This window comes from Mesocricetus auratus, unplaced genomic scaffold (assembly GCF_017639785.1).
Source record: "Mesocricetus auratus isolate SY011 unplaced genomic scaffold, BCM_Maur_2.0 Super-Scaffold_100021, whole genome shotgun sequence".
NCBI classification, from domain to species: Eukaryota; Metazoa; Chordata; class Mammalia; order Rodentia; family Cricetidae; genus Mesocricetus; species Mesocricetus auratus.
In genome coordinates this window covers 30,408,612-30,985,327 of record NW_024429202.1, presented here as the reverse complement: position 1 = coordinate 30,985,327, position 576,716 = coordinate 30,408,612, and the positions used below count along the sequence as shown (strand labels likewise).

The 576,716-nt window shown below is 42.6% G+C and overlaps 2 protein-coding genes and 1 pseudogene across 4 annotated transcripts; 1 reads left to right on the top strand and 2 right to left on the bottom strand.

The window, feature by feature from the left end:
• Positions 1-5,111: 5,111 nt before the first annotated feature.
• Positions 5,112-21,852, bottom strand: LOC101829351 (RNA-binding protein EWS-like). Its single transcript, XM_040729573.1, has 2 exons — positions 21,822-21,852; positions 5,112-7,352 (listed from the first exon to the last, which is right to left on the bottom strand). Exon 2 carries the CDS (start codon positions 7,211-7,213, stop codon positions 5,282-5,284), a length of 1,932 nt encoding a protein of 643 aa, XP_040585507.1. The 5' UTR covers positions 7,214-7,352; positions 21,822-21,852; the 3' UTR covers positions 5,112-5,281.
• Positions 21,853-25,191: 3,339 nt separating this feature from the next.
• Positions 25,192-25,700, bottom strand: LOC110341893 (annotated as a pseudogene).
• Positions 25,701-104,775: 79,075 nt separating this feature from the next.
• Positions 104,776-575,910, top strand: Aff3 (AF4/FMR2 family member 3). 3 transcript variants are annotated; one of them, XM_040729441.1, is made up of 24 exons: positions 104,776-104,846; positions 105,002-105,133; positions 191,244-191,318; positions 193,647-193,767; positions 195,015-195,327; positions 195,436-195,821; positions 343,448-343,495; positions 409,744-409,824; positions 421,062-421,098; positions 431,646-431,697; positions 479,583-479,634; positions 496,400-496,437; positions 529,471-529,657; positions 535,685-536,767; positions 539,916-540,040; positions 542,656-542,857; positions 546,750-546,877; positions 555,801-555,864; positions 558,568-558,704; positions 561,874-561,945; positions 563,520-563,613; positions 567,478-567,527; positions 567,650-567,873; positions 570,614-575,910. In XM_040729441.1, exons 2-24 carry the CDS (start codon positions 105,081-105,083, stop codon positions 570,733-570,735), a joined length of 3,744 nt encoding a protein of 1,247 aa, XP_040585375.1. In that variant the 5' UTR covers positions 104,776-104,846; positions 105,002-105,080; the 3' UTR covers positions 570,736-575,910. The 3 variants fall into 3 exon arrangements, with proteins under 3 accessions (XP_040585375.1, XP_040585374.1, XP_040585376.1); XM_040729440.1 differs by having other exon boundaries at positions 496,397-496,437; XM_040729442.1 differs by lacking the exon at positions 191,244-191,318 and having other exon boundaries at positions 496,397-496,437.
• Positions 575,911-576,716: the final 806 nt, after the last annotated feature.

Here is a 576,716-nt window from a genome sequence, read left to right as displayed (position 1 = left end):
ATGAAGTTTGTAGAGTATCTGGAACTTTCAGGAATTATCATCAAAGGACAGTGATTTCATTCTAGAAACAGAAAAACCTCCAACTACTAAGCAAGTACTGGCCATTTTATTATTAATTTATTTCAGCCGGAACTCAGGAAAACGCCCAAACTTCATAGTTGAGCTAAGGTGGTCACACGGAGAGCAGGAATCAGATCAGGAAAGTCTGAGCACTGAAGAACTCAAATGTCACCTTTATATATTTCTTTGTTTGTTTGGAAATTCAATGAAAACTTTATTTTAATTTTAGAGAAAAAGCACAGGGCAGTCAAGCAGAAAATCCCAGCAGTTACCAAGAAGAGGGAGAGGGGTGGGAAGGAGAGGTAGCCATGACTTTTTGAGTTAGGGTCCAAGAAAGCAGGAAGGTTAGCAGTGGAGGTTGTCTAGCAGATGTCTTTGGAGGTGGATAGGTCTTTGGAGAAAGAGAGAGATGTGAGACTTTTGGCTGGTCCCGAAGAGAAGGAAAGAAAAGGAAAAGTCAATCCTTTGGATCTAGAACTCAGAATAGCAGGCAGGCTTAACAGTGAGACTCTGTAAGCAGCTACTACCTTTGTAGTCACCATTTAATCACCACTTGACTTGTAACTTCAACCTCATACCCATGCACACACTTCCTTTCATTGTCAAAGACATAGAGCATCATGCTTCAGAGACAAACAGGTAGCTTCAGGGGACATACATCCGTGGGTACAACCCAGCTCCAGTATTAGGTAGCTCTGTCACCTTGGGCAAGCAACCTCATCTGTCTAAGCTTCTCCTCCCTTACCTGTGAAAGGGAGGCTAAATGGACCTCTTCCTTTGCAAGTTTTGTCGTGGCTCTTAAACAAGACAGGAGGTCCTAATACATAATAGACTGTAAACAAAACATCCCATATAACTATACCTCAGTGCAACAGTGTTGTATAGTTTCCTTCCAGACTAAGACATTCCATCCAACAGCAAAGCTCCTTAAGACAGAAGGCAAACAACTCAAAATAGCTTTATAGGAAGTACCTGAAACTGACTGAATTCACTAGGCCCCTCCCTCGAAAGAGTAAACAATAAAGACAGATGAGAGCCACTCTCAGAGCAGCCGAGTTGCAAAGAGATCTCTTGAGACCACACCACCTACATGGGAGAAGTAGAAACCAGCAGATCTGATTGAAGAGGTCTAGACCAACTGAGTCACTTGTAAAGGACACTCTCCAACCTATTGAACTGACTACAGGCTGTGCAGTGTGTTCCCAGTTTTTTGAGCTGTCATCTGTGCCAGGGTGGACTTTGGTGATGCACCTGTCTTTGAGTAATTTCTGTTCCTATAAGTAACCCTAATAAAACTTGTTCACCAAATGGGCTTTAGCATCCTGGCTTTGGTCTATGTTGGACTTTCTATCTGGAATCAATGCCTATGCGTGTTATGTCTCCCCAGAAAAAAAAATCTTCTCACACAACAAGCAGTCAGTCACATTCTCCTAATCTCAATCTTAGAGATGTTTCAATGCCCAGGGTGTTGGAGAGGAGGCAGGAAAAAGGTGTCAAGGTACTTACCCTCCAATTTGGAAGGGAGAAACAACCTGACAAAATGACCAGGGAGCAAATGCTAAGCATAAAACAAATGGCAAAGAAAATTACCCTAGGCTTAATACAACAGAAGCTCAAGATCTGAAAGGTCCAGGATGGTTTGCTAAAACAGTGGTTTTCAACCTTGGCTACATGGGAGCATCATCTGTGTGACTTAAACTAAATCCAATTCCCAGACACTAGGTAGGCTTGGCATTGAGTCTGGACATCTATGTCTTTGAAACTCTCTGACATGATCTACCATGCTGGAGTAGTAAGACCCTGAAGCAAGACTCATTCCCTCCAACATATGAACAACACTGGGCCATTTCCAAGCACTTCTGCCTTCATGGTTTCATGGGATCAGAAAGGGCTGAAAAGAGAGGAGATAGCCTTGTCATTGAGAAATATGGCAGTGATGGTTCTCTTCGAAAAAATTCTGAGTCTGTGTTGTGGGATCCATGGCCACCAGTGCTATTAATTCCACCATTACACTGATTCCTTTGGGGAAAATGATTGCTTCTTAAAACAGATACACAGGGCTGACCTGGGTCAGTGTCTTCCATGTATGTGTGATTTGACATCCCCTCTCAAACAAATCATATAAAATTACAAATACAAAATGTGCAGGCTTCATTAGCTTCAGGATAAACTAGCCCCTTCGAGGGGCTGTCACAAATGTCTAGCCTCTTTCCAAGTTAGGTAAGGTGCCTAAGAGTTTTCCTGCCAATAAGGGCAACCTGGCTATAACTTTGTCATTTCTTAGTCACTTCTAGGAACCCTGGTGTCCGCTCTATTATGAGTCATTTAAATGTTTTTACTTGAAAGTTGGTCCCATGGTGCAGATTAAACTTGGCTGAACTCTGAGTGGCAGTTAGTTTCCACTCCTAGGTACTGCCCCTAAGTATTTCCCAGGACAAATGCCAGGGTGGGAGTCAAAGTCTATGGAGCGCAATACTCACACCAGAGGGCGAGACTGCCCTTAGATAGCACTCCCTTGGCATACTTCCAAAATATGTGAGGGGAAACCTCCAGAGTGCCTTACTGTCTGCCTCTAGCCGAATTGAGGTCTGGCTCCACTAGAAAAAAAATGTGCTGAAAATGAGCAGCAGGGAAGTGTAAGTAAGTCCTTTTAGAGAAGCCAGAAGTTACTTCTGTGAGCAGAGGGGGTTTGAAGCCAAGCTGAGGAGTCCTCTTGGGGATTAATGGAAGGGGAGAAACACAGGCTGTGGAGAGACTAGGGAATAGACGGGGGAAGCTAAGGAACATTCTTGTTCTGGGAACTCACGTCAACCCAGGGACTTAGGAGTCCAGTGAGTTTCCAGCCTTCTCAGCTCAGCCTTTTGTCCTGTCAATGTCCCTTGCATTCTCTGGGATGGAAGGTTTTGCTCCGTCCTAGATCAGGGCTCATCTTCCGGCTCTTTCATGCCCGCATCCATAGTATGACTTCAGACAAAGCTGGTTATTTCTTTTGACCAGATTTTTTTGTCTGAAAAATGTGGGGATAATTATAGTCTTCCTCCAAAGTGGTTGTGATGACTACAGACGAAGCATGCAAATAAATAAATAAGTAATTGGGCGTGCATCAACGTCTCAATAACCCAGAATTTTATTCATAAGTAGTCTTTTAGAAGATTCTATTTGGTTTCAGAGCGGTGAGGAACAATGATGTTTACCCCTCACATGGGACAGACATAGAGAAAGTAAGGGCAGAATTGTATGTATACCTATATACCCCACTAAATTACAAGGCTACACGCAGGTGGTCAATGATTTAAAAAGTGTGTTGGAGAGATTGGAAATCAGCCACGTGAACACACAGGACTCGCAGGACCTAGCATGACTCTGTTAATGAGGGACCACCCACCAAATTTCCCACTGATAACTGTTACTTAGGAATGTATACCCACATGGGCTTGATCAGAGTGTCTGGCTCCTATGCCAAGCTACACTAGGCAAGGCAAGTCACAGAGAGGCTGTGGAAGACCTTCTGTTGAAAGGAAAAGATTCTCCTGGGTATCTCAAATGGTACTGATGAGAGACTCCAGAGGAAGCCAGGGAAACTGGCATCTAGGCCAGGTTCTGTGGTTGCCCCGTATGTGGCTGGAATTGCCATTCCATTTGCTGGAGTCCAAGAGATCTCATTGGGCAAATGGACAATAGCCTGCATGATCCCGAGGCCACATGTGCTCTGTATTATATTGTATGTAATAAACTATAAATAGCATCTAAGAAATTGACTTTGGTTTTTTATTATCAAGCTATAAATATAGTCAGTGAGTGGGAAAAATGAGTAAAATCAGGGAGGTGTTTGCAGTAGACCCAGAGAAGGTGTTTGCATGAGAAAAGGTATTCCTGGGTTAGTGAAATTATCTACTGCACACTGATCTTGGTCTCTGACTACCAATCCCCAGCAGAAGGAAGCAGAGCCACTTGGGGAAATAGCCGGGAAGAACAAGATGGAACTGGATCGTCTTGCAGTGCCATAAAGGAAGTACTGAAGCCAGGGAATGTTCAGTGGACTCAAATGACAGAAGCCATCTGCAAAGGTTGCCACTGACCAAATCTGGAGCAATGAGAGAACCAAAATAAATCGTGACAGCAATGTATCTTAACCCATTAAAATAACATGAATCCACAAACCCATATCTCTGCACAGTCATATCCTATCGGACAGGCAGTTGATTTCTAATTGGTAAATAAAATAAAAACTGCTTAGCATCAGTAGGATCTGTCACCTAGGAGAGAAGAGCATCATTGCATTCCAGACTCAATGTATATTCCCACCCATGCCAGTGGCCTGGCATGCTCCCCCACCCTTCCCCCACTCCCCAGCTTTCTGTATTTCAGACCACACAGGGAGAAGGAGGTGTCCAAGCCCTTCCATCACAGTATGAGACGCACCACACATAGCCATACTGCTCTTGTTCTCAACAGAATGAATCTACTAGCACATGACAAAGTGCAGGGGGACTATGTGTGAGCATGTGCTCCTCCTGTAACCCAGTGCTGTCCCTCTTGAGCCAAGCATGCCTACTGGTTATTCTCAGAGACCTCTCACCATGCACGGATTTCTTCCCTGCTTTCAGCGTTGGTAGTCACACTCATGTTAAACCTCGTCTTGCAGCATGGCCCGACTAACATGAAACATATATGAACATATGGGAGACGGAAGCCCTTTTTTTCCCCACAGCAGAATGCCAACAACATATGGACTGTGGTGTTAAGCAATGGTAGGGTTTGTGATGGCTGACCTTGGTTGTCGACCCGAATGTGTCTGGAGTGAACTAAAACCCAACCTCCTGGGCACTCTGTGAGGGATTTTCTTTTTCCTTCTTTCTTTCCTTCTTTCTTTCTTTCTTCCTTACTTTCTCTCTTTCTTTTTTTTGACAGTTTAAAAAAATCACAACCATGAACATTGTTACAGTTAGAGGCCCTCTTGGTTCTCCACAATGATACTGAGCATGCTCACAAGGGGTTCCCATTGTTAAAGTCTTAAAACAGCCATATTTAAAAAGAAAAACTCAGCACACTACCATTTAACTTGTTTTAATGTTTCTTCACAAATGGTGAAAATACTAAAGTACAGACAAGGAATAACCATAATGTTGTGGCCATCATTATAAATATGGAATTATAAATTTAAAACAATTTCTGGTTTCAAAAATAAATCTGGGTCGTCAATGCAGCTCTGCCGGTCTCTCTAGTAGGGCCGGTCTCTACGTTCCTGACGGTGCTTGCCTTTATCCTTTTTCCCATGTCCTCCACGTTCGCCTCTTTCTCCCGTCTGCTCCATCAATGGTCCAGGAGGGCTCTCAGGACCACCTCGTCTTCCTCCACCAAAGCCATCTCGGTCCATTCCACGGCCACCTCTATCTCCACCTCGGCCACCTCTGAACATTCCTTCAGGACCGCCACGGTCCATATGCTCACCTCTTCCTCCCCGCATGCCACCAGGGCCGCCTGGACCATGATCACCACCCGGAAGTGGGAAGGGTGGTGGGAGGAAGCCCTCAGGCTTAGGGGCCTTACACTTGTTGCATTCGGTTCTCCAGGCGAAGTTCTGGTTTCCACAGCTCGGATCCGGACACTGCCAGTCTCCAGCTCGGTGCTGGACATTTCCTCCTCCAGAAGGGTTCCCTCGGGAGCCTCGGGGTCTCCGTGGAGAAAAATCTCCTCTGTCTCCTCCACGGCCTCCCATGCAGCCCATGGGTCCTCCAGGACCTCCTGGGCCACCAGGACCTCCTCTGCCCTCTCGAGGTGGCATGCCACCCTGCATACTGTTCATCGGAGGCTTCTTTCGAGCAAGAGAAACATTAAGTTTGCTTCCTTGAAAATCTTTTCCATCAAAGCATTCCACGGCAGCCTTGGCAGTTGGCGGATCTTCATAGGACACTGTGGCGTCACCTTTAGGCTTTCCTGTCTCCTTATCCAGGTAGATGTGGATCATGGGTTGCCCAGTTTTCTTGTTCATCTTGACAGGCCCACATTGCTTAAAGAAGTCTGCCAGATCATCCAAGGTCACATTGTCTTTTAAACCTTGCACATAAATTGCACTGTTGTTAGAGTCTTCAACAGGATCTATAGGAGGGCTTAGATCAAGATCTGGTCCTTCATCCATGGGTCCACCAGGCTTACTGAAGCCACCTCGCTTTCCGGCGCCCATTTCACCGTGTCGTCCTCCTGGCCCACCTCTGCTCGTGCCTCCACGATCAAATCTCCCTCTTCCCCTGCCCCAGTTATCAGGGCCACTCATGTTCCGGTTCTCTCCTGGTCCGGAAATTCCTCTATACCCCTGCCCATAAACACCCATGCTACTGCGGTGGTCCTGTCCGAATGAACTCTGCTGCCCATAGCTGCTGCTCTGTTGACTATACTGACTTGGAGCCTGGTTATAGGATCCAGTCTGGGGGGGATAACTAGTGGGAGGTTGCTGTTCATAGTTGCTTTGTTGACCATAGCTACTCTGCTGTCCATAGATGCTCAGCTGCCCATAGGTGTTCTGCTGAGAGTAACTGCTCTGATAGTAACTAGTCGGCTGTGAAGAGAGGTAACTGGTAGGAGGATAGGATGGAGGCGCCGTGACTAGCTGTGTGGGGTAGCTCCCAGGTTCCTGGGGATAACTGTAGTTACTCTGCCCATATCCTAGACTGGGTTGGTTATAATTCCCTGTGCTATATTGAGGTTGCCTAGTCTCAGCGGGCTTGTTACCATCCTGTGGTCTTGTAGGTGCTGTGGCTGCTGGCTGCTGGCCATAGGCTGGGTAGGCAGGCTGGGTGCCATATGCAGACTGAACTGCATAAGAGGCCTGGATTGTGGTGACTGTAGCAGTAGTGGTGTCATCAGCACCAGTGCCATATCCTTGGACAGGCTGGTTGTATGCCTGGAGGGCAGTTGGAGTGGTGTAACCAGTGGGGGGCTGTCTATAAGAAGCTGCATATGCTGTCTGCCCATAGGTGGCGGTGGTCTGAGCCTGGGTATAGCTGACATCAGTAGACTGTCCATAGGTTTCATAGCTTTGTTGCCCATATGCCTGGGTGGTCTGTGCATATCCTTGAGTTGGCTGGGCGGTGTAAGCACTGTAGCCCTGCTGGACTGCAGCTTGGCTGTAGGTGCTGTAATCCGTGGACGCCATTTTCTCTCTTCCTCCTCGTTCTCTCAACGTCCGTCTCCCTCTCGTGTTCCCCCTAGGCACCCGTGAGGGATTTTCTTAATCGGGTTATTTGAAGCAGGAAGACCCACGTTAAATCTGGGCCACACCTTCTGGAGACAGCCTGCATGAAACATGGAAAAAGGACACTTTGCTTTTTTGTCTGCTTATCCTTAATATGGCTGACAAATTCAACTATCCTGTTCCTGAGGCATTCCTTCACCTGTATCAGAGCCAAGTGCATCTGGATTCCAATGCAGACTGAAGATTGACAGTTCCCCAGGAATCCTCCTGGACTTTAGCACATGACTGGGACTGTTGATTCAGACACATGGACTGAACAACAATAGATTCTTAGCCTCTCCAGTATAAGACACCCATGCTGAATTACCTAGACAGCATTTGTAAAACAGCCTAATAAATATAATACGTACATGGAAGACACTGGTTATTTTAATATATAAATATATTCATTCTATCTGTTCTGTTCTTTAGAGAACCCTGAGTAACACAGGGTTTTGGAAAAATCACCAACATGGTGATAATTGAGTCTGGCAAAGCAAGAATCATTAATTTCGAGGAACTGGCTGTGACCTAATCATTACAAAGGGAAACTGGTAAATTTAACATATGAAAATCATGATAGCCTTTGGCTTCATCAAATGGTCAAATTAATATTACCAACATGAGACAAGCTGATACTGGGTATACTAAGGACAGTGACTGTCTTTTAATCCTTGGACTCTGTCCATTGTGTTGTGGCAGACAGACACTTAAGGCAATTCCAGTGATCCCCAGCTCCTGGTATCCCTTGTCTTGTATGATACCCTTTCTTTAAGAACAGGCAAGACCAGCCGGGCTATGGTGGCACACACCTTTAATCCCAGCACTCGGGAGGCCAGTCTCCAAAGCCACAGAGAAACCCTGTCTCAACCCCCCCCAAAAAAAGAATGGGCAAGACCTATGACTTTCTCCTCTCCAATAAAATATGAGAATATGGTGAAAGCAATTGAAGGTCAATGGTTACATATACATCACTGTATGACTCTGGTATAACATATGTCAGCAGTACCTTCTAGCTAGAGTCTTTACCCCCTTGCGGGCTTTAAAAAGACAAGTTACCATGTGTGGGTTGCCTACATTGGGAAAGACTGATGGTGACCTCTAGTTTCTGAAGACAGCCTCCAGGATACAGCCTGGAAGAAATTGAAGCCCTCTCCCTTACAGCTGTAATGACTGAACTCTATCCAGGAAGATGGATTCTCCCCATCAAGCTTCAGATGAGACCTCGACCCTAGCTGACAACTTGACTCCAACCTTGTGCATCCTGTGTAGAGACCTCATCCAGGTACTCTCAGATTTCTCATATAACACAAGCTACAGGGTACCAGATAAGTCTTTTAAGCCGCTGGATTTGTAGTGATCTCTCACTTCACACTTGGAGTTGCATTTCGTTCAATGTATCTTGTACAGTAATGTCCTTATCCATGAGAAATGTATTCTGAAGTACATAGGGAATTGCTATACCTATATTTTTGCTCTGAAGAGACTCAGCAAAAATAAAACTATGCAGTATGCTTAGAGAGCTAGAAAGTCTATGTGACAAAATTTTAATATTTTAAGAATCTAGATAAAGAATATATAGGAGCAATTATTCTGACACGTTGAGAACAAAGCCACACTTGCCTGATCACATCTATTGTCCTGAATGCCATCACTTCCCCTGAATTGCCTATGCCCCCACTGTTGCACAAATTCTAATTGGTCTTATAATTAAAAACCCAGAGTCAGATATTAGGGGGTGAAAGCTGAGAGATCAGAGAAGCAGAGCAGTCAGTAACTAGAGAGACAGTTTACCTTTTCCGAATCCTTAAACTGCAGGGACGATCCTGTCTCTATGAATCATCAGACTAAATGCTCCGAGTCCCTGTCTCCTCCCGCCTTATATTCTCATCCACCCAGCCATGTCACTCCTATCTCCCCCTCCCTAGTGCTGAGATTAAAGGCGTGTGATCCCAAGTGTTGGGATCAAAGGGGTGAGATCTCATCCTCTTTTAGACTGATTCAATCTCGTGTGGCCCAGAGTGGCCTTGAACTCAGAGATCTGTCTGCCTCTGCCTCCTGAGTGCTGGGATTAAAAGTGTGAGTCACTACTGCCTGGCTTCTGGCTAATCAGTGTCTTAGCTCTGGACTCTGATCTTCAGGCAAGCTTTATTTATTAGATCACAAAGTATCAACATACCCCACGGTTGTGGAAACACCAAAGGAGGAAGCATCCTACCACCCTCCCAGAGTCTCCCCAAGAATGATCCTCAAGCCTGACTTCAAGATAACTGACACAGTCACAGTTTTGAATGTTAATTTCTTATGTGATGTGTGATCTCTTGATTTGGGGGATGACAATATATATTTGGCATATGATTTTCTATCTTCCTTGCAATTCAGTGGTAAATCCATCTTTTTCCTATCTTTTTTTTTTTTTTTTGGTTTTTTTCAAGACAGGGTTTCTCCGTATTGTTTTAGAGGCTGTTCTGGAACTCACTCTGTAGACCAGGTTGGCCTCAAACTCATAGAGATCCAACTGCCTCTGCGTCCCAAGTGCTGGGATTAAAGGTGTGTGCCACCAATGCTCGGATCCTATCCTGTTTTTTAACATTTGGAATTTGCAGTTGGATGTCTATGCCCACGATTCATTTGCACTAATGTGTAATGAGCTAAAAAGTCAGGTGTGGCATGCTGGGTAGAATGGAGCACGCTATTTTTTGTAGCATTTTCAAGAGAAGCACACATTCATTGTCTCAAAATGCATGATTCATATAAAAAAGTTGGTTAGGTTTTAGAGGAATGAGGCCACTGGAAGAGATGGCCTGTAATTATGGTGAAGATTTGGACAACCCATCAGCATAAACCCCCCATAGAATGTCATCCCAAAGACATGCTTTGGATAGTCCCCAGCCCTAACCAGGGTATCATGCAAATTTTGCCTTGAAGACTGTGGAGTCATTCTAATATTAAAATCATATTGACAGGACCATGGTTCTGGTTAAACAGCTGAGATACCACAATCCACAGACAAGCCCTTTGTTGATGGAGTAGACTCTGCAGAAACAAGAAACCAGTGTGAAGTTTCCTGATAGCTGCAGCGAAGTACAAAGCACACACCTGTCACTTACAGGGGACTTACGGAAACTCCACTGAAGATGGCATCTTGGGTAGGGAAAGCCCAGACATCCAAATGGTCAGATTTGACATAAACGAGATGAGCTGTGCCTTGGTGTGTATGTCTGTTTGTTCCTACAAGGAGATTGAGGCTTTCAGAATCTCTGCAATGCAGAGCCAGCCAGAACCTTCTCCTAGTCCTGTTTTGTGTTCTGCACCATGCTGACCTCGCAGCGTTTCAGGGTGTTGGACCCCTGGGACTCTGAGAAGTAGCTATTGGTATTTCAATCCATGTGCGAGCCATTAGTTGGCAGTGTCTTTACTATGGAAATCATTCTTTTATTCTAACACGCTGGTTTCCTGATAACAGCTTAGAAGACAGTTCCTCTCTGTCCCTGAACAGATGATGGCATTGTGGTACTTCTACAGGAAACAAATTACCAGCAGCATCCGTTCTTCGCTGGAATCGGACACTCTGGGAGAAGCCTAAGGTTTGGGGTGTTGCATTTTCAGTCCTGGATGAAGTAGATGAATAGTGTAATCTCTGTGTTTCCTAAAAGAGAGATACTGCAATCTTGCATTTAAACTACGAAGTGTTCCCACCTCATTGAAATTCAGGCCTGAGCTCCCCATGCTCCCACAGACCAATACATCCAGAATCTTTCTGCAATTCTAGATGTGGTGATCTCTGGAGAGGCTTCCTATCTGTCTCCTTATGATACTAAGCTGTCGTTAGTGAGATTTTATTACATTTCTCATTTTATGTTAAGCTGTAGTTTCCCCACCCCCTTGCTGGATATCAAGAATTCAGTAGGGCTGGTATAAAAATAGGATTGGCATCTACTTCTGCAGACTGACTTTCTTGACAGCATATTTTGGAGGAGGGTTATAATGATCCTCAAACTGTTTTCATGATAGGTTTGTCCTAAATATTGGCTCTGGCTGTTGATGATAATGCTGTCTTTTATCAGATGTGTGTGTGTGTGTGTGTGTGTGTGTTTGTACACGTGCCTGTGCTTTTGTGTGTGTGTGTGTACGTGCGCGCACATGTGTCATGTATGCGCATGTTCAAAGGCAACACTAAGAGATATGTTGGGGTCCTGCAGATGCATGCGTGGCTGGGGTGTTTACTCCTGGAGGCAGAAAGGTAATGTGGGAGAGCCTATCAATTCAATGGCCTTGAGCTCACAGCAGATCTACTGCCTCTAAATAGACAGTTTTTGACATGTTATTATAAAAATAAAAACAAACAACAGGAAAAAAAAACACCAAGCAAATTAGCAGGCAAAACAGCTGCTACTCCTATGGCCTCCTGGTCCTCTAGGGCAAATGTTTAGTGGCAGTGCTGTGGTAAGCAGAGTGAGATTTCCCAGGCCCACAAGGGGAAAAGAGCTGAGTTTATCGCCTGATTCCTGTCTCCTTTAGGGCTGGGCTTCCACTCACTAGCATTCTGCTTCTGGGGGAACCCTGGCACTCCATCCTGGTGAGGACAGCACCCATGGAACAGGAGGGTGGGCTGGGCATATTACAAACACACAAAAGACAGATAGGATGCTCTGGGGCTAGGCATAGCACTGGAGCCCTGTGCCACCATTCCTGTAGTTAATCTTTAATTTTCACTCCGGTGTGCAGGAGCCCAGGTACTCACACCATGGTATCCACAGGCTGCTAAGGTAATCCAAAGGGATGGTTATACCATTGTAACAGAATTCGGTCATTCCCGACTCAGCATCTTTTTTCAAAAGTACCCACCACACACAGAAGGGTGAAGATCAGTATCTTTTACACCATAGTTAAAGTATCACTTTTGACAATGAAGCTGGATTGTCCTCCTCCCCCAAGCCCTTGCTTACAACAGTAGTGATAAATGCCCTTGTTTGCTGGGATGCCCAAATGTTAGTTCCAGCATCTCTCCATGGTTGTTCTTTTGCTCTGCTCATTTGGAATAAACAGACTTATCTGTCTTGTCATACAACACTGTCTTTAATTTAATGGAGATGTTATTAAGATAAAATCTCTATTCAATCCCATATTGTACCATATTAACACACACAATTAGTAATGCTTTCTCAGTTATGAAGAGAGATGATGGCTGCTTTTAAGCTAAATTACCTTTATCATGGCAACCCATGAAGAAAGCTACAAATATTTACCCAAGTGTATGTTAATTCTTATTTAATTTCAACGCTGCTTTTATCAATCAAATTAACCAATGGGTTTTATTAAAGGGAATGTTATTATAGAGCAGACCTCCCCAAACTGGATTCCATCTGCTTTTATTTATGTAATTTTGATGGTTTCATTTTCTCTTTCATTTCATTTCTAATTAAGAAGAACACGTGGAAAATTGAACAGTTGGGCCTAATTTTGGCAGTATTTAGAATAATTAGAACTCTGTTCTTGTTAATATAAAGACTGCCAGTGTTGGATCTACGGGGCCTGTGCTGTATATTTGAGCCCTGCTCCACATGGCACCTAGCAAAGACACTCAATAACCCAAAGAGAAGATGGGCCGATGACTGCCCTACGCTTCCAGCTTCCAAAGATAAAATGGAGCGGTGCACACACCACTGTCAGCGCCACCACCAAAACCAATTTGATTTGGTTTCCATTTAGTGAAGCCAAGTAACTTTTTTGGTTTTGTTTTTTCAAGTCAGGGTTTCTTTGTGTAGCGTTGGCTGTCCTGGAACTAGCTCTGTAGACCAGGCTGGCCTCAAACTCACAGAGATCCACTTTTCTCTGCCTCCCAAGTGCTGGGATTAAAGGCGTGTGCTACCGCCACCACCATCCGGCTGCCAAGCAGCTTCTTAATGTTTAGTTAAGTGTACAGGTGTGTGCAGTGCCCGTGGAGGCCAAAGAGAGTATAAGATTCCTGGAGCTGGTGTTACAGGCAGTTGTGAACCACAAGCTAGGTGCTCCAGTCCTTTGCAAGAGCACTACTCAGACTTTTGTATGCATATGAGTGTTATACCTGCATGTGTGTTTATGCACCATGTGCATGTCTGGTGCTGATAGAGGCCGGAAGAGAATTCTAGATCCACTGGGACTGGAGTTACAACAGTTGTGAGCGGGCATGTGTTTGCTGAGAATTGAACCCAGGTCCTCTGGAAGAGTAGCCAGCCAGTGCTCTCAGTCACTGAGCCAATCTCTCCAGCCCCTGATTATAGATCTTAAAACAAAACCTGCAGTCTGAACGGACAGAAGATAATAGCAAGAATCCTTTTCAATGCAGAATCACTCTCACCAGTAATGCATAAACCTCGTTTCTACCAGGTCTCTGGAATTCTTTAGAAAGGATGCACACATTTACTTATTTTATGCAAATGAGAAGATTGAATTGAAGAAAGCCTCTCATATTAAGGAGTTTCTAGAATTTCTTGGTCTAAATTCTTCTGGATCTCCACTTCCTTGACCTTGATCCAGATAAACTCCACACACACAGAAACAGTGTCTGTGGGACTTGATATATCATTGGGTCATTGGGAATGTTAGAATTTGACATATGCTAAGTTTTTGCTTGACCTCTGGAAACTCGCAGGGAGTCAGAACTTATTCTCATTATGTCATACTTGTAGCAAGGAAGCTACAGCAACTTGAGAGATGTTTCCAAGTGCAATTGGCAGGCAGGTGGCCCTTGGGATTCTCAGAAATAATTGTGATGGAACTGGTGTCCCTGCCTGCATTCAAGTGTACCTGTGCTTTGGGCTGTCTTGGGCAGTTCTGCATGTTGACCTGGTGGTAGTTGAGCAGAGCCTATGACGATGCAGTGAGCTTGGCAAGTCCTTCAAATCAGCCCTGTCTTGCCAGATGTGATGCTGACTGTCACATCCTTATAATAAAGACCCAGGTTTGTACTCTGGCAGAATAGGACAATACAGTGCAAGATTTCATCACCCTACCCAGAACAAACATGTGTCTAAAAACTTGCTAATCATTTCTTCCTGGGTTTTCCATTGACCACTTTCCAGTTGCTGTTGACCACAGGTTGACTGGAACGTTTGAAAGCAAAACCATGGACAACAAGAACTACTGTAGTTGAAAACAGAATGCAATGAAAAGTTATCACCGCTTTTTAGATTGGAATTTGTGGTTTTTTTTTTTATTCTTTCCAAGCCAAACACATGTGAATATATTGGTAAGAAACAGATGAGAAGTGTCTGTGCCTGAAAACAAATGACCTCCCACTCCAGAAATCCAAATGGAGCCATCTCTGAGAGCCCACTTTCTATTCAGGGGATCCAGACATTTATAGTTTTAGGAACTTCAGATCAACTAGGGTTGTATTTTATCAAATGGGAAACAAATCATTTGAATTAGGTCCATATGGACTGATAGTACAGGTGTACCTTGCTTGTAGCAGAGGCTATATCACTCCTACTGAGCAGTGGCAGCCACTGGAGAGCTGACCAGTTGTACTTTTTTGTACTTTTGTAGCAGTCCTAAATGACAATATCGTGTCACAAAAGACTCCCTATTCCTTAAACCAGCACTTGACAGCTATGGACATTCATAAAATGCAGAGACTGGTAGCTTATGCTTAATTTTGGTGGAGACCAGGTATTCAAGGGAGCTCCTAGAACTGTGCAATGGCATGTAGCATCAACATCCTCAGAGGCTTAAATTGGCTTATCAGTACGAAACATATTAATTTGACCCTGAGGGAGAGGAGGCGAGAACAAATCAGCTAAGAGTGAGCCATTTATATCCTTCATTTCTGAAGATGAATTCTCCATTTATTTCCATCGTGCAATCAGTCACTTGCCAAATAGCTCCAAAAATCTCATTTTCTGTCTCTATAGCATATGCACCACCTTCCTTTGATATGCCCTGTTTTTAGGAAGTAGAGATGGATTGAAATTACAACTCAAATAGGAAGAAAAAAATCGGTCTCCTTACAATTATCAAATGTAACTAGCTTATTTGCAATCAACATATACTTAATGCCTTATTACCCTAATGGAAGTTATTGTAAGTGATGATAAAATTGACATTATTAAGTGATGAAAACCTTTTACCTTCCGTTTGGCTTCCCTGCCTCCCCCTATCTCTAATCTACCTAAATTCAGCCCTAATGAGAGGAGCTAGATGGAACTGCTTAAAGCACTTAGGCCAATCAAGAAAATACCCACAGCTATTCCCACAGAAGCACAGATGCTGGCCTCCAGCTTCAGAGGGTAGAGGCAGATGCTGGTGGGGAAAGTCCCAAGCACGTTGTAAGTGTGCACTGTGTATTTGCCCACAAATACACTTCTTTTTGTGCCCAATCTACTGTTTTCCTATTGACCTGTGACTACCAGACTTTGTGTCAAAGAAGGAGCAGAAATGAAATTATCTAGTAGACAGAAAGGAAGTAATCCCAGTGCATCATGTAAATAAGGAGAGTCCTTGGAGCCCGGTGAAAGGGCGATTTGACCTGGATACCAGGAACGAGTAACAGCTGCAGTTGCTTTTTTCTTTATGTGCTGGAAGCTCACAAACACTGGTCCTGTGTCGCGGGCAGGTGTCTTCGGGACCAGCTGAGCAGCCCTGGTCCATTCCTGAATAGGGAAATGAGGGAAGGCTAGCTATAGACATGGAAGGAAAGCCAGAGACATCAGATAATGTCAGGAGGGTGGTTTCAGTCCATACTGAATGGACCTCTGTTTATTCATACCTCATCTTAACTAACCAACCAAAGGTAGGGACAATGGCAGGAGACTTCTTCTTCTTCTTCTTCTTCTTCTTCTTCTTCTTCTTCTTCTTCTTCTTCTTCTTCTTCTTCTTCTTCTTCTTCTTCTTCTTCTCCTCCTCCTCCTCCTCCTCCTCCTCCTCCTCCTCCTCCTCCTCCTTCTTTTTTGTTTTGTTTTTTTTGAGACAGGGTTTCTCTGTATTGTTTTGGAGGCTGCTCTGTAGACCAGGCTGGCCTCAAACTCACAGAGATCCACCTGCCTCTGCCTCCTGAGTGCTGGGATTAAAGGCTTGTACCACCAACACCCAGAGGCAGAAGACTTCTATTATCATGTATAAAGAGCAAATAGCAATTACATCCCTTAATCCTAAAGACACTCCACAGCTGCCATTTAACACGTCAGGTGCTACTTAGCTGCACAAATCACCTAACCTCCAGGGTGAGTGTAAACTCTCCAGGGCCTATGTCTATTGTTATTTAGATAGGAGCCATTCACTACCGAATCCATGGCTTCCTGTAGCCATTAAGCTACTATCTTAAAGACAATAGGAGTTGAAGCTCTCTGAACTCCAGGCATGGTGGAATAGATTTCCAATATATGTGCCCTCCCCCACGGTCCTGTACATGAAGTGGTTTTTAACAACACACATCTGTGAACTTAAGGGGAAATGTGTACACAGGGATTCCTAGGTAGGTTAGAACCAACACTGGCTGACTTGTCTGCTGAAACCTCCTGTGACATCTTGGTGCCAGCAGCAGTGAGGTTGACGATCAGATGGGAATGTGCTCTCAAGGGTGAAATGCACAGCAAGCTGCTGGAAATGGAGGTGTGGGTGATGTTCTCCAACGACAGAGCATTGTGCCTATACTCACATTTCTCCCCAGACTGTTAGCTTGCAATCGGTGGTCCCTTTCCTCATTTAATGCTTTATCCTTCTTGGGAGGAGCGCAACAAATGCTTGTTGAGGACTTCCCTGCTGGCTTCTCTCTCTAGGGTTTGCAGAGTGGATTCAAGGCTGTCTGTGACTCATTGCTTCTAGCCCTTTTCTTATTTCCAGTGTCCTTCTACCAGAGTCCTTCTGTCTTTTATGAGTTCAAAGTTTGAAAACCCTGAGTCATTTGAGTCATTTGATTCTTCCTCTGCTGCTCCCCGTTTATTAGCAAGCAAATGTTGTTCTTTCTGATTGCAATGTCCTTCTCAGACCCTCCTACCTAGCCTTGGCCTTCTTGCCTACCAGCAGCCTCCCGGACTGGGCTTCCCACCGCCCCAGGGCAACCAATGGTGCAATGTGAGGTCAAGATTTCACAAGTATGCCAACAACCACTGGGTCTCTGCTCAGGCATTTGTCCATGTTCCCTGACTTGTGAATGAAGTACTGGTATCTCGGCAGCCACCAGACACTTTTTACTGTACAGTTCCAAGTCAGTTTTGCCTTCTCTGAACACATGGCATTTCCATACTTATTGTTTGAGAATTGGGGCATTTTGATGTATACTTTTTTTTAATGTAGCTTTTATTTTTATTCAGTTTTGGAGAAAACAAAATCAGAAATTGATAGCCATCAAAAAGATCCAAAGGAGCCGGGCGGTGGTGGCGCATGCCTTTAATCCCAGCACTCGGGAGGCAGAGGCAGGCAGATCTCTGAGTTCGAGGCTGGGCTGGACCGACAGCCTCCAAAATAATACAGAGAAACCCTGTCTCATAAAAACCAAAAAAAAAAAAAAAAAGATCCAAAGGAGGGATATGCCACCCAGAGCCAAACATGATACACCAAGAATGTTATTAGAGAGAAAGAAGGACACTGTGAGTCAAAGGATTTTTTATTTGTTCGTTTTGTTTTTTGTTCTTTAGGACAGGGGTTCTCTGTGTAGCCTCAGCTGTGCTGGACTCGCTCTGTAGACCAGGCTGGCCTTGAACTCACAGAGATCCCTATGTCTCTGCATCCTGAGTGCTGGGATTAAAAGTGTGCACCTCCACCCTGCTGACTCAGAGGATTTTGTTGTTGTTGTTGTTTTGCTGTGCTCAGCCTTTTATTAGGACTGAATCCCCTTAGACAATCACCTTCTGTGTGGCATTCTGAGCACTCCCAGGTGGGGTGAGTCTGATGTGGTGACCAGACAGGCATAAGTAGGGATTGGCAACCTTTAAAGGGACATGGTAATGTATATGTCTTTGTGGAGATGCTGGGAACCAGGATCTAGTACTAGGACATGGGTGCTTTCTTCTTGGGAGTAGCCCAGGAAAGTGAAGACATGACTAATGTGGGAACAGCAGACCTTGGCTGGAGGCCCACTTCCCCATCAGCCTGGGAGTAGGCAGCTGTAAGACAATGTTTACTAAAAACATGTTTACTAAAAACATGTTTACTGAAAACAATACAGTGCTGGGGCAATAAGTTCCTGATAGGGGCTGTCCCACAGAAACACCCTGACCTCGACCTTTTCCAAAGACTAACCGCTTCTTTCTGACCCACCCACCACTGCATCTGGTGTCAGGGTATATAATAACCAGCCAGGGTAGGAATAAATGAGAGCCTTCTTGAGGAGCCTTCTGGAAGCCACCAACTTGTCTCTGTGTCATCAGTCCCAACACCCTCCACACATTCTCAGACACAGGCTGCACAGCAGGTGCAGCAATTGGAGGTCCCACTGAGATCGTGAAAGCGAGGTAAGTGGATGGGGTTTTCCCTTTTTCTGGCCAGGGACAGATTGAGGAGGATAAGAAAAGAAATGATGGGGAATAGTTCCGGGAAGCTTGAATTACAGTATCAAGTAAAAAAGTTACTTGAAGGACAGGGGACTACAATCAAGGCTAAAACCCTAGAAGGCTTTATAAAATCGATCGAACAAGTGAGTCCATGGTTCGTTACTGGGGGAAGCTTAAATATCCCAGATTGGGAGGAGGTCACCATGATCTTCATTGACTTTTACGAAAAGAGGGATCTGAGTCCTTGCCCCCATCCACATTCTCTTTATGGAGATTAGTGAGGGATGCACTTTTGACAAATAAGGTTTGCCACCTCCAGGTAGTTCAGGCAACAAAAGAGGCTTTTTCAGAGTTACAAGAAACTGAGACTCAAACTTCCTTGAGTTCAGGGGCAGAGAGTGAGGATCAATCATCTGAAGAGACCCTGCCTGAAACTAGAGACTCCATTGTTAGTGAGGAGGAGGAGGAGTCTCTTAGCAACAACAACAACAACAACAAAAAAGCTGGTAGAGATCTCGGGGCGCGACCCAAAAAGAACTCTGTTCAGAATCGGTTATATCCTTCTCTGTCAGACCTGGAAAATGGAAGTAGCTCAGACTCTCAGAGTCTGAAAAGGAACAGTTACTTGCTGAGATCATGGCCCTTAAAAATCACTAAAAAAGACTCGAATTAATAAAAGACAGGACATGGAGAAAAACCCTCCTCCATACTCTGAAAAAAGGGACTCCTCCTATGATATGACCCAATCCTTCTTGGACCTTGAGGGAAGACCCAAAGGAGGGTTCCAATACTGCCCAGTGGTGGACCTTTTAATGGAAGCTCCAGAACCGAACAATTCCGGGAAGGTCATTCAGTGTCATGACCCTTTAAGTTTCAAAGACATAAAACAACTTAAAGAGGCAACTCTAAATTATGGAGTGCAAGCTCCCTTTACACTTTCCTTAATGGAATCTTTTGCATCTCTTAACTTGAAACCTAGTGACTGGCAGCAGCTTTGCCGAGCGGCTCTATCTGGAGGAGATTATTTTATTTGGAGGGGTGAGTTTCAATAAAAATGCACCAGACAGCCCAAAGAAATACACAGGCTGGACAGCCCCAGATAAATTTGGAGATGCTTACTGGGAGTGGTCAATATGCCACCATTCAACGACAAATGCGATATGACATCACAGTCTTTGCCCAAGTGGCAGCAGCAGCCCAAGGTGCTTGGAAAACATTGCCTTCCAAGGAAGGAGGGGACCACCTGTCCAAAGTCCTTCAAGGACCCTCCAAACCTTTTCAAGACTTCATAGACCACCTCAGTCAGGTAGCAGAAAGAATATTTGGGGGCATTGGGCCTGCGATGCCAGTCATCAAGAAGATGGCTTTCGAAAATACAAATAAATATTGTAAGGAAGCCCTTCGCCCCTATCACAGTAAAAGTCTAAATGACTACATCCGGATCTGTAGGGACATTGATGGTAACTTCATCCAGGGCCAAGTGTTAGCTGCTGCTATTTGCCTCCAAGTGGGGAAAGAAAGACTTAATCAGGGAGGGAGAAAAACATGTTTCAGCTGTGGGAGGGAGGGACACTTCTGGGGGGGGAGCCCTCAAAATAGTACTACTGGTCTCAAGAGACCTGGTTTATGCCCCTGTTGCCGAAGGGGATATCATTGGGCCAATGACTGCCACTCTAAAACCGACTGGGAGGGCAATTTCCTTCCTGCTAATAATAACCAAGGAAACTGGAAGAGGGCCCCACTCCAGGGCCCCAAAAACCAACGTGTACAGGGCAATGACCCCTGCTCCAGGCAGTGGCAGGATTCATTTTCTCCCCCCAGAGCAACCCCTTCATATCTCAGACCTCCTTAGAGCCACCTCAGGGAATGCAGGGTGTACCTGGATGCCTCAAAGGATAGTACTGGACCATCTCAAGAGTAGTCCAACCGTGCCTGGGGACAATGGTCCATGCACCCCAGTAGGGACGGCCTGGATCCCCATTTCGGGTGTTAGAATTGCCCAGGCCAGGCAGAGGGACCTAGGTCCAATCCTGCACTCCCTGAGGACCAGGATAGCAAGGTAGAGATTAAAATAATGACATCAGTGGCCAGTGGGGTTGTTGCCATCCCAGCAGGGGAAGGGATTGCTCAGTTACTCCTCACCCCTACAGCTCCTTGTGAGGCTCGAAAAATTAAAGAGCAAAGGGGCAACCAAGGTTTTGGAAGTACCGGCCCAGCATTGCATCAGGCATGTCGACCCCGATACTACTCCCAATACTAGGAATGCTCACCATGATAAAGATGGTCCAACCATCGCCGAACACTCAGGTAAGGGAAGTATGGGTGCTGGTGAGGAACCCCCCCCCACCATTTTGATGCCAGTTAGTCATTCCAGCTCCCTGTTCATTGCTTTTTATAGCACCAATAATACATTGGGAGTGGCTGCTGCCAATGAGAGATTAAAAAGTCAGAAACTAAACATTCTGAGTTTCCCCCTCCTAAAGGGGAATCTCTGTTTTATTAAAAGTATTTAATATCTCCTGGATTAAATCTCTAGGCCTTCGCCTGACACAAAGGTCGGGAAAGAAAGCAGAACCTGAGAGATCGCCCTCAGTTGGAGGGTAGATTGAGTAAATCTTAAGGCTTTTGCCTGAGGGAACATCCTCATTTGGAGGGTGGATTGAAAATAGGTGAATTGCTGGGCGGTGGTGGCACACACCTTTAATGCCAGCACTCCTTTCATCCCAGCATGCCTTTAATCCCAGCACTCCTTTAATCCCAGCACTCCTTTAATCCCAGCACTCCTTTAATCCCAGCACTCCTTTAATCCCAGCACTCAGGAGGCAGAGGCAGGCAGATCTCTGTGAGTTCAAGGCCAGCCTGGTCTACAGAGTGAGTTCCAGGACAGTCCAAAACAATACAGAGAAACTCTGTCTCAAAAAACCCAAAGAAAAAAGAAAATGGGTGAATCAAAAAAAAAATTGGTAACAGTAAACTGTTGGCTTTACGGACGCTGTAACGATACGCGACACACAATTAAGGAAAGTGAAGCTAAGTATTTAATTTAGAAAATTACTCACAAGATACCAAACCCCGATAAGCCCAGCAGATCTCCGCTAGCGACTGGACCGGAAGCCGAACTCCAGGAAAAGAGAGCGAGACTTCCTGTGCACGGTCTTTTATGCCTTCCCCCGTAACGCCCTAGCCATGCCCAAAAGTGGGCTTGGCTAGTGACGTAGTTCCGCCTACGTACGTATACGTCTTTACTTCCAGCCGTATACGTCTTTAGTCCTGCCTAAAGTGGGTGTGGTTAGCGGTGTGGTAAACCGCCCTTTTATTACCTCATCTGTAGGCGCCTCTAGTAAGTCACATGTTTAATGGCGGCATAGACTTAGTAAGTCACATGTTTAATGGCGGCATCAGACTTCCTCCTACAGTAAACGAGGTACTGGTATTAAGTAAATAAAAAGGAAAAGACAAAGGAATATGGAATGGAAAAGTTTGTTTGCATTTAAGGTCAATGTTGTAAGTCATCTCTAAAAACTTTTGGCCAAAACCCTGGCCTCTCCACCTTGCATCTACAGAATTACAAGGAGTAGGTATGGCTGTAGCCCCTGACTGTAGCTCAAATGGAGGAATGATGAGGGGCATATAGGACTTTTTTAACCTTTTTTCTTCAAGAATTGGCTGGAGTTATTCTATTACATAGATTTTAATTAAGGAAGTTTCATTTCAACAGATTAATCATGACCTAGGGAAAAAGGATGACCGAAAGATGTATGTATGTTTGAATGTATGGTGTGGCCACACCAGTATGTATGAAATGTGATTGTGAATGCGTGAGTGTGAACTGCTTCTATGATTAAAAGGATACTTAAATCCCTTCAAAAATAGTTAAAAAGCTACCTAAATTGCTTTAGATATAGCCAAAAGGAACATCCAGCCAGTCAGTTAATGTCTTAACAGAAAAGTTAAAAGATTTAAGTCTTCAGAGCCAGTCGATTTTTTCAGGCAACTGCCACTTGGTCAGGCCCCATCTCCAAAGGTGTCTGTGTAGATGCAAATGAGGCCTTGTCAGCTAGTGAGAGCTCTACCGGTTAGATTGGAAAAGATTGCTCATAGACTTCAAATAGTTTTCAAAAGTTATTCGGGACACAGTATAGTTTACAATCTTTGAGTGATTTTTCAGAAATTTTTTGGGAAATACTTAATGGATATGTCCTTTTTAAAGGGCATCTACTAATAATCTAGATAGTGATCCCAATTCACCTAGATAGTTAACTAAGGAGGGTAGACAAATCCTTCTACTGTTATAGTCCAGCATCAGCAGATGTTTGCAAGCAGTTTAAAAAAGTGGGGGGAGTAATGTCCCCAGTTCCCACATGACTCATCAAATCACTCCTCAAAAATGTTTTTAAAATGTGAATGCCAGTGAATGCCAGTGAGCTATCTGCTTCAGACAGATTCTGGCATGATGGAACTTGAGCGACTTGCTCGGGTCAAATGGAGACATACATGTACTAGACAGTGGAGAAGATCCTAATTTGGAGTTGAGGGCATGTTTGTGTTTTGTTGCAGGAAAAGAATAAAGTTCGGCAGCTGTCAGAACATTTGGTGAGATGCATGGAGCAGAGAAAAAATGGACCTGAGACCGTGGGAGCCTACCTAAGCCGGTTTGGAGTGAGATCTCCTAAATCAGTGTTCCTGACCCTTGATGTCATCAAAGAAAGAAAGAATACAGTCAGTTCAAGATTTCCAGTTTCTCAACAGGTCTGCTGCATCAACCTCCCAGACCTGTGAGTTTTCATCCCGAAGCCAACAAAGAACTGGAAGATTAAAAGTCTGTCCTTGACACACCTTGAAACAGCAGAATTCATTTTGCCAGTTTTTCCCTTTGGGGAAAAAAGGACCCATTTAAAACAATTGGACACTGGTATGGACCCTGATGAGTGGCAAAAGCCCCTTTTCAGTATTTGAACAGGACTTTGCCACTTAAAATATCAGCCTTAGGGTATCCTGTTTCTAGAATCGCGCCTATGACGGTGTATTTTTCTGGAGAAATGCAACTTGTCCTAATGTGACAAAAAGGAGACTTTGGCTCAAGTCGCATATTCAGCTGAGGCTGCTGACATTAAATTAACAAACTGCATCACCACAGGAGCAAATTGGTGCTCTGTGGTTAGTACAACAAGCCTCTTGTTCATATTTTTTATCATGCTACATGTGTAACATCAATGAGTGTACCTAATGTATCTGTGCAAGTTCACTTTCTATATGCTCTCCTGAGTGGATCTTGGAACGATTGTAAACTTTATCACTGTTTTGACCATCAAATGGTAACTGTAAATCACATGCGGGTTACCCTTATAACAGAGGAAGGCTGGTACAATGTTATGGCCCAGATTGGAGGATGGGTATGTCGATATGTCAATGGGGGTCCTTGGAATGGTGGCAGTGGCGGTAGGCATTCTGGCTTTATGCCAAGTTCAAACGTGCCTTGTTCCATAGGCAACAGATCCATCACCAAGTATTGCTCAGCTTAGCCCATGGCAATCCCAGTAGCCATGAAGTCTGGTTACAGATGATTCAAGGATGAGGTTCTCTGATGACAGACAACCTGTGGGGAAGAGAAGTCCCGCCTAAAGCAAGGGGTCGCCAGGTCCCCAAAAGACAGGTAAGGGAGGGTGACCCTACTTGACCTAAGACAGGAGTGCCTCATTAGAAAATAAAAAAGGGGGAATTGTGGGAACAACAGACCTTGGCTGGAAGCCCACTTCCCCATCAGCCTGGGAGCAGAAAGCTATAAGGCAATGTTTACTAAAAACATGTTTACTAAAAACAATACAGTGCCTGGGGCAATAAGTTCCTGATAAGGGCTGGCCCACAGAAACACCCTGACCTTGAACTTTTCCAATCCTGAGCATAAGGGCTGCCCCATGGGAACACCCTGACCTTGACCCTTTCCAAAGACTAACCGCCTCTTTCTGACCCACCCACTGCTGCTTCTGGTGTCAGGGTATATATAACCAGCCAGGGTAGGAATAAATGAGAGCCTTCTTGAGGAGCCTTCTGGAAGCCGCCAACTGGTCTCTGTGTCATCAGTCCCAACACCCTCCGCACATTCTCGGACACAGGCTGCACAGCAGGCACGGCAGACTAAGGCCCCACATCTTCAGGGTCTTTCCCTTGGTACCTGCTGGTCCCTCCTTTGGTTCCCAGACAATGATCCTTTGTTGTGAGTGGCATAGATTCTTCCTAGTGTTGGGAATTCCTGCTTCAACTGCTGCATATACCCTGTGAGTCTTGAGCTCATTTGCTGCCGTGGGAACTGAAACCCCAGCCCTTAATGGGGATGGCTGTGGCTATGACACAGAGCTAGCACAGGTGAGTATGTGAGTGTTGTGGAGGTAACTGGGATGGTCCCCGAGCACTGGGAAGGCTAAAAATTGCCTAGCTGTCTTCTTTTTCCTTGGTTCCATTTTAGAGGATGTGGGTAAACTCTGTGTAGTTGAACTTGCCTTTCTTATCAATGGGTGCCTTATAGTAAGTCTTGTCCAGTCCCTCATCTGGGAAGTTGGTGACCATGGTGCCAAGCAGAGTAGCTCTTTTAGGATGGCCCTTATGGGTGAAAGGTGAGGCCTCCTCACCGAAACAGGTGAAGGTGTTTCAGGTATATGTGCTGTTCAGTTTTTCCATGAACAGAGTGAGGAATAGGGTGAAGTTGAGAAGCCCTAGTGCCTCACTAATCATGCCCTCTAGGTACTCATCCATTGGGTTCTTCCCTGGAGAGGCCATCATGTCATTTAGGTCCTCCTTGTCAATGAGGCTGCCACAGTTCTGTTCAATCATGTTGAAGTCCTTCTTAAACTTGGGCTGGTCAAACATTGTGACAACATTGGACATAGCCCACTGAGGTCACAGGTTTTGGTGGCTTTGGCCTTAGTTGGTTTGCCAGACATCTTACTTTAAGTGGGTGGGACTTCCCTGTTGCCAGGAAGATGTTGGAGGGGCTGGCAGCTGTGGCTCTGAAGCCAGAGGCTTTTTATAGTGATTTCTAGAGAAAGGAATGGCTGAGGCAAAATGAACAGGTTTAGGTTTGACCAGTTTGAGCAATTTCAGTGAATAGAGGTTCTTGCTAGTTGCCTGACTTGTGACTCTGGGATGAAGGGGCCATGGTATAGAATATAAGAGCTTTACCAAGGAAGCAGTTGGGATATGCCAGTCCCTATAAGTTGGGCCAGACCCCAACATTTAAAAAATATCAGGGAATACAGGGGACTAGGGAAAACAATGATTAATACAATGGTATAAGAAAACAAAAACAAAGCATTAAGCTCTCCAGGAATGATTAAACCAGCGATTCTTACCCTATTGTCTCCAACCCTAAGACCCACTCTAGTATAAACCCCTCCTCCTAGTGCCAGACTTAATCTTGATATGGTAGAAAATACTCAGTGCAGATGAGAAATCAGACAGATTTTTGTGTTTGCTTCCTGTAGTGCTGCGGATCCTTACATTGGGATGTATCCCCTAAGCCTCCATCTCTGTGTTGATGGCCACCAGAGCCTGAAAGCTGTTGTGGTCCATTTCCTTTACAATTGGCTATTAAGAATCAAACCAGTCACCTGATCAACTAGTCATTGCCATTTGCCAATTCATAAGGCTTAAAATCATCTCAAAAACTATCTTGTTAATTTTTAATAGGCTTTTTTCTGTGTGACTGGATGCTGTATCCTGAGTGCAGCCATTATGCCCAGCCTCTGATTTAAGAACTTGGCCAAGCCCCCAAAAGCAGTTATCCATACCATGGATTTTTATTCCAGCTTTAGGATGACATAAATTCTGCCTGATTACTCACATCTCTATTTTATTCACACTTAATCATTAATCAGGTTTATTAAAAAAGGTGATCTTCAATGTGTCATTACAAGCAAATGTAGTTCGCTTTCAGAGTTCACTTGAGGCATACTATAGAAAACTATCTCACCTCTATTTTCCCTCAGAAAACACAAGGAAAAGATGAAAATAGAGACATTGCCATTTCTTAAATATTCCTAAATATCTTTAACAGAGAAACATCTTATTTAGTCTTTTCAGATTATTAGTTAATGTATTTCAGTAGATTTTAAGGTTAAAACTTTAGAACACATATATATATAGTTTTATAAAGTCATAAAAATTTTTACTGAAATGTTTTATATATATAATGTCAAATTCATGAATATAAATATTAACATATACTTGTATGTCTATGAATACATACATATAGACTCATGTGTATATATAAACATGCAACATATACATATATAGACATATATCTTATATTTATGCATATATGCATATATCTGATATAAAAATAAAATAGGTGAACTGGGCATGGTGGTACGCATCACATCTTTAATCCCAGAACTTAGGAGGCAGGGGCAGACAGATCTCTGAGTTCAAAAAAAAAACCACACAGACGAAAATATTTTTATGACTAAATTTCCTTTTGTAAATTTCTTTTGTGCCTATGTGTTGAAAAAACTCATTGAATGAATGTTTTAAGCACTCTGTAAATTCTAATCTATAAGATTAAAGACATCCAACTTTGAGTAAGTTAGCTGCACATGAAGCACAAAACACATAAGATCAGCTAGTGCCCAGTTTACTTGTTACTGGGGATGGTCACTGTGGACTAGAGCTTGCTTGTGTGAATGGCAATAACAACTGAGGACACTGCAGTAAATATTTTACAAAGAGTTTTCTCATTTAGTCCTCTGATGGCCTCCATTAGACAGACGAGAACACCGAGCTGAGGCTCAGTGAACTTGGGCATCTTGCTGAGTTGTCCAACTCCAGAGCCCAGTGTGCTGACTCTGCCTATGACCCAGCTGCTCTCCAGTGAATGCCACTAGCACCACACACAGTTGAAGGAACTCAGAGATCTGGTCATCCTCATGGAGAGGCCACAGGTACTCTTGGAGCAGGACATGTATGAGCTGTACTACCCACACCTCCCACTTACAGCAATGCAAACAGACTACTAATATGAGGAAATTTCCACCCACTGCACCGCTCAGCTGAGGAAAACAGACAGAATGCACAGAGTCCCACCTGGGAGTTCCCACAGAGAACTGGAAGGCCTGCATTTGACTCTTTGGCTTGCTCTTTGCTTGTTAGAGCAAAGTCGCTTAACCTCTTTGAGTGTCAGCTTTCTCATCTGTCAAGATGAGGATGAAATCTGCTTCCTGGAGTGGTTGCGAAAATGAGTAAGAATTTGTGGTGAAAGTGTTTTGTAAACTGCTATCAATATAAATGTAAGCAATTAAGAAAGTTTCAGTTTTATTTCAACACACTTAATGCCCAGATCCAGCAACTCCTAGCTGCCTACTCTCAGGGATTCTTTGTCCCAGGGCCTCCAGACCTGTAGGGAATAGAATTCCATAGACACTAGTGGCTGATGATAAACTAAACATTTCTTTGCTCTGAAGGTCCTCTACACCACACTTCACTCATAAGCCATTAAATAGAATGTTGTTCATAGTCAGGTCCACAGTGCTGATATTCATAAGAGAAAATGTTGACACCCCAAACAGAGGCTTGACTGGATCCAAGAAAGGGAGAAGGACTGAGGCAGGGATCTGACTCTGCCTAAAAGAAGAGCTTGTCAAAGGGTATTATGGTTTGAATATGAAGTGCTCCCATAGGCACACATGTTTCACTAGTTGGTTTGTAGCTGGAGGCAGTATCTTGGAAGGTTCTGGAACCTGTGTGAGTAGGACTACCCTGGGGTCAGGCATTTGAGGTTTTCTAGCTTACCCTGGCTTCCTTTTAGCGCTTTGCTTCCTGATCTGCAGAGATGTGAGCTAGCAAAAGCAAGAAGCTCCCACTGTTCCAAAGATACCAGCCACCACGCCTTCCCTGCCACGATAGACAGTATCCTTCAAACCATCACTCAAAATAAGCCTCTCCTCTATTAAGTTGCTTATTTTAAAGTATTGGTCAGAGTAATTTGCCAAGCAAGTAGTCCAGAAAATACGGAGAAGTAGAATTAGTGTTGTGATTATCCATGTGGTAGTTAGGCCTTCAGGGTTAGTTTGTGGAAAGAATGTGGACTGGAGAAGCCTTAGGGTGCTCTCAACAGAGCTTCATATGTGATGCCAATAGGATCAAAATGCCAGTAGAAAGGGGGGTGGGAAATAGTATTCTCAGGAAGTTTCAGAAGAGAGTAAGAAGTTGGGAATTAGGCTTGAGGGCAATTATAACCTGAAAGAATCTGGTTACATTCATCCCATCTCAAGAAAACTTGAATGAGGCCAAATTAGAAAATAATGGATCAATTTGTTTGATAAAGGAAATTTTAAGACAATAACATTTAGGCCATGGTCTGGCTATTGCTTACTGCATTTACCCAGATATACAATGATAGAAAGCAAAAAGTTGAGTAGAAAGATGGGAAAATATTATGCACTTTGGTGTGGAAAGTTATGATCTCAATTGAAACTGGGGATGGAGCAGGAGTGGAGGAAGTAACAGTAATTGTTTAAAAAGATAGCACCATAAGAGAGAAACCTTGGACAGGGACATTAGGGAAAGTGCCTTTAAGACCTTATCCATTGAATACTTCAAGGAGTAACACTGTAAACTCAATGGAGAATTTTCCAGTTAGTGCATTTGCATAAAGCAAGACTCCGGGGCCAGCAGTGCAACCATAAAGATACACAGAGGCTGTTGTACCCATGGTCTATATCTTGAACTTACAGAAGAAGTTGGATGTGCTGCTGGTTTTTCAGACATTCATTATACAAGAGTAAACAGATAGTTTTTGCTTACACTAGGATTTCTCAACATTTTTCAGGCCCGGAAACAAGTTGCAGACTCATATAACCTGCATGGAACCCATGAAAGTGTTGTGTGTGAGGTTATATGCCTAATATCTAAGATGCAGAAATGCCAGGTATATGGTACATTTGCCAAGGAAAACTGAAGGTACTGAATGTGGTGTGTCCAAGAGAGAGAGAGAGGCCACCTGTGTCATAGGTAATTTTACTGGAGGGGAAGGGCCACTCAAAGCCTTTGAAGCCCTGGGACAATGAGTCCCAGATGTTAGACATGGAGCTACAGGATTGAATATTTTCTCTGCTGGGCTTTGGTCCTGCTTTAGGCCTAATATTTCCTTGCTATACCTCTATTCCTTCCTTTAGAATGTGAATGTTTATTCTGAACGATTGAATGTTGAACGTATGTAATTTAGGGTTTGTTTCAGTTGTTGTTATTAGGGCTCACAGTCAAGAGTTTGCCTTGAGCCTCAGAACAGACTTTGGACTTTTGAACAGTGTTGAACTGAAAACAATTTGCCTTATGAATTTGCCAGGAGCCTAGGGGGACCAGGAGTAGACTATTATAATTTGAGTGTGAAGTGTTCCCAATAGACTAATGTGTTTGAGTGCATATTTCCTAGTTTGTAGTTGTGTTTCAGGGGGATGGAGCAGAGGGCTACTAGAGTGAGCCTTGAGGTTGTAGCCTGTTTCCATGTGGTCTATGCTTTATGATCCATAGACAAGTGAACACGCAGGCGATACATGCTCCTACTGCCATGGAGCCTTCCACATCTTATTACCCTCCCCCCCCCACAAGGGACTGCATCTCCTAAACCATGGGTCAAAATAAAACTATCCTAAAGTGGCTTTTTCCCCCTTTGGTTTTTTGAGACAGGGTTTCCTCTGTGTAGTCCTGGATGTCCTGGAACTCACTCTGTAGACCAGGTGGCCTCGAACTCACAGAGATCTGCCTGTTAATTCCTCCTGGGTGCTGGGGTTAAAGGCGTGTGGCACCACTACCTGGCCTTAAACTACTTCTTAACAGGAGTTTGATCACAGCAATGAGAGAAGATGTCATAGCTTTTGTCTTAGTTGAGGTGAAATTTATTTGAGATTAACAATTTTAAAGCATAAACTCAGCTGTATCTCTACAAAGTTCACAAACTGCTTCCTCACCTAGTTTCAAAACATTTTCATAACCACGATCTAGTCTGTTTTGTGTGGACACTTGAGGCTGAGTAGTTTATAAAGAAAACAGGTTATTTAGTTTACATTTCTGGAGGTCTAAGGCCATGGTACCAACTCCAACTTCTAGCAAGGACCCCAGTGTAAATGCCACAACAGGATAGGAATTCATCACATGTGAGAAAGAAAGCAAGAAAAGAGCCCCGAATGACAAGCCCAGTTTGCAAACACCTACTCTTTAGGGAGCTATCCAGTCCCACTAGACAGACATTAATCCTTTTTGAGGATGGTGCCCTTATGATCTAATCCTCTCTCACTAGCTCCCACCTTTTAAAGACCAGTGACTATTCAATATGATTACACCAGGGATCAAGTTTCCAATGTATGAATTTAGAGGGACAACCCACATCTCAGACATACCAGCCACCAACAGGTCCCCTGAGATGGGTGGTTTTGAGGGTGGAAGCTATGAAGTCTATAACACAAACCAGATACTACTAATTCCAGGCAATTGATCATGGTGGTGTCTGTGAGTCTTGTGCAGATGGATTTGGATGGTGAACCTAGAGAAGGTTCACAGCAGACTTCACCTCAGGTTGAAGGTCACTGGTCTGGCAGGAACCATCCAGAGCAACCGAACCATCCTGGGTGGGAAATTGGGTGGGGGTGGCCAGTAAAGCCAAGTGCACAAGGACAGATTGCTTCTATCTGGGTTTTACAAGTAATTTGTGATCCTAACGGCAGCTTCTCTTTGACACGGGAAATTTCTGGCCCGTGGAAATGTCCTCCTCATAACTGTACCCATTGTACTTTGTATTACTGAAGTCACTGCGCTTCCCACAGCCACCGCAAACTCTCCTCGGAGCAATGACTCCTCGCTGTTGGCTATGGTGGTCATCTCCAAGCATATCCCCGTCTCTACTATTTGCCTTAGACTCACGAAACAGAAAAGCACAAGAAGGCAGAGGTGGATGAAGAGTCAAGCTCCACCATTGTTGACTTTGGCCTCTCAGAAACAGACAAGTCTATAGCTTCCTGGAGCCACAGTCAGACCCACACATAGTTGGGACCCTCTTCTGTGTGATGCCACCTTCTCTGTACTCTGGAGTCAGCCCACATTCTTAAATTTCCCTTCTGGTACATTTCTGGCACTTTTTAGTTACTTTGCTGAAAAGTCATTTAAAAAAAACCTTTATCCTCTTCCTCCTCCTCATCATTTTGAGACAGGGTCTTACTATGCTCACAATGTAGCCCTGGCTGTCCTGCCTGCCTCTGCCTCCGGAGTACTGAGATTAAAGATTAAAGACATGTACCTCTATTTTTAGTTACACATAAACCCCTTTAATAGGTTTGAGCTCAAAACTCCTTATTTGTCGTGGTCTAACATTTTAATCACAGTAGGATTTGAAGAAACAGCATACTTATCTAATTCAATGTATTCATTCTTGAAAGCATGTACCTATGTGCTCCTGAGATAAGATGGTATTTTATTGAGGATTCCCTTATACTGTGGTTATTGAATGCATAATCTTCCCTGCTGGGGGTGGCAGTAAATATGACTATTGACAGGGCGGGGGGATATATTTTCAGAGACACATTTGGCAAAGCCCTTAAGTTTCTTATAAGAAAAGATGGAATGAATTTTCCCCTATTTTTAGCTACACATAAACCCCTTTAATAAGTTTGAGCTCAAAACTCCATATTTGTTGTGGTCTAACGTTTTAATCATGCATTCAAGGGCCTGCAAGCAGGACAAGATTTTACAAGACTTAAGTGTTGTGGCAAACTGAGAACTAGGGACCTCAGGCTGTCCACATATAGGAAAGAAAAGATTCAACTCTGTTCTCTTGGAGGCAGGCCCCAGTGGATAAAAAGTGCACTGCATTTATCTATTTGGAATCTATGGGAGGGCATGATTTAAGTGAAAGCTGTTATAGAGTCGATTTTGTGTGTGTGTGTGTGTGTGTGTGTGTGTGTGTGTGTGTGTGTGCACATTGTCCATTTATGGGTCTCTGCATTAGCCTCCATTTAGTGAAATAAAGAACCTCCTCTGATGATGTCTGAGCAAGGCACTGCTCCTCTGTCAGATGTATAATTAGTAAAGCTCTCTCCCACCCTGTAGACTACTGTTTTACTTGAATGGTGTCCTTTGCCACATAAAGCTTTTCAGCACACCAATTACGTCTGAGAGGAAGATGGGCATCAAAGAAACTCGTTATGGAGTTTGCTTTCAACATGGCAAGATTAGCCATTACATTTTAACAAAACAAAAACTTTTTCCCAAGTAACCTGTCCTTAGATTTAGATTTAGAAGTCTAGGCATTTTTCAAAATTCAGCGTCATTTATAATCAAGTATATTTCAGCAGTTTTTTCTTTCTTAGCAATTGAACAGCTGATAAACATAATGTCATACAGCATCCAGACTCTCTGTGTAATTTTCATCTTTATGAGACTTTTTTATTACCCCATTATCTTTTAATTTTACTTTTTTGAGACAGGGTTTCTCTGTGTACTTTGGCTGTCCTTGAAGTCACAGAGATCTGCTTGCCTCTGCCTCCAGAGTGCTGGGATTAAAGGCGTGCACCACCACACCCAGCTACTCTCTTTATTTTAATTTTTTCCAGTATCTTGTTTCTTTTACTCTCCCAAATCTACCTATATTTTAAAACACAATGTAAACCTTTTTGAGGTTTTACTTCATCTGAATCTGACTTTACTGTAAAACTTTATGTTTTTGTGGCCACGTGTCTTATATAGGCTAAAGAACATTGCTAAAAATTAAAGTGGAAACAGTCACTGGCTTTCTAACATGGTGGGTGTTGTTTGCCGCCTGCATTGGGAGCTGTGGTCACCGCCTTAGCCTATACCACCATCAAGCAAATGCTGCTGGCTTGGAGATGTTGTCACTGCCACTTGCAGCTGTGCATACACACCATTCAATTGTTAGAAGGGCCTCTTAAAAGAGCCTTGCAGTTTTTTTGGTTTGGGTTTTGGTTTGGTTTTTTTTTGTTTGTTTGTTTGGTTTGTTGTTGTGTTTTTGTTTTGTTTTGTTTTGTTTTGTTTTGTTTTTGCTGCTTATGCTGAATCAAGAGGATTCCCTTAAGCGAGCCGCGTCTCTGCTTGTCTCTAGCAAAACAGAGCTCATGGGAGAAAAATGCTGATACCAAGAGGCTGTGTTTCTCTCTGTTCTTTTGTTTCTAAAATCCCTTTTAAGCTTTTGTCATTCTACAAGGAAATTCACGATCTCACTTCTGACGCCATATGTATCAAGTTGTCTTCCCACCAGCCGCTTGGCCCTGCAGAGCTGTCTGAACCCCCAAATAACACACAGGACACTATAGTAACTATAAGCTGTTGGCCGTTTGCTATTTAAATATTTAACACATAATTGTTAATCTGAATATTTCCACGTGGTCTTCACTTACCAGAGAACAGGGTCCGGACCTCTTACTCCTCTGGTTTCCTACATTGTGACTGCCTATCTCTCTCTTTACCAGAATGCTTCTCGACTCCTAGTCCCACCTATCTTGCTTCCCTATTGGCCAACAGTGCTTTATTCAACAACCAATAAGATAAGCACATACACAGGACTTCCCCCATCAGGGAGGTAGTAAAATACCCAACAGCATCTTGCTTGGGTCCATGTAAAATACACACGGGCATTAAGATTTTCCATGTGGCCGGGCAGTGGTGGCGCATGCCTTTAATCCCAGCACTCAGGAGGCGGAGGCAGGCAGATCTCTGTGAGTTTGAGACCAGCCTGGTCTACAGAGAGAGTTCCAGGACAGCCTCCAAGCCTACACAGAGAAGCCCTGTGTCGAAGAAACCAAAAAAAAAAAAAAAAGATTTTCCATGTGGCCGGGCGTTGGTGGTGCACGCCTTTAATCCAAGCAATCAGGAGGCAGAGGCAGGTGGATCTCTGTGAGTTCCCAAGACCAGCCTGGTCTACAGAGAGAGTTCCAGGACAGCCTCCAAACCTACACAGAGAAACCCTGTCTCAAAAAACCGAAAAAAAAAAAAAAAAGATTTTCCATGTGAACCACAGTGAGGACTCTGCTCCACATTTTACATTCCAAGCTCTCACAGTTGAATGACAGACTCATGAGTTCCTTCCAATCTATCATTACTTGATTCCTAATGTACAGAAAGCGAACGCCTCATGGATTGTCTTTCCTGTGATGTGCGATGAATCTAATCTTCATAAATAAAGGCCAAACAATCGACATTTCACCCTTTAAGAAATTGCGCTTAGGGGAGGAGGGGATTTATGAAAGTCTGTTGAATTCAGAAGAACAGAGAAACCTATATCCACCACAAAGACAGTTCCCATTGCTTGCCTTCCCAACAGCACCAGCAGCTGGGGAGGAGGTGTTTAAATATATGAGCCTATGGGGAAGACTTCTCATTCAAACCACAGTGAAAGTTATAGGCCCTTAAAGGAGCCTCACTGACCAAAGCCGGGCTGCTGCTGAAGGGCTCTGAGATTTTGTAACTTTTTCTGTAAGCTCGCTTCTTTCAGGTCTGCTGAGAAGTGAGCAAGGAGAGACCCCTTTGTCCTGCTGCCCACAGTTACGCTTTCACATCCTGATGGACCATGTCTCAGCAAATCAGCATCTCCTTGCTTAAGTTGCCTTTATCGGATATTTTGTTACTACAAGGAAAAGTAACTAATAAAAAACAAAACTCCCCAATCATGGTGTGCATTTGGTTGATTTGTGACTCCCAGTACCGATTGTGGACTGCCTCTGTTTTGGGAAGTACATGTGATTTACATAGGGCGACCGGGTCCACGGATGCTTTTACATGAATAATGACTGGAAACGGAGCAATCACTTTCACACATATAAAAATAACTGCTAAATCAACTGAGGCAAACAAAGCAAAGCAAACCTCTAAACTAAATGAAACAATACTTTTCTCCCCAATTCAGCCTCAGTGCCTATATGCCAGGCTGTGTTAGGCAATAAGGACAGACACTGGAACAAGATAGACAAGCTCATGACCTTCAAAGAATTTATAATCTAAGCGTTGGGTGACAAGAAAATGTGTGGTTAGGGTTGCTTTGAAAACATACAGAAAAAAATGCAATCCAAACCAGGAGAGGACAGTCAAGGACAATCTAAGCCAGGGTTGGAAATTTCAAATACCCGCAGCTTCAGGATACTGTCAGCTTCCCATTGTTCCCATTCCAATAAAGTACTGGTCCAAAGATAAGCACGGTAACCAAGTTAAGGAGACAAAGCCATGAAGGAGGGAGGCACATGAACTAGGGCCAGAATAGCAGGGCCAATGTTAGAAGACTTTTAGGTACAACAGGTGAACAGACAGGCCGAACAAAGCTATCTGAAAAATGAGGAAATTAAGCCAGGCAGTGTTGGCGCACGCCTTTAATCCCAGCACTCACGAGGAAGAGGCAGGAGGATCTCTGTGAGTTCGAGACCAGCCTGGTCTACAAGAGCTAGTTCCAGGACAGCCTCCAAAGCCACAGAGAAACCCTAACCCTATCCCTAACCAAAACCAAAAAATAAAAAAGGAAATTCTCGTACAGATGAAAATCTAAATGAAAGGAGACATGGCAGTAGATAAGGCTGGCTGGGTAAGCAGGGTCAATGATACAGGCTCTTGTTGCTCTGGCATGGTAGGCATTGCTAGCTGACTCACCACCCATCGGTCATGCTTCTTTGAGACTAAAGGGAGGGGGAAGCAGGATCTAAGCCAACATGGTAGTCCCATTTACCTTCCTAAGAATTGGCTTTGCCACTGACAGATACTCAGTAAGGCAGTTAATCCCCCAAGGGTTGCCTGAGACCCCAATAGTACCAATGTCTGCTTTATAACTGTATTTTGTCCGTATATGTCTGGTTGTGACAAAGCTTAATTTATTAGCTACGTACAGTAAGGAGCTGACAGCAATAGTTACTAATAAACTCGAGCAGTCATAACAATGATGATGACAAAGATTATGCAAATGGTTCTCTTCTTTCCATGTCTTACTGTACTGTAGGTCTTATCTTAACAACTTTGATGTTTGATTTTTTTTTTTTATCCCATACATACTGAGCTGAGGACAAATCTTTTTGCTTAAACAAATCACTGTGGCATATCTGAATTATCAGCAGCCCTATTCTTTTCCTTTGGGCTGCTGTGAAGTAAGATAAGGGTTACCTGAACACACCACTGCATTACTGCAACCGTTAATCTGATAACTGAGATAGATACTAAGTGGTTAATGTTGGACTATACACAGTGTAGATACACTGCATGAAAAGACAATTGTTGACACAGGCAGGATGGACTGAGATGATGTGAAAATTCATCAGGATTCTCAGAGCAACATGTCATTTAAAACTTGTCAATTGTTTACTTCTGGAATTTTCCATATAATAATTTCAGTCAGCAATTGGCCGTAAAAACCACTGGGCAGATAAGGAAAAGACTAGTGTGATTGCTAATTGAGTAATGGAGGAATGGGGTTTTCTATAAAAGTTTTCTTGCTGATTAAAAGTCCCATAGGAGCCAGGCAGTGGTGGCACACGTCTTTAATCCCACCACTAGGGAGGCAGAGGCAGGTAGACGTCTATGAGTTCGAGGCCAGCCTGGTCTACAGACCGACTGCCAGGACAGGTTCCAAAACTACACAGAGAAGCCCTATTTCAGGAAAAAAGAGTCCCACAGGAAACATCCGATACTTTTCTTTCCTTATAGGTATATGCACCCTGGCTGACTGTCTTGGAGCCAACATAAATGCTAATCTCAAAAGATAGACCAACGCATCAGAAAAGTAGAACACCCGAAACACCCCATCTTAGGATTTGATCTGACGTGAGTCTAAACAGGTCTTGTATGTACTATCACAGCTGCTATGGGTTCACATGTTCAGCAGCCCCTGTTATGTCCAGAAAAGATTATTTCCTCAGAGTCACCTGCCACGTCTGACTTTTAGAGTCTTTCCACTCCCCCTTCCACGATGATCCCTGAACCTTTGTCGGTTGCTCCCATGGTGTTTGTGACACTATTACATCAGTGGGTATATCGTCCAAGGCCAGTAGTGGCTCTCAGGGTTCACAGCTGGATGAGTTTGTTACTTTTCCCCCTTTATAGCGTGCATGATATCTTCCAGCACTGTGAAAGCTCCCATGTCAGTACCATATTAATTTCCCCATGTTCTGTGTGGTATCTTCAGCAATAGACTTTCACCATCAAGTTCTGGATATGAGGAGGCAGGTTCTGAGGAAGGGCTCCAGAAGTGGTAGTAACTGAATTCTAGTTATTGAGTAGCCTCATGGTTACAATGCGTTATAATTTATGCATTTCTATCTACATTGCATTTTCCCATAATGAATTAAAATAAACTTATAATGTATGGGAAAAATGAATTTTGTCAATTTCCTTTTCTTGGGGCCAGTGTTTTTGTTTGCTTGCTTGCTTCCATTGTTATATGATTGTCCTACGTGTTTCTATATTTTTACTGACTCCCTTCTAACACACCAAGACTTAAATGTGTAAGTCTCAGTTGTGTGTTTCCCTACAAAGCTACTTATTCCAAATAAACCCAGAGCAGAAGTCAAGGAAGAACAAAGAGGATAACCTGTCCCCAGGAATTGATAGGAACACACAGTGTCTTTGGTACACAAGTGATATCCATTTGACTCCTCCATAGTTAAAAATAATTCTCAGAACTTGTACATAACCCTCTTTTTCACAGGAGGGCTGGAATAAGACCCCCCCAACACACTTCAAGGTACCACCCTGTGAACTCGATGTGTCTTCTCCATGATTGTCCATGGTGATCCTGTCTCTGGTAACCAAATAACTAAAATGCAATGTCAAAATGAGGAATTGGGCTCCAGGAGAGCCTCCCTATCGACCGGTCCATGCACAAGTTTATCACAGTTATGGCTTGCCAATGCATGCCATCATTTCTAAGGCACGTTCTTTTCTTACTTTAACCCTTCTGGAATTAATACCTTTCAGTGGCACCTTATGTTCTGTGCTAATGGTCCTGGTTTAATTGCTATTTGCCTGGGCAGACATTGACGTAGAAAACTTAAGTATCAAAATATGCAGAACAGAGATCGGCTGCCTGAATGAAAATCCCAGAGACCACAGTGAAGCTCTGTTTGGATGTCTGCCAGCTAATCCGCCAGCTAACAAGTCACCAGGACATGGCGGGGAGATGGGAGGCCAGGCATATTTAGCAGTATTTCCTAGTGGGAATCACACTTTGTCTGGCTCTACAGAAAGAATGCACACCAAGGAACCATTTTTTGTTGTTGTTGTTGTTTTATTTAAAAAAATAAAGACGATGACGATGATGATTTTGTGTGTCAGCATTGCGCAAAAGTGCAGGTGCCTACAGAGGGCAGGAGAGGGTATAGTGTCCCCTGGAGCTGGAGTTATAGACAGTTGTGAGTTTTGCAGTTCTGAACACTGGGATCTGAGCTCAGGTCCTCTAGAAGAGTAGAATGGGCTCTTAACCACTGAACCTTCTCTCCAGCCCCTGTACTGTGCTTTTGAGGGCTTCCTTAATAAAGGTGCTGGGTCACTGGTGGGTTTTGTGCTTCTACAATGGAGGCCAGGACATGGAGTGAGAAGTGTGAATCAGGAAGTCAGGCCAAGTGTGAAGAACCTCCAGGAAAGCCTGTAACCATCAATTTACATTTATACTTCTAAAAGTAGTAGATGGAAAAATTGTAAGAAATTAGGTTAATTGGCTAAAATTCACACAGTAAATGGAAAAAAGCAAATACTGATGAGGCTCTGAAGACCCTGGGATGCTTGTCCATTGGTTCCTCTGGTGGTGGGCATGTAAAATAGTAAAGCCACCGTGGAAAGCAGGAGTTCAGTTTGTCACAGTATTAAACACAGATCTCACATGTGAACATTCCCCTGATTGTTTACACCCAAAAGAATTAAAAGCAAGAACTCTGCAGATGTTAGCACACCCATATTTATAGCAACGTTGATGGAGACAGTGTGTGTCTTTCACCAGATGCACATACATGCAAAATACAGTATGGCTATGTAATGGAATATGATTCAGTCTTATAAAGGAAGGAATTCTGAGACATGCTACCAAGGGTGGCTACTATGCTTTCCAAAGATGACAGTTTCAGCATTCCACTGATGCAACGTGGATGGTCATAGGTACTTAGAGACATCCTGCTGAGTGAAATAAGCCAGTCATAAATCCAGACTATCTAGAATATATACATTCTTAGAGGAAGAGAAAAATTAGTATCTAGCAGAGGCTGGAAAGGGCAGTAGGGCGGAGAATAACTAGCTATAATAGATACAGAATTTCCATTTTGGAGGAAGAAAAGATCCCAGAGTGGGATGGTGGTGATTACTGCATGATGCAAATGTCCTTAGTACCACTGAACTGCACACTGGAAAGTGGTTGCTTTATGCTGCATACTTTATGGCCAGGTCTAATAAGACAACAGAAGCTCTATTAATAGCATTAAAAGAAGTCTCTCCAGTGATAAGGCACTGTGCCAGAATTAACTAAGAGCATCCTTCTTTAGTGGTCTATACAATGTCACATTGTCTGGACACGACATTCTAGATTTGTGAACCACAGCCACGTACCTTCCTTCAACTTCTTTCTATATATACACACATTCTAGTTAGAATTTCCATTTTAGTAAGGAAAAGTTGTGTCTTGCAACATTACCCCGATCAGAAGTGAGGATTTGCTCCCTGGCCAACTCACTTCTAGGATGAAGGATTTGAAATGTCCCACTTTGAGTGAGCATATGGCTGTCACTACTGCTGGTTAACAACAACAACAACATAGTTATAATCTTCTTCCTCTTCCCCTTCTTCTCATTTATTTGGTGTGTGCGTGTGCGTGTGCGTGTGTCTGCGTCTCTGGGTAAGTGTACACTCCGTGGCACACACATGGAGGTTGGAGGATAGCTTGAAGGAGTTGGCTCTCTCCTCCTTCCATGTTAGTTCCAGGAATCAGACTCAGGTTGTCAGTCTTGGTAACAGATGCCCTTATTCTCTGAGCAATCACACAGCACCATGTGGTTTTGTTTGTTGTTTGTTTGGGTTTTGTTTTTTGTTTTTGCATCCTGACTAAAGCTTTCCCGCTCCCTCACAGCACCATTTCTTAGTTAATTAATCAGGTAAAAACAATCCAAAATGTCGACATAGAGCTGCGAATGATCGATCGTACATGTATGCAACCCCAGCAATGAGGAGGCTGACTGCAATTTGAGGCCAGCCTGGGCAACTTAATGAGATCCTACCTAAGACAAAACAAAAACAAAACCAAAATGCTTAGGTGGGATTGGTTGCCCTAAGGCAGGAATCCGAGATCAAAGTTCAAATTTAATTTTGTATGGACCAAATCCCTGTGCTCCTGTGATCCTTGTCTGGAAGATGGAATGCTTAAAGTCAACTGCAGGCTTCCCAGAACACTTTTCTACATCCCTGAAAACAACCAGGCAAAACCACGCAAAGGGAAGTTCCCACAATAGCAGAGGTGCTGTGGATGTGCCCAGCAAACAGGTTCCTTCCCTTCTAGCAGAGAAGGAAAGTCCCAGACATGTTGCCTAAGGTGGTCGCTATGCTCCTCATGGGTGACAAGTTTTCACACCCCGTTGATACAATATGGGTGATCCTTAGAGACATCCAGGCATGCAAAAATAATCCAGTCACAAAGTATAAACACTGTGCGATCCTCCTTACATGGAATATCTAGAACAAAAAAATTTAGAGACAGAGGAAAACTAGCTAGTGGTTAGCTTAGGCTAGAAAGGAGAGCAGATTGAGAGAGTAATTAAGTTCACGCGGGACATTTGAGGCTATCCTGGACTACTTAGTGGAATCCTGTCTCGGAACAAACAAACATATCTAGCTAGGTAGAATTGCCAGCCCTGGAGCAGGACTCTGTAGTGACTTCTTCCCTCCACCGTCAGAACGTTCTACCATACTGGTGGGATAAGCAGGTGGGTGCCTGCGTTCTGTCCAAGGGCTCATGACTAAATACTCTGTGTGCGCGCTCAGGTCTTACCCTGGCACCTCCCAAGCAGATCCTCCATTCTCTTGGCCCTTTTAGATGCCCTCAATGGTCACAAGTTGAAGGTTGTTATGTCAGGATGTAAAAGTGATCAGTTCTTGTGCCCAAACCATTGGGAATATGATTTGAGCAAAATTAGCATGGTCATCACTTTAGATTTTGTTTTTTTTTTTATTTTGAGACTAGTCTAGTTTGACTAAAAAAAAGAGTGAATGTGAGTTCAATTAAAATTCTTCATATATTAGAAAGTTTAGAAAGAGGGGGTCACTGCAGTGTGCCCCAGAGACCCAAAATGAAAGATGAGACTTTTCTGTCATGGCAGAGGCATAAGAATTCAGAATTTAAAATTGGGTATAATTTATTTTGAGAGTCAAAGGAAAATATTTAATGTTATAATCCATTCGTATGACCACCCCACCCAGCCCAAACCCCCTAAAACACACCCAAATATTCTATATACTATGCAATAGTATTGCCAGGACATCTGAACATGATTGTGGATGGATCTGGTAACATGGAAACAAAACATGCATCACTGTAAGGAAGCCAAGTCAGTGTGGAGTCTGGGTGTGTGGACTGTGCAGCAGTGAGGGGCGGAGCTAACCTGAGATCTGTCTTCAATTATGCAAGCAGCAGGAAGAAAAGGAGAAGTGGGGGCTAGGCAGGGGGTAAGAAACCCCCTAAAGTGAGACCTGCTAGACTCCTCCCAGACGGGTGTACTCTATGGCAATGCATTCGATAGGCAGCTATTGGTGAAACAGTATGCATTCCATAAACATCGTTGGTACTGTAGAGAAGGGACCACCTCCCGCAAGACCTGATGGAAGCATCTGCTCACACAAAGCTGCATCCTTGGGGTCCCAGGAAGGATGTGGGGAGGAGATAGGGGTAAAGGGGGGTGTACAGAAAAGAGGAAAGGACTGAGGGAGAGTAGGAGGAGAAAGGGGGGCAGAAAGGAATGTGAGTCAAGAAGAAATAGCAGAAGGCAGTTCAATGAGTGCTCAGATCTCTCTCAGTATTTCAGGAGAAAATATCCCAAGATGTCAATTGACACCAAATGACTTAACAACAAGTAAAAATGGTCATTATGATGTAGGAGGGAAACAAGCAAATCTCTGAACTCCTGTAGCTTCCAGAAGAGATTTCAGCCACCTAACAGACACTTTTGAGAGCATTTTCATGTAGCTTCTGATCCAAAGACAAAGGTGAGGATTTTAGATGAAGAAGCAATGGCTGTGCAATAGTCACCCTTGCCTGAAAGTGGGAAATGGATTGTGGAGGTAGACTGGGACAGGCTGGGGACAGAGATGGCGCGTAGATCCCTGGTGGGTGCTCATCTCAGGACCTTTGACCTGCTATATCCTCTACCAAGAAGGATCTCCCTCCGGGTAATGTGCCTGGCTGCTACCCTCGTGTCTGCCAGCTCTTTTTCTCAGATGTCTTCTCTGGGAAGATCTTCTTGGACCTCAGGGAGCTCCTCCTCCTTGCTCCTCTGTGCATCTCTTTATCATGGCTATTTCACCAGATATTAAATTATATATCGGTCTGACTTCTCACATGGCATGTGCTTTGTCATGTACCCTGTGTTCCCAGGACCTTGAAGAGGCACTGGAATCAAAGTTTCAATGGACACCTGCTGGGCGGTCTTGCTAACATAGCAGTAGCACATGGAGGTCTACTAAGAAAAAAAGAGTTGGGAACTCAGAGTATGGGAACTGATGTCCGGCAGCTTGCCTGACCATGGCAGAGCACCGGGGTAGGCTGGCATGGGCTCAGTTTGGACTCTACTAATACACTGTCCACTAAGTTGGCATCGTGGGTGGGGGAAGCATCATGATGGAAGAGGGCAAGGGGGTGATTTTTGCTGATGAAGTACACAAGCAAAGGAGAGCAGGGTTGTTGGGATAAACAGGGACGATTGGTTATCGAGGGAAAAGGAGACAGATGTGGTTACACTTCAGAAAGAAGTTGGAGGCTGACTTGGAAAGTGCTAGCACACTTGGGCTATCAGGGTAAATGAAGTGAGTCTGAGATTAGGAGGGACCACTCTGCCCATCCTCCCCTGCTTCCCCAGCATCCTCATTCCATTCACCGCTGTCCCGCCACCTTCCTGACGTCAGGTAGAGCTGGAAAGAGTTCATAAGAGAGGGGTAAGCGGGACACAGATAAGCTCACAAGTCAGTGCAGGTGCTCCTCTTGAGTTGTGTGTCAATTATGCATTTAATGTACCCAGCCCATGGGATACCATCGCTTAGGGACACAGCACCACAGCACACTAGAGCACCATTCCCCCTGCGTTGGTGGGACTGATGCTGCCTCTTTCCAGCATTGCCAGAGATTATTGTCTTATATTGCTCACTTGGAAAAATTCCAGAGTCAAGTTTCAAAGTACCATCTCTCCTGACTGTGCCACTTTCACACTAGGGCAAGGTTAAAAAGAGGATATTCAGTCATTAAAAGTTGGGGAGCATCTGGTACGTTACTGGGCAATATCCTTTAAACACTTCTTGCATTTGAACTTGTGACACAATTTCTCCTGGTTCATTAAGAAAAACTTAGAAAGGAAACCTTTCCTCCCTGCTTTCAGATTGGAGAGCCTGCCCAACCAGGCGATGCCAGGATTCCTTTAATCATAAGTTAACGGCCGCCATTGTCCTTCGTGTCCTTCCAGGACCGAGCACAACAGCGTTGGCTTCTCACAATCCAGCCATACTGCCTCCTCTCATAAATGAACATCACTAAGCATATTGGATCTGTATCACCCAGTTTCTGGAATAGAACACAGAATTGATAGGCACATCCTTATTTCTCCCCACAATATGTATTCTTGTATAATAATCTCCCTCCCTTTTCCTGGAGTCTCTTCCAGCCAAATGATGACAAACAGAATCCAAACACCACTTGTGGGAGAGATGGTCTTTTATTAGCTCTCAGAAAGGACTTAATTTCCTTCCAGGCCTCTCTTTGTAGGGGAAGCCAGCTGATGGTTGGGGGGAAACAAACAGATCAGAACGGTGAGGAAGTACGATTGGACTTTGATGGTGAAATAATTACAAGCAGGGACCTCCAAGCAGACTTTAGTTTACCCCCAGGAAGAATTGTACTCTCACGGTTTTGTGATAGATGGAGATTAGGGTTTTAACTGTTGTATTTATACCTCTTTTGAAGTGCTGGTGCTTCGGAGATAGAGGGAGAAAATAATCCTTAGTTTTGTATTTCTGTCTTTTTTTTTCCTGAGGAGCTGGATTCAGCACTGATTTCTCCCATCGAGGAGGTGTGGGAATGTCAGGAAACGAGGCTGAGTTCCGTTTCATTGATCACACTCGGGGTGATTTTGTCTGATATAACCCCCAGAGCTCCTCGTTCTGGTACATGGCTTCTTTTTATGCCCATAAAATGATACACACATGATTCCAAATCCCAGCTCGTTCATTTCTCGACTGTTTTGTTGTTGCTCTTCACTTTTTAAACAAGAACCAAATTCAAAAGACGCATCCTTCTCACTGGCTGTCCACCTGCCCGCTAGCTTTCTAACCCAGTGGGCTTGCTGATGGGGCTTGAATTTAGCAGCCTCTATACCGGGGCTTATTTCACATTAGCTCAGATGTTGCAGATCGTTAGCGGGTGCCTGCAGAGGCTGAGGGAACGAGTGGCCTCCAGCGCTTGTCAATTCACTTTGCTGCCCAGGCTGATGAGATGCAACGAGCCTGCGATTGGGACCTTGCTGCTGCCCAGGATGCTTGAACTGTTGCATGAAATGAGATTGTGCATAGAGCTGAGGCAGGACCGTCTCGCTGGAGAGTGGCATTGACGCGTACCTCCTGAGCCACTCTCCGGTGGAAAGAAAAGATTACAGCAGCTGGCGGGAAGCCAAGTGACAAAGACAGCCCAAGGCAAGACTGTCTGATGGCACACGTTAGAGACTCGGACAGTGGCCTGATTATTATGCTGAAATCCAAGGCACGGGCTGTGCAGAACTGCAGGCTACCCCTGTGTGCATTGTGTGCCAGATATAAGGTGCTGCATAGGAACCTGTATGATTTCTCCCCAGCAGGAAGTTCGTCTTCCAAGCCTGCTTAGCCAGACTATCATAATGGAGGTTTAGAGAAACTGGGCCTCTTAGAAGAACTCAGTTTTCTTCCTTTCCCTTCTGGGGAACATACCCTCCCTGAGCTATGCCTAAATTCCCCCACCTGCAGTGGTTAAAGAGCCTGTGGATTCTCCTGCCCACTTCCCCCCATTAAACAACAAAGAAAATTATCCCAGGATGCCTGGGAAGAAAGCCACCACTTAATGAGAAAGGAATGGGAGCCTTGCTATGACTTCACTACGGTGTGAGTTGCTGCCAGAGACAAAATGCAGAAACTACCCTGGTCGTCTATCGTCAAAACAAAGTCAATCAATCTGTAAGAATCCAAGGTAAATTTATTATCTTTACAGAAGAGTATGTAGGGTGACCAGGAGGACATTCCCAGTGTTCCTGGTAAAAAATCTCCATTTCTCTGGAACTTTTGTCCTAGGAAAATCAGGACAGTTGATCACCTGACTTCTGTCATGGTCATTTGGGCTATCACAGTGCAAGGCACAACTAAGTATTTTCAGACCTGAGTTTAAAAATGTACACACACACACACACACACACACACACACACACACACTAGATGGCTTACATCTTTAGTTCTAGCTACAGAAATAAAAGCAATAGTAGACTATTTCTCTGGGCATTGTGGGGGACATCTGTAATTCCAGCATTCTGGAATTTGAGCCAGGAAGATGACAAGTGTAAGTGTGTGGTATATAGTGAGTTACAGGGCCAGCCTGTGCTACATTGTGAGTTACAGACCAGCCTGTGATACATAGCGATATCCAGTCTTTAAAAAAATATTCAGAATTAAATGGGATCATAAACAGCACCTGAAACGTAATAAGTGCTTAATACGCTTCAGTGCCTGAAGTCATTATTGTTATTATCCTTAATTTTATCATGTCTTTTCATAAACCATGAATTATTGCCAGATATAGCAAAGATTAAGTATTACCCCTAAGTCTGCGTTAAGCTGTATGCCATTAGCTAGCCATTTCAATCCCCGTTCCATTAAACATGATTTTCTTTAAAGATGATGAATGTTGGTACCCTAGTCAGAGTTTCATTGCTGTGATGGACATGGCAGCTTGGGGAGGAAAGGGTTCATTTGGCTTACACTTCCACATCACAGTTCATCATCAAAGGCAGTCAGAACAGCAACTCAAACAGGGTAAGACCCTGAAGGCAGGAGCTGACGTGGAGGCCATAGAGGGGCGCAACTTACTGTCCTGCTCCTCGTGGCTTACTCAGCCCGCTTCCTTATAGAATCCAGGACCACCAACCCAGGCACGGCACCACCCACAGTGGGATGGGCCCTCCCACATCAATCACTAATTAAGAAACTGCCAGACAGGCTTGCCCAGTCTTACAGCGGCATTTTCTCGGCTGAGGCTTCCTCCTCTCCAATGATTCTAGCTGTGTCAAGTTGACATAAAATTAGCCAGCACTGTGGTGTTTTCCTTCTGGACTTTGCATGGACCTTCTACTATTTCCTATCCTCTGTGATCCCCACTTCATTCTGCCCAGGGAATGACTTTAAAAAAAATTCCTAAAGGACCCCCTGCCAGGGTTTTCTTCTCAATCTGTAGCTAGAAAATTTTGGGCTCTGGGGCTTTTGCTGACCCAGAAAACATGTGTACGCTTGCATGTACATACACACCCCACTGATGTACATTACATCCCTAATGAGCTGTGGACTCCAGCTTACTCCTAAGGAGCCCAGCAGAATGTTTCTATTTTTCCCACATGGCTTCCTAGTGAAATGTTTAGAAAAAGAAATTGCTACTCACAAAAGATAAGTATATCTGCTTTTCTTCACTATAATATTACAAATTTAAATTATGTAAAAGCTTATTCCAAGTACCTAAACTCTTGGATAAATGCTGGTCATTGGTGTGGCATCATTCATGCCGAGGGCTTTAGAGTCCTCGGAATGCTTCCTGAAATGTCACTTTATTTCCTGAGCTACTGCTGCATTGGTTTCTACAAAGCTGCCAGTCCTGGGTATGTGACTATCTGGTTGGGAGGGAGCACCTCACATCTGGAGTATTTGGGGCTAGGTAGAAGTCAGGACATTTCACCTAGAGGTGGAAGGGGGAGAAAACATACTTTGTGATCAGACACTTTGGTTGTGTGAGCACGTAATAAAAGTGACCAATCAGATGATGGGGGGGGCAGCAAGAAGGAGAAGTTCTGACCCCTGGAGCAGCATCTGCTGCAACTGAAAGAGACTTGGGGTTGCTGGCGGGAGCCTTGGTGCTCAAGACAGGAGTGTACAGAGGTAGGTAGAGGAGTAATGGGAAGGACAGAGCTCAGGGCGTGGCAGTGGAGGGAAAATGAGGAAGGAGGAGACCACAAAAACAAGCCAAGGCAAGAGGGGAAGAGGGTGCTGCAGGTTGGGGACATTCCTGTTGTATTATACAGACACTTGGAACGGAAGTAGATACAAAGGGCGGTGAGGTTTTTGTGGTTGCAGCCCACATTTGCCTTATCTCCAGTCCAAGCACCTCCACTGTTAAACTGTAGAACTGTTAAAAGGGTTAAAACGGTTTCTGCACTGGCAGGGTCCTGTCAGGACACAGGGAGCACACACCAAGTGTGTAGTTAGGCTTAAGTAGGAACTGCTTATGAAAGTGTGGGCAGCCAGGCTTGCAGATGTGTGCCTCATTCCTGCAACTCGGGATGCTGAGGATGGAGGATCACTCTTGTACCCAGGAGTTTGAAGTCAACATATTGAGACTTTGTCTCTTGAAAATAAGACGAAAGAAAGTATAGGTGATGGGCAGAGTCTGGGGCAATCAGCAGAATAAAGGCAAGCTCTGAGCACTGAAAACCAGAGGAAACCCAACCAGTACAAAGAGAGTGACAGGGTTTGGAGAAGGCTGGCTTTATGGAGAAGGCATGGAGGGTGGATCCAAGGCCGTCTAGAACATAGGGAGGTGGGATGCTGGCATGTTGGTCAAATCAATGCCTCAGCTCACTTTCCTTCTATCCCCCCATCCTCTGCAGGTTCCCCTTCACTGCTCAAGCCAACTTTAAGGCAGGAGGCAGGGACAGCCTCACACAGGCTAGGCTTCAGCAGGGCGTGGGCTCCAGAGACAATGGAAAATATCTGGCAACTTTACCCTTCTGCCTTAGCATCTTCCCCATCTGTCATCATGGAAATAATTGTATCCTCCACTGAGGGGCACACGCACTGTCCCCTCATTTAGCCCAGAGTCTATTTGGTTATGCGTTCCCCCTTAATCTCTAAACACGGTCCATCTCCAGTATTCATCACACGAAGGATAAATTAGAGGTAACAGCAATCCATTATCATATGTGCAGGTGTTTTATTACATTGGTAGCTGGTCACAGGCCTGAGCTGACAGCAGAGCTTTCTTCTTCCACCACATGCTCTATGCCCCCACACTTCCCTTTGTCAACACCTGGTCTAGACAGGTGGCATGACCCAGGTTTATTCCTGCAAATTCAAGTCTTCTGTGGTCTCACACTGATGCCTTTGCCAGTTTTAAATTTATCTAGAATATCACTCCTCTTGCCCCCTCCCTGTCTCCTAGAAGTCCCCCAGTGTTCCCTTTGACTATCAGGCCAATCTGTAGTCTTGCTTCAATGATAATACTTCAACCAGAACCACCACTGCAAACACCAATAACATCTGGTTAAATCGTGTGTCCTCTTAGTTATTGCCCAGGTGGGTACCTGGCTTTCAATAAGAGGCTTATGCAAAGTCACTTAAATCCAATCTACCTATGACCCAAGCACCTTGTGAGTGTTCAGTCTCTTTTGCTAACATCGGAGTGGCAGTTAAATCTCAGTAAGAGTCAGAGAGGACAGACAATCCAACCAATAGTGGCAGGGAGATTAACACAGGACAGGCTCGGGCTGTGATGCAGAGCAGGGTCAGACTTATTACATCAGTCACTTGCTTCAACATGGCAAGGATTAGGCTCAAAACTCTAATAACTCCTGAGAGGTCTTGGGATTCCATAATAATGGCCTCAGGGCTCTGTGATGAAAATTCACAGTACTCTCCACTTCTTTGTACCTCTTGCTCAATCCTTCTTTGAAGGAATCCAGTTACCACACACACATGCCAACTAAGAAATTCTTGAGCTGTGAGCTGACTTATGGTGAGACCTCAGGAACCTTAAGTTCCCACTATGGTAATTGAAGTTAGATTTCTTCCCACAAACTTAGAATTTTGGGGGGAGGTAAGGTGTCCCTATATATCAAGCAGCATTTTAGAAAGGCACCCACATATGTTTGTCCAAGAGACCCAGTTTTTGTCGTACCGTCACAGCAACAATTTGTAGACCTTTATCTCCCAAAACATATCCCCACCCATACTTTTATGTGGTGTGACCCGCTCCTGCTGAAGTCTGCTTTGCCATTGGTTCATCCCACTTACGGGCCTCAGCCACATGGAAAATTGAGAACTGTTTCCTTCAACCCTGGCACACTGAGGTAGGAGTTCTGCATGGGACATCTTGGGATGGGTTCCCAGCAGTAGGACAAAGTGAAGTTAGACTGGAATGTGCTTTGAAAGAGACCCTTTGGGTGCTACATCAATTCATATTATTTGTAGAATAAAAATGTTTTTGGAAATATCAGGATCTACAATCCCATTTTCACCACCGCCGCTAGAGCAGCTTCAGGCAGGCAATGTAATATCCGTGTCTTGTTTGCTTGTTTGTTTTTAAATTCCTGCATTTAATTATTCTTCCTTCTTTCCTTCCTGCCTCCAGAGTTCCTCCATTCACTCCCCACCCACCCACACCCACACAGGATGGGGGCTTCAGACCATTAGATCAGGCTGGGCTAATTCTGTCCTAGGCAGGAGGTTTGGAGCATCAGCAGTGAGCTATCCTCATCTGCTGATTGACAGGTGAAGAGGCTGCTGCAGGTCAAAGTGAATAAGCCCTGGTGGGTTTTCCTAGTGCTGTTTCAACTCTACTGTCTTCTGTCTCGCTCCATCTTTCTTTCCTCACAGGCATGAATCGTACTCTCTCTTCCGCCTAACCCTGGCATACTTCTGGTACTCTGCCCTTCCGTCCACTCTGCTAGCTGGAGCTCTAGCCTCGCCATGTTGAGTTGCCAAGCTTCTGGTGCTTTGCTTCCATTGAACTCACCATACTTGTTCCTTGTCTTCCTTGCAACCCTCGTTTTTCTCGAAGAAGCCTCAACTGCTGCTTATCCAGCTCAACTGCAAACGGGAAGCAAAGTTAGGATGCATCACTTTTGAGACCCAGGAGAACTTCCTAACCATTCATGACAGCTCTCACCACTCCTGTGCTTCTCTTCAGACTCCCACCCCAAACCTGTCTATCAGTCCGTCTCCCCCCACCCCTCGCCCCTTGTAGGATGCTGGGCCAGGTACTACAGCGCAAGCTCAGAGGAAACCCCTTCATGTCTTCCCATGGGTCACAATCTCAAGGTTTTCTCCACCTCTAGTTTCATTATTGTTGCCTAAGACAACAAAGAGACTTGGCTCTGCTGGGGCCTGGGCACAAGGATATCCTTGAGAAAGAGTTTCTGAAATTTCTGTTACTGGAATGTGGATTAAAAGGCTTGTTGGGGTGAGCCGCTAAATCTTTACAAATGTTTAGGATAAAGCATAAATGAGAAAAATGTGTTCAGATTGGTTTTTGTTTCTAACCAGTGTTCTTAATTCTCTTCTACTGAAATGTAAGCCTTGCAATCCAGCAGAATGAGAGCAGGTCAAATGCCAAAGGGCCCCCTCTCTGTGTGTCTCTCTCTCCTTCCTGAAGGGTCTTTCTTATTTATAATGAGGAATGTTAATATTTTGAGTTCCCTGGTTTACGAATGATGCAGTGACAGTGAATCACAAACATTATCTTGTAGATCACTGTCCAGCTGGCACTTTAGATGTACATGGGAATGTTCATGGACAACAAGTGTTATTGACAAACTGGTATAAAATGAGAGTGAGATTGTAGGGGAAAACCAGACTTCTGTGGTTTTATAGGATTTTAAAGTAAAATGTAGAGGTATACTGTATAGATAGATATTGTGCTGGTTAGTTTTTTGCCAACGTGTCATAAACTAGAGTCACTTGGAAAGAGGGATGGGAATTCCCTCAATCAGATTGGCCTATCTGTGGGGCATTTTCTTGACTAATGATTGATGTGGGAGGGCCCAACTGATTCTTAATGGTGCCACCCCTGCTCAGTGGCCCTGGATTGGATGAGAAAGCAATCGGAGAAAGCCGTGGGGAGCAAGTCAGTAGCTAGCATTCCTCCACACTCTCTGTTCAGTGTCTGTTTCTAGGTTCCTGCCTTGAGTTCCTGCCTTGGCTTCCTTTGATGATGTATTGTAACCTGGGAGTTGTAAGGGGAAACAAACCCTTTGTTCCTCAAAGTTTTTTTTTTTTTGTTGCCTGCTTATCACAAGAATAGGAAACGTGCATGTGCCAGAGAGAAAGAGAAAGGAAGGAGTGCCCCCGTTTTTCTCTGTACATTATTCAAAAGATAACTATTTTCAGGAATTCTATCATCATGAGATTTACTGAAAACCATAGTTTTTTGAGGCAGGTTCTCACAGTGTAGCCCAGGTTGTAGTCCTTCTGCCTCAGTCCCCCGCGTACTAGGATTACAAGCCTGTGTTCATAAGTGCTTGTGTTCGTTTGTGAAGGGCTTTCTCATGAAAAGTCTGCTTGTGGAATTTATTCTTGTATATTATCTGTTGCAGTGATGTATTCATTGCTGCTGGTCTAGAAGACACCATGGCCTGTTGCATTTGCATTATTATCTTTTTAATCACTCGGTAGCTAAGAATGGCTTCTGCTTTCATAAAAGCTTATAGAAAAATAACAGGTCAATGCAAAAGAAACAATATGTGACCTGCAAAACCTAAAATGCCCTACTTAGTTCTTGGGAGAATAGCTTTTCTGAGTCTACCTGTGTTGCATTCTGACCTATTGCTATGCTGTGGCATTATTGATTCATTCATTGATTCTAGGGCTGAGGGATATTTTAGGCTCGTGACTGTTACACCATTCATGAGTAGTTCTTGCACACTGCTTTCAGTAAGTGTGTGTACCTGTTCCTGCTGGGAAGACCCTCAGACATTCCACGTGCAGATATTCATATTAGTGTTTGCTGCCAAACAGACAGACAGATGTGCTGTCAGCATTCACTAAAGGTCTGGTTTCTTCACATCCTTGCCTACTCATTTTAACTATTTGGGGGATGTACAGTCGTATCTCCTGTAGTCTGAATTTGTGCTCATTTGATACCTCATCATGTTGAATGCGTTCACACACAAATGTTGCACAGTGGTATGTGTCTTTACTTACAAAGGTGCTCATGTGGTTCGTTCAAGGTTTGTCTGTATCTATTTTTCCGCTCTTGTTTCTTTGCCAAATCATCTTGTCCTGAATTACAAATATCTTGTTCTACTCAACCACTGTATGCTTCCCTTTTTGGTGTTGCTGGGTGGAGAATCTAACTACTGTCTCATGAATGCTAAACAAGAGTTTTGTCCTCAGTTCTACTCTACCTCAGTCGTTTATACCTAAACTTCCTAACTGTGTTCTTCAGTGAGCAGATAGTACTCATCTAATCTGGTATAATTTACCATGTTTCCTTTTCTACCCAGCACTTTACATATTCAATTTGCTTAATGGTGTCAAGAAAATGTTCCCAAACATTTTCTTCTAGATGTTTTATTTTTTACCCCTTATATTTGACACTGATTTCTTATGTCAAGAGTTTGTCCTATCTGAATAGTCAATTGGTCTCGCACTGCTTTTGGAACATCCCCTACTGTACTACCGGGCTGCTTCTGTTATGAAGCTGTTCAGTGTATGTTCAGGTCTGTTTTGGGTTATGTTGTATTTCATGAAGGTTTATCTACGATTGAATACAAACTTCAGTTTTCTAATTCTTCAGGATTGTGCTGAAGTATCTTAGACTTTTGGATTTACATATAAATTCATTAAATCAATAAGTTTGAGATTTTTGTAGTTACACTATTAATGTGGTTTAAGCTCCATTCATTCAGGCTTTCATTAATTTCTCTGTAAATTGTCACATAATTTTCAATACAGGGGAAATTATATAACAATGATTAAAGTTATTCCTGGTCATATGATTTTTATGAACTCTTTTTAAATTTATTTTTATTTGTGTGTGTGTGTGTGTGTGTGTGTGTGTGTGTGTGTGTACTTGAGTGCTGATTCCCATAGAGACAAGAAGAGGATGTTGGATCCCCTGTGCTAGAGTTACAAATGGTTATGAGCTGCCTAATGTTGGTGCTGAGAACTGAACTTGGGTCCTCTGGCAGAGCAGCAAGTCCTCTTAACTGCTAAGTCATTTTTGTAGCCCCTAGATTATAACTTATTTTTTCCAACATAATATTTGTATTGATTATTTGGGACTTTCAGACAGTGTACCCTGACCACTCTCACTTCCCATTCCTCACAGGTCAACTCTTCCACCCTTGTGTACTCCACAAAAACAGAAGAAGAAAAATACAGAGTCTAATCTGAGTTGCTCATATACTCATTGGAGCATGGGCAAACTCCCAGTGGCCAGCCCCTTAAAGATAACTGAGTCCTTTCTCTCACCCAACCGTTCCCCCTCCTTGAAGCCATTAGCTGTGAAGAGCTACACTGCAGCATATTGAATCAAATTGAATTTAAATAGGTCCTTGCTAAATTTTTGTTTTGTGATTGCTGCTTCCACATATACAGAAATCTGACTACTGGATGTTGACTTTGCATTGGTGTTTGCTAAAGTCACTATTAAGCCCGCATTTGTAGAGTCTTGTTTTTTCTTCATAGATACACATGTTGTTATGAAGATAACATTTTAATTACTTTCTTTCCATTCTCATTTTTTTCTAACATCTTAAAACTACTCATATTATGTGCAGTATGGTATTGGATAGATGTAATTGTGGTAAGTGTCCTTTTATCACTTCAGAGCACAGAAATAAATGCTTTCATATCTTCCCAGTAGGTATCAACATTTGTCATGGAAATTTTGCAAATACTCCATCATTCTAAGAAAGTTTCCTTTTATTCCTGTTTGATAGTTGTTGTTTTAAAATGAATAAATAGGTTCTGACAATTGTTGGGTACTTTTTATAAATCTGTTCTAATAATTGCCTTTTTATATCTATTCTGACAATGTGATGGATTTCACTGAACGATCTCATGTTAAGCTAATGTTGTATTACTGGATAGACTCAACTTCCTTGTGATATTTCATATCTTGTACAAATTACAAGAGGGGATTTGCTAATATTTTCTTTAGAATTTTGCAGCATAAGGATTTGTTTTCTGGCTTTGCTCTTGAAGACACACTGGCTTGCAGCTCAAGACAGAATAAACATGCTCATTGTGTGTTCCCTGGAGGAATGTATATAGAATTAGCATTATTCTTGCGTGTTTAGACTTATTCTAAAGTCACTGCATCCAGGCTCCACATTTTTATAGGAAAATTTTAGTATTTAAGTTGGAAAATGTGTCAATGAGGTAAATGACAGAGGAGAATTTACACATATTTAAAGTAAGTTTGAATATTATGCACCCATGACCCTGTCATCAAGCACCACAAACAAGATCATGGAAAATATCCATCATTTCTAAAATTCTTTTACTCTTCTGCTCAATATTTCTCTGACACCACCCCCACCACGGTCGCTGTCGCTGTCCCTCATCGTCATGTCGCTTTCAATTATTTGCATTTTTCCAAATTTAGTAGAAGTGAAATCACACAGTCTGTTCTCTATTTTGTCTGTCTTCTTTCACTCAGTGTAACTGACATTCATCTGTGTGTGACATGTATTGATAATTTGTGTTTTAAGCTGAGTCATCTACCACTACATATTTAACCAATCACCTATTGATGTGCAATCAGGTTGTTTCCAATTTGGAGCTATTACAAACAAAATTGCTATAAATATTGTTGTGGAAATATGCTCTCATTTTTCTTCTTGTTTATCTAGTAGTAGAATGGCTGGGCCATATGGTATGTATATGTTTAACTTTTGAAGAATCTGCCAAGCTGGTTTTCAAAATAGTTATGCCATTTCACATTCCCGCCAACAGTGGGTAAGGGCTGCAGTGCTCCTCATCCTGTGTGACACTTGCTGTGCTGAGAAATTTTAAATTTAGACCTGATAATCTATGCACAGGGCTATTTTGTTGTGGCTTGAATTTGCATTTACTAAATTAATATGTTGTGCATCTTTTGAGTGTTTATTTGACATCTACATATGTTCTTGAAGTTTCAGCTCAAAGTTTTGCTCATTTTATATTAAGTTGCCTGTTTCTTTATTATTAAGTTTTAGAGCCTCTTTGTATACTAAGGCTCTGGGTCTTTGCTAAAATGTAGGATTTTCAAATATTTTCCCTCACTCTGTCATTTATTTTTCATTGTCTTAAAAGTATATGGTGAAGCCAGACCTGATGGCACACACCTTCAGCCTTTAATCCAGTACTTTGGAGACAGAGGCAGTGGACCTCTGAGGCTGAGGTCACCTTGGTCTATAGAGCAAGTTCCAAGAAAACCAGGTTTACAAAGAGGAATATTGTCCCAAAGCAAAATAAAACAAAACCCAAAAAGTTATTGTGAAAGGGGGCTGGAGAGATGTCTCAATGGTTAAGAGCACTGGTGGCCCTTCCAAAGGACTTGGGTTCCAGTACCCACATGGCAGCTCATGACTATCTGTAATTACCATTCTGGGGGATCTGACACCCTCTTCTGGACTCTGTAGGCACAGAAAACCATGCAGGAAAAACATTTTTACACATAAAATCATAACCAATAAATCTGAAGAAATAATAAAAATATATTGTGGGAAGCAAAACTTCTCAACATTAATGATATAAAACTCAGTAATAATTTCCATCTATGTATTCTGAATTTGGTGGTATATGTGAGACAAGGATATAATCCTTCTCCTGGGGGGTACCAGGCATGGTCAGTGCCTCATCTCTTGGCCCTAAGGGGCTGCCTGAATGTGTGCCAGCCTGACTTCTGAGGCTACCCCCTGAGGTTTCCCTTGATCTCAATCCTTCAGCAAGCAGCCTTTAACAAAAAGTGGGTGTGTAATATTCCAGCCGGTGGTCCAAAGCTGTGTTCTTCTCCCTGGTTCCCAGCTTCTTTCCCAAGCTCCACAGGTGACAGTGACTTGGCCCCACCCTCTCCGGCTGCTTTCCCTTCCCAGTATTTCTCCACTTTTCTCTACTGTTTCCTCTACTTCCCCAGAAAGGCATTGGCCCTAGAGTCCTTGTCTAGCAGGTCCCCATTGTTGAGGACAACACCCACACAACTGGAAGTCCAGATGGTCCCTACAGGGAGCCCTCATTCCTATGTTCTAGTCTGTTGGTATGGAGCCCTTGATTACATTTACAAGTAGGGGTTTCCAAAACACAAGTAGGATGTGCTGGGATTAAAGGTATGCACCACCACTGCCCGGCCAGTTTATCTGGTTTTATGTTGAGGTCTTTGATCCACTTGAACTTGAGTTTTATGAAAAGTGATAAATATGGATCTATTTACATTCTTCTACATGCACACATTCAGTTTAACCAGCACCATTTGTTGAAGATGCTGTGTGTATTTCTGGCTTCTTTATGAAAAATCGGTACCCATATGTGTTTAGATTGATGTCTGAGTCTTCAGTTCAGTTCCACTGATCAGCATGTCTGTTTTTATGCCAATACCGTATAGTTTTTATTACTTTAGCTCTGTAGTACATCTTGAAATTAGGGATGGGGATACCTCCAGCAGCTCTTTTGTATTTCAGGATTGTTTCAGCTATCCTGGATTTTTGTTTTTCCATATGAAGTTGAGAATTGTCCTTTAAAGCTCTGTAATTTTGTTGGGGATTGCATTGAATCTGTATATTGTATTTGGTAGAATGATCATTTTTACTATGTTGATCCTACTGATCCATGAACATGAGAGATCTTCCCATCTTCTGATATCTTCTACAATTTCTTCAAAGACTTAAAGTTTTTATCATACAAGTCTTCCACTTGCTTGATTAGAGTTGCCCCCAAGATATTTTGTATTATTTGAGGCTATTGTGAAAGGTGTTTCCCTGATTTCTTTCTCAGTTCATTTGTAATTTGTATATAGGAGGGTTACTGGTTTTCCTTTTTGAGGTAATCTTGTATCCAGTCAATTTGCTGGAAGTGTTTATCAGCTGTAGGAGTACCCTCATGGAAATTTTAGGGTCACTTATGTAGATTATCACATCATCTGAAAATGACGATATTTTGACTTCTTCCATTCCAATTTGTATCCACTTGATCTCCTTTAACTCTAGCTAAAACTTCAAGTACTATATTGAATAGATATGGAGAGAGTGCCTAATTTTAGTGGAATTGCTTTGAATTTCTCTCCATTTAATCTGATGTTGAGTATAGGCTTGTTATAAATTACCTTTGTCATATTTAGGTATGTCCCTTGTATTTCTAATCTCTCCAGGACTTTTATCATGAAAGGATGTTGGGTTTTGTCAAAGGCCTTTTCTTCATCCAATGAGATGATCATGTGGGTTTTTAAAAATTCTTTTAGTTTGCTTATATGGTAGATTATATTTTCTGATTTTCATATTGATCCATCCCTGCATATGTGGGATGAAGCCTACTTGATTATGGTAAATTATATTTTTGATGTGCTCTTTGATTCTGTTTACAAATATTTTATTGAATATTTTTGCCTCTAAGTTCATAAGGGAAATTGGTCTGTAATTCTCTTTCTTTGTTGAGTTTTTATGTGGTTTGGGTATCGGAGTAACTGTGGTCTCATAAAATGAATTGGCCAGTGTTCCTTCTGTTTCTATTTTGTGGAATAATTTGAGAAGTATTGGTGTTAACTCTTCTTTGAAAGTGTGGTAGAATTCTGTTCTAAAACCTTCTGGCCCTGGACTTTTTTTTTTTTTTTTTTGAGGGGGTTGCTTTTAATGACTGCTTCAATTTAACCAGTTTTATTTACATTGTTTATCTGATCTTGGTTTAACTTTCTTAGCATCAGGCTTTTCACAGTGCCCCAGATTTCCTGGATGTTTTGTGTCTGGTGTTTTTCAGGTTTCACATTTTCTTTGATCAGTGTATCCCTGTCTTCAGCGCTTGAGTGTCTCTCTTCCATCTCCCATCTCCTGTTGGTGAAGCTTGCCTCTGCAGTTCTTGTTCAAATTCCTAATTTTCTTATTTCCAGAATTCCCTCAATTCATGTTTTCTTTATCGCTTCTATTTCCATTTCAGTTGTATTTGTTTCCTTTACTGTTTGTATTTTCTTGGCTTTCTTTAAGGGACTGATTCATTCCCTCTTTAAGGACCTCTATCATCTTCGTACAGTTGGTTTAAGGTCTTTTTCTTGGGCTTCAGCTATGTTAGGACAATCAGGGTCTGCTGTGGTAGGATAGCTGGGCTCTACTGGAGACACATTGTCCTGGCTGATGTTGATGGTGCTTTTGCCCTGGCATGTGAGCATCTGGATTTGGGATGATTAAAGGTGTAGGTGCTGATTTCTGGATCTGTCTTTTTTGGTATGATTTGTCTTTGTCCCTTGGTTTCTGTTGTGTGGTGGCTGTGTGTTGCATGTCTTCCTGGCCTTTTCAGCCGATTGTTCTTGGAGAATACCTGCTGGTGTGGGCTAACTGGGATGACTTGTGGGGAGGGAGGTTAGAGGAGAAGATCTTTATGATGTGCTGGGGATGAGAGAGGAATGAAAACCACAACACAACACAACACTTTTCCATCTACAGAGATGGGGGTGAGGCTAGAGTGTTGAATTTCAGGAACAGTAGGAGAGGTGTGGGCCTGCCTTCTGCCTACTTCTTGTCCTGGGAGGAGCTGCCCTTGGGTTAGTGGGGGGGAATGCCTTCTGGAGTTGGGGTCTGAGACAAAGCAACAAGTTTGGGGAACAAGGCTAAGAGTGGAGATGGTTCGTGGGATCCACAGGAGATGTGGGTAGGGGTAAGGGAAGGTGGCCACTGGTAGCACTTAGGGACATGACTGGGACATTGAGTCTTGGGGAAACAGACAGAGAGGAGAAGGTCTGTGGGCAGCCTACTGGTTTTCTGGCAGGCTGAAATTATTCTTAAAATATTCTTACCTGGAATTTGTACCCAGGCCATCACAAGAATATTTAAGATGACGTTCATAAGAATTTAGTATTTCTTTTCAAAATGTTCCAAAAATTAGCCTTTATATCCATAAGACTGAACAGTAGAGGTGAAGAGATAGACACACATGAAATATTAATTCGCATGCTGATTGAAAGCCACCAACCTGTGTGAAGCCCGATATGCCATTTAAAATTTATTTTGATAATACAAGGTAGCACACCCTATTACTACAGTGGTTTCAATGTAGTATCTCATTGCTTTTTATTTTTCTGCTTGCTGGCATGCTTTCATAACATGTATGAGTTCTTATCGCTGTCCTGTTCTTTTGCTATCTCATTTGTATGCAAATTTTCTTGTATGCAACTTACTCTTTGGTAAATGCTACCAGCAGATTGAATGTCTGTAATTATGCTCCGTCCCTGTCTGCCCTATTTGTCTCTTGTTATATCACCACTGTAGTCCCTGCTTCATGTTCTGACCATGAATTACAGACTGGCTCAGGCAGCAATTTTTCTTATGAGAGATGTGATGGGCTGGCTCTGCGCTCCTCCCACAATGCATCACCCACTTACAAGGGCTCTTTCCAGATTGAATGTGTGGGGCCTGCTCCTTCTTTCCTTGCGTTAGTTTCTCTTTCTTTCTTTTCTTGATATCATTTTTAAAACTGGAAACCTTTGGGCTCTAACAGATACGTTGCCAACTGACTCACTCCATCTCTTCCTGTTCCTTCCCCAGGTTGATTTATGCAATACTAAAATGTGAGGTGGAATTACTTTATATACATGTGTGTGTTTTCGATTGTTTATAGTGAGGCTGAAGAATCTAATGAAATTTTCATGTGGGACATTCATGCCAGGAATATACATAATCATGATGTGTATAGATTTACATGCAAATGTAAACACAATGTGTATACCTGTCTTTATAAATGCATACAAGTTTATATGAATAGAATGTAAGCAGGTACAAATAAGCATGTGTGTGTGTGTGTGTGGCAGGGGGTGGAGAGCAGAGAGCTAGAGAGAGATCAAGCCTGTGTGTATTCTAGAATCATGCTATTTTCACTTGAACCCTACATTCATTCTTAATTATCTCTTTGACCTTGGTCAACTTCTTACATTTCTGCCTCCCCTTTCTTTATTAGGAAGATAGTAAGGGATTATGGGAAGGATTGAATCAATTTACACTTGGAAATTTTCTCAGTGCATGGTAAGCTTCAATCAGCCATTTTTATTATCATACAAGATAAACAAGGAGTATAGTCTAACCCATGACAGGCATCATTTAGATTAGATTCCCTATTCACTCAGCTAAAATTTCTGTGCTCTGCTCCAGATCAGCCTCAATGCTGGCTGTGAGACGCACTTAGGGACATGTGAAGACTCTGTATAAACAGACAAGTAAACAAACAACAACAAAAAGGTTGCCAATACCCTGGGTGGTTTGTAGTGGTAAGAAATGGGTGGCCCTAATTTTCCTTCTTCTCACACCCTTTCTTTGCCAGCCCCTTGGTCTAGTATATGTTACAACACACATCTGCCTTCCTCCCAGGCTTGTGAAGCTACCTCTAAGAGCTCTCAGGCTCCTGGGGTCCTCTTGCTCAGAGAGTACACATAACCTGGGCTTGTTTCCTGGGCTCTGCAGATGAGGTAGCCTATGCTTCGTATGGTCTCATTATCTATCACAGGGCGTAATATCACTGCCCCACGCACTTCTGCCCGGCGAAGACAGAGAGCTATGTATAGTAATGTTAATGAGTTTTCTGTTGCTATGACAAAACACCTTTGCTAGTCAACATGAGAGGCTTATTTTGTCTCCCAGGATTTTATTTTAAGATTTCATTTTTTTCTTTTTAAGATTTATTTTATTTATGTGTGAGTGTTTGGCATGCATCTATGTGCATCACATGAATGTATATATGTGTGCTATATGTATGCCCAAGGAGGCTAGAAGAAGGCATCAGATCCCCTGAAGCTGGAGTTTCAGGGGTATTATGAGCCACCCAACATGGGCACAGGGAACAGAACTTGGGTCCTCTGCAAGAGCAGTAATCACTCTTAACTTCCAAGCCATCTCTCCAGACCCTGGCCCACAGTTTTAGCAGCTTAAATCCATGGCTAGTCAGCTTTCTGCTTTGGGGCTTGTGGCAAGTCAGAACATCATGTCAGGGACCACACAGGTGTGCCAGGAAGTATACAGAAAGAGAGGAAATGAAGAGGGCCAGAGACATCAAAGGGCATGTCCTTAATGACCTAACTTCCTCCCACGAGGCTCCACCTCTGAAAGCCTCCAATGCCTCTTGGTTGCCACAAGCCGAAGAAGTCTTTGACAAGTACTCCCAGTGGAGTCATTGTAGAAGCCTTACGGTAAGTATACAAAGGTACAACTACTGAGATCCCACTTTTACTTGGCACAGAGGTAAAGCAAGTTTGCTTGGGCTAGACAAACAGGGTGTGCCTACAATAGGGCCCTCTTATGTTACACCCTTCCCCCATGGGGGTCTGTTGACTGCTTGTTACTAGGAGCTTTAAGCAAAGCACTTCTAGTCCCCTCCTCCCAGTAAGGCCTGCATGCAAGTTCCTGTTTATTGTCTAAATGCTAATTCCTGTTTTTGGCCCACCCTTTGCTGGAGGGCCCTGGGAACATAAGCTTCTGACCTTGGTGTTTTTCCACCATACCTGACTTTGGTATATGTGAGAATGAGCCGCTGTGTTTGTCTTTACTTTCATCCATAGCCCTTGTAAGCATTTCGGGATGGGTCGGGACAGGATAGAACAGGAGTGGGTCAGGTATTCTGGCACTCGGGAGTCACAGAATACTGAGTGTTACACAGCTCAGGTGGAAAGGTATCCTGGAGCTCAGGAGCCGAGGACCACCACAGGTTGCAGTAAGCGTGGCAGCTTACAGCCTTGCCTCAGAGAAAGGCTTCTCCGGTATATCAGCTCAGCTCCAGCAGGACAGGGTCTTCCAGCTGGGGATGTTCTCCTAGTGTAGCAGTTTTGCTAGGCAGGAGGTTTCTCAGGCGAAGTTGCTACAGTTCAGCTCTGCTCTGGAGCAGAGTGTAACAACTCTGCTCTGCCAAGGAAGGTTTCCTGGGCAAGTGTTTCAGCGCTGCTCGCTCTGCTCTGCTCTGCCCAGGGTCGCCTCTGCTCTGTCGCCGCCTCAAAAGAAGATCTTCACCCGAAGCTCATATAAAGGGGTTTATTGGAAGGCAGCTGGACCAGCCAAGCTGAACATACACAGGGTTTATACAGGGATTCTTGGGGTTGGGGAAGTTTTTCCAGAGTAGGGATTGGTCCGATTTCAGTGCTGAGCTCAGATTGGCTAGAGCTCTGCTCCGGGATTGGTTACTTTTTTACACAGGATTAGGGTCAGATTTGGCTCTGGTTTCAGAGCCAAAGTGTGTTTCTTTCTCTGGTCCTTTTTAGCCTTTTGGCTCCAATTTTAGGGCCAGGGTACATTTCTTTCACTGACTCTGATTCCAGGGACAAAGTGTGTTCCTTTGGCACTGGTTTCAGGGTCAGGGTACATTTCTTTGGTTGTGGTTGCAGGGCCAAAGTGTGTTTCTTTGGCTCTGCTCAGGGTGTGTTTCTTTGACTGGTCCCTTTTCCCTACAGCCCTTAGCCTGGGATCGTTGTAAAGTATGGTAGCACTGTAGCTGCGAACACACCGGCACCTCGTTACACTCTTAGATAGAAAGCACTGATCTAGCTCTCTTCTGTTATCCCCAGCAATAGATCCTTTCAGTGCTGTCAAGTCTGAAAAGGACTGAGAGATTAAAATCTACTTTGGCAAAAGCTCTGTTTCCAGGGGAGGACCATATGATGCCTCCATTTTATAGATTTGGAAACTGAGCTCAGGGCTATTCGAGCTGACTCTGGGTCACACAATAAATCTGTAACACAATCCAGGCTCAAAACTTATTTTCTACAACTGAGACCCAGTTTTTTTTTTCAATTTATTTATTCAGTTAACAACTGGTTGTTGAGGGTCTACTATGTGCAACAGGCCCTGCAGCTACTAGTGGAGACAGGAACAGTGTCTTTTCTGTCATCCAGAACCTCTGGTCCCAGACAGAAGGCACACAAGTATGTCATTGATTGTAATTAAGTGTGTGGGGGGGGCGTGTTGTGGCAGAAGAAGTATGTGTATTAAACACCGCACTGAATATCCTGCCAGTGCTGGAGATAAATCAGGGTGGATGGATCTGTGACCAGCTCTGCCTCCAGGTGTCTGTTGTTGACTTTCTACAATTGCCTTCAAGTATTCCGCCTGTCTCCCAGGTTTGAGTTGATGATACAAACTTTTAGGAGCCAGTTAGAATCTTCTAGGTCCTTCCTGGCTATTCAAGGACAGCAAAGACGTATGGTTGCCCCAGCCTGCAGAGTTCAGCATCCCTCAAGGAGAGGGCGTTGCTGGGTCGCCTGTGGAAGCTGAGAGGATGTAGTGAACTAGGCGTGGCTAAAACAGTTTGCGTGGATCCCTGTACTACATTAAAGGGCGTTCCCCCAATGACCTAGCTTCCTCCTACTGGGCCCTGCCTCCTAAGGCTTCCGGTACTTGTCAATAACCATAGGCTACTTAGAGTCCACATGTGAACAAATAGAAAATTCATTTTCTCAGTTCTATCACTGTAATTCACTCTTCTTATATTAAGGAAAGATGATGCCTTGCTGGAAATATTGAAATGTGTGTGTCTTAGAAGTAGCAAGGTAAACAATTAAGATGTCCCAGTAATAGTCCCTGCTACTTAATGAGCACTTACTACACTCTACACACAAAGTATGTTGTTTAATTCCTAAGTCACTCTAGGCTGTAATGACTTAATCTATTTTTTGTTGTTATAATAAAATGTCTGAGGCTAAGTAATATATATATGTATATATATATATACATATATATATATATACACACACACACAGATTCTGGAGATTCTTGGCTTCTAGTTATGCTCTCGTGGCAGGTGGCTTTACATGTGGGTGTGGAGGGAGAGAGAATGGGAAGATGAGAGAGCCTGGGGGAAGCAAGAAAAGTAATGGTATTACATAGTTGGGTTGGGATGGAAGGAGAAACACACACACACACACACACACACACACACACAGTGGAGTGGGGTATTTACTATCAGATATAAGAGACCCAACCAAGAAAGCCAAACTTGCTTTATGATAATTTAGTCTCATAGGAGCAATTCAGTCCCATAAGACACTGTCTTATTTAGGGTTTTCTTTGCTGTGAAGAGACACCATGATGGGAACTCTTATGAAACAAACAAACAAACATTTAATTGGGGTGCCTCAATGACAGTTTCAGAGGTTCCATCATTGTGGCGGGGAGAACGGTAGCATGCTGGTAAACATGGTGCTGACTCTATCTTGGCTTGCAGAGAACAGGAAATAAACTAACTGAACAAAGCTTAAGCAAAAGACCTCAAGGCCCACCCCCACAGTGATGCACTTCCTCCAGGACCACACCCACCCCAACAAAGCCACACCTCCTAATAGTACCACTCCCTATGAGATTATGGAGACCAGTTACATTCAAACCACAGACACCAATCCATCCAGAGGGTCTGGTCCCTAATCACACCTCACTGAACCTTACCTCTTAAAGGTGACACTACTTCTCAGGGGTCACACTTGAGACCAAGACCCAAGCACACAGAATTTCAGGGAGGCAGTCCACATCCAAACCGAGCAAGTGGGCATTTTGTAGTTGAAGAAATGGAAGTGAAAACACACCCTAAGTATCCTGTAAATGGTGAAGGCAGGATTCACACCCGGGCCTTTCTCAGAGCACAGGTCCCTCTTCTTTACCAACAGTCACCTGCGATAGCTTCCTACATGGCGTCTGGGCTGGACCACACAATGATGAATTCTGCCTCCACAAAGAGTAGTGAAGGGGAATTTATAGCCAATAGCCAATAGAATAATAGCCAATAGAAGCAAAGGCCTCCCTGGAAAAACTGTGTGCCTTTCTGCAGGTTGGACCTACAACAACATACCAGAGGTATGGTTCTGTGGGGTCTGAGGAAAGACAGCAAAAGTGATGCTGGACAGTGAGCCAGAGATCACTGTGTCACACCCCTCACCTCCCCAGTGCTGGAATTTGGGGTTTCCCTGTAATGGAAAGGGGCCACTGGAGGTTGTGAGGGCTGGTGTAGAGGGAAGAAAAGAGTAGATTTCCATCACATTCTCAATCTTTTACAGTGAAAGACAGTTTGGAAAATTGCTATGAAGCCTGTCAAATAGAAGGTGTTCAAAGGTCACCAGTCTTGGCGTCTCTACAGTAAAATGTCTTCACAACATATTGTCATAACTGCTCAGGGATGACCCAATGGCACATTGTGAATGTGCTCAATACCACATGATGATGAAATGATTCAGTTTATTTTATATAACAATCCAACAATACATAGGTGTTGTAGACACAAACTCAGATCCTTTCTTCCTACACCTCAGGGACTTGTCCTGCAGGTTGGGGGCAATCAAGACAGTGACAGGGAAACCTGAAGTGAGGACCTGGGTGTAGGAAGGAAGGAGAGAGGATTTACTGAGAGCGGTTTCAGAGATAGAATTGGCAAGGCTTTTTGACTTGGGTTAAAGAGTATTTGAGGACAGGAAGAATCCAGGCGCATTCCTCATTTCTGGCTTGGAAACAGAAGAAAGACTTGCCTCTGTCCAGGGAACCCATGTGGCAGATGCTGGAATTATTGGCAATATGTAACTGGATAGGGGAGTCTCTAGTTAAGTACAGATTCCACCCAATTTGAGGCTAAGGAAGGTTATATTCGAATGAAGAAGACTTGGGGTCAAAAACCAAAGAAGACAGACATCTAAACGCAGGAAGAAAGGGGAATGAGGGAGCAAGTTGGGAACACAGTAGAAAGGTTTCACAGGCCACGTGTTGAGGGATGCAGGAATGGAGAGGTCAGAGTCTCATTTCGACCAATTGAACCTGGGGCTCCTAGGGGACATTCTGGAAGAACAGCAGAAACTTGTAAACAGATGGACATTGGCTTGGCAAGTAGCATCTAGAGAGTAGAAGAGGCCACCCATGGAGAACATAAACCAATAGCTTGAAAAATAGAGCCTGGGGGAGGACACCAGTCAAGATTGTCGCTGGGGAATGGAAGTCTGCCAGTGGGAGAAATGACCTGACAAAAGCCAGGAGAATGTGGAGTCACAGTGGCCAGAGAGAAAGTTCCAGAAGAAAAATGCTCAGCGGTATTAAACACTGTGGAGAAAGGAGACTGAGAGAAGTGGACAGTAAAGGCATGTCCTCTGGCGAATCTCCCTGTTATTAGTAGGAGAACTTCAAGCCGTGAGTAACCGTTGAGGAAGCAGCAGAGACAAGAAGATCCACTGCCATGGGTTGACTGATGCACAGGAGATGAGGAGATGAAGCCCTTCAAGAGCACACGTTGAATTCTTTGTCTGTTTCCACCAGTGCTCTTTCTCCTTTCCCCATGAACCTCTGTTCTAGAATGTTCTAGGGAACTCTTGAGTCTCAGGGCCAGATGAGCTTTGGTCCTTTGGTCCTCGGCTGTCCAGGCAGTTGGGGATCCAGCAGAGCTTGAACCAGAAGTTAGTCCTGGCATCGGGGAGGTGGCTCAAAAGCAAAGTACTTGGCATGTGAGTACAAGGACCAGAGTTTGCATCCCCAGCACCCACATAAATGCTAGGTGGACCTGGTGGTCCACTTGTAATCCTGGCAACAGAGAGGTGAAGACAAAGGGGCCTTGGAGCAACCTGGCTTGCTAGACTAACCAAATCATTGAGTCCTAGTTCAGTGAGAGACCTTACCTGAATAGTAGAGAGTGGAGAATAATTGAGGAAGACACCTGGTTCCAACTTTTGACCTCCACATGAGTGCATGTGACCTCCACATAAGCACACAGGCACCTGTACACACATTTGCACAACACACACACACACACACACACACATGGACACCCACACACATGCATGCACACACACACACACACACCACATACAGAGGAGAAAAAAAAGACGTTAGACAGCCTACTATAAGGTAGGGGTTCCAGAATATTCCTGGATATTTTTAAACAGTTGTTTTGGGCTTAGATGGGAGTGACAGAGACCGTCTCTCCTGGCCACCATAACCATGACAGTCTCAATCTTTTTTTTTTTTTTTTTTAATCAGAAGGTCTCCCAATCTGGGAGTCCAGGCTCTGCTACCAGTCTCCTGCCCTGGACGGGTAAAAGCTGGGAAGGGGTTCCAGAATGTTCATGGATATTTTTAAACAGTCATTGTGGGCTTAGATGGGAGTGACAGAGACCTTCTCTCCTGGCCACCATGACCATCTCAATCTTTTTTTTTTTTCATCAGGAGGTCTCCCAATCTGGGAGTCCAGGCTCTGCTACCAGTCTCCTGCCCTGGAGCGGGTAAAAGCAGTGGGCTGGGTGTCTGCTATAAGCCACTCGCCTCCACACTTTCACATCCTCTATCAACACCTGCACACTTGGGTGGTGACCACACAAGCGCTTCCTGTTTGTGCAGAAAGAAGTTCCATTCAGAAAGCTTGCCGAGAGGAGGGATCTCCGCACAGCCTCGGAAGAGAGAAGCTGAACAATTGATTTGGAAGAGAAAAAAAGGAGAGTGTGGGGTGAGAGGTAAGCCGGTCTGTGTCTGTGTACCTTGGGCTGTCATGAGTGGACTTTGCGTATCAGTGGGTTGTAAGATAGGACTGTGTACCCAGGACCATGCTCCTCAGGGCCTGGCAGTAGGGAGCATTCTCAGTCAGTCCTACAGAGGGAATCCAGACCTGGTGCATGGCTAGGTAATAAGATAGGCAAACATGGAATGTAACAAGAGTAGGTTTGTGTGTGTGTGTGTGTGTGTGTGTTTCATGCAAAGAAGACACAGTCTATATGTAAACATGCTCTCATACACATTTGAGATTAGGCCCATGGGTCTTAGGCATAGTATGTCAAACCTTGTGTAGGCCACCAGCTATAACGGCTGGGTCACAGAATGGATCTGAGAATGGCCTCACTGGTGATTTCAGAAACTGGCTACATAAAGGAGAGTGCGGGTAGTTTAGACTAAGACCACCATTGCTCCTGCAGAAGTGACTTAATGCAAGCATTAACAGCACTATCTTTGTAGCTAGTGTATTTACACAAGGCACATTATGTATATGCACACACTCAAATAGTCATATCCAGAAACATATATCACATTATATTAAATAACATAGCAACTATATTTTTGAGACCAAAGAAAACAAATAATATAACCAAAGGTTTTTTTTCTATATGTGAATTCTTGTTATTCGAATTTTAGCAATATAAAACATGCAATTATGTTAGGTTTGCATTTCCAAGAGTATTCCATTCAAAGCAGAGCTATCCTACAAGACATGGTGGTTCAGGTAGCATGAGTCTGGCACTGCAATAGGAATAGCTAAAGGACAAATGTCCATGGGCCAAATTGGTGGTAAACTCATTCTTTGAGTATCAGGTATACTAGCTGAATAATCAATTCAAGAAAGTATTATCTGTTTTTACTAAAAATGTCTGTTACCTGGTCCAAATATATGTTTGCCAACTGCACAAACTTGTGTTCCTCCACATGGGGCCATCAGGGTTCCCCATCTCACCGCCTAAGTGAAATTACAGTGAGAGTGATGCAAGCATTCGATGTTCTTGGGTTTGGTTTCTGTCAACTGCTGTTTCCTTGAACTGGGCATTGTCTCTGCTTAGCGTTATTTAATTTGCATTTCAAAAATAGAACAAATGCACATTGCTCATTTGCTAGACTTTGGTGGTTCAAATCCCAACTCTAGCAAGATGGATTTGAACAAGTCACTATGCCTCCGTATCTTGGGTCCTTCAGCCGTACATTGAGCATAATAATAGTCCCTACCCCTGAATTAAGTGCTTAGAAGACCGTGCTTGGCACATTAAAACGGCTTGGTAAGCACCAGCTGCCCTTGTCACTATCAACACCACCGCCACCTTTCATGTGGCTGAGCTGCTGGATTTGAAGGCAAATGTCACAAGGTTGGAAAGGTGAAAGGGTATGATACTGGGCTGGGCTTAGGGGGAGACAGTTAAGTTAGAGCAATGGCTCCACAGTTCTGACTCCGAGTGCTGCAGAACAACAGGCAGAAGAAGGAGCTCTGGGCATCCCTGCTCATGAGTTCCACTCATTAGAGAAGCAATATGGAAACACTGTGTTTGGTCACACAGGCTCCCGCACCTCCTGTCCACTCACATGCATAGCAGCCTAAGGAGTTGGTACCTGCAATGTTATTATCCACCTGATAGCACCAAGCATGCTCAGTGCTTCTCATGTGCCAATAATCATATGTGGGGAATTTGCGTACATTCTCTCATTTTACTACACTCAAGCCGTTGTGAAATTGTTCCTGTCTTAGAGAAGAGGCTAATCCATGTCCTAAGGTTGCAAACCTTGGGAACGACAACGATAGCATTCCTGCTTGAAACTGCCCAGATCCATGTCCTGAGCCCTCACACATCACCTCTAGACTATAGGCCATTCCTGAAACACGGCTGATGAGGAAGCCAAGTCCAAGATAGTTTAAGAACCAGGTTCAAAGATACAGCGAGAGCTAAAGGTATAGTGGGGAGCTAGTGCCAGATGTCAGTTTCTAGACTTTTCATTATTCCCCATTGTTCAGAGGAAGGACTGCTGGGCTGACACCCTGCCTGCCAAGGCTGGCAACTAAGGGCCTGACAATAAATCACTTTTACTTTCCACACTTCAGTTTCTTCATATGTCAGGTGGGTTCAGCAACCTTCTGTGTAGAGTGCACAGCTTTATGAGGCCCAATGAAGCTCAGCAGACCAAATATTGTTAGAATATTTCAGATTCACACAAGGAAAAATGGGGATGCTACTTTGAGTAAAGGCAGATTGGAAGGAAAACAAAAGATATGTCGGTTCTGTTCTATCTCAATTACTTTGTAGATGTTTGTATGTGTTTGTGCTTATGTGAGTATACATGTATGTGCCTGTACATGCATGTGAAGGTCAGAGACCCATATCAGGTATCTTCCTCAATCATCCTCTCCCCCCCCTTTTCTGAAGCAGGGTCTCTCACTGTGCCTAGAATGAATTTATTTAGCTGAACTGATTGGCCAGTGAACTCCAGGGATTCACCTATTTCCATCTTTCCAGATCTGGGTTCATAGACTTGACATCATGCTCAGCTTTTCTGTGGATTCTGGGGACCTGAACTCAGGTCCTCACACTTGCATGACAGGTACTTTACTGACCCGCCTACCTCCTCAGCCCCTGATGTTGGTTCTTAATGACATGACATAAAGTATCCCTTATTCCTTCAAATGGTGCCGGTAACAATTGTCCATGATTTGTTAAACCGTTTCCACACATGAAATTTTTATTTCTGAGTCTTAGAAATTATAAATTATAAATCAAATGGCATTATTCTAAAGATTCACTAATGCAAATATTCTATCTACTTGCTGAATTTGTGTAAGTCTGATTTACTTATTTATTTAACTATTAGAGAGATTGCTTTCAAAGTTTTAAAACATAGCTTGGAAATTTTGCCAAAAGCCTTTCCTGTCCTCTAGATAATAGTCCAACACACGCTCTTTCTAGAGTGAAACAGCACCATTTTTCTCATGATTAAAATATAAGCAGGTGTTTGTGCACAAATATAAACCTATTAAAAGCCTCTTTCACAAATACTCCTCTTTATAGCTTTTATCCGTGCTAAAAATGGGGGATTATAATGAATACAAGGCAACTAGACTCCTGCAATAACTAATAAACATGACAATTTGATTTATTGCTGTTCCTCTGCCCTAGTCCGTTGACAGACTTTTCTTTATGGAAAAATTACCATGGTTTAAATCTCTATCATATGGTACTTAATTCAATCGGCAATATGTTACCAATTAGATCCTGCTTAAACTACCACCAGCCAGCAGACCACGGAACATGTTAAGTCGGATGACAATCAGGGAACAGGTTAGATGCTTTGCGGCAGCTTTCCTGGGGCCAAGGAGCAATGCAGACTCAGTGGGCAGTAAAGAGAGAAAGGACAGATATGAATGTTTGTTTTTCCTACCCCGAGAGCTGCTATAGTTTTGAATCTGAAAAGCAAAAGAGAAGTTTGTGTTTGAGTTGGTAGCAGTACTCTCTGATACTTCTTGTATCAATATTTCCTATATTATATTTCACCACTTATTCATGGTTCCCACATCCTCTGGCTTCATTTGATGATACATTTGCAAACTGAAAGGCGTTCTTTCCCCCACAGTCCTCCCTGCCATGGACAAGCAAAGTCGGTCTTTGTGTGTTTTTCAGTATTCCCCTTTCTCCTGGGTGGATGTTGGCCACCGTAACAGAGAAGTCTTCTGGGGTAGCAGGGGCCGGGCACCTTGCCTTATTTTCCCCTTGAACCCTGTTTGTGGATGGTGCTGCTGAGCAGAAAGATACTCAACCGAAATAACAAGGGAGCCAAGCGAGTTTAAGACAGAGCAGAGAGCTGGAGAGAGAGAGCAGTAGTTAAGAGCATTTGCTGCTCTCTCGGAGGGCCCAATATCAGCTCCCAGCACCCACCCACATCAGGTGGCTTCAAACCACCTGTATGTAACTCCAGCTCTTCTCTCTCTCTCTCTCTCTCTCTCTCTCTCTCTCTCTCTCTCTCTCACACACACACACTTACATACTACCACCACATGACAGAAAAATAAAGTCTTTTAAAACATTAAACAAGATAGAGCAGGAATCTCAGGTAGTGAGAAACAGCTAAAGATGAAAACATGGCAATTGTTTGAGCCATGTGAGGTGACAGGTATGACTCACCTGCTCCCTGCTCCCCACTGGGGTGTCACTTAGTGCCTGCCTTTTGGGAGGTAAGGTTAGACCCCATTGGATTTCAGTCTAACCTCAACTATCCACTGAGAAACCTCCTCAGAAGGAAGGCTGAGGCAGGACAAGGAAGGCTGGATGCCTAGAAGTGACAGGATAAAGTGACAAGTGTTTTGTGCCCAGCCTTAGCACAGCTGCTTCTGGATGGAGGCTGGCTTGCTACCAACAGCTGAGCTTGCCATTGGTGGTTTGTTTCAAGTACAGAGGAGAGAAATGAGAGACTGACACTTCCATGTCCTTAGTTATCCTGGTCACTTTGTTTCTACAGCTGGAGCAGAGACCGAGGCCAGGGAATTTCTTTAAGGACCTGGTCAATCATATTGAAATTCCCCCTAGCCAGGCAGTGGTGGCACACACCTTTAATCCCAGCATTTGGGAAGCAGAGGAAGGCAGATCTCTGTGAGTTCTAGGCCAGCCTGGTCTACAAAGCTACAGAGAACCCCTGTCTCAAAAAACAAAAAACCAAAAAACCAAAAGAAAAGAAAAGAAATCCCCTCTAAATTATACTAATAGGCAATGCTTCCCTTCCTTCTAAACTCTGCAGGGGGGGCATTTTAATGGGCATTTTCTGAGTCCCCACAGCAACCCTGTAGAAGAGATACACACTTCTTTCAGGTATGGAGAATGAAGGCTTTAGGAAGTTAGGTTAGGTGGCTTGTCCAAGACAGATGTGTGGCTCAAGCCTGGACCGCCCAACTCCAAACTCTTCTACACCAGCCTTAGGAGAATCTAGACTCTAGTCTGTACATGTGTGGGACCATTTGAATAGAATTCCTCTGCTCCTGGAAAGTGTGAATGTATTTGCAAGTGTGGTATGTATTTGTGCATCATAGATGTGTGTGGATGTGCATATTGTTTGAATGTGTGTGTGTGTGTGTGTGTGTGTGTGTGTGTGTATTCGCTAATGTATGTGCCTGTGCATGTGTGCTCTCCAGGCATGTATAACCAGGATGAAAGCTGAAAGTTTGGACTTCAGAAGAAAAACAGCCCAGATGTTATAACTTTGCCTGGGCTGTCCTTGTTTTCGAATACCGTGACAATATTTTCTGAAGCAAAGATCAAAGGGACATATGGTCTGACTCATGGGTTAACAAAGGGAAAAGTATTTGAAACGGGGAGCCTCTGGGATGTGTTGTGATGTGTGGCTACAGTTGCTCTCAAAGCACCTGGAAGTCATGGAGTCTTCGGGACACACATGGAATGCTGGCATTGAGGCCCTACACCTCACCAGCTTTCTACACAGGTCCACGGTGTGAGACCATGTGACTGCCACGCGCATAGCAAAAGTGTCAAAAAACTGCTCTCGTTGCTTGTAAAATCACTAGAAGTAGTCAGAGAGTTCTTTCTATGCAAATGGGTTTCTTATAGCTAAAACAGAAAGAAAATACAAAGGAGGACTTTGTTTATAAAAGGCACCAAAGTTTAAATGCTTAGAAAAACTTTACAAGGAAACACTGGGGCATATGGGAAAACAATGTGCAGAGTCAGCTTGGGGATTTAAAACACATGAATGACCGTACCTCAGCTCTCACCAAGCTAATTTATACTTAAAAAAAATAAAATAAAATGAGGGGCTGGAGATGTAGCTCAGTGGTTAGAGCACCAGCTGATCTTGCAGGATCTAGGTTCAGTTCCCAGCACCTACTTGGTAGCTCACTACCATCTGTAATTCCAGTTCCAGGGAATATAACACCCTCTTCTAGCGTTCAAGGGTACCAAACCAAAAAATTTTAAATTAAAATCCCCATCTATTTAGGGAGGGAAGGGACTTGACAGAACTGCAATGAGAATTCCAAATGAACTTTAAAGAGTTGCCTGGTTGTTTTTGGAAAAGGAAGAAAAGCAGGGCGCAATCTTTGCCTTGTCAAAGACAGAACGCCACCGGTCACACAGTTCCAGGTGGATAAACACATGAGTGAGAGAGAAACACACCCGTGCTCGCCCACGCATATGAAAGTTTTGTAGTATATGGGAAAAGCCCCGTTTCTATCAGTCAGATCAAGAGCGAAGACAGTAATACCAAGCCTGGCGGACCTCGTGAGACTTGATGCTTTAACCCATGTGGTACAGGTGTCTGCATCTTCCTTCTCAGAACGCCTTGCTCCTGGCTCTCCAGAGCATCGTTTTCTTTCTTCTTCTAGAACTCAACTCAACTGCAGCGCCTCTGCAGGCTCCGTTTTGAGCTCTTTCTCCAAAGCTTCCACCCCTCTAGATGCTGGAGAGCTTCCAACTCCTGGATCCACCCTGCACCCAGACGCCCCGGTCCTCCATATGACCACCGAAGTAGCAGCGACGCCCACACGTAGGCCCCCAGCCCTGATTTCTCCTCTGATTATGGCCACTACACTTAGCCTCTCCATCAAGTGAGCTTTCAGCTTCCTCTGTGATCGTAACATGTCGTTTCCCTAACAACACGCCAGCTCTTCCTGCAGTTTTACCCCATCTCTGTAAAAGCCCCTTACTCTTTCCCTCAGGCCCCCCACCTCCAGGCCATCTTCCTCGCTGGCATCTGAAACGCCGGCACATCCCATCTATAGATGCTTTGTGCTTTGACCCATGTCCATAACCAAATCACTTCTCACTCTCTCCGCTTCTGCTTCCCCTGTCTAAAGCCCTATGCCTTCTGGCCCGCTCTTCAAACTCAGTTTCCTCTCTCCTCACCCCCCTCTCTTTTGCTTAGTTCTCATCCCAGACCCAGAGGAATTCTTGTAAAACTAAGTCAGAACATATGATTGCTCAAAACTCTCCAGTGGAAAACCTCACTGCCTCAATGTCTGTTACTGGATAAGCAACCAGCTAAAAACACAGCCTAAAAGAAAGAAAAAAAAGCTGCCTGAGAGCATCCCCAGGGGGCACAGGGCTGCTATCCACCTCAGGCTCTGCTAGATGTGGCCAAAGGGCGTAGGAGACCTGCCCAGATGCAGACATTAAGAGCGTGTCTGCCTCCTTGTGGGATCATGGGTAGACACATTGTGGAAGAATGCTTTCCACACTTCGTTGGCTGTCTTTGGGAAACAACCTGCTATGCTCATCCAGTACAGAGTGTAGACTCCTTACATGGTTTATCTGGGAAGACACGCTCTAATGTTCATCTCTTCCCAACTTCTGGCACTGCTCCATTAGTGACTTCTTTGACTTTTATTTATTTAGTTTTGAGACAGGAGCTCATTATGTAGCCAAGAATGACCTTGAACTTGTCTTTCTTCTGCTTCCACCTTTCAAGTGCTGGGATTGCTGGCATTCACTACCATGCCTGGCTTCTTTGCCATCTCTTGCATGTCTCCCCGGCCCCCGCCCCCCGCCCCTTGGTCTGTCATGTGCTGGTCTCTCTGCTTGGAGCTGTTTCCTGCATGTATAAATGACCTCTCCTTTCCTTCATATTCCCGTGCCATTTTGGAGAGTTCTTCCTTGACCTCATCATGTAGCCATGTAACCTGGTACCTCCCTTAGCACCATCTAATATCCCCCCCTCACCCCTGTCTCCCTCTCCATCTCTCTGTAGGTATTTAGCCTTCTTATTAGAATATAAGTTCCATGCTGTATCTCCAAGACCTAGAGCAATATATGTTCAAAATCTAGGCAAATTCTTTTTTTTTGGAGGGACAACTTTTGACTGAGTGATGTTGGGAGAGGAAGAGAATAAAACTAAATACATTTGTAACATGCCAAGACAAAATAAATTTTAGAAGAATACCAGTACAGGATGATAATGCTTGGAAATTACTAGAGAAAATTCGTAGAGCATTAAATGATCTTAGGATGAGGGTTTCATAGTCTGATACCAAATGAATGAGGCATAAAAATAAGGATATAGTTAAGTCTATCAAAAAAGTCCAATTAAAACAACGAATAGTTAACTTGAAAAGATACTTAAGCACAAAATACGAGCTTACTGTCCTTAACACATATAAAGAAAACCATCAAATAAATCCAAATAAAACGCAAACACTTAGTTAAGCACCTAAGAAGCAGTTAAAGCATTTTCTGCTCTTGGAGAGGACCCAAGTATGGTTCCAAGTACTGATACTGGATAGCTCACAATTGCCTGTAACTTCAGCTCTATGGGATCTGTCACCCTCCTCTGGTATTGAGGGCACCTGCATGCATATGCACATATACAAATATTGCTATAAATCTTTGGCAAAAAAATCTGCTTGGTATCTTTTTATTTGCTTTGCTGTCTGTATGTAGGCAAGAGTGGAGGCCAAAAGTTTAAGAAAAGCATCAAGTGAGGCAAATGGAAAATTGAGCAAATGCTACTCGTTAACATAATTTCTTTTTTTCAATTACGAAATAAATTAACACGATTCAAGTTTTATAATCTGAATAATATATTTTATTCAGTAAGCTATGAGACTATTCCAAAACATGAAGTGTGGTTTTACATTTTTAGTGCTGTGTCTTCGGTGTAGACTGGCCCCATTTCAAAAGCAAAACAGTCACATGTGGTCAATGCACTTGCTGGTGAGGGGCACATGCTGCTTTGATAGTTTGCTTCATTTGAAACTGAATTAAAGGGTGGAAAACATAAAAGGATAATTTTCACCACCACCCCACCACCACCCCCGCTAATTGTGTCTTATTGACCTTGCTCTTTGATTAATGAGGGGGATTGCAATGCATTATCTGTCTGTTCTTTTGCTTTGACGATGATGGTGGTGGTGGTCATGGCAGTGGTGGTGGCTGCTGTGGCTGCTGTGGTGGTGATGGTGAATACAGTTGAAATCTACTCTTTGAGAAATTTTCAAGTTTTCATTGCTTTGCCATTCTCTGTCATTGTTGCGTTGGACTCCTTCCTCCTGAGGCCCTCAGAATAATTAAGTATGTCACATGGGCTTTGATTAGGCACTGGTTCTCTATGTTAATAACTAAGAATATTCTGACCTTTTGTCTGAGTTGGGAGGTTGGTCCTTTACTGGGAGCAGAGAGAGTGCTCACTAAGCTTGAGGAGGTGGGCTTTCTCTTCCACTCTGACTATATAGAAAAGTACAGCATGGGGATTCAATGAGCAGATACACATGCCTTTCTTAGAATACCTGGCATATAGTAGGTGCTCAGCAAACACTATTTTAAATATTACTATCATCTTCTCTAATGCCATGCATGGCAAGTGGATGGAATTCGAAAATGCTTGTATGTGCTTTTGTTCGCATGCCCATTCTCTGGGGCCCATGCTCTGTTTCATTCCACCATTTGACTCGTAAGTATAACAAATAGAGGTTACTTCAGGAGCTGTCTAATTCTTGAGAAATCTATTTGAAGAGAGCAGCCTCTCCTAGGAGAAGTGCACTTACATCATATCAATAAAACCGACCTGGAAAAGCATACTCACTTGAGTAGCTTAGGGCTGAGAAAGTGCTATGGATGGGTTGAGCCAATCCTTCCCCAGTCTGGTTAAAAATAGTCCAGTGTGTCTCTGAGGGTTGGAGTTTTCAGAATTAGCTGGTGGCCCCATTCCTGTGTCTGTCCCCCTGTTTTTCAACAGTATATTTATGATGCGGGCTAGAGAAACACAGGGCTGAAAAATTGACTGTGGAATTTCTGGCCATTAATTTTATGAGTCCATTATTCACTCTTTATTGTTGTCTGACCTGCCATTATATTTTTGTACATTAAAAACAGGTTGCTTGCTAATCTTTGTTTTAGAACTAAAGAGTGAGTGATTAACCTTTTGACTGGCAAATGTCCTTTGTCATCTCAGCTGAGATGGCCTTGGGGTTTCCAAGAGGTTGCTCATACTTGTGGAAGCTGTGAAGGCAGCAAATGGTCTCATTACCACACGAATTTATCTCAGAACCTCCTAGAAGTATTCTGGGAGAGATTCGTGCTCTGAGGCCTTGTAGATAACAGTCCTTGAAACTGCTTCCCTTGGCATCCAGAGCTTTTTATGTCTGGGGCAATGCACACGTTGGGTATTGTTGTGGGATTTGAGAGTGCTTGGCTGAGGGTGAGTGGAAGTTACAGTGTAGCCTGCTCCCCATTTGTCCAGAGGAAAGTGTGCCTTTCCCTGACTATTTCTTACAAAGGTGTCAGTGTCTCACAAAGCGCTGTTCTCCCTGGGGTACATCTTTGAAGCAGGTATCTCCTGCTATTCTCTTGAGGATAAATTTTGTACCAGGCTTGACAAGAAATCCACAGCTGCAGACAGGGTGCATTAGTTTTCAAAAGGATGCTCCGGTAGTCAAAGAACCTACCCATTGACTCCACTGATGCTAAGTGTTAATGAACTTCTAGAAACTTTGTTCATCCTATCCTCTCAAGGCAACCTATTCTATAGTGATGGTGCATGCTTTTAGTTGACATGGAGCTATTAAAATTATCTTACTACGGGCTACAAAGATAGTACACACGGGGAAGTGGCAAACCCAAGGATCTGAGTTCGATACCTGCCACCCATGGTAGTGTGCATTTATAATCCCAGTTCTAAGGAGATGGAGACAGGAGGATCCCCGAGATTGTTAGTCCAACATTCTAACCTAATTGGAAAGCCCCACGACCCAGTTGGGGAATCCTGTCTCATAAAGCAAGGAAGATGATTCCTAAGGAACAACACTTGAGGTTGGCCTCTGGTCCTCCAGCATATACACAAATGTATACCTGAACATGAATGAATGCATACATGAAGCAAAGAGAGTGTCAAAAAAAAAAAAAGAAAGAAAAAAGCAAATGCCCTACCAGTGACACTTGGCCACACACCCCCTTTCACTGTAGCACAAGTTTTATGTGGTAGAATTACATAAAGGCCAAGTATAAAGGTTTAAGTCAGTGTTCAAATCCCAGCAGAATCCCCTAGTGTAAAATAACACTAGTCACAGAGCATCTTCTGTGTGCCAGGCACCAGCAGCAGCCACCAAGTGACCATGAACAAATGACTCCTCACTCTGCACCTCAATTCGCCCTTCAATTAAAATAGGGGTGATGAAAAAAAATAAAATAAAATAGGGGTGATGATGCTTCTCTCACCCGGTTGTTGTGAGGACTTAACAAGGTTATACATAGTGCTCTCAGCGTTCCAGAGCACACTAAGGTTTTAGTAAAAGTAGCTGTTGTGTTATTATTTAGATACTGGACCTGCAGCAACTTTAACACAGCAATTACTTGAAGAACCAGTAAATTAGACGTATTAGGAAGAGGGTTAATTCCTCAGGCTGCTGGAGCATTTTGTGAATCACAATAGTAATTTTCTAAATGGCTCTGAGCAACCTGGAAAAGAGCATGCATGTGGTTCAGGCCTCGTTGATTTCCCAGAGAGTAAATTGCCCATTAGAAAGTCCTGACCATTACGTGATCATAATGTGGACTGTACACACACACACACACACACACACACACACACACACACACACACAGAGTTATAACACAATACCGGGAACACTACAAAGCTAATAGTTTTGCCTAAGTAGGTGGGATTTCCGACCTGGAGTGAAGTGTCAACTCTATGATTTGGATCTTATGTTCAGCTGACTGTCCACACCTGATGAGGTGTAACTGGTAAAGGAGGTATAGATTTAAATGATACCGTGATCCTCCTGCTGATTTCCTGGGATTCTGGAGCGGGGAAAACATTAGGATTCTAATCTGACAATTGATGTCCTTGAGACAGATCCCTTAGGTCTGGGGGTACCCGTGGTAACAAGGAAAGATAGCTGGATCTGTTAGCTATGGACCTGGATTGTGCCAGATACTGTCTTTGGTGCCACAGTTTGCATACTCCTGGCAGGATTTGGTGGAGAGGCAGCTGGGACTAGCCAAGGCGACAGATGGCCTGGAGCACTTGACCACTGGCCCTGACTTTTGACCCCACTTCCTCTCTCTGTCCTCTAGAAATGTATCCACAGGAAGGAGAAGAAAATTAACTGTCTCTGAGTTGAGATGTTGGTGGTCGCTTGGGCTAACCATGCTCTCTTTTCTCAACTTGCTTGAATAAGCAGTCATGATTATGTTCCATTATCACAGCTACAGAAACCCCGTAATCATGCCATGGTATTCAAGGGGTGAGAATTATTTGAAAACCCTTCATTTCAAACCTAAACTGTGATTTCAGCTCTATAGTCCAGTTTTGCCTACTAGTGTCTTCGTGTAGATACCTGAGACAATGAAAATTGACATTTTCACACAAGTCATGGCTCTATGTTCAAAGTTTTCTTGGAGCCACACAATAAGGATCAGCATTTACTAATCTCTGGTGACATATTTTTGAGGGCAGGCTCTGGAAACATCATTGTCTTAACTTGAAATCAGCCTTCCCTAGGTGAATCACCCTGGTCATCCTTAACTGACCAGAAAGACGTCAAGTACCTCTTGTGACTTTGTCCCATGGGGAATGAGTGAGGAGAGAGAGAGAGAGAGAGAGAGAGAGAGAGAGAGAGAGAGAGAGGGAGGGAGGGAGGGAGGGAGGGAGGGAGGGAGGGAGGGAGGGAGGGAGGGAGGGAGGGAGAGAGGGAGGGAGGGACGGAGGGAGGGACGGAGGGAGGGACAGAGGGAGGAAGATAGATAAGTGGACACACAAAAACATACAGCCAATAAAAAAGGAAGGGAACTCTCAAGACAGCCAAGATCGGTATGCTGCCTATGTACTCACTTTCTGACAGATTTGAACTCCTTGAGGTGTGGGTAGAGCTGCTTCTCCATTCTTCTCCAGCTGCTCTTCTCAGGCTCCTTTTATTCTGAGGCTCACAGCATTTATGTAGTTAATGTGGAGGAGTGTGTGAGGTTTACAGGTCAGGCAGTGCAGGGTCTGGGGTCAGGAAGTCCACAGGAAGTGACTGCCAGTCATCAGAAGATTTGTACTGGCTAGTCTTATGTCAACTTGACAAGCTAAAGTCACCTGAGAGGAGGGAGCCCCAGTTGAAAACAGTCTCCATAATATTGGGCTATAGGCAGGCAAGCTTGTAGGACATTTTCTTAATTGGAGCTCAGTGTGGGAGGGCCCAGTCCATTGTGAATGGGGACACCCCTGGGTTCTATAAGAAAGCAGACTGAGAAAGCCTTAGGGAGCAAACCTATGTACCAGCTCCTGCCTCCACGTTCCTGCCTTGCTTCCGTTCCTGTCCTGACTTCCTTTGATGATGAACAGTGAAGCAGAAGTGCAAGCCAAGTAAACCCTTTCCTCCCCTAACTTGCTTTTGATCATGGCGTTTCATGGCAGCGATGAAAACCTTAACTAAAATAGACTCCCAGCTGTGGTTCTCCCTGTGTCACCTAACAACCTTCTGACCCTGGGCTAGTATCTTCTCTGGACTGAGTCTGTAAGAGGGGAACAACACCCCCTATCCATAAAAAGCAGTGATGTCAGACTCCATGAGACCAACAGTCTCTCTGAAGTGCCAGGAGGGAGGATCAGGAATAAACATTCTGGTTAAAATGGGCAAAATGCATCACTCCCCTTTCTTCTGACTGTGTGGACTGTGACTGCAGACTCATCCTGGAGATGATGGATGGATGTGTATGGTCCTTCCACCATGCACAGCTGCCAGTGATGCTCCCATAGCCACAAAGAACATCCCGACAGCCCATCAAAACTCATTTATATGCATCAACACTGTTTTCATCTTAAGACTTTAAACAACTTTAATTAATAATACCCTCCTCCCTCAGTGTGTCAACACAACTCCACCTTTTCATTTGGAAAGAACTTAAGTAAATAAAGAAATAAAACATTCAATTATTAGAAATAGAAATGAGAAAATATAATTGATTTCAGAGGCGTTTGCTACAGAAATTCCCCGAGGCTGCTGACTACATTATATTAAGAAAGCATCACACATTTAAATTTCTACATTTCTTGTGTGATAATGTTGAGTTTCTCAGGGTGGGGAAACAGTATTATTGAAAGAAAAATAATTATGACAAGTGTTAAAGATTAGTGAGTTGGATTCCCTGGTGGCCCACCAACATCCTGGGAGTAAGCTAAGTGCCTTAGGAAGCACCATGAACTCTTGTCATTGAGTAAATTGCTGCTTCAATGCACTAACAAGGACCCCAGTGGGTTGGAAGAGTTAACTAGAGTCCCAGAGCTCAGTGCCTAATCCCCATACAGTATTCATGCTCTGTGAGAATGTAGGTCTGTGTTCCTCCACGTTGATTTCTGTCTTCTAAGAACAGGCATTTCTTCAGGCGCAGAGCTGGCATCTGTATATTGGTAGCTGGCCCAGCCCCTTACCCTAAGAGCCCTGTAAATACCCCTCTGCCTTCTTGAACAGGATATGCTCTGCTAACTGATTGGTGCCCGAATTGTCCTGATAATGTTTCCCTGACCTTCTGCTGAAACTATTTCAGTCCAGCCATTTCACCAGCATTCCCAGTTGTCATGTGACTTCTGGGGACGTTAAGAAAAAACACCATCTTTACAGATAGGATATCAATAGATAGGATATCAATAGATCAAAAAGAGGACTCTAGTCATGTCCAGCTTGTTGAGTTAATGAGTTTAGCTGGAGTTCTTACAGGTGCATGGAACTCAAATAAAGCCACACAACCAGGAAGTTCCCTGAGTAACTCATGAATAGCTTTATCACTCAGAGAAGAATCACACCCGCTGTACGGATGACTTACAAAAACCTGTCCCACTGAAGGGGCTCCCTGGATGGCACATTGGCAACTACCCCACAGTAGAGTCTCCTTCCTCAGCCATTGTTTACTATTAACATAATCTCAGTGAAGGGAGAGGCCTCACCAGTCCCGTGAGTCTCTTGAAACTCCTGAGCCCTGGAAGCCACCTCTCCTTTCCACAAGGGAACATTGAAAGGTTTGATCTCAGGAGGTTCCCATGAAGGTCATCATAGTTTCTCTGATTCAATGTGGCATTGGTCATATCAGTCCAGAGGAAACAGGCACCTACCAGCTTATCCCATTCTAAGCAGGCAACACACACACACACACACACACACACACACACACACACACACACACACACACACGTATAAGGAGCTGACCCCTCAGACTCACACTCTACTCTCCTGGATCTCCCTACTTCCATCATCAGACTGATCCCTCAGCCTGGAGGACTCAGCATTGCTTCCTTCCTTGGCTGATTTCTTTCTCATCCCACATTATCCCCATCATCCCATCCTTCTCCCAGGTAACTCTCTTCCCCTGCTCATGCTCCATTCTTCATACACCTTCACAATTACTATTTTCCTTCCATCAAAACAATATGTTCATCTAGTAATCACCCTACTTTCCATGTCACAATTGTTTACAGAAATGTTTACTTTCTTCTGTGCCTGGAGGTTGCTGCTGCAGGTCTCCATAATCCATTCATAGACTGATCAAAGTGGTCCCTGGAGAGTATATTGTTTTAACTGAGTCTCATACCATGACCCATGGGCTAATCAAGGCTCCCAGAAGCGTTCAGTGGAATTTGTCTTTGTTTTTATATTCTAATACTACATCTTGGTTTGTTTCTCCTGTGAATTGTGGCATTATTATACGTTTGGGTTTATTATATATCCTTCTGCCTGATTCTCAGAGTTGAAACCAATGTTGTTTTCTTACCTTATTTGTTCTTGTGATTAATTTCCCCAAAGTGTCTCTTTTGTTATGCTCCCCACCCCCATCCCGGAGAGACTTTGGGTCCTGATCCTCCAGTCCCGCCTCCATGCTTCTATTTTATTGGTAGCTGTGAAGCCTGTGATGCAACTGTCATGTAAATTTCTTCTGCCTCCATCAGGTTTGGGGCTGGTACCCAGTGGTGTAACCTCAGAATTTTTATTTTATCCCGGTTTTGGTTCTCTGGAATATATCTTTAAAGAAAAGAATGTGTGGAAAACAAACTTGCTGAGATGTTTTTCATGAAAATAACATTCTACTTTCACACATGGCTAATTTAACCTGGTTGAGCCTAAAAGCTTTGGGTTATTTCCTTATTCTGTGGAGATTAGTACACTGATGAGTCAACATTTTACCAGGTAACGCTGCTGTTTTCAATAATTGTGCTGGGTATTTGACAAGGCTTTTAAATATAGAGGATGTTGTCTTTCAACTTTGAAAACACTTTTCCTTTAATTATTTCTTTGCTAAAAAACCGAAAGTCCAACCCTGTAAGAAAATCTTCTCGGCTGACTCCCTAAGGCCCCTCACAGTGTCCAAGGCTGTCTTTCTTTTCTTGCATCCTCAATGCAAAGAGCTCTTGGATTTATTTCCTAATCTGTTAAATTAAAAATTTCTAGACTTAAAAAAATCTGTACTTCCTTTTGAGACCATATTTGATTCTAATCTTCAGGGTGCAACATTTTCTCTGGTACTAATTACAGAGCTTTTAATGTTATCTTTTGTTCCTTGTCACTTGGATTCTTTCTGGATCATCCTTATCTCTTGATTCTTTTTTTTTTTCTGCTATTTTCTTGACATGTGTAATGGCTCTTGGTTTTGAATTTCTATTTAAGGGAGAAGGGGTAGGGTTCTGGAAATGGCTCAGCACTTAAAAGCACTGGATGTTCTTCCAGAGGACCCAGGTTCAATTCCCAGCACCTGCATGGAGACTCACAACCATCTGTAACTCCAATCCCGGAATATCCATGGGCATCATGCATGCGTATAATGAACAGACATACATGTAAACAAAACACCTACACACATAAAAATAATTTGGTAATTAAAGGAGAAGGGTTAGGTCATTCTGTGCTTTTCATGCACTCTTAATAGGCCTATGGTTTGATAGGGCCTCTCCTTAGAACTGAGTGGGAGAAGGCATGTCTGCTAGGAAACTACTTTAGGTTGGGATGATGGTGATTCACAATCATCCTGTACTCTTCTTTGTGTCAAAATCAGGATAGTTTTATTCTCTGACTTTAGTAAGAAAATGGGTCTCAGTGACTTGGCCATGGTTAGTTAGATAGCTAACAAATGATAAAGCCAAAATCAAAACTGAAGTAGACATGATGACAGCACATTCTCAGCCCACAGTACCCAGTAAGTTCTAGTGTGAAGTAGGACTAACATTTTATGAATTGGACTGATTTTCTTACAGACTTTCATAAACCATCTGGTGAACTCTGTACCTTTGCAAACATCCAGATAAACAACCATTGTCTTTTTTGTCTCCTCTTATGGAATTAAGCACTCCCTGAGAAGATGTAATAACTAAATTTCATTAAAAGTCAGAGGGCATCTAGGCAGAATTATAGCACTGTAGAGGAGGACTTCGTGGCCATGAAATTGGCCAATGCATTGGTAGACATTTTAAATTTATTTTTAGTAAATGTTAAGACAGCCACATTCTTCCTAATTCTGAGGTTTCTCCTGGTCACTCAGGTCCTGCTGCCTTATTACTCTGGATCTGCTTTTCGAAGAACCATTGATGACTTTATTAGAAAACTGCTATTTATTTAAAAAATCATTTAGTAGTCATCTAGTGAATTAAATGGTAGTTTCTAAATTCCTCACTTCCCGCACTTTCTTCTGGGATGGTAAAAGTAAAGCAAAGTCAAGTAAGGTTGGTGCACACTGAACTAAGTGAAGGCAAGTAGTTTCCTTTGCTTAGCTTTCTTGGACCTTTCATTGCTAATATGAATTGTGAACCTCAAAGGGATTGAAAATTAGAGACATTTGTATTTTAGGAAATGCTCAACTGAGGGGGGAACATCACATTTTGAGAAATATTGAGTTGACATATTGAAGAACCACTTTGCTTTACTTTTCTCTTCAGAGAACGCTTGCTCTCAATCACTCACACGTGGGCCAAAAGTCTGACCCTGAAGTTTCAAGACAAGCCCATGTGTTCAGTTTTCTCCTGCTTTGATTGGGCAGCCTCACTGTTACACCCCTCCAAATTCTCTGTCTCTATTCTATGGCCATTTTTAAAAATCGCCCTACAAACCTTTCTTTTCTTTCCTTCATCATTGTCTTCCTCTTTCTCTTCTTCTTGAGGTAGAGTCTCATCACTGAATAGCTGACCTTGGCTGACCTGGAACTCACAAAATAGACCAGACTGACCTTGAAGTCAAAAAGATCTGCCTGTCCTGCCTCTGCCTCCCATGTGCTGGGATTAAAGGCATGCGCCATCCATCCCACCTGACTTTGTTAGTTTAAAAAAAAATAGACTTATTTATTTTTAATTTATGTGTATAATTCCCAAGGAGGCTAGAAGGAATATGGGATACCCTGGAAATGAAGTTACAGAGGGTTATGAGTGTTCAAATGGATACTGGGAATGTAACAGGTGTCTTTTGTAAGACAACAAGTGCTCTTAATCACTGTGCCATCTCTACAGCCCCTATCTTACAGTTTTTTAGTTAAAATTTGTTATTGGTGTGTAGTCATTCTACACAGTAATAGGTCTCACAATTTATTTTCAAGTATATAATGTAATTTGACCGTACTCCTCCTGCATATTCTTTTCCTCTTCTTTTTTTCATTCTATTCTCTGCTTTCATGCCATATATATAGTTGGTTATACACTTCTACATGTGACTTCATGGAATTGAAAAAGCTTCTGCACAGCAAAGGAAACAACTGAGTGAAGAGACAGCCCACAGAATGAGAGAAAATGTTCGCTGTCTTCCTAACAGAAGATGACTATCTAGAATATATGAAAGACTCAAAACTCCAAGTTCAAGCCTTAAGTTGGGGTTGGATAGAATCTGTGATATAGTATCCTACTAATTATGTGCATCCAGAGATATTGTGGGAATATGACTCTAGTTGGATCTAGACTTTTTTATTAGTGTATATGATATGGGTACAAAATAATGGGTTTCATTATGTTTTCATACATGTATATAATGCATTTTAATCATATTCATCCCCCTGCCCCCTGCTTGTCCCTAGAAGGTGATTATTCATAGACTTACATTTACAAGAGTGTTGCATTCCATATCATCATTTGTGAGCCTCTCTGAGAAGCTTCTTATCAAGATTTAACAATGCCTCCTGCTTTGGACTATTTATTGGACATCATTACCTACATGACTGAAGGATAACCATCTGCAGCCAGACTCTCATTCTGTTCCCATGGGCTATTTTGATATTTACTACTGTTTTAATTAAGTCCTTCAACCCCATCCTTATCAGGATAGTCTACAGAAGTAAAGGACTCCACTTTAACAGAGAGATGCTATTAGCAACCCACCTATTAATTTGTGGGAAAGTCCTTCAAAACCTCCCGCTACTTTACTCTGTCATTAGCTGAGAATCCAGGTTTTTTGCACTAATGTTCTTTGGGGAGTCTGTAGAGTAGCCATCAAACCCATTGCTGGTTTGTAGCCTTAGGTTAAATAATTTGTCCCTGTAAAACACAGTGGCTGTCCTGTAAAACAGGACTAATGACAGTGCCTACCTCATTTGGCTGCTATATTACCTGCCACTTCGTTAACACTCAATGCTTGTTAGCAACTATTAAGCCACAATTAACTATTGTTAAACTCTTTCATTGTTTGGGAAAGTCTGCCAAGAACAACCTAAGATTGTTTGCTGCTTTTATTGACTTTTCACAGGGTTTTGACTCTGGGGTCAAGACCAGGTTAGGAATTAAGCAGCATGAGGTCAATGAGGATGCCTAGTTACTGATGTTTCAATGGACCTGCTTTTAAAAGCCAACAGTGGGAATTGGCAGGAATGGCCTCCTAAAGGGTGAATAATCTCTGGGTATGTAAAACAGGGCCAGGCTGGTTCAAGAAGAACTTTAACAACAATGCCCTTGAGGTTAATCATAGGGCCTTTTTACTCTGCACCTAAGCCTTACCTGTGGGTAGAGGAAGCTAGTAAAAAGCCCCTGAAAACAATTAGAGCATTTGTAGAAACTGAAACATGGAGGTAAGAGTCTCACACATCTCTGCCAGGCTATTGCTCAAAGGCCACATGCAGACAAAGCCAGACTTTCCCTTAGTTAGAGCTTGTAATTGACCCCAGAAGGCAATGAAGTATTCCAGTGGGCCCCTGAGTGGAATCTCCTAACCATTGCTAGAACTTGGAAGCATTACCAACCAGGAATTCCCAGCAACCCAAGTTCATAGCCTATGAGTGTTTATCTTGGCAGGCATTATCAAACATTTAAATGGCTCAAGTCCAGTAAAAGTAGTTTTCATTAAGTGACTGTTTACACTAGATACATCTTTGTAATATTATTGCACTTATTTGCCAATAAAAGAGCAATAATCATTAGCCCAATTTTATCAATGAAAGGAGAATGAGAAAGTTAAAGCTACCTAAGTTCACACTGTTGATTGAATCATAACAAAGGTTTAAAACAGATTGGCTGGCTTCACCTCCCATTCTCTTAGCAATATACAGGATGTGTATAGCCACCCTGTCAAGGAAGAACAAGTTTCCCAAATCCAAACAAAACTTTGTTTTCACAGTATATACATTCATGTGTTAAGTGCATTTAAAAGTCATTTTTTAAATAATTGGCTTATGACGGCACTGGGAACCTCAAAATTTAGTGAAGAATTACAGAGCCAAGGAAAATGATTTGATATTTAGGATCCCCAGTTCCAGTTTTGGAGGTCTTGGTCAAGAAGCTGCTGTATGCTTTTAACATATTTTTAGAACTCAGAGGGTAACAATGAAATGAACACCCAACAAAGAAGAAAACAGTGACGTTCCCCCCACTCATTCAGAAAGTACACTCTAGGAGAAATGTGTATTTCAAAGTTCACACACCCCTCATGGGAGGTTGTATAGTTTAACCTCCTGCTCCAACACACAAAAGGAAGCTGGTGAAATTGTATAAAGCTAATCCTAAATTGCTAATGACCCCCACGACCTGGCAGAATTGGAGAAAGACAACATCACTAGGCTGTAAGTTATTTCTGTAAACTCTGACAAAAACACTGCCAGTCACATCCTAAAAATAACTAGACATAAGAAGATAAGGAAATATCAGTAGTAGAAAAAACACAGGAAAAATAAGACACCCGTGGCTCCAGATAATGGAATCATTACACGGACTCCATGATGACCATGTTTATAAAACACGAATTGTCAAAATATAAACAGAAGTTCAGAGAACAAATATGACTGAAGGGCAGGCAAAATGCTAATGTAAATTAATTCTATAAAATAACCATGTCTTTAGGTTTTAGAATATAGGTAAATAAGTACATGTAATAACTTTACACAAATGAGAAGAGTAGTAAGTGCAGCTTAAATAAGTATTTTATCACTCTTATATTTTCATGTAAGAGGTTAAAAGTTACAAATTTTACTAACTCAAGGATGCATGCCTTTTTTCAAACAAGTTCAAGCAAAAGAATGACAAAAGCTGCACACATTTAGAGCTTCACAAGGAAAGACATAAAAAATATAAAACATATTCAAATAATTCAAACAGGGATAATATAAAAATTGAAAAATAAACAGAACAAATGAACTATACAGCACCTAGTAGATAGGGCTTAAAAGGTAACACAGACATAATTATATTAAATGCAAATGATTAAATGCTTTAATTGAAAGGCAAGTAAGCAAACATACAAAATCTGATTGTTTATAAGCAACACAATTAATATAAGGGTATTAAAGAGCTAAAAAAATAAAAGCATAAATCCCCTAATAGCATGGCTTCAAATATATAAAGAAAAACTTGAAAAAACTGAGAAAAAATTGAAACTTCTAATTGAAATGAGAAATTTTATCAAACTTAAAAAAATATAGACCTAGCAGACATAAAATCTGCATGAACGAATTTGATCATATAATTGGTAAATATGTAAGGAACATTATATCAACAAACAGTAGAATGCATATAATTTTAACACACAAGGATATTTTTACAAAATTTAGTATCTGTGGGAAGCTTCAACACATTTTTGAGTATCAAAATGATAGACAGGAGTATACTTTATAGTTAATGTAACTGAACTGTAAGATATTTTCAAAAAGAAAATTAAAAACATCTACATTTGGGAATTAAGAAATATACTGCTAAATAAATGATTCATCTGTCAAAAACAAAGGTCACAATAGATGTTAGAAACTCTTGTACTAAATGGTGATGAAAATACTATACACTCAATGTATGCTTTGGGCCTGGAGAGGCAGTTTATCAATTAAGACTACTTACTGCTCTTGCAGAGGACCTGGACTTGGTCCCCACACCCAGATAGCAGCTCACAACTGCCTGTAAATCCAATTACAGAGGATCTGCACCGTCTTCTGGTCTGTGCAGGCACCTGCACGTGGAGCACATAAGTTCATGCAGGCACATACACACACACACACATACATACACACATATAAAAATTACCTTTTTTAATTCTGTGCTGAGGTGAAAAATAAATAGATCTAACAACAACAACAAAAAGCTATACATCAACAAGCCATACCTTCAGATCGATAAATAAAATTCAAAACAAAACAGAAAACAGCAGGCAAGACTCAAATGAAAGATATAAATAGGAGAGCAGAATGAATAAAATAGAAGACAAATAAACACACAGAGCATTGATCAAAGAACCCAGGAGGTGATTCTTCAGAAATGGTAGTAAGGACAATGTTCAATTGACACTTGGATCTTGAATGTTCCTGAAGGACCATGCTGCTGTTAGGAGGTACAGCTTAGTGGAAGGCAGTTATGTTGCAAGGTGTATGGTCTTGAAGGGAATCCTTCTCTTTGCTCTCTGGCCACAGGAAGGGACCACTTTCCTCCAACTCAGGTTCTCTGCCATGATACTCTCTGCCTTGCTATAGACAAAGAACGGTGGATCCGAGGCACCACACAAAATTAAATGCGTTCTCATTTGAAAGTTGGCTGTCTTGCAAGGTTGTCACAATGACAGTTGACAAAGTGGGAGAAGAAAGCCACAAATAAGGCAGGTGGGGATAACCACAGATCCTATTACTATTGGAGACGTATTAGGGAAATTAATTTGAAAATTTTCATGATTTTGTGTGTATTTCTGTGAAATAGAATACCAAAAATAATAGAAAATAGAATTAAAAGTATTGAAAAGTTCAATTGATAATTCTTCCTTGAAAGAAACTCCAGCCTCAGATTATTTTACTGGTTAATACTATTGAATCTTTTTTTTAAAATCCTTCCAGTAAAATGCAACTCCTTCCAAGGCTAAAATAAATAAATAAATAAATAAATAATTGTCCTGTTTTTAGAAGACACCAGGACCATTTTTTAGCAAAACCTGACAAAGGTCATATCTAAATAAGAAAATTATGGTCCCTTATAATGCTAATAATATAAGTAATATCAGATACAATTGCTGGAGTACAAATCCAATTTTTAAAAAAAGCAAATCGAATTTAGTGACAAAGACATGAATAGTGGAATAGTGCCTTAGCACTAATTTTGTGAGTATAGGCTTTCTTAATTTTTGAAAATTAATCAGTATAATTCACCCCGTTAACCACTAATAGTAAAATGGAGTCTTGTAGTGTAAATGTTTGAACTACTCACATAAAAGCTTTTTCACCTAAAATTCACCATCAATCCATTATTTTGATAAAACAAGTAAATAGAGGTAAATTTAACAAATAGATGGGAAGTTTCTTAATCTGATAAAAAGGTCCCAAAAGGACCATATACACTCATAATGTTGTTAACTTAGCTCTCTGATGATCTCTTTCATTTGTGTGATGTATTCTGGACCCTCCCTTCCCCACTCTTTCTTATTTCCCTCCAACCCCTATCAATATCCATTCCTTCCTACCTGTCACTTTGTCAGATTCATGACTTTTGGTTTAGTGTTTTGACCTATTTTGTTTAACTAATATCATCTGTTTGACCACTGTTTTAAAATTATCCTTTGGAGCCTGGTGGGGTGGCCAGTATGTATACAATGCAGCAACACCCCCCTTTTTCTGAATCTGTCCACAGGAAATAGTTTAGCAGTGAGGGGTATGGCCTACTGAGTCCATTCCTCAATCTTGCCTGGTTGTTGATGGGCCCATTCTTGTATAGACACAGTGCAGGCACCTACCATTGTTGAGAGTTTGTGGTTGCAATGCTTGTGTACCACTCAGGGGATGTCATCTCACAACTCTTCTCCCCGTCTTCTAGATCTTACATTCTTTCTATCCTTTCTTCCAAAATTTCCCTGGGCTTTAGAGGGAATGGTATAATTGTCTTCCTTAGTGCCAAACACTCAATTTTCATTCAGTCTCAGAACCTTACATAGCCATGAACTTCTGCACTCACTGCAATTCATTAGAAAAAGACAGGTTTCTCTGATTAAAGCTGAGAGTGTCTATGGATACAGTTGCATACACTTAGAAGGCAGCTCGGTGCTGTATCAATTTAGTTAGACATCAGGATTAAGTTCCCCTAAGGGCCTATGACCTTTCCTGTAGGTTTATGGTAGTATGTATGGATTGTCTCCCATGGAATGAGTCCCAAATTCAATCAGAGAATATCTGACTCCCTTAACAGTTGTGCCACTATTGCATATGAAGGCTCGCTTTCACCTGGCAGGCTGGTATTGTACTTCAGAGGGATCATAGCTGGGTCAGACTTTTGATGCCTTGTTTTCCCCAGCATAGCACCTTTTGGGACTATCATGGCTAGCAGGCAAGAAGGAAACATCCAGCTCAGTTCTACCTTGATTTCTTAACCAAGTTGTGTGGTGTCTTTAGCAATAGGGTCTTATCATCAAGCTCTGTAGGCCACAAAGAGGGATGGACGCACAAGCATGTACTGTTTGGGAGCCCACTAGGGCCTCCCTGACTGACAACTCATAAGGAATACTTCCTACACCTTACACCGGAAACCCTATAGCTTTTAAAGCCACCATCACAATTTGTATTCAAATGAGAGTTGTTAGCTGATAAGCAAAAACTAAAATAAAAAGATAAATGAAGGTTTAAGTCTTCCAAAGGAAAAAAAAAGCCAACATTCACAAGTTACATACTCACGCTACTGTATGGATAGATTGATTATCAGAATAAATACGTCAATTTAATCAAACCCCCAGGGAGCAAGTCAGGTCGATACTTAAATCTCTTTGCAACAAATCACTAAACATTGCAGATATAAATAAAAGGGAACCAAAAGAAGCAGAGATATGCTCTGCTCAGATACCAGAAGACTGAATACTCTCACTAACTAATCTATATCCCCAAAGCAATTCATTTCAGAGGCAAGCAGATCTTTTTTTGTGCACATGCAGCTACGTGTGTATCTATAACTTGAGACACCACTTCTAAAACAACAATGGTGTCTTAGTTAGGGTTTTTATTGCTGTGAAGAGACACCATGACCACAGCAACTCTTATAAAGGAAAACATTTAACTGGGGTGGCTGGCTTACAGTTTAGAGGTTCAGTCCATTGTCATCATGGTGGGACATGGCAGGCAGACATAGTGCTAGAGAAGTAACTGAGAGTCCTGTATCTGGCAGGCAACAGGAAAAAGCCTGGGAGACTTGGCTGTATCGTCAGCATATATGAGACCCCAAAGCCCACCTCCACAGTGACACACTTCCTTCAACAAGATCACACCTGCTCCAACAAGGCCATACCTGCTAATAGTGCCATTCCCTTTGGGGAACATTTTATTTCAAACCACCACAGATGGTAAACAAGAGTAGGAATGCATAATGCAAATGATAAACAAGGCGGGCATCAGTGGTTCTATAAGCTATTGGTATCTGTCACAATGTGACAGTAGTAAAAGTGTATTGACAAACAGACCAATAAAAATGAATCAGTCACAAAAGAAAGGACTTAGAGGAGGGTCAGTAGACCAACAGTGCCTGATCACTGGAATGGTTTCCCCCAAGACAGGGACTCCTCCAACCAGCCCACACTGAATAAACAAGTTATCTTGGGGTGGGGAGGCCCTTGGAAATTTGTCCTCCAGGAAATTGTAATTTGCTGAAAGGCTTGAAAACCACCCCTCTCAACACACACACACACACACACACACACACACACACACACACACACACACACACTTCATACCCTACATATGACTTCCTAAATCTTTATGAGTAATGCTGTTATAATGTTTATTTATTTATGGTTTATTTAGTGGTGCTGGGGGTTGAACTCAGAGCCTCGCACATACTACTCAAAAGACGCCTGATTCCAGTTTGTTGTTTTCAATCATTAGGAAGATGGAAAATGTGACAGCCTTGCATTACAAGACGCTCTGAGGTCCCACTTAAATATTTCTGTTTTTCTTCCAAATCCTATTCCTTCTTTATAGTGTTACCTCGTTCCTTCTCATCTCAATCTGACCAAGAGAGATCTTTCATGCTAGGTAGCCACTCCCCCTCCCTTTCCTCAGTTTCCTTCACCTGCATCATTATCATCATCTTGTTTGGCAAATACAATTTTTTTTTTAGGGCTTTCATTGAAAAGAGAGGGGAAATGGAGAGTATTTAAAATCGGACATACCCCCTCCATTGTATCCTGCTCTTTGTGGCTTGTGATTTCCTATGTGTCTATTAGTAATACAACCAGAAAATAAAATAAATTTTCATTATGGAATGAACTCAAGGCTAGAGGGCTGGTATGGTGCTGAGCTCCAAGTATGCTGTCAGGGGGTCCTTCTCCAAGGAGCCAACATCTACCCACTCAGCCAGTGAAAAAGTGCAAGCACAGGAAGATGTCACCAGCGCCGCTGAGGATGGAGCAGCTGCCTGGGTATGTAACCTGAGCTGTTACAGGGCTCAGACTCAGGAGGAGGGCCCTGTCTTAGTTTAAAGCTTGCTGTCACTATTTTGACATTCTTCATAATTTATGAATACGATTCTCTTCATTTTTATTTTGCTGTAGGCTGTGTTAATGAGATGGCCAACCCTGAGCCTAAGGAAGGGGTTTGCAGACTTTCTTGATTTTACAGCTTCCAACAAAACGCTTAAAAAAGAAAGGAAGGAAGGAAGGAAGGAAGGAAGGAAGGAAGGAAGGAAGGAAAAAATAAAACAGTCACTTTCCTAATGCTGCTGAATCACTTTCTCTGGCTTCTCAGAAGCCATCTCCCCTTTCAACTCTATTGTCTCCAAGGCATTGGCAGCTGAGTGTTCACTTGCCATCTTGTAGAATCTCTGATGTTTGTTAACTGTTCAGTTACAACATTTTTGCAACACCCCATAAAGAATTTGTACCACCTGGCTCCGAAGTCTTGTCTTGTCTCGGTGCTGTTTCTCCTCCCTCATTCTCTCTTCCATCCCCGTCCCACACCCCCAGGCAATTTTCTGATCACATAGAGCCTTCTCTGTTTTGGGATCCATGGCATGATTCTTTCTGGCCTCTGATGTCTGTCATGTGCTTCCCCTTCTGCCTGGAACACCCTTCTATCATTAGGATGCTCTGCTCACTTTGGTTTTTATTCCATTAGATCAACCCAGATGTTAGCTTTGATATTAAAACTCCCTAAAAGAGGGCTCCAGTGGTTCCCCCACCCATTCTTTCTCCTCTGGTACCATAGACATTCCTCTGCCTAGCAGACTGATACATATTGTGGTATGCCATATATCTGGTTTATTCTCTTTTCATTCTCCACTCTAAATGAGTCAGTTCTTGATTTGGCACACAAATTAGCCAGTCTTCATACATGGATCCCCCTGAGTACATGTACCTCCCTCATCGTAGCCTGATTGTATTATAACATAATCAAATCTAGCTTCCTTGGCGAGAACACATCTGCCTCGCTTATGGTGGTAACCTTAAAGATGCTTATCTGGCTCAATAAATACTTGCTAAATTCAAGAATGAGTAAGCGAATAAAGATGTATGGACACGATCCTTCTAACTAAGGTTTTGTTTGTTTGTTTTTTAACTTTGTCTCCTTATCTCTTTTCTCAGCCCATTACTTAACATATACTAAGCTCTCCACCTTTGTTTGGGGAATCAATATCTGCAATGACTCGTGTGGTCATTGAGTATTCCTTTGGGACATGACCCCATGCCCTGTGCTTGGAAAAGCATGCCTGTAAGTACAGTCCTGACTTGAGGCTGCATTCCTCCAGCTTTTTAAACATTTCAGCTGAGGCTCTTTTAGGTCCAAGTGGATTAGTTACCCTTGTGCTACCCTAAACCTAATACTGGTGTGTCTAGAGAGTGATGGAAACCAATGCTAAGTTTATAAAATTGTGACTGTCTGTGACAAGTAGAGAGACATAAAAAGCATGAGAGAAGAGGTGGAGCTATGAGAGAACCCTGGGGATTGCCCTTGGAAATCCTGCTGTCGTTGCTTCTGTGGATGGTCAGGGCCGGATCTTTAACATGGAGCTTTAAGCGAGACCCTTTCTCTATTCACTCCCAATCTTTCTCTGTTTCCTACTTCTCATTGTACAGCTTCTCCCTGGGGACTAAGGGGGTAGTGTCAGGTATCTCCCTTTTCAGTTGCTTCCTGATGCCCTATCTTGTGGTGAGCATTTTCCTTCTGAGGTCAGCACTAGCTTCTGTCTGAAGCCCTCTTCTTCCAACAAAGCAAGAAGTTGGGGTTTCTCTCATTCCCAGGTCCAGCTCTAATTCTTTGAATTGCATCCCTGGAGGTTTCTCTCTGCCAGAGTACTGACTAGATCATAGGAACCAATAGACTCAGAGTATGGGGGATTGACAGGAGGGCTCCAGGGAGACTGAATGCTAAGCTGCAGGGCTTACTGTAGGCTAGTGATGTTCTAGAAAGACTCAGAGAAATCGATGTGTGTCCCATAAACATAAGGAAAAGTGTGGTCCTGGCTGGACTCTTCAGAAATGGTGAGAGAGACAGCTCCATATTGTTAGAAATGCTCACCCCAAGGCTGCAAGCACCATTGGCGTAGGAGAGATGCCGAATCATGTAGGAGGCTAGCCACTAGCTACAGCTTGCTATGGTTTCTCTCCACTTTTAAGCTTCTGCAATTTCATTATAGGGTTCCAACCCTGTAATGCAGTTTAAATTTCAAAATACTGTACTTAATTAGCTGTTTTTCTAAACTCCTTCTGAAGTAAACGAGCTTCATACAGTGGTAATTAGTTTATTGGTAGAAACAATGACAAAGTCTGAAGCATGCATATTTTTGTGAATGTGGCAAGAACACAAGAAAGCCTGACTATTATTATTCCCTCACTGTTTTCCGTAACTGAGATCTTTTAGTATCCCTGTGAGGTTGTAACAATAACTTAACCTGGTTAATAAATAATGTAGAAATAAAGGACAACTAATAATATGGAATATTCAACAAATACTGGAGCCAGATTAGTCAGTCTTCGGACAAATGAGCATGAGTTTCTTATTAATTGACATTCTTACAACTGGAATGAGCCCAGAAGGCAAGATTGTATTTAAGGAAGCAATAATAGTCTTTTGTAAGTTACAATTGGTTCTTTGGCACAGCTGCTCCTGTCGGGTCACATAGCTGGGACACATGGTAGACCTGACAATGTTCTGCAATGTGTGGGGTACACTCAAGGGGTTGTGGCTTCTCTAATCAGTCAACTACAATAAGCAAAGCATGATAGGAGTGATGCAGCCACACTGGATCTTACTGTGCTCTGAAAAGTGCAGATATAGGTAGGCAGGTGGCCTGAAGATGGGACAACTGTAGGGAGACAGAAACATGGAATCGGCATTCTTTTAATCTCTGACCTGCCAAATTAGTATCTGCTTTGGCTTCTAAAGTCCACAGCAGCTGATCTTTCTCAGGCCTCAAAATGAATTCTGGACAGGAAGAAGGAAGTGACCTAGACGGAAGGGTAGTGTCCATTCCAAGTAAAAGAACCTGAGAAATTGTAGCTTCTATAAACTTATGTCTCATTGGCAAGAATTATGTCACATATCCAGTTCTTGTTAAGAAAGACCGGAAATGCAATGAATTAACTGTATCTAACTATAACAACAGCCAGGATTATTAATTCCCCAAATCAGACTTAAGTTGTGTTGCTAAGCAGGATAGATACTGGTTAGAGAACCCGCAGTGTCCGCCATGCTTGTCTCTGGCTTCAGTGAGGTAGGTGTTACTCTGTTTCTTGACCTGAAGACCTCCAGTGTGAACTCTAAGCTACGGAGGATGCCTCCATTTGAAGGACTTTATGAGGACCTTATACTGTTGCCCTTTTGCCTATTGTTATTCCCAAGATACAATTTGAAACATCTCTGGTTTCAGGCTGGGAGCCATCACTGTCCTCCTGAGGCTACTTGAGGACCATCACATTTACACTTGTATGTCTCTTGTGCCGGAAGAAAAAACTTAGTACCCTCAGTCATGTTGTGATTTCTCTCCCATACCAAGGCCCCCAACCGCAGGTAAAATCTAAGTCACTCCCTCCTGGATACATTGTTCTTGCTGTCTGTTATCACTCAACAGACAGCACAGTGATCCTGCTTAAAACAAAACAACACCTCGAGATTGGTTACAGGCCAACAGAAGGTCTTACCTTTAAATAAGAAAAGGTTTATGGCTCTGCTGACATATGTCAGGGAGTCCTGTCTGCCAGTACCCAGGAAGAACAACTAAAACCAGAATGCTCACATTTTAGAACTGTCAGAGACAAAAACTGACAGAGACAAAGAACATCCAATCTATCCTCCTGCTGCAGAGGAAAACTCCTGAGCCTGGAGAGACTGGGAGAGCCTGACTGATGCTGTGTTATGGCAGATCTCTGAGACAGAGCTAGAGGGAAGAATTGTAAACCTGGGTAGAGGGCTGTCTCTGGCTCTTGACTGGGTCTGCCTTACATTCATTATTTAAGCACCTGTGAGCATGGGGATGCTTCGATACTATAGATAATTAAGGCAAAAGCTACAGGGTGGCATATGGTGTTGTGGCTACCAGATATGATCCCCAATCTGCCATGCTTTGGTTAGTGACACTTATCTGTTCCTTAGTGTACTCACTCGCAAAGGAAAACCATGGCAACATACCTTATGTGCTTTTGGGAGGATGACATGGAGTTGATACGCAGAACTGATGCATAGAGTGGATAGAGAGGCTGGCTCTTGCAGGGCTAGTTATCCCCTACTCCAAGCAGGTTCAGGGTCCTTGAATTTTGCAGAGTTGGCCATTGTGCATCTTGAAGAAGCACGCCAAAGAGCCAGTGAGAATATCTTGGTTTAGTCTGGGTGGTTGACTGCTGTTCTTCTCATATAATGAAACGATGGCTTAGTCTGCCAGCAGGTTAGTGTGATATGAAATACGTGATTGTGGCAAGAGGTTTGCTTTTGGTTCACATCTATGAAAAGATGGTCTTTTGTGTTTGTATTTCCACCCCGAGTAGGAGCGACTACTTTGGTTTTTCTTTTTAAAGATATGATAAGCTGTACCCCATCCCAATCTTTGTAGCAGCTTATGAGAAACAATAACACTAAAGATGCATACGCATAGAATTATCATGCAAATCAACTTCTGTTTTTTTTTTTTTTGACATTAACAGACTCTTTAAATTTGGCAATCCTTTAATTCTCTAAAAAGTGTTATGGTAGTTGACCATGTTTTGAAATTGTCTTTGTCTTGTTTGATACTTGAAAGCCATGAAAAATTTCCCTCCACTTCCTCACCCTCTCCCAGGGGTCACTTCCCCCTCTCTTTTCTTTGCCCTGCTTGCCCTCTGACCTTGCCTAGCTCTGCTGTTTCCACGGACTTCTGAATCTAATTAATGTCTTAGTGGCTATATAAATGAATTATGTAGCCAGGAGGATGTTGGAAACTTTGAAGAAAGTGCATTCCTTAGAGAAAACCTGGTTCTGTTAAAAAAAAAATAATGGAATGCACATTTCCAGGTGGTAGGATATGAGTACAGTGTAAAACCTCAATCACACACTCACACTCAATAAATATTTGTTGTCTGACAACAGACAAAACCTTAGAAACATCCAATTTGACATCTGGGTAATTCTCAGCCATTGTGGAAGATGGCTGATGAGACAGATTATCCATATATGTTGCCATCCCAAACTGACTTCAGCCACCTGACTGGGATATTGGATTCCCCTCCTCCTTCCCGTTTCCAGTCAATTTACGACCCTTTGCCTGGAGTATGTTCTCAGAGGATCTATGAAATGGCCCAGGCTGCCTGTGCCCAGAATATTCTGCAAAGCTCCGGACAGCGGAAAAGTAAGGAGGAGGGGCCATAGTGAAGTTCTTAACCAGAGGATACTGTCAGGGAGCCCAAGGCAGAGATGGTCCCTATGCCCCACGTTTCCATGGAAACATAGGAGTGATGACAGCCAGCACAGCCGCACCATCTGCTCAGGACCTGGAGAATGAGGGGGAAAAAAGGAAAAAAAAGAAAGGTACCTTGGATCCCAGACTAGAGCCACTCTGAGCTACCTGTGAGGAGAGAAGGAAAGGCCTGAGGACATTGGGGCTCCTGGGTAGATTTAAAAATCTATGCTGTCCTGGAGTTTGACTTATTAACATAAGAAAGCCTGGAGGGCTCATCGGAAAACCCTAGACATAGTTTCAAATGCCCTGGAAGCCTCTAGAAAGAGAAGCTGACTGAGGTGTCTGCAGCTTCCCTGGAACAGGAAGCATGGTGTTGTGAAAAGTGATGGTAGGAGAAGGGCTAGAAGAGCTTGAGGAGCCTCCCATTATCTTCTGGGAAGGCCATTCACAGAGCTAGCTCTTTTCTAGAGGAATGGCAGGATGGTGATGATGGTGGTGTTGGTGGTGAAGAGAGAGGGCGAGAGAGAGAGAGAGAGAGAGAGAGAGAGAGAGAGAGAGAGAGAGAGAGAGAGAGAGACAGAGAGAGAGAGAGGGAGGGAGGGAGGGAGGGAGGGAGGGAGAGAGAGAGAGATTCTGTTGGTTCCCCAAAAGCTATCTCTTGAGTCCCAGCCATATCTTCAGAATAAGTCATGAACTGATAGTTTTTCTTGGTCCTTAAGCAAGAAAAACTCAAGGAGGTGCCATAGATTTACTTCTAGGTGTATACAAGAGGCTTCCGGTTCCAGGGGAGCAGAATGAGCATGAAATCCTTGCCAAGCGCATGTATGGGTACTGTGTTGAGCAGGATCTGTTTCTTACTCTGTTTGTTTTGTGGATTTAGCACAAACCAGCCAACCAACTAGCCAGCCTTGCAGGGCAGTCCTCATTTGGCAGGCCTCAGTGGCCCTCTCCTGGGGTGGTGGTTCCTTCAGCTCTCAGAAGGTCAAGATGCTTCTCCCTCAGGAGAAAAGCCCCTTGGGTCTTCAGGATGTACAAAAGCTACAGCAGCTTCTATTATTATTATTATTATTATTATTATTATTTTAAAATTTAGGCAGTCTTGCATTCCTTTACAAAACAAGAAACACAAACCAAACAAAACCCAAATAAAAGTCCTCAAACCCCAAAACAAAACAAAAATTCACCCAAACCTCAAGTCAAATGCAGTAACAACAACAAAACCTCAAGCAACCCAAAGCCCTTGACTTTTAGTTCTGGCATTCTAATTCTAGAGCACACCAGCGCCTCACTCCCTCTGTTCTTACCTTCTTTCCTTTGTCCGAAGGTTTACCTTTTGACTAGTCTCAGTGCTTGATTTGGTTCAGACACCCAATGACTGTATATTGGGAACAGTTCCATAAAATATAAAACAGTATGTTCTTCCAATAACGAGTCTCATTTTACTAGGGAAAACTATTCATTTTCAATTTATTTCCATCATAGTTTGGGCAAAAACAGTATCTACAACAACATTTTGGGTTTCTTCCAAAGCCCCCATTCTCCAAGTGGGCTCTCTATTCACAGAAACATCTACCGGAAATATAATACTAACGCATCTGTCCTCTAGTTAAAGTTCCCAAACAGAAATTACATTATTTGTGAAGAAACATTTTAAAAATATCCACAGTGATATTAGTCTAGGCTCAAATACACTTAAAAGTAAACATGGGGCCCCAGAGTTGAAATTCAAATATACATCTGTCCATTACTACATAGCTTTTTTTGGAGAGATCTTTTATGAATAAACTCCCTCCAGGCTCTAAACCCCCTTACTCTCTTGCCTTTTCTGGGGCCTATTTATCTTCGGCCACTGCGAGGAGGCTTGAATCTGTATCCAGAGCCTGCAGCACGGCATGGGATCCGCAGTAAACATGGTTCTGTTTGTTCTTCAGCGGCCTCCTTTGTATAAACAGATGTGGTGGGAAGGGAAGGGAAGCCAGATCCCTGTGAGGGGCGGAGGTCTCCTTTCTGGAGAAGACTCCCAGCTGCAGCCAGGAGCCCAAGGAACAGGACACATTTCTTGTTCAGGCCTTGGAACTTGCAGTTCTTCCAGACAGGGGCTGGTCCCCTCTCTCCTCCACCCTCCATCCCCAGCCTTTGTTCCTGGGAAGGCTGTCTCCATGTGATGTCTATAGCTCACTTTTGCCAGAGCAAACATTTCCAAGAGGGCTTATGCTAAGTAGGTATCTGTAAGGCAGATTTTCCTCCTTCTCTCCAAATACCCTGTAGACTAAGATTTTGGACTCCAGCCCTTCACACCTGTACTTTTCCCTATCTTCATATTCCCTTTGTTCTTTTTGTAGCCTTCGACTAAGGATGGGGGTGGGGGGGGTTAAAGGAGGGAAGTCGTTAGCTTGTAAAACAACAATTCCGTTTCTACAACTGATTTGATGCAGACTCTGCCTTTATTTAGCGATATTTTCACATTAGTTATGGATGTTAATAAAGGAAGAACTGTTCCAAAGTGGAGTGGGGTGGGGAGAAAAGGACTGGACCGAGAACTTTGTGGTTCAGGTTCAAATAGGAATAAACTCGAAATGACCTTTTGACTTTCTACCTGCACCCAGAACTCGGTTAATTCTCCGTCAGGTGTGGGTGAAGTCAAGAAGGGCTGCTCCTGGGTTAATTTCTATCAAAGGGGCTAAATTTTTGGCGGCCCCATACGGTGGCTCGTCTTGTCTAGAAAAGGAACAAAGGCAACACACTGGAAAGGCTTCCCTTAGGCATGCGGGGTTTGGTGTAAGCCGTGAGCTTCACTTGGTGCTGCTCTCTCCAGGAATTCTGGGGAATCCGGAACCCAAAAGCTGTAGCCAAGAGCTTGGGAGAGCCCCCCCCCCCACTCCCCTTGGGTTCCTCGTTGTAGAGCAGAAGCGCAGAGATGACTATAGACCCATTCCGCTCTACATCTACAGTCTCCACTCCTCAAAAAGTACATAATAACGAGCGAGGGGTAAACATTCTTTCAAACCAAGGGAGTAGTAATAGCAAGGGTTTGATTTTTTTTTTTTTTTACAAGCCACAGTGGCACTTTATCATCCTTCCAGCTGACAATATGCCACTCTGCAGACAGGAGAGGAGGCGGGAAGTTTGTAGTGGAAACCTAAAGGCCCTCCCAGTGTGAAATAAAAAGAAAGGAGGCTGGTTTCCAGGGACGGCCAGCTGAGAGGTAGTGGGATACCTCTTGCCCCGCCACCCCCAACCCCTGAGGCCAAACTGCAGCTGAGAGCAGGTCTTCTTGGAAGAAGCTTCCTTCCCGCTTCCTCTTTTATTTCACTTAAGTTACTGGCTCCAGATATTTGAAACGATTTGTTTTCGGCGCTGCCGTGGGCTGCACTGTTAACTCTCACCGCGCCTGGGGCGGCCAGGGCATTTCCCTTCCCAGCACCCACCCCAAGTCTGCAAAGCTGCACACCACCCGCGGCAGCGCCCCGCCGGTTCAGCTAAATTCGCGGATGCCAAGGAAGTCCTCGCAGGAGCCGGGGCGAGGGCGACAGGCTAGGGGCTGAGGCAGGCCGGCCCTGGCTCAGCAGAGCATCCCTCTGCACTCTGAGCCGCCGCCTCCTCCTCGCCGTTCCCTCCTGCTTGCCGGACGTCCCCTGCAACCCTTGGGGCTTCCGAGGGTCAGGCGAGATGGAGGGGCGCGGGTGAGGGCGAGCCGGAGGCCGGCGGCCGGGCCAAGGAGAGGGCGCGGGACCCCGAGGAGCCGCACGGGGAGCGCGGGGGAGCGCAGGGGCGCGCGGGGCGGGCGCGGCGCGGGGCTCACGACGCGCGCGCGCCTCGGCCTCGCCCGCGCACACGCGCCTCCCGGAGGAGAAAGAGGCGGGCGGACGCAGAGCACCGCGCCGGCGGCTGCAGCGGGCCGGGCCGCCGCGAGGGAGGGGCGGAGGGGCTGAGGGGCGGGCGCAGGCCCGGAGGGGGCGGCGGCGCGTCGAGCTCCCGGCTCTCAGCGAGTGTGCCTGCGCGCGAGCCGGCGAGCGGGTGAGTGCGCCGCCCGCTGCCACACGCCGGGCCGGCCGGGAGTCGGGGGCCGCGGGGGTGCCGGGCGCTGCGAGCCGGGGAAAGGTGGCGGGCGGGCGGGCCTCGGCGGCTCGGGCGCGGCCGGGATGCACCTTAGCGGGCGCCTTTCGTTGCAGCGCGCGGGCGGCCCGAGCCTCGGCGGCGGCGGCGGCGGACTCAGCAGCGGCTGCGGCGGCGGTGCTGACACCTCCCACCATGGACAGCTTCGACTTAGCCCTGCTTCAGGAATGGGACCTCGAGTCGCTGTGGTAAGTCCCAGGGCTGACCGCTCAGACAGCGGCGGCGGCCCCGCGCGCCCTCACCTGGGCCGGGACGCCGGGTGCCCGACCGCCGTGGGGGTGGGGTGGGTCGGGGGCGCCCGCCTAGCCGGCTCCTTCCAGCCTTGGCGGGCTGGATGCTCTGCCGCCTTCCCGTCAATTTGCCGGTCTCCAGTCCCGTCCCCTCCCCTCGGTGCTGCCTGCGCCAGCTCAAGGGGGCCGGTGATCTGGGTGCCAGAGGAGCGCAGCGGTGGAGGGAAAAAGAAGCGATTTTTAGAACGTGTCACTGATGCCTGAGGATGCAGCCCTCATCCCGCAGCCCCTCTGGGCTCCTTTCCTTCGGATTGTGCTCCCATCCAGCTCTCTGAGAACCCCAGGCTCACCCCCCCCCGTGACCCCCTAGAGTTGGTACCGCTGCGAAGTGCCTTGAGAGGATGCTCTCTAGACCGCTCCCTGCATGCTCCTGAGTCTTGGCGCCTGCATCCTCTGTCTGCCCTACCCTCTCCCACTCGAGATGGAAAAGTGAACACCCGAGGCAGGAGGCCAGTGTGTCTCCGCGCCCGAATTCCAGAGGCCTTGGCCCAGGGAGACTGGTTTCTCGGAGGTTCACAATTCCTTTGCACCTATTCTTCATACCTCCCCACGGCTGAACTCCTTGCCACTCCTCACCCCAGTCCCTTTTTGTCAAGCTCAAAGCTAGCAGCCTGGAATGCACTTGGGGTCCCAGTTCTTGGGATTCTCATTTTAGGGAGCTTCTATAGGTAAATCACAGGTAGATGCAATTTCATTCCAGTTGCAGTTGCCTAAAAGAAAAAAAAAATCCATTGGCTGCTTCAGCATCTCTCACAATACCCCCACCCCCTTAAATGTTTTCAACCAGCCCTATTCAGGTGGTAAAATTACTGCTTGTATATTCCTGGAGGAACTTGTGTTATGTTTAATATTTACGGGGATGAACATCTGCTGGAACAAGCATATTAACTGCTCTCTGTTCTGCCTCTGGTAATCGCTGATTGTAGAGCCGAGCGGTTTCCTTCTTTTTAATTCAGTAAAGAGTTCACATGTGTCTAAAACTGCAAGTGGTGTGCACATGAATATGCAACGCACAATTTTAAAGCTAAACTGCTTTATGATTTATGGCTCATACATCGATGGTATGTGGACATGTGGATCTTTTCAGTGATTTAGACTGGCAGTGGCTTTTATTTTCCTAAAGACAGGTGTAACAAAATAAACTAGACACAAAGCTTGCGCATTATTGAGCAGTTTCTTATAAAAGATCCGATGGTGACTACAGCTTGCTCTGCATAATGCCAGCGCCTATAAAACACACAAGGATGGGCTCTAATGTAATAAAACTTGTATATATTACACTGGCAACTTCAAAGAGCTAGTGCAGAGAGAATATGGAACATGTTATTACTCTATAAAAGTTGCTAATTACTGTGTTGCTGCTCCTGGGGTTATTCCAGCCTCTCATTTACAGATACCTATTATTTTACAGGTTTACCTTTTGAAATGTTGGTTTCTGGCACAAATTCAATAGCTTTCCAGATAACAGCTGTCTTTTAAAGATGACTTTTGCTTTTTCAAATCGAGGCAGGCTTGTAGTCAAAGGGAAGAACTTATTGTTTTGACATATTTTTATGCTGCTCATCCATTTTCTGGTCCAAATTGAACTGTATGGTGTTTATAAGTTGTATTTTGAGATTATCAGTGATGATATGTAGACCTTTGGGGATAAGGGCTCAAGCTGTGTCTTCAGTCCCTAGTAAATTACCTGGAATGCTGTCACAGAATGTCAGCTAAACTGACTTGAAATTTATACCACCTAAATTGTTATTATTTATTTGTTTTTATATCTGTTTTATTTTATTTTATTTATTATGAGTTTCTCAGTGTAGTCTTGCTTTGTAAAATGGGCTGGCTTTGAACTATGTACATCAGTTTACCTCTGTTTCATTGATGCTAGCGTTAAAGGTATATACCACTACAGCTTGAAAGCATTTTTTAAAGCTGTTGTATACACCAATATGTATATATTTTTGGTTATGAAATTACATAGGATTTCTTGATTACAGTATAGTAGAAAAGTTTGGCTTAAGAGAGTGTTTTATTTTGTGGATATAGAATTTCCATTTATAAAAGCTTATCTTCAGGTAAACTTAATGATAAACCAAAGTATCTGAGTATACATTTCAAACATGTTAGACATTTTCTTAGATATGGATCACTTTTTTTCCATGGCATTTCTAACTCAATTTTAGGATTTATTGCAGATTTTATGCTTACAGTTGACTTTTAAGCTCATGAATGATCAAAAATACCTAGTATTTCTCTCTCTCTCCTCTCCCCTCCCTTTCTCCCTCTTTCCTTTCCTCCCCCTCTTGCTTGTTTTTGAGAGAAGGTCTTGGTGTGCGAACCAGTATGGCTTCAAACTCAAGGCAGCCCTCCTGCCTCAGCCTACTGAGTTCTGAGGTAACAGGCATGTATTATTAAAGTGGTGATAGTACTCTCATTTTATAGATGAGAAAATAGGAGACTTAAACTGTTTGGTAACTATACTGAAATAAAAGAAAATGACAACAGATATATCAAAATTGATATTTACCAAACAGTATGACTTATCAATGAATGTACATTATATGTTTTAGCTCATTTATTCCTCAACAATAAACTTAGAAAGTAAGTACTGCTGTTGGTCCTTTTTTTTTTTTTTTTTTTTTTTTTGCAGATGGGAAAATTGAAGATGGGTTGGTCAGGTAGCTTTCCCGAGTTCACAGTTCAGACTTGATTAAGAATTAGCTTCAAGGCTGGCTTTGCTGATATCAGGTCTATGCCTTCCAATTGATGGAGAGTGGTAAAGGTGTATCAAAATATTAAAAGAGAAGGTCAGAACCTTAAATGATATTGATATAAAAAATCTGAAAACAGTATCGTGAGTTAGGAAATTGTACCTGTTAATTAACTTATGAAAGGAGTTACACATTTTAAATAAGGATCACTGAGCATTTTCTTTAATTATAGACCCCCCCCCAAAAAAACCTCACCTGTCTTTGAAGAGAGGAGTTGCAGATTAATAGCAAGATACTCTTATTTATAACTTTTTCTAACTGGTAGATATCACATACAGATAAAACAAATTGCATTTTTTGAGTGTGCTTCTTCTACTGGCTGCAGAATGTGTTCTCAAATGACTGTAGACAGAATGTGAAACCAAAGTATAACCAGTACCCTGGGTCTTGTCTCCTTCTACACTGTTACCCCCATTCAGAAACAACCATGCCTATTTTTCAAGGTAGGTCTTTTGAGCATGAATGATCAGATGCCTGCCTATTTCAGCTATGCCTTAAAATTGTGATGATGTCCCTAACAAACATTGTTGTTCTACTTCCCATTTCTACCCTGAAGGTCAGAGATGCGGTGAAGGGTCTCATTTTGCACTTGTCTCTGTAACTTGTGCAGAGCTGGGTCCTGAGAACTGGGGTTCAGAACCTAAGGTGAGGCAGGAGAATGCCGCCCTTGGTTCCCTTCTCCTCTCTCTGTGGTTCATTAGTTTTGAGTCTGTTGCTAGACTCGTGAGCCATCCCTCAGGATCTTTGAAGTGACGGCTATCCTTTTTAACAGGATGACTTGCTCTTGTTTACTCACTTCATGCGTCTTTTTTGGCCATCTCTAAAGTACAAGGCCTTGTGGTGGCTGCTGCAGGGGATGCAGAGTTGGGTAAAACATGGACTGTGCATAGTGCTGTCTAGTTTTAGAGCCGGACAAGAATGTAAGTGCAAAAGGAAGTTGACTGCACTAGAGAGTCAAAAATGAGAGCGTATTTGGGACTAGGGTGGGTGATCGAGGAGGCAAAGGAAGCAGCTTTTTTAATTTTTAGGTTTCTATGGAAGAGGTTGCCTTTGAACCAAGTTTTGGAAAATGAATGGGCTCTTGCAGATGGTGGAGGACAGGACATAGAGGCACAAAGGCTTGTGTGTGTGTGTGTGTGTGTGTGTGTGTGTGTGTGTGTGTGTGTATGTATGTGTCTAGAGGTACTTTTTAATGATCACAGTGAAATTACCTATACTGTGCATTTTTAAACACAGAGCCAAGTCATCATGGGATGATTTTGGTAAATGAGGAAAGTTTTCCAAAACCAATTTATATTTACTCTTCTCTAAAGAGGAACACTTTTTTGTTACTAGGGAGAAAGCTGATCAAGACTGAAATGTTACGTATTAAGGTCTTGCTTATTACCCACTTTGCCCCTTACCCCACAAACTTCACATAAGCCAGAGTCCCTATACTTCCTTTTGCACAGGCACTCGAGCCCCTCTAAATCCAAACTTTTGACATGGTAGCACATGGCTCTAGGCAGATGACTCAGCAGTGTTTATTGCTCTTCTAGGTGACCTGAGTTCAGTTCCCAGCACCCACATGAGGCAGATTACTACTACTTGTAACTCCAGCTCTAGAGGACCAGATGCTCTCTTCAGGTGGTCTCCATGGGCATTTGCAACATACATCCACACAGACACATCCATGTAAACACAAATTTTAAAAGGCAAAATAAATTGTAACAAATGGGTGGTTCCGTATTCATCAATGTGGTCAACTCAGTAAATGTTCACATAGTAGGCATTACTACTGGACAAGTACTACAGACTTTTGAATATTTTGGACTGAGATTCACAGTTGACAATCACACTTAACCCTAAAACCCAGTACTTCTGTGAACATGAGTACACATGACTGTACTAGGCGTGTCGGGATAGCATTTACCATATGCGTGATGCATTCTGGTGTCTTCTAGTCTGTTTCTTCTTTTTATAAACTTTCCCATTGGTGGGTGGAAGCCTGCAGTTTGAGATCCTTCTCTAAGGGATGCATAGGAGAGGGCCTTTTAGGAGTTTAGAGAATGGCTAGGCACATACATATCAGGGATACAAAGCAGATACTGCCCACCGGAGGGGGTAGGGGCATATCCAGTTAAGAGAGTAAGATGTGCATGAATTCGTGGTGCTGAAATGCATCCCGAGGAAGTAGAATTGCAGGAGGAGGAGATACAAGGGAAGAGAATCCACGTGGAAGGAACGGTGGGTGCAGACAGAATGAACAGAGTGCAGTGTTTATTTGAGGATACAGTTTCTAGCTAAGGCAGGGTGAGGATGCTCTGCACTCCTGTCATGCTGCTGGAGGAGGCAACAGCATCTTAACGGCTTAACGAGGCTTCCAAGGGCCAAGTGATTCTCTTGGCTTTTCATTTTCAAATCACACCTCAGAAGACAGGCTGGGGTAAGCTTCCATAAAGCCCTTTAGGGCTCCCAGGCTTCCCATGGTCAGGTGACTCCAGAAATTTCTCATCTTGGCACTTAGGTTCCTGAACCCTTTCTTCCACCATCATAAATTTTGAGGCGTCTCTCTGTGGCTTTTCTCCCCTCTTTTGGGTCAAAATGGCCCACAAGGCGGGAGGAGAGTGCCAAGCACTCCTGGAGCTGATTGGTTGAGAGCAGTAGGCTACCTTCACTTTCATTGGCTAAAAGTGAAGATATAATCTACAGTACAGGGAGGAGCCTTTCATTGGTTGAAAGAGGTTGCTCTTGTCTGAGCACGAGGGGAAAGGGCCTCAACAGATTCCAGGGTGAAATTGGTTTCTGAGACTCCTGCTTCCTAAATTGTGGGTGGCAGGAAGCAGGAAGGAGAACCGGGACCACTTTTGTTCGGTGAATGGCAGAGATTGAGAAAGTTGTGTGGGTAGGCTGGTTAGTTCAGGATGTGGAAGTTGATGAGTTCTGGCTTGGGAGACAGGGATGCACCTTGGATGTCTTTGGGTTTTAATCAAATGCCTTTTGATGACAATGAAGATGCTATTACGTCTGAGGAAATGGTTCCTTCCTGTGTTCCAGATTCTTTTGTGGAATGTAGGAGGGTTATAAAATGCTAAGAATCTATTTTGGGAGAATGTCCCTGTGAGCCAGAATGTCTAATCAATGACACTTCAGATTAGCAACTCAACAGGCCCTTCTGCTTAATGTAGGTTAAAATAATAGTCAAGTTAAGAACAACAAATCAATTTCTCAATATGAAGTACTAGATTATTTTGTGCTCAAATGGGATTTCAAAATTTGGAATAGGTTTGTCTTAATTTTTTCTTGTTGGGGGGGGGGAAAAGAAAGCCCAGGTGGCCAAATCAAGGCCATAAAAGAACATATTAATATCATTTGATATAAAATAATGTTCCCTTGTTTTATTTCAAAGCAAAAATCCATAAAACTTAGTTTCAACATTGGCTGTTCCCTTTTGTCTAGAAATGTAATTGGAGATTTTGAATTCAGCTGGCTTCAGTCTTGCTTTCAGTTTGGCTCTGGGCAGCTCAGAGTTTTTCTTTTTCTTTCTTTCCTTTTTTTTTTTTTTTTGCTTCTCCATAGTCTAAATCTTGGTTTAATCACTTCAAACAAAATGACAATGCTTATTCTGGCCTACCTCATACAGATGCAATGTGAAGTAATAAAAGCATCAGTTACTCTGTGAATGCCAAATATGATTCTTTTATACGCTTTGCTTTCTTAAAATGTCTTTTTTCGTAAACAAAGAAACTTACAGAAAGACCACATGGGCTCTGCTTCAGCTGTGTGTTGTGGCACACTTTGTTTTGTTTTGTTTTTTGGCTTGGCATTGGAACCCAGGGACGTACTTGAGTGGTGATAAGGTTTTCTATGTCGTGCATCATAGTCCAACAGGTATAAATATGGTTGCACTTGCAACTTTTTAAGACATATGAACCATTACATAATCTCTGATATTTTACTCAGAATGTATTGTATTACTAACCATTACATCAAATGACTTCATTTGGCACTGTGGGTCTCAGCACATTATGTCAGGCTCATCATAATTTAGGTTCACCAGAAAGAAAATACACAGTCACGCCACGCTCTGAGGATACCAGACAACCTAAGAAGTGAAATGAGCTTTAATCTAAAACCACTCACACATAGGATGTGCTAGGGGGCCTTGGGTGTCTGAAGGTGGTACACTGAATGGGTGGGTGGGTGGGGGCTTATTCTGGATTGGCTATGGGCAGGAGTACTGTGTGAGCATTTATCAGTGATGTGGCTGGTCCTGTGTTAAAACATAGTGATTGCCTGGCATTGCAGAAAGATATTCCTGGATAAGTGGATCAGCAATTGTGGGCTATCCCTGAGACTCTGTGCTGGTTAGTTTTTCTTAGCTTGACATAAACTAGAATTACTTGGAGGCAGGAACCTCAGTCTGGGGAAATGCTTTCTTTGGATTGGCCTGTAGGCATATCTGTGTAACATTTTCTTGGCTAATGATTGATGTCTGTTTGGGGCATGTGTATAGATTGTATAAGAGAGCAAGCTGAGCAAGCCAGTAAGTAGTGTTCCTCCATAATCTCTGCTTCAGTTCTTGCTTCCGTGTTCCTGTCTCCAGGTTCCTGCCTTAGCTTCCCTTCATGATGGGCTGTACCCTGTAAGCCAAATAAACCCTTTCCTCGCCAAGTTGCATTTGGTCATGGGAAACTAGGACAGACTCCTTCCTTCCAGCTGCTAACGTCTGAGCCCATTCCCATTATTGGGATGCTGGAATCAAAGCGTGCAGATGGCATTAATTGTATTCACTTGGGTATTTCCTCCACTGCAGTTCCTCTACTCACATGTGGAGAAAGTCAGGGAGGGGACTTAAACTTCTTCATATAATTTCTCCCCAGGAGGCTCATTGTTAGCGGAGGTAAACAAAAATGACTCTAATTTGGAGACCACACTAACGTTTCAACTCACAGTTATGCGCTTACCTTGATACTGAAAATAATTTTATTTTTGCTTTTTTTATGGGCAGGAAATTAGTTTTCAGAAACCCCCTGGGGGTTGTAATGTGAGCCTGTTAGTCTTAGTTAAATTTTTCTTGTCATACCTGTGCTGTTTACTTCAGTTATGAAGTGACAGAACAAATTTTCTGTCAGTGTTCATTGAAATGTTAATTAGCTCCCTGACAGTTAGACAGAAAAAACGCTTTTCTGTAGTAGATCAGCTCTAATTCTGGGAAATAATCTGTTTTTGTTTTCAAATTGGGAAAATACATTTTTTTTTTCTGTAGAAGGTGTCCAGAGGAATTGAAGATCAAGGCTATAGAGAGCTGTTTTAAGAGGAGAGGTCAGCATACGCAGTGACATCCAGGGAATGCCTCTGAACTTTAATGGGTATCCAGATACTCCAGGAATCTTGTTAAAATACAGATTTTAATTTCACAGAACCAAGGTGGGGCTGTGGGCTTATATTTCTGATGAGCTCTTGGGTAATGATGCTTTGTCATAGAACAGACATTGGCTTGCAAGGACTGAAAGCATTGCCTTTGAAAAGACTTCATATTTTCTTTCCGGTTTGGGGGAGACTTGTCTAGTAACATCACCACTTCCTGAATGCTGGCAGGTCAGTTAGAGGCAGCATTTATTTTATTGCTGTGCCTTTTAAAAATACAATTCTGATGAGTGAGGGGGTGGTAATTTGTGTCCTAGTGGGGATAGAGTGCGAATAAACATAAAAACCTGAGCAAACACAGTTTATAATGAATAGGCTAATCACATTTGATAGCCCTTTAGTACTTGTCATCTCTCTTATATCAGCTACTGCTGCTGCTTCTGAAGGGCGCACCGAGTAGTGAGACCATCCTAAGACCCTTTGGATGTGTGGGGACTCTAATGGAGACTCCTGTAGGTGCCCAGGATGGAGACCAGATGTCCCCATTCCTTTTTCATCCATTCTGCCTCTGGGAGGAAAAGGGTGGAGGTAGATGTTTAGGGAATTGTAACAGTTTACAGCATCATTGCCCTACCTGATGGCCATAATCCTAAATTACAGCTTTCCCGGTGTCCTACAAGAAACCTCAACTCAAGCTCCATGGGAACTTAGGGTGGGTTTTGGATTCCTCAGTCAGGGACTTTCTGTAGCAATGCGGCTTGATATGCTCCCCTCTGCCATTACCAGAGAACCATGCAACAGTTACGTGGGGAAACTTCGCTGCAGTTTCCCTGTTTAACACAGCCTTGTTTCAGTAGAAACATGGGGGGGGGGGAGGGCTAATGAGATACAACATAGCTAACTTTGCATATTCTGTGAGATCTGTGGGAAAGTCATTGGCTTAATTTTATTAATGTAGGTGTGCTCAGACATGTGAACACACATTTGCCCCCACACACTTCCATTCTCTGACTAAGATAGGATTTAAACAACTTATGTTTGAAATTTGGAAAAGAAAAAAATGACTTCAGGAATGGTGGGGCAAATTTGAATCTGTGGCCTTAGGGCTTGCAAATTGGTGAAGGTAGTGCTTTCAAAAGTATTTAGTGTTATTGGAGCTACAGATATTAGTTGTGTTCTTTGTGTGAGTGATATTTATTACCTTGTACTCCACAAACCGTTGTGGTAACTGACTAATTTTGCGTAACCATATCTTGAGCATGCAGCATTATTTTCTTCTAATTTACCTTGTTTTATGTTGTGAAGAGGAACAAGGAACTGTTGTATATAAACTGGGTACCTGTTAAGGTGAACAAGTATGTAATTATTGATTTGACCTGTATTTGTGTCATTGAATTAATGCATTCACTTTCAAGTTGTAGAAACAGTATTATCTGGCTATCAATATGTAATACGGACGATGGGGTAGTTAGTTGGTCATATAGACAATCCCCAAATATAAATAAATAAAGAACATTTTTAGACTCAGAGCCCTGTTCTTTTGGGTCAAGAGATCATGAAGAAGAAAAATAAGGTGGCAGTACATAGGCTGTTGGCTCAGAAGTCTGGATTTGGCTGTGAGAACAGGGCTTAACTTGCTTGTCTTCCCAATACCATAGCCCATGGGGTGGAAGCTGCCTTTGTCCAATGGATGAAAGCTGCTTGTGTCATTTCGTGGAATTTTGGATGTGTAAAGTGTGGGTGGAGCTTGCGGACTTGAACTCAGCCTGAGAAACAGGCATCTCCAAAGTGCCAACTCTGTGGTTACCTACAGAGAGGCTCTGTGTCCTGAATCCAGTGGATAGACAGACCTTGCTAGACTTTCTTTGTCTCCCCAGGATGCTGAGACTTTGATCCTTTTACTTTCTGAAATGCCCCTCTTCTGCCCTGCTGGGAGGTAGAAACAAGGACTCCAGTGAAGGGAAGACTTGCCATTGCAGACCCTCACAGAATCTGAGAGCCGTCTGTCGTCTGGGAAGTGAACTACACCATTCATTGAAATGCGACCACTGCGTCGTTCAGCCAGCCCGAATTCCTTCTCCCTGGGGTTAATAGTTCATGTCTGTAAACTGGTCATAGCCCTGGCCCTGTGACCTGGGATGTAGCCTGTGGCCCATCTGTGTTGCCCGGATCCAGGTTACAATGGTACAGCTCAAGTTAATAGGACTACGTAGGGTAGTCCAGTTCCGAGCTGCTTGTAGAGCCTGACAAGTCCTTCCCAGAATTCATGGCCATGACCCATGACGCCAGGTCATCTTGTGGCGTAAGGACTGTCTATCTGTTCGTTCCCTTAGAGATAGTTCCTCCTCCAGAGCATGGTAGAGGTTTTACTTAGGTGACATCTTTCCATTCTTTAAAATAAGTAGAATTTCCTTTGGTATGAGCAGAATACCTTTTTCTTTCTCTGGGAAAGCTGGTGGATTTTATTTACTACCTAGCTACTACCTTCCCTTGATTTAAAACTCTAATGTGGAGTAACAAGTTCCAAGTGCAGATAGGAAATATTTGGAGAGGCAGTTGGTTGGGTTTAGGGGACAGGTGAATAAGAACAATGTATAAAGACACATGTATGAAGAGGCCATGATGAAACCTACTACTTTGTATTCTAACTTAAAGGGGGGGTTAAATTATAGTATGGAAGGAAATCTAGCATTTTACTTTCTAATATTTAGATAGGTAATTAGTTACATAATTAATTTATATTCTTTTCCTTGCTTGTATCCCTCAGCAAGAAGAAAGCAATATTTTAGAAGCTTAAAATGTTATACACAGAGATGCAGCACAGTCTGTTAATAGTCGAGGGGACTCTCAGCTGTTCTTGGTAACATTGTTTCTCTAGATCTGTATGTTTCCGGGTTGAGATGAGCCGCCACTGGTAGAGAAGTGAGAATAGACCCTATTTGTGAGAATGGACCTCATTTCTGGTCCATGATGTGTTTTACACCCGTTCAGATACTTATTAGTATAGTTTTTACCTGCCTGATGCCTTGGGATGTTCATAAGGTGGTACTATTTAGGGAAGATTTCATGGAATGAGTGACAAATGATGGATCTTAAAGGATGAATGAGAGAAGAGGAATGTAGTAGATACTGTGATGTCAGCAGAGGCAGAGGGGAGCAGCAGGCAGAACTGTGCATGGTGAAGGTGAGTTAGATTTCGCAGCTAGGGAAGGAATAGCAGGTGAGGAATCTGGGAAATGAAGTGAGGACAAGCTCCAGAAGGACCCTGCATGTCATCCTAAGGAGCTGGGACATTTTCTCATAGATGGTCAGCCATGGAGGTCAGTGAGCAAGTGAATACGTTGGGTACTATTTGCATGGTAGTATTTCTAGACGGCATTGTACATGGGGTCATTCTGGAGAGTCCGGGGGTCAGCATGGAGGACAGGAAAGAAGGAGAGTGCAGAGAAGCATGCAGATGCATTGTCAGGCCCTGAGGGTGGACTGGGTAGGCAAGATCGTGGACCAGAGGCGTTGTTTGGGGAGATGCAGCTTGTGTGATCAGATGGAGGGTGTAGGAGGAGAACACCCGAGCAGGAAAGGTGAAATGCTGTGATCTAACCCGGTTGTGTTTAAGGGCGCATGGCCTGTGAAGTTAGAGTGGCTTATGGGACCGTTGCCATAAGATACTGACAATGCAGGAAGAAGGTGGGGTAGATTTGGGCATTCCCAGCATGTGGGTCCTGGGGAAAATGACAAGGTTGCCGAGGAAGAGTGAGCCAGGCATGAGGAGCAGGCCTGGGATGTTTGGGGCAGGGAGAGGGGAGCAGTGTAGAAAGCAGGAGGGTTGAGGAAGCTGGAGAACTAAGAGGCCTAGACACTTGGGTCCAGGGCCAAATGCTCTTGTCCATTTGTCTGTTGTGACAAGGTGATATGATGGCTCGTGAGGGGCCAGTGGGGTGAAAAAGCGATTGGATGTGGTGAGGTGGAGCTGGGGAGCTCTCATTTTTGAGGGAAAGGGGAAACACCCCTAGAGGTAGTGCGCTAAGGAGGATGGAGGGGCTGTACCCAAGGTACAGGAGTGCACCCCTCAGCAGCAAAGGTACAGGAGTGCACCCCTCAGCAGTGAAGGATCCCCTCTTCTTCCTCCCCTCTTTTTTTTGATCTCTCTCTTTGCTTCCTCTCTCTCCTTCAACGAAAGGGAGCTTCTAAAAGCAGTCACAGGGCTGTGTATGGTGAAATACTGTGAAAGGTAACGGATAGGTGTTTCATAGTTATTATTAGTGAGTTAATGAAAGAAATCTGCATAAGCCACTAGCATGAATCTCTGTCATGCGTTCCGTAATTTAATTAGAGTGTTTTGAAAGTGATTTTGATTCAGAAGTAATTGGGTAAGGCTAAGCTGCCAGAAAAAAAAAGTGAACTTGTCTAATTGTGGAGAATTTAAAATGGCTTTTTAAGAATTATTTTCATACTTAAAAGACTGGCATGCAGCCGGGCGGTGGTGGTACATGCCTTTAATACCAGCATTTGGGAGGCAGAGGCAGGCAGATCTCTGTGAGTTCGAGGCCAGTCTGGTCTATCGAGTGAGTTCCAGGACAGCCAGGACTGTTTCACAGAGAAATCCTGTCTTGAAAAACTAATAAAACAAAACAACAAAGACAAAAGGACTGGTATCCAGGAGGATGTTGTAGTACTGCTGACACTTAGTGACAGAATGCCAGCTGGCCTCTGAGTGGTTCTGAGTCTCTTATTGAGATGGAAGGGCCATGAGCCTTCAAATGTATCATGTTATTTTCTAGTCTTCCTAATATGTGGAATGAGTTCTACTCTCCCTTGTTTTGTAGAGAAACAAAGGAACATAGCACATTACACAAAACCCACGGTTAGGTGTTGGAGCTGGCATGTCCACTCGGGAAGTGTATATACATAGCCACTATCCTATAAAAAGCTCCACTTATTGACAGTCATTGAGCGGTCTCATCAGCTGGAAAGTATTTGTTAGATTTATACATGTGTATGTCAAACATCTATTTTATATCTATCCAGCGTATACACACAAGTCTCCAACAGGCACCGGGGAGTTGATGTGTAAGAAGCATCTTGAGATTTATTGCGAATGTTAAAACTCTGAATAATGTAGTAGCTATCCTGGGTCCAAATATTGTGGGCTGGTGAAATTCTAATAAACAGGAATCCCTGTGCAAGAATTGTCTGTAGGTCATTATCATTTTGGGTTCCATTTCTTTACCCATATTTACCATGTGTAAAACACACTGTCTATATATTTTCCCTTAATTATTTGTATGCCCATAAAATCACTAATTTGACAAGTTTTATGGTTGAAGAAAATGGCAACAACTGTTTGCCACAGCTGGTCACATCTATTGTAATACCTAAATGTAACTCTATTAATAACACCGATGATGGTGCAGCAATAAAACAATCAGCACAACCTCAGGAAAGCCACTTGAAACCTGTGTCAGGTGTTTGTGAATGCGGCCTGTCTTGTAGCAGCTTCTTATAAAGTTAGGCTGTCCTTTCACTGTAGGGTGATCCTATACAAACGTGCCGCTTTGGCAACACCAAAGAGTAAGCGGGCTTAATTTGTGTCATGAGATGGTTTGGTAAAGTGAAATTAATAGATTCTTGGCATAATGGACTGTGACGAATTGAAACAGATGTCAGAAATAACCATACATGCTTTCTTTAAAGATCTTTGAGAACAAAACAAATTAAATTTTAAGGAAGATTTAAAAAAATCCACTTGGCAGGCAGAATTCCAGAGAGGCACCATTTGGTAATTGGAAAGGCATGGACTTGAGAGCCAACCTGTAGGAGTTCAGATTCTGACAAGGCCCCGTATTAGCTATGTTTGTCTTTAGTCACCTCACCTCTGGGAGCCTCAGTTTCCTTGCCTATCTGCGGAAGCAATGCTGCTACTGACCTGCCAAAAGGTTATATGAGATGTATTAGTAGCGTGACACACAGTAGGTCTTCCAGATAGCAAGCTTTAATTTTTCTAGTTGGACTAATGGCTCCATCTGTTTTGTTGATTAAACAACATTTAAAGGTGCTCTGTGAGGTCATTAAGTGTTTATTTTTTTTTTTTTTAGCTGATTTTCCCCTAAACTTGGGCCAACAGGATCTTCCATTGAGAGTAGTGTTTTCTTAGGCTTCTCAGTCAGGTGGTATTTGCAGCAAGAAACATCCACAGATGTCAGTGGCTAAGCTATAGTTCTATCCTACCGCAGTTACAGATCAGATTGGCTACTGGCTCCTGCCTTTTCTTTCTGGGCCACACTGGCAGGTGTACCTTCATTTGGAGCATGCCATCCTGTTGGTAGAAGGGGGATGTGACACATGACATGCTGCTCCTATTCCATTAGCCTAATAAGTCCTACAGACAAGCCTCACCCAGCAGGGTAGATTGAAAAATACTTCCTTCTCCCAACCTAGCAGTGGTCAGATGGCCCCAGCCAGCATGATGTCCTCTTAGGGACAGAGACATGGCAAGTGATAGTATGGTGTCCGGAGCCATTCATCAGCACTTCCCATTATTATTAATTAGCTTGTTTAAGTTAAATTGCAACACATTTCAAAAGAACATAGAGAGTACTCATGCGGTGTGTTCTTCTATATTATAAAATATCTTTATATTTTGGTTTGTGCTTCTGTTTTTACTGATGCTTGTCACATCTTTGAATACCCGTGGTAAGAACGGGGATTGATTGAAACACACTTGCTTACATGCACACACACACACACACACAGTAACAACAACAAAACCCAGGTGAAGCGTTTTATCCAAACAGACAAGGTTTTCTTGAGAAAAGCTGGAATATTAGGGGGATTGTTTTATTTAGAAGTAGGCAGTTATTTAGTATTTCATACTGAGCCAATTTGCTTCCACCTTGTAAAACTTAATACTGCATATTCAATTATGTCCTGATTGCTAAATTAATAAGCTAGTTTTTCATGTCATAGGAAAACTAAAATTAATTTATAAGTGAAGAGTCAAATAAATATATTAGCTGGGAGGCAATCAGTTGCATTATAGAAAATAATGTTTATTGCTTCTTTTAACTTGACCTGTTAAGTTTGATCTTTGAAAATCTTTAAGTAGCAAAAGAAGCTATGTGAGCCAACAAATAAGCAGAGAATAACTGGCCCCCGATGTGTTGAGTGAGTGAGAGAGCGTTCCTATGGCCTTCAGGTGGAGGAGATGAAGGAGTCCCTGGGATTTAGTGTGGGCTGAGCCTGTGTTTACCTTTGCTGCACTTTCTGAAGTTCCAAGTCCCCAGAAAATAAGTAAATGCAATGCTTTTCTGAAAAGGGCAATTTTCCATTTCCTGTAAGTCTTGTTTTATTACTTAGAAATATTCTCCGTGCTGTTGGAATAATATCATTAAGCTTGGAGCAGGAAGCGAACACAACAGCACTGTGAAACATTTAAATGGTATTTAAACTCTGTGAGACTGGGGTAAGGTAAAAAAAAAATAAAATAAATAATTACAAATGGAGTTATTGCTTTCTAATCTGTGTGAGCATTGAGATATAATATTTTGAACCGACTGCCATTGCTGTACAGTACTTGGAAGAAAACCCCATAGAGTCGAAACTTGAACAGATTAGCTGTTCTCTAATGGGCCCAGAAGACCTTTTGCTGCTTCAAAATAATTTCTAATTCTCATTGCTTTAACTTCTTTGGCTATAAAAACACGAAGTTCTTTTCTTCCACATTTCCAGAACTCTGTGTCTGCCAGGAATTACTTCTTCTAAGTAATAAAACATTTGAAAAAATAAGTAAGTTCTGAATGGTATGTTTCTATATTACAGGTCATGATTAATGAAATTGAAAGAACCATTGTTTCAGGTGCTTTTGTATCACAGGTCACCAAATGTTTCCTGTTTATTGTAATAGGCTTATATACAGAGTCTTGTTTAATAAGATTGTAGGATATACCAGTGTGTGTATTATTTGGGATTTAAGATCCCTAATGGTGTGTGTATTTTTTAGGATCTCCTATGTTCATGGTTGTATGAATGTGCAAATAGAGCCATTTTGCTTTTGCATTTTTAATCTAATTGCTTTTTTTGGTACTCAGTTGACCAGGCTGGGACCTCCAATAGAATGTCAAATAAATAGTGATTAGCATAGATAGCCTGAGTTTTCTTCTGATATTGGGGGCTGGGAGACTTTCAATTGTTTAGGATTATAATATTATCTATAGGCTTTTTATAAATGCCTTGAATCAGGTTAGAGTTCCCTTCTGTTTCATTGCTGTGCTGGGGTGATTTTGTTAAAGACATTTTTTCAGATTCTATTGAGATGATCTTGTGGATTTTCCTTTATTCTATTAATATGGTTTAAGCCAGTAAACTGACAGTCATCTGTTGAACCAACCTTGCATTCCTATAACATCTCACTTGACTATAGTATATAATCCTTACAAACATGCAGTAGAATAATTCTTGCTAATATTTTGCTAAATGACTTTCTGTTTGAAACATGTTTTCCCTTAATTTCTTCTTTAATAATGTAAGCTCATGATCACCAGAGACAAAAGTGAAAGAACAAGACTTCCCCGTGGAAATATGAAGGGTTCATTTCTGTGCATATTTGGAATGACTGCCCTTTAAGGAAGGATAATCAAGTCTTAAAATGTGCCCAAGTGTTCAAGCTCAGAACTTTTATATAATGCTTTCCCAAAGAATTTTAACTTGACATATGCTCAAGAAATTCCCACATAGTTTTAATATGACACATTTAGAATTTATATCTTGACCTTATGAAAGTCATCCTCCCACCTCTTAGTTTCCTAATCAGTAAAGGAGGTTCAGGGAACCAGTAATTAAATGGTATGTGCATCTGCCTCTATGATGGTACATGATGGACATTTTTTAAAACAATTCAGTTCAAAAATTCAAATGCTTTAGGGGCCAAGCAAGACCAAATAGATGTCTGAAACAGTAACACAGTTAGTTATATGTGGCTCTGCTTCCATACATTCAAGGTAAAACAGACATGAACAAAACAATGCCAGTCTCTACTGTCCTGGCCTATCTGCCTCCTGTTCAGGACCAGTCAGTCTGAGGTGCCCGATGGAGCTGGTGGACTGAGACAGTATGTTCAGTTCCACTCTTGGATGGTTCTTAACTTCTCCGTAGCTTTGTTGTCTCACATCCATGAGATGCAGATAATGGACAAGATGCTGATCTCCAAGGGCTGCTATGAGAGGATTACATGATGTAATACATAGAAATGTCTCGAAACGATCAGGTCCTCTATCCGTGTAAGATCTTTTTCTGTGGATCTCCATTTTCTGCAGAAGATACTTTGGTGTCCCCGAAGTTTAGGAGCCACCCACTAAAAATTAACCCAATGACCAGCTAGAAATACCTCCTTTTCATAGAACAAACTTGCTAATAGCTGCTAGATCCATTATCTGGACTTGAATTGTTGCCTGGGTTATCCCACTGGCCTTGTAGTAAAAAAGACTATTGTGTCAGCCTGTTCACCCATTGGTCCCTTTAGATATAAGTCCTTGTAACAATCCTGCAATACGCTTCAGAATTCTCACAGACTCAGTGTTACCCTTAATGGTTTTCTGCGACTTCCTTGAGAAATAATCAGAAGGTCAGAACTTGTGCTTTCCTGGTATCTAAACGTGTGAAATGGTTTGATTTCTATGGTTTTCTGACCACAATAAATCAAGATCTGACATCTTTAACACTTCACAGGAAGTGTTTTCAGTGCAAGATTTTCTACTCAGTATCTGTGTGGGGGTCTACCAAGTTGCCTGGCCACAATGCCTGTAGGCTAGCTTTCCAGTTTTTCAGTCAGCAGGATACAAACTACCCAAACCCTTGAGTCTCATGTTGGCTGAGCACCTACTGTGCGTGAAGCTTGGTAATGCAGAGAAAAGAATGTGACCCTTACTCTGAAGGACCGTGCATGCAGTCTTGATGGAGAAAAACCAGAATTCATGAAACAGCTGACGAGTCAGGCTTGAAGAACGTTGTTAGCTCTTTTCTGCAAAGGAACTGAGAAATCAGCTTTCTAGCCCCTTCCATTACCTTTAACAGCAGAGAAAACTGATATCTGTAGCCAATGCTAATTGCTGTGATGTAGTTCAAGGCCGTTCAAATCTAACCATTTTTCCAGAATCAACTGACCATCTGGAGGAAGCGGTCCAGAAATTTGTATTTGGGTACCATAGTTTATTTATCAGACCTGGGGATGGTAATAGGCTGGAGAGTGACCTCAAAGGTTAGAGCTTATGGATTATTTTAGATGAAGCCACGTAACTTTCTGGCTTTTGGCAGGGAGTTAAAACCTGAACAAAACTAGACCACCTGATTCTCAGATGCAGAAGGGGAGCCTATGTTCTGTGTTCTGCTGCGTGGGCTAGCTGCTTGTCTATTCTCTCGTTTTCCTGTCTTTTTCCTGTCTCGTTTTCCTCTCTGTTTTCTTCTTTTGCTTCAGCCCCAGTCTTCCTCTTCCAGCCTTGTAAATCCCGGAATCCTTAACCTGGAGGTCAGGAAACCCCTCACATCGTAAGTGCACTTTTCTTTCTTCCTTTCATTTTTGTCTTCTTTGCGGAGGGAGCCTGCAGCTTTCATCAGACCCCCAGAGGCACCCGTGACCTCTGCTTCTGTGCCGGTGGAAGCTGCTCTGGCAGCATCCGGTTCCCATTAGGAGCCAGGCTGAGGTGGAGCTTGGAGAACTCTGGGAACTGGATTCCTTTGTTAGTGTTTCCAGGCTGTGGAAACTTTGGGCACCAACAGGGATGCTAGGCAGAGCCATCCTGTAAGGCAGGGGACTTGATTGTGAGAGCACACAACTGTGTCCCTTCTGACTGCTACCCCAGCAGGAGGCTTGTAGTGTTGTAGAAGCCAGGGAAACCCCAGAGCCTACAGGGTGTTCTCCTCCTCTGTCCTTTCCTTATGCCATGGCAGGAGGCAGGTGGTGGTGATTTGCATTAATTGCAAATAAGCTGATTGACACAGACCTTCTCAAAGTGAGGCACAGCAGCTAGAAGAATGCCTGTCTTCTGTGCTTAAAATGAAATTAAGGGCCAGTGTTGGATATAAAAGGCATTTTATAAGCACGAATACCATACCCTATCTCAAGGGCTTTTCAAATATTAATTATAGCTACCCTGAGGGTCACTATTCAGTGATAAACTCATGACCAAATAGCTTTACTTGTCTCTTTCAGAGCTGTCATGAAGCCCTGGATTCCCCCCCCCCATTATACAGTATTCAAATTTACCACATAACAGTTTTAATGTAATTGATGGCTATGCATTTTCGTTGCAGTGGTGGGATCAAGGATTTCTTAATGTGGACAGACAGCAAGAGTCCAGAGTGCACTATTTATCCCTGGGAAGTTAGTTGGAAGGCAGGACATGCTGGGTACATTCACTTAATTGTGGCCAGTCAGGAGGCCTTTTCAGGGTGACATTCTTTTGGCAAGTGCATATGATAAGGCCAGGGTTAGACTTCAGGGATTTGGGCCTTGTCTATATTTAGTATCCAGAGACTCCCAAGAGCTGTCATGGGTGAGGGGTTTCCAGCTACAGTTCTTATAGAAGCTGGATAATTTAATCATAGAGGGACAGGGACACATGTATATTTGGAAGTTCATTCATTTGTTCATATTTTACCATGCCTCAAAATTTCCCGTGTTTATTTCCTTACTTTTAGAAGGACATGATTGTTTTATTAAAAATAACCCTCTTAATGAGAAATTGAATTAAGGAAAATAATGTAAAGAAAAAGCTAAAGTGTTTAGGTAATCTGACAAGTTCTTTAAAAGTTTTCTAGGAGATTTGGATGTGAAAAATGAATATATCAAGGGAAGAAATGTCAATAATAAATTCTTTAATGGCACCTAAACAAATGTACATTCCGTTGTAGTGTCGACACCTGTGATCCTGATGTTGGAAGACTACCATAGTAAGATCATGAGTTCAAGGCTAACCTAGGCCACTACAGCTCATTCCAGTCTAGGCTGGGTTACTTACGGAAGTCCTATGTCAAGACAAAATCCCCAAACCCCAACTGAAAACCAAACCTACCACATCAGTTTTTTTTCTTTTTCCTCTTCCCTCCCTCCCTCCTTCCTTCCTTCCTTCTTTTTTTTTTTTTTTTTGTGAGCCTGTCTTAATTATTCCCCTAAAAGACAATTCCTTTATAGGCACTAAGAGTTATTGATCAATGAGAAGGACAGGCTTACTTGTGTGGTCAATGCTCTTGATTGTAGTCTGATTTCATATTACTATGTGTATTGAGATACTGTTTCTAAACGGGGTTGTGTGAAAATTCAGGAAACATTCTCACAGCTGACCTAGGAAAGTACCTTTTGGTCAGCATTCAGCAAATACTAACTGTCCTGTCACCAATGGCTCTCAGTGTGAGAGGCTAGGATCCAAGTTCCCCTATCTCCCTTTATCCGTCAGTCTGTGTGTGGGTGGGACATGCATTCCTGACCCAGCAGTTAGAAGAGTCCAGGCTAGGGGAGCATTTGAGCAGGCACACTGCAATAGAGTCACTAGAACATTGTCTGGGAGAAAGTCCCCTGGGTGAGCATGTGGTGACATCTCACCACTGGGGACACTTAGCCTGTTTCTCCAGCAGGCAGGGCTTCACTCTGGTTAGGTGTTTTTTTTCCTGTGGGTTTTTTTTAATTTAAATTAGAAACAATCTTATTTTACATATCAATCCCAGTTCCCTCTCCTTCCCATCTTCCCATCCCCTCACTCCCTATCCACTCCCTTAAAACTAATATATTTATTTTACATCCTGATCACAGTTTCCCCTCTCTCTTCTCCTCCCAGTTCCTCCCCCCACCTCCCCTCTGCTCCCTACCCCCACTCCCATCTATTCCTCCTGCATTTCTATTGGACTCTTGAGAGTCAGGTTCTTGCCCTCTTTTTCCTTTTGTCCCCAGAAGAGGACAATCAGAGGTAGAGATACTGTATGCAGATTCTTTCTTAAATAATTTATTTATTTGTATTCTATGTACGTTGGTGTTTTGCCCCCACGTATGTCTGTGTGAAGGTGTCAGATTCCCCTGGAAAAGGAGCTAACGAGACAATTGTGATCTGCCATGTAGGTGCTGGGAATTGAACCTGAGTCCTCTGAAAGAGCAGCCAGTGCTCTTAACCACTGAGCCATGTCTCAGCCCCGGATTCTTAATCTTTATAAATTGGTTGTTTATCCCAGAAAGTATAAGTTATTTCCTTTAAGGTGTGTATCACCTGAGGCAAGCTGATTAGTGCCTGGTTTAATTCTGTGTGTGTATGTGTAAAACAACTTAAGGGCAGAAGGAGTTACGTTGTTAAGTTCCTGCTTTCAGAGCATTTACTCCATGGTCACATGACTCTGTTTCTAGCCTGTAGTGAGGCAGTATATTCTGGAGACAGAAAAAGGCAAACAGAGGATGTGTGTCTCATGGTAGCCAAGAAGCAGAGACAGGAAGGGACAAGATATCACCAAGGACCATCCCACTGAAATACTTCCTACAGCTAGACCCTCACCTCCCTAAAGCTTCTTAGCACTCTCTGAATATTGCCAGCAGCTGAAGACCAAGCCTGCAATATACAAACCATTAGAGATGAAATTCATATCCAAAATACCAGAAGCAGTAGTAGTTAAGAATGACTAATAATTACGAGCATCTTGCTTTTATTCTCTTTAGTCCTTAGTAACCAAACACAGCAGGCATTATTGCTTCTACTGAAGGAATAACACAGAAAAATTGAGGCATAGCTGTTTCTGCCCAGTATGGCATTGACCTTGGCCATGTGCTCTTCTGTGTCACTGTGATTTGGAAGCAAAGCAGATGTTCTGTCTCCTATAGGATATTGCCATTTCTTAAGGAAATGGGAAGCCAGGTAGTGGTGGCGCATGTCTTTAATCCCAGTACTTGGGAGGCAGAGGCAGGAGGATCTCTGTGAGCTCAAGGCCAGACTGGTCTACAGAAGGAGTTCTAAGACAGCCAAGGCTACAGAGAAACCCTGTCTTGAAAAACAAAGCCAACAAACAAATAGAAAATGTGAGATTTTTCTTGTTGTTAGAGTCTTACTCTGTAGGTGAGGTTGACTTTGGACTCATGGCTGTCTCTCTGTCTCATCCTCCTGAGTGCTTGGATTAGAGTTGTCAGTGACCTTGCATGGTGTTTTTGTGAGTTCTGGTCTTCCTCTTGGTTGCCTTGTTGTACTGGGTGCTAGACTACTGCATGACACTGTCTTGGGGAATACTACTCAAGAGAACAGGACAAGAGTGGGAATGGAGTACCCAATAGTTAAGGACAAAGGGACTAAAACCTCATAGCTCAGGGAACTCCACAAGCTGAGGATGCTATTGTTTTTGTACTGTGAATCAGGTGGCATACTAGTTACCCAGAGCTCAGACACAGCATGTGTAGCCGTAAGACTTGCTTTGGATCCAGAGGAAAATGAATTTAAAGGAGCAAAAGCTGGTGAAGGCAGCTGTGCCAAAGGGAGAAGTATGTGACTGCATCCTGGTGGTGTGCAGGTGGGAGTCTTGAAGGGCCAGAAGAAGGTGTGCTTCTTATTGTAGAGAACCTCCATTTTGGTTGAGTCCAACAAATGCTGATTGTGCAGTGATAGTTAAATAAGATGTGGTAGCAGAGAGAAGTGTATTCAGATAGTGTGTGTCCTCGGGGAATTTATAACCCAGCGAGAACCTTGAAATATGTTTGGTATCTTCTAGCTAGCATTTCACACCTAGGGATTTTGCAGCTAACATTTCAACCAACTAACTATATATAAAATATATTTAGAAAATTAGACTGAACATACATAAGTAGACTTTCTTGTCTGTTCTTGGACAACATAGTATTGACATTTTATTAGGTGTCATTTAGAGAACACAGGAGGCCATGCATAGGCCTTTTAGATAAGGGATTTGAATATTCAGACTTTAGCCTTTATGGAAGTCTTAGAATCAATCTTCTGCCAGTACCAAGGGACTCTCCTGTAAACAAAATATAATTCTATTTGATATATTAATTTTTGTATTCTTTTAGAGATGTCTACAAGTCCATTTAGTTCAGTTCATTCTAAAGCTAAATGGGCATGTTCTTGAGTTCAATCATAGCACTGATTACATAAAAAGTGACCCTCGGTGCTTGGCCAGGAGCTGTGTGTCTCTGAGACACTGTAGGAGTTCTGCTTCTTGGTCAAATCCAGGGGCTGTGTAGGTGTTCTTGTAGAGAGAATTTTCCAAGTGAAGGATTGAAATAATCATCTCCAAGGCCACTTCCTGCTCACAGTATACTGTTTTATTTCAAAATAATAAAACAAGCCTTCTGTAAAAGCTGTGATTCTGAGGTGATAAAAACATCTGGATGGAATTCATAGAACTTGACAGCCTGTGTGTTGACTTAGATACCTTCTGAATTTCAACAGAAACTCTAATCTCCAGGTGTTAACATTGTACTCTAGGAATACAGGATCCTGTCTTAGCCAGGAACTGAGGTTGGGTTGTGGAACAAGGTTCCTAGAGCCTGCATTTGCTAGCTGGTCTGGGTGACGTCCTAGCTGGAATATGAAAATGTCTGTATCTTGCTAGTTGAAACATTTATTTCAGAGGAGAAGTTTGCAAGGACTGGGCTTAGGGAAAAAATGATGTGATTTTGAAGGACAGAGTTATTGGCCATAAAAATAAGAGAAGAGAAATTTTGAGAGCTGTATTCCAGGGCCACTAAAATCACCATTAACTAGATGTCATGTCCATGGTGTGTGTCCCTGGAACCGTGGTGGGTTCTTCAGCTTTCAGTCCCTCTAGAGTGTTGACTCTTGAGATCTTTGTAGTGCTAGGTATCTTTAAGTGAAGACCTTTGCCTTGCTGGTTTCTGTTATCCGAGCACTGTGGAGAGTTGAAGTAGTAGAGAAATGCTCTGTTTTCCAGATCTCCTAGTTTGATTAGCGCAGGAAGAGGGAAGTAATTAGCTCTATTAGCTTCCTGTTGGCTGCTGGAAGGAATCATCACAAATTCTGTGGCATAAACCAACGCAAATTTATTATCTTGCAGTTCTGAAGCCAAGAGGTTGGAAGTATATCTCACTGGGACCCTTTCAAAGTGTCAGGATGTAGGAGACACTTTACTTCCTTGTCATGTCTAGTGTCTGAACTTTCCACGTTTTTTTAAAATCGTGGTCCCTTCCTCTGTCTTCCTCACGCTGGCCTGTACTTTTCTAATCCCCCCATTTTCTTTCTTTTTTCTTGTTAGGATCCTTGTGACTACACAGAGTGCACCTGGAAACCACCCAGCTCAAGATCTTTAACATAAGCACATCTGCAGGACTCCCTTTCCATAGGAAGGAACACATTCTTGGCTTCTTGGAACACAGAGGGGGACACCCTTGGGGAGCCATTCTTCTTCCTACCACACATACATATTGTTGATAGTTTTTTTGTGACCCATTCTTCCCTCTCTGGAAAGAAATATTGCTAGTAAATTAAATCACCTTTACCACTCATGGGGGACCTTCAGCCTCCCTGACCCAGCCTCCGGTGTCCCAGCAGGAGGTGATTAACAGGAAAGGGGAATAGACAGGGGAAGAACCACAGCAGTGGGAGGCAGTCTTACCTGTCCATTTCAGTTCAGGGAAATCAGACGGGGTTCCGGCACCAGAGCTGCAGCTTTCTGAGATGGTCACTTGGGATGTAGTGGGATGCTGGGTTTTAAGGTATCTCTCAGTTTTTCTGCATTTGGCCACACCATCTTTGATGCAGAGGTATTTAAGTTCAGGAGGCAAGGCTTTCTTCTAGCCTTGGGAAGTTATCTGAACACTCACTAGAAAAGAAATTCCTACACACAGCTTGACAGGGAGCTGACAGTCTTCCTTGTTCTGACTGCAGAAGCCCTAGGAATCTGTACTCATTATCTCAGTGGTGACATTTTAATCGTCACTGTATTAGATAAGATATCTCAGCTTGTAGTTGGAGAGCTAATTGAGGATAAAGCACAGTTGGGGGAACAAGCCAGTGACACTGCAGGCACATCTTCACCGTCAGTTCCAGTGACTTTGTGTCTGTGTGCTGTTTGGACAGAGACGCTCATGTCATCAGAAGAAATGTATTTGGCTCCTGAAGATGTGTAGGTTTCTCTGGTCCTCTGGCAGGCTAGAAGTACACTAGCCTGCTTCTGAACCAGACTTTAGACAACCTGGAGTGAGAGAGAAAACACCGACCTGTGTCTGTAAAAAACTGAGCTGTTTGGGAATATTGGTGTTTCCAAGTAGCCACACTGCCCTGGGCCTACCCCCCAGCCCCAAACCTTCAAAAAACACACAACGTCTTAGGGAAAAGATAGTAATGGCAACACCTGGACTGTGTTCACTTGAGACACTGGTGTATGGTAACTTAGCCAGAGCCTATAAAGAACAGTTAAATTTGGCAACATTTATAAAATATAGAATTTGAGGTTTTCCTTTAATTATGGTGAGATATACAGCATCATTTCCACAATTAACAAATTTTATTTTATTTTTTGGGGGGAGTATTGTTATTCCTCTGTCTAGAAGTAGTGTGCTTTTTGGTCTGATGGTATTTGGTGTCTAAGGAGTTTATCCTGCAAACCCTCTCATGCCTGTGCTGTGTGCGAAAGTTTATAGTTAAGAGTCTTTAAAGGGTGTTATGAGAAATCAGCCAACAGCCTGGAGAATAAGGTTGGCTTCCTTAGATCTCATGGCTTTCAGAGGAACAGGGGTGACACTGTTACCCCTCAGAGCTTGTGTTTGGTGCGTGAGAGCATGGTCCTGTGGCTTAAGTGGATTTTGAAAGAGTTGGAGGGGGGAGACAGGATGCTTGCCATGGTTTACCTAGTTGTTAGGGTTTGGATATGAGGTGCCACCTTAGAAGGCACTTAATTGTATTGAAAGTTTGGTGCCCACTCAGTGGTGTTAACAGGCGATTATCTTGAGCGCTAACTTTACCAGCTGATGAATCCACTGATAGATTGATAGCCGAGGAGGCAGCTAGGGACCTAATTGGAGAAAGTAAGTCATCAGAGGTATGACTTGGAGGAGTGTGTCTCATTCCAAGATCCTTCCTCTGCCTCCTGCCTTCACAGCTCTCCTCAGCTTTTCTGCTGTTCTGTCCTGCTTCTCCACAGGCTCAGAGTCGATGGAGCCAAGGAGCCATGCCGTGAAGACTCTGAGCCCAAATAAACGCCTCCTTTCTTTCCAGACAGGATCTCAGAATGTAGTTCTAGCTGGTCTGAAACTTGCTATTTAGACCAGGCTAGATTGAACTCACAGAGATCCTCCTGCCTCTGCTTCTTGAGTGCTGGGATTAAAGCCCTATGCAATCACACTTGATCTGTTCTTCGTTATTTACTTATTTATTTGTTTTGAGGGGTCAGGTGTTTTGTCATAGCTGTGGAAAACTACCTTACCGGAGAAGCTTGCGTTTTTAACTCAGACCTGTGTCTGTCGACAAGTTCTTTTCCCAAATAGTTCTCTAAACTTAACGTCCAGCAAGAATGATGAGTTCTTTCTCAGGTCATTCTTGTGAAAGGAGCAGAAAGCTCTCTGCTCTGTCCCCCTCCCCCCCCAGGGTTATAGTGGTAATTCTTTGACATATTAGCAAAGTGTTCTGTTTGCTGGAAGGAATCTGAGCCCGTAAAGGAGCTTTTTTAGATTTAAATTAGAATGCTGTTCCCCATCAGGCTTCCTGCTGCCTCTACCTGCTTTCTTCTCCACATGACCCAAAAGTAGACCTTGCCATTTGAGTTCCTGTTTCTAAAATATTTCTTCATTTTCCAAGGTCAGAATTTGTGTTGTCAAGCGAAACAAAGTCAGTAGTGGTTTGGGAGGCTTTGTCTTGTTTGGCTTTGTCCTGGTGGTTGAGTCTTCAGAAGAACCCGCACGTGTGTGTGTGTGTGTGTGTGTGTGTGTGTGTTATTGGACGCATTTGATGTGCTATACACCCTGTGGGTTCAGAGTTCAGAGACACACTGAACTTTAGTCCCACCCCCCAGGTGTAAAGAGGTAAGAGCCCCGCTAAATCAAGATGCTAGGGTGTGTAAGCTTTCTCTAAGATACTTATCTGCTAACAGGCTATTTTTCAAGTCATCACATCTCTCCATGCTGTGTGGATCAACTGTGAAAACAGTGTTTAGCCAAGCCTAAATATAAGTGTGTGGAAGTGCAGGCATGCTGCCGTATTAACATAGCTGTTTTTCTGGAGACTGGTGTGTGGTAGGTGAGAGGTTAGGGTTGGGAAGGGGTGGGCCAGCTTCCTTACAGAAGGCACAAGGAGTGCCAAGGACATGTGACAGGAGCAGGAAGAAAATAGAAGGGAGAAGAGTCCAGAAGCCCAGGAAGTAGGAATTTCTCTAGAGGAAGGAGCTGGAGCAGAGTCAAGGGCAGCAGCCACCCAGCATGAGATCTCTCTGGACTGTGTGCTGAGTCAGGTGGTTAAGCCTGAGCCTGTGGTAGATGCATGTGAGGGTACCAGGACTTAGACTTGATGGGGTATCTGTTGCCTGGTTGAGCCACAGCAGGGCCCTGGTAGTGGCCTTCCTTCTAGGGTTGGTCTAATTTGTGAGAAACAGCTCTTCCAGTAGAACTTAATAGCATCATTGGTCCCTTACAGCTATGGGTTCCGCACCCCTGGATTCATTCAACCTCAGCTCGAAAATAGTGTTAAAAACGTATCCACACTGAACAGGTACAGATTGCCCTTGTCATTATTTCCTAAACCACATAGCACAACCATTTACATGACATTTGCATTGTGTTCGGTATTGCAAGTAATCTTGAGATGATTTCAAGCACACGGGAGGATATGTGTGGGTTGCATGCAAATACTATGCCATTTTATAGAAGGACCTTGCTTGAGCTGCTACAAGTTTTGGTGTGTGAGGGGAGGTCTTTGAACAAGTTTCCCAAGGCGCTACAATGATGTAGCTCAGAGCTTCTTATTTTCCATAATTTGACAATTTCTCCTTTTACTCCTCTTGGTTATTCCTGAAGAAAAATATTTCACTCTTGCACACTAAGCTCATTCTTTACAACCTTGAACTTTAGCATAACAATCCACAGTTTCTAACTGCAAAAATAAAATTGATTCTCGTGAAGAGGCCATTCGACACCAACCATTCAGTTGTAGGCAGCGACCTTTGAATATTAGACATCCATAATTATTCTTTTAATTTTTAAATTCTGAGCATGACATGTGAACCTACTTTTAAGGTTAGCATTTCAGTCTTTGTTTCTAGGTTGATTTTATTTGACTACAGAACACATTTTGTTGAACTTGTGGGTGGACAGAGAAAATGCAAGGTATGCTTATTTGTGGTATGCTTATGAATTTGCTCAGGCTGCTGTAACTGAGTATTGCAGAGTGAGTGGCTTCAGCAACAGATACTTATTGTTTCATAATCTTGAAGACTGGAAGCTCGAGTTCAGGGTATCAGCAGAGTTTGTTCCCTCTGAGGACCACGAGGAAGAACCCGTTGATGCTTTTCTTCTGTTTCTGGTAGTTGTTGAGTCCTTGGCTTGTAGATACATTGTTTTGATCTCTACCTTCACATCTGCCTGCCTCCCTTTCCCAGTGTTCCCCTTACATATTGTTATTCTCCCAAAGTGCAAACATTTATGATATATATTGTTCATACCGATCCCTGCTACCTTTCACCTTCCCTGTCTCCCTCTTTACCTTCTGCCCCATCCCCTGATGGATATTAATGAACCCTGAGTTCATTGAGCGCTGCCCATATGCACATGGAATGCCCCACATCCCCAAAGGATAGTAACCTTTCGTCAGAATCGGTCAATTGGCAGTAGCTCCTCTATGATAAGGGTAGGGCCTCAGGGCTCCTCCCCTAACCATGCTGGAAATTTGACTAGCTTGACCTTGTACAGATTCCATACAGTGAAGCCCAGCTTCTGTGAGTGGGTGCATGCAATCGCCACGGCATGCCCCCAGACCAGCACTTGACATCCCTTCTACCCACTTTTCACATTCTTGTGTCTTCTCTTCTTCAGGGTTCCCTGAGCCTTAAGCACTGGGTGTTAGAGCTTCAGCATGAAAGTTTCTGGAGGGTGGGATTGTAAAACTCAACTCATCAGAGCATGGTAGAGCCGAAGTTAGGGAATTTATCCTCAGCGTTTGGGCTGTGAACGTTAAAGCGTATCTTATGTTTTGAAAAAGGAAAAAAAATCTTGCAGTGAAGTCCAAGAACAGTTTCTTTGTATTTTAATATTTACTAATATTGAAGTCCGTGCCAGCGAGTGCGGAGCAGAAATGGAGGACAAAAGGATGCGGCTAAGGAAAGATGATGTCAGGAGGAGGGAGCGAAAGTGGAATGCCAAGGGTACCATGTGAGCGGCGGCGGTGGAAACCCTGAAGGTGTGCTTCACATGGATTTTCCTGAGTGCAGAAAAATCTATGATGTGCTCCAGACTCACTTCAATGCAATAAGACCAAACAATTCAATATTCTAATGTGGTGGATTCTCAGCTCTCAGGGCATGAATCTTACAGTTAATAACAAGGGAAACATACAGCTGTCAGAATTACACAGGACGCTATTCAGTGCATGCCTCCCTTCCTAGTCCGCAGTTGGGGCATCTTAGGGTTACAGGCTTTTTACCTCCTGGGGTGACCTAGGCACTGAGCCTGCCCAGCCTGGTTCAGAACATGGCTCCTTGCCCACCTCCTCCATCTGCAGCATATTCCCTCACAGGCCAAGAGGTTAGTTAGCAGACAGTCTAAGTATGGACCCGGGAGGCCAACACATCTCACTATATAGTTAAAGGGGGAATGGCTCTGCTGGCCATCCATCTGCTATAGCAAATTTCTAGTGTTCGGTGGCTACTCCTTTGTTTATATTTAGTAGCCAGTGTTAGAAGGTCTAAAACTAAGTGACAATTGTTCCTGAGTTGGGCGAGATAGATTCGCAACCTGTATGACCTGCAGATCTCCACATCTATGCGGGGTGTTCTTGAATATATCGTCCCTGGGATTCTGAAATGGACGGAGTGTCTTCATGGGGAAAAGCTGATTTGCAGGGTAGATGGGGGAAGGAAAAACACAATTGTGTTTTCATAAAAGTATCCCATTTACTTCATGATTCTGCATTTGTGCTCAGATCATTCTTTGGCTACATCCCTTTATACTTCCTGCTCATACCAACACCAATGCTTGCTTGCTTATTTATTTATTTATTTTTGTTATGTGTGTATAGAGTGCATATGTATGCATGTTTATGTGCCTATTCATAGAGGCCTAAAGTTGATGTCTGGTGACTTCCTTGATTGCTCTACACTTTATTAATTGACATAGGCTTTTTTTTTCTTTCTCATTGAACCCAAAGCTCACTAGCCAGATTGGCCTGGGTTCTCTGTCTCTTCCTTCTAAATTCCGGGATTACAGGCAGCTGCCAGGCTTCTACATAGGTTCTAGGCATCCTGACCCTGTTTCCCACCCACGAGAGGCAAGCGCTTTATCCACCCAGCCCTGCCACTTTCAAAACATGACATTTATGTCAACCATCTCATGTGTGTAGTTTGAAGCAGGAGACAAGGCATGAAGGTTTTATCCCTCTAGCTCAGGACTTCTGAAGACCACATATCCCCCCGCAGATGAATCAGTGGTGAGGAGGCTGCATCCTCTAGTGTGTGTCCATCTTCTTCAGTTCTAAGGAACCTGCATTTGACATCCTCTAGTGCATGTCCGTCTTCTGCATTTGACATCCAGTGTGATGGCGCCTTCGCCTTCACAGATGGCCCCGTGGATCTCTCACAATTAACGTTTAGGCCCTGCTCACCCGATATGCTCAGAACTTGGAGACACAAGCCCCTTCCCAATCTCTCCTACTTCCTTTTAAAGGATCTGCTGTATTTTTCTTACCAACAATGTTGTTTAAGAAAAACATTATATATTTTACATGCCTATAGTCCCAGGATTTTGTGCACATTTTGTTTCTCTTAAAAAGTGGATATGGTGTTATTAGATCCTTGTTTACAAGAAGAAATTTAGCTTTAAATTGCAGTACATTTCAAGTCAAATGTTTTTAATGTGACAGTTTCTACAATGTGCAGCCATTTAAAGTACATGTTTGGTTTTTTACCTACAGTGTGCTAAAACAGAGCTTACTACCCGAGTATGGCTTGTACATAATGTTCATTCCTATCAGCAGTTTATTGAAAATCAGAAACAGGAGGTTCTATTGTGAAGCAAATCTTGTTTATGAAAATATAAAAAAATAGCAAAGAAGGTTCAGCAGAGGTAGCAGTTTGGGATATGAAAGACTTTACTGAAGAGGGTCTTCAGGGAGTAGATCTTCTAGGTGTTAAAGATAATTACTTCAGTCAGCAGATCTTGGTTGAGCAACTACTCTGAGCTGACACTGTGACTATGTGACATAAATGAGCGCAGGAAGAGTGGCAGGAAACAGAGGATTTTAGGAGCTACGGCCAATTAGGATCAGTCGGACATGAAGATAAAGCATTTTTAAAAAATCATTGTGTGTGGAACCGTGTGGAAATAGAACCGATGATTAGAATTCAGCTTACGGCTTTTCAAGAATGTGTCTGCGGGGTGAATGATGAAGGGTTCAGGGGAATCAGGGACTGAGCAGCAACGAAAGGCGGTGTGGTTCTGTCTCTGTTATGAACAAGAAAGTTGACCCGGGGCGTAAACATGACTGCTCCAAAAAAGTGATGTATTTTCTAAAAATGCTCAGATTCCTACTTAGAACAATTACAGCAATGATGTTTTCACATCTGTGAGTCAGACGGTTTTAATCTGTGAAAGGTTAAGTGTTTGACAGTTACTTGTTCTCACATCCATATTAGCTGCTTGGAGTTTAACCTTTAGATGTGCTTAAGCAATCACGCTTTGTAGCTTGTGTGTGTGCGCGTGTGCGCGTGTTTGTATATGTAAAACTGCCCAGCAAACAGTCTAATAATTAGAAATCCTGGAATCCAGGAGTATTTCCCCCACTTGTTATAAATTTCTCCAGTTCCCCCTTTCTTCTTTTCTGTCTGGGGCTAGCTTAACACTCACTCAATGTCTAAAAGAAGCAACTCTACAATTAAAGGATTGAAGCCATTTGCAGCAAATAAATGTCAGGACAGGATGATTCTCCCAGGTCTTTGTGGGATTTTAAGTGAGGGAGTATGACTGCTTGATATGAAGGAGAGAAATGGGGTCTTTTTCATCTTTACTCCAGAATATAAGAATAAATAGGAATTTGAACTTTGTAGAGCAAAGAACTTGTATCTTGAGCTTTCAGTTGTTATAAAAGAAGGGAAATAAGTCATAGGTTTCCTGATGTGCTGTTCAACTGTTAAGTGCTTCTTGATTAATTTCAAGGTAGAATTCACAGAAAGCATGCGACTCAATGGATTGAAATTCTCTTGCATCAGATGTCTATGTTGCTTGAAGAACAAGGCATGGTTGGAAAGCAGGAAAGGCTAATCACGGGTACTCCATAAGCCACACTGTTTTTGTTTGTGAAGGGGTCTTTTTAAAATAAATATTTATGTTATTTTATGTAAATGAGTGACCTGTCTTCATGTACGCCAGAAGAGGGAATCAGATCCTATTACAGATGGTTGGGAGCTACCATGTGGTTGCTGGGAATTGAACTCAGGACCTTTGGAAGAACAGTCAGTGCTCTTAACTGCTAAGCCATTTCTCCAGCCCCTATGAAGGCCCCTTCAGTTTGCTCAGGGACTCTAGAGAAGTGATTTGTTAAGTGACACTGATTGTTGGACATGGACATGGTAAATATTTTATATCTAATCTTATTTATGTATTTCCATGATACAAGTAGGGGGAGATATTCTCCTGTTTTATAAGCAAGTGTGTAGGTTAAAAAACTTTATTGGTAGTTCTCAAAATTGGCCAACTAGCAAATTGTGGGAAGCTTTTAAAATTGTGGAGTTCTGTTCTTGCCTCTAGAGACTAAGATTTTGAGGCTCTGGTGTATAGATCTTTGAGTGCTTTTTTAAAATAGCTTTTCCAGTGGGTTCTCACTAACAGGGTTAGAGGACACACTTGTTAGGAAGAGCCACTCTGACAGCGTTCTGATGCGATAGAAATGAGATTGGGATGGAATCCTGTGGAATTCTGTCCTTCCTGACGTGACTGTGTTGTGGTTCCTGGGTCATCACCTGCAGCACTAGCAGTTAGGGCATCTTGGCACTCCTGTTTCTGGAGGTCTTCCTAAGGTGGGCCCTCCCTGCCGGCATCCTTCGCAGGGCCCCGAGTGTCCACTGGAAGTAGCTGTAAGGAGACAGCTGCAGGATTTTTAAGTAGGCCCGCTGTTGATGAGCTGTGGTAATTATTATCAAGTTCTGTTCTGGACACACAAAGGCTCCTGCCTTTGTCTTTCTAGTTTTGTGCTCTGGAGCTACCTGGGAGAAGTCCAGGCTTCCTTTGCTTGGTACCCTTAGACTATTTGAAATAACTAGCCTTTCTGTTGAAGTATTTCCTTTCTAAGTTGTGTTAGAGGCCAAGTATGAATCCCTCCCAACCTCCAAAAATAAATTTCTTCACAGCCTCAGCAGACAGACACAACCAGTCCTGAACACCTGCCTTGCTTGTCAGGAGCCATGCGCGGTGGCCGTTTGTTTCTCATGTCTTCTCTTTCTGTGCCTTCCCTGGATTCCCAGTTAATATCCTTTGGGGTGTTTTGTTTGTTTGCTTGTTTTTGTGTTTACATTACACAGCTATCTCTGAGTCATTTATCTGCACCACACATTTAAGCTTTGTTTGTCCCAAATGATCATTCACATTTCAAATCAGGGGCACAATGACGGCTCAACAGACACTCGGGGCACCGGGGGAAGAGTTAGTTGTGCCACAGTGATCCACAGCCTCAGTTCCATGTAGCATGTGATCTTACAGCCCTGGGCAGTACAAGGCTGGCCTTGACAGCAGAAGAGCAAACCGCTCATGAACAGTTCCTCCACTGTATTAAAAGCAAACATATTTTTTCTCCTATATTGAACCCTTCAGCCTTTTGTGTTTAAACTGTTTCCCATCTTGTTTGAACTCTTTTTCCTGGAACAAACATTTATTGTAGGTAGTGTAAACAGCTGGCACTCTGTTTGTGTTGACTTTTGTATGTCTCTTCTGGGCCATTATTTAGTTAGCAGAGAGTTTGGAGACCTTAATTCATGTCTCTACGTTGTCACCAGTGTAGAACTTAGACAAATGTTTTAAATTTCTGGTCCACAGTTCTCCTATGAAACAGCTGATAAACATCCTTGCCTACCTTGTGGATACCCAGAGTCTTGTAACATCCAGAGAAGTGTGTCTCAGGAAGCAATATTATGATCTTATGAATTATTAACTGCAATTATTACAAATGCTATTGTCAGTTTCTTAGTGAAATTTAGAGTCTCTGTAGTGTGCCTTTTTTGTGTGGGTGAAATTTTGATGGCGCTATTAGTTTAGACAGGGTGGGATCTCTAAAAGCGTTTGCCACATCATTCTGACCTTTTGGGGAACAGACTGATCACACAGACATAACTGTTTATTGGCTTCAGATGTGCTGTGATTGTTGCCTGCATGGGCTCACAGACTCACGCTTGCCTGCTTCTTCCCTTTGTTTTCAGGAAGGAAAGAGGTAAGAGGCCCTCCCTTGGCATGCTCTCCAATTCCTTCCTTGGCAGTAGATTGGAATCAAAGAAGTAAACGTGTATATCCCTCTGGGTTGGAATGGGTAGTGTATCTGCCTGACCTCTAGAACAGCACTTGCTAAGCCGAATCTAAGTGTGAATAGTTACATTGCAATGTTTGCTAGGTAAGTGAAATATACTCAGTGTTTTGTTAGGGTTTTAAAGGAGGGAGCGTGACTGTTCGATAGAGAATTGGTGTCTTGTTAGGATGGCTTCAGTGTTTCTGTTAGAATGTGAGTTGACAGTTAGAGCTTTCCCCGGCTCCATTTCCAGAATCTCTCTGACCTTTTCCAAGTTCTCTAATTGTCTGTCCCATTTTCTTCTCTGTGACATGTCGATATTGGACAGTATTTCTTCTTTAAGAATGTGCTGTGGTGGCGTGTGGTGTAATGGTTTCTCTTGTGTCTCTATGACTACTGTTTCTGACAGAAATAACTTAAGACAGCAGAAATTTCTTTTGGCTAACAGTTTCAAAGGGTTTCAGTCCATGATGGTGGAGAAGGCATGTTGGAACCATGGCCTGGCGGCGGCTGTTCATTTCCAGCAGCACAAGAAAGGGGAACCTGTAAATGATGGGCAGTAGCTAACAGAGTGCTGCAGGCTATAAAATGTGTATAAATTATATTTTCTGGGAGTTAGAAGGTTAACTTGTGACCCAGCTTTCTAAGTCTCCACAGCAACCTGCCTCCATCAGATAGGCCCCGCCTCTTAAAACTTACACAGCCTCCTCAAACAGTGCCACGAGGTGGGGACAGACATTCAGAATACCAGCGTGTGGGGACATCATAGGGGCAAAGAGTAACAGGGTGTTAATTAATAGATCACAAGCAAATGTTTTGAAGAGCAGAAGGTACTTCAGAAATGATCCCCAATGTTTGACTCTCATTTGGAATGAGTAGAAAGGATATTTTGCATCTTCAAAGCGCTTTGAAAATGAAAGAGAGGATATTCCCCCTCTACAGGGATGCTGGGTCCTGTGTTCTGAAGCTCTGCTTAGGTTTTATTAGTGTGAACTCACTACAAGTAAATGGCATTTTTTACTGGTCTGCCAGAACCTTCCCTCTGCAGATGGGAACAGGCACATTAAAGTGTAATCAACATCTAGCCACTATATGCCTGCAATGGGGCAATTAGAATATCTGACTGCAATAAAGCAGGAGTTAATAAAACACATCTAAGAAATGGAAAATAAGATTACAAGTGACATTTTGGTCCCTATTTAAATGGCAGAGAGCAAAGGACATGGAAAACCAACCCAGGCCACTTCCAGTGTCTTTTTGCCCCTGGCTCATGTAAAATGCGGTATTTTACTCCCCCTTTAATGTAGTCCAGCCTCAGATTATTCAACGCTACTTTACATTTTGACATAGGGAAGTTTTAGAATTCAGCTTGAAAAGGAATAGTAAAATGAATTAAAATTAGATTCATTGATCTCTTACTGTTTCCCCCTTTAAGACAGTCATATGGATTTCCTGGTCTCTTTTCCTTACAAATCACAATGCCAGAAATATCTGGAGGGAAGCTTTTATTTTAACCATGAGAGAACTACTGTTTAGCAACATTGACTATACACATGCTTCTTGGGAATTTTACCACTCTGTAATTGCCTTCATTTCTTTTCTTGCTTAACTATTGTATATAATCACTGATTTATACGTGTGAGCTGTAATAATGGCAGCTGTCTGCTGGCGTGCCTGGAGAACCCATGAAATGAAGTTAATTTTATGTCTTCTTTTCTTGGAAACTCTTTTATACTTAATTTTAGGCAGGTAAGTGACATAAGAGACCAAGCTTCTTGGAGACAATGCGTTTGGAAGCTGCTCACTGGTGGGGCTATGCCTTTGGTTTTGTTTTTAAGAGATCCTAATAGTTCTTTTGAGAAAAGGTTTTTTGGGTGGAAAAACAAAGATGCCCTATAATAGGTGGATAAGAAAGACTGAAGGCATCGGGTTACACGTTTTGTCTCCTCCCAGATTGCTTTGTTATTAGTCCTGGGATCCATGTTTTGGGCATAGATGTCACCTGAATTAAACTAAATATCATTTAGCTCATGATAATTTTTAATTAAAGTAAATGTATTGCGGAGGGCACCAGCTATATGTTATGGACCTCTTTCTGCTGGATCTTTCAAAGCTACTGATCTTTCAGTCCATTTTCCATAAATATACACATCCTATTTGTGTTTCTGTTTAAATTCCTGTCTGTGTAAGAAGCATGGAATTTGATCAACTTTATTAACAATAAGTAATGGAGTGCACTCTTTCATGCCAACCCTTATTTTATTGTGTATCAGCTTGTAGACATTTGGCTATCTGGACAAGCCATCATTTATATCCTTTTAAAAATATTTATTGCTTCCCTGACTAATTGCTTTTTATGTGACTTAAAGCCTATTGCGTTGGTGCCATTTGTTAAAACACAGCCAGAAGCAGGCAAAGCAGTCCCATTTTTCAAAAATTTAGTGTCATTTTTATAGACAAATAACACTTGTAAATGATGGATAATAGCTAGCAGGATGCTGCATGGTGTAAAATGTGCATGAATTATATTTTCTGGGAGTTAGAAGGTTAACTCGTCTAGGAACTAATTGAAAAGCTTTATGGTAAATGCAAAATGCTGTGTGCACATTATCGACACAACTTAAACCAGCTGAGAAGGGGGTTTTCCTTCCCTGGGGTATTATTCATTATCTCATCCTCTTTTTCTGGCTAGCTGTTATTGTATAAGAGTATCTAATAGTAATGTACCTATAGATTTTTTTAAAACTGAAACACATGTCATGGCTGCTTTTATGAGGCTCTGGCAGATGAATACTTTTCCATTAGACAGGATGGAGTTGAGTGTGGGCACCACAGTGATCGCTGAGTAATGCTGCTGTTTCCTATTGGTGGGGGCCATGTTTACTAGTCTTGCTGTGGTTTCTGGCCCCAGGGAAACAAATGATTGAGGAAAGGTAACTCAGATTCCTTTCCCTCTACGCCAGGCAGTAGTGTTAAGTTGGAATACACCATCTTAGTAGCAAGTAATAAATTCTGTAATAATTTCTGTCAAGCTGGGCAGGGTGGTGCACACCTCCTAATCCCAGGACTCCAGAGGCAGAGGCAGACAGATCTCTGTGAATCTGAGGCCTGGTCTACAGTTACAGTATGAGTTCCAAGCCAGTGGGCTACACAGTGAGACCCTGTCTCAAACAAACAAACAAATAAACAAACAACAACAATTCAGTCAAGTGTTAATATATGGATGAGAACTTCAGAAACATCACTTGTTTAAAGGTAAGATCTGGCACACCTCCCAGTTAAGGTCTGGTTGTGGGCTCCACTCTGAGTATGTTGGAAGAAGTGGCGTTAGTACTTTTTACATCTCCCTCCTTTGTTCAGCTGTCCTTTCCTGCTGGGTTAGTGTTGGGGATGAGAAGGAGTCGTGGAAAGTAAGGCTACTGGAGAAACAGAATTTCCTCCCTGACTGATCTGTGTTTCTGGGCTGGGTGCTTCTAACATCTCTTCATCTTTTCAGTTTCCCGGTAGCCTTGGTTTATTTACCCCGAGCAATGTGGCTTCGTGTCTTTAACATTCCTGGGAAAGTCTGCCGTTTCCCTTTATCCTTCCTACCTTTTTTTCCTCCTCCAGAATCTGATTAGACATCTTTTCAGCACTTCCCATTGTATTCCCCTCTTAGGTTAACACATCCTTTGCATTTTCATTCCCTTGTTTCCCTGAATTGCCTTTGGGATCCATTCCTTCTAGTTCATTAATTTTCTTTTCAGCTTGGCTAATATGCTATATAATCTGCTAGCAGATTTTTAATTTGAATAACTTCCAAGTCTGTACTCTGCCTTTAGGGACTCAGACTAACTAAAGGTGGTAAGAGAATGAAGAAAAAGAAAGCTGGGGTTGTGAAGACAGGGTGGGCTCTCTGGTGCAGAAACCACACTCCCCTGGAAGTTCAGCATGCTTAGTACTTAGAATTGAAACAGAGGGCTGGGGTTATTGCCTACAGCAGGATCAAGGAGTCAAGGTTATTACAGATGAACAAGGTGGCAGGAGTTAAAATTATACCGCCGGATCAACTGACAGGGTTAGCTGATCTTGGTAGAGTGTTCTCTGTTGGGGAGCAGTCTTTAGGCCCTAAACATCCAGGGGGAGAAAGCTGTGACAGACATCTTCCATATACAGTGCCAACATCCACACACAGACCAGACCAGACAGAGCCTTTACCATTTCCCTCTGAGCCAAGCCTCAGGAAGGGAAGCTTTGCCATTTTCCTATGGATCTGAGGTTTGGGTTCTTGAGAAGGTTGTACCCATGTAAACAACACACATTCATTCAAGACTTTGTTCACTCAGGGATTCCCCCATTTCCCACAAAAAACTATAGGGTTTTTATTTTGAATGTTTATTCAGTTCTTGTAAACTCAACCTGTTCATTTCTTTAAAGAATTGTGGTAAAAACCACATTACAGAAAATTTGCCATCTCAACCATTTTTATATGTACAGTTCAGTGAATGCTATTCATATTATTGTGGCACTAACGGCCATAAGCCTTCTCAGTTTTCATAACTGAAATGTATATTAAAACCTGGTCATTTTTCTCATTTTGTAACTAAAAAGATTTTAGTGACATTATTGTGTGCATTTATGTGATGGTATATGATGCTTAAATACACACACACATACACATATATGTATTATATAATTTTCAAATCAGGATAAACTCATCTCCTCTAACACCATTTCTCTGTGGTGAAAACATTCCCAGTCACTTCTTCTGGCCTTTTTGAAATATATGGTACATTATTGTGTGACCACTAAACACTGCAACAGAACACCCAAACTCATTTGTTCTCTAACTGTAACTCCGTGCCACAGCCAGCCTTCATTCTGTCTTGCTTTCCTCGTGCCTGGTCCGATTTGGTAGTCCTTTCTGCTTGCTTGTCTTTGAGATTCTATCTCTTGCTTTAGCATTTCATATGTGGATATTTTTTGTTCTGGATCTAGTAATTGGAACGTCTGAAGTCCGTGGAACGTTACATCTGTGGTTTGTTATTTCTTTGGACTCTCCTCGGTGCTGATGTTGTTTTGTTTCCATGTGTCTTGAGTAAAACCTTAATTGCCAGCTCATCTTCGATCGATCTTAATCTGCAGAAAAATGCCTTGGGCCCTAAACCCAGGATGCTTTTCTCAAAGTATTTTCTTTGCTTAAGCAGGAAGCCATGGTGTATCTTGAGCCATCCAAGAACCTTCCAGATGTCTCAGTGTAATCCACTACCAACTGATGATAGACTTCAGCCTGTAGTTCCCAGGGTTGTGTCAGAATGAGTAACCCTACTGGCTCCCTCACTTTTTAATGCTTATCACCCAGTTGTTTTTATTGCTTGTCTGCTTGCTTTTTGCCCCCACTTTAGAGATTTTTTTCTTTCTTCTTTGCTTCATCTGATCCCAATGAAACAATAATAGTTTTTAAATCCAAGTTCTGGTTGGCCAACTGGTTGACCCCGGAGTGTTTAGCCTGCCTTGCTTTGCGAAGAAAGACTAAGCTGGAATAAAAGAGCATTCCCAAGGGCAGTCTTAAAGCTCCGCTGCTACACCCTGATAACTGCAGCCCTAGCTACTGCATCCTGTGCCTTGTCCTCTCCTGTCTCTCTCTGCTTAAGATTTTATAGAATCTCCCAAGGAGGGGTCTCCAGGGGAAGATGAGCTCAGTTGGAAGCCTTTCCATCAATTTTGCATCCACATTGCCTGATTAAGGCACCATTGCTCCACTTGGGGGATGGAATTATGTGCAGTTTTCTCTAGCCTCTGCCTAGGCATGGGCCATATTCCAGGCCAGTAGGCCTCCCAGAGTCTAAGCAAACAATATGGAGCACAGAACATTTTACTGTGAAGTTTCCCAACACTGGTGGTGTGATGTGTGGATAACAGGTTTTCCTTCCTAAAAGGAACCTAAACTTCATTCTTGCCACTGTCTCCAGATTGGTCCAGATAAAAATGAGGTGAATTGTGTATACGGCTATTCTCCTTTGAGGTGGTGATGTCTCACTCTTCATTTCTGCAGTTTGTGACTCAGTTAGGAAGAGCAGAATGTGGTGAGAAGAAGAAAGCAACATCATGGTCAACACTTCCCAAGTTTGGTGATTGGAGTTGGCATCAGTGGTGTAGCACCTTGGGTGTGATGAGATGAGATGGGTCCCTCATCTCTATGGCACTCTCCCCAAACCCATAACTACTTTCTCGGGAGGAGTCAGAAAAGCATCAGAGAAGCCCACCACGAGGTGCACACCGTAAGACACATGTCCAGTGCTCTTTCACACCGCCAAGTCTGAGACACTGTCACAGCCTGAAGTAGGTGAAGGCACTGTGGCTCCGAGTGGATGTGATGGCATTCTGAACAGAAAGAGGATGCTAGGAAAATATGATTCTGAGATCCAGAGATCATTTTGGTTAATGTCATTGAACCAACCTTGTTTCATTAGCTGTGACCAATGTACACAATAATGTAAGAATTTTACAAAAAGTAAAGTGGGAAAGGGGCATACCAGAGTATTATGTACTGTATTTGCAAGCAAAAATATTTACATGGCTCTGTAAAAGAGGTGTGTGTGTGTGTGTGTTAGTATCACGTGTATTTTAAAATCCTTTGGCTGTCTTATAGAAGAGACAAAAGATGTTGTAGAGGAAAAGGCAGCACAGTGAAGTGTATTGATCCTCATGGTTAAAGGCCTGGTCTTTGGAGCCTAACTTGCTAGGTGTGAAGCCTGATTTTGCTTCTCCTAGCTCTGTGACCTTAGGTAAGCTGGCCTTCCTATGGCTGAGTATCTCTGACTGTTGATTATCTACTCTTTTGAAGTGGTTACGAGGAAAGATGCTATAACACACGTGGCTCTCTCCCTATTGTAGACAGAGCATTCACGGTTTCCCCCTCAGTATCTTCACCCCTATTCAAGTGACTGAAGGTGACATGTTTGCGGGTAGCACAAAGCTGAACAAGTTCAGATGACATTATCTGTTCTCAGAGGTCAGTGCTGAAATAAGCAAGGATAGAGAGCATGCCTCACGGATTGTTTGGGAGTAATGTCTTCACTTACGTGTGCCAGACCCTTTTGTTCTCCCTAAGTGTTCCTGGATGGTCTGACTGATGCTTGCTTAATTTGTTGTGTTTCAGAGCTTAATTTATTTGTGGCATGAAAGGAGACATTACATGCCTGGCAGTGCTGAGGCTGGTCTCTTCGGCTCTTTATGCCAGATAGGTCTTCGCTGCTCACTGTCAAACACACTTGCCGGGCCTCTGTGCCAGGTCCTCGGTCATGGCCGTCCTCTGTGGCATATGACTTCTCTGCTGACTTTTTCTCCAGATGGAAACATTGCTTTAGGATCATATTTGCCACCACCCCCCTTTTGTCATCGCTTCTTTGTTAATTCAGTTTGGATCTAGGAAAAAAAATGAATGTACAGCTTTTCTTTTAAAAATAGTCATTTGTATTGAGATCTGGCTCACAGACCACATGACTCACCTGTGCAATAAGCATGCATCTCAGTGTTTGGGGTAGAGAAGTTTGCAACTGTCACCACAGCCGGTTTTAACATGCCTTTCTGACCTCACTGCTACATTCCTGCCATTGGTGTGTGGAGGTTTCACTACCCAGCCTCTCTAAGACTAGTTATTAGCTATCCTTTGGAGTATGGGTAGCCTAATATCGACTATCTCATTATGATATTGACTTGAATCTCACCAGTGACTTCTGATAGTGAGCATCTTTGTATGTACTTATTGACTGTTGATAAATCTTTAGAGAAATGTCTGTGTAAATCTGTTGTCCATCGTAGGCTGGCTATTTTTATTTTTATTATGGTGTTGTAAGAATTCTTTATAGAGGGGCTGAAGGGATGACTTAGTGCTTAAGAGCACTTGATGCTCTTGCAGAGGAGCCAGGTTTTCTTTCCAGGATCTACATGCAGGGTTACAACTGTCTTTAACTCTAGTTCCAGGGGATCTGATTCCCTGGTTTGGCCTTCAGGGACTCCAGGCACATATATGGTACACATACACACACACAAAAATTCATACACGTAAAAATAAAAATAAATCTTTTGGCTAGAGAGGTAGTTCAGTGGTTAAGAGCACTGTCTGATCTTCCATAGGACCCAGGTTCAATTCCCAGCACCTACATGGTGGCTCACAACTCTCTGTAAATCCAGTCCCAGAAGACCCAATGCCCTCTTCTGGTTTCCATCAGTACTGCATGCTTATGATCTCTCAAACTTCATGCAGGTAAAACACCCATACATATAAAATTTAAGAAAAAGTAAAACAGAAAGAAACAAATTATTTGTATGTGCTAGGAATTGTAGTAAATGCCTTTAATTAAGTACTCAAAAGGCTGATGCCTATGAGTTTGAGACCAGCCAAGGAAATACAGTGAGGCTCCTGTCTAAAATAAAGAAATGTTTATGTATTCTGTTTCTTATAAGATGATTTGCAGGTTGTTTTCTTCTGTGATCTCTCTCTCTCTCTCCCCATATATATGTATAGTATGTATATATCTCATATGTATAAATAGTAAGATAGACAGACCGTTAGATAGTGTATATGCTGTGGCATAGGTAGAGGTCAAAGGGCAGCCTTGGCGTTAGTTCTGCCTTTTGCTTGGCTTGAGACAGACTCTTACTGTTTTCTCCATATTCCAGGCTAGTTGACTCTCAAGTTTCCAGGGGTTCTTCTGTCCCTGCCTCCTATCCCAGGGCTCTATAATTATGGACTTAGAATCTGTACTTTGCATCTGACTTCATGTGGGTTCTGGGGACCTAAACTCAGGTCTGTACACTTGCACAAAAAAGCACTTTATCCACAGAGTCATCTCCCAAGGGACACTTCTAAATATAATACCCTGACAGGTAGTTTAGTTTTAATGTAAAGCACCTTATTTTTTTCTTTGGTTACTTTTGAAAAAATCTTTTGCTTTCCTATGGAGGGATCTGTGATTTGGGTGTAGACTAGACAGTGGGTAAAGATGTACCCAGTTTACAATAAAACTTTGAGCACCGAGTCTCTTCCTCACTCTTCTGGAAGCATCACACATGATCCCGTGTTTCATTTCTGGAGATGTGTATTAGGTGTGGTCTCCCATGAAAGGCAAGAACATAGAAGCCTTATATGAGCGCTCCAGACTGTGCTTGACTTACTCTCATGATCTAACTGTTTGTCCTTTCTTCATGGGCACAGTAACTATTAGCTATAAGTACCTGAGTGGGTACTGTGATTCTTAGATATTAGTGTGCTGAGAACATGGATGAGGTCTCAGGGTTTTCTTATATATATTATTACCATTTCATCCTGTTGCAGTCAGTCTCTTATGGTTTCACTGAAAGAAGACATGCATAGCAAAGGCAAATTAAACTCCAGAAACCCTCGGGACTCCAAATGTCTTATGCAAGATTATATGTGCAGTGGAAACAAGGACTAGACTAGGAATCCTATGTCTAAGTTTAAAGCCTCGGGGATGCTCTGCCTCGGGATGATTCAGAGAGAGCCTCACAAACTACATGGCGTGTACCTTCTTCAAGCTCCTGCTATTGTGCAGATCGTGCATTGTATTGTATAAAACGCAGCCTTCAGCACACGACTTCTACCCAACTTTGCTGGTTTAATCAATCAAGTTTATACGTGACTATAAAGGTATATGTATATTATATGTACTTCTTTTATAGAGGCTCCTATTTTTAAATTGAAAACAGGACTGGATCACCTTCATAAAACTAACATAATTAAACAAAATAGTGATATCTAGGTATAGATGATTATTCATGGTAAATGCAGTTTCTGTCATTTTCCTGTTATATCCTTGGAGTTAGTCCTCGGAGCCTCAGTTTCTACTAGAATTGTTGATAAAAATATACCACATCACATTTGTAAAAATGTTTGACATTATTATTGGAACATTGGTGTTAATAACTGGCTGCTGGTTTTGGTAATTGGTACTAACTACTATTCCCCCCTCCCCATACCCCCTACTCCTAACCTGCGTGGAGGTCCCTTTTCTGGTGTTGTTTGAATATAACCTTTGATCAGTCTTTTTTCTCAGAGTGTTGGTGTAATCATAGAATTTCTTGCTAATGTGGTTGACTGGGGCAATTTAAGAATTGAATTCTCCTCCATTTGGGGGCCGTGGTGGTGCTTTCACAAGGGATCCAGGGGGATGGTGGCTTGCACTGGTTGCAGGAGATACAGACTCTGAGGAGTTCTTAGAGTCATGCCTGTCTTCCTGCCAGAGAAGCTCAGCAGCCCTGCTGGTTGGAAATGCAGCTCACTTTGCCTGAGGAGAGGCTTTCCAGCATCTGGACTCTGCAGAGCACTTGAGGGTTTTCTGAATAACCTGGGAGAAACGATAGCCTAGCACTGCAAGTTTACACCCAGGAGCAAAGCTTGGTGAGAAAAAGGATGTCACATAGGGAAGGGGACGAGCAGACTGTACCCAGAAGGGGTTACAATTGCCACGGTGCTCTTAGGGCACAGAGGATGGTAATGATATTGATAAGAATATTACTGATAAATTACTGTGTGGTATGTGTCCTGTGTGAAGTGCTTAATCATGCATCTAATCATTTCATAGGTACAGAGACCCTCTAGAGCAAAACCGAGCATTAGATTAAAGATTTTTTTCAAGGTCACCCCGCTGGTAAATGGCAGATGTAGGCGTTTCAACAGAAATGCCTTTCTTTTATTCTTGAGTATAGCTTTACTTGTAGAACGTGCTGTTCACATTGGGCACCAGTGGTTACCCCAGGGCAAAGGCATATGCAAGACTGTCCCAGGAAAACCGTGGCTAGTCACATGTAGATAGCGGTTTTCAAACAGTTATTTTTGAAGCCAAAATAACCCCGGTGACATAGGCTTATTTAGAACAGATGGTATATTGTAAACAGATGAAGGAAGAGAGCAGAACGGCTGGACTCCAATTTTGATTTTATCAACTTTATCAGGAAAAACGATCTTCAAATTGGAAATGGCAGGGTAAACATAGTTAGGAGAAATTAAAGCCTGAGATAGACAAGATAATGAGAGTTGCTAAAAAAATATATTCAAGAAAAGAAAAGGGGAAATGTATTCAGGTCTCTTGGGCAGGGGGAAGAACTTGGAGAAGTGATTGTTAGAGCCATTTTAGACAACATTTTTAGACAATCAAAGAGACTAGGATTTCAGAAGATGGAAAATTATTTCAACCAATGTGTCCTACTTTACAAGGGGAAAAACATGATTTAGGAACTACAGATGGATGAGATCTAGTCCAATTCTAATGAAATTCTAGAAGAGTATTTGACTGGTGTTTGATAGTAAGACCGCAGTGAGTAGTCAGACAAACAGGTCTGTCTCGGAACAAGATTTTCCCTTGTTTGCATGGGATCATTAATGTAATACATAGAGGAAGTGCCAGCAAGAGAGGGAAAGAGAGTGAATATTGATCTTTGTGAGCCACTTGAGAGTCTCCCATGTCACAGACAAGAAGAAATGTGAGCTAGGTAACTCATGTAGTTTGATGCATTTCTGTTTGCTGAGCAACCATTTCTAAATGGACTAAGGAGTAGACTGACCCACAAACTGTACCTGGAGTCACATAAAACCCACCACTTAATTTTGTAAATAAAGTTTTATTGGAACATAGTTACGTTCATTCACTTACCTATTGTTGTTGACTGTTTTCATTCTACCATGGCAGAGGTGAGCAGCTGTTGCAGACATTACGTAGCTCAAAGAGCCTAAAATATTTGCTCTCTGGATCTTTAAAAACTGGCCAAAAGCTTAGATAGGACCCTGGTTTCTAATAGAATTACTTAATTTTTTTTCAAGATAATGTTTCTCTGTGTAGCTATGAAGCCTGTCCTGGCACTCACTCTGTAGACCAGGCTGGCCTGGAACTCACAGAGATCCACCTGCCTCTGCCTCCCGAGTGCTGGGATTAAAGGTGTACGCCACTAATGCCTGGTGTAAAATGTTTTTAATAATGCCCTGGCTTCATTTCTCTCTACACCTACCTAGCTCCTACCCTTACAACTGAGTAAGTTCTTGAGGTTGGGCCTGGCATGATTTCAGCTTTCAGTGAGAGTTGAAGACCCCTTAGCCAGGAAAAAAGTGCTATGGAGAATCCTGCAAGGGGCCAGGTGCCACCTCTGCTTTCTGTTAGAGCCCCTGACTTGTCAACCATCTCTGTAGGAGAGAAGCCAGAGGATTGTTCTTTAGATGAGGGATTAGGGATTTTAAAAGTTGCTACACTAAAGTAGTAAAGTTGATATTGGCTGTTGCTACAAATTCTATACTCATTTTGTGGAAGCATTGGACAGTACTTTGGCCTCACTGTAATTCATGTGGATAGGAATTAGGGTTAACTGAAGACACACCATTTACTAAAGATACACTCAGAAATAAGAGTGAAATAAAGCCAACAGAAATACCCAAGGACACTGCAGCCTGCATTTATGCAGTTCCAGTGCAAAGTAAGGGTAAAGGCTTTACTGTGTTCACTTAGGTTCCATCATACCTGTGAATACAGCTAATTCAGCTTTTCTTCTCAAAGGGGATAGTACTTAACCAAGAGGCCAACCATGTTCTTATTGAAACACTGTGAGAGCTAGAGGAAGCAGAAAGGCCTGTTGCCAGGAGGGGTCCAGTAGATACAAATAACTTCTGGCAAAAATGTATCAGTGAAAATCGTGTTAAGGTCTTCCTTAGACAAAGGACCAATGGGGTGCATTACTGCATCTCTACTATTTGTCTTTTTAAGGAAATTTATTTTTATACCTGAACTCAACATGATTATGGAGGTTAACAAGTTTCTAGCTCCTCGGGGTAAATTGGCAAGCTGGAGACCCAGGAGAACCAACTATTTTGAAAGCTTTGACATTCAGGAAAAGCTGATATTTCGTTTCAAGTCCAAAGGAAGGGAAAAGATAACATCCTAGTAGTGGGAGGAATTCCTTCTTTCTTGTAGAAAGGTCAGCCTTTGTGTCTTCTCTAAACCTTCAAGTGATGGGATGGTGCGTAGTCACCTTCGGAAAGGAAGACTAGTGTCCTGTTAGCCTCACCTGAAAGCAGTGTCACAGAAACACACAGAATAGTGTTTGGTGACGTGTCTAGGCTCCTGATGGCCCAACCAAGTTGACACATGTATTTTGCCCCATTGTGATCACGTAGTACAGCATGATCTTTCTGTGGATGGGAAGATAGTCTCGGAGGGTGTCAATTGCTCAGAGAGGTGTACTATCTGAATCTGTGGTTCAGATGGCCCCAGAACCTGAGTTTATTCAACCCACAGCTTTCTATTCCTGCTGCCAGATTGCTCAGTACTTAGTAGAGGTCAGATTAATGACTTTGTAGCCTTTTCTACCTTCAGGATTGGTTAAATTGACTGCTAAAAGAAATGGAAGATACATGTCTAGAAGGGAAAGCCCCAACCAGGACTAAGAACTGCAGCCACTGTAGATCTTGCACTTGACTGAAGATGATCCATGCAGAAGTGACCAGTATAGCTTAGGTTGACAGCATTGCCTCATGTACTTGGACTTAGGGCTCTGCATTTTATACATACCTCCTCTTAAAGGAACAGTAAAAAGGAAAAGCTAGCCTTTTAGTGCCTTCAAGAGGATGAAGGAGATGGTTCATCAGCCTGACGTCTTGCTAGCATACATAATTAGGGAATGGAAGACCACCATCAGACATTCCATGGGGGAGAGTTTTTAGCATATGGTCTCGTTTAATGAATCAGCAGGTTTGGCCAGAAAGATGCAAGACATTCAAGCTGGTCCTGTGGCTGCTGCTCCTGGCAGCCTTCATGGTGACTGCACTCTGCTTTGAACCAAGAACTTTTCTAGGTGCCTAACTTTTGCCATAATCTAGAAGGTTGCTGTGGAGGTAACACATTAACATCCCACTCCACAGGTGGCAAGATTGAACATCACATGTGTTTTGTACATCACAGGGAAAATCATTTGAAAGCCAGTTTCTAACATACTGCCCTCCCCCTACACTCATGGTCTTGAGCATATCCAATTTTAGGGATGATGATGAAGTCATTCAGAATGCTGCTCTCAGAGCCAGCTTCTGTCAAACAGCAAAATTTGAAATTCCATGGTGGCTAACATGCTGACACCCAACAAGGTTCAGGTGTTGTATAAATAAAGTCAACAGGCTGACTTTTGAGTAAAACATAATTTTCCAACTGCTGCCAAGAGGAAGCTAATTGATGCTAAAAGGTAAATATAAATGACTTTTTGATTACCTCTGTTGTTTCAGATTATCTCAGAATCCCTTCATCATGACTGCAGAGACTTCAAAGCCATGCGGAGTAGACTCTCAGGATAAAATTTCCCCTCTACTTGCCCTCCTAACACATTCCTCCACACAGTTTAACAGAAACCCCACTCTCGAGGAAGCCAGGAATTAGTTGCTTTGCTCTTTAATTATTACTAGTGTGTTAAGCAAATGACAGATAGATAAGAGCTTTGCATATTGCAGGTGTGCATGCCCAGGCAAAATGGACCAGGAGGTTGAGGAAGATGAGTGAGCAGTTGCCCCTGGCTCTGTCGAGCTCTGCCAGCCGACTTCGTTTAGGATGATGGTCTGTGGACGAAGACAAAACATTGGGAGTGTCACGGGATATACAGATGCATTATTTTTAGGTCCTAAATTGGTGGCAAGCAGACCTGTCAGTTGATTGACAATTTCTAAATTAATATAGTCAGGGTAGGCACTATGAAAATTTGGTGTTATTAGGGTCCCCTTTAAGAATCTATTCTAAACAAAGGTAGTTTTAGAGACGACACCCCTATTCCCCTTCTGTACATTCATGTGGACAAAGGGATGGAAAGGAGGGGGTTACTCCCTTTATTTTTCTTTATGCTGTCACTGTGGAAGTTTGGTGTATTTTTAAACACAAAAAATTGAAATATTAATCTTTTTTCTTTCCCTTATCAACCAAGTTTTACTACTGTCATTTTCCAAAGAAATGGAAAGACACGCTTGCTCATTCTGGGATTAAGATTTGTTGGTGCTACAAACTTAATTCCTGTGTGAACTGTGAAAGCTGAGAGACATGGAAACAGCAAGCAATCGAGGGGAGGGAATGAAGAATCCGCATAGCAGCTTAATTCCTGCTCCTGTCCCTCAACCCCTGCCCCACCTCTTACCCCCTGCTTCCACCCTTAGCCCCCAGTCCCAGTCTGTGACTGAACACCTTGAGATCCTTTGAAAACTCCACTTGTGTTTTTGTTGAATGTTTCTCATGGTCTTGGAGGCTCACAGCCTGGAGAAGTATCGATTGCATTTACGGGTCCATTACTTAGGTAAACCAAATAATGTAACTGATCTTGGCTCTAATTGATCGAATCCCCCTCACAGTCAGTGTTGGAAAGATTGTAATCTAATTACTCTGGTTGCTGGTTTCTAAGGGGAGGGTTATATTTTGATGAAATTGACCCCACTTTAGCAACCTTGCTTTATCTGGGTTATCCTTTAAATACATCACAGTGTATGTTGCACAGAAAACGAGCCCAGAGGGATGTACACACCAACGCATGCTCGCACGCACGCTGTCCAGGTCCTCGGGCTTGACCTTGATTCCACACTTACAGTAGATAAGAAATGGAAGCCATGCTAGCTTTTATCGCTTGAACTCTGTAGCTTGGGGAAGGGTAGTGTGAAGATAGCACTGTCAGGTTCGATTCCAACCTCTCTTGTTTCTCCTAACAAGCTTTGCTTCATACTAATTCTTTCCTCTTCTGGAGAGAGAAGATCTGTTTTCAACATCAGAACGTTGCAAGTGCAGTATGTTTGAGACCAGAGTTGAGAGCTACTGAGCTACTAATTTATTGGGTCCCCTGGCTTTCAAGGGCTCGTCACTAGCAACCTCTGCTCCTTCTCCAGGCATTTAAACTGGTTGAGTTAGTGTTTTCCAGTTCTGGTTCAAAATATCTCTTTTACTTTTCTTAAAAACCCAACTTAATTTTCACTTACTTTGTGGTAGGGAACCTGTACCCCAGCACGTATGTGAAGGTCAGAGAATAGCCTGTGGAAGCTAGCGTTCTCCTTCTGTCATGTGGTCTTGGGGGTCAGACTCAGGTGGCAGGTACCCACTGGTGCCATTTGGCTCTCCACATGTTTGCCCTTCTTCAGTTAGACTTGGGCTATGCTGATAATTAAAAATCTGGTCAGAGTAGAAGTGAACAAGCATTTGAATGGAGCAGGTTGATAATCCACTTATGTTCTGTTTGGTTGAGACAGGGTCTCCATATGTAGCCCTGGGTGTTTTGGAACTTATTCTGTAGTCCAGGCTACCCTTGAACTCACAGAGATTCACCCACCTCTGCCTTCTGGGTACTGGGATTGAAGGCAGGTACCACCATGCCCTGCTGAAAACAACTTCTTGAATGATTTTTTGGGATAGGAGGAATGGCCAAACTACTGGGAGAAAGTGTCTTCCTCCTAAAAATGGTATAGTTACTGGAAAGTCCTGTGTCAGTTACAAGGAATGTGACAATCTGAGTACTATGTGTATCTGGGGGAAGACTTCAGCCAGTGTGTCCTTTGGTGGGTGGCATTCTTCTTGTAGACCTCCTCCTGCAGGACTGTCCTCTCACTTGCTCTTTGTCACAGGGTCTCCTGGAAGAGGTAGCCTATATCATTTTATGGTATGATAACCAGTGAGTATGGCCAGACCCATCCACATTTGTGTGAGTGGCATGGAAATATGAGAGGATTTGAAACCCTAGGAAATGTCTCACAAGTGAACAAGATCCTACCTGTACAGTTTCCTTTCTTTTAAGAAATCGTGTTTTGGTTAAACATAGAATGCTGTAATGAAGTAAATATAGTCCTTGGGGTTCAGTATCCAATATTCCAACTATCTGAGGATCAAAATATTGGAGAAAAATAACATCTTTACTGAAGATACACAAACTCTTTTCCTTGTCACTGTTGCTAAGCAATACAGTGTAAAGATTATTTGTCTAGTGTTTATATTTTATTAGGTATTGTAATTCTATGGATGATCTAATTTGTAAAGGAAGATTTGTGTAGGTTAGATGCATACACATGTAAGTGACCTGCACATCCAAGGATTGTGTCGCTTGTGAGGATCCTCATGGATACTTAAGGCAAAGAGAATCTGTTCAGAAATCAAGCCCAACACTGTTTAGAGGTACATTTTTCTGACAAGTACCGAATTGCTCAACCTGGCCGGGTGTAGGATGCCCACATCTGTATAAAAATGTTTTAGCTATTCTGGGGCATAGATGCTTTGAAGAATAAAAAAAAAAATAAGTGATTAGAGTGTACTTCCAGGCACTATTATCAGTGATGTTTTCAGTGAGGACAAGGAAGCGTTTGCATGTGTTAATGCTGACATTTTATTGGGTTTAATGTAACTGCTCAAAAGTTTACATTGAGAGTAGCAGTACACTAACGTTTCTTAGAAGTTATGCAGAAAGAGTTATGTGAAAGGTATTTGGCCCCTCATCTGACTCTATGATTGTGATTTTTTTAATTCCGAACTTGTGAAACCCTTGAAAACGGTGCAGGGGACACAGAGGTGCTTCCTTCCCCATTGTCCATGGTCTCATTCACATTGTGGTGAGCTAAAGGAATGGTTTCACCTGCTTCGCAGCTCTTGCTTTGTTGGTCGGACACGTGAACAGTGCTGCAGATCCTTACCATTCATTTCTGACTTCCCATGTGCATCCATCTGCTTTTACTGTGAAAACAGCAATCTCACCTCAATAAAATATCATCCGGTCTACTCTGTATTTGTATTTCACCAGTTGTCTCAGCATTTGTCCTCTTAAGTGTTATTTCCTTAAAAAACAATTCAAAAATCCAATCAAGAATCTCACATAATAATTAGTTCTTAAAGTTCTTTAGACTCTTTAATCAAAAGCCCTTAGTGACTGTGTACCATCTTGCAAAGCCCAGCAGTTTCTGGTGAAATGTTCCACAATTCCAATTGTCTCCCCTTACAGAACAGTGTTCCTTCCAGAAGCCATAGGTTGCCACATGAAAAGTCCAATGTCACTTGTGTGATGCTGTCCTTCAAGTTGTTGTTCAAGGGTATCCTTGAGACCCCCCCCCCCAAACAATTTTGGCCATTGCCATTGCTCTTGAGTTCCTATCAGAATTTGATGAGAAGACCCTGTTGCTAAAGATAACACACACTGTGTCATGGGACATGGAGAAATCAAGTTAGTACTGGCAGGGAAGCTTCCTTCCCTACTGGATGTCAGTACTGGAAGGAGCTACGTAGGTTACTATGGAGAGAAAAGTCATCAACAAATTTACCCAACTGTGAACTTGCCCAGTATGGGACCTCCACCCCTCAAACAGTCATTGTGTATGCAATGCCAAACTGACTTTAGGGAGAAAAACATTCTGTGTCATTTGATTAATAATTGAAATTTCCTTTTCATATATTTAGAATAGGATTTCTAAGTGAAATCTGTGAGTATGAATATCAGTAAATAAATAAATGTTGAATATAATTGCCCCTAGTTCATTTGTATATCTGCACACCATGTCTTAAAATTTGCATTAGTGTTCTTGAGAGATAAATTATCATTGCCAAGGAAAGCAGTGGAGCTCTGAGATCACAAGTGAGAGATTCCATGCAGATGTCTCTCTGTAGAAACACCATCCGAGGGATTTTGGAAACGCTGAAAAAATCTGTGGCAGTCTTTAAAACAATGCTCATTTGAGAAATTGCTTGTGATAAATTGGTTTCACTAATGAAATCATACACTTCCATAGTACATTACGTATAAAACTAGACTAGCAAATAAATATAATTAAAGTAAACATGCCCTTCTAATTAGTAATTGTTTTTGCCATTTTAAGCAAATTTTAAGAGTCACAGAGAGCTGCTCCTCTGTAAACCTAATAATGAAGCTTGTGATAACAGGTGTAAATTAACACAATGGAAAACATTTACACTGTAACATGCTAAATTAAAAATGACATTAACAAGCCCCATTTTCAAATTCTCTGTAATTAACATTTGTTCATCCCAGACATGAATAAGTGCGGTACAGTGGTGGATGTCTTTATTTATAGCTTACGATATTTGTCATGGCTTTATCTTGGTTAACTTGTAAGCTGCAGAGAAGCATTCCTTCTCAAACTATGTCATGTTTATGTAATCTTAGACAGCCTGACATGATATTTACCGGCATCATTATTGTGGATAATATGCAGGTATGCCAGGAGAATGGCTTTGGTTGGTGGTAAAGCTTGACATGAAATATTGGGAATGAGCTGAGCAGTGAGATACCCAGGTACATCGTAATAGTCCCCACGACATGATAAAATACTAGGATTCCCTCCAGTGCTCCCCTCAATACACATATGTGCTTCTAAGTGCCTTGAATCGATGCTTGTTTCTGCAAATAAATATTATCTTAAAGGCTTTCTTTTATGGTGCTAGTTAATATAAAGTACAAAGCAGAGAGCAGCAGAAGCAGACTCTGCAGTTTAATTTGGCACCAAGGACGGGGTGCCTTGCTCCTTGTGGATGATTTCGTCAGCAGAGGAGAGAGGTCGGAGAGCTTCAGCCTGATTGCATTGATAAGCACTGGCTTAGCACTCAGTGTTGCCTGTTTAAACTCAAGGTTTTAATTACTCTGAGTGGGTTATTTGTTTTAAAGAACATCCCTTCATTTTATCAGAAATGAATATATTGATATTCTTTATGGGCATTCATCTTTTGATATTGTATTTTTGCAATTAGATGGCATATTTACGTATTTAATTGACACATCATTGTATGTATTTGTAGCGTACATTGTGAGATTTTGACATGTGTGCAATGAGCAGATGATTAAATTAGGGTAATTTGCATATCTGTCACCTCAGACATTTCAGGTTTCTTTGTGCTGGAACACTCAAAATTGTCTCTTAGCTGCTTTGAAATATGCAATAAATTATTTTTCTGATTAGATTTTTGTACAAAAGTTACGAATGTGTACAGTGGATTTTAAAAATGATTAAAAACATGCTCATTTTGTTTTATTTAGATCATTAGAGTTTGTCCTAGAGTTGGGCCCCTGGGAATTCTGAGATGCAGTAGCTCTTAAGTTTGGAAACTCAAGGATTTAATGAGGGACAGAAAAGTCCCTTTCTTTTTTGCTCACCCTCACTTAACTCCAGGATGGGAACAACAAGGAGGACTGTATCATCACTGGAGTTTGAAACCCCTCAAGTGAAGAATGCTCTCTTCCTGTAATATGAGCAAATACTATTAGAATATCACCGCCCAAGTAAAACCTACCGAGTGCTTAATGAAAAGAAATGTGTGCACATGTACCGTGGCCAGTAGTTATCCTAGTGGAAGTCATAGAGGTCGAAACATTTATAACCGGAAGCATATCATAGGTTAGAGGTATTCTGATTTGGGAATATTTGTACAGATTCTGGTTGAGCACCCCGTCATCTGAAAAAAATCGAAAATCTTGTTGACCCAATGTTTAAAGTATTTGCAAGCTTGGAGAATTTACTGTTTCAGATTTTTCAGTGAGATCGAGATGAGCAACATTTTAAAAATAGCATATCCAGTGCTTAATACATGTCATTCATGCATCATTGATTCTGTTGCTCCACTTCCGTTTTACAGATGCCAAAGAGGTTTAGTTACCTGCCCTAAGCTGGGAGTCAGTATATGGTAGGTACGGTTTAAAGCTGGGAGTATGCACATTTTGAAGGACCTCACTTAAAATGGTGAATATTTATTGGGACTCATGGAGGAAGAGCTTATGTATCTCGGCAGACTACAGAGAGGTAGCCTGTGGTGGGAGCTCAGTAATGGAGCTTCGTGCTGCTTATTAACAGTCCACAGTTGCAGGCACCGCTGCAGGTAACCATAGAGGCAGAGCAGGAGTCCACAGTGAGTTGCAGGCACCGCTGCAGGTAACCATAGAGGCAGAGCAGGAGCCCACAGTCAGTTGCAGGCACCGCTGCAGGTAACCATAGAGGCAGAGCAGGAGTCCACAGTGAGTTGCAGGCACCGCTGCAGGTAACCATAGAGGCAGAGTTCTAGCAGAAACCTGGCTGTTGCTGGTGGAAGGTTACTGCTAGTGTTCAGCGACTCTGGCTTTCTGGTGCTTTCAGCCCCTGACTGGCACTGGTCTCAGGAATAATGACAACTGACCGTGGCTCCCACTGTACCCTTTCCCCCTCAACTGCCTTGGCCTCTCCTCCCTCCCTTGGCTGTCTTTTCAACCAGCACCATTACAGCCAAGTTAATGAGGTGCATGTGAGCCTCTGTTGATAAGATTGGAACCGATCCTCTGGGTCCCCAGGCTCCAGAGGCTTTCCTTCGCAGAGCAGAGTGCTGTCCTAGTCTGTGCTCCCTGAAGCTGGCTCCTGCCTGCCTCTTCGTATCTGCCTTACAGTACAAGGCAAGGGTCTGACCAGCTGGAGGGCCAGGCTGCAGCCGACTGCCCTTGTGTAGAAAGCTAATCCTTTGTGGGCACAGCTTTTTCTGCTCTGGCACATTCATAGATTATTTCTCAAGCGACGTAAACTTACCAACTACTCCCACACCAAAACTCAGAGGTCAGCATCGGAGGTTCATTGTTTACATTGAATGCTTAGTTTTATGCCATGCTGATTATCCAGTGACCATCGAAGCAGCAAACACCGGGCCCATCCATAGAGAAGGAGGTGAGACTATGCATTTTTCTTTACTGCCTAGGGAATTTTATTATGTTAGCCTTTGCCTGCTGCAGTGGGTCAGGAAAGTGAACTTAATGTTGGTGTTTGGATTTAAAAAAAGTATCTTGAAAAAGATCTTGAGGTCTGTTGTACTACTCTGTAATTGAGGATCTGAAGGAAAGAAGGGAGAGAAGGCCATGGTATTTGGAATATTTAGTTATTCCATGCAGAGCTTTTCCCACCCAATGCATGTCTTTAAGTGGACAGAGGTGGATGGAAAGACAGCTATCACAACCAGAATGTTTTCCTGGACACCACAGAGTGTTAATGTTGGTAAGTGAGTGTTTAGGAACTGTCTTCTACGGGAGGGAGCCTGATAGATGTTAAGGGAGGAAAGAGATGAAAATGTGGGCTCTGCCCTTCAGGCACCAAAGGCATGGTAATCGAGGACCCAGGCACCTTGTGGCAGTTGAGAAAAGTAGGGAGAAGGGTGAAGTCACAGCTACTAGATACGTGTTCAGTCCGGACCCTGTGGCCAGATGGGAAGAAAGGATGCTGGCGTGGTGAGATCTAATTACTGGAGTCAGATGCTCAGGTGCGAGCTGCTGATTAGGAAAGCCCAGAGCACATGTGCTCTCAGGGGGCTGGCCAGGGTTAAAGACAGCGACAAAATAATTCTGGCAGCAAATTTAAACATGTACCAACTCTATAAGCTGCAAACGTAGACATGGAGACTGGGATTCCTTACAGCATAAATCATGAAAACCGTAATAACAGTTACAATATCCCAGTCTTCATGCTGGTTTCTTGAGAGTCTGTGGAAACCTGTGAATAGTGCCTTGGTGTTTAGGACAGATGTAGTGGTAAAAACAGTTGTTATTTGTTGTGTGTATTGGTTTGTTAAGAACTGTTTTATGTTTTAGCATCTTGCTGAGACCTTTTATTCATTTATACTCAGTTTCTCTGAAGGTAAGACATCGCTGCAGTTTTTGGATCCCTTTTGGACATTGTAATTTCACTTCATTTTGCACAGTGCTATATGAAGTCCTCCCCATCCCTATTCCTTGTATGCTGCGGAGCTGTGCATTGTGCACATGCCTCCCAGCTGGGGAGCAGCACAGTCTGGCTCGTAGGGGAGGATGCTCCCCAAGGCCGTGGGGAACAGTAGCCCACACTGTCATCCCGCCTGCCCTTCCCATTTGGGACTGAGGGCACAACTTTTTTCAAAGCCAAATTGATATTCTTTTGACAGAAGCATCTGGTTCTTTGGCAGCTCCATGGGAGTAATCTTGGTCGTTGGAGAGTTTCTCCAGCATTTATCACACGGTTCTGATATTGAAAGAGTTCCTGGCATTTTAATGTCCCAGTTTCTGGGCATGACAAATGTGGAAGAGCTAAAGTCTGTTTGTACTTGTAAAGCCTCTTTGAAGTTTTTAGGGATTAAAAGAAATCCTTCCCACTTAACGAAGCGTTCTTCAGAGTTGCCTTTCACCTGTATTCATGGATGGATTTTCCTCTGCTTCATTTTAGCACCCACACGTCTAGTAGGTTTATACCAGAAAGAACAGCCAGTAGGAACTGTAGAAGAATGGTTTTTAAAACCATTAGCTAAGGAAACTAAAATTACATTAAAAATTTCTTTATATGTGTTTAAATGAAGTGGTATTTACTGAACAACTATGCTGTCATGGGAGATGCCATTCTGTATATGTTTCTCTTATTGGTTGATGAATAATACACTGATTGGCCAGGCAGGAATATAGGTGGGGTTAGGAGACGAGGAGAATTCTGGGAAAAGGCTGTCAGCCTGAGCCCACTACAGAGTTGCGATCCTGCTCAAGGAGTAACAACATGCTGGGACATTACCAGTATAAGCCACAGCCTCATGATAATACATAGATCAGTAGAAATGGGTTAATAATTAAGACAGAGCTAGCCAGTAAGTCACTGACCAACAGTTTCATAATTAATATAGCATCTGCATTTTCATTTGGGGCTGAGGTGACTGTGGGACCAGGCTGTGGGGGGAAAAGAACCATCTGTAACAATGCTGGTCCAGGCATGTGTGTAAATCAAATACCCACCCAGGTGAGAGAGTGCAAGTTCTTTAATCTCAAACCTCAGAGTTGTCTATGTGCAGGTATATTAGAGCATCCCTGTTTCTCCAAATAGTTGTGGAGGCTAGATACTTAACTCACAGTTTTGGATGCTGAAAGTTCAATCTGCATGGTACCAGCTCTGTCAAGATCCCTCCAGCTACATCCCATCTTGGAGGATGGGTCATAATGTAATTCAAAGAGAACAGACGAATGGAAGAGGGTCACATGGTGAGGCAGGAAGCCAGAATGAGGATGGGGAGGGTTTACTTTTTTCTTATAACCTCCTCAAGAGAAGTAACCAAAAAGTCTGTCCTAGGAGAGCACTCTGCTTCAGTTCTACACACTGCCAGTGATCTAAACATCCTCAGCAGACCCCGCCTTTTAGAGGCCCCCCCCACCACCTTTCACTATTATAAAACCACCACACTTCTAACAAATCCACCCGTGGGGAGCACGCCTAAACCGTGTCCAAACCATAGCACAAGGTCTGTGTTTTGTGTTCAGTAGTTTTCTTTTTTCTCCAGATCAGACCATTTAACCATCATTTCTGTGTCACTTGCCTGTTTCCCCACTAGCATCCTAATCATTTGATGCCTCCACAGGGGTATGCGCTGTGTCTGCAGCTTGTTTCATCTGCAGTAGTGTATGTACCACATGAGCCCCGTGTTCCCATTGTATGTCAGGCACAGAGGTGCAAGCAAAACGTAAGAATGGTGTTCTTCTGTTTTGGTGGCCACATGGCCCTCAGAAGCGGAGTGCTTCCCATTGGAATGTGTTTGTGTTGTAAAGAAAAATGAGACGGGAGATGAGGACATGACAGAGATGGATGGCGGGAGCAGGGCAGCACTCACTGGGGTGGCCAGGGAGGCCCATTGGCAGGGTGACATTTGACCTGAGATCGGAGAAGTGAGCCACACAGAGGTTTGGGTGAAAAGCCTTTGAAACAAAAGAAACAGCAGGGACAAGGACTGTTGAAGAGACAAAGAACAAAGAAAGAAGGCCAGCACGGCAGGGGCAGTGTGAGCTACCATGGGTCGGGGGTGGGGGCGTTGCAGAGGTTGTAGGATAAAGAGGAGTGGGTAAGATGGGCTCAGAGAGTGGGTGTGGATGGCAGGACACTGTAGGGGCCTAGCAGGTGATAGTGATGAGTTTGACATAAATTCTAAATGCAGAGGGAGGCCAGGGAGAGTTTAAAGCATGGGAAGAATATGATTTCATTAACACGACAGGGTTATTCAATAAATATGATGGTAATAGTATTGCAAGTCTGCATGTAATTCCATGTAATAATAGCCTGTGTACTTGCTACGGTGTAAATATCCTTTCTATGTGTTTGGTTGAAAGCTGAAAGAAATGCTTTATGCAAAATGCACCACTGGATTGTGTGTGTCTGTATTTCTACCAGCTTAATGCTCATCATTTGGAGAAGATATATGCAGCTTTAGCTATGTGTGGGCATAAATTGTTCATTGGAGTAGGGCATGCCAATTTCAGCTAAGGTCTCTTCTTAATTTTGATTGTGTATCCCTTGTGGTTACATGTCAAAATATGACACATCAGCATGGGCCAAGCTGGATTTAATGAATAGGAAACCATGGGATTTATATGATTTGGGGGCATGAGGGGGATTTTCTAATGCCGGTTCTGAAGATAAGTGGCATGGAGGTTATTTGATTAATTAGCCATGCATAAACTCTCACTTCAGCTTCCTGCTCATCATCTGAACATAAAACACTACACATTTGGTGACTCTGCATCCTAGAATTAAATTTGGGGGATGTCTTTTGCCACTATCAGAATAGTTTTTTGTTTAACATGATGTTGTCTTTAAGGTAAGCTTTGACAGTGTGTATGTAGTCATTTCATGTGTGTGGTCTCCTCTAATGCATTGGTCAAAGGCACCGGTTCCCAGGGTTAGCAGACGTTTGTGATAACTACCATCAACGGAAGTTTCTGTAGAAAGTGCCACCGTGTTTGTGGACCTGGATCTCAATGAGGAGACAGACCGCCTGTGTGAGATATGATCCACAGAGGCATCAGTCACACTCAACGTTGACGCTGTGAGATTATGCATTTGCACACAGTTGGCTTCTTTGAGAAGATCCAAAGGCCTGGATTGGCTCAACTGTCAGACGAGGAAGAGAGGAGCAGGCAGTGTCAGTGGTGACTGGGCAGTGCTGGCCTCTGCCACCTGGACCACAGGGACAGTGAGATACACTGCATGAAGGGGTATCCACTCCTCTCCTCTAGGGAGGACACAAGCACAGAGGATCCCAGCTAGTCATCCAAACCCTTTTCCCCTCACTAGGGAGAGCCACCACTGCAAACTCAATGACCCCTTGGTGACTTTGAAGAAAGTTAATAATAAAGTTTAGCAATAATTGTTGCAAAGTCAACCCCTGACAGAACCTGATTTACAGATTTCAATGTGTTATTACTGATGCCAATATTTCTTGTGTTGTATAGCAGAATTAAACAACTCCTTTACGTGGACTCTGTTTCACAGGGTAATTATCGATCTTTCTCTGAAAGACATACAGGGCAGGCATTAAGGACACTGACTATTTTTCTCTTGGTAGGAATCTAGCAAGTTGTGGTAATGAGTCCCATCGTGGATGTGCCTACAGGAAGCTTTGTGCTGTCACTGTAGCTATTGCCCATGGAAGGAACTCCTGAATGCAACCGTCTGAAAAGTTGAACTCACTCCGGTTTTACAGTCTTAGACAGAGGCCTAGGGAAGATATATTAGCCTAGAGTTTTCAAGCCCTCTTCATTGCTGCTTGCTTAGGCCACTCAGATTGTGATCAGAGGCAGCTTTTTTTGTATTGACAATGAAATCTGTCTTTCAAAGAATTTGATAAGATTTCATTTTTGCCCTATTTGGTCAAATCAAAGATGTAGTTGGGTTGGTGATAAAGGGACAGAGTGGAGGGATTTCACTCTTGTTCTTCATAACTCTGCATTTACTTACTTAAAGTGAAAGTCAGTTTTCTTCTCAAATTATCCTAAAAGGAAGAAAAACAATGTGAAGAATGGTGACTCATGAGATGCCTTAGAATACAGGGGACTCTGGCTCTCGGCTCACAGCAGGCTCCTCTCCTCCTGGGGTGTTTACCTGTGACCTAGCTCTCCATCTTCGTCTGTGGAGGAGAGCGGCCAGTCTGATTCCTGGTCTACCTGTTACAGCATTCTCTTCCTTTCTTTCTGAGACAGGGCCTCACTGTGTAGCTCTGGCTGTCCTTGAACTCACCATGTAGACCGGGCTGGCCTCGAACTCACAGAGCTCTGTTCACCAATGCCTCACGAGTGCTGGGATTAAAGGAGTGTGCCACCACACTCAGCTAAAGATTTATATTTATGTATTTGTTTGCTTATTTATTTACTTTATGTACTTAGACCTTTGGCCTGCATGAGTATCCGCATACCAGAAGAGGGCATCTGAGGTCATAGGACTACTTTTATAGATGGTTGTGAGCTGCCTTGAGGGTGCTGGGAATCAAACCCAGGACCTCAGTGCTGTTAACCGCTGAGCCATCTCTCTCTCCAGCCCCCATTGCAGCATTTCATTCCTTTCATCATTGATCATAGACACCTGAGTTTTGTGAATGGCGGGGTTTCCAGGAGCTGTTGGAAGGACAAGAGTAAAACAATCACATCTGTATGGCTTTCTTTCTGAGGCAGAGCAATGCTGTAGCTTGGGTGTGTTGGGGGGGGTGTCTTCTTTTGTGTAGTACACTGTGTGGGGACATGTCTGTGGGATTTGTTCCATTTTTGTTTCTGTAAGAAAATGGCAATCTGACCACGGAGGCTGTAAGTGGCAATTGCCATAGTACTCAGAAACGCTGGGTGTGTGTACTGAAGGTGTAAGTGTGGATAGGTTTGGCAAGGTCCAACATGAACAATAAGATAGAGGAGCACGGGTGTGATTGGATGAGCGTGGCTAAGAGGGAGGGCTTCCTGTGATAAGGTCGGGAAGAAGGCATGGCACAGCACTTAGGGATGCTGATGCTCTTCATCAGGCTACTTAGGGTTGCTGATGTTCATCAGGCTACTTAGGGATGCTGATGTTCATCAGGCTACTTAGGGATGCTGATGTTCATCAGGCTGAGGCAGAAGACTACATGGGAGGATAGAGTAGAAACGTGCTTCTCAGATGTTCATTCAGGGTCTTTTAGAGAAGTCCTTAAGCTCGGCGCTGTGGAGAACCAAGATGATGTGCCTCCATCCTAGAGAGAAAATGAAAACAGTGCTAGGGAACGTGGGGGGAAGCAGCTGTGTATGAGGGCTGTTATCTATGGTGGGAGAGACAACTGGCATTTCAACCAGACTAAGGTGAGCAGAGACCTGTGAGTGTAAGGGAGCGCTGTGCACTTGAGAGCCGTCCTAGAAATCTAGCTGTGGACATACAGCAAGAGTGGTCTGGGGAGAGTCACAAAGGAGTAGGTCAAGGGGTTCCATGTCGTGTGAAGTGTTCAGGTCATCAAATCTGGCAGAGATTCCTTAAAAGAAAATGAATTTGACAAGAAATGTGCTAGGAAATGATTGTAGAATTTAAAAAAGTGTGTGTGTGTGTGTGTGTGTGTGCACGCACACGAGTGCACCACTTATCTGTGCAGGTGCCTACCGTTGTCAGATCCTCTAGAACTTGGAGTTGCAGACAGATGAGAATGGGATGGTGAGTGTGAGAATTGAACCCGAGTTCTTTGCAGTAGCAGCAAGTGCTCTTAGTGTTGAGCTTTCTTTCTAGCACTCAGCAGAGTTTTGAACAGAAAAGTGACATAATGAAGGTGGTATTTCATTTACCTAATTAAAAATCTCAAAACTATTGTAAAGTTGTTTTTCTCATTATAAAAGTAAAATTAATTAGTTTCAGAAAAATTCAAAAGCCAAACAAACAAACAAACAAACCCAGTTAAATAGGCAAAGAAACAGTCTGCATATTCCCTGTCCCAAAGACAGATTAAGTCACTGACGTTTTGTTCCATGGTGGACTTCCCTTGCAGATGTGTGTTCTGATGACAGCCTGGGAGGAGTTGGGACTGGTGCCAGTCTCTGTACCCCCAATGTAGGCCATGTGCTGCCTCTCATTCTCACTCCGTAGTGTTTACAAAGCACGTGGGAAGTAAAGTCAAAACCGTCTTTGTGTTAGCAGCTCACAAAATGGTTGGGACTGTGTCCTGTCATCCAGCTTCTTTACAGACAGGTGTCTGTGCATCACTAGTGGGTGGGGGTGTTGGTGTTTCTGGGTTTTCTTTTCAGTTTTAGAACAGTGTAAGATACTGTATTGATTCTGTAATCCTAGAGAGAATGAGCTGAGGGGATAGGAGATTGTTTTGTTTTTATCGGTGGGGAAGAGGAATGAGCTGAAGGGATAGGAGATTGTTTTGTTTTCATTGGTGGGGAAGAGGCAGCCCCCCTGTCCTGGTGAAAAAGCAGGCAGGAGACATGCCACCACCTCTGCTAAGGCATTTCTGGGCCCTGAACTGGTCTTTCTCTCTCTCTCATCTTGGCGTTTTCCCTTTTGTTCTTCATGACTTGATGAGAACTTTTCAAATGAGAAGACAAAGACAAAGCTCTTCTAAATTTCTTTTACTTGTATCATTATGAGATCTACAGAGTCCCAATTCAAATAGTTATCAAGCACAAAACATACCAACAAACGTTTAAAGTTGAACTTGAGAGCATTATTTTAGACTCTTTTATGTAGTAGTTCCCTCCCTCCCTCCCTCCCTCCGTCCCTCCGTCCCTCCCTCCCTCCCTCCCTCCCTCCCTCCCTCCCTCCCTCCCTCCCTCCGTCCCTCCGTCCCTCCCTCCCTTCCTCCCTCCCTCCCTTCCTCTCCCTCCTTTTCCTAGCCTCTCTGACTTTTTTTTTTTTTGGAGACAGGGTTTCTCTGTGTGGCTTTGGAGCCTATCCTGGCACCCACTCTGTAGACCAGGCTGGCCTCGAACTCACAGAGATCCACCTGCCTCTGCCTCCCGAGTGCTGGGATTAAAGGCTTGCGCCACCAGTGCCCGGCTAGCCTCTCTGACTTTTACATAGACTTAGAGTTTTGTTTTACTGCAGAATAATGTCAGCCATGGTCTCATGTATGCAGTGGTTCCATAAGATTTCATCGCCTGGTGACATGGTAGCTGTCTTAGTTTTTGTGCCCTGTATGATTTCACATCGACAGAATTGTCTAATGATCCATTTATAAGAACATATCCCCATTATTAAGCAGTGCAAAATTCTCTGTATGTGAAATTGTACATTCACATTTGATACTTTCTCATATGTGTGTATTATACCTGTATAGTTTTGAATCTTCCATTTTCATTTATCATTAGATATCACTCCATTTGCTTTGAAAACAGATTGCTAATGTTCAGTTATGTGAATATACCTCAGTTTGTTTAGCTGTTCTGTTGAGTTTTCTTTCCTATTATTCTGATGGTTACATGAACATGTGCCGTGGTGACCTTTGTACAGAAGGCATTGCATATATTGCTGATGGTTTCTTTAGTTCTTTTCAAACATATTTTATGTGTATGGCATTTGCCTGCATGTGTGTCTGTGTGCCCCTTGTATGCCTGGTGCCCTCTGAGGCCCAAGATGACTTTGGGTTGCCCACAACTGGAGTTACAGATAGTTGTGAGCCACTCTGTGGATTAGGTAATCAAGTCCTGCTTCTCTGTAAGAGCAGCCAGGGTGCTTAACCACTGAGCCATCTTTCTATTCCCCACTAGTAAATTCTTAAAGATGGAAGTATTGATTGGAGGCTGTGAACGTTTATAGAGTTTTTGATAAGTTGTGAAATTTCCCTTCAGAAAGATTTATTCATTTTGGTATCAGAAGCAGCATATAAAATTTCTTGCCAGAATTATCTAGTTTGGGGCCATACTTTTTAGTTATTTGCCCACTTTTTAGGTAAAATGATAATTTTCATTTGCAGTTTTCCTTTCTTGTATTATTGGTGAGCCTCCCCCTGCCCCTTCTTTCCTTTTCTCTCTTCCTTCCCGTTCATGTCCTAACTCCAGCTTGTGATTTTATAATGTATGTATTTATATGTATTATAAGTGTTGCATGTTTTCCCTCAGTTTATCTACTTGTAGGCATGTAGCCAAGGCTGGCCCCAAAGGCAGACAGTGAAGCTAAGGATGGCTTTGAACTTCTGATCCTTTTGTCTCAGGTTTTCCAATGGTAAAATGGTAGTTAGAAACTACTGTGGCATGTTTATTCTTACTTTTTAACCTTGTGGTGGTTTTTTGATGTATAGAAGTATATATTTTTGTTCTCTTTCATTGCTTTAATAACTAGGAAAACCTCTTTTTTCTTCTTGCCTTATGGATTTATTTAGAAATCATGATTCTTTAATTCAATGAGTTGTAATAATTTATTTTTAATATGCGATAAGAAAAGACAAAAGTGTATTCCCCCCTCTTTTTTTTCTCCAAGACAGGGTTTCTCTGTGTAAGAGCCCTAGCTCCTGTCCTGAAACTCTCTTTGTAGACAAAGTTGGTCTTGAACTCAAAGAGAGCCACCTGCCTCTGTTTCCTGAGTGCTAGGATTAAAGATAGGTGCCACCATGCCTGACTGTTTTCCCTGAATATTTTATCTGTTGTTTCATAACGCCACAGTGAGCTTACTGAAAACCTGATTTTATTCATGGCCTACTAATATCATGAAGTTATGTATTAGAAGAGCTGGTGAAGCACCAGTGGGTTAGGATCACATGTGAGTCGTTCTATGACTATTAAATGTAGGAGCTGAGTGAGACAAGTAAAAGTCAGGTTCTTAAAACACAGTGTGACCTGAAGGTAAGAGGGAGACACTAGCCAGGAAAGAATGTGATAAAGTCTGAAAACCAGCACTTAATGTTTCAGAACTTGCTCTGCATTCTTCATTTTGATTAGTATAATATAAATTACCTGTCCCTGTGCATGGAGCAACCAAGAGATGGATTAAGGAATTCAAGGGACTGTGGAAAAACCTGGCTGTCTAGGCCATGTTCCTTCAAGTGTTGCCATCGCTGTTCCATGCCTCTCAACTTAAGAGCATGCCCTGTGGCGTCATGGCATGCAGATAACTTCCATATTTACCAGTTCCCTAGACTTTCAAGGCAACTTAGCATAAAATGACATGCATTGAAGTGCTGTGTACCCAAAGACCCCCAGTGTTTAATAAAGCAGCACCATTCTTTATGTTCAGGGAATTGTGGACACTGCTAAGTGCTGAGGACACAGGGATACCAGGCAAGGTTCTTGCTCATCAGCTGCTTTAGTAAACAGGAAGGCAGAGCTAGGACTGACCCTGGAGCCTGTGACTCCAAGTAGTGCTGCCTCTAGGGCAACCTACTGTCTGGAGTGTGTACTCCCTGCATACAGCCTCCTCAGCTAAGACTGGGTAGTAGATGTGATCGGGTTGTTCTTGTTGTGGGAGCCCCAGGGCCATCTCATTCTTGAGGAGTCATCTGACTGCTCTTGGTGACTTGGGCTGAATCCATGCGATTCATTCTTTGTGGTTTGGGCGCTCCTTGCATACCAACAGGCATTCTGGCTAGGGGGGGAAGTTTGGCTAGTTCTGTGAGGATTTTCTTAGCTAACAGAGTGTTTCCTATAGGATGCTGTAGGGTAAAGTATGTTTTACCGTCATCTTCGTTTTGGTAAACTTGGTGCCATGCTAGGTTGGATTTTGACCTGGGCATCTTTAAAGCATGTTGTAACTTGTACTTGCATGTAAGTGATGCCAGACTAAAATTATTATTTGAAGTTTTTTTTAATTAAAAAATTAGTTTTCGTTTTACATACCAACCCCAGTTCCCCATCACTCCCCTTGTCCCACACCCCCTTTTCATTCTCCATCTACTCCTCATAGGTGGGAAGGTCTTCCTTGGGGAGTCAACAAAGGCTGGGATACCAAATTGAGGCAGGACCAAGCCCCTCCCTGTTGTATCAAGTCTGAGCAAGGTATCCCATCATAGGGAATGGGCTCCAAAAAGTCATTTCATGCCCCTGGGATAGGTCCTGGTGCCACTGCCAGCCCCTCCCCCCAACAGATCAAGTCACATAACTGTCACCTACATTCAGCGGGTCTAGTTAGGTCTCATGAAGGTTCCCCAGCTGTCAGTCCATAGTCCATGGGCTCCCACTAGCTAGGACTTTTCCTGTGGTTTTCCCCATCAAGGTCTTGACACCTCCTTGTTCATATAATCCCTCCTCCCTCTCTTCCACTGAACTCCAGAAGCTCAGCCCAAGGCTTGGCCGTGGGTCACTGCACCTGCTTCCATCAGTTTCTGGATATAGGTTTGTAGGAATTTGAACATGGGTAGAGAATGGGTTGGGAGAGACATTGACTGGTATAGGTAAAGTGCTCATGTTGTAGTTGTATGCTTTGTTGGTGGCCATGAGGATACAGGAGCTGAGGTTTAGGTGTGTAGTGATCCCCAGAGGAATGAACAAGAAAAGGATCTGAGTCCTTCCCAGAGACCAGGAGCCAGGTCCTTGAGGTAGTGGGGAACAACATTCATCCATTAAAATAAAAGAAAACTCACATGAAACAATTATGTTGATGACATTTAATACTTCAAACACTGTGGACTTGAGTGAACTTGTTGAATGAGTGCACGTGATAATTAGATCTGTGTATTGTGTTGCCTTCTACTTTGGTAGCCTGTACATATCTTTTTAAGGGCTCTTTTATGGGTGCTAGATCAAAAGCTTCACATCTTTAATTCTACATTGATTCTTTATTATGCAAAGTATATTTTAGTATCACTCGAAACTGTATTTTAAAGAAAAATATTTCTTTCTTTGATATTCTGATAAAAATGCACCAACATTACAGTCTAGAAAGTCTTTGCATGCTAAACAAATTTAAAAAAGAAAAATTAGGTGTCTTTGAATTTTTGTATTGGTGGAAGCTAGTCCATCTGAGGAAACTTTTAAATAATTCTGAAATGAAAAGAGATTGGTATGTTTGAGAATAGAGACTAGCAATAAATCTGTTCTACTAATTTTGTTGGCTAGATTTCATGTCTGTTTTATTTTTGACATGTAAGCCTATATTCAAAAGAATAAGAATTATGTTGATAGGGTAATTCTTTATTGTTTGTATATTCTATATAAAACAGTGTTTTGTATTTTTTTATCTTACATTACTGTTCAGTGTAGTTTTTATAGGTTGCCATAGAATCATTGTTTCTATGTGTGTTTTCAGATTGACATGTTGAATAAAGAAATTGATTTTCCTTGGCATAAAACTAAGTATAGAGTCATGCAGGGAAAACCTTTGGAAAACAAATAGAGCAATCCCCCTGTCAATGCTAATGTGTCAGCTTTTCAAGCTCCTTGCATGAGTGGAGTGATAAGCAATCTAAGAACAAGGATTTGGTATTGATTCTCCAGTCTCAAGTAACAAGTTACTGCTTCACTTCTTATTGAGAATTAAATCAAAATAATTTGGTGCCTATATTATGTCTTGTGAGAATTCCTTTGCATGATTTATGTCCTGCAGTGGAAGAGTAGTTAGATGTTGAGGAACCACAAGACTTTACAGCTGTGTAACTTTTTATCTGTATACAAATAATGGGTGTAAAGGTTCTTAAAGGTTGTGTAGAACAATGTTACAGAATCTGCATTTTTGTTAACGCTGATGAGTCCATATAGATTCTTTTGTCTTTAAGAAAAATAGTGAGTGAGAAATGCTTATTTGTTAGGGACGCACAGACCATTTTGCAGATCAGAACTGATTTTTACTTGAAGATAATGTGAGAAATAAAAATTCTGTACTGTTTAAGATCCTCACAATTAAAATGGGAAATTTTAGCGGGGCACTCCATGTCACAGACATGTCTGATAGTATTGTTTTTGAGAGTAAAAATTCATTTTCAGAATTTACCACTTGATAAATGACTTAATTTCAGAGAAACTTAAGTAATCAGCAATACATTCTTGTATAGTTGGGATGTTAAAAATAAATACAGTTAATCTTAAATATTTCTCTTAATGATTCCTCTTACTCCCAAGGTTTAGAATAAAGTTTTAATTTAGTTGTGTTATTATTTATTTTTGGTTTTGTTGTTGGTGGTGTTTTTGAGGCAGAGTCTCACTCTGTATCCCAGACTAGTTTGGGGCTTACTATGTAGCCCAAATTAGTCTCAGACTCTTGGCATTCTTCCTGCCTTAGCTTTGTGAGTGCTGAGACTAAAGGCCTGGCTATTTCTTTTTCTTCTTTTGAGATAGGCTCTTATGTAGCTCAAGATGGTTTCCAGGCTACTAGGTGGCTAAAGATGACTAACTAGAATTCTTATTCTCCTTCCTCCATGCTAATGGCTATTCCTAACTTTTGTCATCACCCCCATCATCCCTATCCCCATCATCATCATCATCATCATCATCATCATCATCATCATCATCGTCTGAGCTACTGCCTCAATGTGTAGCTCAGGCTGGCCTTAAATTTACAGTCCTCCTCCTTCCTCTTTCCTCTAAGTATTGGAATAAATGTATGTGCTACTAGTGCTACTATGGCCACCTCAAAAATTTTATTTTTTAATAATGAGGTTTATTTCTTTTCCATACACACAAATAATATGTTGGTGTGTGTTTTTTTTCCTCAAAACAGGGTTTCTCTGTATTGTTTTGGTGGCTGTCCTGGAACTCGCTCTGTAGACCAGGCTGGCCTTGAACTCACAGAGATCCTCCTGCCTCTGCCTCCCGAGTGCTGGGATTAAAGGCGGGCGCCACCAACACCCGGCTGATGAGTGGTTTTTTGAAAGGAAGCTCCACATCTGAGCTTACACATTTGATAAAAGAAGTCATAAAGATATGGTGCATCCAAAGGTCTGATATACTTGTCTCCAAATGAGTTCTAGCAGTTGTATGTAGAATTAACATTGAACGTTGGCAAACTGATTAATTACAAAGTAAGCATTCAACATACAAAAGATCAGGAATGACAAGCTAGTCTTAGAAATTCATTGAAGGACTTATTCCATAAGACTTTATTAAATATACAGTAACTGAGGCATGTAGTATTGGTACAAGGATAGATAGGCTTGAAAAGGATCTTCTCATGTTGTTTTTTTTTTCTCTGTGTGTAGGTGTGTCATCTGTCTGTCTATGTGTAAAAGACCTGACATACCAAAGTTGGCTCGGCAGAGCATAGAGGGCATGTAGTCTTTGCAAACATTGGTGCTTAGTCAGTTGGATGACCATATGGAGAAGAGTTAACAGTAGTCTCCATAATGCATCAGAATCAGCTTCAGCCCACAGCTGCAGTTGGCTGTGCACAGTGTGAAGCAGCGGTCAGGTTCGGTTCAGTGAGTTGATTGGAGCATCAGCAGAACACAGATCACTGATCAAATTGTACAGAAAGTTGTAGAACCTCAGAACTCTCCCTAGGCATCCTTCTAATCATCATCCTTATCCCTCTCCAGAGGTAGCCATTACTGTTCAATCCCAAGACTATAAATTACAGTTACTTTGTGCATTTAGTTTGTACACCATAGAGATACAATTATATAGTAGGTGTCCTCTCCTGCTTTTTTCATTCAGTGTTGCATTATCACATTTATTTATGTTGTTATATGTAGCTGCAATTCTTAGAGATTACAGAGTGGTGCTTAAGGGCATGGGATATCCACATACATCATTTGGAGTTCTTTTTGCACAGGAGACTCATCCTGTCTCTTCCTTACCCCATTTACTTATCTCTTTAATAATTTGTTTTTGTCAGTGTACTGATGGATATTTATTTTATGCTTTAGGTAATCTAGTACCACTTCATTCTGTTGTTCAGATTTCTCTGGCTTTAGATACTAGAAGATGTTTCTGCTGGCTCCTATATCCCCTTAATATTTATCCTGTATTGTGGTAGCAGTGTTATTTCTACCAACTTCTTGCTTTTTGCACAGCAAGGTAACTCAGACCAATCTGTTTTTTTTTTACCCTATTCCTAAAATTTGCTAATTATCTAAATAACCCTAATTCTTTTATTTGGATAATGGTGTTAGAATCTGAAGATCTGAGGCCAGACACAATGGTGCATACTTGATAATCTCACATTTGGGAAGTAGAAGCAAGAGGATCTGATGTCAGGAGTCAAGGTCATCCTCAGCAATGAAGTGAGTTTTAGGCCAGCCTAGGCTGCCAGAAACACTGTATCAGAAAAAGACAAAATAGTATCTGGGAAGATGGATAAGAGTACTTGCTGTGAAGGCAGGAGGACCTGAGTTCAGATTTCCAGTACCTACATACAAAACTGGATGTGGCTACACACGTGTGTGTGTGGGGGGGGGGGGGAGTCCTTGTGCATTGAGAAGGGGACATCATGGAGACACAAGGATCACTGTGGCTCACTGGCCTGCCAATCTACAGTCTATCCTGATCATCAAGCTCCTGGGTAAGGGAGATACTCAGTCTCAAGTAAGTCATAGAGTGATAGAGTAGGACATTGTACCCTGGTACCTGTTCATGAGTGTATGGGTGCTTACTTCCATGACTGTGCATGTATACTTCCCATGCACATATGCATAGGAACTAAGATCTTGGTGCTAAGTGTCATGGTTAATGTTTATTTCAGAGTAGTTTTTGGTTAACACAAAATGGGGGTTCCATTTGTGTGTGTGTGTGTTTCGTTTTGATACTTTGTTTTGATTTTGTTTTTTTAAGGGGAGAGGGGAGAACAAATCAGAATATGAGGTTGGGTAGGTAGGATCTAGGAGGAATTCAGAGAGGAAAGAACATGATCAAACTATGATGTATGAAAAAACATTAAAAAAACTCAATAAGTAAAATACAAGGGAAGAACTTGCCAACTATGGTTGGAACATTTTGAGAAGGTACTTTGATCCCGACCACCAAGGAGATCTACCTCTGAGTGTGTCTGTGAGGGTATTTACATAGATGAGTAATGATGAGGAAAGGCCTACCCTGAGTGAGGGCAGAACCACCTCATGGAGGGGTCCCACACTGCATAAAAGGGCAAGAGGGAGGAAACTGTTTGGGCACGGTGAGCCAACTGAAGCTCTTCACTCTGCTGTCTGTGTCAGGATGGACTAGATCCTTTCAAACCACGAGCCAAAATAAACTTCTCCTTCCTTGAATTGCTCTGGTCAGGTGTTAGGTCACAGCAACAGAATGTGTATTGCAGAGCTGTTTAGCCCACAGTGCAGGGGTACATGTATTCATTCATTCATTCACTCACTCATTTATTTTCTGTTTTTGGTAGTCACCCAGTACTCCTTTGTTGTGCTGCTCACATTGCTGTAGCTTTAATTCTCCTTGTGCACATACCAAAACTATTTCAGCATGTAACTGTCTCTCTGTATACCATGCAATATTTACCAACTCTCTCCCGTATCTGTTGTGGAAGCAGTCTCTAGGATTTCTCATTTGTAAACAGCAACCATGTTTATTAGACACGTGCTCATTCCCCATTCTCCTGGCTTCTGTCTCATTGAGTTTGAGTATTTTGGTACGGTGTATGTGTAGAATCATCCAGTCAGTCTGTCTGTGTCTGGCTTAGTTGACCCAGCATACTGTTGTCAAAGCCCATCATACTGTATGCACCGTGAGACCCTTGCTGACAGAATGCCATAGGCCACTTGGCTTGAATGGTAGTGACTTGTTTTCTTCTGGCTCTGAAGGCTGAAGGTTTAAGATCAAGATGTCACGAGGCTCGGTTTCCTTTGCAGTCTGTGCTTTTGGCTTGCAGGTGGCTGGCCTCTTGCTGCTTTCGCACATGGCCTTTGCTCTGTGTGCTGGCATCCCTGGTGTCTGTGTCCAGATCTCCTCTTCATATAAGGACACCAGTCAGATTGGATTAGAACCCACTCTGACAACTCCATTTGAACTTAATTACCTCTCTGCAGCCATGTCCTGAAGTCTTGTAGAGCCTCCAGCATGTGCTTTCTGGGACATGGGACATAGTTTATCAGATAACATTGTATAGCTCATATCAAAATCTGATTTCCTTCTAATGTTGAGTATTATCCCACTACATGGATAGTCATACTTCTTTGATCCTTAGGGTGGCTCCTGATAATTGGCTGTTGAGTCACGTGGCTGTGCACAAGGGTATGCATCTCTCTACGACCCTGCTTCCAATGCTTTTGGATATGTAACCAAAAATGTATTGTTAGGTAACAACATAATCCTGTTTTTAATGTTACGGAGACCTAGTAGCTTAGCCATTTTACATGGCAATGACAGTCCACAAGGGTTCTGGTTTTTCACATCCTCACAATCACTTTGTTAATTTGAGAGTAGCCCATCCTAATGAGTATTAGGAATAATGCATGTCCAAGATAAAGAAATGTGTATACAAAAAAGGTAATAAGGTTCATATCTTGTATGGCTCAGGAGTAACCGTTAGTAGCATTTTTAGATTTTCATCTGGGTAAGTGTTTGTGCCTATATAGCATATATATTCATTGTAAATATAGTCACTGCATCATTTCAACAAAACTGTTATCCTCTTTCACTTTTTTCCATTTAACATTGGGCCTTGCATTTCCTATGCCATTGAATACTGAAGTACAAGAGTTTTTATGGCTCTATAAATAATGATTTAATTATTTTCTGATTATTGCACATTGTATTTTTCTAATTCCTTTTGTCATATATAATATTTTAGTGAAAATGGAAGGACTTAAATCCATATATTTCTGGCAGTTTACTTAGTCTATATTCCTAAGGAGAGATTTATAAGGGTAAAGGTTCTAGAAATATGTTTTGGGTTAAAAATTATCTTCAGGAAGTTTTTTTTCTGATATTTCCTGTCAGCTGTGTGGGGATACCAGTGTCGCCTGGCACTGAATACTACTAATTCATTTTAGAAAATCTTTCCAATAATGTAGGCAAAAATGGTTTTACCTTTAAAAGAATAGATGTATTTATCTGATTATCAATGAAAATATGTAACTGTTGGTATTTATTATCCTTTCAAGAATTCAAAGCATTTTGTAATTTATGTGACTAGATGATGACATGTTGAATTTTTAGAACTACAAATATTTTTACGGAGAAAGAAGGAGAGGCTGTTAATCTTAACCGTTAAGAAAATGTGATATGCTCAATGTTAATGCTAGAGTGGTGTTGCTTTATTGATGGCTTCCGTGGTATGTAAGATTTGTGGACACTAGTCAGTGACAACTGCACAAAATATAAATATTTGGTCAAAGGAAGTGCACTGTAATCTCAAGAATAAGTTACTTTGATCTAGAAATCTGGTTTACTACTTATTGACTTAGTAGAAATTGTTCATTCTCAAATGATAAACAAGGTTTGACTAACTGAAAGATAAAAGAGATGGCTTCATACAAAAGCTGAAAAGTATTGATGGAATTATAAAGATTGGAGAGATTTGAATGGTAGAGTGGCCAGGCAGGGAGTAGCAGCCAGTTAGTCTGTAGCTGGGAGAGTAGAGTCCAGAGTTCTTAGATGCCCTCGTCAATTCAGAAGCCCTAGGTACCTGGTGTAATCTTAATTTTCTTTTTTCTCTCTGGGAAGAAGGAGACAGGTTGAGTTCATGAAGAACTGATATCAGAAGACCTACTATCTTGTAGGTCTTTGGGGGGAAACGTTGATTATGTCTCTGAAACCCACAATTTGTTGGAGTAGATGCAGCTTGAAACTATTAAAGATAAATATAGTGACTTTTCCCCCTCAGAAGATGTATACCTTAGTACAGAGAATAAGGATGTCTTTGAACAGCATAGTATTCGTTTGGAGTTAAAGTCTACAGGTAACGTTTGTAGAAAGAATGGTTTAGGTCATCCTAAATAGGCTGGGCCTGGTACAGAAAACAAGGATTCTGGTCTTGTGAAGCACATAATCCTATGGCATACTTAAAAACAGTTACCTTAATTTTGCGTCGTACATGTTGCTAGTTCAGAAGTCAGAGAGCAGATGAAGATTCACACCATCATTGATATTTTAAAAACGGTACATTGATGCATAAAGGCAGTGAAGTGCCTATACAGCCTCTAAGAGAAGCAGAGTATAACTCCTCCCTTCCAGTGCTTCATGCTTCTTCTCAGAGGTGTTGTCTCAAAACCTTCAGGCACAGACTATTTTACATAAAAGACTCTGTGGCAGCTGTGTTCTTCCACAGCGTTTTTGTTTTTCAGTTAATATGCATTTTGGATATTTCGTATCTTCACATTTTAAATCCATTCCATCCATGGCTACATAGTTTTCAGTTGTGTGTAGCTCTATCATTTCTTAAAGGTTCCCTTAAGATTGGATAGTTAATAAGTTTTAAATTTGCTTTTGTTTTCCAATTAAAATGTAACACTGAAGTGAAACCCTGCATGTGCATGGTATATGTTTCTAAATATTATATCAAGGTCTGTATTTAACGATGGGCTATCCAGGTTACTGACTGAGATGGGTGAGGGTTTTCTTTCTTCATGGTGAGTGTTTTAGTCACCACTTATCCAGGCATTAGTAATATTTCACTTTGACAGAGCACTTTGATGTTTTCACATACCACTGTCCATTACCTCATTTGCTTCCTAGAAGCTGGTCGATGGGTGGATTAGTTTTATTACCTGTGCTTGACCAGGAGGCCTTAAGGCACAGAGTGGCTTCTGGCTTGCCCATTCCTTGGTGGTGACTGGGTCTCCTCATTCCAGGCCCAATGCTAAGTTCTTTTAAAGTGATTCAGGACCTTGGTGATTATGGGCCTACTGATAAGAAATGTTCTGCTTTTATGGGACTCTTCTCTATTTTCCCTCTTCTCTGCTTCCAAGTCGTTTGCTTCTTTAAGAAGTCTTATAATTTTTCTCCTGCTTGGGTATCTTTTATCCAAAATGCATGGTAGAAAAAAGTGTTTAGATGCCCAGTTTTTAATTCAGAAATATTTCTGGATGTAGTAAGGAGATATTCTAGGGATAGGACATAACTGTGACATGGAATTCATTTATTTTAGGTGTACCTTTTACACATAGCCAGGAGGTAATTTTATACAGTACTCTTAAGTACATGCATTTTGACTATGACCTATCATTTGAGGTCCAGATAGAGCTGGCTTACAAACATTTTCTGATTTTAGAATGTTTTAGATTATGGATTTTCAGATTAGAGAAACTCAACATATAGTATGCTTCCCATCAGGAAATTATGCTCCATGAATACATTCAGACTTTTAATTTAAAAGAACAATATGACACTTCTGTGGTCTTTGGTCCAGACTTTTAAAGCTGTAGACTCTGGAGTTCTAGAGAGGAAAACCCTGAGAACCCAGATATCTGAGAAGCCAGGATAGAAGCTAACAGAATTGGTGGCCTCCCACTGACTGAGCAGAGGACTAAGAGGCCAGAGATCAAAGAGAGGAGAGAAGTGAGATGGGATATTATCTCTTTCCTGACTCTGCATGTGTAACACGCTAGCAAACACCCACCTTGCCTACTTTAGATTGCCCGGCTCTTGTTAAAAGTATCGTGTTTTTGAGGCAGAAGCACCCTCTTTGTAGACCCTTTTTACGGTCGTAAATTTATCCTAATACCACAGAGCTGTTTGTATCTACTGCCCCCTCCCTTAAACTTACTTTGTTGTGTTTAGTTGTGTATGGGACACAAAGAGAAGTGGAAGGAACAGCAAAGAGAGGCAGCAGAGTAGACCTCAAGTCCTCTCTACGGCTTCTCTTGAAGAGTTGTGATCATTAACGCCATGCATGGGTACCCTCTCCACATACGATGTTGGTAACGTTCTTGGGATCAAACAAGGACTTCTGTGATAGATCACTTGTCTCATGGGCGTTGGGAATGTGTAAGTGAGGCATCAGCTATGGGAAGACCCCTTGCTTTGCTGCCACTGTGTTATATGGATATTTAGAATTAATCATCTCTACTGCCTGTAGCACAGAATGAGTTATAGAGCCACAGAGTTCAAATGATTCATACTTCTTGATGTTTTTTCCTCTCAGTCAAGCTCAACTGAATGTAGAGTTTTCACCACAGGAAGCCAGAGAAATGTCCTCCACGGTACATATGTGGAGGCTGTAGTCACAGACAATTTCTTCATTGTTAGTTGGTACTTTGCATGTTATAAGTGTTGCATATTTTTTGAATTCAAAGTAGAGTATTTTAAAGCATACTTCCTTTTAAAAATTGCCATAGAATAAGAATCCTGATTGTAATGATTTTGTGCTTTGGGAAAACCGTTGAAAATTTCTAAACCTCACATTTTTAAAATTACTATCGATGAAGAAAGGTCTTTATCTGCAAACTGATCATAATGATGTTTATAACACATGGATTTTATTTCACTTTTGTATTTATATGGTCGTTTATTAATTTTTTTAAACAGTGCTAAGTGCTATGCAATAGGTTTGCAGAGAGGGTTAAATACGATAGCAAGCGTAAACTTCCTTAAGAAGCTCCTAGCACCAGGCAGCTGTTCAAAATCACTTGTAATAAATATGATTCCATGATTGCTAAATTCCAGAATCATAAAGAAAATTTTAGGACTCCAGGTCTGAATGGGTTTTAGTTGTGTTTGTTTGAGTTGTGTTATGCCTGTGAGTGATGTTTGGAAAAGGAAGGAGATAAAAGAAAATATTTGTTTACCACATATTTTTATAGTTTTTGAAAGAAATTTTCAGTGCTCACTTTGTACCAGGGACTCTAGGCACTGACACAGTCTTATAGGTCAACACAGATGGGCTGAGGAGGGAGCTAACAGTGTTGTGGGGAATTCTGCATAAGAATGGTAGTTATGAAGATGCAAATTTCTTGTAGGACAAAGATACAAATTTCTTTGGATATGCTGGGATGAATTTGGTCATATTCTTGGAGAAAAGTTTGCTAATGGAAATATTTGGGCCCAGGGTGAGGTGGGCTGATAGAGAGCAAAGGTATCCAGGGTACTCAGGCTCCTGTGGGCTTTGACATAGAGACTAGGTGATCACAGACTGAAATTGGGGTGAGCAGTGGGTCAGAGTCCAGAGTCCACACCCAGTCCTGAGGGTAGGGCAGTGGTGTTATCACTCTGCTGACAAAGAAATATCATTGTGGCTTTAGTGTTGGACTAGTCATTTGCTTTACTGCAACAAAATATAGGGGCAGCTAAATGCATGATAGAAACAAAATGCTTACGTCTTGAACCAGAGCAGAGAGAGGAGAGGCCCGTTAATGCTTCTGTTGCCCTTTTAAGGGCTTGCTATTGATGATCTGCTCTTTTCAAAGTTCCACAACTACCTGGTGACACTACCCTGAGGGACCAAATCTTTAACAAGTGGACCTAGGAGGAACGTTTTAGTTATACTCAAACCATAGTAGATAGAGAGGGACATTTGATTGTGGCAGGAGGAAGAGCTAGGAGACCGATTAGGAAGTCTCACTATCATTACCAACACCACTCTTACTGCCCTTTCACTACTGACCTGGGGGACCGGGGCGGGGGGGAGGCCCTTCGTATTTCCACCTTAGTGCCCAGAAGCCTGATGTACTTGAAGTGGCAACCTGACCATCCTCATATCCCAAAACCTGAGGCACTAGGTCCTGACCCAGAGTGGCCAAGACAGTGAGTATGTGAGCAAGCATCCTGGTTAAAACACAGGCGTGCTGTAAGACGAGACACATCTGTAAATTTCCCTTCTACTTCCTAGAAACTGAAATTGAGAAACAAGCTGTAAAGTGGAGATGAAATTTAACTGATCATTTGCTGGAGGAAAAATGATTTATTGGCTCGCACATGCACATCCCTGAGAGGAAGCATCCTCCTCCATCCTCCTCCGCGTGGGCACCAGTGATTGATAGCAGCTCCTTGCCGCTGCCAGGGCAGGAACTCTTGGAAATAGCATAGTAGGGACTTTGCAGGAGAGTCCTATTTGGCTAAGTTACTGCTTTTGTGAGGTTTGCTGCATCTTTATATTCTTCCAAGGAGAAGATGGTAAATCAGTGTAATTGCTTCATCCCAAGGCACTTTTATACTGTGAAGGAAAAAGGTCCTGTTAAGAAACTCAAATTAACTTCTGCTGGTTAGACTATATGGAAAGCCTCTTTGAAAGCTGCATGTCATCCAGCCTGGCAGTTTATTTATCACGGAACAATTCCATTAGCGCCTGACACTTGTTCTCATGGCATGGAGGCTTAGGCTCCCTCAGGAAAAACAGTTAACCCTTGGAAATGCAAAGCTGTCATTTATCTGTCATCTCTCTGTTTCAAAATTCACTGGAGGTTATTTATGAGAGAGATTTGAAAGTCTTTATTTCCAGGGAGATAGAATGGAGTTTGGACCCAGAAAATGATCAGTAAAAACCTGGTAGAACGTGTCCCATTCCAGGTTGCAGCAGCAACTCTGCTGCGTTAGTCACAAAACGCTCTTATTATGGTATTATGTAATTTCTAAGAAATTCCATGTACAGAATTCCACCCTAAGAATGGGATAAACTAGGGAAATGGGTTTAAATTAAAGCTCTTGAAATCTGGGGATGTTCAGGGACTAGATATTAGATCATGGCTAGTGTTTTTTTCACTTGAAGCGAGGTAGGGCTTTTTTTTTTGTGTGTGGTTTTCTTTTTTTCCCTACAGAATTTGCAAAATTACATCCATCAAGTAGCAGGCCTTAAAAGAATGAACAGAAATTGTCACTATTTGAAAATTAACACCCCTCAGCCTGGCATTTACTAACAAAGGATGGGGGCACCATTTGTCAAAGCTTGTCAGGGGGCTGTCCCCAGGGAGGCAGTGCAGTGGAGTCTAGGAATTCTATGTCTGGTGCCAGACTGCCGGGCTTCTAACGGCAGAGCTGCTACTGGCTGCCTGTGGGATGGGGCAAGTTAGTTAACCTTAGAGCCTCTTGTTTTCTTCATTGGAAAATGAGGATAATGGTTCTTGGGAGTTTTGAGATTATTAAATGAAATAATTCATGTGAAGTCCATTTGGAGTAGCTGTTGTTATTGGAAAATTTAATACAAGTCAGATGTGTCTGGGAAGATGGCATAGATCACCTTCAGATTTACTTGGGATATTTGTGGGTGGTTTGTCTAGGTATGATGTTATAGTTTCTCCCAACATACGGTATTGAGGTGACTCAGGTGTAGAGTGCCTTCAGCCTCATTGCTTTTCTGCAAGAGCAGTCAGAGGACCTAAGGCTGAGGCCTATAAATGCTTCCAGAGGATTCCCTCAAGACTGAAGATAATAAGATGGAGACAGTCTTTGTGCTTGGAGACAAACAAGGAAGGGGGATACACTTACAAGCTGATGGCAGGATGGCAGGCGGCTTGCATAAGGCTAGCACGGTAAGTAGTGTGAGCACGGAGCTGGGACTACTCAAAGAGGAAGTGAGCAGAGACATACTGGTGGTCTTGGGGGACTTCTGTGTACATTATTGAATTGTTCTCTCTCCTCGGCATGTATGAAACTACTGCCACTGTCACCTTTATTACTTCCCTCACGACTGACACTGTCATCACCACCACCACTCTTACCACTGCCTTCTAACTAGTTACCATCGTCACCACCCTTCACCACCGTCACCATCCTGAAACTCCCACCGTCCGCTCCATCACCATCCTGAAACTCCCACCGTCCTCCCCATCACCATCCCGATACTCCCACCGTCCTCCCCATCACCATCCTGAAACTCCCACCGTCCTCCCCATCACCATCCTGAAACTCCCACCGTCTTCCCCATCACCATCCTGAAACTCCCACTGTCCTCTCCATCACCATCCTGAAACTCCCACTGTCCTCTCCATCACCATCCTGAAACTCCCACTGTCCTCCCCATCTCCAGCCTCAACCACATCACACCCTGCTCTATTCTAGCTTCACTGACCACAGAGAGAGAACAGACCCTTCCTTCCTTGCTTGTTTCTTAGATTTCTCTACTCTTATACAGTCCAGGACCCAGCCCATGAAATGGTGTTGCCCATGGTGGGTTGGGTCTTCCTACAGCCATTAATAATCAAGACAACCCCCATAGATATGCCCACAGGCCAGCCTGATCTAGATAACCCCTCACTAAAACCCTCTTCCCAAGTGATTCTAGATTGTGTCAAAATTAACCAGCACACTCTCCTATGACCATCACCATCTCCTCAACAGGCCTTCTGCCCCTTACTGCCATCTCTTCATTGTCAGCGTCACAACCATCCTCATGAACACAAACCAGAGCCTTAAGGGGCTGTAGCCGGGAGACTTTGTCTTCTTACCAAACTGGAGTTCCATCTCACCTCGACTCCCACCTGTTTAATTGCTTCTCTCACTTGTCTCTGTCCACCACACCTATGTATAGATGGAGGGGATTTACAAGTAACATTTTGCTTTTCTTTCTTTTGGGACAGGATTACTGATCTTTTATTGTTTGCTGTATAAATGACAAAAGGTGGTGATTAAGTTTGACTCATTAAGTCTAAGTTGTTACAAATTTGGAGTGTTTGATTAGATTCCTTAAATTAGAGGAGTCTGAAAGCAGAAGAGTATCTGAGACATGGTCTTCTTGCCACTCTCTTGGTGTCCATGCCCCTGCCAGTGTGCTGGCCTAGTACTCAACTTGTCCGAAAACTGGTCTCCAAAGCAGGCTGCTAAGCCATCTTTGATGGAGAATGTAAGAAGGGGAGAGTTTTCACAGTGTTTTTCATCCTCTGCTTTTGGGGAGGGACCAGAGAAACCTATTGTGAGGGAAGTAGTAATGACAGGCTAGCCGTGGGCATAAACAGGGGCATGAAATTCTGAAAACAGAGTTCTAGCTAAGGAAGTCAGGTTGTTTGCCAAGGGCAACAGTTACCTCCACAAACTCTTGTGTACCGTGTATTCTTGACTGACAGCTGCCTGGGTCTCGCTGCTGTCTCAGCCCCCAAATAACACAGGTGACACTATATTAATTATGAAGCTGTCGACTGTTTGCTATGGTTTCTTAATGGCTAGCCCTGACTTAATTATTAACTCATAATTACTAATATATCTTACTGAGGAGGCAGCCTCATGCGTCATGTCTTCCCGTGATCCCATGGCAACTCTCTACTCTTGATTACATTTCCCAGAGACCTCCTTGACTCCTAGTCCCACCTATCTTGCTTCCCTATTGGCCAACAGCGCTTTATTCATTAACCAATAAGAGAGACATATACACAGAAGGACTTCCCCCATGAGTCTTGAAAGCCACTCAGTAGTAATCTGTGTATCTGTACCACTCAACCCTCTCCTAGGCCCAGCTCAGAGCTTATCTACATCCCCACCCCCACCCCAGTCTGTGTTGTCATCTTCAGTGCCTGGAAGACTGGTACTCACACTGCTGATGATTGAGTTTCTTCTCCTTTCTCTCATTCTGAGACAGTTCGCAGCAGTAGGGGGATGGTCATAGTCCTGATTATCTCCTTGCGTCTGGAATTCAGGAATTGGTTATGGACTGTATTTCTGCTATTTGAAAGGCAGCCTTTCAAACACATGGTTACCAGGCCAACATTCTCTAAAGGACAGGAGCTGGACACTCTCATCTCCTAAACTCAGCTCTTTCCCATTCCCCGATTGACTAAGTTCCCCAGAGGTCCCCATGCTGGGAGCATGGTCTCCAATGTGGTGGTATTGAGGGGCTGGAACTTTTAAAAAGAGTGGGGTCTAGTCTAGATGATCACTGAATTAGAAAGAGGTTGTTATACTTCTCTAGACTCTGGTTAGTTCCAGGAGTGAGTTGCTGCAGAAAGTGGGCATCGATGGCAAGTCCTTTGACTTTCTTTCTTGTGATGCCATCTACTCTGCTATCACATAGCCAGAAAACCTTCACTGCTGATTAAATAGATGGGGTCACCTGACCGTGGACTTTCAGCCTCCCAAACTAAACGGAACTTGTTTCTTCATAAGGAACATGGCCTCAGGTATTTTCTTCCAACAACAGAAAATGATGATCACTGATCCCCAGCTCTGGATACATACCAGAAGTTAGGATGCTTTTCTTATAAACAGTAAAACATGATTTCAGTCAAGGGATGAAGTTGGCTCCATGCAGGCTTTGCTGACAACCTCCTCCATGGGAAATGACAGTTTATTTGGAATGCGCGTTCCTATGTGGGTGGGCTGAACATGGATGAGTCCATCAGGGAGGGAGGCAGCTCTTCCTGGCCAGCTGAGTCTGCTAGGTCAAGCACTGGGCTCAGCTGGCGGGGTTGGCTGTACTCACCAGGGCCATTTCTTCTAGGGAGGGCGGTGTGGGAGAGACTGGAGTATGCTGATGAATGGACCGAATTTTCACGATGACATTGGCGATGCCACCAGCCTTATTTGGCACTGTTTACAATCTGTAATTTTGTTGTTTGTGCTGCAGTTCTAGGTTGTGTGATAATCCTTTGTGTGTGTGTGTGTTAGAAAAAGATAATTTTCTGTTGTTTGGAAACTGTAAAAAATTATAACTGGTAACATACTGTTCTTCATTGTTCTTTTTGCAAGGGAAATAGTGTCTCTTTGTTTCATCTGCCCTGTCTGCTTCTGTGAACCCTGTGTTTGCAGTAAATTCTTCCTGGGCTTATGGACATGGTTTTTAGATAGCTCAGCTACCTCTTGGTTTGGTGGCAGCTGCTCATCTCTTGGGAGACAGATGAGTAAAGTATTTTGGATTTGCCTCTCTTGCATTATGTCCCTTTTGATTGTCTAACTCTTACCCTAAATTCCTTGCCTTGTTCTGTTTTATTTGATTGAGATAGGTATCATCCTCTTGCTCCCACCTTCCAAGAATTGGGGTTATGGACCTGTGTGACCGTGATGAAGAGGTCTTGATTTAGAAAAGTTAACCTAGTAATAGCACCACCCCTCCCTATCTTTGTCTAGCTGATATTGTAAGGACACTCAGTGGACACATGGGTGGTTGTTTGGTTGTTTGTTTTCCCTCAGCAAAAGGAAGAAGCCACCAGGTTCACAGATATTATGGTTACTTAGTTTCATGCCCTTATCTTGCAGTTCAGAATAGATTAGTTTTGGAAATGATGAGGCCTTCTCGTCTGGATGTTTCCTCCTACTCATGTACCGTAACTGGCTTTGGCTTGAGCCCTACATGAGACTTGACTTTAAAGATTAAAATCAAGTAAATGAAGAATAATTAGAAATATTTTTATTAAAGTTTTGATTTTTTTCTTTAAAAAAAACGAAAAATAAGTCTTAGAGGGAGTTGATTTAAAAGGTTCATTTTTCTGGGTTTGCTATGCATTTGTTATAAATAATAAATAACATTATGGCAGTTGACTACCACACTTCTGTGCAAAATAAATAAATGCATTTGGTGATATACATCTGAGGAATATGATTCTTGTAATTTTTATGGAAACAAGGAAAAGCTTAACAGTTGATAGAGATTTTACCATCTGTTAGCCAAGAAGAAACAGCGTAGCGTTTACCGAGCTTAACAGGTACACCGTCCTGCCAGGAACAGCGGTTACCTAAAACTGGTCCCTCATTCCCAGGAAGCTGACCTGACTCTCCACCCGGAGGGGAAAGGTTTTTCTGCTGCTAGAGCAGATGGCCCAGCCCTCTTCACATTGCTACAGAGGCATGGGAGTGAGGGCTGGGAGCTGCCCTTTCACGGCAAGACAGGAAGAGAAAGGCCCTGTTCTGCTGATGCACAAGTGCGGGTCCCTCCTGTAATTAGTGCCAGGTGGACTAGTCAAGCAGCTGTTGTCTGTATGAGCAAAAGCACTGAGCGCTGGTGGGAAGGCGAAGACAGAGACACCCAGGGGGAGGAGCTGTAACACGCAGGTGACTAGCGCAGGAGGGCTGCCCTGCTAGTTGTAATTTTGTAATTTTGCTTTTTGTGCTAGTTAAGGAGGAGTGGATGGGTTGCCTTTGCAAAGTGGAGGCTACAGAGCTACATCCAACAGAGAGGCTAAAGAGAGGGCACCAGGTAGCCGGGCTTTCTTTTTTGTGTTTTCCTTGATGATGTGAGGATGATCCTACACTGGGTCATCACGTGGATGCACAGTATCTACCATGTGATGGCCTGTGAAAGGATAGCAGGCCCATTTCTCCAGTCCCAAGGGTGCTCTGTCCTTTCTGCCAGAAGCCATACTCTGGCCACACAGGCAGAACTACCTAGGGAACTTTTATCTAGCCATGGACTGCATTGTAGGATGGTTTTGTTTTTGTCTCTTCAAACCCAAAGGGGCTGGGAGTGAGGGGTTTATTTAAACAGGAAGAGCAACCCCCTCTCCTCCAGATTTCCTAAATTCCTACCCAACTCTTATTCTGAAACCCTGGAAATAACATTGGGCCTGATATTCACTGATCTGACTATGGTGTGCAACCTCTTGCTTTGGTCTTAAACATTTAAACCTTGTTGCAAAATAAACTATACCTGTTCTTTTCCTCCTCTGCCAATAATCCCGCATGTCTTTGGTTGCACCTCCTATTTGGAGCCCGGTGTGCTTGTGCTGTTTCCCTCAGGCCTTTGAGGGAAATGTTTCTCAGACCTGTACATGCGAAGATACCAATGCAGGCTTGATGGGTCTAAAGCCTTTTCTCTTCTTGTGGTGTTTGTATTTTTTACAGGGGTGAAGACATCCTGAGCCAGAGGAATGATTCTCTAGTTCTGGAATTTCAGTCATCAGCCAGCAGATGCAGGAGGTATAATTTTGGGTGTGGGGGCCTCCTCAGAAGCCCAGCAACCATCCTAAAGGACCACCTGCCTGTTCATCTTGCATAAGGCACTCCATGCATCACTCCAGTCATGTGTGTGGTCAGCTTGGCCTGGCTGAGGGTGGCCTGCATGGCATGTGTGTGGAGGTCTCTGTTTGACAGTTGGCACCCAGGGTGCTACTCCCAGTATGTGCTGGAGAGAAGGAAAGTTCAGATGCATGCAATGCAAGGTTCTATGTTTTTTGTTTTTGTTTTTTGTTTTTTTGTAAGTGCCATTCAAGGCTAGCTTGAAGTTAGAAGTGGATAATAGTCTCTGTTATTCGAAGCCCACTTCATGCCTCTGTATCATAAATCATGTGTCTTCTGTCTCGTCACTGTGTGAAACCCATGGAATGTTTACAGAAGCTGGGGGTTTGTAGGACAAGCACTACCCGTAGCATAGGATCCTCACAGCTTCTCCTTTGGATTAGAGGCTTGGTTCTATGAATGAGTGTGTCGAGGGTCCCCATTGTACTGTTCACTGTCACCTCAGCCATGCTCAGAAAATGACTGTGATATTGGAAGGCTGAGCCTCTCTGTTGGTAGAAGATTTTTTTATGTAAGGACACTGGTTAGGCTCCCAAACCTAATAACTTTGGGTAATGTACTAAGGATGAATTAAAATGCTAATGGTCTCCTTGCTCTGGATAGTTTAGCATTCCCTAATTTTAAATTTAAATTAAATGCCTTAGGGGCAGGAGTAGCCTTGCCAGAAGCATGTGTAGTATCATCTCACAGACAGTGACTTTAAAATATGCCCTGCCACATGGGCCCAACTGGAATGAGGAGTACTTTTTAATCACAGTGCTTTTTTGTTGTTGTTGTTGTTTTGTTTTTTGTGTTCCCTACATCTACATGACACAAACACTAAAGAGGCTATTTAACCTTTAAAATACTATTATTTTCACAAAGTTCTTTTGAACCCACAGATCCTTTGATTTTTAACCTTATGTTAATAGAAGACCCTGGATTTCAGGACGCCTGAGTGTCCTAGAACTTTCTTTTGAATTGCCAACACAGCTTCTCAGTTTGACCTTACACAACACCCTAAGTCAAAGTTATTCCTACCTTATAATGGAGACACTGAGGGGTAAAGAGGCTGGGTGGCTTTTTTTTTCCCATCTCCTTTCTGGACCATGGAGAATTTTATTTAGTAGGTAGGTGTCTTGGCTCCCAGTTTAGGCCTCTGTTCCCTAGATCAAGCCAAACAAAATGATGGCAAGGCCACGGTCATTCTTTACTTGGGGATGTGTGCTTCCCTGATGGGTAGTGCTGCATGCCTGTACTAGGCCCTCGAGCCCAGGAGCCCAGTGTGTTTTCTTTCATCAGGAAGAGAGTCACTTTCTCACTGCTAGTTAAATCAGCCCCTTTATTTCCTCCTTATGAGGGGAATGGCACACTTTGTCTCCCTCTTCATCCTTCCAGTTGTTTAGTATCTGGCCACTCCATGGTTGTATTTTGGTGAATAGCTGATTAATTTTCTTCAACCAGAAGGTGCAGTTCCTGATGACAGTGATACAATTCAGTTTCCATCCTTTACCTTTGTCGCCCGTACCCCTTCCTCCTAGCACAGTTTTTTATGGTTAGTAGGAGTGATAGTTTCAAATATATCAGAAGGAAGAATTGATTCAGTAGTCGTTTGACGACTTGACTGATTAGCAGAGATCAGGAGAAGGTTCATAACTGTGAAATCCTCTGCAGCATGGATTTTAACAGCTCTTTAGGGAGCTAGTTAATGATAGAATCTCTACAGAAACACAGGCATCACACATTCTCTCTCTCTCTCTCTCTCTCTCTCTCTCTCTCTCTCTCTCTCTCTCTCTCTCTCTCTCTCTCTCTCTCTCTCCCTCTCCCTCTCCCTCTCCCTCTCCCTCTCCCTCTCCCTCTCCCCACCCCCCCAACCAGCAGCATCCCCATATAACACTCAGAGGTGGTATCATGATAGGAAGTAGGCTCATAATTTCTATTTACACATCGAAGTAATTACTGTGGGCCCGGGCAGGGCACTCAGTCTTCAGTCAGAGTTGCTTACATAGTTCCTTTCTTGCGTTATCAGGCAGAGGAGTCTAATTCTGGTTGGAACTTGTCCCACGGCTGGATTTTCCCTCTGGAAGAATGTGATTATCAGACATGGAATTCAGTCGGCCTGCCGAGCCTGGCTTTAGTCTCATCCGTGTTCCTGTTGTCATTGCCATTTGTCCTTTAACCAGATGTATGTGACTTTGGGCTTGGCTCTTTAATGTTGGGGGTTGTTCTCTTCCCTTTCTCCTGGTGCAGTGTCTATGAACCAGATAGGAGTGCATTACGGAGGAAGGAACGAGAAAGAAGAAGCCAGGAGGCACAGCAGGACAGTGGCGGCTTTAATTCCAGTTACTCTCTCTTCAGTGAACCCTACAAGGTAGATGGCTTTCAGCTGGTCAACCCCCCCTTTGCTTCTGGGAATGTTCTGTGAAGGAGTTGACAAGAGACCCCAGTTAGTTTTTTGTCCTGGGAAGATAGTCCTGCCACTGTAGCACCCATCCCCCCCCCCCAAAAGTTATATTTAGATTGCAAGGCTATGTTGGTTCTTTACTTCATAGGTTAAGTGTGACGCTGAGACCCACTTGCTATGACTTTTGTCAATAATTCAGACTTCATCTCTTTGGTTTCAAAATTAATGCCATCTGTTATGTTTTTTGATCTCTTAACTACTATTCTAAAGAGTTTAGGTTAGATATTTGATATGTGTGGCTCATGCAAGGATCAAGGCACCTGTTAGGGCTAATGAAATTGGGGGTCTTCAGGATTGTTCAGTGGTGGAGGTAGCAGCTACCAAGCCTAAAATCCTGAATTGATCCCTAGGACTCAAATGGTGGAAGGAGATAACCAAATTGCAAGTTGCTCCCCCCCCACGCACACGTAACATAATTTTTTTTATGCAAGTTGCAAAATCACTTCTAATTTTAACCAAAGACCAGCCATTGAGACACGCTGCATACTTTTTATCCACAGTACAGAGGTCACCTCTCTTCCAAATGAAACATCTTCCAAGGTTCATGAACATTTCAGGCTGTAAAAATATGGACAATTTAGGGTGGGGGAAATTTTGCATAGTTGATCTCATATTGCTTCTCAGTTCACCCTGCTTCCTCTAGCCTAACACATTGTTTCTGACAAGAATAGTTACTTACTTAGAATCTGGAAGCAAACTTATAGCTGAGTCAAATCTAAAATTTCAAGAAAAGCTTTTAGTAGCTCTGCAAAACAACTATTATCTAATCCAAGAAAGACAATGTAGAGCATTTTGTGAAGTTATAAGAGTAAATTTTCTGATTTCCAGGTTACATAAATATACAAAATATGTATGTATATATAAATAATAACAAATACATTTTGGTTATAGCACAATATACCAAGATACCAAGGACAGCTTTCTGTTTTTTTTTAAATATGCACTGAGGTTGGTTATCTATTACAAGTTTCCAGTGTTCTTGAATAATGTGGAGACTAACAGCTATGTTCAGATCCCATAAAGACTTTGGTTTCCTCTCTCAGCTCTCATTGTGAATGTGTCAGTCTTGAGCATGTGACCCCCATGGACACCTGTCCACTGTTTCCTGTGTCTTATCTCTAACAGGATCATGGGTATGTTTTTTATTTCTACAGACCAACAAGGGGGATGAACTCTCCAACCGGATCCAGAATACGCTAGGAAATTACGACGAAATGAAAGACTTTTTAACCGACAGATCCAACCAGAGTCACCTTGTCGGCGTCCCCAAGCCGGGTGTTCCTCAGACTCCCGTGAACAAGGTAGATGAACATTTTGTGGCGGAGTCAAGGGCCCAGCCCCAGCCCTCATCTGTCTGCAACACTGCATCGTCCACACCTGCAGCTGTCCCTGTGCAGCAGAGTAAGAGGGGTGCCATGGGCTGGCAGAAGACTGGGCACCCACCATCCGAGGGCCAACAGAGAGCAGGTAAGGAGGGGCATGAGGCAGTTTCTCAAAGAACCCACAACGAAAAACCTATTCACTGTGTGCGGAGTCCCTCACCCTCATCATCACTGCCTTCTTCTTCCAACTCAGCGCAACAGGGCTCTCTCAGGACCCTGCTTGGAGATGGTGTTGGCAGACAGCAGACAAGGGCCAAGCAAATGTGCAATGTGGAGGCGGGGCTTCAGACCCAGGAGAGGCCACCTGCGATGGCAGCCAAGCACAGCGGCAGTGGACACTGTGTTCAGAACTTTCCTCCATCCCTGGCTTCAAAACCCAGCCTGGTACAGCAGAAACCAACAGCGTACGTGCGGCCAATGGATGGCCAAGACCAGGCTCCTGATGAATCTCCGAAGCTCAAGTCATCCACAGAAGCTGGTGTACACTGCACAGCCTACAGAGGGGTCCCAGCCAACAAATCAGAGTCAGCCAGATCCAAGGCCAAGCTCGCTAAGTTTAGCATTCCCAAGCAAGCAGAGGTGAGTCCTTTCTCATCACAGTTACACGCAACTAAATAGTAGCATGACCTGAAAATGCAGCTTTCATGTTCCTATCCCTCTCACTTCCCTGTTGATGTGTAGCCCTTAGACAGAAGTTACAGTTTTTAAAGTTTTCAAATTCATTAATCTAGGGTTATGTTAAGTACTGAAAATATATCTACACATATATGTATAAATGTATTTGTATGTGTTTATGATGTATAGGAATTACTTAGGGAAGGAATGCCTTCTTTGGTTGAGTTCATGGAGTTTCTTGAACAAGATAGTATTAACTAAGATATATAGTAGCAATATAAAACACTTCAAAGGCTGTAATTCAGCTTTCAAGGAGGTAAAGTTGTTCTGTAAAATAGCTCAGAACTCTTAACACTTTTATCCATTTTGAAAAGTTTTATGATAAACTTCTTAAAGGAAATTTCATAAGAATCTGCAAAGTATTAAATCGGCACTGAGTCTGGTTGATATTCCAATACATTAGATATCCCATTCACTTTATAAGACCTGTGATTCGGTTCATTCGTGTTAATTAAACAGAATTGCGTGGGCTCTTCATATGATATGAAAATGTTCGGCTATATGAGCATATTCTCAGAATGAATGAAGTGTTCCAGTTCATGCTCTCCTGGTTTGCATTTTGACTTTGTGGTAGCACATTTGTTCACTGCATTACACAATGTGTGGAGTGGATGCACTGAGTGTGAAAAATTTAACAAGCCTGTCGCTCGACAGGTTGTGGGAAAGGCAGTGACTAGCTCCTTGAACAGTGACTCTGAATGGAAAACAATCTTTTTAAAGTGGCGTGTCTCATTCCATATTCCAAATTGATGATAGCTGTCACGAGCACACGAAGAGGAATTACGACTGTGCACATGTGCTTTTGTTGTCTCTCTGAGATGGAGCCTGGGAGCCAAAATAGTCTTTCTTTAACCCTGTTCTTAGGAGCTGCTGAGTCGCTTTTCGCTTTGACATGTTCTTCTTTAAAGATGGAAGAAGGATGTGACCAGAGTGTTTTTTACATCTTAATTCAATTTAATAACCAAAGGAAACAAAGGATTTGGCATTTCCTGTTGTGTTTTTGACAAGGCTGAGCATAGCGTTTCTGTGCCATCATCTTGGAATTCCCCATGGGCCATTTGGGAGATAACCCTGTTACCCAGAGACTGTCACTCAGAGAGAGACTGTCTTTTGCACTCCAGGAGGTGTTTACTAAGGTTCTAATTAGGAAATGTGGTGACGTGCACCAGTAGCTTTTTTTGATTACACATTTATGATGTATTCTAGCAATTAGGGATCAGGAATGATTAGAAATAATGGAAACAAAATGTAATTTCTCCAGGCATTTAAAAAATAATTATTTTTATCTTTTAAATTATGTGTATGTATGTGTGTATCCGTGTGTGAGTATACATATGAGTGCACGTACCCATGGAGATCAGAGATGTTGGATGCCTGGGACCTGGAATTACAGTTACTTGTGGCTTCCTGTTGAGAATCAAACTTTAAAATAGCAACACACGTTCTCTAGGCATTGTTTATAAGAAACACCTGGATACCACCATATTGAACTGAATTCCTCAGGATCTTGGTTTTGTCATTGTCATCAAATGAGCTCTGTTGGCAAAGGAAGTCTCTAGCTCATCCTTGAACAGTGGTAGCCAACTTAAGCCACTAGTGTTCTGTTTACACTTTTCCTTTTAGTTGATTCCTTGTTAAAATGATGTTTTCCCACTGCAGCAACTTCAGCTTATTAGGTAACTATTTATTCATTTAGAATCCAGTGAGATAGATAGTTCTGACTAAAAGCAATGAGATGTCTTTTCCATACCCAGTGTGGCCTTGTGCAGATACCTTCGATGAGTTATCAGTACTCTGGACATCATCATGATGCCCTTTGAGGACCCCAGATCAGGGACAACTGTGAGAAATCAGAGTGATGCATAGAAACTGTTTTCATTGTTCCTACATACAGCATTGAAAACAGACAGCCTTTTGCCTCCCCATGCTCTGTCCTGAGAGTGTCAAAGAGGCCAGGCATGCATTGACAAAAAGGAATAACTGGAAGTGTGTGTGTTTGTGTGCGTGTGTGTGTTCATGTGCACACATGCGCATGCAAATAGATGTTTGGCATTATGTAAGAACATTCCTCCTAAGAAAGTCAGGTTGGTAGCTCGATGCAATGAAACTTGAGATATTAAAAATCTACAAAGTGATCTCTGCCTTCAGGATATTTATCCCCATGAATTGAATAAATTGGTCTCTAGCACTTAACTTTTTAATTTGCAATTTATCCCACAGTTACAACTACTTTTAAAATCGGTCTTCTAGTCTCATGAACATTCTCTCACCTCTACCATCCTTGTAGTGAAACAGTTTTGTTATTTGTTTGAAAATGAAGAAATTGTGAATCTCTCTGGCCTGGTTTTATATTTCATCAAGTCTGTGCTCTTTCCTTTACAACAACTCCATTCTGCCTGCTGCCACAGAGGGTTATTTGTTATAATTCTTTACTCTTTAATAATGGGTAATTAGTGTAGAAAAATCTAGTGCAGTTTGATGTGGAAGTTAAAGGCCTCAAGAGAATTCCTTAACCAGTACACCTGCCTCTCAGCTAGTTTATCCCAGTTCAGTTTGGGGCTTAATGAAAAACATATTTTTGTTGTTATAGCTGAGTCTCCTCTTCTTGATGCCACCCCTCATTAAGTGAACCTCCCCTAGAGTGCCACTTGGAAAGGTATCTTTTGTTAGGTGAGAAACAGGGGACTTAACAAACAGCTGAAACATGCATTCTAGAACATCATAAGACAGGGCATGGCAAATAATTTCCAATCGAAATGAGTTATTTTTGTTACACACACACACACACACACACACACACACACACACACACACCCCACACACACACACACACACATACACACACACAATTCCAGGTTTAGCCTTTGGAGACTATTAACATAGAGATGTAGGTACAGATTTTGTGGGATTTGCAATTTTTACAGAAATATCTGTCTTTGTAAATACATCACCGAGACCCTTCCTGGGCACTGGGTACACTGAAACTTAAGCGTGCCTAGTTTTAAGGTCTTTCAGTCTATGACTCATGGGGTAATGTGAAATTGTTATTAAGATAATAACTTTTCATTTGGAAAAGTACTTCATATCAAACTCAGATTGGTACCTATTTATATGGTGGGCCAGTAGGAGTAGGCACATACATGACAGAGTCATGAAAAAGTGTACTATGTTTACCTGCTGGTTGAGGAATCTGAAGAAGGCATATTAAAGCAGGTCCCCACTTGCCAAGGTGTCCTCGTAGAGTGTGCAGTCAAATTTTTTAAAAGTTTGTATTGTCTAGTGGTATTCCAAAAGCTGTATACCTTATGCTCATTTTCTATTAATCAGGAGCAGTGATTTGAATATGCTGTTGCACAGACCTCTGATGACTGGCATGGGAACATATTTAAAATCCAAGGGACAAAGCCAGTCCTATTACCCATTGCTGTGTTGATGTGGAAAGAGATCTCTAAATTTGAGTGTCAGTTAACAGACTATGTTAGGGACTTTAGTTGTGATTGATGCTTCATTTACAAGAATAGAGTAACTGTTTGGTTGATTAGATTTGCTTTGTTAAAATGTGCACTGAAATACTTTAAGATATATTGATTAAACATAGCATTTTCATGACCAGCATTTTCTAAAAAATCACCATTTATGTCACAAGTAAGAGTAGAAAAACGAAATGCCATGATTCTACAAAATAGCTTCCCAGAAAAGCAATTAACTGATTTTGTTCCAAGTTCACAGAAGATAAATGATGTAGGCTTCCTATTTCCTGTCACTCTTGGTTACCTTTGTATGAAAATGGATTTCTTCCAAATTAAAGTCGGCACCAGCCTGTCGGGCGAAAAGGCATCTGCAAAAACAGAGTGTATATTACATATTCAAGCCAGTCGGAATTTCTTAATTACAATTGAGATGTATAATGTTTTCAAATCAAAGTATGCTGTCAGATTATTCCTTGAAGAAATGAGGGGGCTCTGTGGAGCCAGAAGACTCAGTTTCACTCTGTTGTAGTCTCATTCTTCCTATCATTCTCTCCTCTACTCTGCATTCCCCAAGACAGGGGAGGCAGGTCCTGTGGGACAGAGTGGCTTAGCAACAGCACCGTGTATAAAAATCTGTACTTCCTCCTGTCCACAGTATTGATATGCACAGCCTCCATCCTTAGAAATTCCACACCATGCATGTGCAGAGCCTCCATCCTCTGAGAACATCCACAGCATGCGTGTGCAAATACACAGCCTCCATCCTCTGAGAAATTCCACACCATGCATGTGCACAGCCTCCACCCTCTGAGAACATCCACACCATGCGTGTGCACATGCACAGCCTCCATCCTGAGAAATTCCACACCATGCATGTGTACAGCCTCCTCCCTGTGAGAACATCCACATCATGCGTGTGAAAATACACAGCCTCCACCCTCTGAGAACATCCACACCATGCGTGTGCACATGCACAGATGCTGCCCTCTGAGAACATCAAACTCTTCCTTGTCCTGAAGAAGTTCAGTAGTGGACAGGAGTCAAATACTCATCCCCCATGCACCATGAATGCACATGCCTTCCTTGTTCCATCTGGGTCATTCTGAAGGTCATAATGGAGGCTAGCACATGGAAATACTTCTACTTTTTAGCCCTTTTATGTTTAGTCAGTGGACCCTAAAAGGTCTGTTAAAATAGGTCCCCTGTATGAAGGTGTCCTTCCTGTTCCCTTGCCTCCCAGGGATCCTTCAGATTGATATTAGAAAGCTAAGTTTTCTAGCTTTAAGGTGGGAAACCACTTCTGAGGGTAGAGGCCTCAGGATAGGCCCCAGCAGGAGGTTATTAGCAAGCCTGCCTTGTTTTTCCTGTCTCTCCTTTCCCTTTTTGTAAAGTCCCCTCCCCCAGAAAACATCTGGAAGGATTACAAGACTGGCTTCTCTGAAACCACAGCCTTATGTGTGTGAGTTGACTCCAAATCTGGGGCTACTCAGGAGTCTGAGGCCTCTGCATTTGGTGGCACCATATATTTCTGCAAGAGGTCTCATGATGTTTATTTACTTCATCTTCTTTTGTCAACAATCCTTCTGCTGTGTAAGAGACCTGGTGGCCACAGATTGAAAACTAGCAAGAACTGGGTTCAAATTCCAGGTCTGCAGCCTGTTAGTGAAGTGACTATGAGCAGATACATCCGGTTTCTACCTATGAGAACTAGAGACAATGGTAGTAGTTCTGTGGCAGAGACAGTGTGTGAGTGTGTGTATGTGTGTGGTTAGCAGTGTAATTAGAGGAAAGATAATACAGGAATGGCAGATGTTAGCTATATTAGTGATACAAAGTAAAGGTAGGAAAGCAGGAGGAAGGAGTGACGAGGAAGAGAGAATTTGGAAAAAGGTAGGTTGTGTGTGTGTGTGTGTGTGTGTGTGTGTGTGTGTTTGTTTAATAGTCAAAATCTTGGTGATTTCTGAGATTATCTTGGGCTAATATAACAAAACCTCAGTGACATGATTCTCCCTTGTTTAGTGTTAAGTCCCCTGGCCTCCTGGGGTAGTATTCCCAAGTCTGGGATCATATTTGCTCTTTCTTTGTCTCTTCTGTGTTTTTCCTTCGGAACTATTATAACACTGAGCTTTATTTCCAATTAAATGAAAGACAGAATCAACAAGATTTGCGTAGAGGGAAAGTTAGAATGTTCAGGCAGTGAGCACTTAGAGCGACTCATTGATCAGAGCTATTGGAGGCACGGCATATTAAATAGCATGTTTAATTGGGCCGAGCAGCAGACTCACTTATCTCCATGTGATTACCCAGCATTAGCAATACCTTTATAGTGCATGGAAAGAGGGTCTCTCTGACGCTGTGTGCAGTCCACTCCCATAGCTGCATGCGTGATCTGCAGCCTCCCTTGGCCATCCATCCTCAGTTCTGTTTTGCCCTAAAGTCAGATTTCAGGACAAGTATACCGTCAGGAGCACTGTTGTCTAGGTGCAGTCTTTTGCAGATACTGTCGGGATTTGAGAGTGAGGAGTGTGGCTGATAGAGCTGGTGATGACCTTGTAACAGGGAGTTATGATAAAACCGTCAGCAGCTATTGCACAATGTGAGTGAGTTTATATTTGATCAACATCTAGAGCAGTGATTGGCATGCAGACTGCACTCAATGAAAGTCCTAGATGTAACGATGTGTTATAATTACAAATGATAATCACAAACAGCTGTATTGACTTTACTTCTACCTTCTAACGCACCTAACCCCAGATTGTTTGACAGCCCAAATCTGGAAATCGAGGTGAAGTTATGAATGCACTAGGATAGAAGACCTACAAAGGCAGGGATTTTTGTTCTTGACATTGTGCTCCTTCAGCGCTGCCTGACACATAGTTTGTGCTCAGTGGATACTTTCTAAACTAGCCCATTAGCTTAAAGGTGTGAGTGAAAGCCTGCACTCTTCTCCATTCAGTACCTACTCCCCCATGCTGAGGCCTCACTGGTTTGTTAGGCCTTTTATGGGAAGAGGAGCTAGATATGCCCCAGTGTATAATTTATAGCTGCTGTTTTGGAGAGCAATGGGAACTGTCTTTACTGATGTATGTAAACACAGCACATACAAAACGAGTCTTCCAGGTGTGTTCTGGCCTCTGAAACAAAGGCTAAGCAGACAGTGGCTCCAAAGAGCTGTTTTGTCCTATGCTCCCTGCTTCTCCCTCTTCATCCTTCTCTTCTTCCCCTGCCCTCTCCTTTTCCAGGAGGTCTTTACAACAGACGCTCCCCCATACGTGTGCGTGTGTGTGTGTGTGTGTGCGCGCACACACATGTATGTATGTGTGTGTGTTTGTGTGTGTGTTCTCTAGTCACAGGGTAAGAGTTGGAGTGAGAGGACATAGGATGAGGAGGGCGAGAGTATGTTGGGGGAAGGAAGGGTGAGCCCACACTTTCCAGTCCTCTGCTGCATGAATAAACTTTTAATGGACGAGAACATTCCAGAATACAGAGCTAGCACACCCCCTGAGCCTCTAAGAATGCCCCCAACCCTTTCCCTCTGCATGCTGTTTTGCACTTTATCAATCCTGCCTGACGTGATTCCCATTTCAGTTATTCACGGGAGCGCAGTGCTTCCTAATTGGCAAGTACAATCCACATGTGTACCAGAGCTCTGTTTGTTTGTTGCCCCCACAGATCCCTCTTTCAGAGACATTGCTACTTGCAGAGTGTTCGTGTGTCCTAGCTCTAGGCATTCCCTTGATACATAGTAAATAGCTCACCCTTGTCTGTGTAACAGACGGACAAACAGTAGAAAATAGAAACATGTACACATTCAGTCATTTGTCTGTGTAAACCCTGACAACAAATATAGATCAGCCTCCTCCACCCCACAATCCTTGGCACTCGCAAAACAGGACTTCAGCAATGTAGGGCCCCTGTGCTCCTCATGGGCATTTGATTTCTTGTCTCTGTTGCCCCTACAAAAGCTTATTCTGTTTTCAGTTCTCACAGCTAAAGGGGAACATCTAGCCAACAGCCCCAGAGGGGCTGCCTTCCCAGCAGTTGATGGCTCTGGCCCTTCCCGAGGCTCATCTGCAGTCCAGTCTTTTAAAAGCTAACGCTTTGCTTCATTTGTGTCCTAGGATTTCATCGTTGTTGACGGTGTTCTTTTTGCCCACCTTTAATTGTTAGCTTCTGTTGAATGGGTCTTGCTGGGTCCTGTTGGCAGCATCTCTCATAGGGTCATGCCACTCTTTCGATACAATAAAAAAGATAAAGTGCATCTGAGCATGAACTTCCAGAGTAGACCTCCCTGACTCTTTATAGCCAGTTGGACTAATTACTCTCTTAAAATTTCTGTTCCACCCATTTTATTGTGTGTGATGTATGTAGTGGAGAGAAGAGAAAACAGCGAGGGAGGGGATTTGGGCAAGCACATTTGGGGTTGGAATATAGAGAGCGAGCTGATAAACTAAGTGGGGTGGAGAAATGGCTGAGGGGCCCTAAGAGCTCTTGCAGAAGCCTTATGTTCTCAGCACCTACATCAAGTGATTCATAATCCTCTGTTATTCCATCTCTGGGAAATCCAGTGCCCTCTTCTGACCTCCTGGGCACCTGCATATGTGTTTGTGCACATGTGCACTCAGGTGGGCACACACACATACCACAAATAAAAATAAAATAAATCTTTTCAAAAATTAAGAAGGCTGTTAAAAAGTGAGTCGTGTGGAAGAAAGGGGAAGACATGAAGGGTTTGTTATGGGACTGTCTTAGGAGAAGGAACATGGCACACAGTATGGAATGATGGCTGGTACAAAGGTGTGTTTGGGAACACATCTCTTCACATTGGGATGGCGAGAAAACAGTAAGTTGCAACAGAACACAGAAAGGAAGCTTTGGAGATGAAATGGCGTGAAGGAGTTCAGCTTTGCTGTAAGTGAAACCTTGGGCAACACTGAATGATTTGGCCTGGAGGAGTGCCGTGAACTAATCTAGGGATGAAAAGAATCAGTCTGGCTGCCACATCTGGAGTGGTCTGGAGCAGGGCAGAGGTAGAAGCAGGAGATGAGGCGGCAGGCTATTGCACCCATGCAGGAATGCTTCAGTTGCTTCTGTTTCTGTGACTGAAATACCCAGCAGAAACCAATGAAAGAATATTTGTGTGGGTTTTGTGTATGCTTTTTCTCACTGCGTCAAATTTGGAGAGCAAATAATTATTTTGGTTCCTTGTTTGGGAGGATGCCAGACGTACAGCTCCATACATGGTATTGGGGGTGAGTGAGAGGCACTTTTTCATTCACACACATTGGGCTAGGAAGTAGAGAATGCAGCTGGAACCATGGCTAGGGTATAACGTCTAAGAGCTCATCCAAGGTAACCACTCTCACCACCCAGAACCCACCTCATAGAACTCACAGCCTCTCAAAATGCAGGCACCTGCTGGGGAGCAAGTGTGCAAAACACGAGCTTGTGGGCATTTCAGGCAAACTGTAACCTCAGGAGGAGAAGATAGATTGCCACACACTGGTACTGAGGGTGTTCAGAAGGGAAGGATGGATCCTGGAAGTATTTTGAAGGAGAGCCAGTACGGGTTGCTGACAGCGTGAGTGATGACAGAAAGAACTGAGGACAGTTTTGACCTGAGCTGGGAAGAGCAGCAAGATGCTTTCACCTGAGATGAGGAAGGTTGCACGTACGACAGAGTGGAGTGAGAAGCCAAGAATGGGCTTGAGCTCCTTAGATTTGAAATGCCTCTTAGGTGTGTGGGTGAGGATGTGAGATGAGATACAGTTTGCTCCGACGGGTGCATAGCTACTGAAGAAGGAAGGCTGTTCGGGCCATAGACACAGATTTGGAGTTTTTGGAAGTACGCGCGGTGACTAACAACTGAGATTGAGTGAGGTTGACTCCACCCTGGGGGACATGAGTGTGGACAAGGTAGAGAACTGAGCCCCTCCCACAGGAAGAAGTCAGTGCGAACAGAGAAGGGATCAGAAGGAAGGAAGACAACTGAGTAGCTGTGTTTCGAAGCCACAAGAAAAGGTGGTAAAAAGAAAAGTACCCATATCCACTATCTTGTCAGAATTAGTTAGCTAGAAGTCATTAGTTACTTTGATGAGAGTCTCAGGTTCCGAAGATAGACTAGAGAGAGGATTTAGAAACTTTACCTATGAGCAACTCTTTGTGCCAAGTGAAGAAAGGATTTTGAAAATACTGTCTTATTTGTAAAAATGTACATAACATTAGGAACATAAAGATGAGTAAATTGAATTGTATTACAATTTGGAAAGACTTACACATATGTAGGGAGAGATATTAGATACCTGTGCCGCTGACCACGCCAGCTTAGGGCATGGCTGCAGGTGCATACGGACATGGGAAAGAAAGGACTTGGAGGAGAGACACTCTTTCTCTTTTTTGGGTTTCTAGTAGCTTCTGTGTCTCCCTACATTGCCCCTTTTAGTCTAAAGAAAAGATTTAGTCTTGAAACAAATCTAAATTGTGTCAATATACAAAATGTCCCAAACACACATAAAGTATATATACATAGAAGATGGTCAGCGGCACAGGTATCTGATACTTCTCCCTACACACATAGACTATTGGGATAGGTTTTTCTGATTTTTAAAAAATAGTTATGTCTTTTAAATTGAGATAAGGATATACATGATTGTTACTGTATTTATTTTCATCACTATCATGGACACTTCATCAGTGGTCATTGGGCAGTTTGTAAATATTTCAGTGGATGGGATTCAGAGGTTAAATATCATATGGTTGAATAACTTCAGTAGCTTTGTCTTACAATTTACTTAATTCAGAGCAAAGTTTATTTGCTTAATGTTTTCAGTAACCACGGAAATATTTTAAAGCTTTTTCTTGAATATAAATTATTTTATAGAGTGACAAGTGAATTTTGTATATATTTATGATTTGTTCATAAGAAACAGTCTTAACCACTTAATTCTGGAGTGAGGAAATGATGAGCAAATATAGACTTTTGGCCATTTTTTTTGGTCATTTACCTATTTTTCTTTTGAAATAGTTGTACATTATTTTCCTTAAGAATACTAAAATAGCCAGGCATTGGTGGCGCATGCCTTTAATCCCAGCACTCGGGAGGCAGAGGCAGGTGGATCCCTGTGAGTTCAAGGTCAGTCTGGTCTATAGAGCAAGTTCCAGGATAGCCTCTAAAACAATACAGAAACCCTGTCTCGAAAAACAAAACAAAACAAAATTAAAATGTTGAAGAAATTGGCATTTCCTAAATAGTATAATAGGCAACTTCTTAGTTTCTTAATTAATTTTTATTTTTAGTGGAGAAATTAAAAATTTCTCCTCCTTTTCATCTTTGTTACTAGAGTTAGATATACCATTCCTATAAGCATAAAGAGCTAAATTGGATATAAAAGTATAAATAAAAAGATAAAATATTATCTACCTGTTAATTTAGTTTGCTAAAAGATATAAAATTTTATTTTTGAATAGTCAATTATCAGTATAGTGGGTTTTTTAGTACATCCTTTGTAGTTTCAATTAAAAGTGTAGACATTCTATCTTTATGTAATGTGGATACTAATAGACATCCTTGTGAGACAGATCTTACAGAGGAATGCTCCCTGCTCACTGGCAGACTTAGGGCAAGCCCTGTGACTGTGAGAATTCTAGGTTTTGGGAATCTCTATTATCAGTGTTTTATACTGACTGCTGCACGCATAGTATTAGGACTGTCCTCAGAGACTGTAAGCTCCTGGGACAATCTCCTTGCATTATTCTTTTTCCACGATCTTCTAGAGTTGTTCTTGTTAGAGGAAGTAGTGAATTATTTTAACTATGAGTTATGGGTATTGAGTTTCTGTATCTGAAATACAGAGAGACCAGTTTGTTTTTTAAAAAGATCAGAATGCAGTTCTAACATGCCATCCCATCAGACGAGAGGTTTTGTCACGACCCGGATCAGACCCCATGCTGCTTACTCTTCATTCCTCTGTCAAGCATACTTTGTGTATTTTCTTATATCTGTAGTGTTATCCCTTCTAGTGTTCCTGCCAAATAATCTTCAGGCTTCCTCTTTAAATAGTAATGGCTGTAAGTGTTTAATTGTTAATCCTTTACGTACAAGCCGAGGCCTTGCACATGCTAGGCAAGCTCTCTGCTATTGGAACATATCCTCAGCCCTTCCATCTTATTAGTAGTATTTTTTCTGTTTAATAACTTTTCATTGTTACTAATTGGTATCGTGGTTATTTAAATAATTTGAATAATGAAGACAAGAAAGTTTAAAAGTCAATTCAAATCCCACTACCTAAGATAAGAGGTTGCAGAGGAGAGGAGCTAATTCTGTGTAACATCATCTCTCCCTTCATTTGTCTGTGCACGTGTTCCTGCGTGAAGGGTACACACACGGCAACGTACACATGGGGAGGTCAGAGGTCAACCTCTGGTATCAGAGCTCTCCTTGCTCTTGTGCAGCTGCCCCATGAGCTTCTGGATGATTTTCCTGCCTGCTTTCCAACTAGCTGTATGTGCTGGGATTGTAGACACTATGCCACCACGTCTGCTTTTAGATGGGTTCCAGGGCTCTGAACTCAGGCCATCATTCTGGCACAGCAGGCCCTTTCTCCCGCCCAGCTGTCCCCCTGGTTCTCTTTCATACACATCACTTTCACCATGGAGCCCCTCCAGCTTTGCTGATAGATACTCTTCTAATGTGCTCATTTGGTACCTCCTTACAGGTTATCTGCTCTTTGTACTTGAGTACCTAAAGAATTTTAGACTGTTCACTGGGTGGTGCTGGTGCAGGCCTGCTTTTAATCCTAGCACCGAATGGCAGAGGCAGGTAGGTCTCTGAGTTTGGGACCAGTTTGGTCTACGGCGTGAGTTCCAGGACAACCTGGGCTACACAGAGAAACCCTGTCTCGAAAAACAAAAACAAACAACAATAACAACCAAGAATGCTCAGTAAAATATATCTCAATATTAAGCAGTTTTTGAAACCTGGAGTGCTCTTTCAATTGCAGGTCTGTTCTTTAAGTTCAAGGGGATTTAAAAAGTATTGAATGTGTGCATTCGGATTTTTCCTCTGAGGGAGTAACTGGTGTTGAGTCACATTGTCTCTTTCAAGAGCTCCTTTCTGCTTTGAGCTGTGACTTTTCTCAGTGGTTTTCAGTCATTTATTTTTGAAGCCTTTCCTGTTGGCTAGTAATTCCTTTTTCAGTCTCTATTCTGTTTTCTGCTGTCCCTGGGTTTTAAAAATTGCTTCATTGTAATTTTCACATTAGTGTTAAGATAAACTTGGTAAGTTATGAAATAATTTACATGCTTTATTTAAAAATATGCCTCTCCATGAGTGCATGAATCATTTTTTCTAATAATTTATAAGAGTATAATTATAATCTCTATTTTAACTGTAAGATAAATGTATTTATTGACATAATTTATTTCTCATAGAAAAAACTGTAAACCAATGTCCCATGTTTGGTTTATAGTTAAATTTTCTTTATAAGGAGTGTTTTCTAGTACCAGAAATCCTCAGGAAGAGAAGCCTCTGCTGATTACACATTTAGAACATGAAGCTATTCCATGTGATGGATCCCAGGTAGATGGCTTAGAGTGTAGTGTCTGTCACTGAGGTCTGAGGTGGCGTTCTGCACTGTGACTTCCTGCCACGAACTTGGCTCCCATTATTTTGCTACTTTCCATTCTGTAGGAGGACTGCTCTTTTCTTTCTTGTTAATAGACACTGTGGTTGTACATGTTCATGGGATGCAGTGATGGCTCCATACATCATGTACTTTTAGTAACGTAGTCAGAGTGTTTGGCGTATCCTTGCAGTTTTTGTGGCGGCACTATTCATATTTTTCTCCTCTGGCTGTTTAGAAATAATGCACTAGTATTAGCCGTAGCCACCCCACACTGCCTTAGAAGACCGGCATGGATTTCAAGCTGAAACTTGGTGCCCACCCACCAGCTTCTCTCCGTCTCCTCTCTCCTGCCCTCTTCAGCCTCTGCTGAGCCCTGCTACACGTGACTTCCATGAGCTGACATCGTTGTCTCCTCATATGAGTAAGAGACACTTGTCTCTCTGTGCCGGTTTATTTCACATACTGTTGTGTCCTGTGGGTTCTTCCCCGCTGTCATCTCATTCCTGTGTGTATGTGTGTGCATCATGTTTCTCCTTTGGTCATCTGTGGTTGTTCAGTTACTCCCATGTCTCAGCCACCTTGAGGAGTGCTGTAATGCAGCCGTGCGCAGCTGGCCGCACTGCTGGACAGACTGACTTCAGTTCCTTTGGGTATATAATCTGGTACTGGGATTCTGGGATCACATACCACTTTTTTTTTAGGGGACAACTGCCATATTTTTATTTCCCAGACTAGCCATACTAATTTACATACAATGTTGCATACATGCAAACAGTGTGTCCATGATCCCAGATGGACCATATTCCTTTCATGCATCATAAATGAGCCAGGGAACGGGATGAGAATACCCTATCCTTAATGGTGCTGCCTGAAAGGATAGCAGGTTTCTGTTGCATCCGACTGACTCAACTAAGTCACCCAATTCCAGGTTTAGTCTGCAAGATCAGGTCTTTATGCTGGGTCATTGTCCAAGTTAAGGTTACTGTTGCTGTGATGAAACACCATGACCAAATGCAAGTTGGTTATGAAAGGGTTTATATAGCTTACACTTCCATATCATAGTCCATCACTGAAGAAAGTCGGGACAGGAGCTTAAACAGGGCAGGACCCTGGAGGCAGGAGCTGATGCAGACGCCATTGAGGGCTGCTGCTTACTGGCTTGTTCCCCATGGCTTGCTAAGCCTGCTTTTTTATAGAACACAGGACCACCAGCCTATGGATGGCATCACCCACAATGGGTTGAACCCTACCCATCAATCACTACTTAAGAAATTCCCTACAGGCTAGTGTACAGCCTGATCTTATGGAAGCATTTTTTTAAACCAGGGTTCCCTGCCCTCAGATGACTTCAGCTTGTGTCCATTTGACATAAATCTAGCCAACACAGTAACCATGTGTCCAGATTCGGTTTTCATTATCATGGTAGATATGACTGCCTCTGTCTGTCTTTCTTCCTGCTTCTCTGTCTTCCTGTCCGTATATCCTTGCAGCTGGTCGGTTTGTGAGCTTTTGAAGGGATAATTTTCTCCAGTCTTTTTTATAGTGTATAGCCATATATCATTTACTTTTTGGAATTGTTTCTTAGTTAAAACGCCATGTTTGTGTAGTTTTTGGATTGATTTCTGAGTGAATCAAACCCTTAAAGTCATGAAATAGTTTAGAAATTAGAAAAACATTCACTAGTATATTATTCTGGTTTGGTAATTCTTCAAGGATTGCTACAAAGTATGTGAATTTGATAGAAGTAGGTATAAATATAGCCAGTAATACCAGTTCCTTTTAGTCAATATGAAAACGTCTCTGGATAATAAGTGGATTCCTATCTAAATTCATGAGTTCTCTTATGACATTTGGGTTGAGCTTGAAATGGATTAATCTTTTTCTGATAAAGTTTCATAAGCTGTGATTTCTCTGGTGACCACATTTAATTAGATATTAAATAAACTGCTTATCTTTATACCAACAGGTTTATGACTGCATTTGTCTCTCTGAGCTGTATTTTATAGATTATAGCTAATAGAAGCATGATATATAATAAATATATATTACATATGTGCAGACGAATAAAAATGATATATAATCAATTATTTAGTTAAGGCATGATATGCTAACATTAGCAATTAAAGAATGGGTGGGAGAGATGTCTCCACTGTTAAAGCAAGGCTTGCAACCAAACATCACAAAGTAAAATGTGCCCATGCTAAAGCGAAAACAAACACATTTAAGGTGAAGGAGACTGAGCAGGTAATCTAAATGCACATTTCAACAGTAATTATTGATTTAATTTCCTTTTCTATTCCTCACACCACCCCTTCTAGAAACTGGCTGTGCTGCCTACAATTATAGACGTTTCATTTAACCTTGTTAGGACTAAGTGTTTGGTGACAGGGTTCTGGAGACATAGGTTCCACCACCTTGTGAAGTAAGAGTCTCCACTTGAATGCAGTGATACTCAACTCAGTCTCAGCCCCCCCCCCATGTCCAGCTGTTAAATAGGGACGAACTACTCTCAGGCTTTAGAATATTGAGTAGCAGAGGTTCCTTTGCTGCCTTACTGGAGGAACCGTCAAGGAGACTGATCTAGAGATACCAGGTGACTTTTTGTGCAGATCAGAACTGCAGAGTTCCTGAGTTATGAGCAAGCACTAGGTCCAAAGTGGAAGGAAGACCAACAATTTATAGGTTGCCTAAAGGCATAGCATTAGGAAGGATTTAATTTTTCTCCTTTCTATTGGGTTTCCCTGGAATAAGAGACATCACTCTCTGGAAACTTCTTTAGTTTCATCACATTTGAAGTCAGAGGGTTTTCATCTGTGCTAATGCCTCCTTTGCACTGGAGCAAGCTTCTAAGGAGGACTGTATAGTGGGAGGCCAGTGGGGTCACATCTGAGAAGAAATGTGTGCAGTTCAGCTGGCTGTGCCAAGGTCGGACTCGCTCAGGCACCGTGTGAACTCCTGCTTTACAGTGGGTGAGCACACCACAGAGCAGTGTCTTTGGGGACATTCACACCTGGACCATTTCTCTCCTGTTATCTCCCCTTCCCAGCTTCTTCCTGGTGCTTCTTCTTAAAGACAGGCTGAGTGAAGCAGGTGTCAGGACCTCCGGAAGCTTGGTGTCTGGATAGTGTCTCCAGTTCTCAGTGTCTTTACCATATCCCCACCCCGTGGGGCATTGTCCACAGCAGTCTCCTATTCTTCCAAATCATGGTTGTCCTTTCCTATTTTTAGATCTTCATTCCCACCAACTTTTCTAACTTTTAATGCCTGCCCATTTCTTCCACAGTCAACTCCCCCTTCCCGCTGTATTTTCTGATCAATTTCCATGAAGGCTCATGTCTACCTTGTTCTTCCTCACCTTAAAAAAATAAAAATGACAGGGCTCACTTTCTCTGTAGGATAAAAAGCAAATATCTTTATGGACCAATATAATACATTAGAAATAATTTAATTTGATCATAATTTAAACTAGTGACTGGTGGGAAAACACTATAAAATTTACTATTTTAACCATCTTTGAAGAGAATGTTGTTCAGTGGTGTTCAATATACAGTATTTATTGTGCAACAAAATGTCATAATTCACAAGGAGTCTCTCCCCATCACCTAAGGCACTTGCAAATCCTATTATATTCAGTACAGTATTTTATTATGTACTAAGGTGTTTAAGAACTTTGTGCTGACTGAAAGTATACATGCAATGAAGTGATTTATCCTGGTGTGTCCTGGGGATGGTTGTTCTGAGTGTGCTGTGTCTACTCCCTTCTCAGGGTATCTCCTCTGTGAGAAAGGACTGTGTGTCACTCATGTTGGTTATACTTGTTGAATGACTGCTTGGACTGAGGGGGTTGTTAGGAATTTGTTTTTCTTGAACACTGTTGTAAGAATATGGAATAATCCCCATAATGTCCCAGTCAAGTACATCAAGAAAACCCTCACGCTCGTATCATTAACATGTCATTGCAATTAAAATTGAAAAGAGAACACGTTAAACCAGCCAGGTGATTTTTTTTTCTAACATTGATTCTTTTTACAAAGTAGACTTCATCTCCAAAATTCTTTTCTGTGGCTGGAGGAGGGCCTTCTCCATGGCCTCTGGGCAAGAGCCTTTGTTACTCCATCTCTAACCATTCTGTCTTAGAATATCCATTGAGAGGGATTGCTCCTGCCTCTCATGACCACTTAACTTCTTGTTACTAATCTCTTTCCAGCTTCGTTAGATATCCATTTCAATGCCAGCCATAGACAAGACCCCATTTTCCTATAATAAAGTTTAGGGAAAATAAATCTTATCCTGGTATACTGAAGTTCTAGGAGCTGTTCGTCTCCTCTTCTTGAGAAGTATTTTGTGTTTCCTGTGGCTTTTCTCTAGAACTCTGGCTTTGATGGATGCCAGAGTTCTCTTGGAAAGGGTATTCACGTTACACTTGATACCCATGTATATTATGAAACTCTGAGAAACTCGAGGGTGTATCATTCCCTAATGAACTTGACCCCCAAAGTAGAACACTTCATAGAATTAATGTTGCAGAGAAACATTGACTAGACAATGCTAGCCTAATAGGTAAAAATCTTTAATCCACTGAACAGGGCCCTTCAAAATTGGAAGCTAACTGTTCCTCTGGCTATAATTCCAGAATTTTGTGCCAGGAACACTCAAAACTTAACAGTCGTTCCCAACCATGCCTTGTGCTTTACCTCTGCAGTGCTTTTACAGTGAACTTCCCAATCCCAGAAATCTACTTCATCCGTTCTCTCCAACCTTACCAAGGAAAATTATCATCAAAAACTTGTGTGCCATTGTCTTCTGGATTGTGGCTAATCTATTATCCATCCATCTGTCTGCCTATCCATCCTTCCTTCCATTCATTCGTCTGTCATCCATACTTCCTTCAGTCACATGACATGCATTCCCAGGGGGCTGCCACCTTCTCTTTCTTATTTTTATAAAGTCTTTTGTATGGTGTCCAGGGCTGAGCATGCAGGTGCTTCAAAACCTGATGTTGAATGAAATAGAAAAGCTGTAGTGAAATCACACATCAGTTCTATTCATAAAAGGTCCCTGGCTGGATATTAAGAAAAATAGTCCATTTGTACATCCTGTCAGAGTTCTGGCTGGACATGAAGTTCTTGAACACCAGAGAATACAGTTTTGAAACATACGAGTATTAAAAGAGTGAGATCATGGAGAAAAGGCTTCCTTTTGGGGTAGCAGATGATAGTGGGAAAATTCCAGTCCTCTAAGCATGGATACAAATTTGAAATAGTATCATTTTATTCAGGAGACAATCTTAGTTTGCTGAAATTCTGGCTATAAAAGAGTTCTTTAGATTAAATGCTCAGTTACATGCAAGTGAAAGTCTAACATTGTAACTCCAGCCAAAAGTGCTAAGTTACAATGAACATTAAAGTAGCTCATCACAGTCCTGGGTCCCCAGCTAGATTGCAAACTGCTCCCAATGCGAAGGTCTATGGATAAATCTCGGGAGCATTAGCTTAACACAGCAGCCCCACACATAACCATCTGTTTCTGGAATCATTGTAGATGAGAGAACAATATAGCAGGGAGTTATTTTTACTGCATCCCATTTGTGGGGTTGTGTTGTCATGCTAGGTAAGATCTCTAGGACTTCAGTCGCAAGCAAGTACCCAATAGAGGAATTGCAGGATGAGTAAGGTTCATCAGCCTCCTTCTTTGAGGTTTAATGGTTTAAGCTTTAATGACGACACAGGATCAAGCTATCAGAGAGAACCCAGCCTTTGCAACGGCGTTGAAATAGGTGAACAGACACAAAGGAGCAGGTCAACCAGGCCCTCCTCTTGGAGTGAAGAAAATTTCTTTATGCCTTTGACCCCTGGTTGATGGTCACCAATTGAGAAGTGCAGCTGTGAAGACACTTAGAGTATAGTGTGCATGATTATGTCGGCAATGTGAGCACCACTTCTGTTCACCAAAGACCTAACTGGGTTGAAAGCCTATATAGACATATTGCATTCTTCTGCACACCTCCCCTCCCCTGGCAGAGCACATCTTGCTTACTTCCTACCCCTTTCTTCTGAAGGTGCACTCCAGTACCCTAGTGGCTGCTCCGCAAGTCAGTTTCAACCTGGGAAAGTGCGCTTCTTACAGAGAACTCTTACCATTTAAATACCAGCCACCCTCAACAAAGTACACTTACATATGCTAGTGGTGGGAGTATTTCAAGTTTGAGATTATTATTATTATTATTATTATTATTTGGTTTTTACGAGACAGGGTTTCTCTGTATTGTTTTGGAGGCTGTTGGTCCAGCCCTGCCTCGAACTCACAGAGATCTGCCTGCCTCTGCCTCCCAAGTGCTGGGATTAAAGGCATGTGCCACCACTGCCTGGCGTTTGAGGTTAATTTTAATTCTAAAAATGTATGGTTTTTAAGCATCAATTCTTTATTTCCTATATTCAATGTATAAAGATCAAGGCAAAGAGCATTCCCTCACCAAAAATTATTAACACATGATAATTGTACATACTTTAGGTATACAGTCAGCCAGCCTATCTAGGCCTTATCATTCATTTTCCATGTCAGGGTTAGCTTTACATCTCTGAATTTCTGTTTTGTATGTAAAACATTGTCATAAGTCATTGTTTAGAATGCACTTAGAACCACCTTATATTGAAACTTACATGTTTTAAACTATCCTTTTGTTGGAAACAGTAATGGTAGCAATTCAGGGCATAATAGAATATGCATATTACCATCCACATCTTTGGAGAGGAAAATCAGTTTCAAATGTTAGGTAGGAGATGGTCCTAGACATTATGATAGTAGTTTAAACTGCAGCATTCCACCAGTTTTGTCCTTTAGATAGAAAAGCATGTGGCCCAGTGCCCAGAAGGTTCCCGAGCACAGGATGGGAGCTCTGTGAAGAGCCTGCAGCTGAAGCCGAGCGTGAGAGCAGAAGATTGACATTCAAGTCAGGAAACCCAATGCACTCCTTAGCTTGTTTTCATTTTTGTAACTCATTGTGGAAAAACAGTTTGTGTGCTAAAAAAGTGATCCTGAGTAAACAGCATGAAGAGTATTACATAGTGAACACACCTGTGAACCCGTCACCCAAATTAAGCACTGGAGCATGGCCACTTGGAAGTGGCCTCTGGGGACCCTCCTGCCGGGTACCACTCCCTGCCAAGTGAGGCCACTTTCCTGGTTTCTCACAGCATAGTTGTTTTTGCCCATTTTCTTTCTACTTTGTATTACTAGCTTTTTTGTTTAGTTGTTGTGAGATTCATCCGTGTTGTATGAATTAGAGGTTACTCTTTCTCATGGCAGTAGAGCAGCTTTCCATTAACTCATCTTTGCCTATCACTTTTTACCGTTTCATTAATTTTATTTCTCTGATTTAACTTCACACCAATTTACCTCTGCAAAGGTCAAATGTGATTCCTTTTACTGCATGTGCCATGCAGCCATTTAACACATGGATAAATGAGGCAGCAATAAATTTAGCAAATTTTATGAGTAAAAGAAATGCATAGCACATTTTCATTATTTGAAAGAGGTTGTGTCCATGGCAGTCCATTGCAATTCTAAATATGGAAGAAGAGAGTAAATTTGGTAGAATGCCAAAACAAATTTAGCTACAAGATGATGGCAGAAACATAGTTGTATTCAGGTTTGGACATTGCCTTACCCTTAGTACCATTGATTGGATAATATTTTAAGGGAATATTCTCTAGCACAAAAGGTAAATGTGTTTGGCTGCCTGGGATAAATTTTCTAGTATGTAAATGCCTCACATCTGTGTATTTGTTTTGCTGTGGACATAACCAGTGAGAGTTTAGTGATGAAATCTGTTCTTAATTACGAGAGCAGCTGTTGGAGTGGTAGCCATTTTCCCCCCCTCCTGATGTGAAGTCGCCTGATTTACTCGTTTCTGCCTGAATTTTTCAAGCTTGCTAGTGCAGAAAGGGGCCTTTTTTTTTTTGTGAGAGGTTGCAATTTGTTTTCTGTCTGAGAGCCAGTGCAAATGGACTAAATCTACACAGCAGGGTAGTTTTATCTATTCTCCTCACACCCTGTAAGCTGTCCTACCTCTGCCTAGCACCAGAGACCTATAAAATCACCCAGCAAATGAGAGGGCTGTTAAGTGTTCTGGCAGGAATCTCAGGCAGCAAGCAGTTCTGTGAATTAACTAGATCCTTCTGGTGGACTTGGGGGGATTTGCTGGGGTGGGCAAAGTTGGACCGGGTGGAAGTAGCACAGATGGTATTAATGTACATTTCGTTTTTAGGTTTGTGGATTTATTAGCACACCTCTCTTTCTGTTCAGTTGTTTTTACATACATAGAGGTACAGCATACTTATGGTCATTAATTTGCTCAAACAAAGCCAAATATATTCAAATAATCCTTCAGACTGGTTTGTAAGCAACCTTAATACCTAGTCCAAGCTTCCGTGAAAAGAGACTATATGTACTTCCTACAGATGTTTCATAGCATATAAAATAAAGATCTTGCCCGAAACTAGAAATGGAAACTGAGTGGAGATGATCTCCTTTAGTATTAAAATTTTCTACTCTGGACTGAATTAAAAAGCCTCTCCAATCCCCCTTTTATGGAGAAATCAATGGACTATTTGGTTGGAAGTGATCGGTTCTCATATTCAATCCTAGAGACATTGTGCATTTGTTCACTCTCTGGTGTTTCTGTTTTAAGCTGGCTGCTATTGCCTTCACACCAAAGCTTGCTGTTTTGAAATTAGAGGATGCCTATGCTGCTCTGTGAAACTGAAGAGCAAGAGACCAAAGCAGAGATGCTAAACAAAGCCGCTCCTTGGGAGGGAAACATTTCATATAGTGTTTCATTTTGTGGCAAGAAGAAAGAGCCCTCTTTCTCCTGCTTGAAAGCTGGTATCTTCTCAGCTTGTAGAGGTGGATTTATTCCAGAATGAGTGAAATAAGAGCTAATGCTATTTAGGTGAATTCTGATGCTCTCCTCACATTTTTCAGAGCTGAGTTAGTGGTGTTGCAAAACTCAGCCTTCTGAAATCTGAATCCCTGGCAGCACCCTTCCCTTTCTTATTTTAGATCCAGACCAGTGTTGAACAATTATTTATTCAAGTGGGTTATTCTGTTAAAGCTCTTTGTGCAAAGAATTCAGGGAAAAGTAGAATTTCCCACCTGAATTTCCCGAGTACGGACACATCGTGCCTCCAGTTCTTTGAAGTCAGTCCGTAGCAGGAGACAGGTCCTGTGGCTCTGAAGCTGTCCTATTAGATGATGAATAACTCCAGACCTTTGAAGGTCAAGTCTCTGCTTGGTTAGCAGAGATGCTGTTGTGTATTTGATGCTGTTCCAGGATATATTTATAATAATAATAGTGATCATAATAACAGACACTAATAATTCCCATGTGGTCTGTAAGTGAATCATATTATCATACGCAAAGAAAAAAAAACAGAGATGGTCAAGATAATATGTGGGGATCGTCTTTCATGTAAATTATTGAAAAGCCACAAACCATCCAGAGAAGAAAGGAACAGACAAGAAAAAATGTATAGAGTAGCCTCCAGTGAGCCTCGTCTCCTCTGACATTGGGATAGGTGGTGGCCAAACACTTACACCTGGCTCTTGGGATTGAGCAGGGTTTAGAGTACACTGAATACACTTCTAATTTCTTAGGATGGAGTTTCGACCAATCACCCACATAGGAGTAATCCTTAGGGGGTGAGACTCTCATCTGTATTAAACTGTTTGTGGGTTTCCTCTGCACACCCATCGTGTGTATTATGACTATTAGGCATTTTGCAAAGATGATGCCCTGTGTGTGACAATTCAAGGTGAATGAACTTAACTCAGAAACTCAGGAGTATTCTCAGTTTCCTCTACTGTTGAAGTCTCCCCTGTCTTTAATTCGAAAGATTTCACTCAGCCCATCTTGATTTTCTGTATTATTTGCAGTCTGAGTCCTTTCCCTGGGTGTCCTGCTTCACTGTGTTACCTGTATAAAGACCTCCTCCTCCTATGCCCTTCCTTCTCTGTCTCCCTCTAGTTTCTCCTCCCCTCTGTCTGCCCTCCTTCTCTTTGTACATTTCTATTAAATTCAGTATACCAGGTCTAAAGTGTCAAGGAGGTTGGAACCTAAGACCTAGAGAGGTATGAAGAACATTTTCAGTAGTTAGCATATCAGAATGAGACTCACAAGTTAAAGCTGCATTGTATTTTTCTCCTTCTGGTTTAGTTGAATTCTACAAGGTGGGATCTTGGTCTCATTTTGCCTGTGCTAACCCATGCATGACTTCCTTGATTTGAAGAAGAGCCTTGTGTTGGAATCATAGCTTTGAGGCATACATCCATGTGCTGGCCTCTGAACATGGGAAAACAAGCAAGCAAACACGCAAAGTCCTGGCATGTTCTGACTTCTCATAGATAGCGTTCAGAGGTCTTCAATCAAAAGGGTCTGAGTCACCAAGAAATAGTGCGTAGTTTCAGAATATGGAATCCTTGTCTGATGGTTACTGATACTGCAGTGATTTCTAATGACACCTTAAAGCTGAGAAATAATACAGGTACACATTCTTGTTCAAGTCTTTAAAAAATGGTCCTCAAATTAAAGACAAATATCAAACCAGAAAAAGGATTAGAGATCATCTTTTAATATCCTTTAAAGCATGAGTGATACTTCCCTCCTAATTGGGAATGGACCAGGGATTACTCCAGTGTTCTAAGAAAGACAGAAGGCAAATGCCTGGGGCAGATAATGACCCAAAGGAGATGCCAGTTATCTAGAACAATGGGAAAAATGAACATAGAGTCACACAATTTAACATCTCATTGTTACGACTTGTCACTATTTTGTAGAAATGAAAAAAATCATCAGAAGTAAGAGGAGCAGGTTGGAGTACAGGTGAAAAAAAATAAACAGAGCATAGGGGCAGTTGTGTAATGCATGGGGACAAATTCTCTGATACTATATATGGCCTGATTTTTAAGGCGTTTAATATCATGGTGCTGGAGAGACGGCTCAGCCGTTGAGAGCACTTGTTCATCTAGAGAGCCTGGTTCCGTTCTCAGTGCCCACCTCTGCCTGCAGTTCCAGGAGATCCAGTGCCCTCTTCAGACCTCCACAGGTGCCAGGCACTCATGTGGCACACAGACAGACACATAGGCAAAATACCCAAACACATAAAAGAAAATAAATAAAGAAAAGTAAGAGAAAATAGTTTTAAAAATGTTTAATGCCATGAGGAAATTTTTTATAAGTTTAAAGTGGAAAGTAAATAGATAAAACAGACTGTAGAGGAGGATTCCAGTTTTGTAAATGTGGTCTAATGCTGTCTGTTACTAGAGAGTGCCTGGGTTGGTGGTGTTATGGGTTATTAAGTTCCCTTTGCTCTTTAGCAGCTTGTTCTTGTAGTGAAGCCAAATTACTTTTACCAGTAGAAATAACTTTTATGTTTAAAAACAACTCTTAGGACTTACAAGTTCCTCAGATTGGCTATAGAAAGAAACATGTGTTCCAAAAGATATTTTGGTTAAATAAAATGCAGTGACTGAAAGGCACATAATTTTAGCAGAATCGATGTGGGTAAAAGAAAATTGATAAAGATAATAGCTGTCCAGGGAGTCCTAAGTAAGAAGGAAACACTCGGCCCTGAGTTTAAGGGCAACAAACCTGGCATTAATGGAATCAGGACAAGAAAAGCAATTGCCATAAATCAAATTCTTTCATTTGGTGTATCTTTCTGTTACTCCTTTGAAATAAAAAAAAAAGCCTCATATCTGGAAGGAAAAATCACTGTGTCCTCCGTCCTTCTGACATAGTATTTCTCAGGGGCACCAGTCTCTGCTCACCACCTCTTGCTCACCTGTGCCCCATGGTATTCCTGTGTCTGTACACCAAGGAAAGCAAGCATAGGCTTATTAGCAGTGTGTCTGTGAAGACCTGTGTCTTCCGTTCTGGCTCTTGGGTCAGGCATGCCAGAAAGCCCTTGAGGGATGAAGTGAGATTGCTGAACAGCCGTGGAAGCCAACAGTACAACATTTATTTCCATAAGTGATGTTGCTACTATGAATATGAAAATCAAAGTCCTCTATTAACTGAAGTCATGCAGTAAGCTGAGGTTGGATAGCTTGCAATAACACTAACGGTGCTATAAGCCCAAAGACATCGCCATGAGTTTTCACATTAAAAAAATTGTCTGGTAACTTAGATTTAATTAAGGGCACACAGTTATGCTAAGGAGTCCTTGAAAAGAGTGAGACCCAGAGCAGAGTTTGCTTACCTACGCTGCTGTGCTTTATGGAATTCAAGTTCTTGGTAATGCTGGGACTTCAGTTTGCAGATTTGCAATAGGAAAGGACACACTGACTCTAAAGATAGTAGAACCGAGAAGCAAGTTTTAAAGGTAGACAATGGGCCATAGAGAGCCCCAAAAGGCGGGTGTGGTGGTCAGGGTGGTGTTCTTCCTCTACAGATGCTGATGGCCTTCTGTCACACTGATGGGCCCTTCCTTCAACCTAAGTCTTCCTATTCAGCTTCAGACCCATATTTGCCATGAACTTGTGCCTTTTCTAAGAACACCTCTCTCACAGAACATTCTTCAGTCATGATCCTTTGCTGCATTTGTCCCTTCTAGTTGGGAGAGCCTTCTTTTCTTTTCTTATACCTCCTGCCTTTATTTGCTGTTTTAGTCTGTTTGGGGTGTTATAGCAAAAATACCCAAAACTGGAATGTTGTATCAAGCAAACATCACTCTCAGTTTGGGAAGTTGAGAAGTCCAAGATGAAGGTCCTGTCAGATTCAGAGTCTAGCAGGAGGTAGTGCCTCTGTTGTTACCAGTTCTAATTCCACTCAGGAAGCTTCCCTTATAATTTAGCCATCTCCAAATGTCCCACATCCTAATGATTTCACTTTGGAAGGATAGGTTTCAACATACGAGTTTGGGGAAGAAACAATAGTTAGCAGTTAGTGGTTTCTTCCCTGGTACCTAGAGTTTGTTCAGGGACAGGATCCTCAGAATGTCCCCCAAGTGTGTAGGAAGGGATGCTTACTTGTTCTTTCTGAACTTCCTGCTCCTGTGGGTCACGGTTCTGTGAATATTCCTAACATCTTTATTCTGATAGTGTTTTCAGATTCTGTTCTTTTTGCGGGGTCTGAGGAGGGCATTGAGACAGGGTTTCTCTGTATAACTTTGGAGTCTGTCCTGAAACTCACTGTGTAGACCAGGCTGTCCTTAAACTCACAGAGATCTGCCTGCCTCTGCCTCCCAAGTGCTGGGATTAAAGGAGCAGCAGAAAACTGGGCTGGGTTTCAGGTAAGGAGGTCCCTTTCTGGAGAGGCTCTGGCAGGAGTGTTTCTGCACCTGAGAAGACACAGTGTGAGGTGCTTCCTCCAGGTTGTCCACACAGACTGCTCAGCCTGGCCTGAGGGTTTAGTACTTCAGGCATCTTCGTTCTAAGTGTGGGCAGAGTAGTTCAACACAGAAGGTGAGGGGGGCAGTCTAGTTGTTTTGGAAAAAGAGCAGGACCTCTCTGTTTCCTCGAAGAAAAGAAGTACTTCAAAGCCAAGTGCAGATTTTTTAACATTGAAACACATATAGGTTCTGCTCTCACAGATGAGTCCTGCTCTTTTTCGTGTTTCGTGGGACCCTGTGATCCCTAAGGAATTGGTGGAGACCAAGGATATGATTAGGGAACACAGCTCTTCCTATTTGAAACCTGTTCTAGCCTCAGGCAGAAGCAGAACTTGGTAACTGCAGCAAGCTGGCTGAGAGGTGGGGCTGGGAATGTGTTGGTCAGTGCCCTCATTGCAGAGATGGCTTTGCAGATGTCCTGAGCTCATGTCTAAACCCCTGTCTTGCCACTTTGCCCTTGGGTTTATGGATCAAGGAGAGAGCCATGCATGGTGAAACCATATTCAAGCCAGCTCCAACACTATGTCTATCCTAGGTAGTTTTCGTTGTTGTTGCTGCTGTTTGGTTTATTATTATTATTATTATTATTATTATTATTATTATTATTTCTTTGTCTTGTTTTTGAGATGGGGGTCTTAGTGTGTTGTTACCAGGTTGGTGTTCAATAGTGTCCACTTCCCACAGAATTGGGAATTTAGACATGAACTATTTTGGCTAGCTAATATTTTTAAAATCCCTGGTGTCATAAACTATATCAGTAGTTTAGCACGTACTCAGATTCCTCAGACTTTAGTTCAGCGCCCATTTCATTGGTTAACACTTCTCTGAAACCTTCCTGTATCTTAAAGCCAATTCAGTAGTGGCCTTCAGTTTAGTCTTCTCCCCAGGAGGGGTGATGTCAGTACTAGCCACTTGCATTGGGAAGAAATAGCTTGCTAGTGTAATTCAGATTTGGTAGAGATGAGACTTCTCTTTTTAAGGAGAAAAAAATAAGAGGGAGGCAAACAAATAATAGTAATTTCTCTGCTGATAACACTGAAGTTCGCCCTGCCCGGAACGAAGTTGAAAGCTTTGCATTGCTTTGCCGCCACTGCAGAATCTAATTTTTCTGCCTGTTCCCTTCCAGCGGGAGCCAGAGTGCACTTTCCTTTGTGGGTCTCAAGGAGTTCTTTTGTGAATTCAAAAAGCAGTTATGTGAAATGTGGAGATTTAGAGAATACTGTGAGAAGCACTCTAAAGTAAGGGTTCCTTAATTTTATCAGAACCTCAGCTTTGTCTGGAACAGATCAATTTGAAAACCTGATAAATACAAAGAACTTAGAAACACATATATATATGTTCATTTAGGAACTTTCATTGAGTGCTTGGACCTCAAGAATCAAATCTCAAAACCTAACCTGGGAGGCCTTTTAATCAGAGGTGGAGATGAATCATTTTGCATAGAACTCTTAATTTGTGTCCACAAAGCAAAAAGTGAGTCTTTCGTCTCATAAAGGGACAAAGTAAAACAGATTCTTATTGAAGGCATAATTTTCTGTAACTTAATTGGAAATTTGATTTAACTTATATTGGAAATGCTTTTTCATCTTGGAGGTATTCCCACCAGAATTTCATGATATCTGATAGAATTTCATCTTGAATAAGAGTTGAATTTAACCTCCTCCTAACAAGGCAGAAAAGCATCTACAGTCTTGGCTAAGCTTGTAGGTGGAGCAAGGTGAGCCTGTCAGCTCTAGGTTTTCTTATCAGTTGATGATGTCTTGGCTCTATTTCCTAACTTTGAGTGTGTGCTTGTGTACACATGTGTGTGTGTAAGTGCACATATGTGTGGGTATGCATGCAAATGTGAACATGCCAGAGGACAGTCTTGGCTGCTGTTCCTCAGTAGCTGTCCACCTTGTTTTTTGAGATCAGATTTCTCATTGACCTGAGACTTGCAAAGCAAGTTCAGTTACCTGCCCAGCAAGGCCTAGGGATAATCTCACCCTACCTCTCCAGTACTGAGATTATATACTGAGATGTTTGGGCTGCCGCATCTGGGAATCAAACTCATTTCCTCATGTTTGCAAGAAAATAACTTACAGACCAGGCCATCTACTCAATCCCTGTTTTCTAACATGGGCATGCATGTACCTCCCATGGAAATGCGATTTTCTTCATTATACTTCCACTCAGATAGACAATGCCACAGGAAGCCATTTCATTTGCTGGCATTTAGTCTATATACATATTACATACTCATGCATAGAAGGCTACACTCATAGCCTTGAAGTCTGAAGGCTTTCTTGCAGTCATCATTTAACAAACAAGTAAATACTGACTAGAACATTTTGTCCGGATAGTCGGATGATTTTTGATAGATGTCTGAGTTTTCTCTGCTTCATGCATTTGTTCTGTTTGTTTGCTTTCAATATATTTAATATATACTCATTCACTCTGGTAAAAATAAGAGATCAGTGATTCTGTGGACCTGGGTAGTTTCTAACTTCAAGTAAGCCATGTACCTAGTTACTGCTTTATAGTTTACTGGCCATCAAGATCAAAGATTTGTGGTAAAACACAGAGTCATCCTGGCCCGTGAATAGGTTAATGTGATTGTCTCTGCATGCTTGTTACTTCTGCAGGTCTCCCTGTTGGTCTACACACACTGATTATTGCAGGTGGAAACTTCTATGGTTCCTTTAGTGACTGACAAGTGAGTGATTAAGTACCACTAGTTGAGGTGTCTCCTAGGCACAGACCCTGTGGCTGCAGCCTGGTGCATCCCACTCATCATTTGCTCTGATCGCTTATCATTGTGTCACGTCACAACCCAGGGAGGCAGTGTTTCTGATCACAGGTACCTAGGGTGGGCTGGAGAGAGAAAAGAGTCAACTGGATTTCATAAACTAGCCTTTCATCTCTGCAGTGTGATGACAGGCGTCAAGGTTTGTATTCATTTCATACTTGACTGCTGAACTAAGTCTGTGTGCCCAGAAAAGAACTTTGACCATCTCAGATATATTAATGGGAAACCATTTACATTTTTTTTTGTTAATTGGAGAGACAAATGGTTGTGGGATAGGACGGGGGCAGGTTTTAGATAAGTGCTGTAGCAGCACTCTGCTACTGAAGAACAGGTTGTCTGTGGATCGCGGCAGTGATTACTCATGCTTTTAGTAGTGTGCCTTTCATCGCTGCAATTAGCTTCTTGTCTGGGAGTGTTTGGATACAGAATCTGAGGTTGTCATGCAGTCGGTGTCAAAATCGCTCAACACTGTGCTCACTTTTGTGCTTGAGTGCGTTTATTGATGAGCACACAGGTGTTAAATTAGATTGGTTTCAATCCATTGTATGAAGTCGCTAGGCACCAACTAATCCCCGTTCTTGCAAAGGTTCCTGATGTCTAGGTAGCAAGGAAGATGAGGAATAATCAGAGTTTTAATCAAATAGGAATTATAAAGATTAATTTAATTTTTTCCCTATCACATTTTTGCTTAGGGGAAAAAAGAAAACAAGCACCCCCCTTTTTTTTTGTCAAGTAGGCATTGCAAGAAGACATAAGCATTTTACGTGGCCATACACTTGACTCTACTTGCTCTGTAGTATCATAATTTGTACATATTCAGTATTCAAAGTCTTTTATCCAGCCCCCCCATGTCAGACAATCACAGGTCATATAGTTCTTTTGGGGGACTTACGTTTCAATGCAAATTCAAAAGGCAGCTTTAGAAATTCATGAGCAGTCCCAGTGCCTGGGGGCTTCTTCTCCAGTGCTCAGGCTTCTGGCTTGACGCAGGACTCTTATTATTGAAATGGCTCATTACATCCTGTGTTCCAGAAGAGGAACCCTCTGCAGACACCTGTGCCCCAAAGCATCCCACCGCATAGGGCCAGCTGCCAGGCAGCCATACTAATTAAAACAATAGCTGCAGGGACAGAGTGCACATAGAATACCTGGACCTGCATCAGGCATTGCCCATGAAAGAACTGGTTTGAAACAAAGCACAATACAACACCCACCCCCAAAAAATATACCTAGAAAAGGGAAAACATTGTGAGAGTCAAGCAGTTAGGGCTCATGCTGGGCAGTTTTATATACTCAAGTTGAAACAGTGAGAATTGTCTCATGGCCACTGAATTTCTAAGCACTCTTCTCTTCTGCACAGATAAAGGACCATCCAACTTAGGGAAGATTTGGGTCAATGTTAGGTGACTTCTCCTAAATACATAAAACATTAGGGACTAAAGTCATCCATTATAGGTGGATGGCTGAGCCTATGGGTAAAAAAGTTCACAAAGTATTCATAATTAATATAGATACTTAAAACACTTTAAGGAAAGTAGAGATCTTGGATGTGGTGCTTCCTCTCAGCTATACTGGACGCTGAATGTCCTCTCAAGTCCTGTGTATTAATGACTTGCCTTCTAGAATATGGCTCTTGAGAGGCTGTGAGACCATTAAGAGGTAGGGCATCTGTCAGGTGGTAGTGGTGGCGCACACCTTCAATCCTAGCACACGCGAGGCAGAGGCAGGTAGATCTCTGTGAGTCCCAGGCCACCTGATCTACAGAGGGAGTTTCAGGACAGCCAGGGCTAAACAGAGAAACCCTGTCTCAAACAAACACAAACAAACAAACAAAGAGGAAGACCTTCCATGATTGGAAGGTCTGTAGGTCATCAGAGCCAAGCCTTTGAAAGGGCTGGTGGCTGGTTACTCTGGCTTCCCAGTTGTCAGTGGCTTTGTTTGCTCACACATTCCTGCCAGGGTGCTCTACTGTGTCACCCTCTCAGAGCAATGGGAACAGCTGCTCATGGACCAAACTCCTGAAAGCTGAATGATAATAAATCTTTTCTCCTTATAATTTGATTGTCTTGGGTATTTTGTTACTGCCACTGAAAGCTGACCCACATGCTTTTCTCAAATGGTATCTTAACGAAGAGTTGTTGTGCCTAATGAGGGATCTTAGGTATAACTGTGCTGCAATAAAAGACACATGACCAGAGTTAGTGTGGTAGTTGTTGCCAGAGAAAACTGAGAAGAATATTGTTATCTATACTGAACACTTCTGGAAGAGCTGAAGGGCTTGTGAATCTAAATGGTTTAGAAATTGTACAAGATACATCGGAACGCACATTCAAAATATCATGTGCAGTGTTAAGACATTTCTGGTAAGATGGCATATATCAAAGACATTCTGTTGTCCATAAGGGAGCATGGTTTGCATGACCACAGGTAGATATTAAGCCATTTCTTTGTCCTGATGGAAACAGAATTTAGAGCAATGTAGTATTTCTACTGGGAGGCAATGGCCACAGTATCTGAACGGTGGCCCTTACCACCAGGAGTTGTGTGAAGGACCGCTAACCAATCCTTACCTTTTCCTTGTTTATTTATTTATTTTTGTACTGACTGTGTACTGACTGTGCCGTAGGTCCCTGACCATCCTATACCTGTCCTCCATTGTTTCTACCTTATTATAAACTTTCCGTGTTACTTACCCCTGTGCAGGTCTATCACCTGGCTTCTCTATAAAGAGTGGGGTCTGTCTTATTTACTTCTCTGTGCCCAGAACATGAAAGTTCCTAGCATGTTGCAGAGGGGGAATAATCCTGTCAAATGAATGAATGGACCAACTAATCAAGGTATAACCTGGAAGAGCAAATGAATGCTGTTCCATGGCTTTCTGTATATGGCGTCACTCTTTGGCCTTTTCTAAATTCCCTCAATAGCATCTCACACACCCTCACCATGATTCCCACACAGCTTCCCCAGTATACATCAGGCAAGGGAGCTGGACATTGTTTGAGGTGTTCATAAATCAAGAGTTGCACTAATATTAGTAGCTCTGAATGTAATCAGTTGTCTCATGCCACAATTGTTTTTTGTTAGATAGATCTTTTGGCTTCCCTATGACCTCAAGGATCTAGAAGATGATATTTGTATCTCTCAAGCCTAGAGAGATTTGACCTCATGACCTATTCATTAGACAGTCATTGACTTCAGTGCCAGAGTTAATGCCATGATTCTAGTCTCCTGCTGTTGGAGCCATTGCCCATCTGGTATCTAGTCACTAGTCCTGGGTTGGAAGATTTCTGTGTCACTGGGAAGGACCATGCCATGGGTGGGATCCAATGTTAGGTGTCTCACCTATTGATTGAATTAGGCATCTTCTTTATTGAATGTGCATAAAAGTGTCAAATATCTATGGTTCTCTGTTGTGGTTTATACAGTAGAAATCAATATGAATCTTTCTTTTCTTTTCTATTCCAACCATAAAGCTTCCGTAACTGGGTTTCAAGATATTTTCCAGATCATTCATACTGCTTTAAAACCTCTGTAAAATACACTGATTCTTGCCGCTCATTTTTTTTTTTAATTTGGACTTGGGTCTGCCTTGTTGATTTGGGGCTAGATGATGAGTTGCTCTTCAAAATGACCTTTAGGTTATGTTTTATGATCATATTATTCAGTTTCCAGTTTTTACTACACAATGGATCAAACACTACATGCTCAATCAACAGAGGACTGCACAGTGTGAATTATACAGAGTAAGTTTAATACACATTTATATGTTTTTAACATATGTTTGTTCCAATATACATGTTTATACTTTCTCTGTATATACATATACACTTGGATGTATATTATGCATATGTCCAAGAAGCTTGCAGCCAGGAGGGGAGATATGACATGTCTATTTAGGGATAGTAAATTGTAGTTTGAAGATAATTTTAACTGGAGAGAAAAGGTTCTATAATGGAGAATTTAAAAAATGAGAAGAATTTTTGTGTTTCACTGGACACAGGGGGAACCATGACTGGTTTAGGAAATGAGAAGAAATGTGATAGAAGTTAAGTTTTGGAAGATTGTTTTAGGGGAAGCAGAGTAAGGAGGGAGAAATGGGAAATGACTGATTTAAGAAACTCTTGCAAGAAGGAAGTACTGATGGGTGGTAATCTGGCAGTAGAGCGGAGAGAGATAAACTAGAAGAGGGAGGATGTACCCTGAGACATCTCAGAGGAGAGGGGCCTCTGAAGTCTCATCATCTAGTGGAGGTGGTGGGGGTGGGAAGAAATTTGGAGATTTTGTTGATTCTGTGACTTAGTCATATGAAGAGGTGTTAAAGGCAGGAGGACAATTGGGAGATGGCAGGGCAATACTTTTTGCATTTATAACCTTTTATAGCTTTGACTGACTGAGACAGGATCTCGCTGTGTAGCCTAGGCTGCTCTCTGACTTGCGGTTCTCCAGCCTCAGCCTCCTGAGTGATGGAGCTATGGGGTGTGCCAATGTACCCAGCTACATTTGGTAAATTCAAAGCCATTTGATCGTTATAGTAACTCCTCTGGCCAAGGTGAGAATGGCCTTTGTCTTGAATGATGTAAATGCAGATGTTTAGGAAATTTAGGATGTGTGCATGACGTGGTTCACAAGAATGCAGAGCTGGGCAGACGATAGAAAATTTAAGTGGAGTCCCAAGGAAGCATTTAGATGTTGTAAGCAAAGGTCCTAGAGATAATCAAGACCATCCAAATGCTCAGTGGTCTCTTACAGCAGGTAATCCTTTAGAGCAAGAATAGGAAACTAAAAATACTGCATTACTGGGCGCAGTAACAGGCCACTGGATACCCCAGGAAGAAGTGAGGATAGATAAGCAGTATTTGGGACTAGAGGAGGAACAGCATGTATAAGAGAGGACTAGGGTGAACAGTGTCAGGTGATGCCCGCATGTCAAAATGTGGGTTTTATGACGATAGAAGCTGTGGAAAGAACTCCTGATCCTCTAGGTTCCACCTCTCAAGGGATGGGATTATAGACACGCACCACCAGCTTAGTTTTGGGGGTTATTTTCATTGTAAAACTAGGTCTTCATTGAATAAAGGAGAGGTGAGTATGGAGGCAGAAGGGATGGAAGCTGGCCTGGAGGAGAGAGTGAAGACAGGAAGAGGGGTGGGATGAACTTTGGCGAGTTTCCAAGCTGTGGGAAAGGGGAGGAAGCATTTGTGGAGAGTTGAAATGACAGAAGAGAAAATGGCTGTCTTGGGGTTACAGGTGGAGAGCAGGTCTGCAGGAGACAGCGGGGACCCTTCTCTCTTTGGAGCTGCAGGAGGACAACATCAGTTTTCTGTCAGCCGTAGAGAGAATGTCCGAAAGAAAAACATCTTTTCCTGCCTGTCCCTTGTCAGAACAGTTCTTTGCCACTGACAGAGCAGCACCATTTGGACACATTATGTAACATTACGTTTCCTATCAGGCTGTGTTGAGAGTGCCACAAAGACAGCTATTAGACTCTGGGGCAGATCATACCTGTAGATGCCTGTGTTCCTAACATTATACAAATGAGTGGTGCTAGTGTGGTAATTCTGTATAAAAATCTCAAAGGCCTAAACAAAATAGATATGCATACTTACAATTACTCTTTAGATGGGCAAGTTTTTCTTCGGCTTCACGTGTATTTTTGCATGGTATGGTGGAAATGGTACACATTCTTAAACTAATAACTTCCCATTGACTAGTGAAATTGATCAGGCACTGAAAGACAGATACTATGCGTTCTCATTTGCATGCAGCAGCCTCAACTACTGATTTTATAATTTCCTGGAAAGGATCGTGGTAGAACAGTGGATGGTTAGCTAATGCAGAGGACAGTTGTCTAGGAGGAACACCCACTTCTTGTGTTTTACAGCACAGTAGGGTAACTATGTTTGCCAAGTATTAATTGCATATTTCAAAGTAAGTAGAGAAGATTTCAAATGCCCTGGACACAGAGGAATTTTAAGTGTTTGAGGTGATCATATGCTCTCACCCTGATCTGATCACTACACATTGTTTACATGTACTGAACTATACCATGCCCTGTAAGTGTGTGTGTAATTACTGCATTAAGAGTTGAGAAGAATTGAAGGTGTAAAGAGAAGGAAGAAGTAATGTGTATCTCCACAGACTTGGAAGTTTAAGGCTGTATGCAAGGGATGCCCAAACAGGGATATTCTTACCCATTAGTACATCTTCTATAGGGTCAACTCAGGTCACCAGCCAGCAAAGACAAGTGTGGGTGTTGTCTTTGAAGGTGTAAATAGAGAAACTTTGCGGTTAGACACCTGGGAAAGTCATGAATGAAACTGGCTGAGTGCACACCTGAGGTTAACTCCCTCTTTTTGCACCAAAGCGGCAAGAAATTGGAGGGGGAGGAAGCAAAACCCAGAAGAGTGCCTGCCCACTCCTCGCCCCTCACTTACTCCCACAGAGCAGAGTAGAAAGCAGAGAAGTCTGTTCCCTGACTCCTTTCCCCTCAGACTCCTGCAGAGGACAGCTGGAAGCAGAATCTGCTCCCCGCTCTTGCAGGCTGCTCCAGGGCTCATGCAGAGACTGCAGGAGCAGGGCAGAGGTCAGTTGACTCCATCCCACTCCAAAGCATGCTGTGTTCTCTCTGCTCCCACACATCCCTTAGCTTCTTTGTCATGCAGCGGCACACCGCTCAGTTTCGGCACATAACCAAGAAGGTATGGCTTTTGGCTGCTTGGGGGGGGGTGGGTAACAAAGAGGAGGAGGAGGTAATAGTGGAAAGCTAAGGGCAGCAAGCAGAGGACATTCCTCCTGCCTGCCCCACACTGCTGTGGCTTCCCACAGGTATTTTATGACAAACCCTCCTAGCTCCCTGTGCCTCACATCTTGTTTTACCCATGAGTCATGGGTGTTAAAGGCACTCTTGCTTTGTGTTGCTTGATGCTACTGCGTGCTAAATTATTTCGTGGCAGTGAAAGCCATCCCAACTTCAAGTTGTACCAAAGCAAAAATGTCAACTAAATTATCTGTAATGAAATCGTTTTCTTTTTTAATCATAGAGTCAACCCAAGTGTGTGGGGAGAATGAGGGAGATGGAGAGCTTTAATTGCAGGCAGTTGGAACACCCAGCCTGAGGTTAAATATCCTTTCATCTTGCATGATTGTGTCAGAGAGTAGGCATTCTTAAGTCTTAAATGCCTTTGGTTTGGGGATAATTAAAATTGAGTTAGGGAAGCAAAAATGAAGAAAATACATGGTTGAAAGAAAAACAGAATCTCCATCACTTAAGGGCAAAGCAGGTTCTAAAAACTGATGGAAATGAAACTAATTGCTTGCTGAGCTTGGCATATGTGAGACACTGAAGCATAAGGCCTGAAGAACACAATAGCGATGCTGTCAAAGGTTGTGTGGGTAGAAAGTAAGGACTAGGCCATTCTTGGTAGGGGGATCAGGAAAGGGGCTTCTGAGCTGAATGGGTCTGTAGGGGAGAATGAAGGTAGGACATTAGAGGTGAAGGAAATACAAAGCCCATACTAAAATACTTTAGCCCACACTAAAGTAAATGCATGAGTTCGTTCAGTGAACTAATGACTATTGTAGCTAAAGATTTCCTTAGAAAACACTGAGCCATTATAACATAATGGTGTGTTCCCAAATGTACTCAAAGGGAAAGAATCCAGAGACTGTATGGTAAATTGATTGTGGAATGAGAGACGATATCGGGAGGCCAGTCAGGAACCTCTAGCAGTAGTCATGGCAAGCACCACTGGAGAGAAAGTAGAGGTCACGTGAGATATTTCAGAACCAGAATTCAGCTAGTGTGGTAATTAGTTGAATGTGTGGGGTCAAACTTAGTGGGGTGACAAAGCTTCCTGTAAATGCCTCTCCTACATAATCTGAGGATGGTGGCATCTTTCAAAACAGCGATATACTTTCATCTCTGAGGAGAAAAGGGCTCTGCTTTCTGCTTTGCTGTGCCTAACAGCTTTCCAATCAAAGCCATCTGAGTCTACTATCGGAATGTCAGTGTGACTAAATGTGGAGCTAAGAAGAGATGTTTGTTCATCATGAGGTCATAAGCTGGTTTGAACCAGCCCCTGTACATCACTGAACTTGGTAAGATGGGAAAAGGGTATGAGGTCCACTTTTGAAAGGAGTTGGTGTGGAAATGGTCCAGCGGGCACCAGCGCTGGTATGCAGGGTCACTGTGACAAGATGCGTGTGCTGCAGTTAAGCCTGTCAGCATTGAAGAGTGGTGGTGGAGAAGGCAGGAGATAGGGAGCTGGAGGGAGAGGAGAGAACCTACAGAACCCAGCAGAAGCATGCACCTGGGAGTGGGGGGAGGAGAACCGGGAATTAGAAGCTAGCTTAGACTGCATACGGTCCTTTCTCAACAAGGGGGCTGAAGAGATCGCTCAGCGGATGAGAGCACCGTCTATGGTTGTAAACGACCTGAGGTCCATGCCCGGCCTCTATCAGGTTGTCTTACAACTGCCAATAAGTAACTCTGGCTCCAGGGGACCCAGCACCTTCTTCTTTGCCTCCAAGGGTACCAACATTCTTGTGTGTGTGCTCATAGCAGACATGCACACATTCATGTAGTCTAAAACATGAAAATGAGTCTTATAAGCGTAAAAGCGTTGAAGTGGACTGAGAATGGAACCTTGGGGAGGTGTAAAAGTGCAGTGTGGAGAAAAGCAGAAGCGAAGAACCGGAGAAAAGCAAGGTCAGGGCGAGTGCTGGAAGGCATCGTAGCGTTTCATCAGAGTGTGAGAAACTCATGATGTCATTGGGATGAAGAATATTTGACTCTGAGATTATTAATATGAATATAAATATTTTAATCAGAATTGGCCCGGCATAAATTAATTTTCATAAAGTTCCTGGGGGAACATCATTAAACTAATTTAATTCTTTCCCATAATCAATTTTCCATAGCGTACTGTTAATCTGTTTCCTTTTTTCTGTTTTCATATTTGTCTTAATAAAATTATTTAAATCAAGATCAATTATTTTCTACATGAGTATCATGTTAAAGATTTATCAACAACTCAAAAACTATTGAATTTTTATTGATTATAGTCTTTGCCATTCCTTATTGTCTGGAGTTTTTGTTGTTGTTTTGTTTTAAGGTAGGGTTTACTGACATTTTTAAAGTCAGTATGGGTTTTAAAGTAGCCCATACTGACCTGGAGTTCAGTATGCAGCATAGACTAGCCATGAACTCGTGGCAATCTCCTTCAGTTTCTGGAGTGCTTGAATGTCTAGAAATCATCGTTCTTCTTGGAAAGTTAATTTTTTTGTAGATTATGGTCCATCGCTTTGATGAGTCTCAGAGAACAATCTGAAACTCTAGTATTACAGAGTCATACTAAAGTCATACAGACAGCCATGACAGTTCCACTCCTTCACATGACTGAATGAAAAAAACTGATGGTTGAATTGAATTACATTCCACATCCACAGATGCTTTAATTAAATTTTATATTTTGACATCACTGCAGTTATATACATAGCTGTAAAATAATACGTAGATTTCCTGTGTAGCTGTTCCCCATTTTCCTACAACGCCAACATCTGGCTGTCAAGGTGCAGAAGAATTTCATTACTACCAAGGTGCTCTCTGTGGCCTTGCACCCCAGATTAACTCGCCCGTGGTCATGGTGCATAGTTCTTTTTCTGTACTGCTTGATCTGCTAGATTTAATTTACTGATGTGTGGTGGAGGATGTGTGCGCCTTACACTGAGGCTTTTTCTTGTGTGCATTCAGTACTGCTCCTCTTTCAGCATTTTTCCAGTTAAATGCTGCATATTTTGATTCTCTAGATCTTCAAAGTCCTGTGGGCTTTTATTCTGTAATTTCTTATTAAGGCTTTCTTAAGTGTATAAAAGTGTGCATTTAATCTCCTGGAAGTGTCTGAAGATAGCCCTATTGTCTTTGTGCTATGAGTTTCTTGTTTCAGTTCATTATAGTCTAGAACAGTGGTTCTCAACTGTAGTTGGTTTTCTGTTTGTTTGTTTTTTTAACTCTTTACTCTTTTGTCTCTTAGGTCTTTGTCTCTTAGGGGACCCGTCATCTGTCTCCCATATAAATACATAGTCTTATTCTTTCTTATGAATATCTGGTCTTAGCTTGGCTTGTTTCTAGATAGCTTTTCTTAAATTATCTTGTCTACCTTTTGCCTCTGTGCTTTTACTTTTCTCTGTTTCTGTATGTCTTTTCTTTAATTCTTACTCTGTGACTTGCTGTGTAGCTAGATGTGTAGACAGAAGTTCTGTCCTGCCTGGTCTGACAGCCATTTGGACCCAAATAAACACAGAGAGACTTATATTAATTATAAACTGTTTGGCTGATGACTTAGAATTCTTACTGGCTAGCTCTCTCTTAATTATTAACCCATAAGTATTAATCTATGTATTTCCATATGGCCTTATCTTACCAAAGAATGCCTGAATTTGTTACTCTTTCAGCAGCTACATGGCATCTCTCTGGTGGCTCCTCTCTGGTCCCTCTTCCCAGAATTCTCCTCATATGGCAGTCCTGCCTATACTTCCTGCCTGGCTACTGGCCAATGTTTATTCATCAACCAATAAGAGAAACATATGTTTACAGCATACAGGACATCCCCCATCATATAGGTGGTTCACCTCTGACATCCTCCTCTCCTCCTTTTCTTGCCCCTGGTCTCTCTTATGTTTTTGGTTGTGAGCCTAGCCTTTAAAGGCTGAGCCATCTATCCAGACCCCCCCCCACGCCTTGATCTCTCTTTTTCTCCTTCTATTTATTCTCTCTGTCTGCTGGCTCCCCCATCCTTTCTCCTGCCTCGCTATTGAGTATTCAGCTCTTTATTTGACCAATCAGGTGTTTTAGACAGGCAAAGTAACACAGCTTCACAGAGTTAAACAAATGCAGCATAAAAAGAATGCAACACATCTTTGCCCTATTAAACTTAATGTTCCACAGCATAAACAAATATAACACATTTTAAAATAATACTCTACAGCATTCAACCTTCATAATGCTGTGACCCCTTAATACAGCTGCTCACGTTTTGGTGATCACAACCATGAAATTATTTTTGTTACTATTTCATAGCTATAATTTTGGTTCTTTTATGAATCATGTAAACATGTGATGTGTAGAATATCTAATATGAGACCGCTTTTCAAAAGGCCCATTGACCACAAAGGGGTTGCAACCCACAGGTTGAGAATCTCTGGTCTAGAGACCATATCCCAAATAATTTAAATTCTTTTAAGAAATTTGGTTGATGGCACAGAACACTTGGTGACTATTCAATGGACACTTGAAGGATTGCTTTTATTGTTGGTAAGTAGAATTTTCTTAATTGTATGCCAACTCAGTGTCATTGATTGGTTGCATTTTTCTCCTGTATTCAGACTGATTTTTGTCTTGTAGTTCTAGTATTAAAGGCACGGCACTGAAACTCCCAGCTGCAATTGTTGATTTGTGTCTTTCGGCTCTCAGTGCTTTCCATTTGGTTTCATGCATTTTGAAATTCTGATGCTGGGTGCGTATAGTCAAATTGCTGTGCCTTTTAAGCATACAGTATTCCTGTTTGTAGAGCTTTCTTTGCTAAACTTATTTATCTTACGTAAGAAGCCATCAGTATACTTCACATGGGAGATCGTCTTGTGGTCTCCCGTTTTCCATCTACCCATGGTAATCTGTTTAAAATAAAGTTCTTACAGTAGGATATGGGATCATGTTACTTTATCCAGTGTGACTGTCGTTGTGTCTTATTTTGGCCTTTACGTGTAAGTCCGTATTTGAGTCACTGGTTCTACTGTTTTCTAAAATTTTCTAATTCTCCTTTCACTTTTTAAAAAGTTCTCTGGAGATTTAAAAATGATTCTACATTTAGTAATTAGACTAGGGGTTTTTTAATAATTTTCCCTTGTATAACTTTCTTGCTGGAGTAATTACTCAAATACACAGACACATCTATGGCCACCCATCAGCGTCGTCATTCTACTTCCTTAAGTAGGATATAGAAACCTTCTTGTCATCCAAGTGTCTTCCCCCTTTCTTAAAGTGCAGTTCACGTGTTTGCGCTACACACCTTGTGTGCCACATCACATGGTGGTGCATGATTCTTGCCTTCAGGCTGACCATGACCATTTCAGCAGTGGTCGATAGCATGAGATCTTCATGAGATTGACTTATCAGTACGATTCCCTGCACAAGGGCCTATTAACATGCTCTTGTGGAAGGAAGGGGATTTTCCCAGGCTCACAGTGCGCAAGGGGCAAAGGAGCCTTAAGGAGGCACTCAGGAAGCACCTCCCTACCTGAGGTTACATAGGAGGTGGGAGCTTGAAGGGGGACTTGGTGCTCTATGGTAAATTAGCAGTCCATATGTCTCCTAGGGGAACTCCTTAGTGTTACAGCTTTTCGTCACTCAATATTTTGAGTAGTATTTTCCAGTGATACAATTCCGTATTCCCAGGGCATTCACTGTTCCCTAGTGGTATAAATGCATTTGAGCCACTGGTGCTTCTGCACATAATCCCCCAAACTTGCTGTTTCACCAAGCTAGGCTTGGATGGCATGTTTTCTTTGATCTATAGATGCCTTTTTCATCTGGGGTGAATTGGCTTATTTTATTTTATTTTTGAGACAAGGTCTTACCATGTAGCCCTGGCAAGCTGTAATATGTTTGTATATATATATATATATATATATATATATATATTCCAGCTGGCAGAGATCTGCCTGCTTCTTCCTCTGGAGTGTTGCCATTAAAGGTGGGCACCACCAAGCTTGGCTTAGCTGACATTTCTTTACATCCCGCCCAGGAGCAGTCATGCTCTACAGGGTTTAATAACTTATGCTACAGCAATGATCAGTTTAATTCATTCTGCTGATCTTTGAAAAACAGAACCTCATGCAGTCATTCTTTAAGAACAAACTTGATGCTGCTGCTTTTCTTCATGGTCATGTAAGGATATCTTTATTTCTTTTTATTTCTAAAAGATACTGTCACCAAGTATAGACTTCACGGTGACAGCTGTGACCTGCCATGCCTCCTCTTCCCTATATCCTGTTCCCCATGAAAACTCTGCTTTCCTGAGGCATGCCTGTACCCTTGTTGTTAAGCATCTTTTATTTTTGGTGTCTTTCACGGATTCTTGTTTAGTCCTTAGGTTGAAAACTTTAATTGTGATGAGTCTTGATATACATTTTTGAGGGAGTTATCTGTTTTGGAGTTTTGCGTAGTTTGTTCAGTGTAGGGAATTATATCTTTCACAAAGTGTGAGAAGTTTCCAGACATCATCATATTATTATTGATGATTATTAGGATGATGAATCTTCATTTTATTTTATAAATTGCTGTCTTTATTTTTGAGATTATAATATAATATATCATTTCCCCTTTCTCTTTCCTCCCTCAAAGTCTCCCATGTATCCCTCCATGCTCTTTCAAATTCTTGGCTCCTGTTTTCAATAGTCATTGGTGTGTGTGTGTGTGTGTGTGTGTGTGTTTGTTTTCCTGAATACATAAGTACAACCCACCTAGTCTGTATAATGTTACTTGTATATTGTTGGTTTCAAGTCTGACCACTTGTTATTGGATAACTAATTAGTGTGTTCTTTCCCTGGGAGGATTGTTTCTCTTGATCTCAGCATTCTTTAGTTGCCTGTGGCTCTTTAGGTAGAATTGTTAAATAAATCCTTTTTTAATCTATACTTTCTCCTCCCTTCTGGAATGCTAATGATTTTAAAAATGAATCCTTCCCACATTATCCCACAGATCTTTGAGAATCTATGCAGTTTTTGTCTTTAGGTTGCTTTCTCTGTTACTCAGGTTAAGTGAATTCTATCGGCATGTCTTCAGTCTTTGTGAGAAGAGTTGGGGAAATTATTCTCCATCATTCTGTTGAGACCATAGATCCACCAGCAAGTTCAAAATGGTTTTGGTCTCAGTTTGTATTGGTGTGTTAGAAGATATATAATCTGCTAAAGCACTGATGTTGAGCTGACCCAGTAATTTACAGTTCTGTTACACCATTTTTCTAATTGTACAGCTTTAGTTTTGCCCATCTTTATAACTTCTGTGTTTTGTTGAGATTTTTCTAGTTTTCATTTGTTTGAAGAGACAGTGAAATAACTCATTACTGAAGTGTGCTTTTTAAGATTTTACTTTTAATCATGTGCCCACGGGTGTGTCTGTGTGGGGATGTGTGCAGGTGTGTGCAGTGCCTGCAGAAGCCAGGAGGGGGCCATTGGATTTCTTGAAGCTGGAGTTAGAGGCAGTTGTGAGCCACCTGACATGGACGCTAGAAAACATACTCTGGTCCTTTTCAGTGTGTGCTCTTGAGATGTGTCTGCTGAAGTGTTTTTATGATAGCTTTAAAAGCCTTTCTCTGGTAATTCCAGTATCTGATCAACTCAGTGTTAATGTCATTTGATTGTCACCAAGTTTGAGTTTCTTCGATTTTGGTAATCATTAAAAAAAATTCATTACTTTGACATTCTGTTGCTTACAGAACTGTTCTCTCTTTTTAATGCTCTTTTGGTAGCTTGCTTGGTTTACCTCATGACACTGCTTGTGAGGGAGGAAGGAGTTTCCCAGGCTGGTTGCCTCGTGCCTCTGAATGGGGCAGGCATGGTCTCATCGTGTGGGAGGATGTGGATCAGAAATGCTTTCTGAGTTGGATGTTGCGGTGATGCTCTTCTTTGGTGCTAGCTGCTGTGCGGTTGCTCAGGCCTGGTGGAGAAGATAAGTGTTGCTAGTGACCAATTCCTCCTGCTATGGTGTTTTGGTGTTATGAGTCCCTGTCTTCTGGCTGGTTTTTGTCAGTCAGGTGGCTGTTGATCTATGCCTCCTACTAGTTTTAATATTGACCTAGGATTCTTTACCAGTGTGTAGAAGGGATGTCCCTACCTAGGCTGTACCCTGTTGCTATAGATTATGGATTGCAGAATTCCAGGTCTTGATTGCTTTGTTCTACCTATGTCCTGGGCATGCAGAAGAAACCTAGCACACCCCCACTCCCTATCCCCATTCTAGCATCCCAGACATCTTCTCTTTTGCCTTTCTTTGTTGTTCAGATTTAGTTTGCCATCTGTGTTATCTCCAAGGCTTCCTGATAGGGCTACCAAAGGGGAATCATTCTACACCATTCACTTTAGATCAGGAGTCTGTAGGTCTATCCAAAGATGTCTTTAAGACCAAGTTTGTATTTATGCATGGAAAACACAGACATGTAATCTTCCAAACCTTTGTATGTACAATGGATTGGCCAGCTGGGAACAGAGAGCCATAGACATAGCAAAAGTGAAACCACAGATGTTTCAAGGTGAATTATGATTAATTGCCACGCGAGCGATATGAGCAAGACATACCCAGGCTCAGGGGGAGGGAAGATCGATATGTCTCAGGCTGACTCCAGCAGTTCGTAACCACAGATGTGTAGTTGCTGTGATACCCATAAGATGTCATGTTCAGAGGAACTGGTCCCTCTGGGTGGTAGAATAGCATAGCAAGCTAGGAAATGGTATCTGAGAGCCAGGGCGCCTTGGCCCTGCTTTACCTCAGCTGGGGATGCTGAGAAGCAGGGTGTGGAGTATCACTGGGAGCTGAGTGACTCTCCTCACATGATGACTGAGAACCCAAAAGCTGAACAGGTGTCTCACCGGCTCTGTGTGATCCTCATCTTGATGCAGGTAGCTCATCGCACACAAGGGGAATGCGGGCATCTAGAGTCACAAGACGGTATGGAAGCGGGTCGCAGCTTTGGCAGCTCCACCAGTAAGCCGGAAGGAAAACGGGCAGACCTAAGGGTGACTGGCTGGCAGAGGTGGAGCCAGATCCTCTGGGCATATTGGACTGGAAGGCCCTCCTCTTAGTCTTCCTTTTCCACGTAATCTGGAACCTGTAGCTGCCCCTTGCTTGCTGCCCCAAGTCCCTGTTCTCATGGGAGGAGCCCTGTGTATAGATCTAAGAGTAAAGGGAAGAAAACACAAAAGGAAAGGGCACCTGGATGACCGGCTTGGCTGTCAGGCCATGGGCAGCACAGCTTTTACATAGAAGGGAACACATTTGGGGTTGCTGTAAGGAGAGCACACTTCGCATATTGCTGACAAAATGTAACATCCCAGCAGGATATCCCTGAGTCAGTCCATATGGTGCTCGTGGTTTTCTCAGTACACATAAAAAATAACTGTAAATCTGTGATACTAAATGAAGTCTCAGGAAGACTGCTTTCCTGTTAACAGTTAAGGGTGTGTGAAGGTATGTGCAACCAGATATTTCTAGTTGGGCCTAAAAGTCACAGTGGACAGCAACCTATGTTGACATTATCTTATTGTTGTCATTTAAATTTCAAGCATTTTCAGATGACTGCAGGGGCGTGACTAACCAGAAATTAACACTACTAGTTTTTGTTTTTGTTTTGGATAAACTTTCAGGGTTATTTTGCCAGAGCTATTTCAGCAGTACTATGGATCATCTCCAGTAGTAGATAGACAAGGAAATGAAAGCCATTGTTGTGCTCTGGCTTACTCTGTATGCATTACGTTTATTTAGCTGGGAAACAGATATTGATGGTGTTTTGTTCAAGGGACTGTCTTACAGACATTCTGAATGTAACAGCAAACAAAACATACAGTAACCCTTCACCATGTTTTTTTTCCACTGAGAGGACTGTTAGTTTCTCCAGGATCTCACATGGGAGTGGCAGCCAAGCTGGCAGAGACTTTAAAATGGGGGGACAGGTGGGTGTGTAGGTGCACACCACCTTCAGTCTCAGTAACTGGGAGGCTGAGGCTGGAGGACTGAGAGATAGCAACTAGCTTGGACTATGCAGCAATGTCCAATGGTCCAACATTGGCTTAGCTCAGAAGAGACCCTGCGTTTTGATCCCTGGCATCACAGCAAAACAGGAAGAGCAGAAAGGATGTAGCCAGGTGGCTCAGTGGTTAAGGACACCCGCTGCTTTTATAGAAGGCCCCTGTTTGGGATCTTAGCGCCCAGGTTGAATGGCTCACAACTGTCTGTAATTCCAACTCCAGGTGGTCCAACACATTCTTCTGGCCTGTGGGAACCTATGTGTGTGCACATCCCCCTCCCCCACAGACACAAATAAGAATAAAATAAAAACCCAAAGCACACACTATAAACATGCATTAGCAGGAATAGATTTTGTTTACAAACAGGAAAGGGAAAAATGTGTGACTGAGTCTCAGGATAACAATGCTAATAATGATGCCATATGTATTTATGCTGTACACTGTTTGTAAACTCTACGTGCGTGTGTCTGTGAGAACATTCAACATTCTGCTACTGAGCACTTACAGAGTGCTGGACTGAAGAGCGCTACTCTGGAAGGAGGCCTGGAGAGGAAGGTGTTTTTGTGAGCTTTACTTCCCCGACTGTATAAGGAGACCACTCTATTACTGTCACAGGATTTGTTTATGAATGCAGATATGCCTTGGAAATATGTCTTATGCATGCAAACCTTTTTATTATTGTTATATCCCATTTCCCTGACAAAACTAAACTTTTCTTGTCGTTCAGTGGCCCTCTGTATATTTTATTCTCTTCTCTAACTACTTAATTATCCCATTCTTGAGAGTTTTTTATTTTTTTATTTCTTGACTTCTCTTAAACAAAACAAAAAAGAATGTCTGGTTCTCTAAGTACTATCCGTTTTACAAAGGTGTCCCCCGTGAAAATGCAGTCATTCCTGCCTGCAAGACAGACCTGCTGGTGCTTTGTCCTCCCAAGGGCCTACTTGATGCTCATTACTTGCTTATTTTTGACCTCTCCCTCATTCGTTGCAGACTCTCTAAGGAAAGGGACTGTTTCTTGTCAAACTTGGTGTGTGCCTGCATTGTGACTGGTAACAGGATTATCCACATGGAAGTTGCTTCGTAAATATTTATCAAGTGGAGTTGTCCCAGGGACAGTCAGGATTTTTGAGCATAACTTTTAATTGCATTACTTTCCCCAGGCTGTCTAACTTACCTTCCCTCTGACTGCCAACACTTATAGAACTGTTTCTTTCTGTTGGCTTTTCTTTGGTCAGTGTCCCCTTTGACATATGCCTAGACCTAAAAATACCCTTTTATATTGAGGCAGGGTTCTGCACATCAACGGAGGCCCCCATTCTGGGTGAGGAATGTTCCTGTCAGTCTCCATTGTTAGTTGGGGCAGCATCAAGTCAGCAAGGAGCTCTCTGAGCACCCAGTAGCCCAGGTGACATTGGCTTTGTGGCTGAGATGGCTCAGTGCTGAGTATTCTCAACAGCGTTCCTGCCTGCTTGGAGGTCCTGACTTGCCTTGTAGAGACATACTTTCTGCCTGGCATATGGTGCTGGGAGCATGCCAGCCAGAACAGGGACAGTCCCTTGTCCCACACGGACTTTGATCTATCACAAATTTTGATGTCCTGACAATTCAGTATTTTATTGTTGGTTCCAAATTATTAACCTGAAAGGTCTCCCCAGCCCCCTCAAAACTTCAGCACATCTTAGGAGCAGTGCTACCCTAAGAACTCTCCCAGGAGACTAACTCCAGAAAGATGGTGCATTTGTGGTTCTTCACATCTTGTTGATCTTACTAAGAAATGTACCAACTCACTTTTCTTTCATTCTTTCTCCCCTCCTTGGTTCTCCACATACATACAACTGTACTTTCTCATTTGGCTGTCTATGGAGGGGAATCTAAGAGAAACCTCATGCTGGATCACTCTCCTGAGTTTTTACTTATTTTATGTGCAACCTTTTTTGTTCATGAGTTAAAATTTGTTTAAAAACAATGAAAATACTTTTGTACATTTGAGAGGTAGAGTCTGCATGAATTAAGGCAGATAATTGCTTTCTACTTAATAATGCATAGGCCCACATGCACATCTGTGCCCCCACACCATAATTGGGAAGGTGTCTTTGCAGTTAATGAATGTACTATGGACTCCTATTCAAACTATATATGCAAGACTATGCAGTGTTGTCTTTGGGCCTAGGCTCTAGCTGGGGCCTGATATTTATTAAGTGCCACTCTTACCTGTTTCTGCCGTCTTCTCTAGTTGTGGCTTTTATAGTTTGTGTGAGTGGGTACTTAGAGTATTTTGCTTTAGACTTGACCTCTTTTTACATGGCAATTCTTAAGGTGTAAAAATTTCTTTAGCCAAGGCAACAGTGGTAAGTTTTGTACTTTCCGGGAGTTTCTTGTTTCCCGTTCCATCTCCTGTTCAACTCAGACACTCCTTGCTGAGATGCCCATGGCCATCCTGCAGGAATAACACCCTGCCTCTTTCTCAGGGATGGTGGATGTGCTGTCCTGACTCGAGATGGATGATGAGCACTTGTGCCTCTGGGGTTTCCTTCGTGTTCTAATTCTGAGTTGTCAGAATCTGTCATGTTTAAGGAATTCTGCCAAGTCATTTGCATTTCCTTTGCTGTGAGAGCAAGGCTTTTGTAGATCAAGAGAACTTGTACTGGTTCACAATCAGATCCTCCAACTACAGTTTGCTTTTACCTAGGAGATGGTGGCCTCCTGTCCGTGGGCTTGTGTTGCCTGTACTTTACAGTAGCAAAGACTCCCAGTTAGTAGCTTTTCATGTTGTACTTTGTTTCCTTTCCGTGGGGATCTGCTTCAGGAAGTAGTCATGCATCCTGGGACCTCCCCCCACCCCAGCGTCAACAAAGGATGGCCTTGGTATTTGCCAGCAGTGTCTCCTTCCTTTGTCCTGTCTCTCACCCTTCAGTTCTTCCTCAGCAGACATTCGTAGATTGATTCTTTTCATAATTGACTACCCCTCTTACTGTGTTTGAGGTAACGTCGGATTAAAATAAGGTATTGTGTGCTTTCTTTCATATGATGGTCTAGATTTGAACACACACACACACACACACACACACACACACACACACACACCCCATTTAGGTATTCGAGGAAAAAGTATCATGTATGGGAAGGAACGAGACTAGTGGGAGGGGTAACAAGGTGCAGGAGAGAGTGAGGGAGATTTGAGTGAATATGAACAAAGTACATGACATGGACCTGGGGAAATATGATGATTCCCAACATTCAAATGATTCACAGACATCATTTGAAGACAAAAAGTAAACAAAGGGAAAACTGAAACACAAGTGGTTTCAAAGGACTGTTCTGTGTATGTGCACAAACACGCAGCGTGATTCTCAAATGCATTTTTCGTTTGCCATTGATGTTCTTATGCACGTCTATGTTGGTTAACGCTTTTTCTTCATTTTCCAGTGGTTCAGACTTTTGATACCAAATTATCTGATATTTATAGCCTCCTCCATTTCCACCAGCAGTGTACAATAGTTTATGTTCATGACTGCCTATATGTAGAGAATTCTCTGGACTCTGAGTGCGCTGTAAAAAAAAATCTAAGAGGGGTGATTTTTATACCCTTTAAAAAACGTAATGCTTCCCATAAGGACTCTGGAATGATTTTATGACCTGGTCCTGCTTCCTTAAATGTTAAAGAAACAAACTGGTATAAAAATCTTGGCATGATAATTATTCATAAAAATACTCTACCATTTGCTTTGCAGACCATTATTTTTGCATTAAAACTATTTTTTCTTGCTATTAAAGTGTTCTCAAACACAGATCGAGGGAAATTAGACATTTCTAACCAGAGCAAAAGTTGGTCTTTTGGGAACCAGAAACACAACAATTGCAGAGGTGTCCTAGGTGTCCTAGGAGCATGATTTTTTTTTTGTTATTTATAAAACACATACTTGAGTTTATGACCACACCTCCTATTAGGATGTTAAGCAACCATGAGAACTTTTTTGGAAGCAATTCCCTGAAAATGCCTTCAGTTCGAAGTAAAGAATCACAGAAGAAGCTTAACAGTTTTCTATAAATTTTATTTCTGCCTTGGAATAATTATGTCTAGAGGATGGAATACTGTATATGTTTTATTATCCTTCAGCTTTGTTTTTTAACAGGAGTACTGTGCTTTGTACAAATTAATTATTTTTGATAGTTTCTGTAATTAATGTTTAATTATATTTTACTGTCCTCATTTTACTACATCACCTTGGTGGTAATTTAAACGCTTCTAAACCCTGAAAATCTAGGCAATGTCTTGTGTGTCGCACTATTGCCTTGTTAATACATCCATGGAATATCAGCATTGGCATATTCATCCCACCGTTCATTGGAAAATTACATAGAACCTGTCTTTCCATACTTAGAAGTCAGAAGAGCCCTACTATATAACTCAAGATAGAACAATGTAAACAACATCTTCTTTTTTCCCACTTTGTCAATTACTGCTGCTATTATGATTGTGTGTGTGTGCGCGTGTGTGCATGTGTGTATGTGTGTGGTGTGAAGTGTGGATTCATTTGTGCCAAAGAGCATGTGTGGAAGTCAGTCAGCCAGAGGACAATGTTCAGGACTTGGTTCTCGGTTTCTACCATGGGTTTCAGGGACCCGACTCAGGCTGTCAGCGTTGTGTAACAAGCCCTTTTACCCACTGAGCCATTTTGCCCATTCCAGTAGTGTCTTCCTTTATAATTATTAGAATTGCCAATTGCTAAGATTGGATGGATTTCTTTTATATCACAGTATGAATTTCCCTGCATTTCTATAATGCAAAATGTGCATCAAAGACCTTGCTGGCTCTGTTGACAGAATTTACTCTTTGATGTTTTGGATGTGTTTGTGTTCAGGAGTGGTAAAGAGTCTGCTTTGTGGCCGTACCCACATTCACAAAACACCCCTCTTTTCCTAATAAAGCTTAAAAATACTAGTGTAGAGGAAAGGGAGTGAAGAGAGAAAAGACACGCCAGGGCAGGGCAGGCAGCAGGTGAGTATGTTCATGGTGGAGATGAGAAAACCAACTGGGTTTTGGAGTGAAGATCTTGTTGATGTGGAGAAAGGAGACCCAACTCGCCCACCCTGTTCTGTGAACAAGGTAACTTAGCCTGTCATTGTGTGTCCTCCTGTCACTCTCTGGGAACTCTTCCAGTTCTGGACCTACAGAAAAATCAGAAGTTGCTTTAACATAGCAGTGTCTCCTAATAAATTTACCAATTGTGAAATTGGTCTCCACCCAAGCAATCTTTTCCCACACTTATTTGTTTTATACCTTTCTACTCTGTTTGCCTTTCACAAAGCAGTCACTGTAAACACCTCCTAGTCAAAGGCAGTTGGGAAATGTTCTCAAGCACAGCCATATAATTTCTGTCTGAAAACCACTTTGAAAATAATTATCATTTGTGTAAGGATAAGTACATAATTGCAATCAGAACATACGATTTCTAAACTACAAAATGCGTATTTTTTTCTTAAAATTCTAGACATCAGTTTATTTCACTGTTCACTGTGGGAGCTGCCCTGTCATTGCAGTGCTTCTATTTGCTCACGTGATAAGAAACATAGATTTATGTTTACGCATGCATTCCCCGAGTGTTGGTTTTCTGTCTACAAATTGGCCTTCGTTTGTATTCGAAAGATTCATGAGAGTTTGTCACATCATTAAGGCTAGAAACATAAACTATATGTAGTTTCAAATAATCATATTTGCTTATAAGTCTGATTCTCCTGTTTTAACTATGCATAATGGAAATGCTTGACTAACTTGGTGGATATGTCTTCATCTATGAATTTGGCCCAATTAAATCTATCCTTCTTGAGAATCCAAGGTAAAATGATTTCATTAGCCAGAACAACTTGTTGACAGTGGAAAAAACAATCCTATTACATTTTTATTCAGCTACATTATTATTTTCATTGTCCTTAGTACGACTGTCATCATTCATCCTAAGACCAAGTGTTTGTCTCTTAAGCCCTAGTCTCTCACATACGGTATTCAGTGACTTTATATCCCTTTGACAAAACATTCTTTTATTCAGTTGCAGAACATCATATTTTCTTTCTTCCTCTTGTGGAATCTCTTGTTACATATTCAACATAGCTCATCCAGTTTTCTTTAACTAGTTTTCTCCCTTTTGACAGGGAAAAAGAAAAGCAACCCAAACTTGTGCAAATCTGCAACCTGATCCTAAATGCAGAAATCCTTGACTGAGGCAGAAGTACAGCAGTGACCCATTTGGTTTGTTGTTGCGTTGCAGCTCTTGTAGCTAAGAGACAACTGAAGTTGCTTCATTAGTAACATGTTGTCTGTCCCTCTGTCCCTTATGCGTCATATTGTTAATGCTAGGCTTTTTATATTATTTTCTTTTTAAGGGCTAGGGAGAACATAAGAGGAGAAGTGGTTTGATAAGTACTAAAGAGAATGCAGATATCTGAGTATGGTTATTGTGTGGTGATGTGAGAATATACGTGGTTACATTATTTGATGTCTGAAAAACTCTTTTAAGACTTGTGGAAGGGATATTATAGGGGTGCCTGTGACTGTTTGGAATGCCCATACACCAAGTAGATTTCACATTTCTCCAGAGTTCCCCCCCTTCCCTTTGGGGATCTCAAAGGAAACAAAATTATGATAAACTGTGATAAAAATATCTTAAAAGGGGGCGTTAAGTACTTCTGTATGCAGTTATCTCTCTCAATTCTAGATATCCCCAGCCTTTTGATGCTGCTGCTTTCTTTTTTCTAATGAGGACTCTGAAGCCTAAGTTACATGCTCGAAGTTACTTGAAAGAGGCAGAACCAGGATAATAAATCCCAACCTGTCTGATGCGCCTCTTAAAATATCTATGGTCCTCCTCCCCAAGAGTGCTGCCACCATAAAGCCTCATAAGTAACTCCAACTCTGCCAGATAGCTCCTGTTTCCTAGCAAGAGCAGGTGTGAATCTGTGTCCATGCTGTGGAACGTCTGCTGATCCTGGTCCTGTCTCCAATTGTACTTTTCCAACTACAGTTTTTTTGTGGAGGAGCTGAATGGAGAATGCTACCAGGTTCTTCCCCTCATGTTCTTTCCCCGTGTTCTGCAGTTTTTGGGCTTGGGTGTGGCATGAGCTCATGGTAGAATAGACATAATTTTGGGATTTGGGTTTTGTTGTGTTTATAAAACTATGCTATTTTATTTCTGAGCTATTATTGTTTTAATATTTCCTGGTACAGTGTGATAATCTGACTCACGTACACAATGTGTGGAAAGAAAATCAGGGTTGTTAGCATCTTCATTGCCTTAAACATCGTCTCATGTTTATGGTGAACTTGTAGAAAATGTGCAGGTTGATATCCACAGTGTTGACAACATGGCTTTAATCTGTGTGGACTGCTGGTTTGAAGCTGGAGGAGGAAGCTACATGCTGGTGCCTCAGTCATGGGTCCCTATGGTCTGTGCTTGGAGAACTTTTGTTCTCTAAGTATTGGTGAGCAGATCTGTCCTTCTGTACATGTCCCTTTTCCTTCTTTCTACCCTGCCATCCCATCCTTCCCCCACTGAGTTTCCTTGTTACAAATGAAATAGGATGGAATAAAATATCTAAGGTCTGACAAAGATCTGAGCTATTTGTATATAATTCTTAGTGGGGTCCTCAACAGTGCCTCAGAAAGGAGGTCACAGGCCAGCATGTGGAGGATGGGGGACACAGGGACTAATGTCAACCTTGGTTATAGGCCTGCCCTTAGAACCTGCCAGATCCTATGGGGACACAGCGGCACAGGTGATGGGTGGCCAGGTCCTCCTTGCAGAATTGGTAGCACCCAGGGATTAAACAGTTCAGGGTTCTGCCCAGACTGGGGAGCCTGCACTGTGAAGCTTCACATTTCAGACCAGTCTAGAGGAGATTCCCTCAAGTCACTGAGAATTAGAAAAGTAAGCAGCTTTCATTGTTCTTAAACAAGACCTTTGTGCCTTCAAAGCAGACATTAGATCTTGTCCCTTTCCCCTTCTCCAGGGGACCATGTATGCCTCTCTTAGGGTCCTCCTTGTTTCCTAGCTTCTCTGGCGGTGTGGATTGTAGGCTGGTAATCCTTTGCTCTATAATCCCAGCACTCGGGAGGCAGAGGCAGGCGGATCTCTGTGAGTTCGAGGCCAGCCTGGTCTACAGAGAGAGTTCCAAAACAATACAGAGAAACCCTGTCTCGAAAAACCATGAATGAGTAAGTAAGTAAGTAGATAAATAAATCCATATATGAGTGAGAACATTCGTATGTACTAGATCTTCTGAGCAAATTGGGAGCACGGGGGAGGGGAGTGGGAGCTAGAAGAAGAGGTGAGAGGAGGACATGGGGAAACAGGAAGGTTGAGTCGGGGTAAGAATAGAGGAGAGCAAGAAAAGAGATACCATAATAGAGCGAGCCATTAATAGGCTTAAAGAGAAATCTGGCACTAGGGAAATGTCCCGAGATCTACAAGGATGACACCAACTAAGAATCTAAGCAGTAGTGGAGAGGCTACCTTAAATGCTCTTCCCCAATAATGAGATTGATGACTACCTGATATGCAATCCTAGAGCCTTCATCCAGTAGCTGATGGAAACAGAAGCAGACAACCATAGCTAAACACTGAATTGAACTCCTGGAGTTACAGAGAGGGAGGAGTGATGAGCAAAGGGGCCAAGACCAGGCTACTGAAACCCACAGAAACAGCTGACTTGAAAAAGGGGGAGTACATGGACCCCCGACTGATAGCTGGGAAACCAGCATAGGACTAATCCAAACCCCCTGAATGTGGGTGTCAGTGAGGAGGCCTCAGCAATATATGGGGTCTCTGGTAGTAGATCAGTATTTAACCCTAGCATAAGAATGGACTTAAAGAGCCCATTCTACATAGAGGGATACTCTCTCAGCCTAGACACACAGTTGAGGGCCTAGGCCCTGCTCCCAATGATATGACAGACTTTGAGGATCCTCCATGGAAGGCCCCACCCTCCCTGGGGAGCAGAAAGGGGATGGGATAGGGGGCTAGTTGGGGAGCAGGGGAGGAGGGGAGGGAGAGGGAACTGAGATTGATTCGAATTTAAATAAAAATAGAGAAAAAAAGCAGACATTAGAGTCAAATCTAATGTTTGGACGGGGTTATGACCTTGAGTAGGATGAGCTGTGGTAGGTAGGCTGTGGAGGGGACTGTACTAAGGGTCCAGGTTTCACATGTTAGAGTTTTTGCTAAATGTTTAGAATATCATGAAAGGGGACTGAAGGATTTCTACCTGTCTGAATTTAGCTAGTTGGCTTTGCACATATCTAGTCGTTTATAGAACTCATCCAGCAAGTGTATTTAGGGTGTCATTCAGAGTTCTGCTGGTGTGTGGCCTGTCCCTCTGTCATCTACTTCACACGGTTTCAGATAAGTGTCTTGTATTGGTGAAGGTTTTGTTGACAGCTTCTGATTTTGGACCCAGAGCATCATCCAGGACTGGTTTCCTGCGGAGGAGGATGGCTTCTGTAATGGCTGTTTACACCAGTGTTTAGAGCTGAGTCGTCTGTAAAAGCCCAGGAAAGGAGGCTAGAGAGTCAGTTGGAGGCTGTTTGGAGCAAGAGCTGTTGTCTCACCAGCATCGCATTCCCTGCTGGATAGCAAGCAGGAGGCCAAATCTGAGGGCAAAGAAAGACTGAAACAATTTCTACTTGCAGAGGAGGAAAGGGGCCCTGGGAGGCTTGGGATTGACAATCTGAGGTCACAGAAAGAAAGTACTATAGGAACCAGGGAGACTCAGATGTCAGACCCTCACTGGCAGTTGAAGAGATGGGACCTGCCATGCATGTTCTCTTGTAGTATCTGGGGTGGAAGAGGAACCAAGGTAAATGACTCAAAAAGGTGTAGTCTGTACTTTGTACTGGATGTTTTATTTTGTAACATAACAATGCTGAGTTGGGATATTGCCCCCTTCACTGTTATATGGTAATTCCATTGAAACACCATTCTTTTATGTGTATATTTTAGGAATAGGTATTTTAGGAATATCTACAGTAGTAGGTTTGTTAATAGGTTTGTGGTTTTCATTTTCTAAATAGTTATGTATTGGGGCCTAAATCCAGAAGTAGGAATGTCATGGTTTTTTAATGCTTGTCATGGAGATATTGAAGGAAGATGGGTACTTCAGGGAGGTTCAGGGTGCTCATATGTGTTCATTAACCACACGATAGAGTCCTTGAGAAGAGGGAACCTCAGTTGAGAAAATGCTTTCATAGAATACTGGCCTATGGGCACATCTGTGATGCATTTTCTTAGTTAGTATTAATGTGGGAGGGCCCAGGCCATTGTGGGTGGAGCCACCTATGGGCTGGTGATCCTGGGTGTTCCAAGAAAGCAAGTTGAGCAAACCACGAGCCAGCAAATCAATAAACAGCACTTCTCCATAGCCTCTGCATCAGTTCCTGGTTTTAGGCCTTGAATTACTGCCCTGGTTAATGGCTACAAGCTGTAAGATAAAGTGCGCGCGCGCGCACACACACACACACATTTCATTTTCTTTTGGTCATGGTGTTTTACCATAGCAGTAGAAACCCTAACTAAAAATAGGTGGCCATGAGTTTTTTTAGCCAACTTTCTGACATTATAACAAATAACTGAGACAACTTGTAAACAGAAACACTGTATTTTATATTACAGCTGTGAAGATTTCAGTCTACAGTCACTTATCACTGTTGGCCTTGGTTTCTGGCAAGGCAGTACATTGTGCTGAGGAAAACCTCTCCTATGACCAGGGCATGAAAACAAGAGAGACTAAAGGACTTGGTCCTTGGATCCCAATTGAACATACTTCTCCATGACTGGCAGACCTTCCTCACCACCCCACCTCATGAGATTTCTATTTCCTAATAGTTTTTCCTGAGCCGTAACTAGGGGTCTTTGGAGGTCATTGAAGACCTAAAACATAGCAATGAAAGTGAGGTTGACCCTTTGAGCTTGATGCTTGGTGATGCCTGACCAGTGAGTTGGGGCCAGGTAGACTTACCTGGGCAACTGAAGTAACTGTGCTGCTGAAAAAGTTCATCTGCCTCTAATACAGAAGACAACAGAAGGGTCTCTACTGAGATTTCCCCCTGGACCTCGTCCGATTACTTCTCAGGGAGAGGAACTGTTGGCTGTGTGGTTGAATGTGGGGGCTGGAGTCAGCTGTGTATCTTTGCTGAGAATGTGGGGCTCTCGGAGGAGAAGGAACAATGGTTGCTGCAAGCCTTGTTGAGCAACTTTCCTTGATTCCTTCCCCATTGAGGTGGTCATTGGCGTTATTCTCCAATATGCTCACCTGTAGCTGCCACAGAGCCTTTGCACTTCCTCTTTTCTGTTAGCATCCTTTTCCAAGTCCTTTGTGACCTGCCCCCGCCTCCCTTCCTTTAGACTCTTGGATCAAATGTTGCGTTTGATCCGTCACATCTACAACAATCCCGACGGTTGCTTGTGGTTGACCTTACCCTAGTTTTATAGGATTCCTGTGTATTACTTTTCTTCTCTGTCCTCTTTGACTTTCTCCCCTCCTTGCCATCTAGCACATAAACTCATCATTGAATCCTAGCATGCTGTAGGCACTTAATCAATGCATGCTTAGTGGGAGAGTGATGTCTTAAATGTGGAGTGTACTCTGCTTCTTTCCCTAATAGACAGTCAGCTACTTGATGGTGGGGACTGACCAGCTAGCTAAGCTTGATACCTTCAACACCTGGTTCACAGTAGGCTGCTTAGCAGGTGCTTAGTGATAGGTGGTAATATGGCAAACTGTGCTTCTATTCAAGATTGTTTGGTTATCCCTGGACCTTAGGAGGAAGTGTGATATAGATGATGATTTTTGACACTGTGATGGTAATTTGGAAAAATTCTATATTTATGGTCACTGAGTATGCGCAAAATGCTTTCTGATAATAGAGGTCAATGGGTTAACTGCGACAGCATTTGGGCACCCCAGGCATTGTCATCCACCCAAGTGTGCAGAAGCTCCAGAGAATCCAGGTTACCTGACTTAGTACATATGGCATGTGCAGTTGCAGGAGAAGTTACTAAGAAGCCTCAGCTCTTAGTATTTGTCAAGGAGAATTCTCCGAAATTACCTTTTCACTCAATATGGTGCCACACATCTAGCTATAATCTCAATGCTATGGGCCCCGCCAGAACAATAGAGTCATCATTTAGGAACAAGACTCAAATATAAAGCTTTTATGGACTCTTAAAACCTTAGTATTATCCCAATAGGAAACTGACAACTGCAAAGTGGTTCTTATTAGTGCCATAAACAGACAATGAGAGAAGTACAGCCTTCGCCCCTTACATTTAAAGTGTCTCATTAATCCAGCAGGAGCAGCCCCTATGTCAGATGTTTCCAGAAGCACAGTTTGAACAAAGAGCAGAAGGTATTCATCCATGGAACTGAGAGAAAGACGGTGGTCACTTCTGTGTCTCCCAAGAGGCACGGGCTATTTGATGCCAAGTGTAGAAGGTGGATTTCTTATCTTGGATGTTGTATTTCAGTTTCCAGATATCTTAATATTTCTTATGCATGTGTCAATTTGAAGTGAACAAGCTGTACTGTAGAAAAGACCTGAGTTGTTCTTTAGCAAAGTGAAGATGGGAACTGACAAAGGCCTTTCTCCCCTCAGTTGGAGAATGGGATTCTTTTGTCCATTTACATGATTAGCTCAGTTAAGCATGAGGACCTTTGCCCCACATTAGCATCAGAAGTCGGAATGTGACTTAAGTTTGTGGTAACTGAGCCCTTGTAGCTGTTCTCTGCTGAAAGCCAGATGTGCAGTAATAATTCCTTGTGACATTCTTCCGGTACACAGGAGCCTTTCCTAACAGGACTGTGGCTTCAGAAAAGGGGCTCACACTGCACTTTGGAGAAAAATTGTTCTCTCTCATTACACAGCTTTTCTAGTGATAAAATTACAAAACAGTAACATTTGAACTAGGGAATAGATTGATCAATCATTTGTTTTTATTAAATTGACTCACATAATTGTAGGGAGTAGCAATTCATAATCCACAGGTAGGCTGTCAAACGGGGCACCCAAGAAAAGTTGCTGTTACAATCTAATTTCAAAGATATTCCTTGGCAGAATTCCTTCTGCCTTGGGAGACACCAACCTGTTTTTCCTGAGGACTTTGATTAGACGACACTTGTCCTCCTTATGAAGCACAGTTGAAGTCTCACAAATTTACTGATTTTGATGTTATTTATTCTTGTCTAAAAAAATCTTCATAAAAATGTCAAGACTGATAGTTGAGCAAATAACTAGAAAGTGTGATCCAACACATAAATTATGACTTCCTTTTCCTCCTCTTGTTCCCTGGATGTATCTTCACTATAGCTACATGAGTTTCTGGAACAGAACATAGTTTTGTATATTCATTTTACTAAGGCCAGTCTTAGGAACAGGAAGGCAAGTTGTTCATCTGACTCAGTCTTACACAAGTCTGTCTTGCCTGTGTATCTTCCTTGAAGACAAAGCAGGTGTCTTCTGTCTGTGGTTGATCAGTAACTGTTCACTAAGTGGGTGATAATGGTTCCCATCTATCAGGAAGCTTCTGTATGTAAAGACTGGGTTGAGCACTCTCCTCTTCCTAAGAAAGTCAGGATATTCTATCATAATCCAGTCGACAGGATCACCTTTCCATCCACATTCTCAATTGTTAGGTTCCTGGGATCCGTGACTGGTCTCAGATCTTTTCATCAATGTCTCTCTCTGTGTGCAGATCTTCTGTGGACTCCAGGGTCTCTTGTGAATACCTTTTTTCTGTTCTCTCCTGGATCACAAGCCTTATTCATCAAAAAAGACATTTTCTTACTGAATATAAATAATAATTTCAGAATGTTATTTTCTGGAGTCCAGATGTGGGGGTAAGGGATGATGTCCTCAGATAAGTGTGTCTGGGGTATAAACTTACTGTAGTATCCCACATAGACATTGATCATGGCAGTACCATGGTATTATCCAGTTTTGATGAGGCTGAGAGGAGAGAGTAAATGCCAGTAATTCTGAGGGAAGAAATTTTCCCCCAATGACAACCATCAGTACCATGTGTCTGACAAGCAGGATCCTGAGTCCTAACTCTAGGAATTTCTCCTCAAGAACCAGAGCCAGCAAATACAGTGAATGTTAATCATCTTTCCTTCCTGGGACCGAGTTTGAAGTTACATTTTGTTCCTTTACCACTGTGTGATTTCCTCTAAAAACTTGAAAAGATGCCAGCCCATAAACCCTATGAGCACACACGGCGTTTCCTCCTGTCTGTGTTGGCTTGTATGTGGATTTGACAGATAAGGAGATCGCTTTGTTCTGTAATCCTCCTCCATGCTTCTTAGCTATCTCCCTGAAATTTAGCCGGCTTGCCTGTCCCTACGGTTCCTGGGTGGTCTGATTATAGTAAACCCTACCTTCAAAGCAGGCCAGGTGATGATCTTCAGCTCACAGAGCTGGTGGGCGGCCATCCTGTGGGCTTCCTGGGAGCCCTAGCCAACACAAGACCCCTTCCAAGGAGGGATTAGCCAAGCACCACACATGGATGCTGCTGCTAATCTTTCCATGCTGGCCAATTTAGGTTCTCTAATTAGTATCCAGTTTATAACCGAATCTGCTTCCCCAAAGGCTCTAGAAGAAAGCAGAAAGGAAGAAGCGGAAGGAAAACCTGAGCAAATGTAAGGGAACCTAAGTGGTGGATTGGTTATGAATTCTCCACTTCTCAGCATTTTCTTGAAGCATCTCTCTATTTCTTCAGTCTTTAACTCTGTAGGCTCCATAACCAGCAGCTATGGTGTGTGTGTGTGTGTGTGTGTGTGTGTGTGTGTGTGTGTGTGTGTGTGTGTGTGTGTGTGTGTTTCCGTCCGTCCTCCTCTGATTGAGAGTGTGATTTTCTTGTTGTTGTCTGAATTCATACTCTTAATTTCCACCTCCACCATGTCTTCCTGTTGCTTCTGCTTCTTGCAACCCCCATGGCCGAAAATGGCTGGTTACTGACTAGGACTTTGTGGAATTTTCATGGCTAGAGTAAGTTTTTCCCAGCTCCTTCTCTGTATCACTGAGCTCTGTGACGCCTTATGAACATCTTTTATTGAGATGGACTAAGGACAAATGTATTCATATTGATGGTGTGTTCAGGACAGTAGTGGCGGTGTATAGCATGGAGTTTTTGATATGGACATCTGTGGATTCCTAGAAATAGCAAAGGTTTGCAGCCATCATACGGTTCGTGAGATTGTCACATTCGTTAACTGATGCATGGCCTGCCACCTCTGGAAACCTTGGAGCTTTGAAAACCCTGTCCTCCCAAGTACTGTAGCAAAACTGTGTCTTCTCAGTAAAGCTCATGGTACTTTATTATTATTCTGAGAACTTCATTATTTCAGAGATAGCCTTTAAACAAAGTGCTGCCTGCCCCTTTCCCCTTGAGAGTTATGAGCTGCTCATTAAATATTTATACAATGAATGAATGAGAATAATGACCCTAGATAAGTTGTTTGACTAAGAAGAGTAAGAAGGAAGTTTTCAGAAAGTACTACAGCCAGTGACCAATATGCAAAAGTTAGAAGTAATAAATAGGAAATACTTCATGTTGCTAGTTTATTGGTGGCTGCTCTCCTCAAACTTCAAGTAGAAGGAGATTCCGCAGTAGGATAGCTGGGGGTTCTCTACAAATGGAAGAAAGAGTGCCAGTGCAGGCTGGAGGCAGTAGCATTTTACATTATTACTGAGTATCACCCGACCTCCCTCTTTGTGTTAATAGAGGGGCCAGGCGTTTGGTAGGCTCCTAAACACACCCCCTTCTTCCTTTTGTGAATTCAAAACTAACTGAAAATAAGACGGAAATGACAAAGATAGGTAGACATTTCAGTTGATGAAACATTTTAGAAAAGCTAACCATCAGTGCCTTTCTTCTCCCAGGACCTTGGTCAAGCATCCCCTTCACCCTAACTCCATCCCATGTGTGCATTTTGCAGGTTGTCCTTCTACTCCTACCCTGTGCTCCTCCTGTGGGGTTAGTGACACTGGAGAATTCACTTCAGGATATGGGGGTGGTGTTCTGGAGACCGTATCAGGCCATTGCTTCTGTAGCTCTTTCTGCACTTATACTGGGCCACTTTGATGTTGATAACTTTATGAAACCTCACATCTTTTATCCATATACCTTCTAAACCTGAGGTTTACTGCTTAGTGTCAAATATAAGACCATATGACCAGGCACGTTATGCTGTGGTCAAGAGAGACCTCACACTTGACCTGAGAAGCACTGTCTAGTCACACAGTGAAAAGGGATTATCAGTTGTCATCTTCTAGGATGAAGACTTTGAGTGAGCCTCAGCTCTCCACTTGCTGTGTTGTGTGGTTAAGGAACCCTGCTGTTCCCCATGCTGGTGTTCTAAACCATTCTTGAGAAATGACTGGTTACCCTGGAGCTGCTGGGAATGTCCCCAAAGCTTATGTTCATGGAATAAACTCAGAGGTGGCCACAAGGACTTCAGGACAGTTGTCATGTTCTGAGGAGATTGATAGGGAGTTGAAGCCCTCCTTGGACTGTTTTGTTAGTTACTTCTAGTCATTTGGTAGATTGTTATTTAGTCTCTTACTCAAGAGACTTTCAATGCTTCACTTATAATCACACTTTCAGTTTAAAATCTATTGTTTTCCTGATGGCCTGAAGAGGTAAAACTCACCCAGTTTTACAAGTGAATGTAAGTTTCAGTTCTCTGAGAGGGACAAACAGGAGTCTCTCCCAATGAAGAGCCAAGGGAGAGAACATGAATAAGGCCTGTGCCATCCTCTTAATATCTTAAGGCAATGACCAAATAGAGACAGACCCTGGGAATTGTCTAAACATGCCCAAAGATGGAAGAATTATAGCCCTAACCGGCCCATGTTAGCCCTAGCCAGTCAGAAATGTATTAATGTAATTCCCCCTCACTTAGCCAATCATAGTTAGGATAATGTAACTGTCTCTAAAACACCCCTTGTCTATACTTAAAAGAAGTCTGTATTCTCCACTCTGAATTGTCACCATTTTATACAGGGGAACGACCCCACATATGCTGGTATGCTAAACAAACACTGCTGCTGGTTGCATACGTGAATGGTGGTCTTTTGTGGGGCAACCCAAGGCCCCCTAACATCATTCCCAGAGCCTTTAGTGCGGTCTCCAGGTTCTTAATTTCCAGAATGTTGCATTTGTTTGAAAGAGATCTCAGGTAGTTTTCATTACTGAAAGTGCATGGCTCAAATGCCCCAGCACTGCCTTCATTCCATCACATGCCTTACTGGAAAAATAAATCTGTTCTAATTATGAACACAGATATTTATTATCTGGTAAGCAAATCCAGTTTGTCTATTTGTGAAATTACTTCATTGCTTTGTGACTTCTGGGAGCACATTCAACATCAGTAATAAAAGGACCACAGCATGCATTAGGTCAGGAAGGGACCAGATAACAAAGGAATAGCCCAGGATCTCTGGAGCACAGGGGACCAAAGGAATTAGAGCCTGTGGTTGGCTTTGGTCAACTGTTTCTACAAGGTCATGTGGGAACTGCTAATCTGTCTCCCTCTCTGAGTAGTTTTTGAACTCCTGAAAGTACCATCTGGTCTCGGTCTGGAACCCTCATTGAAGCACATTTAGTACATGCCAGACAGATGAATTCAGAAGACCATTCTTGTCATCTCAGTTCATGACTGAACTGGGCAGGCAGGATGGACAGACAGAATTGACAAAGTTGCATGGAATTTGTAAGGTAACATGGTATAGAAACCAGACTAGTACTATGCCTGGGCAAGGAAAGTCAGTACTATTGGCGTAGTCCCTAGTAAACTCTGATGGTGGGGAAATAGTGTGTGTAGTGTGTAATAGACATCTGTAGTAGAACATTCTCTTGGTTACTGCTGTTTCCAAGCCTTGTTTCCTTTAATCAGCAGAAAACATAGGAGGAGAAAAAAAAATCTTCAGAAATGTTCTTTCTCAAAAAGAAAACAATCAGAACATACACTAATTGTAGCATGAAATCAAGTAAGATAAATGTACCTAATCTGTATGGGGCAATGGGGATTGAACCCAACCCTTGTACTTGCTAATCATGTGCTCAAGCACTGAACTAGGTGCCTAGTCATAGTATTGGACCTTTAGAGGTAGAATTACTGATATAAAGCTGCTCCCAGAGACAGAGTACATGATTAAACATCATCATATGAATTATCTCTGAGCAATGTCCATAAATAACTATTATTTTAAATATGTTAATGCCATCTTATTTCCCTTTCCGTGGTTTTGGTTACCTACAGTCAGCCATGGATCTAAAACACTGAACAGAAAATTCTAGAAATGAATAATTCATGAGTTTAAATTACTTTTATTACAGCATATGGGTATAATTGTTCCCTTTTATCATTAGTAATTGTTGTTAGCCTCTTACTATACCTAATTTATAAATTGAAGTTTATCGTAGGGGGTGTGTGTGTGTATAGAAAGAAATATAGTATATAGAGAGTTAGTAGTATCCGTGGTTTCAGGCATAGATGGGGGGTGATCTTGGAAGGCAGCATGTGCATCAGAGGAGGGGGGGGCTGCCGTATTTAGAGTAAGAAGGAAGAGAAGCCACCAGCCTTCTCCCAGCTCTCAACCGGCCCTCCAAGCAGGCCTCCTCCTGTTTTATACAGAAAGCTCTGGACCTTCCTGGCCATGCCCATTAGCATTTCTCTCTAAAAATGGAACTATGCACTCTAGCTTTCCTGTGGTGGCCAGAGGCTAAGAGCTGCCTGGAGACAGAGTATATAAGTAACTTCTCTTGACATCCGCTGGAAGAGGCATGAACTCAGTAACTTCAACAAATGGATGACTCTTGGTCCTGACTCATCGTATTCAACCCCAAAGAATGTGATGTGGAAGATCACTGTCATATTTATTTTGTCATTTTGTTATTAGACAGACTGATCTTGGGTCATAATAAACTGTAATTGTTTTCCAACATCTTGAAACTAAAACAGCTAAACGATTGTGAGGGTAAAACATGCTAAAAAATTACACTTTAAGCCTGCTTCCAATGTGAATTTCAATTCTAAATCCTAAAGTAGTGATTACTGGAAGTTTAGTATGTCAATGTGTAACTAAATTTCTAAAGTATAACTAAAGATAATGAGAGTCATTATAAATGTTAGATTTTTAAAAATGTACAGTATCAGACCCCACTAAAGCCTCATAGAAATGAAACAAGTCTTTGCCAATCCTAGCTTGGAAAGTGTGCACACCATTGTATAGATGGTAGTTTCCATGTCTCGCAGCCACTCTCAAATAATTACCCGGAGGTTTATATTGTAAATGCTTGGCCAATAGCTCAGTCTTATTACTAAACAGCTCTTACAGCTGAACCCATTTCTACTAACCTGTGCGCTGCCCTGAGGCCTGTGGCTTTTACCTCTATCCTATTTTGTATGTCCTGCTTATTCTCTGACTGGCTGGTGACTCCTCTGACTCCACCCTTTTACATTGCATCATTTTCAGTCTGGCTTTCTCACCTAACTTTATCCTGTTCAGCTGCTGGCCAGTCAGCTTGTTTATTAAACCAATCACAGCGACAAATCTTCACAGTGTACAAGAGGATTTTGCACAGTACGTTGTGCTTGGGGGTCTGTCTTCTATGTAAGCCTTGTGCACTTGCCTTAGAGACTGCCTTTAGCACATGAGTGACTCTGGCTTTAGAGAAATAAAAGCCCTTTGGCTTCCACACCTTTCTCCCCACATAATTCCCAAAGATCTCTGTAAAAGGTTAGGATTATCAATCAAACCATTTGAATCCAAATCATCTTTGGTCAGAATCTGAATTGATACAAGACTATGGGCATCCCATGAAAGAGAAGGAGGGACATACAGAGAGAAGAGGGAGAGTGACAAGACAGGGAAGGGAGAGAGAGGAGATACCTCAGCTGTCAGGGGAAAAGTCTTCTCCAGCAACAGACAACATACTCAGATGCCATGCTCCGTGAGTGACTGGTATCCCTCATCTCTTGGGTTAAGGAGAGATCACCCTTGCAGCTCAGGCTCACAGCACAGGCATGTCATTTCAGGGTCATGTCGTCCTTGTAATCCACATTTCCCCTGGACACCTTGAGACCTAAGGAATTAGGATGCAGGTGTGTGCTGCCCTGCCTGCCTATCTTCTTAATGGAGTGCAACCTTAAAGAAGTGTGTGCTTTTAAAATTTCACCCCACAGATATAAAACACTCTTTTGCCATTACTTGGCTGAAAAAGAGAGTTAAACATTGTATCCTGGACAAGCCCTTCTCTGTACATTGAACACTGTCAGCTTTGGGTTTAGAGAAATGTTGGCTCAAGGACCTGTGACCAATTTTCATATATCATCCAAATACTTTCTTGAGCTTCATGTAGAATTCAATCATGATTTAAAGCAACAACAACGACAACTAACAACCTAGGTGTGCAATAGTGCCAAGCTTCTCTTGCATGCTATGTTCATTGTTAGATATTTGATGGTACTCCAGCCTTTTCAGTGGCTGAGGAATCCTATGCTAAAGCAATCTTTGACTGCAAAATATTGGACATAAATCATATTTATTTTAAAAGTTCTGAACTGCCTTGTAGTTTATTGCATGTGAACTTGAATCTAAATCAAGTGAAGTCAGTGCAACGGGGCATCTGAGGATGCTTTATTTCAAGACAACATTTTTCTCAAAGTAATGTGTGTTGAAGAAAGTTGGAGTTCTTGGAGTGATTAATTAGAGAAATGTGGGAGAACAAGAAATCAGATTCATTAAAAATGACCAATAGTCACACAAAGCAAAGGAGAGGCGCATTCAGACTCAGTAATAAAAATGGATGGACTCTGTGTCCCAGTTTGCTTTTTGAGCTAAGCTGTTCCCTAAGTCAGCTTGTTGTCATTGTGACAAAATAGCTGAGATGACACCTGGTAAAGAGGGAAGGTTTTATTTTGGCCCTCGGTTTCGGTCTGTAGTTCGTTCACCACTCAGCTTGTGCTGAGGCAGGGCACATGGGCTGGTAACATAAATATTAGAGAGCTTCTTTCCTCCACTGCCAGGAAGCAGAGAGTGGGGAGGAGAAGAGGGTGGAGGGAGACAGAGAGAGCATGGCAGGAGTGGGCAGAGAGAGTGACAGAAGTTATCAAGTAGCCTGTCTTCCTTTTAGGAATCCCCACTTCAGAAGTTTCACCACTTCCTGGTATGCCACAGACTCAAAACCAACTCTGTGACATGTGGGCCTTTGGAAAGGGGGCACTTCAGATCCAAACTAGAAGAATTAGTTTAATCAAGATTATATAAATAGCAAATGAGGGACCTGGAACTGACTTGTGAAGCAACCTTGATTCTTATCTAAATTTAAACTGGAAAATAAAATTAAAAAAAAAAAGAAATGAGAATTAAAAAAATAAATAGCAAATGAGTTATGAGTTTTCTAATATTTAACAAATTTATTTCTGTTTATTGATATTGTTTCCTAAATCATAACCCCCAAATGGGTCAAACTGATGTAAATTGTTTTTTCAGGTGTTTCAAAAACTGACTTTATAATCCATAGCATTTTATCCAGGACATGAAGGCTATGTCCCTCAAGTGTGTGTGTGTGTGTGTGTGTGTGTGTGAGAGAGAGAGAGAGAGAGAGAGAGAGAGAGAGAGAGAGAGAGAGAGAGAGAGAGAGAGAGAGAGAGATTGATTTATGTGTATGATTCATGGGATCACTGTACACTGCTGTAGAGTGCTTTGTGATCAAAGTTCTCTTAATCAAGAGCTGTTTCAACCATGAGAGGCTGGGTATGAGTTTACGCCAGACTAATTTGACAAGTCCCTGACAGTGGGGCTGATAAAATTCTCCCCTCATGTGAACTGAGGTCGGGGCTGTCTACAGCCCCAACTGTGGTGTTACTTTACCCGGCAGATTGCCTGGGCCTCAAGAGCAGGATCTTGTTTTCTGGCGTCTTCCTGTGTCTCCCACTGAAGAATGAGTAGGCCTGGCCTCGTTACCTGAAGCGATATGATAAAAAGAGTATCCTAACTCAGTACGTACAGATTGAGTTACTGAGCTTTTGGAGGGAGGTTCTTTCATGGGGAGCAGCTTTCAGGTTCTGACACTGAAAGACGAAGTCCAGCCTGTTCTTGTTTTACAAATATAATTAGGCAAGTATACGCTACAAGGGACTTATAAAAACCAGCCTTCCCTTGTCAGTACCACTGAAGATGGGGGACTTGCTTTTAATGAAGAATTGTTCTCTTCCTGTGTGCGTATCAAAGAGACTTAAAGAGTGTTCTTTGCCTACAACGTTGAGGTTTTCATGGACTTATTTAGTCTTAAGCTTTAATTTCCTTTCTCAGTTAGTACATCTGTCCCACAATGGCTGTTTCACAGACTCTGAAACATGAAACCACCTCCCATGTGCTCTGGGGGCTCTCAGTACACACACTCATGCTTCTCCAATGAGGACACTTCAGGTTCTTACGATTCTAAAGCCACAAATAGTCTGTGAGCTGGCATGGTTGTGACTCATTTGGAAACCTTTGGAAAACTGTTTAATTGCTCATCTCCCAGCTTTTGGCTTTGAAGCAAACCTGGGCTTGCACAGGTAGGGCATAACTAGTGGGGAGAAGAGGGGTGCAGTTTCTTTGTTTTGTTCCCTTTAAGGCATGCATGCTCTCCACAGTTCCAGGACTGACATCCACAGTCTGCTTGTGACTGTAGGTCTGGGGAGGAACCTGTAAAATTAATGACCATTAACGGATATCATCTGACTAAGATGTTGCTGTGCAGTTGTTTTGGTTTTCATTGTTGTTTGTGTCTTTTAGACATTTGTATGTATATTGGCCTCAGAAGTTCTATTATTACTTCAGGGGCCAGTTGAGATGGTTCAGATAAAGGTGCTTAGTACTAATATGACAACCTGAGTTCAACCCCTGGGGCCCACATGTTGTAAAGAGAGAACCAACTGCTGCAAGTTGTTTTCCAACTTTCACAAACATACCACACAAATACATATGATGCACACACACACACACACACACACACGTGTGTGTGTGTGTGTGTAAATGGAGTAATAAAGTTTTCAAACAACGTTGTATTTTTAAAACTATTTAATCTGTGTATGAAGAGAAAAGAAACCAGGCTTCTAAGAAGAGGTGGTGAATGCACCATCGAATGAGCGTGGTAGTTTTGAAGACAGTGATGGTGATGTGACAGTGTTGGTCCACCTTGGCTCTCCTCACCCCCGTGTGCTCACCAAGCTCTGCTCTCCCTCCACATGTTTTACAGAGCCACAGCAGTCAGAAATTCACGCGGCAGAGTGGTCCTCAGCATACCCTACTTCTCTCAGAAGAAGGAGCCTGTGCGTGTTCTAGCCTATGGCATTTCTGTGTGTATGGGTAGCATGAGTTACATCCATTAAATTATATGAAATGGGCAGTGTGTTTCAGGACTTTGTTGTATGAAAGACTTCTGTCTCACGTGAGACGTGTGAACGCCCACTCTACGCAAGCTCCGCGTGTGCCTGTGTGTTGTAGAGAAGGGCAGGAGGAAGCGTGGTTCTTGGAGGCGCTGTTGTGCCCTCGCGTGTCCCCTTTCCTTTCTTGCCTGGATCTCCCCAAATCCACCTTTTCCAAACTATTGTGCCCATTGGCTTGTGTTTTGAGTGTGGCCCAGCAGCTCAGAGTGACTGGAAGACTCTGCTTGACTTGTTTTTCATCTCTCACTCCTTGCACAGTTGAAATTGGGACTCTGCACGCATTTACCAAATGTGTGAGTGATGACTGCTTTTTCACATGTGCAGCCTTTCCAGGTTACAAGGAAAATATTGGCAATGGTCGAAGGCATGTATTCTCTGTAGCGTGCAGAGGCTTCAGCACGCACCCCAGCATATTGATTCCTGATCCATAGTCATGAAACTTTGGGTTGTTTTTCTGATAACAGAACAAGTCTTTGTGCGTGGGCTTCACTGAACACTTGCTGAGTGTCTTCTCAGGACTAAGCCAGTGGTGTCAGGGACATTGTCTTCAGTCAGGTTCCATACATGCAGATCTCTACTCTCTAATTGTCTTTTACTCCTGAATCATGGTCTCCACTGAACAGCCTTATTCAGGACAAGAACTTGGTGCTGTGTGAAGTCTGAAAATACAGCTTTCCATAGAAGTGGAAGGCTGAGTTTCACCATACTGTTCTTCGTGTTTGCGATGTCCTTCCATTTGTCCAAGACTAACTGTAGGGCATTCATTCCATAGGCTTCTGTTTATCTTCTACGTGCCACACATTGTGCTATGTGCTAAGAATGTAAAGACTCTCTAGTAAGTACATCTTGAGCTTTAGGATCTCAAAAGCAATGGAGAAATTCCTAGTTTCTGATCTGTGGTGGTAAGAACCACTTCTTAGGATAGTTTGCATTCTCTTTAGGCAAACATACTTATTAACATATTTTATACATGTATATCACTAGTAAGCTTGAAGAAATGGGGAGTGATTTGCCATCCCATGCCTGATATGAATTTTAATAAGTTGGATGAGTAAAGGAAAAACAACTGATAATGATAATTATTATAAAAGATTTAGTCATTTGCATTTGATACTGTAGTTCTAAAATAGAAACTCCTTTTGGAGTATGTACACATTGGGAAATTAAGTTGGTAAAATAGGGCTTGGGGTTTTACATGTCATGTTAACAGTTTCTGGATCTGAAATGTATGAGATTGGTAATATTGCTGTTGGTTTATGGCAGTAGGTTGAGTGGAGGAAAGTTTGAGATTATAAACCATTTGATAGACAGAAGGAGGGTGCTAGACCTAGAGGCAAGACTTCCACTCCTTTGCCCCCCTCATTGTGACAGCTCTTTTACGTATTCCAGACTTGAGTGAAAAGGTTAGGAGTTCAGCTCTTGTTTAGTGAGCACAGGCTGCATGCAGAGTGCCGTGTAAGCACTGGGAAGAAAGAACTCACAGAGGACGGGAGGGGGGCCGAGAGCACGAGCCATGCATTTCAGCTGTGGGTTCGATGGAATAGGGATAGCAATAATAAGTGATGAAGCGGGGGGCATGGGAGGGTTGGAGGGAGAGGGAACAGGGATTGATATGTAAAATAATATTGTTTCTAATTTAAATAAAATTTATATAAAAAATAAGTGATAGAAGTAGCAGGGTCCAGAAAGACAAGCCAAAGGAGTCAACACACAGGTAGAATCTTGACAAAGACTTACATCAAACAGAGAGGAAATATATTGGTGGTGGCAGGGAGGGATGCCCAGGAAAATGTAAAGCTGTGCAGCCAAAGGAAAGTCCCTTGCCTCCTCTGTGGTCTGCTGTAGAGAGGGTTGTTCAGTGGCACTTACAGAACAGTGAACTCATAGAGTGTTAATGCAAACATTTGGGGAATGGCTGGGATTAGTGCTTCTTAGGGGAGTCCTAACTAGGGGGCTTGCTCATAGGAACATTCATGTGTGAAGTCATTGACTCAGTTTCTCTCCTCTTTTTCATAGCCAGGAAGCAGATGTTTCGTAAACTGGGACTTTATCTGCTATAAGTAATTGTTAATGATTTTATTCTAATGATTTTATTCTTTACTTTTGTTTCATTTTATTAGTAATAGAACATTAAAAGATAATTCTTTGCTGTCTTCTGGGTATGATATCGCTAGTGCACTCATGGTCACATTGCACAAGATAGAGCCTGCCAAAATCTCAGCATAGATAGAGTAGATAATCTCCAGGCCTCACTCTATAATGGGGAGGTATTGGTAGTTGATATTTACTGGGGGAGGGAGAATCAATCACTCCTCCTTGGGGATATGGCCAGTGTAGAATTCCCATGCTCTGTGGACCACCTTTCACCAATTCATAAATGGTAAAATAGGTTGGACTTATTTCATGCTGTTGGGACGGGATTTTATTAAGGAAATATAGGGAAGGTTGGGGGGAATTATCAGCAAATAGGAGTATATATCATTGAACATATGTATGAAATTGTCATGAATATAAAGCTTTTAAAAAATTAAAAAGGTGAATTCCATGGTGTGCATCAAGTGTATACAAATGTGTGTACATGCTGAGAAATTGGCATAGACTATAGTGTGTTCCCTTTCTTTGCTGTGTGTGTAGTTGTCACAATTCAAGGACATCAAAATTTCCCTGTTCAGAGAATATTTTTCCCAAAGCAAAATTCAATTATTATTGCAAAAGATCTATGGAGCAAGTGATTCAAATGACTCACACAGTCAGCACCATAGACTTCTTCATATGCATTTTGGAAAACAACTGTCACTTTGTGTTCAAAGGTCTCTTGAATAAATTCTGTGGACTTTCCATTCCATTTAACCAGATCTCAGAGTGTTCCAGTCACTTTTGTTTCTTTTGCAAAATCATGGCTTAGCTCTTTATCACTTGTAACTGCCCCTCCTGAGAATACTTAGGTAGAATACAAAATCAAGTACTTGCTGATGCTTCAGCCCAAAGCATCTTTCTTTCCAGCCCTCCCATATGCTTTCCAACACTGAGAGTTTCTATCTAGAAATTGACAATCTGTCCTCTGCTGAGCGTCACAGATGTGGTGCGGACCTAAGTCCTTGTCGACACTCAGGCACGCAATCCCGTGACTCTCTACGGAACCATTTAACTTTGAGGGACTTGGCAGTTGGTGTGAAGCGATGACAGCTGTGAGCAGATCCCAGTAGATCAGGGTTAAACAGAACCACAGTTGTATCTTATCTTCAGATTGCCCCCATGTTATCTTATCTATACCAGAGCTCAGTTACTGCCATGCTTCCTGTGGTGAGGAAAAGGCTGTTTTTGGAAAGTGTATTGAATCTGGCATGATGGTTTTACACTCTTCCAAAGGTGTAAAACTAAGGGAAGAAGCCAAGGGAATAGGGGATGTATATCTTTTTAAAAAGTGGATAAAATAAGGGACATTAATAATGTTGATGTCCCAGATGGCACATTGATAATGAATGGAGCACACGTGACGATGGTATACAGAATTGAACAGCTTCTCAAAGGCTTGCAGCAGAGTAGTAACCTGCCCTGGGCAAGAGCCCCAAAAGACTGGCTTCCCAACCCATGGTACAATCAACAGAGAAGTGTCTTAGAGGTAAGGAACGATAGGGTTTGCTTTCATCACAGAAGTAGGGAAGAGGCTAAGCACAAAGGGAAAGCATGTTAACTTGAGATCTTGCAATGATCCTTTGTGCTTAGGACTGGTACTTCTTTGTTCTTGGAATGTAGTATCTATGCAAAAAAAAGTTCACTTATCTAGTATCCCTGTCAATCACATATGTGTGTATATTTCGAGACACTAAGCATACCCACCCCTTTGTCTCTAATGTGTCTCCCTGGCCTCCAGTCACAGGCAGTAACCTGATTTCTGCAACCAAATGTTGGCTTAAGTTCTAAAATCCATGGGAATTAAACCATACTGTGGGATTTTGGCTTTGGCTTCTCGTTACTCAGCATAATGTTTCTTGAGATTCATTCGTATTGTTGTATGAATTCACAACAATTAGCTGATCCATTTGAAGATTTGAACTTTTTTTATGCTTTTAGAGACAGGGTTTCTCTGTGGCTTTGGAGGCTGACCTGGAAGTACCTCTTTGTAGACCAGGCTGGTCTCTAACACACAGAGATCCGGCTGCCTCTGCCTCTTAAGTCCTGGGACTAAAGGCGTGCACCATCAATGCCTGGCAGTTTGAACTTTTTTTTTTATTTTGGAGATATTGTAAATAAAATGGATGCAGAAATTGTGTTACAAGCCTATAGACAGATATGTGATTTGACTTCTTTTTATAAATGTCTAGTAGTAGAATCGATACTTATAGAGTATTTAACCTCTTTACAGAATTACAGAAGCATTTTCTAGTGATTTTAGTATTTTACAATTTACCAGTAATTGAGAAGAGTTCTGACCACTCTACATTTGACGTTGTCGGTCTTTACCAACTAGTCATTCTAGTGTGTGGTTATTGATGTCTCCCGGTTCTATTTCTGGACAGAGGTGATGATGAATGCCCTTTACTCTGTTTGTTAGTCACTTTTTTACCTTTATTTGTAAGATGCCTCTTCAGGTTTGTATCTTCCTTGTTTTTTTTTAAATTACCAATTGATGAAATATTTTTATATTCTGAATAGAAATTTTATATATACACACATATACATATTCCATTTTGTGTTCCCTTTAAGTAATATATCATTTGTCCTGACAGCTTTGTTAAACCTTTCAATTTTGAAGTAACTTTAGATAACTAAAACCTCACAAATTTATTACAGGTGTTCCTAAATGTACAGTGAGGTTACTTTTCAGTAGAAAAACATTGTAGGTTGGAAATAACACAGATTGAAATACTTAAAAAGTGTTTACTACACTAAAGCCCTTCCCCAAGCATCATAGCACAACACTATAGAGGAAGCAGCAGTTTTCCCTTACCTACAGCTGCCTGGGAACTCTGTCCCCAGTGCGACTAGCCTGAGAAAAGATCAGAATTCGAAGTAAGGTCTCCACTGGATGCACACTTCGTTTGTACCATTGTAAAGTCAAAATATCACAAGTTGAACTATGATAAGTACATTGAGTGTCTGTTTACATTGGACCCAGCTTCTCCTGAAGTTAGCGTCTCACATAACCACGGTACAATTATCAAAGCTAACAACTTGACATCTACACACTCTGTTAAATAAACTACAGGCTTTGTTTGGATTTCACCAGTTTCCTCTAATGCCTTGTCCAGGACACAGTCCAGGATACTGTGTGACATTTCATTTTCACAACTCTGTAGCCTTTCTCTATCTGCAACAGTTCCACAGTGGGCCCCCCCCCCCGCCTTTTATTACATGGACACTTTTGAAGACTACTCCAGGAGTTTTGTAAAGCAGTCTCCAATTTGCATTTATCTAAGCATTATTACTGGGCAGAATGTATGATACAGGAGTAATGCATTCTTGTTACTTAATTGGATTTTTCTTTGCCTTTAGGTAGGTCTATGATAGTTCAAATTTTATTTTTGTATTCTTTCTTTTGAGAAAGACCTGCCAGTGTTGTATACAGTTATTATGTTGGTGCTTTTGGTCAGGTTGATTGATGTTCTGAAATGCTGAGTCTTGTGATGCATGCATCTATGTGTATCTCTCCATTTACCTTTGATGCCTAGTACTATAACAATCTTTAGTATAAAGATTGTACATGGTTTTCTCAGTTTTATTACAGAATGTTTTTGTAGAAAGTAATTTAACTTTTTATGATGTTATTAAGTGCATGTTCAGTTTCTGCTGTAGGTAGGAAATATTTTCAACTTTTTGTGTCAGCTTTTTGTAAATAGTGTTTTATCTTCCTTGTAGAGTCAATTGTCATTTCCTCATACTTTTATCTTAGTATACCTTTGTAGTGATATTCACTGTTTATTCTGATACTGGTGATGAGTACTTTTTTCCTTTTTAAAAACAGATCTTGGTCAGTATTGCTGAATGATAACCAAGGGTTTTAATATTCCCAAATAACTGATTTATGACTTTGTTGATTCTTCTCTGCTTGTCAATTTTCTATTTTTAATAAAGCCCTGGTATTTTCTTCTATGTGTTTGAATTAAGTTTGGGGTACTGTATTTTATCCTTTGATCTTAAAGGAAGTTCTGGTTAATTAGTAAGAGGAGAATGTTTAATTAATATGAACTTTGTTAAACATTGGATAGTTATTACCCTATTAGGTAAATTGGAACTTAATATCAGTTTTCTAAATATGAACAGAAATCACCTGTAGACCTAAAATCACCTCAATCAATATAACTGTGTGGTCTTTGTGGTGCTGCATGGAAGATTGGATATATTCTTAGAAAGTGATCCCACTTTCCACAATTCACTCTAGAATTGTCAGAGCAACACCTCTGTAAATATATGTACAAGAGGTCATACAACATGTCCTCTTTACATAGTTAGCTTTATTTGAGATGTGAAAATTAATCATCTAACTTTAATTGGTGTGTTCAACCATGGGTATTGATGCGAGAAACATGCTCATTATATTTGAGATTGGTATTAATAGTCTTATGCTCATGGGTCATCCATATAAGAAAAAATTTTTAAATCAATTTCCTTTGTGAGGTAGAGCATAGTGGAAAGAAATGATTCCATAGTTCTACTGGAGGAATTGATGAGTATTGTCCATATTCATAAAATTGAGACAATAACCTGAGGTGCACCATGAGTGGTAACCATAATAATTAGGATGGACAGTACATCCTGCCTTTCAAAGCATAATAGCGAGGCAGTTTATGCCCCTAATGAAAATGGCCTTTTCCCTTAGAGACTTGGAGGGATATAGGGTCTCATGCAAACATTGTTTGGAGTGACAGAGGAAACCCATGCTTTGTGTTCACATTGAACTTTTTCCCTACTGAATAGCATTTTGGTTTATTTCTATTCTTCTTTTGCATCTTCTGAAAATAAGATGGGAACATAGAAATCTGCTGTTGGAAGCTACTTCTATTATGATTTGATTTCAGATAACTGATACATTCACCCTTTATGGTGTGCTGAGATAGCAGCTCTGTGAAACCGCCTGCCTCTACCATGGCAGTCCTGGAATACTCGCATTATATCTGCTCTGTTTCACTTCGTTAAAAATTTATTTTCAGAGTCAATGGATGAATGAATGAAATGTGATGGTGGATTTTAAGGAACTGGAACAATTAATATCATAAACAGTGCCCCTAGGATGGAGAGACAGTATTCTGATAGCAACACCCTGTGTTGTAGAATATTGGAGTCCAAACATTATTATAGTGACTTGATCTGTTTTTCTGCTCTCTGAGGTGCCAATGAAATAGAAGTTGGATATAGAGCCAGGTAATGGACATACTTCCTTGTGGGATTTAAAGAACGTGCGATGCAATGAAAAAGTGGTTTCACTTAAATTATTGCAGCTTCTTAACTGAGTATGACCTAAACTCCTGACCCTCCTGACTCTACCTCCCAGAGACTGGAATTATATGTGTGGGGCACCTCACACAACCTTAGGAGTTGTTTTAAATAGTTTGGGGTATTTCAAAGTTCAGCTTTTCCTTGCCACTGAAGCAAGATGGTGTTTCAAAACTTGCCCTAGTGACTTCAAGTTACAGTCCTCGTATCCAGGAGATCTGCAGCACTGCAAGGGCACACTGAGGGGGGTGGGAAGCAGGGGGCGGGATGACACATGCACTCAGCTTTGTTCTACAGTGGCAACAGAACATATTTTTTAAATAATAGGAGACAATTGCTTGGTTGAAGGAACAGTAAATTATTTATTTATTTCCCCTAGGAAAACCACACTGAAGGAGAAAACACAGGCACACACCCCCCCCCTTTATCAGAATTGATTGTGCTTTAGCATGATGCCATTTGGCTCAATAAGAATTTGTTAGGATTTTTTCTTCTTCCTTGAAGTTTTATTTCTGTAGTATTTTCATGTAACAGCCAAGTAATAAATACCCAACAGATTTGTGTGTGTGTGTGTGTGTGTGTGTGTGTGTGTGTGTGTGTGTGTGTGTGTGTGCCTTTTTGTGGGGCAGATAATGCAGGCTCCTGTCAAATAGCAAACTGTTTGCTATCATTTACTTTTCTTGCTAGATAATGCTATGTCTCATGTAGTTGCCGTGGAATTCTCCTCATTGTTAATAAGATAGAATCGCATCACTAGCACCTAGAATCACAGTTAGGGACACTTCTGGTTTCTTTTAATGTTGAAAAATCCTATAACCTGTTTAGTAATCCACCTTAAAATCACTAAAGATTCTTTGTAGTTTTATATATTTTATATTATATGTATTATATAATAATGAGCTCACATTCCAGGGCCAGGAGACAAGGCTAGCACAGGGAAGGAGGATGGCCCAGAGCAAAGAGCATCCTAGGATGCCAATACATGGGCAGTGAGAGCAGGGAAGGACTAGTAGGAGTGGGTAGAATCTTTTCTATTTGTTTTTCCAGACATTTTACTCCACCTTTGGTGCCATGGTAACCCCCTATAAGAACTACCCTGTATCCTCCTACCTTCTGGCATCAAGCTGAATTCAGATAACCAGGAGCATTCTTCGGGGATGGAAGCCACTAGACTTTGTGGCAGAGAGGGTAAGGCAGCAGTCTGGGAATTCAAGACCATCCTGGGTCATAGCGAGTTCCTATCTCAAAAGGAAAAATTGGGGGCCTGAGAAGGACATACACAGGGGAGGTTTTCCCAGGCCCAGGCAGTGTCTTGGGCCCTCCTATTCATATCCTGGCTATGCACATCCTGCATCATCATGTGACACACTGCCCAGAAGCAGGGGTTGTCAGTTTGGCTCCAGATGGGTGATAGGAAAACAGTCACCTGGTTTAGGTGGCTCCTGCCTGTTTTCTCCACAGAAGTTACTAGCAAGTACTATTAATTTGTGCATTTGAGGATGATAGATATTGCATTTCCCATAATGCTTTCACTCACTGAGTGACTGTGCTTGTCAAAAACTCTTTTATAATGGTGTCATTACTTCTGTGTCTATTAGTTGGTATTTCTCTGTTTATTAGTTAGCATTTCTCTGTAATAAAGGTTTTCCCTTCTGTCTTTTAAATGCCCTTCATCAGTATGAACTCATGGATTTTTGTTTCATTAATTATATTATGGTCATTCATCCACATTATTTTAATATTTACTAGATTTGGTCAGTGGAAGATGCCTTTAGGCTAGTTTCTTTCCATTAGGAATATCCTCATTATTCCTGTCTTGGGTATAACAAGATGTTCTAAAATCATCTTATAATTCCATAACTGTAGGTCTGAAATGAGTCATCTCTCACGGGAGTTCCCTTTTCTGTATGGATGGACTTCAGAGATGAGGGTGCTGAGTATTCCTTGTTCTCAGAACCTGAGTGTTATTGCTTCCAGACTCTTCTGTTTGGCTGAGCTGCACTGCATATATATTTCATATACTATCGCATGCATGTCTGCATACATGTGCACACATCTGTTGGTGTTGCAGTGTCTGTCATCCACCTATCTGTCTACCCAGCTATTTAACACAGCATCAGAGTTCATGCTGACATCTTCAGTTCATGGCACTGCTCATCCTGGTCTTCCCTCCTCTCTGTGTTACCAACACCTTTTCCCCCCTGACAGCAGGAAACCTGGGTTGATTCTATGGTATGCTTACTTCTTTGCTGAATATTAAAATTCTCATTCAAAATTGCTGTTTTATTCTACAAAAAGATCAAACCTATTATTTAATGTTTGTTTACTAAAATCCTTTATTCCCCATAATTTTGCTGTGATATTGAGGTACAATGGTAAGAGTGGCAGTAAGAACCTGTCCTTTCTTTTAAGTTTTCAGCTCTATAGCTTTCTTTTTCTTCTGAGGTAAAACTGGCTTCATCTGGTGTCTCTAAATGCCCAGTGGCGTCTGGAGAGATGGCTTAAAGGTTAAGAGCATTTGTTGCTCTTGTGTATAGTTCAGGTCCTAGCACTGACAAGTTTGCTCACAACCAAGTTCAGATGTAGGGAATCCAATGGCCTCTTTTGGTCTCCACAGGTAAGCACATGCTACACATGCCTACATGCATGCAAAACACTCATTTACATAAAATAAAAATAAATAAAGCTTTCAAAATAGATGACAGTGAAGAGCTGTGAATCCAGTCTGTAACAGGGTTGAAATTCGTGGGGGATAAGGTGTGTGGATGGAGGATTTTTTTTTGTCTCTTTTATTTTTGTATGCTTAGTCCTTGTGTCTGAAAGAGGACACCCCTCACATGTCTTTGTGTATTCTCCTTTCATGGAGCATTTGGGCTAGATATTACTATATCACAAACCACCCCCAAGCATAACAAAACAATCTCTTTTACTCATTGACATTTGGCCAGGGCAAAAATTAATCCTAATATAAAAGTAAGCTAATAATTTTTTCCACATGCTATGGTTTAAGGACGCCGTATCCTGTAAGAGTCAGCTCATCGTGGCATTTGCAGTTTCTTAATTGAATGTGTGACTTTGTGTCTCTCTCATGCTGATCTCTAGAACTTACTTGGTTAGAAATACAGCTACATGTACTTATATTAAACCTGTGACCTCATGAAATCTCTGTGCGATTGGAAGGGACCCTGGTGAAGAGCAGTCTTCAGAGTTAGTGATGCAGAGAAGCTATTTATTGCATTGAGTCTTAATGGGGCATTCGGCCTGTTTGTAAATTTGAGCATATGTTGTAACAAGCTGGATAGTGTTTGGAGGCATTTGTGCCCCAATTGTGATCTTGACTAATAATTTTTATCAATGCAAATGACCAAGTGGCAGTTATGGCCTGGGCTTGTTATCACATATAAAGCTTAAGCTGAAGAGCAATCTATTGATGGCCAGTTCTGTGGGCAAATGTGTTCCCATGGGCTACCATTGCTTTTCTCCCTAAGCCTCTAATAGTGCTGTGTTCTAATGTTAATAAATGAAGCCTTTTATGGACCAATCTCTTGTAAAGTGAGGACTGAATCTTCCCCCAGGAATGTGAATGTAACCTTGTTCTCCTTTGGGCTAAAAACAATATATTACTCCCATTGATCTTGGGATCGCTTGGAAGGAACCCTCCGCTGAGGCCCAGTGTCCAGGCTGTGGACGCTTCTCTGCTTCCCTTTCTCTTGTGCTCTGCCAGTCATAACGCTCCCGCTCTTAACAAGGCTGAATGAATCATCCGAGAAGTTAACCTTTACCATGTCGAACTCATAAAATGTTAAAACTGCTTTCCCATACTCAGTTCCACACCACGGTGGTTCTTTAACACCATACGGGGAGCAGCAGGCTTTGTCCTGGGAACAAGCCTTCCTTCTGGCTCCTTGGTGGTCACAGCTCAGCTTATCCCACTTAGTCACTGGTGAGCGTCCTTACAGAGGGATGACAGTGGCATAGCAGCATAGCAGCTTGGGTTTGGGAATGGAACACTTCGCAAATGATACATAACACCTGCATTTACAGCCTGCTTTAACATGCGGCTTAAGTGTTGATCAGCAAACTTCACAGTGAATCCCAGAGTGTAGGAACACCCTAGGGACCATTGCCACATTGCCACAGAGGAGTAAGGTCTTTCCAAGCACAGCATAAGATTTTTTTCCTTCTCCTAAGTGACTGGTAAGTTGACATTTAACCAGGAGACTTGGAGCCTTTCACATTTCTGTTTTCACTTCAGTTACTAGGAAACTAAGAGTCCATCTGCAGGCTACCATCCCTTAGCAGGTGACAAGTGTGTGAGTTCTGGTAAGTCATTTCACAACCTCTTCTCAGGAAAAGACACATGAATAGCGTGGTGGTTTGGAAGATGAAGTTAAAAGTCGTCATTCCAGGAGCTCTGCCTGCTTTGTTAGCCTGGACAAACGGCTTCATAAGAGCTAGCAGCACGTACTTTTTATGGTTATGAATAGGACTCTACGTTCCTTCCTCCATATACAAGGCTAGGCTGTCAACTGATGTTTAAATGACAAGTCTTTTATAAAATACTAAAATCTGTATCCATATGAGATGTATATACAATGCCTGCCAAAGCCAGACAAGTACCCTCTCGAACTAGAGTTACAAATAGTTGTGAGCTACCATGAGGGTACAGGGAACCCAAACCCAGTCCTCTGCAAAAACTACCAGTGCTTTTAACTGCTAAGCTATCTCTCCTTCACAAACGGATAAATCTGCAAAGAAAGCTTTCCTGAAATGCAGGGGAAGGCATAAAGTTGGTTTTCATTTTTGAATACAATGTGAGGACCCATCACTCTTTTCAATCAAGCCAGCTGATTCCAGACCATTCTTAATATTTCTGGAAGCCATTACAAAGTAAAGAGAAAAAACATAAATAGACCCTGAGTGAAATGACAGACTCTAGATATCCCCTATGTGGAAGGAATTGGCAATAAGGTGGGAGGCTGGGGGGGGGTTGGTGGGGTGCAGGTGGAGGGGAGGGAGAGGGAACTAGGATTGACATGTAAAACAAGCTATTTAAAATTAAAATTAAAAATTAAAAAAAGAGTAGCAGATAAAAAAAGAAAGAAAAATCATTTGTCAAACACACAAAACCATGACAACTACCCTTTGTACATCTTTCATGCCAGAAGAGTTCATAATCATGCCAGATTTTCAGCATGGTGATGTCAGCTGTTAGGGCAGTCATGATTAAGATGGTAACACTTCACAACCATATATAGCAATACCCTGTTATCCACCTAACCTTCCAATATACCCTAGATGTCCATCTTCCTGTGCTTTACGAGCTGTACTGATGATTGCAGAAGGACCATGGACGGATGCTGTGGTAGCTACCCAGACCTATCCATTTATACAAATTGTGTCTACACATACACTGCATGTCAGGCAAGATATATATGCTAGCTTTTTTGAAACAAGATCTCACTGCACAGCTGGTGATGGCCTCAAAATAGGCTCTGTGTCAGCCTCTTGAGTGCCGGGATTACAGAAGTAAGCCGCCATGCTTGACTGTCATCTTAAAAAAATAGCAACTATCGTTAGCCACTTCATGTTAACTGGTTGAGCAACATGTCTAGCTATTTCTGCTTTTATAATCCAGGCCTTCTTTACCCTTAATAGAGGCAAAGGTCGGCCCCTCTTTATATACTTAAGTCACTTATCTATCATGCCACTGGTAAAAAGATGTCAAATTTATGCGAGAATCTGTGTAAGCTGCCTAACATTAGCCTGATTCTGTTGTACTGTGGGTAATTTCACCATTTTACATAATTAAAGAGTTCATGCAAAACTCAGTCACTCTGTGTGCAAGATTAAAGTGAAGTATTTCCAGTATTGCCAAGATATTATTCCTTAGATGCTAGTTTAGAGATGCAATTCTTCTTTTTGGGTTAAATAACCCATATTGCCTGCAGTTCACTGTGACTCACACTCCAGGCTTGGGGTGACTTATCTTGCCTGCTGGTGAGATTTCTGCTGCTCACCCCCCGCCCCTTCTATGTAACAAACCTTGGACTTAGACTCTGAATAAAACACTGAATTTTTACCGAATGTCTGTCTTAGTAAGAAACACACATTGGGTGCACTGGACAGTGGAGACCCATGAGAGTCAGGCTTTCTGTTCTCTGAATGCTTGATCCAGGAATGCTTCCTCCAAGTGAACAAGCGCTGGCCTGTGATCGGAGGGGGCTTTGAGTTTATTTTGCCTTGAACAGAACTATCCACTGGGTGCTGGCCTCTCTTCAAGTGGTCCCACTTGCCCATTTTTGCCCATTTTCTCCCATTTCCCTGTGGCAGCGGTCAATAGTAGTTCTCTCAGAGTAACTGGGGACAGAATCTTTGCCAGGTTTACATGAGCAGACATCGTAGCTGGACATGGGCAGAGCTACATATGTGGCTGACATGGAAGTGTCTAGATGATAGTTGAGAAGTTCTGTGCCTGAAGCTCACCTCTACTGTATCCTAATTCGATAGTTAGGGATATGTCCTAACCCTCTTGCCTCTCCTTTCTAAGAAGGGGCTAGTAATGCTGACTTTGTGGGATTTTAGGTTCCTGTCACCCTAGCATCTGGCATGGTGCTATCATTTTAATCATGACTGCCCTAATAGCTGATATCACCATGTTGAAAATCTGGCATGATCAAGAACTCTTCTGGCATGAAAGATGTACAAAGGGTAGTTGTCATGGTTTTGTGTGTTTGACAAATGACATTTCTATTTAGGTTTTTGTCTTTACTTTGTAATTGTTTCCAGAGATGTAAGAATGGCCTGAAATCAGCTGGCATGAGTGAGAGTTGTGTAGAATAGCATTAGAACTTATGAGAATTTCTTTCCTCTTTTGTCTCCAGCAACCCACTAGTCAGGACTGAATTTAATATTCTTTTATCATGCAGGGAAAGTATATCAGCTTATTTATCAAATGCAAGGAATAACAACAACAACAATAAAAAGTTGTATGGGACCACTTCTCTGGTGACAGAGGGGGATGTAATACATGGTAACATCTGGACAAAAACCAAATGTGATCATTAGGATCTGCACTGCTATCTGAGTGCCAGGTGAATTCCTGATGATGGGGACTCTTAAAGTAATGTATGACTTAGGGTGTGAGGAAGTGGAGCGCTTAATTTTTCAGTTGGTTTATTGCGGCCCTTAACAATTGAGGCTGCTAGTAAATAGACAGTTTAATTAAACTCATGAATATCGGTTACAGCTCTTAAAATAAAAACAGGGACAAAACCCTGGTGCCGCTGTTTGTACCAATGTGTTGAAATGTACAAAGCACATCTTTCTGGGTTGGAAGCCAGGAATGAAAACACTAGAGCAGAGAGAATAAACAGGAAACTGGTGCAAGTCCTCCATTGCCTGTTCTAATATTAGGCATCTAAGATAAACCGACAGACAGTGCCCTCTTAATTTCTAAGTAGGAAAGGGGGCGTGCATGCAGTTGAGGCTCACTGTCGAAGGCTTCCAAGCAAGTGCACAGGCTGCTGTCTGCCTACTGAGGCTGGTTGGTCACTATAACAGTCAGAAATGTTGTGTAGCTTCTTTGTCAAAGCAAGCAAAATTAGGTTGATAGAAGGAAGCCTGAGCCAGCATCCTGATGACAGCTCTGTCACGACCTGGCCACCAGGTGTGAGGGAGAGAAGCAGATACCCTTCTGGAAGATTCAACACTGTCAGATTCCCACATGTTCCAGGAAGCACAATGCCATCATTTGGATGCTGCTGTGCGGGATACAGGAGAGATAGGAAGTGGAGGAGAACAATCAGGAAAGTGATAGTCAGAAGAGAAGGACAAGCGTTCCTGGGAGGAGGAGGAGAAGAAGCTGGAGGCAGCATGCAAGGCGATGAAAGGGGGGTCAGGATGGTGGATACTAGGTACATGGCATAGTCCATGGGCAGCTTGTTCACCACCATGGAGAGGGATCAAGGAATGAACTACAGATACCTGGCAAAGAGGACCATGTAGATCGAGTCAGTGCTGGATTGTTATCAAGGCTTTTGTGACTGACCATCCTCATGTGACGCGTCTTCTGCTTTGTAGAAAGGAGAGGGATTCCTGGGGTATGGTCTCTGGAAAGTGGTAAAAGCAAAGTTCATCATTGAAGAAATGAGCAAATTCCCCAAGCTTCCATGTTACTTTCATTGAAAAATAGATCAGTAGAAAGAGAGCTCTCTTGTAATTGGCAAATGAACTAGGTGTCTAAATCAGAGCATTACAATTGCAGGTTTCGGGGCCTGATATTTCCGAATCTACTAGCATTTGTCTCACAAGATGCTGGGAGTGAACGGGGAACAATAAATTAATTCAAAACCACATGAAAAAAGCCCCAAGCCAGTGGGTATTTTTGGATATGCTTTTTCTTCTCTGCAGTCTAAATTTAGCCAAGTAGAAAGCATTTATAAGTGCTGTCCCATTCAACCTTTAGAAATGAAGGGCTTGCCATTTCACAGGAGACATGCATTTTATTGTACAGGTGAGGCATGATGGCCTTGCATAGTTATTCTTCAGAAATATAAGCTGTTTTGCAGTTCGTATCAGGCATAGATGATATATAGGGGGTGGTGGGTAGAGAAAGCTTGGTTTCAGACCTGGCAAAGCTGCCCGGCATGTCTGTGTTGAAGATCAAGCTTTGGGGGAGCCCTGGGTTTTCCTCCTAGTAGAGTATAGATGGAAAGGTATCCAAAATGAAATAGGTAGCTTCCATGATCAGACTTATGAGCCCAGGAAAGGCAAAACAAGTGTGAGAGAACAGGGCAGGGCTCTCAGATACAGGATGAAATTATTAAAGAAGTTGTGTAAGACAGTTGATTACAACTTGGTGAATTTAAGCAAGGACCAAATGCTACTGAATTCTTTCTCTGTATAGAGGAGGAATGGCTTAAAAAGATGCCAGAAGACGTCAGCTAAGAGAAATAAATATAACAGAGGAGAACAACAAAGTAAGGATTCCAGTCACCGACACCAGGAATACTCGTGGTTGGCAACATCATCAGGTCCTTAGCAGTTACAAGACAGGGCACCTTTCCATCCAGATGGGTGCGATGAGAAAGTAAATTCGTGATGTGTTCTTTCTATCAGATAAAACATTTCAAGATACACTCAATGCAAGTAAATGGCTTAGCATAAAACCTGGAGACACCTTTATCTTATGGTACATCAGGATAGTACATTCAGATAAAACACTCCAAGATCTCATTAAATAAAGCATATAGATTTGATTGTAACTTTCTTCGTGTATATTAAATTTCTCATGCATATCCTGGGAGCCTGTATATAGTTTATTACTACTTACATTCTAAATACCTGCTCTGTGATTTTAAAGGAGACATAACTTGGTCTGGTCCGTAAGTCAACTGTAGATGAACATCCTTGATCTGAAAAACTGAAATCCAAAACTGCCACAGAATCTGAAACTTTGGAGCCTCCAACACAACCCTTTAGGTCTGATGGGCCAGCATACATGAACTTTGCATTGTGCATGAAATTAACAAAAGATACTGTGTAAAGTTATCTTCGGGGTATATGTATAAGGTCACACAAAACATAAATGAATTTCAGATTCAAATTCCAGTTCTTTTCCTAAGATACCTTATGTTTAAAAAATATTCCTAAATCTTTAAAAAAAAAAGATCTGATGTCCAAACACTTCTGACCCAAAGCATTTTGAGTAAGGAAAACTCAGCATATACCATCACAGTATTTCATTGATAAAAACAATTTTCACAAATAAAAGGTATCTACCTCAATTTTTTCATGCACTCAACAAACATGGAGTTTTAGTATTGTTCAGTGCTGTACCATGTGCTGGGATGACCCATAAACTTGCCTAATGAGGCTATAGTATTGATTTCAAGGGTGCATGCTTTCTCACACTCGAACATTCCCCAAATATGAAATGTGCTTCATATTACTGTGAATCACAATGTGCTTGGGGAGCTTTACCTTCTTAAATGGCACATGTGACTGTGGTGTGTCATACCAGCAACATCTAAGAATTCTTGAGATGAGATGTAATGGTACAAGTATAATAATCCTACACCTTAGGATTTATTTTCATGCAGTCACATTTGCTTATAAAAATTGAGATGGTACTTCCAAGCCTCTTTTTTTATGTGTGTGTGTGTGTGTGTGTAAGTAAAAGATAGGGAGCATCTCATATACCTCATACTCTGATGTGGTATGTTATTTGTGTCCTTGGTAATTGTAAGTTGAGAATAAAGGTTAAAAAATGGAAAACATTGAATTAGTAGATCAAATGGGATTCCAAGGAGTCTAAAAGCTTAACTTTCCTGTATTTTTCTCTCATTATGCATAAGAAGCTTTCAGACAGCTTAATCATGCTGTTGTTTGTATTGTGGAGGATGCTGGTAATGTGTAATGTGTTTGTGTGTCTATTTTATATCACTGGTTTCTCTTTGGTTTCCATTTGGTGAATGAAATCTATTTAATCACTTTATAATATTGCTTTAATTACATCCAGTACAGAATGTCTGTTTCATTCAAGAAAGTTACATTTGGAGGAGATTATTCCCTTTAACATAGAATTAACATGAAATTTGTTCAAATGGGACATTTTAAATCAACCTTGATTCATAAAAATTTTATTTGCATGAAGTTGTATTAGTGTGCTTGTCATGTAAAATGAAGTACACCTGCATTATTGAGCCAGTGACAGAATTCAGCTAAACGTATCCAGACCTGTACAAAACTATGTGGGAATGTGTATGTTCACCACATTATCTGAAAACATTCCAATGATGATTAGGTTCATCACTAATTGATAACAATTATCCAATTTCTGTGCTCATAAAAGATAAATTATATTTCCTCCATTTACACATGTATCACATTATATGTATATCACATAGTATGCTATAACTATTGTAGCAAGCAGCTTACCAGTTTTCAGAATTTAGAGATACAGATGTTTACTGAAGATTATTCTGTAACTTAGTGAATGAGCTTACATTTTTAACAGCGATGACTAAGTATTCTTCCACATACATCTGAATTCTGTGTTTGATGAATAGCATTAATGGCTGCCACACACAGGGCTCAGTAGGAGCATTTAGTAAGGGACCATATGTAAGGCTAGATGAACAATATACCCAAGCACAGAAACGCATGGGGAGCTTTGCAAATTCTGAGGGTGTAGGTGGACACAGGAAGAGCTTGAGGCATGGAGGTGACAAGATTTAAAAGAGAGGACTCTGAGCCCTTACCATAAAGTGCCATCTTAACTGTGACACATAGTTGACCTTTTGTTTTAAGGGCACTGCTGTCAAAGTACCTTGAACAGGGAACTGACACGGAGAAGTGGGTGTTCTAGGGAGGTTACTATGGCTTCAGTGAGAATTCAGCGTGCATTAGTCAGTTTCGTATGGCTATGCTAAACTACTTGAGATAGTTACAAAGAAGAAGTTTTATTTTGCCTTGCAGTTCTAGAGATTCTAATCTGAGGTCATCAACTGGACCCAGTGGTTTTTTGTTTGTTTTGTTTTGTTTTTAACTGTTGAAAGAACAGCATATCATAGCTGAGGCACATAGCAAAGCAAATCGTGTATGTATTGCCAGTCTTGAAGCAGATATGGAGAGCATGAGCTAGGATGGACAGTTAGTAACTTTTAGAGACATGTCCTCGGTGACATAAGAACCTTTGTCTCTCCTAAGGCCCCAGTCCCCAAATATCCATAACAACTCCCAGTAGTGCACATTCGCATGCACACCACAGCAACACTAGAGAAGGAGACACAAGGTTTGGAGTTGAGTTGACAGATGAGGTGAGAATGACCAGATGCAGTAGCTAGAATAAACACTGCAAGAGCGGAGAGGCCTCTATGGAGAAGGCAGGTCTTCAGGCAGAGCAGGAAATGAGGTGAAGTGGGTGAGACTTACTCTAGGTTCCTATCTCAGGCAGATGCAGTGGTTGGAAGTACATTTCCCTGAAATAGTGACCACAAGTATGAGAACATGTCATTATCTTTAGTTTCTCTGTTGAGACTTGATTTACCTTTGGTCAGGGAGATGGGGATAAAGAGAGTGGAGAGAGAGGGGGCGATGATTAAAGCCAGCATGGTTTACAGAGCCTGTTGAAGGGTCAAGAAAGTGTGTGGAGACAGTTGAATCCTCAGTCTTCAGGTGAACCTTAGATGCTCTCCAGACTCATTGAATACATTGCATATGATGGCTAGAGGGCTCAGATCCTCAGCATAAAACACTGGGGAGACATGTCTAGGATCCTCAGCAGAACTGAGGGGGAGGAAGAGAGAAGAAAAATAATCCCATCAAAGACAACTTGCCTTTTAATATATAATATTCAGGTATTATATTTATATTAATTTAATCTTTTAAATAGAATTTTTTATTTTTTTTGTGAGTTTTTTATGTACATACCCCCTCCCCATCCCTTAACTTTGTGTGTGCCCTCTTAACAAAACAGCCTACGAAGTTCAGTTTGTGCTGCACATATACTACCATTGTGGTCATCTACTGGAGTGTGGTCTAACTACTTAGGGCCCACACCTGGAAAAAAAAAATACTCACCTTCCCCTATTACACATCAGCTGTCAATTACTCCCAGCTAAGCTCTTCAGCTCCTGAGTTCCTCCCCCTCTGTGTTAGATTGTTGACTGTCCTGCTCTTAATGGATCTTGTGAGCCTATCACAGCTGCTAGGAGTTCATGAGTTCACTGGTCCTGTCATGTCCAGAGCAAACTCTTTCAGTCTGGTCCTCCCAACCTCTGCCCCTTACAGCCACTCTGTCCCTTCATCCCTGATGATCCCTAAGCCTTATGGGATGGGTGTGATATACATGCCCATTTGTGGATTAGCACTCCACAGACACTATCACTGTATCTTGACCCATTGTGAGAGTTCACTTAACCAAAAGGAAACTTCATTCATGTGATCCAAGAGCTACCAAGAGCTATACTAATCTGTGGTGTAGAGATAGGGACTTAGAGGGCAGAGTGATACTGTCTAGCCACGAGTACCTGGCTTGGAGCTCAGACTTCAGAGGTAACCTACTATTGCCGGTTTACTAAATGGAAATAGTTATCCAACTGCCCTTTGCAGTGTCAGAATATCAGGGAGACTTTTCACAGTAAATTCAAAGTCCCATGATAAATGTGTGTCCACATGCACATGAGCACACACTCTTGTGCACACAGCCATTGCTTCATATGATGTGGAAGGACCTGCCATACGAAGGAAGCACAGATTTTGTGTCTACAGCTAAGTTGCACTCGAGGCTCAGAACATGAGCCTCATTGTGCTCTCTGGACTCCTTCTAGCTGCCTGCTGTCATGAGAATGTGCCAGCCCTATTTTGTGGAGATAGTCCAAACCTGCCAGACAGCCTTTCGTCATGGGCTTCCCGCCTTTGACTGTACCCATGGCTACCGCTCTGTTCCTGCCCAGTGCAGCTTTTGCAGCTGCTTCTAACCACATTGCCAACATCCTGTGACCTTCACAGACTCCCAGGCCCAGTCTGGCCACCCAGACACTTCCAGTCAGTAAATGCCATTGTATCAAGTGCCCACTGTGTCCTGCTGGGCAGCACACCAGCCTGCAGGAGATTTGAGTCTCGCCAAGTGCTGAGCAGTGTTTCCTCTTGAGTCCCTGAGAAAGGCCTCCTTTAGGCAGCGCTCTGTGGCAGCAGTGACCCAGGATTCTGTGTGAAGGAAAGGAGAAAAAGAAAGAGCTCCTGAGTGGACCTTTGGTCATGACCAAGAGGAGAGGCAGGGGTTGGCGAGGACCTAAAGGCTCTGCTGTAGGACTGGGGAAAAAAATCGAGTTTGAAAGCCCTTTGAGGTCCAGACATAATTTGTAGTCTGTTAGCGGTTTCTACATCCCAAAAGCTGTTTGTCCCCTGGGGTATGGTAATTTTAACTCAACTGGTTATGGGGCTGAAATTGCAGTATCAGCCAGTGTGTTCCCAAACCATGGCTTTGTTTTATCACTGGATGGCAATGCTATCTCTGCACACCGTAGTCAAACACTGCCACCATAATTTCTCATGCCTCTTCACGGGGTCCCCACTTCTCCCACACTTGAATTAAAATTCTTTCTGAATCCTAATATCCTATTATAGGCACGATGTTGTAAGTTTGCTGCCCTTGAATTGAAATCTTTATGGGGTCATTGTGGTGCAGTTAAGTGGAAACCCTAAAAAGCCACTTCAGAGAGCACCCCATCCTGATTTCTGAAAATCCAAATCACTCTGCCATTCTAAAACATACCTGGAAAATATCCAAAGGCATCTGTCTATTTTGGAGACGTAACAACTCCTTTCTGCTTAAGCAGGGGATAGGGATTCCTCCCTTCTTGCTCACCTTGTTGCTTCGTTTCAGGACTTGACTCCTGACCCTGTGTGTCTTATCCGTGTGGTCCACATAGATTATGTAGAGCAGTTGAAAGGGCTGTATATATGTGAGCAGCTGTTAGTGAACGTGCTAAAATGTGAAGCCAATTGTGTGCCTTTCAAGCGTCAGAATTGTCAGTTCTTCCTTCTTTCAAGCCCTTATGTCAGCAATATTTCCGTCATGATAACATTTATTTATCAAAGTTTATGCTACTTTGACTTTTTATAAAATACCAGTGAAGATAAATGGATCGATTGACCCCAGGAGCAGTTTATTTATCCCTTTAGTCACACTTCAGTGGCAAAATCAATACTCTTCTGAAATATCTGATATTACAGCAGGGCCAGTAAATAGTGACATTCCTGAGCTATGTGCAAGGGGAACTAAAATTTATTATCAACTTAGATTTTTTAGTACCTGTATTGATTTTCCTGGAGATGCTTGTGAATTTTTATTTATCTGTAGCTGAACAAGTGACCTTTGTTTCAGAGAACTGCAATGCAAACTTGCTAAAATTTGGAGTTGGGAGGACTGTTGTTCATTTGTAAATGTAGGTTTGAAAGAAGTAAAAAGAGGTATTTTTCCCTGAAGCGGCCTCCCCTGCAGATGCTCAATATTTTGCATATCCTTTTACTTTGCCAAAACCAAACAGTGTCAGATCCATGTACTTACTAAAGACATTTGTGTGCCCAGCACTGGGAGGAGACCTCTAGAGGAGATCATCTTGACTGGAGTTGAGACCAGCAGAACAGAAGCGCGAGGGGAGAGTAGGTGAGGGCAAGAAGCAGGAGCAGGGTAGCTGCTGGCGGGAGGAGGGTGGAAAGAAGGCTGTTTTCCCTGGAGGGTGAACTACTGGTGGGAGAAGTGTGGAGGCCCAGCGTGTTTTCCCTGTTGGAGCAACAGAATGGCCACAGGAGGCTGAGTGGGAACACACCAGCCATCATGGTACCGAATGCCAAACTCCATAGGCAGTAGGAGGTGCTACTTAGCATTTTAAGCACTCATGAAAGCATAGTACTGAAAAACTGGTAGAGGGTGTTGAGCAGAGGAGAAGCCTCCTACGGCAGTGAACTGACTCATCAGCCAGGTACAAGAATGTTGGCCAGAGGCAACAGAGAGTACAGCAGACCCAGATGCTGGCCTGAAGAGAGAAAGGACTAAGGACAAAACGACAGTGTGGTTCTTGGTCAGCGAAAGAGGTAGTGATATCAGGGAAGGCTTCCAAGATCCGGCTGGTTATCGTCACCATCTACTGACCTTCTAATACCTTATAATTACCTTCATGGAAGTTTGGTAGAGTATCTGGATTAGGACTCAGCCTTTAATAGGCTTTCACTATATGACTGAAAAACAGATAAAAGGAGCAGGCCGACACTTGAGTGCCTAAGCACGAGCCGAACGGGAACAACAGCAGTGGCCTCACCAAAATGGACAGAGGAGAGCCTGTGATGCTTCAAGCCCACACAGAGATCTACAGACAACCAAGGAATGCTGGGAGTGGGAGAAGCAGCCTTCCCCAGGGAAGAGCCCACCACTTGTTTATCCAGTACCATATCATCAGCCCTGACAACGTACATACAAGTGGTATTATATGGAATGGGTAAGTTATATTTAGAAATACATATGTATACACATGTGCGTGCGATCATAGTTTAAAAGAGGACGTGAGTTTGAAAGTAAACAAGGAGGTACATGGAAGAGTTGGTAGGAAGAAATGATGCAATTCCAGTCTCAAGAAAGAAAACAATAATACAAGGAAACCTTTACAATGTACATTTTGTAAGTGTAAATATAGCTGCAAAGGGTTATACTTGCCAAATAGCTCACAGTACCTAGGAAAGAACTATTGAAAGAGAATGCTTTTGGCAGAGAGGTAGGAAGTTGGGGGATGACTAGGGTATGATACTGCCCACAGTGGCCTGGGCTCTCCCATATCAATCAAAAAGACAGTCATGCCTGCAGACTAATCTGATCAAGACAGCTACTCTGTTGAGATGCTCTTTCCAGGTAATTAATATCATGATGGACAGTGTAGTCACCAATACTCTGGGTAGCCCAGCAGACAGGTGGCTAAAGTGTGGCCAAGCTGGGCTTCTGTTGTTTCCAGACTTGAAGGGTCCTTGTTGAGAAGTTAGATAGGGAAGGCCAGAAGTGCTTGGCATACCTCATGCCCTCCAGCTTCATACAAACTGATACTAGCATGGAAAACTTGTTTGGTATACACCCAAGTCTCCCTAGTTGTTGGGAAACTTAAGGTAGTCAGGATTTCTCATGCTGATAATTTCTTAATTTAGGCGGAGGGGAAAGCACAAGAAAGGAAAGAGAAGGGCTGGGGAGACAGCTTGGTGGATGCAGGACCAGCTCTGCAAGCATGAGGACCTGTCTTAAGAACCGCAGCACATATGCCAAAGGTTGGGCATAATGACACAAGCCTATAACCCCTGTAGGTGTGACGGGGGATGTCCTTCTGTATGCCGAAATTATGTGTTTCTCTTATTGGTTGATGAATAAAGTTGTTTCAGCCAATGGTTTAACAGAGTAGAGCCAGGCGGAAAATCTGAACATGGATAGAGAGAAGTATTAGGCAGGGTTAAGGGGACACTGTGTAACCGCCAGGGAATCAAGACACCAGGGCATCACCTGTAAGCCAAGGCTATGTGATGATATACAGATTAATAGAGATGGGTAAATAATTAAGAGAGAGCTAGCCAGTATTAAGCCCAAACCATTGGCCAAGCGATTGGAACAGATATTAAGCTTCAGAGTGGTTATTTCATAAGCAGCTGTGGGGACCCAGTGTGCAGAGAGAAACCATTCCAGTGGGACCAAGACAAATGGAGAAAAGTCTCCTACACAGGAGAAAGTGAGGACGGACACAGTGCATCCCTGGGTCTCATTGTTCAGCCAGTCTAGCTGAATCTGTGAGCCTCGGGTTCGATGAAGTGCCTAAATAAACAAATAACTAAGTAAATAAATAAAAGTGATGAGGGTGGAACAAAATATAGAACTTAACTGTTTTTTTTTAGAAATTTACTGTCCCAAACCACTGATATATTTGAAAAACATTTACTTCAATGATATTATCTAGACCAATCAATACATGATACCTTAGGTTTGTCATCAAGTTCAGAACAACAGCATCTGAGGCACCAAATCTTGATAAGTATAGCAAATCTCCAAGGAAAATGAGAATAGATAAGTAGTTTCAAGTATTTTTGCAGAGTTGCTAAAATGGCACATTAAAATAACTTGTTCAAGAAGAAAGCAGCGACAATCTTCAAGTAGATTATTTTGGAAGAAAATTGAAAACAGAATAAAACCACACCCCCCAGAACCCCAAATATATAGCGATTTCTGGTCTGCCTAGTCTTTTCACATTGTTACATAGAGTTGCCATCTACAAAGTTCAGTTCATACTTGTTAACTACACAGTTGAGTTACCTTCCTACTTCTAATCTCTCTCTCTCTCTCTCCCTCTCTCTCTCCCTGTCCTTCCCTCCCTCCCATGTTTTATTATTTATTTTTTTGTTGAACCACATTCTCTGCTATCCTTTGTCATAGGTGGGCTACATGTTGGCTACACCTGATTAATAGTCGAAATTAAATCAGTAACTGCAGGTGACAGCATCTTAAATTGTTCAGGCAATTCTGTCAACAGAAGAGGAACACCACAGACTGGAGCCACATTGGACCAAATAGACCATATTGCCTCTGTTGAAAATGCTTATCTCTACCGTTCAGCAAGCTGCCATAGACAGTATATTAGTGACTGAGCACACTGTGTTCCAATAAAACTTTACTTATAAAAGCAAGTGGTGGGCAGGACATGGACTATAAAAGAGTGGAATACTGTTTTCCCCCCTTAGGCCTTGTAGTGTAAACAGTACTATAAGATTTGGTTCATCATTTTGCACTTAACTTTTATGACTCCTGAAAAGTAATATGACATGTTCTAAAAGTTAGAAAGCAGCTCAGCGTTTTAGAGACAATTAGTTGCTGAATATGAACAGAGAGTTTTAGTTTTCTAGTCATCTGAAGTCTCAGAACCAAGAGAGATACAAAACTGGAGATTCCAAGTATCTTTCAGTATAAGTTTTAATGTTAAGGAGTACTTATTCTTGTTAAATGGAAAAGTTTGTGGCCTTAGATCTAACTTATGAAAGTTTACAAAAATGTTAAAAACTCAAACCAGCCACTGCTGAGAGCTTGCTGTTGGCCAGGCCTTGTTGTCACCATTTAAAATTTGAATCATAGAAGCTCCTATTTGCAGTAGAAGTTGCCATCTCTATGTAACAGATGAGAAAGGCAGTATTCATGAAGCCTCTCTCTAGGTTCTGGGAGTCAAATCCCGCAGTCTGTCTTCATAGCTCATTCACCAAGGCTGCTTAGTCTACCTTTCTTTTTATTGAGCTTCTAACACCTGTTATTGGCTCATTAAATATACCATTTAGCTCTAAGTGTCACGTCCTTTTGCAAAGAAACCTTATGTTTCCAGTGTAGACTAAGACGTCTTGGAACCAGAGCCCGGGAGGGTGACTCGGTGCATAAAGTACTTGCTGAATAAGCATAAGGACTTGTGTTTGGATCCCTGGGTACCCACATTAAAAAAAGCCCCGATATTACCACACCCATCTCTAACCTGAACCTGTGAAGCAGGGAGATGGAGACAGACGGACATAGCCTCAGAACTCACTGGCAGAACAGTCTAGCCAATCCATATATTCCAGATTCAGTGAGAGACCCTGTCTCAAAACAGTAAGATAGAGAGTAATACAGGAAGACACTCGGCATTGACGTCTGGTCTTGGCACGTATATACATATGGGTGCGTGTACTCCCAAACGTGCATATAAATGTTAACATGTATACATACAGCAAGAGAATAAATCTTAGGGAACCTTCAGTAACATCATAATACCAAGTCCCATCATTCCTAAAGAATAAGAAGAAAAGCCATCATGACAGGAATTTGTCCAGCTAGTCAAGTTTTGGTAGAGAGCCTAGGTCTCATACCTCAAGGACCTGGTGGTGGTCCTTAAAGCAGGGATTCCAGAAACATCGTGCAGCATCTGGCCTATATGGGAACAGTGTCATTTCTTTGTGAATCATGCAGTCCCCCTGTAGATCTTAAATGCTGCAGGAAGCATCATGCTTGAGCCAGTCACTTTAGCGAGTCTGATCCCTGGGGCATCTGAACTAGAAACAGGAATGAGAGGAAAAGGGGCTGGGCTCTGAGAACAGATAAACTCAGGCAGGCTCCTTTCAAGACCTCTGAGACAGCAGGGCCACTTCCTTTTGGAGGCCCATGATGTCCTATCCAAAAGATTCAACTACACCCATAGCTCATGTTAAATATATTTTGCAGCTACTTGTCTACCTACATAAGTCACTTAATTCATTCTTGATCTCATTGTAATAATTCTCAAGCAAACTTAAGAATCATTGGGACAGTTACAGTCTGCATTCTTTTCAGGGTGTAATAAACTTTCAGATGGATGAGTATAAGAGAAACAGCCTGTGCATTTAGGAAGTTAGCTAGCCCTCCATAAACTTTGACATTACTGCTTTTTCTTTTTATTTAGGAGCCCATAAAGTATCTAAGAGACAGTGACCTAGACTTGGATACAATCCTGTGCAGCCATGTGACTTTGAGAAAAGTACTTCCACAGTCTTGGATCCTCAAGTGTCTTTTTGTGTATAAAATGGCTTATGTCATCTCCCCCAGGGTCGTTGTGTATGCTTTTAATGTTGAGGGTGTCCTCCAGTTGCACTTATGCTACAGGTGTCATAAGAAGTAGGGCGGAGTGCTTGGTAACCCCTCCCTGACACCTGGAGCTCAGCTGAGAGGATCCTTCCTCTAACTCAGCATCCACTCAAGATGGGTGGGCTTGCCCACCTATCCTGTGTACCTTGCCATCCTCACCTGCTTCCTGCTCCTTCCTCTTGTTCTAATGATGCTCATTTATCCTGTGTCATCAATGTTTTGATATCTTAGAGCCTTGCTGACCCTGGAGGGCCTGAACATCCCAGGACTTCCTAATTTGTAAAACAGCAAACATCTGACCTACTGCTGCAAGCATATTTGTCTGATGAAAGCAACCAACTTGGAGCCCACAATCCAACCCCCCTCCTTTACTGGGGTTCTACTTCCTAGACCCCTACCCCTGCCATCATCATGGAATGGCAAGTACCAGATAGTAGAGGTAACCCTCGTAATCTTAAATACCTGAAATCACTCAAGCTGCTTATCTAAGGCTGCCTGCCCGGCTTCACCATCCCTCCACCAAGCACACATAAGAAAGCTCCTGCTAACACCTTTCTCCCTTTCCTACCTTCCGACCAATGCTGGTGCTTCTCTGATGTGTCTCCTCCAGTGTGGCATGCCCTTCCCTCGTGGAGACTGAGTAATAAACTGCCTTTCCGTGTTGTCAGTGGTCCCAGCTTTGTTGCTTTCACTCTTCTCGGATGATGGAGAAAGCTGTGATTTAAGAGCCCTTCCTGCCCGACAGCCTTGCTATCAGGAAGATATCAGTTCTTGGAATGTTAGGCTCCAGTGATCATAGAAGCTAACTCCTTGTCTGGTTGCATCCCAGGATGGAGGTGGGGAAGACCCAGCTGGCAGGCCAGAGATGCTGCACCTGGTAAGCCAGGGGCATCTGGAGGTCACTTCTGCCCAGACAGAATTAGAGCACACCAAAGGCTGCTCTCTGACCCCCTGCTGTTTGAAGGACAGCTGGGCAGGGGGACAGCGGTGTGGGGTTGCATGCATGAGGATGTAGCTATAAGAAAGGACTGACTCAGAAGTAACAAAGTACCTCCTCCCTCATGACCAGGGCTTTCTCCTGCCCTGGTCCAGGAATATTTGATTTATCTGGTTAGACATCATGCCTGCTCTAGACAGGACTTACTTTGTTGTTGTCTTTATTGAAAAGGAGATGTCAACACCTTGTGACTTAATCAACATTAAAGGTTTCTATGTTGTTTCTTCTGACGTCTTCTTTCTTTTTAAAGATTTCTGATTAGTTTCTATTAAAAATCAATACCAAAAATAAATTATTAGAAGCAAATTACTTGAATGTACAGTTGCCCTCATACCTATGAGGAATTGGTTCCAGGACCTCACTAGGGACACACATTTCTTCTCTTAATTCATCGAATAAAATTTTGTATGTTTAGTTGACACTCAAATGTACACATTCCCTTCCATGCACTTCAAATCATCTCTCGTGACATAAGACAACATTAATGCTATGTAAATTCTTGAGATAAGATACCATTTAGAGATTAATGATAAGTCTGTACGTGCTCAGAGTAAATACTCTTCCCCCAATATTTTCAGTGTGTGGTTGAATCCATAGAAGCTCAGCTCATAGACTGAGGACCAACTGCACAAATTACATATTAAAACCCCCCATTACCTAATGACAAGTCCCGTCTGTCTCCTGAATTGTGTCAGGAAGTTTCAAAGCCCTTTATCTACAGTATGTCCCTTCCCTGATGGCTGAGTGGAAGTGATTGCCTGTAGTTTTCCCAGCCATCGGCCACTGAAGCTGAACTGATACCCTGTGATGTTTTGTTGTACACCTCGACACAAAATATTTCAGGAGGAGGATAAAATTGTGACGGGCTAGAAGACTAAGTCAGAGAGATACCCAGCTTCTGAAAGCCTATTACCCCCCCAAAAAAAGTTTTCTAGTGTAGGAGACAGCAACAGAGTAGCTGAAAAAAAAAATAAAGCTTCAATTTCAGGACTTCTGGACCATAAGTTCTCTTACATGGTTCTGCATATAATTTTGTCCTTTTTTTTCCAAAAAAAAAAAAAAGTAGAAAAGGTTAGCTCTATAGGCTGTAAGATCCCCGAAAGACTGCTTGAAGCCCTAGGGAGAGGTTACATGTGTGTTACGTGATGTTTGTGGTCCTGCCTATAAATCTGTCACAGGGAGAGCACATGTTGAGAGGACATGTGTCAACATTATTCAGAAACAATGGCACCGGCACCTCTGCTAATAAACGGATTTCAAATCTATTATTCATGGCATCTTAGAGAGCGTGCCTCTAAACCTTTTCCTTTTCTTCACAAGACGCAGATTGCTGAGGGATCAACTCAGGATATGAGGAAAAGGAAGAACTGATACATTGGCACCTTCGTTTCTAGCCAGCACATCTGTCCCACCTCTACGATTTAAGCTTAAAAAACAAGCTCTTAAAGGCTTGAAGCAGGCGACTCCACCATTCTTTTTGTGACAGTCAAATTCTCTCTATTTTTTTTTTCTTGAAACCAGTGAAAATGGCAAGTCTGGGTTTCTTACTTTAGTGGTGTAAGCCTCATTGAAAATGAAGATTCCCAAGGTTGACAAATGGGGCTGTGACGGCTATTGATTGAGAGGGCATTGGCTTCATTGTTCAGCTCTCACTGGCCTCCTGGGCAGAAGGAGGCCCACAAATAGCATTGCTGATGTTTCCTTGAAAAGATGTAATTCTTGGACAAGACAGCTGCGCTCATTTGATAAAAAGCTGCAGTTTGGATATACATGTATCAGGCTCCTCAGAAATAGGGACAGTTGGTTAAATCCTTACAAAAAGAAAAATCAGGATTGCTGAAGTTAAATACTCTCTGAAAATGAGAAGAGTAGAAGCCAGTTTATGATAATTATTTTCACCACACAATTTAAAAGATAAGTTGATGAAGTGGATATAATACAGGGAATGGATATCACATGCACATACTCATATGCACACAAACACCAGAGTAACTACAGCATTTAACTTGAACAAAGATTCATAGTTTTCTATCTGTGAGGTCTTTTTGGGTATTCATTATTTTTAATATGATACAAAAGGTGCAATGCCATATTAAAATGACAAAATTAAAAATTACTTGTTACAACCTTTGTTTGATTGACAGATTTTTTTTCATTTGGGAACAGGAATAATTTTGTCTAATTTATCCCAACTCCAGTTTATCCCAATACTCACTTCTGCTATCTACTTTGTCCTCAAATTTACAATTAAGTTTGGAATATCACGTTTTTGGAATTAAGCCTTCCTATTCTAATATTTTATTGGAAATATACCTTTGCCTCCCTTGCCTGGAAAGTCTCTAAAGTATTCTAAATGTTAGATCCATTCCTAAGCCATGAGATGCAAAGTTTTGGCCCTGGTTGGTGGTGTTTGTGAAATTATTCTTATCATACATACTGATTTTATAACAATTATTGAAGATAAATACTAGCTCTTTAGAATAGAGGAGGTTGGACATGTTCAGTGCAGAATATAAGGCCATTCTTTTTTGCATTTAAGCCCCAGATCAAAGTCTGTACCCTCTCCTTCAGCTGGGTGGGTCACAGCAAGTCACCTGTGAATGGAGGGCAGTGATATCTGCCTTACAGGAATGTGGCGAAGGATTCAATCAGGTGATTATGGAAGGAACTTGACATAGTGTTTTTTTCCAGAAGAAGGTAATCACTGACAGTCCTTGAAATAATAGGCACAGTAGTTACATAAATATTTACTGTGTTAATCATATTGTAGATACTACATTAAAAATAGGATGTTAACATTTAATTTTGACAAGGAAGAACTTACTCTTTCTAGAAAAGGCAAATGTATTTAAGTGGTAGTTATATTACAGTGTGATAAGCAATTTACTAGTAGCACGCACTGCTATTTTTATGAATAAAAATAATGTGTTGCTTTAAAATAGCACCTCATAAACTAAGAAGAATCTGAGTTAACACATATAAGACTAAAATTTGCCTGAAAATCCAATTATTAAAGAAGACTCTGGGTTCTGGAGAAATTGTCTTTTTGTATTGAAAGATGATTCAATTAACAAGTCTCCTCATCTCAATAATTCTTTGTTTCAAAAAAGAAACTGTATTTTACCTCTTTTGGACTCAGGGACGGGCTTTCTGTCTTGGGGCTGTATTTTATGGCTGCTATTTGCCTTAGCCTCTTAGGTTGTGTTTCTAGAGCTGGAGGTTAAATTGGTCAGGGGAGGTGGAAATGCACAAATTAGTTCAATTGTCTCCCATCAGCATGCTGACTGCTTTCAGGAAACATGCCCCAAAGTCTCAAATGTGGGCAGATGGTACACATTCGATGATGTGACATATAATCCTATTTCCAGAAGCTAAGAAATAAGTGAAGAAATTTTAGAAATTGGAAATAACTCAAAATTTAATTAAGGGAAGAGCATTATTTCCTGTTGGACCAGGTGTGAGAGTACAAGTCAATAGTTCAAAAGTGGTTTTTCTAAATTGAAGTATAACAGATAAAGCCTTCAAGGAAGAACTTCAATCCTTAGTGTGGTACAAAGGTTTCATTAATACTCATTGTTCTTTTGCCAGTCTGTAAATCAGAAGAGAATTTGCTCTGCAGCAGTCACTCTGATATAATTTGTAATCTGCCTTATTGTCTGCTAGTTCTTTTTTTCAGACTGACCAATGAAGTACTTTTGTGTAGCATGTACGTAGACCCTTTGTATGTCTTACTCCAGTGAACTTGACATCAAAGCAATCAAAAGGGCAACCATTCATTGTCCCTATGGTGAATACAGGTTCCCATTGTTCTATTAAGGAAAGGAGGTAGCCAGCAGAGAACAGGATTGCCTTAGTTCTGCTTCTCATCCTGACTTCATGGACATGCATCCAACTGCTGGGGGAGGTTTTCTGACTGCACAGGCTTCCTCTATCTCTAAAATAAATAATATTGTTGTAATGGCATCAGTGTTTGAGTTAGCCATTAGCGTCATACATAGGGCGTCCATGAAGTGGTAGGCCAAGGCTGGTTGGTGAAAAGGAAGGATTCCACAGCAAGTACTGACAAGTGTAGCAAGGTAAGGACTTTGCTAGCTGTGGAGTGTGCCACTGAGAAGCAAGTATAAGACCTCTCAAGCAAGCAGTGTTCTTTTGGTTCTTTAAACCTCTCTGAAGGTAGAAAAGATTTAACTGAGGGGGATAAATGAGAAAGGGATTGTGTGTAGACCGGTATGTGAGAGAGAATGTTTAAACGAGTACTCTTTTTGTTTATGTAAAGAATTTGAGGAAGTGTGCCCATGAGTCAGGTCTTACTCCTCCTTGTTCCAGCCAATAATTGGGAGTAAACTAAACCAAAAACTTAACTATCTACATGATCCCATTTCTGGATGGATGTATGTTCCACAGTAAAGGAAGAAATCAAATTAGTTTCTATCAGCTATCCACCCTGCCTCTTTTCACTTGTAAGGGACAAGATAAATGCAGACGTCCTCTCCCATGATACATTTGATAGTCTTGTAAGGCCAGGAGGTCAGTGGGAGAAGTGAATACAGTGAACCTTGCAAACTATGGCATGGGCCTCCTCTTAGAGCTAGTTCAGGGGATCTCCTCATGCTGTTTGATGGACAGCACAGACATACCCAGGAGCCAACACTAATAGTAATAGTGCATATGTCAAAATTGCTGAGAGCAGAGTTTAATTTTTTGTACCGCATAAAAAATAAGTACAGGGGACAGTGAGCTTGATTTAATCATGCCATATTATGCAATACACTTGTTACTTGTATAATTTACAGTAAGGCCAGTGTCTGCTAGTGTCTGCTAGTGTCCTGCACAGTGGATAGAAGGAGTGATTATTTGTCCCATGTGCACACAAATGTGACCCTTCCGTGCACTTATAAATGTGTACATTTTTCACGTTTTGTGGGTGCTTAGGGGGACGGTAAAACTGAGCTCTGCACCACACGATAAACAAGGTCCTCGCAAGGAAGAATACCTTGTAGTCTGATAAGATTTTAACCAGCAAACTGGCCTCTTTTCCCCCTCAAATGTATAATAATAATTTTACCTAGCTTTGCTTTTCGTTGTCACACATTCATAACGCTGAGTTCTCATTCTGACTCAGTAAGCAGCTCTCTGCTGGTTTTCTGGTTTAGGATGTTTCTTTGGGGGAGGGGGAGATAGAGCCACCCTGAGGGCAAAAGCAGGGAAGTGACAGAAGAAAGAGTGTGTTATTTTCCTTCTCTCCATGGAGCCCTGGTTTGCCAAAAGAGAAAAAGACCTTTGAGAAACGTGGTGGTTTTATTCCAAAGGAAATTGAAGGGTCACTCCAAAGATTAATGATTCTGAGGTGTTAATTCAGCAAAGAATTTGTTTTTAAAGGCTGAGATTTATTCTGAGCCAGAGGATTTCAAGTTCAGCTGGGGGACTAATGAAGCATGGATTTTGTTTTGCAGAGTTCCTAGTGGCACTGTCAGTCATTTAACAGGGGCCTGTTCACCCGGAATCTTAGATCTGGTTAAAAGTCTATACCTTCTAACTGCGAGAGCCTTCTTCACTGGTAATTTTCGCAGAAAGCCTGCAGAGGTAGCTTATTTCTTATATGCTTGAAAGGTTTTTAATGTGCGAGAGTTCTGCGTTTTTATGAAGACACCACATTGGTGCAAATTCATATTAATTATTAGCACATTACAAAGGTTAAAATGCACATTTTTTCACAGTGGGATACCTTTTCTTCCCTGGTCCATATATTGTTTTTCTTGCTTGTCGTCAAATGTGAAAGAGTTGATTGATACCCTAACTGGTCTTCTTCCCAGACTCTAGAAGAGGCTTCAGTTCCACTCTGAAAACCTGTCCGTCATTGTTCACCTCTCCCTCCTAGTTCAGTTATGCATAGAATAAAACGTTGTTCTCTTTTATCAGAAGTAGCATTCACATCATCACTTAAAACACCCCGTGACCTGTGTTCTTGTCCCTCTGTCACCCGCATGCCTCAGAGGCCCCATCAACTGCTTATACGAGCTTTCCCCTCACTAACCAGTGCGGTTCTTACATCAGAAACTGATTATTGTGCCTATCATATTGCCTAATTAGGAATCAAGGGGGAGAAATGAAGTGGCCACGCCTAGTCTGGGACCACTGCTCTTCACATGGCTGACTCTCCGGGTACAGTCTTGAGCTTTGCATAGATTTCAGCTCCACTGTGTTAAAAAATGACTTCTCTGTTACATATAGCTAAGTAAATATTTTAGAACAGGGTTTCCAGAGGAATGTACAGACTCTCCGTGTATTCCCCTTGCCCAGACACATACATTCATAAATAGAAGGAGGCCACACTTCTAATGTGGGCTGTCATGGGATGCTACCACAGGGAATGGTGCATGGGCCAGACTTGTCTTTGGGGGCTTATTCCAACCAAACCTATGCTGGATCTGCTCCTGGCAGGAAGCCAGGCCTCCATGTAATGCTACTCAGTAGGTGGCTTCTCTCACAGCTGGATGCTCTCAGCCTTCCCTTGGGGCTATTGCCCCCTCATTTTGACCTCATAAAAATATAGTGTCTTTAGAATGCCTATCATTGCTTAACGATAATTCATTCTGCAGAATGGGATTTCCAAAGCCCCATTGCCCAGATTAATGGCTGTTCCCTGGACATCAGGCAAACCTCAATAGCACAATTATTTGTCTCTTCATTTTATATACATTCACCCACACAGAAGATGAGCTGGAGAGAGACATGGGTGAGCCAAGCTCTCACACAAGCAGGGACAGCTAGAGATTGCAGAGAATGATTTATAGGCAGCAGCAAGAGAGGGTAGAGGGAGGGAGGGAGGGAAGGAGGGAAGAAGGGAGAGGCAAATGAGGACCAATCATGCTGAAATGAGGCTTGATTTGCTGCTCTTTCCCTTTCTCAGTCTGTCTTTCCTTGGTGCCCCCTCCCTAACAGTACTACTCAGTCACTCCTGTGTGTGCTCATGCATAAATTCAGGTCAAGTAGGAAACCCTGATTTCTCTATTCATCATAGGAATGGGTAATGTTCTTATCGATACATAACAAGAAATCGCAACTAATTTGGCTCATGACCTTATTCTTTTATCATTAATGGTTGAAATGGTGTTTGCTTAGCCATTAATGCATTCAGTTCAGTAAACTAAAGCTGTTTGAAATTTCTACTAATCCTTTCCCACTGAGGGTTTCCTTGGACCAAATCACTTGTGAATAAAACTAAAAAGTAAATGCATGCACAGGCTTCTAAGATTTTCTGGGATCAAACATAATTTACAGGGCACACCATTTTAAAATGAGATTTTTTTTCTTTTCTTTATATTAAATCGTTGGTCTCAGAGTACTGGAGAATGAATGAACTGTTTACTGAAAATATGAATTGCATGAACTCACCCCATGAAGTGTTCAAGTACTAAGGGCTTTTTTTTTTCAATGAAAGAAAATTGAACCAATACACAAATAGAAAATAAAAATAGAAAAATGGTATAACACCTAGCTTTTTTTTAAAGATGCTTTTCGAATGGATCTGTCTCTGCTATTTAATTTACATTTTGAGGGCTCATTAGGATGATGAATGACATGGCTAGAGAATAAAACATACTTCCTGAACAAAAGACAATGTCGGTAGCCTAATAACATTTTATGCCAGCACTTACATCAGTCAGAAGTAGATGCTATTTATCCCTATGATTATTTAAAAATCATTTTTATTGTCCTTTGTGCTGTGTCCTCTTGTGGGAATTTTAATTCAGAGTTTGACACCTACTTATTAACTTCGATGAAGTGTTGAGTACAAAGGCCTATACTTTATAAAGAATTCTAAACAGCCGTGTTTATATAGCCTGCAGCTGTACACAAATTAGCTCAGTTTGGATTCATTTCGATCAGAAACAGAAAGCATGTCTGGATAGCAAGTCACCTCTGCTTCTTCGGCAAAGCAAGTGGTCTCTGCTGTCTGCCTCAGTCTGAAGCAGCGGGACTTATTGAGTAGACAGAAGGGGACTTCTGCTAATGATGATACAGCCCTTATGCATAAATACATTACTTCCATTTCCTTTGCTTCCTCTGCTTGTCCCAAACAGCTCTCTGTCATCTGTCACTGCACACTCACGCCCGTCCTTTCTTCTCTGGTCCCCTCTCCCGGCCCACATTTCTACTCCCACACCCTCACTTTAGCTCCAGATTGCTTCTTCCCTAAGCCATCTGTCTCCCTGGCTGTGTATTTTCCCAGCTACTATGTAGGCTTAATTTTTTTTTTTTTTTTTGCCAGGGTGGGTAGCACCCGTAGGAAATTGAGTGGGAGGCCAATATGTGTGAAGAAGTGCAGACCAGGGATCCTAGGATGAGGGATTCTCCTGGTGGCATTGCAAAAGAGCCAGCCCATGTGATGTGGGGTGTGTGTGTGTGTGTGTGTGTGTGTGTGTGTGTGTGTGATGCCATTCCACTCTTCATTTGACCAATTTTCAAGCCTTGGTTTCTACCCACCACCTCAGGATGCCAATGCATGCCACTTGTGACTCATCCCAGAGGTTTTCTGAAAGGTCAAGTGTCTGTCTGGTTCTCCTAAGAGGAAAAACAGCTCTCTGGGCTGACTCAGAGAACTGGGTGAATCACATCTCTGTGAGATGTCTTGGCAGGGCCCAGGGTTCAGCGGGCACTCCTAAGCTTGAGACACAAAAGTGAGTGGGGGCTATGCCTTCACTGAGCTCAGTGCACACACACACACCTGTATCACTCCATAGTCACTGTGCCTTCACTGAGCTCAGTGCACACACACCTGCATCATTCCATAGTCACACTATGCCTTCACTGAGCTCAGTGCGCACACACACACACACCTGTATCATCCCATAGTCACTGCCTTCACTGAGCTCAGTGCACACACACCTGTATCACTCCATAGTCACTATGCCTTCACTGAGCTCAGTGCACACACACACACCTGTATCATCCCATAGTCACTGTGCCTTCACTGAGCTCAGTGCACACACACACACCTGTATCACTCCATAGTCACTATGCCTTCCCTGAGCTCAGTGCACACACACACACACCTGTATCATTCCATAGTCACTATGCCTTCACTGAGCTCAGTGCACACACACACACACCTGTATCACTCCATAGTCACTATGCCTTCACTGAGCTCAGTGCACACACACCTGCATCATTCCATAGTCACTATGCCTTCACTGAGCTCAGTGCACACACACACACACCTGTATCATCCCATAGTCACTGTGCCTTCACTGAGCTCAGTGCACACACACACACACCTGTATCATTCCATAGTCACTATGCCTTCACTGAGCTCAGTGCACACACACCTGCATCATTCCATAGTCACTATGCCTTCACTGAGCTCAGTGCACACACACACACACACCTGTATCACTCCATAGTCACTGCCTTCACTGAGCTCAGTGCACACACACCTGCATCATTCCATAGTCACTATGCCTTCACTGAGTTCAGTGCACACACACACACACCTGTATCATCCCATAGTCACTGTGCCTTCACTGAGCTCAGTGCACACACACCTGTATCATTCCATAGTCACTGTGCCTTCACTGAGCTCAGTGCACACACACCTGTATCACTCCATAGTCACTATGCCTTCCCTGAGCTCTGTGCACACACACCTGTATCACTCCATAGTCACTGCCTTCACTGAGCTCAGTGCACACACACACACCTGTATCACTCTATAGTCACTGCCTTCACTGAGCTCAGTGCACACACACCTGTATCATCCCATAGTCACACTTGCTGGCCTCTGACAATCTTGTTTTCTGTTTGTTTTGTTTTTTTTTATATAAAGCTGCAAACAAACAGCCCCCCCTGCAAAGAAACCCACCACCCACTAAATGTCAGCGCTGAATTCTTGGAAAGTAAAATCCTTGTCGCTATTCTTTTAAAGCTCTCTTATCAAATGGTATTTGCAGCTAATACCTTCTGTAGAAATTCTGCATAGGATTGGATTTTCAATTCCTACTGGTGTGGCTTCATGGCAACTGAGTGAACATCTAAGCATCTTATCACTTTCATTGTTATTTTAAGTGATATTCATATTTGGCCCTTAATGACTTTTATATTTTAATGAAAGTTGCAGTGACAATTAAGGATGGCTCATACCTCTTAAGAAGAGTATGCAGCCACTTAATTGTTCCCATGGGCATTAAAAATAATTAAAAAGGACATAAAACTCAGGAGAGAGGTCATGGCATTAAGACAAGGGCTTTTTATACTCACAGAAAACACAGTTCTGGTCGTTGGGCACGCTGGCAGGATCTAATGACTGAGGAGCCTGACCATATGTGGAATGCTGACCAGTGGCTTTCACTTCCTTTGACAAAATGTGAGCATAGAAAGATCAGTTGTTTGTACCCAGCTGACCTAAGTTAGCCTATCCCAAAGGTCAGAATTCCTTGACGGGACACCCTTGACCTTTCTTCTACCCACAAGGTAACAGAGAAATTAGATGTAGGTTGTGTGCTGCCCCTCAAGGAATTGGGGGAAAGTGGATATACACACAGCCGTTTTTACATAGTGCATCATTAATATTATTAATATTGTTGTGATGCGCTTTTATGGAACCACTAAGATGTTGATGATCGTGGCACAGAAGACAGAAACACAATCCTGTTCATAGTCTGAATTTAAATAAGCTGGAAGATGGATGGCAGAGACCTAACAGTTCAGGGAAAGGAAATGATTTCAAGAAAGGAATTCCATGAATCTGCAGAACTCATTATGGACCACGTAGGGACATCACAGACTCTTTTCAAAAGCATAAATAATAGGTATCTTTGTTAAAGAATCCAGTCTGGAAAACAGTTTGAGAACTGTGTGCTTTATGTCTCTGTCACCGTGACCAGCTCTGGAATTGTTTTCAACCCTGTAAGTTATCACTTCATTGGAAGAAACCCAGCAGAGTCCTGTGCTGCCCGAGACCCTGGACTTTAATACACATAAAGGCAACCTGGCAGTTCTCTAAAGTAACTTAATCTTTCAGCCTTTGGGCAGCCCTAGTTTTCTTCTGTCTGCATCTAATTCAGACAGCCATGTACCACATAATGGTGTTTTGGTCCAAAAGGACCACTTGAATCCAAGATGATCCCCTAAGCTTATAAAAAGCTGAAATGACACACTGTGGCTGTCATAACATTGTAGAACAGAGAATTGATCGCCTGATTGGGATGATGCTAGTGTAAATATGATCTATTGAACTGTAATCATGTGACAGTATAACCCTGGTAGTTATGTACATGTACTTGATCGCGATGGTACATACTGTACTACTAATATATGTATTTGCCACATCTTTAAATCATCATTTGAGTGTATTCCTAAAGATACTATAAAATAGTATATTGTGTTGTACTTAGGCATTTCAGATTTACCTGCCTCTTGGTTGCATCACGATGCTACTGGGATGGAGTTAACTGTGTCATCAAAATCTGTACAAGAGCACTCTATGAGAGTTATATAGTGTTGAAATTGCCTGAAGACCAAACACATCTCTTAGATTGTTTTGCTATCATTAAACCCCTGCACAATTGTGTTTAAAGGTGCTTTCTATTCAAGATGTGCATAGAAGATTAGTGTTGAAGTCTTTACAGTTTATGACCATGGTGTTCTAAATTAGAAACTCTAAAATAGATTGTGCTTGCAAGCATTGGCTCAACTACTTACACTCTTTTTGTCCTGGGGGACATCACATGTTCACAGAAGAGTTTAGTGATGGTTTACTTAGGTAACTAATGATTTTACCTGTTCCTAAATTTTCACTTTTTTATTTTATTAATTTTCAGAGTCCTAGACCCAGAAAGCATGATAATTACAACAATGCAAATAATAACTATTAACAGAGCACCAGAAAACCTGTTTCTTTTTTTTAAACAAAAGCCTATAATGCTTGTTGCAAAGTAGTGTATTTAAGAAATCATGAGACTTTGAATGACTTTAGAAGATGCTATATTTAACAATCCATCATGAACGGGTGAAAGTACTTCTCGGGTATACCAATAAGTAAGCGTTTATGGTGTGGAATTTTCCTCTGTCTCAAGTTGTTTTTGTAAATCTGATTAAATGTGATCATACAGGGAGAGCATTGTATTGTAAGAACTATTTTGTCCTGAAGTGGTTAACTTAGCATCTTGAAATTCATCTGAAAGAATTTTGTTCCTTAATCAAGCTGCCTTGCCTTAATTCTCTTCTGAGCTAGAGAAAAATCCATGGTCAGGAGAATATTGTCACGAGGTCATGTAAACTTCTTCATCCTGTTTTTACCTACTACTCACCATCACAGAATCACATTTTATTCACTGATCTTTTTTAAACATAGAACTTAATTGTTGAGTGCTTTCCAGTGTTTAATGAGAAATATCGAAGGTCAGCTGACCTAAAGTGGGATGAAATAGTGGTGTGGATTGTAACATAGGAAGACTGACTTCATTTGATTCATCTACTCATTATGAATGAATGCTTTCAGTCCATAACATCTGTGGTCTCTGTCTCTTTATCTCCAACATCTAGCATAGGTTCCAACACACAGTGCGGCTCTATAAACATTTGTAGCATAAATGAAAATTATTTATTCTTTGGCAAATTTCTTTCAAATGGAAGTAATTAGCACTTCATGTCTAAGTAACATGCCATCTCTCTGTTTAGTGGCCTTCACATTAGTGGGAAGCACAGGTATATTTGTTGGTAAACTAAGTAGAGTATTTCAAGATGTTTTGTGTTTCCTTTGAACTTTTCATTGTGTTCCAGAAATAGCCTGGCTCTGTGTGTTTAGTAAACATGCTGTGACTTCTGGTTTGGTAGAGTCTTTAATATAGTGCTAATGACAGTCTCATCATCAAGGAATTTGTCATCTGTAATGTTACCACTTGTGATGACTCCCACTGACTCACCCATTGGTCCTTGGGGCCTCTGATCTCATACTTTTTGTCAGCCCCTCCCTCTTGTTTTGCATAGTGCCTATTCCAAGTGTTATGGCTCTACAGGGCCCCATCACAGCAGGAGTTAATGTCACACAGACACCCCCAAATGTGTGCTCCTAACCTGGCTTTTCCTCCCATCCCACATTCAGTCCCTTTCCAGCCATTACTTGTGATGGGACCCCTCAACATATCTGTTCTGGCCACTCACTATTTGTCATGATTGCCCTTAAAGATTTGTCAAAGGCAATCCAGAGCTTCCTACAAACCTGTCTCTCGCTGCCTCAGAAAGAAACTTAAGTTAAACCCTCCCGTTCTCCATATTCATTGTTTTATGTTCCTGTCTTTTACCCCTTACCCCACCCTAGGCCTTAGTATCTTCAAAATTACTAGCCTGCACTTATCTGTATACCATAAATTTTTAAGTGCTGTTTCAAATCTTGCTGTAAATGCCCATTATTGCTGAGAGCCCATGGGTGATTTAGCTGAAAAGTTTAAGGAAGGGTATCCTGGTCTGTGAAATACCAGCTGCTTAAGAGAGGAACTGTCTATAGACTTTTATAGAAGATCAGTGGTGCTGAGACTTAGTTATCCCAAGGCAGAGTAGTTCTGAATGAGGATGGGGATCTCTCATGGAACACCACTTAAACTGTCTTCAGCCTTTGGTTATTAATACCTCAAACCATGGACGCTATTGGTATTAAGCAGGAAAATGTTATCACATCCCTCAGCCCTTACACAGAACAGTCTGGCTTCTGCGTAAAGAATGAAGCAGAGCAAGAATAGAATCTGGGAAATGAGCTAGAAGAGAGGAAGAGAAGTGAGGAGACCTTAAGATCTTTAAATGTCTCAGCATATGCAAATGTAAACTATCTTTTGGAGATGGAGTTTTTTGTCTTATGGAATAAGTCAGTGTGACAGAAAGACAGCAGGTGAACTTATAGGGTAGCTCTCAGCTTGGCAGAGAATGGTAGAAGTTTAGCAGTGTAGATCAAGAGTTTGATTACAAATTATGTGTTGAGGTAACTCAAATGGATGTAACCCCCTCCCATTTTTTCCAACCACCAAGGGAATGTTTAGAGCACACTATTCCTAAATATATTAATGTCTCTTCTAAGAACCAATGGCCTTCACTTTTATAACTACCAAGATTTATCATTTTATAATGAGTAAATGTAACTTTGATCTAATACTTTGATCTAAGATATAGTATATAGTATGGTTTCTCCAGCTTTCTGAGGTACAGGTCCTTGTATCTCTCACTCACCATTCACTAGCTCCATGATCCAGACCACATACTTCAGAGAGTTGTATTTCTTTGGTTACAAAAATTACCATCTTATGTTTGTATTTTATTCTGTAATATACCCATATTTGCTTTGATTGGAATGTTTAAAAATACTGCCAAGAAAACAAGAAAAAGAAAGTCATGGTTTTCTTATCTCTCTAGCTAAAGAAACAGATGTTTTTGTCCCTAGTCACTGTTTCTGAAAACAATGCTGAAAAGAATGGAGTCCAGTGCAATCGCAACTCTGTTTTAGTGTTACATATTGAGAGTCCAGATGTTTCTCTGTGTGTGTGTGTGTGTGTGTGTGTGTGTGTGTGTGTGTGTGCGCGTGCGTGCGTGTGTGTGTGGTCATGTAGATGCTGTTTGAAATATCTAATCTCCCTTAAGAATGTATTTGATGAAGTGGCAAACACTGTTGACTTTATTAAGTGTTGATGGCTGAGAACACATCTTCCTGATAGTCTACAAATCAGAGATGCACTTTGGCAATGTTACAGTTGGGTAGCATAGTTGTCTTGAGAGATGCTAGCTTTTTTTCCTGCTCTGAGTCACTATTTTCATTTAAAGAGTGACTAAGAGACAATCTGTGGTGTTTGAACTTGGATATTTGGGAAACATTTTGTCAGAAACACTTGGAGTGAAATTGCCACTTTGAGGGAAATAACTGACAGTATTTTGTGCTAATGATAAAAATTTGAGCAAATAAATGATAAAGGTTAGAATTTTATGAAACTTACATTTATCAGCAGGAGCTATTTTAACTTAAAAGTAGCATATAAAATACTTTCCTGGCAAGTTCAGTAGTGACATTCACAAATGTGTGTTGGGTTTTGTATAGTGAAGGATGTTAACATATGGGAGAGCTGTATAACTCAGTGAACCAAAACTTTTGCATGACCCAAGTGGCTTTGTAAAATTGTGCACATGCAAAGTACTCATCCAAAGTATAAGATAGAATAATGGGTTTTGATAGGAGTTCAAAAGTCACATCACAACTATCCTGTATCATTTATATCTTAAAACATCTTACATTCATAGTAGGGAAATATTTGCGTTTGACTCATTGCTGATGAAAGGTCAACATTGTAGGAACATCTGAAGTGCTCTTGTCATGGAGGTGAACAGTGGTTTGCATTGGCTTACCAGGTTTTCAGTCTATTTACAGGATGGATCAAAGAGAGCTCAGTGGAGCAAGATACAACCAAGCATGGTGGCAATAGCAGTTGCCGACAGTTGGGGTGACTTCTCACTATGTGCATGATTCTTTACTGTGTACCTTACACCAAGAAAATCCTTACAATGAAAGGTCAGCTTGTGTTCACTTCATCAACACATAGGCAAAAGTTGGAAGATCACAAAAAGATTAGCACAGCGATGGCCTTTGTGCAAGGATACAAGTTTCCCGTGTTCATTGGTTCTTTAAAAGACTACTGTCCTGATGCTCTTCTGAAGACTGGTGGCCCAAATAGGTTTGTGTGAGAAGATCTGGAAGATCCCATCCAGAATCTTATCAGGACCAGGATGCTCATTTGACACATCTCCAGTCTACATGGTAGAAGAGGATGTATGGCCATGTCCTCTCTTCTACCCTCTGTAGGAGGTGAGCTGCATCCTGTAGCTGAAAGCCACTGACTCTGGTCTCAGCTTTAGAGGAGTAGTTTGGGTGAACCTCAGAGCTCAGAGTTCATCAATAGAATGAACTTGAGCAGAATACCACAAAGACTAGCCAGGTTATCCTAGAATCTAAAGATCCATAGTTTGGTTGGATCTGTTTAGTCCAGCACTACTGATCAAATTGGAAGCATTGCAGGACCAGGCTTATGATATAATTCATTTGTTACAAATTCATTAATGGGGTCCTTGCAAGCATGCAGAGGAATCCTAAGTGTCACCTCTGCCACTACCCTGGTACCCTGTTTAGGGCAGATTCTCCTTTATCTAGTTCATCCTTTATGGATCACCAGCATGCTCTACTTTTTCTGGGTCTCAGGAATAACCTGCAAGTCAATTTCCAGAGAAGGGTTTATCTACCAGTTACATTCTTAAGATACCCAACTTCCCCCTCAAATTATCCTATAATATTAACTCTCTGGGTGAGGCTTTGTTAGTGTACTTTGACTTTGATTGATGTCTGGCACACACTGGATGCTGGCCTTACAGTATACCAGTGCCCCTTTGAAAGGTTGCAAAGTTGTCACCCACCTAGCATGAAGTACATGGTGTGTTTGAATGCTTCTTTCACACTATTTCATAAAGTGAGTAAAAGCTTACGTTTGTCCTCAGGGCAGTTATAACTTCCAAGACCTTGCCAATGGTATTTTGCATTGTGGGCTTCTGTGTGCTTAAGAGTGAGTCCCAGTTATTGCCCATTCCCTCCTCTCACTTTAGTGCCCCCCAACACACACCCGGGACACGACACTGAAGGTACCGAGAAAATGGTGCTTGAGTAAACACTCTTTTAAAAAATGAAGGGTCCTTGCTGAGTTTCAGAAATAGTGTGTTGTGTTTTTATCAGTGAAAGCCCTTATTTATACATTCTGTAGAGAATTTTCTGAGAAGGTTGTTAATCCTGTCTATCCTGGAGTGTGTATTTATGGTTGTTTGTGGTCATCTACTTGACGAGGTATCCATTACTTAAGTGAAACTACTGAATGAAATTGAATGAGCCGGTAGGTGTGGTAGATCCTACCTGGAAGTTTAGAATGCAGAACTTAAAAGTGGCAGCTAAAAAATGGCTCAGTGTGTTCTGTTCCTAGGACCCACATGGTGGAAGGAGAAAACTGCCTCCTGTAAGTTGTCCTCTGGGCTCCACTGGAACACCTCCCCTGCCTGCCACACACACATGCATCTAAAAGAAATAAAAACGTAATGGACGAGGTAATGCTGGCAAAGCTCCCCTTTTCTTTCATGTGATGGTGTCATAAAAGGAGAACCCAACATGAACCAAGAGTGGAATAACCATATATGTGTATATACATATGTGCGTATGTATGTATCTATCTCCTTTGCTTCTTTATCCTTAGCCCGAGCATCAATACTCATGCAAAGGTTCTTGATACTGGAGCAGTTCAAGAAAGACACCATCTGAGAGCTTCTCCATATGCCTGATTGTCTTGTCTCTTTCATTAAATCTCTGTCTCTGTCTCTCTCTCTCTCTTTCTCTTTCTCTCTCTCTCACACACACACACACACACACACACACACACACACACACACACCACCACCACCACCATCACCACTACTACCCCAAAATAACCAGACAGAAAGCAAGTCAATCCCCTGTCCAGAACTTTCAAAATGGGTTGGAGCCCCCCCCCCCCGTTGTCACTACCTTCCACTTCAGGACATGTCCCCTCAGGCAACACCTGTGAGGCTCCCATCTTGAGTTCTCTGCCATCTCCCTTTTCTAGGCTGGTGTTGAGTTGAACGAACGTGAGTGGGCTGTAACTATTGTCAAATGGGCTTCAGAAGTGGGCCTCTCTGTAGACTAGCAAGGCATGATTAACAGAGACAATTAGCTGGGTTTGGGTTTAAAAGAAGGAAAAAAAAAAAGAACCCAGTTTAATTACTGCCCATTAGTTATCAGCACCAGGAACACTGGGGCTTCTGCAGAGGCTTCTTTGTCATTCAGGAAGAAGGTGGGAAGGGTTAGAAATTAGAATTTAGGATTTTTGTTTTTTTAATTTCTAAAGGAAAGAAACCCAGCACACTTTCCAAAGCTGTGAAAGCATTCTCATGATCTGGTGGATCCCATCTGTGCATTTTTCAGTGACATATTTGAAGTACATGAGCTGTAGTCAAAGGACCTTACAAGAAAGAAAGGAAAGAGCCGTGGGTGTTAATGAGAGGGCCCAGCATGACAGCTGTGAGGTAAAGCTAAGCTAAGCACTCTCTCTCCTTGTGCCCACCTGTCCTGGGGGCATGATTAGCATGCTCACACTTCCTGAAGAAAATCTGGTATTCTGAACTGTCACCCAGAATTCAGAATGTGCTGTTTGTACATCATTTTGTAGCAAGGGAGGTGACCCTGACTCTGACCCCTGGGCCATCCTTTGAAACCACAGTGGAACTGGTTGGATGATGGTGAGCTTCTCTATGTCTACACTGCTGGGGGTGGGAGGATCTGGAGAAAGAGCAAAATGGTATCAGAGAAGGTTTCTACCATTTGTAATTCTCACATGTCTTGGGAACTTAGCAAATGACCTTCTCTCAACCCTGGCAGGAAAGGGAGATTGTTGGCTATCTTCTTGAGAAGTCAAGCCCTAGGAAGATGGGTTGATGTGTTTTCTGAGTCCTGGATGTTTCTTCCAGGCCTGTGATACCTGTAAGTTATTCCTGGTCACTGAGTTTGCTACATAATTCTCAGTAGTATTAAGTGTTTGTACAGTGTCCCATGATCCAGACCCTGTCACTTGGGTTCACCCTCCTGGGTTTATGTTACAAACAGGAGCTTACAAGTGTTAGGTGAAGATGGTGACAGTGATGGCAATACCTTCAGGTGCCCAGACTGCTGTTGACTACAACATTATAGTCTGATGATAGTTGTGTGAATCCCTCACTTTCAATGTTGGCATCTTATCCTGACCAGCTCTGCCAAGTGTGGTTAGGTGTCTTCTCTAAGGATAATGTCTTCATTATTGGTTTTTCAAGTTTCCCGGACACTGAAACCCTTTTGAATAAGTGTGTCTGTTTACGTTTTACAGTGTTGATTTCATTTGCTTCTCTTCAGCATCGAGTCATGTTGTGGTTTTCTGTAGAGAACTGAATGAGAGAAGTGCGTGGTATTGCTTATGGGTGCTTATAAGCTCTGCTGAAGTAAGGAGCTTTTTGGGGGGGGGGTTGAGACAGGGTTTCTCTGTATTGTTTTGAAGGCTGTCCTGGAACTCGCTCTGTAGACCAGGCTGGCCTCGAACTCACAGAGATCTGCCTGCCTCTGCCTCCCGAGTGCTGGGATTAAAGGCGTGCGCCACCAACGCCCGGCTTAAAGTAAGGAGCTTAAGGCTTATTTATTGCATTTGCAGCCAGTATGACTGAAAGTTCAACTTTTGCCACAGTCTCTTCAGCAGTTGTCCCTCAATATCTCTAGCAGATTGGAACTTCAGTTTCTGGAGAGTTCTAAATGTTGGTAAAGTTGCCCTTCATTTGGAGTTCTCCTGCTTCCCCAATACTGACTGCTATGGTAGGATTTCAACAGATAACTTAGGAATGACTGACTCTACTGTCCAATATTGACTCTAGCTTTGCCTATAATGCTTTTATAGGGTTATTCTAACCTATTATCCATAGTAAAACCCTTCGAGATACAAGAGTGTTATGATGACCTTTAGTTCTCACATTGCTAAAGTGGACATTTTTAATAACTTTCATGGAGTTTTTTTTCACTATACACTTTCCTACTACATGGTATATTAGTTACTTTTCTAAGACTGTGACAAAACTCCTGACAAAGGCAACTTTAGGGAAGAATGATTTATTTTGGCTTACAGTTAAGAGGGGGCATGTGCAGTCTATCATGGTGGGAAGGCATGGGGGAGGGAGCATGAAGTGTCCTTCTGAGGTATACCAATAGTCTAGATGCAGAGAGGGGTGAATCCTGTGTGCTTGATTTTCTTTCCTTTTCAATTCAGCCTGGAACTATTTCATGGGATCATGTCACCTTCATTCCAGGAAGGTTTCCTTCCTCAGCTAAACTTCTCTTGAAAATATCCTCACAGACTCCCATGTGATGCTGATGGTGAAAGTCACAAGTCAACCCCTGACACATGGAAACTTTGCTTTTCATTATAACAAATTACATCCCAAACCTAGTACACTGGTCTGTTTTTGGATTGTGAGTTGGCCTTTTCCCTGTTTTGTTCTGAATAATGAATCAAATTAAAATTTTCACCCTTTTGCTTTACTGCTGACTCCCAACCATATAACCATGAGCTGCCAAGCCTCAACTCTTGTGTTCCTAGAGTTTCGTCATAGGATCTAAAATCAAGGCCCACTGATACATATTCTGTTACATTTTGTTGGAATGATCTACCAGTTTAAAGAGATCTTTCCTAGTTTCATTCTGTCATCAGATGTATGGAACTCTTTGTGGCTAATATTAGTAGTTTTCATGCCCATAAAAACAACTGAGGATTCTTCTTCCACTCCGTTGCTAGGTCCCATTGTTTATTGGACAAAGCTGCCAACTGTTTTCCTTGCTGATTTGGGAGACCCTGGTCAGAGAAGCCGTCCCATTTCTAATGGCTAGAATGTCCCATAATTGTTCCCTTCCCCAGCATGTGATGTCTGCGCCCCAGTAGCTGAACTCTGCCATTAGGCCCTGAAATGTTTTCTTTATCCATCCCACTCTATTCACTCTCATTCAGCATTTCACATAGTTGTTGCTTCACTGTTTGGTTTCCACCCAACCTGAACACATTCTCTGCAGCATGAACCCACAAAAATACTATTGTCATGTTTTAAAACTGGGTATGTTTCAGAATCTCATTCCTTCCTATTTAATGCTTAATGACCATTCATCTTACAATGCCTAAGAAGCAACAGGTGACGATCAAGTCACCACTAAATCTTCATCTGGGAAACACACATGACTCTGCCTATTAGTTTGATTTGGTGTTTCTTTGGTTAAAGATGATAGTCAATGCAATAGGGAATACAATATATTTATTTACCAGAGAAAGAAAGAGAGAATCACACAAGCTGGGAATCAGAAGCGTGGCCATCTTCCAAAAGAGGAAGTCCTTTTTCCTTTTTCTTCCTTTAATCTCTATATGTGCTAAATTCCTTATCCCCACCCTCATGGGCGGATAGCTTTGTGGGGCACTCCTACATTTGGTGATGCTGAACCTGGTAAGCCATACTCCCAAAGAATATTTTAGGCCTTGTACACCATTTCATGTCTAGTGAACCCTGTGTTGTGAAGCAGAGTCCAGAGAGAGATTGCAGTCGGTTTCCTTGATACAGCATTACTTGAAGAATTCCCATTAACTAATAATTAGTTTTCTCAGCACTTACTTTTGGTAGGGTGCCTATGTTTGAACAGAATGATTTTAGAGACTAGGATGTGGGCTTTGTGTAGAGCAGCTGTTAAGCAAGCAGCCTTGGAACAGCTGGTCAGAAGACCTTGACAAGTTGTCCATAGCATTTATGTTGAGGAATTCTCTGAGAAGACTAAATGCATAGTTAAACCAGTTCACTAGTCCATTTCTACCCTTTAAAAATAACAAGAAGGCAGCTATCGTGAAACTTAACCACAGGCACAATGGAGATACATTTGCTAAAATATTTTTGCCACCTTGGATATCATCTTTAGGAATAAACTAGGTGGTATGGCTGTGTGAAGTTTTGTCTGTAGACAGACTTATCTAGAACCCAAAATTTGATGGGCCTTCGAAAGAGACAATCATCTATCCTCTGCCAGTTTTTCTGTATGTAGTTCAGCAATTATAAAGTTCTTTTTGTCATAAGGTGAAAAGAAGCTAAAGGAATAGCCATTTTAAGATCTCCGTGGGGGTGAGTAGGAAGTAATCCAGTCAGATGCCACAAGTCATGGTGAGATACTGTCCAGTACTACAGCAATACCAATTTTCTCTGCCTCCTTCTGGAAGTTGATTCCGTAGAATTAAGATACCAAGTAGACAGATTGACAATGTGAAAGTTTCTCATTTTGCATCTTGCCTTTCTCTGATGTTTCCAGTGCAGAGTTTTCTCTGTTCCTATGAAGATGCATCATCTTTGTAGCATATGGATTTCAAATGAAAATGGAGCACGAGCCTGACGTTTTCCTTTGTCCCTAATCTGGCTTCAGGCCACTCAACTGAGTGCTGTCAGCTGGCTCATACACCGACCCCATGCTCAGCCCAGTTGTTTCTGCATACCTTGCTCAACGAGGGTCTACTATGTGTGTACTCTCCATTAAATCATGTTTATTGTGTTTGGAGATCAAAGCACAGCAAACACATTAATAGATAACTTTTCAGTGCTCCCTATAATGTTGTCTGCACGAATGATAAATTGCTATTGGAATCCAAATATTCTTCAGCATATCTAAGTCATACTTATATTTAAGATACTTTGTGGTTAAGTGAGGTTTTCTCTGACAATTTTGATTTTATAAAACAAGGTTTAAGATGCATAAAGACGACCTGACTCCTGACGCTTGTGTACATTAAATCAGACACCATCTGACTTCATAGCCTACAGAAAGGTGTTATACTTGCCACACAGAACTGTTACTTCTACATTACAATAGTTATCCTTTCAGAAAAAAAGAATAGGTTTTGTTTCTTTGTTTTGTTTTTATTTTTCTGTTTTGTTTTGCATCTGAAATAGACCATTACAAAAACCCTGAGCAAGCACTGGAAATAACCAGCCTGCTAGAGAGCTTCCTAGTTCTCCTCCTCAGCCTCTTTGATGTTGTTGTAGAGATCAATGGCTGTATAAAGTGAACACTGGAGTCTTTACTGAGCAAGGTGGGATGCTATCTGGGAAGATGGATTGATTCTGAATTTCTGTAGTGCCTTCGGTGTAAAACATCTGCCGAGATAATTTATTGAGTGGTCTATTTAAAACTGTATTTATTTTAATAAGAAGTCCTTGTGATACTAGTTTGCCAAAATAGGATCATTAAATTATAGGAAGTGCTTAAGAGTAAAGTAGTACTGAATGACCAAAGGGGTCTTTTTAATTGCCATTAAAGCCATTTAAAAGTTGAAAGACAGGAAGGGGAAACCTTTGGTGTCTGGCACTAGATTTTAATTGAGAAAAGAAAATAGAATGAGTGTAATCACAGCCTCATTTAATCCCTGTTGTGGTGTCTTAGCCTTCAGCACAAGGATACATCAATGGGTTTGAAAAATCCACTCTGTGTTTATAAAATATTGTTTTACACTCAGCTGTTGCACAGGCTAGAAAGCTTGAAGACCAAGGTAGGGTTGCAAAATTCCTACCTGTGTCGTTTAGGCCAGCTTCAGGGCTGTGCTGTGAAACACTGAGTCAGACTGATGGATTGGTACTGGCTGCGTCTAAACAGCCCTGAGACACTGGAAATCTAAGGAGGGCTTTAAAACTTCATCTTAATTATCCGGGGTTTATGAAGAGGTTTTCACCTGGGGTCAGAGAGTTGACGAATGTGATTGTTTTCTAAAGTATGAAACTTAAACCCTATAAAGATACTTTGCAGCATATTTTCGCCAAACCTGTGGGAACCCCCCCCACACACACTCGAAGCTGTCTATGGGTTCAGTACTGCACTGCAGAGAACACATTCTGAGCAATGTGTTCATTCAAGTAAGGTCCATGAAACCTAAGGAGTCTGCCACTCAATTCAGCAACTTTAAAAAGCAAATACAGTCATATTCATCTTTTAGGGAGGTTAGTGGAATACACAAACATTCCAAAAGGGATCTCAAACATTTTTAAATCATCTGTCATTAATGACTCTGGGTTGTAACAATGGAGCATTGAGGAGGGCAGCAGGAGCTCTCAAAACCAACCAGTAGAAGAAAAAACAATTTGACCAATGCAGAGAACAAAACACTTTTCATAATCTGCCACAATCCCCCAGTGGAAGACAGAGCTGAGAAAGGGTGGCAGATGGGGATGGTTAACAAGAAAATGGGTCATAGAATAATTTATGAGCAACTTGGAAAGTTATTTTGATAGTAATAAAAACACGTAGTAAAACTATGAAGGAAATCATGGGAATGGCATGTTCTCCATCTGGGCAAGCGAAGGGATGAGGAGATAAATGAGGAGCACCGAGGGCCTAACTAATGCTTATTGTTGGAATGCTGCATCTTAAACTGTTTGGGCATGCAAACATTTATTTTACTGTTCTTAATATGTGCGTACACTTTGGGAGTAATGTATTCTGAAGTAAAACGTTTAAGAAAACAGAGAGCTATTAAATAGAAGTCAGGAACAGACCCAAGGATAAATACGACAACTGGCAAATCTTGACTTCTACTGACTCGGGCACTAGCATTAGCTTTGAAAGCTAATAGCTCACCTGATTTACAGGTGCATAGAGTAGGGCAGCATTCCCAGCTGTGCAGAAAGGGAGTCAGACAGAGTGTGAGCAGAATGCAAATCCAGAAGTTGAGCCCCACAGCCATTCTTCTGTCATTTGGCTATGCTGCCTGCACCACACTCATCTAGTGAGAGTTCCAGAGCAACAGATGACGTGGAATCAGTGGCAGCCATGCTTAGAGAGCATTTGACTGGTGCCCGCCATCAGACTGGCAGCATTCTGAAAATCTGCCCTGTTACTGATTTCATGTTTCCAAAACAAACGCAAAGGATGCGGGTTTGTGACTAGCTTCCATATGGGGCAACTCTGTTGAAGGACGGAACTATGGACACACAAGGTGAGATGCTGGTGAGAGGAGCAAAGAGACAGGTCTGAAAAGTCTAATATATGATATGGTCAGTCTAAGTAGTGGTCCTGTTTTCCTGGAATTATGAGCTGCACACACAAAATGATAATGATAGGTACTAACAAATGTGTTCACCAATTTGTGATCATTATTATACCATATGCAATATGGTACAATTTGATTTATATAATTCATAGTGTACACCTCAAATAGATTTACAGTTTTTAAGCAATTAAAGTCTAAATAAAAGTTAAATTTTAAAATATTTAAAATGCAAGGACAGTAATTTGTGTAAATGAAGTTCTTAATTGGTCTAGATAATAAAAAATTGGAGTCAGATATAGAGGGATACTGAGAGATCAGAGAGAAGGAGCAAGCCACAGCCACACCCTACCTCCTTAGCATCTCAGTAGACAAGAGAGCGATTTCCTATTTCTTCCTGTTTATAGCCTGTTTCTGACCAGCTACGTGACTTCCTATCTGTCTATACAGATTTCCAGAGCTGTATGGTTAGCTAGTGGCAAGCTCCATTCTCTGACCCTCAGACAGGCTTTATTTGTGCAAGCAAGATATCATCACGTATCCCCCTTTTTTGTTTAAAAATTTTAAAAAGGTTATAACTAATATAAGAAAAACTATATACAATAAGTATAATAACTATATACAATATATACAAGGCAATAAGTACATTAACGATGTCTAGTTCATTATGATATTACAAATTGAGAGAAAATACTACATTATCTATTCTTTCTTGATGAGTCTAAAGTCTTGAACCTAATTTACTTTTTATTTTAATTCGTATTATCAAATTATCTCTTAATGTCTTTTAAACCAATTACACTTAATACATCTATAGTGAGTTTCTTCACTGATTTTGGTAAATGGAGAAAGCTACAACTATACTATTTAGTCTTCAATTCCCTCAGAGACCCAAGAAGGAAATAATATTAACTGAGTAAACAGAAAGTGTGAGCAAGCAACTTCCAAAAAATGTGAGAAATGACAGAAACAGCTGACTACCTTGACAGTCATCCAAGACTCCACTGTAATGTTGGGGCATACATCTTTGGCCTATAAGCTTAATATATGTCAGACATTTCTGTGAACCATGATAATCTGAAGGACTGGACCACCTTGTCTTGGCAAGGTTTGCAATCACTCTTTTTGGTGCCCTGTTTGTCCAATTTGGACAGCATAATATCAGCAGTTGAGGCAAGGGTACTTTCTTGCCCAGTGGCTTACCTTTACCACTAAAAACTTAAACTCCATGTGGCATTTCTTAGATACATATCATCTTTTCTGACATAGATTGGTGCTACCAGGAGTAGATATGTCTCATTGTCATTAATAAAAAGAACTTATGTTACTAAACATGTTAAATACCATATTCTGTATATCTCTGAATGGTTTGAAGAAGGCCTGCCTTTCTAATATATCAGTTTGACCTTGTAAACACACCTAAAGTGACAAGTTCAGTTATAATAGTTGACTAATTACTAAACTGCATTTTGTTATTGTCCTATATAGTTGATAACTTTAAAGGACTAGAAATTTGTATTACATTGTTAAATGAGCTGTATAGATATAATGCCTTGAATATTAGAAACATATATACAGAATGTTTTAGAAAAATTAATCCTAAGTTTGTATCGAAATACAGAATTTGAATGCAATATACAGAAGTCCAATCTAATATAAAATACTTTAAACTAGTAGTTGCTTTTTAAGAGTAGATTTCATAATCTTCCTTTTCATCTCATCTTATCATATCTGGATTCCTCTTTTTTTTTTTTTTGGTAAACCAAAAACTTTAATATAAGCCCCTTTGTTCAACTGTCTTCCTTATCGTAAGCAACAACATTTTGTTACAAGTCCTCCTAAACCATGACAAATATCCATAAGCCAGTGAGTGACCAAAAAACCACCCACCCCATTCTTGGGAATTTGGGCATTGTGTTCTTAAAGTTATTTCCTGCTGTGGGAGGGGGCGATGACATCTTTAGGGGACCCTGAAAAGAAAATTTTGGTTAATTGTCAAGCTGTATCATTTGTTGTCCAGTCTCTGCATAATGGGCAAGTACAGGCCTTGTTTTAAATGTTGCCTAAAGTAGTCTGTGAGGCTGGATACCCTCAGCTAGCCACCTCAAAAATTTTCCAGTCTGTGTCTGTGAGGCTGGATCATCTCAGCAAGTCTTACCTTGAAATTGTTATCAGCAGTTCATAGTGCAAAGCTGATCTTTAGTTGGTGTTGTTCATCATAATAGTGTTGTGATAGTCCTGATGAAAATTGTCATTGTGGGGCCCCATCCTCCTTCTGGAGACTTCAAAGGTTGCTGTTAGGCATGGCCATGGTTCACTGTAGAAAACTAATAGAGACTCAAGCCAGAAATCATGTACATGAAGGTAGATTAAACCTTTTTCTAGAATTGGTTAGTACTCTATGTGACCATTAATATCATGACAAAAATTATGAGATTAGTATGGCTTCTATGTGGATTCCCTACCTAACCCATTTTTAAAGACTATATAAATTAAAGAAAATAGACATTGGGACAACTTAAATGACCATATTCTTGGCCTATGATTGTAGTTCACAGCCTATGATGATAATCTGTGTAAAAGTTACTGGTTTTTAAAAAGTTTTAAAATTTACTTTATGTGAATAGTGTTTTGCATCCCTGTATGTGTCCATGTGTGCATGCGTGTGTGCGCGTGTGTGTGTGCGTCTGTGTGTGTGTGTGTGTGTGTGTGTGTGTGTGTGTGTGTATTCATCATGTGTGTGCCTAGTGCTTCACAGAAGTCAAAACAAGGTATTGACTGGTCAGACGAGGGTGTGAGATACCTCAGCACTGGAGTTAAAGATGTTTGTGAACCACCACGTAGGTGCCAGGAGCTGAGCCCAGGTCCTCTGCATAAGTATCAGTGATTTTAGCTACTGAGTCATCTCTCCAACCCACTGAAGTTTCCTAATCTTAATTGAACTCTTATTTCATTATAAGGGAATGGAAGGAAAAATAATGTGTTAAGCAGATAGAAACCAAGCATAAAAAACAAAAACAAGAGGTAAACAGAAATAAGGATAGCAACTGTTTAAATCCTCTTAGATTTGATATCAACTGGGTTATAATGAGTTAACACACTCAGACATCCATGTTTCCCAGACTTTGGTATAAGAGAAGAGTGTCATAGTGAGCTTGTTTTAAATCGAAACCATCAGCCCATTGATTCTGACTCGGTAGTTCTGGAATAAGTCCAGCAATGAGTAATTTTAACAATTCTAGGTAATTTGAATCACTCTCAAAGGAAAATCCCTGTGATTCTAGAAGGCAGAGTATGTAATGGCGTGCTCACAGATGCAACCCTTAATCGACATGTAGTCATGTAGAACTGAGGAGAGCCATGGAAGACTGAGAGGGTTGTGACCAGGGAAATGCCTAAGTACACAAGTAGAGAGTGATCATAGTAGGAAACTCACCCACATTCTCAAATGTGCTCAGGACATAGGAAAAGCAGAACTGTCTTTCTGAGGTGGATTTTCCAGAATGTAATTGACATCATGTTAATAAAGTGAGTTTATTTCGTCAGCTACTGCTGAGGTTCGAAACACCCAACCTTGAGAGGCTTAAAACAGTGATCATTAGCTCTTGCTCTCATCTCTATGCCTGCCAGTCTGATTTGAAACTGCTAAGTCTAGCTTCTTATTTAAAATTGTGCTCAGATCTGTTCTACAATTTTTTTCTTCCTTCACTCTCAGCCTACCTAAGGCAGATTTATTTCTCGTGTTGATGGCAAGACATTCTGGAGGGCAAGGCCTACTGAGCAAGTGCATCTTAATCCTCAATTCCCATCATTTTGACTTATCCCATTGGCTTCAAAGCAAAGTCATTTGACAAACCAGAATCCTACCCATTGAGAGAGAGAGGAGAGTGAATTTTTAAAATTAATAATCAGTTAATTTCATGGGCAGTGATGTTTTGCCTGCATGTATGTCTGTGTGAGGATATTGAATCCCCTGGAACTGGAGTTGCAGACAGTTGTGAGTTGCTGGGAATTGAACCCAGGTCCTCTGGAAGAGCAACCAGTGCTCTTAACCTCTAAACCATCTCTCTAGAGTGAGAATGAATATTTTCTAAGCAATAATGCAGTGTAACACAGTAAGGTAGAGGTAAATGTCTTTAATTGGTTCTAGGGGAGCCAACATTAATACTACCCTGTATTGAATGCTATTAACATCCCTTTGAGGAGAACTTGCCCATGTGAAAGGTGGGGTAGGAGATATGTGCAAAGAGCAACACAACATTCTTTGAGTGAACTTCAAATGAGGCAATGATTCATTATTTATAGGATCCCCAGGAAGGTTAAACTGAGTAGGGCTTCCAGGATGGTTGGGAGTTTTCACCATCCAAAGCAGAATTTCAAACTGATCCAAGTTGGGCTTTATGTGTGTATGTGTATCTTGGTGTTTATTACACCTAAATTCACCAGATACATTCACTTCAGTTTCTTTTTCTAATGAGCTCCTGGCTGAATGACTTGGAAAAACTTCTGCATTCCTGGACCCAGAAAAGAAAAGCCCATTCTTAGTTGATCATCTGAGAATGAAATGGTTATATTAAAACTGTATGCTCTAAAATCATTTGATAATCAGCATAATTATTTTAGGGTTAAATATTATTCAGTCTTATAAACTAACTGTGATAATCACAATTAATGCAAATAAACAGGGTGCAGTATTATGTCCTGAGTTACTCAGTTATGCCTGCAAATGAGTAACACAGTTAATAGCAACAGCTTGCAACAGGGCCCCCAAACAGATACCAATTATGACTATTCATCTATTTAGACTGAAGGATCAGGTTAACAGATTTTTTTTCCCATTGAGAAAATAAATACTCATTTGAGCAATCCTGAAATCTTTGTATCTATGCAAATAGCTCAATAAAATGAAAAGACCTGTCTCTGTTCTTTTTCTAGGAAAGCTTTCATAAATGGGAAATAGCTATGTCCACCCCCCCATTTTTGATAGAATTTAGTGTGTCTCCCAGAATGATTAGAAACCCTGGCCTTAAGTGATTCTTCTGCATCAGGCTCGACTGACCAACAGTCAGGACTATAGACATGTTCCCATGCCTAGCAGATAGTCTAATGTCACCTGGAGGAGAGGGTATGCTGGTGTCCTTCTGCATGCCTTCTTGTCAGCAACAGATGAATTATCATGTGGATATTCTTCCAAACTCCTACCCATCTCTGAATATACTGTCTCCAGAGCCCTTTGAGAACTGCTAATTGGGCTAGTATATTCCTCTATATGATCTCATACCCAAGTGATCAGAAGCCCCATGTCATGGAACTGAGATGGAGTCCTTAACAGTGCCATATTATCTAGAAATGCTTGCTTGTTTTAAAGGGCATAGGTAGTTTTTATAAGATGGCTGTTTAACATTTAAAACTTAATTTCCAAAATACTGGTATACTGGAATAGTCCTCAAATGCTCCATAATATTGAACTTGTCTTACACTGTATACAAAATAATCAGTATAATATTTTAACTATGTCTTCATCTCCTTAAGACTTTTATTCTTGTTTTGATGTCTGTTGGGGACCGCATAATATATGTATAACAGAATTCGCTAATTGTAAAAATACTTAATTTTATGTATTTGAGTGTTTTGCCTTGTGCATATCTGTGTAACACCTGTGTACCATGCCCAAGGAGGCCAGAAGGGGGTCAGAGCCCCCTGGGACTGGAGTTTCAGACAGATAGGAGCTGCCATGTGGGTTCTGGGAATCAAAACCAGGTCATTTGGAAGAGCAGCCCAGTGCTCTTAACTATTGAGCCATCTCTCCACTCCCCAAATCCATTAATTTTGAAGACATAGTTTGATTTTTACCATTTTAGCATTGGTTTTATCTCATCATTGGCATCTGTTGTCTTTCCCTCCAGGAGCAAAGCTTTTCATCATTCTTTTTATATCGGATAACTTCAGTTGTTTTGAATATTGTAGAGCCTTAATTAAAACTGTATTGTGGACATCTTACATTAGTATGGTGTATTTGCCACAGCTGACGAGCCAGTTCATACCTTATTATGTCCAAGTTACTGCTTTACTCATATTTATTTGTTTTGCTTGCTACCTTTTTTTATTTATCCTAAGATCCCATCCAGGATACTGTACATTTCATAGTAGTATCTCTTTAGACTTCTGTAGACTATGAAGACTTCTCAGACTTTATATGGTTTTAATGGCTTTGTGGTTTTAGAATTACGACAGAAATTTATAGAAAAGCCTCTGGTTTGGTCTTGTCTGGTGTTTTACTGGTGGTTGGACTGAAGTAACGGATTTGGAAAGACCATAGATGGAAAGTATCTTTCTGATCATGTCTTATCAAGGATGAATCTGTCAGTGTGACTCATGGCTGCTTCTGACCTGGGTCACGGGGAGAAGTGGGGGCCTTGTTGTTTATCTCTACTGAGGGGTTATTTTTCTCTTCTGTGCTGTCCCCTTTGAAGAAGTGATTCTATGAAGTTTTTACATAAAGATGGAGAACCATAGTCTACCTCTTTAAAAACAGAAAAGCTATGTAAATTATTTTAGTTCTATTCTTTCCCTACTTATTCAACTTGGAGCCAATGACACTTGTTGGTGCCGTGGTTATAATCCAGTAGTGCTGCAGTTTGTTATCCCAGCTTTGACTGTTAGCTCTTTTACCTGACTTCCGTGTCTCTTCTGCATGCCCCGTCTTTTTCTCTTAGTTCACGTTTTGTTAAGTCATTGAGTTCTATAGTTTGGCTAAGTCATCTACCAAATATCCAGTTTGCAAATATGTCCATACCGCGCCCTCCCCGCCCCCAGACTCTGGATTCTCCTTGTGTTTTTAGTCACTTTTATGAGACATAATCCACACAATTCAATCATACATGTGTTTTTCTAGCTCCATCCATTTACCTCTGAATTTTATGTCATTTTTAAAAATAGCTGAGTAATATTCCATTATGTAAGTATGCCACATTTTCTTTATACATCCATTCATGCTTTCAATTTCTGCATGTTTTGAGTAGAGCAGCAGTGAACATGGTTTAAAGTGTTGCAGTGGTAGGACGAAGGAAGCATCATTTGAGTGTGTGTTCTAGATTGGAATAGCTGGATCTCAAAGGTAGATCTGTACCTATCATCCTGAGGAACTGCCACATTGCTTTCAACAGTGGCTGTATTAGTTTGTACTCCCATCAACGATGGGAGTCCCCCCTTTCCCCATATCCTTGCCACCATGAGATAACATTTCTTTTTTATTGTTCTTGACCATGTTGACTGCTGTAAGATGAACTCTCAAACTCATTTTGATCTGCATTACCCTGGTGACTAAGGTTGGTGAACATGTCTTCTGAGCCATAGTGACTCCTCTTCATAGATCTGTTTTTGATCTTAGTGTCCTGCCATCCTGTCAGAAGTTTGCTTCCTCCAATGGCTACTGTCTTCTAGACTCTGAAACTCTTACTGTGTCTTCTGTCTCTGCAAGATTTTTTTTCATTTTGGTTGTATTAAAGGTGCTTCTTGATTTCCTTCTTGGTAAGACAAGGGAGCTAGCTCTACCCCAGATACTCACCAAGGTTTTTTTTAATTTTATTTTTAAATATTTTTTATTTTAGAAGTACTCTATTTACATATCAATCCCCCTATTCTCTCACCCTCCCATCCTCCCCACCAACCCCCCAACCCAACCCCCAACCCCCACCCTCCACCCACTCCCCAGGGATAGTGAGGCCCTCCATGGGGGACCATCAAAGTCCTACACTCATTTAGAGGAGGGCCCAAGCCCTCCTTCCCATATCTGGGTTGCAATAGTATCTCTCCATAGGTAATGGGCTCCCAGAGTCCATTTGTGCCCTAGAAATAAACACTGGCTCCACTGTTAGAGGTCCCATAGACTGCTCTGACCTCTTAGCTGGCACCCACATTCAGAGGGTTAGGTCCAATGCTGGTTCCCCAGGTTTGCGACTAGGATTTCCGAGCTCTCACTAGGTCAGGTCAATTGTTTCTGCAGGTTTCTCCAGCACTGTCTTGGCTCCTTTGCTCATTCCTCCTCCCTCTCTGCAACTGGATTCCAGGAGTATGGCTCATTGTTTAGCTGTAGGTACCTGTTTCTGCTTCGATCGATCAGCTACTGGATGAAGGCTCCAGGAGTGGCAACTGAGGCAGTCATCAGTCTCATTGTAGGGGAAGGGCATCAAAGGCAGCCTCTCCACCACTGCCTAGATTCTTCGTTGGGGTCATCCCTGTGGATCCCCTAACATTGCCCCTGTGCCAGACCTCTCTCCAAGCCTGTACTGGCTCCCTCTATCAAGACATCTCCTTTCTTGCCCTCCTCTATTCCTCCCCTGTCTAAGTCCTCCTGTTCTTCTCCCCCTCCCCTCCTCCCCCTCTCCCCCTCTCCCCTTCCAGCTTCCCCCCCTGTGCTCCCCCTCCCATAAACTAGGAAACAAGGAGGACCCTAAGAGAAGAACTCATTGAGTTTTTCACCTCAAAAACTACTTTTAATCTTGAGACTTTTATTAACCTTGAAAAATCAACACAAATCTGTTCCCACAACTGCCTGAACACTGATTGCTGACATGTCTAATTGAGGTTGAAGGCGTCAGATGTGGTCCATGAAATGGGGTTCACACATTTGACCCTGCCACACACCACATATATGATGACCTTGAGGGAGATGTACATGTACAGAATGTGAGTAATAATAGAATATGCTTTACAGAAGTGTGGTGACTGGATGATGAGTGAAAAGCACTTAGCACGTGCCTGGAAATGTGTGCTCTCTAGTGAGATTAGCAGTTATGACTGAGACTGTGTAATCAGTCTCCCTAAGTCAAAGGTAAAAACTAAACGTGCTCAACAGTTCGGCCTGCCACCTATACGTCTTGTCTTCTGGAACATCTGCCTCCATCTCCCTCACTATGTCATCTCTTACGTCAGAAAAGGTGAAATGATTATTTTATTTAAGTATAATTCAAGAAATTGTAAACACAGAGGAATTCAATGGGGGGAGTGCGCAAGTAGAAAAAGGGGCATGCTTTAGAAACCATTGGGCTGAAGTAGAAACCACAAGCAGGGTGTTTTTTTTTTTTTTTTAACCTGCTGTAGGGCCATATGGTTGCTGAATGTGTTGATGCTGCTTCTAAGATCCTTGAGTATTTTAAACTTGACATGTTATTTTTTTTAATGATTTCAAACATCATTTCTTTCAGAGCCTTCCCCGATGTTGCCGTAATACTGAGCAGATGGCTCGGCAGCATTTGCATTTGCATTTTGCAATACTGCCATGTTATTTGCAAAATTTCTTTTCAAAAACCTGTGATTCGTTCTCTACCTTTTGAGAATGGCTGCAATGAAATTATAAATAACGGTCTTGGGCGTGTAGAAATAGCGATTGCATATTGTGTTGCTTTTCAATTTTGTATTGTTTGGTTTTGTTTTTTATACCCATTGTTATTAGTGTGTGCTCTCATTTTAGGAATTCCACTCAGGAAAGCAGTCCTCTCCATCCTTTCAGATAAGAGGTCCATTAGTGCTGAGAGGAACCCTAATGACTATACCAGCACTTTCAGTCTGCTCTTACTTTTATGTAGGGATATCCCGTTTTCTACAGTAGTCATGTTTATTTATTTATTGCCTGGCCACCACATAGAATGCCAGCTTTATGAAAGGTAGACCCTGTTTTGTTCAGTCGTTTAACTTCTAGCACCAGCCCAGCACCGGTCCTCTGTGAATCAGTGAGCATAGGAGTTAAAAATAACAGCCAACTTTCTAGGAACTAGAGATTTTACAAGTCAGCTAATGCTCTGGACATGGCTACCTTCTTCTCTCTTCTGACTTTTATTATCTTATTCTGTTGTGTTTTCAAGGAGGTTTTTCTGCCTTTCTGATTGTCTTACTTCCTTGGTTTTGTTGTCCTGTTTGCTTTTGTTGTTCTAAAAACCAACAGTATATTATTAAATAGACAGCCTCTTGGGGCATCTTTTTCTTAATTGGGGCACAACGGGATTGGTGCCAATATAAAGGTATTTTCTTGCCTAAAAGATTGAAAGCAGGAAGTAGGACAGGCTGTATTGATCAGCACTGACTCCAGGCCTTTCCTTTTAAAGGCATGTGACAATGACACTGAGCCCACCAGTGTCCTTATTAAGAAGCCTTGGCTTCTTTCTTCTAAATGAGATGTGGCACTGCTGAGGTCTGCTCAGCCCACAGGGTGGTTAACGTAGCGGGCCAGCCGCGCCTGGCCATCGTGTCACTGCCTCATCTTGGTGTGTTCTGCCCTTGATCATCATTGCTCCCAGCCTGTGACTGGCATAAAACACCTTGCATTAACTGCCTTCGTGACTTCAGGCCAGAGCTGTTTGGTCTTAGACCTGAGCAAATGGAGGAGAAAAGTTACTGCTGAAGGTTACACTCAGCTGTATCTAGAAAAGGACCATTTGCTCTAATTGTTGGAAGTGTTGGCAGGTTGTTTATTGGTAGGATAACAAATCCCGTCTCTCTGCTCAGAAGTACAGTGGGAGTTGAAGACAGCTGTTTATTGCTGCGGCCACGTGTCTACAGCGGCTTAGGCTTGGCTTCACTGGGCAGGTCTTTATAGCTGTTACAGTTTCCGGGGAGAGAAGAGGGGGTGCCAGCTCAGCTGAATGGAAGCGTTGATTTATCTGGAGCCAGAATTACCCAAAGAGCTAAACAGCGAGAGTCTGTGTGCTGTGGGTTGATGTTTCTCTCTTCTGAGTCTCGGTTTTGCCACTGGCAAGTGTCCATAAAAGTCTCAAACAGTGTCCAGGGTAGGAGATGGCGTTATAAAACGTAAATTCCAACAGACACAGAAATTAAAAATATATATATATAAACAATTCTGATGCTTTCCTATAGTACTGTATTTTCTTTCCAAAACAAAACAAAGCACAAGCAGTAGGTAAGAACTGAGAAACTTAGGGACTAGGAAATTAGGGAAGCGGGCTGCTGAAGTTCAGCTATGAACACAGTACAAGTCAACATCAGCAGTGCTGTAGACTACCATGGACCTCCAGTGTTTGCCACTTCAGACTGGCAAACTTGTCTACTGTAGACTACCATGGACCCCCGTGTTTGCCACTTCAGACTGGCAAACTTGTCTACTGTAGACTACCATGGACCCCCGTGTTTGCCACTTCAGACTGGCAAACTTGTTTACTGTAGACTACCATGGACCCCCGTGTTTGCCACTTCAGACTGGCAAACTTGTCTACTGTAGACTACCATGGACCCCCAGTGTCTGCCACTTCAGACTGGGCAGCCTGACTTGTCTTAAGAGAACCGGTGCACTTTCTTAGAAAACAAGGCTCCACCTGTGTTTTAGTCCTTTTGGTTGTCGTAATCACAACTGTTGAGAGATGCTACTTCATAACATAAAGAGGCTTATTAAGATCTCATGATGGCTGGTAGGTCCCAGTGCATGGCACTGGTGCTCTCACAGAAGAGGCTCTTGGCAGCAAAGCAGAAAGAGGCACAGCTACTTCCAGAAGAGAGCCATTTCTCTCTCTCTCTGTCTCTCTCTCTGTCTCTCTCTCTCTCTCTCTCACACACACACACACACACACACACACACACACACACAATAGTAATTCACTCCACTAGAGTAGGATGATCCTCTGTCAATGCTGCAACTCCGAGGTCCCTTCCTCTTCCAGTATTGGGATACAGACCAAGTCACCAGCATCCAAACCTTTGAGGAACACGCCTTCCCAACCATATTGATACCAGCAGGGATTAATAACCTAATAGTTTTCCTAAGTACTAGACATTTCTGAATATTGATTTTTAACCACTTGTTTGCTGTAAGTTGTTGCTATGGTAATCTTCTCAGTATGTTGGGGGCATACTGTACTCTTGTTAATAAATAACGTCTTCCATAAGTTGCTAAGCACACAGCTGAAATAATCAAATTTAAAAACTGTGAGCAGGATTGTGATAGACTGCCATGTTTATAATAATACAATACACCTATTTACTCTCTCAAATCCCTACCTAATTCAGCTAATTTATTGAATACTGTAATAACTATTTGTACACTTGCACTCATACTATCAAAATAGTCTTTGTAGTCTTTAGGGGTTTTACAAAGAACTCATCCCAGCCCGTATGGCCTTTCAAACATTTCTTAAATAAACATTGACTGGAAAGAGCCAGAATTACATGTTCTGGTTTTGTTCACTGCTGAGGGTTCAACATGGGCCCTGGTAGAGCTGAATCCCCAGCACAATGAGTATATCCTTAAAGCTAGAACAGATTTTGAGTTTGTAACTGACTTCCACTCATTCAACTTCTGATTGGAACCTGAAACCTGCAATTCAGTCAGTCAGACTCGTCTTTTTTGGAGGTTCTAATTGTGGGAGGAGGGAGAGAATTTACAGAACGCTAAAATGACCCAGATTCCTTTGTCATAATGCCCCAAAATAGGTTAGAATCCTTGTTTCTATCAATACCCTTCAAGCAAGTAAGACATTCTGAGTGACATTCATCTTTCCTGTGATAGGTGTCTCCACTCTCTTGACCTATCTCCCGATGCTCAGACCCTTCCTTAGTTTTGACTTCTGTCTATACTCATGGCTTTCTCTTAGGAGTAACATACATGAAGCAGATGAGGACCACTAGCTATGAGGCTTTCACAACTGACAGGAAAGAAGAGTGGGGAGCAAGAAGGAATATGGGGAAGATGTCTTAAAGCCTACCACTGTTAGTATCTCTAATACTGTGACAGAACACCATGACCAAGAACATCCTGGGGAGGAAAGAGTTTATCAGTGTAATGACCCTATCACAATCTCTCATGAAGGAAACTCAGAGGCAGGAACTGAAACAGGGACCATGAAGGAAGGCTGCTTACTGGCATATTCCTTGTGGCTTGCTCAGTTTGCTCTTATACAACTCAGGCCCACCTGTCCTGATTGGCCCCACCCATACTGGCCTGGACCCTGCTCACATAAGTCACTAATCATGAAAATTCCCCACAGGCTTGCTTGCAGGTGGATCTTACAGAGGCTTTTTCTCAGTTGAGGTTCCCTTCTCTCAGATGAGCTTGTTTCTTGTTGACAAGCTAGCAACACAAATCTCACTCTAGCTTGTTTCATGTTGACAAACTAGCAACACAAATCTTGTCTTGCATGTTAGAAGCAGTATTCTCCTCCTACATCCCTGTCACTCATATGCCCCATATGCTGGGAGACCATTTTGTGGGTTTTTCCCCTATAATATTTCATCTTCTACCTTACTGTATAATTTTAATTTATTTCTTTCCTGGATCCTATTATTAAAATATGAGGTCTACAATAGCAGAGATTTTTATCTTTTTAGTATACTTAAGAATCTTTAATATCTAAATCATGCCAGATAAGAAATAAGTTAGAGCTGTGGTGGCACACACCTTTAATCCCAGCACTTGGGAGGCAGAGGCAGTATATTTTTGAGTTCATGACCAGCCTGGTCTACAGAGTGAGTTCAGAGATATCTAGAATTACACTGAGAAATTTTGTCTCAAAAAAAAAAAAGAGGTGGGTAGAGAGACAGAAAGAGGGTAGAGGGAAGGAGGGAAGGAAGTCTGGAAAGATGACTCGGCTCTTAAGAGCACTGACTGCTCTTCCAGAGGGCCCAGGTTCAATTCCTGGCACTCCAGGATTCAACACTCTAACACAGACATACATGCAGGCAAAACACCAATCAATGCACATGAAAATAAATTATTAAAAAATTAATTTAACCAGGGTGGTGGTGGTGCAGGCCTTAAGTCACAACATTTGCAAGGCAGAGACAGGTGGAACTCTGTGAGTTTGAGGCCAGCCTGGTCTACAGAGTTAGTTCCAGGACAGGCTCCAAAATATACAGAGAAACCCTGTCTCAAGAAGAAGAAGAAGAAGGAGGAGGAGGAGGAGGAGGAGGAGGAGGAGGAGGAGGAGGAGGAGGAGGAGGAGGAGGAGGAGGAGGAGGAGGAGGAGGAGGAGGAGGAGGAGGAGGAGGAGGAGGAGGAGGAGGAGGAGGAGGAGGAGGAGGAGGAGGAGGAGGAGGAGGAGGAGGAGGAGGAGGAGGAGGAGGAGGGAAATTAGTTTAAAAATAAATTAGGGAAGGTCATTAATTAACTACCAGTTCATCTAAATATATGAATAGCTAATTCTCCATCTGCCTTCTGTGAGGTCTCTTAAGACCTTGGAAGATTCCCTACAGAAATCCAGAAGATCCCTAGCATTTTAGATGCAGGGAAAATAGTAGAACTAACATGATCTGGTCTTCGTGAACTCAAGTGGCCTGTTAGTAACTGATGGTTTCCTATGTGTTTAAAATGATGTCTGTGCAATTTTAAAATTAGGAATTCTTCCTCTTCAGTGATCAGCTGTCATGTGGAAGGCACCTTTTCAACATTTTGTATGCAATGCCTCATTTAGTCCTCGTGTATACTTGCTACTATAATTATCCTTGTTTTCAGAATGAGAAAGGTGGGGCCAGTGAGATCACTCAGATGGTAATTTGAGTTTGATCACTGGGACCAACATGGTAGGAGAAGAAAATGCAATTGCAAAGTAGGTGCCATGCCATGTCCACACCCATGTACTTACATACAGTCACAAAATAAGTATATAGTGCAAAGCTTCCCACAGCTTGGAAGCTAGAAAAATGGCTCAGTAATTTAGAGCACTTGTTGTTCTTTCAAAGGACTGGAGTTTGCTTCCCATCAGTCACATGTAGTGGCTCCAGACCACCTTTTACTCTCACTTCAGGGGATCTGACACCCTTTTCTGGCCTTCTCAGGCATCTGCACACATGTGTGGACACATATATAAAACACACACTTTAAATAATTTAAAAGCTTAATTAAGAAAAGAAAAACCAGAACGAGAAAATTGAAGTATAGAAAAGGTAGGAATGGTCCAAGATCCCTGTGAGAAGATTGGTTTGCAAAAGCCCATGTGTACTGTGCTAAATCACTCAGATTCTGGTGTGATCCTCGGAATACCACAACAGACTCCGATGTCTGTTAGTGGAGATGTATCTTCTTGATACAGGGGTAGTTTCTTTAAACATGGTTGGTGCTACAACCATAGCAACAGGTCCTTTTGATGTCATCAGTGTTATTTTGAGATGTTGTTTTGGCTTTTTGGTTGGCAAATGCTGCCACATAAGGTGGCTTAAAGCACTGTCTTGGTATTCCTACCCAGCTGAGATATGAATTCCCTTTCTATTTGTCTTTGCAGTTGAAGCCAGGAGCCAGCTAAGCTGAAACAAGCTTTGTTCTATCATCCCTTGGCTTTGTGGTATTACACTCTAGACTCTACCTCAGCTGTGACTGGCCTCACTCATTTTTACTCTGTAGAATGCCCTGCAGGCTTCGCCACTGTCTCCTAGGCTGTGAATTACATTAGATAGTCCTTGCTATTTGTTTCTTGACTGTCACTGAGCTTCCCATATTCAGTCTTAAGTGAAACTTTCTTGAGTTTAGTTGTTTTCCCAGTGCTAGAAACCAAGTCCCAAAAGGAAACATTTTATCTTATTCTTTGATGTTTATTGTGTTGAGAGAAAGGTTGACAGATACCAGAATTGCCTTCTTTCCTCTAAGCATTTAAGCCATGGTGTTAGAGAGAGAAGGACCTTGACAATTTTCATTTACACTTTCTGATTTAATTTGACTGTTCTTGCTAATTTTAACACAAGCCGATCATTTCTTGTTAAGTTATTGCAACATAATATTAGGGGTACAACAATTAGATATTTATTTTTTATTTTATTTTTGTACTCATTTTACATTCAACCACAGTTTTCCCCTTCACCTTTCCTCCTGTTCCCCTTCGCCACCCCCCAGCCTACTCCCCAACCACTCCTCCAAAAGGGTAAGGCCTCACAGGGGGAGTCAACAAAGTTGAGGCACATTAAGTTGAGGCAGGACCAAGTCCCTACCCATGCAGCAAGGCTAAGTAAGGCAACCTACCATAGGGAATGAGCTCAAAAAAGCCAGCTCATGCAAAAACAGGGATAGATCCTGGTCCCACTGCCAGGGGCTCCTCATACAGACCAAGCTACAGACTGTTACCCACATGCAGAGGATCTAGTTCAGTCCCATGCAGGCACCCCAACTGTCTGCCTAGAGTTTGTGAGTTCACAAAAGCTTGGTTCAGACTTGATGAAAAGGACTTTCTAGAGAGGACTACCAGATAACATGACCCACTGACATTCTTCATAGAAATCCAGTGATCAGCAGTCCCTTCAAGGGCTTTCTGAGGCCTGCCCAGCTAGAGGGAAATGCATGATTAATGCCAGCTTAATTCCCAGCTGACCTATAGTCCAGAAGCAAACAAACTTAATTTGCCTCATGACAAGACCCACATACTATTTCTCCAAGAATTGCCTAATACATAGACGTCAGAGAGGGAGAAGATACAAGTTTTTGTATCCTCAAGAACTCTTACTAGTAATCTGCAAATACTTTCCCAAGTGAACATAGAACTGTCACTGGACTCAATATGAAACCACCATGAGAGGCTGCAAAACAAAAAGTAGCATCTTTTATATGGAAATAAAAAATACCAAACTTGATTTCTGCCAAGTTCTCACCTACCAACAAAACTAGGTGTGAATTTCTCATTCATGGTTTCCCGTAATTCTTGCTCTCCCCTGACAGGCTTTTTCCTCTGCTCATGTCAGCTGGATTTGCTTCTTTTCTTTTTTCATATATTTATGTCATGTTTCTTTGGACAGCATTTGTAGAAACAGTTGTGTTGGGTAGATAGATCTGAGACCTATTGGGAAGGTAGGTCCAAGGAGAGCGGAATGGTAGAGTAAGGACTGCTCGTGAGTCATATTTCTCTTAGACAAATAATTAAATAAGATTAATGGACTGCTCCAAAGAAAATACATACATGTATGTGTGTCTTGCGTATGTGTGAGGATGCAAGTGTGTGGGGAGTATATGTGGAGGTCAGATGACAACTCTGGGTGTCTTTCTCAGGAGTGTTATTCACTTCATTTGAGTTTGGGGGAGGAGTCTAGGGGACCCATTTGGCCAGTGACTCAGCAAGATGCATGCAAAATTAATTAAATAAAAGCAAATGAGTTCCATGCTTAGTCTTGGGTTCCATTGCTGAGATCACACAGTTCTTGGAAGTATTTTTGATCTGGTTCATGCTATGTATGGTGGAAAGAGTGAATGTCACTTGAGGAATTGTCTCCTTCCCATTGCCCTTTCTGCAATCCGGGGGAGCAATTTCTTGAAAAATGACTGATCTAATAGGGCCACTGTGGATGATACTACCCCTAGGCAAGGGACTCTGGGTTGTATAATTAAGCAAACTGAACAAGCCACAAAGTCTTAACTAGTAAGCAGCATTCCTGTGCAGTCTCTGCTTCAGTTCCTGACTCCAGGTTCCTGATTCAAGTTCCTGCTTTAACATCCCCTTTTGATAGCCTGTAAGCCTAATAATCTTTTCTCCCAGGTTTCTTTGTCCATGGTATTTTATCATAGCAATGCAAAGGAAACTAGTAAAACATTAAAATCTGAAATTGGGAACACGGTTTAAAATGTTTGGGATGAGGAATTTCAGCCTGTATTGTCAAATGCACAGCACCACAGTTCCATTTCCATTCTTGGTTGAGAGAGAATTGATTATATGTCTAACATGGGGACACAAATTAGGGTAGTCCTAAGTTTCTCTAATTGGCTGATTTCATCAGCCACATTGGATTACTCTTTCCATCTTGCAAGTCTCTGTTCTGAATTTCATGATTAGAGAAGGAAAACACATTTGTGGTGATATGTGATAACCAAATGTGTTTTTCCTGTGTATTTTTCTTTATCCTTTTAGAGGATATGTTTTAGAGCAAGCCTTCTGCTGCCCACAAAGAACATATTATTTGCTCCTTACTAGATTAGGAGGCAGATAGCTAATTGGGGGCAGGATGAGACTCAGGAAGACACTAGATAGGAAATGGTGCGTTTCAGATGCCTCCCTGAAGGCTTGCCTGGAGAGTGAGTGTTGAACGGCTGAGTCTTGTCACCCCTCTTGAGCCTGCTGGTCTTCCTCTTGCTGGGAGGAGTGATTTGAGATGAAAGAATGGAGAAGTCTTGCCATGTTCTTGTCAGTGTCGATTACAAGTGTTCAATTATGACTGCCTTGTGATTTCCTTACCCCTTGTTGACAGGGCAGTGTAGAAGACGACCCTGACTTCCAGCACTGGGGGCTTCATTGAGACATGACCCCACAGAGAAGCACTCAATATCAATTAGTGACCAAGATGTAAAGTCACTATCTCTGGTTCTAATTTCTTCATGGTGTCAATAGGCTTTTGACAAGGGCAGCACACTGATAGGCCACTAACCTTGCCGGCAACCACATGCACTTCTAACTACAAGCATTGACTGAAAGCACTAGCTTCCATTATCAGAATATAACTGGGGGACTTTCTCCTGTTGCTAGGAATCTGAAAGGGATATTAAATCTATAATAGTTGATTTCCTATCTAAAATGTCCTAGGATTAAGTATTGCATAACTTAGTTTTAAAAAATATTTTGGAAGATTTTCATGTGTATAATGAGGTTGCATGGGATGAGATTTACAGGTGCCAGTGTGGGAATTAGGAGGTTAAGTGGTCTGTGAGTAGTTTATGTGCTAATAGGTATAAGTTTAATTTTAATGAAGTAAATAAATATTGATGTTCTAGGAACTAGGCTTTAAAGCAGCCATCATTTCCTACTGCTTTGAGAAAAGCAAAGATATCCTCTCATGACACAGATGACTGCCCTGGTTTCTTACAGTATTCAAAACTTCAATATCTAGTGTGGTGTTTGTTATTTTATTTGCACATATATAGTGTTTGTGTATGCACACACTTGTAGAGACCAGAGGTTCGCATCTGATGTCTTCTTCTGTTACTCTCCGTTTATTTTTTAAGACAGGGTCACTAGCTGAGCCCAGAGCTCACTAGTGGGCTACACTGTGACTAGCTAGTAAAATCTGGGGATGTGCCTGTCTCTTCCACACTCTTATACACAAGAGTTACAAGCATGCTGCTGTGTGTGACTTTTTACATGGACAACGGGGATCCAAACTCAGGTTTTCATGCTTATGTTAAGTACGTCACTAACTAAGCCATTTCTTCCAAACCCGGAACTTTTAGCTACTTTTTTGATCTATGGGAATATTGTTATGTCATTTTATACCATGTTCATTTAGCAGAATAATAGGAGTAGGTTTTCCCCTGGGACCCATGCCTACCTAGTGTCAGGTTTTGGCCTCATTAATAGTGTCAGGTGTGGGTTCCAGTTCACGGAGCATACCTTAAATCCATCCATAAAGTGGTTGGTTACTCCTATAACATTTGTGCCACTATTGGCTCTGTATATCTTGCAGGCCTGTCACTGTAGGACCCAGTTTGTAGCTGAATGATACCGGTGATTACTTTCCTCTGGTAGTAGGCAAAGTACCCTCTAGGACCATGAATGCTAGTCAGTAGGGGTGAAGCTTTTAGGTGTGTATCAATTTGATTTCTCCAAGTTCAATGACATAGTAAGGGGTGTCTTCAGCAGTAGGGTCTTACTATCAGATTGTAAAGGATAACCTATAGCCTTGGCAGTAGCTTTTGAGTTTGAGGGATAAGTCTAGGGGACCCATTTGGCCAGTGACTTCAAGAAGATGTACTCATTCCTTGCTCGGGAAGTTTTACTTGATGTCATAAGATGTCTAGTTTCAGTCGTCTGTCTGTCTGTCTGTCGTCTGTCTGTCTTGGAAAGCTTTTAGAGTTTTATGTTTTCATATGGTTTCTCAAATGTCTCTAATGTTGGTTGTCTCTTCCTATATTCTCTCCTTTCCTCTGCCCTCTCATCCCCCTCTGCATTTAATCTTCCTCATCTATGTCCCCTTCATCTCTTTGTAATACTGTGTTTGATCCCTCCTTTCCTGGGAGAGAGAACTAGAGATACCTGCTCTGGTCCCTTACTAGCTACCTAACCTGCACAGCTCTTCTAGTTGAAGCACACATGCCTAAAGCTTAAAAGCTAACATCAACATAAAAGAGAAAATATGGAATATTTGGTTTTGGGGGAGTCTGAGCTACTGCTTTCGGGATAATTGTTTCTAGCTCTTATCCATTTACCTTTAAACATCATGATTTTATTTTTCTTAACAACTAGATACAGTACTTTCGAAGGTCCCTAAAGTTAAAAGTTAACTCCCTGTTGCATTCCTGGGGTACATACCATTAATTCTAATGTTTTACTGAGTGATGTGTATTAATAATGTAACAAGGGTTTTATATTTATTTTCACATAGGTTATTGATTCAGAATTCCTTTTCTTTTTTCTAATTTAATAAAAATAAAATTATTGTCTTCTATAAATTTCTACTATGAAAGATAAAAACCTTCAAAACACTTCAGTTATCTGGCCGGAAGGTGATTTTTTTATGTTACTTGTTGCCTCGGGGCTCTAAGTCCTACTTATCTCATAAATCAGTTTTTTCTTCAAAACGTTTCCAATCTCATGTGTTTTTATTAACAGTGAGTGTGCTCTAAGTGCATTTTATCTATCGTTTTAACCTTATTTAATTTTTTATTCAAATGTTCTACTTCCTTTCACAGTAGTTTATTTTTATTTTTGGTTGGTAGTGCCCGTAGTTTGTTAGGGAAAACAGAGGTGGGTTGAGGATCTCTAACAGTGACAGGCTTGCTTCCTTCCCTCTTTCCTAAAATGCCTTTTTCTGATGCTCTGTTGTGCCCTGTCTCTTCCTCATTCTGCAGTGTACCCCCCAACTCTAATCTGCCCTTTGGTGGGTATTGATATTTCAACCTTCACTCTTTTCATCTCCTATGATTGCCCTTTATCTCCGGTCCCTTTTGTTTAGCTTTTGCTTGTCTCTCTCTCTCTCTGAGTGTCTGGATGTCTCAGTGCTGGTGGTGGCACTAGGATTCCAGAGACTGAGCTGGGTGGGAATGGCAGAGCAGAAGGTGCATGGGTGAGCAGAGCAGGTAAGGTTGGGAGACTGAAGGGCAGAGAAGAAACGGAGCCTCCAGCTTCAGATGCGGGGAGGCAGAGTGCAGCCCTTGGATGTTGGCATGTCAGAACAGGTTAAGAGAAGCAGAATTTGAGAGGCCATGGACCATCTGCCTCACTGCTCACAAGTCACCCTTAAGAGCTAGAGGGAGGCCAGGGCTTAACCTTAGAGATGGGGCCTCCCACAGAGTTATGGCAGTTCCTCATGCTAGCTGAGATCTTCGGGAACTGTTTTCATAGCATTGAGAGAATGCCCAAATTCTTTGTCTCGGGCTTTCTGTAAATAAAAGACAGTAAGATTTGTTCAAAAAATAACCCTGTAGGAATATTTGGGTGTATGTGGGTGTGGGGGTAAACAATTTCCAAATGTTAAAGGGCCTTTTGAGGCTTTGCTGACAGAGTTGTTGTGATGTTAGCATTGCTTATGAATGAAGGTTTCCTTGAAATGTGTCTGATGAAGAGTTAAAGTGTTTTCAAAATGTGTCCTGTGTGCAGCTCATCTCCTCTGCCATGAAATGCCATTTCACCATGATTTGATGGAGCCTTTTCTCCTTAAGCCTTGCTTCTTCCAGTGTGCTGTGCTCGGCATGGTAATTAGGGACTTCAGCTGTCAGCGACATGATGCTCCTGGCTGCTTCTTGAGATCTCTTTTCCCAGAACCTCAGTCCTCACATTTCCCTGGCAGACTGTGCAGTGTGTGTGAGTGGTAGGGCTTGGGGGAAGCGTGTAAAAACCAAGGCTGTGAAGGAGAATCGGCCAGGGATGCTGGCTTTTCATTGAAGTTTAGTTGGAGTTTCAATGAGGTGAGACTGTTTTGACAGACTTCAAAATGTAATGATAGAAAAATGAAGGGGGTTCATCAAAGTCACAGTAAATACGGAGTAACAGCTCAGCGACTCAGCATGAGGAGACAACAACCCTAAAACCTCAAAAAAAAATACCGAGTAATTAAAATGTACATTGTGCAGCCTCCTTCTCAGTAGGTACCTTTCCAAGGGAAGCAGTGATTTTATTGTGAAAAATATAAACACAATTTTGGAGATGTAAATTGCATGCATGTTTTAGCCTTACTCATAAACACAGAAAGTTTCCAAATTGTAAATATAATCAAAGCACACAACTATAGTAGAAATCTGACTTGAGGAAGATCCCCAAAAGGCAGAAAGCTCCCCTGGCCCCTTTCTCTCTCCTACTCACTGACCTACCCCTTCAGTGCATTTGGAAAAGATCAGGTGGAATTCTATGCTCCCATTCCTGAGGACATACACCCTTCTTGTTTGTTTTATTACTTAGAAGGGATGATGATTTTTGTCTCTCTTTCCTTTCCCATTTCCCTTCTCTTTTCTTTGTGTATCATATGGAGGTTAGCATCAAAAAGATGAAGAAATTCATCAAAATGTTACCAAACTCCTTGCATTTCCCCACTTCCAACATGGACCTCAACTAGAGGCAGCCCCAAGGATTGAGCATAGGGAGCTTGCCTGAAATAGAAAAGTCACTAGAGGACTGCTGAAAATATGTGTGACTCCTGCCTTGCTTGCCACTTGCTGCCTTGGCGATTTTGAGTAGAGCCCTTTATTTATTTGGACCACAGTTTCCCTGTCAAATGCATTGGTTTTGCCTGGGTGCTTTTTGAGTCAGCCTTCCTTCAATATTGCGCCCCATTCATCCACCCCCATGCAACTGGAGCCCTGAAGATCCAAACCAGAATAGTACCTTTCTTGAGGTACCCTTGAGTTCTCAGGAAAATTGTCACACAGAAGACCCAAGGAGTGAAGTGGCATACATCTCTGGGATCTTCTGTCATCCTTTGAACATCTAGGGTAGATTCTGACCAACTTCGTGTACCTCAGGATATCAGGAAGCGCCCTGGTGTGGTAATGATATAATCCCAGAACTTGGGGGGGTGGTAGATTTCAAAGTAGCCTAGGCTGTGTAGTAAGACCCTGACTCAAAAAGACAAGCTTAAGCACAAGAACTACAGAAAAGAAATGCATTTATTACTTTGCTTGGCATCAGCTGACATGCATATAGTATACAATACATACAGTGTGGAACACAGTTCAGAATGACAGAGACTCTGCACATGGTGTGTGTTCTAAATGGGAGGAGAGTTCTGGGTATTGAATTGCAGTTTTGGGGAGGTTTAGATGAAGAAGGGCATGCTGCTAAGAATGCCAAAGTCAAGTATAGCCACTTTGAGGAAACCGTGGGTGAGCTATGACCCAATGGATGCTTTGGAATTAGCTTAAAAAGCTACAGAAGACACAGATGGCATTCCTGGAGGAGAGAGAGTTGTGAAGGAAGGGCAGTGGGTTTGTTTAACAGAGCACAAAAATGTCCCATTCTAGTATGTCACACTGTGCTGTGGTTGGCACCCTTAAATTACAGGGCCTGCAGAATGACTTCCCTGGGACCACAGGCTGCACACCCAACAGGAGATGCTCACGGCTTTTATGTTCCCATAAAACCACCATGTCCTCTGCTCTTGGCTGTGTAACCAGCAGTAACTAAACAGTGTCTATGGAGCTTAACATTTTCTCCAATCAGCTGTGACCTGAGGCCACCACACCTCAAGGAGCACGGGTGACATCAGAGCAAATGGCTCTGGTGATATCTGACACCAGCGTACTTGGCAATGCCCAGAGAATTGTGGCTGCTGTTATTCGGTATTTAGCTTTGTACTCACCCTGCCACTCAGAATAGGATTTGAGGGTTGTGAACTAGACTCTTATTTAAGCTGTGGTAACCACCAAACCCATCTGGTCCGTGGCGTATATTTCATGGGTAGACTGGATCTACTTTGTGGTACAGTCAATGGTTTCAACACTTGAATGAAGCCCAGGGTGGATGGATCTCAGAATTGTGGAACTTCTTCTGTTTCTAGGAGCTTCCTCACTTAAATTCACATAGAGGAAGAGTTCTGGGCGGAGTCCATGGGTATGCATATGTATGTGACTCTGCATGCCAGGGAAGGGGAAACAGCCACATGAGAACTGACCAGAGAGGTGGCCATCAGGGCAAATCCCTCAGTCAGCACTGCCTGCCCTAAGTAGTCCCTTAGGCCAAGATTGCTTTATTCCACCTCACCCCCAACTAATTTGGAAATCTGCTTGTCATCCTCAATTTGTGACCTTTGTTCCTCTTGATCAAGCCTAATTTGTTGTTGATTGTTTTACTCTTTACTCTTACTCTTTTGAGGGGTCTACCACACTGCTCCCAAATAAATCACATGGAGGTTTATTCTTTCTTATGAATGCCCAGCCTTAGCTTGACTTTTTTCTTTTGCCAGCTTTTCTTAAATTATCCCATCTGCCTGTTGCCTATGAACTTTTACATTTCTTTATTCCCGTACACTTCTCTTTACTTCTTACTCTGTGGCTTGCTATGTAGCTGGGTGGGTGGCTCCTGGAGTCCTCCTCTCCTTTTCTTTCTCCTTCCTTGATTTTCTTTTCCCAGATTTCCCCTTCTATTTATTTTCTCTACCTGCCAGCCTTGCCTGTCCTCTCTCCTGCCTGGATATTGGCTGTTCATCTATTTATTAGACCAATCAGGTATTTGAAACAGGCAAAGTAACACAGCTTCACAGTGTTAAACAAATGCAACATAAAAGAATGCAACACATCTTTTCATCATTAAACAAATTTTCACAGCATAAACAAATGTAACACATCTTAAAATAATATTCTACAACACTAATTTACTTTTCCTTTGCTTTTAGGAGAGTAGACCTGGAGAAAGCAACAGCTGTGTGGAAGAAATAATTCGGGTAAGGATACTCTTTAAAATATTATCAACATATTGGCCATGCACAGATTTCCCTAAAGAAGGAATTCCTATGGCCACATTATCCAAGGGATCCGTCATGGTTTGTTGTTTGATGTTTACCTGTTCTGAGGAGGGTCATTGAAGTCACCAAAGTGTCACCCAATGGAGCAGCCCTTCCCTTCAGCTTTCTAGGAGGTTGTGAAGTCCTGGTGTTTTGAGGCACACCGAGGTGACACTATTAAGGCATTCAGCTAGATGAACAAGAAAACAGATGTTAGGTGAAAAATACATCAGGGCTCACATCTGTATGCACTCATTTATCACCCGAGCATCCTTTATTACTATGTCCTGTTCCTTTAACACTATGTCCTGAGTCAGGCAGGGGCTGCCTTGTGATTTTTCTTCTAAACTTAATTAGAGTCAGAATCTCCTGACATAGAGATAGTGCTGAAGTCTAAACTGCATTTCTATGTTGTGTTGCAGATTATTAACTTTTTTGGTGCCCTGCTTGCCTTCCTTCCTACTGCCTTCCCTTTATAAGCCAGTTTCACACAGAGATGGACAAGTTCGGCTTTTCTGAGTGTTCTAACTTATAATCTGGAAGTCACCATTAACCCATAGTTTTTTCTTTACTCGTATTTTTTTAAGAGGAAATAACCTAAAAATTTACAGTTCTTAGAAAATTGATACTACACTGGGCAAAACATCAAAATAAATTACACTAGATGGTATGGTCATTTCCTGTAAAGAGGTGAACATTAACATGTTCCTACCTTTTGGATATCCTTCATGTATTTTCACTAATTACCAACACCGTACAGTATTATTATATAATTACTTGACTTAACAATTTTTACCTTCACAAATTGATTTCAAAGATGGATATTTTCCTTCCAGAAAAGTGTTACTTCGCACATAAATCTTCCTAAACTCTCAAGTTGGTCAGAGCAACTAAAGTTAGTTCTTTTTAAATCTGTAATGATTTTTCTGATCTTTAATTATATTGAGTCCATATTTTATTTTTAAAAATCTGCATTGTCTATTTTGTTTCAGATTAAACTACAGATAGTATATGATGATGATAAACTTCTATTTTAATATTTCAAAATGTTTTCATGTTGGGGCTAACTCCTCCACTGTCCTTTGATTGGGTGTATTGTCTGTGATTGTATACCACTCTTTCTGTGATTAGACTTGCCTCCTTATATCATCTCTTGTCCATTCTGAAGAAATGTGTCATTTGTCATCCCTTCTCCCTGCTCTCTGACAGGGTCTCCCAGGCTGGCCTGGAACCCAGGATTCTGCCTCCACTTTCTAATTGCTAGGATTACGGGTGTGTGCCATCAGGCTCAGCCCCGGACTTTTTGTTCTCGTCATTAGACGGGGCTTGAAATTGAAATAAGCCTTAAATAATTTATACATCAAAAAGTTATACTTTCAGGAAGCTGAAATCCATTTAAGTAAAGCAAATTCCTTCAGTCAAATTTAAAGCCTTTACTTTTTCTGAGGAGAACTAACGAAGGCCTCAGACCCATCCCCACCCCTGTCCGCCCCACTCCTAACCTTCTTACAACACTGACTCACAACCTCCCACTTGGCGCTGCCTCTGCCACAGCCCTCCTCCAGTCAGCTGTGGCACAAAGAAAAGGACTGGAGCCGTGAAGTAGATGGATTAGTGCCCACACATGAGGCTGGGGGTTCCACAGTTGTACTCGCTGGCTCTGGATGTGGGGACTGTGTGAAAGAAAGCGAGCTGTTTGAGCTCTCCTCCTCTTAGAGCCCTTAAGAAGTCCAGTTCTGGAGAAGTGGTAGTGGAGTCTGTCCTGGACGGGTCTTTTCCACCAACTCCCACACTCTTCAGGCAGTGCCGGTAGGGGTTGGTAATGGAGGCGTTACCAGAGGATGCTCTGTGTGTCCAGTGGTACCCGGGTTTTTTTCTTGCTAGCTATTGCCTCACGCAATTGGTGATTCTCCATTCTCCATAGTCATCTGTCCCTCTCTCCCTAAATGTATTGTCTCCCCCAGACACAAGCGCAGGGCTCCCTTCACTTACAGCCTAGCATACTTATTGTGTATCTGTCACACACCAGCACCCCACCCCCAGACTATGGCCCCTATTTAAAGTCAACGAGCAAGTAAGTGAATGAGCAAAAGAACCCTCCAAAGGAAAACCACGAAAGCCATCGTGATACATTTGCTGAGTCATGGCTATGGTTGGTTGTCCTTTTGATGTCTTGTTTCCATGGATAGCCTTTGTAGAGCCCACTTTTCTTCGTAATTTTCCTGTTCTGTGACTAATGTGGGGAAACCTGATGTGGTCAGGGTCATTGGGAGTACTTGTTTGAAGCCATGCTGTTTAAGGGGTGGTGCTCTCTTGTGCAGGAAGCAAAGGACCTTAAAAATGCCTCAGAATGATGGCAGTTGGAGTTCTCGTGTCCATCCTGTGTGGATAGGCAACTGGGAAAACTGGTGGGCTAAATAGTTGCGGCCCCCTTGCCCTTGTAGAATTGTCTACCTTCTAGTACAGGCAGACAGTACTGTCTCAGAGATCCAGTTAGGAAATACATAGCACCAGCTGGGACAGACTCAGGGATTTATGTGACCTTACCATATGCTATATGACCTTTCTTGTGGTTAAGGCTGATCTCTCTGGTAGTTAGAAGGTAAATACGACGACATTGACTGAGGAATGATAAGGGCCCCCAGCAAAGGAAATGGCAGAGTTCAACCTGTGAGAACCCTATGAGGGCAAAGTAGACCAAAATGACTTGAAAGTTGGTGGGTAGAGATAGCAGGAGCAAGATAGTGCTGGCCTCCCAGGAGTGTTCAAGTCCTGTGGAAGGGAGCCATGAGGTTGGTGGAGGGTGATATGGTCAGAGTGGCAGTTTCCGTTCCCTATCCTGACAACCATGGCAGATGGGATAAAGAGGTCAAAAGAAGGAGCAGGGAAGAGTAGAAGTCATTGAAAGAGTGCAGAGGAGAGATGTTTGGAGGGACACTCTCAAACGTGAGCAGTGGGGGCACTTAGGATTACTTCCGTCTTAGGGGAGAGAAGGGCAATAGGAATCCATTTATAGACATGCTGAGTTGAAGGGCATTCGGAGCATCCAAAGAACAGAGACGAGCTTGTAGGTGAGTGTAGCTCACAGCGGCCGGCTGAACTAATTGGTAATAGCACTGCAGATGCGCCACATTTTCCAGGAGAGAGGGCGGGAACCAAAGAAGTGAGAGCATAAAGGCCCAGGCAAGAAGTTCCACCTGTAAACAAGAGAACTGAGTGGAACGTATGGCAGGTAGATGCTTAGCGTGATGGGTCAGTTCTCAGAGTTTGAAGGAAGGAAGCTGAGGTATTCTGCTATAACAGATCCCCATGTCCATGTGAGGGCAACGTGAAAGTGCCAGCCCATGCGCATGCGCCACCCGTTAAACTCACACCAGTTTGTGGCTCACATTGCCAACTGCGTCTTTAACTTCTGCCTCTTCTCCCTTCCTTTATTTTTTGCTGAGGTGACTGTTTTCAAATCATTTGAATATTACAATGCATTCTAATGTACAATTACTTTTTATTCTTACTCGGAGAATTTTCATCCTGGGACCTAATAAATCTGTGCACAATTACAGAATTCTCGTACCCAAGGGCGAGTTCTGTGGAGATGGGCCTTAAGCGCTTGAGGCCCTTGTGTCTGACATATACTCATGTTGGCAGTTCTGCAAGTTGTCCTACATTTCACCCTTGGAGGTTCAAATGGTATAATATACCTTGGTGCCTTTCATAGCATCATCCATTAACATATAATGGCATTAACATTTGTTCAGCCAATAAAAGCCGTTTACAACATAATGGAAGGTGTGCAGGGCTAGAATCCAGGATACACAAGTTTTGTGCAAGAAGGTTTTAGATTACACTTTGCTGAGGGCACCCCCACAAAGTGCTCTGCCTTTATAATAACAACCAAGGGGCCAGTGCTTGAGATTCTGGTTTGAATTTAGAGACTATTTGAGTGCAGCGTCTGAACAGATTCCCTTCTTGGCTATCTTCTTTACTCACTAATTTAATTCTAGTGTGCTGTGAGGTATCCTTCGTGGGGATTTGCATAGAGTTGCATTCCTCTGTTTATATGAAGGGGATAAGTGGTACTTGTTTAAATTCTAGGGATCCATTTCCTGACATAATAGAACAGCCTTCAGGCGAGTACAGGGAAATCAGTTTTTTCCATAATTTCGCAAAACCTGAAGATCCCACTACATAGCATCCCTGGAAAGGTTTGTGCATTGTGAGCAGTGTCATATGGCTTGCACATCAGCACAGCCTATCACATGGCCAGGCTCTGGGTGATGGGACAAGAGAGGCCTTGTACTCAAACATCTACGTTCTCCTTGCCCCAGTTGAAAACATATTAGCTACTCTGTGCCTACTGAACATGAGAAACAAAGAGATGTCTTGTTTCAGTGATTTGCTTGGGTCATTTGGAGAACTGGCTCAGGTCACATCTCCTCCACTGAAGGCCAGAATAGCTTTTTATAAAAGTTCATACTGTTTCTTGTATCATTTTTTTCATTTGTTTCCAACACTAAAAATATAATTCAGGGCAAGTTATAGCCCACCAGTAACAAAAATCAACCCAGGGAGAGAGAGAACTGTCAAGGAATAACATTAATATATTCCATTACTTTTTATAGAAAAATAAACCGGACTGGGGTAATGCACACTTTTAATCACAGCACTCAGGAGGCAGAGGCAGGAGGATCTCTGTGAGTTTGAGGCCAGCCTGGTCTACAGAGTGAGTTCCAGTCCAGCCAGGGCTAAAGAAAGAAAGAGAGGGAGGAAGGAAGGAAGGAAGGAAGGAAGGAAGGAAGGAAGGAAGGAAGGAAGGAAGGAAGGAAGGAAGGAAGGAAGGAAGGAAGTGACTGTAAGACATTAGGGGCTAGAGAGATAGTTCAGCAGTTAAGAACACTGGCTACGGCCTGGGTTAAAGTCCCAGCACCTCACAGTAATTCTAAACATCTGAGCTCCAGTACCAGGAAATCTGGCACCCTCACATAGACATAAATGCAGGCAAAGCACCAATGCACATAAAATAAAAGTAAATAAGTCTTTAAAGAAAAAAGAAAGAGAAGCCATATGTTAATATAGAAAGTTCATGGAAGTAAACCTATGATCTTACCCAAGGATAAATTAGGGCATTCTTAGTACAAATCATTGTTGATCTAAAAGCCTTGTATAAAGGACTAGATTCCTACCTGCCAAAGGCATCTAGGTGACTTGTTGGAGGGCCATCTGGTCACTCTCTATGCCATGAGTCTAAAGGAGTTCAGTCTTTATGAGAGAGGTGGGTCTGACCCCACCCACAAGCAGGAATGGCAGCCACGGGAACGCTGAGGTTCAGGGCATTCCGAGGGTAAGCTGGTTCTGCTCTCAGTAGCTTTCTTGTCTGCTGCACAATTAGGGACCATGTAGTCATTTTCAGGTTGATAGAGTCAGTCAGGTAACCACCTGGTACAGTTTGTGTCCTAGCAAGGGGAGGTACAACAGCCTGCGCATGAGTGTCAGTGGTCGCAGTAGTGTTGTAGGGTTTTATGACATGCTTCGGGAATGTCAGTGTTGCAGCAGTGACTGCGTCTTCGAAAGCACTTCATTTTTCTATGTGAGAGCCAGAGAGTAGTCAACGCGCTTGGCGCCTGGGTACCTGCTGCACACAGGAGAGACTCAGTGTGTGGAGAAGCAATTTAGTGGGAGACAGCCAAACGGGGAACAACAGAGATGTGTTTCTTTCAGAAGCATATCGCTCCCAGGCAGGCGGCTTGCAGACTCCAGCCCAGAATAAGCCAGTGGGACCTGGAGTGAAGCTGAGGTGGTGATCTTGCTGGCCTCTGCTGGCCATGGGAGTACACATTGGCATCTCTATAACCCATTTAACCTCTCAGGCTGCCTTTGCTATTTTACCTTCTCTGTGTTTGAGCGAGCAGTTTCAGAAAACTGGGTGCTTAAAGGTGAGTCATGTGTGGTAAAAAGTGAGCAGCCTTTCATAGAACAGAAAATATTAATGCATGTAAAATCACAGTAGGCAGTCATACAAATCACCCTAAAAGACACCACTTTTATTTCATTTTTTGAGTTGACAGGTTAAAAAAAATTGTATGTTTTAGGGAAACTAGATTCTGGTGTTGTATCATACAGTAGTACAACACGTATATTTAAGAAATAAAGTTAGAGAAATAGTTCCAAACAGAGAAATGATAGACATTTAAGGGGTTAGTATGCCTTTACTGATTTATACATTATACAATGTTTGTACAAAATTTTAGTTTACTGCTAGAGAATCTAGGGCCTTCTACATACCAAGTATGTTCTGTGTCACAAAACTGAACCCCTAACCACCACAACTAGTTTTCAGTGTGGGTTTCATTTAAGTGCTCTTCTCTGGTGAAATTTTTTAAGGTCCTGGACTGGAACCCAGGGCCTGCCAGTATTATGCAAGGATCCTAACACTGACCATAGAACATTTATATGTTTAATAACTATGTAGGTTCGTAGGTCTTTGAAAACTTTATAACAGGGCTAAAGATATGGTTCAATGATTAGGAGCATCCATTGCTCTTCCAGAGGACCTGGGATCAGTTCCCAGAACCCACATAGCAACTTACAACCCTCTGTAACTCCAGTCCCAAGGGATTAGATGCCCTCTTCTAGTCTTCATGGGTACCAGGCACAAACACAGTGCACAGACAAAGCACTCATATACATAATAATAAATAATAAAAGTTTCTTAACTTATAACATAGAAAGCTGTCTTTAGAGTTATTGTTTTAGAAGGCAATGAGAAGGTTTAGGCTACTAATGAAGAAGCATCTAGTCATGAATATATCTGCTAAAGTGATGTCAGCACATAAAATGTGAAGACAGATAAGATCACACTGCTTGCAGAAGTATCTGGGAAGTGTTTGTGTGTGTGTAAACTCAGTGTCAGACAACCCCCTGCATAAAGACCCCCCCATCTGTGGCCCACTTCATCTCTGCCTGGCATTGTCTGTTCTCACTCTGACCTAGAAATCCCATCAAACAGATGGTCCTTACAAATAGGTCCTCGGGTCCAACTCACCAAGCCCTGTCCTAGTACCATTACTGCCCAGATCACCCAAGAGCATTGCCTTATTCCTCCCCAGAATCACTGCCAGTATTAGCATGTTGACTGTATGTCCATAGTGAGGTGAGGCCATTTTCTCAGACAGGTCCTGCTGCTTACTGGACCAGCGTACCTGCTTGATTCATATGCCCATTGGCCTTAGCTGCCCTGGGTTACTTCAAGTGTGTGGAATGGATAACAGCATACTCAGAAGCTAGTAATGGAGGCTACACTGTGAACCCTATGCCACGCAGCAGGAGGTGGGGCCCCTGGTTCATAACAGACCTGCCTTCCAGGGTAGGATCACAGCAGTCTTACAATGCTGTCTTCCATCAAGTAACCCCCAGCTGGAGCTCATTGTCAGCACAATATTCACAGACAGAGCATCTGGTGTACTTAACCTTGTCCTCATCAATATATTCTCAACCTTCATCCTCATTTCTCCCAAGGGATCTTTTTTGGGGGGCAAGGATGTTTGCGTTATAACCAACCCAGGGACCTACACAGGCTAAATACCAGTCTACCACAATTCAACCCCATTTCCCAAGGAAGCTCTTTAGAAACACTTTTCTGACATCCCCTTCATGGAATTCGTGTCACCCCATATGCTCTGTATCTCTTTAGATGTTGCACCCGTATGTACTGGGCTTTCTGTTTAGAGTAAGCTTTTCATGTGAAGAACTGTTCAGTATGACCAGCATTTGGGAGTGTTTGGTTGGGTTCTGCCTTCTCTGTTTGCTCCTGTGCCCCCAGTATGTCCTCCCTTGCATAAACGCTTCACATTCCCTGTTCTTGGCAGACTGGTGTCTCCCTTGGGTGTCCTAGGATGGGCTGACTTCAGCTTCTTACAGATCTGGGCACCAGGACAGCTGTGAGTGAAACTGGAAAATACCCACCACCCCCTTTCTGTAATTGGACTACTGATGCTAGATGCTTGCATTCATCTGTCTCACTCCTCCTACCTTCTCTGTACTCTCTTCCCACTTGGGACTGACACTGCCTTCCAATTCCAAGTCCCAAACTATACTGAAGCTGACTCAAGAGCCAGCAAGTGTTTCCACTGCCTTGTAACCATGATCTCTCTGCTAGCTTCCTGTTCTCGGGGTACACTTGTAATGTTCCAATGTATTTCAGTTTAACAGCAACAACGTGTCATAGAAAAGGAGCAGGTTTTGTCCAGAGCTGCATTCCCTGGGGCCCCTCTGTCCCTCCGAGGTAGGGGGACAGAGCCTCTCATCAACTTTACTTCCATTTTCCTTCATCCCTCTGCTGCCAGACTGTCACCTACCATACCTGTAAATCAGCATGTACTGAGAATGTCACAACCCCAAGCATGCTCATCAAGAGGCAGAGGGATGATGTTCAACACAGCACCTGTAGTAAAGTGCTTCTCTGCGTCTCTCCCAGCTATACCCTCTAGGATCATTCCTAGCTTTGTGGTCCTTCCTTCCTGTATCCATCTGGGATGTCCGTGTCGTTAGTTAATCTCCTGCCAGTCTTCTCTTAGGTTATCCCTTGCACACTACTATTCCTTGGCTCCTGATAAAAGCTTCCAAGTGCTGGTAGGTGTCAAATGCATGCCTTGAACAGAGCTGTTTCCTGAATTTCATGCTCACCCATGCAGCTACCCATATTTCCACGTGTCATGAACACCTCTCCCTTAACTCTGCCTCACACCTTTCCTCCAGTCTGAACTATTGCTGTCACATGGCTACTAACAATATTGGATTTTTCTCTCTCACTGTCATCTCATTCAATTGCTCCCCAAACTCACTCTCTGTCTGTCTGTCTGTCTGTCTGTCTGTCTGTCTGTGTCTCCCTCTCCCTCTCTCCCTCTCCCCCCCTCTCCCTCTCCCCCTCCCTCCCTCCCTCCCTCCCTCCCTCCCTCCCTCTCTCTCTCTCTCTCTCTCTCTCTCTCTCTCTCTCTCTCCCTTTCCCCCTCCCCGCTCAGGTCAGGGCACCATCCTTTCCTGCATAGATATCCCAGAAGACTGCCCACTGGCCTTTGTCATCTAGGCCCCCTCCAACTAGTTCTCTACAACTCAGACAGAACCAGCTTTCCAAAGCATACGTTGTATTAGCCTCTCCCAGGCTCAGGGCAGTCGGATCCCTGTATGTGATTTGCAGAGCCCTTTGTGATCAACTCCTGTGATGTGGCTACAGCCATGCTTCCCCAGCCCACACCCCACACTTTAATTCCTTTTCTGCTATGGTGTCACCACCGCAGTCCCTCTCCCCACGCCCAACTCCTGGGTCCTGCTCTGCTTATCTTCAGGTCACAAGCTCACCTGACTCCCTTTTACTTGTCATAGCACTCTCTCTAGAGCCTCTCTCTTTCCCCGGCTCTGAGATAGAGGCTTCTAGTTTGTGTTCCTAGGAATATGGATTCATACTATAACACTTCCTACGTGGTGGTCTTTCTTATCTCTCATTGGTCCATCTATCTTGAATGGCTGACACAACAGCAAGGACATAAGAGATGCTTAATAAATGCTGAGCAAATGGAGAGGAATGAATGAATGAATGACTTCACCCTATGCTTGTTACTTGTACCTGCTCTTCTCCCTGTTATCTTCCCACACTATAACAAAAGTGTTTGAGGTGATTTTCCCTTAAAGAGTACTTCTCTGAGAGCTATCAGTACAATGTATGTAGAAGAACCATCATACACCATCCAGTGAACAGAAATGCAAGAGAGATGAAAATTTACCTGCCAGTGATCAGGGGTCAGAGCTGGAAAGGAATCTAGCTATTACTGCCGAGTGTGGCATACCAGGAAAGCCCAGGGCTTTTGTATCTGCCACTTGTGTCTTGATTATCTTTTATGAGATTGGGTTTTTCATTTTGATAGATAATGAATTTTACAAGTTGAAGAAATCACGATAATAAGTTTGCTAGGATAATTTGGTTAATTAGCATGTTGCTACTGTGGAATCAAGGGCTGCAAGTCAAAGTGATTTCACTGCTAATGTGGTCTATGCAAAGCATCTCTTGGAAGAATTAAAACATCCACCCAGAGCGATCAGCTCAGGGCACACATTTAAAACTTGTATTTATTATGAAAACCACATGCAGTGTTCTCTGTTACTTTTTTTTTCCAAATTGAGGGTTGTAGAATTACATTGATTTCCTGCAAATTACCATTGTGTGTACACAGATCTCTGAAAAATAATTTCTAACAGAGAGAATGATAGCTTGAAGATGGAAGAAATGGAGGACTTGAAAATGAGAGCATGTATCCTGATAACTATTAATGTATTTTGAATCAGGCATAATTCTTTACCCCTGTAACTTTATGGATATTTAGCCCATTTGAACCTAGAAACTTAGGAAAACTCATGTTTCCTTTGTTCTTGCATTCATGTGTTTTTATTAAGTGCTACCGATTTCGGCCTGTAGATGTGTAACTTACCATTTTTTATGCTCATTGGATGCTGTGAACTGTAAATACTGAGAAAACAGTGATCAGACTCTGACGGTTTCAGAACTTTTACAGCCTGCCTGGCACATTTGCACGTTCTTTGTTCTGGTTTTCTAGGAAGCTGTTCTCACAGCCCCTGATTTCCCAACAGGTAGCAGCACGGTGTTGGGTTTCTTTACTATCCGAAATTAAATGTTTATTAGACATAAAGCTTTCTCTTCCTTTGTCCATGGCTCTATTTATGGTCCTGTTTGTGCCTTAGATCTTCTAGGGAAATATGCTTAGCACCTCCACTTTCTGGTCGATATCTTTCAGAAAGACTGCCTTCCTCAAAGCCTTAGTTGCCTGAGGATCATTCAGCAAACTGGGCCATTTCTTGTGCCTGAGGTAGTTGGTTTGGAATGGATTGTTGTATACTAACACAAGCTGATTTACGTTGTGTCCTGCCTCCTCATCCCCACACACTCAGCCTTTTCTCTCTCCTGGGGATTTCCTGGGAAGTGATGGGCAGTTCCTTGTTTATTGTAACGTTTTTTTTTATTAGCCAAGTTTTCATCATATTTTTATGGTAACTCTAAATAACTAGAGATTTGTGGTTCCATGAAGTTAATATGTAGTGTTTTATTTTCTCTTATCCAAGTGTCTGTCTATGAATATTGATTAGGCTTCTGAGGTCAGCTCTAAAATATTAAGATCTGAGGGGTGGGGATACAGCTCACTTCTTGTCTCACATGCACAATGTCCCTAGGTTAAAAAACAAACAAAAAGCCTGAAACTGAAGCATACTTATTGTCAATCTGTTGTGCATTGGATTTAATACACTAGGCCATGGCTACTTGCAAATATTTTCAAGTACAGATTTATTATTCATATAAAGCCTATACTTTAAATCACCCTGGTATTGGCTCCTGGTGAACATTTTCAGAATACTCATATATGTGTACCCACTCCCTGAGTGTAGCTTTCCCATCTGTAAGAATAACGATGTTGGGTCATCTGTTTAAATATGCATTTAAAATTCACTTCAACAGCATATACCTGTAAGAAGACAAAGCAGATGGTCCTTTAAAGTTACCTAAAATTGCTGTTGAGCACTTATGTTTAAATGACCAGCTCCCAACTCCTACCCCAGCTACTTCTCAGGGAACCAAATTAGAGATTAAGTGCCTAGGAGTCCAAGGCTGGACTTCACTAAAGCGCATTTGAAGACTACGGAAGCTCACCAGAGGCAAAAAGGAAGAGGGGAGAAAAGAAACCCCAGGCATTGTGGGACATGAGAATGATATTGCCCAGAAAAAACTAGCAGCAACAGGTTCTTTTTGGCCAGGGAGATAAACACCTCCCTTCTGCTCTGCAAAACAAGCTTCATCATCTTGGCTTTTTAACTTTCCGTTCCCTTGTTTGCTCACTGAAGCCATCACTACCCCATGCACACACTGAGCCCTGAGCTCTTGGGGGGAAGAGAGACAGGAGATGAAAATGAAGCTAGGTATTGTTGTATGAAAGGAGGAGCCCACTGTGTATGAAATAAAGACCCCAAGGCAGGTTCCTAGAGCGCTGGAGACAAGCGCTGATGCTGGGGGTGGGGGCAGAGGCCATGGTAGCTGGAGTCGCCTGGAAAGGTTGTCAGCAGCCGTGGGATAGTGAAATGATTAATCACTTCAGCACAAAGGAGCACAAAGGGAGATTTGTTAAGAATAAGCAGGGGACAGAGTATCAGCTCCAGGGGCCACGGGGCTCCTCTGTTTAATAATGTCTTTTGAAAGTGTGTGCCACATCAAAAGCAGAAGCATATGCCACTGGAGGAAAATCAACCGGAAAGGCAGAGGACGCAATATTCAGTAAATTAGAAGGAATATGTAGGAAATGAAATTAGCAGCCATTCAGGTCTTAACATGCCTCCACCCCCCTCCCAAAGTCTAGTGTCTTAGTATCAGGAAAACTCACAGGCCCTCAGGTGGCACAGATTACACCTTTTACTCCTAAATATGAAAGGAGCCTGTCAGGTCAGTATTTTTAAGTAACCTTCTTCTCCTTAAAGGCTTTGAACTAGACGAGCTCCATGAATGGAAACCGGAACCACTGGTACCTGCATCCTGGCTTCATGTGTGTTGCTTGGGTGTCTATGGCATCGGTTACTATATTCACTCGTGTCATCCCTGACTTCTGGGAGGAAAGAAAGAGGTAGAAAGAGTAGCAAGAAGAGGCAGGGTTTAAACTCACGTCTCTCCCTGTCCATCCTGGGACCCTTCTATACCAAGCAGAGAGTATAGCCAGCCCTCTGTACCCACAGACTCCACGGGGATGTTGAGAATAGGAAGGATTCAGAAAGCAGGTTCCACAACTTGACTTCCCATGCACCCAGGGTCTCACTGAATGTGCATGATTTGTGGGTGTGCCCCCCATGGCCTCCACCCTTCCACACATCCTGGGCTGTCAACGGTAATTGATGTTTGGCGTCATCAGCCTCGTGTCTCTGTTGTGAGCTGTGATGTTGGATCTGGTATGACCACATCCATACTTAACATGTATAGACTTGTTTCATGTCATTATTCCCCAAAGGTTCCAATATAATGATATGATACTTTGTGTTGGATGCTATAAGTAATATAGAGATGACATAAACTGTAGGAGAGGATATTTGTAGGTTTTATACAAAACCATACCATGTTATACCAGGGATATGAGCACTCGCAGGTTTGCATGTGTTTAGGGGACCAATCCCAGTGGTTAATGACAAACAGCCTTGTTCAAAACAACAGATTTAGAAACATCTGGCTAACTGTTGTGGAAGTAGTACCTTAAGACTCTCAGATCTGGTCTGCCTTGCTCCCTTCAGTCTGAAGAAAATACATCATGGCTGCATTTGCTGTTTCTGTGTGGGAAAACAAAAAGCTGCTAACTGTTCATGAGATACAGGACTAGGACTTTGGTTGCATAACTATCACATGAAAGGGCCTTGCAAGCATAGAGACTCTTTTGATAGTCCTTATACATTGGTCCAGAGCATACATAACTAGTTACTTAGCAACACACCTTAAAATGCCCGTCTGTTTTCTACAATGGCCAAGGTGGTACTACTGTCTGTGGAGCTCTCTGGTAAATGATACTACCCATGTCACCCCTAGGAAAAGCAATACTGGATTAGCCATCTCCTTTCCCTGGGAGTGGGAAAAATAAAAGCAGATAATAAGGAGACATGGAGTGAGGTTGTGGTGCTGAAGTCCAGGCTCCCTTGGCTGCCAGAGTAAGAATTTCTTCCTGAGCTTGAGCCATAAGCAGCTCTGCTGCTCACACGAAACATGTGACTTTGAGCCAATATAGATTGCAGTGTGGTGCACATTATCCAGGGGAAAGCTATTGTTCTCATTCGGTGTTGCATATGGCTGTAACATCTCCTGCTAGATAAATTTGCAGATTCACATATCCCAGTGAGTCAACATGTCTAACAGTATGTTTTCATCCTTTAAATATGCTTCTGGAGGTAAACCAAATTGTAAACCTGTGACCAAAATAAACATTTTATATTGGAAATAATGACTGTTAGCTGCTAACATTCTTATTGTTTAAACAACTGTTTTTAGCTATATTAGACATGAAGTTCACATAAGGAAATCTCAGTCTAGAAAACCCAGTTGTATGATATTTTCTAGATTTGTTTTAATTTGCTGAGTATTACTAATTATTAGAAATAATATTAATAGTGAACTTCCCTAAGGCATTTAAATACTTGTTTAGTTTCTTTACAAGTTGGCATTAATTTGTAAAATGGAAGTGTTAGAAATCATTTGAAATTGATTGCTAAACATTAAAACATAAAGAGTAGCCTTCCCTAGAATTAAATTTAAAGCAGTAAGATGTTACTTTGCGAAGTGGTTTTTTTGAACCACTGAGTGACTGCAAAAGAAATCAATGCAGACTGCACCCCCTGGTGGACCATTATTTTTGGCAGGTAGTTGATAGGGTTTTTGTTTTTTGTTTTTTTGTCTCTTAAGGAAGAGGCAGAATTTTACCTATAGAAAATTCATGTGTTCATAGGAACTAAAAAGTGTCTAAAATTACCAAGGTTGGCTTTATCTTTGATGGGAAGAATCATCTGTGTGAATAGTTAATGATGTTAACCTGTGTTTACATTGAAAGTGAAGAACAGTGAATGAATAGTTAGCATTGGAAATAGTGTCTTATGATTGATTTTCTTTTCTGACACAACAGTGGTCAGCATGTCTCTGTCAGGGGTAGAGATCAAAGGAAATTAACTGCACAGAACTTGATAAAGTTCTCCCCAGAAATAGTAGTAATTTTTCAGCTTAGAGTTGACTGCCTGTAGGAGCTCCAGTCCCATTGTGAGAGCAGGAGAAAAGCAGAGGACCAGAACATTAACGATTTAATGATTTTTTTTTTTACAAAACTCGAGAGAGAGCTCAAGATGCAGAGCAAACAGCCTCAACCATAGAAAGGGGGACTACAGGACAACCTGAGTGTTGTGTACATGGGACACTAATCAAGGCCACAATACCAATGAGAACCCCAACTAGAAACTCTGAAATACTTGCTAGAGATTAAATGTGGACTCACAGTTACGGGGCCATTCATGTTGGAAGGTTTGCCCCCTATGGCACCTGTAGGGAAGACCTGGGAAAATCCCGAGACACCTCACCTGTGAACATCCATCCAGACCCATCTCCTCTATATCTCCTCCTGATCAGAACCTCAGCTTGCAGGAAGAACACAGAAGGCCAGCCTGGAGAGCCATCCCTCTACAGTGGAGGGTGGTGAATAACAGCTACTAGCCTCTGCCAAGACACAGACACATCTCCTCTGTCTATCCTAGGATACAAAAGCAGGAGGAGTACCTGAAGTGCATTTTAAGGGACTCTGATGGAAGCCTACCTTACTAGGGAAGGACGGGGAAACTCAGAGTTCTACTCCTTGGAAAAGGGCGGAATATGTGCAGTGTGCATTACCTCCCACCTGGAGAGTGGGCTAGAAGAATGCTTAAGAAAGTCACATGAGTAGCAAATCAGAGCATAGACAATACCTTTCCCACCTGACTCCTGAACACTGAGTCAAAATAACAGTGGGTGCAGCCAGGAGAGCTGTAGAAAGGAAAGTTTCAGAGCCACGGGGGAGACAGATTGCAAGTCCCAGAGGGAACTCACATGTATCTCGCTTCCTGGAAACATGAACACAGATCTTCAAATACAACAAAATAAAACAAAAAACAAGTGGAGGGAGGTTTCACTGCAGAGCATAGAATGTATTTACTTCAGTGCCTACTGACACAGCAATGTGCTTGTTTGGGAGGGTGGCTGTGCAGAGGCATCCAAAAAGGGGGGGATTGAAACAAAGCAGTGTTCCCCCACCCGAATCTGATACGACACAAATAATAGACCTTTAAAACAGGCCATCTAGATGACCACGATGAACACGCTGCTCTTACAAAAAGAGGTAGACAGCATGCAAGATAACACAAGCGATGTCACCCGAGAGATAAGAACCATAGGACAGAGCCAGATGAAAGATTGGGAAATAGGAAACAAAGATGTTGACGAGCCATGCTCCTTCCCTTCACCACATATGGCAAAGGGAAGGTATCATAGTGCTCTGGCGACTTTCTCTAAGAAAGTGCACCTCCCTTCCAATCACTTCATTGCAAGCCTCACGCAGTCTCCTTGGTTATTTGATTTTTCTTGTCTGTGCTAGCATAGCTTCATGCTCAGTAGCGCTCATTTCTGGCACCATCTTCTGGGTTCACGTTTAGCAACAAGATAAATACGCCTTATAAGAGGTTTACCAGTTGTTCTGCATGAGGGCAGGCTGCTTTATAGTGCCCACCGTCTAGCTGGGGAAGCCCAGAGGTGTCTTGCTATGATTTCCTCTGTCCCAAATTAACAGCTTTGTTAAGGCTCTGGGTAAAACTGACATGCCTCATCTCCTTTGGCTTCCTCACATTCTCAACCATCTTGTTCCTTTCATATTTTTCCCTTTGCTGTTTTATCTTTGCAGTAAATTTGGTTTCAGATGGGGTACACAGACCTCACAGAAATAATGAGCCAGCATCTGCATGGAGATCACAGTACCCAAGCCTTATTAAATAGTCAGGGTCAAAATCGGGTTTTATAACGTCAGTGGGATCAGCCAGCGGACACAATGAATCCTCATTAAGAGCTCGTTCTCTTTTAATTTAAGTAAATGTTTCTTGTCCTGGGCTTCTCAGCGCCGCTTAACTATTTTTGAAACATCGTGTTAGCTTTTGAATAAAACAGGTCTAACAAAAGACTACACAAATCGTGATTTTCTTTAAAGTGAGATCGTGGTGGAACAGCTCAGGTCACGGCCTAATCGTTTGTGATGTCTCCTGTGAGCAGCTCCACACCGTCCTTCTTGCTCCACCTCCTGCCCCCGCCTCCAGCACTGGCACTAGTACCTAAGGATGCCCTTGAAAAGCTGGCACAGAGCATGTCATCGTGCACTTGAAAACGTTCAAGAGTGGACACTCCAGCCTTTAAAAAATGTCAGTTTTCCTGGTTATCTTTTTATTTTTTTTCCTGGAGGTCAAGCTTTTCATTTTGACACTTAATGAATAAAATGCCTGTGTTGCAAGAAATGGGATAATGAATGGTAAAAAGACATAATCAGCAATGACTAAATAATTAAGGGAATTGAAATGCAGAGTCATCTGGGAATGCATTAATAATAACACGATTTGTTCCATATGCTAAAAAACTCTGTTTTTAGAAAATCAGTCATTACATATGCTCCATGGCAAAAGGGGGAAAAATTAATGTTGACTAATAGGAACTGTAATTAGACGTTCTGCTTCTAAACAGCTGCATAAAAGATGAAATCATATAGAAGGTATATTTAGATACAAGTCAGAAAGTAAACTGATTATTATTCATGGTGTTGTTAATGGGAACTGCAATTTATGCACGTAGTGGGAATTGTGTTAGGCAATTAAGAGAGGCACACTCGACTTCTCGTTATGTGTTTACACTTACATATTTCCTTTCTGTCAGTGACTGTCTCTTTCCATATCCTTTGCCAATAAGAGTCATGAAGGATGTGTACACTGAGCATCTGGGGATCCTGGGGCTTAGCAGGTCTTACATTGAAAAGATGCTGTGGCCAGAGGCTGCTCGCTGCTGAGTCCCATGTGGCTTTATCGAGAAGGGCCAGCAGGTGCTCATGAATCTATAGTTTCTGCAGATGTTTTACCTTCAGGGGTTGTGGGAAAGAAGATAGTAATGTCTCACCTCAGGAGTGATCTCTTTCACGTAGAGGCCACTGCAGGCAGCCTCTTAAGTTTCCCACTTCTCCAAAGGAAAGAAAAAAACAGAGTAGAGTAAAAAAATAGGCACCAACTGATTCCTCTGCTATCTACTTTACGTATCTTACCTGGTCATTGATTGGTCTCATTTTACTAATCATGCCACCTCTTAGAAAGGTCTCCTCCATCTAAAAGAAGAGATATCCCTGGGAGATCAAAGATAGAACAAACACATTTCTGACCATGGATTCTCCATATAAATGATGAAGCTTTGTGGGGAAATGAAAGTGTGACAAACATAACTGAAACATTATAAGAAATAGCGAGATTTAAGTGTATCTGTATGTGTATGGCTACTAACCATTTTTCACATAAGGCCAAAGCTACCATGTAGTATCCCTCATTTAGGGATGCAAAGACTGGAAACCTACAACAAGGATGTCTTTTTACCACATCTCCAGTTATTTTCAGCCTCACAGTGACTCTGTAGAAGCAGCCCTTCTAATCCTGTCACCATCCATGATGTGGATTAGGGGTTAGCCCTAAACTGATTGATGAAGAATCTTGTGCCTGGAACCTCGCATGAAGTTTCTGGATAGCCTCACATCTCTTTTTTTTTCCTTTTCTATTCAGAGAAAGGAAACAGGACCTCTGGTTTGGTTGTTGGGACACTTGCCATGAGGTCTTCGCAGAGTAGGGAGTAGAAACAGCATTGGATCAGATGCCTGCATCCCTAGGTTGGAACCTGATGTTTTTATGGCCTTATGAAAAATTCTTCCTCAACCCAGTGTTCTTGTCTATAAATCAGAGCTAATCATACCTTCTTTACCTGTCCTGCAAAGTAGGTCTGAGGTTCTCACAAGAAGGATGGATGTCAAAGTGCTTTGTAGACTGTAAATCATGCTTTAGATATAAAGCTGTTTAGGATTACAAGCAATATTTTACGTATCTATCACCTTTCTTTTAGAACATTAAGTTCTCAGAGGAATAAACAGTCTTATCAAGGTCCCTGGTTCATCCCCATAGAATACATGGCCCTTCATTAATCTCAGTAGATAAATTCAGGCAGAACACAGAACATGTGGACGTGTTTAGGTTCCAAGGTGAGGACTTGAATTGAGGATGCTAATCAGCTCACTTTGAATCAGAGGTGGCTCTGGAGTTTCTTCTGAATGCTATGTAGTCACAAAGATCCTTAGAACTAAAGTAGTGTAGAAAAAGAGGGAGCCAGAGAGAAGGGAACATGAGGATGTCTTGCTGGCTTTGGAGATAGAGGAGAGGTCATAAGCCAGGTAACACGTGTGTCCTCTAGGAGCTCAAAGGGACAAAGAGTAAATTCACCCCCTGAGCTTCCAGGACAGAAAATGGGTGTTGCTTTAGCCCACTAGGTTGGAGGCGATGTAACCCTCAGAGATGGGAAGCAGCATATATGTAGCTTCTAGTGCAGAGAGACATGGTCTGTCCGGTGCTGTTTTAGAAACAGCCAAAGCCAAGTCTCACCACAGTCTGCTGGAGGATTAGCAGCCTACAGCTTCTTCTTGGGCCTGGTTTGCCCAGGCATTCTGACTAATCCCCTGCTTTGCTGTCACTTTACTTCCTGACTTAAGTAAGCAATAAGTTTATTATAGCTCTGTGCCCTGTGGGTATCTCATAAATACTCGGTGAGTGCTTGACAGTGTAAGTGTTGAATTGATTTCCTAGGTGAGGGAACAGGTATGGTGAGGGTAGAGGCCAGGGAAGCAGTGGGATATGCAGGACTTTGGGGTTGCATAGCAACTGGGAGGATGCTCAGCTGCCTTTGAGGTGTCTTTGCCTCTGATCACCTGTTCTCCCAAGCATTCCACTTTAGAATAGCATGCAGTGACAGTGGGTCTGGTTTATTTATCATCTGTGAGGTTGTTTTACAGATACTAATATTGATTCACATCCCAGAGGGCCTTAACCAGAAACCACTGTCCATCACAGTGTGTTGGGAAGGTCTTGGACTCCGAATCTATGAGGTTCTTCTGGCCGTGCTTCTTGGGCACTTACTATACTCCACCACGGAGACAGTACTGTGGATGAGGTAGATCCACCCCCTGGGGATTTCATACAATAAAATGACCTTGATCCTAACCATAAGGTGTCTCTCAGAAGTTACTGGAGAGGTCCTGAATAAACTGTCTTAAAATAGAATACCCAGTCCTATGTTAAACGAGTTAATGACCACACATAACAGTGAGTAGGTAGGTCACAAAAGTCAGTGGCCTGTGAGTCCAGTGTGCACACAGTTTACTTTAGCAGGACTTACTGAGGATGGGTTTTGTTTTCTTGCATATTGAGAGGAAGTAGCTTTTCTCCCTCACTTGTGCTCCTAGGACATTAACGATGACGACTCCCAGAACATCCCCCACAAAGCCACTCTTTAGTAGCCACTTTGCCTCAGGTGTGCGGTGTCTTTGAAGACAGACAGGGTTTTGAATTTTAGCTTTATACCTTGCTAGCTGAGTGTCTCTGGATAAGTCACATAGTGCCTTTGCGCTTATTTTCTGGTTCTGTTAAATGAGCTGAAAGCCGTAGCAAGATGCAATGAAGTCATGAACATGACACCCCCCCCCTTTCACCTGCTCCCTGGGGGTTCCGGCTGGCTCAGAAGCAAAAGCCTTTCTGTCCCCACCTTGCCTGGTGGCCACTGAGAACAGGACACTTGAATCCCCACGCCCTGATCAACTCTGCATCTCTCCTAAAGCCCTCTGCTGTTACTCTCCCCCTCTGCCAAACCTTCCGTCCCATGCCCTAGGATGTGCCTTAGAATTGTCTAATTTTTAGAAACGTCTCTTTTGTGATTTAAAAAAAAATCTCTGAGAAACATTATTTCCCATCCACCCTCACAACACACACAGACAAAAAGCATTCCTTTCCCTGTTGTCACCCTGTGTTTGTGTTCATACCCTTCACTTCCTGTTGCCTTCACCTGACCACAGAATGAACCTGTGATCTGCAGAAGCAAACAGAATAAAACCCCTCTCTTTCTCTGGCTGTAGTATCACTGTGTAGTCATTAAGTAAATCCAGTGTTTTAATGCACTAACAAAAACACATGATTGTTTAAGAGAGTGCATTATGGAAAATGGCAGCGCTAATAGTCTCCGCGGAGTTCCAGTTGGCGAAGGTATATTATAGCACTGCTGAGGCAGGGCGCTGTTTCTGTTCGGGGAACTAAGTTCGTGACATCATATGTCATTTTTATATCTTGTTGCTAAGCAACATATAAGGTAGTTATTGCAGTTATGTGTACTTTCTTATTTTTGTTTTCTAGAGCCACCTCTTAATTCTGTTAAATTATTCTCATTGATTCTGTGGTCCTTCCTGAATGTATTGATTGAGGTTCTGCCATTAGCTTAGGGGTTCAAGGTGGTAGTTTGTTTCTGTAACAGATCACATGCCTTAGTCATCATCAGCTCTTGTTCCTCATCCTTGGTTTTCTTACACATAAGATAGTGTTCTGGTACCTGTGACGTGGTCATCAAAACAAACAGACATTATAGCATAAGGTATATGCCCTACATTAGGCCTGCTGGTGGATCAGATAAATTTGACTCGCTTTCTAGAATCAGTTTCCTGTCACCAGTGATCTTGACACCCCCAAGGATATCTATTTCTTCGTTCTGCATTACATCTCGCGTCTGCTCTGTTTGCTTGGTTCATTCTGTGAGGTGACTCCAGAGCCGTTTCCACAGGTACCCTAGGAATGGTGTTGAGAAAAGATGGGAAGAGTGGAAAGGTGATGGTCAACTTCTGGGAGAGGAGATTTGCGGCCTCCTTCTCAGAGGCAGCTGTTTTGATCTCTTCCTATTCGCTCTGAGGGGCGTAAGGGAAGGGTTCCCACCCTAAAGTTGCAGTGATGGTCGCATACACAGCACCCACGCTGGTTAAGTGAGACTAAGCACCTTATGATTCACATGAACTTACTTCCTGACTTCCTGAAGCAGGAGCACACAAGGGCAGCATTCCAGAACACAGGTAACCTCTGCTTCTCACAGGGGGTTGTCACCAGCTTGACGGAAAACCAGGATCTGTGTCCGGCCCCTCCATACTGAGGGCATTATACCTGGGAGCCAAATGGAGGAGGTGGATAAGAGGAACTTGTGGCTTTACCAAAGTCCAGACAGCTCCTAATGTTGACTCTTACTTTTAGGACACACTGACCTGCAGAGACTCCATTGGCTCTTTTGATCTCAGAGTGGAAAACCAGGACAGGAATAGAATTTACAGTCTGGAGATCAATAGTCTAATATGATACCTTTCCACCAACCGAAACATCAGAAAAGCCAATTGTCTGTTAAGGGACATAAGGGTTCTTCTCTGTTCCAGAAAAAGCAAGCACACCGAGTATGCTGTACCAGTTGGAACCTAAAGGGCTGCTGGGATTTTATTAGACTTAATCAAGAACCAACAGGGGAATGAATCAGTAAAGTTCTCATCATGAAATCATGAGAACTTGAATTTAGTCACTAGCGTTAGTACAATTTATAATCCCAATGTAGGAGAGGTAGGAACAGGAGAGTCCCTGGGGCCCACTAGCTAGCCAGTCTAGTGTACTCAATGAGTTCCAGACCAGTGTGAGACACTTCCCCCCCAAAAAAGTATAGTGCACCTTTGAACTGACACCTGAAGCTGTCCTCTGCCATCATACACATGCACACACAAGTACACATGGGTACTACACACACACACACACACACACACACACACACACAAGCACGCACACATAAGCACACACCCAGAGCCAATACCAATAGATCAGATAGCAGCTCATATACCATGAAATTTTCTCCATCTCCTCCTCTCCCAGGTCCTGGTTGCTCATTTCCAAGGGGACAGCTAGTATTCAAATGAACCAATTTTCATTCACCAAAGACATTAGTACATGTACATGCCAATGGCAGATAATATAAGTATTTGTTGATGGATATAAAGAACATTCTGGGTGGTGCCACTAATGCCCCAGAGTAGAGAACACTTTCCGCCACACTTCAGATGTCTAATTCTAGAGGTTCATTTTCAGCTCCATGATAAATATCTTGTTTATTTCCAGAAATGATAAAGATTCATTAGGAAAAAAACCAAATTGGTGTTACTATGCCATGTATTGTAAGTGGCTTTCTGTCTACCAGACAGTGTGCTGGCTCCACCTACCCACTTATTTCCCAACAAGGCTACATTAAAGAGGGTGTTCCTTTAAGTTATCAAAAGGACAAAAGATAAATAAATGTTGACAAGGATACAAAATAGGGGGGACTCATACATTTTTTGGAAATGTAATTTAGTACACCATTGTGGAAAGCAGGATACAGAGTCCTCAGAAAACTAAAGTTAGGACTTCTCTCCTGATGTGGCAGCCCCATGATTGGCGCTATACCTATAAGGTCTAGTCATTGACTTACTACTGTTTTCATCTGTTATTACTGTGAGGCATTTTCATTTGTTTTGTGTGTTATTTTGTATAGAAATGCATGGTTAAGATGGAGTGATAGATATTTCAGGTTAAATTGCTGAATTTTGAAAGATCTGTGAGCTATGTCTGTCTCTGTCTCTCTCTTCCCTGTCTCCCTCTGTGTCCCTCCCTCTGTCTGTCTGTGTTCCCTGTCTCCCTCTGTCTGTCAGGGGAGCATGCATACTCACACATGTGCACCTGCATGCATGTGTATATACACCTGAGGCATTCAGCACAGGTGAGAAAACATTCCCTGCACTGAGCATTTACTCTGCTGGATCACATTCTACAGAAGCAGCCATATGCATAATTATGAGATAATGGGATAAGTACTCTACTATTAAGTATGTGCAAAGTGTTCCTGGCGGGCCTGAAGAGAAGGGATTTTCACGCAGACAGTAATCAACCGAACTGTTGTGTTGATTGTGGTCAGGAAAATCAATAATTGATTACCGGTTTAGATGATGAGCACATTTCCTCAGGCACCAAATTATAATGACTCATTATTGTATTTTCAGAAAAGTTTTCAAAAGCCATTGCTGCCCATATCATCTGCATTTTGTTTATTGCTCTGGTGTCTGTTTGAAAAACATACATATCATTCCATATTTTTTCCTTTGACAGTTTTACTCATGTATATAACACACTTTTATTAATGAATGGTTTCGCCCGTAGTTCCCTCTCTTATTCCCCCACCCCCAAAAAACTTTTCTTCTTCCATTCTTCATTCATGTTAGAAAAGGATAATCCTGGTATTGCACAAAGCAAACACAGGGGAAAATAATTCCATTAGGTAATTTCTTTTTGTCAGAATGGTGCCCCACAACCCTAATAGGCCAGTAAACACCCTCAGTTCAAATAGCCTGTCTTTTCTCGATGACTACAGTATCTCGTTCTATTGGTGGGAGCTCAGCTGACATGATTGGATAATGGCACAAAGGTCAAGGCTCCAGGTCGTTTTCAGGCTAACTACCTTTGTTAGGAAAAAAAGCCTTTTCTTACCACCCCACCCCCCCTTCCCACTTTCGTGTCTCCTTTTTGTGCATGACTCGATGAGCTCATTATTGTCACTCGCTCGAGCGTGAGTTGAGATTATTTTCTGAAGCTTGGACACTTTACCAGTGCCTGTGGGACTGAAGGAAACGGCACCCCTCCCTCAGCAAACACCAATTTCAGTGTCGGGGGCCGGGGGGTAGGGGATGCAGGAGTCAGCCTGCTTCTGTCTTCAACACGGTGGAAACACTACCATTGCATTGCTACTTCCTCCGCTCTAAATGTAGTTTCACTCTAATGCTAAGCGAATAAAGGCCAGCTATTTTCTTACTATGAAGGTGATATGTAGTCAGCATTTGTTTTTTAAAGTAACCTTATGCCTTTGAGACCAAGCATGGAGCGTGGGGGTACAGAAATAGATGCACCATTTCCTGGATTACCATCTGGGTAATGTACAAGTCACTGCCACTCAGTGTTTGAAATTAAGAAAGTTAGTACTCTGTATAGGAATAGACCTCATGTGCCCTTGATAGAGATGTTTTCCTACACCTGCTTTTAAAATCCAGTAGCATTTTTAAAGGTTTTCAACACATCCTATAGAATAAGGTTTACTAGATTTTTTAGATATTTATTTATTTATTTCATGTGTGTGTATGTGTATGCCTGTATGACTCATGTACTTCATGCATGTAGGAGCCCATGGAGGCTAGAGGACATAGGCTCTCCGGAACTGGAATTACAGGTGGTTGATGTGGGTGCTGGTAACCAAACCCAGGTCCTCTGCAAGAGCAGCAAGTGCTCTTAACTGCTGAGGGAATCTCTTGTGGTCCTTTACTAGATCTCTAATTGTGTTTCCAGTTAAAATTATTTTTCCAAGGCCTGGGTAGCAAATTTTAAAAGTTGCCTATTCATACATGCATTATTCATTTAAAAATAATTTCCATAACTTTTTAAACTTGGTAATTGCATGTTTTAATTATATAATTACACATTCTAATTATGCCGTTAAATCCGATTACAGTAATTATGTAATTATATGATAATTGGTACATAATACACATGTGAAAACCTGCATAAGCATGTATTTAACAAAGGAAGTGGTTCTGCAGAAGATGGCTGTGGGAAGAGTGGCAGAGGAATTGTCTTAGAGGAAATAAAGGAGTTGGACTAATTAATGACTTGGAGACCCATGTACAATCACATAGAACCCAAGCTACAGCACTTGTGAGTTTGAGGCCAGGCTGGACCGACAGCCTCCAAAACAATACAGAAAAACCCTGTCTCGTAAAAACCAAAAAAAAAAAAAAAAGAAAGAAATACCTTTGTAGCCCAGAGTGCCCTTGAACTCATAGAGATCTGCCTGCCTCTGCCTCCCGAGTGCTGGGATTAAAGGCGTGTGCCACCACCGCCCAGCAGGGTTCATTGTCTTGACTCCATAAATATCTCTAAAAACCAAGCAAACACGAGGGACATTAACAGAAACACAAGAGCATACAGAATAATACATTTGGACAAAGGTCACAGAAGAAAATTATCCGTAAGATAACAGGTTGACGGTAACATGTTTTGAAACTATACTCTCAAAGTTATGTAGCTGATTTTGATGTGAATTGCTGGGGGGTTCAGAAAGTATTGCATGCACAAAATCTACGTTGAAGAGAATCATGCTGAAGTAGGAGATATTTTTGCTGTTCCTTATTGAAGTGACATTTTATGGACTACATGTATTTAGATAGATGTGGCACAGTTTCCCTTGGCGTTTTCCTGGGGATATCGACCACGTCAATTTAAAGAACATGCCCATCATTTTCGAGCGGCCCCCCCTTCCGGTCCTCTGTGTGATTCTTCTTTTGCCCTCTGTACACATCCACTGGTCTGCTTGCTGCTTCTACTGCTGGGTTCCAGTGCTTCACGGAAATGGAATCATACAGTGTAAACTTTCTTCTTTGGTTTGGTTTCTTTCATACCACATAAATGCTATGCTGTTCATCCAAATTATTACATGCATCAATAGTAATTATTTTTGTATAACTAGCAATTTTCCAACAGGTAATTTTTTCAACTACTTCAGTGTTTTCCTCTCAGACAAAACACAAAAGTTTTAGAACTGAATCACTTAGCCCGTGCTCTTCTTGTCTCCTCACCATTCAAACTACACTACATCTTTTCAAGGCCCGGATCCTCTGAGATCTGCAGTTAGGCTCAGCATATTCCAACAGGAACACAAGCTTAGCGATTTTGGCCTTGTCTCGGAAGATGGGCTTTGCCTGTCCACCATGAGCCATTCTGTTTCTGATAACAGTGCCACCATCCTTGTGTGTACTGGGTCACTTTGTTAGCCTGGTTCTTGCCCTACTTCTTTTGGAATTTCTTTTGGAAAGCCCTTGAGGTTTTGGGTACATTGACCATCATTGCAGTAGAGGTATTTGTATAATAAAAGTGGTTACATGAAGCCACTCAGGATGAACAGGAAATGACAATAATCATTACTTTTTATCACTAAGCAGTAGTCCATTGTGTGGTTTTATATATATTTGTCCATTGCCCGTGTGAGGACATTTGGGTTGTTTCTATTTGAGGACTATTACTATTACAAATAAATTATTATAAATGTATGCACATGTTTACAGGACACAAGAAGTCTTTTTTTTTTCTGAAGTAGATGCCCAGGACTAGAATGGGAAGATTAAATTTAATATTTTAAAAAAGTGTATCAAACTGTTATGCAAAGCCTTACAGCATTTCCACCTGCAGGAAAAGAAGATCCACTTCTCCATGTCTTCGCAAATGCTCGTTCTTGGTTTACATTTTTAAATTTAAGGTTTTTTTCCTAACACTTTTAATGTTTTGTCTTTATCACTAACTTTGAGTAACTTTAGTATGTCCTCACATAGTTTTATTCATATTTCATATGCTTAGAGCTCTTGAGTTTAATATACCTGTGGGTCTATAATTTTCATCAAAATCAAGTTTTTCCTTTCATCATTTCTTAAAATAAGCATTTCTGCTTCCCCTCCTTCTTTTTGGAGTCCAGTTCCATACCCCTAAGGACATACACAAATTCATTCCACAGTTTATTGGTATTTTAAACTATTTTTTTCTGTTTTTTTCTTGCTCAGTTTCTATTGCTATCATTAAGTTCATTGGTCCTTTGCAGTCTCTATTCTTATATTAATTGCATTTCAATGTCTGTTTTCATTTGGCATATTATATTGGATTAGGGTCTTCTTTATATATTCAATCTCATGTGTCTCTGCTTAGCTTTTGTAGATGTGTAAACTACATTTCTAACAGCCAGTGAGCATCCATGTCTAATAATTCAGATCTCTGTATTAGTTCTAGGTTGAATTGCCCTTGTGGCTCACGGTTTTTTTTTTGTTTTTGTTTTTGTTTTTGGGGTTTTTTTTTGTTGTTGTTCTTTTACATATCTGCTAACCGTTTTTTGGATGTTAAATAGAACTTTGTGTTTTCTTATTTCTACAAATCTTAAGCCATGTTCTGAGATGCAATTATAAGTCACATGGAAATGGCTTGTTCCTTCTGAGTCTTGTTTTCACAGTTTGCTAGGTGCAAAAGGGTGAAATTTAATCTAAGGCTAGTTATCGTCTGCTTTTAAGACAAGGTTCTTATTTTCTTTTTGTTATACTTTTTTCTTGTTATCACATTGGTTGCAGATAGCTTTGAGTTTCATAGAAACAATTTTCTTCAAGTATATCATAAACACCCGGCATCGGGAGGCAAAGGCAGGTGGATCTCTGTGAGTTCCAGGCCAGCCTTCAAAACAATACAGAGAAACCCTGTCTCAAAAAAAAAAAAAAAGAATATCATAAACTTTGACCACATTTACCCCTCCCATTTCTTCCCTTTAGCTCCACTCACTCCTTTTTATCCAGCTCATCTCTTTTCTTCCCATAAACTTTTGTTTTCCTCTCCGTGTCTGTCTCTCTCTTTGTGTCTCTCTCTGTCTCTGCCTCTCTGTCTGTCTGTCTCTCTCTGTCTCTGTCTCTCTCTCTCTCCCACCCCCCCACACTATATATATATATATATATATATATATATATATATATAATTCTGTGGTTCACAAATGAGAGAAATTATGATATTCATCTTTCTCTATTTGGCTTGACTTGTTTAGCATGATCTGTAGTTCCATCCATGTAGCCACCCAGCAGTGATATAATTTCATTCTTTGTATGGTCATATAAACTCCATTGTGAATGTCTTGTTTTTCATCATCCGTTGATGGACATACAGGCTGATTGCATACCTTAGCTGTTATGAGCATTGCTGCACTATACATGGATGTACAAGTGTGTATGGGGTACCTCTTGTGAATTTTTTGCCCATTGCTCCATTAATGAGGAAGTATTCCTGTCCTCTTGTTGAGAACAATTACTGTTCCCAGTCTGAATGAGCACCTGATGCAGTTTTCATCTCTGATTTTTCTTCTCTGACTTTCCCTGTGTTTCACGCTCTTGTTCTTTCAGGACTTGGAGGAGCCCTTCTGCAGATACCCAAGATTCTAACTGTGCAGAACTCTCTTCCTAGTGCTGTGCTTTGCAAACTTCAGTTAGCTTGTTCTTCCCAGATGTTCAGCTCACAGTATCCGGGAATTTGCCTCCTTGTGCTTTCACCTAAGCATTCTCTTCATGTGGGAAACTGGGGCAGTAGCACAGCTCAGTCCATTTGTCTTCCATTTCTCAGAAGTCAATGCCATTGATTGCTTTGTATCCAGGGTCCCGGAAGCCTTTGTTGCATGCATTGCTTTCCAAATAGCAAAATTTTGAATTAAATACAAAAACATACTTACAGTGTGATGTGATAAACCCTAGACCACTCTGCTGTATTTTGATCAGTTGTGACTGTCTGTAGTGGTCTCCATTGGTTGCAAGGACAGGTTTCCTTGATGAGGAGTGAAGACTGCATTGGTCTGTGGGTATAAGGATAAATGCTCATAGGTTGTTCTTAGGGGTTATGATTGTTTAGTAAATAAGTGATTGTCGATTCTCCTCCAACAACCATGACTTCACTAGTGCTGACTGTTCACCTATGTTTCCTGTACCAGGTGTGGTCTTCCTCTTGTTGAGAGGGTGTTAAGTCAAATCAGAGGGCAATTAGTTACCACCAGCATATGTGTGCTACTACTGTAGCCTTGGTGTTATCGTGCCATGCTGGCAGTCAATAGTCATAGATGTCACAGCTGAGTAGGACTGTCGGTTGCCTCCCTCCTTTGGAAGCTTGCATGGTACACTATGGCACCATGAAAGCTAGTCTGCAGGATGGTGTTTAGTTCATTTCCAGAATGGGCCATGTTTCTGAGGTTCCTGGTGTCTTCAGCAGTAGGGACTTTAGATCACAAAGCTTAAGATTTCAAAATTATGATTTTTCTGAATAGGTTTTTTGATAGGGTTGTAAATGTAAAAGGAAGAAGGACGACTCAGTGTGCTGGGCAGCAGTCAGTACAGACTCATGATCCAGCGAAGGAGAGTGAACTGACTCCAACAGTCACCTTAGATGAGCTTCGTTAGCACTGAAGATTGATACTAAACAAGAGCATACAAACTTAGCACTCTCCTGAGTATGAGTAGCCTCTACCCTTCATATTTTTTCATTTTCACAAGTATTCCTTCTAGATGAACTTTCTACAATATATATCTTTTTTTCTTTCTCAGTTCCTCACAGATGTAAACAAATCAATAACCTCATAGAATCCCCTAAGATAAAAAACATGACACAGACAATATGATATTCTCAGCACCTGGAGGACAAAAGGGAGGGAAGTTTTCCCAATGAATAGCAGAAGGGAAGTGTCATGAGCAAATGGAATATCATTGTAGAGGCATTAAAGCTGAAAGAATAAAGTTTGGTAAGAAATGGGGAGAGGGAGAGTTGCTTTTCTAGTTCTTCTTTATGTTCTAGCAATTTAGAAACAGTCCCAATGTAGACAGAAAAACATAAAGCCTGCTTGGATGGATTTTAAGCTGGGAATGACATCATCAGCTTTACACTATTGAGTAATTTCTCTGGTTCCTCTGACAAAGTGATGAACGGCATAGGACTTAGCCTCCTGCCACGACTAAGAAATGATGCGAAACCTTGAAATTGCTGGTTTGAGTTATTGGTCAGCAGTCAATACAGACTCATGAACCTGTGAAGGAAAGTGAACTAGGCAACTCCACCACCACCTTAAATGGATCTGGACTGCGGTGCACGGGGGTACATTCAAGCAGAGCCCTGAAGTCTGTCTGAGTCAAGGAGAAATAGGACACTGTTTGGAGAGGCCTAGATAGCTAGAATTGATGACAGAAGACAAAAGTGACAGCATTCCAGGAAGAGCCCCAGAAATCTCCACCAGGGACAGGGGGTTCCTTCTGTCTTTGTTTGAATGCTAATCCTTGCATGCATAATATAAAACTCCATAGGGCCTGCAAATAAAAATTGCCATGAAGCTATGAGCTAAGTAATTCCCAGTACTCAAATTCAGCAGAGGTACATTTAAATTTTCACAAGCTGTAATGGAAAGACCTCATTAAAACCTACAACACTGACAGCAGAAGAGCCATGCCTTGGTAACAAAGCTAAAACACCCCAGCGCAAAGGGATTGGATTTGTCCTAACAAACTGAAGTATAAGCTCTCAGATAACAACCTGTATTATTTACGAAAAATTCATCAAAATCGTAAAAGAACACTCACCACAAGTAAACTAATTTTCTCACAGACCCAACTTTATCAATACTGAAAGAGAGAAAGAAAGAAAGAAAGAAAGAAAGAAAGAAAGAAAGAAAGAAAGAAAGAAAGGGTAAAGAATTTATCAGTATGGTACCCATGATGTTAGTAAGTGTCCAGTCCAAATGCTGACAGACAAGAAAGCCAGGCATGTGACCCTTAGCAAAAAGAGTACTGGCCAATGAAAACATTAAGGGAAATGAAAAATGATCAGATAAAACTTTGCAATTGGGTTAGAATAGCTTCAGGGATATAAAGGAATAGATGAATGTAACAGTGAAAGACATTAAATATATACAAAGTAGATCTTTCAAAGCTAATAAAATACATAATTTGGCATTCTAAATTTACTACATGGATATACTAATAAACGGACACTTGTCAACAAAAGAGGGGACTGGTTTGGAGACTCAACAAATATATGCCAATCTGTTTGGATTATTACACTCACAAACAAGCTTCTAAACAATAACTTTGATGTAGGTAGGAAAATTCTGTTATGATAAATAAATAAATAAATAATATTGAGGAACTAATGTCTATGGAGGGAGAAAGGAAAAGCCAACACAGTCACAAAAGCTATCCTATTAGAAACAGAAAAAATACAGGGTGAAGGGGGAATGTCAGTGCCTCAATGACCTGTATTCGTCACACCCAGGGGTTTGTCAAATGTGTCACCAGAAACCAGAGAGGGGAAAACACAAAATCTGGAGACGTAGTCTTCATTCGTTGGTGGAAACTATAAACCTACTGATCCAGAAAGTTCAACAAAACCAAAGCAAGGTGACCACAAAAGACAATTGATGAGTCTTGAAATGCTCAAGGGGTAAAATAGAAAAAGTCTTTTGTTGTTGTTATTGTTAGAAATGGTATGTTGGGCTGTATGCTTGAAACATGAGAAAGAAGCCCTGTCACCTAAGATATCTATACCCAATAATACAGCTTTCAAAAATGAATGCAATAGTAAGAAAATTCATTGAGGCAAATTGAACTAAATAAAATGGCTTACTGGAAGGCATTGACAGGTGGAAACTTCTGTCTACATAAAACAACAAAGAATGCCAGGAATGGCGGATATAATTTTTCCTACTTTTAATTTTATTTAAAATAACTGACAGCCTGAAGCAAAAAGACAGCAATTTTTAAGAGGGGTTTATGGCATATTTGGAAATAAAATGAACTTTTTAGAAGTGTCAAGGAGAAAAAAAAAAGCAGAAGTCACAAGAGTTAGAAAGCTCTTGTCTGTGCTTTTACTTGATGGCAGTCAGCAAGTGGGCAGTCAAAGACGCTGGTTATGGACAGAAGAGCACCCAGGTAAACTAAACAAAGGACAGCAAACCAGCCAGTAAGCTAGAAAAAAATGTAAAAGAAAGACTGATTCGGCTAATCCTAAAAAAAAGAAGGAAAACAACTATCAAAGAAGTAAATTTAAACTATATAATTTTATAATTACTTTAAAGAAAACTGACCCAAGCACTACTTAAAGGTTTAAGGTTATTCAGAGATCATCAGCATGCTGTCTATATGCCTTGGAAATAAATCAAGATACCCAACACAAAATTTTAAAAATTTATGCACATACTAATCTAAAGAAAACACTGATGGGAAGCATTGTTTTTATAATAGACTCCAAGACAAATATTGTTAGGGATTTAGAGGAAAAGTTTAAAATAATAAAAATTGTGCAACCAGCCGTTGGAATTATGTAACTGCCTTCATAGACCTTGCATGTGATAAAAGAAAGAACCTCGCAGGGCGGTGGTGGTACACGCCTTTAATCCCAGCACTCGGGAGGCAGAGGCAGGCGGATCTCTGTGAGTTCGAGGCTGGGCTGGACCGACAGCCTCCAAAACAATATAGAGAAACCCTGTCTCGTAAAAACCAAAAAAAAAAAAAAAAGAACTTTCCGTTTCATGGTATAAACCCTGTAGAAATATCAGGAGAAACATTGTAACAATTTTAGTTGGAGATCTCCTTATTCTTTTCTCATTACTAGCAGAAAAACATAAACAAAAAATTAATAGGAGCATAGAAGACCTTAAAACTGGAGCAAACATGGCAATGTGATCCCTAAACCCAGCTGCTGCAAGTTAATGGCTTTATTGGGTGACCTTAGCAGTCCCATTCAGCAGCATTGCACCCTTGATCTGTGTCAGGTGCACACACGACACAGTTGGTAAAGTAGAATGTGTTTGGAGTATAAAACACACCTCCACAGATTAGAAGGTTCTGGGTAAAATAGACTGTGTTTGGAGTATAAAACACACCTCCACAGATTAGAAAGTTCTGAAGAACATAAAATGTGTTTTCTGCTCAAAATGAATGAATTTGGAAAGATAACTGTAAAATTCCCAATACTGGAAGGCTCAACCCTATGACTCCCCATAAGTCAAAAAAGAAACCACAGGAAGAATCAGAACATATTTGGGGCTTGCTGAAAGCATACCTGTCAGATGCATCTCACACCAGGCTTTACAGAAGATGTGTAGACTCAAGTGTTCAGAACAGGAAAGAAAGAAGGTTAGAAAGAGGGACCTCTCTCCTGTCCCATCCTCTCATCAACATGTCGCCACCGATAAGTTTTGTGCAGCCGATCCTAGAATGTTGCCTAGCTAGGTTCAAACAAGATATAATCTTTGTGCCTTGCTTCTTTGATTTATCCAAGTGTTTTTGAGGTTCATCTCTGTTTCATGTATCTGGGTCCAGCCTTTTTTATGTTGAAAAACATTGCATTGAATGGGTCTAACCTAATAGGTTTCTCCATTATTCGTTTGTCAATAGATATTTTGAGTTTCCAGTTTGGAACTTTGTAAGTAGATCTGTTGTTGTGTACAAGTCTCTGTGTAGTTGTGTGTTTTCATCTATCTAAGCTAAATAGAATCACTGGCTTATGTATCTATCAGGATTTCAGCCCTGACACTATTAACATTTTGAGCTAGGTAATTTCTTACTATAGGGACAGTTCCAGGCACCGTAAGATTGTGGCATCACTTTTGACTTTTACCTGCATACTCGTTAGCTGTTTCTACTAAAAAGTTTTCCATTAAGCCCCTGGTTGAGACGCTCTGTCAAATTCAGGAGCTACTTTATGGACATTATTGCTAAAATAATGAGAGCAAACAATGTTCCATAAAAGGAGCATTGCATCCTTAGATCATGGATATGTCTTTGAATTCCTTTACTAGGGAGAGGGAAATCAGATATCATTTATCACAAAGCTTCTGTTTATTTCAATTTCATTAAAAATGCCAGAGCACTGGACTCCTGTGCGAAGTGTTGGGTAGTGTAAGGTAGCCTTGTTAGCAAATGGCTTGCTTTGGTGTGGGTGCTGTGGTTATAACACAGTTGTTACCATGTTAGCCTAGTTCTCCATCAGGTTTTGAAAGTTCTTGAGGTCCTGCCTTTATTGTATGAGTTTTTTCAGAGAATTCAAGACTCTGGTATTGCTGTAGAATTTCCTCCCTTATCTGTGCTGTGTACACTTTCTCGAATGAGAAACATTAACTTGCAGTATTTTGAGGGCAGTTGGTAAATGCTTGAGTAGTCATTTTGATGGAAGAACTTATCACAGGCGGGAGAGGTTTGCACTGGAACGTTTGGGTTTTCTGATGAGCAATCACTTCGCATTTATTTTTGCAGGAGCCGCCATCCACAGTCTAATTTTAGGTATCATCACCAGAGTCCATGCATGTGTAATTTTGACTGGCTCTACATTGCCTTCATTGTTGGAAGTAGTTGAAAGATTCTGTAATCTATGTTAAAATGCAGAGAACATCATTTTGCATCTCTCTTCTAATTTGCTTCTGCCACGGATGTTTATTTTCCCAACATGACTTGAGCAAGTGTGGGAAGGACTTTGTTAGCCCTGGAACATGCAGTGGAAGCAGCCTCCTTGAACAGTGTGGCCAATGGCTTCCCCTGACATGACCTGCCCATGCTCACTGTCAGATTTCAAAAGTAAAGTCTCTCCCGATGCCCCAGGAAGAAAGAGGCTGGGATGCACACATGCAGGCTAACCCAGTAGATGTCCAGACTGGTCTTTTTTCTGGTTCTGAGAGAGGATGGCCATTTTACTCTGATTACATTTACTTTATTTCTAAGGTTTGTAGAAATGAAGACAGGACTAGTCGCCTAATTATCAACAACTTCTTACAAAAATTATGATAAGCCTTCTATAAGGCATTTCATAAATGTAATCTAGTCTTGCAATGTTTTCTAATTACAGGAGAACTGGAATGAGTCTAGGAGGCAGCTTATAGATAAGGAAATGAATTCAGAAACTGGCAGAAGCTTGGCCACAGAGCTGGTCCGTAACCAAGCAAACAGGCTGCCCTGTCTCCCACTGAACTCCAAGATTGTTCTCTGCTCTGCCAAGACATTCTCTATCCAACTTTTAAACCCAGCCTAATGATGTCCAATCAAGCTGCAGTCTTCCTCTGCTGGTTGCATATCACAGAGAATTCCAAATCAGGCAGCTCAGTGATGTTTCTGAAACAGAAATGTGTGACCAGTCTGTGGGCACTAAGGGAGAGCAGGAGCTGAGTGCACAAAACATGTTTCCTTAAAACCCTATAAGGCAGAGAGCAAAGCCACGAGGCTTTCTCTGCAGACAGAACACAATTCTTCCTTCCCATTGCGTGTTCAGGTACAGCTCAGTGTTAGTGCTTTGTGGTGGGTGATGGTTGCCAGGACAAGGCAGCCTCGAGAGAATACCCCCATCATCATTTTCACTTGTTTGTACCCTCTATCCTTCAGCCTGGCACTTGCTGGTCTCTGATCTAAAGGGTTGAGTTTGCAAACATTTTACTAATTATGACCAACAAAGCACTTCTGACTTGGCTTCGGTCAGAGTGAGTGGGGAGTGAGCCAGCACATGGCCATGGCCTCTCATTGCCATCTGTGATTTAGAGCAAAATCTTTGAGAGAAGTATAACTGCCTGAGTTACTGCTCTTTTATATGTTTTTAAATGAGAATGTAAAGGCCAAGGGCACTTTTTTTCTCATTTAATACTATTAAATCATCATTAAATCTCATACTGAACACTGGCTGATTTTAATGATGCCCTCAAGTATCCATCCTGGTGCTTGACTGTGTTAATATTGTTGTATATATGGATACAATAAATAATGCCTAGCTAAGATGGTACTAGAAGCATTACTGTGTGTATCGATAAAAGCAGTCGTACTAATGAGACCAAGTGTCAGGAACAGATGGCATGGCGGGAACCCAGCCACTGCAGCTCCAGTTCCACAGAGTTCTGTGGCAGGTTGAGGCCAACCCTAAAACCAGCCTGAATCCTCTAAATATTTTACAATAAATTGGCATGGGAGGATTAATTTAAAGTTCTAGTTTATTTTTTCGTTTTCTGGCTGTATAGCACTGTGGAATAAAAGCCAAGACAGCAGTTAGTGTCTATTCCATTTAGTGATCACACGCCCCTGGCATCTGGCAGTCATGGTTATTAGCTGCCTAGTTCCTCACGACAGCATCCGGTTGACCTTGCCTCTCATTCAGAACAAAGACAAAGAATATGGAAAATATTGATCTTAGAATCCTTTTGTCAGGTGGGTGTAGTGACACACACCTTTACCCAGCACTTGGGAGGCAGAGGCAGGTGGCTCTCTGAGTTTGAGGCCAGCTTAGTCTAAAGATCTAGTTCCAGAACAGCTAGGGTCATTACACAGAGAAACTGTGTCTTAAAAAAAAAACAGAAAAAATAAAAAACTTTTGTCATTTTAAAGGTAGCCTTCGCCTTAGGATTTTGTCAACCTATAATCATTGTAGTAACAGCTAACATTTAAGGGGCTACCAAAGTCCCCCTTCTTTGTGGGGAATATCTTATAAGACTTTATGTAAAAGCTTCAAACCCTGGACAGAACCAAACTCTGGATATACTGTCTTTGTCCTAGATACATACCTATGATATAGTATGGCTTATAAATTAGTCACAGCAAGATACTGGCCATATTGATGATAAAATAGAAGAATTGTTCTATAATGAAATTTACATAGAACTCATGAATCATTTATTTTCAGAGTTTTCTGTTGATGTTGCTTGTGGGTAAGAGAAAGTTTTGCTAACAATGAATTGGTTTAGTGGAGGTGGCTTTGGGACTGAAATCTTATGTGACCTTCAGTCCCATGAATCATATGCAAGGTATACAGTTAGCCATGTATGATACCTCTTCAGGAGGATTTCATTTCATTTCCATTATCAGCCCTCCTTTTCATGTGAAGAAATGGGGCCTCGGGCATGAAATAACTTTCCTAATGGCACAGAGCAGAACTGACAGAAGTGATTCTAAACACAGGGCGTCAACTAAGGAGCTCAAGTTCCACACACACACCCCTGTCTTTTTGCACACACACTAGCATTGTGCAAAGTGAGTCTAAAACCGTAGTAGAAATCTCTGAGGAATATTTTGGGGAAGCTGTGCAAATGGGGTGCATGTATGAGTTCTTCATACATGACTTGAAACCTTAAATAGACTCGATCCCCCAGGAATTGCTGGAACACCAGAAAAGACTTAGAAGCCTCCTGTTGAAGTGTCCCTTTTGTCTACATGCTTCTTGTAACATTTAAATATCTCCTGGAAACGGGAAGAGAATTAAAAATATCCCCATTTTAAGGCCCCTGGGACTTCTGGTGAGATTGCACTGTAAAAAGAAGAGGAGTGAGGAGCAAGTTGGGCTGTGATCTCCCTGTGTTTAGGGATTATACCCTGACAGCTAATTTTTGGAGGTTTGAAGATGATTTTTGAACCACTGCTATCCCAAGAAAGGCAGGTTGAATCTACCTTGATGCTGTGTTTTTAAATTTAGAGTTGGCCACTTAATTTGAATGTAGTACCATCATATCCATGTGAAATCTCATTGTAACTCCATTACTGTAATTCCCTAGTACACAGGCTTCTTCTTAATACAGAACCCCTGTAGATTAGAAATAGGAATGACATAGCCCCAGGCTGATGAAAAGCAGGTGAGCCAATAAGGAACCTTCAATCACCTGAACTCACTCTGTTCCTGCTCTTTTCACCGCTCTGAATATGTATTTTCCTGACATATATATCTATGATAAAGTGTAATTTACAGGTTGGATGCAGCACGTGCTTAACAACAGTATCAGCTGCCATGGCGCAGGCAGGTCATAAATGAGAATAAGATACTTAAACCTCAGAAGAGCCCCAGTGTCACCACTGTGCATAAACACTTGAGATACAGCCCAGGAAACTACATTTCAGACTGTCTTAGTATATAACTGCAGACCTGAACTGAGGAATGAAGAAAATTAAAAAGAAGACAGCAATAACACATTTGCAAAAAAGAAAACTGATACAGCTTTTCCTTGTTGTGTTATTACAAATATTTAAACTCTGGTATTTTGGACTGTACCATGACAGGAAACACTCCAAAAGGGAGCAATTGAAGAACATGGACTACGTTTTCAGGCAGATACATCTGTTTAATGTTCTTACTCTAGATCCCCAAACAAAAATGGCCATGAGCACTGAAGCCCCCACTACTCAATAGAAGAAAATTGTTCTTGTGTTAAAATCCTTGTTCCCCCACTTGCTGCTAGCATGCTGAGATTGGCCTCTTCCTGCTTCACAAACTTCACTAGTCCAGAAATCACATTAATATGCACTATGCAGTGAGAAATGAGCATTTACAATTTCCTTTGCCAGTCCCTTGACATTTGGGCCACCCTTTGCCTAGTCCCTTTCTGGTTCCCATGGTGATGAATTCCCAGGCCTGTGCTTAGCATCTCCTTTCAGAGCTGTGACTTCTGCAGGTCCTTCCCATGGCCCCCTACGAATACTCCTCTAAATTTAGAGACTTGGGCTCAGCAGAGTTTTGCTATTCATAAGTAGATACACATATCCCAGGAACCCAAAGAATGCTCCAGGGTGACCTTGGGGTGCTGGAGGCTACAAGGCCCAGGCAGCCCACTAGCCTTATTTCCGTTTGGAGAACTGTCTAAAGAGATAAAGCCCAGGGAATTCTGGGTCACGTGGGCTTGGATCGGCAGATACTGTGTTCAGGTCTCTAAGGGTTTTGAAACTTGAGTAATCAACTAAGCCAGAGCAGTTGGCGAGATGAAGGTTTTTCTCTGCTAGACACCTGCAGTGGTCCCTGGGTGTTTTTCTAGAGTACCTTTAAGGATCTTTGGGTGCACCCCATGTCAGTCAAGGATTGCGACTTCTATGTGGTTGAGGAAGTGCAGCATCTGGTTTTGAAACATAGTTGTTACAGATTTCCTGGTCCCAGTAGCGATGAAGACCTTGTTAAGTTGTTCTACTTTTCTGGGAGGGTCCTGTGACGTGTGTTACTGGAGCATGAGAAGAAGATTGGCAAGAAGTGGCTGGACCGTTGGTCATTCTTCCCTTTTCTGACTGTTTAAGTGAAGGACAGCCTCACATCATGAATTATGCCTGCCTTTAGAATGGCATATAATTTGAACAGTGATTCTTTGGCTGAGAGATCTTGACTTGGTCCTTAAGTCAGTGTAAGCCTGAAGGGGGAGCCTCTACCATTGTGTGGTCCTTCTCTCTCGCATCAGTAGAGTTCAGTGCCCTCTTCAAAAAGAGGCCTGCTTTACACATCCTGAGAGAGGGAGAGGGTGGGTTTGCTCATATTGCAAGGAAGCTATAAGAACAAAACAGTGGAGTTGATACCTCTACCAGCCCTTGGGCATTGTCTGACATACCCCCATGATAATTCTGAGGAGGAGGCTCGCAACAGACAGCTGTCCCATGTTTCCACTGTCAGAGTGAAGGATGGAGGGATTTCCATCTCTTTAGACTGAGGAAAGACCACCTGGGAGGTAAGATTAGCAGTGCATGGCATGGAGAAAAGCTTTTGTTGCCATCTTGAAGTTGAGTAAACAGTGACATTTTCTCATCTTAATTTCGGCTCCTTACCTTGCCAGCCTGGGCTTGAGTTCTAAGAAGCCACTCCCTGTCATGTTCCTCATTAAATTCCCTGAATCTCTAGGAATGTCTCTAAACAGGAAGGAAAGACTGACTTAGGGGATGTGTAAAGTCAGTGTCTGGAAGCTATCCAAGTTAGGAACATAGATCCTCTATCTACTCATGAACCAAAGGAAGCATTTGTTGCCCCTGCCTTTTGTTCTGGGTCTTTAAATGCTGTTTAAGGTTAGACAGAGACTCATTATAAGATTCTGAAACGCCAAGAGAAACTTCAAAAGTCCAGGCTTTGAATCTCTCTAAAGGGTCTGGAAGTGCATGTGTGGGGATGTCAAGCATCAGGACAGGCCTGATGTTGAAGTTAAAGCATGAGAGAAACGGTGAATACTCTCAAGCCAGTTGAAGTTAAAGCACGAGAGAATCGGTGAATACTCTCAAGCCTGTTGAAGTTAAAGCATGAGAGAACCGGTGAATACTCTCAAGCCTATTGAAGTTAAAGCATGAGAGAACCGGTGAATACTCTCAAGCCAGTCTGCTGACATGCCTGGGGAAGCTGCTTGGGATTATTGGCAGTCCGGGTCCTACAGTGAGTTGTAGCTTAACCAAGGAGGCCTGTGGATACTCAGGGGATCTTTGTGTTATTTTTACAAGTTCAGATTTTGTTTTTACCATTTCTGTTTTGCTCTCATTCCCACCCACCCCCACCATAGCAGAATTATGGTCTTTAAAAAGATAACATAGAAGGAAGGGAGGTCTTATTCTGCTTTTTAATATATAGCAGCCTTCAGGTATGTGAAGAACTTTTGCTAGCATCTATGGGAAACCCCACTGGTGCGCCCTGACTGTCCCTATTGAGTGTAAATTGTAGTCCAAAAGAATAGACCGGGGCTTGAAGGGCTCTGGGACATGGTCCAAGGGGAGATGGCAAATCAAGACATTTTATCAGTAATAGAAAGAGGAAAAAGATTCATGTTTCTGTAGCACCATATTTTGGTGTGTATGTGCTTGTCTATTAAGACTGAAGTTGCTAGGCAAAGGGGGTGCATGCCTTTAATCCCAGCACCCAGGAAGCAGAGGTAGGCAGATCTCTGTGAGTTCAAGGCCAGCCTGGTCTACAGTGTAAGTTCTAGGACAGCCAGAGCTACACAGAGGGACCCTGGCTCAAAACAAAGAAGACTGAAGTCACTCAGGTAGTGTCTTAGTTAGGGTTTCTATTGCTGTGAAGAGATACCATGGCCACACAGTTCTTACAAAGTAAAACATTTAATTGGTGTGGGTTACTTACAGTTCAGAGGTTTAGTTCATTATCATCATAGTAAGTCATGGTGGCATGCAGGCAGACATAGTTCTGGAGAAGGATCTAAGGTTCTGCATCTTGATCTGCAGGCAGCAGAGTCTGTGTCCACACTTGGTGTAGCTTGAGCATAAGCGACCTCAAAGCCCACCCCCACAGTGACACACTTCTTCCAACAAGGCCACATGTCCTAATAGTGCCACTCCCTATGAGCTTATGGGAGCCAATTACATTCAAACTACCACCGGTAGTAAAATCCCATGTAAACGTAAATGTTACATCTCAGCGCTTCCCTCACGTAACACCAAAGGAAGCACATTAAATCCTCAGCTTTCAGAAAGAAGAAATACATCTCTTTTCTATGTTCGGATTTTTAGTACATTTAAATTGTTTTTCTCTTGATACTTTACAGTACTTGGTTCATCTAATAATACTGCAAAGGTCCTTTTAATAGACTCATTTAAGCCCACTTGTTTCTTCTGTTCATTTATTCATTGAACAGAACCTTGATGGCTCCTTTATAGATCGTTACTGACTGCTGGGCCTTAGATAGAATTCCAGCTATCAGCAGGCTTGATCTGTGAAGGCCTTGGTGGTAGATGCTTCAGGACTTGAGGACCACACAGTCTCAGTCATGACTGCTCGCTTCTGCTTTTGCAGCACAGAAACACCCACAAGTGGATGGCTGCTGTGGGGCATGCAGGGTCTAATAAAAGTTTTGTATGAGGACTACAAAGGATGTAGGATGCAGTATGTCAGGATGCTTGTATCAATGCACAACTCCTGGGAATATCTTCAGTCGGCGTATCATGGGATACACTTATACACCTGTGTTACCGCAGTGCTAGTCACAACAGTCAGGATACAGAGTCATCCTAGATGGCTCTGAACAGATGGATAGATAAAGAGAATGTGGTGTATATGAACAGTGGAGTTTTATTTAGCTATAAAGAACAAAGTATGCCATCTTCGGTAAACTTGGTTAAACATCTTACAAAGCAGAATAAGCAAGACTCAGACAAATGTTTTCTTCCCTATACAGAGTATAAAACTTAAGATTATGAGAGGGAGTGTTAGGGGGAGAACATTTGAAAGCAAAGGGGACACAATGTGTGGAGAACAATGGGCACCATCAAGAGGGTGATAGAAGAGAGTGATGGAAGGCCAGTAAGACCAAAGTACAATATATGACCTCCATGTATGAGACTACCACAATGAAATAGAGACCTTTATTTAAAGAAACTGGCATCAGGCCATTGTCCACGGAGCCTTGCCTTAGGATACAGCAATGAACCAAACAGAGCCTTCCCCGTTCTCATAAAATTTTCATATCAGTGAAGGAAACAAGAAACAGATATCTGATCAATATATTAACACCTGCTGGTGATAAGGGCTGAAAAGAAAAGTAAGTCGTGATGAGGGGAATGACTGGGCAAGTATTGTTTATGAAATGGAAACCAGGCACAGCTCTTTTTCTGAAGTGACAGTTGAGCAGATATCTTAGAAATGAGCTGGTGCTGAGGTAGAGTGGACATAGTCAGGGAACAACAATGCAGAGGCCCTGAGGCAGCAACCTGTTTTGCTAGTTTGGAGAAATAGCAAGGAGGTCATGGTAGCTAGAGAATGCTAAGCAAAAGGAGAATAATGGGAGCTAAGTCAATTCAGGAGCCAGAGGCCAGGTCACGTGAGAACTCACAGACTGCTGTAAGGACCTTGAGTTTTATTCCCTACTGGAAGTTTTTGACAGAATGAGGTGATCTGTTATGCTTTCAGATGACAACGCCGGTTGTTGTAGGGAGAAGAGACCTGAGGAGAACAAGAGATCACCTTAGCAATAAAGTGAGACCCTTGCTTGTGCTGTGATGGCAACTTCAGGGGTCAGAACTGGTTCTGGGTGAAAGTGCAGGTGACTGGATTCACAGGTAACTGCGTGTAGGAGGGTTAAGATGAGCCAGGGTTCTGCTCTGAACACTTGGGAGAAGAAAGTTGCTATTGACCAAGATGGGAATGATTGTGGAAGAAGCAAGTTTTTAGTGGAGATCTAAAGCTCCATTTTGAACATAATGAATGGTTGCTGGGAGATGTTAAATACACAAGTGTGGAAAGCAAAAAACAATGTTCATCAGCAGAAGTGAATTTTCCAAGGTTGGAAACACTCAGAACGTTTGAGAGGCTGGTGGTGTGGTTCACAAGGCTGAGGTCTGGGATGGACAGTCATCTGGAAATCAGAAGAACCTTGCCATGGAAACAGGAAGGGAGCAGCCCGGAAGGAGTCCCAAGTGCAGAGTGATTCATGAAGGAGAGAATTACCCACTAAAACAACATTGAGTGAGGAGACAGAGAGGGATGGAGACCAGGCTGACAGACCATGTCCCTCCCCAGTGACAGAATTCAGGAAAAGAACAAAGATGGGGGGGAGTCAGCTCTTATGAGGAGTGGGAAATGGGACACGTAGTCATGTGCTGTCATGGGAGAGTGTGTGATGATGTGCCATCAACCTCGCTGCTCCCACAGCAGTAAAAGGGATGCACAGGAAGGGGTAGTGACCAGGTGACCGTGAAACACCCCTGAGGCTTCGCTGGGCTTGAAGATGCGGGAGTCTAGTTCTGATGAGATCACATGATGCTGTAGTCTGTGCTATGATTCAGCGTAACTAAGAGATACTTTCTGTGTGCGTCTGACTGTGTAGCCTGCCAATGGGAGACCTGAATTTTGACTCTGGCCTCACTATTGACTCATGTTTTTACTCTGAAACACTGTACTGATTTGTGAAATTACTGGTACGTCGTTTGTCTTCCTGTTAAGAATCGTCTTTTTACCATTTGTCTCTTTAATCATTTTACACTTTTAGTAACAAGTAATAATTTTACACAGTAATGAGGTACAGTGTGGTAATTTGGCATATGCGTACTATGTGTGATGATCAAATCAGAAAATTCTGCCCCCGGTTTCCCATCATGGTTCTGTATCCTTACCTGACCAGCTCATATTGTGTTCATGTATCAAAATACCACACTATGCCCCATAAGTATATACAACTAATATAATGTCATGAATTCAAATTTGATTTCATATGTTAGTGGTATAATAATATACTACAACTATAACGTAAATAACAAAAAAAAATCCGAATATTCTCAATAGATACTAAGAAAGAGTTTGAGAAAACCCAACATGTTTTATGATGAAAACACTTAATAAAGTATGAAGAGTTCAACTTCTTTAATTTATAAAGGGTGTTCTTATTTTATATATATGTGTGTGGTGTGTGTATATGTATATATACAAATATTTGGTATGTATTTATACATATATATGGTATATGTATATGATATTTATACATATATGGTACAGATTTTACAATTTGTTATAGATGTAAATATAAATATATATAGAGAGAGATAAATTATAGAAAACCCACAGCCAATGTCATACTTAATGAGAGATATATAAAAATATAAGCAATGAAAGGAAAAGCAGCAGGAAGTTTGGCTGAAAGCACAAGACATTTGTGCAAAAGACAGTGTAAAAAACATGAAAAGGAAAACTCACTGAAGGAGAAAAAGCAGTTTTAAAATCACAGACCTGATAAGGAACTGTTGTCCATTCCATTGTGAGTTCATGGTAGGTCAGTGAGCTGGTAGCTGGATACCTAGACAAAAAGTATTGATACACACATGGATGAGAAAATGCGGATGGGAGCAGGGAGAGACAGGGCGCCATTCTCCTAGCCTGCTGTTAAAAGTTGGGTGGGGTTATGTTGGTGTATATATGCAAGAATACTCCTCAAGATCTCTGTATGTGTTATTTATCCCTATTGTTAACTTCCATTTCTATCCAATCAGTAATTTTTTTTCCTTTCTTCAAATCAGTTACTATCCCTTCATTTAAAAACAACAACAACAAAAACACTTGTGGAACTTTACTCAGTGTCTGGAACTGTGCAGTATGTCCACAATTGTCATTTACTTGTAAGAGATAAGATATAAAGGGTCCTGACAGCCAGTCAGTGTGTAGACAATAAAAGACTGTGTAGTGCTTATCTCTAAAGGGGACATCCATGTCACACTCTATTCCCACAGACTCAGATCATTTCAAACAAGGGGTGGAAAGACTGTAAGAGCCAGAGGTAGTGAATGTCTGTAGTGGAACTATCTGCTGGACACAGCAGGACTGTTACACACGAGAACCCGCAGAGGCCGTGACCGCATCCAAAAGAAATGCACAACTGAGCCAGCCAAAAGCAGCATTGAAGGGTGAGAGACTCATGGAGTCCCACCCAAACTGAGGAGCTCTTGACAACTGACAGTTGCTGGAGGTGGGAGAGAATCAGTTGTCTTCAGGATATGGCAGATACAGGCAGATCCAAGTGGGCTCAGTGCAGCTAAAAAAAAAAAAATCAAATGATATTGGGAGGTAAAAGTGATTGGAGAATGAGGAGTTATAGGTGGAATGGGGAAATAGATTGATCAGAACACATTGTATGTATGCATGACATTCCCAAACAACAAAAAAATGATTGTTTTTAAATTGTATGTTATGTGTTTGGGTATTTGCCTGTATGTATATGTGCCTATTGCCTGCCAGGGCCAAAGAGGACAGCAGATCTGCTAGAACTGGATTTACAGACAGTTGTAAACCATCATGTGGGTGCTGGAAATAGAACCTGGGTCCTCTGTAAAAGCAGTCCACTGAGCCATCTCTCCAGACCCTCAAACAACATTTTTAATAGAGAATGAAAAATGAGGGAAAGAGTGGAAATGTGGGGTGGGGGCAGGGAAGGGCTACAAGCAGTGGTGTTTGTGGTCCCACTTGAGAGACCGATTGGCCTTTGGACTCTGTCCTGGAACAAATCAACTGGAACCTGCCCTCGTTGTCCACTGAGACCAAGCCAGGTGGGCTTGCATGTTACCAGTTGGAGCTAGATATGTGACAACAAAGTACAAAGGGTTTTGGTTTTTACTTTTGCAATGTGGTGCAAGCTGAGTTTGTGTTCCCCAGCCTACAGGCATGTCTGTTCTGTAAGGTCACCAGATCTAGTACAAGGTGGCTGAGCCATGTGTTTACATCTAGTTAGGGGCTGCAGGGAAGTCACCTGGCCAACACTTCAGAGCATTTTCATGGAGTCAGAAAACAAAAGAACTAAGGGAAAGCCTAGTGGATGGTGAAGGGAGAAGAGTAATTTTAATACTTGTAAATAAAAAGTATTAAGGAGAGAAATGTTCAAAACCAGCCAGATGACGGTGATATACCAGTGTGGGGATTCAGGGTCAAGAGTGTCAAGGCAGTTATCTTTCCTTCTTGGAGAAAAAGCCAGAAGACCACTCATTCCTCTGGACTCTACCTCTCAGCCCCAGCACGTCATAGCACAGTCCACTGACCCTGGTGTAGGGGCCCAGGCCCCGGAACAGACAGCCGAGGCGCTGCCCTGCCTGCTGCCAGCTGGTTTGGGTCTCAAGTAGGTGGACTGATGCCATGCCTTGCAGGAAACTTCGCTCTGGGTAAAAAAAAAAAGTGCTGGTGGCTCCTAGTGGCATTCTCCTAGGATGTCCCTGGGTCACAGGCAGGTGAAGGGGAGACCCCTACGGGAACTTGGCACAGAGTCTGTGTTTACACCCTGCTCTTTCATGTGCTCCTGACTGATGTGTTCACCGCAAGCGCCGATGTCACTCCTTTTCACGTGTGGCCACCCACTGCGCCGTTTGGATTTGTGGCTCCTGGCTGAGGGACTTACATCTGCACACGTATGCATTTACAGGTTCCTGTCTGCCCGCCTGCCGCCAGCACATTCAGAGAAGAGCCCGTAGTTTGTGTTTTCTGTGCCCCGTGACACATGGAGCGCGTGGTCCTGCACAAAGCCAGCTGGTGCCGGGCGGTGGTGTGCTCATCCGCCCCTCAGGCAGGGCTGCTCTCACAAGCCTCAGAGCTGACTGAGCCCACTCAAGTTTTGGCTGGAGGCGACCACTGAGCTCCAGCTGGAACTGTTTGTTGTACAGACTGGAATAATAAAAGATTACTTTAGCAGATTTTTGTTGTTGTAATACCAACAGCCCTTTCTTTGTCTGTGAGTCCAGGGCCCGGAGTGGAGGTAGTGGGAAGGGCCTACTCTCTCAGGCCATTTCCCTCTGCGATAATTAGGAAGTCAGTCTGAAATGCAGCGTCCCAGGTGCAGGATTCGCCCTCGACAGGTGATGCTGTTTTGATTTTTATCATTGCTTGTAAAATGGAACAGGGAAAGAGATTTCATCAGGCTATAGAGCATACTCCACTACAAATGAGATATTAGTGTTAAAAATTCTTGCATGTTGCTAAATATTTACCCAATACATGGTTTCTGCCTTCTGCCAACCTGAAGCGTTTTCTTGGCAAATGCGCCTCATCTGGAACTCTGGAATCTCTCTGTATTGCTCCTCTAAGTACATAAACACAACCATCTGTCTATGCTAGGTAAACAGACTGACCCCTATTCTTTAAAGAAAAAAATCCAAAAACTCTTTGTTTTAGATTTCTGAAAAATTTCCCAAAATAATCCTGACTCTGCTGGCTGTGAGTAGCCAAAGGGAACAATTATGAGAGACTGCATCAAAATGGAATGCATTCCTTTATCTCTCTGTGTGTGATTTGAAGCCCCTCTGAGAATTGAGTTTCCAACAGTCCCCTTCCCTCTTCTTCTCCCATCTCTTGCTGATACATTATTTCTTGTCCTTCTGTGGGAGCTTGATATTTTTAAAGCATCAAATTCATTTTTTACTTGATGCTATGTGGAACCAGGCTAGCGTCAGCCACCCTGTGAATAAAGTGAGGCCAGTAGATACCGATTGAACTCCCTCTAGTAGGTGATAGTGGGTAGCTTCATTTTAGGGGAAAATATGTTTGGGTTTTTTAGTGCCTTTGAGAAATAACTTGCAGTCCTTGGAAATAGGCATATTGAGAAACTAAATACTCGAATATATTCTTAGATCTCAAAACTCCTTATTTGTGTTCACATCCTGAGAGGAAGAGGAGGAGGAGCAGTGAGGAAGAGCACCCTGCACCCTCTCTCTCTCTCATTTCACTGGCCACTTTGGGACTCCTAACTCTCCAAATTCAGTTCCATTCTGACTGTTGAGATCGCCCACACCTCCACCCATCCCCGTATTCACAGAGAAGAATGCCAGAAGCATTGTGATCAGGACAAGCATTGTTGAAATTGAGCTCTCACCTGTTGACTCTCCATGACTTCCTAAGAGCACCTCGCTAAGCCAGACTCTGGGCACAAGGCCATGAACAAAACGGAGTTCTCATCCCTCAGAGAGCTTTACTGCATGCCCACTCGATAGAATGAGTGCAAACTGCAAACTGTAAGTGCTCTAGACACTGAGAAAAGGGGAGCTGAGAGCCCTGTTACCCCAAACACGCATGCTCTACTTAGGAAAAGGAGGCAGAGGGAAGCTGTTTTCTTACGGTTAGATTCGAAGGTCACTTACCAGGTGGGCCTACATCTGACTAAAGGCTGCAGGTGGGATTCCCTGAGCCTTCTCCCCATGAACTGGATAGAGGGTCAAGCAAGGAGCAGCAGGCCACAAAGCTGACAGCTTGGACCCTTTGTTTCAGGTCTTCCTTCAAATTAAAATGATCCTCAGATAAGGGCTGGCATGCTGGGAGAGCTGCCTGTCAGCTTTTAATCTGCCCTTCACTCTAGTCTACCCTACCATGCCCGTGTGCAGCAGCACCTTTGGTGACAGCTGGTTCATGAATGACTTGGAGACTAAGACCTTAGATTCTTCACACAGAGGAGAATTTAAAAATGAAGACAGGAGGTTCGACTCCGAAGTGAAATGGTATCAGACTGGGCCATGTCACTTCAGGCTTGTGAGAATACGTTTTTAAAATTGCCACTGTGCCTCCTAAGTAGATAAGGAAGAGTAGATAAGGAAGAGCAGGTGCCAAAGAAGAGATGAGGTAAGCAAGACAGAACCAGAGGGCAGGAGGGCCTTGGTGACAGACCTTACACAGAGAGCAGGAGGGCCTTGGTGACAGACCTTGCGTGTTTCCAGGGTAAGTACTTCCTAGCACTCAGGAAAGCTGCCCCCTGCCCAATTTTCTCCATTTTGAAAACACTTTGAATCCTGTGTTCTCTTTTCATGAAATTCACAGATGAGAGGCCAGATATCAATCCAAGAACATAGTCTGACCAGGGACTGAGCAGGGTGTCCTGGCTCCAAATGTACATTCATGCCTCTGCCAACAGGCCACATCTCCACAGCACTCCTGTCTTTTTCTTTGTCCCAGTCATATTTCATGAGGGATCAGAGGAGAAGAGAGCCTAGAGTATCTGAGAGCGAATCGGAATACTGTGAATACATTACTACCAAAGTGAATTTGTTCTACACTCAGAAGCATATTTATGGTACTTATACAGACTCTTATGTCCCATAATTACTGTTAGATGTCCCGTAATTCCTGTTCTTGTCAGTCTTTACAAACTGAAGGAAGATGAAGTAATCTATATTCAGATGTGCTGCAAGGCGACTCTGGCCAAAGTAGCCAACCCAAGTCTTCTATAAGCAGGCATCTTTGAAAAGTTGAAACGCCTCACTTCCCTTGGGAGACTTACCCATAGGTTCCATGGTTCCCTGAGGCTCTGAGACCAGAATCAAGGTATCCTCATCCCAAATCCAGTGCTGTTGCTACTTGTTTATGAGGTGTGATTCTTTCTCCGAGGCCTTTGAAGTATATTTGGAAGAGCCGCAATTTTAAGACATAAATATCATATGAAACAGATAAAACTTAACTTGCTTCCTTGGAACTTGGCCGCCCTAAAGTTTGTTTCACCAGGAACATTTTTTCCCTTTCAGAGATGTCCTAGGCAGGACAACAGACCTGAGGTGTCTTACTTCTCACTGCTAAATCTGAATAGCTGGCTCTCAGCCTGTCCCGGACTTGGGCACCCCTTTCCTATTCCAGTTCTATCTGCCTGGGCCCCACAGTGCCGCCTCCAACACCACCACGCACAGGGTCATAGGGTCACGATGTGGATTCTTAACCTCCCCCAAGCCAGCTTCACCGTCTTCACCTGATGTCTGCCCAGGTTTTTCTTAACCATTCTGCTCTTCCCTGCAGTGCATAATTTCACTCCAGGTAATCATTCCCTTTTTATATCTTTATAGAGGTATTCCTGTGTCAAAATGCAACCTTTTTCATGTTGTGTTTTTGAGGAATAGTTTGAGAATTTAGGAAATTAATGACAGCACAATTTGCCAATTGGGTCATTGTATACTTTTCTGTATATAATGCCTATACAGAAGGAACTCATGATGTAAAAATAAACAAGAAAGTTGCAAAAAGAATTAAAATAGTCAATTTGGTAAATGCACAGTATTATGAAACTGTCACCATGATAGAGATGCAATACACTTTGGCACTCCAAAAGGTCAACCACACACTGGGGGTTATGCACATATATGTTTAGAGGTTTGGTCTGTCTTGTTTTCTATCTTTGAATGGCTTAAGAACAAGAATCCAAAGACAGGCAGGTCACTGTGAGTTCCAGACCAGCCTGGTCTACAGAGCAAGTTCCAGGACAGGCTCCAAAGCTACAGAAAAACCCTGTCTCCAAAAAAAAAAAAAAAAAAAAAAAAACCTAACAAACAAACCAGGAGTCCTGCCATCTTTGGCCTCTGCTGTATCTCATTTGGTAGCTGACAGCATGCTGAATCCCTGGGAGACAATCACCTTCATTTTAACAATTCTAAAGGTTCAAGAGGGGCCTTGCTATGGTGGCCTATTTAAACTTTTATTACACCAAATATGCTTAGAAGTCAGTTTCCTTGATTCAACATTAAGTTTGCCACTAGGCAATGAAGTGTGCCTTCCACATACTTTTATAACTATGCAACACAGAAAAGCATTAAACCTATCTTTCAGCAGTAAAATTTTACTACATACCCTTTAAGTTTTTTTTCTTCCAGTTTTCTTACTCATTTTTACATAGAAGTTCCTTTTATGTATGCATAATATGGAAAAAATTTAATGAACCAACTGGTAAAACAGGTCATTAATTTCCTGTATTCCCTGAGTATTCTTTAAACAACAATATGAAATTCATATATTCATACATCAAAACAGGCAAGGAATATAAATAAATACTTCATGAATAAGAAGTGCATATCTAATAAATATGGTATATTGATAATTAAAGGCAAATGACCTTTTTCCTATAAGATTGGCAATATTGTTTTTAAAAATGTCTTTTTTAAAGAGGGTATTAGGATGATTAGAAACAGGGACTTTTGTGAAGATGTACAATATCAAGGAGATATAAATTAATAGATAAAGTAAAATTTGATAATATATTAAAAGTTAAAGTATTTATGCCATTTGAACTACAATTTATTCAAGGAATTAATCCTACTAAAGAATACAGGACAGTAATAGATACAGGCACAGGAGGTTTTGCCAAAGCATCATTTGTAGTTATGAAGAAATGGTCACAATGCAACTGTGTCTTCTAAGTAAACAAGCAGCATCACCTCTAGGCAGTGAGATGGTCTTTACATCCCGTAAGGAGATATATTTCTGTGTGGTACTGTGAAATAAAGATGTTCAATGAAGAATAAATAGTATGTCACCCAACAGCATGACCTCATTAAAAAGGGGGGATGAGGGGAGAGGATGGAGGAGACACTTCAGCCAGGATGTAAAAAAATAAATTTAATTAATAAAAAGGAAGAATATGTGGATGAGGGTGTGGGGAGGTAGCTCCACAGTTAGGAGAGCTTGCTGTACAAGCAGGAGGATGAAAGTCTGGATCCTAGAACCCACATAGCAAACCAGGCATTAGACACACTGTTCCAAACACAGCCTATGGGAGCAGGGTCAAGAGATCACTGAGATGGGAACTTGGTAGTTTCTAGTTTAAGAAAATATAACCTCCATGTTTAGAGAGAGACCCTGTTTCAAAGAAATAGGTGGCGAATGATAGCAGAGGATACGCAGTACCTCCTTCTGATCCCATATGTATACACAGGCTCCTGCACCAGCACACCTAAATGCTCATCTTCACACACGCAGGCACGTAAAATTGATACATGAATGTGTATATATGCCCATATGTGTGTGGGTGACTTCCATGTTAATATATAGTCACTTAGAATTTGGATCAGTACCCAGTGTTTAGTGCTGTTCACTGTAGACTTTATAGACATTAATATTCTAGAGGGTTTCCAAACTCCTACATAGCACTTTTTCCATGTTTAACTTTTATATAAAAAGCATGATCTACCCAAGCATAAAAATACTATGAAGATACTAATTAATTCAAAAGTGAGACCATATGATCTAAGCAGACCACATATCCCATGTGAAATTAAAAATAATATCAAATAAGGAATAGAGAGACAAATACATACAAAAATCTTAGGTCAGGAGCCCCCACATGGCTCTACCAAAGGTAGAGGGCCCAGGTACTCCAATCCAGGCCTGGAACCCCTGCACCTCCCACCCTGCTCGAGATGCTACATGTTCTCATCCTGCTTGAGATGCTAAATGTTCCTGAGAAAAACATCTCAGATGGCCTTTGTACTGATGCATGGTGCTATTCTTGTTGCCTTCCCTGGCTCCTCATTTTAAACATATTTTAGTTATGTTTGATATTATGATGTATGTGCTTTGTTCGTGTTGATCATGCCAGCTCTTTCCTTTGTCACCTATTCCCCAACCTGCTTTCTCTCTCTGTTTTGTGGCTGTGTGCTTAGTTAGGTCTAGAGTTTGTATATGTAAGAAAATGTGTATTTATTTCTTTTTTCTCTTTTTATTTTTTCTCTTGCTTTATTGCTTTGACTAAGAAGTCAAGTAGTGTATAGAGTAAGAGTGGAGAGTGACACCTTTGACTGCTAACTTGAGAGGAAACATTTCAGTTGCATGCGGGTTTGTCACAAATACCTTTTATTATGTTCAGATATGTTCCATTTTCCTAGTTCCCTTGGAGCTAGTATCAAGAAGGAATGTTGAATGCTGCCAAAGACATTTTCTATATCTATTAAGCCTGTGATCTGTTTGAGTGTGTGAATGCATGTAAATGGCTTTAAGTTCATTGATTCACAGATGTTGACCCACACTCTAAGACACAAGCTTTAATGGTTATAGTGTTGTTGTATATTACACACACTACCTTGGGTTGTATTACAAAAATGATACATAGCAGAGTATGCATATTGTGTCCTTCTTTTGTACCTTACACTTCCTAAGAGCAGGGAGCATTTCTGTTGTATTGTAGATTATGTTCTAAGACCGATGGAAGTACCTGTCCCACAGTGAGTGCTCAGTATAGGTTCAGTTGGATGCACACTCAAGTACACTCATAGAAACCGAGTTTGTTGGCCCTGCTAAGTCAACCTGTTTCTCCTGGTTACAGGCCTCATCTAAAGATAGGAGATGTCGTTATTAGTGAGAATCTGTGTTTAATCTGCACTCCATTTGCTCTCCTACAGTTTGGTGCATCTTTTGACCTTCTATAGGACAGTCTCTGTGAGGTCATTATTGCTTACCAATTCCCTAAAATTCTTTTCTTTTCTTTTTTTTTTTTTTTTGATCTGTATTGATGGGCACCTTCCTCTTTTACCTTTATTTGTTTTCAATAGATCTTTTCCACTAGCTTTGCAAATTCAGTGTTCTAATAAAAGCAGTGTATTGCAGGACATACCTGTAAATCCCAGGACTTGAAAGGATGAAGTTGGAAAGATCACAGAATAGTGAGCCTTCAAAAAGACAAACCATACAATAAGACCATACAGAACAGTCGTTATTCTGTTATGTTTTTGACCCTGACATCTTGTTTCAGACATCTTTTGGTAGGAATCACTTGAGTCTTTTTCTTTTCCATTTTAAGGATGTTGACCTCATGCTTTAAAATATATTTTTAAAAAGTAGGAAAAGAAACGTGGATCTTGTAACATCTAAAGAACTGCCTCCTAGAGGTTGGATGGCTGCTGGTGTTTAGTGTATTTATGGTGATGTTGCCTATAAAGTCTTCCTGTCTTTAATATTCATCTGAGAGATTGACAAGCATTCCTGTTGGACTGGGCCACCTGTGCTATATAGTGATAGTCACTTCTCCCCTAGTATTTGGATAAAGTTAACATAGTAAGCCCCCATCTGCAATTCTATCTTTGGCAGTTTCCCCAAGGTCCAAAAGTACTAAATGTATCATCTAGTAACTATAAGATAAAGTATTTGAAATGTGCCCCATGCTGGGTCATGTAATAAAATCTCTCGCTGCCCTGCTCCATGCCACCCAGGGCATGAATCTTCCTTTTGTCCAGTGTGTTCACCCTGTGCACACCACCTGCCTGTTGATTACTTGGCGGCCCTGTTGGTTATCATAATCCGCCATCACCTTATCACAGGGTATGTGTTCTAGTAATTACTTAACAAGGTCCCCAAGCATAGCTAAGAGGGGGAAGAGGAACTGTTAAATTTGTACATGTATACATAGGAATAAACACAGGTTTATGTAAGATTTCAAGCATTTCCTGGAGTCTTGAAAAGCATCATCTGCACGTAATGGAGTCTCCTATAGACAGGAGCCAGAATAGTCAAAGGGGAAGTAGCTGGGAAACATTTGAAAGGGCATGCGCATGTGCCATCCATGGGCAAGACTAGCCTCACCTTCACACTAAGAAGTCCACCATACCTGGAGCTTTTCTCCTGGTTCCGGTGACTCTGGGTTGTGTGTGTGTGTGTGTGTGTGTGTGTGTGTGTAGTCTTGCCCACCTTGCTCTGTCTGTATCACATACCCTGCCACTACAATACAGTAGCCTTCTACCACTGTGCTCACAGCCTGCCCCACATGCCCTGCAGTTAGCCGAGGAGTGCTTAGGGCAGTGTACCTCCTCATAGCCACTCCATGCAGTGCTGGGGGTTGTCCTTAGGCCTAAAGATGATGCTTCTATATCCTTAACACCAGACACCAGCTCTTAGAATATGGTAGCGCCCGCTTACTCTTAAATATCTCTTTGAAGAAACACCCCAAGCACAAAGGCACACTCTCCCTTTCATTTGTGCACGTGAGACTTCGGTGGCAAGGGAGTGGGGGAGCAAATTATTGTTTAATAAGCATACTTTTATTATGCCTTTTATTTGACTATGAATAATTTACCAGTTAAATATTAAATAATTAACTGAGTAAAATAGATTAAAAAACAAACTCATAAATGCCTTCTTTATTTATCCTCTCCCTTCTCAAGGCCCAAGCCAAAAGCTGCCAACAGTAATTATAAAGTTGGTATTAGAGCAATAAATCTTATTGACTGAGTACCTACTGTGTGCCAGAAATTCTAGATGCTTTGTATACTTACCACTATTTCTATTAATCCTTTGGCTGTATTAATATCATTTTGTAGATGACAACAGTAATAGTTGGGGGGACAAAACACTATCCATTTTGCTGGCTTGTGACAGGGCCAGTATTACACAAGGTTCCCCATACATCAGCCCTGGTTCTGTTCCACCATTTTATTTCTCTGTGATTGATTGACACAGGGGTTTGTCAAATGCATGGTTCCAGCATGCTTCTAGAAATTAGTTTGGGAATAGATTACGTGGAAACATGGCCAAAAAAGGACTTAGAATCCTCTTCCCCTTTTTTGCCCCCATGATTTGCCTATCTGTTCAGAGGAATGAATACCATCTTTTCCTGTAGCTGTGTATGAAAGAGCAATTTGATGGTCGCAAACCAAAGTTCAAAGATTAATTATAATCTGTGTGACTATCAGGAGGCTAATTTCTGGGTGTTTATGCTGCTACCAAAAGGTACCATACGAGTCAAAACTAAGATAATTGCGGTACAATTAATACTGTGACCTTTCCCCTCAATTTTTCCACCTAGGTCTAATGTGATTCTCAGAAATTGCACAGACAAGAAACAAGTTCAAGCTCAGAATTTGGGAAACGCCACCGCCCCACCCCCCATGCACCTCAAATGCATATTCTTTTGATTTAAAAAGAATTTTTAATTTAAAATTAGTTCAATTACCATATGTCATCAGGAGCACAAATTGAAGACTAGCAGGTGTGTGGGTTGCAGCCCAGGGTTGGAGTTATTGTCACCTGGCTTTAACAGGACTCATTCAGCCCAGCAGCTGTGCACTGCATGGCAAAAGCTGGCTGCTTTAAATTCTGAGAACCCAATTTAAATTCCTCTACTGTAACGTTTTAATCCACCAAGAGTTATAAAAACAGCTAGTAGACTGAGGAATGGGAATTCTAGTGTTTTTTAAAAAAAAAAACAACTAGTAAAATGACATAGAAAGCCAGGTGCATTTTGAAATGTATTTTTTAATTGTTACAAAAGGTTCTGAGTACATATAATAAGGACTTCTTTAATATGGGGGTACTAGAGAGTGAAGGGGGCCTTTTTCTGCTCCCGCCCCACAACGATGCAACAGAACCTACAACATGGGATCTCTCAAATGTCCAAAATTAGGTCTCTAACATGAAAACAAAAATTGGAACGTCATGCCTTCACTTTCTTTTCTGTGGAGAATCCTGAGTTGCTAGGGACAGCACAAGTCCAAGAGGTGAAAAGTGGATTTTCCCCACGTGGGATCTGTGTAGCTTTCTCAAGCAGCACTTTGGACAGTTCCGATAGAATACAGGCTGAGTGCTTTTTGTCCTTAGCTCTTTACTAAGTGGGACTCTTACAAGCTAAGAAGCAGGCATGCTGTGCAACTCTGAGGGGCCCTCGGCGTTTCTGTTTGCAGGCCTTCTCATTTTTACGTTTGCCCGTCTGTGTGGCCTGCTCTTTCTGCAGCCCATTCCACTGATCTTTACTGAGTTTGATCCCTTGATGAGTCACCTCTTGGAGGTCAGAGCCCTGGCACTGCTGCTAATTTGTTGAATTAGTGTCCTACTCTGAGATCTCCCCATCCAAAGAACCCACATGACACCAAGAAACATAAGTGCCTTGGGCCCTCCACGTCACTGGGTTCTCCATTCATGAATTCAGCCATCCACTGATCAGAAATATTCACAGAAAGGATTGTGTCTTTGGTGAGCAGGTATGGTCTGACAGCTTTTCACAGAGTGTTTACATTGTATTGGGTACTATAAGTCACCTGTAGATGACTTAAAGTGTATGAAAAAATGCACCCAGGTTTGATGCAACTACTATGACATTTTATATGAGGATGATTCTCCAGGGTCTTAGAATGATTTCCCATTAATACCCAAGGACCCCCTTGGTTCACATTGCCTCTGTTCCTTCATTTTAAGTTTAAAGAAATAAAAATTCACTATGGTTTTGCTAATTCTGTCTTTAAATTATTATCATTTGTTTATTTGTATCCACATGTAAATCATTTGCAATTGTAGTTGCTAGAATTGTAGCAACCTACACTGTAGAATGTTTTTAAACAAATGGTTTTAGAAGGTCCATTTTTCCCAGCATGCACTGCTTTTTGTCCAAAAGCTTTCTATGAGTAGTGTTTCCATTTTTTTTAAAAAATGGTGATTTTATTATTTTTGTGAGTCTTTGAAATTTGAATTGAATGCTTTTTCTCAGACTGATTCTACCAAACTGCCCCATTTTTTCCAACCAACTTCATGGTAGATTAGAGCTTGCAGAGAGTTTAAACGCCCTGGCATTGCACTGTGATTCTTGTTTGCCAAGCCCTAGGCCTTTCTGCCATAGAGCAGTAGATGAAGATATCCCTGAATTTCTGTTGTTGGCTGTGACCTCCTTGCCTTGAGCAAAACCAGCTAGCCTTCATGCCTGGCCCTGGAGTCTATATGTGAAGGCCAATGCTGGCCTTTTCCTTGGGCACCACATGTGGGTTGATGTTAGGACATACTCTTCAGATCTACCAGGTAATGAGCATTTACTTCTCTTACTCCAAGACTGGCACTAGTCCCTCCAAGTCAAAGACTTGAAGAAATGCTGTCCCATCCCACAGAGGGCAGTGCTCTTGTGAGCTGCCTGCACAGGAGAAATTGGCGGGGTAATGAAAATTACCATGTTCTGTTGATGGTGACACTCACATGACAGGAGTATCATAACATGAATGATACCTGCAAAATAACTGAAATCTGGATGATTATTTTGGCATGAAAACTGAAAATGAAATTCTACTCTGAACTATAACTACCATGACCACACATAAATAGCAGCTTCAGCATTTAACTTTTGTAGTCCCAATGACAGAGTTAATTCATGGTCCTACGTAGAATATGTTTTCAAGAACAAAGCTGTAGTTAGTTGCACGCCCTGTAAAGATGGGTCACCACTTGCCAACAGACCTATCCCTCCCACCCCTGCTATCCCCTCTATCCTACATTCCCTTTTCCATGTTAATGTCTTTTTGTTTTGTGACCAGTCTGTTTTAACCAGGGTTGTCTGAGTGGCCTTGGGTGTGAAACTAGCTAGGGGAGCCTGGTGGGGTCACCAGTGGGATATATATCTGAACATAATGACTTTCCCATCCCAATAGTCATAAGTTTTGGCAGGGAAAGATGGGACACCAGGAGCCCCTTCCCTATCATGAATGACTTTTGGAAGGTCTTGAATTGTTCAGGTCCAGGTGGGCACCTACAGCTGATATGAGTTTACAGTTACAATAACTCTGTCATAAAAGGGTTTGATGGCAGGTTTGTATGCACAAGACAAGTAATCCTGGAATATGTCACCTATGGGTAAGGGGAACTTTTCTGTAAATAAAGCAAAGTATTGAAGAAAGGCTGATTCAATACCAGGAGTGTGGATGGGGTTAAGACGTTGGATGCAGGAGGTGAGAATCCCTGTCCTTGCCAAAAAACTATGTTCTTCTCTATAAAGATAATAATATGAGGCAAACTAAAGAAAAATTGAACAAAAATGAGAAATCTTACCTTTGCTCATTCTTTATTATTTATTTTATTTCTTGATTCAAAATATATTTTCATACAACATATTTTATCATATTCTTTTTCTCTCCCCCAAACTCTTCCCAGAGCCTCCTCCCACCCATACACCCGACTTCATGTTCTCTCTGTCTCTCTGTCTCTCTCAAAAAACAAAAACAAAAAAGAGCACACACACACAAATCCACAGAGTCTGTTTTGTGTTGATCAACTCCTCAAAGCATCGTAGCTTTGTCTCCTATGCTATTACAGTCTCTGAGTTTACATATGCACTAGCCCTGTAGTACCTGAAAGAAAACACTGTTTCCATGGAATTGTACACCGCCTCTGGTTCTTACACTGTTTCTGCCTGCTCTTCCGCATAGATCTCTGAGCTTTGAGGGGAGGGGTTTGATGAAGACACTTCATTTAGTGCTGAGTGCTTCCAAATGCATCTCCATGTTAACTACCATTTCCTGCAAGAGCTGTCTCTGATTAGGGTTCGGCAATGCACTGATCTATGATTATAGTAATGTGCCATTAGGAGTCATTATATTGCTATGTTCATCTAGCAGACAGTGGCCATTGCCCTAAGTCCCATAGCCTGTCTAGTCTCAGGTTCTTGGTCTCACTAACAGTGTCAAGTATGGGTTCCATCTCGTGAAATAGGCCTTAAAGGTAGTTGGTTATTCTCATAATGTGTGTGCCACTGTTGCACCAGTGGATATATCTTCCTGGCAGGTTGCTGTTATAGGTTGCAGAGTTTGTAACTGTATGAGAGTGATGATGACTTTTCTCCTCTGGTAGTCTGTATAGTACCTTCTAGCACCATAAATTCCAGTCGGTAATGGTGAAGCTTCTATTTGAGCACTAACTTGATTCCCTGATGTAAGTACATGGTATATTGGCAATAGGATCATGTATAGTAACCAATAGCAGTGATAATGTCTTGTGATATATTGTGTGTATGGGGTCTTTGATCACACATTAGATCAATGCCAGACATAAGTCTCACATAAAAGCTTTTCCTATTACTTTATCAATTCCTATTATTTTGTTACAGATATGTTCATTGCAGAAAACCTAGGGACCTTTTTCTAGAAATAAAGTGCTAAATCATCCTCAGGAATCATAATTTTTGAATAACTTTAGTTCTAGTAACATGTGATTTGTATAAATAATTACTAACTAAACTCTAGATTGCATATGATTGATACCTTATTTTGATATTGTTAAGACAAACACACTTTGACACCTGTTCTTATGTCTTAGGCCCCCAACAACTGGAGCTCAGAAATAAATTATATTTCTCATTTTAGAGGAATGAATTCAGAAACAGTGTTGAGAGTAATCAGTGACATCCTTGATGAATGCTTAGATATGGGGCACTATGCTGTGTTATCTTGTCCATTCTCTCATTTAGTCATCGTGCCTGACTCATGGAATGATATTCCCATTCCCGTTGCTTCTAAGCTATCACAAGCTGAGATCCAGTTGATACTAAACTCCAAGACTTGAAATTATCATAGTATATTGAGCTGTGACTTGCTGAGCTAGTCAGTGACAAGAGAAATAGAAATGTCTGTGTGTCCCAATCTTCCTGTACAATCCTAGTAAGAAATTTGCAGTGTACCTATTAAATCATTGCACATTATGCATACATAACATTTTACGCATGCATTACATTAGAAACTTACTTAAATAGCCATAATAATTCATATTTTCAGAAATTACTAAGTACTTGCATTTTCATGCTACTCTCACCCATACTACTCATTTATGTGTAGTTTGATAAGAGTTGTTAGATAAATAAATCTGATTGAAATGTTTATTGATACTTAAATCAATATTAGCAAATAAGTTTGCATTGACATGTGAATATTCAGCTCAACTCACTGAGTTTCTATGAAGCACCTACCATGTAAAATGCTCTAACCTTCACAAACCTAAGTAGCTCCTTTGCCTCAGAGGAACTTAGAGCCCTTTTTTAAGAGGTTGACTTTAGTGCACTAAGCACCCTTGTGTTGTGAGGGGTTTTTAGAATTCCCATTTATTAATTCTGTTGAATAGGAATGGATGCTCTTGAAAGAAGGTAGTGGTGTCTCCAGAGTTTGATTTTTATTCAGCATGGAAGGAGAGTATCAGAGGGGGAAAGCCTAGGCATAGATTTAGGTGTGTACATTTAAAAGTGTAGCACAGAACAGATCCTGAGAGTGCAAGGTAGAAAAGGAAAATGTTTTGGAGGAGTCTGAGGAAGGAACTCTCATGTGATACTGGAATAAAGGGCGCATCAGCAAAGGCAGATAACTTGGTGGATGGAGAGAAGTGCAGCGGCATGTGGGGATGGGCACTCATCCAACACAGCACTTCATCAGCAACGAGAGACTCACTTTTCTGTGTAAGTGGAATGAGACTGACACGGGTCCCTTCATGTAGCTCTCATGGATGAGGGTGAGAGCTCTGAAGGCAAATGCACTAAAGTGAAAATAAAATCCTGGAGTGGAAGGGAGGAGACACAGGGCCACACTTCAACTGTGATATTTATGAACCAATTGAATAAATAATCTTCAAGATCTACCTTCCTCACCTCCAGCGTGAAATCATAGTGACGTTAGATGCATGGAACTGTCATGAGACGGTTAGATACAACCGTGGTGTGTGGTTGTCATTCTCATTGTGCTTCTGTTGTGTATGTGATGGTGGCTGGTGAAGGGTTTGGAGAAGTGGAGTTCCTTGGCTACCTTGACACACCGGATGAGCAGTTACTAGCCATCCATATAGACGAAGGACTGATAGCAGAAGAGGAGATTAAAACAGGAAGTTATTAAGCGGGATAAAATAATGGCATATTTTCATGGTAGCTCATAAAACATGAAGGAAGGAAACGCAGAGACCCAGAAAATATATACTTCAGTTTGGCATACATTTAAAAATTCCCTGAACACAGGCTTGGTATTAATGGCTGGGACCATCAAACAAATGATGCAGCCTCTGCTCAAGGGGGGTCACTAAATTTCCCTAAGTTTGGATCAAGCCTTGGCTTGGCATCTGAAGGCTTCATTGAAAGTGGGGGAACCATAGTAAATGAGAGACTGCCCTAGAGATAGGAAGAGTCTCGGTGAGACAGCAGTGTGCACAGAGCTCAGAGGTCCCCCAACCTTGGGTCGAACCTTAAATACACTGAAAGGCAGAGACAGTGGGTGAGCCTCAACAGGCCGTTAGCCTCTTAATGACTTGATCTCCTCACCTATAAGCTAGAGAAATAGTCAGCCCTACCTTTGGGGGTTATTAGAAGATTATGCTAAATAAACCATATGAAACATTTTCTCCTTCAAGTATTTAATTAGTGTAACATGGTGCCTTATTGGGGAGAGGGTTGGAGTGATAAGAGAGAAGGATTCCATAATGATTACAAGGATTCTGCCTGGAATAGTTAAGAGATGTTGGTGCATTCACCCAGGACATAAAAAAAAAATACAGATGAAAAGTTTATGAGGAAGAGGCAATCAGTGATAAATATGGTGAGTTTGGATTGACTGTAGAGCTCTGTAACTAAGGAAATCAGTAGACACCTACAGTGGGCAGTTAACTGCCCAGCTATATGTTTGGGCAACATATACATCAATGATTTCTAAAGCCACAATAATAAACAGAATTAATCAGGGAATAGAAGGTAGGCTGAACACAAAACATTCAAGGACTAGGGAGACTGGTCAACAAGAAGGAATGAGAAGAAAGAAGCTAGAGAGTGGAGGTGATGAGGTCACAGGAACTGAGATAACTTGGGCATAGCTTCATGAAGAAATGTACATTCAAGAGAATCTAATGAACTCGGCCATTGGAAGGACCCTTATCAGAGCTGATTCTGATGATAAGGTCTTGGAAATAGGAAGGTGGGTTGTGAGTTCATCAGATACATTTCATTATTAAGCTGCATACACCATATTCTGTAGTTTTCCATTTATGTGTACATGTGTGTGAGTTGCAGCAAAATATGATTAAATGATACCTTTTAAAAACAGCAAGAAAAGTGGCTATTAGTGTGAAATATAGAAATAAAGAAAGGCTGGAGGAGAGGTCAAGACTGTTCGCCAGTCTTAAGGGGAAAAGCCAGGGAAGAAGGACAAAGTTACAGGGAAGATGACAGGCTCTAGATCTCAGGAAGAGGAGAGGACGACAAGGTAGAGGGGCAGGTTGGGGCCACCAGTGAGGAAGGCGATTGGCTTGATTGTCATGAGGATTTGTCTTAAAGTACAGTGACACCCAGTAGCTGCTGGTTGTTTCAAAGACATAATAGGGAAGAGTTGGTTGATAGAAAGTGAGAACCAAAAGGCTCAAGGAGAATCAGAGAACACCAGAGCAGTGGCTGAGAAAACTTGGAAAGGGCAAAAGACTAGAGCCAAGGCAAAGACTTCCCTAGCTAGTTAGAGGTCCTGGACTTAGGAAGTCAATGTCTCATGTGCGTTTTTCCCTAGCTGCCACGCAGATCAGAGATACCAGAATGAATATTTTATATAACAGTTACAGTGGACCTGAGTGGTTCACACCCTTGGGGAGGATCTTAGAGAAGTCAGCTAAGCTGTCTGTTAGCTGATTAGTGTTAGGTATTGTATTTAAAGAAAATATGGACTGGAGTGAGTTTTAGGTAGGAAAAATTGTCCTACTCTGAATCTCCTTGGGACAGACTGGAGAGAACCACGAATCTCACTCTTTAAAAAAAAGTTTGATTTTTCAGAGTTACATTCAAAGGTATGGAGCACCTCTGATATGGTCACAGATCATGTCGAGAAGGTGGTGTGAGATGCTTGGCGGCTGCTACAAGATTGTTCTTCAAAGCCAGCAGAGGGGTCTTAGAAAGGTAGACGGGGAAGAAGGCAGCTCGGGAGGGAGCCGCTGGTCTCTTTAAAGGACCAGGGTAGAGAGGATTGTGGAGATGCCCTCTAATAAAGGAAAGAGTTGAGGGTGCAAAAAAGAACTACAATGCAGATGAGGACAGCAAGCCAAGTGGAAGGGACATCTGCCTCTGTGGCTGTTGTTTGTGAGGCCGGGGGGAGGATGAACTGAAGAGTGTGTGGATGGGTAAATGGGATGGAGGTGGAGGGGGAAGGAAGACAGGGAAGATCGCAAGCCTAACTGATAAGGGAAGAAGTGGTGATTGTAAACACTCTTGGGGCTGACACACTAACTTGGCGACTCAGGAGATTGAGCCCTGTGCCTGGCCACAGGAACTCTTCAGTACATGTTATGCAGGGAATGAGCAGGTAGTCAGGGATCAGGATACAAAGGATCCTACACTTAGGGGTCCCAGCTTAGTGCTTTCTTAAAGCTTGTTTGCTACCTCTGCCTTGAATAAACTGTGTAATAAATTCATTTCTGAAAGTGCCACTTGTGAGAAGTTATTTGTAGAAAATGTCCCAAGAAAGTTCAATCATTTACAGTTCATTAACCTTTCTTGTCACTTACTTCTAAATAGCTGTAAGGACACAAGTCATCTTTGGGGTTTTATAACAGTCAAGCGGAAAACTTACATGCGCATATATAACATGCCAGTGTATAAACAGAGCATACAGTCATTGGAAGGACGTTAACATAAACATGTTGGTGTGTACATACAAGTCTGATGTTTTTCATGAATAGTTCATACTGTTTTATCTCTTTTGACCCCTAAAGATTGCCTAGTCTAAACTGTGTGAATAAAACACTGATTGCAAAGAAAGCTATTAAGTAATTGTGGTGGCCTTAGGGACACATCAGACAGTCCATAATGGAGAAAAAGGAAAAACAGGTCAAGTATTTGTAATTGATGACCATCTTCCTTTGTGAAAGATTTGACACCACTTTATCCTAGCCAGTAATTTAAGTGAAAAAGAAAAATGAGAAACTTGTGAAAAATAAAACAGAGATAGTGAACTACAGAAGAGCCAAGTGGTAGAAGGCACCTGCTAAGGGAAGTGAAGAAAACCCATTTGTATCTTAGTAGCTTTCTTACCTGAGGAGCAGATATCTAGGTGAGATCTGATCACTTCCCCCAAGTGGCCCACTCATGAACATGATGAGCTAATCCTTCATCCTGGGGATGAAGTCAGTTGCCACCTGGAGCACAAACCCAGCAGTCCTACTTCCTCAGAGGAGAGGTGGGATAAGACATGGACATGGGGTCACTTGGTGAAGGAGAAAGGGACATGTGGAAAGCTTACTGCTAAACCTTCCAGTCTGTGGCACATGTGTCATTGGGGGAGATGGTGGAGGTCCCTTAAATCCTGTCTGGGTTGTTTAGAATTCTCACCCTCCCTTGGCTCTTGTGTGAATTCTGCCCCGTCTGAGGTTATGCACAAGAGGGTTACTAGGGGAAAGAACCCTCGGACCCTCTTGATTTCCCACCCTGAAGGATCCTTTCTCAACACCTTGCCTGCCAATGGTTGGAACCAGTCAGTCTCTCCAACAGAGCAAATGTCTTCCTTTTCTTTTTAAAACATACTTAGGTTTGAAAGTGAAGGCCAATTAAAAACAGGGTTCAGAACCTGTTTTCAAACTACACTGATTCCCTTGGTCATCAGAAGTCAATTTAATCCCTTAATAAGTTAATGATGGCAGCTGTCTTCTGGATGAGATTGAAGGAAAACACCAAGTGTGAACAATACGACCCCCTCCCTCTCCCATAGCTCTGGGAACAGTGTCCAGGAGCATGGACAGATTACAGCACACAGAGCTCAAGTTGTGATCTTAGTACTGGCTTGTAAAGGTGACACCATTTCTCTCTTCATTTACTCCATGGATGTGGCTCGTCTCTCTCATTTTCCCCCATTTCTTATGAAGACTGCAATGATTTATAGAACTGGTTGGGAATTCCTTCTTTATCTCTGATAGCTTAGACAATTCATCCAAGAAAGAGCACTAAGATTTCAACTGTCTTAAGCACACCTTCAGAAACATCCTGCGTGTTTTGCATAACAACTCGAACCGCTCTTCCTATGGTGTGAAAATGGGACAGTCCTTTCTTTTTAAGGTATTAAGGGAGAGGCTTGGAGTAAAGAACTGGTCATTCTAGGAAACACTTCATAAAAATAAGTTTCAAATCTCTGTTTTAAAAATTCCCCCTGCATGCTTTTGCAGTTGAGTCTCTATTTGAAAATACTGTTGTTTTTATTTAAACCCACCTTTAGGAGATGACCTGGCTTCCTCCACTCTCTGCTATTCAAGCTCCTGGCAAAGTGGAACCAAGCAAGTTTCCATTCCCAAATAAGGTGAGCACTAGAAAGGAACCCATTGCTGTGCGGACGCTTGTCACGGACAGTGTATTGGCCCTTTGGCATCTCTTCCCCTATTAGCATTCCTGCCGGAAGCATGAGGTTCTGGCCTTCAATGGTTTGTAAGCATGTATGTGTTCACGGAGGTGGGTATCAAGCTTGTGACCTCACATTTCCATATTCTGCAAATTCCTGATCTTTAATACAGTTCCTCCTGTTGTGGTGACCCCCAACCATAAAATTATTTTCGTTGCTAATTCGTAACTGTAATTTTGCTACTGCTATGAATCTCAATGTAAATATCTGTGTTTTCCGATGGTCTTGGGTAACCTGTGAAAGGATCGTTCCACCCGCAGCTTGAGAACCACTGATCTAAGTGTCTGTTAGATCAAAAAACATCTTGCAATCATCTCACATATTCTTTGAGATCCTGTGCCCCTCACCCCTACCCACACCCCAGAAAGCTGTTTTTAGTGGTTAATCTTAAAAGGGATGCCTTAGAATTAGAGGTGTGTAGTATTTAATTTTTCTAGCTACCCTTTTATAGCATACAGTTTCCTAAGATTTAAAAGGGATGTCTATATCTTCTAAAGGAATACAGCCACAAGACACACTTAAAGTATATCTGAGTCCTATAAGCTTTCCCTGACTTCCCTAGCATGTAACTGACATATATCTCAGTGCTCACTATCAAATATCAAATTGTACAGCTAGAAAGAAAGTAGGAAACTCAGTGACATCCCCAGCCAGTCTGTTTTCTACAGAAATACCACATTCTAGAGTGAATCATTGAAATAATCGTTCATTGCTTTACTAAAATGATAAGTTTCTGTTCTAAGAATTAGGCTTTTGCTGCACTCTCTCCCTCTCCTTCCCTCTTTCTTTCCTTCCTCCCTCCCTTCCTTCCTATATCCCTCCCTCCCTCCCTCCATTTCTCCCTTCCATCCTTCTTTCAGGTTCAGGGCCTCACACCTGCTAGGCAGGCACTCCCCCACTGAGCCACAACCCCAGCCTCCTAAGAGCTGATTATATTTCCCTTAACAGGGTGTACTTGGAAGACCTCCTGAGTGACTGTGGACAGTAGCAAAATATTGGGTAGTGTGGATTTGCCTTGATTTATTTACTCCATTCATAGTGTTAGACAGATTGTTTATGATCTGTTACTGCAGACACCAGTGCCACAAAGCACCCTTTGTGAATGTCCCTTTGTGTGCCTGCCGTTGACTGTCCCCAGTGAGGACAGAAATTATGATATGGAGCCACTGGAAACCACATTTACACTTGGCTGTGTTTCAGGAAGTCTTTTTATGGTTCTTAGCCAATGATTAATACTATCCAAGGTTTTATCATTGTGCCTGTATGATGGATGAAAAGTTGATATCTCATTGTTTTAATTTGCATTTCCCCAATTACTTCTAGCTTTAGCAATGACTATTTTTCCTTTGTGGATTGCCCATTCACATCCATTGCCACTTCATAAAAATGATTTGTAGCAACTTCTTTTATCTTATTCATTTGTCTAGTGCATATAATGGGATCATTTTGTAACTTTATTTATGTTCCTTTTATCTAGAAAAGTGTTTAATTTTTCTGTCACAGGGAAGAAAATCCTCCCTTTCCCAACATATTAACAATGGTCTCTGTTCTAATTTTAACATGTTTTTTAGCTTGAAATATGTGGATGGTGGGAGTTGGGACTATAGCTGTCATCTTTGTAGCAGTTAGTAAATTACTGTACCACTGTGAACACGTTAACCCATTTTTCTCCCAGGAATTTGAAATGCCCCCATGTGTCAACATTTGAATTTAATTTAGGCCTTACTATTCTCTCTCTCTCTCTCTCTCTCTCTCTCTCTCTCTCTCTCTCTCTCTCTCTCTCTCTCTCTCTCTCACACACACACACACACACACACACACACACACACTCTCTCTCTCTCTCTCTCTCTCTCTCTCTCTTACTTCTCAATAACATGTAAATCATGTCAACTAAGCTGGGCATAGTAAGACTCCTGTAGTCCACCCACTTAAAGGATGAGGCAGAAGATCTCCTGAGCCCAGAATTTCAAAGACTAGCTTTTACAACATAGCAAGACCCTGTGTCAAAAAAAAAAAAAAGAGTTTTTCTGTCAAGGACAGACAGTGAACAGTCCAGGCTTCACTGACAACACCTAATAAAGAGAGCATCATGTCACCAGTGGAACCTAAGCTAGTTGTCTTTGAAACGCTCAGGCTTCGGGATGAACAGTTTCTGTAATGCGTGTTTCTAGTGTCATCTTGCCATGCTTAGAAGAAAATGAGAAACTGTCACAATCTACGCATAATCTAACCTGAGTCCATGGCTACCCAGAATACAATCAGACAAGCCTTGCTTTTTTTAATTGTTTGTTTGTTTTGGTGACAGGGTTTCTGGCTGACCTGGACTCACACTGTAGACACACTGGCTTTGAACTCACTGAGATCCACCTGTTACTACCTCCTGAGTGCTAGGCTTTCTTTTTTTTTTTCCTTTTATTAAATTTTTTCATTTATTTTACATCCCAACCACAGTTTCCCCTCCCTCCTCTCTTCCTGCTCACTCCCCCCACCTCCTGTCTATTGCCCTATCCGCTCCTCCTCTGTTCAGAAAGGGGCAGGCCTCCCATGGGAGTCAACAGAGCATGGAATATCACCTTGCAGCAGGACCGCACTCCTCTCCCTGCATCAAGGCTGGGCGAGGCACCCCTGCATGGAGAATAGGTTCCAAAAAAGAGTGCTGAGCTTTCTTAAATATACACATCTATGTCATAATTGTGATACAAGTGGGCACATCCTTAGCATATTTTTGTTGTTACTGTCCCAAAATGTGTTGTCTTGTTTCATAAAAATATATAAGTAGGAGTTTAACTCCTGAGGTGATACTGGGACTTTAAACTGTTAATACAAAAATTTCATTTTGATAGCATTATTGAATTATAGTTAGCAAATGAAAATATAGTAACAGGGACAGTAAAGTGATTCAACAGGTAAAAGTACTTATTGACAAGGCCTGATTCCCTAAGATCAACCCCTGGAATCTACATGGTGGAAATAGAGAATGTGGCTCAAAACTTGACTTTTGATCTCCAAAGGCACACTCTGACATATGTGTACATGTATGTGTATGCATGTGCACACATACATACACACACGATCTGCCTTCTTAACAAATTTTAAGTGTATGATACAATCAATATAATACTAACCAGACTTTTATTTCTGGTATATTATGCTCCATTATCATTCATAAAATCACATATGACATGTATACATGTGTGGCACATATATATACATAAATATATCAGATACATGGTACAATTTATATAATGTCTACTATGTATATGTGCATTAGTGTATATAAGTATATATGTGTGTGTGCTAAATGAAATAAGCCAAAATAGAAAGAAAACTACTGTATTGTTACTTATGATTCTACTTGTGTGTAGAATCTAATATAGAAACTTACAGAAGCTAAGGGTAAAATGGCGATTTCTGAGACCTGGAGTGGCCATGGAAACACAAGGCACAAAGTGCATTTATGTTAACAAATGAACAGGTTTCAGTGATCTAACATATTATGATACAGCTGTGAAAAATCCACATTTAAAAAAAATAGCTAGAAGCCAGCCATTGGTGGCACACACCTTTAATCCCAGCACTCGGGAGGCAGAGGCAGGCCTGATCTGCAGAGCAAGTTCCAGGACAGCGTCCAAAACAATACAGAGAAACCGTGTCTTCGAAAAACAAAAACAAAAACAAAAAAATAGTTAGAACTTATCTAATTTGTTTTCACTGAAAAAAAAAAACTATTATTTATTGAAGAGTAAGAGAATTTCAAACGTGAATGCAAACTACCCTATTTAGGACCACTGTCAGGGTTGCATGGAACTCACCTCTAGTTTGTTTGTTTGTCTGTCTGTCTGTCTGTTTTGAATCCCTGAGCAAGAGCATGTAAATGATTTATGGTCCAGGAGTATGGGTGGTCTTACTCACACCTTGTCTCAAACAGCTTCGCTGAGAATACTGATCGATGTCTTGTACAGGTGAATTGAGGCTGCTTCCTGCTTCAGCTGTACCTCCGCCACACACTTGGTCAGGCCCACTGACATTAAATCAGGCTCTGGTCAAGGCTCTGCTCCTTAGGAAGTCTCTAAAGACAGCTTCATGTCTTCCTTTGCCTGCTTCTGGAAGCTTCCTTGCTAAGGGCTCCTTTCACTCTGACCTCTGCTTGTCTTGGCTTCTCAGGCTTCCTCTAGCCTCCTTCTTGTCTTATCGGGAACCTTGAAATGATACTTGGCTTCCCTGAATAAGCCCCTACTTTAGAATCATTTGCTGAACTACATCTGTAGCAGTCTTTTTCACATGTGAGGTGGCATGTCTGCAGGGCCGTGGAATTAGCGTCATCACCGTTTCTGAGGGTGCAGGATTCTGCCTATTACAAACATAGTTACTAGTGTTCACAATGGAGTGCACTGCTTCTGGACGTGGTGCTGGGGTAAGTCCACAGCCTCGCACGTGGAGGCAGGTGCTTCCCCACTGGCTGTGCTGGCTGCCAATCCTAGAGTGCCTCTCCCTGTACCCTTATCTCAGCTAATTAATATCCTGGCAGCTGGACAGTGCCGCTGATTGATTAGACTATTAATGTTTGGATTATTGAGCTAGAACTGTTTATGGAATTTGAGGGGCAAAAAATCTTCGAAATGACTAATAAATAATGGAATTAAACCCTTATTAAGATTAAGGGTGTCATTTGCTCTCAAAAAAGGAAAAGTCGATTTTACTGCACGTTCTGAGTTTCCAGTGTCACTAATTTAATTAGCTAAACACACTTCTGAGAATTTCTGCATTTTGTCTAAGTATTAAAAGATATATACTAGGGCAAAGTCAGTTGATAATGAACTTGGCTTTTGTTTCTGTCCTCTGGGGACTTGGTTTGAAGTCACAGTTCCCTAGGCAAACAATGCCCAGCATTTCTGCCTCATTCTTCAAATCTCAAAAGTAATTGGATTTGGTAAAGAAAACAATGCCTGGCTCCTGTAAATTGGCTGCCATTCATTACCAGGTATTTCAGCCAAGAGAGAAGAAAATGAGTTCGCTCTGCCCCTTCCCCCTCATTTTGCAGGAGTCTCGTAAGTTGAAATGAAAATGAAGAGCTGCAAAGTGCAGTACGCTTTCCGTTCTGGATAGGGATGCACATCTAAACCCAGGGGCATCTTGGGAGCATTTTACATGGTCTGGAGTGATGAATCTGGTGGATCAGCCCTCATCTGGAACTATTCTTGTCGAGTGGTTTTCAAAGCCTTATGCAGCATTCCAACATCATTACAGAAATGAGAATTGACTGCCTTCCTCCTAATTCACCAAAAAGGAGAATGAGAGCTAGCAAGTGTGAAAGGAGGTGACTGCAGTTGGAAGGTTTATCACACATCCCCTCTGGGTCGCTGGCACGGCTCACAACTCCAAATGAATATTTGCACTAAAGCTTCATGATTCACATTACCTCAGAAAGAAACATTCAAATTAACTATTAATTATACTTTATCAGCTTGAGTCTTATAGACGCAGAATGAATGGAAACAGGCTGCTTGGGGCCAGCAAAGATGCCTCAGCAGGCAACGACACTCACTGCCAAGCCTGAGGACCCGAGTTCTATCCCCATGAATGGCACTATAGAAGAGAACTGATTCATGCAAGCTGTCCTCTGACCTACACACACACACACACACACACACACACACACACACAGTACACCTCATTTTTAAAAGCAATAAAATGTTTAAAAAAGAAATGTCCACACCATACCAGTATGAGTACTACCTTCTTCCAAAATCATAGCTGAAAAACCTCATATTTCATTGATCTACAACTCATTTCAAGAGACCTATAATTGGTTTTGATTTTACAGTTGGTGATGTCTTACAGCTAATTACAAAGGTTTCCTTGCATGGTAGTTAGATTAGTTCCTTTCTGAATACTGTGATCATAAATACCAGAAACAAGTTAAGGGGGAGCAGGCTCATTTAGGCTCACAGTCTCAGAGGATTCCGTCCATCATGGAGGGAAGGGCCTGTTGAGCAGAGCAGATCATATCATAGTTGCTGGGAGCAGAGGAAAGATATTCCCAATAGACATGCTCAGTGGCCTACTTCCTCCAGCTAGACCCTACCTCCTACCCACCACCGTTTGCTAATAATTCCACCTTGTTGTTCATCTGTCAAGGGATTAATGCCTCCACAAGTGAGAGCCTCATGGTCTAAATATCCCTGGAAATGCTTCAAAGACATGGCCATCGATGTGTTTCGCTAATCTCTTAGGTGCTTCTCAGTCCAATCAAGTTGATAATTAAAGTTGAGCATCACAGTGGTGTATGAGCTGATGTGGCCTCATTCGATTTGAATGATATGGTACATTCTATGAAATATGTTGTTCATTACAGTACTTCAGCAATAGGTTCTCTTGGACACCAGTGTGCCTAGTTATTTCTATCTTGAGAAAAATTACAATCTTTTATTCATGAGTTAAATACCACTTTTTAAAGGTTTCAGGATTCCCAAGATGCCAAATAATAGTAGTGGTGTTGGAACATCAAAACATGTTCTCAGCTGTAGTCGTTCTTTAACCTTAGGAGGGCTGATTCTCCCATCATGTGCTTGATTATCAGAATAACACATTTAAAGTGTGACCCTGACAAGGCGGAAACAACACATATATGCATTTATTTCTCAATATAGTGTTCTTTGTTAAAAATCTTGTACTTGAAAATAAAGCAAAGAAACAACCGAGTCTCCCTGAGCATCAGAAAGGTCTCAGAGAGCAAGACACCCTTGAATTACAGAAGCCAGTGAGACATATGTCCTAAGAGGGAGCTTGCATGGGAGACACAGATTGGGCACTCACACAGCCCCTTACCATCACTTTCAGGGTTAGGGTTAGATCCATTCCTATGCTCCCTCCACCCTCAACTCACTGGCATAGTCTTCAAGTCTCCTGACAGAGAAAGGTCAGGGAGGAGGTGGAAATGACAATGCCCGGCAAGGACTGGCACTCTCCAGGCATCTGCTAACAGAAGGTAATCATGAGGGAAGAGACAGCCTTTAAGATGGGAGCTACAAGCATGCTGGTGTCTGGGCAGTTGGCGTGAACATAAAAATGAGGACTTCAGCTTCTGGACCCTTTGGAGGAAGCAATTATCTCCCTCTGCTATGACCTAGCCTGGCACGGGTTTCCTGAAGAAGGAACAGTCTGCACACTGGGATGGCCTCTGGCACTTCACAGCTAACTGGACAGGGAAGGGTGGCAGATAGTTTATCAGGGTTAAGACAGCTTCCTGTGTTTTCTTAAAGAAACTAATGCCTCCAAGAACAGACTAATGATATGCTGGCCAGCTGTCGTTAAGAATAATGATAAGGGCTGGAGATATGTCTCTGGGTAAAAGTGCTTGCTGTGCAAATCTGATGACCTGATTTTAGATCTCTAGATCCCACGTAAAAAACCAAATCAGTATCAAGCATCGTAACCCCAGCACTTGTAGGACAAGACAGAAAGTGAGACAAGGATCCTTACAGAAACTCATGGGCCAGCCAGCCTGGCATGTGTAGTACAGTAATACAAAGAAGAGAAACCTGCCTCAAACAAGGCTGAAGGTGAGAACAGACTCCCAGAGTTTGTTAACACACACACTGAAAAGAAAGAATGAAATTTCATTTCTACCCAGAGAATGGCGATCTGGGAATATTGGAGTTTAATGAGTTAGTATTTTCTGAGCTAATATCTGGTAGTCAGTGCACCACCCAGTAGACATCAAAGTCTAAGTTTATTTGGTTTCTTAGTATCTTTTCTATACAAGATGTCCTTGGTAATTTATGTTAAGCATATTCTGCTTATCTTTCTCTCCCCCATGAAAAATAAAACAATAAGTCACTGGGCATTGGTGGTACAAGTCTTTAATCCCAGCACTCGGGAGGCAGAGGCAGGCGGATCTCTGTGAGTTCGAGGCCAGCCTGGTCTACAGAGTGAGTTCCAGATCAGCCTCCAAAGCCACAGAGAAACCCTGTCTCGAAAAACCAAAAAAATCAAAAAAGAAACAATATGTCATTAATCAGAGGGGTTTGTCAACTAAAATGTGATCTTCTGGGATGTAGGAATAAAGATTCGGGTCAGCTGTGAGCTCCTCCTGCTTCTTTTCTTAAGAAGAGTGGATATCAATACCTATTAAGGGATTCAGGATACATCACCAAGCAGACGTTCTACTCCCATTAGTGTGGGCAGACAATCAGAAAAGGCCTTCCTGCTCTGTTTTTAGAAGAACAAGTGAGTGCTGAAATCTGCGCCAGTTACCATCCTTGTCCATTGATGGCGAGTCTCCCCCGCCTAGAGTCACAGCCTACACACGGCACAGAGAAACTGACTGGAGCTAAAAATGTTTTCTACAAATTAAAGCTAAAACAAACTTGTGTCCCTATATAGACTCCAAATTAATTGGAAAAGAAAAGCACACCAACCCATCTGGACCCTTTCACTGTGAACTTTTTTGTTGTTGTTAACAGAATCTACCCAAAGTAGGCCAAAGTTATTTTGCAGATTAGTTTTCAACCCATCACTTAGTAGGTTATGTAGCTAGGTGGTAGTGGTGCATACCTTTAATCCCAGAACTCAGGAGGCAGAGGCAGGTGGATCTCTGTAAGTTCCAGGCCAGCCTGGTCTACAAAGCTAGTTAGTTCAAGGACAGGCTCCAAAGCTACAGAGAAACCCTGTGTCAAAAAAAGAAAATTTAAAAAAAAAGGAGTGGTTTATTTATTTCATCTTCGCACAGTAGTTTTCCAAAAACTGAGTTTCAGAGTAAGAACTAAACTTGTTCCTCTTCTGAAGGCAAATAGCCCATTATTACTTATAAAGGTTCCTTGGACTTCTGTGTAACTCAGGCTACACAGCCACCCAGTAGCCTGGCTCGTTTTATGCTATTCCAGAGAGGTTGCTTTCTAAAATAGACATTATTGCTTGGGTTTAAATGTCACTGGTCCTATTAAATGATTCCCCTGCCTGATAGCAACTACCTTTCTAGAGCAAAATTCTGTAGGAACACATCAAGTCATATATTAGTAGTTAATTCCATTTCACTAGGTTTTTTATTCTACATATCAGGATTATATAGGAGTTTTAGATTTTATGTACTATTACACATTCATTTTATTTACACTCTTACCATCTCAGTTCATTCTTCTATAACTCATCCTTATATTTTATGTTATAAAACAATTTTGCAAAGAAAGAAAAATTTAAGTTTTCAAGAGAGATGTTCGTATTTCATTTAAATACAAATATAATCAAATTCAGTCTCTATTTACCTGAGTAGTAACTAAATCTAATATACACAGTAATACTGGGTTTATGCCCTTGCAGGTAAATGCTGCAAATAATGACCTTTGTGTCCATCACAATGAGATAACCACAGTTGCTCAGTGGAGTGCGTCCAGTCAAGATGGGGCTGGCAGCCCTCATCTGTAGAGGTATTAGAAGTAGGGCACAGTCAGAGGCAAATGAATTAGGTTCAAAGACATTAATGGAATGTATCAGTGACTAAATCAGGGAACTAAAGTCATAAATTTCATAGACGAAAACACAAGGTTATATCTCCATAACCTTGGGTTCACTGATAGATTCTAAGATGCAACCTCCAAAGTATGAACAACAAAAGAAAAACTAAATAAATATAAAAATGTGAAAGCTTTGTGTGTCTGAGGACTTTATCAGCTGTAGGAAAAGGACTAGAAAATGGGGGAGATGATTGGCAGACCATATATCTGGTAAGGGTGTAGTATCAACTGTGTGAGGAACTCTTTTAATTCAGTAACAAAACAGGTAAATAGCTACATTAAATGATGAACTACTTGAATAGGTATTTGTTCAAAAATGAAAATAGCCAGCTAGGCAGTGGTGGTGCAGCCTTTAATCCTAGCACTCAGGAGGCAGAGGCAGATCTCTGTGAGTTTGAGGCCCGCCTGGTCTACAGAGTGAGTTCCAGGACAGGCTCCAAAGCTACACAGAGAAACCCTGTCTCAAAAAAAAAAAAAAAGCCATCAACTGTGTAGAGAAATGCCTAACATCTTTAGTTTTCAGGTAAATACAAATAAAAGGTACAATGAGATACCACTCTGTACATACAAAGATGACCATAAAAAGAAAATCACCGAAAATAGCAAGTGCTGGCGAGCATGTTGAAAGACTGGTGGCTTTATCCATTTCTGGTAGAAATGAAATTGTTCTGCCACCACGGTTAACAGTTTGCGCTCCTCAAAAAGTTTAGAAAGAGTTTCATAAGACCCTAAATTCCACCTCTGGGTATGTACAGAAAAGGATTTAAAACAGAAACTGTGTATGTCCCGGCATATGCGTGTCAGTAGCAGCACGGCTCACAGATTATAGACACCACACACTTGTCAGCAGGTGCATGCACAAAATATCATCTTATATATCCAATAGTATTCACCCATGAAAACGAACCATAGCACATACCTATAATCCTAGCATTAAGAAGCCTGAAGCAGGAGGTTTATGAGTTCCAGGCCAGCACAGATTGTATAGTGAGACCTTGCCAAAGAGAGGGGAGAAGAAGAAAGGAAAATGGGGGAGTGAGGGGTGGAAGAGATGGCTACTGATACCAGCTCCAACAAGAAGGAACTTCCAGTGCAGCACTCTAACTGGAGAAGCCAGACTCAATGGTTACAGGTTATATATGATTCTATGTATGTGGGATACCAGAACAGGAAAGTCTGAAAACACAGATGGAAATGAGTACGTCACTAGGAGCTGAGGGGACAGGGAAGGGGGTGTGTGGGAGATGCTGCTTGAATAAAGGGTGTAAGGGACTTGATGTTTGAGTGATGGGATGCCACCAACGTAGAGGTGGCAGTCACCCCATACCATGGAAGTACCACAAACCACACAGTTTCTTGTTTCCGAATGTTTATTTTGAATGATGTGAATTATCTCCTCAATGAAGCATAACAAAAATTCAATAATGAAAAATGACTGCAATCATCAGCTGCACTTCCAGAACTTCTTAACAAGCACACCCGTGTAAATGTTTCTCGTGACAATAGCTGGTAGAGTTTTGAGTGGAGGCTTGGTTCTGAACCGTGACTAATAATACCACGTATTCAGTTTTGGTTTGGAAAATGAAAATAAGAGAATTAATTGATATTTCTTGTTTTTTTTTTCAGGACTCCCAACTTGTATCCTCTGGACACAATAATCCAAGTAAGAACGTCCCTCTAAAGCTTTCTGTGGAGATGGGGGAGGGAATGATGAGCAGCGGATTTCAAAGATGTCACCAGGAAACAAAATCAAGGGAGAAAGAGAGAGCGAGCCTTTTTTCAGGCACTGCCTACATGTGTGATACGGTTCTTGATGATCCGAGTGTGGATGTCTAAGGGGGAGGAGGTCAAAGCATAAAGTAGTACATGTCAAAGGAATTCCAGAAGGAAAGAGCATTGGTCCCTACTATATGTGAAGGAAACACATTAAAAGGCAAGTAACGAGATGCCTAAATTAAAAGAAAATGAACAGGCAAAGAAACGCAATCAGAAGACTTCACAATAAATGGCCATAGACTCCATGAAGGAAACTCAGACTTGCTAAGTATGCTGTGCCTTCTTCCAGAAATAGGCAGCTGGGGCTGGACAGCAAGTGGTCCCCTTATTGAATCAGTAGTTGATGAAGTTCATGGGCTCCGTCACCAGAGAGGGAGCATTCTGTGGAGAAGAGTTTTAATCCTCTTCCTGGACCCTACAAATTGGTACTAACGTTGTCTGGGGCATTAAAAATGCATAAGCTGCCCTGCTGTGTCCTAAGAGCAAACTCATAAAGTCAAGGCTTTGTCGGTTTCACGAGCAGCCAGTGAGCTGGGAACAGAACAGCCTTGGCTAGTTACAAAGCTCTGTGGGAAGATAAAAAAAAATCACTGAGCTGGTAGAGGTGCCTGCGGAGGTGAGGCTCATCCACTGGACATCGGCAGGGCAGGAGAGTTTGGAAGAGAAGATGTTCACACAGTGTGCTGGGAAGTGCCATAAAATTCATGGGCAGATAGAGAAAGGTCAACTGGGGGAGTGATGGCACTCTGGCACAGGGCTTTCTGTGGGCACTGGTGAGGCGTCTCTGTAATTCTTCTGTGACAAGTTCTCTGTTTAATCAACTTCTATTTTTTAATATTAGAATATTAAATATGTTACTGTGTGTCCGTGTACGAAAACACATGGTATGTGCCTGCCTTTTATAGGTTGGGAGAACACTTGCTCTGGTGGTGGGTTGATCTTACTTCCTCCTCACCCATTTGGAATCCTCACTCAGTGACTAGGACTCTGTAGGAATGGGACCAAATTAGCAGCAGGTGACATCTGGCGAACAGAAAGATGGGCCCCTGCTGAAAAACAGCCCTGAGCAGTCAAATTATTAACTCAGACAGAAAAAGGAACAACAAAGAGTGTGTGCTGGTGTAGGGACGAGCCCTTGGGAGCCCAGGAGAACAGGCATGGATTGTCATGATGTACAACTGGAATGTTCCACCCGTCACCCTAAATCCCCATCCTAGCTAGTGTGTACATAGGTTTTTTTTTCCATTTGGTTTTCCTTTTTAAAAGAAAAAAAAAACACCAAAATCACAGTAATATTTGCTTAAGAGATGAACAGTTGACTAGCTCTCCTTCTAGAGAGAAACAAAGTAGACTCTTAAGATGGTGTCTGATCTGGAGTGGGCAAAATTCATTGCTGGAAAGGGGGCAGCTTCTCAGTAAGATGACTAACCAAGAATTCTCCCCATGCAAAGTGAGATATCTCCTCCTTTGTTAGGGAGCAAAAGGAGGTTCTGGGCTCCCAGCCCACCTCTTCTCTTGTGAAGTTCCAGCAAACACACCCTCTCCTCTCACAGATCAGCCCCTCACACCCCCACAAGGCATAGGTGTTCTAGAAAATTCCATCAGTGTTCTGATGTGGAAATCAACACCTCACTTGAGTTAGCCAGCCCATTGTGCAAACCTGTGAGCATCCGTAAGAGGCCCGACCCAGAAGGAATCCACATCACTGGAGGTAAGGAAAAGCAGGGGTGCAAGTGTAGACAGTCGGCAGAGAGGCCTGTAATTAATTGTGGGAAGTAAAAGAGACGTGAAAAACAAGTGTTTGCTGATCACGTGACCTTAAGAATTGAAAATATCATCGATAAAGTAAAAAAAATTTAGTAGACTTCCTTAAAGCAATAATTAAAACCCCAAATCTGGCATATACAATTGAAACATTTTTGTTTTTATGATAAAAAGACCAAAGGAGGCTAACATAAACAGAAAACCAGAACAGCAGCATCAAGGTCCAGTTGATAGGAGTGCCAGAAAAAAAGTCAAAAATTAAACAATCCTCAAAACAAATAGCATCCCCAAGAAAATAACCAACATACAATCTGGAAAACACTTTATACAAAAGAAAAAATAGCTATACGCAGGACCAAGTAAAATCAGAATTCTGGTGTTTGAATTATGAAATCCAGAATGTTTGTTAAATTCCAAAAGAGATAGAAGACAAGATGAAAATATAGTAGCGAACAAGAATATTTGAAGAAATTCTAAGACACATTTATATAAATAAGAAATAGAAATTAAATTTCCTTGGTAAAGTTTAATATTACATTTGACATTTTTGGAAAAAAACTAATGAATCAGAAAACTGAACTTAAGAAGTACAAAGAAGACCAAAAGAACATGAAGTCTCAGAGCACAGGGATGAGGCAGGAAAGAATTCCCAAACTAGGTGGGACAGGGCCAGTAGTAAAGGACTTGACCATGAGAATTACCCAAAGGGAAAGCCAGCCCAAAGGTGCATGGTACCCCAGTAACACCGACATGGCAAATGGAAAGAAGCCCACGTATATACCTTACTGCAAGACATGGAGGACGAAAAGCTTCAAAACACCCTTTAATAAATTGTGTTTATAAGAAAGAAAGAAAACCCCTCCAGCTGACCTCAAATAGCAGCAGTGGAAATCAACAGACAGAGGAGTTATAACCTCAGTTAGCTGAGGGAACATAATTATCAATTAAAAATGGAGGGGGCTGGAAAGATAGCTTCACAGTGAAGGGTGGGTTTTTCTCTTGCAGAGGACTAGAGTTCGATCCCAGCTCACAACCACATGTAGTCACAGATCCAAGAGATTTAGCACACTCCTCTGGCTTTCTTGTGAGGCCATACACATATACATAAGTAAATACTACCTTTTTATTTTAAAAACTAGGTGATTGAAGACAAAATTAGATGAAATGAATGTTATTGTAATATATGTTATATTATAATTGACTACTTTTAGAACTTATATGTTTTATATAAAAATTCCATATACATAGCCTAAACCAAAAAAAAAGATGGCACAGTCATTTTGAAAGTGAAATAGTTTTACACAGTGGTAAAACCGTACTGGCTGCTTCTCACCAGGAATTCCACCAGGCACAGGGAGAAATAACTTTGAGCTGGCACCCTCTTTTGGGCAATCCAGTAGGAAGGGCAACCGTTCCCCACTCACCATAACCTTCATGTCAAAACTTGGCAACAATCATACAAGAAAGAAAAGTTGTAACTAATCTTATTAATGATCCCGATGCACTTGCTATTTAAATCTAGCAATGTGTAAAATACATTTCAAAGTATAAGAGGTAAGAAATCCTATTTGTTGTAGTAATTCAAAATCAGATTCTGTTTCAAATACTGATGCAATTCACCATAATAATATGAAAAGAGAAAATGTGTTTAATCCAAGACAATGAGAAAAATAATTGATAAAATTCTATATATGTAATTCAGGGAGAAAAAAAATGTCTTAGCAAGTTAGGAATTGAAGACCAACTCATTTCCATGAACAGTTGCCCATGTCTAAAAAGAAGAACTTTCTGCTGCTTCATGTTAGTGTTTTTCAGACCCTGTAAAGCTTAGGCAAAGGCACCAGTTCAAGGCTGACCTCTCAGGATAGAATCTTGGTCACAGCTGTAAACTAGGGAAAAGGAAGGTGTGGTGTTCCTTAGGGTGAAAATGTCAGAACTCATTTCCCCAAATGATATAATCATACATCAATATCAATACATAGATAGAACACTGAAAAACACCACAGATGAATTAATTAGAATTGTACTCACAATCAGTTGCATTCTTATTAAAAAAGAAAAATCACAGCTAAAAAATCTGACATTGGCATAAAAATATATAACTTATTAAGCAATGAATCTGAAAAGTATATAAGAAAGTGATGGGGAAAATTACAAACTCTCAAGGAATATTACAGATGGCCTAAATGAATGGAGTGATTAATACCAGTTTCAGGCATTAGAACAATGTTGTAAAGATTATCATTCTCTATACATTGAACTGTAGATTCAGTACAATGCCATTCAAACTTCAACTATTTGTAGAGATAGAGAAGTTGGCAAGCTGGGCCTCTAATTTATATGATAGAGAAAAATATGAGAATGGTGAATAGATACATGAAAAAGAAGGAAGTTTGAACCTTGTCTTCACCAGTGTTGAAACAACCAAAGCTACATCAGTAAGGTAGCTGGAGACTGGCAGAGTGATAGAGCATGAATACATTGGAACTGGAGTCCTGCTAACACAGCAGGTCAGTGTGCAGAGCCGGCGTCTTGTGCTAGAATGCTTGGGATGGGAAACTGTAGTTGGTAATTTTTTACTCTTTTGGCTCTGCTCTGTGTGGGCCTGCCACCCAGCTCCCAAATAAATACACAGAGTCTTTTTCTTTCTGATAAATGCCCAGCCTTAGCATAGCATAACTTTTCTTAAGTTTTCCCATTTGCCTTTTGTCTCCGGGCTTTTATCTCTATTCTATATAACATTCTTTACTTCTTACTCCATGATTTGCTGTGTAGCTAGGTGGCTGTCCCTTGATGTCCCCCTCTCTTTCTCCTTTTCTCCTCGATCCTCCTCCCATTTATTCTCTCTGCCTGCCAGCCCCGCCTATCCCTCTCCTGCTTAGCTATTGGCTGTTCAGCTCTTTATAAGATCAAGTAGGAGTTTTAGACAGGCAAAGTAACACAGCTTCACAGAGTTAAACAAATGCAACATAAAATAATACAACACATCTTCGCATCATTAAACAAATGCTCTACAGCAAAAAACAAATGTAACACATCTTAAAATAATTCTAAATAGGAAACAATGAGATTACCTCTCATCTTGAACCAGGTATAAAAATTGCCTCAATATTTTTAAGAGACCAGTAAAAATGTGCTTTTAGAAGATGGTAATATAATGTCTTGTTCGTGTCTTCAATAAGGACGTCTAAGGAAACTGTTTGCAAATATCATTTTATTAAAGTGAAAAACATAGTTCTGTCAAAAAATACCAAGGAAGCCAGGTATTGGTGGCACACACCTTTAATCCCAGCACTCGGGAGGCAGAGGCAGGTGGATCTCTGTGAGTTCGAGGCCAGCCTGGTCTACAGAGTGAGTGCCAGGATAGGCTCCAAAGCTACACAGAGAAACCCTGTCTCAAAACAAACAAACAAAAAAAAAATACCAGGGAAAATAGTAAATGGCTAGCACTAGAATGTTTTATTATTTAGGCTTTTAATTTGTGTTTGTAGTGGTTTAAAAAGTCATCATTGTATTGGGACAACAAAGCACTGCATTAAATCAATACTGAATTTTAGGAAATGACACAAAAGAACCAGTACAAAGTCTGGAATCTCATTGGTTCTCAGAGACATGCAGACATCACAGTGACATTTCATTCCACAATGTGGTATTCCCCAAAGGATTGTAAGTCTGCATTTGCCATTTTGGGACATAGGAAGCCCTGCAGCACAGAGTTCCTGATGCTCTGTGGGGAAAGGTATGCATGAACATTTGCAAATGCATGGTTCATATGGGTCAAATCGAAATGCCCCTTACAAGGAGTCCGATCAGGAGCTCACAGTATTCTTCTGTAGCAAGATGCTGCAGCACTGAACCAACACAGTGCTGTGTGCATCCTGACAATTGAATCTGAAAAGCCTGTTCTTGAGTGTCAGAAATAAGTCTCATTAGAATGGGTAGCAGCCCGACTCCATTCGTATAACATATAAAAACAACAGTGACAGAGAATGTATTCCTGGGTGGTGAGATCCATCCAGAAAGAAAGGGAAGGTATAACTGGAATCCACTTTCTAGGTAGCTTGTAGAAAGGCAGGAAGGAGAATGCAGTCCACAGGGCCCACTGGGGACGCGCTAGATTACTTGTGAATGTTTATTTCCAGCCTGGAAGGTGTTCTCATAGTCCATTTTAATTTTTTAAAACTGCCATACACATCAATTACATGTGCATTTAATGTGCATTAAAGGTACATACCGTCTAGTGATCTTTTAGGAAAGGCCTGTCCTTGACTTAGGAAAATCTAACACATAGAATGATGAAATGTAAGAGTGAGAATCATCGGGCATAAGTACCAGGAACATTTACATTTTTCATATGAGGAATGCTTCCTTGTGCAGGAGTCAGCTCTTACTCCTTGTTGGTTAGCATCTAATATTTGTATTACGCTGTAAGTGCTCATTATTGGTTTACAGTTTCTCTAATTGACCAATAAGCAAATACAATGATTAAGTCGTTAACTAAATTAATATTAGTGTGATGTCATTAATGGTATGGTTTGACGGTGTGAAAAGAAAGATACACTTACTTAGAGTTGAAAAAGGATTGAAGGGAAAGACGTGTGAGTGAGGTTCCTCTCTTTCCATTGCATATAAACAGAAGTTGGGGGCTTCAGACATTACGAGCACTTCCTCTGTTCCCAGCGCCCACATAGCAGTTTACAACTGCTTTACTGTAGTTCCCAATGATCTGATGCCCCCTTCTGGTCCCTGTAGGCACTGCACTCTTTTGGTTCACAGATATGCAAGCAGGCAAAACATCCATGTGCATTAAACAAAAATACATAATTATTTTTCAAAAGAAATAGATTATTCTCTGTTCTCTCTTCAGGACATATGAATTTTTCACTTCTTAGTGTGAGAAATGAAAGATTAAACGTACTTAAAAGTTATAAATACAGCCCCTCCTTTAGAAGGTGGCTTATATTATTTGAAAAAAAAGTTATAAATACATATTAGAAATGCTAGAAGTAACAATTGAACCAGTGAAAATTGTGGAGGGACAGTTTATTACAGTAATGAGAATAGATATTATCTAACATATATATATACATATATATAAACTAGTATTTTTAGAGTAATAATTGAAGGGTAGCAAATTAAAGACAAAAATGAATGAATTTATTGCTTTTTTCTATGCTTTAATTCTCTTTGACCATGAACATGAATTACCTGTGATACACTTGTGAAAAAAAATCACAGCATAGACAGATTTTCTTTTGTGGAAAAAAATCAGCATAATCATGTCTATCTGGAGGACCTTTTCTGGTATTTTAGTCATTTCAATAACATCTCAGTTTAAAATTTAATAACAAGGTGTAGTTGCTTATAATCTTATTAGAAACTATGTATCTGCCAGTTTTACTGATTACACTTTTTTTTAATCCTCATGCAGTGTATTTTAATCATTTTCATCTCCCTTCCCCCAAGCAATTCCAGATCCTCCCCTCCTCCATTCCCGCTCAACTTCATGTTCTTCCGTTTCCAAAACTAGAAAGTCAAGATATCAAACCAAAACAACAGAACACAAAAAGTGCTGGACTCACATGTTCAAGCTCTTCTCTGTTGGGGAGATGGCCGCTATGACACAGCAGTGCACGCGGTGTCTCTAAAAGGATGCGGGTTGGATTTGGTTTTTTTTTTTTTTTTTTTTAATCTTAACCTCCACCGGGCAGAGTGCCAGGCACACAGGAGTCCTCAGTTTGTGTAACCAGCTAGAAAGGAAGCTACTGTAAGGTTTGTAGTGGCCTGCTGAGCGATGTAGCTGCTTTGTGCCTCAAAATACATCTGCCCCAGTGGTAGGTGACTGTACCTTAAAAAGTCTAAGCCACCCTCAGCCCTAAAGTCTTTTGCTTTCCATCTTAGTGACAGGGCATTAGAAGACACATGTGAAACCGAAAACACATGTATCATACAAACACAAATGGTGGTGGATGGAATGATGACTAGATGGTAAACTCTGTGAATAAAAATGCTTGTTACTAAGCCTGACGACCAGCACTTAATCCGTGGGATCTACCATAGAACCCAAATGATAGAAGAAAGAACCAGCTCTCACAGATTGTCCTCTGACATTCCTGCCATGACCTTACACACACACAAACACACACACACACACACACACACACACACACACACACACAGTAAATGATAAATAAATAAAATGTAAAAAATGACTTAATATCTTTATATACATTTAGCGTATATACATACACATTTTCACAGATATCTGATCCTTTCTGTGGTTCATTTTCCCCCTTTCTCTCTGTAATTCTATTTCCATATGCAAAGTGAATACCCTGTACCTCTTCTACCTTATTTATTAATGGGCAATGCAGATTCCTTCCCAATGAGACCAGAGTGGTGACACCCAGCGGTCTTCTTTGTGGGGTACAAGTATCCCCTTGCCAACTCTTGGTCCTGAGACTTCGATACCTCACCTTTGTCACTTCCCCTTGAGGCCTGGTGAGGTGGTGACGATTCTTAGTAGCTCAAGCCCTTAAACATTTCAAATTAACTTCAGAAATTGCATCACCTAAATTGTCAAAGATGTTGGGGGTTTAATTTGTTTGTATTTTCCTCCTGAAAGGTAAAAAAAAATGTAATCCCTGTCTCAATCCTGGCCTTGCTTTTCCCCAGAAAGGGTCACTCTCTTTGAATACTGGGGTTGCCAAGCGCACCCACTATCAGACTGCTCCTGTAAATGTCCCTTTTGGCCCTGTGTTACCCCTCCTATTGGCCTGAACCTATTCTGTTTTCCCTGTTGCCACAACATAGTGCTGCTAAGAGCAGAGATAATGAACTGCAGCTTTGTCCCCATACTGAAGCCAGCCCAGGATGCCTCCAGCCCCCAAATCCCATGTGCAATCCAACCTGGGTTCTCTCGGCCTGTGGGATACTTGGCAGCATTATTGGTCAAGGTAAAACATTTACTCAGACATCCAATCAAGGTCTTCCTTTGTCTTATAATGAGTCCTTGGTCTCTGACGTGAACTGTTGGAAATGTTTCCTGTCTGGTACTGCTGAGCCTGTTTGATATCCTCCATTGTAATGGTGTCTTGGTATAACTGCTGACAGCTGTTCCTGGGGAAATGTGACCCACTTCTCCAAACTCAGGGGAGGGGGAGGAGAGTCAATGTGTATGAGAAGAATTAGACCCTTGTTTAGTTTTGTCTTGCATAATACAGGTGCTGTGACTGTATTTTGGGACTGTGGCAGGAATGGTGGTGGTTCTGGGAAAATTATTCTGGAAAGGATTAAATTAGTTTATTTTCTAGGCCGCTTGACCAGACCTTATGTGTCTCTTAAGTGAGCATACCACAGTTTTGCCCAGGGTATTAGAGCAAGCATCACTTGTGTTTGCTTTCATTTCAACATGGTTTCACCTGGGTCAGGAACCTAACTAGTCCAGGTGGTATCAACATAGGTGTTGTGGCTTTTGTTTTCTTTCCTTTGTATGGGTTTGGGACTGAGTGGCTGTCTCTTGTGAGTGTTCTGGCACAATGTAGACTTGCAGCAGAGTCATATCTGAGATTGATGTATACAACTGACCTCCCTTCCTCACAGTTGTTTAATCTCCTGCAAGAAAATACAAAGTGGGCTTTGGAGCTCAGTTAGGATGGTTTCTTTTGGAATATGTTCATTGTGTAATCCAGGAGGTCATTCCCAAAATGATTATGACCACCAGCCAGTGTTGGAATAGAATTAGCGAAGGGGCTGAGCAGAAGCAGAGGGTCCCGGAAGGTGTCAGGCCTGAATTGAAGTCTATAGCAAAGGTTAGCTGCTGCCACTGGGCTCAACTCCTGTAGCTCGGAACTTTCTACTGGTTTTGTTCAGCTGTTGGCACTGCAGAGCCTTCAGTAGTAGCCATAGCACAAACAGCTTTTTTCCTTCCATTGCCACAAAGCCTTAGGAGCTCCTTACAAAGTGAGGGTGCACATTTCAAACCACAGTTGGCTCAGGATTAAGTATTACCTTATGCCTGTTGTGAAAAGAATTTGGACTGCTTCCAAACTCCTAAAACTAAATCCCCAATAGCCACATCCTACGGAGATGTTCTTTTACTTGCCTCTCAGATGGTCAGAAAGGATTTCTGGTTTATATCTTATTCTGCTTTTATTGGGAGCCCCAAAATCTGCTGCCAGAGTTCTCTGTGGAGTGAAATTCTTGGACATTTCATGATTATGGCTTCAGTGTCTTGTGAAATTCTCTCCAAGTTCCAATTCGGCCTGACCCCATTTGGCTTGTGTTAGCAGAAGGGATCAAAGTTCAGAGTGCTTTGGATGTGCAATGCTAATGAATTTATTTCCTTAAACTTTCTGTAAAGTGTAGTGGAGAGAAACTCATTCCATCTGTAAGATATTCATCTTCTGGCAAGGTCTGCACTCCATGTCTCTGCTTGTTTGCAAATAGCTCCTTGGTACCTACTCAAGGCTCTGTGCCTGGGCAATTGTATTGCCAAAGCGAAATTATTCTTCGCATTCGGTTCTCAAACAATAAAAGATATTTTAAAAGCCTCCTGCTGCACATTTTGAAAGCTTGTTAATAGGAGCATAGAAATATGTTTAATCTTAAATCTTAAGGACTGGGAGAGACTGATGTTGGTGTTTTTTTTTCTTCCACTTCCTTTTTAAGAGAAAGCTGATGCGGAGCCAGAGAGTCCAGACAATGGCACATCGAATACATCGTAAGTGTCTTTCGCGTTTCTCTCTGAGATGACTGGTCTTTAATATGCCTTATAAAATGAAACAGTGCAAGTATCTTGTAATGGTGGTAATCATAGTGGAAGGAGGCCCATGGTTCTCCTTTTTCATGATAATGTCTTTTTAAATGCTTTCGGGTAGAGACGCACTTTGAGGTTTTATGCTTTAGCATTGAAAAAGGGATCTTGCAAATGCAAATGTTCTTCTTTATGAAGTCGAAATATAATTAGACTAGAGAGTATGTACTAAGGGAGAATGGAGATAAGCCCTTTAAAATTTGGCTGGAGACTTTTAACACTGACATAAGATTTACAGAACTTTCTACACATACTGGAGGGCTTTCTGTCCCACATGTCTGTGAAGTACCCAAGTCATTTAAAAAGACTGCCATCTGCAGTCTCACCTCTGAAATATATGACAAACATAACTATAGATATCTCTAAGATCTCGAGAGTTCATTGATGTTTTTAAGTAAAGCATTTGTTGAAGATGAGAAAAATTACTTAGACGGTGCCTCTTTCTTACATTTTTATCTTTTCCTTCTCAGTATTGAAGGGATATAAGTATGTATTTAACAATTCATATGATACCAAATTAAGGTAGGTCGTGTGGCTAGGGAATCAGCTCAGTTGGTGAAGTGTTTGCTGAGGCATGTGAAACACCCCTTTACCGCAGCTCTGGGGAAGCAGTAATAGGCAGATCCTCGGGGCTCACCAGCCAGCCAGTCTAGTGTTCTTGCCTTGTTCCAGGCCAACGAGTAGCCCGAGGTCAAATAATTACATTATCACTATTATTATCTGATATACCTATACAATACTTAATGGCAATGAAACAGGAACTGACAAACAATTCTTTTAGCCTCATCAAGCATCCACACCGGCTTCCTTCTTACAATGTTTATTTTGATCCCCCTTGGGGGATGAAGTGTTTGGTTATAGAAATAACTTTGTGGTTGTATCTGTTCCTGGATCGTTGCTCTCATGGCTAAACACCTGAAGTGTTCTTCATTAGCAACCGCAGTCAAAAGTGCAGTATTGTGTTCAAGATCTGCTTCCATCTATAAAGCTCCTCCGGCTTACACGAGGTGGCTGGATGTTTTATAACAGATACGGCTATGGGCCGTATTTCTCAAGATATTACCCTAAAAGTTCTAATGAGTTTCAGTGTTATCTTTTTCTCATGAGATAATAAATATGACAGTCCTAAATGGCTAAAAATGTTGCTAGTTTTTAAATTATGCTATAGACTCTAATGGGAGAAGAGTTTTAATGCCATCTGGAGGCATTCTAGAGAACTGAAAAGGGCAAAGTCACTGAAAATTTTCATTGAGTACCATTTGGACAAGATAAAAATGCATAAAACTAGAGTGTGAGCTATTGGTAAAATAGCTGTGTCTTATTTGTTATTTGATAACAGCATTGATTTCATAAAAGCAGCAGTCTTTCAAATTCATAACAAAATCGTTTCCTAGACAGACAAAAGAGCATCAAAAATATGTTGGTAAACTGTCAGCATATTATAAATACCTTTACATATTTTAAAAACCTCGTTCACCAGCCGGGCGGTGGTGGCACACGCCTTTAATCCCAGCACTCGGGAGGCAGAGGCAGGCGGATCTCTGTGAGTTCGAGGCTGGGCTGGACCGATAGCCTCCAAAACAATACAGAGAAACCCTGTCTCGAAAAAAAAAAAAAAAAAAAAAAAAAAAAAAAACCTCGTTCACCAGACTCAGTTTGACTCGTGTAATTTGATGCACTGTTAATGGTATCCTTCCTTCCCTTATGCATTTCTATAACATCAAATGTCGGGTTCCACTGCTTGGTGCTTTATTTGTCCTAATGTGTAGAAATAAGTAGGCTGTGTAAGGAGTGAAGTTTAAGCCCTCGGGTAATATGAAATCCTCAGCCCATCTTCCTGCCTCTTCACCCAAAGTGGTTCCTTTGTCTCTTGCTTCATGGTTGCCACTCAAATCGCAGGTAACAAAAACAGAGCTGAGGTTGCAAGGGCCTCTTAAAAGTGGGGCATGGTGGGCTTGAGTCTTGAAGAGTCTCTCAGAGCTCTTCCCGGTTCTTCTGTTAGACGCCGGCAGGAGAAACTGTGAGGGTCAGCTTAAGGATGCCTCAGACATGGGTAACATTGATATGCTTGCAGATGATATTATATGTACCTACTCACATATATGAGTATATACTTACAATCACAAGCACACACACACTCAACGAACAAATATATACTCCTCATTTGTGTTTTACTGTGATGGGTATAGCAGGGACACTCTACACACATTGCTTATGAGGAGTCTGAGGATCAGAACCATTGCCCAATTTAAATGATAACTTAGGGCATAAATTTTAATGGGACCACTTTTTTGTTAGAGAGGAGTACCAGTCAGGGGCTACTGTTACAAAGTATCACAGACTAGATGGCTTATGCAACAGAAATGTATCTTCCCACCATTGATTCAGGAGGTCCCTCCCTTCTGATTGTTGGCAGGGCGGGCTACCTGCATTCCTGGCCTCACATCCTCCCGTACATCAACGTGTAGCCATCCTCTCCGTTTGTCTTCACAGCATCTCCCTCCTCCTTGCATGCCTCTTTCTCCTGGCCCCTTTTTGTAAGTACACCATCCATAGTGATGAAGGCCCACCTTGTTAACTTAGATCTCACCCTGATGCTTTCACTTTAACGTGATTACGTCCAGAAAGATCCTGTGTCAACATGAGGTCACATTCTGAGATAATAGTTTTGGTCTGAAGAGGAAATGTCCCCCACGGGTTCCAGATTTGAATACTTCATTACCTCCACTAACGTGACACTTTTCGGAAAGGTTTTGAAGACGTCCATCCTGCGAACTAGCTGAAAGGAGTTCCATGTGGGGAGAAATCCTTGAGAGTATCTTGTTCTTTGTCTCTTCCTCTCCTCTCTCTCCTCTCTGCCACAAGTCTCTGCTGTCATGATACTCTGCCAAAACTCATGGGAACAAACAAATGTGGACTGAACCCCCTGAAACTGGGCACCAGAATAAGCATTTCCTCCTTTAAATTGTTTCTTCCAGCTGTTTGTCACAGCTGCATAAGAATAACCAGCATGGTACTAAGTTTAGAGCTTTAATATATGGATTTGTCAGGAGAAGGCAATTCAACCCATAACACTGAAAGCCAGATTTAGGGAAGGGAATGCATAGGAATTAGAACTTAACAGGAACAGATTGTACAGATTTCATCGGATGGGGCAAAGGGCAATAGCTTGAGTAAGACAGAAGAAAAGTTGTGGACTCCAGAGGGGCTGAGTGGACTTAAACTGTGGCTTACCATTGGGAGAGGCATGGTGAGACACATCTGCAATGCCAGCACTTGGGAGGCAGAAACAAGAGAGAGTATCAGTGCAAGTTCAAAGCCAATCCTGGTCTGTATAGTGAGTGCCAGGACACCCAGAAGCCACAGGTGTATAGCAATCCTGTCTCATAAATAAATGGCGTTGAGAGTCAGAGCACATTTTCTAAAGAAGTGCCTCTCTGCCTTGTTAATTGTAATGCTTTGCATGGTAGGATAAAGGAATTAGGGAAATACCTGAGATTTCCTTCAGGATTAATGATCCAAGGATTCAAGAGGATGAAAGGGGCAATTTAATATTTAGACACAAACAAAACCAGAAATATCTGTGAAAGAGTTTCAGTTGCATTAATAATGGGAAAACTCAACGTTAGATGCATTCCCCTCCTCTTGAGTAGTTGCAAAACTGTATGAGGTCTACTTTTTTAAGGCAAAGTATAGGAATTTGATCCTGGAAAGAAGCAAAGTGGGTTAAGTGAGAACTGCATTTGGGTAGACCCTTCTGGGGGGCACTCAGCCATCCACAGGAAGCAGCAAGAGCTGAAGGAGGGAAACCACACATGCAGTAGTGCGAGATGTCAGAGGATGAAGTCCCCGGTTGTGAAAGTATGTGGTAATCACGGGAAGACATTTCATACAGGAAAAGGTCATGAGAAAGAGAAACCCTCAGTACTGGATTTAAATACCCACAGGTACTTTAATGACTCTTAATTTGCTTAGTTGTGGGGAAGATACCTATGAGCACAGTAGAAAACAAGAAGTAGGACCCTGAAAAAGACCAACAGAGACTTGGTCTACTGCCTAGAGTTGGGAACTCAAATCTCAACCGAGATGCGGGTGTTGAGTAAAACTTCAATTTTCGGAAGCCCAGTAGGGCCAAGCTTTGACAGCAAATTGAAACTAGAGAGACAGTTAGTTCAGTGCTAAAAGCACATAGTGCTCTTAAAGAAGACCTGAGTTTGATTCCCAGCACTCAGGTCAGATACCTCATAACTGCCTATAACTTCACTTCCAGGGAATTTAGTAGCTAGTTTTATGTCAACTTAACACAAGCTAGAGCCATTGCCTCCTTCAGATCAGGCTGTAGGAAAACCTGTAAGGCATTTTCTTAATTAGTGATTGATACGAGAGGGCCCAGCCCATTGTGGATGGTGCCATCCCTGAGCTGGTGATTCTGTAAGAAAGCAGGCTGAGCAAGCCAGTAAGCAGCACCCCTCCACAGCCGGGCCTTGCCCCCAGGGTCCTGTCCTGACTTCCTTCAATGATGAATAGGGATTTGAAAGTATAAGCCAAATAAACATTTACAGAAAATGTAAACATATGAATATGTAAAAATGCTTACTGCAGTAAAAATGTTTTATAATTTGTATGTGTATAAAAGTAAAATATATGGCAAAAACAAAATAAATGATAAGGGTCATATACTCATGTGAAGAAATATAATATTAAATCTAAGTGCACTGACTGTAAGATAAATATACATAGTACACAGTATATCACTAGAAACAAATACTGAATGGACCTTATCTAAAAAGTAATTGCAGAAATTTTTAAATAGATTAACACAAATGATAATAGCACAAAAAGTGTGGAAACAAAAGACAGATGACACCAATAGAAAACAAGCAAATTTAAATCTGGCTACAGTGACTATATTAAATATAAATACATTAAAAGCTCCAGTTTGCTGCTGGGACTATATATGAGGCCACTGGCAGTGGGTCCAAGATCTAACTCTAAAGCACAAACCGACTCAGTGGAACCCATTCTATATTCTTGCTCAGCCTAGACACAGGGGTGTGGAGGTGGAGAGGTCCCTTGGTCCTGCCTCAAGGAGATGATGGGACAGACTTAGCAGACTTCTTAGGGAGGCTAGAAGCAGAGGGGATGTGGGGAAGGGGAGTGGGAGGAGCAGGAGGAGAGGAGGGAAGGGGAACTGGGATTGGAATGTAAAAAATAAATTAATGAAAAATGTAAATTAAAAAAACCCTGCAGTTTAAAGGGAAAATATCATGCTGGCTGTAAAGTCAAGACTACTTATTGTCTACACATCCATACTTCAAATATAAGAAATCAAAGCCTTGAGACAAAAAAAAAAAAAAGAAAAAGAAGAAAAGATGAACTGTTTATGTAACAAATGCAAGAAAACTGGAACAATGTCTTAGTACTACTGCTAAATAGTCCCTAAGACAAAGGACATGATAATTGTAAGGCATTGAAAGAGGACATTTTCTAGTTCTAATGAGGAAGTCATAAATGTGTATGTACAAACACACTCAAAAGTTATGGCAAAAACTAACTAGACTAACATCATAGTTAGATTTACCATATCTCTCTATAGTAAAAATTAGTAAGACACTAGAGTTTGTGGAACTATCCACATTAGCAGCCACTTCGCCCTGAGTGTACACACAATGCTACACCCAAGAAGTGCAAATACAGGATCTTTCCAGAGGCACAGGAGCATCCACCAAGGCTGGCCTGATGGTGAGCGGCAGTAATGAAGTTTCAGTAAGCTTTTTAGTATGAAAATATCATGGCTCATGCTCCATGCTCGCACAAAGTAATTGTGTTAAGTCAATAGCAGCAAGCATAATTTAAATCTCAATGACAAGATGTTAGATAACATTCCTAAATATTCTTTGCATTAAAGAATGCATCACAAGTGAAATTAGAATGTAATTTTAACTGAACAAGGATGAAAGTAGTACAGTTGATGGAAATGTGTGAAATGCATTAACACAGTAAGGACAATAAGAAATCGATGGCTTTGCTCCCCTATACGGGGGAGGGGAAACCAAGGTTGGTGTCAGTGACTTATGTTTCTATATTAAGAAGATAGAAAAATGGAGATGATTAAGCCCTTTCAGAGGATCCAGGTTCAGCTCCTAGGACCCACATCAGACAACTCACAACCACTTGTAACAGGAAATCTAACATTTCTGGCCTCTGTGAGCACCTGTATTCATGTGCATGGACCCACACACAGACACACATGCACACACATATATGTCTAACACTAAAATCGTTCTTTAAAACAAAGATAGAAAATTATGAAATATATCCTTATCTTATATGCTGACCAAAAAAAGTGTTAAAATGTCAAAAAAGAGAGAAAATAAACCTAAGATTAATAGCAAAACATATAATAAAAAATATCAACAAACAATAGGGAAAACTAATAAAAAATTTTTTAAGGGTTAGCAAAATTAACATATTGGCAAGATTGATCTAGCAGAAAGCAGAAAACACAAATTTCCAGCATAAGCCCCAAGAGGAGACAGCTTCACATCTCCTATGAATCTTTAATTAATAATAAATAGATATTATGAGCCACTCCATGGGAATTAATTTGACAACTTAGATCAAATAGTTTTCTTGAAAAGGAAATAGAATTATCATAATTGTTTTTAAAATCTGAATGCCATGTTGGTATTATTAAATAATTGAATCCAGTCAGACTTTTGTAAACAGGAAACTCCTTCAGTGTCACTACTAATTGTCATATTTTTAAATAAAAAAATGTTTATCACCAATGAAACACCATCAATCAATTACCAGAATTCGACAGACTTGGGAAATAAGAGAAAAGGAGAAATGTGAGAAAGGAAAATCCAGTTCATTGTATGAAACTGTTATATAACCAGGCACCAGAATCAGACTTAACCTTATAAAGAAAGTTGTAATCCAATATACCTCATAAAACATTATGCAAAATCCTTAAAGCATTAGCATATCCAATCTAGTGCTACATAAGATTTGCTACAAAAGTGTATGCTTGCTTTAGCATTAAAAATGAATTAATTGTAATATAATTATAATTGGTATAATTTACTATAATGATAACATAAAGAAGAGATGTAAGTAGGTATAGCAAAAGTACATGATAAATAATGTTAAGTCCCACAAATAAATTTTTAAATGAGCTAACTAGAACTAGTAAGGAACATATTCAATCTAATGATGAGGATCTATAAAAGAAAAAATTAAGACCTCCTTCTAGTATCTCATTTAGAAGTAGTGGTCCAAACATTTTCCTCCTAAAGTCAGAAATACAGCAATGCTATCTGTGGTTGTTACCTCTGTTCAGCATTCTGCTAGAGATCATGGTCAGTGCCATAGGACAAGAAAGGGAAATGATGGACATAAACATTAAGGGGGAAATAACACAAAAGCAGAGAGCATGGGCAGATAACTGTAGGGGCATTGATAGAGAGCAAGGGCATCTGCCTATGGATACCCAATTTCAAAACTTAATCATAAAAGCAGCTTAACATAGCATGCACTGGCTTAAAGCAGACAAATCTGTGAAGCAAGAGTCTAAAGACCAGCCATGCCCACAGTTGCCCTAGAACACAGGCAGCAAAGCAGGAAAGCCAAGCCTTTCACCAAACGATGCCACCACACTCAGCGAGGGAACGAATCTCCTGCTGCAGGCTGCAGAGATGGGTTAGAGACCTCAGTGTAAAAACAAAGTGACAAAACTTCCAGAGGAAATTATAGGCCAGCCTGAAATAGACAGGAGTCCCCTACAGACATAGTAAAGCTGGACAACAGAAGGAAAAAAATCCTAATAAATTTACCTATAACAAAAGGAAAATATTAAATCAAAAGAAAAGGACAAGGATACATTTGCAATCTATAACCTGGCAAATAAGATGTCTGGAATTTAAAAAAAAAATAGGAACTCTGAAGAAAATCCCATAATAAAATAATGGTCAATTTTTTAAGTGGGAAAACCCCTCAAAGATGCCAGAGAAGGTATGCAAATGGTGCTCAGCAGGTGAAAGGATGCCCTTCCCTGCTTTTACTCCTCCTAGGGAAACACATGTTAAAGCCCCAAGGAAGCACTACTACATCTCCGTTTTTATGAGGTGAATTATAATGACCGGTAACACCAAACATGCAGTGGTGGAGGAATGGAGCAACAAATACTATCTCACTTTGCTGTAAATTTTAAAAAGTGGTAAAGATGGGACTCGAACCCAAGACTCCAATCCTAGGAGCAAAGTTCCCAGCCAGTGTCCTGCTGCTGCCCTCTCAAAACCACATGTGCTCTTTCGGACATGGTAACTATCCTGGGAAGGACAATTCTTAGTGTATGCCTGAAGAGGACTAGGCCAGGGTACCACTGGTAGTCATCCCAACTAGAGAACTCCAAGGAATAATGACCCGATGGACACTTCCAAGACCCTGCAAAGCCCACAGTTAGGCGGATTGCTGAGCTGGCTTTTATGGAGGTCTGCCAGCCATGAAGAATGAACACTCAAGTCAAAGACCATGGCTCAGGCATACAGACAAAACCCCAGGAGAACGCCCTTTTACATCTGTGGATGTCCCTCTACTGACTGTAGTAAGTGTGCTTGGAAAGAATGATGATTGTAAGTGACCTTCATAAATCAAGGTGATGGGTGTGAACAAAAGGGTTAAACTCCTAAGAGGGGAAAAAAAATTGAGGCAGCAGGAAATGGCCCATCCAGGTGCCTACATTGTACAGTAAAAGAGTTGGAAGTTATTATAAGCTAGACTAAATTGCAGCGACCTGTGAAATGTTCCTTCTTCAAAAGGTAATATATGGAAAGTGCCCATTACCAAGCCGGCACCCAATAACTCATTGTTACTGCCATTATAACAGTATTTATGGTGTATAAAAGCTTGAAAACAGCCCTGTCTCTGTGGCTGTTCAGAACTTTATTAGAATCTTAATTTATTCTTTAAAACAAGTTGAGAACTTAGAAAGAATGAAAGGTATTAAAGACAAACTAGTAGAAAGTTTTTTGAAAGGCCAGGACTGAGAAAGATCCAGTATCGGTCATTGCCAGAGATGGCAACCAGAACAAACTCCTCCCCAAGCCAACACAGGGTAAGACCATCTGCAAAAGCCCATGACTTTGCCTCTCTCTCTCGAGAGATTGCATGCCTGGAAGGAGGCTGAAGACCAACTCTACCACTGACTTCCTTTTAAAACATCTTGGCATCACTGACTAGGGATATGGTCCTGGATGAGCCTACCCTAACACGCTTCAATAGACAGCTTGTTCATAGGATGGAAGTACCCATTTGAAATTTCCATGCTCATAGCAAAATTACCTTTAAAATGTTAAGTATGGAGAAAATGACTACTAAACATATAAAGAAATCTGCCACTTAGACATGTGCATTTAATAATCAGGTTACAAAAACTGGTCAGCTAATAGTAGAGAGATCAAAGTCTATTGGAAGATGGCTCCCCCTCAAAAGAACAGAATTTTCCCCCCTGAGAAATTTGAAACCATGGTGATATTTATTTTGGCTGTGTGTAAAATGATGGGTTGTGGCTGATCTTTCAGCTTATTAGGTGTCTGTCCCCGGAGACCTCCTTTCTGTATCTGTTGAAGTGATTTGCCAGAATCCTGTTAGCCAGAGCACTGAGAAAGTTAACAAAACAGCCCTTGGTGGAAAGGGTTGGCCAGATCCTATTTCTCCCACTCTCGGACACCAAGGATGAAAAATGAACAAAGGTTTCCCCTGCACCCCTAGACACCCTCAGACCACTCATCATATGGATGCCCAAACTAGATGTAGGTCTGCAAAGAAGTGGCTACCATGAGCAGCTTGCATGCATCAAAGAGTAAGCAGGGCCGGCATCCTCTGGAGAAGATCAGCCAAAGTCGTCAGAGAGTGATCATGTGAGAGGTGATCTTGGTTCAGCTCTCATATGCTAGTTATAAATTGCGTCCTCCCAGAACAAGACTAGAAACCTTGTCCTCTGTGATCTTATACCTGGCTGGAGGCTTGGACCCAAGGGGATCAGTAGAGAGAAACCTCTAGCAAAATTAAGGAGTCCATTTCCCTGCCCCCTGTTTGATTCTCTGGGGACTCACACTTCTCTTCCTGGACCCCACCAAACATACTTCTTTAGAGAGGTTATCTAGGCTACTCGAGGTGTTTTTTTTTTTTTTTCTGGATTTTGTAATTTTTTTTTTTTGGTTTTTTTACGAGACAGGGTTTCTCTGTATTGCTTTGGAGGCTGTCGGTCCAGCCTGGCCTCGATCTCACAGAGATCCGCCTGTCTCTGCCTCCTGAGTGCTGGGATTAAAGGCGTGTGCCACCACCGCCCGGCCGGATTTTGTAATTTTTAAAATGTGACAATTCGTCTTAGCTGGTTTTAAGTGTATGGTTTAGTGGCATGAGGTGACGGTCAGGGACTTGCTCCGGTGCTCATCATCGTAACCCAGAACTGAACACCCACACTGGTGAAGCTGCAGCTCCCCATGTCACTGCAGCTCCCCATGTCACTGCAGCTCCCCATGTCACTGCTCTCAACCCCAGGCCCATTCTACCTATGGATCTATAGCTGCCTGTTTGGGGTTTACTTTTACATAAGTTGAAAAATACAGTGTTTTTGTTTGTTTTTTATAACTGATATCCTCAAATTTCATTGTGGCATAACTCCCTTCTCAAGCCTGAATAGTATTTTCATAGTGTGTTATAGACTATCCCTGACTTGTGAAGCTTCAGATTGTAATTTTTTTTAATCTTGGCGGGATGGAGAGGATGGCATGCACACGCCATGGTGCATATATCAGAGGACAGCTTCTGGTGTTCGGCCTCACAGTCCACCTTGTTCTACAGTCTCTTGTTTGCCTCTGCATATGCAAGGCTGGCCAGTCTGTAGACTTTTGTCCTGTAAATGACTTCCAGGGGTTCTCCTGGGTCTGCCTCCCATCTCTCAGTCAGTGCACCGAGATTACAGATGCATGCTGCTACATCCAGCTTTCCATGAGTTCCAGGGATCAAAATTTAGTCTGTCACTCTTGCACAGCAAGTACTTTGTCCACGGGGCCATTTCCCAAGCCCTTGCTCTGTGCTACTCGGCTGGGACAGATCAGGCCTGTACACACGTACGTAGCACTCCCCAAAGGACTCCAGAGCATCCTAACAGGACCTACAAAAGCTTCAGCTAGAAGAACTGAACATAACAAAATTTTTAGGGCCAAGTCACAAGCTTATGGTGGAGCTATGAGGTCTCTGTGTGATGGGCATAGTATTACAATGTCCCTAGTCCCTAGACTAGAGGAAGGAAGGCGTGGCACCTTTGAAATGAGCCCTTTCAGTCCACAGAGTCAGTCCTGGCAAACTCCAGTTTCTCTGTGTCTCAGTGACCTTAGCAGACAGTAACTTTTTTCTTTTCTATTTCTTTTTTTTTTTTTGGAGGAGACACTTGGCTGTAGAAGAGTATGTTTCTTGTTACCACTTTTATTGGCTGTTGTAGACAATAAATATTGCCTGACATTAATGGGTTGGTTGTGTTTTCTCCTGGCACAGCATTGTCTTTCCTACAGCTTCTCCATGCTCTTTTGTAGGCGCCCCTCCCCCCCCCACCGTCGTCACCACCACCGGCATTCGGAGCATAGTGCTCACACGGTGCCAGAGGCCTGATATGATGAGTAAACTAATTGATGCAGAGAGCACGGGGATGATCGGAGCACATTCACTCTGCATTTTGTACACTTTCTTTTAAAAACGCTCTGAGCTCAATTTGTTCTCTCTTCTGCTCAGTCTAAGATAGGATCCTCTCAAACACACAGCTAAAGTGCTCGCAGACTGGGTTCATGTTTTTCCCCCGTATCACAGGACCTCTGTGTACACCTGGTGCCTAGGATATTTCCCACGGATTAAACACCTATTTTGTGCCAGGCACTCGACTGGACACATTGTTCTGTTTAATCCACAGGACAATCTGATGAGGTGTGTTATTACACTGTTGCATCTCTTATTACAGAAGAGGAAAACAGGATCTCCAAGCAGTGAGCTGGCTCCCCGAGGCTGCACAGCTGGCAGCAGCAGAGCCAGGAATCTGGCTCGTTGCCTGGCTCCAGGGCCGCTGACAGGCCCTGCTTTAGGTCTGTGGCTTGGCACAGGGGACCTCTGGGATAGAAGAGCAGTAGTGAAGGAAGAAATCCCATTTCTAAACAAAGGGCTAATAGTTCCCCAAAAAGCTCCTGCAGCCTGCCTCTCCCTCCCACTGACAAGAGCGTGGCCTCCAGGAGGGCTTGTGAGGATACAGGGAGAGCCCGGCTCCAGGCATCAATGCCTGCAGTCTCCAGCACGGTGGTAGAAGTAGCCAAGGAGCAATCTGGATTTCTCGTAGCAGAAAGTAACTTCCCAGCCTCCACCCACCTGCTCACCTCAGAGGCCTCTGCTGCTGGCAGAGGGTGCTGCAGTGAAGCTGTGCCCACGGAGTCTCACCACAGAATGTAAATGTGTTAGCCTCTGCCGCCAAGGCTCTACCACAAAGAATCACCCCTTCTGCCTTCCCTCTGAACAAGACTGAAGTGTCCACAGAACAAAACATACAGTGTTAGGACAGATGACCAAAATTATACATGCATGCCTACACTTACCTTTTTATTTAAATTTTTTAAAATAAGGACTCTTTGGAATTCCAAGCATTTAGGCAATAAAAGTGAGCATATCATGACCACAGGGTGGCATGCTATATACTAAGTAAACACTATACTGTATATTAGATGTGTTAATTAAAATGGTGTATTTGTATAATAGGTACAAGGATGTGAACTGAGGCACTGAGTCGCCCTTTAGATGAGTCAGCTTAGAATCTCCATAGCAACTCAGAGTGCACAACCCGTCTGTTCCTTAGATGGAGAAATAGAGGCCCAGAGAGCAATGTACATAGGTGCAATTGACAGGCCGGTGTTGTTGCATTTGTCTTGTTATTTTATTATCTAGGTAGGTGTTTTGCTTCTATGTATATCTCTGCATGCAGTGCTCAAGGGGGCCAGAAGAGGACACCAGGTCTCCTGGAACTGGAGTTACATGCAGTTAAGCCACGGTGTGTGTGCTGGCAATCAAACCTCTGGAGTGGCCAGTGTTCTTATGCACGGAGCCGTCTGTAGCCCTCAGGTCAGGGTTCTAACCCTATAAAGTACTTTGCCTACTGACATGGAATTACATTAAAAAATACAAGCCTAAAGTGTCCACGAGGCATGTGCAATGGTTTTGATGTGGTTTGTACCCCAAGGGCTCATGTCCTAGAAGCTGGATCTCCGCTGTGTGTGCTGGGAGCTATGTCTTCTGTGTCGTGATATGGAAGTGAGGGGAGGAACATTCAGCATAAGAGTTGGAAGTGGATGAGTCTTCAGGTCTGTGGGACCATGTTCCCTTAGAAGGGAATGCTGCTTTGGAAAGTTACCCAGCCTCGTGACAGAAAATAGCTAATACAGGAGGAAGCCCAGCCATTGGGGTAATTTTCACTTGAAAATTAGTTTGACATAAAAATTAAAACACTGATTAGATCTATTAGATTGATTATATTTAAGGGATATGAGATAGAAGGAATATTGGGTTTTGGTTTTCTTTTTTATGTGTTTGTTTGTTTTGAGTTTCCAAGAGTAAATAGGATAATAAAAGACAAGAATAATAGCCAATAATTCTTACACAGATATAATGAATATTTCAGAAGCTATACTCTGAAAAAGAAGTATTTTTAAATGAGTGTGTGTATATATATATATTCAGAGAAAAAAATCTATTTGACGACAAGACAAAAACCACTTTTCATGAGCCATTTGTGAAAATGGAAACTTTCCCCGATTTTGTGCACTTAACCTCCTTTTTGCAGTGTGAGTGGGTCGTCTGACCGTCACACCCAGGGTTACTGACCACTGTTCTGAGCACCCTGCTGGTGTTGTTCCTGTGCTCTCAGCGTGGAGGACCCTTCTCAGAAAAGGTGTCCATGTGTGAGAGGTTTCTTTCTTTTTTTTTCCTTTGTTTTACTTAAATTAGAAACAAGTTTGTTTCACATGTCAATCCCAGCTCCCTCTCCCTCCCCTCCTCCCCACCAGGCTCCCCAGTCCCCCATCCAATCTCCACTCCAATCCCAGGGAGTGTGAGGCCCTCCATGGTGGATCTCCAGAGTCTGTCATGTCATCCAGGGTAGGGTCTAGGCCCTCCTTAAGAGTCCAGGCTGAAAGAGCATCCCTCATTGTGGGATGGGCACTCAAAGTCTATTTGTACGCCAGGGATAAATACTACCCAAGGCCCCATAGATTACCTAGGCCTCCTCACTGACACCCACACTCGGGGTCAAGCCAGAATTTTAATGTAGTTTGACTCCTGGGCCCATGCTTTTCAGGACACCTCATAGATCATCTGTTCTGGCCACTAGACTTCAACATATTGCCAAGACAATGGATATTGATGTGTCTCCAAGTAACCAAACAATCTCTAAATTTTGTGCCACTCTGGACTTTGTCAAATGTTCAAGCATGAGAATCAATTAATAATAAATGTAGGGTATCTCATCAACTCTCATATCTTTCTTTGTCTTAAATATCTGAAACAAAGCAATGTTACATCTTTTCTTTTAAGTGTCTTTTAAGTGATCATTTTATAGCATTCTGAAGAGCATTTTAATTCCATTGTTCTGTTTTCTAATCATCAATGTCACTGATCATGCTAAATGCCTCTGAACAAATGCTGAGCAGAGAAAATGGGTGCCTTGTCCTTAAAAATACTCAATTGATAGTCAGAGTTTGAAGAAAAACAATCTGCTCTGACCCTGGCTTGCATGGGTTAGGAGCTACACTGAGGTTCACTGGTCCTGGGGTACACTTGTGCAAGTGCTAACCTGGATTGGCACTGAGGGAGACCCTAACTCCAAGATAACTTCGTCTATATCATCATAGTGTGGTCTACTCAGATTATCTTTCATTACAGTGTGGTAGGACACAGTTAAAATAAAGGGATGCCGAGGACAGCTCCTGAGGCCCAGAGCACTCAGAACAGGGATGGGAAGGTCTCCTCCTCCAGAAGCTGTAAATGGATGCCTTTGTTTGTTTAATCCCTCTCTTCAACCTCTAAATAGAGATGTGAGGTGAAATAATGGCACCCAGTTAAATCTGAATTTCAGATAAACAATAATTTCAGTGTGTGTCCTATGCAATATTAAGGGCATACATATACAAAAATACTACTTTTTTAACATAAAATTCAAATTCTAAGCAGGGAATTCCGTAAGTTTCATTCACTAAGTCTAACACTCTGCAGACACCACATAGATTCTAGGCCCAAATATCTTGAAGTATTAATGAATAAGAGTAAAAGATCAGTGGAGGCAGGAGGAGAGAGACAGAGGCAGAAGGAGAGAATGAATGCTGGATGCCCGCCAAGTGAAAAAACTACATTCTGAAGACTGAGGCCATAGGATGAAAAATGTCTGTTTCACGGACTCTTGAGCCGGAATATTTGCTGGTGGGGGGGAAGAGACAGAGAGACACAAAGAGACAGAGAGAGACACAGAGAGAGAGACAGAGACACACACACAGAGCGAGAGAGAGACAGAGACAGAGACAGAGAGAGAGAGAAACAGAATATCTTGTTCTTCACAACTGAGCATCGCTGCTCATCCAGGAAGGGAAGATTTGGAACCTGAAGACCCTTAGCCCTGGACCTGGTCAGAAGACCACAACCATTTATTAATTGCAGGTTTTGTTTTTCCTCACAAGATGCTTTGGCAATTGGATAGCAAGAACAGTACCTAACTTCTTCAGCTCTTGTTTCTAAGATGCCCTTGGAACTTCATGTGTAACCTTCTGTTTGTCTTGTGCTAAAAAGCAGAAAATGACTGGATACCTGATAGGGAGAGGAAGTTGCCCTGTTTGAAAAAACCAGACTGACTGTGAAGCATGAAGATGGATGTTTTTTTTTTCTTTCTTTCAAGTTAAAAATATTAACTCACAGTTCAATATGGTTTACATTTTTCCTTTATCTCTAAGCAGTCACATTACTCTAACCAAGAAAACTCTTGACTTCATCCTGGACACATCACATTGTGACATTGTTCCTAGGAGGTGGATTTTAACTAGGAGAAATAATGGTTGGGATGTTGAGCGTATTATTTCAGTCATGTGTGCTAGGCTTTGGCCTGCTGAGCCACAGCTGGATCAAGCCTTAAACAGGGTAAGAGTCATTTCGTGTTACTGGCTTGTCTTTGGTGTTGCAAGGGTGGGTGGCTGTGGGGAAGTGCAGGCTGCGGGTTTGCACTGGCTGTTGGGTATGCAAGTGAGTGTCCTATAAAGTAAAGGGCGTGTGGTTTGTCTGTGCCAGGGGCTACAGTCTAACACATGACAGCGCTGGGATTGTGGCATTGGCATTGGACCACATTTTCATTTGGTGTGAAAGGAAAGAATCTGTACTGTTGAGATGTCTTTCAAGGATGGGGCTTACAGCTCCTTGAAGCCCAGCAGCTGTGTGGGAGCCTCTTGTTTCTAATAGCTTTTTTTTTTTTTTGCATCTTTGCTGATTAAGATTTGTTGATCAAATTCATTACAGATCTTCCAGATAACCTTTTTTCAGATTTTTAAAATAAAAAGCGTCGTATTTTTTCCTGCTTTACCTCCTTTGACTGTTTGGTTTGTCCCATACCTTACTAACTCCGTGTAAGGTGCACGGAGCGATTGGTTCAGATAAAGAACAACAGCCTTCTGCATGCTTTCCCTTTAACAGATTTCAACAGGTTCCCAAAGCCAGTGTCTTTCCTAAGAGCCAGATAGCTGCATGCTATCACAGGGAGAAGCCACGGGGAGCCACATGGCCTACCTTTGGCAGTCAGTTTAGAAACAAGTGCAGTTTTGATGGGAGAGATAACCAAAGGAAATTGTCAGGTGATCTAATGGCCAATTGCAGTGGTACATGGGTGTGTCCCAGCCAGTTTTTCCTCCAGTCCAGCCTCTCAGCTATTCGTCACAGACAGGATGTAGGTCAGAACACCGGATAAGCTTTTTAAGATATCGGGGGTAGGGAGGTGGCTTGGTGGATGAAGTGCTTGCAGTGCAAGCGTGAGGGCCTGAATTCACATCCTCAGCACCTACATAGAAGCCCAGTGTGGTAGCCTATGCCACATGCAGAGAGGAGCATCCATGGAGCCCACGGGCTAGCCAGGCTGGCCAAAACAGTGAGCCCCAAGTTCAGCAAGAATGATCATGCCCCCCCAAATAAGGTGGAATGTGGGAGATACCCACCATTATTCTCTCTCTCTCTCTCCCTCTCACACATACACACACACACACACACACACACACACACACACACACACACTACAAATGCACATAGCCAACCACATACAACACATATACACACAAACTGGTTGAATGAATAGATGAACAAATAAACTTGAACTCCCTCTGTGGCCCTGGCTGACTGTGAGCATGCAGTCCTCCTGCCTCAGTACCTTGAGTAGTTGGGACAAAAGGCCTGGATTCAGTTATGGTTTTGATGACAAATATAAGTTACAGAGACACGAGCAGGAAGTGATGTGTTTGAGATGGGATCTTGCTATACCCAGGCTGGTGTAGAATTCTTGGACTCAAGCAAGCCTGCTGCCTCAGCCTCCTGAATAGTTATGGCCAAAAGTACACAGTGGCATGATCAGCTTGACTAATTTTGATTTAATTTATTAATAATTCGTTGACACTGTCTCAAAATTAAAAGAAAAAACAGGAAATGAAAACAACTTAGAAATCCATCAGTTGATGAATAGATCATTGAAATATACATAATAAAAGTTTATTCAGCCATAAGGAAAAGTAAAATTAGGAAATCTGCAGGAAAAGGGATATGTGTAGAAAGTATTACTCTAAGTGAGGCATCCCAGACTCTGAAAGACCAGTAACCACATGTTCCTCTCTCATGTACAAACCCTATCTTCCAATTTGTGTGTATGTGTGTGAGTGTGTCTCTGTGTGTATGTGTGTGTGTGTGTATGTGTCTGTATCTGTGTGTGTTTGTGTGTCAGTATCTGTGTGTGGTGTCTGTGTGTCTGTATCTGTATCTGTGTGTATGTGTTTGTCTGTATCTGTGTCTGTGTGTGTGTGTTTATGGTGGAGGGAATGTGAGTAGAGGAAACTAGGAGTAAGAGGTCTTAAGGAAGGTGTGGAGAGTAGAAGGTAATAAAACACACATGATATAAAATGGAAAAGACGTGTGACAGAAGGGGAGAAGGATCGACAAAAACAAGTGTACATGAAAATATCACAGTGAAGCCTTTTGAGAGAGACAGGTGTGGGGGCGGCCAGGAGGAGAAAGGAAAGGTAGCTGTGCTAACATATGTAGCTCTGTGTGATTGCGTGCTTGCCATAGCTTCATTCTTCGGTGCTACAAAAGATAGCGTAACAAAGGGGAAGGGAAGAGGAAAGGAAAGAGTTCTAGTTCAGGCGGCTCTAACCCTGATGTAATTACCTCAGTCACTGAAGACACTTTAAGGTGTAAGGTCCTGGCCCTCTTCCATTAGAGTTGCATTCTGTGTGACTGAGCCTGGGCCAAGGAATCTGTGGTTTTTAACTTTCCCAGGTGACTTTGATGATTAGGAACCCCCCACCTGAATTCTTTTCAAAGGGTTTTGCTTTCCATTCGTAGGGTTCATTTGGAGCTGCATTTGGAACTTCTGTTTCAGCTTTCACTTCTCCTAGCTTGGCTTCCTTCCCATCTCAAAAGACGGCGAGTCTGGTCACCTGGTGCTCTTGACCTTATCCCTTCCCTTGACCTTATCTTCCCAAACTTCCATCTTGTTTTCCTGGAAGCTCTTCTCCCATGGATTTAGATGTTTTTTCCCCCAAACAAAATAAAGAACTGTGTATTAGTTAGCTTTTCCTTCCTACGAGATAACTGAAGTAAGATAACTTCCTAAGAGGCAGGTGTGTTTAGCTGTAGGTCTGGAGATTGAGAGCCATGTTCCTGACCGCCACCCAGCTCTGGGGAGTGCTGCAGGGCTCATCATTGTGGCCAGAGCACAGGACAGAGGAAACACAGAGGGTGATTCAAGGATCCAGCCCAGACTTTTGCAACTCGCTCTCTGTAGAACTCACTCCCCAAGACCAGCATTTCCTTTCAGGGTCAGCATCACCGCCACTGGCCTGGTTTTGGGCTTTGAGTAACCATGCCCAGTTGACACCATGGGACATAAAACTGTTGGAGGGGACTGTAGTGGGACCCTGTACTGAGCTCTAGCTTGCTCTTTGTCTTCTAGTCCTTTCAGTGGTTCCCCTTGTAGCATGATGCTCCCTTTAAAACTTGGCCAGGCCTCTTCAGTTGACACCTCGTTACATTCCCTTGGCATTCTTACAGCAGCTCCCGCCATTTTCTTCTTGTCCTCACTCTCCTCACAGTATCCCCAGACATTCCTGCTACTTTAATTTATTTCATCAGATGTTGTTCAGGTCAAGATCTCTAAACTGGGCATCTTCCAACCCCTGATCAGCCCTTCCAGCCATCCACTGAGACTTCACAGTGTTCATCTCCTATGCTCACTCACTCACCATCCATGTTGCCTACATTGTCTAATGAACCCGCTTGTGGGGGCTGAATAAGAGTGGCCTCCATAGGCACGTATATTTGAATATTTAGTCACCAGGTCCTGGAACTCTTTGATAAGATTACAAGGATTAAGAGGTACAGACTTGTACATGGAAATGTGTCACTAGGGTTGACCTTTGAAGTTTCAAAAGTCCATACCAAACCAAGTCTCTCTCTCTCTCTCTCTCTCTCTCTCTCTCTCTCTCTCTCTCTCTCTCTCTCTCTCTCTCTCTCTCTCTCTCTCTCTCTCTTTGGATCCAGATGTTGCTCTCAGCTTCTTGTCCAACACTACACCTGCCTGTTGTCATGCCCCCTTCCGTGCTGATAACGGAGTAGGCCTCTGAAACTGTAAGCCAGCCCCAATTAAATACTTTTCTTTATAAGATTTATAAGAGTTGCCTTGGTCACAGTGTCTCTTCACAGCAGTAGAACAGTGACTAAAACACCTCCCAAAACAAAATTGTACACTCTTTCCAGGACTCAGTGGCAACTTAGTTTCTGTCTGCACAGCTTCGCACACAATTCTGTTCCCTTTAGTTTCCTTGACTACTGATTAGGGTAGTCTTTTCTGTTTTAGCCTTTGCCCACCATGGAAACCTGATCTCCCACCACCAGCTTCTTGATTCCTTCTGTGTATAATCAGAGGAGATTGGGAGCATTCAGGGCGGTAAGGCCGTACCCAAATTAACTTGCATAAAGGTTGGTTCTGATCATACTGTTTCTCTGCTGTATACCATTCAATAACTAAACACCTAAAATTTATGTTCAGGTTTCTAGCCTGGCCATTAGTATCTTTTGTGCACACCCCTCAGTTATTTATTTCATTAATTTCCTTTTCACAGTGCTGGGAGTTTTGAATCTTGGAATTTGCTCATGCTAGACAAGTGTTCTACCACCAAGCTATAGCCTCAAGCTCCCTATTTATTTTTTCTGACCTCATTGCCACTTGCTGCCCTTATCCCCAACCCCACACCAAACAAATTAATAAGCTTGCTATTACTCTTACTATGTCCCCAGATGGGCCTCCTCCGCTCCTTTGTGTGCGATTCTCTGTATCCAAAGTGGCTTCTCTTGTTTTTCTTTTAATATTTTCTCTTGTTTCTCTCATGAGACCCTATGCCATTTCCCCGTGGCAGTGCTTATCTGGATTCTACAACCTAGTTCAGTCTCTTCCTCCATCATTATATGAAGTATATAGGGTACCTGATCTGACCTTGGTGTTTTTACTCACCGTCAAATGAAGATACAGTCGGCCCTTGGTTTTGAGGGTGGGGATTGGTCCCAGGAGGATATCAGAATCCCTTAAAATTGAATAGTATTTGTGTGTAACCTGTGCACATGCTCCCATATACCTTACTCTAATTCTTCCAAGTAAAGTTATATATACCTAGTATACACAAAGAATTCACAAACACTTTGGCATTAAAGAAACAAACCTGTACGTTACACAAATGGACAAAAGGCATGTAACTATTTTACTGAGACAGATGTTGCAGGTGATGAAGAAGCATAGGGAAAGACAGGGAGCATCCTTGAGCCTTGAGAAAAGTGTAACTTAACAACCCAATAAAATGTTTCTGCACCTATCACAGTGACTAAAATAAAGAGTACGAGCCGGGCGGTGGTGGCACACGCCTTTAATCCCAGCACTCGGGAGGCAGAGGCAGGTGGATCTCTGTGAGTTCGAGGCTGGGCTGGACCGATAGCCTCCAAAACAATACAGAGAAACCCTGTCTCGTAAAACCAAAAAAAAAAAAAAAAAAAAGTACGCCAACCGCAAATGCTGGCAAGGATGTAGAGAACCTGGATCACTAAGCACAGTGCTGCTGCAAATGTAGAATGCTACAGCCACTCAAAAAATAGCTTGGCAAATCTCTTTATGGCTAAAAACGGGCCAGAAGTCATACTCCCAGGCTTACGTGCCAGAGAAATGAAATTTTATTTTCATACAACTTGTACATGAAGGTTCATAGCAGTTTTATTTGTAAAAGTCACAAAGTGGGAACTAACTCAATGTTCACAGCATCGTATATTTATTATTCAGAAGTAACAAGTCTGGACTGTTGAAACACATGAGAAGTTGGACGTGTCTCCAGGAACTTGGGCTGGATGGAGAAAAGGACAGTTTCTAAAGAATTACTCCATCCTCCATGTATATAGTGTCAGTGCAACACCGAAGTGTAAGGTTGAGAAAAGGATCATGGTCAACATTGGTTGGGGATGAGGAGTGACTGCCAACTGCGGCTGAAAGGACCGTGTAGACATGATGAGGCCAGATGTCTTAAGGACAGTGGGATGCTGAAAGGACCGTGTAGACATGAGGCCAGATGTCTTAAGGACAGTGGGTTGCTGTGCATCCTCACATGTGTGCCCATCCACACACATGCATAACCTGATGGCAGTTACCTAGTTTCAACATCCTTACTGTGGTCACAACAGATGCTGACATTGGGTACCCTAAAAGTAGCTCAATGATAGAGCACATTCATAATATGTCTGGGAACCAGGTCCAATATTCAGTGCCAAAAACAAAGACATTCACATTGACAGAATCTGGGGAAGGGTGCTCAGGACACCCATGTATGTCCTGTGGCAACTTCGTATAAATCTTTGCCTTAAAACACACCAGTGTATCACCTGGTATGATGGCATATGCCTTTAATCCCAGCACTTAGGAGGCAGAGGCAGGTAGATCTCTGTGAGTTTGTGGACAGCCAGATCTACAGATCAAGTTCCAGGATTACACAGAAAAAAAGAAAAACACCGGTGAACCTAAATAAGTAGCTATTCTGTTTCCACATGTTTCCTCTAGTCTCAGTGCACATAATAATCAAAATAACAAGTGAGAATATAACAGAGTCCTCCAGTCTCCCCAGGGTGTCAGGCTTCAGGGAGTCATAAAGTTTTCTGGTGTTTCCTTTTTGTTTCCGGGGCCCAGGCAGTCCCTTGGCTCTGTTCACATAGCCAAACCTCCCATTGTGTGCTGTCTGTCATCTGCAGCCCAAGCTGAAAACGCACCAGAGTGCCTAGTGAACATTTTAACTACCATTGTCCACCATTGCCTTGGGTGCACACCCATGTGTGGCACACTCAAATACAAACACATATCCTGTCTTTACCTTCTGTCTCAGCTCTCCATTGCCCATCCTAGACGGGCTTCCAGTCAGCATCTGCTGTCCCTTTGTCCTCAGTGTAACCATAAAAGGGTCCTGGGAGCTTATGGAGTACACTAGGCTCCTTGAGGTCTAAAAGCATATGGCTGACGTTTTTAAAGTCGGGCAAGTTACTCTTGCTGAAATGAAGGCTAACCCCCTCAGAAGATGAAGACACACTATCTTTGGCCTTCCTGTCTGTGCTTCACATCCCCATTCTTATCTTGGCTTTTGGCAACACAATTCTGTTTCCTGTAGACCATTATCTTAGGTCCTGGGATTTCCAGAATCCTCACACTTTATTCTCTCTTCCCTCTTTCCTGTGTCCTGTTTGATCAGGGTACATCCTCTTTTTTTTTTTTTCAGGCTTTTTAAAATTTTTATTTATTTAAGTTAGAAACAAGCTTGTTTCACATGTCAATTCCAGCTTCTTCTCATTCCCCTCCTCCCCCGCCCTCCCCACCAGATCCCTCAGTCCCCCACCCAATCTCCACTCTGATCACCAAGGAGGGTGAGGCCCTCCATGGTAGATCTCCAGTAACTGTCATTTCATCCAGGGCAGAGCCTAGGCCCTCCCCCAAGAGTCCCAGCTGAGAGAGCCTCCCATATTGTGGCATGGGCACTCGTACACCAAGGATAAATACTACCCAAGGCCCCATAGATTATCTAAGCCTCCTCACTGATACCCACATTCAGGGGCTCTGGGTACTTACTCTTAAACCAAGCTGACAAATCCATTTGAACTGGGACTTTAATAACTAATAAAAACCAAAGTATGAATATGTTTTAAGGTTATAATTTCTAGGGGCTAGAGGTTGGGCCAGTTTAGAATGTTTGCTGTTCTTCAAGAGGACCCACATTTGGTTCCCAAGCACCTATATCAGATATCTCATAACCACGTGAAATTCTAGCTCTAAGAGATCTGATGTCTGACCTCTGATACCTGCACCCACACATAGATACACAGATACTTACTTACACATAGATGCATATATACATACATACATATAATTAAAAATAAATTATACATATAAAATCTCTGAATCTCACTTTTTTCTATATCCCCATTTTGCCATCTTTGCCACCTTCACTGAAGGGTTTGAATGAGTGTCTTAACCCAAGACGTGCCAAGGATGAGGCAATAAAAGACATATTTAGAAGCAAGTCATCCTGCTTGGTGTTTTCCATGGACATAGTCTCACTATCTGGGTAGTCAGGGTAGGTACTTGTTAAGAAACCATGAAGGGCCGGGCGGTGGTGGCGCACGCCTTTAATCCCAGCACTCGGGAGGCAGAGGCAGGCGGATCTCTGTGAGTTCGAGGCCAGGCTAGACCAAAAGCCTCCAAAACAATACAGAGAAACCCTGTCTCGTAAAACCAAAAAAAAAAAAAAAAGAAACCATGAAGGTTATTTTTAAAAGCCATCTGCTTCCATACCGAATTCAAGGAGGAGTTCCATGCAGGAAGGTCCTGTGTCTTAGGAATCCCAGGAGGAGTGACACAGAAGTGAGTAGAATCCTGTACATCCTATTGACTGCTTCTCAGTTGTTGCCGGGGAATAGTTGAGAACAGAAAGAAAGTACTATGATGACGCCAAAGAGTGAGTCCCTAAAGGTCAGTACTGTTGTGGATGACAGTCCCCACTACCTGTGGCCATGATCCTGGCTAGTACCTGTGCTTGTGGGGTAGGGAACAGAGAGCAGTGTTCCCTATTAACACAGAACTCAAACTAATGGAAGATGGTCGTTGTCACCCACCACTCTAAGTCTTGTGACTTCGGGCACAAACTTAATCTCAGTTTAAAATCCCTCAGAGATTTTTTTCTCCTAAAAGTTGACTTGATGATTATTAAAAATCTAGGGAAAATATCATTAACATTCATTAGAAGGTGACATATTTTTTCTCTCACTTTTAATAACCCAGGTAATAGGATAGATTTTGATATTGTTACTAAATATACCTCATTTTACTTAAAGGAGCCACATGAACCCTTCCTTATATGCCCATGTTTTGTCTATGACTTCTACAAAGAAGTGTATGTAGTTTATAGTCCAAATCCAAGGCATATATTTAGGTTCTTTCAATTAACTACTACAATAGTGAGTCATCACCTAGTTGAAAACTGATTCCAGGTTCAGAATCAAAATTAAGTTATGCCTACTTGGAGTATGCTAATGTGAGTCTGTCAGCACTATGAAGCAATCTGTCCTTGGAAATAATGTTAAATGAACTATATGAGAACTTTATAAATTGCTGGGTAAATATGTAAACGCCCAGGTACTTAAATGGATTTTAGAAATTGTTGGTGGTTCCTACACTGATTGATACAAAAGTTTCCGTTGTCTCATTATCAAACACCCAGGCATGCCAGATCTCCCAAATGCAGAAACAGCCTTGGATCTTTTTTTTTTTTTGCTAGAGTGGTTAGCCAGAATCAACACCCTTAGAGTCAAACTTGAGGAAGAATTTCCAGATTCTGCCAGTGTTGTGGCAACAACACCCCAGCACCCTGACACCCAGTTTTCCAAAGCATGAGTCAAGCAGACTCAGTGTTCTGCAGCCTGAAGGTTAAGGAATGAACATTAAAAAACACAAATCAGCTACTAAAAAAAGTAGTGCAAAGGAAAGTTTTGAGATGCTTGGCTAGATACTGTTGCTGCATAGATGAGACTGAAGTTCCATGCTAAAAACCAGTGTAGCAGTGGTCCAGTCCTGGGAACTACCAGTCAGGGTCAGGTGAAGTATAACACTTTGTCATTGCCCATGTCCTCAAAAACACACACGCTCTTGAAACTGGGTTTTGGTGACATTTATTGACAGCATTTGAATTCACAGAGTGACATTTCTTGGGGAGGGGATGTCATATTCACACAATAATGCTCGTAAAACCCCCTCCAACTCTTATTATGTTGTCTCTAGAAATACCATGGTAGGTAGAGCTAGTTTTATTGTCCACATTGTAAAGAAACCAGGGAGGTGTATGGTTCTCTACTTAATGGAACTCAGAGAACACAGATTCACTGACTCTATACTCATAACACCTATCAGGGCTGAAAGGCCCTAAGAGATGTTTCTAGCACCTGTATCTTTAGCAGTACCCATTTTCCTCTTGTTCTGATCCCCAGAGCCCTTCTAAAAACACAGTTTGAAAAGAGTAATTATGGCAGGGGAGAGGGCTCAGTCAGCAAAGTGCTTGAGCTCCTGGTTTGAACCTTAGAACCCTTGTAAAAACAAAACAAAACAAAGCCAGGTGTGGTGGCTTGGTCTTATAATCTCAGTGCTTGGGAGGTGGAGACAGGTAGATCCCTGGGACTCACTGTTCAGTTGGTCTATCTACTGGATGAGTTATAGGCAGTGAGAGACCTTGTTTCAGAGGTCTAAAGAACAACATCAGAGGTTGTCCTTAAACACATGCACACAAAAACACCAAAAATGGGTGTCATAGGGGGAAGAGAGTATGAATATGAGCATCAATTAGCATTAACCTTCAAGGTATGTACAGAAACCCATCTGTATTTTATTTTCTAGTCCTGAAACTTGCATTAATTTTATTTCTCGGCAAAATCTCTGGGCATTTAACGGTGGACTTTGGATTAGAAAGTGTTGTTCCTAGCAGGGGATCTGTAATTTCAACCATATACATGTATCCTCACTCCCAACACCCAAAGCAGAAGGTGACAATAGGCCATCTCTTCGTGCATGCCACCCCGCTGAGTAGTTAGCAGGGTTCCCTGTGGTATTTAAAATGCTCAAATCTGCATCTGGAAAGGTGGCTCAGCAATTGAGAATAAATGCTGCTATTGCAAAGTTCCTAGTACCCTTACCACATGATGTGCAACTGTTTGTAAAGCCAGCTCCAAGGGATCAGATACATTCGCTGGCACACATATGCTTATATCCACACACTCACATACACACACACACACACACACACACACACACACAATTAAAAGTTAAAATGAGTCCTTATAAAAATCTTGAATGTATCTTCTCCAGTTTTTCCTACTTCCTCCAGTTTACATTCACCAAGGGAGAGATGGTCTTTTCCACTAAAGCCACATCTGTGTGGAGGGAGGAAATGTTGGGCAGAGACACTGTCTAAACCTCTGAAGAAATGCACAGTGGAGCCAGGAGCAAAGGGAACTAACTGTGTGCTGGCTTATACCCCATGGCTGGTGGAATGGCTTTGTGATGTAGCGAGAAGTCCCATTACATGTTTTGTGGTGTACTGAGCTTTCCTGAGCCTAAGCCTTGCCCTCCAGAGACCATGTGTCTAGTGCCATCATGACGTTTTCATGTGTTAAATGCAATGTAGGTCTGGGAGCTGACTCATTTACTCAGATGCCTTCTGTGTAAGCATAATGACCTGAATCCAGATCCCCAGTGTCCACATAAGAGCTAGGAATAGTGGTACACAGCTATAACCCCAGTGCTGGGGGGTCAGGGATAGAGACAGCAAATCCCTGCAACGAATTGGCCAGCCAGGCTGGCTGGATCGATTAGCTCCTGGTACAGTGAGAAACCTTGTCTTAAACAATAAATTGGAGAGATCAAGGAAGACATCTAATAATAGACACATGGTCTCCCCATGCATGTACACACTTAAGCACACATATCTACACACATTAATACACACATAAACGTAATGCAAGATAAAGGTATGTAACAGACTTGAAGGATAGATCCTCCCCCCCCCAACTGCATCCTGCTCATCTAAGAAGCAGTGACTGCAGCCTCCTGCAAGTGCACAAGGCAACAGTCAGGAAGTGTGTCTGAGGGGCTAGACAGGACTGAAGCATAGTTATGTTAATGAAACTTTCTACACCTCTTCCAAGCAGCAAAGCTTTTGTGAACTCTTCTGTCAGACTAACTGCACAGGCAATTCATTTAGGATTCTTTCTGTACCCTTCACCAGAAAAATAATCAATGTTACCCTGCAAGGGTTTGGACAGCTGATTGATTGGTCTGAGGCGGTCAGCCTGAGTAGTGACCGTCATCCCTGGCAAAGGGGTGCCTGGTATTTTTACTAGAGCCTTGCCCGGTAGCTCGGGGTGATCCTCCAAGCCATTTTTTCCCTGAGATTTGGAGAGTTCTCTGGGCTAGGAAAAACAACACGGTAGCTGGTCATCTGTAGTCTCACATTTGCTTCCTTCCACTGTCTTTGTCCCCCCCCCGCATGACCTTAAAATGTTCGTGAATGCCTGAAAACCCTCACGTGCACATATTACAAATGGAGAAAAGGAAAGGATAAATGTAGTGCTGCCCTCTACGTTTAAGCAATCTATTTATTGACGTGGTCGGGAATAGCCATGTTCATTTACAATGGAGAAAAGTGGTTGCAGAGGCATCCCTACTTCCCCCTGCTGTGTGGCGGCCTCAGAGGACGGCTGGCAGCTGCACGCACACACACAAAATCAGAAAGACATTCCCCAGGTTATTTTTCCTTTCAGTTCAAGAGCACACATCCAGGTTCTCTCAAGAGACCTGATTAAGAAGAATGTGTTCCCGCACATAGATGGCAGTCCCTGGCAGGACTCGCCTGGTCGTTTGAAAGCTAATGAAGGAAATGAATCAAGCTGTCAGCAACTGCAGGCATTAGTGGGCACTCTTCTAGCGAAGAGCGGAGTTTGGGACCTGAGCCCCCACGATAGGAAGGCCTGGCCTAGCTGGGCGCACAAGAGCTGTGTGGTCTAACAAGGAGTCACCAAGTACAGGTGGGGCTGTTGAACACTCATAATCTGCAGCCCACAGATGGAGCTCAGTTGGTAGAAAGCCAGCCCAGCATGTGGTAAGGCCTGGGTCTGTCTCCAGCCCTTCATCACCTGAGGCATTGGCATGTAGGCTTGGAATCCCAGAAATCCAGATGGAAGCAAGGGGAACAGAAATCCAATGTCATTCTAAGAGTCAACCTAGTTCCTGGCCAACCTGGGCTATCTAAGATCCTGCCTTAAAATAGCAGTCCAAACTGTGAGATAGAAAGCATGTCATAGGAAAACAATAGAAGCAGTAATACTGATAACCTTTATTACATTAAAATGACGATATATGCTATGTGAGGTTAAATACAGTACATAGGCATCCTTATTATCAATGATGACTGGTTCCAGGGTACCAAAACCCATACATGTTCAGGTCTTCTACAGAAATGGACTTGTGTTTAAATAGAATATATATATATATATATATATATATATATATATATATATATATATATACTCCTGTATACTTCAAATCAAGTGCTTATACCACCTAATACAATATAAGTACTGTGTATATAGTACTGTGTAGGGAATATGGATGAGGAGGAAAGCCTATCCATGTTCAGTACAGATCCATTTTTTCTAATTTTCTCTCCATTGTCGGTTGAATCTTCAGATATAGAACCCATAGACTCAGTTGGCTGTCTTCAGATTAATATCACTATTTTTCAACATACCTGCTAGACATTTTCAAACTATATAGGAAGCTCTCATTATATTTCTACTAGATAGCATTATTCTCAAAAGCTGATCAGCATGTGGATGGACAGAGAAGGGGCTATGTGAAAGCAGCACATATCAGTTACTTCAAAGTGATTACCAGACATACCTGGGATTTTTGTGTGTTTGCTTTGTCTTGAAACAGTGCCTTCTATACTCTGAGCTGACCCTAGAACTCCACACATAGCCAAGAATGACCCTAATCATCCAGCCTCTACTTCCCAAATGCTGGGACTACAAATATGTACTGCCATGTCTGCTTCACGTGGTGCTGGTATAAGAATCACGGGCTTAGTGCATACAAAGCAAGCACTGTACCAGCTGAATTGCATCACAGCCCTGTTCTTAAGAGCCTAATGGCCTTTCCACCAAGGCTTCTCCTGGCTTCCCTTGATAAGCTCCAGGTTCAGTATACACTCAACATAACCCACCTCCCTCCTCTCCCTTAGGCCCAGCATACTAACTCCTTCTGGCTACTATTGTGGCTTACTGCTCATGGCATACCAAATGTATCCCCTGCTCTACATCTGCTGTCCAATTAGTGAAGTAAGCATGTCTTTTAGTCAGAATTTTCTTCTGAGTCCATAAAATCCTTTGAAAGTCTAAAATATCCCTCTATAATTTCTTGGCTAGAATGTTACAACAAACTGTTCAGGAGTGAAAATGTAAATTTAACATGGAAAAGGCTAGATTTATATACAGGATGATTTAGCCAAAACTGTAATGTGTGGGAAATAAAAGGAACTGTCTGGATGCGTTTATTCTTTGCCAAATAATTATCTTGTTATTAATTTTTTTAGGTAATGAGGAAAGGGCCTTGAATCACAGGACAGAGTCATGACTGGAAACATGAGTTAGCCATTTGCCTGGATTTCACAGTTATTGGTGGGATGGGGGCTCAAGATGATGGGACGTGTGCCTTGTACGTGCTCTTCCGCTGAGCCGTGCATTGACTGAAGAAGTGTGTGGTGTAACCAATAACGCTGTTTCTCTCATCCCGGCCACCCTTCCAATCTTCCTTAGCTAAAATCACCTTGACTTCTAAAAACTTAATGTTTTTAGCAGAAATAAAATATATAGTTGCTATAAGTAGTAAATAGATTAAAATTTTAATGTATGAACCGTTTCCATGTGACAATTAGATTCGGCCACATCCCGCTTTTTTCTTTTTTGCACCTTACTGTCATCGTTTTTCAGTGCACAGATATAGAGATAACAAAGTTGAATCCAACTGAAACATGCACAGAGAAAAATACTTGTCTTGCCCAAACACATTTCAGGTTACACACCTAGGGTGATGATGCTAGAGTGACTCTTAATGCTAGCTTTGTCAGTTAGTCATGGAATTCTCATCTCTACTCTTGTCTCCTATTTCACCCAGTTCCTTTTTATGTGGATTCACAGTGGTCTGTGAATTTCCATTGATTTGGTTGGGAATTCGCCCAGCTATTGAGTTCCTGCTCTGTCTGGGGCCCATGCTAAACCGTGGAAAAACAAAACAAACAATAAGCTGACATAGTGCCTACTTGAAAGAGATGTATCCTGCAGAAGATGAGGCTGAGGCATGAATGATGGGTTCAGTGTAAGGTGGCAGGAGCTATGATAGATGTATTTATTGAAATGGGCTCAGGGCATGCCAGAGCCATCTTCCAGAGCTTGGGGTAGCTCAAGACTTGTATGTTGAATCTCCTCCTCGTTGACCTGGTACCTGATACCCTTGCCTCTCTAAAGAATTTGGGCATTTAATCTCAATCATGAAGGAGTTTGGAGAAGGAGGGAAACATATGGACCAGCCTAATAGGATTTAGGGGAGAAGGAAAGCTGGAGATGGAGATGTCTGGGGTATGTACAGCACAGAGGAGAGTTATATGAGCTGGGCCCTTGGACTGGAATCTGCAGAGAAAGGAGGCAGGACTTTCAGAGAAGACACTGTACATAGGACTCTTCTCTCCTCTCCTGGAGAACTCCCCAAATCTTCTTGAGCTCATCCTGTGTACATCACTCATGAATCATAGACATAGCCCCCATTCACTACTCCCACAGACCAGTAACCTCTTCTAACTCTGCCATTAAGGGTGTTCAAGTATAAGAATAAAGAACATGTTGCTGGATAAGGGAACAAGGCAAAGAGAAAAGCAGAATACATCATTCTGGCTCTCTGCACACAGCAAGGCATCATGACCATAGTAGAGCTCAGTAAGGATTAGAGCCAAGCTTAGCAGCTAGAGCTGAGCTCTAGGAATGGTCACTCAGGAAAGGAGATAGTACTCCTCTTTAGATGAACAGGAGGAAGCCTTGATCCAGAAATAGGGAGGATGCAAGCCAGGCCAGCCAAGGTAGCCACACTTAGCTGTGCTAGAGAGTCAAGCAGCTCTGACTTCACCGTACCTGTAGGCGCCACTAATGGCTTTTGAGACTGAGTACCAGCCACTGCTTCCAGAACTTTCTTTTAGGAACCCTGAGAAAGCCATTGAGAAATGTCCTTAATGCTTTCCATGTTGCGGATCCTATTGGGCAATGCTAGGAGCACAGTGTTCTTTCCTGAACACTAAGCATTACATATCCTTCTGTAACAGCAATTCCCCTACAGTGACTCTCCTGGCTCTCCCAACACTCCTGAGAAAATGGGAAGAAGGAAACCCCACTGTATATAAAGTCTTCAAACAGCACACTTCTTTTTATAAAATCGTATGCTGTACTAAGAAAATTTTAATGGAAATACACTTGGTTAAGTCACAGTTCTCTGCATACCCACTGCATTCTATAGCAGTACATAGCCATTCAGTCTTGGGAATGTTACTCAGCAGCAGCGCACAGCCCACAGAGGCCCGGACTTCTCAGCAGTCTCTGAAAAATCCCTTACTGTTACTGGCATGATTCCAGTGTAGACAGATTTGTCCAACCACTGATTGTTTTCAAAGTTAATAAGTTTCTACTTAGTAACAATCAATAAACTTTTCCTTGTGAAACAGTCCAACAGCCTTTTAGATAGACTTTCATCATTTATTGTCTGTACTTTTAGCTTACTAAGATTTTAACTGTATTCCATTCCAAATCCTGATCAAGACCTATTAGAGATCTAGTCTGCTATTCTGAAGATACATCAGTCAGTAGAAAGGGCTACAAAAAATATATAGTATACATGTGTGAATTTTGAAAGAATAAATAAATACTATATTTTTAAATGTTAATGCCCTGTCAAAGTCAAACACCAGTAAGAGATCTACAATGAAGGTGTTTGTATTCAGAAATAAAGACTAGGAATGCAATCTGGAATATAAAGGCAAAGGCCAAGATATGTCTAAGGAATTTTAGTAGGACAGAGAAATCCACACAAATTACGTCAAAAATTCATTGGCCCTTCGGGTGCTTCAGGAGTCTGGCCCTCTCTGATTGGTGAGTGGTGGCAGTTACTATATAAATCTAATCTTAAGGTCACAGTTGGCAATTTTATGGATAGTTACTAAGTGGAAATGGCTTCAAAGCAGAACAGGCTGTTTCGTGGGGTTAGTTCAGGAAGTTGGTTCTTGAAGTAGGTGTCTATGACTTGAGCATTTCCCTTTTTGTCACATGGCTCCTCAGCTCCATTTTGTCTTGAGTGTGACAGGATAAATCTCCAAAGCTCCAAACACCAGAGACACAGAGAGGAGGCAGATGATACAGGCAGTTGTGGCTCAGCAGACTGGAAGGCAAATAATTACAATATAAGGTGGCAGGTACACTAACAGACACGTGTACAGCAGAGGGAGATTAATTCAGGTCACCGAGCAGGGACCTTTGTCATCCTCTGAGTAACAGATAAGGAGAGGGAGAAGGAAAATGTCAGACAGGGGGAACACCTGATAGATCCAGAGGAGGGAACCATGAAAGGCTTGCAATGGTTCCAGTGTAGGGACAGGACTGTAGCTGCAGTGAGCTGAGGCCAGGCCTGAAGGAACTGTGGTCCTTCAGAAGCCAAGCGGTGTGAACCTTAGTGTCACATAGAGTATGAGAAGATAAGATCTAGACCCCCAAAGAACTGGAAGCAAGGAGAAAGAAAACTTCCACAATGAAGGTGACATGTGAGCTACTGGGTTTCCAGAGAGAGGTAGAGCAATGGCTAGACACCACTAGGAGTTATGCTGTCTGCAGGAAGGAGAGAGTGTAAGTCAAAACCCGGATGTAGAGGGCCAGGTGGGTGGCAGCGCTGCTGAATTCAGCCTCCAAGTGACAGTTGAATTGAAGTAAGCAGGTAATGGATTCCAGTTTCAGGAAAACGAAGAGGCACATCCAAGTGCAGGTCAATTGTTCAGTCAACAAATGTTGATTATGTGGTTATTCTATGCCAAGCATTTTTCTGCGGATGCCTCGTACTACAGATTAGAGGCTGTAGTCTCCAGAAACCAAAGTCTAGAGATGCCAGTGTATTTGGCCCTACAGAATTGGCACTTGGAGGAAATGGTCACGAATGCCATACCCAGGAATAGCCTTGGAGTCACAAAGGTGCAGAAGAGGTGATAATTGGCAACAAGATCCTCAGGTGATGGAAACTTCTGGGGAGTGGCCCAAAGGAATAGACACACTGAGGGAAATGGGAAGTTGTAGATGTGTGCCATGTAGGCTGCATACTCTCCAGTCTCTTATTCTCTGAATATTGACTTCTCCAGGGATCTAGAACTTCTTAATGTGATTTCTGGAAACAATTGACTAAGGTTGGTTTAAAAGCTATCGTAGAAATTAAATATGTAAGAGGCTGAGGAATGGGATTAGCAGTAGAGCACTTGTCGGACATGCATGATGCCCTAGGTTCCATCTTTATCATTGGAAAAACAAACAGAAATAAACATACAAGAGGCCATGTTGATGTTGGAGTGAAAGAGGGAAGGAGGTGTAGAGATAGACAAATATCCTATATGAGAAATTCCAAATAATTTATGTAGGTGATACCTGCAAGGAGGTAGTAATGTATCACTCTCTCCTTCTGTATGAATCTTGCCCAGGGTCTTCCACATGTGGTCTAAGGAAGGAGTAAAAACCCAGCTTTAAGGTGGTGGAAAATCGTGGCAGACACATGCTCCTCTGTGTGGTGAAGCTTAACATCAGTGCTAAGTCATGTTGATAACATGCACCCTTTGTAGGATGTGGAAAGAATGGTAGTTTACCTCTGGGGTCATCGTCTTACCCTATCACCTAAATGTCACCGGGAAAAGAATAGCACATAAGCCAAGTATGGGACATTCTATAAAACACATGGCCAGCTCTCCCCACAGTGGTCAAAGACTGTGGGGAGACTGGTCTAAGAGGCTAGAACAATGAAGAGAGCCCTACCTAGACATGATGACTAAACATAACATCCTGTCTGGGAGAGAACCTGTAATAGCCAAGAGTTGCGGCTGACATGTGTGACCTCTGCACTTAGGAGGCTGAGGCAGGAGGGTTTGAGGACAGCTCAGTTAAAGAGAAACCTATTGTTTCCCCCTCCCAAAGGGGAGAAAGAACATACAGGGACCATTAGGTAAGAAGTAATAAATTGGAGTTAGGTGTGGACTTAAGTTGGTATTGTGCCAAATACGTGTAGATCTTGACAGTAATGGAAATCAAGTACTGAGTATGAACAGTCCTCAAACTTAAGATGGGCTGTGCCCTCAGGAAACCCATTACAGGTCAAAAATACCCTGTGTGAAATGTAAATAATACACCTATGTTACCTGCCATCGTAGTTTAACTTTTTCAGTTTTAACCATGTTCAGTGTGCATTAGCCTGTAGCTTAGGCAGATCACATAGCACCAAGCTTATTAGTAAAGGGTCAATGAGCATGTCACATTTTGAACGCTGCTGGCAATGAAAAATAGTGAGTGCTTTTGTGAACTCTCATACTGCCCTAAAGTCAGAACATCTAACATACATCATTTTGGTTATAGGACAGAATACTTTTAAGAAAACATCCCTAGAAACTTGCAGACGTTTTCTCTTTAAGCCCCCGTGTGTCCATGTTGTGTGCTGGACCCTCAATTTGGAGGGTCCTGCAGGCAAACTCCCACAGCCTCTTACACGGGGCCCAGTGCTGAGAGCTCAGCCTGAAGACTTGCAGTATCATGCTGAGCATTCCCTCTGGGCTCCTTGACTTGACATGACACTCTCTCCTTTTGCCCTAGTTCATCAGACAAACCCAGCTGTCCTGCTGTCCTGGAGTCACTTCTGTTTACGTAGCACTTCTCTGGCCTGTCACTGGCCAATGGAGTCAGTGAATATGAAGGTGGAGGTCTATGCATCACTCAAGAGAGTGCCTGCCTAGCCAACTTTAGGCCCTGGGTTCAATCTGCAGTACCACAAAGGAAAAGAAAAAAGCAAAACATACTTACAAAATGCCTATTTCCTATTCATTTAGCTATTTATTTAAACTGTAAAAATGGGTGACAGTGATGAAATTACCACAACAGCAGGAAGTAAATTTATGCTAAGAGCATTTGTCTTTGTCATACAAGTTACTGTATCTCAGGATCTTCTAGAGCCTTCTGTTTATTCTGGGTGTAACATTCCACACTTAGAACACTCAAGGAAGTCTTTCTAAGTTTTTGATGGGGCTGGGTACATGGCTCACCAGGGAAAGTGCTTGCTGCACCAGCTCAAGGACAAGAGTTTAAATTTCCATCTTCCATGTGGCAGCTTCCGCTGCAGTCCCAAAGCTCAGGAGGCAGAGACAAGGGATTCCCTAGAACAATGTAGATAGCTAGACTAGCTGAGTCTATGAGCTCTGAGATTAAGTAAAAGACCCCACCTCAAAATACAAGGTGGAGAAAATCAAGGATGATACTAATGTCTGGTTGAAGCTGCTGATGCTCTAACAGACCAAGCTCATGTACTAAGGACTCATGGGTGTCAATTGGACATGCTCATTTCTGCATTTTTATCAGGTCCTCCAGGTCATGGTTAAGAGCATCTGCTACGGTGATGTAAGATGAAGGTTCAGTTGTCCACTTGAGGAGTTCATAATGTAAATGAAAACTCCCAGTAACATCATTCTTTCTGAATCAGTGTTGCCGTTGTTGGAGTTTTATTTATTTGTAGTTCATACAATTACAGTGCTTACAAACCTATTAGAATGGGATTGAATTTGCGTAGCCCCTCAAAATGCAATGTGATTTCTCCCAACCAGTGCCAACAGGATGAGGTACAGAGAGGTGTGTTACAGTAGGCAGAAAGGAAACCCGTGCCACATCACAGGAGGGACTCTACATGCTCACTCAGAAAGGAATAAGCCAGCTGGAGCCACAAGTCCTAGAGGGTGGGAAGTGTGCCTAAAGTGGGAAGGGTTTCCAAAGATAAGCTTTACCCATAGATAGTACTTAGTGTTGATCTTAAAGCAATTGATTTCCTGCCATTTTAACCAAACTATTCCCCCAAGATTCTTGACTTGCCAAAAACAGGAAAGTGAGCATTTTGAGCTTCAATTTCGTCCGTTTTCACTCCTTGCTACCTGTCCTCCATCAATGAACAGACCCATGTAGGCAAGATTTATGGCTTTCCAGGATAATCGCTGTGTTCAAGACTGCCTGGTTATTTTCCTAAGCACCAGGTAGAAGCACTGCTATCCCATAGTTGGGATATGTTCCAGAGATCCGCATGCCCACTTAAAATTTTCTGCATGATTTATTTTCTCGGCACTTGAAATTCTTTTCTGCACTCCGGAAGTCCAACAACGAGCATATAAAAATGTGGGGTGGGGAACAGACACCCGGTGCTGCAGCTGTGCTCTTCTTAACCCTCAAATGAGACCGGTGCATAGAGGAGCAGCTTCAGGAGGCTGCAACTGGTCCAGGAGACCCTGCTTCCAATCCTGGAACAAGAACCTTGTCTCTAATCAGTGTAGATTGTTTGATGTGTTCTCTTTTACCTTAAGGTAACTGCCCCCTCCCAAAAACAGATGCTGGAAAGTGATTAATGTTGACTGAGCAATCGTGCTTCCCTTGGCAAAAGCCAGTTGTATATATCTGATAATGGGTTTAGGATATTTAATATACCTGACCTAATTTTCAAGTCTATTCACTTTTTTAAAGGGCTTGATTAGTTCTTCCATGTATGAGCTGTTTTTCTCTCCCCCCCCAAATTGTAGTTTTATATATTCAGGCCACCTGGATTACTTTTATAATGAAAAATTCTGGAAGTAGCAGTCATAATATGCAACATATTACAAAAGTGTTAGCATTAAAGCCGAATTCATGAGAATGCCTTAGTTAGAGTATCATGTACCAATCTCCAAATCCAATGAATGGCTAATGGGATGCATTTTCTTTAATATGGATCATAAAAGTCTTTTTCTCCTCTTTACATTTAAATGACAAGTCTATTACATTTGCAGCAGAGAGGATTAGTGGATCAGTGCACAAGCTTCTGTCATATGAAGCAGAATGTGCTGAGGGTCTGTATCCCAGGACCTAGACCATTTGGTGACTGTGTCTCAGGAGAATCCAAATCCAGACACATCCCCACCACAGACTCCTCACAGCATAGGGCAAAGTTGTTAGACTGCTTCGATGGACGTTTGGTTGGTTGTGATTGGGTGGTTGCTTGAGTGTTTGGGTGGTTGAGTGGATGGGTGGGTGTTTTTTTTTTAAGACAATGTCTCTTATAGCCCAAGCTAGCCTCAAATCAGCTATGTAGCAAAGTATTTCCTTGAACTCCTGATCTTCCTGTCTTCCTCTGCCCTCTACCCTCTGCCTCTGCCTCTACCAAGTACTAGGATTACAGGTCTATGTTACCACAGTGGGCTCTTTAATGAATGTTAGATGGTCTCATGAATATCCAAAGCAAGGAGGTAAATGCCTTTTTGTCCTCAAGATAGAGTTGGGGAAGGTACAAATTAAATGGGTTCAGGTATTAGAAAGGTAATCTTAGGCCTTGGTTATCAGAACTTTCCTCCTAACACAGGTTTATTAGTTACCTTCTTGTTCCTGTGACAAAAAAAAAATGACTGGCAGAAGCAACTTAAGGCATAATGCATTTTTAGTCAAGGCTTCAAAGAATGTGATCTATCATAGTAGAAACAGTGTGGTAAATGTCTTGGTCCAGGGCTGTGGGAGCTTGATGCTGCTGCTCTTTCACATCCTGAAGATCGAGAAGCAGAGAGGGAACCAGAAGCAGCCATGCTAACAATCCCTGAGGCCTGCTCTAAAGGCCTTCTTCTGCTAGCCTTGTCCCAAGAATCCCACAGCCTTCCATAGCATTCCAGCCAGCACCAAGTATTTCCATACACCACCTATAGGCAACATTTCTGATCCAAACCATTAGAGCTGACAATGCTCCCCCTGGAGATAATGTTAATAATAGGGAGGGGGCTGGGCCCCCTACTGTGACTCTACAGAGTCAGAGGGATCAGGAGTTCAAGGATATCCATTGCTGTATAGCTAGTTTAAGGGCAGCTTGGGAAGGATGCCAAAGAATTTATAGCAGACACAGAAGTGAATTGCAGAATACTGGAGACTTACAAACCAGAGCATACACCTACAAGGAAAGAGAACAGGGCCATGATTGCCTGCCAAGTAAAAAAGATATGGCCCTGTGCCATCATTTATCACTTCACAGGGTTTCTTTTCTGCCTATCCCCCAATCAACTGTGAGCCAGAGACTTTTGCAACTTCATGTTTTTGGCTCCTAAAATGTGCACTTTGGAAACAGTGAATAAATTAGCAATCTAAGATCTGTGCTAGAAATAATAAAATAGACCTAAGTCATAGCAAAGTTATAGTGACAATATAGAATGGGTAATAAGATACCTGACATAATATCAAATGCTTATGTGTGATTACTATATGCTAAGTACTGTATAATGTGCTGTCTTTATTTCCCCATGTAATTCTCATAGCATTCCTAGAACACCAACAGTTTCGGTGTCTCACCTTATAGACCAGGAAACTGAGGCAGAGCAATTTTAAGTTCTTTGGACAAGGACACGTGACAGAGTGGAGGTATGGAGTAGTACATCAGGCTTTCTGGTTCCAAACCTCTTGCCATTTTTAGTATATGTGGGTCAGAGTAGTTTAATCTGGACAAGAGAAGTCACTATAAGTATTTCAAGGATGATACTAACATAAAGAATTGGTGTCTACCAAACTCATCAGGAGGTCAGGGACCCAATGGAGAGAAATTGGTAATCAGAAAGTCATTGCAGAGACAACATGTAGGCCTACAAGAACTGCAGGCCTACCATGCCTGCAAACATTTTTCACAGTGATGCTGGGATCCTCTATGGGAGTCAAGGCAGCCATATTCTGAAGCTGGTGCAGCTGCTTCTCTGAGTGTTTGTTACTCTCTGGCCTTCTAAGCACTCTTCAAGTACCTCTCAATGGTGACACATAAATAAAATCCATGCTGACGGGGCTTTGGGGAAATGTAGTCCCACGGCCTCTAGCCCTTGTAACACAGAAGGAATGATGTTGAGTCTCCATGCCTGAAATGCCCTATGCTGTGCTGTTTGGTCTTGAAGAAACTTTGAACTTCTCCAGCTGGGAGAAGACATGATATTCCAAATAATCTCTGGGTCCTCCTATAAGCTCAAGAGCAGGCCAGGAAATGACATCAGATTCTCCTGCACTGCTCATGGTGTCTGAAAACAACTCCTGTAGAATTCTAAATTGCATTAAAATACCTACGTTAATTAACTGGTAATGATGGGGTTATGGCTTCTACTAGGCACTGAGAAAACACACCGCTTCCCTTAGAGCAGTGTCTCTTTTTTTCCATTTTAAAGTGCAGAAAAGATAAAACTGAAGGGTTTAACATGCCAAGCAAGTTCCCTGCCACTAAGGCTATATTCCCTAGCCCTAATACACTTTTATTCAAATAGAAGGCGAGGGAAAGGTAAAGTCGAGTGAGTCAATACACAGTTCTAGCGTGATGCATTAGTCACACACAAAATCAGGTGCAGAATGAGTCATTTTGGCCTCCCTATGGTTTAGTGATGGCTTCAGTGCAGAATTGAAATAGTTGTCCAGTGAGAATTAGGGCAGTTAGTCTCAGTTACTGCTAAGTTATTTGGGATGTATGTGCCTCAGTTCATTTAGAGTTTTATAACAAAATATCTTAGTAAGTACCTTAGACTAGATAGCTTACAAACAATAGAAGCTAGGGAGTCAAAGGTCAAGACTGAAATAGACTGAACATCTGGTGAGGGTCCACTTTCTAGTTCATAAGTAGCACCTGTTTGTTGAGTCCTCATATGATAGATCTCTTTGGGCACTTTGCTTGTTGGTGTTGTGTTGCTGAGAACTGGAGATTGAATTTAGGATCTTGTACATGATACACAAGCAGTCTACCACTGTGCTTCATGCCCAGCCCTGGGATCCTTTATAAGGACAATAATCCCATTCATCTCAGAACCTAGTCATCTCCCAGTGGTCTTACATCTTCATACCACAACACTGATGGGTTGACCGCAGGAGTTTATCAAAAATGTTGATGCCTGTGGCCAGTCCACTGAAACCAGAACCTCTACGCATGTGGCCCTCAAGTCAGAATATTTAGAAACACTATAGACTGTCCTAAACCTTCACTGAGCACCCTTGCAAGCCTGTAGAGTTGACATACATTTTTATCTAAACTGTCTCTTTTGAGTCTTGACTGTCATCCATCCCAATTTATTAATGGACCAATTACACCTCAGAGATGAGGACTTTATCCAAGGTCAGGAGCTATCCTTTAGCTCTTCTGGGCAGTCTGTTCCCTCCTGTCGATAATGTTCTTAACCCGCATTACGGTTTAGAATCACCAAGGGAACTCTTAAAAAGTCTGGACACCCAGATTGCACTCCAGACCTATTAAATCAGAATATGCGGGAAGAGTGGAAGCTGGTATCAATATTTTTTAAAGATTCCCAAGTGATTCCAGTGTGCAGTGAAGTTTAATGATGACTGTGTGATGGCATTCTCAGGCACCGTGATAGAGCCTAAAGTCCCTGAATTTGTTAAGCGAGAGATTATGTTTTGCTCTCTTTTCTAATTCTAACAGCTTTGCTCTCTTTTCTAATTCTAACAGCTTACCTGTTCAAAAAAAATCCCTTAATTAGGGACTCCTTTCACAATTAACATGTCAGTAACAGCGGCCACAAAAATGCAAAAGCCAGTATTTCAAAACCAAAGAACAAACCTTAGCCTAAGTATATATGACCCTCTTAATGCCAATGCACATTTACCATCAAGAGTTACCAGTTAAACGGATCATTAGTTAGCAAGAAGAACAGGTACCAAGCTTATTAATTAACCACTAGTAGTTAATAGTGAACATCTAGACCTGAGCTGGATGAGTATGTATGAATACCCCTCTGAGTAAATACAGGTTCTTCTTCAGTGAGGACCCAGTAAAGCAATGTCCATCATTGGATCTGTACAGCCAAGTGCATTTTAAGTCCCTAGCCTGGACCCCCTAAACTCTCCTCTATTGTCTGCCAGGGAAAGGATCATATTCTCATACATACTGTGTTTGCATTCATTTGTCCTCAGAAACTCGGTCCTTTAATGCTGGGAACACCGAGTTCAGAAACTCATTTTCTACAAGTCGGTGTAAGAAAGATAGGAATTTAAAAACCATCTTACAGAGAAAGCATTTCCTGTGAAAGTAAGGTTTCTAAGCCTCTGTTGTCTTTTGATCGAAATGATAGAGTACGTACAGCCCTCTTTTCCTGTAATTCCTTCAGAAAGAAGCAATTTTAAAGTTTAATGTGTTCGGAGGAATGCAACCTCATCACCATGGTCTGCGCTGTCCTAAGTGGAAAAGTTGGAATGTCTTCATGTTTTCACAAGCAGCATGTGACTCCTGTGGGTTTTGGGGGGGGGGATTATGTGAAAGAACGATGGGATGCTCAAAGAAGGGGGGCATGTTTCTATCCTCTTTTCAAACTGATTCTTTTTCAGGCTGTCATTTCCAGTGACTAGAATTGTAATTCCAGGTAAAAAGAACAAGTGATGCACTTGAAAATATACAGTTAAAAAATCTAAGAATGTCAAATAGTCTCAGTGCTTTACTATGTGCCTGTATTAAATCCCAGAGGATGGGAGTCAATGAAGCACAGGTTAACAAGTACGTAGACTCCCCTTGTCAGGTGGTCAGAATTTTACAAGATGTATTTACAAGTTCACCTAGTGATCTCTTCTCCTAGGACGTGACCCCTAAATCCATTGACCAAAGTCCACCCCTCCTGAGGTCCTCTTATTTCTGTTTCTGGCTGCTTCTACGAGGTCAAAGTTCACAGCACATTGCAGTGTGTCATGCGTACACTCATTTGAATTAATAGCAAGATGAGTCAATGGCACTTCTGACTCAGACACCATGAGTTGCTAGGATGCTGATGGGTAAAGGGAACAACAGTTAATGGAAATGTGCCTTGTGCTCCTCTTAGCCGCTACACACCTTTGAGAGTCCTCGCTTCCACAGGCTTGTCCCATGCACCCTATCAGGCAGTGTAAGAGATTTGGAACAAAAAGATGTGAGGACATTCTGAGAATTTGAACACCCTCACCTTCTGCCAAAAAAAAAAAAAAAAAAAAAAGAGCCTATGCTACCCAATAGCCACACATACTTGTTTAGCACTTAAAAATATGTTATGATTCAGAAATGTTGTATTGACATAAATAGAATGTATTAGTCTCTCACGTTATTTCTAATGTTGGGCATCTTGAATGTTGGCTACAAAGGTTCACCTCAAGTCACTGGGGGATGCCTAACAAGTTACCCCTCAGCTTAGTAGCTCAAGACAACATCCATTGTATTGCTTCATGGGTAAAGAATCTGAGTCTGGCTTAGCTGGGTCCTCTGGCTCGGGATCTGTCATGGGCTGCAAATATAATACCAGCCAAGACTCAGGTTATCCCAAGGCTTGACTGGAGAAATATCTACCTCCAGATTGTTGAGTCTCATCTTCTCTGATTTCTCTTCATTAATGACATGTAGATAATGATGCTATCAGGAAAGACAGTTGATTGAGTTAAAAATATATACATACATCCCATATGTTACTTGGGATTGACAGATTTCCTGAGTGAGATTGACTTTTGTGAAAATTATGTAAGGTTGGGAATGGGATGTTCTTGAAAGAGGACAGGCCTTTGTAGCAGGTGCACTCAATAAGTAAGGAAAGAGACCATTAGATACCCTTTCCTCTAGTTAAAAATAAGCAGGTGAACAGAAGAGTTACTTTTTTCACTAGGGTATGGACATGGCAGGAGTGGATCCTGGAAATTTCACTAGTGGCCAGAACAGGTCCTGGGAAACAGATATACGTGAGCAAACACCACCTCGCTATGAACCAAATTGTTTTCAACAATGTAGAGATCCCTGGAACAGAATACATTCCAGTTAGACATTGCTAGGTTATCTAGACCACCCCGCCTTGATTCTGCATTTTCCACTTGCCTCCAGGCCAAGTCACTTCTCCCATCTTCATCTAGGATATACTTAGTCATCAACCCCTGCCCCAAGAGCTTTTCTAGCCTTCTCAGTTCCCAGTTCTCCAGAATGCTATAGGCAAAGTTGTTCCAAATAGCTACTTGTTAATGAAAGTTACCCAGCCAGGTGATAGCAACAACCAACAGCAGAGAACTTCAGAAAGAATGAAATGAAATCTCTAATTCAAATCTCAACCAATGTTCTAAGGCATGGAGTATACTGCTTAGGAGTACAAATAGTGTGCTGGCTAGGTGCTAGCTTTTTTTATTTCATATATATTTTTTTTATTTTATTTTCCAGTTTAAATTTAGATAAGAAACGAGGTTGCTTCACAAGTCAGTTCCAGGTCCCTCTCCCATTCCCTCCCCTCCTCCCGTGCCCTCCCCCAAACCCCCCCCGTTATCCCCTCATTCCCCCAGGGAGGGTGAGGCCCTCCATGGGGGTGTCCATAGTCTGTCATTTCATATAGGGCAGGGCCTAGACCCTTCCCCAAGAGTTCAGGGTGAGAGTGCACCTCACATTGTTCTATGGGAGTCCAAAGTCCGTGTGTATACTTAGGATGGGTACTGATCTGCTGCCCAAGGCTCAATAGATTCCCTAGGCCTCCTCACTGACACCCAGATTCAGGGGGTCTTGATCAGTCCCATGCTGGATTCCCAGGCTAATGCCTGGGATTCAAGAGTTAACCTTTGTCTGGTCAGCTGTTTCTGAAAGAGAAAAAAATTTTTCTCTAATGGAGTGTCAACTGGTATATCAACATAGTCCAGAGCAGGCCTGGTGCCAAAGAGTAGTTGACCAACACAAAAAGAACTCAATTTGGGGGTATGTGAGGGGGAGAAGGAGGAAGGGAGGGAGTTGGGTAGAGAACCGAGGGAGAGGACTATGTTGATATACCAGTTGACACTCCATTAGAGAAAAAATTTTCTCTCTTTCCCAGTGGAGATTAATTGCAAATTGTACTAGTTAATTTTACATCAACTTGACACAGAGTCATTTGGGAAGAAAGAATTTCCATTGAGAAAATGCCCCAAGAGATTGGTCTGTGGGCAAGACTATTGGGCATTTTCTTGATTAATGGATTGATGTGGAAGGGTCTAGCTCGCTGTAGGAGGTGCCACCCCTGGATTGGTAATCCTGGATAGTATTCGAAAGTACACTGGGTAAGCCACAGGGAGCAATCCAGAAAGCAGCACTCCCCTACAGATCTGCATCAGCTCTGCCCCAGGTTCCTACCTTGACTTCCTGCCTTGACTTCCCTGGATAATGGACTACAAACTTTAAGATAAAATGAATCCTTTGCACCCCAAGTTGCTTTTTGGTCATGGTGTTTTATTGCCATCATAGAAATTCTAAGACACAGGCCATTGTGAAATACTAATTGCCAGAATGAATACTTGCATATGTGACATGTCTAATGAAGACATTGTGTGTGCTTAATAGACATTGTCTCTGGCTTTAAATCTGAGATAGGTAGAAACAGTAGCAGAACCTCCTATAGAAACAATTCTGAAAATTAAACAGCTCAATTAAAACTCAGATTTGCTTTAAAGCCATTAAGGTAGAGCAAACTAAAGTGAACTTTAAATAAAGGATTGAAGGATCTTCAGCGAGCCTCAAATAACAAGTACCTCAAGGAAAACCTTTCAACTAAAAGCCCTGCTCCATGGAGTAGCTTCAGTACACCCTAAGGTGGAGGTGTTTCCCGTGCGGGTCAGCGGTGCCTGAGTCAGGTGAAGCTTAGCGGTGGAGCAGGGGGCACCTGTCTTGGTCTGGCTGGGTGAGCACAGGTGCTTGCCACTAAGCCTGACAATCTGAGTTTGAACCCTGGAATCACATGGTAGAAAGAGAGAACCATCTCCTCAAGTTGCCCTCTGCAATATGCACACTTTTACACACACACACACACACACACACACACACACACACACACATTTTTTAAAAGAGAAATTGTTGTCTTAACAGATTCTAAGTTTTTAAAAAATGTATAAAGTCTCAGTCACTTCAGTTGCATGTTAAAATGTCCTGCCCGTATCCTGTAGATGTCACAGATCTCAGTCACCTGCATCTACTGTGAAGCCACGTGTGGTTGTATCTAGCAGTCTACAACTCTATTGGTATCAAGATTGTAAACTCCCACTCTCATTACCTCTGGTTAGGCTTCTGCTCTCTGGCCTTGATTTTTTTTAAGTTTAATTTTATCAGGTATTTTATATCAATATCTTTGCTGTCATTGAAGTCTACCTTAGTGACTTCTGCCTGTGTGATCAACCACTGACCCCCAAGGGCAGACCCCCCCCCTACATACTGGGCTTGCAGCCTTGTTTACTGGCCTCTGTAGACCTAAGTCAACTTTTAGAAGCTAAAACATATTCCCCCACTGTAGTCACTAGGTGACATCAAGAAAGGCCTCAAAGGAGGAGAGCACACGGCCTAATTCCAAGACTTTGTTGTGAAATCTTTATTTCTCAGCTTATTTACCCCTATGAGTTTCTTAAATATTCAGAAACCCTATTGCCACGTTATCAAAAATAAATACAGGCCAGGCATTGGTAGCACACACCTTTAATCCCAGTACTCGAGAGGCAGAGGCAGTCGGATGTCTGTGAGTTTGAGGCCAGCCTGGTCTACAGAGTGAGTTCTAGGACAGGCTCCATAACAATACAGAGGAAACCCTGTCTCTAAAAACCAAATAGAATAAAATAATAAATAATAAAAGAACATAGTTGTCTCTTTATATCCATGAGGGATTGTTTGTTTCCAGGACCTTTCTCTGATACCCAAATCTGTGAACACTCTAGTCCTTCTGTAGAATGATACTGGATTTGCATGTAACCAGCTCGCATCTCCACATAGCTTTAAATCTTACCTAGAACACTCAGGATACCAAATACAACAGAAATGCTGGGTTCTGGCCTGTGGGTAGGAAATAATGGCCAAAAAACGCACGTGTTCAATTGCAGTTGTTTTTCCAAATGATTCTGATCAAATAGAAAGGATATTTTTCCTTCATTGTGAGATGGGAGAAACAGTTTTATTTCTTATACTCATGGAATCTAGAGCAGGATCTCCAGGTATAGCCTTCACCGTCTATGGGGTGAACAAGGGTGCCATATGTCACCTACCGCAAACGCTTAGACATTTCGTAACTGGGTTCATGCCCTAGCGGCCCCTGGTCCCCCCTCCATTTACTCCCAAAGTCACTGAAATAACATTAAAACAGTGCTGTGATAGGCACATTTGGTAGCAGTCTTCAGAAGTTGACTATAAGGAAGACATTGATGTCTTTAATGTCTTTAAACACAAGAGCTCAACGGGTTCCAGACCAGTGTCTGGAGCCCTGGGCTCTGCGCCAGTGCACTCTCCCTGCTCCTGGACAGAACAGCTCTGCATGCACAGAGCGCATTTTAGAGCGTGCATTTCTGAGCAAGATTCCTTTGGCACCGGACAAATCTGAAAACAGCTGCACTACGAAGAACTAATCGCAGCAACGCTGATAAGAACAGCCCTTCATCAGTAAGCACAGTAGGGTATGCAGGTGCACGTCTTTGTCCACTATCGCCCTCCATTGGCTTGCTGCTTATGTTAGGACACACAGGTGGCTGGTGGCCTGTGGAAAGGGCTTACCAGACTCTTCAGCAGCACCCTGCTGTTCCTCACCTCCTACTCAGCAGATCCTGGAGTGGACATCCTCTCCAGCCCTTTGGCCACCAGGGAGCCTGCATACGTGTCACTTATGACTCAGGATGATGGCTGCATGACCCTCAGCAGAATTCTGCTTGCGCTTGTGCTTTCTTTACCATGAGCATCCCCCAGACAGGCCCGAGGACACAGCCCAGCTCTTAAGGTTGGAAAACACTGAACAAACAATTGCGAAATTTGAACTTCCTAGGGAACAGTCCCTGTTTGGTTCTGTTTTTCTACAACAGCCAACTCTGAAGGAGCCTCGTCTCATCCTGTGATTGCCATGAGGGTTAGCTTTGGTGATCTGACTTATCTGTTCATTCCTAAGTGCATCAGAGGAAAAGCACTTAAAACACAAGGGGGGAATAGAAATCAAATGCACGTTACTGAAAGGTGGTATTTCATCATTGAAAGATTTTGAATCTAAGTGTCTGCATCTCTCTGTTCCTTCTTTCAGAATGCTAGAAGATGACCTTAAGCTAAGTAGTGATGATGAAGAGAGTGAACAGGTAAGACTTTCTTGGGTGTTGCTGTCTTGTACAAGATGCAAGAGGGTAAACCGAGTCATAGAGACACTGAACCAAGCTGTTCTGTAATTCTGGACATCATGCTGCCACTCAAGAGTTTCTGTGTAGTTGGGTCAGTCTATTGAAATGCCTTGAGCTCTGTTCCCATTAAAAGCTTTCATTCTGTGATTTCTTTTTTAATAGCATAGAGACCAACAATAGTGTTCCTAACAACTGAGAGAGTCAGGCTTTCCCGGGAAATACAGATAGCCCCCTCCCTTTCTTTTTACATCTTTTGGCAAAGATAACTGGCCTTCTTAAGATCAAACATGTGACCTTACACTCATCAGCATGCAGCAGGGAGGCTGTACCATTAAATATTGAGAAGCCCTATACAGATATTATTAACAGTGAGAAGGAGCGAACCCTAGGTGAGCGAAGATGATGAATAAAAAATAATCACGCGCAGTCTCGGCTGTTTGTCTTAAATGATAAATGTGCTTGAAATAGTCTCCCTTGCTGTTGATTTACCAGCTTGAGACATCAGTCAGGGGGGCTATAAATAGTCTTATGATCAGTCAGTTAAGGTGAAAAAATATCCACTTAGCAGTCATTACATTCACTTCTGCATCTCAGGAAGCGTTTTTATTTTAAAGCGGGTTGCAAAACGCTAAAGACAGATTTCCCTACATTTCTTTCACTCGTCCCATCACCTGTATTGCATTGTGTCGAATCTAGATGAACAGGATAGGTAAAGAGACAGTTTGGAGAGTTCTATTTTTTAAGTCATCTTTCTGTGTTGGGCTAAATTAGCATGTGCCACTCAATTGACTTTGAAATCGTGAACTTGATCCAAAGGTATCATGAAATGCTGTGCACGTGATTTGCTGCCTAGGCATGCAAATACAAATAATGTTTATAGAGAGCAAGCAAAGGAGAGAGAAAATTCAGAGAAGCATTACTAAGAAGTGTGCCTGAGCAGAACACGGACCTGGGGTCACAGGAGGCTTGTTCCCCTCGCTGAGACAAACTGAGGCACAAGGATGCAAAAGGACTGGGAACCCGATTGACAAGCAGAGAGCATCCCTGGAGAGAAGATTAGCTGGGCAGAGGTGGCCTTTGGGGCTTTGAGAATTTTAGAGAAGCAATAATTTGTTTCTAGATGTCTATCCCAGGCAGCCAGATACCCACAGCTCAGCAGTCATAGTAGAAATGTAAAACAGATTCACTTCTAATTTTGTTTTCTCATCCATGTGACTAAAAGAAAATGATTTCATCTCTATTTTATACCACTGAGAGGCCCAGCTAGGTACCAAATGGGTTAAGCCTTCCCAGGCATGAGATTTGTGGATAGTTTATATTAGAAAAAGGATTCACGGGCTAAACAGTTTCTAGAACTATTTACAGGAAATACTTCCAGTGAATATGCAATTTAAGAAACTCGTTATTAATGTTGTACTGTCACATTCTCTAAAGTCAACCGAATCGTTGGTTTTACTGTCTACTTTCCAGTCTACAGCCATTGGTAACACTGCACTGTGAATAGACGGGTCAGACCTTTTCTTGTTGTGCTCCAACCCTTGTATATATTTTATTCTTTTTCTAAAAGAAGCACTCAAAATGAATGGTTTCTTATACAGTAGTCCCTAACTTATCAACAAGACTTTCGCGTATGGTAATTTAAGTTAAATCGTCAACCGTAATTATATTAAGCTGTCCTATTCTGGTCCAAAGTATACTCTTGTATAATCACAAAATCGTAAGTCTCCCACTGTTTTTACCAATTAAGTTTATTTAATAGTTCCATACGTGTATGTAGTGTGTTCTGTTTATTCTGCCTTAGAGACTGGTGGGCTCACTTTTTAGTATGCAACTAAAAGACAATGACTATCTCCCACACACCCCAGATCCCCTAAGTTGCCAGTAGTTCAACAGGAAAAAGGTAGGAGCCCCATGAATCCTTTCTGATCCACAATTGGCTGTTGGCAGGCCTACTCTTGTGCCTTCCCAGCTTAGACTACTGTAGCTGCTGGGAAGCCGTGTTTTTGTGATGACTGTATCATGACTGAAGACAACACTTCACACCCCATTCTCCCTGTCTTCAAGTCTCTGCATTTGTTCCACTGCCTGTTTCCCAGTGCTCCCTGAGCTTTGGAGGGATCCCGCTGCTGTTAGAAAACATGTAGCCTATACATACCTGAAACATACGCATGTATTTTACTTCCTTTTTCACACATTTGTTTTCTGCAGTCCTTCCAAGTACAATCAGAGTTCACCTCTTACCCAGAAATCTTGTCAAAACAAAAACAAAAAACTTTGTGTACTTCCCTGCCCGAGGAAACATGATGCACTAAGATCAACCTAGTTGTCTTTGTAAATATTGGTCCAGCTGGCCTGTGTGGTCACCTAAAAATAAAAAGGGATGTCCATAAGAGCCTTAGGTTGCTGTATATGTTTGCCTCACAGTCTGGTACATTTTTTGAACACTCCTAATTGCCTTTGTGCTCTTAGAAATGAAGACAGAAGGCTAGTTTAGTAATGAAGACCACTGAAGCCTTGCTCCAGGGTTCAAATCCCTGCTCAGCTGTTGAGTAGCTTGGCAATGTTAGCTCAGCTTTTCAACTGCAAAGTCCTCCAGGGCTCCACTTGTGAGTACTCTCCGTATTTACGCAGTTACTGTTCTTGCTGCTGTGACAAAACACCTGTGAAGGCAATTCAAGGAAAGAAGGGTTTTGGGGGGCTCACAGATTGAAGGCATACAATCCAGATTTTGGGGTGGTAAGATCATGAGGCTACTGGCCATAGTGCTTCCACAGTCAGGAAGCAGAAAAGATGAACCTCTGAGCTATACACACATGCACACGCATGCACACACACTCATACACACTCCTACACACACTCACACACACATACACACTCATACACACACACTCACACATTCATACACAGGAACACACTCACACATCACTTCATACAGCCTTATATATTGCATTATATAGGCAGTTCACTGATTATATTATAAATTTTCTTCATTAATATCCTATAATTATATCCATGAGAAACTTGACAAACACGGACAGTATAGAATTTAACCTTGTAAGATGTGGAGTTTTGTGGCACTGGGGGTGAGTGTCTCCAGGTTAGCCCAGGCAGGCTTCTAACTTTTGACATTCACCTCAGCTTCTCAAACACTCAGCCTCCCTGACATTAGTGGAAGAGCTGAGTCTTAGCTTGTACTTCTCCATCTCCACACTGCATTCCAGTGCTGAGCTGGGTCTAGTAAAAAGGACTAGTCTTTCCTCAGCCTGCCACGCCCTGCTCTTATTTTCCTCCTGCTGTCAGCCCCCTTCCCTCACGTTCCAAGAGGGTGCTGCCCCAGCCCTACCAGAAGTTTGTCCCATCTCCTCTGCTTCTTTGGGACTTGTCCTCAACCCCTGCCTTCCCCATTAAGGATAACTCTCTGTCACAGCTGCTCTGGAACTAAGACTGACCCAAATACCTGCCTCTTTTCATCCCTTGCCTTACCCCAAAAGCGACATTATTGACTATTCTTGGTCACGGCTTCCTTGAAGGGGTCTAATACTGCATACCTCTGGCCTGTGCCCCTCCTCTCCCTCCTCTCCGCCTCTCGTCCATGCCCTTCCTCTCTGCCTGCCCCTTCCCAGACGATTTGCTGACTGCTCACTGTCTACCCAGTGTTGGAGTCTGACAGTATTCAGTCCTACCTTTTCCTGTCTAGTTCTACTCTTGGGGGGGGGGCATCCTTGTCCCTCCTCGTGACCTTCAGGGTTTGTATAATGGCAACTTCTGTGCAGCCTCGACTCTCACTCGGAATATGCTTCTGAACCACACACGCGCTTGGCTTTTCTGCTTGATTGTCTCACAGGCCTTCCAAACTCGAGCCGTGCCAAGCTGAGTTTCTGGGTTTTGCCTCCCCTCTGCCCAAATGTGTCTCTTTCCAGAGCTAGCGTTACCAAGATGCCCATTGCTCAAGCCTAACATCACAGACTTAATCTTGATAACTCCTGCTCCTCACTCAAATACACCTTTCTTCTCTAACTCCTATAAATTTAACTTGTAAAATTTAAGATTAGTCTGCCTACCTCTTTCCATCCTAACTAGTTTAAACCAGCCTCGTAACTGTCATCTTTCTGTTCTCCAACCTCTGTAATAAGTAGTCCTCAGTGATCTTTTTTAAAAATGTTTATCAGATCAAATAATTTGTTTTTTAAAATTATCGTTTTTATTTATGTGTCTATCTTACTGTCTGTATGGGTACCATATGCATGCAGTACCCATGGAGGCCAAGAAAGGGCACCAGATCCCCTAGAAGTGGAGTTAGCAGGTAACTGTGTGCAGCCTAGTGTGTTTGCTGAGAACCAAACACGGGCCCCACACAAGAGCAACAAGCGCTCAGAACTCAGGCGGCTCTCTGGCTCCCAAATCATTGTTTGATCTAAACTCTGAAGATTTCCTCTGCCACCTAGAGAGGAGGTTCCCAAATCATTGATCTAAACTCTGAAGATTTCCTCTGCCACCTAGAGAGGAAGGAGATGCTCGTCCCATGGGCTCCCCCAGCCTGCACAGTCTATCCTCGTCCAAGGTCCCTTTTCCCCTTCAGCTTCATGGCCCTGTTTCAGCGCCTCTGCCAAAGCCACGCTCAGCGGCTGCCTTGGGGCTGCCACAGGCCTCTGCTTTTGTGTTTGCCTGGTTGACGCCTGTGCGTACTGAAGGTACAGCACACTCTTGCTCAGAGAGACCCTGGCATGTCCTTTTCTCGGTGCTATCACTCTTTCTCCAGGACCTCGGTCTAATTTTAGGTCAGTGTAGGTGTTTACTTTTGACAGTAACGGTTCCTGTCAGCAAAACTGAAAGATCTCTGAGGACAGAGACCGTCAGGCTCAGTAGAGGGTCTGTTTGTTGAGTGGATACATAAATAAACAGATTGCAGCCTGAAGTTGGGATTTAAAGACCTACAGACCAATGTCCAGAAGCAAAGATGATCTTTGTTCTGCCTTTATTTCTCTTATTAAATACTGATATTTTTTCTAATTTCAAACATTGAACATGTTGAGTGGCAGGGGGAAAATGTGAGACCTAAGATTATAAGGCAGAGATGACATGCCTACTTGAGGGGGAAAAAAGTGTCTATACTATCTGCATGGAAATTCTGTATGCATTTCTTACACACACTAGTTGTGTGCCAAGTGATATCAAGGTTAAAAGGTTTTCTCAGGCATCTCAAGCTGAAGCCCCCAAAGCCAAGAGAATGGGATCTCCTCATTGTCCCTCTCCACGGTAACAGAATTTTAATGGTATCCTCAACTGTGGCAAGGTTTACTTGATAAGTTGGCTGTGACACCATTGAAATGATAGCATGGGTCATGTTGGCTCTCAGAATTCTTACACTTGATGGTGTCTGAGCAGATCTGAGAATCCGATTTCTTGTTTGGATGTATATGTAACGGAGTTCAACTGTTAATTGTCCCCTGGGAAAAACATGTGAAAGGATCAGAAAACTTCAGATGAAGTGGTTCCTGAAGGTACTCTCAGCCTTAAAGGAATTCCATGGTGGATTTGGAAGGAGGGAGGAATCACAGTGCATGTTTCACCATTTGGTCAAAATGATGAGCTCTGCCTCTTGAGTCCGGGAAAGCCTAGGAAGTGAACCAGAGCAAATCTCTAGACAGGATCATTGCAGCTGAGGCATGAGCAAAGGGACACATGATTGAGACTTTTGGCAGGCAGTAGCTGAGAGTGTCGGCTGCTAGCAGGTTTCCAAGATGACAAATCCGTAGCTCAGGGAGAGCAAGGGAACAGCAATCCACGCCGAGTGGCGACGTCTGTGCCTGCAGCTCCAAGTAATCACATTATCCACAGAGATTGGGCAGTCTTTTCATTTTAATTATATAAGTGCATTTTTCTCTTTAAATGAGTGTAGTTTATCCACTTAAACTGACTGTTTTAATTTTACAGGCAGCGATCATTGGATTTAATCTGTAGAGGGGAATTTCTCTATTGGCCTAATTGATTTCTCAACACAATGAAGGAAAGTTACCTTTTAATCCCCAATCAATATTTGGAGAGCATACAATTAATTTAATAGGTATCTATGCCATTAACATAAATCTGCAAGCTAAAGAGGCAATTATTTTCTTGTTTATAATGCAGAGAGTCATAATCTTGTCTATCAGGAAGAAACCAAAGCCTAGCATGTCCAGACTGCAGGTGAGGCCCCGCTGAGCCCCACAGTGCAGCCATCGTATTTGATTTGGTCTCTTATGGAGTGGCAAAGAAATAGCCCTATCTCAGCTCTCAGCCCTGTCCTGTAGAGAGGCCACTCATACCACCAGTTCAGGATAAACTATTAAAAACAGATTTCTAGTCTTCATCCCTGCCCCCTTGTTTCGTTTTAATATGACAACTGCATAACAGAAAGCAGAGCTTTGAAAACACTGAAAAGGAAAACTTTAAAGGCATTGACAGAACACGTCAATCAGTGAGCACATGATGAAGTAACGGAATGAAATGCAGCCGAGAAGTAGAGGTCTCAGCAGCCCGGTTCCACGCGGTGCGTTTTTCTTCTCAGCCTCAGCTTGGTTGATGTGGAGGTTCTTGGCCTGTGAAAATTTATTACACACAGAGTCAATCTGCATTCAGGCAGCCAAGTCTGAATAAATAGAGTCATTGTGCTTGTCTGGGATTTGTGGCCAGAGTTCATCCAGTCAGCGTGACATTCACATCCCAGGAGATTCATAAAAGCCAACACCCTGGTATGTGCTCTTGGATCCTGCCAAAACTATGTAGAATTATATAAACAGGAGTTGAAGCAGTAATCAGGACCAGGTTTGGGGGGCATGACTCCAAAATCAAGTTTCTTTTCCATGAGAAATGAAGTGTATTAGAGATGTTATTTGTATCCAAACAAGAGCTAGACAATTTTTGCATAAATCATTCCAAGAACAGTCTTAAATGCCTACTAAGCTCCACATATCGGTGCAAGCTGCTGGCTTGCTGCTTAAGATGAATTACACATTAGTAATAATTGTTATGATAATTTAACCACAAAAACTTTAAGTAAATTTTCAATGCCAGAAAATGCCTTGTTTCTGAAGGACTATGCAAAAGACTATATGTTATATATTTTAAACCCATTAGGAACACAGGGGGGAAAGAGTGTCATATATTTGGTTTTGTTTCTAGTCCTGTAACCATGTTCCTGAGTAAACACTCAGTTTGACAGCGTTGCTGAGTTAGTTTCCCTTCTGTGTGGAAACACAGTAAGTACTGTTGGAGACGCCTGCCTGTCAGGTCTTTGTCATACTTGTCTAGGGATGGGTACAAATCTGAACTGTCAGTCACAATCAAGGAAGCAAATGTATGTGCTCAGCAGGAGTGTGGGCTTGTTTGTCAGCCCTAGCGCTCCGTTAGGTCATTCCATTTTATAAACAAACTTTTGCTGCCGTCCAAAGTGAATGAAAATTTCTCTTCATCAAATTGCGGGAGCCTGTGAAAGACACACATGATGAGGGGAGCCAAGTCTTCTCTTTCCATTCTAGTCAACTGCAGTTTCCAAAACTGAAAAAGTTAAATTTCACTGTCCGCAAAGCCCCATATGCTGTCGCCTAACATGTTTTAGAGACCGTTATTTGGGGGTCAGGTGAGATTTATGTAAGCCCACGCTGAAGAATGTGCCCTACTCCAACCTTAACACCATAAGTGGGAATCAGGAAAATGAGAAAAAAATATAAAAATTAAAATACGATTCAGTGAATGTAGGAAAACAAATGATTAACAAAAAGACCGGAAACCATGGAGTTTGCTAAAGGTGTAGAACTCATACAAGGGCCTGCATTTTCTTTAACTCAGACAAGATTTTACTAATAACAGATGTCAGTAGCACCCACCTGGACCCTGCCTTCAAGGAGCTTAGGGAAACCAACATCCAGAGCTGATGGAATACTCTTCTCCAGCCTAGCATTCAGCTAAACTCATTTGGCAACAAAAGTGGAATTCTCCCTCCAGAGCACATTCCTTCAACTGGGAGGAGTGACCCTTTGTGCTGTGTCTTTGATGATGTGGAGTTTGGGGTTTTTTGTTTGTTTGTCTGTTTGTTTTCTTCTTTAGCTTGTCAGGAGGTGTCATGATCTAGAGTGTCTGCTGTCTCTATGTGCTGTCACATCTCTCCAGGTGTGGGTGATGTCCTGCAGCATAGAAGTTATCTGCAGTTAGGTATGCCGGTGTTTGGTCCAGATAAGCATTTGCAAAGTTGTCTTTTTGTTGTCCTAATTTGTCTTCATGTGTGGGGCTGGTTTTCTCCTAAGCACAGCTCTTCTCAGGAGACTCTTAGCCTGAAGAAGCATAGAGACAAACCATTTTTGTCATTCAAGGGCTCTTGGCACTTCTCAGTTCTATCCCGACCAGGTCTGCATCTGTGGGTTGTGTTGAATGGAATAAAATCATCTCTAAGAAAACAGATGAGACAATGGTTAAAACTGGGCCCAAGGCACTCCTCAGGGGAGCTAGGTTCCCAGACAGGGCACCCAAATAGTTAAAGTATGTTTGGGGTGGCAAGGAAAGAGAGCACCGTTCCAACTGAAATGTCTGGACAATTAAAAAAAACTTTACTCTGGATCAAGAGGGTGTGCTTGAAAAAAATTAACACACTCTGAAAGAGAAAAGAGAAAATGCGTTTGATTTTTATTCTAAATCAGTGTGACTGTCTTTTCTCCCATTGCCTGGGGTTAGACCTCACAATCTTATTCAATTAGATTTGATAGATAATAAATGGAGGAGGAAGTAGAAAGGAGCTCCTGCTCTGAGGAAAAGGGGGTTACTGCTCCAGACCATCAAATTCGAGAGTAGAGTATTGGGCCTTTGTGCAAACAAATGTCTTACTGGGCCAGGATGATTAAAACATTTGCATAAAAGTCTTACCAGTTGAGAAAGATTTTTTTAAAAAAAGATTTTGATTCCTTGTCTTAAGCCCAAATTTCATAGTGTCCTGTAGAAAGATTGTTCACAATCATTACCACAACTGAAATGTGGGAGGTACAGGTTGGCCAGGATTTCTCCCTGGGGAGGGTGGAGCAGCACTGTCTCTGGGTTTATTGTCCTTCAAATAGTTCTTAAGTCCCAGGCAGTTCTGGAAAGAGTGTGTGTGTTTTCCCAGTGGCTGCAGAGCTGTGTTCATATGGGAAGTAAAAATCCAAACACCAATAATGAACTTGGAGTTGTTTTGGCTTCCTCCTGCATAATTGGTTTGGAACGTGCAACTGGGATAATCTTCTTGACCATTGCAGACCTATTTTCACTTTTCAACCATTGGGTATTTTTTAGTAGAAAACTTGGAATATTATATACATCCAGATTTAGTATAGGTCCTTCAATCACAGATTACAGATTATAACAAAGCTACCAAGATATTTATTTCACCTTCCTGTGTGGTCTTCATGTAAAAAGAAAGTAACATATGTAACTGCATTTACAGTTACTAACCACCCACCAACACCAATGGGACATTAAGGGAATTCCACCAAAGCATCATACTAAGGTAGCGAAGGGTACATTTGTAAAAGCTCCAAAGGCATTTGGAAGCTCACAAAGTGAGAAATGACTCATTCTAGTACCCAAATGCTTAGAGCAAAGAGAACCTCAGAGAAGTAAGTAATAATAGAACCGGAGCTCAGTAGGAAGAATGTGGGAAAAAGATGGAGAGACGATGATAAAGGGAACTAGGATACATTTGGGCAAACGGAATAATTTCAAATGATCTATAACACAATAAAGGTAACTATGTTTAGCAACAGTTTTTCACATAAACTAGCTAGTAGAGAAGATTTTGAATATTCCTGACACAAAGAAATTATAAATGTTTGAGATCATGAAGATGCTGTTATCCTGATCTGATCATTAAATATCATGCACACATTGACATATCACAGTGGACCCCGTGAATATATACATATATATATATACATATATATATATATAATAGCCATGTATCAATTAAAGTTTGGGGTATATATTTAAATGACAGTTATCAATAAGCCATCATGATTTGAACTTTGATCAAGTTGTGGCTGCGTTCAGATTGCCAGTGTGGAACAAGTTATAGGAGCACAGAACAACTGAAGTCCAGATGAGTAGGCCGCAGAGCTATGGTGGGGCCTGAAGGATTTAGCTAACGCTTCCACTTGGCGGAACATCAAGCAATAACTCCTGTATACTCAGAGTCTCCATGGGAGTAGGGGACACTTGATTTGTCCCCAACCCAAGCCTAAATAACCAGCTAGTTTTCAACTTACAAAGTTATATCAGCTTTCTGTGTTTCCCTAACAGCATCACTTTTATGCAAAACTTCAATGCACCAAACCCAATGATCCATACATAACCCAACAACTACATTAAACCTAACCCAAATGTAACAGTCTAGAAGGATTCATCAGACAATGTGAAACTTAGGATTTATTACCAGTAACTGACTTTGTTTTTTTACCCTAATCGTGTATGTCATGATTCTAGAAAATAGGCTTGTCTGATCTGCTGAGACCCAGAGGCCGAAGAGCCTTCAAGAAGGTGGCTCAGCTCCTGATTCAGACCTGTGTTCTAGTGTCACCATCATCATTCCAAATTTCATCTCCCACTGTCGAGAACTAGAGCTATAAAGACATACCCTCCTGTAGACTTTCTCCCAGAAGCTCGGCCAGCTTTTGGTGTCACTACTCTTGTATGACTTCTCTTCTGAAGTTGTAAACACACAGATGGGCATGCGCTTGCACACGCATGCTCTCTCCCTTTGAGAAGGCACAATTGTCTACCAGTGCCAGAATCCAAAAGGATGTGCTGCCCTCACAAGAGCCCCCTCTCACTTCTGAGGGCAAGTAAAAGTTTGACTCTCCATTATCCAGAAGCAGCATGTATCAATTAGGTTAATCCCAGTTACTCTCCATTAGTCTTTGGTCCTACCCACACCTAACACAGCCTGGCTTGTCCTTTAACAGTCCTGTCGTGATGGGCTAGACGTGATAGGGAGGTCAAATTCTCTCTTGATTCCACAGCAAAACCCAAAGTCTGTAAGGGAAATGGCCTCCAGAACCCAGAAGAGCCATAGATCATTCAGAGTGTGTCTCCAGGGAGGAGAATGTCCTGGAAATGCTTAACAAAGCAAATGTGTCTTCCCTAACTCCGTAGAAGGCGTAGTCATGCCCAGAGTCCCCTGTTCACATCCTCTAAATGTAAAGAAGTGCTTTCTGATGAAAGAAGAATGCACTGAGATCTCTGCCTCGTGCCCTGTTGACGGGAGCATGGGAAGCCAAAATTAAAATGCCATCTCGCCCCAGTGGTGAGTTCCCCAGAGATGAGCAGCACCCATCTCCTGTTACAGACCCAGAGTCCAGGAGGACGGCACCAAGGAAATTTGAGAGTTGAAGAAGCAATTACTTTTTAAAAAGATGAACTAGACTACTCAGAGCTTAGGTGGAATCTAAATCAGGGGAGAAGTGCTGGGAAGGAACCAGAAAACCTTACAAATGTTGGCTTGCCTCTGACTTCAAGAGCCGCAGTGGTTTGTCCTCTGCTGCCCCCATTCAGCCGTTGGCTTCCTTTGCTGATGAGTTCTGCCACCTCTGAAATTCTGCCTTGTCCTTGTGAGACTACTCAGTGTGGGTTTTATGAAGAGCAAGCAGTATTCACACAGAGCAGTCTTTATTAGGACAACCAGACAGCCCAGGGTATCGAGCCAAAGAGGGTTTTCTTCTCCTTCCCCCGACTGCCATCTGGTTAGCATCCCCTGTCACTCTCAAGTGTTTTTACACAGAGGTTAAGTTATTGTCCTCACTGGCTCTGCCTGACCCCAGTACAAAGTAGGGTGAGGAGGAAGCCTACTGAACCAGAAGGCCCCTAAGACTGCATTTCTAGGAACCTAGAAGTGAACAGTATTGATGCTCACCGAGAAAAACACCAAGAGGAGTAACAGCAGCAAAGTCTTGATGCAGAACTTTGAGCCATGTGTGTCAATTTTATGACTCTTGTGCAGAAAGGGGTGGGTAGGTGCATATGTATATTCATGTGTGTATGTATGTGTGAGAGGAGGCTGGAGGTCCACCTCAGGTTTCCTTCACCCTTATTTTTATTTATCTGTTAAAAAAAAAAAACAGTTACTCACTATGCCTGAAAATTGCAAATTAGGACAGGCTGGTTGAATAGTGAGCTCCAGGGCTCCCCCACCCCAGGCTGGGATTATTAGTGCATGCTACTGTGTCTCCTCCTCCTCCTTCTCCTCTTCCTCCTCCTCTTGCTTCTTCCTCTTTTCCTCCTCCTCTTCCGGCTCTGGGTCCTCATGCTTACACTGGCTGAGCTGTCACTCCAAGCCTGTTACTGGTGTCTTTGTTTGGTTTGTGTTTAACAACTTCTGTCTGATATTTCCTGCTATCACTCACCATCTGTCCATGAACATCCAACAGGTGCTGAACTTAACAGCACAAAACTTACTCCACTTTTACTCATATTCCTGCGCCCTTGGTCCCACATCTCCACCAGTGGTCTCCACACCAGGTGCTCGGGCATGAAATCTGATGCCAGTGGCATTCCTGACCTGACCTGCCATATTCTACCAGAAACAGTTCCCTGTATTAGAACTGCAAAGTGTAGCAACACTCCCATCGTCTTCAGTGTTTTCAAATACTCCTGCCTGATCATTGTAATAACTTCACATTTAGTCCTTTTCTTTTCTTTTTTCTTTTTTCTTCTTTTTTTTTTTTTTTTTTGGTTTTTACGAGACAGGGTTTCTCTGTATTGTTTTGGAGGCTATTGGTCCAGCCCAGCCTCGAACTCACAAAGATCCGCCTGCCTCTGCCTCCCTAGTGCTGGGATTAAAGGCGTGTGCCACCACCGCCCGGCTTAGTCCTTTTCTTATCCAAACTCATTCACCACACCAAACAGAATCCAGTGTGACATTTGAAAATATACTCTGTATCCCCAGTCCTTCTGTTACGTTTTTTATTTATAGATTCATGGGAAGCTAGACAGAATGTACAAGCAAGCTTTGTCCAGCTTCTGTCCATGTAAACTCTTTAGTGACCCTCCTGTTGTCCTATACATCCACAAGCCTACACTTGACCTCTGAACCCTTGAGATTGGCTTCATCTTGCTCTGCCGTGGTCCCACTGCCCTGCTGAGCTGTAGCACAGTGACCTTGTACAGTTTCTCATCTGAGCCAGGATCTAAGCCTGATGCATCTAGACCTTGCTCCTCTCCCTCCCTCATTTCTGCAGACTAATGGCTGTCCCCTTCCCTCCCCCATGTCTCTGCACTCCTGCTCTCCTTTTCCCTCCACCATGTCTCTGGTCTCCTGTTCTCCTTTTTCCTCCAGGCCTATTCCACACTTACTGAGCTTTCTGCAACCATTTGTCATTTCACTGTTCCATTTCACAGCATGCTGTCCTCCTCAGCCATAGGCATTGTAATCCAAACTCCTGTGTGCCTATGGACCTTTTGTGTCTGCCCTACCTCAAGACTCAAAGAGATACCATGAAGGCCTTAATCTGTTTTTACTGTCACCTATGCCAAGTCCAGTGCCTACACATAGTAGGTAGTTCAAATTAAATGTGTTTATGTATCCAGGCATAAATTCTATTTACATCATGAAATTGGATGGCTCTGGGCGGCCTCTGAACTCCAGCCTCTTCCTTCCTGGGTTTCACTCCCCCACCCCAGTGTCCATGAACTTGCCCTATGCTAGACCCAATTACAAGAGGGCACTTAATTTCCTCTTTGATTTCTTTTCATTAACAAATTGTAGCTTGTAATTCATTTAACATACATTGGAACCAGAATATCTGCTGATTATGTTTCCAGGCACCAACTTTGTTAAAATAAAGACAGAGAAAAGATGTCATCTCTTGAGGGGAGCTTGGAAAATGACTATTTCTGGCAGAAAACTTGCTTTGTCTTATAGACTTGAGCTTCGGAGTCATTCATGAATGAATAATGCACTCAGGAAAGATCAGTGAAGCATTCTCTTAACCCTCTCAAGTGACTCTGCTGAGACTGAATCAAAGGAAAAGCTACCAGGGAAAGCTGATGAGAGATTAAGAAAGAAAAATGTGGTCACTGTGATACAACTCTTGAAGGAATGGAATTGGGCAATTCATCTAGTTTATGACTAGTTTTTCAGGTTTCAATCATGAGTCACCAAAGTAATTTTTTTCTTGACTGTTTAATCCCAATGTTTATTTCTTTTTACTATTTTCCAGCTATAAATTAAGACAGTGTGCAAAAAAAACGGAAGGGTTTTGTTTTGTTTAGGAGAGTGAGCACAAAAATCTCTTAATAATAGCTCCCTGCCTCAGTGTATGACTTTTACTTTAATACCATAGCTTTGTTTTTTCTATGAGTGACTTTAAATGTTTGATACATTCATATTGCCTTTCTTAATGGATGATGACTGTCCTCTGTAAAGTATTTCATAACAAAGAGTAATTACAATGAAAAGTGCAATCAAAACTCAAGCATTAAAAAATAAATTAAATAAATAAGTAAATAGTACTTCCAGCAATTGTGCTGAGTCCCACGGTGTTGACAGTGTGGTAACATTCATTACACTAACAGACTGGAAGAATAAAGAATGACAAAAGACACTGATAAATGGGTGGTGAGGTTCCGGTGTCTAAGCCAGCATCATATGGGCTTGCTAAAGGAAAGACACCCCTGTCCCAGGCCTCCTACCCAGCCGAGGATAGAGTCCTTCAAGGTCATTAGCAGGTGCCACTGATTCACAGGCACTCAGTGGGTACACAGCCATTTCTTGCTTTTTGTCTTCCTTTGCTCTGTAAGTCATTTCCCAGCCAGCCACTCACAGACACTTGGTGTGCCCTTTCCTAGAGGTCAGCAGGAAGATCTTTGGAGGCACGGGAGAAAAGGGTCAATTGACTTCACGTTCAGACTGGATCTTTAGTCCCATCCCTCATGGTTCTTGTAAGCGTATGCACATGCGTGAGGGCCAGAGATCAGCGTCAGATACCTTCCTCAGTCACCCTCCATGTTATTTTTTATTGTTGTTCCTCAGTGTTGGAACTTACTGGGTAACCAGAAATTTGCAGAATACAGCAGTCTCACTGGCTGCAGCTTGCTCCTAGTTTTGCTTGGTAGGTAGCCATTGGCAATCTCAAGTTCCTTTATCCCAGTCTCAATTACAAATATCGACTCTCAGCTCACACATTATACCTCACACTAATGTGAGAATACACTATTACAGAGTCGCTAAAGAGGGGCTCAAAGGAGCTGCAGAGTTAGAGAAGCTGTCCTGAAGTCAGAACCCAGGGAGAGTGTGTAGGAAGCCCAGGATAAGTCTTATTTACCACAGGTGGCCACAGAGCCTGTTTAAGCAGAGAGGTGTCAAATGCAGCCCATCCTGCTTGAGGGTCAGTTTGAAGAGGGCTGAGTGTCACCAACAGGGGGACTTAATTTGAGATAAAACTCATTACAGAGCACCAGTGAATAGTCAGCATGCTTGCTACAGTTCAATCATGGACCACTTCTTTTTTTTTTTTTCCTTGTTTTGGTTTTTTGTTTTGTGTGTGTGTGTGTGTGTGTGTGTGTTTGGGTTTTTTTTTTTTGTATTTTGTCTTTTTGAGACAAGGGTGTCTCACTGAACCTGGAACTTATCATTCGAGCAAGACTACCTGAGGAGTAAGCTATAGGGATACCTCCTCTGCCTCCAAAGAGCTGGGCTTAAGATGCACACGTGTGCATGTTTTCACAAGGGTGATGCAGATCTAAACACTAACGCTTATGCTTGCATATCAATCTTGATACCAAAGAAGCCATCTCTCTGGGTCACTACAAAGCTCTTCAGACAAAACCAAACACAAAACCGTTGTCACAGCATCATTATTATTGTGCCTAAAAATATCAATGATCTCAAAATATTGTGATATTGCCCAGGCAGCCACCCAGTTTCCAAATATGGAGACCTTTAATAAACCTAAAACAAAAGTCAAGCATGATATCTTCAATGGCTAGCAAGATGGCTTCATGGAAAATAGTACATACTGTGCAATCTTGAGGACCTGAAATCAGGCCTCTAACACTTCCATAAGAAAATACAAAATCCTCCAGCATAGCCACATATGCTTAGAACATCAGCATTGGTGTGGGAGCAGAAACAAATGGGTCCCGGGAATTTGATGACCAGCCAGCCTACCTGAAATGGAGAGCTTTGGGTTCCCTGAGACTCAGGGGACTAAGCCACAGAGCCTTAGAGGAAGGCACCAGTGCCCGCTCCTAGCTACTGCCCACACATCCATATGTGTGCCCAGCCATGATCACATGTGCAGATCAGCAGATACACAACCCACAGACACACACCAACACAGATTTACACCTTCACTGGTAAAGAAGTTTCTTTTCTTCTTTTTTTTTTCCTTACAGGAAATGAGGATAAAGCAGTAGATAAATAATTTCAGGTGGTAGGGAAAAATATAGCTCAGGTTGAGAGCCGCCCCTCGTGGCCAGGGAAGAGTTCTCAGCAGCACTCCCTCACTTATGCCCCCTGTTGGCAAGTGTGTCTTGCTGCAGCACCCCTTGACCAAGAACCTGCCTCTCATGACATAGCAGGGCATCCTACTACGTTGCTAACAGTTTAAATTTTGGTTACTTGACCAGAAAAAAAAATGTGTGTGTGGCACAGATTTTTTAAAGTGTTGATTGAGCGCATAATTTAAAAGTCAAAATATTAAATAAACATCTCTGTCCTTTCTTCCAGCAGGCAGCCCAGAGAACAGCTCTCCGCGCCCTATCTGACAGGTACATTTTGTCATTTTTATGAACTATAAATTGCTTTATGAAACATTGAGCCCTATTTATTGTGGCATATAATTCATAATCGGATTTTGTCCCTAAAGAATCTGTGATCTGGGATGTTAAACATTCTCCGTGCTTGGATTTGTCATGCGTGCATGGAGTTTATTACTGTAAAAATCGCCTCGTTGTATTTCACATAAAGTATGAAGAATCCCTTGTTGTGCCATGAAACAAGAGACAAGAAACTTAGGCGGGAAGGCCTGAGTGGTGCAGTAAATTCCGAACTTTGGAATTGGTTGAGAGCCAAGCTCATTTTTCAACAATAAGTACTTCATTTATTTTGAGGTGTTTTCTTCACTTTTTCCATATCTTTTCACCCAGAGGACTCTGTCTGTTGATAAGATTTTCTCTTGAGCTGTGTGCCTATAAGACAGCCACTCCCGGTCTCCCGCCTGACTTCTTATGTCTTGGCTTGTATTACTGAACTGGTATTTGCACCCTGCTCTTTCAGAAAGGTTGCAGAGTACCAAATGGAGAAATGCAGAATCACTTTCTATAACAAACGCGCACGTGTGTGTGTGTGTGTGTGTGTGTGTGTGTGTGTGTGTGTGTGTGTGTGTGTGTGGTCTGTCAGGAGGTGGAGGTACAGTCCCTGCATCTCTCCACATCATCCCTGAGAAACTGACAGTGCCCGGACACAGTGGGTGACGCCTCTCAGTTGATTGGCACACACCTCAGTGTTGTCTAGGCAGCCTTTGCCCCTCCTTCCTTGTGATTTCTTTCTTTCAGGATGATTGATTAATGACTAAACCAGATGGGTCCATCACTCCTCCCAGGTACAGCTCCTTGCTAAGGCGAATTACCTGGAGCACATGGGTGAAAAGCATGTCCTCTCAGGTGGCCTGAACCTGAGTCTGTTTATTTCGGCTGAAGAGCCTTTCCCCAGTGACAGCTACCCAAGTATGCATGCTCTGAGAGCAGCTGCCACTAGGAGGTTTGGAGGCCTACAAATGTGCTACTTCTGGGACTTTTGATCAGAGAGACCCAGCATCCAAACTCACTGTGTGACAGAATCAAGCTCTTCCTATACATTTTTTCCTTCTTTTGTCTTCTCTTTGGAAGTAAGAGACTTTCAATCAAATGTTTTGAAAAGCAAGGGAAACCTAGATTCATAATACGGCCTTTACTAATACATACGCTATTTCCTTTTGTTGGGGGACAATGAAAACCTTGTGATTATTACATCAATGTTTCTAGCACTCTGTTGATGTCCTACAAACCACTGATATATACACCCTTTTAGATGGATGAAGTTCCTAATGTAAAAATATATATTTGATAAATGTATATATACAGTGAGAAGCATCATGACAACCTTTATCAGAATGAACCAGTCTTTTAAGAAAATGGGCATTCCCTTTAAAATTGTACAGGGTACATCAGAAACTAGTTGACACATTCAAAGGTCTCTTCTCAAATGACTTAGCCCTAGGAAGCCAGCGTGGATAGATCTTAATGAGGAGCCCTTTGACCTCTTTCTTATTTTCTCGCTAAAAAACACTGTCAAGCTGGTGCCCTGCCCAGATGCAGGGGTTCCCATTGTTGCTTTTCCACTATTCCCCAGGGTAGTATTCAATCCAGAAGTTTTTTACTCAAAATTAGAGGAGCTAGGCTCTTCCAGTTGATGGCTTGGGTTAACACACTACTCCGGTAATGCAATTGGGGGAAGCTACCGTCTCCATATTTCTAGATTTCTGTATGTGGTAATTCAAGGCTGGGCCACTTGAGAGGCACATACATGCATGCAGGCAAGACATTCATACACATAAAAGTAAAATAAATAAATGTCTAAGAATTTAAGGCACTTATCTTTTCAGACATTTCTTCATTGAGAACATTCCAAACCCTTTAGTAGCTTTTTAAAATATTTTTTGTGTGTACATACATATGCATGCATGCTTGTGTGTGGAGATCAGGAGGCAACTTGTAAGAATCAGTCCTTTCCTAAGTCCTGGGTCTCAGGGATCAAACTCAGGCCATCAGGCTTCGTGACAGGCACATTTACCCACTGAGCCATCTCACTAGGCCTCTCCTAACTTCTTCAAAGGCACGCAGTCCTTCATCATTATCTGTAGTCAGTCTACTGTGCCCTGGCGATCTGGAGCTTGATATCCAGGCCAGGAGCTCTGAAGTTTGGGAAGTCTCATAATCAACTGAAGATAAAATATATCCGCTGCCTGACTTTAAAAAGCCACATCAGATATTGACCCTAGCCATTGGCTTTGTTTGTAGTTCAGCCCAAATGGTCGTAGACGAGTACACCAGGTAGTGAGAGAGGCTGAACTGCAGCCCCCCTCACCCTGAGAAACAGGATCTGCTGTAGGAAGGTGGGCTGGTGCGGGTTTTGTTCTTTTCCACACCTGACTGTAGGTTTTTGTTTTGTATTTTGAGAAATATGAGGCCTACCGGTGCCCGCAGATGATGGAAACGACATGCAACCAGGGCAGGAAGAGGTGGCACGACTCTTGAGATAAATAAGGCAATTGTTAGATATTAGTTTGCACAGGCACTCTAGCCTTACAAACTCAAGTGCTTTTTCTTCTTGTGGGTGGCGGCACTTGTTGGATATGGGGACAGGTGAAGGGAAGAGGGATAAATGGACACTTGGTTCCTTCCTAGCGGTGCAGACTGCACTGCGGAAGCTCCCACATTATCAGTAACGTGGAGAATATGCAGAGGGCTGTTAGAAGGAAGGGTTGCGTGCAGCATATGAAGAGCCTTGAATGTGATTAACTTCTCTCTGTAAGTAGTAAATAGCAGACATCTCTGATCAGAGGAGAGATCCGTGTGATTTATCAGCCCGGGCCGACTGTTCATTTGCAGAGAAGCTGGGGGTCAATCTGGAAGTCTACGGCCAGAGGAGCATGAGGAAATTGCCAGGACTAAGAAGTTAATCATACCCTGAGACTGCTTCCATCTGTCTCGGGGCAACAGAGCCTCTGCAGGGAGAGCAGGCATGCTTTATAGCCGCAGATCGGGAATTAATATTTTCTGTGGAACCTCGGGCATCATTTGCAGCAACTTGGGTTTTATAAAAATGGAGCATAATTTTGTATGAATAAATCACAGTTAGAAATGTGAGGGACTGAGAAAAAAATTGACTCAAAAAAAAGAGGAAGGATCGAGAAAGGCAATATCCATGCAGCCGTTGAAGCAATGGCACTTGGAGGGCAGGGATGGCCATGTGCTTAAATTGTGCATATAATCATCTTCTAAAATGCCAGTGTGCAGCCCCAGCCATGGCTACATTTTTATAGCTTTGGAGACACATCACCAGACCTGTCTGCCCATCTGGCAGATTCTCAGGTCCAAGATCCATTTATATTGAAATCCAAACAACTCCCATGGATTTATTCATTTATTCCTGGGATCCTCGCTGAGCGCATGCAGCATGCTCGGCTGGGGGCAGTGGGCTGAAGCTCACTGGCTGAGAAGTGATGGTTTCTGCTCAGAGCTTTGGCAGCCGGAGGCCAGAGGCGGGTGTGTTGTGTTTGCAAGGAGAGAGGCCTGCTCCTGCCCGTGTCCTTGCTGCTTTCTGGTTTTTCCTTTCTTGGATGAATTTCATGCATGGAGTCCTACTTTCCATGGGGAAGAATAGAAGGGAATGAAGTAGGTGGCAAATCGCCTACACTTAAGGGAACTTCACCTCCACCTAGAGAGTGGAATGTGAGATGATCTGCGTCCAGAAACATGTCCCTGTTTTGAGGGGCTGGAGGGAAGGACAGGCGCTGCCTGGCTAGTGGGAGCGTCTACTCCGGCTTCCTCTTGCCCCCCCCCAGCCAGCTCCAGTGTGTTGGAGAGGGCCACCAGCCCACAAGTGTGCTTTAGTCCTGTGCTGTCCCTGGCAACGTGAGAGGAGAGAGCCACAGCTGCTGTGCCCTGCTACTAACTGATCCCTTCTTCTAAAAAAAATAGTTTGCCTTTATTTATTCACTGTGGCTAACACTGATGCTACTTGGATGCCTATGGAAGTCAGAGTGCAATCTGAGGAAGCTGATTCTCTCCTCCCCCTGCGCCCTCTCCCCGTAAATCCTAAAGAATAAACTCATCAGGCTTAGTAGCAAGCTAAGTGGCAACCTTTACCTGCTGAGCCGTCCTGCTGGCCCAGTTGCTCTGGAAGCATCCAAAAGAAGAGATAGGGGCACTTTTTAAGAAGTTTTAAGCTCGTAGCTTTGACAGTATTAAAATGGTAGGTTTCTGTCAACCGTGCCTGTGGGCCCCATGTTCTCTAGTCTGTCTCAAGCAAGGGATTCCTTATCATGAAGCCTTTGGAATACCACCATGTGCATCACAAGTTTTCAAATAGTATTACAGTTCAGAAGCTCTGTCCCAGTGACTCTATCATTTTATAACCTTCAGAACAGAGCTGAGAGGTGTGTGGAACCTTAAAACAAAAGTGTTTATTTAAAGGTGAACATAAACTGAACCATGGGCAGGCAGGTGGCGTGACTCACCCAAGGACCACATGGAAGCAAGTGGCCCAGCTATGAACAGAACTCAGGTCTAGCCAGTGCCATTCTGCCGCCCTCTGCACAACTACAAAGAAAGCTTTGAAATATCAGAGACCTCTGATGCAGGCTTAGCCACCTTTTGCATCCCTATGTTATTTCTGCCTTAGTCATCTCTTTATACCTAGAACCAGGGGAGAAATCATTGGGTGGGTAAATGAATGCATAAATGAACAAATGATTGAATGGATGAACCAAACCAGTGGTTTGTGGTTACAGCAACTCTGGGCTTAAAACAGAAAATAATTTGCTGAGTATGGTCTCCATCCCAGCAACAGGGTACCTTGGAAGGGAGAGGTTGGTACACAGGGGCTCAAAATTCAGGGATTCTGCTTGCTTTAGTGGAGCAACATAAACAGCTATTACATGTCTAAAACAAGAGAAAAGTGTTGAACAACTTTTAAAAAATCAGTCCAAGGGGAGACAGGACAGTCTTAGATGCAAACTGCCTGATACATTTAAGTTAGAGTGGAATAAGTTAGAACCCAGTAATTGGGAGAAAACACTGCCTTACCAGTAGGTTTCTGACTCCAAGTGGAGGTCAGGTAACCAACCCCACCCACCCACACAGACACACACACACACACACACACACACACACACACACACACACACACACACACACACACGCGCGCGCACGTGACTTTGTATTGCAATGCATTGTGACAACACTTAAAATGTCCCCTTCTTATCTCTACTGATTCACTGAATAAGCATTTATAGTTCTGAACTTGTACACTGGGTAAGGCACCATTCTGTTGTTCCTCTTGGAACAGTTGTGTGTCAGCATGCTAAGGGCGTCCTTGATACTATTCATTTAATCCTCACCACAGCCATCTCAGCAAGGAAGAAAGACTTCAACATTAGGGCTATAAAGAGAGGCTGTTGTCAATAGGATTCCATTTCCCTTCATATTCTAAACTGCTTTCCCTAAAATCCTACTGCATCTGGGTTTCTATTAATAGACTCAGGCAACTTTCTTCCACATCTCCGAGCCCCGGAACAATCTGTCTGACCCCAGAGTTGATGCCTTTGGCCACTTCAGTAAGCAAAGCCCCTGCCCCCATCAAGCCATAAGGAAACCAGTGACCTTGGCAGGGCAAGTGGAGAGGTGGGGGACCTTGAGAGCACAGAAAGGGGGACCTGATGGGCATTTTAAGTGTGACATGAAGGGACACTGCATTAGTGACTATGACCAGGAGAGGAGTGGAACAGAGAATGAAGAGGTATCAGCATTGGCAGTGTTGGACTGCAGGGTGACTAGAGAGTACTGGCTTTACCCTGTATGGGAGGGGGCAGGGAGGTTGGAACCAGCTCCACATAGCTTGAAGAACAGAGACAGCACATCCCTTCACCATGCAACACTTCCTTCAAGTGCCTTGTCTTCCAAAGGAACCTTAACAGCTGTCTGACCAGGCCCTGTTCCATATGTCCTTCAGAGAGCTGCTAACACAATATATTTATGTGCAGTTCCAGCAGATACTCAGAATGGGCGCCACATCCTCAAGAGTCGGTAGAGTTTTATACAGCCCATCATGTAACCCTGACTTAACTCCGTCCCGCTTTAATTTTTGTTTGTTTGTGTTTGTGTGTGAGTTCAGGCCTACACAAGCAAAAGTGCGTGAATGGAGGTCACAGTGAGTGGGATCCAGGGTTGAACTCAAGTTACAAGGTTTGCCCTGGAAGTGTGTTTATTTGCTGAGCCGTCTCCATAACTCCTGCATGCCTGTTAAGGTAAACAGGGTGTCCAAGAATGGGTACCCTGCTCCTCAGATCTGTTCTAATGACGAGAAGAAAAAGCCTCCTGGACCATCCATCCCTGATCTCTCTCCTCTTCAGTAAACATCATGGAGCAAAGCAGGCAGGATAATGAGAATGCGGTACAGCGTGCAATATCTGGGTCTAAACTTTTCCAGTTGCAATAAGCGGAGCAATGACAATGGCCTTCCTCTGGGTGTGTGGGCAAACTACATGAACTAAGAAAGAGAATGGGCATCCTGTCCCTCTTCCTGTGGGCAGATAACCCCACCACCATAGCGTTCTGAAGCACCTGTCCCCCAGACTCAAGGTTACCTAGAGACTCAGCACCCAGAAGACTAAAATATAGGTCTGTTGGGAAAAAATAACCAGCCATAACAGCTTTCTGTACATCCAAGGAAAACTGGTGTCAGCAAGTCTACACAAACAGCCCTGGCTAGCTCTCACCCACTCTTTTATAACATGTTCTAGCCTAGCCTGTTCTCCCCTAAAACACCAAACCCAGGGCCCTAGATGAGGTCCATGCATGCCTCTGATGGACTGGCCATACATTTGTCTCTACGAGTCATCTACTCACTTCATTCATTTGGAAGACTCCTCTGAGTCACTTACGTACTGACATTCTTCCCAATGATCGCTTACAAACCAGAACTGGCCTGGTTTTGTTACTGCAGAGCAAATAATCCTGTATTATTTCAAAATCAAGCCGCCCTTCTCAGGTAGAGCATGGTGTGGGGCTGTGAGCAGAGCCATATGTGCTAACTCTCTGGTCCTTAACAGGGCCCTGTGATATCCATCTCTTACCCTTCACCCCCCTGCTTCTACAGGGAAGCCACATAATTGTCCCTCACAGCCCTTGGGTGGCCGTTAGCCCAGTCTGCTGCATTAACACTACATTAACAAGGGGGGCACACACAGGCTAGAGGGTCTAAAGCTCAGCTTTAACACCTGCCCCCCCAGTACTAATTTCCACAATAAAACTAAATGGCTCCAGAGAAACCATTGAGTCCTACCAGGTAAATAATACACAGTTTAAAAGGTCCCAAACATGTATTTCACACAACAGAAGAGAGTCAAAGAAGAAGTTACAGTCTTTTGAGTAAATAAATAATGAGTTGTATAAAGCCACTAATTGCCCTTTAAAATGGTTTAGTGGATTTGGGGGTGCTTGAGGATTAATATGGACTTGCCACCTGATGTCTGGCCAGGGAGCAGTCAGCAGGTGAGCCCTCTGGGTGCAAGTGCTTTAACCCTTTAGTTAATGCCCACAGTTGCCATGAGCCCCAGCTCATGAATGATATAGCTGAAGCATATGTAGAACTTTGGCTTCCTTAAAAAGAATAATAGGGGTGATGTCTGTGACAACATGCATGTACTTAAGACCACTGAAGGGTATAAGGAAAATTATTAAAATATGTGATATGTATTTTACACACACACACACACACACACACACTGAAAAATCAGAAAAGAACTAAGGTCAGAAAGTATTCCAATGTCAGGAATTTGGGAGCTCCAAGGTGGCCTCTCATACCTAGAGCAGGGACTCGTGTCCTCACTTGGCTTTGAGGTGCTGGGTTTCCCACTGAAGCACTCTTCACTTCCTTCTCAGATAGGGTTAGAAGTGGTCCTGGCCTTCTGGAGTGGGGAGAAGCAGAGACTAGTTCACCGCCCCTCCCCATCTCCTCCAGCCACTGCGACTGTGGAAGAGCACAGCTAATTGGCACCCCTTGTTCATCTGCATCACTGTATTCTACAGGGCCAGAGGGAGCCCAGCCCTCACACCTCAGTGACAGGACAATTGAACCACGCTGCACTTGGCTCAGTGTCATCCCACAGGGTGTTCCCTCCCTGATGAATGCATCCCCTCAGATGTTTGAGAAAGTTACTAGAGGCAAGATATTTAAATCACAAGCCTATGCCCTATTTTATTTTATTATTTTATTTTGCTTAGTCTTTGTCACTTGGTTAGCAAGTCCTCTGCCTTTGAACACCTATGTAGTTGTCCCTTCTAAACCAAGTGTAGTGGGTGTTCTGTGTGTCCAATGTTCATGGCTCTTTTAATTCTTATTTAAATTTGCATAAAATGGTTGTCTTAGAGTTAGTTTTTTATTGCTGTGAAGAGACACCATGGCCACAGCAGCTCTTATTGAGGGTGGCTCGCTTACAGTTTCAGAGGTTCAGTCCATTGTGACCATGACAGGGAGCATGGCAGCGTACAGGCAGCGTGCAGGCAGCGTGCAGGCAGATGTGGTGCTGGAGCTGAGAGTCCTGCATCTTGCAGGCAGTGGGCAGTCAGCTGACTGTCACACTGAGGGAAGCTTGAGCAAAAGAGACATCAAAGCCCCACCAACACCAGTGACACACTTCCTCCAACAAAGCTGCACTTTCTAATAGTGACACTCCCTTTGAAGGCCATTTTATTTCAAACCAACACAACGGTACATGTGGCATTTCAATACAAGAACTAAGAAAAACAGCTATTATATAACTAACTTATTTTCTGTGTACTAAAAAATTTTCTGTGTACAGGGGGAGTGTACCAGAGAGACACTCCCCCTGTACCTTGTTAGAAAATTGCTTTGATTAAAGACTACTGTCCTACAGGAAATGTGTTACTAGCTGGTAGTTACTGACCAGTTATTTTAGGATGTTTAAATCTATCACCCGTGAAGATATGACGTACAATTCCCTCATGCTTTGAATGTCACCATACATAACTGTCATTCTCTGGTACATTGAGCAGAACCCAAAGGAGATACCAAGGGAAGGGGACAACCTCAGGAGTTGTCTATCTCACATTTTGAGGTAAAAGTCTCTCACTGGCCTGGGGTTCTCCTGTTTGTCTAGGCTGACTGGCCAGTGACCCCAAATGATTCTCCTGCCTTCCCAGATCTGAGATAACAGCAACACCCGGCTTTTTCACATGGGTGCTAGGGTGAGTGCCTTATGCTTGCGTGGCAAGCACTTTGCCAACTGAGCCACCTCCCCAACCCCCGAAAGTATCTGTGACAAGAGAAGCTTTTAAAATTCTGCATCTTGGCCCGGGCAGTAGTGGCGCACGCCTTTAGTCCCAGCCCTTGGAAGGCAGAGGCAGGTGGATCTCTGTGAGTTCTAGGCCAGCCTGGTCTATAGAGAGACTTCCAGGACAGGCTCCAAAGCAATACAAGGAAACCCTGTCTGCAAAAACAAAACAAAACCTCTGCATCATTAGTGCACATGGGGCTTTCTGAACATTACTCTTCCCTGTCAGTGCCCCAGAAAGCCAGTGAGAGAAACATGTGGAGTGGTGTATTAAGCCATTTGATAGGCTAGGGTTATTGTTTTGTGTTTTGTTAAAAACTCAAACTACTTAGCTGTCTATAATGGGAATTTACTTAAATCATTGCACCAGTTCCTTTTGGTTTTAAATCTCTCAAGTCCACAGAGTCCCCTTTCTCTGGCTTTACGAGCCTTGCAAACAGGACCTCCCTCTTCATAACTGTCCTTTGGCCAAGTGTCTCTCTGAACTTGGAATCACACAGCCAGTTAGACCTTACTGCCCAGCCAGCTGCTCACTCCAGCCTCAGGGCCTGCCCCTCTCCAGAAGTCCTCCCCTCCCAGTGACCTGCTCCTTTAACTCCTTCACAGAGGCAGCCTTGGGCTGGTGCTGGTCGCTTGCGCTGGCTGACCAGCCAGCCTTTGATGACTGTGATTTGGAGCCACTACACTCCCTTGCTGGCAGGGAAGGTTAATGTGTTCCCGCTGGCTGGAGCAGCCTGACCTTTCTCACTCTGTCTATTTTCCTGCCCTGTGCTGGTTCCTAGGCCAGGGGCTGGCAGCCACGCCACATGCTCCCTCCTCTGACAGGTAACATATAGTGCCCATCTCTGTTCCCCCTGGGGAGCAGCGGACCCTGCAAAGTATACCCCTGCTGTTTGGGTTTCTCAGCCTTGTCCTTGTCTCTGCTGTGATTTTCCAGTTTCCTTCTGTATGGGTTTTCTGATCCCTATCCCTCTCGTGCTGAGAGATGGTATCTAGTGTGACTGCCCTCGCTGTAGTCAGTTCAGCTAAAATGTTGAAGCAGACTTATGGAGGCCACGGTCATGGCCCCTCTGTATATCACAGGCCAGGTTGGCCTGCTTGCTGGCTCTGGTGGAGCAAATCAAACAGGGCTTTCTGAAGACCTGCCCAGGCTGGGGATCTGAGGCCCTGCAGCTCCCCCACGCTGCTCTTCTTGGCTGTGCTCAATCTCTTCACAGCCAGTGAGTCAGCGAGCCACTTGAGGTCACCGCTCTTCATCTTACAGTGGAGACTGTTCAGCTTGTCTCATCCTAGAACTCAGAAGCCAAGGCAAATAGCAGCAGACAGTACTTGGGCATGTCACAGTGAGGTGTTAGTTACCCGAGAGGGTATATGAAAGAGGGCCAGGCTTTCCCTGAGTCACTGTCCCAGCTAGTTAGTGTAATTGCAGAAGGAGGAGTGTTCCTCAGTGTGTAGGAAGAGGAACACAAAGGAGGCCGTTCACGCTCCCTCTCTAACGAAGACCCGTGGTCCTCCGGGTGTTACCCGTGGTCCTCCGGGTGTTAGGCTACCTCTGTCCTCCTGGTATAGCATGCTGGCTGGCTGTCATATCTCACTGTCACCATCCCATGTCATCCCCAGACAGCCTTCTGGGGCAGGTGTTTTTATCCTTGTCTTGCGTATGGGAGAAACTGAAGCTTCAAACAGTTGAATCACTTGGCAGCCAAAGTCAATGGATGCAATAAGGAGCGGTACACTCTGGAGTGAAAGGTTTGCCGGGGCCTGGTGTTTTTCTGTCTGCTTAGTAGCTGCACATGAATCTATTGATACTCTAATTATCGTCTGTGGCCCCACAGTCCCCACAGTCACTGCCCTGCCAGCCACACAGGCCATGGCCTAGAGGGGCTTCCTGTCCTATGGCCCCGGCTCTGCTGCAGGCACAGTATGTAGGTTTAAATCAAGCCTCTTTCGTTCTGTTTATCAATAAGGGTCAAAGGTGGGGTGAAAGCCTGCCAACTCAGACAGGCTGAGTAGCAACCAGCTGACCTTGCTTTCTGGCCAGCGACACTAGAAGAGACGCATCTCTTCCCTCATCCCAGAACGAGAGAAAGAAGCACCAAACTCCCGTCCCCCACCCCCTTCCTTCCTGTGTGTCTTCTCTCTTCAGATTGCTGGCTCTCTGGCCAATTCCAGTCAGCTAGTCCCTGGCTCCACCCTGGGTTCTAGGTTTAACTTCATTGGCAAGTCTGTGGAATGTCAGATGTGATCAAAATATCCCACAACGGGAGCCATGTGGCTATGGACAGGGAAGACCTGCCACACCACAGACTGGTTGCCTGGGCCCTCATGTCTTCCCCACCCTACTCAGTCCCTTAAAACAACACGTACTCTGCTGTCCCTGAGTCACGCACAGCACATGCCAGAGGGCCACACCCAGGGCCAGGGGCTGCTCCATCCTCCTCCTCAGAAGACAGACTCAGCTGGAAGTCTGTGTGATACAGTGTGCCTTGCCTAGCCTTGTTCCTCCCATCAACTAGGTGCAGGAATTTCAGCCATCTTTCCAGGCGCTACACTTAAAACAGGAGATGACAAAGTATTTGAATCGTGCATTGGTTGGGCTTAGAGTCAGTGGTTCTCCACCTTCCTGATGCTGCGACCCTTGAATAAAGTTTCTCACGTTGTGGTGAACCCAAACAGTAAAATTTTCACTGCTACTTCATAACAGTAATTTTGCTATTATTTTGGATTGTAAAGTAAATTGTTTTGGAGAGAGTGAGTGGTTTGTCAGAGGGGTTGCAACCCATAGGTTAAGAACCACTTACTTAGATTTAGATGAAGAGGAAAGAAGATACAGGCCAATACTGTTTCCTAATATTTCTATTCCTTGGGATATTTCCCCATTACAACTGGCTGGAGATATTGTATCTATTCATTGGTACTTGGAAATGAAAGACAAATTGCATTCAAATATACAGCAGGTTTTCAGAATGTACACCCACCCATGTATCATTGCTTTAGAAACCAAACATCAGCCATGTCAGCTTTTTTACTCCAGCAAAGTGAGGTAAGGTTCCAGTGCAGTGGAGACCACACAGTTCCCTGGATTACCATGGATCTGTAATAACAGGAGCTCAGCCAACATGGCTTCCTAGGTCCCCTTCAAGCCTTGGCTCTGTCATGGGTCCATTTTTGTGATTTCAGCCACAGAACTATTGATTCTTTCATATGTAGTCACACGCACATGCACACACACGCTTACACGCACTGTTCCTTCAGCCTGGAGCCTTGTCCCTTCCCCATTCCCTTCTCCTTCCCTCCAACCTACTCGGACACCTTCCCAAGTTTGAGGTGACAGCTTAGATGCCAAAGTTGTCCCTCCCTCACTTGCCATCTGCCCATACTTATCCCTAGGTGGTACCACTCCTGTGGGATCAGACAGCTTTCCCATGGGTGACAGGCTTCAGGAAATACCTGTCAAATCTGGGCACATCTGGCACAGCCTGATTTGTGGCCTGAATACTGACAGACGATTTCTCAGTGGCCTTTCCCCATCCATCAAGAGGAGAGGGTATTATCTACCTCTGCCCACCTTGCGGCAACGTTGTCAGACCTTGGGAGATTATTTTGGAGGGAACGAGCTTTGTAAAACTGGAAGGGGTGTCCCTTAGTAATACAGTTGCTACTAAGCAGCGCCCCTTAAGCAGCTGTTGGTCTTGGCTGGTGATAAAAGGCAAAACCAAGCACCCTGTTCCTTTTCTACTCTTAATTTCTTACCTCCAGCCTGGGACCACTCTAACAGTAATTAATAAGGTTCAAAGTAGCAGTAGTAGCAAATATTGCCATGTAGAAGAAATTACTAAAGTGGCTATTTACATCCAGAATTATTTTAATTACACCCAGCTCCAACTTATCTCAAGTCTAATCTCCTCAGAGAATTCTTCAATCTCCCGACTGTTGCCATCCTGGTTACTTGGTCATCTGGCACATTTTCCCTCCCTTTACAATTCTGCTAGCAGTGGTCAAGCAGGTCAGTAGCTGATGGATTACAGACAAGACCTAGGTCCCTCAGAAGACTTTTATATGACTCAACAAAGCTCAGTAGCCCGGGCTTCTGTGGCCCAGCCCCAGTGGATCTGAAAGCTGTAATGACCACTCATGACTCCATGCACCCAAATCCATGCCTCTGCTCTCCTGTAAGCATAAACAAGGTTCCCTTCACTAGGTTAAACCACTGTGAGATTACACATCACGAGGTATGTTTTGCTTTTTAAAAGCGTGCACAAACTGTTGGCAAGGCTGTAGAGATATCAGAAGGACCCTTGTGCATTGTCTGGCATTCCCAATGGTATGACTGTTAAAGTATGATAACACCTCAGATTTTTTTTCTTTAAAATAATCTCTCTTCCGGTATTGTGATTCAGTTCTTGAGGGAGCAATGGAGACCATTTCCTAAACTCTTCATGACTATGGCGGGTCTTCAGTGGCTCCTATAGATGGCCTTATGTTTTCTGGTGCCATTGTAGAGTTTAGCTGGTAACCAACCTCCCTATGCTACCCTTCCCTTTGTGAGCTTCTCAGTGACTCCCTGTCATACTCCAGCAGGTGATGAGGATACTCATAAAGATCTTCTACTGGGGGGGTCTTCCTGAGGTGCTGGGCCACTTGACCCCAGGAGTAGCCTCCAAAAGGGAATCAGCTGTGAAGCCTGGAACAGACAGCCTTCCATGCCCCTGCATCTGCTGTGAGCTGAGTGCTTGCGTGCCTCCACACTCCTGCAAATTATTCCATTAAAACTCTAATCCACCATCTTAGTATTAAGGGGTGAGAGCTTTGGAAGGTAATTCGATTTAAATAAGGTCATATGCTCCCGTGGTACAACTAGAAGGCAGGCACAGGGAAGAAGCTATGTAAGCACACCGTGAGAGGGCTGTGAGCGTGCCAGAAAGAGCTCCCGCTGACAAATAAGTGTGCTAGCGCCTTAGCGCTGGCCTCCCCAGCCTTCTGAGCATCAAGAAATGAGTGTCTTCCTTAAGTCACTCAGGCTGTGGTATTTCTTACAGCAGTCTGAACAGACCAAGACACCACCCTATACAGTTTTGTTTCTTTGTGACCAAACAGAGTAACATGCATCCTTGTGGAATTCTCATACACGACTAACTCAACAGTAGAGCACTCACCTATAAACCACATTTTTAAAGGCCAGCTGTATCTAGTACAGCAGGGGGTGTGGCATAGACTATGAACAAAAGGCTACAAGAAGCATGAGCCTGGAAGGTGGAGCCTAGGAGGCGGAGCCAGCTTCCTTTTCAATAAAATACTAGAGATCCAACGTCATTGCTAATAAGATAGCATCCTCTGTTGTCTTACTGTCCAAATGCCACAGAGCAGGCCAGTCGTGATGCATTGCAGACGCCTTAGTTAACAGCATGCTGTACACCTGGGCCGGGCCACGTCTGCTTTGGTCTACTCTAGCTTCTTCCTATGACCACTTCAGAAATCAGAAGTAGCCAGAGGATGTTTCAGTCATCAAGCCATGAACGGGTTTTATTTCAGTAGGAAAGTGGTCACATAAGGCTTGCTGTTCATCCGAAAAGCCCCGAGGGAAGCACGTTGACCCTGACTTCTGTGGCTTTGGAGTGGGCTCGTGATATTTTAGCACTGGGCTACTTTCATCTTCTGACTGTTATCCATCCCCCACAAATTCTTGTGTTAAATTGCTTTTAAAACACAACTCTGGCAACTTGAAGGATGAATCCCCAGGTCCCCAGACTCTCCTTGTCATGAGTACTCCCACTCACCATTCTACCTGGGACCCCGCCACAGGACATTTTGCAAAAATTCAAGGGGGAATCCCATGCATGGTGGTTAGTGGTGATGCAGCTTGTGGGTGTCACTCATCTTCCTGCGTCATTCGTCCCCATGCCCTGCTCTCTGATTTGCTGCACGTGCACCTGTGCTTTTACATAGGATGCGTAAGAGAGTCCGTAAAACCCAGGCTGCCAGGGTTCACCCTTCTATGTCCATGAGCAGTGGATAACTTCATGGTATACATGTCCTGTCAGTGTGCCTGCTATGCAATATGCAGCTAGTAAATCTCAGCAGGTGTCCTGCGTTTCACCCGGCAATCCCATACAAACCATGTTTTAATTCAGATACCATCAAAAAAGGAAATGTTGTATAGAACAGCTTGCTCCTTGCTGGACATTAAATAGGAAAAAGTCAAGGGGTTGGAGAGGTGGCTCAGCGATTGAGAATGCATACTGCTCTCCCGAAGGACCTGAGTTCAGCTCCCAGCACCCACACTGGATGGCTCACAACTCCCTCTGACTCTGGCTTCAGGGGATCCGGTAGCCTCTGTGGACACTTGTACTCATATATACACTCCCATACACATACATATACTTTCTAAAAATAATGTTTGCCTTTAAAAAAGCAAGAAAGGAAAATGTTAAGATATTGAAGGTATGTACAGCCAACTTCATATGTGCAATTTCAGAATGCCTGCTTTTCCATGGCTTCCTTTATAACTAATTTCCCTTTTCAGCTCCCTTGCAAGTATTGGGCCTATTTGGAAACCTGTTTGGGGCACCTGGATGGCCTCCTGCTATCTCTCCCTCTACAGCACATGCTGTGATAGGAAACATCAGACTCCCACTTCCTTTGAGGTGTAGGCTTCCTAGGCACCAGTACCATGTTCATTTTGAGTGCTGTTCTAATTTGTATGTTGGCCAAGTTAGCCGTGCAAAGGACTGTCTGCTTTTGATAAAGCAAAAGCCACTGAGATTTTCAGGTCTGTTTCCAGTTGTGTTCAGGCTAAAGAGATTTTTCTGTTGACATCTAATCACAGCAGAGGGCCTTGCTCCCAAGTTATGGTCTTGGTACTGAGAGATCCTCATTAGTAAGACTGTGGGTGATGCTTCCTTTCAAACTCTGTTTCTTAAGCACTGTTGCTCCCTTGGATATCACATCATATTAATTATTCATTGGCTAACTTTTTCCAGCAGTAATTAATGAGATAAGTTGCACAATGGAAATGGTAGTAAATATAATATAAAGCAATTACTGAAGTAGTAATTTTCATTCATAATTATTTTAATTACATGGGAGCCAGCTTATTTCAAGCCCTGTCTCCACAGAGCTTCTTCTGAGCTTCTAAAGCTGTCTCCAAGTTGGAGATAGTCTGGGAAGTTTTCTCCCACCTCTGCTTTAGTGAGCAGGCAGGGGCATTCAGGCAGATGGGAAGCTGGAAGGCAGAGGACAGGACCTGGGCCCTTTGGAAGGCTGGTATCTCAGGATCCTGGCTTTTAAGGAAAAAGACAGAGGAAATCTATGGCTACCAGCGAGAACAGCTAGATCCCTGTGCACTCTCACGGGGCCCTGCACTCAGATATCTGTCTATACACGCACACCTGACTAGTGCTGTGTGGTTGCCACCTTAAATTCTTAATAATTTTGTCTCTGATTTGTAAGTGAGGTCCAGTACAACAATGGAGCATATTCCAGAGCATTTAGCCTCTTCTCACATCCAACTCCCCTGCCTAGGCCCCTGACCCCACCCAGCCTTCCTCTGTCCATCCTACACAGTAACTGCTGCCATCTCGCACCGCTTTCCGAAGGGTACAAGTGCGTGGCAGGGTCCACCAGCACACCTGTGCCCACACAGGGCAGCAGTGTTCTGCTGCAAGCTGTCTACATGATGGCATGTCCAGTGTGTGGCTGGGTGGGACTGAACCTCTCCCCGCACAGATCTAGAAGCCTGGTAGATCCCAATGTGAAGGTCACAGTACCTCTAGGGTTCCTAGAGAGCACAACATGAAATAACAAAAGTTCAATACCCAACCGAGAGACCAGGAAAGAATCAGCCTTGTGTCTTAGTATGGACGATGTTGTCCTCATTCTGCTGCTTGGACAAGGAACTCACATTTAAATTTTGTACTGGTGGCCATTCTTACCCCAGAGCTAAGGAAGATGATGGTTATGTCAGCTGACCATTAGAAACAGCCTATATTTTACGTTTTTAAAATCTTAACAAAGTATTTATTTGAAATTCAATCTCTTTTGTTATTCAAATGTCCCAAATACATTTGTTCCTAGATGCTAACCCAGGCACATGCTGCTTTGTGTGCTAAATTAATGTCTAATTAATAACCCACCTTCTGGGAGGCTCAGACTTACCTTTCTTTCATTGAAAAAGAGGGAGCCTTCATTTAAAGAGAAAAACTGTGATCAGAAAGTCAAAGCAAAGTTTCCCATGGGAAAAGAGCTGTCTGTCTCTGTGCCTGTGAGTCACTTGCCCAGCCTTGGCCTGACTATGTGTTTCCTGCCTCTAAGCGTAGATTCCCTGGGAACGCAGGCTGCAGCTGTGCAGCATGGATGTACCTAGCCTCATGCATGGGCTCAACCTTACTGGAAGGATTCTATCAGAGCAGTTGAGTCTGGGCTGTGGACTTTATGGAATTTTGACAATTACTGGGTGTTGTCGTTTCTGAGAACTACGTTGCTCACGTTTTCTGTGGCGGTAGAACTGGGAGTCTCAAAGCCCAGCCTCACAGGCATAATACTCAGGAATAACAAAGCAAATGAATGATGCTGACTATTCAAGATGACCTCAGCATTTCATCTTTTTCCTACACACACACACACACACACACACACACACACACACACACACACACACACACACACACCTTAGCCTTCTGACAAAACAACCTTGCTATTTGAAGCACAGTGTAAAGAAACAAAGATTACCTTTATTGGGCCTTAACTCAACAAGAGTTCTCCCTGCAATCTGGGTTAGGCCCAGTCCCAAATTCTGGATATAGGTGCCATTTTCAGTGAAGAGAACCCCTAGATTCCTCTGAGATGTAGCCTTCTTGATAGAGCACATAAAGGGAAGCACAGAAATTGCAGGAGAGCCTCCTCTCTACCAACAGCTGTGAAGATTCCACACAGCGCGCTCTTACTAAAATGATACAAGATGACCCTCTCCAAATCAGGTTCAGCATCCATGAATTCAGCCAACTTCAAGTAGAAATATGTAGAAGAAGAAAATTGCATCTGAACTGATTATGAACGTATTTTCCCTGGTTATCATCCCCTAAGCAATACAGTATAACAGGTACTCACAGAGCACTGATAATGCACCAGTGTTAGAAGTCATTGAGAGATGGTTTAAGATACATGAGAGGACATGGGAGATGAACCAGCAGGTGAAGATGCTTGCAACCAAGCCTGACCCCCAGGCCCCACATGGTGGAAGGGGAGAACCAGCTCCCTCGGTCAATCTCTGACCGCCATGCATGCTCTGTGGCACATGCACACACAACAAATAAATGAAGAATAAATAAGTAAAGTAGATTTTGTACAACTATCATGCTGATTTATAGAAGGGATTGGGGTATTCACAGGACCCTGAAACCAGTGCCCTGTGGACGCCACTTGCTTGTAGGATTTCTCTTTTACCTGGTATAGAAAGCAAGTTAACCCCAACTTATGTTTTTCAGCCCTCTTCCTTGTCATTGATGTTTCCAAATAGAAGGATCACTTGTTTCTATAAAGCTGGACAAAGGACAATGATTCCACCTGTTGGCCTGAGCCAGTTTTGAGTTGGAGTTTAGGGCCCTGCTCAGGTCCCGCTATAGCCAGGGATTCCTTTCTACAAACCTTACTCGTCTTCTTCCCCCTTCTTCAGTTAGATCTGAGAGTTGTATCACACAGCCTGAGAATCCACATTGCCATCCCTTCAGGCCCCAACAACGACGGGGTCATGGTTTCACTTTATGCTTCCTGTGCCAGATATGAGTGCATTACAAGCAGCACCAAAATTCTAAAGGCAAGAAAGTCCTTAGGGACCAAACCCTGAAAGTGAAAGGTCCCCAGTCAAGCATGGCTGCAGGCAGAACCTAAAGTCATTTTACCTACATCTAGGAGGCAGAGCACAGCCCTCCATCAGCACCCACAGAGACTAGCTCCAGGATACCCCCTGAAGATATCTATACCTACTAATTCTCAAATCCCTTGTGTCAAATGGCAGAGTATGTGATAGAACTATCCACATCCTCTCATGTACTTTACATTTTTAGATATATAATGTGTATTTTCTATGTTAAGTGTCTACCATATCACACTCATTAGGAGAAGTCAAGCGACCAGAGACTGGTGTGTTCTTTTATAACAATAGTCTCTCAAGAGATCCAATCCAGTCCTTCAAGAATGGTGTTAATTCCTACAGAACATAGTACTCCATTACCTGATCACCATCCACTGCACTCTGCCTCTCAGAATTGCTTCTCTAGAATCCAAGCTTCTGGCCATGGTGGAACCCATTCTCAGTCCCTGCAGGAACCATAGCAGCAGTTCTGAGCAGGTGGGATGCTTAGATGGTCTTATTAATGGCAGAGCTGCCAGTGTGAGGAAGATGCCAATGACCAGCTTCCCTGCCAAGAGCATCTCTACCCACTCACCTTACCCCATGACCAGCTCTTTGCAGGAGAAGGGTTGCTGTCTCCAAGGCTGAAAGCTATCTGTTCCCTATCTAAGCTAGTGCCAGTTGTTCCAACTTTGTATACATGTGGGCATGTGACAGCATTCAAGCCAATGAGGCAGGAGAGGTGGTCTGCATAATAAGAGAAGCCAAACCAGTTTCTTTCCTCTATACTGTCCATTGTGTGTAATGGTCGTAGCCTAAACACAAGCCCAGGGCAGCAATGAGGAAGACGGAGAAGCCTCTGCTTCCTGGGCAGGGCCCTGAGCCTCTGAGTTGATGAGTCCTAGAAACATTCCCCTTGAGGCCTCTGGTGTTCCTACTTGGTGTGGTCCCTGACCCTGTCTCCAGACACAGTCTATCATTAACACCTACCTCCTCTTTGAAAAGGCTGTATGAATAGTTCTTCCCACAGACACACCTGAGTAACATTTTACAGGTTTGTCCTGAACATCCTCACAGCTGGGAACAAACCCAGCTCAGTTTATGACCGATGTCAAGATCAGAAATTGAGCAGATTCAGCCGCAAACCTGAATCTCAGAGTCTGTGATTCGATTCCCCTCACTGTCCCTTAAGCGCCCCCCATCCTTAAAGCTTGTGCCCCTGAGTGAGATGCAAATTAAACATCACATACTGCTGACACTCAGATGCTGGTTTTATTTGTTTTAAAACACAGGAGAGACGTGGAATTGGTTTGCTCACAGAGCCCAAGTGAGGAGGAGGGTTTTCAGCTGCCAAATCATTTCAGAGAAAGATACAGGTACTGCTGTAGCTCTGAGCTCTCACAGCCTCTTTGCCCTTGATCAGAGCTGCCAGGCTTTGCTGGGAACTTCCAGACCCCTGGGATTAAAGGAGGAGGCCCTGAGAGGCACTGTCGCTGGCTCATTCGCCAGGCATTGCGAACATTTGCCCCACGCTAGTCGTTCTCACTGGTCCCTTCCTGAGCAAGCATGGTGGAATTCCATGAAATTACCAGATGGACAGGATGGGTAAGAACCAGGTCAACTCACGCTGGGGATGTAGCTCATTCATAGAGTGCATTTTTTATTATCTCTGGAGACCCTGGTTCCAATCCCTAATACCAAAACAATCAAAATGAAAACAAATGTTTTATAAAAAATAGTTGAGGTAAACCTTAGAAAGGCCTGCTAGGTTAGGCTACCATGGTGGAAGAAATAATACTAGCTCTGTTTAAACTAAAAAGTAACATTAACTACATACTAGACACCGTGCTAAGAACACTCAGAACCATTTCTCATTTGGGCTACCCAGCAACCCTATGGGGCTTGGTCAGCTATTGTCCCTTTCATACTCATACAAAATCTGACTCAGAGAGGTAAGTAACTTTCCCAGGGTCACAGAGAATTAAGCAAAGAAGGCATAAATGTTCTTCCAGGTCTGATTTTAAACTCTGTATACCAACCCTCCTTACCAGCTACTGATTGACTCCCATTTGCAGGAAAAGTTCCAGCCTCAGACAAAACAGGCTTAGAAGCCCAAGGCCCGGGGTCCGGCCTCGGTGTTCTGCTAATGTGGTGTTTGATCTGGAACATATCCTTGAGCATTCACGTTGCCCTAGAGCTGGCTTTCCTACCTAAGTCATAGGTGTATTGAGAGTCATGAGAGGGACTTGGAAATACTTTTAAATAACTGCACAAATGCAAGCATGCTCACTATTAGACGTAGTCAGGAACAGCTTGGGAAAGTAGCAGGTGGGTGGTATGGTCCACAAGCAGTATTGTATCCCAGTGGAGCTGTTTCTTGTTTGTATGTTTGTTTTTGCTTTTTCAGTGTAGTCAAAGAGCTTAGATAAATTTTTACTGCCGCATGGATTCTAGAGTTCCCATGAGGCAGCAGTCTCAGGAGCTGAAAATATGGAGAAATAAATTTCAGAACTCTATAAATAAGTCAGGAGTGGCAGGGTAACTAATGGGACGTGGCTGTAAATGTTGTAACTGCTGGAAGGCACCAGATCTGCTCCTCAAGGGACATCTCGTTTCTTCATGGACCATTCTACTGGACATGGGACTGACAGGACCCAGGGCTCATGCAGATGTCTTTCAGAATGACTTTTCCTCCACAAACAAACCTGGGGTACAACCCAGAGAAAGGTTAGAGAAAAGCTTAGGAGAGTGATTAATTACAGCCCAGAATCTCTCAGCACTTCATTGTCTGCAGGCGGCTGAGGAGCAATGGAAAGGAGCCCACATGTAACAGCTACAAGGTCAGGGACAAATGGGTGGATGAAAGAAAACAGCCAGCCATGTTGTACTTACGGGTGGGGCAATTGAAACATGTTAAGGTCTCTGACATCACAGGCTCCAGCTCTCTGACATCATGGGGCCCAGCTCTATGACAACTCTCTGACATCACAGGGCCCAGCTCTCCAACATCACAGATCCTAGCTCTCTGATGTCACAGCTCTGACCACCACTCTCAGAAGAAGAATGAATTTCTCTCTTGAAGTATTCACCTGGCCCAAAAGTACTTTCAACACACCATCCCCTAATGCAAGGGGGCAAATCTGTGTCACCAAACACAGCTGCTGTTTCTTAGCCCTGTCTCTCAAATAGAACCTAGGACAGGAGGAGAACACAGCAGCACTGGCCTTTTCTGGCAATGTCATGATGAGGTGCTGTGGCCTTACCTACACAGGACACTCAGCGATACAGTCTGAAGGGGCCAGCATCCTCCAGGGCCCTCCCCCATCTAGGATCCCAGTATACTAAGTATGTCTGTGTGTCATGCTCTGCTCCCCAGGAGTAAATACAGGTACCCTTCCCAAGGACACACCCCCCTGAAGGCAGGGCCAGCAGGCTCAGTGTATTTGCAGAAAATACTTATATTATTCATTAAAAACCGTCAACGAGCCCAAGAATGTTTGAGGAGGGAGCCAAGGAAAGTTTGCATATTATGGTGTTTTTCCTTTTATTTATGAAGTACTTTTCTTCTTGGCTGGACTACATAGGGGCCTTTATCCAAATGAAAGTAAAAGTATACTTTAAATACAACCCAGAACACCAAACAGTAGTTTTGTATCTTGGTCCATCAGGGTGATAACATCTTTCCCTCACCAGATCCCAAAAAGAAAAGCCCATGGATCCACATCCAGAACACAGGAACATATATTTCTTAACCGATGTCACTAGTCAGGTAGTGACACCCTAAACTCACGGCTCTTAAACTCAAGAATGCTTTGGCACTATTAAGGCAGATTCCCCATGTCCTGACACCCATCTCACCTGGAAGACAGAGCATTATAAAAGATACAATCTCAGGAAGTGACCAGGGACCCTCAGAGGCGATATCTCCGCTCTCTGGTATCTGAAACTAGTGGTCAAGTCTTGTGCACCCAAGCTCTTCTCATGCTGGCATCTAGACAGAGCCTCACATTCCCAGCAGGACCGTGTGCATGGCTCAGTGGCCTGAGCCACGTCTCTGGACTCTGTCGTTGGCGTCAGAAATGCCTCAGCTGCTGCAATAGCATCAGCAGTAAAAAAGAGGCATAATTTATGTTCAAGTTTATGGACCCTCTATATTACTGAATTTCTCTCCTGCTGAATGTGACAGTTTCTGTCAACTTTTATCCTTCCCTGGGGCTAGCAGAAGGTTCTGGGGGGCCCTTTGGGGACATGGGCAATGCTATATAAGTCTTCTTTATGGCCTTCACCTCCACCCAAGCCATAGCCAACTCACATTCCACTGGTTCTGAGTACAGGAGTCTTGCTTCCTGCTCCTGTATCTCACCTCCACATCTGCTCACAAAAGCTCTGGGGGTTTCCCTCCGGGATGCAGCATTCTCACATGCTAGCCCATATTCCCCTTCATACCCTTCCTTTTTAAACCTTAGTGCAGCGTCATCCCGTAGTGGAAAAGCAATCTAAATGAGAATTTGATCAAAGATTTGATTTGAAGACTATCACGACCATCTGTATATAGAAAGTAAAGCAAATGATAAATCCTGCTGATTGCCTGCAGCCGTGGCTATGGTATGTTAAGAGGCAAAAAGACTGTCCAGATTGGCTCTATGACTAATAAAAAAATAGCTAAAGTTAGCCTTCAACTCAGGAAGTTTGTAACAGCATCATAAGACAAACCTGAAAATGTCAAAATAAGCAAAGCCATAAAATATTAGAATTGCAAATAGGTTAATATCTGCATCTTTGAAAAGTAAAACAACATAAAATCAGCAAACCTAGCCATGGTAGGTGGCCCATGCCTGTAGTCCCAGAACTAAGGGTGCTAAGACAGGAGGATTGCTACAGATTCAAGACCAGCCCTGTATCATACAGCAGAGAAAAATGGAGACTAGGGGATAGAAGACCAGACAGGGACCTGCAGGACTGTAATTAAAAAAAAAAATGTCAGGAGATTCCCAGGAGTGGAGAAAAACTGGTTCAGACAGTATTCAAAGGAAAATGAATTTTTAAGAATTTTTCGATTTTTTTTTTACCAGAATAAATAAACCTGTAGGTTCCAGCAGCTAAATGAACCCTAGGTAGGATGAAGCCAAAGAAATCTAGGTCGAGGCACATGAATTGCTTACTTGTTTCATTGCTGTGACAAAATACCTCACAAAATGAGTGTAGGAAAGGAAGGTCTGAGTTGTCCATCAGTAGCAGGCAAGTGTGGTAGAGACGTGAGAGGTAGCTACAGAAGCAGGAAGGTGACGCAGCTGGTCACAGTGTGTCTGCTCCCCCTGCCCCCTTATCAGCCTGGGCCCACATTCAGCATCCTCCTCTCCTCTGGGAACACTGTAGCATATGCCCAGAGATGTGTATACAGCAATGATCAGACAGCAACAACAAAAGACAACGTCCACAGTATAGATGTTTGCCTGGCATGCTCGAAGCCTGGATTCACGCCCAGTAAACCTGCGGTGGTGGCACATGCAGAAAGTCCGGAAGCAGAGGCAGAAGGACCATGGGATCAAAACCATCCTCCTTAGCTATATAATAAACTCTGAGACCTGCCTAGGCTATGTGAGACGCTGTCTTTAAAAAAAAAATTAAGCAGTGAGAGATAAATATCACGCACGTGGGGAAAACAGTTCAAAACGTTTCGGTGACTCTGGACTGTAAAGCCATGAAGGCCACAAGAAAAATCACACGTCATTTTTCAAGTGCTGAAGGAAACAAACTGTGTCTCCGTCAGTCTGTATCCAGAGAAGCCCTTCAGGAATGACAGACACTTCAGAAGGAAAGTCCTAAAGGCTAAGACAGTTGAAGGGATGTCTTCAATGAGGAGATAAGGGACCTTGACGTATCCAGAAAACAGAGCAGTAAGATGTGAAGTATAATTACAAGAAATGTTCCTTCCCTTGGGCGTTCTTATTTATTTATTCTTTATGCTTTGTCAATTTTATGCATGTATATAGTGAATTTTAGTCATTTTCATCCCTCATGTCTTCTTGTAGACTTTACAAGTTTCATCTGATGGTTGAAGCAACATTAGAAATACCATCCCCCTGATTTGAGTATTACATAATGAGCACCTATATTGAAATATCATCGTGTATTTCATAAATATGCACAACTGCTAGGTTTCAACTAAGCTTTTAATTTAAAAAGAAATAAAAATAAATAGAAAGAGGTAGCCATATTAGTGCCAAGTTAAGTCAACTTGAAAGTAAAATAAATTACCAGGGACTGAATGCAATGTAACATAGTAGTAAACATCTCACTTCCTCCAATGCTAACACCAAGTAACAGCAGAAAGATAGAGAAAATATAAAACATGTTCAACATCTGGAGATACGGTAAGTGGGTTAAGAGCACTGGCTACTCTTCCAGAAGACCCAGGTTTGATTCCCAGCACTAACATAGCAGCTCACAAACATCTGTAACTCCAGTTCCAGGGGATTCCATGCCATCTTCTGGCCTTTGAGGCTATCAGACATGTGCATGAGACACAGATATACATGCAGACAAAATACTCAAACACATAAAGTAAGAAGAATTTTTAAGTATTCAAGTAGTTTGAAAGTATCTTTTTTAAATGGCACACTGCACAACTCAGCACATACCCTGACATTAGTCACACAGAAATGAATATTTACATCTACACAAAGCCCTATACTAAACTGTTGATAGCAATTTTATTTTTAGTATCACAATGCTAGAAAAAACCAAAATGTCCCTCCATGGGTGAATGATTAAATGACCATGGAATACCACTCAGCAACAGGACTAGAATACTGATATATACTCAGTAACATAAGTGGGTCTCAGAATGGTGCAGCAAGTGTATCTTTAAAGGGCCCATTTCATAAGGATATGCCCATGTGAAGGTAATTGGAATAAACCTGATTTTTAAAAGGCCTTACGCGATAAAGAGTTTATCATTTACGAAACAACAGTTTTGAAGTGCGAACAGATCAGTGTTTGCCAGGCACTGGTGTGACTGGGTGGGAGGCAGAGGGGAAGCTGTGGTTCTGAGAGGGGCATAGGCAGAGCCTGGAGATGGACCTGAATGTGTTGGCAGGAATCCAAGCATTTGATGTGACACAGAGCTGTAACCATGTTGTGCCCTTGCCATTTTCTGGTTTGATATTTTGATCCATCTTATTGCCTAAAAATGTGACCACTGGGTCACTCTACTGTTTTGTGCAGTGTCCAGTGAATCACTAGTCATCTCAAAATGCAGTATTTTTTTTAACTCAGAGGCTGAAGAGATGCCTCAGCGGTTGAAAGCAAGAGTTAAGAGTTTGGATCTCAGCACCCACATCAGACAGCACACAACTGCCTGTAATTCCATCTCCAGAGGATTCAATGCCTACTGGCCTCAGTGTGTACCCATATGTACATGGCATTGGTGCGTGTGAGCATGCTCATGCACACAGACCTGCACATGTGTGTGAGCGCATACACACACACACACACACACACACACAAATAAGAAAATTTTTTAAAACCTTAAAAAAATAAGCAGGCCATGAGGGTGAGTCTGCTGTGTTTGCCTGCTTGTCCAAATCCCTGGGGTGGTGAAACCTCAGCTGATTGTCTCTGCCCTAACTGGAGCCACCACCCCCACCCCACCCCCGACTTTTAGAGTGCTGACAGGATGGCAACTGTGACTCTCAATCCTGTGTCCTGGCCTTTCTTTGCTATGATGCAATGGAACCTTCTGTTGTTAAAACTTCAGATTAGTAGCAGTGTTTTCAAATCAGGAGAATTGATACAACCACTGGACTGGGGGCTTCCTCTAGAAAGTCTAAACATCTTGTTCCACTGGACTGTTACATCTGTGCAGTGGGGGTTAATTAAGCCCAAGAAGACCCTTCAGTCCTGCAGCTTCCTCACTGGGGCGCCCAGGGTCCAGGATTATACCATTGGACATCAGGCCTCATGACTGTATGCTTCACTCTTCTGTGCTGCTTGCTGGACCCTGTAATATTATATTTTCTATTCTAAGCCTGTAATGCAAATGGTAACTTAATGGAATCCTTGGGCATCCCCAAAGGACAGTGTGTGTGTGTGTACGGTGTGTGTACGGTGTGTGTGTGTGTGTGTGTGTGTGTGTGTGTGTGTGCCCCTCTGTGTGGCTTGGATAATCTAAGTGTGTGATCAGTAGCTCAGTGGGCAGTGTTCTAGAGGAACCCAGAGGAGGAAACCTTGATTACATCCGAGGCATTGGGTGAAAGCTCTCAATACCAATGCATCTCAGTCCTCAGAGAGTGAGTAAAAGGAAGAAGCCAGAAGAAGAAAGGGAGAAAGGACTTCTGACACAGGAGGTAGCGTGTACGAAGCTCTCAGTCTGGATGGTCAGAAGCCCGCCAAGATGATGAGAGATGGACAGTGGTCAGGGTACAGGGGCAGACTTACTGAAATGAAGCTGGAGTCATGATAGGGACCCAACTGTGAGGAGTATCAAAAGCCATGTTGCATAGAGAAATTGCTCATGGAGGAAGCAGAACAGGCAAAACAATTTGGTATAAACAGACAATGCCATCAGTTTGGATTGGGGAAGTGTTGTTGGTTGTTCTATTCTTTTGGCTCTTTGGGGGGGGGTCCTGCCACCCAACTCCCAAATAAATCCCACCGAGGCTTATTCTTTCTTATGAATGCCTGGCCTTTGCTTGGCTTGTTTCTAGTCAGCTTTTCTTAACTTAAATTATCCCGTCTACCTTTTGCCTCTGGGCTTTTATCTTTCTCTATTTCTGTGTATCTTTCTTTACTTCCGTGACTTGCTGTGTAGCTGGATGGATGGTCCCTGATGTCCTCCTCCTCACCCTGCTCCTCGATCCTTTCTTCCCAAATTCCTCCTATTTATTCTCTCTGCCTGCCAGCCCTGCCTGTCCTTTCTCCTGCCTTGCTATTGGCCGTTCAGCTCTTTATTATCAGGTGTTTTAGACAGGCAAAGTAACACAGTTTCAAAGAGTTAAACAAATGCAGCATAAACAAAAGCAACACATCATCTTAAAATAATATCCCATGACAGGGGAGGGGACTCTGCCTGAAGTGCCTCGGCACTGCCTGCTTTGCTTTTGAACCAGCTGATATCAGTGGAGATGCTACCAGTAAAGGCCTGCCATCCACTCAGGCCTGGTGGTAGCTGGGAAATGGTGTCCTTGTTGAGATACTACAGAGTGTTGAGCAAGGAAGTAAGTGTTTAGAAGCCTTCAGACCTCTAGCATTTTTGTCACCATCCCAGCAAATGACAGGGAGCCCATCCCTAGTCATTTATCAGTGGGAAGCTGTGAAAGCAAGGGGTAGTCATTCAGACGGGCATGAGACCTTGAAGCTTAACTATGAGATCCAGGGTGTGTCATTTCCATTTTGGAACTTTTCTCTAATGGCCTGTATTTAGACCCGGACCAGATTCTAGAAGGGATTCATCATTGTCAACTAAGGCAGGGGCTTAGCAAGCACATCACCCAGAATAAAGGTTGGCATCTCTCAAAGGTGTGTTTGAAATATTTGAGTCCAGGCACTCGAGACACCAGGAGACCAGTTTATGAAATCACCAAAGTGGAAACCTTAAACTCTTCACTGGGGAGCCTGCTCAAGTTATAGCAAATGGAATTGAAAATACATTTAAAGGTATATTCGCAGAAAGGAAGAAATGCTGAAAATTGGAATAGGTGCTGAAGTCACCTCCCATTTTTGTTACTAGAACCAAGAGATTATAACTTTGTGGAAAGTGAGATCTGTTTTGTTAACACCAGTTTAATTTCCATTTAGTGACTCATTCTGGAATGCATGTGAATACCCATCCATGCTGAACTATGCTATGCTTTGATAACCCAAAGACATCGCTTTTAATCTTGAGGGGCTTTGTTTTGTTTGGGTTGTGTTTTGTTTTGTTTTTAAGGGGGAGGCTGTTTGGGTTTTTGTTTTGTTTGAGACTCATGACAGCCTTAAATTTGTGTTCCTGCTGCCTCTACCTCCTGAGTGTTGGGGTTACAGGTGTATACCACCCATAAAGCTAATACAAAGATGATTGCATGAGGTCAGATGCATTTTCCATGTCTTCAGAGTCAGTGGCCCCATGGTCTTGAAACCATGGTCCAGACCTTAGTAGGCAGCATGGTAAGAATCATCATCATCCTGTCAACCAGTCTGTGTGATCATTTCAGGAAAACTTCTGCTGAGTCGACATTTCATGTGTATGTTTACATATATGTGCACACTCCATGTTTGTGGAGGCCAAGGGTTGACATCAGGTAGCTTCCTTGATGACTCTTAACTTGATTTACTGAGACAGGGTCTCTCACTGAACCTAGAGCTTGCTAGTTTGATGGATCTAGCTGGCTTAGCTGGCTAGAGGATGCCAGCTCTGCCTCTCAAGCGCTGAGATTACATGGAGACCACTACACTTGTCCAGCTTTTATATGGATCCTTAGAAATCCAAACTTGAGTTACATGGTGTAAGCGTTTTGTCGGGATGGGTCAGGACAGGATGGAACAAGAGTGGGTCAGGTATTCTGGCACTCGGGAGTCACAGAATACTCAGTGTTACACAGCTCAGGTAGAAAGGTATCCTGGAGCTCGGGAGCCAAGGATACTGAGTGTTACACAGCTCAGGTAGAAAGGTATCCTGGAGCTCGGGAGCCAAGGACCACCACAGGTTGCAATAAGCTTGGCAGCTTACAGCCTGCCTCAGAGAAAGGCTTCTCCGGTGTATCAGCTCCGCTCCAGCAGGACAGGGTCTTCCAGCTGGGGATGTTCACCTAGTGTAGCAGTTTTGCTCCGCAGGAGGTTTCTCGGGCGAAGTTGCTACAGTTCAGCTCTGCTCCTGGAGAGCGGAGAGCGGAGAGCAGGGAGCCGGGAGCAGAGTGTAACAACTCTGCTCTGCCAAGGAAGGTTTCCCGGGCAAGTGTTACAGCGCTGCTTGCTCTGCTCTGCTCTGCTCTGCTCTGCCCAGGGTCGCCTCTGCTCTGTCACCGCCGCAAAAGAAGATCTTCACCCGAAGCTCATCCAAAGGGGTTTATTGGAAGACAGCTGGACCAGCCAAGCTGAACATACACAGGGTTTATATAGGGATTGGGGAAGTTTTTCCAAAGTAGGGATTTGTCCGATTTCAGTGCTGAGCTCAGATTGGCTAGAGCTCTGCTCCGGGATTGGTTACTTTTTTACACAGGATTAGGGTCAGATTTGGCTCTGGTTTCAGGGCCAAAGTGTGTTTCTTTCTCTGGTCCTTTTTAGCCTTTTGCCTCCAATTTTAGGGCCAGGGTACATTTCTTTCACTGACTCTGATTCCAGGGACAAATAAAATAGCTATGCCAGTAAAATTGTCATTGTAAATCAGTTTCCTAATTTAAGGTAGAGAGACATAGACTTGCAAGGCTATTCTGGCAACTTACTTCAGATCCGTGGTTGCAATGTCATCATTGTGTGCTGGTGTCTCTCACCCTGGCAGAAGAGCAGTGATCAGGGGAGACAGCATGTGAGTGTGCAATGGGCATGTCCCCAGAAATGAAAGCCCTTCTTTTCAAAAGACAGCCCTTCACCCTGTGGTACAGGCCACCAGGAGTACCACCCGCTACAAGGCCTCTGCTGCACAATCTATGCAATGTAGATTCAAACAAGTAACAGATACTGATCGGGGGCATATTTTATAAAATGGGTCATAATAATTTTTGTTGGTCTTTATTTCCTAATCTTCAGCAAATGTCATCCTAGAGTGTGGCACGGAGACCCACCTCTGTGGCTGCTGTCTGTTACCACCATCTTCTTAATGACAAAAACTCTTCTGGGCTATGTGTAGCTTTGCTGTTCATGTGCTTTTGTTGTTGGTGGTGGTGGTGGTGGTGTGTGTGTATGTGTGTGTGTGTGTGTGTGTGTGTGTGTGTGTGTGTGTGTGTGTGTGCCTTCGTGCATGTGTCTGGGGGGGTGCCCCACCCAAAAAAACCTATCAATGTGGGTCCCAAATGTTCATATTCAGCTGAATTCAAGCCTTCCCCATCCCCTCCATAACTCCACTGATAGTAGCCCCCACTCTAGGCAATAACTCCACTGATAGTAGCCATCACCATTCAGTCGCCTGGAAAGTAGATTTTCATTCATGAGGAAAAGATATCACTAGTCCCTTGAACATGAATTATCTCTTCTCCTCTCCATCTCAGAATCCCAGAGTCCTCCCTCAATGCCAGACACCAGTGACAGGATGGAAACAAAATCTCTGCCACTAAGACAAGGCAGATGTTGTCTGATGTTGAGGAATTCAGGCAGATAGCATGTGTGGACCATGACATTGGCAGGAAGAAATGGAAGTCAATAGGGGTGTTTGTGTTCAAACTGCAGTTTCCCTAACTCTGCCATTCAGAAAGGTGATTTTTATTGCCATGTTTTGGGGATGATTCCTTTCTTGTTTTTTTTTTTTTCTTTTCTTTAAGAGAAGCAGAGACTCCAATATTTCCCCCTTCCCAGCCCTGACAAAGGGAAATTTGTGAGATTCCCCTTAGACAGTGCATCCTGAGATTTAAGGGGTGCGTGAAATGAACTCATTACAGTGCCCAGGTTCCTTGGGCATGGTAAGGAGTCCCTAAGTCCTAAGGAGAAATCCTAAGCCTCATCCTTCACAGAAGTTCAGCCCTGTAGAAGCCATGGTCACAGTTGAGAAGTGGCAGACTGTTGCTGACTCAGCACCTCAAAAGTAACCAGCACTTTCTGAGTTTAGAGCTTGACCCCAGAGGGGCACGCACATACAGGAATGTCTCAGCTCAGTTACATAGATGGCCTGGAAAAGGTGGAATAATGTGTGAGAACTGACATCTTGTTGACTTACACACTCTTGGATGAATTTGTGATAGCTTTATTGTTGTGTTTAATGACTTACTATTTGAAAGCACAGACCAAATTTTCCTGTTGTCAATGAGCATATAGGGACTGTGGCCAATTCCAGCACATGTGTAATTATCAGGTATCAGTTGGAGATGCCATTTCTGTAAAACACTGCTCTGGGGATGTTTCTTTTAAATGTAGATTACATAAACGTTTGTGAAGGGTCATCAGTTCTTTTGTGACAGGCTCAAAGGCTATTGTTCACACACCACACCAGCATCCATAATTACGACACTGGACTCTACATTGGGGGAAAAAAAGGATGAAGCAAGCTGCTTACCTTTTGGTTGTTGTTGTTTTGTTTTTGAGACAGGGTTTCTCTGTGTAGCTTTGTAGACCAGGCTGGCTTCAACTCACAGAGATCCTCCTGCCTCAGCCTCTGGAATGCTGGGGTTAAAGGCATGGGCCACCACATCTGGCTAAGCTGTTTAACTTTTGACAGTCCCGAATTCTGTGGAAGCTTCCAGCAGACCATGAGACAGCAGACCGTTATGACCTTCCTGGCAGCTTCCTTTCTATTAACCATTCCCCTCTAAAGCAAAGATAAAGTTATTTTTGACAGTTTGCAAAATATTTTGAGGCTTTAGGGTATTCCTGAATCTGTGTAGGTGTTTAGAATCAGAGATGCATTTGAAAACAACATTCTCAGAACAGCGGCAACATTGAAACAAGCGCTAGGCCAGCACGCCTTCCTCTGAAACAGCCACACATCTAACCAGTGTCCAGCGACCAAAGGGACTGTTCCTTCTCAGTTTATTTCTGGGTCTAAGTTTGTCTGGTTTTGGCTGCTTTGGGCCTTGAATCCAGGCCGCGGTTGACAGATGTGTGCAGTCTGTGCCTCCCCCTTGCCTTTGCCAGGATGGCAGCCTGCTGGTACTTCCTGTTTGCTCATTTGGCTTTCTTTCCCTTCCCTTCCTGGGGGGCCTGGTGGACTGGCAGCTCCGTGGTCCAGCAGACCAACTGCAGAGGTTCCGTGCCATCCAGCAAGGGCAGCAGCAGCGGCAGCAGCAGCAGCAGCAGCAGCTCCTCCAGCGACTCAGAAAGCAGCTCCGGATCCGACTCAGAGACCGAGAGCAGCTCCAGCGAGAGCGAGGGCAGCAAGCCTCCACACTGCTCCAGCCCCGAGGTAGGCAGCAGCTGCTGGCTCAGGCGCAGGCTCTATGGCCATCAAGTCCCCAGCCCTGGCTTTCATCCTACCTGCCTACCCACCCTCCTGCTGTCCCCTAGCCTGGAACAAGCTGTTGGGCTGTGGGGCTCTGCTCTGTCCCCCGCTGTGTCCCCTCCTCCTGGTCTCATGATAACACGGCTTCCTTTCAAATATGAAGCATCGGCTTTTACTGTCTAAAAAAAAATCTCTGTTCAGCTTCCAGAAATTTCCACATATACTATAAACATCACTGACAGGAAATAACCCATGGCTGGGGTCTCCCCCTCAGGGCCATCCCAGGCAATAACCAGGCAGAGAAGTTTGTCACTTGGGAAGTGTGACCACCCATAAATCACAGGCCAAAGAGTTTTATGCATTGGGCATGCTTAGAATCTTACCTTTCTGCCGTTTGTCATGGATCAGAAGAACAAGGGCTATAAATATTAATAAAACCACCCCTACTGTGTTTTCTTTGTGAAAATATAAAAGGGAAAATTAGCATCCACCCACAAATAATAATGAAACCTTTTACAGCTGTGATCAGTATCTAAGGGGAAGATTTAGGTGCCTCATATAAAAACATTATAAGGTACCAATAAAAACCATTGCTGTTTCTACTTTCAGTGGAAAGGGGGAAATTAAACAGTAATTCAGAGCCTGAAGATTCTTGGGTAAGGACCGAAAACCAGGTCCTCGGGCCTGTGGAGCCATAAGGGCAGGCTTTGCTTTCTAAATGCTGAGTAAAACTGTTTCCTCTTGAGATTATAAACAGTTGACATCACTGTGGATTGTGGGGTGAAAAGCTTTGCTTACAACCCTCTGTGCCAACTAAGGGAATCCTCAGTAGACTCTGAGACGCATAGGCGGAACTACTCAGGGAAGGTCCAGAATGCACACCGGGTGTCATGCCTATGCCACCCCTGGAAATAGTCATGCTCCCATTCCAAGTTCACAGGGGGCTCCTCACACCCATGCAAGCTTTTGTTTTATGTCCCCACAACCCTTCTTCTCTCTTCAGCTCTGTTCTGTGTCACTCCCAGCTCTCTGTGCATCCTAAAATAAGCCGCTCACCCGTGTTTTCTCTCCTTTCTACAAAGTTCTCACCTGTCTGCCCAGATATCTGTGTGCCTCTGTATCTGCCTCTACCCATAGATGAGAGGCCTTAGCTACACTAACCTGTTTATTTTGCCCTGACTGCTCCCAGAAACTAAGCCACTATCCCTCCCTCATCATTCATTCGTTCATCCAGTATTCATTCAATAAAAATGCGTTGACCATCAGCCATAGTACTTGCCTTGGCTTGGGAATGTAACAGTTACATGACAGAAAATGTCCTTTCTGCCCAGAGCTAGCATTCCAATGGGAGTTATTTGAAATAGAAAAAATAGCAATTAAAAAATAAAATACTGGAGGTAATTGAGCTTTATTAGTGTCCTCTGAAGTTTATGTTCTTAGAGAGCATATGAGATTTCCACTCTCTTACCTATGGAGTGAAGGCAGAAGCTGGGTAATGCATTAGCCATACTACCCAGTGTTCCTTTCTGCTGGCGAAGGATGCACATGTGTGTTAGAATAAGACTCAGACTCTTTGAGCCTTTTCCCCCACAGTTAACACAGACACATAGCCTGTAGGAACAAACAGTTTGCAGCAAAACTCTGCTTCTCTTGCAGGTGGCTGGCCTAGACTGCCTGGCAGACAGCACGGAGCCCTGTATTGCAAGCCTCGCGTGATAGGCCAGCTCCTGATAGCCACATTCCCCAGTCCATTGCTCAGACCCACTTATGCTGTCTTGAAGCAAACAGCCTTGGCCCTCACTTCTCTCCCAGACCGTCCTTCTGTAGGCATGGAGGAAGAGGAAGCATTCATGTTTTGATGCACTCAACTTTTTTTTCTTTTTTTTTTCCTTCTTACTTTTTTTTTTAATCTGTACTTAACTTCTTCCTCCGCTCTGCCAGTGCTCGGAAAACTCCCTGTGCCCCACTGAGACTCCGACAGATCATTCTCTGTGGACATGCTTGTTGAAAGCCAGTTCATCATATATGAATCGCCCCAGCATAGGCAGGCCAGGTTTTGGAAAGCTAGCACAGAAAAGCCTCTGTCAACGTGGACAAAGCTGTGCTTCCCTCTGGCCTGGCCTATGCTGGACTGTTCTCAGCATAGGGTTTTCTCTCATGGGTTTTCCTGGCATCGGGTATATACCCTCTCATGCCAGCGCTTCTCAGGGGTGGAAGCTGCCTTTCCATGCAGCTGCCATACTGACATCACACAGGGTTTCCTGGCCCGGGGTTGCCAGAGTCCCTACAGAAAGACCCTGGTCACATCAGGTTAACTCCATGACTTTCTATTAGATACCTCCTGGCCCTAGATATTGCTCTTACAAACTGCATTTTTCCATTGTGGCCATTCCCCAGTGGATCTGACCATGACAGGCCTTCATGAAGTACCTGAACAGAAAAGACGTTTTAGAAAAGACCGCTATAGATTCCTCTTCACAATCAGCAGAAACTCGAAACACCTTGATGCCTTGTTAATCAGGAACCTCTGGACCACGTGGTGGTGTGTGCTGTAAAAGAGTAGATGCAGTGGGGATGTTCAGAAAACTAATTAGGGAAGAGAGCTCTGGTCATACACAGAACACAGTGAGCCACCAGGAAACAAATACAAACCCTGGGCAGAAGTCTCAGTGATAACCTCAGGATTTGAGTATCACCAGTGCATGATGGTGGGATGGAATCCAAAGTCTCAGGGTTTCCCTGCACATGATCACTGGTCTTTTGAGCTTCCATGACCACGATGGCTTCCCCTCCACTATGGCCGCTATAGCTACAGCACTTTCTCCCTAACCCGTGAGGAACAGACAATACAGATTGAACAGTAGTTCTTTCGATGAGAGCAGAAGCATAGCCATCAAGCTCCCAGCCCTGGCATGACTGTTGCAAGGCCATAAAAAAGACCTGGCCCCAGCCTGAAACAAGTGTAGACTACATTGAAGCTACAAGTTATGGTGCCCATGAAACAGACACAAAAAGACTATGCTGTTGGGTATAATGGAGGCTGGCAGACATTGTTTGCAAGAATCATGTTTCCTCTGAAAAGCATATCTAAAACTCTCATTTTAGGTTCAGAACTGACATTTCTCCAAAGAATGAGCTCCCTTTCATGAGGCAACTCAGAGAGTACTGGGGGAGGGGAGGCAGCTAGTGCAGGGAACCCACTCTGTACACCTGGCAGAGCCTGGGAACCGTGCAGCCATGGGGTACCACTTAGCCTTTCTAAGCCTCATCTACAAATTAGAGATAGCATTTCTTATCTGTAAAGATTAAATTGGGTGATACATGCAAAGTGGGAGGCATGTTGTAGGTGCTCTAGCAATGATAAATGATTCCAAGATGATGGCTCTTGAATGCCAGTCTGGGAATTTGGATTTTGTCTAAGAGGCAATAGGAGGTTATTGTAGACCCTTGAGGAAGGGAATGTGATTTAGTGATGTGTTGAAAATGATACTTCAGACTGATTCATTCAGCTGTGAAGTACAAGAAAAAAAAATGACCCTAGAGTACATCTGGCAGAGGGCCCGTCCTAAGTGTATGAAATCCTACAATTCACCATTAATGGTCCCACTCTGAAGTTCCAGTGTGGCTCTCCTCACATGCAGCTGTGTTTAGGCTACAAACAGACTTCTGTATTGTCTCACACAAGAGCTGTGGAAGCCTAGGGTGGAGGAGGGACCTAGTGTCAAACACAGCGACAAGTAGCATGAGTTCTGTGCTCTCCTAGTGATTGAGCCCTCTCTACTGCACTGATGTGTTCTTCAAGGCCCATTCTGCTTCCACACACCGCTTCCTTAGGGACACTGAAGCATGACACAAAACATTCAGGGAAGACAAACTTGGAACCTATGAATCTTTGTCATCGAAGTAGCTTTCAGGGGGCTGTAGCTGCGGCTTAATTGGAAGAGTTTTTGCCTAGCTAGCATTCATGAGGCCCTGAGTTCAATCCTTGAGGCTATATAAACCCAGTGTGATAGTTCACACTTGTAATCCCAGCCCTTGGGAGGTGGAAGGAAGGGGGTCAGAAGTTCAAGGCCATCCAAGGCTACTGACTAAGTTCAAGGTCATTCAAGGCTGCTTACTGAGTTCAAGGCCAGCCAGATCTGTCTCAGAAAGAACCTAAAAATAGCTTTCAGATGCTCTTCAAGAAGGGGCAGGAGCCCCCTTCAAAAGAAGCTGTTCTGTGTCCTTTATCAGCTTGAGTACCCCTCATCCAGATGCTCTAAAATCTGCAACCTACTGAGTACTGCCATAAGGCCACAGGTGGAAAACTCCACATCAGGACACTTCGTTCCATGTTCAAAGCTACCTTAAAAACTGTATGATATCACCGTCAGGGGGCTGGGATGTACCTCCATAAGTAAAGTGCTTGCTGCACAAAGGTAAGGAACTGAAAGCCCTATAAAGCCAGGCATAGTCGCTGGTCTGTAATCCTAGGCCTGCAGTAAAGAGATGGGAAGCAAACACAGGAAAATCCACAGAAGGAAGCTGCTGAGCCAGCTAGCCACAGGCAGCAGCAAACAACAGAGGCCCTGCATCCAACAAAATAGAAGATAAGTACTGACACCCGAGGTTGTCTCTGACCTTTACACGCACACTGTGGTGTGTACTGAAGCACACTTGTGCATGGATATACATCACTCATACACACACACACACACACACCATCAGATATGGATGAAGTTTAATGCCTTTTACATTTAGAATTGGGTTCCATCTCTCAGTGATCTCATAATTATATACAAATAGTCCAAAATCCAAAAATAACATAAAACCCAAAGAAGTCCTGGCATTTGAAATAAGGGAGACTCAGTTGATCTCATCTGTTAAGAGCCACCAGCAGGATGTCCCTGCTCCCGAGCACAGCTCTGATTGGTGACCCCATACTAGGTGGCCAGTTCCTGCTGGCTCCACCTCCTGATGTTATCAGAGGCTTCTCATACCCCTGGCTATGTGTGTCCTCAACTCCTGCAAACCTGTCTAGCAACCTACTGTGTCAGCCACAACCCTCTCCTGGCCCACTTAGATACATAACTGCACTCAGAACCCCAAGCTCTGCTCTCAAGATACACCTCACTGTTAAAAAATAAATCTTGATATGCCAAGCAGGATCTTAGAACTTCTTATGTCACAGACATTTTTCTCTCATGTAAAAGAACCTGACTGATTCTGCCTCTAGGTGTATGACTGACAAATTTGAAACACAAAGCTAAGAGGCTGGAGGTGGAGATCAGAGTATCGTCTGCCTAGCGTGTACAAGGCCCAGGATATCATCACAATGATAGATAAGTGATAGTGTGTAAAGAGATAGATGACGGATGGACAGATAGACAGGTAAAGAGATGACAGATAGACAGATAGATAGATAGACAGATAGATAGATAGACAGACAGACAGACAGACAGACAGACAGATAGATAGATAGGTGTCCTCTGCTGCCAATGAGCCACCCTCCCAATGTCTGCTTTTGTGATTAAGCACCTGTGGCCTACTAGCCTTCTCCATACAAGTTAAATGCTAATGAGGAGGTGGTTCTGGGTTCACAGATTTTCCCGGAGGTGACAAGTCAAAAGAAAAGAGAAAAACATTTTAATGCTCAGGGCCACCCAGTTATTATTTCCCAATTAAGTTCACAGAATCTCAAGTTTAGTATATATGCACAAATATACATGAAATACCTGCATACACATAACTGAGAGGTGCAGTGCTGTCCTGTTGTTTTATTAAGTGGACCTGAAATTGCTTCGTGGATACCATGGTACCAGGGGCCAGCTGGGCACCCTCTGTACCAGCAGAGTCTGCCCCACATACCTGGGCTTCCATTTACCGTTTGTTGCCAAACCATTCAATTTTCTCTTGCTTAGCAGAGAATGTCAAGATTAAAACAGCCAGGGCCCCTTTTAAGTGAGCCTGTTGTAAACGCTGTTTTGTTTGTGCTGGGTTTTCTGTTTTCAGGCTGAACCTGCGTCCTCTAACAAGTGGCAGCTGGATAAATGGCTAAACAAAGTTAATCCTCACAAGCCGCCTATTCTGGTCCAAAATGAAAGTCACGGCCCCGAAAGGAATCAATACTACACGCCGGTGAAAGATGAAGGACAGGACCGCGGGAAACTTCCTGAGATCTGCCAAGCCAGCCTGAGAGACAAGGACCTCAAGACTGCCTGCAAGGAGGAGCAGCGGCCTAGGACCGCAAACAAGGCCCCTGGCAGCAAAAGTGTAAAGCAAAAGTCCCCGCCTGCCGCCGCAGTGGCTGTGACCTCAGCTGCCCCGCCACCTGCTGTGCCCAGCGCGCCCACCGAGAGCGCCCCCGCACCCACCCGGAGGTCAGCAGGCAAGAAGCCCACCCGGCGCACCGAGAGAATCTCAGCTGGGGACAGTGCCAACTGCCACCGGCCAGAGGAGCCTGTGGCCCAAGATGCGCTAGGGACGAGTGTGGTGGGACCCCCAGAGCCCCCCAAAACCAGACCCTGCGGTAACAGCAGAACAAGCCATCGCAAGGAGCTGCGCTCCTCTGCGACCTGTGAGAAAAGGCGCACGCGGGGGCTGAGCAGAATCGCCCCTAAATCCAAGGAATTTATTGAGACAGAATCCTCATCTTCCTCTTCCTCCTCGGACTCGGACCTGGAGTCGGAGCAAGAGGAGTATGTCCTGTCCAAGGCTCAAACCACCACTGGGAACGAGCAGCGGCTGAAGGAGCCCACCAGTAGCAACAGCAACAGCAGCACCTCCCGGGCCCCTGTGGGCTCCATCAATGCTAGGACCAGCAGTGACATTGCCAAGGAGCTAGAGGAACAGTTTTACACACTGGTCCCCTTTGGCCGGAATGAACTGCTTTCTCCGCTAAAGGACAGTGATGAGGTCAGGTCTCTCTGGGTCAAAATTGACCTGACCCTCCTGTCCCGGATCCCAGAACACCTGTCCCAGGAGCCTGGGGTCTTGAGTGCTCCTACAGCCAAGGACACTGATAGTGCCCCAGCCAGCCATGCATTAGACACACCTGCTGAAAAGACTTTGCCAAAATCCAAGAGGAAACGCAAGGTAGGCCTAGGGTTGGGAGGCCTTGGGAGGAGCATCTATTCTCTCTTTGCACTTGAGGGCAAGGGGTAGACCTCAGAGAAGCTGCTGGTCTGGGCTGCAGGTAGCTGCCCTTCTGTATTCTCCAACAATGGCATAAGTGATGGATATACCTATATAATGGTGTATATAAGTACTGCCACTATAGCCATATAGTTGTGGATACTTAAGCACTGCCCCTGGCCTGAAGAAATGCTTGTACAGGCAACGTTTACTGAGTGTGCAGATACAGGCTGAATGTCAGGCACAGGGGAGACTGGACATATGGTGAATCCCATTCTTTGCTGAGATTGACGGGGTAATGTTGCTAGTGGGGTCATTCAGCCACTAAAAGGCCTCATAGAGTTTAAGACTAAAGTGGAAGATGAGATCTAGTGTCCCTGAGGTCATCAGCCAATGGCTTCAGAGCTCGTAGTTGTTGCTTCCAGTAGTGATGAGGAAGAGCTTCATGGTAGAGGAGGGCTGGGACTCAGACTTGAGGAGGAATGATGCTTGCAGGCACAGTAGTCTTTGGGTGGAGTGGCGCTTGAGGAATGAATAGGCTGTATAGGTGTGGCATGGATTGACAGAGGCAGCTCTAGAATGGGAGACCCGGGGCAGCCTCTGAGTGACTCAAGGACACAGCCAGTTTTGAAAGTTTCCAAATTGGGAAATTCTTCCTTACTCAAGCCAAATTTGAGGATTTTAACAATCACACCCATTGCTGTGTCTTCAAACTAGTTTGGAGTGAGATAGCTCCATTGGTGAAGTCCTTGCGGAGCAAACAGGAGGATCTGAGTTTGAATCCCCGGAGCTCCTGTAAAAAGCTGGGCAGGGAGGTGCATGCTTATAATCCCAGTGTGGACAGGTGGAGACAGGCAGACCCCTGCGACATTCTCCAGTGATCTAGTTCCCAGTGAAAGACCTTGTTTCCTAAAACAAGGTGGATAGCACCTGAAGTCAGACTCTGACCTCCATGTGTGTGCATACATACACACACATACACATACATACATGTACACACACATACACACACATGCTCACACACGCTCACTAATCTGGACCACAAACACATACACATATGCTCACACACACACACACACACACACACACACACACACACACACACTCATTAATCTGGACCACAAAGCAAACACAGTTAGCAACTCATGGATGACTTAAGATGCCATCATTGCTAGCAGCAGTCACTACATACAGATGTCCTTGAGAAGGATTCTGTTGAATACTTCATATACTTAAGTCCTTACAGTTTTATCATGCACATTTTAAGGGTAAGAAAAGTGAAGCTGAGAGAACCTAAAAGTACTTGTCCAAGATTGTGGCAATAGAAATGGACCCAGGAGGTTGTTGAGCCCTGGATTCTCGTACTCAGTAATGCACCAGCCAGAGTTTGTGTAGCCATCTTCCAATTTCCAAAGGACAATCTGTTCTGTCAATGAAAAAGGAGAGACTCTGCAATATGGCTTTTACAGCTATTTCAATTGCTTGATTAACAGTTGTGGGCAGGAGCAAATGACTCAACAAGTATCAGCTCTTGGGACATGCAATTTAGATGAGCAGCCCCAGACTCACCATGGAAGGAGAGAACAAACTCCTGGAAGTTGTCCTCTGACCCCCACATAAGCACCAAGGTGTACACACACACACACACACACACACACACACACTAAGGTAATTTGGAAGTACTGTTTATTAAGCAATTATCCTGACCAAAATGAAGATATTCCTCATTTTGGAAGGGCATATGTCAAAGGCATAGTCTCTTCCTGATGACAGTGAACTTTATTACCAGCAAGGACATTTATTATAAAGGCACAGAATGTGTTTCTTCACGTAGTAACACTGAACAGCTTATTTCTACAAAGTAGAATTTGAACCTTGGAAAAGAAGGACCACCAAAAGGCAGCCACTTCCCATGTTCTTGACACATATACAAAGGCCTTTTGCCAGAGTTTTACGTGTGTGTGTGTGTGTGCGTGTGTGTGTGTGAGTGTGTGTGTGTGTGTGTGCACATGCATAGGCCGTAGTGCACACACAGAGGTCAGAGGACAAACCTGTGACAGTTCTTTCCCTTCACCGTATGGGTCCTAGGAATTGAACTCATTGGCAGCAAATGCCTTTGCCTTGCAGAGCAGTTGTACCAATTGCTTGTATGCCAAGAACAGGAAAAGCAGCTTCTCATTCAGCAGAGAACACTGCAATCCCCTATGTCACCCATTCTCCATGGGAGGGTTGGAAGAGGCAAATGACTAATCAGACTCCCTACATAGACCGACACAACTGTGTCTCACCCTGCTGGAGCCCCATAACTGAGATCCAAGAACTTAAAGTTTGCTTTGGACCCTTCAAGGGCCTACTATAACAACATGAGTTTCTAGGACCACCCCCTTTGCAGAGGCTGTGTGCCACAATCCTAGCTCGAAAGAGTCAAGTTCTCTCTTTCCTTGATGCTTGCTTTTTTTTTCTCCCAGAAAATACCCCATACAGCCCTGATGAGACGGCTGTTATTGTCTCCCCAGGAGTAGCAGTTTGGGGGGTGTATTGCCACTGTACCCTGATGCTATAGAGTCAGACACATTTGTGCAGCAGGAACCCAACCCAAGTCCTGTCTTCTCAAGAGGAACGTGAAAATGTATGGGGCTGGAAATTGCAAGCTAGAAGTAGAGCACGGCAGGCAATAGCCTCTGCTTTGCCATTCGCTAAAGGCACTTCTTTCAAAACGGCAAAGCTGGGCTCTCTCACCACTGTTACTCCAAAGAAGTTGGGCGAAGCACACGTGGCATGCTTTATTCCCATACCAAGAACGCAGGGATGAGTGGTAGTGATGCTGCAGGGTGATTCAGACCAGAGCTGCTCGGCAGAGCTAGACACCTAGCAGCTTCCGTCACCCAGCTGTGATCACGACACGATGTCTTTCCCTTTGCTGAGCCGTCCACACTAAACCCAGCACATGTGGAACCTGTGCCAGGGGCTTTGCCGTTGCCTCGTTCTCTGGACGAGGTAGGTGAGGACACCTCCCAAGAGGCCTTGCTATGTGACAGGCAGTGCCCTGCAGCTCACTGGCACCCCCTCAGAGTCCAAAGCTGATTAGCTTCTGCTTATTGCCACCCAGTGTGACAATGAGGATGACTACAGGGAGATCAAGAAGGCCCAAGGAGAGAAGGAGAGTGCTTCACGCCTGGCCGCCTCCACTAATAACACCTTGTCTGGGAGCCACTGCAGCATGAACATCAACAGGTAAGCCTGTGCCCTCCCCCCAAGGCAGAAGTGAGCCGGAGGGGGCGTTAGATCTGAAAGTCACACACTGTGCCAGGAAATGCGAGATCCTCTTGATGGCTCTAATCTGAGTCTACAGGCTGACTTCCCTCAAATTAACCGAAGGCTTGTAATTATGTCTAATGTGAGCCTCGTGCTCTGTTTCCAATAGCTGTGTCAGGCCCTTACCTGTAACCAGAGACCAGCGACCAGGCACACACAACTCTGAGCTCTGTACCTCCCCCAAAGATGGTCTATCCCCCCAAAACATGATAACAGGCTAATGTTTTAATAATAGATGCAAAGCACATAAGGACCTAAAATAATACCTAAGCTCTTGGGTGTAGACAGCCTGTGGACTTAAAAAGGATCTGTGCTTCCAAGGTCAAACTGCCACCCAGTGACTCCTCTAAAGTAGCAGCACCTGGCCACCACATACCCCCTCGCTCTATGATAAATGGTCCTGCAGCAAGGCAAGGTCCCAGGCATTCATTAAAGCAAGTAGCTTAGCATCAGTCATAGAGGCTTTTCCATTTAGAAGCACCTCAGCACAGACCCCGCTTCCCCTCTGCTGAGACACGTCTCACTCTCCCTGACTATACACAGAGGGTTTTTAAAGGGAGATTAATGGTTCTGCACAGCACATAAAAACGTAAACTGAAAGGTTGGGGAAAGATGTAGAGCTGAAAGTCGACGAGGCAACTAGAGAGCAGAGGCACACAGGTCCATGTGCCCTAGGGATCACCTTGAGGAGGATGCTGAAACCCTGCACAGGGGGAGCAGGTACTTGGGGCTCCCATAGTCCTCTGTGCATTCCCAAGGACTAGGGAGATGGCAATGAGGGGGCCTCGCCCCCCAAATATTTCTCTCTAATGTATAATGTGGTTTTTGTGGATTTGTCGGTGCATTCAGTAACCTTCCTATCAGGTGACAGTCATAACCGCTGTATAGCAACGAACACAAATGATATTTCAAGGTGTCGGAAACAACTGTAGTATGGCAAGAAAATCACCCGTGGTTTCTGCTGAGACACGGGCATGGGTATTGCTAAGATGACTCTTGCTTCACCGTTCTTCTGATCCTTGCCCTCTCTTTGTAACTGGAAGAAATGTTCTAGTGAGAGATGAGAAAGGATGACAGTGAAGATGGAACTTTTTTGCCACCCAGATTCGTGAACCTCAAATTAAAAATCTCTTGCTCTCACGGCTGTCTGGCAGAGCATCCCAGATCTGACAGTTTTGTTGACGCTAAGTAATGACAGGATGTGAATGAGAGTGTACAGAGTTCTTTCTGGGAAAGGTGATCTGTGAACCTCTGAAATTGTGACTGTACCGCCAGTTTTACCACCACAGAACACAGAGCCAATCACCCAGCTAGGAGGCCTTCCGTAGAAGGCTTCTTTGGCCCACTTGAATATGTAAACCTGCAACAGTGAAGAAGCAACAGTCATATATACCCCATGACTATGTTTAATGTCGTAATTTGTTTTTTATCACACATGAAGAACGTAGAATAACGGGTACTTAGAAGCAGGTCTTTTTTCACTCAAATGTCAAGAAATGATTGTTTCCAGGCTTTCATACCCATCCTAGACAACAGCACCCTTCCCTTCAGCAGACACACCTTGGGTTCATCTAGAGCAGTTGTCTGTAATGTGTCACTCGGGACTTTGAGAACCAGAAATCCTGGCTCCACCTGTATCTATTTGCATGATGGTAAAAAAAACTTTGTTGTTTGTTTTAGAGGCCAGTGCTTCAGATTCCCACTGTGACTACCAGCTAAGGAAATTGCTTTTGAAGTGACTTTAATGGCATGTTTGCTCTGATAACCAACACATACAATTAACCCATCATAACCCCAGGAGTCATGACTAAATTTTCATTGGTTTTACCCTTTTTGTTGTAGTTGTTGTTTGTATTCTGTTTTAACTGACTCTATATGCTTCTTTAGTTGGCAGTGATTGACTCTATTTCAGGATAACATATCCTTCACAAATGATACTTATTCCTAATGCAAAACACATAGATCCTTAGCAATAAGCATCATCATCACTGTAAGACTTTAAGTGACTTTGTCTTCTCTAATGGTTACTGTTGGGTAAATTCTGTTTAAGAATAGACAGTTCTGATCAGTGCCTGGTGAATTCAGAAACTCAGGCCTTGAAGTCACCCTGCTGTTCTGTGACTGTATTCTACAAGCTAAGATGCTGGCCAGTGTCCTCTAAGAAACTAAGAGCTTGGTTACTGTTGTTGACTGTTGACTGACTTTCCCAAGCTGCTCATACTTGTGAGGAAAAACTTGTTTGTTCAGTAGATAACCTGAATGAAGAACTCCAAAGTGTGGACGTGTTACTCTTCTTAATTTTGCATTGGCAGGAACTCAAGATCACTGTGTATCCTGATAGAGTAAAGAAACAGTGCATGAGATTTGTTTAGTGTTTTCTGTGTTTCTAATGCCATAGAGTCACTTCTGCCAAAATAATTCCCAAGAAAATTCTTCCTACCACCAGATTTTAAATGGGAGGTTGGGTCGAACAAGAAACATGGCCTTTTTTTCCTGTGTTGACTGCAAGACTCTGTTGCTATTTCTCTTTTCAGCTTGGCAATACCAATAAACAAAAATGAAAAAATGCTCCGGTCACCCACTTCGCCACTCTCTGATGCATGCAAGCACAGATACTCCAGCGAGGACCTAACTTCTTCCAGCCGCCCTCATGGCAATGGGGTGTTGACTTCTGCCTCTTCCAACAAAAAGCCGAAGGCTGACAGCCAGCTGCAGTCACACACTGGAGACCTCACGGTTGGTTGATGCCCTTCCTTTCTACATGAACTTGAGTGAATTCTGAGTCAGCCCACCACTCTGTCCCTTGCTGAGCACACTGTATCCTCCTGCTGGAGGTCCCTTGCTGAATTCCCGAAGGCATTTTCTGGGGAGATCTGGTGGAGGAAAGGTACTCCTCTTCCTCCTCCTCCTTTCTCCCCAAGGAATATGAAGCAAGAAGCCTGCCCAGTTGACATTCCAAGTCCCTTCTGATTATGAAGCCTCTTGGAACAATGTCAGACTCCAGACTAACAACATCCCCAGATAAAGAAAATTAGGAGTTTTAAACCAGCCAGTTTCTGTGCTGAGAAAATTTCCTACCCATACATGACTCACATGCCAACATTACAGGGCTGTCAACCCGTTCTTGTCTACCAGTGGAATGGGGTTTCTAATACCGCCCTTAACCATCCATACCAGGGGAGTTCTAACATTCCCCTAGGATTCTAGCAGAGGTGTTTTGGCTTTGGTGTGATCTTGGGCCAGTTGCTTAGTCTCTCTGAGCCGTTTCTTTACCTCAGCCCTTCTAGATATCACTGGCATTCCATTTAGTTCCTCCACATTCCCTCGCCAGCCTCTAAGAACAGCATCTCCCTAGGGCATTCTGTAATTCCATACACTGTGCCTGAGTTCACCCAGGTTACTGTGTCCGCCAAAACTAGTAAGGCTCTGTGAGGCTAGAGAGAGGAAAGATTTAAGAATAGGACTATGCCCAGGCTATGGTGGCACATACCTTTAATACCAGCACTGGAGGCAGAGGCAGGTAGATCCCTGAGTTCTGAGTTTGAGGCCAGCCTGGACTACAGAGCCAGTTCCAGGACAGCCACGGCTACAGAGAGAAATTCTGTCTTAAAAAAATTTTGGACTGTACAAAGAAATGTCTTAAGCAGGAGCCAGTACTTAACACTTTTCCCCATGGATTTAAGATGCAAAAAAGTTGGCAGAAGACTCTGTGGAAGCCTGCGTCTTTAGTACATCTCCAAACCATGTCTTCTCTGTTTGCACCCACATTTAGAAGTAATTATCTTTACTCCTAGGCAGGAAGAATTCAGAGAGACTCTACTAAAGAAACATGGGATGAAAAGCTATCTGTTCAGGTGTCTTTGTGTTCATATCCTTACACCAAGGTCATCTGTGGTGTGCTGAGAAATAGAAACATCTGCTTATTCCACGTGTTCACTCACCAAGCAGATGTTTTCTGAGATCAGGCTCTTGTCCTGGGCCAGGCTCCATGCTGAGTGTTGATCACTCAGTGCATTGGCCTCTGCATCACCGAGAAGCTGCGAGCCTAGCTGGGAAGAGAGCCTAGGACAGGGAATCCTGTACATCCATAGTCACACCCTCATCACTGCCAAACATGCAAAGATGATGCTTACGGTGAACTGGCATTTGTCTGACCTGATTGGTACCAGGGGTGGCAAATTTCTGCAAAGTAGGATTTCTCGGCACTACCAGCATTTGGGGCTGTGTAACCATTCATGGTCAGGGCAGTCCTGTGCACTGTAGGGTCGGTCCCAAGCAGCGCCCCTGGCCTCCACTTCCTGCTGGGACAAAAGGTCAGATAATAAATGGATGGTGGCTTTGTGGTTCGCACCAGCTTGTCCCATCTGCTGATTATAATGGTCTCCATTATAGGGAGAACCCAGGTGTGGGCATTGTGTGAAGACACAGGCACAACTGGTTTCCAGTAATAATTCACTCTCAGAAAAGGCCAGATTTGACCCACAGGCCATCGATTGCCCCAGTGTACAATCTCTAAAAAGAAGGGCACATCACAGTGACATCCCCAGCACAAGAAACATGATGTCAAAGGTCCTCAGGAAGTCAGCACCAGCCCATGAGTCTGAGTGGCAGAGAGTATAGGCAGATGCCTTGAAGGAAGACAGAACGCCAACCTCCAAGGCTACCACAACAGCGCTCCTGGTTGTTCCCACTTTATAGAGAGTTAAGAGGGCACCATATAAGTGTCTCAAGAACAATTTTAGAAATGAAGCATTCAGTCTTCTTGACCATGTACAACAGACTCTAACCCTTAAAGCATTGTACATGAACCTGGCCCATACCTTAAAAAGCATTTGTGTATATGTTCAATTACTTCAGAGGGAACAGCTTGTGTTGTGTGATCAGACACATGCTGTATTGCCCATGTGTCAGCCCACAGTGGGTGCTTTGTAACCTTGAGTAGTAGGACCTCTTTCAAATATTTTAAATAATATCTTTGCACTGTATTTTTCTGAGGTAGTGCCTGAGAATCAGTCCACTTCTGACATGAATGGCAACTCTTGGGAGGATCGGTTAGAGTGAAGCAGGGGTGAAAGCTTGGCTTTGGGGCACCATCTGAAAATGCGGTAGAAATGCAGATTCTCACAGGGAGTATGCTTGCACACTCCTGTAATCCTAGCTCTCACAGGAAGTATGATGCTAGCACACTCCTGTAATCCTAGATCTCACCGGGAATGTGATGATAGCATACTCCTGTAATCCTAGCTCTCAGGGGGAGTGTGATAGCATTCCTGTAATCCTGGCTCTCACAAGGAGTATGTTAGCACACTCCTGTAATCCTAGATCTCACAGGGAATGTGATGATAGCACACCCCTGTAATCCTAGCTCTCATGGGGAGTATGATAGCACACCCCTGTAATCCTAGCTCTCACAGGAAGTATAATGCTAGCACACTCCTGTAATCCTAGCTCTCAGGGGGAATGTGATAGCATTCCTGTAATCCTGGCTCTCACAAGGAGTATGTTAGCACACTCCTGTAATCCTAGATCTCACAGGGAATGTGATGATAGCACACCCCTGTAATCCTAGCTCTCACAAGTATGTTAGCACACTCCTGTAATCCTAGCTCTCACAGGGAGTGTGATATTAGAACACTTCTGTAATCCTAGCATTCAGTAAGCTGAGACAGTTCAAAATCAGCCTGAGTGACAAATCAAACCTTATCTGGAAGGGTGTGGGGGGAGCAAGAAGAGAAGAAGAAATAATGCAGATCTCTGAGACTACCCTAGATCTACTAAAACAGAAACTAAGCCAGCAATCTGTGTTTTAACAGGTCTCTGGATGATTCTGATATATGTATGTATGTATGTATGTGAATTGGGAAAAATAAAGCCCAAGCCCTCAATTACAACTAGAACTTGAGAAAGTTGTCTAACCTGCCCACCCTTAGTTTCCCCATCCATGAGAGAAGCGTAAGACCTCCCTTTAGATATTGTGAGAACAGCTTTTGACAACAGATGCAGAAGTCCTCAGCTTGAGACCTAGACACATACAGGCTAGACACCCCTAATCCAAAAGGGTCCAAAATCTGAAACTTGATGAACACCAACATATTTCTGCAAATGGTTCATTCCACACCTGGTCCTTATGATAGGTCAGAGTCAAAAAGAATCACAAAACTGTTTTAAAATAAGCTGCATATAAACAGGTGATGGTGGCACGTGCCTTTAATCCCAGCACTGGAGAGGCAGAGGCAGGTGGATCTCTATGAGTTTGAGGCCAGCCTGGTCTACAAGAGCTAGTTCTAGGACAGCTAGGGTTACACATAGAAACCCTGTCTCAAAAAAAAAGGCAAAAAAACTGCATATAATTGTTTTAATGTATATATAATTAGTATATGTATATGGAGAAACACGGATGAGTTTCATACTTAGACCTGGATCCTTTCCCCCCAAATATCCAATCACTGTGGTTCCCAGTATTTTGAATAAGTATACAGCCTGTATCACCTCTTCTTTATTGAAACAAAATCTAATATAGATCATTTCTAATATAGAACAAGCAGTATTCGGCAAATAAAAGGTGTTCTGTCTAATGGCTCTTTCAGCGGCCAGTGTCTCAGTAACTTCTGTGTTATTTGTTGTTTAGAAAGCAGCTCACAATAGTTCCGAAAACGGCATCCTCCATACCAAGTCGCGGCCACAGACTGAGCCATGGTCTCCAGGTTCCAGTGGCCACAGGGACTGCAAGAGACAGAAACTGATCTTCGATGACATGTAAGTCTAGACCTTCTTTTTGTGGTAAGGAAGGAGAAAGTAGAAAGGAAGATCATTACCTCTCATTTACCATTACCTCTCATTTACGATGAGGCTGTTTGCCCTTGAGTGATATGGTTATTTAAATGTCTCTCAAAGGAAGCTCTAACTTAGTATGCACCCCTGGACAAACAGGATTCCCAGGGCTAATGGAGTTGACGCCCAAGACCTCAGAAAACTGAGGCAAACTGCACTAAGGGGTCTTGTTTCTTTTAAAATTATGTGTGTGTCTGTCTGGGTCTGTGTGCATGAGCATGGGTTCTCATGGATTCCCCTGTAGCTACAGGCAGTTAGCTGCCCAGTGTGGGTACTGGAACCAAACCCTAGTCCTCTGAAGAGCAGAGCATGCCCTTAACTGCTAGGCTGTCTCTCCAGCCCCTCCAGTGAGTCTTATTTCTAAGGATGTGTATTATAGGGTGTTGGTGATTTTATGCTATCAGAAAAAAAAATCACTTTTGGTTTTGTACACTATAGTAGCAAAAGAATAATGGTGATTTACTCCTGAAGGCTGTTTTCTCCCAAGATGTAGGTTCTTTGTTAAGAGTATAAACAGGCCTTGTGTAGAAAAAGCAGCCTGACATCCTTTGTCCACTTCTGCTAAAACCTAAACACATCTTCCATGCCCATCATCAGGGGAAGGTGAACAAGAATGCCCAGCCATGCTCTTGGGAGGCTGAAAAATCACAGCCAGAAAGGCTGAGATGATGCTGAAGACGATTCAGTCTCCCAGGGAGAAAGCAGGTCAAGGAACACCTAGAAGGAGGAGATAGTGTCTCATGAGTTCAGCCTGAGTCCTGCGATCAGTTGTCAGCCGACCCGCAAACATGCCATGCCCCGCATGTCCACTTGAGGCAGGATAAATTAAGTCTTCGGGGAACCTCATGCAGGAGGTCCCTGCCCTCTGCTGGCTTACATTCCAACTGCAGAGACAGACTACAAGCCATAAGCCCCTGGAAGTTAAAATGCAAACTGGTCTCAACATCTCCCAGCCCCTTCTCAGAAGAAAATAATAGTATCAGTGATTACTACTGTGCACCCCTCCCTTGGGGGTGTCGCCTAAGCAGCAGCATCTGGGGAAGCATCAGGAACCATGCAGGAGTGAGCATTCCCACTGCCCACTCTTTGATAGCCCTAGCACTCACCCAGGTTATTTCCTTCTCTGGCAGCTTCGCGTATTGAGCTGTAGTCTTTTAAATGTTAATTTTACTTTATACATTAGCCGGGGTTGGAAGCCAAATGCACACCGTGTCATTTGAGAAGCACACAGCAGGCTAACTGAATTTGGGGAGCTGTATGGACAGCCAGAAGGCCCAGGTCCCTTCCCGTGGTTACTACAGCTGCGTGCCAACTCCATGCATGCAATCCTCCCCTCCCTTAACTACTCCACCTCCCACCTCCCTTCACTTGCCCCTTGCTGAGCAGAATGGCAAGCTCTCATTTGCCCCCAGGAGGACAGTCAGGTGGTCAACTGTACCTTTATTAGGACCTTGTGGTGGAAATTGTCGCTGTGAACTTTAGCCAGTTTTGAAAACAGAGGCAATCAGAGTGATGTTTAAGGTCATTGTGGAATTTGTGTCTGGGTGTCGTAGCTAATAACAAAAGTATCAGACACTGGAATGCTCAAAGTATCAAACATCTCCAGTATGTGGTTTGGGGAGCATGATAAAGGTAAGGAAGGTACAAGAATACATGGGGAAATAAATTCAATGACTTCTCCGATGTTCAAAACTGAAAACGTATGTCAGAAAGAGCAGCGGCCCAATGATGGTAGCCAGTCTAAAGTTTCTTGAACTTTTAATAGGGGGAAATGATTCTCGTTATGTTCCCTGTCTGCACCAATGAAGAGGCTCTGCCTATTGGCAAGATGTGTAATTCTGGCTGTTGACTGTGCTGAAACGGTTTGTTCTGTTAGAGATAAGGTACAATGAAATAGAAAAAGCACTCTTACATACCCATTACGTGGAGAGGTATGGCCACTTGCTCAAAATGATTTGACATCTTTAATAGTAAAATAAACAGATGACTGAAACAGCTAAGAAAGCTGTGGGAAGAGTCTTAAAACCCAAAAGGCAAAGACCCAACATTGTCTCTTCCTTTAAGCCATAAAAATAGCTGTCCCTCAAGAGATCAAAGTCACCTGACACATGCAAAATGTCTTACATGTCTGTTGAGCACTGACAAGGAATCAGGTACAGGGCAACAGCTAAGGTATGACGATGGGTTCATTCTGGGTCATTCTACAGAGTCAGGAGAGAGATGCACATGAATGGGACCCCTCCTGTGACTACCGCGACCACACCTCCTCCTCTCCCCTTGGTCTCTCGCCACCCTTTCCCCTTCGTGTCCTCTTTCTCCTACCCCACTTTCCTTCCTTCCCTTCTGTCATGATTTTCTTCAACTTGACACACCTGGGAAGAGGAAACCTCAGTGAAGCAATTGTCTCCATGGGAATGGCCTGTGGATATGTCTATGTGGCATTTTCTTCAGTGCTGGTTGATGTGGGAGCCCAGCCCACTGTGGGCGGTATCATCCCTAGGCAGGCAACACAAATAAGCCTCTTCCTCCCCCAAGTGGCGTTTTCTGCCCTCTTTTCCTTCCCTCCTCACTTCCTTATCCTCAGCTCCTGCCACTCTTCTTGGCTTATATGCGCTGAGGGTGTCAACAAGCACTGAGATGAACCAAGAGGCTGCCAGGAGGAGAAGGGGGATGGCCAGATCATTGGGACCAAAGCAACTGAGAAGCTGATGGAAAACCAGTTAGAAGGATCCTGAAAGTAACAGATGCCAGGCTGTCATTCAGTTCTTAAAGCTGCGTCATGTAGCCTTAAAGAAAAAAAGAAAAAGAAACTCATCCTTTTGTATTATAAATACTTGTTAATGGTTGAATAAACATGCAATTCAGACAACAACTGAATCCACCAGGCTGTCAAGAATGAGTACTGAATAAATACAGCTGAATTATAAATACCCTTCCCAGGGGAGGGCCTGGATTTTTCTTTTTCTTTTTTCCATGAACCTGCGTGAGAGTACATTTAAATTCACACTCTTCTGCATCCTGTTTCCTGCGTTTCTTACCAATTAAGGGCCAGTTAGTGCTTTGGGGATGCAAATGAACTGAAGGGGATCGCACTTACTTTAAAACTGGGATCAAGGTCGGCTTGTTCTTAGTAAGCTGCAAGTGCAGACTAGTGGCAGTGTGACTAGCCTCTTCCCCTGACATTCAGCAGAAGCCCGAAGAGCATGACAGTCACCACTCCACCGCCTCAGTAGGAAGGTGGCACTGGCATGATTAACAGACTTTTCTTGGAAAAGACAAAATCTGTGAGAATTTATGTCAAGGAGTGACAACACTTGCTTCACCCCGCAGCTCAGATGCGGGTCTTATTAGTGCAAAGCTGTGAGCTATATATTATTTGGTGTCATAATTAGTGACAATGGAGCTTTGGCCAAGGAAAATTGAGAGGGATCTGGGATGGGAAGCCTCCGGCCCAGGAGTCCCGAATTCACTGAGCTAAGCCATAAAAGGCTTGGCGGGAAATAAAGCCTGGCTCCCGCCAGCCATATTGCTGTGTTGGCAGCCAGCGGGGCTGGAGGCCAGCACTGCCTGCTGCTTGCTGAAGGATGTGCTGTCCCCTGCCCATATTTCACATAGAAGAGGCAGTCACGACCAGAGCACTCAGCCAATCCACCAAATGTCCCATCTGTCCCCATGACGCCAATAATAGGAGCAGACCTACCTAACCCTCCCGGCACTGAGCGAAGACTCCCTGGGACACACAGTACTGAAGGCCATTGAGCATGTAAAATGTGAGTGGGAGGAAAGGAGGGGGACTTGACATTTGTAATGTAATTATGTGCAGCAGTCTCCTCGCTAAAAGGATTTTAATTTTATAGAGGATGGGAAGGAAGATTCCCGTATATGAGAGGTTGAATCTTCTGCAGCATGATTTAATCAAAGGAAACCAACTAGAATTTTTGCATAGGCCATAAGAGAGCCAGGCAAGGCACTCTGGGGACCTTTCCATGGCACTGTTGGCCTGGGGAGACCCTTTCCTCGCTTCAGAGCTGGACCCCACTTTTTGTTCTTAGAGAATAGTTTCCATTGTGAATTCCCTTTCTCAGGCCGAGCCCCTGCTTTATTTTGACCAATGGAAAAACAAAAAGGAGAAACTTAGGGGGGAGGAGAAGGACATTTCTGTTACTGAAATCTTCAGGGTTTGCTAAAATCGATCTCTTTTAAATATCCAACCCAGAGAGGAAGAACCCTGAGACTGATGATTTTCCATTTCAATAAAAGTTTCTTAAATGATTAAAAGCTTGCCTCCCTTAGTCAGCACAACATGAAAAGTGTACCGTGGGGCCTGTAAGGAACATGAGGGAGGGTGCTTCCCCTCCTGAGAAGCCAGGAGCCAGGCATTTAGGGTTCCAGTAGAAGTCAAGGCTGTAGGAACGAAAGCCTCTTTTGAATCCTTGCTGCTTAAACACTATCTCCCTGCATCCATGGAGATGCGTGCAGCCAGCCAGCAGCAGCACCTGGGGGCCCCAGTCCCCAGACACCCCCTCTAACAGCGCCTGCTGGAGGGGGGCAGATGGCAGAGTTCTTGCCCAGCATGCACGAAGCCTTGAGTGTGCCACCCAGTTCTGCGAGCTGGCACTACAAAGCAGTGTGTGTGAAAAAGAAGTGTTTAACCCCTTACATGGTACGGTCTCCTTTTGGAGCCAATACCTCAAGGCTGGGGACACAGTAACACCCCTAGGGCACACCAACTGACATTGGGTATATCAGACGAAAATTCATTTGATATCATTGTTGCTACCGCTCTGTCTGATGTGGATTTCAGTTTCTCCAAGCAAACCATCCAGCTCTCTCCACACCCAGGGCCCTGTTTGTTCAAACACAGTGAGCTCTCATCCCTGCCAGTTTGCACAAAACAGGCTCGCTCTTTGGAGGGACGGCCTTTCAAAGAGGTAGGAATTACAGAAAGCAGTGTGCCAGCCTCTCCGTGGGAGACCATTCATCTCTCTCTCCCCCTCAACCACGAAGGAGAACAAAAAGCAAAGCCTGCTTCTAAAGCCCGTGTGCTAGAAGATACGTCAGGTCACTCACACCCTGCAGTGGCTCAGAGCCAAGGCCATGTGTTTGTAGGTGGCAATGGCGGAAGAAAGAACGAAAAGAATACGTACCGTTTGGATCAAGTACACCGATCGCTTTTGTTACAGAGAACTCTTAGAACAAAGATGCACACGGCCGTGCTCTGGCCCTGCCGTCAGCCAGTTCTGATGTCTGGAGCACTGGGTGTAGTTCCATTGACAGTGTTTAATTGCACTTTTATTCGTGTTTAAGCACTCTAGATTTCCCACGTACAAACAGATTCCATGGAAAATCTATTTTACCCTGAGAGGACTAGGTTTTATTTCAGAACCTTTGATATATTAGATGCTGTGCATGTGACAGCAGTGAGGGGCAATTCCGTTTCTCCCTACTGACTTGTATATGGCTGTAGAAAGCAATGCCTTCAGGTTAGTGTGCATCCACATCCACGCTGGACAGTCTGAGTGAGTGACATCCCGTTGTCCCAATGACGTTATAATGGCTTGATGCAAGAGCATAGCAGTGGAAATCACCTGAGAGGAGAAAATGGGCCAATCTTCAGGCAATTTTCAGTGCTTAGTATAGTGAGCCCTCCATTATATGCAAAAAGGATTCTAACAGGCATGTTTGTAAATGGTCCATAGATGGTACCGGGTCTTCTTTTAGCATGGCAGGTTACTGTTGTAGCTGCCAGGATCCGGTCAGAAAATTGGATGTGTTACTTACCTAAAGACACTGCCGTATGCTTGTGACTCAGCCTCCCTATTGGGTTTGAAAAATGCATTCATGTGCTGAAGATAAAACAGCATTGATTGAAGAACCTGTGTGAGGGTCTATCAGCTACCTCTAAGGGTAACTTAGAGAGCCTGTGAAACCTAAGATGCCATAGCTTATGACCAAAAGAGTTTTCCCCCCTATGGGAATAAATATATTTAAAATGACGCTCTTTTAGTGGCGAAGTCTACAAAACAGGACACAAAGAAAATGACCAAACTTAGATACTAGAGTATAGAGCAGATAATGATGTAGAGAATTTCAAGTTGCCATGGAGACAGTCTCCGGCTCATTGGCTATGATGCTGCACCCTCTCAGAAGGCAACCACTCTTCCCTAGGCTCCAAAGAAATTCAGCACAATTCAAGGATTACTGTAGGCTGTGGAAGACCAGAAAGGTCAACAGCATGATTCCTGCCGAAACGCGCCAGTAGCCAACCTGCACACATGCAGTAACTGTAGCCCTGTAAACTTGGTAGGTAACTAACGACCCATCAAGTATAGTGTGAACGAGTTCTCTGTGACAGTGGGGAAGACAGAAGCATGGGTGACACTGCTAGGTTAGTCCAGGGGAGTAACCTATGGTTCATGATAGGATCTGGTGAACACTCAGTGAGTCAGCAGAGAGCAGAGTATTACAGGCAGGGGAGAGGAAGAACAGAGCTTCCAAACAGGAGTGGCATGCCATCAAAACTGGTGGAACCTTCCCAGATTTTACTCCACAAGTCCCTGGTAAATACCCAGTCTGAACTAAGATTTGACCTCAGAAGTCCCAAAGATTGATTTTTAGACTGGAAACAAGACAGTGGCACAACAGAAACTATGTTTTAGAAACACTGGTCAAGGAGTAACGTTCCAGTTTGATTCTAAAGGAGTTGAGCTGTAAACCCCAGAACCGGGGTTGATATAAGCAACCTAGGTGGTATGTCTTTAAGAGAAGAGGAATTCTAAAAAGGACGTGTGAACACATCTGGCAACAAGAGAGATCTTGTGACAACTGTAAACTCTCCTCAAACTGTGGGCTCAGGAGTTGGTCTAGGCTTGGGCTGGAGGTGAGCTCTGATTGTCAGTGTTGGAATGTGAAGCCAAAGAGCAAACATTGCAGCACGTATGTTCCTTCTAATGCTGTGACAGTCAATATGTGTCATGACTCAGCGGGATGTCATTACTCCATACCCACAGTATGTGTCATGACTCAGCAGGATGTCATTACTCCATACCCACAGTATCTCAACCATCTAGAAGTGATCCATAACTCATGGACTTCTGATTGTCATTTTTTTTTCCGAGACAAGGTTTCTCTGTGTAACAGCCCTGGCTGTCCTGGAACTCAACTTTTGTAGACCAGGCTGGTCTCGAACTCATGTGAATCTAAAATAAAAAAGAAAGAAAGAAAAAGAAAAGACCTCTGAGAAGTTTGAAAGCACACAAGGTAGTAACAAGGAAAATTACCAAAGCTCGAATCAGTCAATATGTAGCCTAAGTTGCCTCTGTTAAGGCAACTGAAAAGCCATTCAAGTGGAGGTGTGGGTCCCTGGGAGATGAACTAGGAAAGCAAAGGTGATGGGAGCAGGCCTGTTTTCCTGAGGAAATCTTCAGCCACAACTGAGACCCACCAAGGGGAATAGAGGGCTGTGGGAGCAAGAATGGTGAAGGAGTACTTGCCCAAAGACAGACGGTTACGTTCAGGAAAGCCTGCAGCTATGCTGTCACTTCTTTGTGGTAGCAAACCAACATGTCAGTCCCAGTGTATTGCCATAATTCTACCAATATTTGTAGAGAAATAAGAGACAGGATATGAAATTCCTTTTTGTTTTTGTTGTTCCCATGGTTTTTGACCCAAACTAATTATGTGCTTTGACCCTAATTTTGTTTCTTAGTTTGGTTAATCAAATGCTGTGTTTTAGTCAACCCACGTTCGTTGTCATTGCACGTTACTGTTTCTCTAAGCACTTTGATCTCTTTGAATAAAGGAATGTCCTGACTGCCTGGTATTACAATGATGTTAAAGACCCATTAAAATCTAAAACAAGACAGTTTAAAATAAGTGTATCGTAATAGGTTAAACAGTCCATGACTGATGTCTCTGCTGATATCATATCCCCTGACTAGTATCTGCTGTTTATGATTAGGTCAAGTTTATTGGTCACATGACACACAGACTACAAAGAAGTTTATGTTGATGGCATCTAAAGGATATAAAGGTTTTTTTTCTTAATAATCTATTAGACTGAGCATTTTAAAGGCACCAACTGATGAGTGGCCTAGTGTGACTTAGGGTTGTCGTGCACATTCATAACTGTCTGAGGACAAATTACCTTCTTCTCCCATAAGAATTGGCACTGACCAGGATTATTGCTTTAATAATACACATGTCTAATGTTCCTGTTTACCCGCTAGCTAATCAGCACTCCAGAGGGTACATGCCGTGTTTGCATTGTTACAAGGTAGACATCATTTTACAATTAACTTCATTACAACTGGAACATAATCATACTACATCACAGTTCTTCAGTTTTTACTGTGAGGCTTTAAGATAATTAACTGTATGTGCATACAGCTCTAGTTACTATGTATGCATATAAACAATGCACTCCTAGGAGCAGATGAATACTCTCATCCATACATGTCCATGAAATTATTACCAGGTATATTTACAGGTTTTTTAAGTTAAAGGGGGATGGTTTCCTGTAGATACTATGCAAAATAAGGTTTTTCACTTTTTTCTTACCCATACAATAAAAAAAAATCTTATTCACAAATTAGGCACTAAGGGACCACGTTAAAGCAACTATAAATCTAGGCTATCTGCATGTATTGAGTGGGTTTTGAATTGCTAACTTAGGAGAAAAAGAATGTATTTTTTGTACAGACTGTAATTTGAAAGTGCAAAAAGTATACATGATTCTATATTAAAGCAGGGTTTTTACATTGTGCTTTATGTTTGAATGAAAGAAAAGCATATTTTCAGCAGGTCTTGCACTTAAGCAATAATGGCATCTAATACTCTCTCGTTGTAGGCCTCGGAGTGCAGATTATTTTATGCAAGAAGCTAAACGGATGAAGCATAAAGCAGATGCGATGGTGAGACCCTTTTCTTTCCAGATTTGTTCATCCAAATTGTGTTTGTGCTGCAGCTTCATCACTGGGGCAATATAGCCAGGGTAATTATAAAATCTATTACAAGGATGGCTAGGCCTGCTAAATGGGAAAATGTTTATATAATCAAAGGCTCATAGCCCAATAAATTACGACTTCACTCAGTAATGCCGCACTGGAAGAAAGCCCTGGATAAATGAATATTTCAATTTAGTCTTAAGGTTTGAATAGTAACCAGAGCCAGTGGACTCAGTGGGCGGAGCTATTAGAAAGAAATTGAATTTGCATTTCCCTCTCTGGCTACTCTAGCTGGTTCTTCTTGGCTCTTTTCAGGACAACTAGTTCCTGGTATATATCTGCCCAAAAGGGGTGCATCCCCTGAAGTTTTCAATGTGGAAACCATCACCCACACTTAAAACCTTCAAGTCGCCATGATTTGATCTTTGCAAAGAATAACTTTTCTGACTTAGATGATCTATTTCAGACAAGAAATAGGCTTTGGTTTGTTTGTTTTTTAGATAAGAAGGTCTTTCCTGCCCTAAGGCCTCTTCCAAAAAGATGCCTTTCTTCCTAGAAATTCTAGTTTTCTTTCCCTCCAAAGTTCATAGCAAAGACCAATCAGGGGGCTGGAGATAAAGGTGGCATCTCAGCTACCTTTCAGAATTGACTCCAGTGGGGAGATATGTAAATCCTAGCAGTTGCTCTCCCAGTGTGCCTGATGTTGCCCAGTTATTATCCGATGTCAGCTGCCAGGGAACACTGGGGCAATGTGGAAAGAGCAGTGAACACCAGAAAATAGAGACGGTGCCAGGACAGCCCTTGTCCTCACAACCCGGTAATCCCAGGGTCCGGTGGGAAGTTCAGGTCATCCGAAGAAACTGCTGTGTGGATCTCCCTCTCTCCAGTGCCGTTTTTAAAAAGAGAGAAAGGAAAAAAGGCAAATAATTAATGCATGGCCACTTTTGGTCAAAAACATCACACTTTTAAATATGGGGAGATTTGCTACCTGAAGCCTTCATCCAAGACTTCCTGGTTCTGTTCACCTAGCATCATCCTGCCCAACTCTGCCTTCCCTGTCCCTTGGCAGCCTCTCCTCGTATCTCGCTCATGCCACCTACACATCCATCCACCTGCGGAGCCTAATGCTCATGCAGTCTCTCCCAGGCACACCCACACCCTCAGCATCCTCCCCAGATCCAGCCAGATGCTTCCCACTACCACCTCAGTCTCCTCTCTGAGCTTTCCCTGACTCTCTATAGCCCCTCGCCCACTCTCTCTCTCTCCCATCTTCTCACATCAGACTCTTCCGTTTGTAGTCTGTCAATCACAGACTGCCTTGCATATTGAACTATTTTTATGGTACGCAGTTTTCACTCTCCAAATGTCTTTTGTGTCCCTAGAAGGAGCTTTTGTATATCAAGTACACACACCCCAAAGTTAAAGTGCTTTATACTGAAATCAGTTCCTTAGCTTGACAGTATTGCCCCACAATGCCGTGGTACAGCCTGTATGTCTTATAAGTGTTAAGCTTTTGATTTATTCATGAGTAAGAGTTTTGATATATATTCATTTTCAAAGATATCATTGTTAATAGAAGTTGGGGATTTATTTTTGTGTCTATTTTAGTGGTAGGACTGAGAATAGTTAAGAGTAGGTATGTGAATTTTTCTTTGATTAATAAATCATGGGAAAGCAGAGGTGATTTTACAAGGTGAGAATATGTGAATTTTCTAGAACAGCAGTCAGTGTCTAGAGCCAGAACCTCCATACATAGTTCTAGACCTATATGGAGACAGTGTGGAGAACCCCAAGTGTTGTTCTTGTGATTGGTTTTCAGCCCTGGGTCTCATTTTGTGAAAGATATAGAACCTTAAGTTAATACCCCTTCTCAGTCTTCTTCCCTTTAGTGAGGCCCTGTTAACAATGACGCACAAGAGGGTGAACATGTAGGGGTATAAGTCACAAATGACACACGAGACAGTAATCAAGGCCCTGAACCGTTATTATTGATGGGCATAAAAGCCCATGTATGGAACCAAACCTGTGAACTTTGGCACGTTTAGCACCATGTGAGAGGACAAGGAATGAATTTGCCACATCACTGGGAGAAGGAAACTGAAATTTGCAAAATTGAATGTGTCATGTGACTTCTATACTCACTTGCCTCAAATGAGTGGCAGTCAGAGAAAATAACTGGAAGTGATTTACATTAGGTCCCTTTTAAACAAGGGACGTGGGCTCCAAGCCCCAATAGCATGCCTTGCTCAAAGCTTTATACACCCTGTGTTTCATGTACACGTATGTCTCTGATACATAACTAAGCACAGAAACACACTAACGGTACCTAGCAACTGATAACAATGTAGGGCAACTATAATAGAAAGCTATGGTGATAAAATGTATACACTCATGGATTGTCTATTTCTGGAATTTTGCTCATAACATTGTCTGACCCTGTTGACCACAGGTGACTGAAATCTTAGACAATGAGCTATGATTGGATGGCAGGGAGGACTACAAGTCTACTTCTTTTGTTCTCTCGGCTCTATTTCACAGGATTTTAGAGCTCAAAAGTTGGCTTTCTCAAGGCATATAAACTATGTTGTGGTGCCCCTTGTTTTGTTTTGTTTTTTAATAAAAAAAAAAAGCCTTCTTATTAAGAAAGACGCCACTGATTCTGTTGGCCAGGTGGAGAAGTTTGGGAAAGCCTTGAACTATGCCGAAGCAGCCTTGTCCTTCATCGAGTGTGGAAACGCAATGGAGCAAGGCCCGATGGAGTCCAAGTCTCCATATACCATGTACTCCGAGACGGTGGAGCTCATCAGGTAAGATCTGCTTCCAGCAGGGAACATAGTGAGGACCAGGAAGGCTGTATCCATAAATACATGTGTGGAATACTAAGAAAAGGATGTCAACCTGCAGTATTGACCACTGGGGACCACTGTTCACTCGCCAAAACTTTCACGTGCCTCCCTGTTTTCTGTGTGAAACAGGGCATCTCCTGCTCAAAGCCTCCTTGACTGTCCAAGGGACATGCCCCCGTGTCCCCTCATCTAGGAAGTGGTAGGTGTTAAAACGCATTGAATCTCTAAGCTGCTTGAAAATAAAAAGTCCATAGGGAATAAAAATGGAGATGTAAGTCTATGGTAGACCAGACTGGCTGCACAGGCCACTGGGTTCAGTCATCATCAATCAGATGAATAAACATATTCATTCATTCTACTTCTCAAAAGTGGTAAGAAAAAGCAACAATAATAACCTCATCCTAAAATGTATAGTATACCTAAGTAGACATTTCTCAGAAGAAAACATATAAATGGACAATTAGTGTATCACTAAGCAACAGGGAATTGAAACCACAGGCAGACCCTGGTATGTAGTTTGTACTTATTCAATATTTGAGGTTAAGCTAAGTAACTAAGCCATGGGGTCTACAGTGAGTTTCAGTGTCATGTCCTGCTTAAAGACCCTTCATGCAATAAAATGAACACATAAATCATAGCCACAACAGAAGTCTATCAGACTCACAGGATGCAGGTGTGCTACACACTGCACTCGAGGATGCAGACCACCTTGCTCACAGAGAACATAGTTCCAAATGAGTAGTATCCCCTCACTGCCCAGAAAATGGAAGACAAGGGTTTTCCTGCCTGTAGAATGACTGCGTCTAATGATAAGGTATGTTTCAGTGTAGCTTCAAGAGAGGTTGGTTGGTTTGTTAACATTCTTACCAAAAAAAAAGAAAGAGAAAGAGGAGACAGACAGACAGACATGTAGGTTGCTGTGCTAACCACCCTGGCTTCATCAGTGCACAATATGAATATGTATCATAGTTTCAGATTGTACCCCATAAAATGTAACTAGTTATGCATTGTTAGTAAGAAAAAAGAAAACTCTGCAATTAGGGTTTTTGTAAAAGGAGCTGTTATTTTGCCATTTAAATCTGTGTTTTACCCACCATAGCTTTCTAACTAAGAGACACTGGGGAGCCAGGGGCAGGAGCAGTGGCATCGCTCTATAAGTGAGAGAATTCCTACCTCCCGAGGGTTCCAGAGGGCAAAGGACCATGATCAATTCATGAGGATAAAGCCCCCTTATGATTCTCACCCTGAGCACTGTTATGTTGGGAATTATATTCCTAACCCATGAGCTTCCAGGTCGCATTCAAACTACAGCAAACATAATCAGAAAAGACCCGACTCCCCACCCCACCCAGTATCACTTGAGCCCCAGAATAAGAGGAAAATAGAACAGAACAATAAGAGTTTTCAGAAGACATGATGACTGGAAGTCACTGAACTTGTCAAAAGACGGGTTCAAAAAGCCAAGTAGGATAAACGTAAAGGAATTGCATGCCAAGTCACAACATAACAGCATGTGACAACAAAACCCAAAACCCTGCAAGCAGCCAGAGAAAAAGAAGACAGGTTGTCACTAATGAGACCACTTTGGAGAACAGCGGTGGTCTCTTCTCTTCTCTGGGACAGGAGGGAGTGTGCCTATCTTCAAGAAAGAAGGGGCTGCCCAGCATTAGGCCAAGCTAAGGAAGATGGAAGCAATGGTCTCTAGCAGACACGAGTAAAAAGGAAGGAAGAAACCCTTGATTCCCTCTCATGTTCTCAGAGCATGAGGGAGGGTTGGAAAGGAGAAACAACAAAAACAAATTTTCCTTGGAAAATACCATAATACAACCTACTTATTTGTAAACTGATAAAAACAACTAAAATTAAAATATATTTTTTTAAAAAACTGAAAGAACTTCCTCAATGAAAAGCAAATAGTGGAGGAAGGGATCTTGGCATGTCCGGGAGGAAAGAACAGAAGTATAGCTGTGTATACAATAACTGTTCCTTCCAGTGAGTTTCGTAGATCGTATTTGGTAGTTGAAACAACGTTTATCCCACCACGTGGTAACAAGGCTGCATTACATAGAAGAAGGGGCAGTAAAGACATGCGTGCTTCAGCTAGGTAAGACACTGAAACCATCAAACTGTAGGCCACACAGGCAGGGTTTTATCCAAGGCAAGCTCAGGGGAAACTGCAGAGGACTGCACTTGGAACCTGTAGCCCTGCAGCCAGAGGATGGATAGCATTACTGTTTCAGTCATTTCCAGCAAGCCAGGAGCATCCCAAACTAGCTGGGCTAACCTCTACATGCTCTGTGACTGATGTAGTAGTCTCACTTTACAGGTTAGGAAATAGACACTCAAACATGTTACCACATCTGTCTGAACTCTGAGTTACTGAGATGGGATTTCACCCTGGGACCCTATCACCATTGCATACACACACCGCCTCGTCTCTCAAGGTTCTGAGCAGGCGAGCAGTTATTCCCCTGAGAAGAAACAGTGGCCACAGCCCTCCTACTCCATAAAAGGCCCCTGCTTCTCAAAACACTTGTCAGAACCCAGAAAAATAGACATTGAAACATATTACAGCCAGCTCTAGTGTCATCAGGTAAGTGTTACATATAACAAGGGTAAAGGTAAGTTAAGTATCCACCTCAGTACTTGGATGAGAGTCACCTCCGTTCTCAGGGACTCAGCGTAAGTTGAAATGTAGAAAAAATGGACACGTCACCATATGGCGAATGGCTCATGAGCTTGCAGCCCTCCTAAGAGTTTTTCCTATCATTAAAGAGCGGAAATGGCACAGCATCATGAAAGTCCTCTCCTTTCAGTCACCGCCACACTGCCATCGGCTAGCTTTTAAGGCACTGTGAACACCTATGTGCTGGTGCTGGAGAGCCGGCTCAGCGGCTAAGAACCCAAGTTCCAGGCCCAGAACTCAACATGAACGGCTCACAACCACATGTGGCTTGAGCTCCGGGGACCCAGCACCCAGTTCTGGCCTCTGTGGGCATCCACACTAACATAAACCCACATGCAGACACACACATGCACACAAATGGAAAAGAAGAGAAAGAGCATGTAAGTTGGAGTGGAGAGAGCCCGAAGGGCTTTTTAATTCTTGGCTGTCTTTTTTTTTTTTAAGGTACGCTATGAGGCTAAAAACCCACTCAGGCCCCAACGCCACACCAGAGGACAAACAACTCGCTGCGCTTTGGTGAGTGTAACCCCAGCTCTGCAGACAGGGTGCCGAGCTGCCTTGTACCCCCAAATACCTCCAACCCGTTGATACCAAGCTGCTCCAACAGCCCAGAGGTCCGGTCCACTTTTGACTGCGCTTACCCTGAATTCGCAGTGACCAAAGGATCACAGTGAGCAACTAGTGTCACTGTCCGGTCAGGGCAACCGGAAACAGCAAGCTCCCGGTCTCAGAGAAATACGGGAGAGAACAACAAACACTCATGCTGATCTCGGGCCTCTACCCATGCGTAGACAGGCACAGGTACACCCATATACACATATGCACGCACACACGTGCACACACACAAATACATACAAGCAAAAGTAAAACCTCGTAGGTCCTGCCTCATTCATTTGAATGTGAATTGTGCTAAGTGGAATGTTTTCCCATGTTTAACACTTTAGTTGCAGTCCAAATCATTGGCGAGTTACTTTGCATGCCAGATCAGCATGCATGGATACTCACAATCCATTAGAGTTATCAATACACTGAACTGAGGGCGGCTAGCTCGCTATGCTTAGATAATAAAATCATTTCTTTTGTACTGGCTAATGGGTAATCGATCTCCCCGTGCTTAGGATTACAGTAATAAGGACTGTGCGTCTGCTCCGAAGGCCCCATCCCATTCCTCCCATTGCAAGGCCCTTCTCTGACTCTCTCCTGTCCCTGTGTCCGTGTTTCCAGAGTGTTTTGCTCTCAGTGGGGTTCATCGAGCTCAAGATCTAATCTGAGAGATAGAAAAGCAAATGAACTCCCAGGCAGCATAGCAGCCACACAGACACAAGAGAGTCGGAGATGTCTGACATAATTTCATCTGGAGTTTGAAGTGCTGGATCAACTTGTGCTGGGCTTGTTAGGGTTCTAGCACGCCAATACCTAATCTCAGCTGGGGAAGAATTACGAGAGAAAAGCTCCGGGAAGAGAGAATTAGCCTCAGAAAATGCTAAATATGATTGGAGTGCCATAGTGGGATTAATAAATTGATGGTGATTAATAATTAATGTTGGGATATATGTATGACATAAATAATTATACAAAACATTGTAGACAATAAGCAAATGTAACTAGCCTCCAATTAGTAAGTACTTCTGTTGTTTGTGGTGCACTTTATTTGAACTCATTACAATCTAGTAAAGCGTTAACAAGCAGAGGTAATAAAAATCTGTGAAATTGCTGTCCGGTCTGCAAAGCCAATAGCTCACCCAATAAAGCCGTGCAGGCTGTGTGCTAGCGCTCCCACAGCCTCTCATGGGGAGAGACTGCCCCCTAGTGGTGGGAGGAGAAAGCAGCCTGACCCTGTTCTCAACAAAGAGCTGTCAAAGCTGCTCTTACACGTCATCTGGTGGTAAACGCATGTATGGAGTGCCTCCTTGGGATTTTGAATTATGGTTGGGTTTTTTTTTAACAAAAGGAGCATCAAATACTCATGCATATACTTAATTGGGAACGTTTTGGAAGTGTAAGTGTGATGGAAGTATTGCATCGGAAACGGCAGGGTTTGTTCTGAAGCTTCAGGGTAAAGGATGTCCCTTTCCCCTCTTCCACTACAGTTACCGATGCCTGGCTCTCCTATACTGGCGGATGTTTCGACTCAAAAGGGACCACGCTGTAAAGTATTCAAAAGCACTTATCGACTATTTCAAGGTACTGTCTAGCAAATAAGCAGCATGTCTCCTCCTGCTCAGCGGTCTCTCTGACAGCTCTCCCTGAGAGGCCTCATCCAACCCTTTTCACTGAGGCTAAACCTGTCATCTCCGTTCTCCAGAATCACCCATTTATGACACACTGTGGCTTGTAGGACTCGGAGGGAGAATGGGCCTTGAGAGCCCAGCTAATGTGTCCCCCTGCCTTCGTGTCCTTATTTTTACGGCTTGTAAACAAAGAATGTCCAATTATTCGCCCTCAGTGACCTGGGGATTGGTCTTTAGAACAGATGTAATTCCTTATGTCCATGTAGAATTCCTGGAAGTAACTACTTAGGCCCAGTCCCCTTAGTTAGTCTCTAGTAGCTGATTTAATCTTTGATGCAAATGTTATTTGTAAAGATAGGAAATGGCTTGTTACAGCTCCAAGACCCTTGATAGCAATGTGTAATGAGAGGGATTGAATTGCAACCATGGCAACTTTTTATCTCAGAGAATTAAATTATTTTCACTAGAAGAACACATAACAAATAAAAAGCACCTTTTTTGATGTAGTGTTGCAAAGTGATCCTGAAGTTAACCACTCATTCAAAATTTCTGAGCCTCTTCTCTGTTTGAAATGACACCACCACCATCTCCACACACACACAAGCACACAGCCATCATTTCCGAACCCTTGATTGTCAACCTGCATGGCTTAGAGACCGGTCAGATGGCCAGGCCGTGTTGGAGATTTCCTGGGCTTTGTCTAGTACATGACCAGCTTTCTGCTTATGCATACTGAATGGCTGCTGCCGAGCCCCCCTGATCCCTGGAGACAGGAGATCCCAGCACTTAGGAGGCAGAAGCAGGAGGATCACTGCAAGTTCCAGGCCACTTGATCTACATGGCAAGTCCCAAGCCAGCCACATATGTATTTAGCGAGTCCTGTCTCAGACACACATACACATGAGGGATGGTGATTTTCAGGGACTCAGAGTCTACGAGGTGAATTATTACAGCACAGTAAAAACAAAAATGCTTGATAAAGAAGTACACTGAATTTTGTGATCCCAGGGAGTTCTGACAAACTGTTAAGGGGTTGAAAATAGTTTTTAATGTTTGTATCCAGTCCAAAAATATGAACAAAATGGGTAAGAGAACAGAACAGGAAATCATAGTCCCTTCTAGAAGTTATTGGCTTTCCATTCCATCAATTCTATGTTTTGAAGTATATTTTAGGTGGCAGGTTATATTAATAGTGTACAATATGATGCTTTGGTAATATTGTACACTGTGGGCCTGTTAGATGCTGCCAGCTAGTGAACACATTCATCACCCTGCTCTTACCATCTTTGTGACGGGAGCATCTCAGATCTCCCTTCTTGAAGTTCTGGCCACATCCTTCGGTGGATCTCCAAAACGTGTCCTTCATATTGAAGCTTGTACCTAGTAGGTGCCCTTTATACAAGACTTCAAGGACCTTTTAAATACAGTTTGGGGCCTGAAGCCTTTGGGTTGTGACGATAATTTGGCTGTGGGCACTACGCCTTAGCAGTACATAGATGTCTCTGGGAAGACAACGTTGTTCCTACAGTGTGTTTTGGTCCTGATGCTACAGTTAGAGGAAGAATCAAAAGACTCCCATCCCATTCAAAATCCTTTCGTAAACTATTCCTGCAACTCCCAGACCTCTCTCCCTCTCTGACATTGTGTTCTGTCCAGAATGTTGAGTTGAAGGAACTTAAGGAAGGAGTCTCTCATCACCTAGGTGTGTCAGGACCATTCTGGCAGGAAAGGAGAGGGGATCCCCTAGCACGGCACTCTTGCTCCAGCTCTCTCCGTGAGACAGGTGAAAGTGGTGGTTTCTGATTCCTTCTCATGTCTATGCTTGCTGAGAGCCCGAAAGACCAGATCTTGCCACCTTGGCGGCTCCTGCACTGAAAATAAACGGCCAGCCACTTCTGGAAGCTCCTTCTGCCAGAAGCTCGTTGTCTTAGGAACGGCTGAGGGCGGGAGGGGGAAATGGCGCAAGCCTCATAGAGACTGTCACTCCCCCTGATAGCCATGCAGACAGCAGGAGCCTGGGCTCTCAGACAGGAAACCTGACTGCACTTGGTGACATCCCTTGCTTAAGAGAGGCCTTTCTAAACGTTTTTTGCTGGGCTAGTGTGCCGCCTCGGTGAATAAAGGCACTCAGCATCAAGCCCGGCTGATGATTTAAGTTCTGTCCCCAGGACCCACATTTAGGAGATAAACAGACTCCCACAAGTTGTCTCTGACTTCCATATAACATGGTATGTTCACATGCATACATACACATACATTCAGGCATACATACACATGCAAAATATCAAAAATTGTATTTTGTTTTTATTCACGTATTTATTGCTACTTTGTTTCTGGTTTTGTTTTGTTTTGTTTTGTTTGTGGTGCCTGGGATTAAACCCAGGATCTCCTATACCTGTCAAGTTCTGTGTGGCTGAGCCACACCCCCAATCAGAAAAACATGTAAATGCCTGATGCAAATGCCTAGCACATGGAATATAATAACCTAAATCTGGCTTCCTAAGTATGCCAAGCGGTAGTGGTGGAGCTGAATGGTAGAGTGCCTCCCTGTAACACTTGGGTTCAGTACCAGTACTACCAAAAAGACAAATAAGTAGAAATTGCATGTCACAATGAAAGCTCTCAGTACTATTAATTGTGTTCGTATTTATGCTAGTAATAAGATATCAATAAGTATCAGAATTTTTAAACTTCCTGTTAAGAAATATATCTGAAACTATCACTTTAAGAATATTCTCTTATTCCTGTCAGAGGAATAATCTGTTGTTGTTGTTGTTGTTATTTGAGATAGGGTCTCTCTGTGTAGGCCTGGCTGTCCTAGAACTTGGTCTGTAGACCCAGGCTAGCCTCAAACTGAGAGATCTGCCTGCCTTCCAAGTTCAGGGATTAAAGGTGTGTGTTGCCATACCCAGCATTAAGAGGAAGAGTTTTAAACTTCATAATTTGAAACAATAGGGTTTGATCGCAAACTTCCCTCGAAAGTGTCTGTAAATAATCCCTAAATTTAGATATAAGGCATTCTCATCATGGTATGGGGAAGAGTTCCCACTCTTTTCAGAAGATTTAGACTAATCTCCAATGAAAACTCTAGACTGGTTCAGCTTTCAACCGACCTTTGCCGTTATGGATAGTTTGGTGCCTAAAATTTGCTTGTAAAAACCTCCGCTAGGTAAGGCACTTGTGTACATGTGTGCTCGCACACTCACACACGTATGCACACTCATTCATACACACTGGCTTCCATGGAGGGAAGAATAGCCTTGTGAGTATAGCTCCCAGATCTGATTTCTGGGAGTCCGCATTGACCTACAGTATGGTAGTGAAGATTGTCACGGTTGTTCTTTCGCTTAAGTTAGAAAGGCGCCAGATGGAACACTAACCAAGAGATACATTAACCAAGGAGTTTATTAAAGAGGGGGAGGAGAGAGGGGGGAGGGAGGAAGGAAGGAAGGAGAGAGAGAGAGAGAGAGAGAGAGAGAGAGAGAGAGAGAGAGAGAGAGAGAGAGAGAGAGAGAGAGGAAGAGGGTAAGAGCGCGAGAGAGGAGAGAGCAAAGAGTAAGAGAGTGTAAGTGGGCAGGGGTCTGTCTTTTAAAGGGGTCCTTTTACATGCAGACTGTACTCATGGAACCCTGGGCTGACCAGAGCACTGCCTGAGTGCATTCTGCCAGGTAGCAGGGGCAGGCCAGCATAATGCCTGAGTCCTTTCAATCGCACCTTTACTTATTATTTCCTTCCAACAGTCACATTAAAATATGCTGCTGTCCACTGGTTAGACGTAGCCAATGGCACTCACTGTCCATATTTTTTTTCCTTGCAGAATTCATCGAAAGCTGCCCAAGCCCCATCCCCATGGGGGTCCAGTGGCAAGTAAGTTCGCTTTTCCCAAACGCAATAAGCCATGCCTTGCATGACGCACTGCCCCGAGGGGGCTGCCCGCCTCGCCTGCTCCCAACCTCTCCACTCTGGCTTTTCTACCTCTCTTCTTCCAGGAGCACTGGAAGCCCATCCCCCATGTCTCCCAACCCTTCTCCCACCAGCTCCGTGGGGTCCCAGGGCAGCCTCTCCAGCTCCAACGCCCTGTCCCCATCAACCATCGTCAGCATCCCCCAGCGTATTCACCAGATGGCAGCCAATCACGTCAGCATCACCAACAGCATCCTCCACAGCTACGACTACTGGGAGATGGCTGACAACCTGGCCAAGGAAAACAGAGGTGTGTGTACAGCCCGTGGGGAATGGGGACCTACCTAGGTATGGGGAAATCTGCCCTGATCAAATTTCGTGGTTTATGGAAGACAGAAAAACAAAAAACAAAAAAACTAGCACCTGCTGCCTGAACCTGCTTTTGTCCTTACTGTGGAAGAGCATGTGGAGCCAATTAGATGACAGATACACACAGCTGTAGGTGCGAATTCAGATGCAAACGGGTGTCGATGTGCACTCGTGGCGTTTTCCAGTTTAGACAGTGGGCTTCTTGCACATAGACTTATTTCCTTGTAATTTGTGCCCCCCAAGGCCTAGCCTAGCTCCTAGAACACAGTTGGGGTTCCAAAAATAACAAATATGTGAAATGAATGAATATGAATATTACCAGCTTTTTTTCCTGCTCAAGCTGCTAGCCAGGCTTGGTGGTACTCCAGAAATTGAGGCAAGATTTCCAAATCCAAGTCCAGCTTGAGCTACAAAGGGAGTTCCAAGATAGCCTGGGCTACGTAACTAAGACCTTATCTTAAAAAAAAAAAAGTGTTATTTGCTTACAACAATCTCTTTGTACAGAAGAGATTATCTTACATGTAGTAGTGAATTACTACTTTTAAAATAATACTTGTTTTGCTGATAGAAGAAATGATAGGGGCCAGTGGGATGGCTCAGTGGATACAAGCTTGACAGCCTGAATTCAGTCCCTGGAGCCCACAGTCGAAGGAGAAAACCAGCTCTCCAAAGTTATCCTCTGAGCTCCACAGCATGCATAACCACCTCCTCCCTTTCTCTCACACTCTGTCTCTCTCCTCTCTCTTTCTCTTCCTCCCTCCATCCCTCTCTGTCTCTCTCTGTCTGTCTCTCTGTCTCTCTCTCTCTCTCACACACACACACACACACTAATAAAACTTTAATGTAGTAATGGGTGCTTTCCATGGTTAAATTTATGAAACATGGGAAAATATAGAGGAAAAGGTTTTTAGGTGGCCAGTCACAATTATATATGACATTATTTTGATACTGTGCTTATAGAATCATGAAGTAGCCTGATTTCTCAATCCATCCCCTGTTGTCAGACATTTAAGTTACTTCTAGTTCTTTTTCTACCTGTGACAAATAATGTTTCAGTAAATCATTGTTTTCTGAGTGAGTGTGTGCGTGCGTGCGTGCGTGCGTGTGTGTGGTTTTTCAAGACAGGATTTCTCTGTGTAACAGCCTCAGCTGTCTGGAACTCACTTTGTAAACCAGGTTGGCTTCTGGCTCCCAGGTGTTGGGATTAAAGGCATGCACCACCACTACCTGGATTTTACTACATACTTAAGATAGAGTTATAGAAGCTAAATTAGGGGTGTTGGTGAATAAAGATTCTTTTTTGTTGTTTTATTTTGGTTTGGTTTGGTTTTTGAGACAGAGTCTCACTCTATAGCCTCGTGTAGCCTGGACCTCACTAGGTAGCCAAAGCTGGCTTCAAACTCACCAGGTAGCCCAGGTTGGCCACAAACTCATGATGATCCTCTTGCCTCAGTCTTTGAAGTGCTGAAATCACAGGCATGAGCCATTGTATCTTGATATACGAAAAACTGAACGATTCATTCCTCTCCCCACAGCAACAGGTAAGAATGCCGATCAAGGTCATCTTCTGACAGGAGTATGGTTATAACCGGATGATAGCACAAACTCACAAGGACAAGAGCGGAGGGTCCACAGAGGGATGAGGGACGGGTGGCACAGATGAGCCCTGAGTACAGGGAATGGCTGATATGAGTTCCAAGGTGGTACAGCTTGAAAGCCCAGTGGGCATGACAGGAGGCTTCAGGCCACCAGGAGAAGTTCGCCAGAGGAACTTGTATGGGCGAGGGTTTTGAAAAAGACAGTTAAGTGGCTAAGCAAAGCAGGCAAATGTATGGAGATAGTCCTGCCCAGCCCGAGAGACCGTGAGCGAGCCAGGCTGCAGATGGCACTGCCCACCACCTGCTAGGTACCTCCTTCAGAGGTCTCAATGACACGTATAGGGTACAAATTCGGTTCTGTCCACCTACCATAGCCTGTTCTTCCTCTGTCCTATGCCTGGATTCCTTCTCCCAGCCACCTCCAGTGTTCAGTCTTCCCTGAACCCCCTTCCTTTCTTAGGGACACACGGACACACACACACACACACACACTCTCTCTCTCTCTCTCTCTCTCTCTCTCTCTCTCATATTCTTGGACTTTATTCAGTGACTCACCTGTGACAGCAGAGCAGCCATAAGGATTTGTCTCTGTCCACCACACACATGATTCATCTGGCTTGTCCTCCCTCCACCCACCCACCACCTTTCCCAGGAAGTACCTAGGTACAAAATAAAGGAGACAGCACACACAGAGAGTATCCCAAGCTAGAACGTAACTTCAGCAGAGGTGACTGCTTGGTCCTGACCTCTGACTTACCCACTGTCGTAGAGCACCACTCATTGGACCCTCTTCAGGGTCTCAGCCCAGGAAGGTGACAGTGGAATAACGGACAGCTGAGTCACACTGACATCAGGTGAAAAGTGTTTTCCTACCAGGACAAAGCGGCTGGAACATAGACTCTTTGCTATTTGGATACAGAAATGTGGCAAAATAACAAACATTTGTTTGGATATAGGGTTTTATTTTGTTCCAGGGAATGCCAAGCCACATAAACAGTGGAGAGTGGTTAAAACCATGAGTGGATTCTTTCTGAAGTCACCCAGACCCTGACTTCCTCCCTCGCATGTCTCTCTGTCTCCTAGAGTTCTTCAATGACCTGGATTTGCTCATGGGACCTGTCACCTTGCACAGCAGCATGGAACACCTGGTCCAGTACTCCCAGCAAGGCCTGCACTGGCTTCGGAGCAGCGCACACCTGTCCTAGGGACCATGCCCTTGAGCCAGACTGCATTTTCCTCTCCTCAGTGGCTCAATGTTTCTGGACACTGTGCTGCTGCTGATATTCCTAGCCCACAGCTTTTCCCAAACTGCGGTGAACATTTCCTCAGACTCCAACAGTGATCTTTTTCTGGGGTGTGTGTGTTTAGGTGTGGGATCGTATGAAGCCTTCTGAATGTGAGTGAGTGTGTGTGTGTGTGTGTGTGTGTGTGTGTGTGTGTGTGTGTGTGTGTGTGTGTTAAGATCAACAGCTCTTCAAAACACATGTTCTCTGTCTGGTTCCTAGAATCCCAAGCTAGACAAGTGATTAGAGGTTCCTCAGTGGAGGAAATCCACGCAGCACACATGTGCTCCCACTCCCACAGACACATCCCACCCCCAGTGCTAAGCCATTGCCTTCTTAGAAAGTTCCACCAAAATCTCGTGTGCTGCTGAACTTGACATGATCCAGCACACAAAAGCATAACTGCCGAATGCGTTGAACCTAGCTCTTATATTATTGATTACTTTCAGTATTATATACAAGTCCCCAATTACTTTTGGTTGTTGTATATTAATGAGTAATTGAATAATGGAAACAAGTCAGTTATTTTTGTGCCAGAAGTTCACTAGATTGCATGTTACCAAATGCCTTGCCCTTCCTCTCCTACCTTCCCCCAGCCCTCATTATCCACCGAACAGAATACATTATAAGCCAGTGGAGTCCCACAAACTTCCCTTGCCCAGTCCCCACATAGTACAAAAAAAAAAAAAAAACACAGCCCCAGGATTCGGTGAAAGCTCAACAACCGTAAAAGCAAGAGTGACCATTTTGGTTCAGGATGAAGCTCGCCCCTGTGGCAGTAAGCCCTCCAGGCACACACATTTCCTCTTCCTGCTGCACTGTGACTCTGGCCCTGGAGCCACCTGGCTGTTGTCAGCCTGCACATTCCAAGTCTTTCTGCAATAGCTTTCTTGCAACTTCCCTTGGCCAAATGAAGACGTTGTCTGGAACACACCATCCCTAGACCTGGCCACTGCTTACAAGACTAGGAGCGGTTTGCCGCTGTGATGGTCTTTGCACACGGTGTGTGGCTACTTGCCTGGAGTGCATTTCGATTTGGGGGATATTTTTCAAGCTTTTGTTAAACTGTTCACAGTGCAAGGAAAGCTATCCCTTTGATGATTACAACTCTATATTTGGAGTAGCAACGATCAGTGTCTTACATATATCTTGAGCATCTAATATGTTTATGTCTTGACCATGGTTCTTTTCTGGGTTATTTTTGGGTTTTTGTTTTGTTTTGTTTTGTTTTTTTAAGTTTATGTTTTAGTTTTTCACCATCTTGTTTACAGTTTATGTCTGAAGTTTGTTTTCTCATGTTTTGTCATACCCTAGACTTAGTCTTCTTGTTAAATATATGTGGATCTGAAATATTGGTAACAAGTCCTGCAAACAAGGTGCATCTTGCCACACTTTAAAGACAAAATAATGTCCTTAAGTTACTTGCAGTCCATTGTTGAAGGTGGCAGGGCCATACAGTATGTGTCCCTGTGAGCTTGGTTATGTTCACATTACCATTTTGTTAGCCTTCTCAGGAGGTGACAAATAAGACTGCTCTCATTCCCCGGATCCTAGTGCAGATTCAGCTGACCATGGTTTGGTGATCTGTACCAAACTGAACTCTGTGGGATTTGCATTTGGCCTTGACCCTCAAACACTTGAAATTTTTAGCAGTACATTGACTTCAGATGTTTTGGACCAGAAATGTTTTTTTAAGATGTTGGAATATTTGTGAATACATAATTAGGTATCTTGGGGAAGAGGACTCAAATCTAAACATGAAATTCATTTACATTTCATATATACTTTGTATACATGAGGGTAATGTCTGCAATGTTGATTGTAAGCCATCCCATGAGGTCAGGTATGGAATTTTCCACTAACATCATGTCACTGCTCAAGAAGGTTTAGATTTTGGAGCAGTTTAGGTTTCAGAGTCTTGAGATGAGAACGCTCCACCTCCATTCCCACGTTTATATTTATCTATCCAGCGTGCTCCTCACATCCCTTTCACTAACTGTTGGCAGGTTTGTGATCCTACCCTATGTCTCAAATCTGAATATAAGAAATTTTGAATCACCTTTTGTACAGGAGTGAGACTTTGTTCTAGTTGCTCTCGGTGAATTCTGGTGAAAAGTTCAAACTCCCACATAGAGGAATACCCTCAGGGCCTCTCTGTGACTTTGGGGAGCTTTTCCAGTCCCAACTTTCTTTAAAGTTGTAGGCTTAGTTGTGGCACCCACGAAATCCACATCCCTGGAAAAGCCACATCAAATTACCAAGGTGGCCTCTGACTAGTTGCACTAGCATAGGTTTGATGAACACACTGGGACCTGTTTCCTAACAAAACTTGTGGAAACTGGTCTCCTGGGGACATAGTCAGAGCGTCCAGGTCCTGTCTTTGTCTTGCCTCGTCCATGGAGCATGTGTCAGGCCCAATGTAGGCAATTTTAGGAAAAAACTCTCTTCTGCTTGATGGGACTCAAGGTTGATAATTCTGATAAGAAACCATCTCCCACTTGATGCCATGAAAGTCCTCCATAACACATTGCTTTTCTTAAGCTGGGTTGCAAACTGAAGCATCTTTCTTATGTTTTATGGCTATAAAAGTCTTACATGTTGATTATGGGAATTCAAATAATGCTGAAGTGTAGATGATGTAAGTCTGTGGTTGCCTCACTTGCCATGAGATGACCACAGTCCGGTGATCTGTATCCTTCCAGAAGTTTTTACATATCAATATAAAGTTTATTACTGCTTGTTTCTATTTGAAGACATACTCTTTCCTCAAACATTCCACCAAAGTCCAACTGGTCTTACCTCCTGTGACCTGAGCAGATGCCACCCTTTGTCACAGTGGTAGAATTGACTTTGAAAGGGAGGAGCCTAAAAGTATTCCTGAACAAACTTCTGCATTAGCTAGGACTCTGCACAGATGAATATCCTCTGCAGATGTGCGAGAGAGAGGTTTGCTTAGAACAGACACTTCTGGAAACATCCAAATTGCAAATGGAAACTTGGACCCACTCTCTAAAGAGGAATGTACTGGAAATGTACGCTAAACAGTTGACAAACTGTGTGCTACATTGAACACATGGAATGCAATGCAATGAGACTTCCTGCACTAAAACATGTCCCGTATGTACAACAATGGTGTGTGTGCTATGTAGCAGTTACGTACATCTCTGACACCCATACAAAGTAGACAGTTTGTATAAATGCATACATTTGAAAATATACATGTACAGTACAGCTAACATAAGACTGTAGTACGCCTGACATATTAATAGTGCCTAATATTGAGTATAAGTCACTGCGTGTTCACATCACCTTGGAAGTGCAGTCATTGTTATAAATTTAATCAATGCAGCAACATTATTTATGAAACACATCTTTGAAACTGTGCAGTAGCATATACATATATATTTTTAAATAACATTTTTCACAGTTTTCCAAAGTTACTGTTGAAATCTGTATCGCCAAAAAAAAGAGAGAATGCAAGTTTTTTTTAATGTTGTAGACACTCCAGACACAGTGATCTGCGTGTGATTTCCTATTTGTAGATACTCAAGAGACCTTAGCAGTCACCAGCCTTAATGCATGTACAGGATACTATTGTGACTTAATTTATCTGCAGTTTTTAATCCATTACAAGATTGGAATTTATAAACAGACTTGGATGGAATATGTCTGCCTTTCTAAGGTTGCAAGCGATACATTAAATGATTTATGTTGTACGTGAGAGAAATCGAGTTGTACGTTAAGAAAAAACAAGTTCACCAGTTTCTCTTAATATTTTACAAGGAAACTTTAGCATTGAAATATTTTCAAAGCAATATCCTGACTCCCAGGTTGGAAGTGATTTAGAAGCTGTCTTTTTTGTGAATCTTTCCCTTTCTTTCTCTTCCTTGCTTTTTTCTTTGGTCCTTCCTTTCTTTTGTTTCTTTATTTGCTCCTTGCTTTACCTTCTTCTATTGTAGGCATTCAACTCAGGGTCTTGCACATGCAGTACAAGCTCTCTACCCCTGAGCTGCATCCCCGGCCCTCACCGACGCTTTCCGTGTAGCTCCCGTGGGTTGTCGTTGCTAAGTCCGATAGTTTTTCAATAGAACTGTAGTTTCCTACTTCTGTTTTCCATACCCAAGTATTTCCCTCCTCCCTCCCTCTCTCCCTTCCTCCCCCACATTTTTGTATGTCAAAGACCGCTGATGCAGTGACTGCATGGATGGATGCCCACTCAAGTAGCATCCCCAAGACTTCAATGGCACAACTCTTTAATGGCACAAGTCAACTCTCTGACTGTGCCAGGCTTTGCAATGCTTGCTTGAGAAAATTAGAGAATTCTGAATCAAAGAGCTGAAATATTAGAGCAGGACATGACCTAGCACCTGTGTAGTTGAGAATTTGTCAACCTTGTTTCCACACGTCTCTCCCTCCCTCTTCCTTCTCCTCCTCCCCACGCTGAAGAAGCAGAAATAACAGAAACAGAATGACTTCATGACCTGATGCAGTCCATAGCCTCAGGTTCAGATGCCTTCCCTACTGTGCCATCTGACATAACCCCACACAGTCTAAAGAGAAACACAGAAAAGGTTGGGCAGCTCAGGCCAGCCCCCATCAGCCAAGCGGAGATGTACAACCAAGGAGCACACCTGGTCCCCAAAAGTGGCTAGGACCAGGGACTTGTTTTTACTAGGGACCACTGAGAGTAATACTGTTTCAGAAGTGGGCTAAGAAATACCCAGCAACCTTCCAAACAAGAACTGCTTTTCAGTCAGATAACTTAACAGTAACACTGTCGGAGTCTGTTCCTATCAGGGTCCTGTTTTAAAATATGCCTCATTTTCAGTCAAGCCTAGACCAGCTGGAATCTTGAAAGACATGTTTAATGCAAGAGTGGGGAGGGGAAGCTACCCCATAAACTGCACTTTCAACCATTTGGAGCCAGCGTTTGCATCCTCAGTTTCCCATTCCCAGAAGGAGACATCCTGACCAACAACACAGAGTTCCAGTCTGAGAGCTCTGTTCTCTTTGCCCAAATCGTGTGTGTCTGTCATCGGAATGGTTAACTTGTTTGCTCGGCATGAGGCACATTATAAAACTCTATTCTCAAACTAATTACATCTGACCACGGTTTCAGTTTTTATTATTTAATTGGCACTTTGAACACCAAGGGGTAAATTTGGGGTCAGCTGCAGAGGGATTTGCAGTTACAGCTCTTGGCAGTAATGGGAATCGAGGGATTAAACCTCTGTGTGTTATTTGGAAGATTCATCTCTTAGAGCCAATTTGAAAGACAGTGATCTGAAGGATGAGGCGTTAATCCCAAATAAAAACAGAGAATTAAGCATCCAAGATATGGATGGGTTCCACGGAGCTTCTGAAGTATTGATGAGGCCTGGAAAGCTGAATCAAGCTCTTGTTTCCTACTTGCTTTCAAAATAGGAAAACTCGTGGAGAAATGGTTGGTACCCAGACAAGATGGGAAGTATCATCCAGCTTTGGACTTTAAAACAGTGCTGAAGTTGATAAAAATCACTGTGACAGTCTACTTCCCGGTCATACCTCAGTGCTTTTCAGTTTTTCACCAGCATTTATGAACTCTTTATTTCAAGATGGGTGCAGAAAAACCCCTCAACACAGAGATATCTGTGGAATGGCATCCCATCCACAGTAACAAAAGGTACTCAAGGTATGATGTAATGTAATGGTCTTTGAGCCTCCTCGGTCACCTTTACCTGAGAACCTGAGTACCACAAGTGAGGCTGTGTAGTTGAGAGGTTGGTGGGTGACTCTAAACATAGACCTTGATGCTGTTTCAGCACATGTGCCCCTTTCTGGTCATTAGTGATTCCCTTCCTAGTAGTAATTGGGATATTGACACTTGGAGTGATTTCAAGCTGATTCCCTGGAGTGCCAGGGTT

What these genes read in the sequence shown, in the direction of transcription:
- LOC101829351 (XM_040729573.1), bottom strand. Translation starts at nt 7,213, where the DNA reads ATGGCGTCCACGGATTACAGCACCTACAGCCAAGCTGCAGTCCAGCAG.
- Aff3 (XM_040729440.1), top strand. Translation starts at nt 105,081, where the DNA reads ATGGACAGCTTCGACTTAGCCCTGCTTCAGGAATGGGACCTCGAGTCG. An exon ending in AAACTGATCTTCGATGACAT is followed by an intron (nt 546,878 to 555,800) that starts GTAAGTCTAGAC and finishes CTCTCGTTGTAG; the next exon opens with GCCTCGGAGTGCAGATTATT. An exon ending in GAGACGGTGGAGCTCATCAG is followed by an intron (nt 558,705 to 561,873) that starts GTAAGATCTGCT and finishes TTTTTTTTTAAG; the next exon opens with GTACGCTATGAGGCTAAAAA.